The sequence below is a fragment of the Mastacembelus armatus genome, chromosome 22 (genome assembly GCF_900324485.2).
Source record: "Mastacembelus armatus chromosome 22, fMasArm1.2, whole genome shotgun sequence".
In the NCBI taxonomy this organism is placed as follows: domain Eukaryota; kingdom Metazoa; phylum Chordata; class Actinopteri; order Synbranchiformes; family Mastacembelidae; genus Mastacembelus; species Mastacembelus armatus.
In genome coordinates, this window is record NC_046654.1 from 12,994,492 (window position 1) to 13,571,207 (window position 576,716).

At 40.6% G+C, this 576,716-nt stretch overlaps 22 protein-coding genes and 1 long non-coding RNA gene across 39 annotated transcripts; 13 read left to right on the plus strand and 10 right to left on the minus strand.

Moving 5' to 3' along the window:
- The first annotated feature begins 4,872 nt into the window (after positions 1-4,872).
- LOC113129154 (cytosolic 5'-nucleotidase 1A-like) lies at positions 4,873-9,218 on the plus strand. The gene is made up of 6 exons (XM_026304983.1): positions 4,873-5,010; positions 6,053-6,220; positions 6,455-6,584; positions 7,992-8,114; positions 8,236-8,420; positions 8,742-9,218. Exons 1-6 carry the CDS (start codon positions 4,873-4,875, stop codon positions 9,111-9,113), a joined length of 1,116 nt encoding a protein of 371 aa, XP_026160768.1. The 3' UTR covers positions 9,114-9,218.
- Positions 9,219-16,578: 7,360 nt separating this feature from the next.
- LOC113132054 (cytosolic 5'-nucleotidase 1A-like) lies at positions 16,579-18,886 on the plus strand. Its single transcript, XM_026309864.1, has 6 exons — positions 16,579-16,609; positions 16,851-16,946; positions 17,086-17,206; positions 17,343-17,462; positions 17,608-17,792; positions 18,369-18,886. Exons 1-6 carry the CDS (start codon positions 16,595-16,597, stop codon positions 18,681-18,683), a joined length of 852 nt encoding a protein of 283 aa, XP_026165649.1. The 5' UTR covers positions 16,579-16,594; the 3' UTR covers positions 18,684-18,886.
- Positions 18,887-19,433: 547 nt separating this feature from the next.
- LOC113132064 (cytosolic 5'-nucleotidase 1A-like) lies at positions 19,434-28,453 on the plus strand. The gene is made up of 2 exons (XM_026309875.1): positions 19,434-19,651; positions 27,730-28,453. The coding sequence occupies exons 1-2, from the start codon at positions 19,580-19,582 to the stop codon at positions 28,039-28,041; spliced, it is 384 nt and encodes a 127-aa protein (XP_026165660.1). The 5' UTR covers positions 19,434-19,579; the 3' UTR covers positions 28,042-28,453.
- A 3,985-nt stretch (positions 28,454-32,438) lies between these two features.
- LOC113129766 (cytosolic 5'-nucleotidase 1A-like) lies at positions 32,439-34,734 on the plus strand. Its single transcript, XM_026305841.1, has 6 exons — positions 32,439-32,453; positions 32,699-32,794; positions 32,934-33,054; positions 33,191-33,310; positions 33,456-33,640; positions 34,217-34,734. The coding sequence occupies exons 1-6, from the start codon at positions 32,439-32,441 to the stop codon at positions 34,529-34,531; spliced, it is 852 nt and encodes a 283-aa protein (XP_026161626.1). The 3' UTR covers positions 34,532-34,734.
- A 547-nt stretch (positions 34,735-35,281) lies between these two features.
- LOC113129771 (cytosolic 5'-nucleotidase 1A-like) lies at positions 35,282-50,279 on the plus strand. The gene is made up of 7 exons (XM_026305856.1): positions 35,282-35,499; positions 43,305-43,505; positions 48,246-48,335; positions 48,480-48,600; positions 48,736-48,855; positions 49,001-49,185; positions 49,762-50,279. The coding sequence occupies exons 1-7, from the start codon at positions 35,428-35,430 to the stop codon at positions 50,074-50,076; spliced, it is 1,104 nt and encodes a 367-aa protein (XP_026161641.1). The 5' UTR covers positions 35,282-35,427; the 3' UTR covers positions 50,077-50,279.
- Positions 50,280-50,826: 547 nt separating this feature from the next.
- LOC113126225 (cytosolic 5'-nucleotidase 1A-like) lies at positions 50,827-59,554 on the plus strand. The gene is made up of 2 exons (XM_026300207.1): positions 50,827-51,044; positions 58,880-59,554. The coding sequence occupies exons 1-2, from the start codon at positions 50,973-50,975 to the stop codon at positions 59,189-59,191; spliced, it is 384 nt and encodes a 127-aa protein (XP_026155992.1). The 5' UTR covers positions 50,827-50,972; the 3' UTR covers positions 59,192-59,554.
- Positions 59,555-62,997: 3,443 nt separating this feature from the next.
- LOC113129772 (cytosolic 5'-nucleotidase 1A-like) lies at positions 62,998-67,168 on the plus strand. Its single transcript, XM_026305872.1, has 6 exons — positions 62,998-63,069; positions 65,286-65,381; positions 65,555-65,675; positions 65,804-65,923; positions 66,069-66,244; positions 66,828-67,168. The coding sequence occupies exons 1-6, from the start codon at positions 62,998-63,000 to the stop codon at positions 67,140-67,142; spliced, it is 900 nt and encodes a 299-aa protein (XP_026161657.1). The 3' UTR covers positions 67,143-67,168.
- Positions 67,169-68,177: 1,009 nt separating this feature from the next.
- LOC113131261 (cytosolic 5'-nucleotidase 1A-like) lies at positions 68,178-80,856 on the plus strand. The gene is made up of 7 exons (XM_026308340.1): positions 68,178-68,232; positions 78,595-78,764; positions 78,968-79,063; positions 79,237-79,357; positions 79,467-79,592; positions 79,743-79,927; positions 80,516-80,856. Exons 2-7 carry the CDS (start codon positions 78,705-78,707, stop codon positions 80,810-80,812), a joined length of 885 nt encoding a protein of 294 aa, XP_026164125.1. The 5' UTR covers positions 68,178-68,232; positions 78,595-78,704; the 3' UTR covers positions 80,813-80,856.
- LOC113131269 (interferon alpha-inducible protein 27-like protein 2A) lies at positions 69,603-73,380 on the minus strand. Of its 2 annotated transcripts, none has more exons than XM_026308357.1 (4): positions 73,254-73,380; positions 70,971-70,994; positions 70,670-70,840; positions 69,603-69,909 (listed from the first exon to the last, which is right to left on the minus strand). In XM_026308357.1, the coding sequence occupies exons 1-4, from the start codon at positions 73,261-73,263 to the stop codon at positions 69,824-69,826; spliced, it is 291 nt and encodes a 96-aa protein (XP_026164142.1). In that variant the 5' UTR covers positions 73,264-73,380; the 3' UTR covers positions 69,603-69,823. The 2 variants fall into 2 exon arrangements, with proteins under 2 accessions (XP_026164142.1, XP_026164135.1); XM_026308350.1 differs by lacking the exon at positions 73,254-73,380 and adding an exon at positions 71,608-71,638.
- Positions 80,857-82,447: 1,591 nt separating the features above from the next.
- Positions 82,448-85,042, minus strand: LOC113132474 (interferon alpha-inducible protein 27, mitochondrial-like). The gene is made up of 4 exons (XM_026310564.1): positions 84,577-85,042; positions 84,367-84,390; positions 84,066-84,236; positions 82,448-82,761 (listed from the first exon to the last, which is right to left on the minus strand). The coding sequence occupies exons 1-4, from the start codon at positions 84,584-84,586 to the stop codon at positions 82,649-82,651; spliced, it is 318 nt and encodes a 105-aa protein (XP_026166349.1). The 5' UTR covers positions 84,587-85,042; the 3' UTR covers positions 82,448-82,648.
- A 5,689-nt stretch (positions 85,043-90,731) lies between these two features.
- On the minus strand, positions 90,732-92,595 carry LOC113132480 (interferon alpha-inducible protein 27-like protein 2A). Its single transcript, XM_026310579.1, has 4 exons — positions 92,556-92,595; positions 92,362-92,385; positions 92,087-92,257; positions 90,732-90,878 (listed from the first exon to the last, which is right to left on the minus strand). The coding sequence occupies exons 1-4, from the start codon at positions 92,563-92,565 to the stop codon at positions 90,793-90,795; spliced, it is 291 nt and encodes a 96-aa protein (XP_026166364.1). The 5' UTR covers positions 92,566-92,595; the 3' UTR covers positions 90,732-90,792.
- Positions 92,596-92,703: 108 nt separating this feature from the next.
- Positions 92,704-98,389, plus strand: lgals8b (galectin 8b). Its single transcript, XM_026299165.1, has 9 exons — positions 92,704-92,803; positions 93,584-93,976; positions 94,214-94,302; positions 95,330-95,540; positions 95,641-95,760; positions 95,869-95,895; positions 96,739-96,827; positions 96,991-97,156; positions 97,291-98,389. Exons 2-9 carry the CDS (start codon positions 93,938-93,940, stop codon positions 97,438-97,440), a joined length of 891 nt encoding a protein of 296 aa, XP_026154950.1. The 5' UTR covers positions 92,704-92,803; positions 93,584-93,937; the 3' UTR covers positions 97,441-98,389.
- A 416-nt stretch (positions 98,390-98,805) lies between these two features.
- On the minus strand, positions 98,806-137,665 carry LOC113125362 (probable palmitoyltransferase ZDHHC14). 4 transcript variants are annotated; one of them, XM_026299045.2, is made up of 11 exons: positions 137,088-137,665; positions 136,273-136,567; positions 123,015-123,175; positions 112,198-112,350; positions 108,943-109,080; positions 107,841-107,889; positions 106,151-106,253; positions 105,346-105,455; positions 103,417-103,522; positions 100,486-100,508; positions 99,635-99,834 (listed from the first exon to the last, which is right to left on the minus strand). In XM_026299045.2, the coding sequence occupies exons 2-11, from the start codon at positions 136,512-136,514 to the stop codon at positions 99,783-99,785; spliced, it is 1,137 nt and encodes a 378-aa protein (XP_026154830.1). In that variant the 5' UTR covers positions 136,515-136,567; positions 137,088-137,665; the 3' UTR covers positions 99,635-99,782. The 4 variants fall into 4 exon arrangements, with proteins under 4 accessions (XP_026154663.1, XP_026154744.1, XP_026154574.1 ...); XM_026298878.2 differs by lacking the exon at positions 100,486-100,508 and having other exon boundaries at positions 98,806-99,879; positions 137,458-137,660; XM_026298959.2 differs by lacking the exon at positions 100,486-100,508 and having other exon boundaries at positions 98,806-99,834; positions 137,088-137,660.
- A 4,062-nt stretch (positions 137,666-141,727) lies between these two features.
- Positions 141,728-330,701, minus strand: LOC113125879 (AT-rich interactive domain-containing protein 1B-like). Of its 8 annotated transcripts, XM_026299528.1 has the most exons (23): positions 330,673-330,701; positions 326,703-326,798; positions 278,106-278,309; positions 260,933-261,082; positions 247,735-247,836; positions 187,613-187,940; positions 176,651-176,737; positions 174,030-174,209; positions 166,534-166,855; positions 165,289-165,450; positions 158,877-159,013; positions 157,369-157,472; positions 155,572-155,766; positions 154,495-154,710; positions 153,441-153,663; positions 149,675-149,816; positions 148,493-148,662; positions 147,415-147,547; positions 147,162-147,281; positions 146,958-147,033; positions 145,751-146,489; positions 145,328-145,458; positions 141,728-144,907 (listed from the first exon to the last, which is right to left on the minus strand). In XM_026299528.1, the coding sequence occupies exons 3-23, from the start codon at positions 278,298-278,300 to the stop codon at positions 143,087-143,089; spliced, it is 5,733 nt and encodes a 1,910-aa protein (XP_026155313.1). In that variant the 5' UTR covers positions 278,301-278,309; positions 326,703-326,798; positions 330,673-330,701; the 3' UTR covers positions 141,728-143,086. The 8 variants fall into 8 exon arrangements, with proteins under 8 accessions (XP_026155313.1, XP_026155284.1, XP_026155265.1 ...); XM_026299499.1 differs by lacking the exons at positions 326,703-326,798; positions 330,673-330,701 and adding an exon at positions 301,769-303,488 and having other exon boundaries at positions 187,640-187,940; XM_026299480.2 differs by lacking the exons at positions 326,703-326,798; positions 330,673-330,701 and adding an exon at positions 301,769-303,488 and having other exon boundaries at positions 157,369-157,469.
- Positions 330,702-332,174: 1,473 nt separating this feature from the next.
- Positions 332,175-337,201, minus strand: kbtbd11 (kelch repeat and BTB (POZ) domain containing 11). The gene is made up of 2 exons (XM_026309284.1): positions 336,439-337,201; positions 332,175-335,860 (listed from the first exon to the last, which is right to left on the minus strand). Exon 2 carries the CDS (start codon positions 335,770-335,772, stop codon positions 333,853-333,855), a length of 1,920 nt encoding a protein of 639 aa, XP_026165069.1. The 5' UTR covers positions 335,773-335,860; positions 336,439-337,201; the 3' UTR covers positions 332,175-333,852.
- Positions 337,202-338,653: 1,452 nt separating this feature from the next.
- arhgef10 (Rho guanine nucleotide exchange factor (GEF) 10) lies at positions 338,654-386,174 on the minus strand. Of its 2 annotated transcripts, XM_026300947.1 has the most exons (30): positions 386,016-386,174; positions 379,088-379,197; positions 375,786-376,139; positions 374,580-374,924; positions 373,469-373,505; positions 373,098-373,186; positions 372,729-372,785; positions 372,174-372,361; positions 371,620-371,736; positions 370,841-370,952; positions 370,493-370,605; positions 370,301-370,378; positions 370,046-370,225; positions 365,463-365,579; positions 364,938-365,030; positions 363,781-363,951; positions 362,814-362,959; positions 361,942-362,126; positions 358,010-358,125; positions 356,561-356,688; positions 355,293-355,393; positions 354,696-354,817; positions 353,662-353,748; positions 352,684-352,910; positions 352,061-352,218; positions 348,736-348,878; positions 346,671-346,845; positions 340,507-340,629; positions 339,487-340,008; positions 338,654-339,393 (listed from the first exon to the last, which is right to left on the minus strand). In XM_026300947.1, the coding sequence occupies exons 2-29, from the start codon at positions 379,122-379,124 to the stop codon at positions 339,503-339,505; spliced, it is 4,305 nt and encodes a 1,434-aa protein (XP_026156732.1). In that variant the 5' UTR covers positions 379,125-379,197; positions 386,016-386,174; the 3' UTR covers positions 338,654-339,393; positions 339,487-339,502. The 2 variants fall into 2 exon arrangements, with proteins under 2 accessions (XP_026156732.1, XP_026156740.1); XM_026300955.1 differs by lacking the exon at positions 371,620-371,736.
- Positions 339,892-342,751, plus strand: LOC113126810 (uncharacterized). Its single transcript, XR_003295340.1, has 3 exons — positions 339,892-340,028; positions 340,501-340,663; positions 342,560-342,751. It is a non-coding gene; the product is annotated as an uncharacterized LOC113126810 (long non-coding RNA).
- A 1,539-nt stretch (positions 386,175-387,713) lies between the features above and the next one.
- On the minus strand, positions 387,714-390,079 carry cln8 (CLN8 transmembrane ER and ERGIC protein). 2 transcript variants are annotated; one of them, XM_026309898.1, is made up of 3 exons: positions 390,016-390,079; positions 389,105-389,725; positions 387,714-388,583 (listed from the first exon to the last, which is right to left on the minus strand). In XM_026309898.1, the coding sequence occupies exons 2-3, from the start codon at positions 389,699-389,701 to the stop codon at positions 388,257-388,259; spliced, it is 924 nt and encodes a 307-aa protein (XP_026165683.1). In that variant the 5' UTR covers positions 389,702-389,725; positions 390,016-390,079; the 3' UTR covers positions 387,714-388,256. The 2 variants fall into 2 exon arrangements, with proteins under 2 accessions (XP_026165683.1, XP_026165673.1); XM_026309888.1 differs by lacking the exon at positions 390,016-390,079 and adding an exon at positions 389,896-389,919.
- Positions 390,080-396,479: 6,400 nt separating this feature from the next.
- Positions 396,480-437,863, minus strand: dlgap2a (discs, large (Drosophila) homolog-associated protein 2a). The gene is made up of 10 exons (XM_026303722.1): positions 436,772-437,863; positions 427,210-427,424; positions 420,495-420,645; positions 419,276-419,492; positions 406,957-407,342; positions 402,213-402,301; positions 401,651-402,090; positions 401,413-401,504; positions 397,333-397,485; positions 396,480-396,686 (listed from the first exon to the last, which is right to left on the minus strand). Exons 1-10 carry the CDS (start codon positions 437,846-437,848, stop codon positions 396,480-396,482), a joined length of 3,027 nt encoding a protein of 1,008 aa, XP_026159507.1. The 5' UTR covers positions 437,849-437,863.
- A 3,154-nt stretch (positions 437,864-441,017) lies between these two features.
- On the minus strand, positions 441,018-444,776 carry LOC113128414 (tripartite motif-containing protein 16-like). The gene has a single exon (XM_026303734.1). It carries the CDS (start codon positions 444,717-444,719, stop codon positions 443,016-443,018), a length of 1,704 nt encoding a protein of 567 aa, XP_026159519.1. The 5' UTR covers positions 444,720-444,776; the 3' UTR covers positions 441,018-443,015.
- An 86,353-nt stretch (positions 444,777-531,129) lies between these two features.
- Positions 531,130-538,116, plus strand: erich1 (glutamate rich 1). 4 transcript variants are annotated; one of them, XR_003296474.1, is made up of 7 exons: positions 531,130-531,842; positions 532,325-532,465; positions 532,655-532,801; positions 534,896-535,285; positions 535,960-536,151; positions 537,147-537,218; positions 537,859-538,116. XR_003296474.1 is itself a non-coding variant. In XM_026320283.1 (6 exons), the coding sequence occupies exons 1-6, from the start codon at positions 531,824-531,826 to the stop codon at positions 537,957-537,959; spliced, it is 990 nt and encodes a 329-aa protein (XP_026176068.1). In that variant the 5' UTR covers positions 531,130-531,823; the 3' UTR covers positions 537,960-538,116. The 4 variants fall into 4 exon arrangements, 2 of the variants coding, with proteins under 2 accessions (XP_026176068.1, XP_026177742.1); XR_003296496.1 differs by having other exon boundaries at positions 535,960-536,139; XM_026320283.1 differs by lacking the exon at positions 537,147-537,218.
- Positions 538,117-545,714: 7,598 nt separating this feature from the next.
- Positions 545,715-557,327, plus strand: LOC113128264 (cytospin-A). Its single transcript, XM_026303472.1, has 12 exons — positions 545,715-546,001; positions 546,583-546,716; positions 548,336-548,935; positions 549,184-549,236; positions 554,056-554,537; positions 554,890-554,974; positions 555,068-555,134; positions 555,383-555,443; positions 555,724-555,820; positions 556,731-556,847; positions 556,934-556,993; positions 557,113-557,327. The coding sequence occupies exons 2-12, from the start codon at positions 546,677-546,679 to the stop codon at positions 557,200-557,202; spliced, it is 1,752 nt and encodes a 583-aa protein (XP_026159257.1). The 5' UTR covers positions 545,715-546,001; positions 546,583-546,676; the 3' UTR covers positions 557,203-557,327.
- Positions 557,328-559,730: 2,403 nt separating this feature from the next.
- On the plus strand, positions 559,731-571,973 carry LOC113129776 (CD109 antigen-like). The gene is made up of 32 exons (XM_026305885.1): positions 559,731-559,810; positions 559,920-560,071; positions 560,162-560,190; positions 560,279-560,512; positions 560,624-560,746; positions 560,854-560,893; positions 561,402-561,483; positions 561,575-561,668; positions 561,755-561,875; positions 561,977-562,086; positions 562,178-562,369; positions 562,664-562,768; positions 562,901-562,963; positions 563,327-563,497; positions 563,603-563,755; positions 564,423-564,492; positions 564,674-564,752; positions 564,848-564,965; positions 565,363-565,476; positions 565,715-565,933; positions 566,122-566,263; positions 567,570-567,746; positions 567,903-567,984; positions 568,272-568,503; positions 568,678-568,849; positions 569,058-569,248; positions 569,486-569,641; positions 569,786-569,851; positions 570,470-570,603; positions 570,771-570,927; positions 571,449-571,551; positions 571,786-571,973. The coding sequence occupies exons 1-32, from the start codon at positions 559,731-559,733 to the stop codon at positions 571,971-571,973; spliced, it is 4,149 nt and encodes a 1,382-aa protein (XP_026161670.1).
- The last annotated feature ends 4,743 nt before the right edge of the window (positions 571,974-576,716 follow it).

Sequence of the window (576,716 nt, forward strand, 5' to 3'; positions counted from 1 at the left end):
CAGCTAATGGGTTAACAAAAAAAAGAAAATGTGTACATGAGTTGTTGATGATAAAGCAGGCAGTTAGGATGGGAGAGGAGACTATGAGCCACATGTATCTTAGAGTTAGGACATATGGAAACAAACATGAGCAATCTGCTTTTATTGGGTGTTTGGCCTCAGGAGATGTAAGAGAGAGCTTCAGCTGTGGTGATGTAACTGTGGTGCTGGTTAATGGATGAACAGGAGTAATGCCCTCAACCTGGCAACCCCCCACACCACCAGGTTGGATGGCAGGGAGGGTGAGGTGGCTGGTGAGGGAGTACATGCACACCAGTAGGTTGATATATTCATTCATTGATATACATACATATTTTATAATCCAGGTTCTGTTTATCTGGTTCTGTGCAGAACATTTTACTCCTTGAAATCCAGGAATTGTCATTTCTATACTAACTGGGGGGTGACTGTCTCCCATCTTTCTGCTGAGCTTGGCTTCATCATATTACTAGAAATTAAACACAACAAATATAAGAATTTGTGCTTTAAACTGCTCTAAGCTTTTTTATTTAAGTGGGCAATATAATGAAAATAGTGCTTGTAGTAATGAGCCCACAGAAAATGAACACCCGACTGACTTGGTAGCTCCCTTCAGCTTTTCACTCTTAATGTTAAAGTTAAATGCACAATGTAGTTTGGCATCTCTCCATTATTCTGAATAGAATCAGCTTCCCCTGCATTTCAACTTCCCCTTTTTATACTTTCAAAACAAGGGAAAGCAACATGTTAGAGGCACCAAAACAAGTGAGGTGATGCTGCATGTTTATGATGGCAGAAATATGTTGAAACCTGTTGCTCGTGTTTGGGGATTTATCCACAGAGAAGCAGTTCATACCAGAGTTGCTGTTGCTCTGACATGTGCCCTGCCAGCTTTGTCAGCCAGCAGATGTTCCATTGTTTGGCTCCGCGGTGTAAGGTTGCTTCAGTTGAAGTTGGGACACTTGCTGCATCTTTTGAATTTAGGACCATTGAGTGCCACCAACCCCCACCTCCTTCTGCCCCACCCCCACAAGCTACTCAGAGAGGGGCTTTACCCCTCCCCCTGTCCCCTTTAACCCCCTGCAGACCTCACAGTTGTTGCCCCACCACCACTAATATAACCCCCCTGTAGAGCTCTACTGCTCTTTGTCTCTCCCTTGGTCAGGACGTCTCTAATCAGCATCCCCCAACACACACACACACACACACACACACACATACACATACACAAACATACACCTACATACACACATCAAAAGCCAATTTACTGCAGTGTCAGAGTGTATATGGAGAGTATATTTGCATCATTGCACATCGAAATGCTAAAATGCAGCTTCACATACACACCAGTGACGTGTCAGTTATCAGATTGTGTCTTATCAGATGGTAAATGTGAAGCGTAAAGACGTTTCTGTTCTCTGTCCTGCATGGTTACAATTCCTCCTTTTCAGGCCTGAGTCTGAATGTGACTGCTGTTGTCATCGGGGCCTGACTGACCACCACTGTGGAGCTTATGTAATAATCAGTGCCCTGCTTTCCTCTTCCCCACTATGGGTGTGTGTGTGTGTGTGTGTGTGTGTGTGTGTGTGAAAAAGAGAGAGGTGCTTTTATAAGGAAACACACAGGCAGCGCAGACTTCCTGTTTTTGTGTTGAGCCCATTGGAGGCAGGAAGTCAGTGGAACCGCCACTCTGCTCTTTTTGCTCTCTGACGGGTGAATTTTGCCTGATGAAGAGGTGCTGGTGCTCTGTCAGCTGCCACCCACTTACTTATAGTGTAGGATTAGAGATGAGGTGGGGGGGAATCTAGGCTGTTGCATCTTCGAAAGCCAATAACAACAAATCCAGTTAAATCACTTGAGTGCAGGCTGGATGCTGTTAATGGTCTGTGATGCCACTTCAGCAAACGACCTTCAGGTGGGTCCTTCACCTTGGTGGTGGACGATCACAGCAACAAAGAAGGCAAGAGTCCTACTTATGTGTGATAACAGCATATAAGTGGCTGTGAATTTTATGTATGAAAATGAGGGAGGGTTCAAGCCTAGACCATGTAGAGCCCAGTAAGAACATTGAATCTGGTGGTGGCAGACATGCCTGGGTGGTTGCTTTGAAGGCCTGATTAAGGTTATAATAGTCATCCGCCTTGTCTCAAGCCTTCAGGCTGTGCAGTTGGGGGGGTGGGGGGTGAGTCCAGGCTGTTACCCTCTTTGTTCTGGCCTACTCCTCTCAGGCCTGCATTTGTCTCCACCCACAGTCTACCACTGAGTGAGCATTATCTCTCTATCCGTTGCGCGCCAAAAAAGGGGGGCGGGTTGATATTTCTTCCTGCTTTCTTTCTGTTTTTTCCCCTTATCTGACATGTATCTACAGCAACTGCAGGTAGAGTAGGTGTGCAAGAGTTCCCTGAGTCCACCCAGTGCAGTTCCCATCTCCCTCTTTTTCTCTATTTCTGGGTTTCTTTCTCTCTTCTTGTTGCTCCAGGGTGCACAGAGAGGGAAGGGGAGTGGTGTCACAGCCAGTATGAAGAAAGGCTGGCTCTTCTGAGCCTCGCGCCAAATGCCGGCGTTATTCAAATCAGCTCAGTGGGTGCAACCCAACTGTCTCCATGTCCTGTTAACCCCCTCATACTCGAACACAAAGGCAGAGACAAGTATGAGCTACAGCCTTTACCAGGGAAAATGTATATAATGTCCCACAGATACAACAGAATGTGTGTAAGTCTCTACTTCCCTCCATGAAACAGAATAAAGTAATGCTGTTACCATATTTCTAATTTTTTTCTGTTCCAAATACAACTGTTAGACAGGAAATGTAGTATTTCTATGTCATGTGAAGCTTGAAACGGAATCTATTCATTTTACAATAAACTTTTAAAAATCATTAAAAAAATATAAAGAGTAGGACTCCTCCAGACAGGGTAGCTCCAGATCAGAAATCATATCATAAGAGTTTAAAGAGACCAAATACTCAGGTTTTTATTTCAACTTCCTCTCAAAGTTTTCTCTTTCACATCCTCTTTGTCTACAGTGAAAAACTGAGAAGGAACTCTGGCGCACTCTAGTGGACATGAGCATGTAATGAAAGGAATGCCTCATCGAGCTGGATGATATTAAATATCAACCCTACTGACAGGCAGTAACATAATGAAGAACTCAACTGGGAAGTGTTTTGGAAAATAAAATTAAAAATGTAAAAAAACCCCCAAAAAACAAGCTCTATAGGTCCCAGATGAACCACACAGGTTTCATTTCTTATTGTCTAACATATCCATCTGCAGTGTAAATGCTTCAAAAAGGAGAAGATAGATTGAATGCATTTACACTTCATATGGTTTCAGACAATAAAAGACACAATCCTTCAGTTGCCCTCAGTCAATCGATAAAAGCACTCTGCGTCTGCTCTCTGGAGAGTGTGTGTGGACACATGATCCTGTCAGGTAGATGAGCACAGTCACTGACGGTACTTTGTGTCACTTTGTGCTGTCTCTAGAAATATTAGGCAGGTTTAACTGACCATTACTGTTTTGTAATTTTATACAAATCTGCACTAAAATGAGGGAAACTATGTCTTAACATTCCTGCTTGTCCCGAATGCAATTACAAAATGTCTTTCTACACACATAGCCTTGTAGTCGGTACCTTGTTATTGCTGACAGGTACATAAAGACGATGGCTGTAATGGATGCAGCAGCGTTTAGCCTGCATCTCCATTATCCTTATGTTTCTTGAGTCTCTGCATGGACGTCTGCTCAGGATCAGCTTCCCAGAATTCATTTGTTGTTGGTAAATTGCATCTGTGTTGTGATAAAAGCACAGCTAACATTTCTTATAATTCATTTATGCTCTTCAAAGCGAAACAGACACTTTCATCTTTATTCCCTGCATCACCTGTCTGCGTTTCTGATGCATGCCATGTTTGGGGGGGTATATATGCAGTCTGGTGTGTTCACAGCCAATCGGATCCTAGAGGTGGGAGTCCCAGCCTGTCTGACTCCGTCACCGTTGCCTGGCAACTGGGGCTACTGCTGCGTAATTCAATCCATGGAAAGATCCTGCAGCGTTTTATATAGAGAAGAAGTGAGAAGAAATTACTGTTAGATGCACAAGGGAAAGCAATATGCCTTACAATGGACTTCATTTCCCACACTCCTGTGCAGGAATATAACATGGATTGGGGAGCGCATGAGCTAAAATGTAAACTGCCTATATAGTAAACGTAAAACAGAAATAATGATAGCCATTTTACATTACATGCTCTGTATTTGCACCTTCTTCTACGTCCAGAGATATGAAACTCCACATCTCTATTAGCAGAATGGAAGCATAAATTTCTTTCAAGCACCATGACACAGGCCTGTTCTGTCCAATAGGCTCCAGCAACCAGTTGTCACATCTATTAAATCTACTGCTGCTTCAGGGAATTAGACACTGAAAGGGTTAAAAGGGGGCGGCTACTAGCTTGATGTCAGTGTGTGTCAGAGAGAGAGCAACACACTGACAGACAAGCACAGAGGAGCTGGGAGAGGAACATAATGCAGGTGATGCCAGAGATAAAAGAAACAGCTTGAATTTGGTCTTTTTCTGAACCTCTCTCCGTCTTTCTGCTATTCTGCAGCAGCTTGCTGCGGCTCTGCCTGCATTCAGCTAAGTGCCTCTGCAGCTGCAGTCTCTTGATCTCATCTCCTGAGTGCACCAGTATTTTATTCAAATTGTGAATGTGCAAGAGTGGCTAAGTATTTTGTTGGGAACTCCTGCCAAAGAGAGAGAGAGAGAGATCAAAAAAGATCAGAGATCTATAAGGTTGCACACTGGGGCTCAGCGTGGTCCTGGGAGAGACAGGTGAACAGAAAAGGTAAGATGAGTCTGGACAACAGTCAAACTCTGACTGTTAGTGAGCAGGACTTGACCAGAAATGGCAGTGGCAGCAACCGAGCCCCATGGGAAGATGCTAGGATGGGTTTGAAGCTCTCCACCACTTCCAGGAAACCTAAACCGGTAAGTATCCTTACAGTTTAACGCAGAACCTGCTGACAGGTGCAATTCTGTGAGTTATGTTTGTCGAGCATCTGAGGTTTGACACTCACTGCACATACTCTACAGTCAAATTCAATCTTCTTGTCATTGTTTCACAGCTGAATTATACTGCTGCTACTTAAAGGCTGCTAGTCCACACTTTTGTGTTTACTACAGTGTTTCCTATACAGCGGCCAAGACTGAGGTCACATGACAAATGACAGACGAGAGTAGACAGACACACTGACCACTCAACTTTATCAGAGTTCAGCCCTGCTTAAAACAGAAAGAGGTTCACATCCAGGTTCACTTGTGAAGCATTCAATTAATGTTCAACCTCAGTTAAAGAGGCTGAAAAAGGGTGAAATAGGATACAGAGGCTCAGCACAGCTTTATTGTGTCTGCTCTAAACTGTGCAACAGATAGAGAGGCGTCTTGTTTCAGATCAGATAGTCTAGATAGTTTCTTGTAAAGGCTACAGGTGGTTGGATTATAGACAAACAGATACAACATCTACAGCTTCAGGAATTTGCAGGATGCAGGGAGTGGCCTCAATTGTAAGTTTGAGAAAAATATGACACACGTTTGTTTAATAGTCTTTCATTAGAGTATTCGTGAGTGGCAGACTGCTAACAAACACACTAATATACTAATATTACGTTCTTTCATTAAAAAAAAAAAGACAAAACAAAAGAACATTGTCATGAATTTGTAGAGCTACGGTAAAAATATTGTGACATATGTGCTGTTATCTCAGAGTTAGGAGGTGTAAGCCACTCTGGTATGTGCCCAGCGCTATCAGTCTTTCAGAGAACAGCATTTCATATCACGCTGTCGCTTCTATTCTGACACATCAGCTCACTCAGTTTGCCCACTGTAAACTGGATTGGCTGGATTTTTATGTTCTTACCACTCTGAACATGATCTCAAAGCCACATCAACATATCTCAGTCAAATAAGGCAATCCTCTGTGTTTATGAAGGCCAAGATGAAAGTGAGATATTTTTAACCTGTCACCCTCCAGCCCAAGCCAGAAAATGCAATCACCATTGCCGTGTCGTCACGTGTCCTCTTCAACATGGAGAAGGAGCAGCAGATCTACGAGCAGCAAGGCATGGAGGAGTACATCAAATATCAGGTGGAACATGAAACAGAGCCCTTTAGCCCCGGACCTGCCTTCTCCTTCGTCAAGGTCAGAGAGTCTGAGGACGAGGAGAGATAAGTGGAGAAACGAACACAGACACAATATGTTGAACCTGACGCAGAATGATTCCTGTCAGTGTTATGTGTTGAATCGTGTATCTGGAGGCGGTGGATGAGCAATAAGCATCCAGCACCAACACACTGAAACCCTGACACACACTTCCATCCTCACTGCAGTATTGTCTTTTCAATAATTTAAGTCTGTGTCGGGTCCTGTTCCCAGGCTCTGGAGGCTGTGAACACTCGACTGAGGGAGCTTTACCCTGAGAGCGAGGAGCTCTTTGATGTTGTGCTCATGACCAACAATCATGCATACGTGGGCCTGAGACTCATCAATACCATCAATCATCACCGTGAGTTACTAACACATACATTTAAAGAGGATAACAACTACAGAATGAGGCAAATATCCTTTTCTCTGGTGTATGTTCTCTTCCAGCATCACCTGCTTTATCTTTTTTTGCTCTTTAAAGCCGTAGTGTGTATAACTTTTTTTTTATGTGGTTAAAACAAACTTAAAATATTTTGGTGGTTTAACTCTGGCATGAAATTTGGTTGTTTTTTCCTAATTGTGAGAGTATTTTTTGACAGCCTTTTATTAATCGATTTAAAAATATAGAAGTGCGTACATATTAATTGCAGTTAAAAAAAATCAAAGTGAGTAGACTAGAAAAATTATCAGAACATACATTGTCCTGTTATAAATATTCAGTAGTGCATCAAATGTAAATCTCACCAGCATCATCATTAAAGGACCTAAGCTACTATTTTCTGACCTGCTTAGTAGTTTGTTATAAACCATTTGTACAGACACTGATTCACTTCACATCTTTTCATGCTGGACGGTCAGTTGATTAGCTGAGCGGGTTATTTTAGGTCAGCAGGGTCTTCCTTTTCAGAACAATACAACGAGGCTGTGAACTGAACTAGATGTATGTCTACTGCACATACACACTTAGACAATTTGCGAGTAATATAGGCCATCATAATAACTTCTCACAAGATAGCATGGGTTTTATTCTGGGTGATCTCTGAAAATAGTACCAGACCTGGCATTGGTCCTTGTATTGATGTATGCCAACACAAGCTGAGGGTGGGCTGGACCCAGCAGTTTAGCTTTTCCTCTCTATTCCCACAGTGGGGAGGGATTTTATGACCTTGTGTTCCTCCTTAGGGCATACAGACATATATATGTGTGTACGAAGTCTACATAAGAGAGCTTATTATTCTTTTGTTAATCCATGCTTACTATTCACATAAAGCTGTTTTGTTTATGTCCTTTGTGGAGCCCAGCTAAGACATCAGTCATCTCCATCTGGGTGATTTTGCAGGTGGGCTTGGTGAGATCTTGTCCAATAGACATTGTGCTCAAGAGATATAAACTGGGACCCGGTAATCTTTGTCCCCGGTTCCTCTGGGTTTGGCCAAAAAAAAACCCAAAAAAAACTGCACTCACAAATGTTTGCCTTCTTTTTGCCTACACTGAAGCCACACACCACCTGCTATCAGTGTTTCTATTTAACCAAATTCTCCCTTTATTAATTCTTTGTCATCATTTGCTGAAATCATTATCTTTCTCAGGCAAATTTGAATGTCTTGCACACACAGCAAGTTACAAAGGCAGGCCTCAGTGCAAGTTCATCAAAACAGATTGCACTCTTCTCCAGTACACCACGCTTTATTCACCAAATGTTTTTTGCTATCTTGTGTTCATCAAAACTGTGACTGCAGGCCTCAACCTTAATGCCTCGCTTTTGCAGAGCTGTTCATCGAGCGCTTCTGTATGACTGGGGGAAACAGTCCCATAGGCTACTTGAAGGCGTACCACACCAACCTTTACCTGTCTGCTGATCCAGTCAAGGTTCGCGAGGCTCTAGAGGAAGGTGAGTACAAAGGAGCTACATATTACCAAGGAGCAGTATAGTAGTTATTCATATCTGTGCTAAATTGATTTGTTAACAATAAGCATAAATCCACAATACAATATGTTTATGTGTGAACCAGGTATAGCAGCAGCCACCATGTTCACCCAAGAAAAGATGAAGGAGGTGTCAGAGACACAGTTACGTGTCGCCTTTGATGGCGACGCTGTCCTCTTCTCTGATGAGTCTGAGCGCATTTACAAGGCCCATGGACTGGACAAGTTCTTTGAGCATGAAAAGGCCCATGAGAACAAGCCGCTGGATCATGTACAGTATAAAGATACTGACACAGTTCAAATATTAACTATCTGACTGTTTTTATGATGTTCCTGCATTTCCAGATCTCAGGAGCTCACATGCTACTAAAACCACTGGGATCTTAGCATGTACTATGAAAGTAAGACCCAAGACAGATAAAGCAGCTGCTAAACTCTGCATTTAAAGCACAGTTGGTTACAAACTTTGGATTTTGGCTTAATTCTAACAATTTCATGGGGGCAACACTTTAAGGAGCAATTTACCCCATATAAATGTAGAAACTACCAAATGCAGACTGTGGGCTTATTATATTCTCCCTCTTTTCTGCAGGGTCCATTAAAAGGATTCTTGGAGGTTTTAGGGAAACTGCAGAAGAAGTTTTATGACAAAGGCCAGCGCATGGACTGCCCCATCCGGACTTATCTGGTGACGGCTCGCAGTGCAGCCAGTTCTGGCACCAGAGCCCTAAAAACTCTGCGCTCATGGGGTTTAGAGATAGATGAGGCTCTCTTTCTGGCGGGGGCACCCAAGGGCCCCATGCTGGAGAAGATCAGGCCACACATTTTTTTTGATGACCAGATGTTTCATGTGGAGGGAGCAGCGGAAATGGGGACAGTGGCGTGTCATGTTCCCTATGGGATAGCTCAGAGAGTCCCCAAGAAAGGAATAAAGGACAAAGAGATTTCTTCAGCACCCAAGTAGCTGGGACATCACAGCAACACAGGAGACTGTTGCTACTGGGAAATGTAGTATGCATTTAAAACTATATAATAAAAGGTTTTAAAAATGGGTTGAAAACGTAATTAAAGCCAGGTGATCAAATATTACTAGTAATAGCCCATGCAGAGGTTGGCTCCAGCCCACTGTGACCCTGAATTGGATTAAAGGGTATAAATGGTTGGATGAAGGACATTCAGACTGTTAGTCAGTGACAATATCCTTTCACACAAGTTTCATTTATAGTCAAAACTAATGTCTTTATAAATAATAAGTAATTAATTAACTAAAGCTTTATAGATCGGTTCCTGGCCAGTCAGTAGAAAAATATTTGACCTCTATGAATTTATGAAAAAGGGCTGCAAAGGATCCAGGTCAAGATCCAGTTATTAACCACTTATTAATGGCCTTAGCAACATTTATACCTGCTGTAAAAGAGCATAAGCAGCAGTCAAGTGATTACTCTTTAATTAATTCTCACATATGAAGTCAATTTTAATTTTCAAGTCATTAGTTACAACCTAGAAATCCTTCCTAAAAATTGGATAATTAGAATGTGGTACTGCAAAGTGGTATTTGTGTGTAAAAATATTCATTTGAAGAAAATTACCTCATAAAACAGCAACTTCCTGCAGTACTTTAAATCTCTATGGTATATATTTTTACTCACATTCATCAAAGACCAAAATGAACAAATAATATATATTTAAAATTAAAAAACCAAATATTAGAAATATTTAATAAATCTGCCAATTCTAAGTAATATTAATTTATAACCGTAAGGTTAGTTAGGATGCATCAGGTGGCTTCTTGAGACGATTTCTGATAACAGAGTCTGAACGCAGCCTGGATGTGCTGACCTGTGCTGACCTGTGCTGACCTGTGCTGACCTGTGCTGACCTGTGCTGCACTGATGATGTGCAATCAGTCACTTTATGCAGAATCTCCATTTTGGATGTAATTTTATCACTTTACTGCTTATCTGTGTGTTTACATGTTATTAAAACTGGTGCCTTCGCATTGTTCTATGGATTTCTTTTCTGTCAATTTTGCATGTTATGGTGTGTATGTTGTGCATGTGATTATTTGGTCAATGTATATGAATGTATTTTAAGGTTGCACATTGAGAATAATGGTAAAATAATTTAATATTTATTTTTTGACATTAAAGAAAATGAGGATATGTTTTAACATATTTAGCTCTTACTGACATCCATCATGAGCAGTTTTAATTTCTGCTACATGATGCTAAGTGCCCAAAGTTCCTTGTCTCCCTGGTTGTTGTCTTCCTGTTGGTCTTATTATGTCATTTAGGTGTGTTGTTATTGGTGTTATGGACTCAAGCTTTTTTGTTTTAAGATTGAGGTAAAACTGACTGTAAACAAAAACTTGTTTCCTGTCTTCATTGTTTGTCTGGGCTACAGCCGGAAACACTTTGAGTTTCCATCAATAGTTTAAAAAAAAAAAAACAGCAATAGAGAAAGTAAATTAAGAAAAACATAGTTTGCAAAAATCTGGATGTTTTACTTTACAGAGAGGCCAGTGAGTGAATCTTTCCTGTGAAAAAATAAAACACATTATTCATTAGATTAAATCAAATATATCAGTCAAGCTGCTGATTAACTAACACATAATGAGCAGTGAATTATTTAATGTTGTGGCTGTTGATTATTTTTTTCAATAAATAAATACATTAACTGAATTGTACTATATTTAATTCACGTTTTTATGACCAAATTTGGACTCCTCACAGCAAGGTTTACATAAACAAAACTAAATTTCCTCTCTCCACTAGGGGGCGACAGAACATTTGTCAAGCAGCTGATTAATGGACTCAACATAACATGAAGACCAGTGATTTGATAATAATTCTGACTGCATGATTATTTCTGCCATAGTCAAATGTAATAACTAAATAGTTAATTGATATATTTAATGTGCAGTTTTCCTCAAACAGCATCAAAGTTTCTCTCAAAGTTTCAAATAAAAGCAAAAGCTAATAGATTTCACTTTACATAGAGACCAGTCAGTGAATCTTTCCCAGTAGAAAATAAAACGGGATTTAAATTGAAAGTGGTCAGAATTATTCTTCCTCCCCACATTAGGGGGCGACAGAGACCAACATGTGTTCAATTAAATTTGTTATGCAGCAACACAAAGACCAGTGATTAGTTACATTTGATGACTGTATTATTTTGTCATAGTCAAATGTAATAACTAAATAGTTCATTGATGCATTTAATGTGCAGTTTTCCTCAACCAGCATCAATGAACTACACTATGTCCTCAGTGGCTTCTCTGTTTTATCACACTTTTACAACTCATTACACTTTTCTACACATCTAGTGTTCATAGATGTACTAATGATATAATATTGATGGAACAGTGATATAAACGTCATCTGCTATTTTCAGTGTTGTCTTGTTCTCCCTCTGTGTGCCTGCAACATGAATGTAAAGATGAAGTTGGACCAAAATAATTTCCCTTCATGTCACATCATTGCTGCTCTCCTCCCTTCTTTCCTCAGGGGCCATTTAAAAATTTCCTGGAGGTTTTAGTGAAACTGCAGAGGAAACTGAATGACAACTGCCCCATTCGTACCTACCTGGTGACATCTCGTGGAGGTGGCAGTCCTGGATTCAGAGCCTTAAACACTCTGCATGACTGGGATTTTGAGGTTGATGAGGCTTTCTGTCTTGGGGGATCTAATAAAGGTCCCATGCTGGAGAAGATCAGGCCCCACGTCTTGTTTGATGACCAGTCAAATTGAAGATGGACTGAACATTGGCATTGTGGGATGCCATGTCCCAAACCAATAACTAAGCAGTGATTAACTGTGGGGAGTCAACAGCTGACTATGTTATAATTGGTAGAAAATTTGAAAAAAAAAAATCCACATATGTACGATGAAAATAAATAATATGTGCATGTGTGTTATCATATGTTATCATTATGATTCAAGGGGCATTTAAGATAAATTAGAATTAAGCCAAAATAAAATGCATGCAAAATATTTTTTGTTGTTACTGTGGTAGTAAATATTTAAATGTTGCATAGAGTCCATAACATACATCTACCTGAATCTGCTGTTAGGGAGGAGAATAAGCAGCATATAACAAAAGGAAAAAAGTGAAACTGCATTTGTATGTCTCAATCTGCATTGTAATGAGTAATTTAAAAATGTCCTGCATGATGTGGCTGCATGTAGCTGGTGGAAATGTCTGTTTAATATGATTACTTTTTCAATAATCAAATGTATTAACTAAATTGTACTTTGATATGTTTGACCAATGTAGTATCCTTTAAACAACTGTTTGAATACACAATAGGTGCAGTTAGTTACTGTCTCTATTTTATAACACTTTTACAACTCTGTATATGTTTCTAACATATAGAATTACAAGATATAATGGTGTTAAAATTCGTCCAGATGAATCGATGCTGTTTTGAAAGAGCACTAAAAATAAATGTCATTAACTTTCAGTTTCTGAGAAGTTATTATTCTGATGACACCTCATGTTGAGGTGCAGCAGATCACTGTGATATAATGACTCTATAACCCTGCCCATGTATGTTTGTACATTTAAACATCTCTTAAATACTGGGTGGAGACGTTGCTATGTATCAGCTCATACCTCAGCTGATTGTCATATACATTGTGGTGCAGGTGGTTTAACAGGTCCACACACACAATACATTAATTCCAGTTAGCGACCTGAGAGAAACACAAAGAAACAACATGCAACTTCCTGAATAGGTGACAAAGCATAAAATGAATGTGCAAAAGAGAAACAGCTGTTAAACACCTGAATCTGCATTTTGTCCTGCATGATGTAGATTGCAGCAACTGCACCTACAGTGAGTGAATATAGTTTATTGAGTTTCCAAGCTATTGAGTATTTCTGAAACTAAAAACTCCTACCCTGGTCCCAGGCCTGTTTAACAACAGTACAAATACTGGAAAAACGCCAGTTCTTACCTTTTCTGTCGTGTTACTTCCTACATGTACTGAAACATCAATTCTTGCATGTCGTTTTTTTCGTTAGAATCCAGGGAACATAGTGCATCCATGTTTTAGTCCAAAAGACGTATTATCCCTGAGTAAATCCATAAAACCATCGTCCTCCTCATGAAAAGTTTTAATCCGGAGAGTTTTACGGTTCATTTCGCCTTTTTGTCAAGTGTCGGTGTGTGTGTGGAGGTGCGGGAGAGAAGGTAGGACCCAAATGCAGGTTACCGAGGATTTATTTCCTCCTGGGAACTCCAGGGCACAAAAACACAAACTCAAAAACTGGGTGAGACGGTAACAAAGAAACGCTCAAAACTTCATGGACTCAATTCACAACAACTAACTACAACTAACGCTTCAGCTCAGAACAAAGGAAGAGGGGAGGTATAAATAGGGGAAAACACAACAGGTAATCAAACACAGGTGAAACTAATAAACACAGATAACTAACAAAGCTGCCAGGGACTAGAACACAGGGAAAAGGAAGTCTTAACACAATAAAGGTCCTCAGGCAGGAAGTCCCCAGAGGGACTCATGACACTTTTATTCAATAAAGATTGACATAGTAAGCTTCTGTGAATCACATCAGACCTCAATCAAACCGTGCTTGTTATGTTTTACAGCGTAACTAACCATAAAACCAATAGGAATCAACGCTGAGAGCAAATTCCAGTCAGGGGGATAGGACAACTTCTAATGACAGTAGAACCAGCCAGTCGCATTGTTTGTCAATGATGACTGACGTATCTTGTAGCCAATGAAACGCCCTTTCCAGCGATATGTCACACTGTAAGACAACAGCTAGTTTAATCTGGGTATGTGTTGTTCGGCCGTCTGCAGAAAAAGGGGCAGGGTGAATAACAGGTTACCTAAGATGTTCAACAGGCTGTCCATACCTGAGGCCTTGGAGACGAAGACTCAAAGCCCTGGCCACGTGCTTCGAGAGGTACACCAGAGAAATGGAAGCAAATACAATAAACCAGAAGTTTTCCATTGGGCCTTCCAAAGTGTTCTCTCACTGTAATAACTGGAGAGCAGACCCACCAAGGCTAGAGCCTGAACAATACTGGAAGAACATATGGGAGAAAGAAGCGTCAAATAACAACAATGCTCAGTGGCTGGTGGACCAAAGAACAGACACAGCAACCTCCATGAACAAGATCCAGTAACCATCACAGTGACAGACATCAAAGAAAGAGTATGAAGAAGTGAATAGCACCAGGCCCAGACATGATCCACACCTACTGGCTGATGAAGCTAGCTTCACTCCATGAACATCTGGCTGCACAAGTGAACCAGCTGCTGATAGATGTGATCCACGCTGAATGAATAAGTGAAGGTCAAATTGTCCTAATCCTGAAGGACCCCAAGAAGGGAGCAGTCTCATCCAACTACCACCCAATAACCTGCCTCTACACAACATGGAAGCTCCTGCAACATAGATAAAATGAGAAGCCTCATGGCCCAGAAAGCAATTGGTAGGAACACCAGAGGAGTTAAGCACCAATTTCTGGTAGACAAAGCTGTCACTCAAGACTGCGAGACCAGACAGTACACCAACCTGTGCACTTACTCAGAGTTTATAATCGTATATATATATATATTCTAAATGTTTATAACATTACAATTGAGTAATGTGGACTGTTATGGACTCAAGCTTCTCTGTTTTAAGATTGAAGTAAAACTGATTGTAAACAAAAACTTGTTTCCTGTCTTCATTGTTTGTCTGGGCTGCAGCCGGAAACAATGAGTTTCCATTAATTGTTTAAAAAACAGCAATAGAGAAAATAAATTAAGAAAAACATAGTTTGCAAAAATATGGATGTTTTACTTACAGAGAGGCCAGTGAGCGAATCTTTCCTGTGAAAAAATAAAACAGGTTTAAATCATTATTCATTAGGTTAAATCAAATATATCAGTCAAGCTTCTGATTAACTACCACATAATGAGCAGTGGATTATTTAATGTTGTGACTGATTATTATTTTCAATAATCAAATATATTAATTAATTGTACTACATGTTTGACCAAAGTAGTATTCCTGAAACAACAGTTCTCAAACAACACTTTCTCAACTGTGTATATGTTTTTAACATATAGTTATTGAAGATATAATAATGATAGCTTCAATTTAATATATGCTGATATGAAAGAGCATTGAAAATAAATTTTATTCTTCCTTTTCAATTTCTGAGAAGTTATTATTGTGTTTGGACTTAATGTTGACAGCACATCATTGTGATATAATGACTCTATAGCCCTGCCCATGTATGTTTGTACATTTAAACATCTCTCTTAAATACTGGGTGGAGACATTGTCATGTATCAGCTCATACCTCAGCTGATTGTCATATACATTGTAATGTAGGTGGTTTAACAGGTCCAACACACACACACACACACACACACACACACACACACACACACACACACACACACACACACACACACACACAATACATTAATTTCATTTAGTGATCTGAGAGAAAGACAGAAATGTCATGAAACTTCCTAAAATGGACGACAAAACATAAAATGAATGTACAAAAGAGAAATGGCAGATAAACATCTGAACTGACATCATTACAATGATAGTTAACTTCAGTTTAATATATGCTGATATGAAAGAGCATTGAAAATAAATTTTATTCTTCAGTTTCAATTTCTGAGAAGTTATTATTGTGTTTGGACTTAATGTTGACAGCACATCACTGTGATATAATGACTCTATAACCCTGCCCATGTATGTTTGTACATTTAAGCATCTCTCTTAAATATACATTGTAATGTAGGTGGTTTAACAGGTCCAACACACACACACACACACACACACACAACACATTAATTCCATTTAGTGACCTGAGAGAAAGACAGAGAAATGTCATGCAACTTTCTAAAATAGACGACAAAACATAAAATGAATGTACAAAAGAGAAATGGCAGATAAACACCTGAACCTGCATTTTGTCCTCCATGATGTAGCTTCCTGCAGCTGCACCTACAGTGAATCCATAGATTCTACTGAGTTTTCGAGAAACTTAAAACTACTCAGATGTAAACCAAGAAGTTAAACACTGTCACTACTGTAGTTACTGTACTGAATATACAGTATTATCAGTATTTTACCTAAACTGTGTATTTTGTTGTGTTTTATGTGTTTGATTTGGCCACATTTTGTAATGATCCAGGGATTCAATAAAAAACATAATAAAAGATGTATTTATGGTGCTACCTGACTTAACATTTCTGAGATAACAAGTCAACACTTAAATGACACCATCAAAGGAAAAACAAGACAGAAATACTAAAGAGTTGATGAATCAGTTTTGTTATGACAATTTTTTCAGGACACCTGAGCGAAAGAGAAACAGGATCAGCAAGATGAAAAGGAAGGAGAGGATATAAAAGAGACAAAGTCTGGTACTTGGTGTGAAGTTCAGAGAGGTGAAGAGTGAAGATGAATCGTCAGCCTGTAAGTTTTTTTTTTTACCATCTATAATTTTTATTATCTCTAATTATAACTTATATATATATATATATATATATATATATATATATATATATATATATATTTCTTTAGATCTGTTCAGGTATTTTTTGTGGGGGGGTTAATATATGCATAAGAAATAACATTATTTTTAAAAAAACTAATGCTGTGCAGAAAAAGTCACTACAAGTTATTGTTAAAACATTTGTTCCCTCTGATCCTCCAGCCTGAGACAGGGAGCCCCGTCATCATTGCAATATCAGCTAAACTCGTGTTCACTGAGCAGAACATGAGCCCTGGCCCTGCCTTCAGCTTTGTCAAGGTCAGTGAATGTGGAGGAAAAACACACACTTTTAAACCCAGTAGCATGTAGTGATTTAGCAGGAAGTGTTAATGAATGTATTCCAAGAGTGTGAGCGTTAACACAGAAACACTCATTTGCACTCATTTGCATTTCTCAGGCTCTGAAGGCAGTGAACGCTAAGCTTAGAGCGCATTACCCTGAGAGTCAGGAGCTCTTTAAGGTCATACTCATTGATGACAACAGGTCAGACGAACTCAACAATGCCATCAGAGAACACAGTATGTTACTGAAACACCCAAATTAATTTTTTCATCTGTATTTTAATGGTTTAATGGTTTAATCATTTAATGGTACCAGCTAAAACAACATTTTTGTACATCATGTCCTCAGTGACCTTGTCATTCATGTTTGCAGACCTGGAAAACTTAACTGAAATTATGAGTGGAGAGGATCTGATAAATAATTTGATGGAAAACAACACCCATCTGTATCTGTCTGAATCAGAGGAAATGGTTACAGAAGCGTTGAACAACAGTAAGTGTAAATAAGAGAAACTGTGTATTATGGTGTATGGTACATATTGCTGAGCTGATAGAGAACTACCCAATAACACAGATAACATTAACCACAACTGTACATCAGACAACAACTCTGTGTTGAATCTTTGTGTCTGTATCAGAAATAGCAGCTGCTGTGATGAAGACACCAGGAGAAATGGCAGAAGTGTCTGAGAGTGAGCTGCGTATTGCCTTTGATGGTGATGCTGTCCTCTTCTCCAATGAGTCTGAACGTGTTTACGCTTCTGAGGGACTGGAAGCGTTCTATAGAAACGAGAGGGAAAAAGTCAATGACCCAATGAAAGAGGTAATGACAGCTCACTTACACTTAATCTCAAAGTTTCAAATAAAAGCAAAAGCTAATAGATTTCACTTTACATAGAGACCAGTCAGTGAACTTTTCCCAGTAGAAAATAAAACAGGATTTAAATTGAAAGTGGTCAGACTTATTCTTCCTCCCCACATTAGGGGGCGACAGAGACCAACATGTGTTCAATTAAATTTGTTATGCAGCAACACAAAGACCAGTGATTAGTTACATTTGATTGTTTTATTTTGTCATAGTCAAATGTAATAACTAAATAGTTCATTGATACGTTTAATGTGCAGTTTTCCTCAACCACCATCAATGAACTACACTATGTCCTCAGTGGCTTCTCTATGTTATCACACTTTTACAACTCATTACACTTTTCTACACATCTAGTGTTCATAGATGTACTAATGATGTAATATTGATGGAACAGTGATATAAACGTCATCTGCTATTTTCAGTGTTGTCTTGTTCTCCTTGTGCCTGTACCATGAATGTAAAGATGAAGTTGGACCAAAATAATTTCCCTTCATGTCACATCATTGCTGCTCTCCTCCCTTCTTTCCTCAGGGGCCATTTAAAGGATTCCTGCAGGTTTTAGTGAAACTGCAGAGGAAACTGCATGACAAAAAGCTGCTTGACAAGAAGTGCCCCATTCGTACCTACCTGGTGACATCTCGTGGAGGTGGCAGTCCTGGATTCAGAGCCTTAAACACTCTGCGTTACTGGGGTCTTGAGATTGATGAGGCTTTCTGTCTGGGGGGATCTGAGAAAGGTCCCATACTGGAGATGATCAAGCCCCACGTCTTCTTTGATGACCAGCAACATCATATCGAAGCTGCACTGACGATTGGCATTGTGGGATGCCACGTCCCAAACCAATAACTAAGCAGTGATTAACTGTGGGGAGTCAACAGCTGACTATGTTATAATTGGTAGACAATTTTAAACTAGAATCATATGTATCATCATCTAACACAGCTGTACCAAACACATGATTCAAATCAATGTGTGATCATATGTTATCATGATGAATCTGATGGTAATGAATTTGAATTAAACCAGAATAAAATGCATGCAAAATATTATTTTTGTTGTTACTGTGGTAGTAAATATTTAAATGTTCTGCAGAGTCCACAACATACATCTACCTGAATCAGCTGTTAGGGAGGAGAATTAACAGAATCACACAGCATAGCATTACCATTATATCACAAACATCAGAAAAACAAAATTTTATTTCACTGTATAATCAGGTATAGATAGAAAACCCACACAATCACAGGGAGAACATGCAAACTCCACACAGAAAGGCCCCTGCTGGGTTTCAAACCAGGAACCTTCTTGCTGTGAGGCAACAGTGCTAACCACTCATCCATTGTATGTAGATTTGTTTTTCTGGGTTGTAAATACACAGCAATAAAAAGCTAGACTATCAAGATGTGGCTTTATACTGGGACAAAGGTTGGTGTGATGAAGTCTAAATAATTTAAGAAAGTTATTTTAATAAGAATTTCAATATTATTTATCATTTTTAAGATAGCATGAGTCTTATTCTCCAGGTAAACATTCATAGTAACGGAGGAAACTTCATCCACAAACGAAACCACAGGACTGAAGGGAAAGGGGCTTTATTTCACACAGACAGTTACCATACAATGACCAGTAGATGTCCACGAAGAGCTAGGTCAGACATGAGTGAACAAACATCCGGCAACATGCAGAAGTGAAACCACACAACTCCTGCGAACGGGATCTCCGTTGTTCACCTCGTCATTGCAATGCACTTCAGCCGGGACGAAAAGGCACTGAGCACCTCTGCTCAGTGGAAAACAAGCTACCAGTCGGTGTCGGTAAGCAGGAGAACACCAAGGCACAACAAAAGTACTTCCCTGGTCTCCTTTAGTGTCTGTGAGTAGATGGCGGCAAATGAAAATCCTAGTCGTGGTCAATCGACGACTAGGGAGACAATAGTTCATTCTGGATGTGCGCTGGGTAAGGAAGAACCGTAGGTACTGGGGAGGTTGGTCAACAAAGGCAAAGGCAAAGGCAAATTTATTTGTATAGCACCTTTCATACACTACGCAATTCAAAGTGCTTTACAAGGCATATAATTACATTAAAAGCATTGAAAAGAGCATTTAAAAATAAAGACATTTAACATAAAATAAATTTAAATCAAGTAAAGTAAATTAAAATAAAACATAAAAGCACATTAAGAAAGCAAGGGTGAACAATTATTCAAAGGCAGCAGTAAACAACAGAGTTTTCAGTCCTGATTTGAATGAGCTGACAGTTTGAGCAGACTTCAGGTGTTCAGGAAGTTTGTTCCACAAGTGAGGAGCATAGTGACTGAATGCTGCTTCACTTTGTTTGGTTCTGGTTCTGGGAACACAAGTAGACCTGTGACCTGTCCCAGATGACCTGAGGGGTCTGGAAACCTCATAGGGAACCAATATATCTTGGATATATTTTGGTCCACAACCATTTAGTACTTTATAAACTAGCAATAAGATTTTAAAATCTATCCTTTGACTAACAGGAAGCCAGTGTAGTGATCTGAGAACTGGTGTGATATGGTCCAGTTTCTTGGTGTTTGTAAGGACTCTGGCAGCAGCATTCTGGATTAGCTGCAGCTGCCTGATTGACTTTTTGCTAAGACCTGTGAACAGACCATTACAATAATCTAACCTACTGAAAATAAATGCGTGAACAAGTTTTTCTGCATCTTGTTTAGACAGAAAACCTTTTATTCTGGCAATGTTTTTCAGGGGGTAATAGGAAGATTTAGTGATGAATTTTATGTGGTTGTTAAAATTCAGGTCTGAGTCAATGATTACACCAAGGTTTCTGGCTTGATTTGTAGCTTTCAATGACATGGAGTCAAGGTGAGCAATGACCTTTGACCTTTCATTTTTGGGGCCAAAAACAATCACTTCTGTCTTGTCTGTATTGAGCTGGAGAAAATTCTGGCGTATCCATTCTTTGACTTGATTAATACACTCACATAATGAAATTAGAGGACTATAATCATGAGATGATACTGATATATAAAGTTGGGTGTCATTTGCATAGGTATGGTAGTCAATGTTGTAGTATTCCATAATCTGAGCAAGGGGCAGCATGTAGATATTGAATAAGAGAGGACCAAGAATAGACCCCTGAGGAACCCCACATTTCATTTTTGTTCGCTCAGACTCATAGTTACCAAGTGGGACAAAATAGTCTCTATCTTGTAAGTAAGATTTTAGCCAATTTAACACTGAGCCAGTAACTCCCACCCACGCTTCTAGTCTATCAAGCAGCACATCATGATCAACTGTGTCAAATGCAGCACTGAGATCCAGTAGTACTAAAACAGAGGTTTTGGATTCATCATTATTTAAATGTAAATCATTTAAAATTTTAATAAGTGCACGTGCGCGAAATCCAGACTGAAGTGCATTAAAAGATTGTTTTGCACCATAAATCTGTGAATTTGTTGAGAAGCAACTTTTTCAATTATTTTTCCCAGAAATGGAAGATTTGATATTGGCCTGTAGTTACTTACTGCTGAAGCATCTAGATTAGGCTTTTTAAGAAAAGGTTTTATAACAGCAGTTTTTAAGGCCTGGGGAAACTGCCCTGACTGAAGAGAACTATTGACAATCTGCAATACATCTGGAGCTAAGCTGTTAAAAACATTTTTAAAAAGATTTGTTGGTAAAATATCAAGGCAGCATGATGTAGATTTTAATTGTAGAAACGTTTCTGCCAGTGCTCTGTGATCAAGGAGATCAAAATGTTCTAGATTCACTGGAGAACAAGGAGGCACAGGTGATATTGTCATGTTCCTAGGACTGCAGCTAGAGATAGTTTGTCTTATCTTTGATATTTTGTCTGTGAAAAAGGCTGCAAAATCATTGCATGACTTTTTGGACAGCAGTTCAGAAGGAAGAGAGGGTGCTGGGTTTGTGAGTCTGTCTACAACAGAAAACAATGTGCGGGCATTATTGCTGTTTCTATTGATAACCTCTGAGAAAAATGATTGCCTTGCATTTTTTTAGTTTTTGGTTATAGTTGTGAAGACTCTCTTTGTACAAGTCGAAATATACCTGGAATTTGGTTTTTTGCCACTTGCGTTCTGCTTGTCTGCATATTCTTTTCAGAATTTTAACCACTGTGGCTTTTCTCCAAGGTGACTTCGACTTTTTTCTTGCTGACAATACCTTGGTCCTAATTGGGGCAATGGAATCAATAACAGTCATAACTTTGGAACTGAAACTTCCTACAAGATCATCAACAGGGGCTGATGGCATGGTTGGTGATGGTGCAAAAACCTGAATAAATAATGCACAGCTCTTCTCATTAATATTCAGCTTTTGGACTACCTCTATTTCACCTGTGTTCAAAACAGCAGGGGTGGTTGTTTTAAAAAAAACAGTAATGATCAGAAAGAGCAACATTGGTCACCACCACCTCAGAAATATTAAGACATTTAGAGATTATTAGATCCAGTGTGTGTCCCTTGATGTGTGTTGGATATGTTACATGCTGAGAAAGCCCAGTTGTCCAGGATATTCAAGAGCTCTTTTGCACTTGCATCATTGAGATTATCAACATGAATGTCAAAGTCACCCACTAAAACAATACAATCAAAATCAATGCATACAATAGATAGTAATTTAGCAAACTTGTCAAAAAAATGTGCATTGTACTTTGGGGGTCTATAAATAGTTACAAATATTGCTCGACAGGAGGATTTGGTATGAAGAGCAACATATTCAAAGGAGTCAAACTTTCCATATGATATGCTTTTGCATTTGAGGCTATCACTAAATAAAATAGCAACTCCACCTCCTTTCTTGTGTATTCTTGTTTCACTCATGAAACTGAAATTTGGAGGGGTTGATTCAATAAGAACTGCAGCATTATTATCTTGTCCTAACCATGTTTCGGTTAAAAACATAAAATCAAGCTTGTGCTTAATAATAAAATCATTGATTAAAAATGATTTGCCTACCAAAGACCTGACATTTAAAAGAGCTAAATTTAGTGTGTTAAAAACAAAGACAAAGAATGATTATGGTGACGGCGTGGAGGAGGGGTTGGTGGATGCTGCAATTGTGATTGCAGCAGAGCTTGCTGAGGAATTGGTGGGGCATGCCGCTTTGAGGGGCTTCTGGGGGTGAAAATGACACTGGGGGAGGAGGTCAGTTTGGGCCCAGTAGTGATGTGCTTCATCAGGTTGGCGAGGTTCTTGGTGATGGGGAATGGGATGCCCCGGGAAGATGGTGAACTAGGTAGCGTTTGCGGGGTTGTGGGAAGTGAATCCTCACAGGCAGTGTCTGCTAGTGGAGGGGGTGTGGCCTCCTCATCTTTGCTCTGAGTTCTCTCCATGTTAGAGCATTCGGGGGGGGAGTGTTGGCTTTGGATGTTTTGATGTTTCTTCATTTTGTTTAGATTCCCGTATCTTGTCCTTGGAAGATTCCCGTCGTATCTTGTCCTTGGCAGAGGGAAGGTTGTGGCGCAGGAAGAAAAATAGGTTGGAGGTGAAAGCTTTTACTCCTGATTTATTTAGAGACAATCCGTCTCCCTTAAAAAGATGCCTGCGATCCCAGAAATGGTTAAAATTATCAATAAAATGTACTGAGTGGACATCACATGCAGTTGAAAGCCATGTGTTCAGTGCTAGTAACCTGCTGAATCTCTCAGTTCCTCCTCTGACTGGTGGTAGAGGTCCACTGACAAAAACTTCTGCATTTAGCGACCTTACTGTGTTTAGCAGATTATTAAAGTCCTTTTTGAGGATTTCGGACTGCTGCTTCACAATATCATTTGCCCCTGTGTGTAGTACGAGGTTTTTCACAGTTGGGTTTTCTGCAACGATGCTCAGGATTTTGTCAGTAGTGTCAGAGACCATATCTTTTGGGAAATACAGCACTTTTGTGTTGTTACTGCACATCCGTCTCACATCTTTTATGGCCAAGTCGCCCACAATCAGAGTCTGAGGCCCTGTTAGCTTTCCTCATAGTTTTCTGTCTTCTGTTGAGTTTTCAGACCTTACCCCTCTCTGTGGATGTGGAGGATTGTCCAAGTGATCAGATGAAGATCCAGGGTCCTGCAGTAGTGGAGCGAATCTATTTTGTAGCTGTACAGTTAGTTTCTTAGGAGTTTTGTTGCTCCTTTTCCCTTTAGCTGTTATCCATGGCTGTGCTTTCCTCTGCACAGGAGTTGAGGAGGATGGTAACGCTGGCCAGCCTGTCGCATCACAGATTTCTGGGCGCTGAGTTCTGCCTGTTGCTTGTCCTGATTTAGTCTTTGGCTTTGCTCCGAGAGCGTTCCAGGGAGGACTGATACCAGTAGTTTTATTTACCCGGACACAACCCTCCTGTTGCTCGGTCTTGTTAGTGCTAGTTATCTGTATACTAGCATGCTCTTGTCTGCTACTATGGTAGAGTGGTAGAGTAGTGTCCTCTTTCCCAGATAGTCCATTTATCTCCACGTACATCTCTAACCTTTGCACTTTAGTTTCCAGCATAGTGATTTTCTGTAGGAGTTTGCTGTGATCGTCCTCAGGGAAGGGAGGCATGGTCATCGGAGGTTGATCAAAAATAAAAGTAAAAATACAATCCTCACTAAAATTCCAAATGCGGTAAAAAAGGGGTAAAATAATGTTAAAAAGTGTATTATAAAATCATTGGGTAAGAATGCATGAAGTAAAAAGGAATAAAAGCAAAGTAAAACTGGCAGAAGCAGGAGCAAGCAGAAGTGCGTCTACACTCTACAGAAGCAGGAAGCAACAGACAACCTGGCGACTGCCAGGGGCACAAACAGGAGTATAAGAAGCCCTGGGGAAAAACAAGGCGCAGGTGAAAACAATCACTAATCCTGGGAACAGAAAATAACCAAACCAGTTCCCGTCATGATCCACCAAAGTAAAAGCAAACAGGAAGTCCAGACTGCGGATCATGACAATAAGAAGATGTGGGCGGGGGATGGGAGGGTAGAGTCTAAATTTGGGGTAATCTTTTAGTTTGCAAGATGCTTGGAAATTATGTACAATTGAATTAAGTACAGTACAGAGCCCTAAAAACTCTGCACTCATGGGGTTTAGAGATAGATGAGGCTCTCTTTCTGGCGGGGGCACCCAAGGGCCCCATGCTGGAGAAGATCAGGCCACACATTTTTTTTGATGACCAGATGTTTCATGTGGAGGGAGCAGCGGAAATGGGGACAGTGGCGTGTCATGTTCCCTATGGGATAGCTCAGAGAGTCCCCAAGAAAGGAATAAAGGACAAAGAGATTTCTTCAGCACCCAAGTAGCTGGGACATCACGGCAACACAGGAGACTGTTGCTACTGGGAAATGTAGTATGCATTTAAAACTATATAACAAAAGGTTTTAAAAATGGGTTGAAAACGTAATTAAAGCCAGGTGATCAAATATTACTAGTAATAGCCCATGCAGAGGTTGGCTCCAGCCCACTGTGATCCTGAATTGGACTAAAGGGTATAAATGGTTGGATGAAGGACATTCAGACTGTTAGTCAGTGACAATATCCTTTCACACAAGTTTCATTTATAGTCAAAACTAATGTCTTTATAAATAATAAGTAATTAATTAACTAAAGCTTTATAGATCAGTTCCTGGCCAGTAAGTAGAAAAATATTTGACCTCTATGAATTTATGAAAAAGGGCTGCAAAGGATCCAGGTCAAGATCCAGTTATTAACCACTTATTAATGGCCTTAGCAACATTTATACCTGCTGTAAAAGAGCATAAGCAGCAGTCAAGTGATTACTCTTTAATTAATTCTAATATATGAAGTCAATTTTAATTTTCAAGTCATTAGTTACAACCTAGAAATCCTTCCTAAAAATTGGATAATTAGAATGTGGTACTGCAAAGTAGTATTTGTGTGTAAAAATATTCATTTGAAGAAAATTACCTCATAAAACAGCAACCTCCTGCAGTACTTTAAATCTCTATGGTATATATTTTTACTCACATTCATCAAAGACCAAAATGAATAAATAATATATATCTAAAATTAAAAAAACAAATATTAGAAATATTTAAAAAATCTGCCAATTCTAAGTAATATTAATTTATAACCGTAAGGTTAGTTAGGATGCATCAGGTGGCTTCTTGAGACGATTTCTGATAACAGAGTCTGAACGCAGCCTGGATGTGCTGACCTGTGCTGACCTGTGCTGACCTGTGCTGACCTGTGCTGCACTGATGATGTGCAATCAGTCACTTTATGCAGAATCTCCATTTTGGATGTAATTTTATCACTTTACTGCTTATCTGTGTGTTTACATGTTATTAAAACTGGTGCCTTCGCATTGTTCTATGGATTTCTTTTCTGTCAATTTTGCATGTTATGGTGTGTATGTTGTGCATGTGATTATTTGGTCAATGTATATGAATGTATTTTAAGGTTGCACATTGAGAATAATGGTAAAATAATTTAATATTTATTTTTTGACATTAAAGAAAATGAGGATATGTTTTAACATATTTAGCTCTTACTGACATCCATCATGAGCAGTTTTAATTTCTGCTACATGATGCTAAGTGCCCAAAGTTCCTTGTCTCCCTGGTTGTTGTCTTCCTGTTGGTCTTATTATGTCATTTAGGTGTGTTGTTATTGGTGTTATGGACTCAAGCTTTTTTGTTTTAAGATTGAGGTAAAACTGACTGTAAACAAAAACTTGTTTCCTGTCTTCATTGTTTGTCTGGGCTACAGCCGGAAACACTTTGAGTTTCCATCAATAGTTTAAAAAAAACAGCAATAGAGAAAGTAAATTAAGAAAAACATAGTTTGCAAAAATATGGATGTAACACATAATGAGCAGTGAATTATTTAATGTTGTGGCTGTTGATTCTTTTTTTCAATAAATAAATGCATTAACTGAATTGTACTATATTTAATTCACGTTTTTATGACCAAATTTGGGCTGGCACATTGGACTCCTCTTCTAAGTAAGAAATTAAGCAAACAAAGCATTTACCCATTAAGGATTGTAAGTTAGGGCAGCATGGTGGCTTAGCGGTTAGCACCTTTGCCTCACAGCAAGAAGGTTTATGGTTTGAAACCGGTCAGGGGTCTTTCTATGTGGAGTTTGCATGTTCTTCCTGTGGTTGTGTGGGTTTTCTCCAGGTACTCTGGTTTCCTCCCACAGTCCAAAAACATGTATGTCAGGTTGATTGGTGACTCTAAATTGCCCATAGGAGTGAGTGTGAGTGTGTGAGGTTGTTTGTCTCTATGTGGCCCTGTGATGGACTGGTGACCTGTCCAGGGTGTACCCCTGCCTTTCACCCAAAGAGAGCTGGGATAGGCTCCAGCAGATCCCTGTGACCCTAAAGAGGAATAGGTGGGTAGATGATGGATTGATGTACATCAGGCAACAACTCTGTGTTGAATCATTGTGTCATTGTGTCATCAGCTGCTGTGGTGAAGGAACCAGACAGAGTGAGCCGTGTGCTGCCTTTGATGGTGATGCTGTCCTCTTCTTCATTGAGTTTGAGCGTGGGGGGACTGCAAGGGTTGTTGGAAAATGAGAGAAAAAATGTCAATAGGCCAATGGCAGAGATATGGACAGCTCATTTACACTTACTCTAAATAGAATATTCAAATAAAAGCAAGAGTTATTTCACTTTACACAGAGACTAATGAGTGAACTTTTCCCAAACAAAAAACAAAAACAAAACTAAATTTCCTCTCTCCACTAGGGGGCGACAGAACATTTGTCAAGCAGCTGATTAACTGACTCAAAATAACATGAAGACCAGTGATTTGATGATAATTCTGACTGCATGATTATTTCTGCCATAGTCAAATGTAAGAACTAAATAGTTCATTGATATATTTAATGTTGAAGTTGGACCAAAATAATTTCCCTTCATGTCACATCATTGCTGCTCTCCTCCCTTCTTTCCTCAGGGGCCATTTAAAGGTTTCCTGGAGGTTTTAGTGAAACTGCAGAGGAAACTGCATGACAAAGAGCTGCTTGACAACTGCCCCATTCGTACCTACATGGTGACATCTCGTGGAGGTGGCAGTCCTGGATTCAGAGCCTTAAACACTCTGCATGACTGGGGTCTTGAGGTTGATGAGGCTTTCTGTCTGGGGGGATCTGAGAAAGGTCCCATGCTGGAGATGATCAAGCCCCACGTCTTCTTCGATGACCATCAACGTCATATCGAAGCTGCACTGATGATTGGCATTGTGGGATGCCACGTCCCAAACCAATAACTAAGCAGTGATTAACTGTGGGGAGTCAACAGCTGACTATGTTATAATTGGTAGAAAATTTGATAAAAAAAATCCACATATATTTATATTTTTTGTTGTTACTGTGGTAGTAAATATTTAAATGTTGCATAGAGTCCATAACATACATCTACCTGAATCTGCTGTTAGGGAGGAGAATAAGCAGCATATAACAAAAGGAAAAAAGTGAAACTGCATTTGTATGTCTCAATCTGCATTGTAATGAGTAATTTAAAAATGTCCTGCATGATGTGGCTGCATGTAGCTGGTGGAAATGTCTTTTACAACTCTGTATATGTTTCTAACATATAGAATTACAAGATATAATGGTGTTAAAATTCGTCCAGATGAATCGATGCTGTTTTGAAAGAGCACTAAAAATAAATGTCATTAACTTTCAGTTTCTGAGAAGTTATTATTCTGATGACACCTCATGTTGAGGTGCAGCAGATCACTGTGATATAATGACTCTATAACCCTGCCCATGTATGTTTGTACATTTAAACATCTCTTAAATACTGGGTGGAGACGTTGCTATGTATCAGCTCATACCTCAGCTGATTGTCATATACATTGTGGTGCAGGTGGTTTAACAGGTCCACACACACAATACATTAATTCCAGTTAGCGACCTGAGAGAAACACAAAGAAACAACATGCAACTTCCTGAATAGGTGACAAAGCATAAAATGAATGTGCAAAAGAGAAACAGCTGTTAAACACCTGAATCTGCATTTTGTCCTGCATGATGTAGATTGCAGCAACTGCACCTACAGTGAGTGAATATAGTTTATTGAGTTTCCAAGCTATTGAGTATTTCTGAAACTAAAAACTCCTACCCTGGTCCCAGGCCTGTTTAACAACAGTACAAATACTGGAAAAACGCCAGTTCTTACCTTTTCTGTCGTGTTACTTCCTACATGTACTGAAACATCAATTCTTGCATGTCGTTTTTTTCGTTAGAATCCAGGGAACATAGTGCATCCATGTTTTAGTCCAAAAGACGTATTATCCCTGAGTAAATCCATAAAACCATCGTCCTCCTCATGAAAAGTTTTAATCCGGAGAGTTTTACGGTTCATTTCGCCTTTTTGTCAAGTGTCGGTGTGTGTGTGGAGGTGCGGGAGAGAAGGTAGGACCCAAATGCAGGTTACCGAGGATTTATTTCCTCCTGGGAACTCCAGGGCACAAAAACACAAACTCAAAAACTGGGTGAGACGGTAACAAAGAAACGCTCAAAACTTCATGGACTCAATTCACAACAACTAACTACAACTAACGCTTCAGCTCAGAACAAAGGAAGAGGGGAGGTATAAATAGGGGAAAACACAACAGGTAATCAAACACAGGTGAAACTAATAAACACAGATAACTAACAAAGCTGCCAGGGACTAGAACACAGGGAAAAGGAAGTCTTAACACAATAAAGGTCCTCAGGCAGGAAGTCCCCAGAGGGACTCATGACACTTTTATTCAATAAAGATTGACATAGTAAGCTTCTGTGAATCACATCAGACCTCAATCAAACCGTGCTTGTTATGTTTTACAGCGTAACTAACCATAAAACCAATAGGAATCAACGCTGAGAGCAAATTCCAGTCAGGGGGATAGGACAACTTCTAATGACAGTAGAACCAGCCAGTCGCATTGTTTGTCAATGATGACTGACGTATCTTGTAGCCAATGAAACGCCCTTTCCAGCGATATGTCACACTGTAAGACAACAGCTAGTTTAATCTGGGTATGTGTTGTTCGGCCGTCTGCAGAAAAAGGGGCAGGGTGAATAACAGGTTACCTAAGATGTTCAACAGGCTGTCCATACCTGAGGCCTTGGAGACGAAGACTCAAAGCCCTGGCCACGTGCTTCGAGAGGTACACCAGAGAAATGGAAGCAAATACAATAAACCAGAAGTTTTCCATTGGGCCTTCCAAAGTGTTCTCTCACTGTAATAACTGGAGAGCAGACCCACCAAGGCTAGAGCCTGAACAATACTGGAAGAACATATGGGAGAAAGAAGCGTCAAATAACAACAATGCTCAGTGGCTGGTGGACCAAAGAACAGACACAGCAACCTCCATGAACAAGATCCAGTAACCATCACAGTGACAGACATCAAAGAAAGAGTATGAAGAAGTGAATAGCACCAGGCCCAGACATGATCCACACCTACTGGCTGATGAAGCTAGCTTCACTCCATGAACATCTGGCTGCACAAGTGAACCAGCTGCTGATAGATGTGATCCACGCTGAATGAATAAGTGAAGGTCAAATTGTCCTAATCCTGAAGGACCCCAAGAAGGGAGCAGTCTCATCCAACTACCACCCAATAACCTGCCTCTACACAACATGGAAGCTCCTGCAACATAGATAAAATGAGAAGCCTCATGGCCCAGAAAGCAATTGGTAGGAACACCAGAGGAGTTAAGCACCAATTTCTGGTAGACAAAGCTGTCACTCAAGACTGCGAGACCAGACAGTACACCAACCTGTGCACTTACTCAGAGTTTATAATCGTATATATATATATATTCTAAATGTTTATAACATTACAATTGAGTAATGTGGACTGTTATGGACTCAAGCTTCTCTGTTTTAAGATTGAAGTAAAACTGATTGTAAACAAAAACTTGTTTCCTGTCTTCATTGTTTGTCTGGGCTGCAGCCGGAAACAATGAGTTTCCATTAATTGTTTAAAAAACAGCAATAGAGAAAATAAATTAAGAAAAACATAGTTTGCAAAAATATGGATGTTTTACTTACAGAGAGGCCAGTGAGCGAATCTTTCCTGTGAAAAAATAAAACAGGTTTAAATCATTATTCATTAGGTTAAATCAAATATATCAGTCAAGCTTCTGATTAACTACCACATAATGAGCAGTGGATTATTTAATGTTGTGACTGATTATTATTTTCAATAATCAAATATATTAATTAATTGTACTACATGTTTGACCAAAGTAGTATTCCTGAAACAACAGTTCTCAAACAACACTTTCTCAACTGTGTATATGTTTTTAACATATAGTTATTGAAGATATAATAATGATAGCTTCAATTTAATATATGCTGATATGAAAGAGCATTGAAAATAAATTTTATTCTTCCTTTTCAATTTCTGAGAAGTTATTATTGTGTTTGGACTTAATGTTGACAGCACATCATTGTGATATAATGACTCTATAGCCCTGCCCATGTATGTTTGTACATTTAAACATCTCTCTTAAATACTGGGTGGAGACATTGTCATGTATCAGCTCATACCTCAGCTGATTGTCATATACATTGTAATGTAGGTGGTTTAACAGGTCCAACACACACACACACACACACACACACACACACACACACACACACACACACACACACACACACACACAATACATTAATTTCATTTAGTGATCTGAGAGAAAGACAGAAATGTCATGAAACTTCCTAAAATGGACGACAAAACATAAAATGAATGTACAAAAGAGAAATGGCAGATAAACATCTGAACTGACATCATTACAATGATAGTTAACTTCAGTTTAATATATGCTGATATGAAAGAGCATTGAAAATAAATTTTATTCTTCAGTTTCAATTTCTGAGAAGTTATTATTGTGTTTGGACTTAATGTTGACAGCACATCACTGTGATATAATGACTCTATAACCCTGCCCATGTATGTTTGTACATTTAAGCATCTCTCTTAAATATACATTGTAATGTAGGTGGTTTAACAGGTCCAACACACACACACACACACACACACACAACACATTAATTCCATTTAGTGACCTGAGAGAAAGACAGAGAAATGTCATGCAACTTTCTAAAATAGACGACAAAACATAAAATGAATGTACAAAAGAGAAATGGCAGATAAACACCTGAACCTGCATTTTGTCCTCCATGATGTAGCTTCCTGCAGCTGCACCTACAGTGAATCCATAGATTCTACTGAGTTTTCGAGAAACTTAAAACTACTCAGATGTAAACCAAGAAGTTAAACACTGTCACTACTGTAGTTACTGTACTGAATATACAGTATTATCAGTATTTTACCTAAACTGTGTATTTTGTTGTGTTTTATGTGTTTGATTTGGCCACATTTTGTAATGATCCAGGGATTCAATAAAAAACATAATAAAAGATGTATTTATGGTGCTACCTGACTTAACATTTCTGAGATAACAAGTCAACACTTAAATGACACCATCAAAGGAAAAACAAGACAGAAATACTAAAGAGTTGATGAATCAGTTTTGTTATGACAATTTTTTCAGGACACCTGAGCGAAAGAGAAACAGGATCAGCAAGATGAAAAGGAAGGAGAGGATATAAAAGAGACAAAGTCTGGTACTTGGTGTGAAGTTCAGAGAGGTGAAGAGTGAAGATGAATCGTCAGCCTGTAAGTTTTTTTTTTTACCATCTATAATTTTTATTATCTCTAATTATAACTTATATATATATATATATATATATATATATATATATATATATATATATATATATTTCTTTAGATCTGTTCAGGTATTTTTTGTGGGGGGGTTAATATATGCATAAGAAATAACATTATTTTTAAAAAAACTAATGCTGTGCAGAAAAAGTCACTACAAGTTATTGTTAAAACATTTGTTCCCTCTGATCCTCCAGCCTGAGCCAGGGAGCCCCGTCATCATTGCAATATCAGCTAAACTCGTGTTCACTGAGCAGAACATGAGCCCTGGCCCTGCCTTCAGCTTTGTCAAGGTCAGTGAATGTGGAGGAAAAACACACACTTTTAAACCCAGTAGCATGTAGTGATTTAGCAGGAAGTGTTAATGAATGTATTCCAAGAGTGTGAGCGTTAACACAGAAACACTCATTTGCACTCATTTGCATTTCTCAGGCTCTGAAGGCAGTGAACGCTAAGCTTAGAGCGCATTACCCTGAGAGTCAGGAGCTCTTTAAGGTCATACTCATTGATGACAACAGGTCAGACGAACTCAACAATGCCATCAGAGAACACAGTATGTTACTGAAACACCCAAATTAATTTTTTCATCTGTATTTTAATGGTTTAATGGTTTAATCATTTAATGGTACCAGCTAAAACAACATTTTTGTACATCATGTCCTCAGTGACCTTGTCATTCATGTTTGCAGACCTGGAAAACTTAACTGAAATTATGAGTGGAGAGGATCTGATAAATAATTTGAAGGAAAACAACACCCATCTGTATCTGTCTGAATCAGAGGAAATGGTTACAGAAGCGTTGAACAACAGTAAGTGTAAATAAGAGAAACTGTGTATTATGGTGTATGGTACATATTGCTGAGCTGATAGAGAACTACCCAATAACACAGATAACATTAACCACAACTGTACATCAGACAACAACTCTGTGTTGAATCTTTGTGTCTGTATCAGAAATAGCAGCTGCTGTGATGAAGACACCAGGAGAAATGGCAGAAGTGTCTGAGAGTGAGCTGCGTATTGCCTTTGATGGTGATGCTGTCCTCTTCTCCAATGAGTCTGAACGTGTTTACGCTTCTGAGGGACTGGAAGCGTTCTATAGAAACGAGAGGGAAAAAGTCAATGACCCAATGAAAGAGGTAATGACAGCTCACTTACACTTAATCTCAAAGTTTCAAATAAAAGCAAAAGCTAATAGATTTCACTTTACATAGAGACCAGTCAGTGAACTTTTCCCAGTAGAAAATAAAACAGGATTTAAATTGAAAGTGGTCAGACTTATTCTTCCTCCCCACATTAGGGGGCGACAGAGACCAACATGTGTTCAATTAAATTTGTTATGCAGCAACACAAAGACCAGTGATTAGTTACATTTGATTGTTTTATTTTGTCATAGTCAAATGTAATAACTAAATAGTTCATTGATACGTTTAATGTGCAGTTTTCCTCAACCACCATCAATGAACTACACTATGTCCTCAGTGGCTTCTCTATGTTATCACACTTTTACAACTCATTACACTTTTCTACACATCTAGTGTTCATAGATGTACTAATGATGTAATATTGATGGAACAGTGATATAAACGTCATCTGCTATTTTCAGTGTTGTCTTGTTCTCCTTGTGCCTGTACCATGAATGTAAAGATGAAGTTGGACCAAAATAATTTCCCTTCATGTCACATCATTGCTGCTCTCCTCCCTTCTTTCCTCAGGGGCCATTTAAAGGATTCCTGCAGGTTTTAGTGAAACTGCAGAGGAAACTGCATGACAAAAAGCTGCTTGACAAGAAGTGCCCCATTCGTACCTACCTGGTGACATCTCGTGGAGGTGGCAGTCCTGGATTCAGAGCCTTAAACACTCTGCGTTACTGGGGTCTTGAGATTGATGAGGCTTTCTGTCTGGGGGGATCTGAGAAAGGTCCCATACTGGAGATGATCAAGCCCCACGTCTTCTTTGATGACCAGCAACATCATATCGAAGCTGCACTGACGATTGGCATTGTGGGATGCCACGTCCCAAACCAATAACTAAGCAGTGATTAACTGTGGGGAGTCAACAGCTGACTATGTTATAATTGGTAGACAATTTTAAACTAGAATCATATGTATCATCATCTAACACAGCTGTACCAAACACATGATTCAAATCAATGTGTGATCATATGTTATCATGATGAATCTGATGGTAATGAATTTGAATTAAACCAGAATAAAATGCATGCAAAATATTATTTTTGTTGTTACTGTGGTAGTAAATATTTAAATGTTCTGCAGAGTCCACAACATACATCTACCTGAATCAGCTGTTAGGGAGGAGAATTAACAGAATCACACAGCATAGCATTACCATTATATCACAAACATCAGAAAAACAAAATTTTATTTCACTGTATAATCAGGTATAGATAGAAAACCCACACAATCACAGGGAGAACATGCAAACTCCACACAGAAAGGCCCCTGCTGGGTTTCAAACCAGGAACCTTCTTGCTGTGAGGCAACAGTGCTAACCACTCATCCATTGTATGTAGATTTGTTTTTCTGGGTTGTAAATACACAGCAATAAAAAGCTAGACTATCAAGATGTGGCTTTATACTGGGACAAAGGTTGGTGTGATGAAGTCTAAATAATTTAAGAAAGTTATTTTAATAAGAATTTCAATATTATTTATCATTTTTAAGATAGCATGAGTCTTATTCTCCAGGTAAACATTCATAGTAACGGAGGAAACTTCATCCACAAACGAAACCACAGGACTGAAGGGAAAGGGGCTTTATTTCACACAGACAGTTACCATACAATGACCAGTAGATGTCCACGAAGAGCTAGGTCAGACATGAGTGAACAAACATCCGGCAACATGCAGAAGTGAAACCACACAACTCCTGCGAACGGGATCTCCGTTGTTCACCTCGTCATTGCAATGCACTTCAGCCGGGACGAAAAGGCACTGAGCACCTCTGCTCAGTGGAAAACAAGCTACCAGTCGGTGTCGGTAAGCAGGAGAACACCAAGGCACAACAAAAGTACTTCCCTGGTCTCCTTTAGTGTCTGTGAGTAGATGGCGGCAAATGAAAATCCTAGTCGTGGTCAATCGACGACTAGGGAGACAATAGTTCATTCTGGATGTGCGCTGGGTAAGGAAGAACCGTAGGTACTGGGGAGGTTGGTCAACAAAGGCAAAGGCAAAGGCAAATTTATTTGTATAGCACCTTTCATACACTACGCAATTCAAAGTGCTTTACAAGGCATATAATTACATTAAAAGCATTGAAAAGAGCATTTAAAAATAAAGACATTTAACATAAAATAAATTTAAATCAAGTAAAGTAAATTAAAATAAAACATAAAAGCACATTAAGAAAGCAAGGGTGAACAATTATTCAAAGGCAGCAGTAAACAACAGAGTTTTCAGTCCTGATTTGAATGAGCTGACAGTTTGAGCAGACTTCAGGTGTTCAGGAAGTTTGTTCCACAAGTGAGGAGCATAGTGACTGAATGCTGCTTCACTTTGTTTGGTTCTGGTTCTGGGAACACAAGTAGACCTGTGACCTGTCCCAGATGACCTGAGGGGTCTGGAAACCTCATAGGGAACCAATATATCTTGGATATATTTTGGTCCACAACCATTTAGTACTTTATAAACTAGCAATAAGATTTTAAAATCTATCCTTTGACTAACAGGAAGCCAGTGTAGTGATCTGAGAACTGGTGTGATATGGTCCAGTTTCTTGGTGTTTGTAAGGACTCTGGCAGCAGCATTCTGGATTAGCTGCAGCTGCCTGATTGACTTTTTGCTAAGACCTGTGAACAGACCATTACAATAATCTAACCTACTGAAAATAAATGCGTGAACAAGTTTTTCTGCATCTTGTTTAGACAGAAAACCTTTTATTCTGGCAATGTTTTTCAGGGGGTAATAGGAAGATTTAGTGATGAATTTTATGTGGTTGTTAAAATTCAGGTCTGAGTCAATGATTACACCAAGGTTTCTGGCTTGATTTGTAGCTTTCAATGACATGGAGTCAAGGTGAGCAATGACCTTTGACCTTTCATTTTTGGGGCCAAAAACAATCACTTCTGTCTTGTCTGTATTGAGCTGGAGAAAATTCTGGCGTATCCATTCTTTGACTTGATTAATACACTCACATAATGAAATTAGAGGACTATAATCATGAGATGATACTGATATATAAAGTTGGGTGTCATTTGCATAGGTATGGTAGTCAATGTTGTAGTATTCCATAATCTGAGCAAGGGGCAGCATGTAGATATTGAATAAGAGAGGACCAAGAATAGACCCCTGAGGAACCCCACATTTCATTTTTGTTCGCTCAGACTCATAGTTACCAAGTGGGACAAAATAGTCTCTATCTTGTAAGTAAGATTTTAGCCAATTTAACACTGAGCCAGTAACTCCCACCCACGCTTCTAGTCTATCAAGCAGCACATCATGATCAACTGTGTCAAATGCAGCACTGAGATCCAGTAGTACTAAAACAGAGGTTTTGGATTCATCATTATTTAAATGTAAATCATTTAAAATTTTAATAAGTGCACGTGCGCGAAATCCAGACTGAAGTGCATTAAAAGATTGTTTTGCACCATAAATCTGTGAATTTGTTGAGAAGCAACTTTTTCAATTATTTTTCCCAGAAATGGAAGATTTGATATTGGCCTGTAGTTACTTACTGCTGAAGCATCTAGATTAGGCTTTTTAAGAAAAGGTTTTATAACAGCAGTTTTTAAGGCCTGGGGAAACTGCCCTGACTGAAGAGAACTATTGACAATCTGCAATACATCTGGAGCTAAGCTGTTAAAAACATTTTTAAAAAGATTTGTTGGTAAAATATCAAGGCAGCATGATGTAGATTTTAATTGTAGAAACGTTTCTGCCAGTGCTCTGTGATCAAGGAGATCAAAATGTTCTAGATTCACTGGAGAACAAGGAGGCACAGGTGATATTGTCATGTTCCTAGGACTGCAGCTAGAGATAGTTTGTCTTATCTTTGATATTTTGTCTGTGAAAAAGGCTGCAAAATCATTGCATGACTTTTTGGACAGCAGTTCAGAAGGAAGAGAGGGTGCTGGGTTTGTGAGTCTGTCTACAACAGAAAACAATGTGCGGGCATTATTGCTGTTTCTATTGATAACCTCTGAGAAAAATGATTGCCTTGCATTTTTTTAGTTTTTGGTTATAGTTGTGAAGACTCTCTTTGTACAAGTCGAAATATACCTGGAATTTGGTTTTTTGCCACTTGCGTTCTGCTTGTCTGCATATTCTTTTCAGAATTTTAACCACTGTGGCTTTTCTCCAAGGTGACTTCGACTTTTTTCTTGCTGACAATACCTTGGTCCTAATTGGGGCAATGGAATCAATAACAGTCATAACTTTGGAACTGAAACTTCCTACAAGATCATCAACAGGGGCTGATGGCATGGTTGGTGATGGTGCAAAAACCTGAATAAATAATGCACAGCTCTTCTCATTAATATTCAGCTTTTGGACTACCTCTATTTCACCTGTGTTCAAAACAGCAGGGGTGGTTGTTTTAAAAAAAACAGTAATGATCAGAAAGAGCAACATTGGTCACCACCACCTCAGAAATATTAAGACATTTAGAGATTATTAGATCCAGTGTGTGTCCCTTGATGTGTGTTGGATATGTTACATGCTGAGAAAGCCCAGTTGTCCAGGATATTCAAGAGCTCTTTTGCACTTGCATCATTGAGATTATCAACATGAATGTCAAAGTCACCCACTAAAACAATACAATCAAAATCAATGCATACAATAGATAGTAATTTAGCAAACTTGTCAAAAAAATGTGCATTGTACTTTGGGGGTCTATAAATAGTTACAAATATTGCTCGACAGGAGGATTTGGTATGAAGAGCAACATATTCAAAGGAGTCAAACTTTCCATATGATATGCTTTTGCATTTGAGGCTATCACTAAATAAAATAGCAACTCCACCTCCTTTCTTGTGTATTCTTGTTTCACTCATGAAACTGAAATTTGGAGGGGTTGATTCAATAAGAACTGCAGCATTATTATCTTGTCCTAACCATGTTTCGGTTAAAAACATAAAATCAAGCTTGTGCTTAATAATAAAATCATTGATTAAAAATGATTTGCCTACCAAAGACCTGACATTTAAAAGAGCTAAATTTAGTGTGTTAAAAACAAAGACAAAGAATGATTATGGTGACGGCGTGGAGGAGGGGTTGGTGGATGCTGCAATTGTGATTGCAGCAGAGCTTGCTGAGGAATTGGTGGGGCATGCCGCTTTGAGGGGCTTCTGGGGGTGAAAATGACACTGGGGGAGGAGGTCAGTTTGGGCCCAGTAGTGATGTGCTTCATCAGGTTGGCGAGGTTCTTGGTGATGGGGAATGGGATGCCCCGGGAAGATGGTGAACTAGGTAGCGTTTGCGGGGTTGTGGGAAGTGAATCCTCACAGGCAGTGTCTGCTAGTGGAGGGGGTGTGGCCTCCTCATCTTTGCTCTGAGTTCTCTCCATGTTAGAGCATTCGGGGGGGGAGTGTTGACTTTGGATGTTTTGATGTTTCTTCATTTTGTTTAGATTCCCGTATCTTGTCCTTGGAAGATTCCCGTCGTATCTTGTCCTTGGCAGAGGGAAGGTTGTGGCGCAGGAAGAAAAATAGGTTGGAGGTGAAAGCTTTTACTCCTGATTTATTTAGAGACAATCCGTCTCCCTTAAAAAGATGCCTGCGATCCCAGAAATGGTTAAAATTATCAATAAAATGTACTGAGTGGACATCACATGCAGTTGAAAGCCATGTGTTCAGTGCTAGTAACCTGCTGAATCTCTCAGTTCCTCCTCTGACTGGTGGTAGAGGTCCACTGACAAAAACTTCTGCATTTAGCGACCTTACTGTGTTTAGCAGATTATTAAAGTCCTTTTTGAGGATTTCGGACTGCTGCTTCACAATATCATTTGCCCCTGTGTGTAGTACGAGGTTTTTCACAGTTGGGTTTTCTGCAACGATGCTCAGGATTTTGTCAGTAGTGTCAGAGACCATATCTTTTGGGAAATACAGCACTTTTGTGTTGTTACTGCACATCCGTCTCACATCTTTTATGGCCAAGTCGCCCACAATCAGAGTCTGAGGCCCTGTTAGCTTTCCTCATAGTTTTCTGTCTTCTGTTGAGTTTTCAGACCTTACCCCTCTCTGTGGATGTGGAGGATTGTCCAAGTGATCAGATGAAGATCCAGGGTCCTGCAGTAGTGGAGCGAATCTATTTTGTAGCTGTACAGTTAGTTTCTTAGGAGTTTTGTTGCTCCTTTTCCCTTTAGCTGTTATCCATGGCTGTGCTTTCCTCTGCACAGGAGTTGAGGAGGATGGTAACGCTGGCCAGCCTGTCGCATCACAGATTTCTGGGCGCTGAGTTCTGCCTGTTGCTTGTCCTGATTTAGTCTTTGGCTTTGCTCCGAGAGCGTTCCAGGGAGGACTGATACCAGTAGTTTTATTTACCCGGACACAACCCTCCTGTTGCTCGGTCTTGTTAGTGCTAGTTATCTGTATACTAGCATGCTCTTGTCTGCTACTATGGTAGAGTGGTAGAGTAGTGTCCTCTTTCCCAGATAGTCCATTTATCTCCACGTACATCTCTAACCTTTGCACTTTAGTTTCCAGCATAGTGATTTTCTGTAGGAGTTTGCTGTGATCGTCCTCAGGGAAGGGAGGCATGGTCATCGGAGGTTGATCAAAAATAAAAGTAAAAATACAATCCTCACTAAAATTCCAAATGCGGTAAAAAAGGGGTAAAATAATGTTAAAAAGTGTATTATAAAATCATTGGGTAAGAATGCATGAAGTAAAAAGGAATAAAAGCAAAGTAAAACTGGCAGAAGCAGGAGCAAGCAGAAGTGCGTCTACACTCTACAGAAGCAGGAATTAAGTACAGTACAGAGCCCTAAAAACTCTGCACTCATGGGGTTTAGAGATAGATGAGGCTCTCTTTCTGGCGGGGGCACCCAAGGGCCCCATGCTGGAGAAGATCAGGCCACACATTTTTTTTGATGACCAGATGTTCATGTGGAGGGAGCAGCGGAAATGGGGACAGTGGCGTGTCATGTTCCCTATGGGATAGCTCAGAGAGTCCCCAAGAAAGGAATAAAGGACAAAGAGATTTCTTCAGCACCCAAGTAGCTGGGACATCACAGCAACACAGGAGACTGTTGCTACTGGGAAATGTAGTATGCATTTAAAACTATATAACAAAAGGTTTTAAAAATGGGTTGAAAACGTAATTAAAGCCAGGTGATCAAATATTACTAGTAATAGCCCATGCAGAGGTTGGCTCCAGCCCACTGTGATCCTGAATTGGACTAAAGGGTATAAATGGTTGATGAAGGACATTCAGACTGTTAGTCAGTGACAATATCCTTTCACACAAGTTTCATTTATAGTCAAAACTAATGTCTTTATAAATAATAAGTAATTAATTAACTAAAGCTTTATAGATCAGTTCCTGGCCAGTAAGTAGAAAAATATTTGACCTCTATGAATTTATGAAAAGGGCTGCAAAGGATCCAGGTCAAGATCCAGTTATTAACCACTTATTAATGGCCTTAGCAACATTTATACCTGCTGTAAAAGAGCATAAGCAGCAGTCAAGTGATTACTCTTTAATTAATTCTAATATATGAAGTCAATTTTAATTTTCAAGTCATTAGTTACAACCTAGAAATCCTTCCTAAAAATTGGATAATTAGAATGTGGTACTGCAAAGTAGTATTTGTGTGTAAAAATATTCATTTGAAGAAAATTACCTCATAAAACAGCAACCTCCTGCAGTACTTTAAATCTCTATGGTATATATTTTTACTCACATTCATCAAAGACCAAAATGAATAAATAATATATATCTAAAATTAAAAAAACAAATATTAGAAATATTTAAAAAATCTGCCAATTCTAAGTAATATTAATTATAACCGTAAGGTTAGTTAGGATGCATCAGGTGGCTTCTTGAGACGATTTCTGATAACAGAGTCTGAACGCAGCCTGGATGTGCTGACCTGTGCTGACCTGTGCTGACCTGTGCTGACCTGTGCTGACCTGTGCTGCACTGATGATGTGCAATCAGTCACTTTATGCAGAATCTCCATTTTGGATGTAATTTTATCACTTTACTGCTTATCTGTGTGTTTACATGTTATTAAACTGGTGCCTTCGCATTGTTCTATGGATTTCTTTTCTGTCAATTTGCATGTTATGGTGTGTATGTTGTGCATGTGATTATTTGGTCAATGTATATGAATGTATTTTAAGGTTGCACATTGAGAATAATGGTAAAATAATTTAATATTATTTTTTGACATTAAAGAAAATGAGGATATGTTTTAACATATTTAGCTCTTACTGACATCCATCATGAGCAGTTTTAATTTCTGCTACATGATGCTAAGTGCCCAAAGTTCCTTGTCTCCCTGGTTGTTGTCTTCCTGTTGGTCTTATTATGTCATTTAGGTGTGTTGTTATTGGTGTTATGGACTCAAGCTTTTTTGTTTTAAGATTGAGGTAAACTGACTGTAAACAAAAACTTGTTTCCTGTCTTCATTGTTTGTCTGGGCTACAGCCGGAAACACTTTGAGTTTCCATCAATAGTTTAAAAAAAACAGCAATAGAGAAAGTAAATTAAGAAAAACATAGTTTGCAAAAATATGGATGTAACACATAATGAGCAGTGAATTATTTATGTTGTGGCTGTTGATTCTTTTTTTCAATAAATAAATGCATTAACTGAATTGTACTATATTTAATTCACGTTTTTATGACCAAATTTGGGCTGGCACATTGGACTCCTCTTCTAAGTAGAAATTAAGCAAACAAAGCATTTACCCATTAAGGATTGTAAGTTAGGCAGCATGGTGGCTTAGCGGTTAGCACCTTTGCCTCACAGCAAGAAGGTTATGGTTTGAAACCGGTCAGGGGTCTTTCTATGTGGAGTTTGCATGTTCTTCCTGTGGTTGTGTGGGTTTTCTCCAGGTACTCTGGTTTCCTCCCACAGTCCAAAAACATGTATGTCAGGTTGATTGGTGACTCTAAATTGCCCATAGGAGTGAGTGTGAGTGTGTGAGGTTGTTTGTCTCTATGTGGCCCTGTGATGGACTGGTGACCTGTCCAGGGTGTACCCCTGCCTTTCACCCAAAGAGAGCTGGGATAGGCTCCAGCAGATCCCTGTGACCCTAAAGAGGAATAGGTGGGTAGATGATGGATTGATGTACATCAGGCAACAACTCTGTGTTGAATCATGTGTCATTGTGTCATCAGCTGCTGTGGTGAAGGAACCAGACAGAGTGAGCCGTGTTGCTGCCTTTGATGGTGATGCTGTCCTCTTCTTCATTGAGTTTGAGCGTGGGGGGACTGCAAGGGTTGTTGGAAAATGAGAGAAAAAATGTCAATAGGCCAATGGCAGAGATATGGACAGCTCATTTACACTTACTCTAAATAAAATATTCAAATAAAAGCAAGAGTTATTTCACTTTACACAGAGACTAATGAGTGAACTTTTCCCAAACAAAAAACAAAAACAAAACTAAATTTCCTCTCTCCACTAGGGGGCGACAGAACATTTGTCAAGCAGCTGATTAACTGACTCAAAATAACATGAAGACCAGTGATTTGATGATAATTCTGACTGCATGATTATTTCTGCCATAGTCAAATGTAAGAACTAAATAGTTCATTGATATATTTAATGTTGAAGTTGGACCAAATAATTTCCCTTCATGTCACATCATTGCTGCTCTCCCTCCCTTCTTTCCTCAGGGGCCATTTAAAGGTTTCCTGGAGGTTTTAGTGAAACTGCAGAGGAAACTGCATGACAAAGAGCTGCTTGACAACTGCCCCATTCGTACCTACATGGTGACATCTCGTGGAGGTGGCAGTCCTGGATTCAGAGCCTTAAACACTCTGCATGACTGGGGTCTTGAGGTTGATGAGGCTTTCTGTCTGGGGGATCTGAGAAAGGTCCCATGCTGGAGATGATCAAGCCCCACGTCTTCTTCGATGACCATCAACGTCATATCGAAGCTGCACTGATGATTGGCATTGTGGGATGCCACGTCCCAAACCAATAACTAAGCAGTGATTAACTGTGGGGAGTCAACAGCTGACTATGTTATAATTGGTAGAAAATTTGATAAAAAAAATCCACATATATTTATATTTTTTGTTGTTACTGTGGTAGTAAATATTTAAATGTTGCATAGAGTCCATAACATACATCTACCTGAATCTGCTGTTAGGGAGGAGAATAAGCAGCATATAACAAAAGGAAAAAAGTGAAACTGCATTTGTATGTCTCAATCTGCATTGTAATGAGTAATTTAAAAATGTCCTGCATGATGTGGCTGCATGTAGCTGGTGGAAATGTCTTTTACAACTCTGTATATGTTTCTAACATATAGAATTACAAGATATAATGGTGTTAAAATTCGTCCAGATGAATCGATGCTGTTTTGAAAGAGCACTAAAAATAAATGTCATTAACTTCAGTTTCTGAGAAGTTATTATTCTGATGACACCTCATGTTGAGGTGCAGCAGATCACTGTGATATAATGACTCTATAACCCTGCCCATGTATGTTTGTACATTTAAACATCTCTTAAATACTGGGTGGAGACGTTGCTATGTATCAGCTCATACCTCAGCTGATTGTCATATACATTGTGGTGCAGGTGGTTTAACAGGTCCACACACACAATACATTAATTCCAGTTAGCGACCTGAGAGAACACAAAGAAACAACATGCAACTTCCTGATAGGTGACAAAGCATAAAATGAATGTGCAAAAGAGAAACAGCTGTTAAACACCTGAATCTGCATTTTGTCCTGCATGATGTAGATTGCAGCAACTGCACCTACAGTGAGTGAATATAGTTTATTGAGTTTCCAGCTATTGAGTATTTCTGAAACTAAAAACTCCTACCCTGGTCCCAGGCCTGTTTAACAAACAGTACAAATACTGGAAAACGCCAGTCTTACCTTTTCTGTCGTGTTACTTCCTACATGTACTGAACATCAATTCTTGCATGTCGTTTTTTTCGTTAGAATCCAGGGAACATAGTGCATCCATGTTTTAGTCCAAAAGACGTATTATCCCTGAGTAAATCCATAAACCATCGTCCTCCTCATGAAAGTTTTAATCCGGAGAGTTTACGGTTCATTTCGCCTTTTTGTCAAGTGTCGGTGTGTGTGTGGAGGTGCGGGAGAGAGAAGGTAGGACCCAAATGCAGGTTACCGAGGATTTATTTCCTCCTGGGAACTCCAGGGCACAAAAACACAAACTCAAAAACTGGGTGAGACGGTAACAAAGAAACGCTCAAAACTTCATGGACTCAATTCACAACAACTAACTACAACTAACGCTTCAGCTCAGAACAAAGGAAGAGGGGAGGTATAAATAGGGGAAAACACAACAGGTAATCAAACACAGGTGAAACTAATAAACACAGATAACTAACAAGCTGCCAGGGACTAGAACACAGGGAAAAGGAAGTCTTAACACAATAAAGGTCCTCAGGCAGGAAGTCCCCAGAGGGACTCATGACACTTTTATTCAATAAAGATTGACATAGTAAGCTTCTGTGAATCACATCAAACCTCAATCAAACCGTGCTTGTTATGTTTTACAGCGTAACTAACCATAAAACCAATAGGAATCAACGCTGAGAGCAAATTCCAGTCAGGGGGATAGGAACAACTTCTAATGACAGTAGAACCAGCCAGTCGCATTGTTTTGTCAATGATGACTGACGTATCTTGTAGCCAATGAAACGCCCTTTCCAGCGATATGTCACACTGTAAGACAACAGCTAGTTTAATCTGGGTATGTGTTGTTCGGCCGTCTGCAGAAAAAGGGGCAGGGGAATAACAGGTTACCTAAGAGTTCAACAGGCTGTCCATACCTGAGGCCTTGGAGACGAAGACTCAAAGCCCTGGCCACGTTGCTTCGAGAGGTACACCAGAGAAATGGAAGCAAATACAATAAACCAGAAGTTTTCCATTGGGCCTTCCAAAGTGTCTCTCACTGTAATAACTGGAGAGCAGGACCCACCAATGGCTAGAGCCTGAACAATACTGGAAGAACATATGGGAGAAAGAAGCGTCAAATTAACAACAATGCTCAGTGGCTGGTGGACCAGAAGAACAGACACAGCAACCTCCATGAACAAGATCCCAGTAACCATCACAGTGACAGACATCAAAGAAAGAGTATGAAGAAGTGAATAGCACCAGGCCCAGACATGATCCACACCTACTGGCTGATGAAGCTAGCTTCACTCCATGAACCATCTGGCTGCACAAGTGAACCAGCTGCTGATAGATGTGATCCACGCTGATGAATAAGTGAAGGTCAAATTGTCCTAATCCTGAAGGACCCCAAGAAGGGAGCAGTCTCATCCAACTACCACCCAATAAACTCGCCTCTACACAACATGGAAGCTCCTGCAACATAGATAAAATGAGAAGCCTCATGGCCCAGAAAGCAATTGGTAGGAACACCAGAGGAGTTAAAGCACCAATTTCTGGTAGACAAAGCTGTCACTCAAGACTGCGAGACCAGACAGTACACCAACCTGTGCACTTACTCAGAGTTTATAATCGTATATATATATATATTCTAAATGTTATAACATTACAATTGAGTAATGTGGACTGTTATGGACTCAAGCTTCTCTGTTTTAAGATTGAAGTAAAACTGATTGTAAACAAAAACTTGTTTCCTGTCTTCATTGTTTGTCTGGGCTGCAGCCGGAAACAATGAGTTTCCATTAATTGTTTAAAAACAGCAATAGAGAAAATAAATTAAGAAAAACATAGTTTGCAAAAATATGGATGTTTTACTTACAGAGAGGCCAGTGAGCGAATCTTTCCTGTGAAAAAATAAAACAGGTTTAAATCATTATTCATTAGGTTAAATCAAATATATCAGTCAAGCTTCTGATTAACTACCACATAATGAGCAGTGGATTATTTAATGTTGTGACTGATTATTATTTTCAATAATCAAATATATTAATTAATTGTACTACATGTTTGACCAAAGTAGTATTCCTGAAACAACAGTTCTCAAACAACACTTTCTCAACTGTGTATATGTTTTAACATATAGTTATTGAAGATATAATAATGATAGCTTCAATTTAATATATGCTGATATGAAGAGCATTGAAAATAAATTTTATTCTTCCTTTTCAATTTCTGAGAAGTTATTATTGTGTTTGACTTAATGTTGACAGCACATCATTGTGATATAATGACTCTATAGCCTGCCCATGTATGTTTGTACATTTAAACATCTCTCTTAACTACTGGGTGGAGACATTGTCATGTATCAGCTCATACCTCAGCTGATTGTCATATACATTGTAATGTAGGTGGTTTAACAGGTCCAACACACACACACACACACCACACACACACACACCACACACACACACACCACACACACAATACATTAATTTCATTTAGTGATCTGAGAGAAAGACAGAAATGTCATGAAACTTCCTAAATGGACGACAAAACATAAAATGAATGTACAAAGAGAAATGGCAGATAAACATCTGAACTTACATCATTACAATGATAGTTAACTTCAGTTTAATATATGCTGATATGAAGAGCATTGAAAATAAATTTTATTCTTCAGTTTCAATTTCTGAGAAGTTATTATTGTGTTTGGACTTAATGTTTGACAGCACATCACTGTGATATAATGACTCTATAACCCTGCCCATGTATGTTTGTACATTTAAGCATCTCTCTTAAATATACATTGTAATGTAGGTGGTTTAACAGGTCCAACACACACACACACACACACACACCACGACCTTAATTCCATTTAGTGACCTGAGAGAAAGACAGAGGAAATGTCATGCAACTTTCTAAAATAGACGACAAAAACATAAAATGAATGTACAAAAGAGAAATGCAGATAACACCTGAACCTGCATTTTGTCCTCCATGATGTAGCTTCCTGCAGCTGCACCTACAGTGAAATCCATAGATTCTACTGAGTTTTCGAGAAACTTAAAACTACTCAGAGTTAAACCAAGAAGTTAAACACTGTCACTACTGTAGTTACTGTACTGAATATACAGTATTATCAGTATTTTACCTAAACTGTGTATTTTGTTGTGTTTTATGTGTTTGATTTGGCCACATTTTGTAATGATCCAGGGATTCAATAAAAACATAATAAAAGATGTATTTATGGTGCTACCTGACTTACATTTCTGAGATAACAAGTCAACACTTAAATGACACCATCAAAGGAAAAACAAGACAGAAATACTAAAGAGTTGATGAATCAGTTTTGTTATGACAATTTTTTCAGGACACCTGAGCGAAAGAGAAACAGGATCAGCAAGATGAAAAGGAAGGAGAGGATATAAAAGAGACAAAGTCGGTACTTGGTGTGAAGTTCAGAGAGGTGAAGAGTGAAGATGAATCGTCAGCCTGTAAGTTTTTTTTTTACCTATCTATAATTTTTATTATCTCTAATTATAACTTATATATATATATATATATATATATATATATATATATATATAATATTTCTTTAGATCTGTTCAGGTATTTTTTGTGGGGGGGTTAATATATGCATAAGAAATAACATTATTTTTAAAAAAACTAATGCTGTGCAGAAAAAGTCACTACAAGTTATTGTTCAACACATTTGTTCCCTCTGATCCTCCAGCCTGAGCCAGGGAGCCCCGTCATCATTGCCATATCCGCTAAACTCGTGTTCACTGAGCAGAACATGAGCCCTGGCCCTGCCTTCAGCTTTGTCAGGTCAGTGAATGTGGAGGAAAAACACACACTTTTAAACCCCGTAGCATGTAGTGATTTAGCAGGAAGTGTTAATGAATGTATTCCAAGAGTGTGAGCGTTAACACAGAAACACTCATTTGCACTCATTTGCATTTCTCAGGCTCTGAAGGCAGTGAACGCTAAGCTTAGAGCGCATTACCCTGAGAGTCAGGAGCTCTTTAAGGTCATACTCATTGATGACAACAGGTCAGACGAACTCAACAATGCCATCAGAGAACACAGTATGTTACTGAAACACCCAAATTAATTTTTTCATCTGTATTTTAATGGTTTAATGGTTTAATCATTTAATGGTACCAGCTAAAACAACATTTTGTACATCATGTCCTCAGTGACCTTGTCATTCATGTTTGCAGACCTGGAAAACTTAACTGAAATTATGAGTGGAGAGGATCTGATAAATAATTTGAAGGAAAACAACACCCATCTGTATCTGTCTGAATCAGAGGAAATGGTTACAGAAGCGTTGAACAACAGTAAGTGTAAATAAGAGAAACTGTGTATTATGGTGTATGGTACATATTGCTGAGCTGATAGAGAACTACCCAATAACACAGATAACATTAACCACAACTGTACATCAGACAACAACTCTGTGTTGAATCTTTGTGTCTGTATCAGAAATAGCAGCTGCTGTGATGAAGACACCAGGAGAAATGGCAGAAGTGTCTGAGAGTGAGCTGCGTATTGCCTTTGATGGTGATGCTGTCCTCTTCTCCAATGAGTCTGAACGTGTTTACGCTTCTGAGGGACTGGAAGCGTTCTATAGAAACGAGAGGGAAAAAGTCAATGACCCAATGAAAGAGGTAATGACAGCTCACTTACACTTAATCTCAAAGTTTCAAATAAAAGCAAAAGCTAATAGATTTCACTTTACATAGAGACCAGTCAGTGAACTTTTCCCAGTAGAAAATAAAACAGGATTTAAATTGAAAGTGGTCAGACTTATTCTTCCTCCCCACATTAGGGGGCGACAGAGACCAACATGTGTTCAATTAAATTTGTTATGCAGCAACACAAAGACCAGTGATTAGTTACATTTGATTGTTTTATTTTGTCATAGTCAAATGTAATAACTAAATAGTTCATTGATACGTTTAATGTGCAGTTTTCCTCAACCACCATCAATGAACTACACTATGTCCTCAGTGGCTTCTCTATGTTATCACACTTTTACAACTCATTACACTTTTCTACACATCTAGTGTTCATAGATGTACTAATGATGTAATATTGATGGAACAGTGATATAAACGTCATCTGCTATTTTCAGTGTTGTCTTGTTCTCCTTGTGCCTGTACCATGAATGTAAAGATGAAGTTGGACCAAAATAATTTCCCTTCATGTCACATCATTGCTGCTCTCCTCCCTTCTTTCCTCAGGGGCCATTTAAAGGATTCCTGCAGGTTTTAGTGAAACTGCAGAGGAAACTGCATGACAAAAAGCTGCTTGACAAGAAGTGCCCCATTCGTACCTACCTGGTGACATCTCGTGGAGGTGGCAGTCCTGGATTCAGAGCCTTAAACACTCTGCGTTACTGGGGTCTTGAGATTGATGAGGCTTTCTGTCTGGGGGGATCTGAGAAAGGTCCCATACTGGAGATGATCAAGCCCCACGTCTTCTTTGATGACCAGCAACATCATATCGAAGCTGCACTGACGATTGGCATTGTGGGATGCCACGTCCCAAACCAATAACTAAGCAGTGATTAACTGTGGGGAGTCAACAGCTGACTATGTTATAATTGGTAGACAATTTTAAACTAGAATCATATGTATCATCATCTAACACAGCTGTACCAAACACATGATTCAAATCAATGTGTGATCATATGTTATCATGATGAATCTGATGGTAATGAATTTGAATTAAACCAGAATAAAATGCATGCAAAATATTATTTTTGTTGTTACTGTGGTAGTAAATATTTAAATGTTCTGCAGAGTCCACAACATACATCTACCTGAATCAGCTGTTAGGGAGGAGAATTAACAGAATCACACAGCATAGCATTACCATTATATCACAAACATCAGAAAAACAAAATTTTATTTCACTGTATAATCAGGTATAGATAGAAAACCCACACAATCACAGGGAGAACATGCAAACTCCACACAGAAAGGCCCCTGCTGGGTTTCAAACCAGGAACCTTCTTGCTGTGAGGCAACAGTGCTAACCACTCATCCATTGTATGTAGATTTGTTTTTCTGGGTTGTAAATACACAGCAATAAAAAGCTAGACTATCAAGATGTGGCTTTATACTGGGACAAAGGTTGGTGTGATGAAGTCTAAATAATTTAAGAAAGTTATTTTAATAAGAATTTCAATATTATTTATCATTTTTAAGATAGCATGAGTCTTATTCTCCAGGTAAACATTCATAGTAACGGAGGAAACTTCATCCACAAACGAAACCACAGGACTGAAGGGAAAGGGGCTTTATTTCACACAGACAGTTACCATACAATGACCAGTAGATGTCCACGAAGAGCTAGGTCAGACATGAGTGAACAAACATCCGGCAACATGCAGAAGTGAAACCACACAACTCCTGCGAACGGGATCTCCGTTGTTCACCTCGTCATTGCAATGCACTTCAGCCGGGACGAAAAGGCACTGAGCACCTCTGCTCAGTGGAAAACAAGCTACCAGTCGGTGTCGGTAAGCAGGAGAACACCAAGGCACAACAAAAGTACTTCCCTGGTCTCCTTTAGTGTCTGTGAGTAGATGGCGGCAAATGAAAATCCTAGTCGTGGTCAATCGACGACTAGGGAGACAATAGTTCATTCTGGATGTGCGCTGGGTAAGGAAGAACCGTAGGTACTGGGGAGGTTGGTCAACAAAGGCAAAGGCAAAGGCAAATTTATTTGTATAGCACCTTTCATACACTACGCAATTCAAAGTGCTTTACAAGGCATATAATTACATTAAAAGCATTGAAAAGAGCATTTAAAAATAAAGACATTTAACATAAAATAAATTTAAATCAAGTAAAGTAAATTAAAATAAAACATAAAAGCACATTAAGAAAGCAAGGGTGAACAATTATTCAAAGGCAGCAGTAAACAACAGAGTTTTCAGTCCTGATTTGAATGAGCTGACAGTTTGAGCAGACTTCAGGTGTTCAGGAAGTTTGTTCCACAAGTGAGGAGCATAGTGACTGAATGCTGCTTCACTTTGTTTGGTTCTGGTTCTGGGAACACAAGTAGACCTGTGACCTGTCCCAGATGACCTGAGGGGTCTGGAAACCTCATAGGGAACCAATATATCTTGGATATATTTTGGTCCACAACCATTTAGTACTTTATAAACTAGCAATAAGATTTTAAAATCTATCCTTTGACTAACAGGAAGCCAGTGTAGTGATCTGAGAACTGGTGTGATATGGTCCAGTTTCTTGGTGTTTGTAAGGACTCTGGCAGCAGCATTCTGGATTAGCTGCAGCTGCCTGATTGACTTTTTGCTAAGACCTGTGAACAGACCATTACAATAATCTAACCTACTGAAAATAAATGCGTGAACAAGTTTTTCTGCATCTTGTTTAGACAGAAAACCTTTTATTCTGGCAATGTTTTTCAGGGGTAATAGGAAGATTTAGTGATGAATTTTATGTGGTTGTTAAAATTCAGGTCTGAGTCAATGATTACACCAAGGTTTCTGGCTTGATTTGTAGCTTTCAATGACATGGAGTCAAGGTGAGCAATGACCTTTGACCTTTCATTTTTGGGGCCAAAAACAATCACTTCTGTCTTGTCTGTATTGAGCTGGAGAAAATTCTGGCGTATCCATTCTTTGACTTGATTAATACACTCACATAATGAAATTAGAGGACTATAATCATGAGATGATACTGATATATAAAGTTGGGTGTCATTTGCATAGGTATGGTAGTCAATGTTGTAGTATTCCATAATCTGAGCAAGGGGCAGCATGTAGATATTGAATAAGAGAGGACCAAGAATAGACCCCTGAGGAACCCCACATTTCATTTTTGTTCGCTCAGACTCATAGTTACCAAGTGGGACAAAATAGTCTCTATCTTGTAAGTAAGATTTTAGCCAATTTAACACTGAGCCAGTAACTCCCACCCACGCTTCTAGTCTATCAAGCAGCACATCATGATCAACTGTGTCAAATGCAGCACTGAGATCCAGTAGTACTAAAACAGAGGTTTTGGATTCATCATTATTTAAATGTAAATCATTTAAAATTTTAATAAGTGCACGTGCGCGAAATCCAGACTGAAGTGCATTAAAAGATTGTTTTGCACCATAAATCTGTGAATTTGTTGAGAAGCAACTTTTTCAATTATTTTTCCCAGAAATGGAAGATTTGATATTGGCCTGTAGTTACTTACTGCTGAAGCATCTAGATTAGGCTTTTTAAGAAAAGGTTTTATAACAGCAGTTTTTAAGGCCTGGGGAAACTGCCCTGACTGAAGAGAACTATTGACAATCTGCAATACATCTGGAGCTAAGCTGTTAAAAACATTTTTAAAAAGATTTGTTGGTAAAATATCAAGGCAGCATGATGTAGATTTTAATTGTAGAAACGTTTCTGCCAGTGCTCTGTGATCAAGGAGATCAAAATGTTCTAGATTCACTGGAGAACAAGGAGGCACAGGTGATATTGTCATGTTCCTAGGACTGCAGCTAGAGATAGTTTGTCTTATCTTTGATATTTTGTCTGTGAAAAAGGCTGCAAAATCATTGCATGACTTTTTGGACAGCAGTTCAGAAGGAAGAGAGGGTGCTGGGTTTGTGAGTCTGTCTACAACAGAAAACAATGTGCGGGCATTATTGCTGTTTCTATTGATAACCTCTGAGAAAAATGATTGCCTTGCATTTTTTTAGTTTTTGGTTATAGTTGTGAAGACTCTCTTTGTACAAGTCGAAATATACCTGGAATTTGGTTTTTTGCCACTTGCGTTCTGCTTGTCTGCATATTCTTTTCAGAATTTTAACCACTGTGGCTTTTCTCCAAGGTGACTTCGACTTTTTTCTTGCTGACAATACCTTGGTCCTAATTGGGGCAATGGAATCAATAACAGTCATAACTTTGGAACTGAAACTTCCTACAAGATCATCAACAGGGGCTGATGGCATGGTTGGTGATGGTGCAAAAACCTGAATAAATAATGCACAGCTCTTCTCATTAATATTCAGCTTTTGGACTACCTCTATTTCACCTGTGTTCAAAACAGCAGGGGTGGTTGTTTTAAAAAAAACAGTAATGATCAGAAAGAGCAACATTGGTCACCACCACCTCAGAAATATTAAGACATTTAGAGATTATTAGATCCAGTGTGTGTCCCTTGATGTGTGTTGGATATGTTACATGCTGAGAAAGCCCAGTTGTCCAGGATATTCAAGAGCTCTTTTGCACTTGCATCATTGAGATTATCAACATGAATGTCAAAGTCACCCACTAAAACAATACAATCAAAATCAATGCATACAATAGATAGTAATTTAGCAAACTTGTCAAAAAAATGTGCATTGTACTTTGGGGGTCTATAAATAGTTACAAATATTGCTCGACAGGAGGATTTGGTATGAAGAGCAACATATTCAAAGGAGTCAAACTTTCCATATGATATGCTTTTGCATTTGAGGCTATCACTAAATAAAATAGCAACTCCACCTCCTTTCTTGTGTATTCTTGTTTCACTCATGAAACTGAAATTTGGAGGGGTTGATTCAATAAGAACTGCAGCATTATTATCTTGTCCTAACCATGTTTCGGTTAAAAACATAAAATCAAGCTTGTGCTTAATAATAAAATCATTGATTAAAAATGATTTGCCTACCAAAGACCTGACATTTAAAAGAGCTAAATTTAGTGTGTTAAAAACAAAGACAAAGAATGATTATGGTGACGGCGTGGAGGAGGGGTTGGTGGATGCTGCAATTGTGATTGCAGCAGAGCTTGCTGAGGAATTGGTGGGGCATGCCGCTTTGAGGGGCTTCTGGGGGTGAAAATGACACTGGGGGAGGAGGTCAGTTTGGGCCCAGTAGTGATGTGCTTCATCAGGTTGGCGAGGTTCTTGGTGATGGGGAATGGGATGCCCCGGGAAGATGGTGAACTAGGTAGCGTTTGCGGGGTTGTGGGAAGTGAATCCTCACAGGCAGTGTCTGCTAGTGGAGGGGGTGTGGCCTCCTCATCTTTGCTCTGAGTTCTCTCCATGTTAGAGCATTCGGGGGGGGAGTGTTGACTTTGGATGTTTTGATGTTTCTTCATTTTGTTTAGATTCCCGTATCTTGTCCTTGGAAGATTCCCGTCGTATCTTGTCCTTGGCAGAGGGAAGGTTGTGGCGCAGGAAGAAAAATAGGTTGGAGGTGAAAGCTTTTACTCCTGATTTATTTAGAGACAATCCGTCTCCCTTAAAAAGATGCCTGCGATCCCAGAAATGGTTAAAATTATCAATAAAATGTACTGAGTGGACATCACATGCAGTTGAAAGCCATGTGTTCAGTGCTAGTAACCTGCTGAATCTCTCAGTTCCTCCTCTGACTGGTGGTAGAGGTCCACTGACAAAAACTTCTGCATTTAGCGACCTTACTGTGTTTAGCAGATTATTAAAGTCCTTTTTGAGGATTTCGGACTGCTGCTTCACAATATCATTTGCCCCTGTGTGTAGTACGAGGTTTTTCACAGTTGGGTTTTCTGCAACGATGCTCAGGATTTTGTCAGTAGTGTCAGAGACCATATCTTTTGGGAAATACAGCACTTTTGTGTTGTTACTGCACATCCGTCTCACATCTTTTATGGCCAAGTCGCCCACAATCAGAGTCTGAGGCCCTGTTAGCTTTCCTCATAGTTTTCTGTCTTCTGTTGAGTTTTCAGACCTTACCCCTCTCTGTGGATGTGGAGGATTGTCCAAGTGATCAGATGAAGATCCAGGGTCCTGCAGTAGTGGAGCGAATCTATTTTGTAGCTGTACAGTTAGTTTCTTAGGAGTTTTGTTGCTCCTTTTCCCTTTAGCTGTTATCCATGGCTGTGCTTTCCTCTGCACAGGAGTTGAGGAGGATGGTAACGCTGGCCAGCCTGTCGCATCACAGATTTCTGGGCGCTGAGTTCTGCCTGTTGCTTGTCCTGATTTAGTCTTTGGCTTTGCTCCGAGAGCGTTCCAGGGAGGACTGATACCAGTAGTTTTATTTACCCGGACACAACCCTCCTGTTGCTCGGTCTTGTTAGTGCTAGTTATCTGTATACTAGCATGCTCTTGTCTGCTACTATGGTAGAGTGGTAGAGTAGTGTCCTCTTTCCCAGATAGTCCATTTATCTCCACGTACATCTCTAACCTTTGCACTTTAGTTTCCAGCATAGTGATTTTCTGTAGGAGTTTGCTGTGATCGTCCTCAGGGAAGGGAGGCATGGTCATCGGAGGTTGATCAAAAATAAAAGTAAAAATACAATCCTCACTAAAATTCCAAATGCGGTAAAAAAGGGGTAAAATAATGTTAAAAAGTGTATTATAAAATCATTGGGTAAGAATGCATGAAGTAAAAAGGAATAAAAGCAAAGTAAAACTGGCAGAAGCAGGAGCAAGCAGAAGTGCGTCTACACTCTACAGAAGCAGGAATTAAGTACAGTACAGAGCCCTAAAAACTCTGCACTCATGGGGTTTAGAGATAGATGAGGCTCTCTTTCTGGCGGGGGCACCCAAGGGCCCCATGCTGGAGAAGATCAGGCCACACATTTTTTTTGATGACCAGATGTTTCATGTGGAGGGAGCAGCGGAAATGGGGACAGTGGCGTGTCATGTTCCCTATGGGATAGCTCAGAGAGTCCCCAAGAAAGGAATAAAGGACAAAGAGATTTCTTCAGCACCCAAGTAGCTGGGACATCACAGCAACACAGGAGACTGTTGCTACTGGGAAATGTAGTATGCATTTAAAACTATATAACAAAAGGTTTTAAAAATGGGTTGAAAACGTAATTAAAGCCAGGTGATCAAATATTACTAGTAATAGCCCATGCAGAGGTTGGCTCCAGCCCACTGTGATCCTGAATTGGACTAAAGGGTATAAATGGTTGGATGAAGGACATTCAGACTGTTAGTCAGTGACAATATCCTTTCACACAAGTTTCATTTATAGTCAAAACTAATGTCTTTATAAATAATAAGTAATTAATTAACTAAAGCTTTATAGATCAGTTCCTGGCCAGTAAGTAGAAAAATATTTGACCTCTATGAATTTATGAAAAAGGGCTGCAAAGGATCCAGGTCAAGATCCAGTTATTAACCACTTATTAATGGCCTTAGCAACATTTATACCTGCTGTAAAAGAGCATAAGCAGCAGTCAAGTGATTACTCTTTAATTAATTCTAATATATGAAGTCAATTTTAATTTTCAAGTCATTAGTTACAACCTAGAAATCCTTCCTAAAAATTGGATAATTAGAATGTGGTACTGCAAAGTAGTATTTGTGTGTAAAAATATTCATTTGAAGAAAATTACCTCATAAAACAGCAACCTCCTGCAGTACTTTAAATCTCTATGGTATATATTTTTACTCACATTCATCAAAGACCAAAATGAATAAATAATATATATCTAAAATTAAAAAAACAAATATTAGAAATATTTAAAAAATCTGCCAATTCTAAGTAATATTAATTTATAACCGTAAGGTTAGTTAGGATGCATCAGGTGGCTTCTTGAGACGATTTCTGATAACAGAGTCTGAACGCAGCCTGGATGTGCTGACCTGTGCTGACCTGTGCTGACCTGTGCTGACCTGTGCTGACCTGTGCTGCACTGATGATGTGCAATCAGTCACTTTATGCAGAATCTCCATTTTGGATGTAATTTTATCACTTTACTGCTTATCTGTGTGTTTACATGTTATTAAAACTGGTGCCTTCGCATTGTTCTATGGATTTCTTTTCTGTCAATTTTGCATGTTATGGTGTGTATGTTGTGCATGTGATTATTTGGTCAATGTATATGAATGTATTTTAAGGTTGCACATTGAGAATAATGGTAAAATAATTTAATATTTATTTTTTGACATTAAAGAAAATGAGGATATGTTTTAACATATTTAGCTCTTACTGACATCCATCATGAGCAGTTTTAATTTCTGCTACATGATGCTAAGTGCCCAAAGTTCCTTGTCTCCCTGGTTGTTGTCTTCCTGTTGGTCTTATTATGTCATTTAGGTGTGTTGTTATTGGTGTTATGGACTCAAGCTTTTTTGTTTTAAGATTGAGGTAAAACTGACTGTAAACAAAAACTTGTTTCCTGTCTTCATTGTTTGTCTGGGCTACAGCCGGAAACACTTTGAGTTTCCATCAATAGTTTAAAAAAAACAGCAATAGAGAAAGTAAATTAAGAAAAACATAGTTTGCAAAAATATGGATGTAACACATAATGAGCAGTGAATTATTTAATGTTGTGGCTGTTGATTCTTTTTTTCAATAAATAAATGCATTAACTGAATTGTACTATATTTAATTCACGTTTTTATGACCAAATTTGGGCTGGCACATTGGACTCCTCTTCTAAGTAAGAAATTAAGCAAACAAAGCATTTACCCATTAAGGATTGTAAGTTAGGGCAGCATGGTGGCTTAGCGGTTAGCACCTTTGCCTCACAGCAAGAAGGTTTATGGTTTGAAACCGGTCAGGGGTCTTTCTATGTGGAGTTTGCATGTTCTTCCTGTGGTTGTGTGGGTTTTCTCCAGGTACTCTGGTTTCCTCCCACAGTCCAAAAACATGTATGTCAGGTTGATTGGTGACTCTAAATTGCCCATAGGAGTGAGTGTGAGTGTGTGAGGTTGTTTGTCTCTATGTGGCCCTGTGATGGACTGGTGACCTGTCCAGGGTGTACCCCTGCCTTTCACCCAAAGAGAGCTGGGATAGGCTCCAGCAGATCCCTGTGACCCTAAAGAGGAATAGGTGGGTAGATGATGGATTGATGTACATCAGGCAACAACTCTGTGTTGAATCATTGTGTCATTGTGTCATCAGCTGCTGTGGTGAAGGAACCAGACAAAATGGCAGAAGTGTCTCAGAGTGAGCCGTGTGCTGCCTTTGATGGTGATGCTGTCCTCTTCTTCATTGAGTTTGAGCGTGGGGGGACTGCAAGGGTTGTTGGAAAATGAGAGAAAAAATGTCAATAGGCCAATGGCAGAGATATGGACAGCTCATTTACACTTACTCTAAATAAAATATTCAAATAAAAGCAAGAGTTATTTCACTTTACACAGAGACTAATGAGTGAACTTTTCCCAAACAAAAAACAAAAACAAAACTAAATTTCCTCTCTCCACTAGGGGGCGACAGAACATTTGTCAAGCAGCTGATTAACTGACTCAAAATAACATGAAGACCAGTGATTTGATGATAATTCTGACTGCATGATTATTTCTGCCATAGTCAAATGTAAGAACTAAATAGTTCATTGATATATTTAATGTTGAAGTTGGACCAAAATAATTTCCCTTCATGTCACATCATTGCTGCTCTCCTCCCTTCTTTCCTCAGGGGCCATTTAAAGGTTTCCTGGAGGTTTTAGTGAAACTGCAGAGGAAACTGCATGACAAAGAGCTGCTTGACAACTGCCCCATTCGTACCTACATGGTGACATCTCGTGGAGGTGGCAGTCCTGGATTCAGAGCCTTAAACACTCTGCATGACTGGGGTCTTGAGGTTGATGAGGCTTTCTGTCTGGGGGGATCTGAGAAAGGTCCCATGCTGGAGATGATCAAGCCCCACGTCTTCTTCGATGACCATCAACGTCATATCGAAGCTGCACTGATGATTGGCATTGTGGGATGCCACGTCCCAAACCAATAACTAAGCAGTGATTAACTGTGGGGAGTCAACAGCTGACTATGTTATAATTGGTAGAAAATTTGATAAAAAAAATCCACATATATTTATATTTTTTGTTGTTACTGTGGTAGTAAATATTTAAATGTTGCATAGAGTCCATAACATACATCTACCTGAATCTGCTGTTAGGGAGGAGAATAAGCAGCATATAACAAAAGGAAAAAAGTGAAACTGCATTTGTATGTCTCAATCTGCATTGTAATGAGTAATTTAAAAATGTCCTGCATGATGTGGCTGCATGTAGCTGGTGGAAATGTCTTTTACAACTCTGTATATGTTTCTAACATATAGAATTACAAAATATAATGGTGTTAAAATTCTTCCAGATGAATCGATGCTGTTTTGAAAGAGCACTAAAAATAAATGTCATTAACTTTCAGTTTCTGAGAAGTTATTATTCTGATGACACCTCATGTTGAGGTGCAGCAGATCACTGTGATATAATGACTCTATAACCCTGCCCATGTATGTTTGTACATTTAAACATCTCTCTTAAATACTGGGTGGAGATGTGGCTATGTATCAGCTCATACCTCAGCTGATTGTCATGTACATTGTGGTGCAGGTGGTTTAACAGGTCCACACACACAATACATTAATTCCAGTTAGCGACCTGAGAGAAACACAAAGAAACAACATGCAACTTCCTGAATTAGATGTTTTGGAGAAGATGACAAAGCATACAATGAATGTATTGTGTTTGATGTATTTATGTTGAACTTTGTAATGATCTGTCTTAGGATTAAGTAAATATCATATTAAAATATGTAGTTATGGTGCCACCAGACTCATTTTACCTGGTCCTTTTCTAGCTGAGGCGAAACCTGTGGCCCCCACAGAGCACAAAGGGCCAGGGCCACTACATCCACTGCACAGGTCAAATCTGATCCAATAACATCTCTGACATATTAAGTCAACACAGACATAATAAGATGGAATTACGAAAGAGCTGCTAAATCAGGTTTTAGATGTTGACTATAGATGCTGCTAAATCTCTCTCTCTTGCTCATTATCCCCCCCCACACTCACAGACTGGGTACCAATCCGCAGTAATAACCTGCAGGCTCAACACAAGAGCAGCTGACCTGAGATTACAGGTCATGGCCACAGTGGATACCTGGAGCCTGCGGTGATGATTACCAAGACTAAGTGACAGACAGCAGAACTACAAATAATCCGTACGATTATCATCACTGAAACCAACAAGCTGATATACACTACAGCAGGGGTATTCAACTAAAATTTAAAGAGGTCCAGTTAGAGAAAATTTCTTGAAGCAAAGGTCCGGAAGATCATAATGTCTAACTAGTTAGTGTGATATATATTTAAGTAGCCTAGTAGTTTTATCAACATCTGCATGTAATCAATACCTGACTGTCAAATCAAATGAATTCAGTACAATTCAAAAACTTTCTGACAATATGTATTGTCATGTAACACACAACTGAACATATCTGTATGGCTGTAGATATGTATAATGTTCTCTCATTAACTAAGTTCTCTCACTTTCTCCGTCTCACTTTACAGTTTCTCTCGCTTTGTTTTCTACATGTATCGCTCTCTTTCTTTTTCTTTGTACTGTCTTTTCATGCAGTGTTGGCAACTCGTCAGTAAGGAAAGTAGCTATTGGCTGTCCTAAAAGTCGCTAGAAGTCGCTGGATGGCGTCATCGCGTAATTTGCATAATGTCCATGGCACATGCTGTAATCGTGATGGACGCTTTTGCCAACTTCAGAAATGGAAAGTAAGAGACATTTGTGATTCTTTATAAGAAATAAGGGACAGAATAAGGGACACTCAAAATATTTGTACTGTGCCATATAATGTAGCATGACGGCCTGCAGTTAATAAGTTCTCAGAACTAAATACATTTGCCTTGCTGTAAATGACTGAGGCTGTTTGAGTCAAATGCAGTGATTTATTTTAGACAAAGAACATTTTACCTTTTTTATTTTATTTTATTTTTTTATTATGCCATGCATCAGTACAGATCACACACATACATGATCGCACGCGCGATTCATTTGCAGTCGGGACGCGGAGGCGTGAACATTTCCTGCTGTGACTGCAGCTGGGAGGGAGGGACTGCTGCGAGAGGACTGGGCCGCCTGTGAAGGCTTTGGGACGGGGGAGGGGCCCGCGGCTGCAGCTGATTTGCCGTCTTACTGCGGTAAATTGAGAAGTGTAAGAATGGTGCAGTACAGACACATCAGAGTCTCCAAAAGTCTCAAGTAACACCAGAAAAAGTCGCCAGATTTGTCGCTAGTCGCTTAAAAAAAAGTGTCGCTAGAGGGGTCTGAATACTCGCTAAATATAGCGATAAAGTCGCTAAATTGGCAACACTGTTTTCATGTGTAACTTGCCTCTAGCTCTGTTTACACTGTAGAGCCGTAATATTTACCGCCTGGGATGCACAGACTTGATTGGCTGAGTGATATCACGTGGGATGGCTCAACTCGCATGCAATTGGTCTGTGCGTTTCCACTACTGTAAAGTCTAAAAAAGCTGCGCCGGTGGGAATAGAAGCGCCCCGTTAGGTTTTAAATCACAATCTTCTGTTTTGGCTGTACGTCCGGGTCCGTATGGGGCGGCTACTGGGTCCGCACCCGGACCGCGGTCCGCCTGTTAGTGACCTCTACACTACAGCAACAGTGGTCCTTTTGATGCTTGGATATGATTTGAACGAAATGAATTGCTGTAAGGAGCAGTATCCTCCATGGACGAAGAGGTTGGAAAACAAGATTAGGACAGCAGGGAGAGAAGACAGCCAGCTGTAAGAAATGCAGAAAGGTGTGATGAAGAAAGGCTAACCTAAGAAGGTGTCTGCATGGTACAATTCATACATCCGCACGTTAAAGCAGGCACCGTGAAGGCTGGAAAGGACGTGGCATTACACAAACTTTGAAGAATTTTACCTATACTGGAAAAACAGTCTAACATGTGATCTCATTGGGGTTGCACATTAAGTATATTAGTAAAATTGTAATACTTTTTATTGACATTAAAAACAATGAGGATACATTTTAACGTATTTAGCATTTACTGACATCATCACAATGATAGTTAACTTCAGTTTAATAGATGCTGATATGAAAGAGCATTAAAAATAAATTTTATTCTTCCTTTTCAATTTCTGAGAAGTTATTATTGTGTTTGGACTTAATGTTGACAGCACATCATTGTGATATAATGACTCTATAACCCTGCCCATGTATGTTTGTACATTTAAACATCTCTTAAATACTGGGTGGAGATGTTGCTATGTATCAGCTCATACCTCAGCTGGTTGTCATGTACATTGTGGTGCAGGTGGTTTAACAGGTCCACACACACAATGCATTAATTCCAGTTAGCGACCTGAGAGAAACACAAAGAAACAACATGCAACTTCCTGAATAGGTGACAAAGCATACAATGAATGTGCAAAAGAGAAACAGCTGTTAAACACCTGAATCTGCATTTTGTCCTGCATGATTTGGCTTCCTGCAGCTGCACCTACAGTGAGTGAATATAGTTTATTGAGTTTCCAAGTTATTGAGTTTTTTTTTTAACTAAAAACTCCTACCCTGGTCTCAGGCCTGTTTAACAACAGTACAAATACTGGAAAATTGCCAGTTCTTACCTTTTCTGTCGTGTTACTTCCTACATGTACTGAAACATCAATTTCTGCATGTCGTTTTTTCGTTAGAATCCAGCTAGTTTAATCTGGGTATGTGTTGTTCGGCCGTCTGTAGAAAAAGGGGCGGGGTGAATAACAGGTTAACTAAGATGTTCAACAGGCTGTCCATACCTGAGGCCTTGGAGACGAAGACTCAAAGCCCTGGCCACGCACTTCGAGAGGTACACCAGAGAAATGGAAGCAAATACAATAAACCAGAAGTTTTCCATTGGGCCTTCCAAAGTGTTCTCTCACTGTAATAACTGGAGAGCAGACCCACCAAGGCTGGAGCCTGAACAATACTGGAAGAACATATGGGAGAAAGAAGCATCAAATAACAACAATGCTCAGTGGCTGGTGGACCAAAGAACAGACACAGCAACCTCCATGAACAAGATCCAGTAACCATCACAGTGACAGACATCAAAGAAAGAGTATGAAGACGTGAATAGCACCAGGCCCAGACATGAGCCACACCTACTGGCTGATGAAGCTAGCTTCACTCCATGAACATCTGGCTGCACAAGTGAACCAGCTGCTGATAGATGTGATCCACGCTGAATGAATAAGTGAAGGTCAAATTGTCCTAATCCTGAAGGACCCCAAGAAGGGAGCGGTCTCATCCAACTACCACCCAATAACCTGCCTCTACACAACATGGAAGCTCCTGCAACATAGATAAAATGAGAAGTTTCTCTGTTTTAAGATTGAAGTAAAACTGACTGTAAACAAAAACTTGTTTCCTGTCTTCATTGTTTGTCTGGGCTACAGCTGGAAACACTTTGAGTTTCCATCAATAGTTTAAAAAAACAGCAATAGAGAAAGTAAATTAAGAAAAACATAGTTTGCAAAAATATGGATGTTTTACTTACAGAGAGGTCAGTGAGTGAATCTTTCCTGTGAAAAAATAAAACAGGTTTAAATCATTATTCATTAGATTAAATCAAATATATCAGTCAAGCTTCTGATTAACTACCACATAATGAGCAGTGGATTATTTAATGATGTGACTGATTATTATTTTCAATAATCAAATGTATTAATTAATTGTACTACATGTTTGACCAAAGTAGTATTCCTGAAACAACAGTTTCAATACACTACAGTACTGTGTCCTAAATTGTTAGTTATTGCCTTCATTTTATGACACTTTCTCAACTGTGTATATGTTTTTAACATATAGTAATTAAATATATAATAATGATAGTTAGCTTCAGTTTAATATATGCTGATATGAAAGAGCACTGAAAATAAATTTTATTCTTCCTTTTCAATTTCTGAGAAGTTATTATTGTGTTTGGACTTAATGTTGACAGCACATCATTGTGATATAATGACTCTATAACCCTGCCCATGTATGTTTGTACATTTAAGCCTCTCTCTTAAATATAAGTTGTAATGTAGGTGGTTTAACAGGTCCAACACACACACACACACGCACACACACACACACACACACACACACACACACACACACACACACACAATACATTAATTCCATTTAGTGATCTGAGAGAAAGACAGAAATGTCATGCAACTTTCTAAAATAGACGACAAAACATAAAATGAATGTACAAAAGAGAAATGGCAGATAAACACCTGAACCTGCATTTTGTCCTCCATGATGTAGCTTCCTGCAGCTGCACCTACAGTGAATCCATAGATTCTACTGAGTTTTCGAGAAACTTAGAACTACTCAGATGTAAACCAAGAAGTTAAACACTATCACTGCTGTAGTTACTGTACTGAATATACACTATTATCAGTATTTTACCTAAACTGTGTATTTTGTTGTGTTTTATGCATTTGATTTGGTCAAATTTTGTAATGATCCAGGGATTCAATAAAAAACATAATAAAAGATGTATTTATGGTGCTACCTGACTTAACATTTCTGAGATAACAAGTCAACACTTAAATGACACCATCAAAGGAAAAACAAGACAGAAATACTAAAGAGTTGACGAATCAGTTTTGTTATGACAATTTTTTCAGGACACCTGAGCGAAAGAGAAACAGAAACAGGATCAGCAAGATGAAAAGGAAGGAGAGGATATAAAAGAGACAAAGTCTGGTACTTGGTGTGGAGTTAAGAGAGGTGAAGAGTGAAGATGAGTCGTAAAGACAATCAGCCATCACCCTGCGCTGGACAAAAATGTGTACGTTTTTTTTTTACCATCTATAATTTTAACAAATATATAACAAATATATATATATATATATACACACACACACACAAAATAAACTTTTTTCTTATTTTAGATCTGTTCAGGTATTTTTTTTGTGGGGGGGTTAATATGTGCATAAGCAATAACGTTATTTTTTTAAAAAACTATTGCTGTGCAGAAAAAGTCACTACAAGTTATTGTTAAAACATTTGTTCCCTCTGATCCTTCAGCCTGAGACAGGGAGCCCCGTCATCATTGCAATATCAGCTAAACTCGTGTTCACTGAGCAGAACATGAGCCCTGGCCCTGCCTTCAGCTTTGTCAAGGTCAGTGACTGTGGAGGAAAAACACACACTTTTAAACCCAGTAGCATGTAGTGATTTAGCAGGAAGTGTTAATGAATGTATTCCAGTGAGCGTTAACACAGAAACACTCATTTGCACGTACATACTGTGAACTTGTATTATTTTTAATGTCACCAGTTTTGTTGTGTTCTCAGGCTCTGAAGGCAGTGAACGCTAAGCTTAGAGCGCATTACCCTGAGAGTCAGGAGCTCTTTAAGGTCATACTCATTCATGACGACAGGTCAGACGTACTCAACAAGTCCATCAAAAAACACAGTATGTTACTGAAACACCCAAATTAATTTTTTCATCTGTATTTTAATGGTTTAATCATTTAATGGTACCAGCTAAAACAACATTTTTGTACATCATGTCCTCAGTGACCTTGTCATTCATGTTTGCAGACCTGGAAAACTTAACTGAAATTATGAGTGGAGAGGATCTGATAAATAAATTGAAGGGAAACAACACCCATCTGTATCTGTCTGAATCAAAGGAAATGGTTAAAGAAGCGTTGAAGAACAGTAAGTGTAAATAAGAGAAACTGTGTATTATGGTGTATGGTACATATTGCTGAGCTGATAGAGAACTACCCAATAACACAGATAACATTAACCACAACTGTACATCAGACAACAACTCTGTGTTGAATCATTGTGTCTGTATCAGAAATAGCAGCTGCTGTGATGAAGACACCAGGAGAAATGGCAGAAGTGTCTGAGAGTGAGCTGCGTATTGCCTTTGATGGTGATGCTGTCCTCTTCTCCAATGAGTCTGTACGTGTTAAGGGACTTCCAGGGTTCTTGAGAAACGAGAGGGAAAAAGTCAATGACCCAATGAAAGAGGTAATGACAGCTCACTTACACTTAATCTCAAAGTTTCAAATAAAAGCAAAAGCTAATAGATTTCACTTTACATAGAGACCAGTCAGTGAACTTTTCCCAGTAGAAAATAAAACAGGATTTAAATTGAAAGTGGTCAGACTTATTCTTCCTCCCCACATTAGGGGGCGACAGAGACCAACATGTGTTCAATTAAATTTGTTATGCAGCAACACAAAGACCAGTGATTAGTTACATTTGATGACTGTATTATTTTGTCATAGTCAAATGTAATAACTAAATAGTTCATTGATGCATTTAATGTGCAGTTTTCCTCAACCAGCATCAATGAACTACACTATGTCCTCAGTGGCTTCTCTGTTTTATCACACTTTTACTACTCACTACAGTTTTCTACACATCTAGTGTTCATAGATGTACTAATGATATAATATTGATGGAACAGTGATATAAACGTCATCTGCTATTTTCAGTGTTGTCTTGTTCTCCCTCTGTGTGCCTGCAACATGAATGTAAAGATGAAGTTGGACCAAAATAATTTCCCTTCATGTCACATCATTGCTGCTCTCCTCCCTTCTTTCCTCAGGGGCCATTTAAAGGATTCCTGCAGGTTTTAGTGAAACTGCAGAGGAAACGGCATGACAAAGAGCTGTTTGACAAGAAGTGCCCCATTCGTACCTACCTGGTGACATCTCGTGGAGGTGGCTGTCCTGGATTCAGAGCCTTAAACACTCTGCGTGACTGGGGTCTTGAGATTGATGAGGCTTTCTGTCTGGGGGGATCTAATAAAGGTCCCATACTGGAGATGATCAAGCCCCACGTCTTCTTCGATGACCAGGACAGTCATATCAAAGATGCACTGACGATTGGCATTGTGGGATGCCATGTCCCTAACAAATAACTAAGCAGTGATTAACTGTGGGGAGTCAACAGCTGACTATGTTATAATTGGTAGAAAATTTTAAACTAGAATCATATGTATCATCATCTAACACAGTTGTACCAAACACATGATTCAAATCAATGTGTGATCATATGTTATCATGATGAATCTGATGGTAATGAATTTGAATTAAACCAAAATAAATGCAGGCAAAATATTATTTTTGTTGTTACTGTGGTAGTAAATATTGAAATGTTCTGCAGAGTCCATAACATATATCTACCTGAATCAGCTGTTAGGGAGGAGAATTAGCAGGATCACAGACTGAGAAAAAGCGTAGCCCAAATATTTAAATTTTCTAGAATAACTTATGATAGTGAGAGATAGGTCACCATTATATCAGGAACATCAGAGAAACTAATCAATTTTATTTCAGTGTGCACCTTCAAAACTGCGTTCATGACAAAGGACCATCTTTATCAAATTATGTTCTGGTCCTGCAGGTTCTGGTCGCTGTGATAAATAGTATCATGATCAATTTCAATTTAAAGTGCATAAAAAAGATGTCCCAACACACTGTACAATAAACCTAAATAACACAAACCCCCTGTAGATCCGGCCCTGCTGATGCTCATAGGGACTGTTCAGGGAGCGCCACTTCTTTCCAAAGCCCTGCAGACACGTTTTAAAGACCTGGGGTGATCATTATACCCAGGAGCTGGAGCATTGGTGCTTCTACGTTTTGTTACCAGAGGGGTATCAACAAAGGACGTCACTGTAGATAAGAGAGAGAGCACAAGGTTAGTGACAGAGGAAGGGAAGGGTTAGGGTAGGGGAGCTCAGTGCACCGATGGTCCTTGGGCAGTCTAGGCCTATAGCAGCATAACTAAGGAATCGTTTAGGGTTGCCTGAAGCCAGCCCTAACTGTACGCTTTGTCAAAAAGGAAGGTTTTAAGTCTAGCCTTAAAAGTATAGAGAGTGTCTGCCTTCTGAAACCAGACTGGGAGCTGGTTCCACAGGAGAGGAGCTTGATAGCTAAAGGCTCTGCCTCTCATTCTCCTTTTGGAAACTCTGGGAACCACAAGTAGATCTGCACTCTGAGAGCAAAGTAAGTGGTCTATTATAATATGGATAATATGGTATTATGAGGTCTTTAAGGAGCTTGATCATGAAGGGATTTGTATGTGAGAAGAAGGATTTTCAATTCTATTCTGTATTTTACAGGGAGCCATTGAAGAGAACCTAATATATATTTGTCCTGGTCAAAAATAACTCCAAGGTTTTTCACAGTAGTGCTGGAGGCCAGGGCTATGCCATGTAAAGTAGCTATAATTTTAGAAAAGTTCTTTTTGAGATTTTTAGACCCAAATACAATAACTTCTGTTTTCTCTGAATTTAAAAGTAGAAGGTTACTGGTCATCCAGGCCTTTATTTTAGTTAGACACACTTCTAACCAGTCTGGTTAACTGGTTTGTGTTAACAGGTTTCATAGATAGATACAGCTGACTGTTATCTGCATAGCAGTGGTAATTAATATAGTGCTTCCTAATGAAATAGCCTAAAGGAAGCATAGCACAGAGCCTTGTGGAACTCCATAACTAACTTTTGTATGTGTGGAAGGTTCATCATGGACATGAACAAACTGGAATCTGTCCGATAAATACGCTTGGAACTATTTTAATGCTGTTCCTCTGATACCAGTCACATGCTCCAGTGTCTGTAATAAGATGTTTTGGTCAATAGTGTTGAATGCAGCACTAAGGTCTAGGAGGACAAGTATAGAAACAAGTCCATTATCTGAGGCTAAGAGAAGATCATTGGTGACTTTTAACAGTGCTGTTTCTGTTGCTCTAAATCCTGATTGAAAACCTTCAAATAGTTCATTCCTGTGTAAGTGGTCTGATAGCTGCTTAGCAACAGCTTTTTCAAGGATTTTAGAAATAAATGGTAGGTTGGATATTGGTCTATAATTAGCCAAGACACCTGGATCAAGACTAGGTTTTTTGAAGAGGGTTTGATTACTGCAGTCTTAAAGGCCTGTGTTGTATTCAACTGTAAATCATGTCACCAAAATGAGGAGCACATGAAGGTTCAGACACCACGAAATGTTTATCAGAGTCCAGCACTAGATCTATATGTGAAACAAACACGTTTCAGAGGACTATGGACTGTTGGAGGAAGATGTTGATGTGCAGCACGACTGTGGTGATTTGTGGCAGCCAGAGGAGGAAGTAGCTCTTGCAGGTTATCGGTGATGGTGGAAACTGTTCCAGCAGTATGATGAGACAAAATAAGCTGAGCATGAGAGTGTGACATCCTACTGAAGAACTTAACTACAGTCTTTAACTATGTGCTGTTTAAAAGTCATTACACCTTGTGGTACACCTGAGTGTTAAATCTCTACATTATTACTTTTTTGCTGTATGATCAGATTGATGGGATTGACCTATTACACAAAAAAATGAAGCATTTCACACCTCCAGACAAGTTTCATTTATTTTTATTTACTATTATATCATTTAAATGCATTTTAGGGACACCAAAATATCACCTCACAATTTAATAAATTGCACACAAGCAGACTTTTCAGCTGTCAGAAAAGCAAATGCTCAACACATGCTTCATTACTAGCTTCTTTAGAGGAGGTTTTGCATTTTTTTCAATTTATCAACAGTAAATACATTCATCCTTCATGACATTTATCTGATGATGTTAGTCAGCCATCCAGCTGCTGCTCCAATGCCTCCAGCTGCTGCTGTGGCAGCTCCAGACACACCGGCTGCACCTGCAGTGAGATGACACCAGTTTATAAAGTCACAGAAAAACACAGAGCTCCTTATAAGTCATGATTCTACACAAGCCCTGTGCCATTAGGGACCATCTGTCAATAGCTGGCTCTGCTTAGCATTTGATTCTAAAATTAATAGTCTCAATATGTACAGAGAAACACAGAGCTCCTTGTTTATAAGTCACAATCTACACATGTCCTGTCCTAAGCTTTTATTTGTTCATCTTGTGTTTATCTTTGCATGCAAAGTAAATGATGAGGTCTTTATGATTTTGACTCTCCTATTTTCTCTTTGGCGTTTATTGTTTGGACTTGTACTTAGCATGATCTTTAGTTTTTCATATACATTCTTAAGTTTATTGTTTGGGCCTTTGTGTGTCCATCTTCTCAGTTTTAAATGTGAGGTTCACACCCGTTTTAATCCTTGTTATGGTGACAGTAAAATTAATTTGAATTAATCAACAGACATCTGGTTCACCTGTGTCCGGTGTTACCCGGATACAGCAGGACCTCACCTGCCTGGCACGTGATCACTTTGACTTAGGGACCATCTATCAATAGTTTCCCTCCAGATCTCACTTGGTCAGCTTTGCATTTGTATTCAAACCAACAAAAATAATAAGTTGAACTGGGACAAACAAATAAATCACTGCCACTTTCGTAGTCTCAATATAAACAGTAGTTTCACTGTATTTTGCAGTAATCGACCTTAGGATATATTCAAAACCATAATAAAATGTCTCAGTAGAGTCTTTACCCAATGACTGGAGAGTAGCCACCAGACCTCCTGCTGCTATTCCACCTCCATTTGAAATTGCAGCGACTGACATCATTTTAGCAGCAATGGAGCTCGCTGCTATTCCTGCTTTGGTGAAGCCTATGACCCCCACAGCATAAGGGGCTGCAACCACTGCACCCACTCCAATCGCTGCACATGGCAGAGAGAGATCACACATGATAAAATGAGACAGTGTCCATTGACTTTAACAGATGAAATTTTGTTTAAAATGAGTTGAAAAAGTAAACAGTGACTCATAGGGTCTCTTTAAATGTCTTACCTCCTCCAACTACAGCTGTTGTCACTGAAAGACAAGAGCAAATTTAATTTAACTTTATTGTCACTGCACAACAGTACAACAGAAATTGTGCTGTGAAGCACCTGAGTAATAGTAATAGATACGTTCATACATCCATCAATTCCCCTTATAAAATAAATTAAATTAAAATTTAAAACAGTACTAAGGCATAAAAATATTGCACAAATATTAAAAAACAATCTCATAATGTCCAATTGTACATGATTGTACATGAGGTACATGAGATCATGTGGCAGCAGGAAGAAAGTGTTTGTTCAGTTTAGTTATGGCTCTAGGATAAAAACTGAGTCTGGAGGTGCTTTTTCAAAGTTCGTAGGAAATAGAGCAGCTGTTGAGCCTTTTTGACCAGGGCAGAACAGTTGGTAGTTCATGTGATGTAGGTGCCAAGGAATCTGACACGGTAGACCCTTTCCACTTCCTCTCCCCTGATGGTTAGAGGACTGGAGTCTTCACGATGTCTCCTAAAATCATTTATGAGTTCCTTGGTCTTTTTTATGTTCAATCATGTCATCAGCAAATTTGATTATTGTACTTGTGGGGTAGATGGTGGTACAGTCAATTGTGTAAAGTGAATAGAGAAGAGGACTCTGCAAACAACCCTGTGGCGCTCCCATGTTGAGGGTCAGGTTGGTGGAGATGTGTGTGCCATGTGTCCCTGTTGGCCCCTGTAGTTGGTAATATGCTGGATGCCTTGCCACATGCGTGTCGGGTCTCTGTTGTTAAGTCGATCTTCGAACCTCTTCTTGTAGGCAGCTTTAGCTTTCTTGATGCCCTTTTTATTGTTATGTCTGGCCCTGCTGTACTGTTCTCTGTCACCTGATCTGAACGCTCCATTTTGTTTTTTCACCAGGTTCTGGATCTCTTTAATCCTCCATGGTTTCCTGTTTGGGAAAAATGTGGTTGTAGGTGGTTTGACTTTCAATGCAGATCCTAATGTAGCAGAGAACATTTGCGGTAAAAGTATCTACATCTGGGTCATAAAAGATGCTCCAGTTGGTTTTCTAAAAGCAGTCTTGCAGTTGTAGAGTCCACAGGCCAGGGAACCATAGTTTTTGTGGTGGGCTTTAGTTCTTTGACGGTGGGCCTGAATGCTGGGTGGTCAGACTGTCCAAGATGGAATAGGGGTTAGGCTCTGTATCCTTTGCTAATGTGGGAATCAACACAGTCCAGAGTATTGGCCCCTCTTCTGGCACATTTATCATGCTGGTCGAATTTAGGAAGCAAGTTCTTCAGTTTTGCATGGTTAAATCTCCCAGAAATATAAAGACGCCATCAGGGTACGCGCTCTGTTGTCTAGCAGAATGCTAGCTTAGCATTAGCATCTGGTGGTATATAGACAGCTAGCACAACAACAGAAAACCTTTGTGGCAGGTAGTATGGTCTGTATTTAACTGCTAGGAACTCCAAACCTGGTGAGCCGCGTTGAGTGACGACGGTAGCATCTGTGCACTAGCTGTCATCTACATATATAAACAGATAATGGGCCCGCATGTTATTCACTTTGACATTTGTGTGGGTTCAAAGATTTTTATTTAGAAAAAGTATCATTTCTACTGTGCTTGGCTTTCAATTGGCAATAATAACAACGTTGCTAACAATGTCCTCCCAAAAACCTCCAGGGTTTGAGCAGTGACTCAGACCCTTTAAAATCCTTGACATCTTCAAACACTCAGTCCCTTCAAAACTCCCGCGAAGCAGCTCGACACGTGACGTGACGTAACGAGACCTCGCTCGCAGCGGTCACGTGATCCGGGCTTGTTGAACACTGCTCAGCGACACTTCCGCCTCAAGAGATCGGTACTGTCTCGAGTGTAACATCACTAATTGACAAATCCAGTCTCGACTCATCCATACCCAGGGACCTGGCATTCGTTACAACAAGGCTGGGTAGCCGTGGTCCGCTTGGAGCCCTCTTTAGCCAAATGTCGACCCTCTTTTGTTATCGTTCTCTCCTCCGCCTGTGATGTCTGCTGCTCGGCAGGGTCATCCACGGAGAGTCCGGGGCTCCGGTGTTATCACACACTTCCACGCAAATCCACACGAACAACAAACCACACACAAACGTTCAGGTAGCACTGTGCCGCTGCGCGTCGACATCTATGTGCTTATGGCCCAGCTGGCTTTATAAACGATGCTTTGCTTTGTACCGTGACGATCATTCATTGGTTCAATTGAAATATTGACCATTGTGTGTTAATTTTAAAAGAACTATTACAGTATATTCAGAGAAACAGTGGTACTCACCAGGGCCCATGTTTAAAGTGTTAGGAGGAGCCTTGAACTGGGCTGAGTCAGAGCGTTAGGGGCTGGGCTGAGTGACGTTTTGTTTCCTAAGAAATGAAACTTATGGAGCAGAGCCCCTCCCTCCATGTGACTGACGTGTTGATAAACTCATGTACAGTATTAACATTGTTCATATAGTCATCAGTCTGGCTGGAACACTGAGCCAGAAAGATTCACTAAGTTTGCTGTAATTACTGTATTGTCATTAAATACATTGAATTCATAATTTTAATGAAATATAATGATTAAATCGTGGAGGTGGCAGTCCTGGATTCAGAGCCTTAAACACTCTGTGTGATGAGGATTTTGAGATTGATGAGGCTTTCTGTCTGGGGGGGATCTGAGAAAGGTCCCATGCTGGAGATGATCAAGCCCCACGTCTTCTTCGATGACCCTGAACGTCATATCGAAGCTGCACTGACGATTGGCATTGTGGGATGCCATGTCCCAAACCAATAACTAAGCAGTGATTAACTGTGGGGAGTCAACACCTGACTATGTTATAATTGGTAGAAAATTTTAAACTAGAATCATATGTATCATCATCTAACACAGCTGTACCAAACACATGATTCAAATCAATGTGTGATCATATGTTATCATGATGAATCTGATGGTAATAAATTTGAATTAAACCAAAATAAAATGCATGCAAAACATTATTTTTGTTGTTACTGTGGTAGTAAATATTTAAATGTTGCATAGAGTCCATAACATACATCTACCTGAATCAGCTGTTAGGGAGGAGAATAAGCAGCATATAACAACTGTATAGTAACTGTATCAGCTCATACCTCAGCTGATTGTCATGTACATTGTGGTGCAGGTGGTTTAACAGGTCCACACACACAATACATTAATTCCAGTTAGTGACCTGAGAGAAACACAAAGAAACAACATGCAACTTCCTGAATTAGATGTTTTGGAGAAGATGACAAAGCATACAATGAATGTATTGTGTTTGATGTATTTATGTTGAACTTTGTAATGATCTGTCTTAGGATTAAATAAATATCATATTAAAATATGTAGTTATGGTGCCACCAGACTCATTTTACCTGGTCCTTTTCTAGCTGAGGCGAAACCTGTGGCCCCCACAGAGCACAAAGGGCCAGGGCCACTACATCCACTGCACAGGTCAAATCTGATCCAATAACATCTCTGACATATTAAGTCAACACAGACATAATAAGATGGAATTACGAAAGAGCTGCTTTTAGATGTTCACTATGGATGTTGCTAAATCTCTCTCTCTTGCTCATTATCCCCCCCACACTCAGAGACTGGGTACCAATCCCCAGTAATAACCTGCAGGCTCAACACAAGAGCAGCTGACCTGAGATTACAGGTCATGGCCACAGTGGATACCTGGAGCCTGCGGTGATGATTACCAAGACTAAGTGACAGACAGCAGAACTACAAACAATCCCTACGATTATCATCACTGAAACCAACAAGCTGATATACACTACAGCAGAGGTCACTAACAGGCGGACCGCGATCCGGGTGCGGACCCAGAAGCCGCCCCATACGGACCCGGACGTACAGCCAAAACAGAAGATTGTGATTTAAAACCTAACGGGGCGCTTCTATTCCCACCGGCGCAGCTTTTTTAGACTTTACAGTAGTGGAAACGCACAGACCAATTGCATGCGAGTTGAGCCATCCCACGTGATACCACTCAGCCAATCAAGTCTGTGCATCCCAGGCGGTAAACATTACGACTCTACAGTGTAAACAGAGCTAGAGGCAAGTTACACATGAAAACAGTGTTGCCAACTTAGCGACTTTATCGCTATATTTAGCGAGTATTCAGACCCCTCTAGCGACACTTTTTTTTAAGCGACTAGCGACAAATCTGGCGACTTTTTCTGGTGTTACTTGAGACTTTTGGAGACTCTGATGTGTCTGTACTGCACCATTCTTACACTTCTCAATTTACCGCAGTAAGACGGCAAATCAGCTGCAGCCGCGGGCCCCTCCCCCGTCCCAAAGCCTTCACAGGCGGCCCAGTCCTCTCGCAGCAGTCCCTCCCTCCCAGCTGCAGTCACAGCAGGAAATGTTCACGCCTCCGCGTCCCGACTGCAAATGAATCGCGCGTGCGATCATGTATGTGTGTGATCTGTACTGATGCATGGCATAATAAAAAAATAAAATAAAATAAAAAAGGTAAAATGTTCTTTGTCTAAAATAAATCACTGCATTTGACTCAAACAGCCTCAGTCATTTACAGCAAGGCAAATGTATTTAGTTCTGAGAACTTATTAACTCCAGGCCGTCATGCTACACATATGGCACAGTACAAATATTTTGAGTGTCCCTTATTCTGTCCCTTATTTCTTATAAAGAATCACAAATGTCTCTTACTTTCCATTTCTGAAGTTGGCAAAAGCGTCCATCACGATTACAGCATGTGCCATGGACATTATGCAAATTACGCGATGACGTCATCCAGCGACTTCTAGCGACTTTTAGGACAGCCAATAGCTACTTTCCTAACTGACGAGTTGTCAACACTGCATGAAAAGACAGTACAAAGAAAAAGAGAGCGATACATGTAGAAAACAAAGGGAGAGAAACTGTAAAGTGAGACGGAGAAAGTGAGAGAACTTAGTTAATGAGAGAACATTATACATATCTACAGCCATACATATATGTTCAGTTGTGTGTTACATGACAATACATATTGTCAGAAAGTTTTTGAATTGTACTGAATTCATTTGATTTGACAGTCAGGTATTGATTACATGCAGATGTTGATAAAACTACTAGGCTACTTAAATATATATCACACTAACTAGTTAGACATTATGATCTTCCGGACCTTTGCTTCAAGAAATTTTCTCTAACTGGACCTCTTTAAATTTTAGTTGAAGACCCCTGCACTACAGCAACAGTGGTCCTTTTGATGCTTGGATATGATTTGAACAAAATGAATTGCTGTAAGGAGCAGTATCCTCCATGGACGAAGAGGTTGGAAAACAAGATTAGGACAGCAGGGAGAGAAGACAGCCAGCTGTAAGAAATGCAGAAAGGTGTGATGAAGAAAGGCTAACCTAAGAAGGTGTCTGCATGGTACAATTCATACATCCGCACCTTAAAGCAGGCACCGTGAAGGCTGGAAAGGACGTGGCATTACACAAACATTGAAGAATTTTACCTATACTGGAAAAACAGTCTAACATGTGATCTCATTGGGGTTGCACATTAAGTATATTAGTAAAATTGTAATACTTTTTATTGACATTAAAAACAATGAGGATACGTTTTAACATATTTAGCTCTTATTGACATCCATCATGAGCAGTTTTAATTTCTGCTACATGATGCTAAGTGCCCACCTTAACTAACACATAATGAGCAGTGAATTATTTAATGTTGTGACTGATTATTATTTTCAATAATCAAATGTATTAATTAATTGTACTACATGTTTGACCAAAGTAGTATTCCTGAAACAACAGTTTCAATACACCATAGTACTGTGTCCTAAATTGTTAGTTATTGCCTTCATTTTATGACACTTTCTCAACTGTGTATATATTTTTACCATATAGTTATTAAAGATATAATAATGATAGTTAACTTCAGTTTAATATATGCTGATATGAAAGAGCATTGAAAATAAATTTTATTCTTCCTTTTCAATTTCTGAGAAGTTATTATTGTGTTTGGACTTAATGTTGACAGCACATCATTGTGATATAATGACTCTATAACCCTGCCCATGTATGTTTGTACATTTAAGCATCTCTCTTAAATACTGGGTGGAGACATTGTCATGTGTTAGCTCATACCTCAGCTGATTGTCATATACATTGTAATGTAGGTTGTTTAACAGGTCCAACACACACACACACCAGGGCTCCAAACAAAAAAATCAATTAAGGACCCATTGGCTCCTATAGGGGAAAAAAACAGGGGCGAAATTTTTTCTTTTTTAGATTATGTGAACCAAATTTATTGAACGCAGCTCTTCCCGTGCGATTATATAGGCTGTGTTAAATTTCATTTTTAACTCCTTCCATTCCTTTTCGTCCCGCAGCTCGCATGCACGAGAAATTGCACGTGCTAACGGCGTAGTCTATGGAGCATTCTTCGCGATTATGTGATCACATGCATTTTTACGCTTGTGACTGTCGCCGTGTTTTCTCAGTCTCTTTTTTGAAATGGTTAATTCCTGTAATGAACCCCGTTTTCCCCGCTATTTTTTGCCTGCTCTTGAACAAAATTCACAAAACATTTTTTGTCTCATGATCATACCTCAGCCAAGAAAACTCCTGAATCCAGGACGTTGTGAAATGTCTTTCGGCACAGTGTTCATTGACTGACGCGGAAAGATGAATTCCTGTGTCTCTGGCTTTCTCTAGCGCGCTCGTGCTGGCACAGCTGCTGGAGCTTGCTTTTTTGTTAGCAGGTGTGTCATCCGTGCTGGTGCTTGACAGAGATGAGGATTGCTTAAAGAAGTCAGATATTTTTCACTTTGACATTTTTTCTGGCGCTGAAAGATGACATTTGCTTTACCCGTTCATATTTTGGCGCTTTCACTCAGTTAAACTTTTACACAAAACATCTCAATTCATGACGTTGACAAAACAAATGAAGCGACAGTCTTGTGCAACTGGTTATAAAACATACACGTAGGATGCAAATTTTACAATCAAAGCGAGTAAATTTGTATTGTCGCCAATGGAAGAGATTATTTGGGAGTGAAATACTCGCAAATAAATACATTTGGTCGCAAATGCGACCATTTTAGTCGCAGTTTGGAGCCCTGCACAAACAATACATTAATTCCATTTAGTGACCTGTGAGAAAGACAGAGAAACGTCATGCAACTTTCTAAAATAGACGACAAAACATAAAATGAATGTACAAAAGAGAAATGGCAGATAAACACCTGAACCTGCATTTTGTCCTCCATGATGTAGCTTCCTGCAGCTGCACCTACAGTGAATCCATAGATTCTACTGAGTTTTCGAGAAACTTACTTTCGAGAACTACTCAGATGTAAACCAAGAAGTTAAACACTGTCACTACTGTAGTTACTGTACTGAATATACACTATTATCAGTATTTTACCTAAACTGTGTATTTTGTTGTGTTTTATGTGTTTGATTTGGCCACATTTTGTAATGATCCAGGGATTCAATAAAAACATAATAAAAGATGTATTTATGGTGCTACCTGACTTAACATTTCTGAGATAACAAGTCAACACTTAAATGACACCATCAAAGGAAAAACAAGACAGAAATACTAAAGAGTTGATGAATCAGTTTTGTTATGACAATTTTTTCAGGACACCTGAGCGAAAGAGAAACAGGATCAGCAAGATGAAAAGGAAGGAGGGGATATAAAAGAGACAAAGTCTGGTACTTGGTGTGGAGTTCAGAGAGGTGAAGAGTGAAGATGAGTCGTAAAAACAAACAGCCATCACCCTGCAATGAACAGGACTTGAAAAGAAAATGTGTAAGTTTTTTTTTTTACCATCTATAATTTTTATTATCTGTAATTCTAACTAATAAATGCTAATAAAAACATATATATACATACATATATACATATGAGAGAGAGAGCTTTAAAAAAACTATTGCTGTGCAGAAAATGTCAAAACGTGCAGAACAAATCACTACAATTTATTGTTAAAACATTTGTTCCCTCTGATCCTCCAGCCTGAGACAGGGAGCCCCGTCATCATTGCAATATCAGCTAAACTCGTGTTCACTGAGCAGAACATGAGCCCTGGCCCTGCCTTCAGCTTTGTCAAGGTCAGTGACTGTGGAGGAAAAACACACACTTTAAAACCCAGTAGCATGTAGTGATTTAGCAGGAAGTGTTAATGAATGTATTCCAGTGAGCGTTAACACAGAAACACTCATTTGCACGTACATACTGTGAACTTGTATTATTTTTAATGTCATCAGTTTTGTTGTGTTCTCAGGCTCTGAAGGCAGTGAACGCTGAACTTAGAGAGCATTACCCTGAGAGTCAGGAGCTCTTTAAGGTCATACTCATTGATGACAACAGGTCAGACGAACTCAACAAGTCCATCAAAAAACACAGTATGTTACTGAAATACTACTTTTTCATCTGTATTGATAGCAGCTAAAATACTTTTATAGATAATGTCTTGTGAACAGAGACCTCATTCTGACCTGATTTTTTTTGCAGGGTTCAAAGGGCTAATTACTTGTGACATCATAAGTGGAGAGGATCTGATAAATAAACTGAAGGAAAACAACACCCATCTGTATCTGTCTGGATCAGAGGAAATGGTTAAAGAAGCGTTGAAGAATGGTAAGTGTAAATAAGAGAAACTGTGTATTATGGTGTATGGTACATATTGCTGAGCTGATAGAGAACTACCCAATAACACAGATAACATTAACCACAACTGTACATCAGACAACACTGTACATCTGTGTTGAATCTTTGTGTCTGTATCAGAAATAGCAGCTGCTGTGATGAAGACACCAGAAAAAATGGCAGAAGTGTCTGAGAGTGAGCTGCATATTGCCTTTGATGGTGATGCTGTCCTCTTCTCCAATGAGTCTGAAAGTGTTTACGCTTCTGAGGGACTGGAAGCGTTCTATAAAAACGAGAGGGAAAAAGTCAATGACCCAATGAAAGAGGTAATAACAGCTCACTTACACTTACTCTCAGAGTTTCAAATAAAAGCAAAAGCTAATAGATTTCACTTTACATAGAGACCAGTCAGTGAACTTTTCCCAGTAGAAAGTAAAACAGGATTGAAATTGAAAGTGGTCAGACTTATTCTTCCTCCCCACATTAGGGGGCGACAGAGACCAACATGTGTTCAATTAAATTTGTTATGCAGCAACACAAGGACCAGTGATTAGTTACATTTGATGACTGTATTATTTTGTCATAGTCAAATGTAATAACTAAAGAGTTCATCAATACGTTTGATGACCAGTGCAGTTTTCCTCAACCAGCATCAATGAACTACACTATGTCCTCAGTGGCTTCTCTGTTTTATCACACTTTTACAACTCATTACACTTTTCTACACATCTAGTGTTCATAGATGTACTAATGATATAATATTGATGGAACAGTGATATAAACGTCATCTGCTATTTTCAGTGTTGTCTTGTTCTCCCTCTGTGTGCCTGCAACATGAATGTAAAGATGAAGTTGGACCAAAATAATTTCCCTTCATGTCACATCATTGCTGCTCTCCTCCCTTCTTTCCTCAGGGACCATTTAAAGGATTCCTGGAGGTTTTACTGAAACTGCAGAGGAAACTGCATGACAACTGCCCCATTCGTACCTACCTGGTGACATCTCGTGGAGGTGGCTGTCCTGGATTCAGAGCCTTAAACACTCTGCGTGACTGGGGTCTTGAGATTGATGAGGCTTTCTGTCTGGGGGGATCTAATAAAGGTCCCAAGCTGGAGACGATCAGGCCCCACGTCTTCTTCGATGACCAGGACAGTCATATCAAAGATGCACTGAAGTTTGGCATTGTGGGATGCCACGTCCCAAACCAATAACTAAGCAGTGGTTAACTGTGGGGAGTCAACAGCTGACTGTTATAATTGGTAGACAATTTTAAATTAGAATCATATGTATCATCATCTAACACAGTTGTACCAAACACATGATTCAAATCAATGTGTGATCATATGTTATCATGATGAATCTGATGGCAATGAATTTGAATTAAACCAAAATAAAATGCAGGCAAAATATTCTTTTTGTTGTTACTGTGGTAGTAAATATTGAAATGTTCTGCAGAGTCCATAACATACATCTACCTGAATCAGCTGTTAGGGAGGAGAATTAGCAGGATCACAGACTGAGAAAAAGCGTAGCCCAAATATTTAAATTTTCTAGAATAACTTATGATAGTGAGAGATAGGTCACCATTATATCAGGAACATCAGAGAAACTAATCAATTTTATTTCAGTGTGCACCTTCAAAACTGCGTTCAGGACAAAGGACCATCTTTATCAAATTATATTCTGGCCCTGCAGGTTCTGGTCGCTGTAATAAATAGTAACATGATCAATTTCCATTTAAAGTGCATAAAAAAGATGTCCCAACACACTGTACAATAAACCTAAATAACACAAACCCCCTGTAGATCCGGCCCTACTGATGATCATAGGGACCCAGGAGCTGGAGCATTGGTGCTTCTACGTTTTGTTACCAGAGGGGTGTCAACAAAGGACGTCACTGTAGATAACAGATCGTTAGATATCTGTCCAGGAGAACTTTTTACGTGTCTAATAATCGCGTTTTTCTTTTTAATCACTTAACTTATTATAATTTGCGCCGTTTCTATTGTTATTGCTATTTTTAATGATTTATTCTTCAAAAGTATATTTCTCTTGAGTTTGATGGGTCAAATTTAGCAGGACGGATGTAGACTACACTACCCAGGAGGGTTGTTAACAGTTACCGTGGTGATGGCGCCAGCTATTGCAGCAAACCAAACGTCAAGGCCTCATTTACGACAAACGACTGCCCCGGTAAATTGGGTGGCTAATATTAGCTGCTACATGATTAGCTTAAACTTGTTTTCAAGTAATGTAGGCCGGCTAATATTTAGCACAGGCTAACAGTAGCTTATGCTAAGTGAGCTAACGTTAAAGCGTTACCAGGACATTTAGCTATCAGCATCTTAAGTGTATGTATAATACAATGAGCAGTCATTGGTCCGTATGGCTACACTAACACCTTTAATATAAAACAGACACTGCCTAGTGACATTGTTTCTCATCCCTTTGCAGTTCCTCTTCAGGTCTAGTCCTCTGTAATCCCCTCTCACCTTCATTAAAAGTCAGTCTGACTCTGCACTAATGTCATTTTTGTGCCATTTTCAGATGCTGATGAAGGAAACAGGCCTTTGCTGTCTGTCACGACTGGTCTCACATAAGACAAGTATGTCAAATTTGTGCTCACAGGTGAGATCATATACTAGTAAGGATTTAGAAGATAGTGCCCTGTAATGTTAATGAAACTGATGTTAAATAAAAACAAGCATGCCTATGCCTAGTAATTTGGAGATCATGTTTTTTATAGGAAAATGAGACACGCAATGTTCATCGAGAGTCCAACACTAGATCTATATGTGAAACAAACTCGTTTCAGAGGGCTATGGACTGTTGGAGGAAGATGTTGATTCAGATTTAATTTATTTTTATTTATTGTTATATCATGTAAATGCATTTTAGGGACACCAAAATATCACCTCACAATTGAATAAATTGTACACAAGCAGACTTTTCAGCTGTGTCAAAATAAATGCTCCTTCATTTTTTGATTCATTAGAGTAGGTTTTTTTCAATTTGTCAACAGTAAATATATTCATCCTTCATGACTTTCATGTCATAGTCATGTTAGCCAGCAATTCAGCAGCTGCTGCACCAATTCCTGCAGCTGCTGCTCCAATACCTCCAGCTGCTGCTGTGGCAGCTCCAGACACACCGGCTGCACCTGCAGTGAGATGACACCAGGTTATAAAGTCACAAAGAAACACAGAGCTCCTTATAAGTCATGATTCTACACAAGCCCTGTGCCATTAGGGACCATCTGTCAATAGCTGGCTCTGCTTAGCATTTGATTCTGAATTAATAGTCTCAATATGTACAGAGAAACACAGAGCTCCTTGTTTATAAGTCACAATCTACACATGTCCTGTCCTAAGCTTTTATTTGTTCATCTTGTGTTTATCTTTGCATGCAAAGTAAATGATGAGGTCTGTATGATTCTGACTCTCCTGTTTGCTCTTAGACGTTTATTGTTTGATCTTGTAATTAGATTTAGTTTTAGTTTTTCCACGTACATTCTTTACAATTTATTGCTTGGGCCTTTGTGTGTCCATCTTCTCAGTTTTAAATGTGAGGTTCACATCCGTTTTAATCCTTGTTATTTTGACAGTAAAATTAATCTGAATTAATCAATAGACATCTGGTTCACCTGTGTACGGTGTTACCCAGATACAGCAGGACCTCACCTGACTGATATGTGATCACTTGATGTGATTTGATTTAGGGATCATCTGTCAATAGTTTTCCTCCTAGGGCTGTACAATTAATCGAATTTTGATTTGGATTTCAGGTCTCAACGATCACAAAAACTATGTAATCGAGAAAAAACGATTATTCCGTTTTCTAAGTTATTTTGGCCTGCGCTCTTAATAGCGCACATGCGCACTTTCGCCCGTCCAGACGCGTCAACCCTCTCAGATTATACTGAAACAAGTCGCGTATGTGGTATCTGGTGGCTTTTAACAATCAGCGCGAGTGAAGATGGCAGGAAGAGAGCAGCCACAGAAGTCTTTGGTCAACAATAGGTAGAAGCAGTTCTGTTGTTTGGGAAGCAGTCATTGGAAGACGTTGTACAAGATTTTCTATGCGGTGGTGTCGGCATCGCTATTTATACATTCGAATATATTTTATATTATTTGTTTTAAGAATGAGTTGTTTTGTTCAATAAATGCAACATATTTCCACGGTCAGTGGGTAATCGTGTAAAATAATCGTGATTTCAGCAATGACCAAAATAATCGTGATTATGATTTTTTTCCATAATTGAACAGCCCTATTTCCTCCAGATCTCTCTTGGTCTGCTTCGCATTTGTTTTTAAACTAACACAAATAATAAGTTGACCCTGGACAAACAATAAATCACTGCCACTTTCGTAGTCTCAATATAAACAGTAGTTTCACTGTATTTTGCAGTAATCGACCTTAGGATATATTCAAAACCATAATAAAATGTCTCAGTAAGGTCTTTACCCAATGACTGGAGAGTAGCCACCACACCTCCTGCTGCTATTCCACCTCCATTTGAAATTGCAGCGACTGACATCATTTTAGCAGCAATGGAGCTCGCTGCTATTCCTGCTTGGGTGAAGCCTATGGCCCCCAAAGCATAAGGGGCTGCAACCACTGCACCCACTCCAATCGCTGCACATGGCAGAGAGAGATCACACATGATAAAATGAGACAGTGTTCACTGACTTTAACAGATGAAATTTTGTTTAAAATGAGTTGAAAAAGTAAACAGTGACTCATAGGGTCTCTTTAAATGTCTTACCTCCTCCAACTACAGCTGTTGTCACTGAAAGACAAGAGCAAATGTCAATTTCATGTTATTTAATGATGACCCAGCTGGAGTTATCAAAGTTTTTTTTTTAAATGATTATCATGAATTGGTTAAATTAAATAGAAATATAGGCAGTTGTATGTGTTAATTTTAAAAGAACTACTGGTAAATCAGTATATTCAGAGAAACAGTGATACTCACCAGGGTCCATGTTTTAAAATGGTATGAGGAGCCTGAATTGGGCTGAGTAATTTATACTGTGTGATGTTTTGTTAAGGAGAAATGAAACTTATGGAGCAGAGCCCCTCCCTCCATGTGACTCTAAAATGTCTTAAACTAAAACGCAAAGTCAAACTTGCCTGACTGGCTTAGAGGGTCAGTTGTGCACAACCAGAGTGAGCTCAGTTAAAAGAAAAATATGTCCGTTGATGTTGTCTTATGTTCCTGGAAAGATCTTATTTGCGGAATTTGTAGACAACTCGAGTTTAGAATCCTCAACTCAGCAGAGGTCCTCTTCATAAGAACAGCAACAATGGCCGTCACGCTGAGTATGGCCGCCCGCACTGCTCCTTCACTTCTCCTAATCCTGCTGTCAGGCACTATTTTACAGTTAACAGTTTTAGACACAATGTTCAGGAATCCCAGCTCCGGTTGGCACCATACGCAGAGGAGAGCACGCTAACCTCTCTCCACACAGCAAAAAAAAAAAAAAATTACACTTTCACAGTGATAGGGTCACATCAACTAGAGGGTTGCTGTCACCTAGTGGTTGCCAACCGACATTATCTGATATAGAATAAATAAAGTAAATAAAACATATCCTAACTGGGATGACTGTGTCTAATTCACTACAAGCAAATATAGTAAAGTCCTGAATTTTCATGAGATTTTATATTGTTGGATGACAGTAGCATTTCTATACCGCATAGTACATATTTGGCAATTTCCTATAATGACAAGGTGACCAACTGTAACTTAACCAATATTTTGGGTACGGTTACAAAAGCTCTTTAGTCACAGTAGTAATTCTAATACTAAAATTATAAACTGTGAGCACAGCATAAAATACTAAAATAATTATTGTTGTCTATGAATTGTGAAATTTACTGTTTTACAACAATGGCAGAAAAAAAATCATAAAGCAGATGCCCAGTTACTTACTTGTGTCAGTTAAATGCTTTAATAGATAATTTTTTTTACTTTTAAGAGAGAAAATTCCTCATTCCTTTTCAAAGTGGGAAAGCTAATAAATGATAATACAACAAGAATTGACAGGTTCCTGATACATATGCATATATATATATTTATATGTGTGTGTGTTTAAAAAGGTATAATGACCCAATAAAAGTCTTTAAAAAGCATTTTTCTATGCTATAGTTAAATGGATCTCAATCTAGTTAAATGGCTCAGTGTGATGGTTGTAAAATAAAAAGAAATAAACCATGTCAAAACAAAAGGCAAAGATCCATCATTCATACCCGCTTATTCCTAACCAGGGTCATAGGGATCTGCTGGAGCCTGTCCCAGCTCTCTTTCAGGTGGAAGGCAAGGGTACACCCTGGATAGGTCACCAGTCCATCACAGGGCCACACATAGACACACAACCATAGTCATTCCTGTGGGCAATTTAGAGTCACCGATCAACTTAACATGCATGTTGTGGATTAGGGGAGGAAACCAGAGTACCCTGAGTAAACCCACGCAAATATGAGAAGAACATACAAATGCCGGGTTGCGAACCCACGACCTTCTTGCTGTGAGGCAACAGTGTTAACCAGTCATCCAATATGTAAAATAATTAATATCCTAATTTTTTATTGGGCGTAATTATTATAATTAAATGATAGGCTTTTTCCAGAGTGTAATGTTTAGTTAAAAAGAATTAAAATAGTCATTTATATTTCTATAAAACTCAAAGAAACGGTTTAGTTTTGTAAAATGGTTCACGTTGCTGTGACTTCCGAGCTCAGAAAAGTAAAATGCCCGATGGGTCTTGAAGGCAGCACCCAGCAGCAGACAGTGAATGAGGACATCAGTCAGCAGCTCCATGAAGAGTCATGCTTTCTCTCAAAGTTTTCATCATTCGGGTCAGAGTCAGCCATGTGTCGGACCAGTCAATGTTTTTACATGACCCTGTTTCAGTCGTCCTACTGATCTGCATGTCCAGAATTCACAAGAGTCTTCAAAAGTGGATCAACGCCAAATAAAAACGTATAAAGTTTCCAGCCAGCACTTCCGACACGCGTTGACGTCACGGCTGAACGTGACTTTGTCTTTACGTGACCCCGTCTCGACTCGGCGACGTCCTCTAACTTAGTTGACGTCATCGATCTCGGTGACGTCATTGATCAAAGGCTTTGTGGCAGCTGTTTACTCTGTGGTTACTGTCTGAGTTAGAAGATCCGTGAAGTTTGCTGTGTGTGGAAAGGTTTGGAAGCATTTAGCAAAAATGTCTGTCTCATTTTACAGCCCAAGTTCAGATGATGAAAGTGAGACAACTCTGGTTATGAAGCGTGATCTACTCTTTAGCGATTCCACTCGCTACCTGGTAATGGACATTATGGGAGAGGGAACTTACGGTCAGGTTGTCAAGTGCCTCAACTTAACTACAGGCAAGACCACAGCTGTTAAGATCCACAAACACGGTGATAGTGAAAGCATCCTATGGGAAATGGAGATGCTAGAAGCAATCAGGTCTCTGGACACTGAGAAAAAGAACATCTTAAAATTCATAGAAGGTTTTAAGAGTCATGACTACTCTTGTCTGGCATTTGAAATGCTGGACAAAAGCCTTTGGGACCTGATAGAAAAGGAGGGAAAGTCGCTGAGTCTTAATGAGATTCGCCCTGTGACTCAGCAGCTCATGGTTGCTTTTGAGGCCCTAAAGGATCTTGGCATAATGCACCTGGACTTGAAGCCTGATAACGTGATGCTTGTCAATCACAAGGATCAGCCATTCAGGATCAAGCTGATTGACTTTGGTCTGGCCCACCCAGTTGGGGTGTTGGAAGCTGGAGTGGAAATGCAAGCCGTTCCATACAGGGCTCCTGAAGTAATGCTGGGCCTCCCCTTGTCTGAAGCTGTTGATATATGGGGAGTGGGCTGCATCATGGGATTTATGTATTTTGGATTTCATCTGTTCCCTTTCAATTGTAAATATCAGTGGATGGCAGCTGTGCTGCATCTTCTGGGCCAGCCAGAGGAACACCAGCTGAGTGATGCAATGTACACCTGGAAGTATTTCAGCAGGGACCATGGTTCCACAACTCAAAGGTGGAGACTGAAGACGCGAGGGGAGTATGAGGATGCAACTGGTATTGAGCCAGATAATCGGAATCATTTCTTGCGCTATGCCAGAAATTTGGAGGACGCAGTAGCGAGATGGTACGAAAAACGAGGTGATATTGAATATGAAGATAGGATGGCATTTTTAAGCCTCCTAAAAGGTTGTCTACATCTTGATCCTGCAAGGAGAATCTGTTCAGGGGAGGCCTTAAAACACAGATTCCTAACGATGGTTCACCTGGTCGATGAAATGGGAACCAGCTCCTATGTAGATGCTGCTCTTCAACTCATGACTGTTTCCTACCTGCATCAGTCAGTCCATACGGAAAGCAGCTCAGAAGATGAAGACAGCTATAGTGAGTCAGACTTTATGGGACATGTTTATAATTCTTCAAACGATGGTTCTAAAACCGAAGAGGATTATTCTGCTGGAGAAGAGGCAGTCGCTGACAGTTCCAGCGGTGCAGATGGAGACGTCGAGATTTCAAGTCGCGAATACTCAGACAGACGTTACGACACTGACGTACCCAGTCATGAAAATTTTTGTGATGGAGTCGGAGACACTGATATCTTAAGTAAAGAAGACTCAGTCACAGCTTTCAGAGACGACGATAGCAACACTGACTGTTTACTAGTTGCCAGTAACACTAATGACAGAGGTTCAGCTGACATTGGCCCAACCGATGGAGCTGCAGCCTCCATGTCTTCAAAAGACACAGCTGCAGCCGCCATCAGACCCACTAATGCTGATCATGACAAGACCAGACCTGATGGAGGTCAGCGTAGGACTATTTTTCAACGGACTTGCAAGTTCTTCCGTCGAGTGAAGAAGAGAGTAGTTTCTGTCTTTCGGTGTCATAAGAACTGACACCGAAAGACAGAAACCAACCAAGCCTTTGTTATGTGGACAGGAAGATTCTGGGTTCGAATATCTGGGGCTTTTTTGTTTGGGTTTTCTCCGGGTGCTCCGGTTTCGTCCCACTACAAAGTCTAGAATAATGTCATGACTTTATAGCATCTTTAAACACAGGCAGTGGTGCTGCTGCTGGACATCGACACACACTCTTCAGGCATTTCTTATAAACGGCGCACATTACACAGCAGATTTTGCTTTCATGAGGGTAAATAAAAAAAGACTGTTGCTATTTATAAATACTGTGGGAGACCATAATAATGTATTGACATCCAACTCTATTTGTCAGTGTGGCCGCCCAAACTGAGCCTGGTGCTGCTGGAGGTTTCTTCCGTTAAAGGGAGTTTTTCCTCTCCACTGTCACCAAGTGCTGCTTATAAGGGATTTGTTGGGTTTCTCTGTGAAGATGATTGAGATGATTTTAGTGTGTGTATTGCTATACAAATAAACTGAATTGAATTGAATCAATGCTTAATGGTTGTGAATTGTTGATAGATAAGCCAAACTAGTTCAAGATGTCACCTTGGACAGTGTCCAATGTGCCAGCCCACATTTGGTCATATAAATATTACATTTGAAATTTCAGATTCCTATTCAAAATGGTGAAGCTAATAAATGACAATAACATTTTTAGTTTTAAACAAGGCTTTGAAAAGTTCCTAATACATATACATATTTATTTATGTGTGACTGTGGGTGTGTAAAAAGACATAATGACCCAGTAAACATCTTTAAACTGCATTTTATTCTATGTTATCTTTTATCTGCTTGATTTGTCCTGGACTAATGAGGGAACAGGCCATAACTGGCCATGAAACATTTTTGTTTTATTTGAAATTCAGTGTGGTGGTGTACAGAAGCCAAATGCCAAAAAAAAAGAAGTAATTTTACCTAAATAATTTAATAAACCTTTAGAAATGTAACGCACATAATATGAATGAAAAGAAAGGAGAGAGTATAAAAGAAACAAAAACTAAAGATAAATTGTGAAAATGATCTGTACAGGACTTGGTAAGACCTTGAAGCAGTGGAGAAAATGCTAAAATGGTACAAAAACAAAAATGTGTAGTTTTCTTACAATTTTTTGTTCTGTTGCCATCTGATAGTATAAAAAGTAAATATGTTTTTTGAAAATAGAGAGAATTTTTGACAGTGGGAGGAAATAGGGAGAAAACAACACAAAAGTGGGGAAGTTTGTTAAGCGTGAAAAGGATCCATTGGTTTGCAGTCGCCTGAACTTAAACATTTTTTATGATCATCATGTCATCATAACATCATCATGTTTTTCTTCTGCAGTGGTCTGATAGGGCAGTAGAGGAGGTTGGGGATATGAAAATGAGGATTAAATCAGGGGAAGCAATAAAGTTTATCTAATGTAATCTTATTTTATCTAATGTAATCGAACTCAGAAACACTCATTTGCACGTACATACTGTGAACTTGTATTATTTTTAATGTCATCAGTTTTGTTGTGTTCTCAGGCTCTGAAGGCAGTGAATGCTGAACTTAGAGAGCATTACCCTGAGAGTCAGGAGCTCTTTGAGGTCATACTCATTGATGACAACACGTCTGAAAAACTCAACAAGTCCATCGGAAAACACTTGATGTTACTGAAACCTCATTGTGTTTTCTGTTGTTTTTTTGCAGGGCTCAAAGGGCTAATTACCTCTGACCTTATAAGTGGAGAAGATCTGATGGATAAATTGAAGGAAAACAAAACCCATCTGTCTCTGTTTGAATCAGAGAGAATGGTTAAAGATGTCTAAGTGTAAATGAGAGAAACTGTTTATTATGCTATATGGTACATATTGCTGAGCTGATGCACAACTACCCAATAACACAGATAACATTAACATCAAGCTGTCATCAGACCACAACTCTGTATTAGCCCACTAACACAGATATTAATTAGCCCACTGCTGAATACTTGGATCAGGTGTGTTCACTCACAAGCTGGAAGATCCCACTTAGCTTTGTCTTCCAGCTTCTGATTGGCTGAACACACCTGATCCAGGTAATCAGTAGTGGGTAGGGCTGGGAAAAACAAGCAGAGCAGTGGCCCTCAAGGAAGCTGGGTTGTCCAATCCTGCTTTAATAAATTGCACACAGGCAGACTCTTCAGCTGTCTCAGAAAAAGAAATGCCTCTTTAACATTTGCTTCATTAGAGTAACAGATTTTGCAGTTTATCTAAAGTAAATATATTCATCCTTCCTGACTTTCAGCCAAAGATCTTAATCAGCCATCCCACTGCTGCTCCAATGCCTCCAACAGCAACTGTGGTAGCTGCTGACACACCAGCTGCACCTGAAGTGAGATGACAAGTTTATCAAGTTACCAAGTCACAGAGAAAGACAGAACTCCTTGTTCACTTCACTATTGTACACACTTCCATTCCCAAGCTTTAATTTTTGCACACTTCCTCTTTCCCACCAGGCTCCAGTTTTACCTGCTCCAGCTGTGGTTTCTCTCACCTGTTCCTCATCTTCTCATCAGTCTGCACTGATCAGCCATCCGCAGTTGCTGCTGTCAGGTCATCTTCATTCATGTGTGAGCTGGTTAGTAGATATGTGTCTACTTCATGTTTTCCTTTTTCAGGTATGGATTTTAGCTTTCTACTACCCACCTGTTAGGAAGTGTGTTTATCATTGCATGCAAAGTATCTGATGTTCTCTTTGTTGTTTTGATACTTCCCTTTTCTATTTGTTTTTGTTTGGACGTTTCACATAGGTTGTCATAAGTTAATTGAGAGTTTGTGTGTCCGTCTTGTCTAAGTGGTAGGTTCACTCCTGTTTGTCATGTTGCAGCAGAAGAAGATTTAATTAGTCAACAGAGATCAGGTTCACTTGTGTTGAGAAGTTGCCTGGATACAACAGGACCTCACCTGTCCCACACATGAGCACATTGACTTAGGGACCATCTGTCAATTACTGACCATTGACATGTTACATTGGCTCAATACCTGTATGCATGAGGATTAATATAAAATATCCATTTTAATTATAATAATTTTAAAAAACCTGTTTGTCAGATGTACTGCAAAGTGCACACACCTTTTTTTTTTTTTTAAATCTTGGTATATTGCGTATTTATTAATTTGTTTTATTAGCTATTAAAAGTACTTTATACTAATATGTATTGCATGTGGAGGGGGAGGATTGATCCTCCAAAATGCCATAATTAGAGGTAGTATTTTCACCAAGTCACTTGTATTAATCTGAAAAAAGGGGTTATGTAACATGTCAATGGACAGTAATTTACAGATGGTCTCTAATTTAATGTGAACATGTGCAGGGCAGCTGAGGTCCTGTTGTATCCAGGTGAAACCATTTTGCCACAACACTGGTTGTTTCCCTCAGTATAGTCTTCATCTGTGTCAGTCATGTAACATAAACCTCGACTAAAATTAAATTACTGGCAGTATTATAGTGACAGTACATACAGTAATATCATTATTGTTATCTATTTTAAGATTTATTCAAAACCATAACAAAATGTCTCAGTAAGGTCTTTACCTAATGACTGGAAAAAAGCCACCAGACTTCCTGCTGCTACTCCACCTCCATTTGAAATTGCAGCCCATGACATGAGTTTAGCAGCAATGGAGCCTGCTAGTATTCCAGCTTTGGTGAAACCTATGACGGCGAGAGCATAAGGTGCTGCAACCACTGCACCAACTGCAGCCACTTCACATAGAAGAGGGAGATCATACATTAAATTTCCTTTGACTTTTTCAGATGAAATTTTGTTTACGTTGAACACACTGACTGTGTCTCTTTAAATGTCTTACCTCCTCCAACTAAAGCTGCTGACCCTAAAACACAAGAACAAAGATTAACTTCTAATTATGTTCCAGCTGGCCTTATTGAAGATGTTTTCTTTGTAACGTGACTATCATTAATTGGTTCAATAGAAATACTGGCTATTGCATGTTAATTTTAAAAGAACTATTACAGTATATTCAGAGAAAACAGTAGTACTCACCAGGGCCCATGTTTTAAAGTGTTAGGAGGAGACTGGGCTGGGCTGAGTTATTTACACTGATGTTTTTCCTGAGAAATGAAACTTATGAACAGAGCCCCTCCCTCCATGTGATGCTACAGTGTTTTAAACTGAAACTCATGTACAGTATTAATATTGCTGAGATGGTCAGTCATCAATCTGGCTGGAACATCAAGCCAGAAGGAGACACCAAGCAAGTTGTGTTTTGGTTCTAATATTCACGTGTATTAGTAGGTATTCATGCTTATAAATTGTACTTGTGTTATGTCTGATAGTAATTATAGCCATGTGTATGTATTTACAAACGATGATGACCTAGTTAACACTTTAAAATGAATTTTGTCTATTTAATTATTTCAATTGGCAGTAATGCAGCATAATCTCACTTAGCAGCTGCAGCAGACGACATCATGGCTGCAGATACGAAGACAGAGGAAAGTTTATTTCATGAAATGATCAGGCCACACCTGCTCCTTACCCCACTGTCACTGAAACACTAGATGGAGCCAGAAATAAACTCCAAACAGTAACTCAGCTGGAATTAATCAAAGATGTTTGCTGTAATTACCGTGTTGTTATTAAGTATATTTAAAACATTATATATAATTTTAATGAACTATTAGAGGGGCATAGCAGTATTGTCAAAGGACAGTTATAGTCACAGAGACTGGATGTAAAAAATTTACTATAGCATGTGGCAAAATTTAGGCCTTAGTATAGTTTGATACAAATACATTAAAGTTATGCCTTACATGGTGAGAATGTCTGGTGAAAGTAATGTTTTAGTATGTTTTGTAGTGGAAATTATACCTTAATGTAGTATGTTTTTGAAAAGTTTGCCATTTTATAGTATATGTTGAAATACTGTTCCTTTGTATATCATCAAATCTGCCTATGAAAATGTTTTATAGATTACATGTTGATTAGTCTTTATATATAAGTATCTATTTCTTATTCTGCTGGAGTATTTTGTAGTGCCTGTGTTTAGTGTTAATTCATCCTCCATACAGATGCAGTATCAAGAGTATGGCCAGCAGATGTCGCCATTTCTGACTGTATGCGGATTCATCGCTTCACAAAGCTGTTTATTCATCGCCAGTGATGATGTTGTTGATGATGATGATGATCATTGAAGCCTCTGGTTTCCTTTGCCCTTGGCGGTAAGAAAACAGAAAACCCTGAAATGGGTGAAAGCTGTGGTGCACACAGTCCAGACCTGATCACATGGTAGGATCTGCGCATGCGCTCGGTCTGCCCAGTGCCGTCATCGTCGTATCGCAGGAGAGCGACGAGCCTGGTCCTGTCCGGCCCACGGTGTCGTGTCTCAGCACAGCTGCATGCTGTAGTCTGACCCGAGAAGCCCGATGTCTGTGGCAAATGCGAAACACACTGTCCTGAATCCGGTAAGAGGGTCGTTGTTATTGTTGTTGGTGTGGGTGTGATCTCCATGCGTCCTCAATGGAGCTTCAGTAACGTTACAGCTAAAAACTCTGAGCAAGTCTGTGCTACGTTCACGGCCTGCACATAAACTAACCTCAGATAGCAGCAGTTCGAGATAACGAAGGAAGCGCATTCGTTTCATTCATTGACGCACTGTCTTCAGCTGTCGTCAGCGCTGTAACGTCAGCTGTCCTCCTCAGGTGATCCCATACACAGGGCCCATACCCGGAGGCCTGCACCCCGGGGAGCTCATCATCATTCAGGGCGCTGTACCTCCAGATGCTGACAGGTAAGGTGCAGTGAAATCAGCTGGAGACCTAAGAATTTGATCCACAAAAGCTTCAAAACTCTGTTGCTTCTAGTTCAGTTGTTCCCACCTCCAGATGTTTTAAAGACTCTGGCACTGCTTCATAGTTTTTTTTTTCTTCCCCCATTTAAATTAATAAATTTAGGACAATTATAAGAAGTTTGGGCTCATTTATGCTCATAGGTCAGGTTTACTCACTGAACAGCAGCAGGTCTATGGGATTAGTTTTGTGGTGAAAGACAGGGAAAAAATTGAAAGTTAAACAAATTCAAACCAAAAACAATGACAATCTAAGACTTGAAATAAAACTATACAGGAGTGTTAGAATTAATTGCATTATTCTCCTTTTCTTTCATTGATCATAATTTCTTTCTGCCACATTGTTACATGACAGTTAAACCTGAAAGATGTATTACCACCCCCCGCTGAAAACAATAACAAAACCCTACATTTCCTTTGCTGTCCTAATATATAATCCTAAGGATTATATTAAAGCACATTATTTTCCACAAGGCTCATCGTAAAAGCGATTTCTTTTCGTCTTCCTTCAGTGCTGCCAGTAAATCTACTTTTCATTATCACTGTTACTACTCCAATAATATATGTTGGCTGATTGTGCAGTGTGAATACTTTCGCCCTGATGCATCGTGACTGTTACCTCTTGTCCCATTCACACAGGTTTTGTGTGGCTGCTACAGGGCTGTGTCCTCATTGGATAGCAGGTTTCTAATCACAGCCAATGGGAAGGAAGTGTTGTCACTCCTGTTTGTTGTTTGTATCAACAAATGCAAATGCTTGAAGATGCTTGAAGATGAAGGACCAAGATAATTGTCCTTTTATTTACATTAGAACAATGTTATGTGACTGCAGATAAACAGATGGACAATTCTATGTGCGTGTGGCAAATATCGGACAACATCTGTGGCACCCATGTTAGCCAGTGTGTCCAAAAGTTATTTTACTTCAGTAGATTTGATTTCCAGTTAAGAAAACCTTAACCTTTCTGCAGGTTTCAGATCGACCTGTCGAGCGGCTGCAGCACCAAGCCGCGCTCTGATGTCGCTCTCCACTTCAGCCCTCGCTTCAAAGGCGCCCCTTGTGTGGTTTGTAACTCCCTGCTGCACGAGAGCTGGGGCAAAGAGGAGATGCTCCATCAGCTGCCGTACAAACGAGGAGCCCCCTTTGAGACCATTATACTGGTGCAAGGAGACATGTTTAAGGTCAGTGAACCTGTGATTTTAAGGACAAAGGCAATAATCAGCCTGTGTAGTATCTAAAAACAGCAAAAACAAATGCTAATTTAATGACCTTCACCTGCAGGTGGCAGTAAATGGTACTCACCTGCTGGAATATAGGCACAGAATCCCACTAAATAGGGTTGATACATTTTCTATTTCTGGGAAAGTCAGGGTGAATGCTGTTGGCTACATCCCAAACTCAGTAAGTACATCCTCATTCCACATTTCCCTTATTTTCTATTCACAAGCTGTTTACATGCAAGCTTGTGACTGTTGAAACTTTTCTAAATGTGGCTTTTCTCCCTTGCAGGCAATACATTCAGAATCAGGTGACTTGGTGAGTTTTCCATTTTGCGTCATCTACATGAAACCTCTCTGCATAAATGAGCCCAACATCTTGTGATGCCATTAAAACTGGATCACACTCTCTAAATGGTGCCTTTGTCTGTGCTGTCACTGCACACAGTTCATGTCAGTGTGCTCTAGTCAGACTTCTTAAAGAACAAATCTGGTTTATTCTCACTCATCTTTGTGATTAACCTTGTAACTGTTAGATCTGGGAACATCACTACAATATCAGTCCTGTGTGTCAGGAAATATGAACCTGCGGGCAGTAAGGCAGGTTGTAAATAAAGTTCGATTGTCTAGACAACTTTATTTGGAGGTAAAGCTCAACGTGACAATACCAACAATGTTGATGTTGCCTCGCTGGTAAGGATTGCCAGTAATATGAAAATAAGTCCAAAGCTGGATTAAAATGACGTTATTCCTTAACTAATAACACACAGATCTCTTACCCATAGTCTCTTCTGTGTTGTGATGCCATATGCATAGGTTACTATAATTTGGCAAGCTGAGTTTTTTCTTTTTTACCACTTCCTGTAATAAGCCGTGATCTTCTCTGAGGCAGAAATGATGCATTTTCCACTTGGAGAAGCATCAAATAAGTTTGGAATAACTGGATTATTATAGATGGCATATATACATTTACACCTAAAACTGAATACATACAAACTGTATAACAAATTAATAATCATCAAAAATCAAGTCTTGATTATGAGAATTTTTTTTTTTTGTTAAAGCAAAAGTGCCAAATATTTTCTGGTTCCAGTTTTCCTAAATATGGGGACTTCTTTTGCTTTGGAGATTAAATGTGTCAACAGGTATATTTTCATTTCAGAGCCTCCCTTACAAAGGCAGTATACTCAAAGGCCTGAGTCCAGGACAGCACATCACAATCAAAGGACAGGTCAGCATGTACCCTCACAGGTAAAGGGACAACTCACAGATTTACCTCTACATTACAAATAAAGCCTATACATATGTTGCTGATTTGCTTGAACTACGAGCATCACTGTGAATTATCTTTTCCTCTGACCAAGCAACAGTTCTTCGCTAAAAATGATTTACCTGTCATCCATGTGTCATCCAGTTTCACGGTGAACCTCCGCAACAGCAGGACGGAGAACATCGCTCTCCATCTGAACCCCCGCATGAAGTCTGGCGTGTTCATCAGGAACTCATACCTGAGTGAGTCCTGGGGACAGGAGGAGCAAGAGCTGCCCTTCTTTCCCTTCTCATCTGGAGAATACTTTGAGGTACATATGGAGCACCTACACTTGAACTGATATCGGAAAAGCTTGATTAAATTTCTCATGTTGGTTTGCTTAGTAATTATCAAGTGTTCCTCACAGTTTTTTTTTTTTTTTTTTTTGTCTTCTCTCTTGGTCAGATTCTCATCCTCTGCCAGCCCCATCAGTTCAAGCTGGCAGTGAACGGCTCACACTTGTTTGAGTTCAGACATCGGGTGCAGGACCTGAGCAGCATCGACCAGCTGGAGATTATGGGAGACCTGGAGCTGACTGATGTGAAACTGTGGTGACCGGGGACCCCGGCCTTGCAGAGAAACCCCGTGACACAGACATCGTTGTGTTCTGGTTATCTATGCTAAATTAGCTTAGTCACAGTGACCCAGACGATGGATGCTGAGCATGGCAAACCCTGTGCTGACTTCAGGTTTGAATGTCAGGTAAGGTTAAGTGTTGCAACACACACACAGGTCACTGATTTTTAAGCCAGTCTAGCATTTTTGGCGACTAAGGATCACGGATAGGTACTACCATGGACTAAATGAAACAAAATCTTTCCAGCCCCAGCTTGAGGACTGATGCATGAGTTAGCTGTGCTGGAGTGTGAGGCTTTAAGCCACCCTGACTGTTTGCAGCTACGTTAAGGTATGCTCCTTGGTTCATTTCTGAACTTTACTGTGGCTAGTGCACTTCTGATGTGATACTATCTTAGTGCACTAATTACAACAGGAAATACATGTAAACAGTAACAAGCACTTAGATATTGGCTTAATTTAAATGCCATCAGCAAATACAATGAATGAACATTCATTAGAAGCAAGACTCAAAAAGACTTATTTACTGTACAGCTAATTTAAAACAGTTTGTCATCATTACTAAACAATTTGTAGTGGTTATCACTATTATTACTGTTTTAGAAATAAACCACATCAGTGCATGGTCAATATCAGTCATCTACAGTTTTCTTACATATGTTATTACATGGCTGCAGTTTTAGTTTTTAAGTTTGTAATCCTCAGGATTTTAAACACATGGCAGCGTCTGATGTACTTGACATTTAAATTAATTTATCATGTAATGGTGCAACAGACCTCAAGCACAGTGCAGTACAGGGTTAGTGTAACTCACTTTTTAAATAACCTAACAAAGGACATTTTGCAATCTTTATGCAAGCTATAGAATATCCTGCATCCGTGATGTCTGTCTGCTTCAAAATGAGAAAAATCCAAGTGTCTTTTCCAATGTCAGTGTTTTTGTTTCCTTTCTGTTAAAACTATTGTAAAATTTAAAAAAAATAAAACTCCTCCTTCAGTGCACATGCAGTACTCCTGTTTAACCCCATGGTGGGAGCAGAGAATTACATGTTGACTGTCTTTAACTAGCCACTAGCCAGACACCCTCACCAACCACTGCCAGTCAGTGAATGCTCACTGGGATTGAGCCAAATCACTATGAATAAATCAGAGATGTAACTGTAAAAGGAAACTGACTCCTTGTTTTAGGGTTTGGATTAGACAGCCCTGCTTTTAATTTCTCATTTACGTCTAAAGGCCACAGGCGCCTGTCACAAGATGAACTTTAAAGGAAATGTTATCAGCATATGACTACCACATAAGCACGTGTTATTCCTCCTAAACCTCAATATGAATGAAATCATATGTGATAAAAAGTTGGTGTTTTATTAATACCCACAGGAAATATAATTTGTAAGAGTTATAACCATGGTACAGTACAAGTCTTATTTTTTTAACATAGAAAAAGCAAGATGATATGCAACATAACATCAACCATTGCACTGCTGAGAATGTCAGAGAAAAGTCAAAACACGCTCCAATCAGCAATAGGCCAATAAAGTTGTTTGTTTTACAAAAAAATGTCAGATTTGAGATCCACTGACAAAGTCACCCTTCCGACCAAAAATGTATTTTTTTTTTTTGATTCAAATGGCCCACAGAAATATGTCACTTGGAAAAACAAACTCCTGTCCAGTCTACAGGAGCTAATGAATGTATGCTTCCCTTGAAGTAAAAAAAAAAAAAAGTAGAACCTTAATTCCCAGTTTCAGCAGAGAGGTTTGGCAAAACTCTGGCTGAGGACAGCTGGTTTCATTTCAGTTTTGTTCCACACGGATTTTAGCAGCTGAAGTTAACCACAGCTTTTTTGTTCAGGGGGAGAAAGAGGTGGTTCAAAAATGGGACAGTTTCAGAGGGTGCTGGTTTTCAGCAGACAGGAGGTGAGAGGAGGGGGTATAAATCCTATTGTCAGACAGAGCTGAGCTTTACCAGTCCTCTGACAGAGTCCTCGTGTAGGGAGTCCTGGCTGGCCGGGTTATAGAAGCTGGCCTGCATGGTGTGGCTGTGACCCAGGGGGGAGCCGCAGGGAAGCATGCCTGGTGGCGAGGGCACTTCCTCTGGGGTAAGGAAATGGTGGTGGGCCACGGCCTCCTGGAGGGGGTGACTGTGGTTGTGTGCATGGCTGTGTCCATGGATTGGCAGCAAGTCGGTGGCCTCGTGACAGCTAAGGCTGGGGGTGGATGTTGGAGGGGTAGGCTGGCCGAGGGGCAGTGAGGTACAAGGGCCGGCCAGCGTAAGGGACGTGCGGCCGGGCAGCGAGCTTCCATTTTCAGGAGAGGTCGTCAAGATGACTGGGTCGCTGCTCTGCTGCTGGAGGAGAGGGGTGGTGGCTGCCTGCAAAACGAATTTGGTGCTCTGAATGCACTGGTCTTGGTCACACTGAGAGAAAGCAGCAGGAGAAAGGGAACGATATGGGAGGGGATGTGAACATCAGAGAGATGCAGAAGGTGCCATAGGTGGAGGGAAGTAGAAATCAAGAGAGGCAGTGTTGAAAATTAGATGAAACAGAATATGGGAAAAGACAACAGAAGAAGGGACGGGATTGGATAAGGGAGAGAGAAAGATACAAAAGATGTTAGTACCCATGTTAGAATGCAGAGCCACACAAAGAACCCGCTCATGCATCTGCTCCAGTCAAATCCGAGCTGAAGTCAATAGAGTTGAAATCACAAGAATATTAAGTCACCGCTCCATGGCCTTATGATCTCTGCTGCTGTGCTTTAGAGGGAAAATCACCACGTCTGAGCTGGGACATGCTGAGTCATATACCATACATTAGCTACAGGGAGATTAGCTTTAACCCTTATTGCCGCAGAGTAATCCCATATTAGACACCAGTTGCAGATGAAATATCGCAATATGGAGGAGGTAAAAGGAATTTAAAAGCCATACAAACAAACAGGAAAGACAGTTTGAAGCCCCCTTCATTCTCACACCACTTCCACTGAAATGTGAAAGCACCATGATTAGTCCAGGACATCTCACCTTTCTGTGCCAATCTCACTGTCCTAAAAAGAGCAGATAATAGATGTGACTTAAACTGAGGTTTAGCTACATTTGACAGTAGAGAGATGCAATATGAAGCGTTATCAGTCCTTGTATCAGCTGTATGAATATACACAGCTCTCGGCTTATCACCTTTACAGCCCTGGCTTCTCTCCAGGCTGTTAAAAAAGACTAATATGAGGAGGGTTATTGGATGGAAATGACACAGAAACCCTGCTTGCTGTCACGTTAGCACACAGCTCCAGTTGGACAGAAAATAAAAAACACATTGCTTTGTCCTTCTTTTTACTTTCTGGCCTACTCGTCCTATAAACAGTCATAGCTAGGCTGACTCAGCACTGTCCGCATCCAACTAACACACTACAAGGAACAACGTGCACTCAGACTGGTCACGGACTAACCTTGGAGAGCTGATAGCAAGTGAAGCACCACAGGCCTCGTCTAGGTTTGTGTTCATTTCTTTCTCACAAAAAAAATGTAATCCTACATTTACAGTTTACACTTGGCCCAGACATCAACTTTGACTTTACTGAGCACAGCAGTCAGCACGAAACAAGGTTTTATCAACTCTAGAGCCGTCATATGTATATACGAAATGGCAAATACAAACAAAATGTGAACAAAAAATATTTTTCCAATAGATCTTTCCTGAGAGCTGAAATGAGTAGTCCACAAATTCTTAAAGCCATTTTACAAAAGTAAATGTCCAAACATTTTCTTTTCAAGCAGTTTAAGATTAGACTTTTAAGATTTAAAGTTTTTTTGTATTATGCAAATGTCTTTCAGTTTGACACTGTCAGCTGGACAAAACAAATTATTTTAAGACGTACATTAACCCTAACCCTGAAAATTACAATTTTACCATTTTTAGACATTTCACAAGCCAAATAATTAGTAGATCATTACTTGCAGTCCAGCTATCCAGTTATTTTACACAAGATCATCTACCTTTTTTCCAGCCAAAAACACATCTACTGGTTTAATTCAATAATTGTAAGGTCACAAAGAAAATGAACATGACCTTGTATAAATCAAACGAACATTTATCAAAGGTAAGCACCATTTATGCTCTAGTTTTAAACAAGTCTCAAGACAGAACAGTTGAACCCAGCTAGAAGTTTGGAGATTACAGCTGTCTGTTGTATTCCTGACAAAGCTGACTGAAGTTGGATTCAGTGGTTTACTCTAAAAACAATGATGTGGGCTGTGATGTTACCATTCGATCAAACTGTCCTCACTGTCAACAAAAATCCCGAATGTAGGTCACTGAGGTGTACTGTGACATCGTATTGCACGCTGTTACCATGACAACTGCTTATAAGGCTTCAACATACCAGGTTGCTGTTTTAATGCTGCATCATAGACCCTCACTCAGAAAGAAAACAGGGCTACCATTGCCTGAATGCAAACTCAATCCTGATGCATTTGCAAACCTGAACTTAAAAAAAAAAAAAAAAAAAAAGACAGTCTAAAATATGAATATATGCTTTGTTTATTCTGCTCTACACTTCTCACCACATGATAAGGTCAGCAGCCGGCACAATAGGATAACTAGAGCTGGTAATCATGACCACTACAGAAAACAGATGGTAGTTATTTCTGAATGTGTCAAAGGTAGGGGAATCTTTCTGTGGCTCTCAGCCTTTTACAAGAAAGTTGACATTTATATTCAACATTTCAATGGACAAGGAACAAGATGAGGTCAACTTGGATGAGAACAACATGACTGTGGAAGAGAAGAAAGGACGCAGACAGAGGGCACCAGTGAAAGACGTTTAGTAGCTGTGCGTGAATAGGTCTTAAATCTAGCATGTAATGTGTGAGGTAAACAGCTGAAGAGAACAACTGAAGACTTGTTGCTCCTATTCACGCTCCACAGCAAAATTGGTCAGTGAGGACAGTAGACTGTCCCCTCCATGACACCAGCTTTCTGTCCCTGAGACGGATTATACAGTGCAGGAAATACCTGTTTACTGACTCTGGTGTACTTTTGGTTTGTGAGATTGGGAGAGTTTACACAAAATGATCTTATTCATTACATGCTAGCTCTCTGACATATGCTGACTGACTTCTGCTCTATTTTCTCAGTCCCACTGCAAGACTGAGATTATCTGGATATTGAGAAAAGACAAACATATCTTATACGTTGTATTGATGAGAATCGGGCAGCTCAATTGGACCCCCGCACACACACAAATGACCATTTCTTTCTATAGACCTAATTTACAAACAACATGGAGCGTCACATGCAAAACTGAAAAGATCAATGACCTGCTCTTTGCCAACCAGAGCAATTTCATCTTTTTCAATCTAGTGGAAATAGAAAGACTAATGGGTCTACACCAGATGTGTCAAAAACCGCAAAGAATAAAGTCAAATTGTTTGAAATGGTTTGACATCCTTGCCTTTATCATCCCTGCCTAGCACATGTTGTCAAAACTAAACCTTACAGCAGCACCTAATGTTTACAATTCCAATTAGAAATAATCCAAAACAAAATATTACGAGACAGGACATATTTATACTACATTGCTCAAAGTTCAGCGCTGGGTTTTTGTTTCTGGAAATGAACAGAAGACAACAGCAGGAGAGTCACTTTGTTAGACAGACTGCTGTGAAACATGCTTTGTCTGTGCATCATGCTGAGCAAGGCCTGAACCTGTAGGAGTCACGTTAGGGTCTGGGTCAGACTGGTGAGATAAAAGTTCTGCAACCAAGAAACTAAGGACCATTGAATTTCAATGACTAACCCCTCCCCCTTTCATCAAGTGACCTTCCTATTCCTGGAACCCACAGACTGACTGAACAACATGAACATCATCACTTACAACAACTCAATCTGCATCTTTTACTTCTATAAATGAATCAACGTGATTCTTCGATCTCTCAGAGGAGACAAATCAGTCTTACCATGTGGCTCTGCTGAGATTGAGTGGCCCCATACATTGTGATGCCATTGGTTGGTGGTGCCAGCTGCGGTGTGTCTGACTGGATAAAGCCCCGTCTGTCAATGAGACTAGAAACAGAAAGAAAGGAGGAAGACATTGTGAGTATTCTTTCACGGTAGGACATAGAAAATACCATGACCAACTAGACAAATCAGAGCAATGCAACCAAACAGACCCTTTGGAGCACTTCCATCACTTCGACTGACAGTGACACCAAACTAATACCCACAGCAGGCTTGAATCGGTGTAAAGGTAGTTAGGAAGGATTAGCATAATGCAAATAACCCTGTGTGTCAGAGTAAATGGTTTGGTACAGCATTATATGTTGTGTATAGGCCTCAGTATTAAGGTGACCCCATGCAGAAGAAACAGTGACAGCACATACATTCTTCCACTAATACAAACACAAAATAATAAATCCCTGCAGTGGAAAGGGGAGTGTATCATGTTTGTCTTAGAAATCTGACAAGACAGGTTGGACAACTATCTGCACGCATATTCACAGGTATGGTCATGAGACACATATGGTGTTAGCGTTATTTTTCAGTCAGATGTAGGTTGTGGCACAAAGAACTCTTTACATCTCTCTCTCACACACACACGCACACACACACAGCTGATAATAGTAAACAGTGGTAGCGGGGTAATAATTTAACAAGAAAACGTGCTGACACTGTATTACACTGGGGCTGAGCTGGATTCAGGTGGAAGTGGTTTGCTAGAGTCGCAGACAGAAACTCTGGGAACCTACAGCAGTGGCCTGTGTTGCTGGTAATGAATGTGGAAACGTCTGCAAACACGGTTAACAGGCTGTGAGTCAAGGTCTCGACGGGGAATGAAATGCAAGAGGCTTTTGTCTCTTAGTGTGTATGCTGTGTGAGAGGGAGCATTGTTCACATAGTCTGAGGGGAAACTTTCTTTTCTTACTGATAGATCCAGCTGTGTGGTGCTGGTGGACACAGACACACAGACACACACAGACACACACAGACACACACAGACACACACAGACACACACAGACACACACAGACGGTTGCCACCTATGCACTGAGAACTCTCCTTTACCACCCATGGCATCATTACTTGTGACGTACAGTACAGCTTATGAAGGCCACAGCAAACTACAGCTAAATATACTGACAGAAAAACTATACCCACACTGTCAGTGCATGTATTAATAGATTTATTAACTTAAATCCCTGTATGCATATACTAAATTACAAATTGTGTACTTTACAGTTAAAACAATGCAAAGCAAAAGGTAACTTTCAAAGGCTAAGTGACGTGCTGACATTGTCATTGAGACTGCTGTATCTCCAGTGTGGGTAGAGTGGACAATAAAGATCAGAGCAGATAGCAGGTATCCCTGTCCAGTGGAAGCATGCACACATTTCTAACGGTGGAAGAAAAGAAAGAAGAAGTACAGCTATACGGATGAGTCATGGGAATCGTTGGGCATGAACATTTACAGTCACATGTGCTTGAGAATGTGCCTGCGACAGTAGGCCTGTATTTTTGTTAAAACACATGAGCAGCAAAAGCATGAAATCTTATATATCTAGCAAACTTTGATCTGGGATTCGGTTCAATGGGCTTGAAATTCTTTCTGCTCCTGCAGTATTTTAGTAGCTATGTATAGAAAGAAGGCTGCAGGCAGGCTCATTTCAAAGCAGTTCCTCACATCAAAAGTAGTTTTGACTAACAGTTCTATTTTAGCCTGTGAACAAAACGGAAAATTAGTCAGGAGGAAAAAATAACAGGTGCTTTGACCTACTACACTAAATGTGACAAATTACTGAATGTGTTTAACTCTTGTGAGTGAGCAGCTAGATATCTGGGAACGTTTAAATCACCTCAAAAACATTCATGCATGCTGGACTCACGTCATACCTTGGTGGCAGGGGTCCACACAGTGCTGCACAGCAGTTGGTGAATATGTTGCCATAGCTGTAAGGATTGTAATTGTCCTTCCCTCTTTTAGAAGACCAAGAACCTTTTATCTGTAAGATACAACATATCATCAGTCACAGGTTCAGAGGGATAGATATTTCAGGGGGCAGTGAGAAATAAATATAAATTCAATGCAAATCTGCGGGAGAGAAATATTACAGGTTAGACAAGTTGATTTGTAGGATATGAGACAGCCTGTGTGTCATGTTGTACTACCAAGACAGAGACTGCACTTCTCATTGGCCTGTTATTGTTGCTACAGTAAACCTGACTGAGGTTTAAAAAAAAGGTGACTGAAAAACAGGAATGAGGAAGTGACTTCAGTGGACTAAAATAAATATTTATTATTTATGTATTTCTTTTTTTTTATGTTTAAAGGATTTTATTTGAAAAAACATTTTTGCACAAAAGATTGAAACTCCTAACAGCACACACAGAATAAAGCCTCACGTAATACACAATATACTCAATATGTGTTTAAAACTCATAGCTGCTTAATATGAAGTTGAAATTCCAATTCTTATAAAAACTGGCTATCAAAAAAGAATAATGCTACATCTAAAAATAACTTAAGACTGAACTATAAATAACAAATGTGGTTAACTGTGAACAAATCCAAAAATATATGTGGCAAATTTATCACACTTTCACAATACATAGCTACTTAAGATGCCCCATAATTTTGTAGTGTACCAAAATTGTAGTTATTTCTGGCATTTTGATTAAATTTCATGTTCATACTCACGTCTTCATTGGTAGTCTGGTTTGAGCTGATCAGGTAGGTATGGAAGCCTGAGAGACCCACGATGGACCAGACTGAGAAAAAACACACCACCACCTCCAGCACAGTGATGAAATTAAGTCAAGGAACAACTGACAATTTTTATTTCTAACAACTGATGACAACATGAAAGCCCAAACAGACAAATATGCATCACAGACCCATATGGAGCCAGCATGAACAGAGCTGTAACAGCTAGCATATCGACCTACTGCCTGGGGGTTGTCCTCTTGCCAACAGCTTCCAGTTACCAGTTCATTTGGCTGGGACTACAGAACACAGCTCGTTTTCTCTGCTCTAGATAAAGCATTAAAAAAAAAAAAAAAAAAAAAAAAAAAACATGACAATGTTCAAGATGAATTCTTGTGTCTCCATAAAAATGAACTATGGTGACCCAGAATTACATCTTGGGATAGGCTCTCTAAAAGAATATTGTATTCATAAAATAAAGAACCACAAATACAAAGACAGTGAAAACTCATTATGGACATATTGGAAAAACAAATTACTTCCTAGGTCAGTAATATTACATGCTCACCATGACTCAGTCTGTTAAACTGTACTGTTTAAAAAAAAAAAAAAAAAAAAGCAAATATCCCTATTCTCTCTTTTTCTCTCTCTTAATCTTGCTCTTCTTTTGTCTTCGTCCCAATCTCTCCCTCCTTAGCGAGGACAAAACATGTCATCATTCACCTAGTACAAAAGACTGCCACGATACAATCGACTGCAATTCCCCTTTATTAAGGTCCTATAGCACACAGGCCGTTATCAGCTCAGCTTGGCACACATTTCTCTGCCAGCGAAACAGTTATCTCCGTCAGCTACAGACAGAAAGGCAGAGAGAGTGTGTGTATGTGTGTGTATCACAGTCCTGTGCTCTCATCTCGATCTGGGGCTCAGAAGTAGTGTTTGGTATCATTTGTATTTTATCAGTTATGATTTTGAACCTACTTAACTATTCCTGCTTTTAGCAAATTCAGGGTTTCTCTACCAAAGCTATGAAATACTGTGCAGCGGAGGTGATATTAAATTTAAATTGTGATGTTAGGTGATTTCTTACTGCCTTTACTCCCTGGATTTACAGCTGAAAACTGGGGTCAACTGGCGTGAAACTAAACTAAACTGCATTGATTTGATCATAATTGATGATGGCTTGAGACAATAAGCTGACTTACAGTGAATCTGCAACAGCTGTAGCTTGGCATCCATCATGCAGACACACCCGCGCTCATATCAAATCTCTCTCACACAACATTTCCTAAGAGGGAGGGGGACAAATCAGAGCCAGATGCAATCAAAGAACGACAAAATCATCCAAAAGACAGTGGCGCTGCCTTGTGTGCTGCGTTAGGCCAGAGGAAAAGGACTAATGAGAAGCACACCAGTCACACAAGGTCTGTGACTAAAATGGCAGGAGCAATGGATAGTAGTGCTTGGAGAATGAATCGTGCAAATTATTCTGACCTACACAATAACCTGGGTGGGCATCCACTATGCAAGTCAATCTGTGTCATGATGAGAAAGTGACTGAAACAGTGACTGAAACCACTATAACCAATTTTTATATATACAGACCTAGAAAATCAGACAGAAAGTAGCCAACTAGACAATCAGACCTAAACATTTGCATTAAATACCAATAGTGAAAGGATATCTGGCAGGACTGTCTTTAAGTGCATTGAGGAACCCATTTCGATGGGAGCCTGTGTAAGGAGAAGCACAACTTTCATTAGATCACAGCTGTATCTTCTATTACATACACACTCTCATGCATGCACGCGCGCACACACACACACACACACACACACACACACACAGACACACACACACACAAATGCACATCAGCATCAAACAACACCCACTGAATGTGAGAACTTGTATCAGATTTTAGGTGCTACACACTCTGCAGCCATTACCTGGTGCAGACTCTATTGGCTCACGTTTAAATGTCACCAAGAGTAACTGGGCTGGGCAGAGCGCAGACACTTAAACTGGCATTCCAATTTAACCCAGGAGAAAGACCAATTTAGTTGTTGGGAAAGGTGTAGGACACATCACTATAGCTCCAGTCAGTTACTTTACCTTTTAATTGTATCTGTGCAAAACGTGACACATTTATTTGGATAGTGCAATGATACAGGATGTTCATTATAAATTACTGTTCACAGAACAGATTAAATATTGTAATAAAAAGATGAGATTTTAGCACTGAAGGGCTGTAACTATGCTAAGCACTGTAGCAGGTTTTAAAGCAGGTATTACAAGCTTACTGCACAAACAGATGATTAAGTCACTGTGATGTTCCCTAACTTGCTCTTAGACCAACTGAGGGGAAAAAAACAAAAACAAATCCAAGAGTTCAAACGTCTGTGACACCTTATTGCCAAACCTGACAGCACTTTAGACCCAACACAGCATGGTTACGATTAAAGAAAAAAGAAGCTCAAAAGAGTATTAATCAGCACTACAATTTTCTACCAGCTAATCTTGGCCCATATTTCTTTCAGTGCAACACCGATCCAGTAACACACACACACACACACACACACACACACACACACACACACGGGAAGCCCAACAGTCCATTGCCTTCTCCCAGCTGGAAAGATGGTGTTAAGCCAGAACTCTGCAGATTTCCACTACGCCCACTTACAACCTGCAGACTCGAAACACAGCAAGAGCACAGCCAGGGGGAGTGTATGTTCGTACTGTGCCTCAGAGCACACGTCCTTTTTCTCTGCCCCCGAGATACTTACGTAAAATGATGTGCGTGATGACGAAGGCGAAAATAAAGATGGTGAGGAAGGAGAGGGAGAGGATGAACATGTAGAAGAAACGGTAGTTCCTCCTTCCCACGCAGTTCCCTACCCAGGGACAGTGGTGGTCAAAACGCTCTGCATGGACACAGGGAAGAAGAAGAGAGACAAATTTGATTTTGGATAAATGCATGCACACAAGCTTCTTCCATTTATCAAGCCACCCACCACCACACCCCATAAATCTTTCTTATGCACATATGTTCATATAAAATTCCCATAAGAAGCCTGGTTAACTATATATGTTTTACAATCAATCAAGAAGACAGTAGATTTTCTTGATGCCCGATTAAGAAAACCAGGTTTCTCATTTACAAGACATCTTAACCTCACTTACTTGGGTGTATGTAAGCAGAGTATGAATTCGGAGGAAATTACAAGAAAAGGGAAGTGTCCCTCTGGATCTTGGCATAATAATATACAAATTTTTCACATGGTGCAAACTGGCTATTTATATATACTAGCTAATAAAAGTCAGAGGCTGGCCAACATGACTGTGTATGGCTGAAACAGTGGGACTGTGTGAGGCTGAAGGAAGCACTTTGCTGGGTCTGTAGATAAAGCACCTTAAGTAATACCTCAACTGAGAAGTTTTGAGGACGTCTGAGGAAATAAATAAAGACAAAAGAGAAGTAGTAAAGCAAAGATTGATAGAGATCATGCAGCTGAGAACAACTGGGGTTCTCCAGTTAGTTACCTTGGCACACTTTCTGCAACTGAATACTTTTATTATGCATCACAGAGGAATCTCTTTCATCTGAACCTCTGTTGTTTAAGGGGATAAAATGTCTGCAATTCACTGCAATATTCTCAAAATGCAAGATATGTAACAAAGAAATTTTATGTGCATAGGTTTCAGATGAAAATCAGTAATTAGAATTTTATTCAGTGAAACCATGAGCGGCTCCAGCACACTTATCATTTCACAGATTGCCTCGAGAGTAGAGAGCTTATTGTTAGTATGGGCATTTAATCAGCCCTGACTCTGTAGTCATGTCTCTGAGTATGGACTACTAGCTGTGCACAGTGGCAGCTCCTTAACTAATTAGTAAGAGCCATTATTTGTTTAGTGAGGTGAAATGACCTGCTTTTGTCTTCATTAATCAATGTCTGGTTGAAAATGTGTCTGGGTACATGCAGCCTCCAGCCACACAGGACACAAAGGGACAGCTACTTTACTACTAGTTAAACCTGATTATGACCACAACCTGGATAGACTTTATGTTTTGCTTTATGAGTTGACACTCTCCTGTTCGTGAGTGCCAATGGGAGGATGTCATCACAATAAGCCAAGACATGCACTGATACTGCAGAAACAGGATGAGGCAGAGGGAGCAGAACTATGGCTAATATATGCTATCACCACTGGTTTTAGGATAAAACCAAAAGCCTGAAACACCTCTTAGTTTCCATAATGATCTAATATATTCTTATTTATGTGCTAACATTCTTTTGATGTTTTATTGTTTGTTTTCATAACAATGTAATCTCCCCAAGAGGATCATTAAAGCTTCATCTAAAATGATCTAATTAAGCACCTCAGAAAAAATAAACAGAAAACAGGCCAAAAATCACTTATCAATCACCAAATCCCAACCCTCTGCCCACACATAAACAAACACTTAAAAATGGAATATAAAACAGAGTCAGACCATCTTAAACATCAGTACAGTATATACTATATATAAAAAAAAAGCAGAATGACTGCAAGGGAAAGGCTCGTGTATGTATCATAATTGTGTGCTGTTATAAGCTTCTTCTATCACTCCCGAGGGAAAACCCTCTTAAAACAGAAGTGACAGCTATGTTCCTATCCTCCACATCCACCAGGGAGGCCATATCCATTCTGGCTGCTAACTTATTTAAGAGCTCCGTAGCCTCCTGGCAATTACAACACCAGAGGTACAAAGACAAAGATAAAAAAAGAAAGAAAAAGGAGTAAAGACAAAGAAGACCTTGTACCACTTTTTCATTGCCAATATGATCCAAATTTCCAGATTAAGTGTGAGCATAAAATGTTACTAATACTGGTTTTCACAGACTTGACAAAAATAAGTAAGATTTCCACTGTATGGAAAAGGGAACAAAGACAAAGAGTTCATTATTATTATTTTCATTATGCACATTTGCATATTTCATATATGAGACTGACTGGCTTCAGATTTTACTTTGGGGATAAGGAGTCATTTTGGATGGAGATCTGGAGTTTTGGCAGCAGGCCGTAAAGTAATTCCTCTGTTAAGAAGTTACACCGGTTACAACTGACATTCATCATTAGAGTTCATTACTCCCACTCAACTGCACTATGTGTCTGAATCTCATTCTGCATGTCCCTCCCATCTGTTTTAGGAATATTAATTGGATTTATTAAATCACAGTCCGTGTCTGTATTTGGCCTGAAAAAGCCTTTAAAGACTCTTCTGTGATTGTATTGTCGCTGAAAATATTTTGTTTAGCTCATTTTCCTTATTGCCAGCCAGCATCTGTCTCCTTATCTTTCTTCCCCCCTTGTTTACTTAATCATCTTTTGTCTCCCGTTCACTTTCAGTAGTCACCACTTTTGACAAGAAAATAGATATCCAAAAAAGGAGCCGTCTCTGATGAGCGAGCAGCACAAAAAACAAGATGAGAAAGACACAGACACACAGGTCTCTGTATGTGCCTTTATTATTTAGTAATTGCCTTGCTCTGCTCTTCAGATTGTCTCCAGAGAGAGAATGTGGTTGTAAAGAGCAGAAAAACACCCACATCATGTTGCCATTTTCTTTCTGGTGTTCTCAGTCTGACAATTCCCTTTTTCTCCTCTGTGTAGATTCCTCTAAGCATATACGCTGCATATTTCCTATGAATCTGCATCACAAACTCAACATGTAGCTGGGCTTGTGTGTGCTACCATGTTTTTTTTATTGTACATATGAATATGTGTGCGTGGGAGAGAAGGAAAGGCAAATATGTCACTGTTGCCTAAATCAACACCAGTTTGGAAATATGAGAAATGTGCTTATCTCAAAAACGTCAACATGCTAAGGTTAGACTGATACTGCTGTCTGCCTATTTATCAGATTTATACCGACCTTTTATTAAATGCTGCATTTACTGTTCATTAAAGTGATGTTTCAGAATGAATGTGGTAGAAATAGAAAACATTGGCCAAAGATACAAACTCAAATACACAGGATTATCTTTTTCACTCACCTACACAGTTGTCACACAGGCTGCAGTGGGAGGCACGTGGTGGTCTGAAAATCTTGCAGGTGAAGCAGTATTTCAGTTTGACTGTCTGCCCATTGATGACTACCTCCTTGGTCCTGGGAGGAGGCCTGTAGCCTGTACTGCCATTAGCCACATCTTTAGAAAAATCAAGGAGAAAGAAAAATGTAAGAGACACCTCAGAGTCCATCCATCCATTATCCATACCTGCTTATTCCTATTTAGGGCCACAGGAATCTGCTAGAGCCTATCCCAGCTCTCTTTGGGCAAGAGGTTTTCAGTCCATCGCAGCACCTCAGAGTCAAAACCGCTAAAACCGTACTACCACGTTTTCTCTGTTTCACACTAATGGACTCGCACATGCAGAACTGTCATGTGTGAGTGGAATTGAGTGTGTTATGTTATAACTCCAGTGTCACAAAAGCCCTACCTCTTAATGAGATGTACAGACTGATTAAAATGCAAAAACACCTAAAAGGATTAGCTACAAAATAAATCAAACACTTCCACCACACAAGGAAACTACCACAATCCCACTAGTGATTAGCAAGACCAAAAATGAAAGTATGTTACGACAGATGAAATATTTCACAAAGTTTGACTTTCAGGTTATAGCCTCTTTACGGCCGACTATTTTCCTTTCTTTTTTTGGACCGCCATCATGCATTTCTCCAACAACCTCCTTTACATACCACATGGATAATGCAGTTCAAACAATGAACAAACAATCAAGGCTAAAGGTTATTAATGGATAGCAAATATACATCTGTAACACACTGTCACTGGAACAAATATTATGCTGTCTTCTAAACCGAAAAACAAATTCATCCTGGAATAATTATTTCTTTGGCACAAGGAATTAGCCACTTGAGACACTATAAAGGTGCAAACAACACATTTATTTATTTGTAAGATGAGCCAGTAATATTCACTTGATTTTGCTCTCCAGAGGAGTAGGTGCAGGTTGTCTGATTTAATTTGCTTTGTAAGTGACGAATCTCAACAAGGCAATGGTGAAATCCAGTCTTTGCTCATCTTTATGTCTCATAAAGATAATGTAATTGCCATCAGTAGCTTCAAATGATTGAACACACGGCTCATTATTATTAATTAGCATCACAATTTTAAGTCTTTGGCACAACCTATACAGATTCTGCTGCTGTATCAAACCTGTCAACCAGAACCAGCCTGTGTTTCCTGAATAGCATGAACTCAGCTGTTAAAATGCTTAAAAAACTAGTGGAATTCAGCATGCACTTAGTCCTCAGACTAAAATTGAAAAACGCAAACTGCTCTGAATAGCTTTTGGTGGAGTACGACAGGCAGTCATGATGACAAGCTAACCAGAACAATGATAGTGATTTTCAAGCCATAAAAGGTAGAGCATGTACCCTATTATTGTTCTGCTTGCTTTGAGCACCTTCATGCACCATGAAATGGTGTGTGTGTGTGTAGGAAGATCAGTTACACAGAAGCCTGTAGCACTGCTAACAGAGTGGTATGTGTGTGTTAGTGGGGGGCAATGCATGAGGAGCATGGGTGTCTGACATTTCTAAAGGAGAATAGAGGCAACGCAGCCAGCGAGTTCTGTTCTACTGAATTCGTCTGTATTGTGATCAGTGGCTACAGAGCGCTCCTCTCTTCTCCATACTCCGTCTGTTCCTCTGCCCTCTCAGCAGACTCCACTGAGGGAGACCACAGACAACAGTAGTGTGAGAACGAACTGAAGCACAATTCAGCGACAACAGTGTTTCCAAGAGAAGCTCCATTGTTTAGGTAATCATAGTGAAGAAGAATTTACAGTAAGACCTATGGCATCCAAAATCAGTGGTCTAGCAATCACACTGGCAGGTACATTTTATCACTTGGCGCACACACCCAGGGGCAAACTGGTCCCAATGCCACTGCATCTGCCAGAAACATCTTAATAAAACCTAACAATAACACTATATAAAAAGAGTAGCAGCTATTCCCATTTCTACCTGTTTTTAAGTCACAAACCTTTTTGTACTGGTTAATGTTTTTCAAAACACTTTTCACAGGGTGAGATCCTATTTTCCAGAGAGCTCTTCCATTACTCTAGAAATGATGGGAATTAGATGGCAGAAAAGTTGTTGATCTGTCAGCATCACGTTCAACATACAGACAACAGTCTACAGTCTGGTCTGAAAAACCCTACATAGCCGTATATCGGTACACTGCCCTGTAAATTGACTGTGGTCACACCTAAGTACACTTCAACAGCCCATTCACTATACTTGTGCACAGATGCCTGCAGTAAAGCAGTGGGTGAGCAGGGGTGTCAAAGTAGCTTTTCTGCTGAACAAAGCCATTTGTACACTTAGCCATCCTGGCAGCCAGAGCTTAGCCTTACATCAGTGTCTAGTAGGAGATTCCTGAGGGAGATAGGTCAGACTTAAGAGCCTGAAGGTAGAAAAGAAGGCCAGGTGGACTGGGAAGTGATGTAGCAGAACACATATACATGCACTGTACCCACTCACACCGTCACACGTAAAGTTAAATGAGGGTTCAATGTCAGCCAAACTGTGCTAGGCATTGCCTGGTGAGGTATAAAGGGAAACTAATTGCTATCCTGCTGTGTATGCGGAGGAGAGAAAACTGGAGCCATTATCTACACAGAAGAAAAAGTGTATTACACCAGAATGAATATGACGATGATGGCTAGCACACAAGCACTGACCCAACCTGCCTGCCAAGATGACAATAAGGCCAAATTCTGTTTGACACATACTATAAATAAACATAAATATAGCTACTTCCAGTAGAGTTGAGAAAAAGCTTCCATCCTCTTACTTTAAAAAGGTAAATGATGAAATAATTTTTAAAAATCAACATATTATTTAATGCACATTCAGCTTGTACAGAAATTAAATTTTACACACAATATTTTTTACTTCTGATGACTAGAACATTTTCATTTAATGTACATTCAGTGACTATAAATGTTCCAATATTATGTTTGTGAAACATAAGGAGGTGCAAACTTAACCCTAACTAACTGAACAAACGAGAGCCGTTTTACAAGCTATATAAAACTATATAAATGGAACAATGTGTGGGATATTTTGCAGGTACATTACCAATGAGTAAAACTCGCTAATAGTAAAATGCATGGATTTTTTTTCCCCAGTGAAAGTCAGCTGAAAGTCAAAGACAAAGTTTCAGTAAATCACAGACCATCCCATAATTTGTTTAAATGTACTAAAAGCAAGAAATAGCCAAGTCAATATTTATTCTCATCATATTCTCTTTTCATTAAACACCCTCATATTTAAATATGAAATATTTATGCTTCATTTTTTTTCATTCAAAGTAAATAATCACAGTAAAAGGAAAAAAAAAAATAAAGATTTTCCCTAATTAAAAAAAATGTAATTTACTTTTTTTGGGGTTTTTTTCCGTTCTTTTTTTTTAAACCACCCAGGACCACTGTTTTCTTCTCTGAATGAATTATTAAGAGCCAACAGGTATTTTACAGGCAGCTCTTGTGGTGTTGAATTTTTGATCTGCACTTCCAATCAAGTTTACATCCAGCTTCATATATTATGTATTCAGTGCTACCTCACCTGCACTCTCAATTTCTTTACATCTGCATTAATCTTTGACTGTTAATGTATTAACCAGGTAGAGACTCCAAAATAACAGTGACTTTTATACCACACTAACTTATAGTCATGTCACTAAATTTTTTCAAAACAATAAGTGAGGATTGGTTGATTACCTAAACAGAGGCAACGCACAGATTTACCGACTGAAGAAGCAGCTTCTGTGATGAGTACTGAGTTGAACTACAGCCTAGAAAAATCAATCAATAACAGGTTGTATCTTCTCATCGATATATTTATGGGTTTTTAATGTGAGTGCAGTAGTCATAATAAATATACTGACTTGCAAAGATGCTTATTAAAAAGGTCAGTCTTACTCCAGTGATGAGTAATGTTCAGTTTAAGTGAAGCTTAAATGAATTTGCCTTAGCAAATTCATTTGGCTCTGGAAATTCACTGCAGAGGAATTGCCTGTCTGACCTTGGTCAGGCTTTGGCCAAGACTATGGGGACTACAATAGTCAATACTCCGGATACAACATCTGTCTAAGTGGAAGAGAACAAGGACTGGATGATGCTAGAAAGGCACAGCTACTGTCACACCTTAGACTTGGGGCGGGCTAACAAAACAGGTTTAGAGGCAGAGAGAAACAGGGCAAAGACACTGTGTTCGACACAGTAACAGTAACCAGTAGAAAAATGATTACCAAAGACATATTAGTCATACATTAATGTCCTTACTGTTATCTGAACAGTTCCATATAGGAGAATATACATTGTCAGCTTTCCTGCCTATAGATTTGTTTTCCCCAACTGAAGTGCATTAAGATAAAAGACGTGTGTGTGTGTGTGTGTGTGTGTGTGTGTGAGAGAGAGAGAGAGATGGAAGAAGTATAATGGATGGAACAAGAGAGGAAGAGCGATCAGCACGTTGGATCAATGCAGGCTGGCCTAATTACTCCACAACAAGTTTGTTTTTCATTGTCTGGTATAGTCTTTTGTGTGCTCCAACAGCTCTGACAGCACTATTCCTGTATTCCCTATTCCAAACACTTTGGATTGTGCAACATGATGCTGCACAGCACAAACGATCAAAACGATATAAGGTGATGGACTGAGTGTGGAAAAACTAGTCACTATGTTACATAACACTGAATTGGATGTTGGGGGTTTTGCAAGTGGATGCTAAAGCTGAACTTGGACTTCTGCATCACTGCACGTGTACAAACATATGTGTCTGTCATTTGAAAACAGTTGCATAGCTGCTGCATTTATACTTGTGCACTATACATGCAGTGATGCAGAAGTCTAACTTTCTAACTTGGGGACTCCCAAACATATAAGAAGCCAGGAAATGGAAATTGGTGGGGAGGACAATGTTTTTGTGAAAACAAGCAAAATAAAGGAAGAGCAAGAAATGCTTATATTTCTTCAATGTGTTGCTCCATTTTGTTGTCTCAATGTGCCTTCTGCCTTCTCTGACCTCCCAACTGGAAGTCAGATCAACCCTTCAGCCTGCAGAACATGGAGCTCTGCAAAATGTGCAGCTGAGATTTGAGACATGTGGGCACTGGACTACCTGCAACTATCAGTGGTCTACGCTTATCATAAAGCCCTTTGCTGTTTAAGTATACATCAAAGACTATATGCAGTTGTGGACAAGTCTAAATTAGCTGAAGAAAGCTTCTTTCAGCGATAAAATCAAAGCTAAAGTTTCATATTGTGAACACAAGCAACACTTGACATATATCTTTTAAATGAATTAAATGCAGCTAACAGATTAGTTTATTTTGCACGTTCATAATGATAATCTCTGAGTTGTCTCACTGTCATTGGGTCATGCTGAACTATGCTAAACTCTTCCTCTTGCTGACATGTCCTCTTTGTGAGGACAGACTGAAGTTCATGTAAAAGCAATCTACAATTGCAGAAGTTGAGATTGTCAAGTAGCTTAGTAATAGACCCTCTTTCCAATTGCTGCACACCCATAACTTATTATGTAACTTATCACAATGAAGTCAAACATGAATGTGACCTCAGATGGTTGGCTACACTGAGGAGGGAGAGGAGGGAGGTGGCGATTCACAGTGGCAGTTTAAGTACCAGCATGAATTACGATTGGACTGTCATTCAGAACAATCTTTACTGCAACATCTCACCACAATGTCAAAAAGACATACAGTATACTGCTGTAATGGCAGAAAGATCTTTAACATGAGTTAAATAGACTGGACATACGATTTACCTGGTCACTGCAAAGGTATCCACATCACTGTATTCTGGCTGATTTATTTCACTTTTTAAAGTTCTAAAATTGGAGGCAAAAGTAGGTCAGAATCAATAGAGGCCTGTGAACTGAGCTATCCATGATAATTAATTTAAACTGGTGACAGTGTGGTTGATGTTTAGTGGCATTTAACAGTACTGCTGTCCGCATTTAAAGGACTGAATGCCAAAATGGAAATAATGAGCCAAAACATTGTATTGTTCAAAACATGGCTCTTAAAAGTGCCTTGGTTTATTCACAGTGCACTGTCAAATTTGCCTTGAGCCAAAGCAAATTCTGTGCTACAAGCAGACCTACAAGGTGTTAAAATCCAACAAGCATGTTTGCAGAGTTTTATTACTACGGGAAGAAGACACTGTATCTAATGGGATTAAGCTACCCCTCATCTCAGAGAATGGTTGCTGTTTGGCAAAAACAAACAAACTCAGACCCAACAAAACCTTTCAACAAAAAATCCTAAACAAAGTAGCTACAAAATAAATATTTTTAATTGCTTTGCTGCTAAAACACAAGGCAAAAAAAATGTTAATGACAAAAAGAAAGAAAAGGCTTATGTGACTAAATAACACCAGGTTAGAACCTAACATGCTCTGTTTTTCTGTGAGGTTATCATGGTTTGAATTAGCCTATATAAGTGGCTTGCACTGACTGAAATAGTTCCCTTAAATCTCACACAGTAAATATATTATGGAGGATTTTAAACGAGCAGCAGACTTTACACAGTTTCCAGTTTGTTATGACATTACACAATTTGGCAGTGGAAAAAGTCAAATGAACTACCCCCACTATCAGCACTAGTGGAGGCCAACCACAAAAACTAAACAAAAAAGGTGGGTGGAACTCTTACTTAGCCCCAGTGCAAAAATGACTTAATCACACATTTCAAGAATGAGGTCTTTGTCAGGGCATAACATTCAGTGAGGTGAATCATTTCTCCACAATAAAAGAAAGAAAGAAAAACAGTGTCCCCACCTTCAAAACACCATATTGATTGCTCTTGCAGTCATGAAATGCACAAATGTCACTGCATCTTCAAATCCCTGCTCTAGCACCCCCAACCATAAGCTTTGTAAAATCTATTTCCTCTGCTGGCCTTGAGTCTGGCTTTGGAAAAAAAATGTGACGTTGCCCTGACATTCACCAGCTAGCTTGGACCATATTAGGTGGAAGGAAGGAAACAGCCAGCTCTGACCATCTCTCACTCTCATTAATGCTTCACAGAGTCTTTTGGATTTGGCATGTGGCAGCTGAATGGGTGCCAGCTTGTCTAGTCCTGACATATTGGACAGGCAGGCAGGCAGACATGCATAGACATCAAACGTGGCACACTGAAGAGAAATCAACTCTTGTCTCCAGCTCAAGCAGGGATAAACAACAAGCTGTGCTACCTTCTCTGACCCCACACTCTTTTTCAAGTGTACGCAGTATTTCTGCTGCTTTAGGAGTACATTGTCAAGTACCACAGCACTGAGAATAAGGTGGACACAGTAGTTTCTCATATTTTTATGGGGAAAACCTGTCATTAAAAGGTTGTTTGAGATTGGCGATGCATTTCAGGTCACCCACTCCAACCGCATTTTCACAGACTAAAGACTAAAACATTTGGATCCTTGTGAGATATCTACTCACAAAGATGACAGTGAAGGCTGCCTAACAGCTTTCTCTCCTGAAATACAAGGATGATAGACCTTGATGTCTCATATTGCACCCACATTAGGCCCTGCTGTGTTTAGTCAACAGATCAATAGCAGCGGTTAGACTTGAGCCTTGTAGCACTTTAATGTGAAAACATCATCATCTATTTATGAGGCCACTGGTGTACTACAAAGATCCTCCAGCTACTGGTGACCAGAACATTCAGGGATATTTTTTTTTTTTTTTTTAAATTAAGGGATCTACATACATACAAAAGTTACATATGCACAAGATGGATGCAAAATACAATGAGAGTGAAATAAATAGGTAATTTAGTAATACCTTTGAAATGATAATGATTTCATATGAAAATTTTTATTTAAATGACAACCGTATGAGAATTCAGATAATAAGATGAGCATATGCTGTCCATCATTCTACAAATAACAACAAAGCCTGAAGAGCCATTACATTAGGGCAGCAATGACGTGCAAAAGTTATAAATGCTCCCGTAAGCCTGTCAAGTGCTTTCTTGTTATATGCGTTTGAGCAGTTACATAAGGATATGGTGGCTAAAAAAAGAAATTGTGAATAAAAATGGATGAGGTCTGTCTTGGTCATAAGAGAACAGAAAACGCCATGAATGAACCCTGTCATAAATAAGAGAGATGGAGGCTAGGAGCAAAAATGAGGAGCACTGACATGAGTATGCATGTTCAAACACAAACACACACACAATGAATACATGCAGAGATTTAAACGTGCAGTGAAAGCAAAAAGTGTCAACTTTCATGGCTTTTGAAAGCATTTTCTTCACTGCTTCAAGACAAACTGACAAAAGAGCAAGAACAGAGGCATAGTCAGAGACAGGAATAAGTGTTTTATCCTGGAAGCAGTGTGGAGCTGGTTTGTGTTGTGCCTGGGATGATCAAGCTAAGAGCTTACAGATGTCCTGCTAATGTCTTGCATGTGAAGCTGCCATGCCATGGCTAAGACAAAACAGCACTGCACAGGTCTGGACAAACGGAGCCAGAGAAAGGAAAAGATGGATGAAGCGTGTTTAAATACAAATACAGACCAATAGGCTGTGTTTGTAGAGACACACTATGCTTCAAGGACTGATAGATCGTAACAGGAAGAGAAGAAATTCACTTTAACAAAGCTTTTCTTACTTATTTTTATTTTTTTAACAGGTTTTGGGAAACAGCAAAAACCTAAACCTCTCAGTAACTTATATCTAACATTTCAGGCTGAAGGATGCAAAATCATCAGAAGGATGGGCAACAGCCTACACTCTTACCTTTAAGATTCAAAACATTTACAAATTGTTCAGAAATTGGCTGCTAGAGTAGTAGTTAGAACAGTAGGACAGGGGTATTCATCTTAAGATTTTATTGATTATGGCCTGGCCCCAGCCTACATTTCAGACCTTTTAACTGCTTATGAACTTCCTTGTAATTTAAGATCCTTATTCCAGCATCCCAATTAAAAACTAGGGGGTCTGAGGCTGTGAGCAACCTGCCCAATGAAATAAGGCTCTGTGTTATCGATTCAATTTCATTTTAAAAGAATATTTTTAGCATATTACTTGATCCAAAATCTGCTTTATGATTGAAACTTGAAAAATAAAAAAATAAAAAAAACATGTAAAAACATTTTTTTTTTCTTTGCACATTTTTGTACACAGGCAAAAATATAAAAATACAAGCATAACAATCATTTGCTTGTGAACAAGAAATTCCTGTTTAGAAACAGCCTATTGCTAACCTTGGAAAGTACATAACAGAAAAGCCAATTGAGATGAATGGATGCTAGAGGAGGGGGCAGGGTGGTATTTGGGTCAACACTGTTCATATTTTCAGCCTTTAATTTGTTTATCCTCTCAAAAAAAATGCTTGGTACTTTTGCACAGTGCTGTTTCAGCCCACTGCTCCAAGCTCACTGCACTTACCTTCCCTCCAAAAGCTTTTAAGTCTCCTAATGAGATTAATTAAGCCAGTCCAGAGTTTGTTTAATGAGGCCCCAGTGGCCTGAAGCATGGAAAGGACCATGGCTGGGAAACAGAAACTTCACATTCCAAACAGAAGGACCAAAACTTTAAAGAGGGATTTTAAAAAGAGGGGTTTAAAAAGTTAAACCTCTGACTAAAGTGGTGATAATCCATTTAGCTACAGGGCAGCGGGACATATTTGGAGACTGGTGAGACGGTTCTACAATCTACTGGAGAGTAACAAAAGTGACATAAATACAAGCATAAATGTTAACATGAAGTGCCCTTGAGCATGATTATTTCCTGCCACCCCTAAAAGGGGCCTCAAGAAGGTGACTGTACTTTAACAAAACTTTACACACGTTTATATTGTGACTGTTGCACCTTTGTGTAGATCCTATACAATTTCTCAAGTCCTAAATGATTTTATTGCTTTGGTATTGCCAGTTAGCATTTGTTTTGATGATATTGCAGATAAAAGGAAACAACTTGGCAACTTCTCATCCATGTTTTGCTTGCCAGGCATTACTGGGAAATCACATTGTATGTGGATGCAGTCCCTGTTCAGATGATGCTGAATGTTTTATTTCCAGTGTGCAGCAGTGCAGTGAATTTATTTAAAAAAAAAAAAAAAAAAAAAGATAGATGTCCTTAAATGTGATATAATGAAGTGTAAACAGTGAGACAGCTGTGAAGATCATGAACAGTGTGAATCCACATCACAAACTGCAGATCTGGTAGATGCTGACTCAGTACTGCTATGCTGGTAATTCAGTTACTCCATATTGTAAGTGGTTTGTATTGCGCCATCAGCTACACTTTTCACAGCATAAATTAGATTCTGGAGTTATCAAAATGCAATTTAGGATTCAGGTCATACATCAAATGAAGGTCTGTGGATACACTGAAGAAAAATAAACAGATCAAAGGCCATTTGGTCAAAGCAGCACCAGCGCTTCACCTCAGTCTAAACCCAGAGTGCATTTAATGTTAGTGGAAGAAGCATGATCCCCATTTCAGTGACTACACCGACCCACCTCTGGACACATCAGCCAGATAAGACTGGCACTATATAAGAGGTTGTAAACGTATGCACAAACTGCCTTGTAGGAGTATCATTCTTGCAGTCTTGCTCTGAGAGAAATAGAGTATCTAAAATGGAAGTAACCATAGACTTGGAGAAGGGGATTCAGAAAGGGAATACTATAGGAATTACTAATAAGGAATATAAAAAAAATCACTGACATACAAAACAAGAACAACTGAATATGGTTTAGTAATAGCAAAAGAAAATCTAAAATAATGTAATTAGTGTGCAGTCTTACCTATTTGCCTCTCAAGATCAGCTGCTTCATCTTGGGTGGCCCTGGGTAGCACCCCTGGGTCACTGAAGCTGGTTCTCAGCAGTGTCCCCATTACAAACAGAAACAGCACGCCACCTATCACTGGGATGGCCGGGGTCAACTGCAGCGCCAGGAACGGACAACTGGTAGGGCAGGAAGAGGTGGAGAGAAAAGGATAAACGAGCCACTAAGAAACAAGAAAGGTGGTTTTGTCTATCTGAGCAGTCAGTACAAAAAAAACTGCACATTCAAAGTGTTTACTGGACAAACATCAGCTGATAACCTGAGGGAAAGTGTCTGTATACTCAAGTACAAACTGCTCTTCTTATTAGAAACATTAGTACACAGCACAGTCTGTAAACAACACTGTGCACCAGCTGAGACAAGGCCTGGAGTTTAGGGTGTGGTAATACCTGTGACTTGTTGCTTAATGACCAGTAAGTGGATATAACTCTTTAACAGACAAACAGGCACATAAGGGTCAGCCCCCTGGTTTGTAATCTGCTCTAATGAGACAATTCAGCATAATCCTATTAAACATCCAACGGCGCAGGTGGTTATTACTGTAATCACATTTAGTCCCACAGACATGGGGCACAGGCTGCTGCATCTCATTTCATTTGTTCGTCTCTGGTCTATTGGACTAGATTTGCGGTCAGCAAAGAGGTGCCATTCCAGACAAGGCAAATTTAATGAACATGTGGTAACCATATGTTGAGGAATGCAAAGCAGTACTGTGAGCTGAGCCAAGGTTCTCAGTGAAATCTGTGTGTGCAAAGACTCTTGTTCATCTGTTTATCTATTATTTAAATAAAGCGCTACAGGAAATATCTATTGCTTTTTTATTTACAAAAATACACACGTGCCCTATACTTTTGCCCAATTACTGTCAGTATAAACAAAAAAAAACAAAAAAATAGAAGATTTTATATTGGATCATTTCCAAAAAGGCTTCTTTCAGTCCAGGTATAGGTATTTAGTTAATGACATCTGAGGGGAAAGTACCATTTGTTGCAAACAGGCTAAATTACACAGAATAATCAACAAAACATGCAGAGGTGGACATTTACTGACTGCACTCATTGACTGTCATTTAAAAATTAATAGATTTTTTTGTGAAATGCAAAAAAAAAAAAAAAAAAAAAAAAAAGAATGTAAAATCATAAAGGTTTTTTTTTTTAATAACATGCACAATAGGTACATACATTTTACAATCACATCATCTCGCCATCCTTCAGATGGTAACACCTTGGGAGAGCAGTTACATCCGCTGATCTATGCGAACACCCGTTAACAAAGCCAAACTATATTTAGGCGTAACATGCTGGTTTCCACCCATGATAGCAGAGGGCAAGGATGCAGATATGGACCAAAAACATTTTGACTTACTGATCTGTGCTAACTGGAGTTTTAGAATGATTAGCACAATTGATCTGCTGCCAACTGAACTGCTGGAAATGACTGCACTTTTTCCAGGTGTAAAGGTCAGACACATACAGCAGACAAACACAAAATGACCAAATCTGACAGTGTACAAACATCTAATTTTATAAAAACATCTAGCTGGCATATTCTCAGATTGAGACACCTTGCCTGTAAACTGTAAGAAGTCAGTTCATTGTGACTGAACAATTAAATGAGAGTCTGAATGAAAAGGAATCAAGATATGTTTTTTAAAAATGACCAGATCTGAACCCAATGCCTACAATACTCATTGGCATTTCTGAACAACAGCTATTAAGCTGCACTAACTTCGTGCTCTCTCCCCCTCTCTCCGTCCTCTCTCTCTCTCTGTACCTTCTGCAGGTGTCCCTGGTCCTGGAGCTGTATATTGCTCATGTGCAGTTAACTGGTCCCACCAACCTGCAGTGTCTATTTGTTGTTTATTTTTGCTGTTCTTTTCTCTCTCCTCTATCCACTCACCCCAACCGGTCAAGGTAGATGGCCGCCCAAACTGAGCCCAGTTCTGCTGGAGGTTTTTTCTTCCGTTAAAGGGAGTTTTTCCTCTCCACTGTCACCAAGTGCTTACTCATAAGGGATTTGTTGGGTTTTTTTGTTTTTTTTGTAAAATGTCTTGCGATGATTTGTATTGTGATTTGGCGCTATACAAATAAAATTGAACTGAATTGAACTGAATAAACAGACTGTCTACAACTCAAACCACAAACTTATTTAACTGGACACTGTGCAGTCCTGCTGCTCTCTACATCTGGACTGACACTGAATTAATCAAAAAGCAGTTGGTTGTCTGGGACATCAGCAGGGGCCTGCAGGCAGGACAACACTGCAACACAAACATTTCTCAAGTTGAAAACTTGCCTGCAGTTCACAAGGTCATCGTCCACCAACTGTGTCCACATACAATACACACAAATAGTTAGACACTGACTTAGGGGACATTCTTTTTACTTTGTGATTTTGCCTATATAGCCTTTAAATTCTTCAGTCTTCAGACATGATTCAATAACCCCCCCCCCCCCCCAAAAAAAGAGGTCATGTCTCATATTTATTACTTTTATTTATCACTTTTCCAACACTAATGTTTTGGTATTTCACTGGGACATCCCCCTCCCCCACATTATATTCCCATATATATTATTATGACCAGAGTATGCATAGGTAGAAAAGAATGTAACACCATCGCACAGCAAACTGGACTCGCCCAATTGTTAAGCAGAGTTCAAACACATTTGCATCCTAAAGCCTGAAGGTGGTCCTCTCTCTTAAAAAATGCATTGTGACTGTGATAATGTTTTATTAGAACAAGATTCCTGCTGGCAATTTTCCTTTCTGTATCCACCCCTGGAATGTGCAGGGATAAAAAGAAATTAACAATTCAACATCTACAGCATAAGTACATTTTTGACAAGTTATAAAATTTCATATTGTTGTATTGATTAAAGTGCATCTATAAAGAGCAGATGGTTGAGAAGCCTGCCTCACATCTTTCATTTGTTTTTTTTTTTTATCTATTAATTAAACATTTTTAATAATTAAAAAAAAGTGACTTTGGTGAACAGAACAGAACATGGGTAATATTTCATAGTATTTAGAATAAACTTCAAAACAACACAATAAAACAAATGTGCTGCCTATCTAAAACTACATACAACTGTGCAGATCAATTCTTGCACCAGAGGGCTATCGTCTACAGCTTTCCTCCTTGTGCCTCTTTAAAGCAGAAAATTTCAAAGTCTAGTCTCATTACCCTGTTCACTGTCTCTGCTATTCTGTCTGATTGGTCACGTCACATTAATGAATCCACCAATTAGAGGTGCTAATGAGAAATCAGTACCGTTGTAAAAAGCTCGGGTGAGGCTGCTGCTTCTGTAACAATTAACCTAAAGCCAAGACCTAAATGGTTTTCAGGCAGACAATGAGCAAGTCAAGCTCCCCACTGAAACATCAAATATTTAGAGTTGCAAAAAGGCAGAATCATGTTCTCTCTTTCTGAAGTAAACTAGAACATGTGGCTTTGTGCTTTCTTTAATGAAAACATTGTACTTCAAAACCTGTCATCTGCCATGTGGTGATGGAGAAGCATGAACTGCTGCCTCTGTCCTCAGAAGGTGTGTCTCAACATGTCAGACATCAGGAGCATAATGAAAAGGTAGTCACATGTGACAGGAAGTGACAGGTTGGTACAGACTAAACACTGAAGCCATTAGAGAGGGAGGACAGATACAACATCAGACCTGCCTCTCCTATGGATGTGGATCAATAAGATATGTGGATAAGCTGCAAGTTGGCAACAATGAACTGTACATTTCCATAGTTACATCTTCATTTCCGTTGTAGTTTGGTAACAACCTTATATCCATCTGGTACTTTAGGGGCTTTGTTGCCATGGAGACGGATGGTATCCAATGTCTGACATGGTAAATTGTGAAAGGGAATGTGGTTACCCTGGAAACAGCCACCACATGAGTGAGCTGAAACCTCCAACACAGAAAAAGAAACACAGATGTTCAAGGAGACAGAGACAGTATGATGACATTCATTACAATGTCTTTAAATGTCTCAACAAACCATTTTGGTTGATAAGGGCAACGATTGAATTATTATTGGATTCGAGCCTGAAAAAGTGAGTAGTTTGATGTTGGCCACAGAGGAAATGAGAGTGGAGGACTCAGGTGGGTAATGCCTTTTTATGTGCTCTGTTAGCTCCTGGTCCTTAAATACTCTACCTTCAGCACATACACAAGACTAAACACTTATCTGGCATCTACTTGGGGGTCAACCCTTTATTTTCATTTCATTCAACACTGAGTAGAGGGAAGCCCCAGTTGGCAAATCGCTGCAAGTCAAATTAGAGCTATGGATGAGTGTTGAGACCAAAGTTAATAATCACTAATGTAACAAAAAGGAAATTTGGCTCCTTATTACTCTCACTCTTTCTCTGAAGCACCCAATGTATATCTATCTTTGCCTACTGTGGGATCATTTGAAGTTATCCAAACACTGCCAGTGAAAACCATTAAAATAAACTGTCATAAATCTTTATCAATCTATGAAAATCCCTACAGCCCCTAAAGCAACAGGCTAGCCTAGCTGGTTGGGAACAACTGGAGCACTGGACAAAACTGCTGAGAAAAAGCTGAGGTCTGAGCTGACTGGTAGTTCTGATAACCGTTCCCCAAAAGGCACCCATTTATAATGGAGCACAGCTTTACTACGGACATGTTCAAGTAGCTGGTTCCATTTTGCATATAGTTCATGGCTGGTAAAATACTCAGCAAAGAAATCCTTTAGCAAACCATTTCTTTATATTCTTGGTATATGTGCTAATTAAACAACACACGAAAGAATGACTTAAATGTTCCAAAATTACCTTCAAAATGCAATATTTGCAGGAGGAATGACAAGTCATTTGTATAGATATTTATCTACTGTGTTAATGTAAGGCATGATAACTTAAGAACGAGTGCTCATCTTTCAGCTCACATCAGATTCTGTGACAGTAGCACTGAAACAAGTTCGCCTTCAGGATTTATGCAACTTATATTCATCTCTGATGAAGCAGAGCTGATGTTAATTCCACTGCGTTGTGTTTACTTTAGCTTCTTTAGTATCTACTGCTGCTGTTTTCCCTCTGCAGGCAGCACAGGGTTAATAAATGGGTAGTGACATGATATGTGGGGAAACCACAGCAGGATGTCCGTGGTTTAGATTAGAAAGTTAATTAACATTTTCTGTTCGTGTCAGTGTCACAATCACCTGGTAACTGGTTTTACCGTTAAAATGCCCAATTGTGTTATTAATGTGAATTGAAGAAGACAGTATTTTTAAACTAAAGATGTCTTTGTTTCCTATCAAACTACTTTAAAAGATTTGATAAGGGGTTTGTGAGGATTCAGATTCAATAAGCAGATTTGGAACTGGAGTTAGTCTGTGAATTCTTTACTGCTGTGGGCAGTGCAATAAAGCTGGGTTTGCCAACTCCAAAAGTCATAATGATATATGGTTGACACATCTGCAAGACATATTAGTGTATGTCACTGCAGACCAAAGAGTAGCATAATGCGCAATGAGTAATGACTTTAATCGGACGATGGTTATAAGCATTCAAATAAGCAATAAGCAGTACGGCACATTTTGACATAAGGAAATGCTTACTGCTTCATTTTTGCACACCACTGGAGGGAAGACCCAATGTTATTACATTTAGTCTTGTCTAGAACAGCTATCATGTTCTGTATTTCTGATATCACTGCTGGGTTGTCAGAATTTTTATACCATGTGGAATTTTTATTATTTATCGCTCTCTAGACATAATAGACGCAAAAGCTGTTTTTTCACATTTCACCATTATAACGTTTTTAACAGGTTTCCAGGTGTGCATAGATTCCAGTGCAAAATGTAAACTGGTGTTCATTAATAAGTAAATGACCCTGTTTTATGTGTATTTTATTAGGACAAATTATTCACATGTTCCTTGGCTTTTTAAGCATGTTGGATCCCTCAAGTTCCTTTTGATGAGAAAGGGTTAGGGTTTTGAGCTCTCTGAGAGGTCTGTCAGTAATGTACAGAGCTGATGTCTATCTCAACCGTGTGTGAATAATGTTCTAAAGAGTAGAGGGTCAGGTTCACTACATAAGTGACTCACATACAATGGTATATTAATAATTTATCCAATATGCTCCATATGAAACAGTGATGTTACCAGCTAAAGGATGAAGCCAAAATATCCACCGCTTGAAAATTAAGACATACCCACAAAACCAGAAAAACAAAACACTTCAGCTAAGTAAATGCACTACAAAGATCATTTGGAAATACTAATTTGAGGCTGATCCACACCTCTTAGCCAAACCAACTATAACCTTAAATTTTACTGTGAGCGGGAAGTATTGCCTTTCGCAAACAGGGAATAAAGAAAGCAAAGTGAAATAAGTATTAGATCGAGTGTGTATGAGCATCCACTGAGAGCTTAAGTTTAGGTTTTCTACTAATCTAGAGTTGTCATCATCCTATGCTTTAATAATATATTAAGGAAGAAAAGAAAGCACTTTTCATTCCTGTTTCCAATGTGTTCTTATATTCTTACAGCAAACCCAGATAGCATTTAGTAGAATTATTATTAAGATGTAATATTTGGCATAAATTATATATATATTTCAAATTATACAGATGCTACAAGTATGGCATTGAAGTGACATGAAATCTGCTACTGTCACCCTGATAAACTGTGGCATGAGTTGCAGTACCTTTTCTGCAAATGTCCTCTGTGCATCATTGGGACATTATTTCCACAGAATACTGAAGGAAATCCTGCTACCTCAATGGGGTCTCCTGAGATTTTCCTACTCATTTTCCTCCCAAGGGGTGTGCAAATCTCAACAATAATCCAATCCAGATTATCGTTATCACATTTCTCACTAAATCCTCTTATGATGCCAAACAGTTTTTCAAAACTCAGCTGGGAGCTGAGCCTGGGGGACTTTCATTTCTGTTTGATGTAACCATGTGACACTTGCTTCCCTCAGCACTGTGCACTGGCTGTCCTTTCACTGTCACCTGAGATAAACTGCACCCTCATTCACTTTCTTGTTCATACAGCTCAGAAAGCAATCAATATGCTGTGATCTACAAGAAACTCTGTCAAACACAGATCATTTATCCTCCATCACACACAGCAAATGGGCCTGCAGTCATAGCGTACACAAAGATATGACTACATTGATGCAGTCCCAAATACACAAATGTGTTTAAAATGTGCTTAATGTTGTGTTAAAAATGCATCTGAAGCACTTGGCTTTGTAGCCTTCTATTCTAAAGTCGCACTCATCTGGGCTACAAGGCTTTGTCAGCTTTGCCTTTTACTACATTTTGAATGCATTTTATGGGAAGGGCAGCACATGAACCTTCTCTTAGCTGTGGGTCAAGTGATTTATAAATAAAACAACTGATCATGACACTTCTGGAAAAGGTTACATTTTTGCTTATACTACTTGACACAATTATGATTACCTGCGCTCTTTCAGACGGAGGTCTGTAGTGAAGGGCACAGGCTCGAGGGACTGCAGCATTCATGTATGCATTTGAGAAACATCCAAATCTGTGCGCATCACCTTCCAACGTCCACCATGCATTCAATCACCCAGGGAGTGGATGTGCTCACACAGGAAAGCTAACAAACAGAATGTGCAGGAGTGATTGAAGGCTTCGAGCAAGTCACCAAGACGAACGACACTACTAAAAGCAAACAGCTGGACATGATTCCTGGTTTCAGCAAGCCTAGGTGACAGATCTGCCCCTTGCTTCCACAGCAAAACAGACAGTTGCAATAAAGTGTGACAGAAAGTCCTGTGAGAAATTAAAGTCAAATCCTCAACAAATTCCCTTCTAAAATGGACTAGATCTGGCTTGTTTACATTTATACATAACTAAACAGTCAAGTGTCCATTGTCCTACCTACAGAGTGTCCTCTAGAATTTTATGTGCTAATGGTTGACCTGAGAGGAGTGCTTTCCTTGCCTAGGGAAATTATGGGCGTGACTGTTCAAATTTTGTGGGCAAACTCTTTTGCAATAGTTTTACCATACGACACTTCAGAGACTGAATTATTATTTTGATCACGCATGGAGCAAACAAACTGTTAATCATTATGCCAAGTAAGCCATAACTCCCAAAAGATCGCATACTTCGGCTGTAGTGACTTCTTGCATTTTCTGAATGAAACCCAGGTACATTACCTGGGTTTTCTGTGATGGGGTTACATGTTGGCCTCAGCCTACCTGTTAATTTACAGTGTTCATATGCTACTGTAAACCTGTGCACAAACATGGTTACGTCAACTTTAATCAATGTTGTTCAACAGCAATATATGAGCATGTTTCTTCATCAATTTTCAAACCATCTGAGCAACCAAATATCTCAAGTGGTTCAAAGAAAGACTGAAGATCATTTACCACAAGACTATATTGTGCGATCATTTATATGACAACTGTTGAACCAGCACAAAAAACAGACAGATGTAAAAGTAAGAAGGGACATTTTATTGTGTCCACTGAAAAGATGTGTCAAAATTAAGACCCACAGTGAGTGTAAACAACTGTCACAGGCCAGACTGAGTTTGTGGTTTAGAAAATTTCTGAACCAAGTCATTGGACTATATGATTCATTCTTGTCATGGGTCTGTTATGTCACCCACACCAGTCTTGGTGTTCTGTAGCTTTGATAGTGTTTATGTATGCTGTAATTTTCTTTCTTCATGTTTCCTCAAAGTTGTAATTCTGAAATTAGTAGGACACTTTTTGCCTTGCTACAACGTTAAAAAATATTCTCTGCCAACACCCACTTGTATTTTTCTATAAAGACTTTCTGCTGTCTTTTCTATCTCTGAGTAAAAATCATTATTTCAAAAACTGCTGAGCTTGGAGTGTGATCTTATTCACATGCTTAGATGTTTATGAAAGGTGCTGGTCAAACAAGGACAACTCAGGCCATAGAATTTCATAATTATGTTGACCAATAATGGCTGACATTGCATCTGCATCTTTTTTGTATTATTGTTATATTTTAAAACTACCTGCAAGCAGAAAATAAGTGATTGATTAATAATCAGACACAAAGAATAAAAATTATATCCAATTGTTATAGATCAGGAAGTACTTTTGGTAGTTAAGTGCAGCTGGTTCCTGAGTCTACTTATTGTATATTGCTCAAACAGCAAAGATTTCTTCCCCTTAATTAAGCCCGTCAAGTAGCACACACTCCCAGGCAGTGTACTGCTCTCACCATTCACAATAAATCAAATGGTTACAGGCTTTACTGAAAGACATAGATTAGACGTGACTAAACATGGAGGAAACTTAAATCAAAGCCTAACTCATTCTTGTACTACTGAAACTGGCTGTAGCTCATATATAAACCTAGTAGATAAAAACCTTGAGTTTTTTTTTTTTTTTTTTTTTTTTTAAAATCAAAGAATATCAGCATTTCTACATGGAAGCATGTGAGCTGTATGTGTTATCTCATCATTGTAAAAACTAAAACAATACTGCAAGAAATGAATGTAAAAAGGCAACTGTAAATTAAGAGCAACCAGTGACAAGGTGAACTCGGAAATCCATCATACCGTTAGGGTGACAGCCACCTTTTACAGTTCAGTTCACGTTGTATGGAACGCACTCAACAGTTTACAGATGCTCACAGTAACAGGGTGCAGTTAACCCAAATCTATGCAAATTAGACCTATCCACAGCAGCATGGCAAGAACTAACCTTGCAGGGATACACAAATACTACTCTGCCAACTTTCTGTGTTGTAAAGGAATGTATTCTTGATCAGCTCAATTTATTACTATAACACTAGACCCCGTAGGGTTCAGAAGTTGGTTTGTTTTCTTCATTACACTTCCCTACACATGCTGTCGCACCCAGCAGAGCCTGAGCAGGTGTTCAGACCAAAATCAGCCTCATTTTAAACAAACCACAGGGGGCTGCGTTAGCCCAAGTATGCCGCTTCAGGTACTGCTGTGCCAATGAAGTCCAGTCTGGGCATCGCATCAATTCATCTGAAGGTTTTGTATGCAAGTGGTCAACGTAACACCTTGCTAAATAATGTTGCATGGGGGCAAAATTTGAGCCAGTTAAATTATGTGCTATGCTAAAACGTATTCTACTCTGAGCTCCAAACTGGTTTTGTGATGAAATTTCACATCAAACAAAACAGTATAACAACACTTCAAACATCTGCCTGAGTGAACTTTTATGAGGTAAAAGGGAGAGAAGGGAACATGTGCAACAACAGCACGCATGGGCGTCTGGAGGGAGCTAGCAACAGAATAATAAACAGACCAAAATCTGCTGGTCACTAGCAGGGTTTATTGTGCATGGCTGAGCACCCTTCAAACAGCGACAAAGCAAACAAGCAAAAAGCAACATGGAGATGTAGAAAGATCTCCACTAAAGGTTCTGTGCATGTCTCCGTCCCAAAACGCTCACCTTCTGTGGACCTTTTTTGGATGCCACAGACAGATATGGACCTGGTGTGATCATAGGACAACGTAATTTAAAATACACTACTGGGATGCAGGGGCTATTTAAAAGAAACAAGAAGCCTTTACATACAGAATAAGCAGCGGTTGTGCACTATGCTGACAACTCATAAACAGGATTAGAAAAACACATCTAATCAAAACAGATTGCAAGTAATTACAACAGAAACCAATGTGCAAGTCTGCTGACTACTGCCCTGTCCAATAAATGTCTCCTTTGAGCTGAGACGGGTGGAGGATAACGCGCGAGAGAGGAAAGTCAGGAGGACTTGGTTAGCTTGGGGGCATGGACAGCTGAGGACAATGCTAAGCTGAAAAGTGGCTTTGTGGTTGCATGGTGTTCCTGAAAAACAATCCCTGTAGCCACAGCAAACAGAGGACAGTGCACTAGGCTCGGTTCCACTGGTCACAGCGTAGGAAATGAAGCTATCTCTGGGGGGAGGGAAGAAGGTATCATCAGGAAGCATCTGGTATCCTCAGTGTGGGTGCTGGGGAACATCCAGGTTCAAATGGGACACTGCAGTGTTTCCTTTCCATTTCTGCATTTTTATCAATTGCTTCATAGTCAAAATGGTTGGAAGGTTGAGCCTGGGATGCCCTCTCTCCTGCAGTCTGCCCTTTGGTCATGGGTTATGTCTGTATCTCTGCTGAGGTGACAATGTATTGAAAGATGAAGTGGTCCAGAGGTCACTGCTGATAGATGTGTAGGACTATGTCTCTGGAGGACTTTACACACAAGGCATACAAAGACCAAACTGGCAGTGATTTGGAATAGGACATACACAAAACCCAGTGAGATGTAAACAACCATTACCAGTTTGTCCATGCCTTTTTGGAATGAAATTGACAAATATATCTTTAGGCTTCATTTTAGAGATGCAACACTGATATGCCAGTTATTTTTAATTTCCATTTCATTTCCAATGGTTAATTGTTTGGTTCATAAATTGTGAAAAAAATGTAGTATTTTCAGATGGTGAGACCTTTAAAGATCTGGTTTCGACAAACCCACAGTCCAAAGTCCGAATCTATTCAATTTGCATCAACGTAAAAGAAAAAACACAGTTAAAGCTGATACAAGAGAATGTTTGTTGTATTTCCTCATAAACTATCAGTGTTTCCCACATATCTTTCTATCTAAAAGTAGTCTGAACTAATTGTTTCAGGACTGTCTAACATATACCTATATACCTAAGAAAAAATTAAAAGTCTAGTAAATCATATGCAAATTATGAGGACCTTTTAACACTCAGTTTTATTTAGAAATTGTGATGCACTTTAAACTGTTTTATATTGTTTTTAACACACACACACACACACACACACATATATAGTGTGTGTATATGACAGTAAAGGTATTCTATTCTGTTCTGTGTGCCATACTATTTACACATACTCCTACATTCTGAATGATAAATACACATTTTGATATAATACAAAGCCACAACTACAAATTAAACGTAACATAGAATTATCATCTTTCTGACACTTTCAACCAAAACAAAATGCATGAACTTCTTGAAGACAGTGAATGGTAGACCTATTGTACTGGACTATATTAGATTTTACAGAAGTACTAAAAAAAAAGTGGCCTGTGAGTGTATATCATTAGACATGGACTATCTTTACAGTTCAGATAATAAACACCAGCCACCAACCTCTGTACATTTGTTGTCTATTTAGCTTTCTCTGGTTTTGAGGTCTGATAAAGACTGTCCAACTGAGCAACAAATCTCCTGATGTAGCAGGATTGTTATCTACTATAGACGGGCTTTCTGAGATCAAAGATGACAGAGTGATTACTTCGGACTCATGACAAGAGAGACAATGCACCATCTCTGGTGGTACACTCCAGTGTTGACAGTGTTCAGGTCAGTGTCTGTGCCTACCTGCTGTCTCATGCACTTCATTCTCAGTGGGCCAATTTAGGACATTTAGGATGATGTGAAGATGAAGGACTGGGCGAGACAGTGTGGAGAAGAACATACCGTCTGTTGATTACAGATTGTTCTACCAGTGGGAGTGAGACAGGAGCCTCTTTTGGGGATAGTAGGACTGTGACTAAGAGAGTGTAAATGCCAAACATGGGCGTGCAAACACTGTTTAAATTACTCCATAAGAAATTAACAACATGTCAAGACAAAGATACTAACGGGAGAAAAATTAAAATAAAAAAGTAAACTTATGAATAAACTGTAATGTAATCTACTAACCTCCCATATCTGTATGGAAGACGAAGCTGCCACACACCATACATGGGTCAGCTACAAATCCCATAACGCAGCCTGTCAGGACTCAGTATCTTGCTTAAGGCACTTCACATAAGTCAATATTTGCTAACACTGGTTTGAAGACAAGCCCTCTAACTGGAGGACACACTCTACCTGTAAAACCAACATGCCAACACAACAAAAACTGGCACACTGCCATAAGCAAAAATGTCAGGAAACACACATCTTTCTTGTTATCAACAAAAGACCCTATAAAACCACTCACTGTCTAAGATATATTTTCCATACTTCCTAAAAACAGAGGAAGCCGAAGCCAATCTACACCAGCATCTCTCTGCACCCAGAGGAGCTCATAGGAAATACACCCACCTGATACCTGTGGCATAACTGACCTATATCTAAACCTGTTCTCTGACTGAGCCCAAGAAATGAAACCCCTGATCCACAATGACCACAAGTACACAGGAGAGAGAGGAGGGGGGGGGATAAAATGTTCAAAAATACTTACTCAAAAATGAAGAAAAGTCCACAGGTGACCAGGATTAGGACGAGGGTGAGGTAGAAGACCCCAGTCTGCTTGGCCATCATAATCCTCCCATCACAGTAAAATTTATTACGACCTGGGAAAGACTCCCACTTCCTTTTCTTTGGGGTCCTTTTCTTGTAAGGGGTCTCCATGGGTGTGGAGCTGCGAGTGCTGATCTGGCTGTACTCGCACTCTCTCATGGACTCAGACACCCCGAGATGCATCAATTGCTGATTAAAATCCCCACAGCTGAATAAATCCCGTGGCAGATGTGCCTCTGTGAAAACAAACCAGTTCAGTCAAGCAGACAGGCCAAGTTCATAACCTTTATAAGCACAGGGTGGGTGTAAGTGAGGGAAAGTTTGCAAAAAGCGTAAAGACCTACTTCCTTATATTAACAATACACGTTAGTGTTACGTTACTTTGGTGTTTTCTCGTCTCGACTGATTTCTCGCCACAAATAAAGGTGAAAAAGCTGCTTTAGCTAACCATGGATGGCTAACCTGGCACATAACCTCAGCACATTTTAACCACAACATGTTTATTAGAAAGTGAGCCACCTAACTAGCTTTATACCTGAACTGAACCCAAAGTGCTAAATGCTAACGCGGCTAGCGGGGTTAAGTTAGTGTTAGCATGTGGGGCAACTTGTGCACTTAGGGGCTAACTTAGCTCATTTCCCCCGCTCTGACTTGGTTATTTTCCGGTAAACTCCCCCAGTCCAGAGGAGCCACGGTGAAGGTCTGTCAGCCCCGTAACAGCACAGACACCGAGGCTGTCTGCTGAAGCTGCCTCACCGAGGGAAAGTAACGCCGCTCGTAGTGTCTGGGAGTCGTCACGTAGCTGCTCCTTTCGTTATCCAGGTTTGTTCCGAGCCGACGACAAAGGGAAGAACACCATTTTTGGAAGTTTAAAGGGTAAAAAATGAGTTTGAAGCCGACCTGCTCGTCGCCAAAGAATATTTTGGTTTAAAAAAGGAAAGGATATCCGGAGAAAGACCTCACGGCGGGGTGCTCTCAGACCAGCTCCAGCATCCTGACTGGCTGACGCTCAGAAAGACACCGAGCGTTTGCGCACAACACGACCCGAGCAGGACCTTATCGCCATATGTCCAAGTGCTTCTCAGACACAGGCGGCGATCGGTGCTCACCAATCCTCACCCCTCACCTGCGTATTCGGAAAAAAAGTTGCAGCATTCCCCAGAAAGCGTGCGGGCAGGCCGGCCGACAGCCCTCCGCTCACATCGTGTCCCTGTCCGCACGCAGCGCTGCCACCCTCGCAAACAAACATCAACATGGGAGCAGAGCAGCGCCTCCCAGCCTGCTCCTCCCCCTCCAACCCAGGCTGAAGTCACTACGGAGGAGGTGCAGAGAGGGAGCCCGGGCTGTTAAAGGGCTTCCCAAGCCATGGTCCAAGGACCTCAGGGCGCACTTTGGGGAGGGGGTCCCTATAACGTCAGTCCAGATCTCTTCTCTGGACACGCCTGTGTGGATCTCAACTTATGGTTTTAACAAGGCAAACCTAAAGTCAGCTTGACGTGTTAGCTAACATACTAAAGTAGTAACAGAGATATGAGTTTTAATAATCCTTAGCTTGGTGCTAAGTTAAAAATAAGAATGAATGAATTGGTCCTAATGATTATTGACTGTGGAGCCAAAGCCTGATGGAGTTAGACTGCATTTTCACACACACGTCAATCATTCACAGTGTTGCGTCAGGCAAAATATCCTATTTTTGACAATGAACTTCGGCATCATTGGCTATTTTGAGTTGATGCCACGTAGAAACTGTTGCAGTCCCAGTTTCACACTTTTGAAGTTACAGTGAAATATTGCGTGGCTCTGTACATGTACATGTAGGCGATCCCCTGGCAAACCACAGAGTTTCATGCATGTTATTTCATGCCTGGAGGTACAGATGGAGATTTATATGTACAATGCCCCTCAATGGTCATGTTCTCTTCAGCCCTCAAAAATAATCTTCACTGCAACACAGGCTTATGTTGAATGTCATTATATGACATGTTTTCTTCAGAACAATTGTAAAAAACAAGACAGAGAAAATAATGGTGATGGAGATTGACTGAATAAACTGGAGCACTAAGAGTCCTATTACCTGTGCTACAGCTGAAAACAGACATGCCGAGCACAGTTCTCTGATGCCACAATTTCCTGTTCAACTCGATTAATACAGACGATTGCATCATCGGCCTCCCCTGTCACTTGTCCTCCTCTTACCACCTACACTCACACACACACCTCTTCATCTAGCTCTTAAGTCAACCAAGTGGTTTCGTTCAATTATCCACATTCTCTGAAAAGAAGTCTGGCTGCATTTCTGTGGTTTGACAAGACTTAACTGTTATGAATCGAACATCATGTAGTGAAGGAAAAACATTGTACATTGTCCTTGTCCTTTTATTCTCTGCCAGTTCATTAATTGTATGAAAGTAGGATGGAAGAACTGAGGTGTCATGGTCTTACTTATCAGATTGGAAACATGACCATCCATTTGACATGCATACAAACTTCTCCTCATACACAGAGTTGGCTGATGATATAATATTTCTAAGGAAGAGGTCACACATATACTGTAAGTTGACCCGGTTAAATGTATTGTCATGCATCTGCAAACAGACAGACTGAGAGTATGACTGGCTGCCACCACTGGGCATGTGAAGCCAACAAGTGGCACATGTTTCACGTAATCAGGTTTCAGGTTTTTAGTGATCTATCACCCTTACAGACTAATTCCCTAACTGTGGGGCTGGTTAAGCAGTGTGATGACATGTGGTTGCAGCTGTGTTTTTGTAGGGAAAATAGTAGACATGATAGGGCTCTTGAGTCCAAATCGAAGAACAACATGGGCCTGAATCACATCCGGCCAAGGAGCCATCCAGACAGGATTGTTTTGTTTGGAAAGCTGACAGGATGAAAGGACATAGTGCAATTAAAGCCTCATCAAGAGGCCGGTGCACTCTTCATAGCAAGAGTTACCGGTTGTAGCCTGATTTAGTGGACACACAGTTCACACCACTACTACCTCACATACATTATAACACATCACAGAAAAGGTCAGCGCAGTCTCTTTTGCTTTCACCCAGTACTCATTCATCTACCTACGTTAGCAGTGAGCGGCAGCAGGGTAGGGTACCCAGTCCAGCAGTAGCTAATAACGGACCCGGCCTCCTCTCAACTACCACATCCATCCTGTCAGAGCTCGATGACTCAGCTTCTCAGAGGCACAGGAGTGTGGGAGGTTTTCTTCTGTGGTTGGTTGCCTACGTGAAACGCATCCTCCAGTACCAAAAATAAATAAATAAATAAAAATGTATTTCAAATCTGTATATCTGACAGGTTGAAATTGAAAACACTCAGAAATATGTGGCCTAACTCTGGTTATAATGTGCAGGCACAGAAATGTAACAACAGCACAGCAACAGTTAAGATGCTAAGATGAAAAGCATATATATTATTTTATTATTTCTCCACAGAAACACAGAGAAAGTTAGAAATCCATCAAGCTGTTAACCACCTCTCAGACATCCTGTAATTAATTTTTAAGGTGTCAGAAAGATTTTAATAAGATGACTGATGACTGTGCCTCTCTGCAGCCAAGCAACCCTGCTCATTCTCTGAAACCAAAGCTGTGATGAGATTGCTTATTGCCTGTGTTGTCAACCTCAGGAATGTGTTTGTTCAAGCCAGCTCAAAATAGGACTCAATATTATGCCCACATTTCCCCTGAAAGGGAGGAAGAAGACGTCAAACTAAACAGGAACAATTGTGGGGGAAACAAACTGAAGACAAGTCAGATTTATCATCATCTATGTAAATATAACCTCAGATAATAAAACGTGTTGTTTCCAGCTGTTTCTTTATTTAATTCTTACAAATTGACAATAAAAATAGTTCTAAGGCTTGAAGGTGTGTAGCAGAGAGCATTATAGAGACTATAGAGATTATATCACATGGTGTCTTGTGTTTATGTCTGGTTTTGAAGTTAATTTATATCTGGAGTCTGTGTTTACACTTGCAACAACTAGCATGCCTTCAGCAAAAGGAAAATCTACGAGTCTGGGCAAAGGATCAGCTGCAATTAATTTAAATAGGATACATAAGAATAATAAACACTAGACTGGAAATTAAATTGTAAGAATAGTTCGTAACGTGAAAATGAAAGCATGCTATCCACTATCATAACAATAACAGCTTGGATTTGATATTGAGAAAGCTAACTGGGAATTGGTAACAATGCCATAAAGCTTCAATTGTTGAAGGCTAAATAAAATCTAGTTGTGAGATTTCATTATATACATCTGAATTGAAAGTCAGAGGCATAGATGCAAGAGGAACTTGCCTTCAAAAATGCCACTGAAGTGCATAAATAGCAGGTGAAAACTACCATTAAACGTGTAGATACATAACAAGGTGGCTGCTCCTCCGATAGCACTTAAGATGCATAGAGGAACACTGCAGAAAAATAAGAGGAATGAGTTCAACTGGGTCAGAAGAACAAAAAAATCACTTACACACTTAAAGTCAATGGATAGGACAACACCTGGTAGTATGCAGAGAGAGCATGTAGTAAAATATATGAATTTCACATTTTATAATTCGAAGTTAAAAGGAGACAGAGCAGAACACTAATTATAGTGTATCATCAAGTCTAATGAATGTACTCTGTGGATCCAGTCTGGTATGATGTGTGGTTGTGATCCAGAGTTATAAAGTGCCTGTTGAGTTTTAGGGTGGTCTGAGGATGTGAAGAGGAAGGATGGCGACTGCAACTCTACATCCAGAGAATGGTGGTGGAAAGCTCCCTGGCCTCTTTCCTAATGAGGCAGTCATGAAAAATGATGCTCTAAAAGCAGCTGTGTACAATGTTTTCATTTTTAGTAATGAAACAATTGCTGTTCAGGACTAGATCAACATGAACAGATCAATAAGTATAACAGTATCATGTGTAAATGGGTTTGGAAATTGATATTTGGGTTCCTTTGGATATCTGCCTCTGAACTTTTCATATAAACAGTTCTTGTATGTAACATTGGAATATATTAATATAGATGTACTGAAAACTTACTAGGATAGAACTACTGCTATCAGCAGGGATGTCATTCAAGAATTCAGAAATCCGTCAACAAAACAAAAATGGCTGCATGAGGGAGCTGAAACAATCACAGACTGGAAGATTTTGACAAAAAGTGACCTTCGTTTGAAATTCATCTAAATTTATTCTCACGGTGTAACTGACAAGGGGTTGCTCAGCCACTTTTATCTTTAAGATGAAATATTTGCCCTCAAGAGAATACTACGATGAGCCAAAAAAAATCGAGTGTCCTCAGGACTCTTGCATGTTAATGCTACTGTGAGCTGGAGGAGAGACTTGTGACTGTGATTCAATTATTTTGAATGAAATGAAAAGGCAGTCCATGTAAGCAGCTGATGTTTGTTTTATTGGCCTAAGATTGTCTGGACATAATCAACGTCTCCGGTGCTTAACGATGTTCATCGTACATTTATTTGTGACATGTGCAGCACAGAGTATAAATGTGTATACTGAATAAAAGAGAGACATGGAGTCATATGAAAAAAGGCAAATTTTACAATGAGCTTTCAGGACATTTTGAAGGATCTTTTCAGACTTTTTTTTTTTTTTTAGATCATTATCTAGATTGAAAAATATGCCCATTGACATGAATGGAGGACAGTAATGAACAGAAATGTGTTCAGTTTTCTCTTGGAACCTCGCATAGATACCGTCTCACCCCAGCACGTCCATGTTTCATTACCAAAGCGATTGTTTTCTCAGCTATAATACAATGCATACAGGAATTTTTACATTGAAACATCAGTTACATCTTCCATGTTCAAATATTTGACCCCATTAACAAAATCTGTATAATAACAATAACAAATTTAACCAACAATAAAAGCATTTGTTATAATAGTCAGAAAGTCTCATTTCTTGCTATGCTTGATTGAGAATGAAAGAGTCATGTGCGCCCATTGTACAACGGTTTATATACACAGTGATGAAAAAATACAGACATAACACAAGTGCTTAGGAAACACAAAGTTCATCTGTGAAAGTCATTGAGGCTATAATTGATAAATTAGACACTTGATTTGACAGATCCTGTTCTTTCATGTCGAATGGCTGGTGCAATGCTGCCTCCTCATGGCCTAAAGCACACACTGCGGCTGTCTTCAAAGATTTACATCTTGTTCTCAAAAGAGACAACTTTCTCTAGTCCTATTGCACAGTTTATCTTCCAGCGATGGAGACTTATACATTTAAATTTAAAAAGTCAGTGTTTTTTTCTTTCCTCACAACTGTTGGCAAAAAAGTTCAAACTACTGTACAGTGTAACATTTTAAATAAATACTCTCCATTAACAAAATGTTGATGAGTATATTAGCATTTATAAAACTGAAAAACATCTCAACAACTCATCAACTAAAAGGGAACCACATAATTCAGCACCAAAATCTGGTGGCAGCTTTGGCTGAAAAAAAGTAAACAAACAAAAACGAATGCCAAATAAAATATCAAACATAGCAATCCAACACCAGCAGGTATTAAATATTTGTATTAAAATGAGCTTTCAAATCCCAAACCCACTTTTTTTTTAACAGGACCCAGAAGCTATACATATATATTGATATTCTGTTTATGTGGATATTTCTTTTTTAAAAAAACAAACCTTTTCTTCCATTTTGATAAATAAAAATAGAAAACCACAGAAGTATCCACCTTAGTGTCTGCCATGTGAGTCCTGTCTCTCCTCCTGTCATAATTTCCCTAAGTAAAAGAGAACTTGGCAAATTATGGCCACCACTCCCACGTTGAGCACCGAGGAAATGGAGATGTCTAATAATCTGCTTTCATACAGCACAAACTCTGTTTTGTTCTCCTCCACTTTTGCCATGGCCAACAAACCTTTAGCTGCTCTGCACATCATGTTTATGCTAGGTGGGTCCATAGGGGGGTGCCCCATGTGCAGCAAGCTATGAGGGTTCTGCTGGTACTGCGCCATGCTAACACCATCCTCCAAAAAGCCTACCAAATTACCCACGCTGCCCTTCTGCACTGCTATGGCCCGTGCTGCTGTGGGGTCTCCCTGTGCCAGGTGGGAAAGGACAGCTACTGCCATCTCCCTGTACACCTGGGCTTTCCTCTGACCTATGTAGCGCACCAAGACAGTGAAGAGTTTCTCCTGCCGGCTGAAAGGTGGAGTAGCTAGCAGGAGGTCAACGTTTCCATCTTGGATGCTCAGCTTGCAGAGGCACTCCAGCACCAGCCTCTGGGGTGTCAGCTGGGAGTGGGGAGCTGCTGATGGGAAGGGGTCCTGGGCTTCAGCTGAAGGGCACACCATCCAGTGGAGAAGGCCATCCAGGATAGGGAGGCAGATAGTGTCTGGATATGTGGAGAGATCCAGCTGGCCAGAGATGTTGGCCAAAGTGACCATGGCATTCTCCCTGAGCAGACCCAGACACTCCCACCACCACTCCTCTTTGCTACTTGACAGTCCCTGCTCCTGCTGTTCATCTCTCTGGTAGCTAGGGGGCGATCTGTTCCTCTCAGGATGCTGGTGGTGCAGCAGGAGTAGCCTGCCCAGAAGAAGAACCAGAGCAGGGTGACGTGACATTTCTGAGTCGTTCCCCGGGATAAAGGAAAGGCTCCGGACGATGTTGGAGATGCAGAGGCACCGCTTTGACAGGGAGTCCTGCCATGCACAGATTGTGGAGAGTGGAGCCTCATCAAGGCAGCGGGGCTCATCCTCCAGCAAGGTGATGTGATCCTCCTCCCCATCTGAATGCACCCTGAAGGGATAGGATGGTAAGGAACGTGCAGGGTGTGCATAAGACAGGGCATCAACTCGAGCGCACAGAACATCATCAATAGTGGCGGTGATATGTTTCAGTGGTTGTTTCTTTCTTTCATCCATCTTGTTTTCCTCTTTGTTCTCTTTTCTTATCTTCTCATTCACCCCGACAGGTGGTTCAGTCCGGGGTTCAAAGTGTGTCTGAATGTGTGCGGTGGAGTCACCTCCACCAGCCTGCCAGTGTAGCAGCCCACTTGTAAACTCTGTGACATAACCTAATTTCTCTGTGATGTCGTCAATCAGGTCCTCTTTGTGGATAATCTTGACGGGGAACTTATCATATTTGCTGGCTTGTTTAGGTTTAGGTTCTAGGTGTGTGACAAGCTGATCCACAGAATCCTTTTTACTCTCCTCTCCTTTTTCACTCTCTTCTTGTTCTTTCCCATCTTTTTCTCTGTCTTCTTTGTTCTTCTGTTCCTTCTTCATGCTCACCTCAGATTCCTCCTTCTCGCCATTCACCTTAGCTGGCACTGGCTCTGCGGTGACGGGTGGTGCTTCATCTCCTGCTAGGTTGGCGTGGGTCTGTGCTGATGTGGAGGACCCTGATTCAGGTTGGACAGAGGAGTCTGTCTCCTCGTCAGGGATGGGTTCTTTTTTCTGGTTAGAAGCAGCATCCAAAAGGCCTTTGTGAGCAACAGTCCCCACCTCAAACTCTTCCAGGATACCAAACATCTCTATCAGGCAACGGCGGAAGTGCTCCACGATGAGCTCGAGGAAGCCAGGCAACTGGTTAGACAAAAGTAAAATGTCATTAGTATTAATGATTTAAGCAGAAAGCAATCAGACACACATTGCTAAGAAGTTCCACAGTTTTTGGGCTTTTTAGCCTTTATTTGAAATTTCATAGTGAAAAGTTAGACTGGAAAGCAGGTTTAAGGAGAGGGGGAGAGACCTTTAACACGTATCTCTGGCCAGACTTGAGACATGGACATTGCACACACAAAGTGCATCCATATGTGGTACCTGCTGAGAACACTCACCTATCAGGGTGCCATTTCTGATATTTTGAATCCTTGAGTATATTTGAATATTTACAATTGCACTGAATTATCTGGAATCTAACTACAACAGAAAAGGTTTACTTAGTGGGCTGAATAGACCTCTGTGTTAGTCAGCAGCTAGGTGAATTCCTCAAATTGGTTTTACCTGCGAGAGGTTAAAGGAGGCCACAGTGCTGTCATCGTACAGCAGGATGTTGATGGTGTCTAGAGCCCATGTGCTCTCTGCCAGCAGGCCAGATTTCAGAGACATCATCACACGCCAGGCCTCAGGCATTCCTGGGATTAAAACAGTGGGATATTTGGAACCAGGAAGAAAGAAAATGGTGATCAGACTATGTCCCAATGATGAAAAGCACATTGAACAGAGGATATCATTGTAATTCCTTTTATAAATTTCATACATCATATTGTGTTTGTTCTGCTTATAAATTGAACTGATCTTTAAATCACTGTAGCTAAATTAGAATTAAACAGAAATGCATCTTCGAAAGAGCCTTACTTAACCACCCAGCTTACTCACAGCCCTGTTCTCAGTGTTCACTCATGAAATACTTTGACTTCATCTCACCAGTGTCCTTGGAGTTAAGCCTGCGTCTAGGCTTGAGAATTGGCATGGTTGCCTCCACTGATCCTGGTGGGTAGTTGAGGTCCCGTCTCAGGTTGGGAGGAAACTGACCAAGAGGTACGCTTCCCTGCGAGCCCATCATGGCCATCCCAGGTTTAGGCATCTTCATGGGTGACATGAATGGTGCTTTACTGGGTGACATCCGAGAGTCCATGGATCGCTGGTAGGCCCCTGGGCTGGGTGCTCTAGGTAGGTGGTTTGCCATGGACGGAGAGTTGGAATAAGATGATGGCTGGCGTGAAGACAGAGTAGGCATGGCACCTGATGATGACATGTAGGGAGACTGACGGTGCCACTGCTCCTGCCCAGGCCGGCAGTCCATGTCATCTCTACCAACTGAGCCATAAGGTGGCATTTGAGAAGGTGGCCCTTGTCGATTGGGGTAGGGATAGCCGAGGTCTGTCCTGGATGGCCACATGTTGGGTCCATCAGCAGCATGGTTTGGAGTGGGCCCCCCACTCATCAAGCTGTGCTGGCTCTGACCCGAGGGGGCCATTCGGTCACGGGGATAAGGGTAGGGGAACTGTCCTTGGATGGGTCTGTGTTCAGGACCGGAGTACCCACCACCATAGTGGTTGTACATGTCTGGCTGCTGGTTGGCATACTGCATGGCATACAGTTCGCTCTCATGTCTCTTGGGCGGGGGCCCGTACATACCATCCATGGGCCGTTTGTAGCTCTGCTAAAGCAAAAGGTATGGATTCATTTTCATCATTTATTGCTTAAAAAATATAACAAGATGAATATTACAACAAAGCTTAATTAACAAATATGCAAAATAACAGTATGATCATGAAATTTATTTTGATGATTTTACATTTTAGAATTATTTTCTCAATTTTAATGCAGGTTCAAAAGCAAGAGCAGTGATGAGCTGCACAAGTACAACAACTAGTTTAATTTGGGTATGTAAAATGAGGGTAGGTAACAGTTTTTAAGTCCTGTTTTTGACCAAGAAAGTGAGGAAAAAGTAAACTGATCTAAAAGAGATTACTCAGTACTTTACATAATACTTTATATGGCTTTCTTAGGACATTTCCTATTCAGAACTGGTCTAATCTCAGAATGCAGTGTATGCAGAGTTGCAGAGAACACTGTAAAATGTATAGTCTTAACAGATAAACAGTACTGACTATCTGTAGTCTCTCACCTGTTGCTGTGGGTACATCCCAGATGGATGCATCCCATATGGCATACTGGGATACTGCTGACCATAGCCATCGTGTCTGATGTAAATCAGAAGAGGAAAAACAAATATATCACTCACTGTTTTAAGAAAAACTGCAGACAAACATTTCTGACTGTATACACAAGTGTATTCTGCAAACACACACACACACACACAGGTGCTGACCTTTGCTGTGAAGGGTATCTGCTGGGAGAGTACATGCTGCCCTCACTGTTGGAGGGTCCCAGGTTGTTCTGACTTCCAGGAGGACCCATACTTCCCTCCATCCCCACGACATGGTCCGGTCTGAGGGTCAAACAACAGGAATGTTGTCCATAAAAGGTAGGGGAGGACATTTACAAAACTACAGTGAGCCTTAGGGCTCAACTTGAAGGAAATGTCAAAGTTTGCCATCCTTTGCTGGAATATATGTGCTTACCTTCTGTCATAGCCCGGCCCATATGGGTACTGTGACCTTTGGTTCATGGTAAGGGCTGATGGTGGACGACCATACATGTCTTGCATGCCACCCCCGGGCATCTGGCTTGGCATGTACGGATCAGCTCCAGCCACTGTAGACGAAGAAAGCAAGTGAGCTACATGCATCTCAAAATATCATGAACAACAGGCACCACAACAAACAAATAGATGAAACATGTATTTTAACATGCACTAACAAGCAAAAACATTCATCTATGACAGTCCTGGAAACACATAACAGTGGCTTACATTTTCATGGTCATTTTAATGCACGAGCCACATCTTCCCCTAACCAGCAGGTGGCAGCATTACTCTATAAATATTCACCACCTCCCCTGATAAGACCTATTGTTCTGAGGCTGTAACTGTTGTTATGCAGCTAACATCCACCATATTATCCATTCAGACTCCATTCTCTTCAGCCTTCAGAGGAGCCGCCATCCTTTCTAAAACCACTGTTTGTTCTGAAAACTAAACCACTTGAGTTGGTCAAAACAGGTGCTTCTCAGCAGGGTAGAGAGGATGAAAGGTTGAAAACGAGGAGGATGAAAAGGATGAACAAAGTTAGGATGAGACGAAGACTAAGCTACAAGAACATCAGACGAGCTGGTGTGTTTTCAATAAAGGGATGTGTGGTGTAACAAACAGTTCTCATCTCTTTCATAGTCATAGTAAAACACGCATCTGTCGTGATCTGAGACTACATGGTGACTAGACAATGAATTAGACCAACGAGACAGACAAAAGAACAATGGCTCTGGGATACATTAACCGTTTTAATGAGCCATGTAAGTTCATATGAAGTTTATGGAGGAAGTTTAAAATTACAACATCTTCGTATGAAGTGCAAGTTTTTTATGGCAATAAAAAAAAAAAAAAGAAAAAACAGCTGATTCAAAATGAAATTCTTGTCTTTCTGCAACAGACCAAAACAAGTCTCTATTAAAACAAAGCACACGATACTGTGTGAAATTGAGGTCACAGGACCAGGCCTTAGGGTTTGGGTGAAAGGGTTTCACAGTGTGTGCCTCACTCACTCTTCCTCATCCCGGCGAAGGGGTCCTTCGCGTCGTATTGCATCCTCATCATCACGTCAGGCATGCTGAGGCCCTGTTGGTAAGGGGCTGAGGGGGGCAGAGAGGTAGCACGCTTCTGGAAGGCGGGGTCGCTTACCTCTGAGAAGGGGTCCTGTATGCTCACACTGCTCCTGGATAAGGTGAGGAGGGGTGGGAGGGGAGAAACAGGGAGGAGAGAGAGGCAAGAGGGAGAGAAGTGAATAAAAAGAGTACAGACTGTGGGTTGGATCCACTGAAGCTTTTAACAATATGCTGTGGCAAAGACTTTTATGCTTTTATTTTATAAAATGTTTTTTTAATTAAAAAATATGTCCATTATGAAATTTTTGACAATTTAACTGCTGTTTAATTTTCATATGAAATACATCCTAATAAAAATAAACCTCAAAATGACCCCATCTTAAACATAAATCCAGTATAACGTACAATTTGTTTTTTTGGAAATGTTAGTGAAGAAGTATAAAGTAGCAGAAAATAGAAGAAAATCAAGTCAAACACAAGTATCTCAAAAATATTACTTGCCACAACAGTTTGTTGTTTGTTTGTTATGCACATACAAATAACTGCTCGCTCATAACAAAGCAAACAGAGAATTTCGCCAGTTCCCCCAAGGCTTTACAAATAAAATCTGCTCCGTTCCTACAGTACAACTGTAGTGCTTTATAACCAACAAGCCATCAGCAGAGAAGAGAGACATTTTACTAAAGCATTTAAGACTTGAATCATCATATAAAAAGCAAAAGAAAACACATTACAGACTTTTTCAAGCTCGCTTAAATCACTTCACAAAGTGTTACTGCAGATAATGATAGTATATCTGAACATATCTGTGCACACTGAGGTATTAGCCCTCACTACACTATAGTTGTTTTTTAAAATGAGACAATCTTCACAATTTAGGTTCTTACCATACATCAACACACGATTCATGTTTATGCATATGGACCACTTTGTGGTCACTAACATAAATATCACTGTAAGAAAAAATAAATAAAAACCATGTTAAAAATTCCTAAAAATCAAAGAACTAGTATTCATACTGTAGTTCAGAAGTGGTAGATGCAGTAACAGTATTAATATTTGTAGTAAGCAGCATGATTTCTAGGTGCATTATAGTAGTAGTGTAGTACATCAGTGTGGTACCTGTTAGTTGGCAGGGGTGTGACCTGTCCCAGGGGGGTGGTGGCAGGTGTGGGGGGTTTCAGCTCCCCTGCTGCCTCTGCTGTGGAGCTGCTGCCAGACGACTGTGGAGTCTGTGGGCCTTGGAGGGAGCCGCCTGAATTTGCTGGCAGACAGAAGCAGCCTTATTATTCTTAAAGTTAGATGATACATAAAATTCAGTGTAAAAACTGTAACACATTCAGACCGCTGGGCTCCCCCGTGTTCTCAGATATGATCTCGAAGCTGGTTTGTGTTAGAACAGCCATAGTGGGCTTTTGCTCCAGCAAGGTGCTGCATTAGGGAGATAACTCTAGACTTAAGGCCAAAGCTCTAACAGTGATGCCCTACACGAGAAGTGAGCCTGAGCAAACAGAGGGCAGAGAAGGTGGGGATGGTTACAGGAAGAGGAGAAAGGGAAAAGAGGCAGGAAGAGAGGACAGAGAGAACAGAAGGGAAGGATCTCCCAGCAGGACAGAACAGCTCTTAAGTGAGAAACATCTGAAGATGGTTTAGTTGGCTTTAGTATTTAAAGACAATATAGGGTAAAATCAAATCTTGCGCAAACTTCAGCAATCACACCACAGGTATGAGTGAGGAGCTTGAAAAAGCTCGTACTGCTGACCTCCGCGTAAAAATACATCTCACAGACTCCAAACTTAGGTTCAAACTGGGTTAGTGTGCTCTTGTTATTTCTGTGAACTTTTTTAGTTCACATGACTAGAAAACCGCAGGAGTGCTGAGCCCACCACACAAAGAACCCCCCAGTCAGATAAAACCAAGAGATGCAAATTCCCATATGCAGGTTTAATGGAAAACTGTGAACCATTTTGGTTAAAAGATGACAGAGACAGAGAAATATGAAAGTATCCTAATGAGCATTTAGCGTAAGAAGGCTTCCTCTGTAACACCCTCAGTGGCCTTTCCCTGCATTGCACGTTTCCACAGTAAAAAAAAAAAAAGGAAAGACTTAAGCTTTAAAAATTCATGCTAATTCTGAATTATTCAGTGATACCCCCTGCGTTTACATCATAGGAGATAGAGAGACAGAGGCAGGGAGAGATGATCCCATGATGATGACCAGAGATGGGAGAGAGGGCAATGAAGGGGCAGAGAATTTGGGATTCTTCACTGCCTGGGGTATCCTTGCTTCAGACAAACATGAACACGCATACACATGCACATGTGGAGAAGTCCAAACAATGGCAGGGTTAACCAAGGTTAAAAGGTCTGCCATTCCTCAAGAGCAGGTGGGCAGACACAAAATACGGAGTAGTTGGGGGTATAAAAATGGAGAGGAGGTGGTGGAGAGCATGAACTCAAATGCCCTCTGCTTCACATTTAAATGGCAAAGAGAATGAAAAAGGAGGGACCAGAGGGGGAAAAAAATTGTGTGTGGGGCTGACGTTTGATGTGTGTGCACTTGCAAGCCTGTGTGTGCGTGTCAGCGGGTGACATAATCCAGAGGGGTGGTAGTGGTTAAGGGAAAAAAAAAAAAAAAAAAAGTCAGTCAGCCAAGCCAGTGTTGTGAATGAAAGGTGACGGTGAGGTCGAGTTTGTTTACGTTCTACATTCCAGTCTTCATTAATCACTCTCCCCACCACGCCAACCCCACCAGCCTCCTGGACAAACTCCCTCAGTGACATCACTGGGCTGTCAGTCTATATATAGGCTGGCAGGGTGTCAGTAGGGCAGTTTTCACTTTGGAACAGGCAGGCATAGATAGTAAATCAAGACCGCGGTATAACAAAGGAAATTGATGGGGCCATGTCGAGTTTTAACAGAATTTATGCTAAAGAGCCAAAGTTTCAGAACTGGGATGTGTGAGCACAATAACAAGGCAAACCAGTCCATAAGCTGTGGTAATGTCAATTAAAGATATGGATAGAAATGAACAATGAGCCTCCATCGTTAAAGCAATTCTTCATATGGAGTTTTGAAATCCAACTTCAACATGTTATTTGAAAGGTAATCACTCAGGCTCTTTTAACATGATGGAGATTTTAACAGCCTTTTTTTTTTTAACTTTTATAATTTCAAGACTAATAATCAGATGTTGCCCAGATGTGGGCAACATGAGACTGTGTGAAACTGAGGTCTTTAGAGCCCCTTACAGAGTTTAGAAGGGGCTGAATTATGTATTATAAAGTGTTATGAGTAAGAGCGAATATACATTACTTCATCTCTGTTTTTACATTTGTGTGTGTGACTTATGTGTGCATGCATGTGTGTGTATGCAAATGAAGAGAGATGCTCTTTTCCACCCACCAGGAAAAGCAATCTGCAGCGTCTGAGGCAGGTGAAGTACTCTGATGTTCTATTTAAAAGCCAGGGTCACTTTTCCCGTCTCCGCTGCAAATTAGAGACGTGACCTTACCGCACTGTATCGCTCCAACACTTTCTCTCTCCTCTCCTGATCCTCACGTCATAATTGTGCACACAGACACGCGGTGCGAACAGGTGATGCAAAAACAAAAAGCACCAAAACAATATTACTTAACCCCTATAGCACAATAATCAAGTAAAGGTGAATCCCACTTTGAGATACAAGTGGTGATCGTCTCTCTCACCTTCACTGAAGTAAGAATCATCTCATCAGAACAGTGTCCTTGCATTTCTCTTGTATTAAGTTATGCTCATGTATTCAGGTTCTGATCCTGTATGTTCTTTCTTTAATATTAATGTATAAACAGATACTTGCTGGCTGGCCATGGTACTGTAGGTTGTTAAAGGTTCAGTTCAGCCAAATTATGAAACACTGGGGTTATCATGGTGTTCTTTAAAACTATTCACCTCCATTGTACTGGGAAGGAAGCTGTAATCTCACAGCTCAAGACTGTGTTTAAATTCTGGGCAGCTATCTACATGGGTAGAAACCACTAAAGGTACAGTAAGGAAATGTGTTAGAATGATGTGGACAGGCTGAAGAGGGTTTTACAGGATACAGTGCACTTTTAAACATCGTGTGCACATTGCATTGTTAGATATGCACTTTATAGAGCATATAATCTTAATATCACTGCACTGTGAAATAAGGACAAAATAAGGACCATTTTTAACCCCACCTCCAATTTCCACATTTCATAAAACATCAAGAAACCAACCTGGAGGAAATAGTTACTAGTGTTATACTAATATACTCTGGTGGCCACACTGAACAGTTGGGGGGGGGGGGGGGGGGGGGGGGCATAGATAAATTATGATATGATTAGCTGTACAGTAATACCAGTAAGAATTGTGTTTAGTTCATAAAAGTCCAGCTTTGGCAAGTGTGGCACATAACATAAGAAAGCTCAGACCAGTAACATTATATTGTGTTTCTTTGCTAAAGCAAACTTAAAGCCAATTAGCTACAAAATCAACAGTAACTGTTTGTTCAGGCCAAATGAGTTGACTCTTTTTTAATCTGTAACTCAGGACAAAAAACAAATTGACGCACATTTATGATAATTAATTTTTTAAATGAATCTGCATTTGCTACATATATAACATATCTGACTAATAGTCTGCCAGTTCCCTGTTCTCTAAGATGCTACATAGCAGCCACATTCACTGGAAGGTTTCTGGCACAGCTGCAAAGCCTTTATTGTGGTGATGTTGCACGCCACAGTGCCATGAATACAGATTACTGCTTTTCTGATGAATGCATGACGCCTCTAGTTTGATCAGCAACACCTGTTGTTTGGCTTCTGACAGATGGAAGAGTGGAGTTGTGGAAAATCCAGCGAGCTGGTCTTTTATCAGGCCTTACCAGGTGAGGGCGGCTGGATCTTGACCTGCTTCCTGTTGTCCCCTCCAGCCACACTGCTGCTGCTACTGCTGCTGTCTGCGGGCGGCTCTTCTCCCCTCTCCATCTTACACTCATAGGCAAACAGATACTGGATGTACTGCTTCTTGAGTGAGCTGGCGGAGCTGCTCGATGTACCAACATTCAGCGTGGAGGACAGCTCACGCCACTTCTTGTTCTTGTTCACCTGAGTGGTTGAGGTCGGGAGAATGACATATAGAAGTTAAATGACTGGAACTGACCACGATGAGATTATATGAAAATGGTAATTTGTTTTTGCTCATGTTCTCTCTGCGTACAGTAATGAATCCCAGCACACATGCCACATGCTTGTCATTTTGTCTGGAGTAAGGTAGACCACATTCTGCCAAATTTAATAAAAATAATCAATTCCATTGCTGGGCACTTAATATTTCTGTACGTAGTATGACAACACTGTCAGGTTGCTGTTTTTAATCTAACAGCAAAAAAGAAAAAACAATATAGTATATAGCCAAATGTATGTGGACACTAGTGGCCACACATTTAACCTGGGCCTTATTTATATGACTGGAGCAATGTTTTGCTGTAATCCTAATACTACAATATCCAATAATACACATCTAATATCCTTCCTAGAATAGTGGAGGCTGTTAGAGCAGCATAGTAAGATTATATTATTTGAATATGATGTGTGAGGTTCAGACACCCCCAAACTTTAGGCCATGACTTGTCTAGTCTTGTAAATCTTGCTACTTTTAGTATGTAAATCTTTAACATTTGTATAACATGGTGTTTTGACACACATGGAGTTTTCGCAGAACATGAGTATTGTGACATTTTCAGGAATGTGAGTTTGCCAAGATTTATTTTATGTACCTCATTCTCTTGAGTGCATCTCTCAACATTTACAAGCACACCATATGCTGTGCTGTATGAGCGCACATTGCTGGAGAATATTAAATAGCCAATACACCCGAGCAGAGTAAATGAGTTTACTGTCTCTAATGTTATCCCAACAAAATGTCATGAGCATTACCATGGCAAGACCTCCTATCTCCCGAACAGCCATGTAGAGCTTCCACAGGTCCAGTGGCTTCTTGCCTACGGCGGGCAGCTGTGTGACAGGTGTGCCCCTTTCCTCCATGAAGGTCAGATATCGCTCCACCCAGCCCCGTCTCTCAGGCTCCACACCCAGTTCATAAAGTCGTGTGATTCCCTCCCCGCTGAGGGATGAGGAGTTAGGGTTGGTTTTCTGTTGAGGGATCAGAAAATAAGAGAAAAACTTTAATGAGGCTTTAGCTTAATAATGTGACTATTTATCTTCTACACACGATGCAAAATTAGCATCTTTATTATAATAATTAATACTATATATTTTTTATTACAAAGACTTATGGATATATTATTTACATACATTTATGATATCTAAGTAAATTTCTTTTTTTTGTATACAGTATTCTACAATGTATTTTTCTTTGGTGTATCCTACTACTGTGTTCTGCTACGACAGCCCCCTCTCCTCACAGGGATCATTAAAATTTCATCTCTTATTTACACTTTCTGAAGTAGGCCTTTGGTTGAATGACCAAGCAAAAATAAACACTTCTTTAGTATTTTGTTCAGTGTTCAACCTGCGTTCATTCTTAGCACAGTCATATCCCTCAAGTTCAAATCAGTGTATGAAGTTTAATCCCACACATCCTCATGTGACTTCTGTCCGGGTTTATAAAAATGTATGTGGTCAAAGAAGCAGCTTTAACTTGAGTAATTACACAATAATCCTTCAGTCATAAATAAATAAATCAAACTAACAGCTTGTACTGACATTATTGTCCATAAATTCACTTAAGTTGTTTGGTTTGGTCTTTGTGTCTATATTAATGTAATCCATCCATCCATCCATCCATTATCTACCACTTATCCTTCCAGGGTCATGGTGAGGGTGGAGGGGGTGAGGGGTGGAGCCAATCACAGCTGACACTGGGAGAGAGGTGGGGTACACCCTGCACAGATCAGTCTATCACAGGACCAGTATTAATGTAATTCCTATACTTAGTCTTGGTGTAATGCACCTATCCAGCCACCCATCCATTAGTATTTGAACTTTACTTACAGGGCTGGAAGGGGTCTTGAGTGGCCAAGGGGGGCTGCTAATGCTGTCGCTGTCATCTCCGTGGTAGGAGGACAGGCTGGCCGGGCTGGGAGAGAGAGGGGAGGGCACAGGCAGGGCACCGCCTGGTGTGGCTGGCTGGGACAAACACTGCTGGGAGCCACTGCTGCTGTTATTGTTGCTGTAGCCATCCTGCAGCTGGAGAGGAGAGGGCAGAGTAGGGCAAAAGACTTTAATTTTCTTTGGGAAAAAGTATTCATCACTGTCAGGTTATTTTACCCAGATCCTAATTTATTAGTAAAGCAGTATAACACAATGATGTTGACACAATGAAGACACATTAGTGTTACTACTAGCAGTACTGCGTATTACATACAAAGAACTTGGTGGTGTGTAAGCTGTATGAAATTCTTGAGATGAATAATAATATTCAGCTTACACACACCTGCCAGCTTATGATTATATAGTCTAGTTTGTCTAGAAACATTGTGCACGTTTGTGCACGAACCTGGATGCAATCTCCACCTCAGTCTGTGATTGTGTTTCTCTATGTGAGTCCTTCACTGGATGTGTACACATAAGTATGCATTTATGTATGCATATGATTATACCCTGTGAGGCCCAGTGTGAGTTTTAAAACAGGTGCGCTGACATTTTTGGACAGTGAGGACATTTTCTGACAAGGGTGAGGGTTAGAGTAGAGATTTAGTTGTGACATGAAGGACAAAGTAAGCAGCTAAGAACCCACTGTATCAGTGAATGTCCTCACAAAAGTAGCTGTACAAACGTGTGCATGTGTGTGTGTGTGAAAGAGACAGAGAAAGCAGGAACAACAGCTTGACAAGTGCTTCTGGTCTGTGTACAGAATGCTCATGTCAGCAAAACCTTATCTTTCTCCCTCTGTCTTTCTCTATCGCTCACTCATTCGCACTCCTCTCTCTCTCTCTCTCTCTCTCTCTCTCTCTCTCCGCAGACAGATCATCTCTTTTGGGAGCACTGGGGGTCTTTCTGGCTGCTCTGACTGCTTTAAATAATTCAAAAGGCCCTACTACCGTAATCAGCAAAAGAAAAGACAGGGATTTGGAGGGAAAAGACGTGTAGTGGATATGATGGAGGCTTGTATGTATGTGTGTGTGTGTGAGTGGTTGTTAAGCAAAAACAAGTGGAGGGGGTAGAAAAGAGCAAAGAGCAGAGTTCTGTTGTTGCTGAGCTGAGCTGAGCCAAGCTGCAATTGCAGGGCAAAATGAGAAGTCAGCATTGTGTATTGGGACGTGTGTGTGTGTGTGTATTAAGAGAAGGCATTGAGAAAGTAGTGTTTAAGTGAAGGGTATTGTGTGTATGTTTGTGACTGAAAAGGGCAGCATGTGTGGCTTATCTTTATGGACAGCATATGTATATATGAATATGCACTGTATTTGTGGAGTTGTGTTTCAATGTGTGTGTACATGTGTGTACTGCAGATGCAGAGCCCTCTCTTTCTCTTTGTGCTTTTCTGTCTTTTTTTAAAAATTTTTTTTATTTCTTTGCAGCCCGGGTTGCCAAAACATCAGCAAGAAGAGAATGCTGGGAGCAAAAACAAAGCGAGGAAAACATTAGGAATGGTAAATGTTAAACAAATCATTAAATATGGCGAGAAAACAACAGAGAAACAGCCCACTGTGCTGAGGCAGCATATGCTGATCAGATTTGGTTTGCTTCATTAGAGGAGTGAGATCAAAAAAACAAAACAAAACAACAAACTATGGAGGGAGAGAATGGAATACGTGAGAGACGGAAACAGGCAAAAAGTGAAGGAAGTACCTTTGGTTTGTGAGGCTCATTGGTTGGGCCACTGTCATCTTTGACGTCTGTTTTCGGTTTCCCATCCGGGCTCATCATGCCATCTCCTGACATTCCCATTGCTGCTTAACACAAAGTGAGACAAAGTTTATTAAAAGATATTTGTACCAACTTTTCATAACCATAAGAGAATACTGCAAGAAAAGTATGAGATGCTGTATCTGTGAATAGGTGAGCCTTGGTCTTTGGCCTTAATAATTAACATTGTCTCTAATGAATCAGTTTTGAATTCAACACAAGTTTATAATGTGTATGGATGCCAGGTATGCTGTCACTGCAGTGGAATGAAGAGGTATACTTGGCATTTTTTTTATTGTGAGTTTTTCAATATGTTTTCATGGTATCTCCTTGCTGTACACCGAAAGCTTCTGATTAGTAGCTTCTGTGATATCACAAAGTCCGATAATGTAAAACAGTTATTGCTAAACATTATGTTGCTGCCTTCTGTGTTCTCAAGGCCAATGTAAACCCAGTCCAGCCATTCATCTCAAATGGAAGATTGTGAAAGAAATGTGTGAAAGAACAGTATAAAAAACTGCTATTTAGGGAAGACTCCATTAAATGTGAGCAAGTTGTGCACTTTCAACCTTGCTGGCTAAGCATCCTCAGTTGGCGAGAAAACATCAGTCTCAAAGTGGTGACGCAATGGGAAGATTAGTATTCAAGACTTTTGTGTACTTTCATGAGGTTTCTAATTGAAGAAGAGTTAAGATTTTTAAGACTACTTGTCATGGTGCCAGATGCATATTTCTTACCCCTACAGAAAGCAGGGGTCCTTGGATGCAAGGATCTCCTCTTTATTTTTCCCTTTTATGCTGCAGAGTGGTAGGAAGCGAATGGCTTTTTACCATGCCCAGGGGCAGACCAGATGAGTTTTCAGGAACCTTGGCGTTCTAATTCGTTTGAAGTTTTCTTAATATCATGCATTTTGATATTTTGGTTTTGAATAGAAGGTCCCTTTCATTTTGGGAGCCAAAGTCCTCTTCGAAGTGCATTTAGCAACAATGCAATGGGGTGAAGGGCTGAAAGAAAAAAGGATGCACCAATTTAATCTCTGCAGCAACTGTAAGACCACTGAGAACTCTCCTGATTTGTTAGCCTTTCACTGCCTTCCCACTCTTTTCTCCAAACTGGTCCTGCTATTGCTTCAATATAAACACATGGGTTCACTGTGAGCGGCTCAGTGTGCTAACTTTAACCTGGAGGGCTGAGACTGGTTATTCAGATTCTTCCATCCATATGAACATGTTTCTGTACATTGCAAACAAAGATCAGTCTGGTGATGGCCCTATTACTTCTTTTTATATAACTCACATAACTATTAAATATGGGCCGCATTTTTTTCCCCCAGTGGTGTAAGTGCTGACATTTGTATTGCTCTATGCCATTACCTAGTCCCCCCTGTGTGTCTTTCCAAAGAAATATATAGCCCATTAGATAACCTTTGCTTGTTGGCATTAGCTGAATACCTGAAGGCGGCATATTGTAGGTTGGACCTTGTGCGTTGCCCATGGCAGAGTTGTTGTTGCCTGATGGCTGGCTGCAGGGGACAGTGGTGGCCATGGTGCTTGCCTGACTAATGCCAGGGCCTTGATAGATGCCCTGCCTACCACAGAACAAGAAGAAAGAAATAAGTGGATTTAAGTTTAGATTCCCAATGTAATGACAGGCTGTGGAGAGATAAGTCAGCATCAATGAAAGCTGCAGAAGAACACAAGTCACAAAATCATACAGAAATGATATTTGGCAGTCTGTCACTGCCATACTCCTTTATTCTTGTAGTAAAAACCGAGCAGAGTGTGTATCTGAAAGCCACAATAAAAAGCAAAGAACACAACATATCCCTGATCAAACAACAAGCTTTTCCAAAAGACTGAAACTGAGCATGCAGCATCAGAAAAGAAAAACTCTAACTCTATCCTCACGTCCCTGCCTGCTCTTCTCTTCTACAAACCCGCCAACCTTTCTCCCCCTCTCCCTCTCCCACAAGTCATAATTTAACTAATTAAGGTGTGCTTTTGGAGAGGATCATGTTATTTGTTTCCATGGTGACAGCAGAAATCAATCCCGCTCAATCTCTCTCCCTCAGCCTCCCATCTCTCTCAGGTGGCTCATCACATGGTGTTACAAGTGACATCAGAGGGGCTTATCTGCAACCTGCTGAATGCTAGCCATCCGTGTGTGTGCCTGTGTGTGTGTGTGTGTGTGTGTGTGTGCGTGTGTGCGCGTGTGCCCCTCTGTGATTGAAGGCTGCGTCTATCACTGCATGCCAGGTAGACAGAAGCCATGTGACAGAGGGACTGAAAGGGAACACCATGTTTGGAACAATTTGGTCTATCTCCTGCTGACTCAAGATTATCTCCTGGTCAACCACATAAGAAAGCCTGAGAGAAAAGTGCAGGCAGAGAGATGGAGAGAGAGAGAGAGAGAGAGAGAGAGAGAGAGAGAGAGAGAGAGAGAGAGAGAGAGAGAAAGATAGAAAGAAAGCGAGAAAGAAAGAAAGCGAGAGAGAGTGAGACCTAAAAGTCTGAAAGAATAACAGAAAGCTGAAAGGCTGAGAGTTACAGTAAGGTCAAATGAAAGAAAGAAAAAAGCAAAAGCAGGAGGGAAGAAGGACCATTTGGCCCAAAATGTTTTATGTGGATGAAAAGAAAAAAAAAATTCTATACAAACTTGTGTCAGTCAATTCTCTTCTAACTGGCATCTTTCTCTCTTTTACACACTCACACACTCAGTGTAATACCTCATGTTGGAACCAATACACATAGCCTAAGAGGAGGGATCGGCTTGGTAAACCTCCCCATAATCTCATCTCACAGATGTAATTAGTCATAGAGCACGGCTGATGATACATATGTAATCCTTCTATGGGGGCTGAGGTGCACAGGGGAGCTCCATGGCAAAGAAACAAGCGCACACCAAATCCATGCTTATCTGGCCCCATTTCCCTATAATGGGGGAAATATAGACTCCTTCACTTGCAGCCTACGTGTTCCCTAAAAAGCTCTGTGTGAGTCAAGACACAGAAATAAATTTACCTTTTGATCTTTGCACCTTCTCTCACAAGTACAAATGCATTCTGCATGCAAACTCCCACAAAAGATTGCTGATAAGCCAGGGACAAAAAATAAGTTTAGAGATACCAAATGCCTATGAAGCTCATTTATCCATACTGTAAAAAACGCCCCTCACCCACCTGAAGCAATATAAGCACAAGCTCTCATGTGAATTGTGAAATATCCAAATCAACAACAACAACAACGGTGGTTGGAGGTTTTCGACTGTGGCGCTCTCCCATTATGACTAATTCATGTCATAAAAAAGCCCATTAGAAAGCACTTGATGGAGGCACTGCACAGCGTTTAATCACACTTAATATATGCATGTGCTGCTATCGGGAAAAAAAAACGGCACAGCGCATTCATCTTGCTCTCGGGCACCTTTGTGCCGGGGAAAAAAAAAAAAAGCATCCTGTTGCCACAGAGAAAGGGTGAGTGAAAGAAGAGAGAAAAAGCAGGGGAAGGAGGACGAATGGAAAGACAGATAGGGAGAAGGAAAAGAGGAAAGGAGGAGCAGGGGAGGAGGGAGGGAAATTAAGGCAAGAAGAAGCCTGAGTAGTGTCTGTATGGGTCCCTAGTGGACTGATGGGCTGCGTATTTTCAGCTCAGGGCCCCAGAGCTGGAGGTAATCGCTGTTCCATGTGATTGAGCCGAGGGAATGCACGTTCAACCCCCCACCCCCCACCACCACCACACACACACACACACACACACACACACACACACACACACACACACACACACACACACGCACGTATGCAGTAAGAAACACAGAAACATCTATCCTGACACCATCAGGCCGGTGTACTTGCACTACATTGTCTAGGACTGGCCTGAGGAGGAAAAAAAAGAGTTTTTTGGGGATTTTAAGAGAAGTTACTGTTTGACATCATATTATAGTGAAAATGTTCCTGTCTGACAATTCTACTTTGGGAGGAAATCTTTTGTTCGGCCTGTCCAGACGCCATTAGTGCCAAAAAGCATCATCTCACGAAGTTAATATATAGACCTTTGAAGTATATCAAGACATTTTTTTACCTGTGTCAAATAAAAGTGATAAATTCACTAGTTTTTATATTAACCCTCCCACTGTTTGTCCCTAAGTCTACACACACACACACACACACACACGCAAAGAGAGGAAGAGAGAGTGAGACAGAGAGAGAGAGTGAGACAGAGAGAGAGAGAGAGAGAGATAGAGATAGATAGAGAGGACTATCTCTCTTTTGCTATTCAGTCCACATGTGTGAAGGGCATCAGAGAAGGCCACTTTCACACCATGTGCAGTGTGTGTCAGTGTGTGTCTGAGCGTGTCCTTGTGTTCATGTATGGGGTGGGCGACGTTGCCAAGGGGATGCCATGGTTACGATGTGCCAGCCAACCAGCTGACGGTGTCTCTCTAGAAGTGGCAGTGCCTTTGTCCTTCATTTGTGGTGACAGGCTGCGCTGATGCCTCCCAGAGCTGCTAACTGGACGAGACAGCAGAAGCGCTGGGACTGCAGGAGTGTGTGATGGCTGAGTGGCCATCCCTATCGATCCCTCTGCTCTGTGTAAGAAGAAAGTGAGAGAAAAAGAGCCAGAGAGAGGCTGCTGGATGGAAGGATGGAGTGGATCGGCTGGAGGCCATGAATTATATATGGACCCAATCTGTTCTCAGGGCAGCTTGGGCTCATAGCTCCTCCTAACTCCTGACTCACCACACACACATGCATGCACTCACGCACGAATGCACACGCACGTACACACACACACACACACACACACACACACACACACACACACACACACACACACACACACACAGAGGACAGACCAGAATAAACCCTTGACAAAAAAAATAAAAGGACAGCTTTTAACATATTAAATCCAGAGAAAAGCTACTCTTCCCTTCTCCCTCCCCTCCTTCCCAAACATCAAACAGCTCAGGATGGATGGAGGAGAAGCCATTTATTTTGCCCATCTAATGAAAGCAGAGCGCTCCGCAGCACTGCCAAGACTGCGAGCGACAAAGCGCCACAGGCAGCATCCCCCATTCTTGACATTCAAGCTCTGCTCTTATTTATTTAGCAAATTTACTTACTAAGGAGGTCAGAAATGAATTATTTGGCGAGGATTTGCCCAGGAGCACTCTCCTCTCCTCTCTTCTTCCCTCTCCCAACATTTTTCTCCCTTCAATTTCACTTTGATTTATGGTTCTTTTTTTTTCTGAGCTTTGCTCTTCTTGTACTAAGTGCTTATTTTTTCGACAGAGCCCATTCCTATAGCTCCAGGAACTTTTTGTAGAGTGTCGCCGGCAGCACTGGAAAGTCATTTGAAAAGCCAATTCTGTCCTCAGAAGCTGCTGCCAAGAAAAGCTTATACCTTTTAATACTTTCTGTTCTCTTTTCCAAAAATTCCCCAACATCAGTCCTCAGCTCTTTTCAAATTTTCTACCACACCTTGCTTCTAAACAAACTTGTACATCTTCCACACTAACAGGCTTCACATCATCCGTTTGACCAAAACATGTCAGACTTTTTATGCTGCAGTTCATTATTCATTTTCTGATTGACCAGCATCGATTTTTGATGTGAGGCAATAGTGCATGAAGAAGTGGCAGGCCCTGTTTTCATTTTAACAGCGAGTTGCCATAACTACAACAGGAGAAGCTTAAATTTTTAGATTATAAAAATAACAGAGCTTGACATTAAGTGACTTAAAATAAAAGCCATATTTCACTGCTCTAACTTTTAGTACAGCAACAGGATTCTCTGGGCCAACACTGTTTCCAGTCAACCACCAATCAAACTGATTAACCGATAAAAGTCTGACATTTGGTTCTTATTCCAGACAGCCAGTGGACGAGAAACTCTGAGAGGGCTTGAGGGAAAAAAACCTCTCACATCACACTTTATGAAGATTTAATCTCAACCCTTGTCTGCAGCCATGGGATACCAGAAGTGGCCCTCCTCTGTTCATTTGGCATTCTTTTCTCTCAGTGTAATGAAGCTGGAGTGTGTGAGGGTGTGTGTGTGTGTGTGTGTGTGTGTGTGTGTGTGAGAGTCAGGGGAGAATGGTGATCAGGTATGAGAGGTGGAAATGTACAGGGAGTATCGGTGGGGATGTAGCGAAAGGATGAGTTTAAAAAAAGAGAGAGGACAAGAAGACGAGACAAAGCAGTGACACTGCTGCTGACTAGCCCCTGATTTAGGATGTCAGGAGAGGGTGTCTGTGGCAGTTCACCGAGGGTTGATGTATCAAAGAGGGAAACTAGACATGTGCTGCGACTAACAACCTGTTTCTCAGACAGAGACGAACTAGGTCTGAATGTTTCACGATGTTGCGCTGAGATCTGGAGAGCAAACGCGGTGCTGGAGCCTTTAACTGCAGGTTTTCGGAGGCCAATTTTCTCCTGATCTCCCTCAGATGTTCTAAAGTGGGTTCTGAGGAAGAAAAACATAACAAGACTGTGCTGAAGACAACGGAGAACAAAAAGCAAATTGGGAGGAAAAAAGACTGAGGGAGATAAAACAGTGTGGGAAGGGTAACAGTTGTGCACAGACAGAAAGGGTGATACAGTTGGGAGAGTTGGTAAAAAGAGTGAAACAGGTGGGAGGAGAGAAACAGAAGCAGACAGGGAGGGATGAAAGAGGTAGAATGAGTGACAGCAGGCAAGAACAACGCTAAGGGTGACACAGGCAGCACAAAAACTGGAGTATTGTAACAAAATATTTCGTTTTTTTTAAAAAATCAGTCAAAAAAAATTATTGTTATCAATATAAAACAATATTGTGAATAAAAAAGAAGAAAAAATGTGTCAAATAATTTAAATTTGTGAACACTGGCTTGCTTTGGAAACAAACAGTCTCACCCAGCTGGCAGATTTTCTTACACCTACTAGTTTAGAAAAGTGCTTTGTTGTCCTCAATATCTAGCATCAGCTTGTTTTTTTTTTTCTCCAGTGAAAGCTTTGTTCTCAATAAACACAGTGGCAATTTGGAAGTTAGCATGCACACAAACAGCCACTGTAGCTGAGCGGTGGAAAAAATATGACAGGGAATCAAAAGGAGAAACCATCATCTAATTTGTTTGAAATGTGATCTTTGCAGTGCAGTTAAAAACAACACATTAATGATTGCTTAATGCAAAAAAAACAAAACAAAAAACACCAACGATAAGGAACCCACGCGTATCTTCACAGTCAATAGCAAGTCAGAATGGATCACTGTAAAGATGGAGAAATAGATGAAGACACAAATACACATTTAGACAGATTTGTAAACAGACTTCTCCTCCATAGCGGCACCACTTTGACTGACACCTCTCTGGTGTCTTGGTGAATGTGAGGAGAGACTGACAGGTAGTCTGATTGGTCCCAGCAGTGGGGATCATGTCATGCCACTTCTTATTGACAGCTCAGCCTTCGCTTAATGGCTCGGCCACCATTTGCATTGCTGTGTGTATGTGTGTGCGTGTCTAAGAGTGTGTGAACAAAACTGGGCCCCCGATGCACAAAACTGACAGTAATTAATCATGCACCACCCCCCAAAACACAATGCACAAAACAATCTGAACCTCAGTGAGTGTGTCTGTGTGTCCCTGCATCGTACTGTACTTGTTCACAATGAGGATAATGATGACTAAAGTGATGATGAGGAAGGTGATGATGGCAATTACAGTGATGATAACAATGATGTTTTGCTCTCAGAGGGAGCTTGTGAGAAATATCATCATGATCACTTTGAGTTTTATTTATAGTTTGACACATTTTCATTCGGTTGAGTCATGTGACACAAATAGTATTTTACAGAAGACACACCAGTTATGAGGGTGGTGGACCTACCTATGGTGGTGGGAATGTGAGGGTGACAGGATGGGTGGGTGGTGATGTCTGGGTGGAGGTGAAGGTGGCGTGCAGATAGAGGCAGGGTCGAGTGCAGACCGGTGGGTGGAGGTGTGTTGGGGTGGCTGCATCTGGGTTGGGGACCTTACATGTGGAAGCCGCCTGCAGAGGGCCATCAACAGACCCCAAACAAACAGAGAAAATTCATCTGAAACATCATCGCCGGCTCACAGTCTGACTCATGCATCATGAGAAATGGGTAGGAACACTGACAAATGTTAATCTGCCACTTCAGCCTGTAGAATTGATCCCGAGATGCACTCTTAGGCAAAACCTGCAATGACTGGAGGAAATCCAGAAATCCACCCTTCCTCTCTGAAGACGCCATGTTTTCACAAGTTCCCTCAGCAGAGTTCAGCTAAAGTTTACTGCCCACACAGTCCCACAACAGCCCCGGTCTATAACGCCACAAACACTCAAATATTCAAAGCTCCAACCCTAATGGAAAAATAATATCCCTTAATTCACATATAGTTAGACCATCAAAGTGCTTTGCATTTGTGTTAAGGTGCTTGGTGTCACTTCTGTGTCTGTTGTTTTCACAGTTAAAGCTGTGGTTTGGTTTCTCTCCTTTTTTTATTATGACACTGCAGTATTCAACCCATACTCTCCACACATGTCTCCTCACAAGCCAATATCTCTCTTTCTGCAACAAACGGCACTTGGTGTATAGTGCCAGCTATCAAAATGTCAGGCACTTTATGAGATGTGTGAAAATAGGGATAGTTCCGCAAATGGCTCATAGACGCGTGGAACCCCTGAGAACAAACTCTTGGCTGCACATCTGGAAAGGCTCAGAAAAAAAAGTCAAAATCTGTGGCAAAGCCACTTTGTTGTTGTTCAGCACACCTCCCCACAGACGACCTGCAGAGAGAAGTCACTCACCAAATAGCAAGTGATATAAGGGGAAGATGCTTCTGGCCCCTAATTTCAGCCTTCCATTATTTCCAAGTGAAGTAAAATACTGTCAGTTCCACAAAAGTGTTTGAGCAATTTCTTTTGGAGTGGCCCAGTACTACATATTTACACCATTTCTGTTTTCTTTCACTTGTAGACCATTATAGCATATTTAGGTGGAGCTGCAATTTACATAGGAACCCCATAAAGCAAATTCAAAAACTGTGTTAATGAGATTTCCCACAGTTAACTAGAGTCAGACCTCCTCAGTGCTTCCTGTGTTGTTACCTGTTGTGTGTTGAGTTGGCAGATCCAGACATGGCAGCTGCTGCTGCCTCCTGGGCCTTGCGGTTAGAGCTACCCAATGAAGGAGGACCCATCCCCGGTCCAGCTGGCTGAGGCATGCTGGGGGAGCTGGGAGCCATTGGTGGGTACACCCTGTTTTGGCTGCCTGGGCCATGGCTGCGTCCTGCAGGTATGGGCTGGCCGGGCCCCTGGCCGTGCATGGGGCTGCTGGCATTCATCCCTAGGCTGTTGGTCATGCCCGGGCCAGGTCCGCTGTAGCTCGTACTGGCAGTCCCACTGTAGTTGGATGGCCGAGGGTAGTTACCTGGAAGAAGATAACATGAATGAGCTGACATATGCCTAAAATGATTTCGTATGACACATACAGTATCACTAAAAAGGTAAAACATGGCTTGCTGTCACTTCAGACATTTAACTTTCCATTGAATTTGATACATAACTTACAAGAATGACTCAAAATGGTGGCTGTGAAATAGTGTAGCTGCAAATGGGTGCAATGAATCACTTCATTTGAAGAGAAATGGATTGTTGTCAGCTGATACCTTTATACCCACAACAGTGACATATACAACTATTCCATCCATGAAGACACTAATCCTGTGACAGATGAGGAATGAGGAATGTAAAGTGCAAAACATAATTCTGATTCATGACCTCTACAACTGGATGTGGGGTGTGTCCTGGTGATATTTGTCACTGCTGCAGGTTGGTGGATGGCCCTGGCAACAATTGCCAAGCTTAAGGCTGACTTTGTGAAACACTTGAGAGGAGCTCTAATCTGCTGTAAATGCTTTCTTGCTGCCTTGGAGTGCCACACGGCTGCAATGCCAGAAGCTTTCCTAAGGCACACTTAAACCCCTCCATTTTGGCTCTAAAAGCCCGGCTCAGAAACAACACCAGCTGCAATACGAGCTGACAGAGAATCACCATGCAGTCAAAGACAACGTGTGCATACTGTACATTCAGGCACACGAAAACACACCTACTGTACACACCTACCCACACACACACACACACACACACACACACACACACAGCACATCACATTATACTTCCTCTGCAGGCACAGGGCCTTTTCCCTGTGATATTCCCTCCCTGGGACAAATCCCCTCAAAAATAGAAATGGAAAAGGTGGCATCCTCCATTGTGAAGGGGGCTATTTATTTTGATTTGATTAAGGGTGCTTTAGTTGGGCCTCGCTGCTTAATCCTCTGAGAATATGTCTGGAAAAGGGGATAAAGTCCCTTTAAAACCTGAAGGCTTTTCTGCACGCTAAAACGAGGGAAAGTTGAATGACAATATTCCACACGGGGAGGAAGAAAAAAATGAAGAAAATGGAAATGGCTTCTCGGTGTCCTCGAGCTGCTTCAGTGAAGACACTTTCCACATGACATAAGCCTGTGAATCCAACAGAGGGAGAGAGCAGGAGGAAACAGCGAAGGAAAGAAAGGAAGGCAGACAGACAGGAAGAAAAGGGAGGGGGAGCAAACTCTTGCCCCCAAGCCCCGTGATAGGATTTATATTGAATCAAAATAAAAGTCATTCCTATAAAAGTCAGCAGCTTCAGTTGAATTTGTCCAGAAATTGTGATGAAATCTACTGTGGGAGATGGGAAAAGAAGAAGCGGATTATTTCTGGGGAGGCTTTGGTGAGTTGGTGAGCTGAGTACGGCTGACACCTGTCAAGGGTTTTGGGGCTATAATAGGGAAGCGTTCAGCAAGAAAGGATGTCTGCTAACGAACACAGGAGGATACGTATGGTGCACAGTACATGTGTGTATGTGTCCATCTCCTTGTCTGTGTGAATGCATACATAATACTTCTGAGGCCGATGAAAGACATTTCCATGTTTCTTTCTCTCATAAGCGACTGCCTACACCACTGCGGAAAATCCTGGAAACATTGCTCCGCAGCCTCCTTTCTCTCGGCTTGGGTTGACGAGTTGCTGCAGATGAACAAACTCCAGTCAGTGACCTCTCTCAGCCCTCTCTGGACAGCTGCTGAGCCCCCATGTCATGGCTGCCTGCCATACATTCTCAATACCCTGGGTGGACACTGTGGTTTTTGGCCCTTATAACACACTCAGGCTCTAGCACACCTCCTAGGGAGTTGTTTATTTCACACAGGCTCATTTGGACAATCTGCATTTTTTTCTGTTTTGGTGGCTGAGCCAAAAGACCCCAGAGTGGGAGTGAGTGTCTGGGAGTTTCCATGCTAAGCCAAAGAGGTCTGTGTTGAGAAAATGTGTCATTAATTCGACATGCAACACAGACAGAGCTTATCAGTCTTGATGAACTACCAGTGAAAATGTTCTAGTTGTGGGCTATGTTTGCCTCAGCTGACAAAGGAGAGACAGAGTAGCTGCAGGACTGGGTTAATGCTAAGCTTTCCTATGAGAGTCTTGCTCCGTCCTGACAAGAATTATTCACTTCCTGAAGGATCGGTGCTGTGCCACAGAACATCTTCAAGGACAAATGCCGCACTAACCCACTTTTTAAAATTAATGAGAGCTCAACCCTAAAAGTCTAGGTGTTTTTATTAGAGCCATTCATGCTTTCCAAGGCTTTCAAAGCCCCATTCTGATTACATTAAATGAGGATGATGGATTATTGTGGAGGTCAAAGACAAAACAAAAATATATAGTGTATCTGTATATAAATACACATATAGACAGATATAACACAAATTATAAAAAATATAAAAAAAAATATCCTAATTGTGCCTCTTTTTCACAGCTGTATATTTATTTTCATTAAAAAACATGAATGCACAAACAGTGACTTTAAATAAAGCAATGCACTGAAAAACACACCAGTAGAAAGTGGCCAGTGCATTCATACACACAGTCTATGTACAGAACTGTGTCATCTCCAGCACCTATTTTGCATGTTGTTCATACAACACTGGAAACCAGTCAAGGAGGGACAAGAGTGAAAAAGGACAAGACAGATGTAACTTCTTATTTGTCCCTTCTTGCATCCTTGGTTCCCTGCCTGCTACTCAGGCATATGGTGCCTTTGGAGAGTCTTGGTGGTATTTATAGTGCGACAGAGGGGAGGAGAAGGAGAAGGAAAGCTCATGGTGCTTCGTTGACAATTACATGGAAATTCCAGACATTGTCACGCATACAGTGAACACTATACCCTGCACTGGTTTTAATCCCTGCAGTACTGCAGGAGAGCTGGAGTGTGACTGAGCAGATTATTGTCTACTGCTTCCTCAGCAGATTGAACCATCCAATGCTAACAGCCGAGGCGGTCATTCTCCCGGCACTGGTAGGGTAAGGTATGATGGTGCACTAGTGCACTGTCTGGATCTATGAACTCCATCAATAAAGAGTGCAACACAGATTACATGACTGCAGGCTGGAGCTGTCAAGGACAGAAGCCTGGAAAAGATATCCATATGTGACTGAACACAAGAGAAATGAATAACAGCATTTTTCTTTTTAACTGGTTTTAATGGAGTTGTGTTTTTACCAGCCGAACTATTCTGAAATTAGGCATGACTGACAATTGTCACAATTGACAATACAGATTTACAGAAATAAAGAAATGTGTTGCTTTATGTGGTTTTGAGAGTCAGTATTACTGTGGTATACATGTACAACTTGCGGGATGGACAGTTTTTAGTCTTCTCTTGCCTGAGGGTCTCTACATCTTCTCCCAGCCACCTCAGCACCTTCCCTGGCAGGGTGTCTGAGCCTATGCACGGATGGGGTGTGCCTTGGGGCTGCCAAGCTCCACACACTGTCAATTTCCTCCAAAAAACTCGACTCCCTCCCCCAGGTGCTGGCTTGAGTCATGGCTTTTTTTAATTTTATTTTTTGGCTGAATTATACCGCTGCTCCGGCAAGGCACCAGGGCTTAAAAGTGCTGTCTAAAGCATGGTCATTACCAGCGCAGTGTTGAACCCCTCGGGGGTGTGTGGGGTGGAGGGGTAGGGGTATGTGATGGGAGAGAGAGAGAGAGAGAGCAGAGCTAAGAAAGCCTCCAAATCTCTTCCCTGTAACGGTATGATATCCTCCTCCCTTGTCGGCCGATGTGTCCACTGCTCTCAACATGTTGGCCCCGTACCATGTGCATGTCTTGAAAACAGCTGTTGGAGTCATTTGATTCGTGAGTAGAGCCTGATATCACCACAGAGTACACAGTGCACAGTTTAACTTTAGATAAAGTGGGTTTTCAAAGGACAGCCATAAACATTTAGCAGTTGAAATATTTTTGGGAACTGCTTCACAGTCCACTCACTGTAAGAGCTGTCAAAATGAGAGTGGGAAAACAGCACGGGGAAAAGATTTGGCAGGGAAACTTACTTACCTAATCAAAGATCTTTGGAAATAACTACTTTATATTTTAGTACTTTTCTTAGAAAGGCCACATCCTCCTGCAGCCTCATGCATCACCATAACTGTATGTTGACTGGAGCTTATGCAGTTGATTACACAAGCTGCATTATAGTTGTTTGTTCTTGGGAAAAGTTACAAACTCTTTGTGTTGGTGTGTGTGGCTGAAGATTTTGTCTCACACACCAAGAAACACAGCTTAAAGCTCCAAAAATGTTCTTGGTTCTCTCAGCAACAAGCCAAGAAAAACAAAGAGGAGAGTTCAGGAACTATGTTGGCTAATGGCTAACTAATTTGTTAGTGCACTAGGGAGAGGGAAGGGAAGCAGATGGAGCTGTCATCAAGAACAATGACCAGCAGCTGTCTGCCCTGTTCACCCAAAACAGGTCTCTGATGGGTCCTCTAAGAACTGGGACTCTGGTTATGTCTTAGAGGCCATATAAATGGCTTCTGGGGATGTGCAGTGCTATACAGTGCTGGGAGGAATATTTTAATGCCAGCAAATGAATAATTTCTTTAAAGAGCGTGTGTGTGTGTGTGGATGTGTTGGTATGTACAGTAGGCATAAGAAAGACAGAGCGTCTATATTTTTGTGCCATGTTCTTGAAAATACTGTGTTAATATACAAACACAGCCACTCAGGTGCCAGATCAGCTTATGGGACTATTGCAGGTTAGATGCAGATCAATTGTTAGAATATTACATTTGAATGAGAGCATACGTATATACGACTGTATATATGTGTGTCATGAGAAGACAGCAGGTCTGAGTCGTTCTTTCAGTTTCTGATGGGAACATCTCTCCTGTCAAACCAGTGAGATTTCACGCTCATCTGCCTCCAGCACTTCTTCCAGGCTAGTCCGCCTCGCTGTCGCTCTCTGCTTACTTTATTTCTCTTTTTCTCTCTGCTTACTGGGCTGTCAGCCCAGCCAAAGTCACATTAAGAGATAAGAGTGGGTGGAGAACTGAGACCAAATACCAAATGCATTAGGGCTATTAATCAACATTAACAAATGCGAGGGAGAGGCCGCAATTTTGGGAAAACACACGCACGGATGGGCACATTTATCAAGGTGACATATTAAAACACACATTTACCAAAAAATACCATAATGTTTCGTCTGGTGTGTTGCCAAAGGCAGAAAACGAAGTACAACAGCAGATGTCAACATTTGTTAGATGGCCGGGAGTTGTACATTGGAGAAAACAAGCGTGTGGAGGCTGCTTAATTATAGAGAGCAATCCAAACTTTTTTTCCCCAAATTTCCTAAAATCTGTGACTTGGTTTTTTTCCAAGTTTTTTTTTCTTGGGTATCAAAAAAAGCTTGGATTGATGGTTGATGTGATTTAACAAATGGCTCATCAAACAGGCCCACTATACTTGGTATACGGAACCAAAGACTCTCGCTCAGGGGGCATTTTTGTGATGATTATACAGAACAAGTAGATACACATATATCATTCCCATATTGATCAGACTGAGGTCTGTAATTAGTTTAATAATATATGGGACAACTGCAGTGACAACATGAACTAGCTTGGTTAGCTGGGCTTCAAAGTAGGTTGACAGCTAGTTTGCAGCGTTTTTACACTATTGACTTCCTCTGCTCCAAACACTACAGTGTCTTTGATGAAGTATCTAACATGGAAACTTACCAACTGTGCCATTTGCTAACATTATATCTCATTAGATTAAACGAAGATGAATTATTTTTACTTTATTTTCTTCTACAGAATTCACAGACACTGGCCGTCTTTCTGTGTGGCTAACACTAGGACACTGAGCCTGACTAGACAAATGGACATCACTATTCAGCGGATAAACTTCACGACGTGTCAGTCTTGTCTTGTCAGTCTGGTGCTACCTCATAATTTTATCATGAGAAGGGTTAAGAGGTCTGTCCAAGGTTCAAGTGTCTCATGAATATTCTGAGAAACACACCTTCAAAAAGTCCAGTTTTTAAATCCTGCAATATAACCCACCACAGGGGAAGAGAGGAGACAGTGAGTGTTGGCTGGATTTGTAGAAAAATACAGTCACAGACAGAAAAAAGAGGATGGATATGGCTTTCAGAATGCGTCGTTTTGTATTCGTCGTTAGCAAACTCTTTTTGAAACCAATGACATTAATGTCAAGGCCCAGTGTGACTGTGGAATGGGGCCCAACAGTCACGATAAAAGATAATGGTGGCTTTCCTGTCAGAGTCTCTATAACCCCTCTGAATGAATGACATGCAAGTTATTCATCACGCCATTAAGACTAGTCAGAAAGCAAAAGCTGCTCCACAAATCTGATGTCAGGTAAAAGTCAACACTGGAAGTCAACACAGGGCCTGTTAGTGATGTTCATGATTAATAATTCATCTGAAAGCTTGAAAGGACTCCTACACTAGCTGGTGGGAAATCAAATTCTCTCACCAGTTACCTCCTCTGTGTCTCACTAGAGTGACAGGAGCTGTTTTTATTTTACGCTCCATGTTTTAAGCTTCAAGGACTCAATTTCTTGTTAGAGCCCGGAGATGATGCAGTAAAAACAAGGCTATAGGTCATCTGTGCTAGCTGCTTATTACCAACAAGTTCCGTGTTATTGTTAGGTGACCTCTAGTGGCCACAGAAATTATGGTAACACAGTATACAGAGCCACAGAGTTTGGGATAAATGTATGGTGAAAGAGAACGGCACGCTGACAGACTGTTAACAAGCAGTAAGCAAGCTTGTTACCTCAGAGAGCTTTTTTCCCTTTCCTATAAAACTTCGTTTAATCAAATCATGCTCCTGGTTTACAAACATGCAAGCAGTTTAACTTTCCAGCTACAGTAGATTGCTGACTTGTCCTGCAAGTACTCTCTATATCATCAAGTCTCTATACCCACATATTATAAGACATGGGAAATCATGAAATCATGTTCCACTTTCTTTGGTGCCTGCGTCTTTAATATAAAGTGGTGGAATCACTAGGCTACCGAAGAAGTGTTGTGTGTGCTTTTTCAATTTCTGGTTATTAAACAGGCCAATCTTTGAAAATCTTCAAGTCTTCTATTTCTCTAAGTGTATTTGCACTAATGAAAATAGGTTTTAGTGTGTGTTAACATGATAAGGTGTTAGAAATCCCATTTAGGCAGATTGTCTCCAACCTTGGTGTCCATATTGTGATCCTTGGGGTCCATAATGGCCTGTGGGGCCACTCTGGGAATAGGGTCCCATCCCAGGATACAATGGGCCCCCAGGTGAGGGGTGCGGGGACATAGAAGGCCCGGACTGTGGAGAGGCGAACTGGGAGCCAGCCTGGTTCCTCTGCATGTTGGAAATAAACCCTGAAACACACATACATAAAAAGCAATTTCAACTATTTGCTTATAAAATGCCTAAAATCCAGATCTTCAGTGGTGAATGTGCCTGCTCAGTGAAATCAAATAGTGAGTGAAGCAGAGCATGTTCCTTTTCTGGCTCAACAAATCAGGATATCTGTTCTGATAAAAGACTTGATCTTCTACCTTGGCACTGGCTCCTGTTACTCGTAGATACACATCTGTGAGTAACACAACATGGACCGGGTATTAAACAAAACCTACACAAAAAGGATGGACTGACATGTAAAAGGAACCCTGAGCACAAACTTTATCCATGGCTAAACCACAGGCCAAGTGTATACATGGCCTGAATCATGCATGTACCTGCAAAAGCTGTACCTGTGTGTGTATATGTGAAACCATGTTATTCCACAGAATAAGCTAGAGATTTGACCAAGGGTACTATGTTATTCTATGCCATTTTGTCAATAGATGTGTCAAAGCCTCTCAGGCCCAAATTCACCTGCACCATTGAAATTGACATTTGGAGCAATCCTCAGCTGAGCTTCGCTCTTTCAAGCTGTCTCGTTCGCTTTTAAAACCCACAGAAAGGTCTCCCAATTCACCACAAACTGGGAAAGGTCGCTGGACAACCATTGAAAGAAAGGAAGAGGGTGTGTGTGTGTGTGTGTGTGTGTGTGTGTGTGTGTGTTGGAGGCGATTCAGTATTGCAGATTAGGTGTAAATGGATTGGGTCTGCTCGACTGTAAACTTTGATGGCTATCCACTGTGCTGTATTAGCGTGCACAGACCGACTCTATAGTGAATTTGGGGTTTGGGGAAATGACGAAGTTGGAAAGTGCAAGTTGACACTTCGGTGTTTCGGTGTTTCTGCTAAGAGAGCAAGAGCAAATGTGAGGACAGAGGCAAGAGATAAAAGTTTAAAAATGCTGTGTGTATTCCCTCATACGCTGGTGTGCACATACATACATGTACATACTTGTGTTTCTGAGTGTGTGAGGGGAGATAACAGAGAAAAAGAGCAATAAACACTCTATTTGAGTGTTTGTTTGTGTGTACGGGAAAGAGACGGAGGCCAAAACAGAAAGAGAGGCATAGAGAGAGAGAAAGTGTGTGTGGGAGGGAAAGACAGCGCAATGGAGGGAAAGAGCGATTGGGGCCTGAAAGTGCTTAGGCTGCGAGTGCTGGGTTTAAGGAGCGAGGACATTATTGTAATGTTTTGCTTCCATTAGGGTAAGGGGATTCTGGGAGAGGAGGAGAAAAAAATACAGTGTGTAATACCGCACTTTAAATTGCTTGGAAAATGGATGGGGAGAGGAACATTGTGCAGACAGTGCTAAAAGCAAATAACACATTCAAGGATTTCTCTCTCTCTGCTTCATTCCCTCTCCCTCTCCACACACACATAAACCTTTTTCTCTTTCTGGCAAAGCGAATGAAGCTCTCAGCCGGACAACAACAACAACAGGCAGCCGGCAAAGCACGCAAAAAGAAAGGGGGTGGGGGTTTGTGGGGTTGGGGCGGTAGACATTCAGCGGATTTATGGAAATGAAGAGTGGAGAGAGGCTCTTAGGGAGGAAGGCACTTGAGCAAAGTGGGGTGTGTGTGTGTGTGTGTGTGTGTGTTTGTGGGGGGGGAGTAATCTTAGCTAGGAAAACAGCAAAAACAACAGCAAGTCCTGTTAACCGTCACTATGTTTCCCTGGACTAGGCTGGGGAGGGCTCGAGGTTTACAGGCATTAGAGAACAGCATTAAATCTCCAGCTTGATTTCATCATGTTGGGAAACAACATTTTACAGTGCCTCTCCCTCTCCTCGCTCTGTCTTCATCCATCCACTCCCTCTGTCTCTCCCTGACTTAACTGCTCTTTGGTGGGTGATAGAGAGGGAGCATTGCAGTCATTCCATTAAGGTTACATCCCAGTCTTTCAGGATTTGTTGCAATGCTGTGCGGATGCAGATTTTATTTCAATGAACACTTCTGCTGTTTTTAGTTCTAGCTGAGAAGTGGACATCATTGCTGAAAATATTTTCTCCTTTGGCTGACACGAGTTGGCCTGTGGGTTAACGTTCACGTTACAAGCCCTTGGCAACATATTACAGAGAGAAGCCTAAAGTGGCTGCATCAAAAGAACGTGAACATCAGTGGTGAAAGACTTTTAATCTGAAACATAAGAGCTGATTTCTTAGGGAAACTATTTATGTTGCACACATACAGAAACTACAGTGTATTCATTGGGTCGTTTGAGGACATGTGTGCTAGACATTACATTTTGCTGAAATAAAAACCATGTCATAAAGACACACATGCACGTAAACACACAGTATTCAACTGTACAAACATCAGCCTCTGTCCTTGAAGACTTAAAGACAACTATTCTCTAACCAGACAAGGCCAAAAATCCAATGCTGGTCAGAGCCTAGCACACATGTAGACATACACACCTCTCTCCTGAGCCATAGGTGAGCGGGTGATTGGCGGGTGGACTCCATCCGGTCCATTCCCAGAGTTCTGTGGGGCCATGGTTGAACCTGCACAGCAACGTGAAGTTGGAACATGAAGATTTCACACAGCCACATGGCACCAAGTCATTTTAGGGCTACAATTGTGCAATAACAAAAGCTGTCACAATAAAAGAAATTCTTTCACATGAATTGAATTTCCTTCTTTGCATGAAAGAGAGGTCAATAAAAAATGGATTTGCATTTGTTTCCTATCTGCCTTGGTTGAAAATTGAAGGAAGCTGCAGGGACTGATGTAACAATAAAGCTCTGAAGGACCACTATTGTCTTTCTCTCAGAATTTCTTTCAATGACACAAAAGTTACCTGGTTCAAAAAGTGTTCTGCCTTTTGACTGATAAAAGAAAAACAATACGGAATCAGTATTAAGCAGAAGGCTGTATTTTCACTGAGGCTGCCCGGACTTTGTTCCAAATGAGTAAGTGGGTTTGACGCCAAATTCACAGGATTTTACAGACACACTGAGAGCTCAGAGCAATCACTATACATGAAGTTCTTTGTGATTCACTATTAGGTAAATGACAAATGCACTTCCAGAGGACATATCAAGTCATTGGACCCTGTGCCACTTCCTTGTGTAAGCATTAAACCCGAGCGATCCCCTATAGAAAACCAGAGCCGTTTGAGAATCATTGATTAGGTGCTTGTGCGGGTCTTTGGTCTGCGCCTGTTCCATTGAAATCCAATAGTGAGTTGAGGTTCTGATTAGGACAACGGGAGACAAGGCTATGGTGGATTGATTTGGCCCAGAGGAAGGAGAGAGATGGCAAATTAACCTTTTATCTCTGGATTCAGACCTGAGACAATGAAGAGAGGAAGAGACAAGGGAAAACTGGTTTGTTTTTTCAAACTGCACCAGTTGTACATTTCTGTGGATGAGCTGGATAATTCAGTGGTTCAATGCAGTGTGACGAAACGTGGTAAATGTATGCGTTCAACGATGACTGTCAGTACATATTATTATGAAAGAACAGCTGGAGTGCTGTATGAACACAAATTAGTTGCTCTAAAAACTCACACTGAATACACTGTTAATCCTCCATTATGGAAGAAACACTTCACATTATTCAATCATGCGGTCTAAAGTGTGCTGTTCAGACAAGTCTGCCCATATGTGTGTGTGTGTGTGTGTGTCCACAGTACCAGCCATACATGACTGGAGGTACCACACTTGCCACATAAACAAACCCAATTAAGTCAACATAATTGCTTTGCATAAAACTACATAAACAACATTTCCGTTCCACCGGCTGCCTACACACACACACACACACACACACATATACACATACAAAAAAATAGTTGTACAAACAAATGTAAATAAATGTAGTCAAGCGCATAAGAAAACACACATAAGAGCACAAAGACACACATAAGAGCACAAAGACACGTGTGATATGTGCTGAAAATATTCACACATGCACGCAGATGCCACACGAACAGATCCAGTGGCACTGCATCAAAGGGAGAATATTCGATTAGTCTGTCACCGTGAGGCAAAGAGAAGTGAACAAACTCTGAAGAAACTCCAAGACACTGTAACAGCTTAAATACTGGCTACATACTTCTATGTGCATATGCACCAATAGTGAAAGAAAATTTCAGAGCTTAGCAATACCAAAGTACAAAGTAGAAATGCCAAATTTAAAAAAAAATCCACCACAAGTCAAAGTCTTCAGTTCAGTATTTTTCTTATGTAGAAATAACTGAAAAACTGGAGAACTATTTAATGTTACAGTTGACTGGGCGGCAGCGAATTCAATTACATTAGACTATGTGGACAGTTTAATCTAAAACAAGCTGATTTTATATGCATCATATGATTTTATCTAAAGAAGTAAACAGAGACTATAGCTGTCTGATAAAGTGGGAAAAAAAGTGGCATAAAATGGATAAATTCAAGCAAATTTCAAGTTCCACCAACATAAAACATATTTAGTTTGTGAGTGCAGTTCTTCATAGGAAGATGTCTACTGTTAACACACCTCTGTGTACATTTGCCTGTGTGTCTTTCTGCTTCAGTGTGTATATTAACTCTTCATTGTTCTGCTTATGTAGGATGTGTCTACTTGGAGCAGCCAAAGGACAGGGTCATGGCCACTTGTTGCCAGAGGGACGGATTCATCCGCGGCGTGGATTTACTCTAGTAGGGTAGTGAGGATGAAGCACGAGTTTACTGAACCTCTAAAATATGAAAGTCGACCCTACTTTGTTTTCGTGTGGGTGTGCATGGATGCAAAGCAGGCACCAGCTATGCTGTCAGACTCTGTTTGTTTGGATGGCAGAGTGGTGGTGGCAGCAGCTTGTACTGTGTGTGTGTGTGTGTGTGTGTGTGTGTGTGTGTGTGTGTGTGTGTGTGTGTGTGTGTGTGTGTGTGTGTGTGTGTGTGTGTGTGTGTGTGTGTGTGTGCTGGTGGCTGCTGCTATGAAGGAATAAACAGGGAACAGTGGCCTCCATGCTCCACTACTTTCACCACATATCCATGTAAATTGTCACCAGAGATGAGATTAATGCAGAGATATATGATTGTGGGCGTGTGTGTGCGCATGTGTGTGTGTGTGTGTGTGTAGTATAGTTGAGTATGACGAGACCCCACCCATCCTCCTCTCATTCTTTCCACTGAATGAGTGAAGCTATGAGTACTTTGTAATTATTTCACTACCAATTACTGTCCAAACAAAGCCTCTTCTCACATTTTCTCCTCTTCCCTTCCACCCTTGCCTTCCTCTCTCCTCACTATCATTTTTAACAAGGTGCCATTAAATAATTACGTCCAAATAAAACAAACAGGCTCCACGGTGAGTCCTGGCACATTTTATCCGTACCATTAATAATTCATATGCTGAATCTTTGACGTGCAGTTCTTCTCCATGTGCTGCTCAGAGTAAGAGAGCGGGAGAGGAGAGAGCTAAATGTCAGCGGGAACTGACTGTATATCTTTCCCTGTCCATAGAAAACTGTCTTTGCAAGCTTTGAATGAAAATGTAAAACAAATAAATGGTACAAAAATGCTTTCACCACTTGACTGGTGTGCATGTGCGAATTAATATTTGTGTTGATGTAACTGTGGGTTTGTGTGGGTGTAGCTATTCGCCATATGTAACTGTTTGTGTGCAGGTGATTACATGTGATTTCATGCATTCAGATTCATGTTTCTTGTGCCTTTTTGTGTTTGGATTTCTTTGCATGTGTTCCTCTGTAACACTGTTGGCACATATGACAATCAGGGGCATGACAATATCTTGCTGTCCCTCAGCCTGCGTCTTTAACCGCTATCTGTAATTTACACCTTGGCAAGTGCCCAGCTGAGCACACAGAAATAGAAAAAAAAAAAAAAAAAGCCATTAAAAGCCATTTAAAATATTGGAAGTAGCAATTTCAGAACATCTTATTTTTTTATTCAATGTAATTAAATTATATTTTTAAACTAAATGTTTTTCTTTTTTTCTTTCTTTCTTTCTCAGTATTAATCTGTAATTTCTGGTCTCCAAACCTGACATTTGTGCACCTGTCTTTAACATTGGTCTATCAGAGCCCAATAGGGTTCAAAGAGGAACAGAAATGATCAGCTTTACAAGGAGGAGACTTGCTATGTGAAGACGAAGAAGGAGGATTTTCTTTGGAATGCCTCTGAACAGTCAAATAACTGTAATTTCCTCTCAGTAAAAAGGCACTTAGCAAGCACATCCATTTTCTACTTTCTCCTCATGATACAAGGCAGCAGGGCCAAAAGTAATGGGAGTTCATTGCGTTTTTGGAGATAATGCTCCTCACTAAAAACCCAATACACATTTTAAATTTCTCTTCCGCAAGGACTACAGAGGCAACCCTGAGTCTGCTTTGAAGAGAGAGAGTGTGGTCTTTGATGCTTTTTTCATCAGGGTTTCAAACGCAAATGTCGGGTAAGTTCAAAGCCAAGGGAGAGTACTTGTGGCTATATTTCTGTTTTGTTTCATGGCCCTGGTAATATTAAGCTTCAGAGGTACTGTGTGTGTGTGTGTGTGTGTGTGTGTGTGTTTAAACCATAGAGTCTAGAGTTAATGAAAAGACTTTTATTAATTGCCAGTGAAGGAAAGGTGCAGGTATACATTAGTAGATGTGTGTGCATGCTTGCAAGGGCATGCAGATGTTTGTATACCTGCATACACATACACACACACACATAGATTCTCGCAAATAGAGGGCCCCTGCAGCAGGAGGGGACATTTGTGAGGTAACGGCGGTGAGTACAAATACTTCGGTGTAGAATATAGAGAAAGGGCTGCTTCAGCACCATCTTATAATACAACCCTTAGGCTGTAAATGCACACACACCTACTCCAGCCAAAACAGACACACACACATAAACACACACCAAGGTAATATCCCCTACTTGCTGTGTCTTTAGGGGAAAGAGGCAGATAAACAGCGGGCTCCAATAATGGTGGTTTAGATCTCAATGGGTGCGAGTCAATGCCTCTCCAAGCCGGGGGCTAATGCCAGTTAACTCTCCCTATAGGGGACGAGCGCAGGCCTGCAGTGGCTCGCAAAACAAGCGCTCTCCCAAGATCCTCATTACTTCCAATGCTGAGTAGCAACTGTAAGTAAAGCAAAACTGCAGCTTAAGCTAAAAAACAGCAAGCAGGATGCGGGGGAGAGAGAGCAATGGAGTGAGAGAAACCAAGAAAATAGGTTTGGGGAGGGAAAATAATTGCGCGCTCTGCTCCGGCTAGGGTTTTCCAGTCGGACAGTGTTAGAATGGGATTTCTCTAAACGGCTAACGCAGCAAGCAGGCGCGTTTCCCCCCCTCCCCTTCTCATTTTGGCCGACGGTGTGCTTTGTGAATATAATGCCTGCGGAGAGGGCATATTGCTGTTTGATTCTGAACACGAGCAGCCATCAGGAGTAGGAAAGAGACGCATGTGGGAGGTGGGAGGAAGATTTCGGGTGGATGGTTGTGGTAGTGGGGGCAGTGGTGGTGGTGGGGAGTTGTGTGGATGGGGATAAGGAATAAAAAAGGAGGACAGAAGAGGAGAAAGTGCTGGAGGAGAGATGTGGGGAAATAAAAGGGAAGAACAGAAGCATAAATGTGGATGGAAAATTCAGCCTTGTTCCTCGGTGGGAGGCCCGTACCACAGCAACGCTCTGAGCGAAGAAAGCAGCAGACACAAACAGAGATGGGGAGGAAAGGGTGGGGACGAGGGAACGTGAGACACAAGAGGGAACATAAGAGAAAGCGAACACGATAAAAATAATGAGAGAAAGAGAGAGGGACAGGGACAGCCAGAGGCAGTGTTCCCACCACGCAGCCTCTTAGGGAGTGGTGTGACTACAAAACTCGCCTGGCTCCACACACTCCAAACTGCAAAACACACTTGCATAAAAACTCAAGCACTCCCCCCCGCCCACCCCAAACTGTCTTCCACTGCTTTCTTGTAATAACTTCACCACTCGCAGATGAGAAATATAAGTTTTGGTTGAGCATCCCTGCGGCATCTTTTCTAGTATGATATTTTGCTGCATGTAAATTTGTTTTTCTTTCTCGCTGGCAAAGTCGTTCACTAAAATTGTTTTTAAAAATGGCTACCTTTTCACATGCAAGCCTAATCTGAGGTCATCCCTCCACCTCCTTCCAGGCATCTGTGCTTGACCTTTGACCCCAGCATTGTAAAATGGCAACAGCCTTTTTTCTGTGGTTCTCATTACCATAATTAGAGGCAGAAATGTGTTTTTCTGTAAATATAAAATTAACACAAACCTCAGGCTAGGCTGGGAGACAATGTAAAGGACAAGCGTGGATGTAAAGCGGGTTGGAGGAGAGTCATAGGGAAGGAGCCTTGAGCGAACAGACCGGACAGGCCTGGCCTTCTCTCCCTCTCTGTCTCCCATCCTTTATCTATCTCCTTCCCCTGTTCCTTCTCCACTCGCCCTGACCTCTCTGTCCTTTTCTAGGCCCTGGAAGCACTTGAAGCGAAGCGCAGATAAACAGCTTAAACTCTGCCGAGCGCTCGCCCGCAAGCTCCAATCATCTCTTTAGAAGAAAATAAAAACTTGGAGAGGTGAGGAGAGACGGAAGAGGGAGGAGAGGAGAGGAGAGGGGAGGAGGAGGGGAAGAGGGGAGGACAGGCAGGCACTGTTAACTGGACCTCTGAGGACCTTAGTAGACAGAGAAGAGAGAGAAAGATAGAAGAGGGAGAGGTGGGTATTTTTTTGATTTTCTGAAGAAAGCAGAGTGAGTGGAAAAGTGGCAAAATGTAGTTGTGCTCTGTGTCAATTAGTAGATGCACAAAGTGTAAAGTATTGCAGTTTGACCTTCAAAAGGCAGGCACACACAAATGTGTAAACACAGACATGCACAGAGAGATGAAAATACCTTTAAACACATACCAGACCAGAAAACTATCATAAATACAGATAGTTCCAATCTAATTTACTTTGTGTCTGATAGCAGCCAAAACAGAGACAGTCATGCTGACAGGGACTTAAGGTTGTAACTTGTATTCTAAGCAGTTAAAATCTGCTGGGTCTTACGGTACACCTAGTGAGAACAGCGTGAGAACATTCTTTGCCAGCTTTGAATGACAAACCCTTTTCCCAGGGTTCCTCTTTAGAATGACCCAATGTTTTAGCAAAGAACACGCAACTGCTTCTATATTGGGCACACAGGCTTCCATAGTTACAATATTACAACCTAAACAAACATCTACAGGTGATTTCCACTATGTTTAGATCTGTAAAAAGAGTCACCATGTTGTCTATGTTGTTAACAATATCATTTGTCAACACACAGCAGCAGGCATCACTGCACCTTATTGGCTCCATCTTATCAGAAACAAGGATCCAAGCTGATGCTGACTGAGTTTTTCTGTGCACCGTGTTTGTGTGACGTTTGATTTAATATGAATCAGGTACAGCCTAGCAATGCTAATGTTTTGACTAATTTTTGGAAAGAAGTACTGACAGGTTGTCAACCCCGAGACAACTTGTCAATCCAGTTCATGTATATACTCTCACCAAGCACTTTATCTATATCCAGAAATATCCAGGAAATGCAGCGCTTTGGAAAGCCAAGCACATCAAATGAGCCATTTGAAGCAAATCTGTGGCTGCTGCAGTTGGGACGACACTAACTGAGGGATTCTGAATGCTGAACTTTTTCAGGGCCTTGTGTTCTGCACTTTGACTGGATGACTTTGCCGCTCTCCCCTACAGCTGAGAGTCAGTGATGGAAGCTCGAATGCCGGCGCTCCCATTCCGCCCCACATCCATCCAGATGAGAGACGAATGTCTGTTTGCCTCGTCCCCGATGTCTCATGGAAAGAGAAAAATATTCTGAGGATGCTCTGAATTGCTTCAGAGACACTGGGAGGAAGGAGGGGTGTGTGTGTGAGAGTCTGTTTTTTGTGTATGTATGTGTGTGTATACGAGGTGGAGGACGAGAAGAGGGAGGTTGGCGGTTGAGCAATGTGATTTCTGCTCGACTGTCACAAATCTAGCGCAACAGGAAAATCAATTTGGCCCTGTGTGTGCCTTTTTGGCTCCGGGAGAGAATCCAAATAGCAAGGCGAGGCCCGGATAATGTTACAGTGTATTGGATTTGCTTCATGGAGAGATGGAAAGAGAGAGAGAAAGGGAGAGAGAGAGGAGAAGTGAGGAGACGAGGGAATCACAGGCATGCCACGGAGCTCCGACAAGATAGATTTGTGCAAGTGTATGGGTGTGTGATAGGCTGGCAATCTGTCAATCCCCCCCCCCCAATTCATAAACACACATGCTCAGACAACAGTCACTCAACCAAGCAAGCATATATAGGTGATTTAAATGTGTGACTGTATATGTGTAGTGTGATTGTATGAAATAAGCTGTTGTGTGAGTATGTGTGCTCATGTGTTCCTATGCATTCCCTCACTCCTTTGCTACTGTGTGTGTGTGTGTGTATGTGTGTGTGGCAGTCATTTGAAAATATAACATGATGGACGTGCTGTCCTCTGGCCAAGGGTAATGTGTGCACTGGGACTGCTCAGTGATATACAGGTAAATACAATATCTATATCTATATCTGTATCTATCTTACACACAGTGACACAAGTATGTCAGTCGCCTGCCTCACACACAACGATCCAGCTCTGACCCTCCACCAAACCTCTGAAGCTGTTCCCTGACACCAAGACGTCAGCAGCACATCCTTTAGGTTCTGTAAGCTGTGATACTGAAAACACCCCACAATCCTGCTATTTTGACGACACTCTGACCCAGTAGTTTAGCCATCACAATTTATGCCACATCCCTACACTTATTTCTAACACATGACCTTCAAGAATCAGTGTTATTACCTCCAGCTGCCTGTGGTTTTAATGTTGTGGCTGATGAGTGCCTGTGTATACTGTATGTGGGTTTTTGGTTTGTCTAAAAAAAAAAAAAAAGAAAATCCACACTAATACACTTTGTGACACTTTGATAGATTGTTTCTGTGTTTTCTTTGTATTTATGTGGACAAAGGCCCAGACAGTTAATATGAATCATACATACAGCAGTAGTTTTTCAAACTTCCTTGACAATCAGTGTAAACAACTGATTTTGACAGTCAAGGCACAGAATCAATTATAGTAGAAACGAATTTCACCAGCCTTAATGGAGCAGAATGCACCACAAGATATGTTGTGTTTTGACTTCGTCTTGACTGGAGCTCAAACTGCTGCAGATAAAAACAGTCTTAGTGTTTCACACTAATTAATTAGCTTATTAATGTTTGGCTTTATATTGTTTATTTGGGGGAAGCTGTTGTTCACACAACTGGTTTAAATAATGAAGAATGTGTTTTTATGGCTGTAGAAGTAACAGAAGTGGGAGTATTAAAGTGACAAATACCAGAAAACAACAAACACACACACACACACACATACACATAAACACAGTGTTGCTTGCAAACTCCTTTGCTTGTACTGAACTACAACAACATTAACCAAAGTGTCCTAACTTGTGATGAAGTGTTAGAAAGTGGAGCGTTAGTAATCAGATGTCTGCTAACCACATTAGTTCTCCTGTGTCTCTCTCAGGCTGGCTGCTCCTCCATCTAATTCAAACTGATTGTAGTACAGCAGCTAAAACATGCCAGATGTTAGTCACTGCTCCACGCTTTATCACCATTTATTTGGCATGGGGAATATTTTTAAATATTTTGTTATTAATCATGTCCCAGCAATCGGTTTCGGTTCCCGTCTTTGCCGCCTCATTCCGGATTCTCGTCATAATTCTTGGCACGAGCGCCTGGAAAACCACTGTCCCAGTTTTTCATTAGCGTCAATCACTCTAGTAAGCGGGTGCGAAGAGAAGAGGAGATAGAGGAGGAGCTGGTGTCAGGATCTCACTCAAGACAGTTTGCCCCGCCTTGTCAGAGTGACTGACAGGTCTGAGACATGCCGATGCGCCGGTCAGCCACTCAGTCAGGCAGAAAGGTGGCGGGATGATGGGGAGGCCAGGCGGGAACGGTATGCATGCACATTCAACCAGCTGTCTGAGGAAAATCAAATTCACACTTGTTTATAATGCTCAGTGTTTATCTAACTGGTTATGCACTCCGCTATGGCCTCAGGAGACACATAGTCACATCGCGCATGGTCTGATAAACCTGGTGGTGTCTTGTTTGGCCTGCCATTTCTTAAATAAGCCTATAAATCAGATGGGAGCTCCTCTACTACCAGTCAGTCTCAATTCATTAACAGTCAGAATGAAGAGGAAATATTGTCTGGATGGAAATGAGGGAAACACTGTGAAATGCATGGGTAGTAGAGAGATGGACTTTATTAAAACTGGACTGTAATGTAAGGATGTATTTCTACAACAACATGATCAAAGACTTAAGAAATCCCTACTATGCCAGGACAAAAGACAGTGTGAAGAAAATGAATGAGACATACTCCATTAAATACTGTGCACTATGCTATAATATTGTTCAGGGTTCCAAATTAGGGTTTCAAATGGACCAGAGATATCAAAGTCTAGACAGGTGGGATTGATATTATTTGGTCTTCTGGTGCAGTGTGCACTCAGTTTCATTTCCTATCCACATCAGAAGAATGAAAATGTATGTGGTGTGAAGTCAACTGGACATGAGAAAAAAAGATGCTGTTAGACCAGTTTGTTGTCACCTTTATGCTACAGGTCGTCTGGACAGCTCCAAAATAGAGTTAAATCCTGCTCATCTGCCACTCCAGCAAAATCTCAGTGGGTAAGTTTACATGGACAGCATCATTATAGGTAATCTTATCAAATTAACTTAACTTTTTGGGCCTTTTTCTGGGCCTCATTTCTTTTCCTGTTTAAATAAAGATGCCTATATGCCTATTGGCATCAGGGTCACTTTCTGACATGACCTTTTTAAAATCCTCCTTAAATGCACATATTTAAAAACTAATGAAATCAAGCTTTGGCAAAATAAATGGAAAGGTCAAGCAGAAACAGGTTTACAGCAGCAACCAGTTTACTGGTGTACTATCTTAAAAACTAGAATTTTGAACAAAAAATAAAGACAACATACAAACTGGTACTTACCACACTCCAAACACTGATGTCACAGCAGCTATTTTTCATCAGCTGTCAAAGGCAATATACCTGATGTGACATCACAGACTAGAGTATGTTTGTGATTGTTTTCTAATTTCCCTTCCTCTTGTTTGGTGGCACAAAGCAATTTCCCTTTAAGCTGTAAAACAATTTAGTAAATTTCCCTGGGAATCTAATGCAGCGGTACATGATGTAAGATGCAGTGTAGTGTCTGGTTCTGACAGCAAATCTTGTCAGTGGTAGTCTTGTTTGTTTGTGGTGATTAAACTAATAACGTTATCATGTTACAAGTTACACCATTCATCAATGTAAAATTAGATTATAAAGATCTATGTGCACATACTTTGAGAGGCTCTGATGGCTGCCCTACCTGCTGCGGCAGAGTTGGCAGAGGGTCCGCTGGCAGGAGAGATTGGTCCAGAGCCAGAGCGGGAATGCTGGGACTGAGTGGAACCTGCAGGTGACCCCACAGGGGAGGGAGAGGGCCCACTTCTCTGGCTAGGGAGGTGGGGGGATGCGTGTGGGGAGAAGGGGGACTGTCCCTGGTTACTGGTGCCTCCATGCTCCCCTTGGCTACTACTACTGCTGCTGGAGGAGGCACCAGCGCTCACGGCTGAAACAAGACCAGCCTCCGTCCCAGTGGGGAGGTCATCAATTGAGCCAGACAGATCCTGGAACATAAGAAAGGACTTACAGTGAGTATTTATGAAGTTCACTCAAGCAGTTGATTAGACATGACATGCAGCAGGTGTTAAATTTAAATGTAAGCTCAAGCAAGCACAGCATTTTTCTGGTACATATTATGTCATAATAAAATAACACTACTGCCACTTTTTCAGCATGGTTGAAATACTGCTTGGCCGAAAAAACAGAATGTATAATCTATAAAAACAGAAGTGAAATATCTGAAGCAAAGACGCAACATATTTACAATGCTTGCTTTACGCACTGCATGTAAAAAAAGTTCAACATTTACACTGTCCGTGAACAGCGTTTGACTTTTCTGTGACCTGCTGTGATCACTGAGATAAAGTCTCAGAAGTCATAGTGACATTACCCCACAGTAGACGCCATTATGATACTGTTGAATTGAAAATTAGTTGTAATGGTCTTTCATTAAGACCGACGTCACAGACTTCATTCCCTGTGGTGAGCAGAGGATTGTGTCTTTGTGTGCGTGCAGTGGATGCAAGCTTAGTAGGTATTCCCTGTTTGGGGGGGGGGGATTCCTGAAAGACCACTCATTGCAGGAAAGTGTAACATGTAAGGAAAGATGGAAATGAAGCCGCAGTAGCAGAAAAGAAGAGGAAAGAAGTGATGCGATGTGATTTTAAACATCTAAATGCCTGAAACTCAACCAATCAGGAGTCGTAAAAAAAAGTGACAACTGACCAAAATGTCCTTGCTCTGATAGAATGATACTCAACATGGTCCTCACAAAGACAGAAGTACACGCAACACATGCACATACTAGTGGCTGTGCCGCAGCTGTAGCTGAATATGGGGGAAGTCACCTGTAAGTGACCCTGGTTTCCTGACTGGTGCCTGACTGGGGAGGAAGGGGAAGAGTTGCGGATGTATGGCAGCTGATCCTACCTGCTACACCAGGCCTGTTGACCTCCACTCCTGCTCCACCTGAGTCCTGTGCAACCGTTACTGTCATCCCAGAGTCTATCAGTCTGTCTATATCATTTATATCACTATAAGTTGATCAAAACAAACACAACTTTACATTAATGAAGACATAAAGGATTTTTTCGAACATATCCACGCTAGAAAGAGATAACTTTTTAATGCTCGCTGCTCTCTGATTGTTCCTCAAGCAGGCCACTGAATGTTAGGGAGATCCATTTTAACATCAACAAGAAGTACGCTACAGTCTTTTCTTCAGATGTCAGACTCAGAGAGAGGAGGTAAGTGTAATAGGTTAATATCTTGCTAGACAACTGCACAAGTAAAAACTACAGTGAAAACAATCAAACCCGACCATAAAAAATAAGACCAGCGATTTTCTATGTTTTTGCTATTTTCCACAAATCCCACACAGAGAGACTAAAACCAACAATAAGTTCTGCGTGCTCACCGTAATGTCTGTGAATCCAGAACCTGGTTTAGCTCCAGAACCTGGAGGTGCTGTACATTTCCATTTTTATCCAGAAACTGTGGGTGACATGTTTCTGTCTCACAAAATAGGTGACTTTTTCAAAAAAGTGCTTCAAAGGCTAAGGCTAACTGGGACTATTACTTATTATAGTCTCTGAAGTAAAAAAGGAGCCACCTGCACATGCATGTGGCCTTTGCTCTGTTTACACTCTGCGTTTTGAGTTTTAGTCTCTATTGGATTTGTGGAAAATAACCACAAATAGGAAATTACAGGCCTTATTCTTTAAAAAGGTTATTTTCTCAGGCTTTAGTGCAGATTGTAGATTGAAAATCTGATCTGAATCTGAATCATATGGTGAAATTTTTAATTTTGAATATAGACAGAAAGTTTCAATTTAGCTTCCATAATCGACACTGCAAATATCTACCAAGCCTTGTATGCCTGGACTGCACTTGCTGTCAGAAAAGCCATTTGTTTTGTTCAATTCTATGTCAACAGCAAGCAAACTTTTTCTCATTACCCTAGCACGATGTTATTTCATATAAATAGTGAGACAGGCATCCCCCATCTCTTTCTCTCCATGCATGGCTTATCCTGTGGAACAGACAACCAAGTCAGTGTGGCAGTCTGTCTATGGCTGCTTGTTTTGGTTAATGCAATATCGGCAGTGACACACAAAGCCTTTGTTTTCCATCATGCCGCTGTGAGTGCCCACCCGCTCTGCCAGCCTGTCGCCTGGCATTATCTTCCCTTGCACCACTGAACACATGGGGCACATGCTTTCCTATCTCTCTTCCTCTCTCTCCTTCTCACCCATGGTACCACTGCCGGTCTCAGCCAATCAAGTCAGCCAATATTCTGAGCTGAGTGATGTAACTCGCTGCCTCCTCCAATAGGGCTGAATGTTATTTTCGACTGAATGACTTCCATGGGTGCATGCCATTTGACACACTGAGGTTACCATGAGAACCGGTGTAACCATGGCGATGGCTTTTCCAAAACACTGAGAGCTAGCCGGATGTACAGCTAGGTTGTTAACCCACAGGCTAATTGTGTGAATGGATGGGAATAATTGCATTTCACCTAATTGGGTGCTGTTGCCAGCTTTTCCAGTGGCAGTTTAGGGGTGGGAAAATGTGTACCAGTAATTCGTTTAGAGGCTGTTAGGCTCATTTGGATTATACACACACTTGAGCACAGCTGTGTGGCCCAAGACCAGAACAGTAGCAGCACTATATAACATGAAAGGATGGGAAAGCTTAACGCACGTAGTCTATAACAATGTCAATTGTAAATACTGATAGTTATAACTTATGGGTGCTGAAACACATCATTTCACAATGGACGCTCAGTATAATGCATTTATCAATATATACACTCTTCCCCCATATGTACACTTCATCTTTGCTCAGAACTGTGTTACATGGCTAACTGTTTTTTACATAGTCATGTTTAAAGAACTGAAGTCAGCCAGCCAGCTAACCAACCAGGCAGGCATGAGGATGGAAGATCCAAACGCCCAACAATCTGGGGCCCCAATCCAAAGTGGCCCAAATCCAATTTGTTTGGCTCGGGGCTGCAAATTGCTCTGTGCATTGAGTCTCCAAATAGCTGTCAACCACTCCCGCTTGGCGTCCTGTATCGCTTAATTCGCTTCTGGAGCATGTAATTGTCATAATAAGAAAAATATTGAGGTGATAATAACCAGTTACTTTGAGATGCCCCCCGTTCGCCTCAAGACATACACACACATGCAGCCGCATATAAGCACATAATGGGCTGAGACTGCCATCTACACATTTCACACAACATTGGAGAGGCAGTCGCTTGTGACCCTTCACCTCACTGGTGTTGGTGTCTGCTTGCACTCTCTCATTTAGTGTGCCTGGGTTTGTGTGTGTGTGTGTGTGTGTGGGTGAGACAGGCACACACGCTGCTGGGCTGTCACAGTGAGACATGCTTGAGCACTGATGCGGCCGAAGGGACAGATGAGGCTACACACACACACACACTCCCTATCCCATGCCTCACTCACACTACTGACCTGCTCTCACTCTCACACACCCACACACTGACATACACACACACACCAGCAGGGTATAAGCCATCAGTGTGAAGCAGAGAGCTGTCACATCCAGCAGACTCTGGGCTTTTTCCCCTGCCCATGGTGCTGATGTTGTCTTCTCTCACCGCACACTGGGAATTAATCAAAGTTGCTATGGTAGAAGGCACCAAGTGTGTGTGTGTGAGTTTGAGAGACTGTGTGCAGAAGTGGTTCTTCTCTGTCTAGACAGGGAGGAGCCAGTGGCTGCAGCTTCCTCTGGGCTACAGGAGAATGACTGGAGAAACTAGCCCTTCTCCCTCTCTCTCTCCCCCTCTCTCTCTCTCTCTTGCTCTCTCTCTCTCACACACACACACACACACACACACACACACACACACACACACACACACACACACACACACACACACACACACACACACACACACACAAATATCTATTTTTCTGTCTCACTCTGTCTGTCCCTGTCAGAGGGATGGTATGGCTGAGGGCCCTGCATCAGATGGCTAGCCAGCTAACTAGAGCTCGAAACACAAACTCAAACACTGAGCAATATAAGCAGTAACATTCAAAAACAGCCTCGCTTGCAGCTTCAAATTGCTCAGAACGACAGCATATACTTTGCATTACAAATCTCTTTTTTTACTATAAAAAAAACTAAATGTACTTAAGTTCACTGACATTATTAAAGAACCTATGTTCTTACCGAACTCTATAGGTGTTTAGTAGTATGGAGGTAGCATTGCCATTGTTTTGGCCAGGTTAAGGGATATCCAGGTCTGAGACTTCGCCTGCCTACAAATACTTTGACTTAATAATTGTAGAGGGCACAGTATTAAAAAAAACTTAAATTTGCTCCAATTACTGTGGATGATCACATGACATCTGTCAGTGCTCTTATTCTGAAATAATTATTGATTGATTTTTTTAGTTATATTTTTCTGGCATTTTTCAGTGGTCGGACTTAAACTGCTGACGCTGCTAACACTGGGCAACTGGGACGCCCCTCCATTGACTTTAATGTCTTTCTCAGTGTTGTGGACCCTGTTTATAAAATGCCATCCACCTCCACTGTACTGTGGAGGACAGCAGAAAATGCAGTGACAGATATCTCAAAACTAAATAGAAAGCTACCATTCTCTGCATGGCTAGATACTGACACTTTAAAGACAAGAATGACTTCTGTGGTTACTTATTTAAAAATATGTTTCTATGTGCAACTATAGAGATATTATTACTGTGTTTAGTACATTTGCTACACTACTTTGAGTTAACCCCAATGATCTGAAACCTGAAGATCCTGCAGGCTCATTGCAAAATGCAAGTTGACTGTCTATCAACATAACTTATCTGTTGCTATCCAAGGCCACAGATCTGCTCTGTCTATATAAGAGATGTCTCTCACCCACCACATGTCCTGCTAGTCACCAGACTGGCCTTAAGGACACAGTAGAGAAGATCCCATCCAAATGTGATTTCAGTGTGAAATCAGCCTGTATTATCTGTGTCAAGACTTTTGACTATGATTTTTCCAGTTACTTTCTGTTACTTTCCCTCCACTATAGCTTCTTATCAGAACAACATAATTTTGTAATTTTGAGAAAAAAAAAATAAATCTCAAACTTAAGACATTCACTTGATTGACTAAGACTGACTCCTGAAGACTCATTTCATCTTTGACTGCACTTTGGAAATAATTGTAGTCACAGAATAAGGACTGTGGATTTTCCCTTCCACCCATTACACTGTAATTGTGATAAGAAGGGATGTCATGGGCAGCAGAAGAGGCAGAACAATTACAATGACAAAACAAATCTTTTGGTCTAAATACAGGCAGTCCAGTATTGTTCTAAGACAGACTTGAAACAATATGAATCTTTCCTTTAAAGCTATTTTTCTGTTTACATTTCTGTACAGTATTTATGTTTTTAACGATGTATATACGTATCCATGCAGGACCTGTGTTTTCATGGGTCAAGAGTAAAATCCGCTATAATATTACACATAGCGACGATTCTACTGTACAGTATATACAGAAATAACACCTCAGTGGGCTCAGAGGCCAGTTTTATTCTCTGTTTCTCTTCTCTGGGTAAATATGATGATGTAAACTGTAATTAACTCCAATAGCTATCGTTTGTAGGCCTGAGGGACACGTCTGCTCATGGCAGCACTGCACTCGTTTATCGGCTCCGGCCGCTGTGCTTTCTATCTTTATGGTGCACTGGAGACTGAGAGGAAATGCTATTACACAAAGATGTTTTTTTTTTATCCTTCCCCCAAACCGTCGATTGAGGCAAAATCCAAATGAAATGCCATGCAAATGAATCCAAATGGACTGCTGGATGAGTGTATGTGTGCATGTGTAAAGGAGGGTTTTAATGCGATGCCCCATGTAGAGCACCAACTGTAATACCCTTCACTAAGTGCTATTAAATACAGAAAGAGGGGAAATAGCAAGGAGAGAGAGACTTAGTGGAGGGAGATTTAACACAACACCCACACCATCATTTGTTCCTTTGATGTCAATCAGCTGGAACATCTACCAAGGCTGAAATGATGATGATAATTTGCAATGATGATGAGAATTGATAAAAATTGTGACAATTTAAGCACTACACTATGAAATGCTGATCAAATTGGAAAATGCTACAGCATGGCATGATAGTGTGTGTGTGTGTTTGTGTGCAATCTGGTTTATGTGTATGTACTGTATGAGAGCTTGTGTGCAGAGATAAGAGTTCCCAGGCAGAGGCTCTGCCACCTCCTGAGGGTCTGTGAGTGAAATGTTCAGTGTGGAGAGAAGGCACAAGGCAGAGAGACTCCAGATACAAGCAAAGACCCTGTTTACGCACCAAAGGGAGGTGTTTGGCATGACTTATAAACACCAAACCCATTCGGGCATTAGGCTAGCTCCCAGCAGGCACTCCAAAGTTTGTATGTCAGCCCGTGGACCTTTGTGTTTCCAGTAATCTCTGAGTCTGCTCAAGACTGACACAGATGTCACACTATCTTCCTGTCCCAGCAACAACTCAAAGATGTAACATAGTGATCCTGCAATGGCAGCAGATAGGATATATCAACAGTAATCCACCACAACACAATGTTAGACAGACTGTATGTTAAGATGATTACTTTACATAACATTGTCCTCTGTCACACTATCATCTGTAAATGTATGTCCTGATATGACAGCACTTCAGCAGGATAATGATCATAGTCCTGCAGCACCTGTGCACCAAAAGCATCTTACAAGTTTTATATGTTTGAAACAAACTAGGCTGTACAATGTGTCCTCCGATGTCTAAGGGCAGAAGTGTTTATACTTTATAAATGTTGAGAATGGTAGGCACACAAAAAGCTGCGTCACACAGCCTCTCTGAGCCATCTCCAAGAACTCTGTGTCTGTTTTGTGTCTGTGAGTCCACGACAGGAAACAAGCGAATAGGGACAATGGTTCCCACAAAGCGTCTTCGTGAAGGTATGCGTAGTGTGTTTGCGCCACGAAACACACTAAAAGACATGGAAGTAGTCATGTGGAAGATGAAATGTTTGAAATACAATACAAGCATTGTCTGATTCTGCACATCTGTACACTTGGCCAATCCTAGGAGAACTTGCAAGTTTTCAAGTGAGGACTTGGCAGGACTTTAGGGTTACATGTTGTAACAGTAGATGGTCAAAGCATGAACCAAACCCCTAGTACATGATATATACGTAGCTATAAAAGATCACATTAAATCTAAAATGAGCAGTTACTGTAGATAATACATACAGATGTACTGTATCAGTCCACACAGTTTTAATAGGAAACAACACTATGAGCATAATGCAGATTTAAACAGCAGCCATACATGATTAAGGAGGAACTATTTTGTGATATAAAAACACTCCATACTATTTGTTAGGCTGCATTGTTGAAGACTCGCTCTGTTTTTGTTATCAGGAACAAAAGCAGCCTAAGAACAAACTGTTCAGGGCCTTCCAAAGTTGCACAGAGGAAAGCCATAGCAGCACTGAAAAGCAATTGTGCTTTTCTTTTCAATTCTGCTTCTGTACACTTCATAAAGCCCAGACAATCTCTTGTTAATACCACGGCATCTCGATAAGAGGACAAAAAAAGCTCTCTCTGTTTTTCACCATCACAAGCTTGGAGCACTCCTGGAGTCAGGTGTGAGGGTCAAACAGTCATGTGGACACCTGATGTAGAACGATTTGCTAAATCTGGTGATAATACTAACAGTAACTCCACTGTATGTGCAATTATTGCTTGTTGTAAGATAGGGGGCTCAATGGGTGATAAGTGGCCCAGCTTTTAAGCCTCTCATAATGTGTAGATATGGGGCAGACCACTTTGAAAGGGACATTTGAGGCCCTATTACCCCTAAGCTGTTAAAGATGCCAAAATCTGGCGCTGCTTGTCTCCAAACCAGAGGGATTAGTGTTGAGTTTCACTCTGATTCCCCTTGATAATATGCCAAGCTGTAGCAGCTACGAGTACTTAGCTACTGGTCCCAATTCACTTTGTGCCTGCCCCAGTGTTTTCTGTACTAACAATAAGATAAAAGTGTCTCACACAACTAGCATCACACCTTAAGTTGCTAAATAAACATGACGGTTGGGCCTATTTGTGTGTCCAGGTATTGAAGTCGAATATGGCACAAACTCCATCTCTACGAATCCAACTTTTCATATAGTGAAGTGTGTACTTAAAACAGTAGCTTTACTGAGGCAGAGGAGACAGGCCAAGCCAGTTTATTGTCTGAGCTGTTGAAACTTTTTTTCATTAGTCTGCAAAGGTGCTTCACACTTGTTTTTAATGCACAAGCCAACCACTCACCACCTCCCCTTACACCAACACACACACACACACATTCACCCTATTTGTTCTGCACGTATTGGTTCTGCTAATGTTTTTATTTCTGGCATTCCAGCATGACATCGTGCCATCCACCCTCCTCCTCACCTCTCTACTCACCCAAGAGAACTGAAAAAAAAAAACAAAAAAACAACAAAAAAACATATGACATAGAGTGTGTAAGTGTGTATATGTGTGTGTGTGTGTGTGTGTCGGAGAGAGATGGAAGGAGAGGAGCAAACTAAAGAAATAAATAAAGGGTCCAAATTCCTCATTTCTAATTCAGCTGCTCGTTCAGCTTAACCTCTCTCTCCTCAGCAATTAAAGCGCACGCCACATCCTTCACGCTGCGTACAGCCGAGGCTAAATAATGCAGGGGGCATCCAGCACCCGCATCCTTTATCATCCCAAATGACAGCCATTTGCATATCTCCCCAGTCAATTAGAGCGCGGCGGAATAATCAGCCCATAATTGGGGGAGAGCGTTGGTAATCACCCGCCCTGGCACACCGACAGGGCCATTGGAGGAGCGAGGGGGAAGAGGTTGTGGTCGATGTGTGTGTGTATATTGTGTGTGTGTGTATGTCATGGAGACAGTCCACCCGACTGCAGCCTCTTTACTTCAAACTAACATGTCCAAACAACCAATCTAACTTCTCTCTGGTTCCTTCTAAAGCGCTCCGTCCTCCCCTCCTTACTGATTTGCACGTACTGGCTTCTTCAGTCTACTCTCCTCCAACACATTATTCCTGTGTGATATTTTTCCATCGAAATGGGTCAGTAAGGGACTTTTAATAGCATAAAATGTGAGACACGAATGACAGGTTTCATTTCAGGATGCCATTCATTCGCAAATGCTATCAAATGTTAATTGCTTGCAATTTAAAAACATGAATAATGACATCCTCCTTGTGCTGCTGCTTTGTAAGCAAGATTCGAGGGTTCAAGATCATTAAATGTCAGTACTGATTTTTATTTACATGCCAGCAGTTCTGTCTGTGGTTTTGCCAAAGTCATCCGATTTTTTGGTAAATGCATGAATGCGCCAATTACCCTCCAAAAATAATAGCTTTTCTATGAGCAACCATGATTGTGAAGCTATTCTGTGAGAGCCAATAAATTCATACCTTGTCCCTTTTATACAGCAACAAAGCCCAATGTTAAAAATAGCCAAGAACAATGTGAGAACCACAGTGCTGAGCCACCAGGGAGAAAATTTCCTGCTTGTCCCCTTTAGATGCAGACAATCAAAGTCGTTTCATGGGAAGTTTTCTGGGGAGCTTTGAAGTGCAGTAACTGTATAGCCTGTGTATTTCCTGCTGAAGGGGGAATGACCATTTTTGTGAAACAACATTTCCTTTAATACACTGCAACCTCCCATTCCTCAAATGCTTTGGTGCTGCCCTCTGAACATGACAAATAAAAGGATGACTTGAGAGAGAGAGAGAGAGACAGAGAAAGAGGGGTTGACAGTAATGGGTGCGGTGAAGGTGTGTGTGTGTGTGTGTGTGTGTGTGTGTGTGTGTGTGTGTGTAAAGGAACTTCAGAGAAACCCAGGCAAGGTTAGTTCCCATCTGCAGATCCATCCTTTTGTGTTTCCCCAGCTGCTTTCTTTTCCCTTTTGCCTTTGTATTTACTCTACCCAATCCAGTTCATTGTTAGCCAGCGCTCCCTCTGCGGTGTTTCAGGCCCACCATTGCTTTGCAGAGATGAAATGCATGCCATTCACTTCTCCTTGATAGAAGTGGCAAGAAATAAAGAACGAAAGTTGGAAGGATGGGTTGGGAAGGGAGACAAGGACAGCATGGTGGATGATAGTGATGATTTGTTTCGATTTAACCTCCACATAGAACTTTCTAAAACAGGTGATGGGCAGACTAGACTTATCTTGAGACAAAACAGAGTTTAGATGTAAAAAAAAAAAGCCTCTTTTGAAGAGAAAAGGACTACAAAAAACACACGAGTGGCAGCGTCCTTAAACAGCTCTCACACACCCAGGGAGGAAACATTGATTTCCTTTTTACTCCTTTTTTTAAGGGGGTGTCTTTTTCTGTTTAATCCCCAATTCCTCTACTCTTGGGGGATCTGTGGCATTTCCTGCCAGCCAGCCAGCCAGGCCTGTGCTGCAGAGTCTTATGCATCACTGTCAAAATGACTCTGATCAAAAGAGGGGAGAGGAGAAGGGAGGGTAGGAGAGTGGGGGCAGTCTCGTTTGATCGGTGCAATGCAAAACTCCCCCCCTCCCCCGGATGTACTGCCTGTCAGTGCATCTGCCACGGTAATCCATCAGCCCCTGCTGCTGATCAATAATGTGATTGGTGGATTTCTGGTTGTGTATGCTGAGAATTACAGTGCTGTAAAATTAATGCCCGCCTCTAAATATGTCCTTCAGCTGAGGATACAGAGAATCAGAAAAGTCATCGCTAATTTTCTGTACACAAATAAGTTTGTTGTTTAAGCTTGAAATACTGTAATATTAAATTTAAGAATTCACCCTTTACGTCCATGTTTGGTTTGGTTATAAGTATAATATCCAGCAATAACAAAGTCTGTTTCACTCAGTTCCTCCTGATGTATGGAAATCTAAATGGTCTAAATGAAAAGTCAATAGGTGTTTGCTAAAAATAAGCACCACAAATGACAGAGATACTAGCCTGCATGGGACTAACAGATTTAATATTACACATATTACTCCCTGTGTAAAGTCAAATATAAGAAACTGCAAAATTAAATTCACTTCATAGATTACACACATGACAAACAAATACATGACCATGACATTAAGAGACAAGTGACAACTTTTAATTTCTGGTGAATCAGGCTGATGTTCGGTTTACAAGTAAGCAATAACTATTCATTTGGTTTTAACTTACTTTTAATTTCTAAATTCCTCTAATACCTCTTGCTGTCTAAGTTTATTGTACTAAATGTGTGAAATGCACATATTGTACATAGAGGCTGCAGCCTTCATATATGTATATTGTAACCGCGAGCTTAGCTTTGACAAAGCTACACTAACTACTGCATGAGAGATTCTATAATAAATATCGCTTTATTATAATAAGTAGTTTGACTTATTTCAAAATAAAAGCACAAAGATGCCCTTGAATATGTATTTGCATTTCTACTTTGTATTGTCAAATTGTCTATCAAATGAATTGACAGATACAAACATATTCATGACAACCGATAGCTTTGAGTGAACATTTGAGTATGCATTAGATGTTTTTCAATTTAGGTGAGGATAACACACCAACTCAAACACTCATACAAAAGAGTCACACAGGAAGGCAGCAGGCCGCTCAGGACAGGCCCAGGCATCGAAGTCAGCCCACAATTCAGAGCGTTCAAACGAACTTTTTATCGTTGAAAACAAATTGGGCTCATCATCAAAGAGACTTTTCAAAAAGCCATTCCTCTATGCCAGTTCAAAGAACCCTGGTTGGTAAACAGGCATGGAGAATTCACAGTGCAAGATATTGTAGGAGGTACAAACGGCTGGAGCTTCACCACAACAAAGGCAGAGGAGAAGGAGTGGAGGGGTGTAATTCATCACATACTCAACAAAAGCAAGTGTGACTGACTGTCCATGACCAAAAAAACAAAACAAAACAAAAAAAACTTCTCCTTAATTGGAGAAGCTGTTGTGTTTTTTCCATTTCAAACCCACTCAGTCTATTGTTTTTTTTTCTCTCTTTCCAATTTCTTGCTGCTCAGTCTGCCCTTGCCCTCTCCTCCTCCTTCTCCCGATCTCCCTCACTGCTCCTTTCTTTTTTCCTCTTCTCCTACCCTCCCCCGTTTCTTCATTAAAACAATTCCCCGTGAGTTATCCTGGCCTCCGACTTAAATTAGTGACAGACGGAGCTGCAGCAAGAGAAAGACAGACCGAAGGTGGAAGAGGCTAAAGAAAGGCAGGAGAGAGAAATGGGGAGGTTAGGAGGAGAAAAACCTCCAGGTTCTTTTATGGCTGGCAAAATTTCTTAACAGACAGACAGGCAGACAGAGGTCTTGCTCCGTATACCATCCTTCCATCCACCTCAGGCAAAATCTCATTTGTTGGGGATTCAGCAGAAGACCAGAGGATAGAGACAGAGAGATCGAACAGCAGCAGCAGCAGCAGACTCTAGCCCGCCCCTCTGTCGAGCCATCATTAGCTATGCGCAAGACAAACTGCTGACACAAAGTCACACGGTGTGCTGAGCAGGGGCTTGTGGGTAGGCAGGAGGAATCATCCCTCTGTCCCTCCACCTGTCTATCGACATCCCTGGCTCTCCCTGGTCTGCCTCCGGTTTTTGCAATTACAATCAAACGGCAGCATCCAGGCCCCAAAGCACTGACTGACGGCTTGGATTAACCGAGATGTGGAGAGGCCTTGGGATTCTGCGTTTGTGTGCATGTGTGTGTGTGTGTGTGTGTGTGTGTGTGTGTGTGCGCGCATGTGTGTGCGTGCGTGTGCGGGTCTCCCTGCCTGTCAGCCAATCTTTCTGTTCATCTATGTGTGTATACTACATTGCTTTGTATGTGCGGCATGTTTCAGTCTCAGCATTGATGAGTGAGTTTGTGTGTCTGAGTCTATTCCTGTCTATCAGTTGATTTTGTCTGTATATTTGTGTGCGCACAGTGTACCATAGGTTTGTGTGTGTGCGTGTGTGTGTGTAAATGACAAGGAAGGCGTATGTATGGAGCGGTGCATTAGCATGAAAATGAGCGTGAATAACAATGCAATTAGACTTTTCAATTAAATCCCACTGTGTGGATCATTTGTTTCTGCTGGCTGAATTTGGGAAATGTATCATCAACTGATTATTTTTGGGGAAGTCACGTGACTTCAAAGGCTAATAGATATTCATGTGTGATTTCAACAGCATCTTAACAATTATAGAGTATATGACTTGCAAAATAAAACACTTCTAAAAATGCCTTTCCAGTGCCATTTCATTGCAAACACGCAGTAAATACAGTAAAACACCACTCAGATGCAACACTTTAAAGAAATAACAACCTGAGATAAGAAGAAATGTCATAAAATGTGACAGCACAGGCAAATCTAAATTTTGAGGATGTGACAAGAAATCACAAAGCTGTCAGGAAAAAAGAACACACACCCTGAATTAACTTCACGGCTGCACTGTTGCAATCGAGCACGCCACGTCAAACTTGCAACTGTACAGATGACTGTCCCTCAGAAGGCAGCGAATAAAGTGTAAGGAACAAAAACATGTCAATCTGCTTTGTCCAAAAGAATCTGAGCTGCTCTGTCGTGTCTTCTGTGGGATCGTTTCTTTAACTCCTTGCTGCTACACATCGACGTCATCCATCAGAGATGACAAATGTGACAAGACAGCTCTGCCTGTGAAGCTGTGGTGACTACTGACATAAAACTACTTACAGCACAGTGTGCAACAAGGGGAAGTTTGTCAAGACAAAACCACACATTTAAATCTTGCTGATGTTTGTGTGTCCTGTATACCCTGAAAAAAGCGAGAATTGCACTATACTGATAATTACGGTAATTGGTTTGGCTTTGTTTGTTTTTAGCACTTCATTTAAGGACATTTTAATCTTAATCTTAATCTGGAGTAGTAAATTTCATTCAGTATTTTAATAATAACTCATTAAACAATTCACAAAACAGAAGTCCCTCGTTGCATCTGAGCATAATTGGGATTTTAGAAATATGAAACTTTTTTTTACAAAGATGCCATCCTACTTTTGCTGCAGAGTTCTGCTAAATGACATGTTTGTCTCTTAGAAAGCCAAAAACTTAAGTATTTTAATTGGCCACTAACACTGTCTGCTGCATGTTCTGCCCAAATTTAACTTGATATGATCTGTGACTCGTTTTTGTGTAAAACATTTGGCATCCCCTAGTGAACCAAACCCAGTGATAAGCAGGAATCCCAATCAATTGTGGCACATGATGGCCACCACATTAAAGAGGCATCTTAACACCGTCCATAAATAGCCAACGCACAATGCATGCTCATTCAGATTCGCCATTCATATCAGTCAACCATCTAGTTTGCATTTTCACACTCTGATTTGAGATGGAAAGTTGTCCTGGATGCCCTCTCCCTACCCAGCCCGATGGAACAGAGGCCAGCTAACCAACCAGAACATCCTCGTGGAGCTGGTGAGCCAATGGTCGCCTGGCTGTGTGTGTGCGCGTGAGGGCGCATGTGCACGTGTGATGTAAGCACAGGGAAAGGAGAGGTGACAGCGGCGCGAGGCTGATCTAATAAAAGGAGAAGATGAAACGCTGTCAGATGCCGTGGCGAGCAGCTCAAACGCCAGCAACGTTTGGTAAAACACACACGCGTCTCCTCCCAGACAGTCTCCTTCGCTCACACACCATCCCTGCCTTGCGCGCGCACGCATGCACGCGCACGCACGCACGCACACACACACACACACACATTTCTGTGTGATAGACAGTTTCATAGTGTTGTAGCTGAGGTGTTGGCCTATAAAAAGCAGTGCTGATATGATTTAATGGGCGAGTCTTATTATAAGACTGTCGCTGGGCCAGTGTAATCTGGCTAGCGCTCCAGGGCACAGCGCTGAGACACATGCACTACAATACTCCATAGCAGATAATATTGCTATGTGCTACATTGCTATTATAAGATAGAGCCATTTGCCACACTGATACCCTGTGTATAAGGCTGTCATTTGGGAAGGGGTGATTTATGACTGTGAGGCATGAGAATAACGACAGATTATTTTTATTCATGTGTCTTTAGAGGCCAACTTCATTTCTTTTTTGTTTGTACTGCATTTATTTTTATACAGAATCAAAGGGAAATCATCTTCTGTGCAAAACACACATAACACCATATGGGCTTTGTGGTATTTACATAAGCCCTGCAGAGTCTGGACCACCCACACCAAAAAACTGCACAATGTCATTTTGACATTGATTCTGAATCTGAACTTAATAGAGCAGGATCCCTCTGTTAGCTGTCTTCCAATTTTTGCAGGGACTAAATTGCTATTAATTATAAATAGTGGAGCAGCTGTCTTAAAATATATGACATATCTACTAGGGTATTAGACACTGTGGTGATATTGCCTCTCCTGCCACTTTTAATATCGGCACCCTGGCTCCAATCACAGCCTAATAATGGCTTCTCATTATGTGGTGTATGTGTGTGTGTGCGGGGGGAGGAGGTGGTTGTGGGGGGGGGGCTTCAATTTCACCACTTAAAAGCCACAGATGACACCTTGTAAAAAGTTAATTTCATTTTAGACATTTATGGAATAGGGCTGTAAATTTAAGCTCTCGAGGTGCGCCATGAGGCTATCAACTCTGATAATTGAGATATTGAATAATTAGATGTAAGCAATTCATTATGCGCATAAATGCAAAGCTAGTGTTAAAGAAGTTTTAAAAAAATGTATTTGAGAACAGTAAGGAAAATGCACTGCTGTGGTCAGTTGCAGAGTTGTCAGTGATCAGAGAGGGCCATCATTTCATGAATGTAATAGCAGAGTTGAACAGGAGATGGCGCTGTGCTTGCTTTGAGCACTGAAGAGCATGTGATCGAACTCTAAATAAGAGAAGAGGGGTGCGTTCAGGATCAGGCAGCATTACTGACTGTTTCATAATGTGCTTCAAACTGCTGACACGGTTATTACCATACATCACATTTAGAAACACTAAATGTGCAGCAAAATCAGTATAATATCCCTTTAATATCCTTATATGGACACGTGTGATCTCAATAGAGAGTTTATGGATATTTTATGTTCTATAGCACCATTGTAATATTCCTGAAGTATTCTCACAGAGACTTTTTGTTGTCAAATTCACATAGCATGCATTCAAATTTTATTAATAGGATTTTTCTGATATGGGATTATATGACACTAAATCATTTAACATGATCATTGTTTCTATTCGACCATTTGTATAAACACAACCGTTCAAAAAAAAAAACAAAAAAAAAAAACAAAACAAGACATCTTCACGCAGCATGAGTCCACGGTCATTAAAAGACAAGGGAAAATCTTTTTTTCCCAGTCATTTTTCTTAATCTGTCTCTCTTTCTTGTTCCCCATGCCTTTCATTTCTTGGAACCCTCCATTTTATTATTAAGCATTTTAAAAAGCAACAAAACACTTGCTGTCAGATCTATTTTCAACTCTTTTATTTTTTTCTTTCAGCTGCGAATAAGTTTGATTAGCAGAAAGGGCACAGGAGGGCTTCCACCTAACTGTGAATCCCTCTCTTTCACACACACACACACGCACGCACGCACGCACGCACACACACACACACACACACACACACACACACACTCTTGTTACTCCTCACCCCAACCCTGCATCCAAAGCCACCCCGCCTCCCGCCCCACGTGGCCTCTGTCTTAATTTCACAGGGGAATCATTTGACAGATATTGCCCTTGAAGAGGCAGCCTGTGCCTCGCCACTGAGAGCAATGGGGTGGGGTGGGGTGGGGAGAGGGGGATCGAGGGGAGCTGATCGAGGAGAGGAAGCGACAGAAAGTGAGAGTGATGGGGAGAATGAAGGGGGAGAGGAGGAGGAGCGGGGGAGTAGAGGGTAAAAAGTTATTAAGTGGATGTGAAAATGCAGCGCAGCCAAAAAGGTTAAGTCTGGAATAGGAAATTAAAACTTGCATCGCTTTTGGCTTTAAATAGATTTGGTTTCATTATGGGCGCCAAGGCCAGTTAGAGTCAAATCCCTCTGGAGAGAGAGAGAAAGAGTGGAGGAAAGAGAGAGGAGGAAGAGAGATGGTGACATGGGAAGGGAGGCAGGAGAAAGAATAGGGGACAATGGGAGAGAGGAAGGAGGCAGACTATCATGCAGTTCACATTCATTTTCAATCTCAGCCTGTTTTTCCCCAAACCCCCTTCCACAGTCAAGCGAATACCAATTCTACATACCATTACTGATTTAATACTTGGACTTTAAGTGGAATCCAAGGCTGGTGCAAAGCATGAATACAAAGAACGCAGGCGGCATCGGCTAACAGGTGTGTGAAAACCTTATGACTATTTTTCTCAATCATTTTGTTTTTATTTGCAATGACATTTTATGAGTTGTTGGCAGCTTGAGTTAATTTTTTGACCCTGAAATGCAGGAAACCTGTCCTGGCCTGCCTTTGGCTATTTCTGCAGTTTGCTTTTGTTAGCTGGCCTTGTGCACCATGCATCTTCCAAACATCTCATATACATGAAATCTACAGGAAGGACAAGACCATTTTCTCATTCTTACATTTAAAGCTTGCACTTAGCCTTGGGTTCAATAGTTTGGTGGGAGGACACATTTTATAGCAGCAGTTCATACACACATACACCTGCACAGGTTATACAGACTGACCCTCTAACAGCTTTGGTTATTGCCTTCGTGGTCTCCCTGGGAAGGACATAATAGAGAGGAGCTAGACAGATTGAAAGAGAATGGATGAAACAGGAGAGGGAGGCATGGAGGAGAGAAACTAAAAAAAGCAGGAGACAAAAACAGCAGAGAAAACGTGATAAAGATGGTGAAACAGACAGAAAGAAGGGGACTATGTGGGGGAATGAAAGCATTAGAGATGGATAGATAGTCCAAGAGATAAAGAGTGTGCCTGAGTGTGTGTAACTGTGTGGAGAGGATGCAATCTCTTTGGAGATCTTTATCGTTTGCCACCTCTGGCCATGCAAGGAAACAATGATGGCAATGAAACACAAGTTGGTGCATACATGAATAAATACAATGGTTGAGCTATTTCAAGACAATTCAAGTTGGTAATTGTTATGGTCAAAAAGGGTCACATGACTAACTAGCCTACTTGTGACTCACTAGGCAAAACAGATCACAACATGCTACCTGCAGGAAGGAAATCAATTCTGCTGAATAACAACACATAATATTTCAAGTGGGCTGCATCAAAATATTGGCTTGCAGGCTTGGGAAATCAAAATATAGTAAATGACAGATATAATTCACTCAGTGTGACTGCATATGCACTTTGACTCTGCTGCAACATTCTGATTGGGAGTCATACAATGTCCAATTTACTCTTAGTATTAACATCCAATCTGTATCTGAATATCTCATCTTAGATTAAGAAGAACACATTAATGAAAGGCTTATTGCAATCAGAATGGTGTTGGCTTTGTCACATCTGGAGGTGATCTGATTTTTGCCTGGTGCCAACACAATCCATGTCTTTTTTTTTTTAGTCCATTTATCAGGAGGTGGACTGTAGAAAAATGACAGGAATGTAAGGGACAGAAATGGGGTTTGGTACACAACAACAGGAGGCTTTGTGTTTTAACCCTAAGCCCTCACAGCACATAGTTTGGTCACAATCATAACAATACAAATTCACTTAAGGCAAAATAAATACAGCCCTCATAGTTTACCACATGTTTCCTCCCAGGTCTGCAAGCTCTGCTTGCCTAATCTCCTTTTTGAGATCTGATACCGATGCAGGAAGAATTGGGGTAACAAGAACATTCATTAATACCAGCTGTAAATAGAAAGGCCTGTGATCACAGATCTACAGATTGCATGTTAACACCAGGTGTAAATGGTAGCAATTAGGGCCTACATGTTGTTATTAATGTTGATATTATTACATGTCCATTGTAGTGGAGAAGATGCCATGACAGATTTATCATCAGAATTACTCAACATAATGGATATCAAGCATTGGAAATCTAATTCTCTAACAGCTGTGGTATTAGTCAACCAAGCTTCACTTGAAATATGTAAAACATGAACAGGAAGAAAGTGAGTAAGAGAAACAGACAAATGACTTCAGCTCCAGTGTGAGGGGAAGCCATTTTCTTTTCTCCAAACCTCTTTCTCCCTGGCAGAGACAGCAAGCGACTGCATCTCTACTGAGAGAAAAAGCAAACATAGAGAGGAGAGACTCTCCTTCTCTCTGGCCTTCTCTCTGCGTCCCTCTCTCTCCCTGTCTCCTTCTGTACACCAGATTATGAAAATGAGTAGCAGCCAGTGACCCCACAGCTTTCATCGCATATTTGGCGGGCATGGCTAGACGACACACTCTGGATACTAATAAATAAAAAACTAGATAGAGTGTGTTTGTGTGTGTGTGTGTGTGTGTGTGTGTGTGTGTGTGTATCTAAAGCATAAAACACCACTAGCCCCATAACTCCAACCCCCGACAGTTGTCTGATGAGGGGAATTAAAAAAATGGAGACAGGGGACATAGAGAATAGTCCTCCAAAGCTAAAACAGAGGCACTGTCGCCTTAACATGAAAAGCAATTTACTATTCATCCTCTCCAAAGAATAGGCAGTAAATACTTGATGAGAGCGAGGCGTGCAAATCTAGCACTGCATAGCTCAACTACGGTATAACCCACAGACGCCTTATTGTTTCCGTGTTTGAACTAAATGGCTTGCTAACACAGTACATCCGTTATTGTAGCAACAGCTGTGATGCAATTAAAGATGTGTTAAGTATATGTGTCACATTTTCACAGGAGTCCACGTCTGACCGTACATTAGTGCGTGAGAGAGGATGTGTGTGTGTTTGTTCTCTCTCTCTCTCTCTCTTTCTGTCTGTCTCTTCCAGTGTGTTGTTACTGAGGTGTCTCTGTGCCTTACTGCTGGGTGTCCAGCCTCGACGGCTCATTGGCAAACCTGAGCCATGCTTCCGTAAAAAAAAAAAACACAAACAAAAAAAAAGGAAACGCACTCTCCAGACAGGAAGGAGGAGGGAGGATATTACCTTGTTGTACAAGGGTGAAGCGGACAGTTTCTGTGTGAGCGATTGTCAGAGAGAGAGGGAGACAAAGATGCTGAGACCGACAGAGAAAATGAAAAAGAAGAGCTGACAGCAGCAGCCGTAACAGTGAACACTGTGAACGACAAAAACACATATCTGAATATATTTCTTTTCTTTGCCTGACCGAATGACCAACTGACTGACTTACATGTTACCCTGTTACTATGAAACCCAACTTTTCTTAAATGCTCTGCTATGCATGAAGCCAAATATAAGCCTGGGGCAGCATATGAAGGAATCAAGGGAAAGCCAACATGCCATTTGTGTGGCAGAGAGTCTATACAGTGTCAACTAAAGCATGTAAAGTTAGAGTTAGCAAATTTAAATTTACTTTTCAAGTTGCTTTGGACCAAGCACATGATCCCATTAACAAGGGCTCTGATTTTTCATACTGTTTTGTCAAAATATCTTCAGCGAAATAGGTCTAAAGTCTTACCAGGCAGAATAAGCGAATGTACCTGTGCAGGTGTGCAGAGCCCTACAACACTCATTAAACTGTACATGCAGAAAGCTGGCCATGTTTAAAAGATATGCATTTAGAAGTGTCTGGGCTCAACCCCAAATTACATTTAACTTCAACCATGTGGATAATTCACCTGACTGTTTGTTTTCTAATAACTGTCTGTGTAGCTGGATAACAGTACAGGTAAGCATTTAAGAATAATATTGATTGCTTGGTAGTTTAGAGCCATTTCTTCCTTCTTGAAAAGATTCTTAGACCTTTAAATTCATTCTTGTTTGCAGTGCCATCTTCAATTACTTTGCTGTTAGTAACAAACTGGATATTTGGCTTGCTTTTTGAGCATGTTATAATGTGAATCAAATGGCTGCTATAAAGACTGTGAAGGGTACCTCAGCAGTATTTCTTTCCCTGCATATACAAGGAATCAGTTTTGTGATCTTGGATACCTTTGTGTAACTTTGGGTAAAAATTGTGGCTAAAAACTGAGCGATTTTAATTCAGTAAAAGGCGTCATCTTACTATTCGCAAAGGTAATCTTTTCATGTAACAACGTTTGGCAAACTGTTATTTACTGTGAACCTAAAAATGCCCCCTTTCAGCATTCGAGCAACATTTATACCCCTCAGCATTATCTGGATACACACACACAAACAGAGTCAACTCTCTTCAGAAAGTGAGTGCTGCTCTCGTCTCTTGGCATCAAGATGAAGGCCAGAGCCAAACTCTAAGTGCACAGGTTTCCATTTAGTTCTAAAATACGACTCTTCTTCCCCTGCGACAGAAGACAGCACGGTGTAAATGTGCACGAAGAAAAAAACTCTGGTGAGGTCGTATGGGTGTGTATGTGTGTGCATGTGAGTGTGTGTGTGTGTGTGTGTGTGTGTGTGTGCGTGCGTGCGCATCAGACAAAAAGAGTGATTGATAGCACAGGACAAAGACAGTAAGATGTGATGTGCTGGCTACATTTCAAAGCCTATCTTGTAGCCATTGAGCTGAGGCTGGGACCTGTGTTAATATGAATGCGTGTATCTGTATATACCATACGTTTATGTGTTTGTCTGTGTTTGTGTATGTGCGTACTTGTGTATACACCCCTCACAGAAAAATGGAGAGAGTGAGCACGTCAGCAATGACAAGTAGGTAAACAAAATCATCCATGCAGAAAAAACAGAGACAGAGATGGACTAAAGAGTGAAGATGGATGGAGGTTTGGAGGACGGATGAAGGAAAGCAGTGTATGATGGACAGGCAAGGAAAGAAAAAGGAAAAAAAACAAAGGTGTGAAGAAGACAGGAATGAAAAAAGAGGTAGAGTGAATGAATACTAGAAACACAGGACCAGAAGAAAATACAGCTCTATGGTCTTAGCTTTAAAATGTCTTAATATCTTACTGCTACTAAATAAAAGGGTTAAGGAGCAGAGCAGTTTTTTCCTTCCTTTTATTGGAGGATGAAAAGCCAAAACAAAAACCCAGGTGAGGAAACAAATACTAAAGTAATGTCTGCAAGACAAAAGAAAGGACTAGAGCAGTTTTACATAGTCAACTTAAAGGATAGTAACTATTCAGTATCACAGTCTACACATTATACAACAGGGTGCCCCCTAATGTACTAGCAACCAAATGCAACAAAGCCACAATCATTTTCCTCAGTACCTAAAATTCATCACTTTGCATGACAGGTAGGCTATATATACATCAATGGCATTGTGGGAAATCACTTTATGCCTCTAGGTGGGGCCTGTATACATAAAAAACATGGCTTTCCGCTAATGCTGTCATCAACAGTAATACGAGCGCAGTTACTAATCCAACCACTCCAACTAAATTACGCTTGAGTAAGTAGTTCGTCATTCAGCTGGTGTTCATGAATCCTGACAGAGAAGTGTGCATGTGCTGTTGTATCTGAGCATGTTTATTTTATGTGTGTAGCATGTGTTTTGTTGTGGGTCTTTAAATATCTCAACGTGCCTCTACCTCCCTCCCTGTGTTTCCTCCTCCATACAGCTCTGCCATGATGAAGTCCGTCGCAGGGTCCCCGACCCAATATCCAACGCCTAATAAACTAATACATCATTAATGAGAGGGAGGGAGGGAGAGAGGGATGCAGAAAAAGAGAGATGCACCGAGTCCACTGCCAGGCTATAGCAAGCAATTGCTCCACAGCTCAATAGGCTTTCTAACAAGGCTCTGTCCTTGAGAGAGGCTGCATACTAAAAACTTCTCCATCGGCAGTGCTGCCAAGCAAGGGGAATTCATAAACAGAGGACAGAAAGGGAAGGAGTGAGTGAGGACAGGGAGGTAAAGGAGGGCTAGTGAGAGAGAGAGAGAGGTTGTTAGAAATAAAAGCGAGGAGAGAGGGAGCAAGAGGGAGGACAGAAAGAAGGAAGACAAATCATCTTCTACTTCAATTGTCCTTCTCTTATCTGGCTGTTTAGTTTGGGTCAGACTGTCTGTCTGACCGACAATAATGGCACATGATCAATAACCAGTTTATTAGTTTGTTTGTCTCACGATTCCAGACTGTGGTTGGGTTTTTTTTTAACCTACCAGGGTCTGTGTGTGTCAGAGAGAGAAATGAATATAAGTGGGTAGGAGGGAGCCAGTTAGTCTCACAGCCTCTCCAGGAAAAGTGAGAAAGGCAAGCCCTGGATACATCCTTCTCCAGGTAGACACAGTGTTTACATGTATGCAAAAATGCTCATATTAAGATGTACAGATGCATCACTGGATACACACACACACACACACACACACATATATATATATATATATATATATATACACACACACACACGCACACATGTCGACACAGTACAAATAAGCAATTTAGAAAAAGAGAGAGTTGAGAACCACTTCTGTCAGTTGGATGTATGCTTCCACTCAAATACACATACACATACATATACACATACACACATACACACACACCCACAGAGACACAAATTGGATGTCTCTAAGCAAATATAGCCGCAGGACTCATTTGAATAGAGATAATTGAAAATCAGACTTGTTTATCAGGCTAAATAGAATGACAGACACTCACAAAAGGAGGCAGAGAGAGTGAGCTTAGTGAGTATTAGCATAATGTTCATGGCTGAATGATTTCTAGGTCCATTAGGCCAGGGAAGGACATTGGAGAAGTTCACTTTTCATAGCTGGGGCTAAATGCTGAAATATGACTTCATTTTGAGGTGTTACTTTAAAATGATGTATTGGCATTTCACTGCTGATCCAGTGGTGGTGCAAGGGGGGTACTATATACTAGGGTAAATTAAAAGAAGAAAAAGAAAAGAAAGGAGTGGAGAGAGCAAGAACGGGAGGTGGAGGGCGGTTACAAATGCTCGGGAGAGATTTGGGAAACTCTCCAAGACTTTCATTATCTTTGATGCAAATTATCAGACTCCATAATTGGGCCTCTCATATCACTCTCTCTCATTTCTTTTTCTTTTTTCCTCTATCGTCTAGTGATCAATGAAGCACAATAAGGGGTGGAGAGGGGTGTTGTACTCCTCTTATGTTGTTTGTTTCTCCTGGGGCCCCTGGCACGGCTCAATGCCTGCTTGCCCCCTTCAGACTAAATCCATCTCTGATTAGAAAACATTCAATCAGTCTCCAAGAAACATGAAACACACAATCTTCATATGCAACCACAGCAGCTAGAAATGAAAAGTGGTGTGTGGTACAAATCACACATTCACATGGTTCTGAAGCATGGAAGTCACCCACAACTGAACGGAGCAAATGTAATAAAAGTCAAAATGTTGGGAAGTACAGGCAGGAAAGGACACAAAATGAAGATTTAGCTGAAAGTGAGAACCAACACATTGACATCTGTAAGGGTATTATCAAAATACACAGAAAAATCCCTGGTAATGCGTGCAGAGTGGGATTAGACCAATGTTCCCCTCTAATTCATATCCAAATAAAAAGCCTCCAAATTCCATTATCACCTGAAATCCAGCGGCCACCCCCGTCGATCCTATCACTGCAGAGCTTTAAAGCAGTATGATGAAAATATGCCAAGAGGAGAAATCCTCAGGCCAAAGCCCAAATTGCCTCAGGACAGCCCTCAGAAGATACAACACTGCCTTTGGCCTAACAAATTAGAGCTACACAAAAAAGAAAACCACCACGAAACGCTGCTTTCGATGCATCCTGCAGTTTAACTGCAGATGATAGTGGTTAGATAACATGACAGCGTAACAGCGGAAAGCCTCATCAAGACAAACTATAGAAAAACAGACACACTGACAGGCCTGGCATCCCGACACTGGAAGGAATACATCTAATGATCTCATGAGATGAGAGCTGCATGTTCTCCTGCACATTTACACTGTGGCTGGCAGGAGCAGCACCAAAAATTAACATGTTTGAACATGACTTACTGACAGTTATTGACTGGTATGGCTTCAGTTTAACATTAAGACATTTGCCCATTTTGCTTAGAGGACCTGAGGTGTATGTGTGTGTGTGTGTGTGTGTGTGTGAATGTGCAGAGCTGTAGATTAGAGAGGGTACATAGGTGTTCATGAGTCATATACTGTATGTGTGAGGTTGGGGGGATCCCCTGCTCATCCCTGCCACAGGTTAATGATGGGATTAGTAGTCTTTGTGCTGGAAGAAGAGTCCTGGGAGTCAAGTAGAGGACTTGGTGTACCTCCAGTCTCTCTTCTTCATTCGCGTTGATATTTATAGTTTACTGAGCTAAAATATGGCTTTAATCAAAACAAATTTTCAAAAGAAATGCTCTGAATTTGACAGATTCACAACACAAAAGCGAACCTGATAAAATATAAGCTTAGACAATAGATCAAAGAAAACACCACATTTATCCTAGTTAATCTCTTGGCTCACTGCCCTTGTGTCAGGTACAGCCATCCAAAGGTAAAAGTCAAAGTCAAGCTTCCCATTTCCCTGGTGAGATGGGATGATTAGCAGAAGGAAGAAAAATAGCACAAGGGAGGGATGGAGGTCCCCATAAAGACTAGACTAAAAATCTCTGCAATACAATAAACTGACACAGACATAAGACAATTTTTTATTAACCTGAAGCTAAAATTAAAGCCAGCTACAAAATAAAATACAAAGGCATAGCTGACAAAATCAGCAAATTTCTGATTGGAGCTAGCTAATTAACATTCTGATAAATTAGCAGTTCCAGGTAAAGCCAACCAGGAAATTAATTGTTACTGAAACGCACATGAAAAAGTGTTTTAAGATAAGATTACTGAAATAAAAAAAAATCCAATTTTGCTCTTACAGTATTTAAACATTTTAGAAAATTTTAGAACATAATGTTGACTTGTCTGACCTGAAGTAACAGCAAGCTTTCCTTTTTTAACTGTGTCCGTACCTGGAACGCCAACACATGGTGATAAGGTAAAGGACTCAGGCACTTAGAGAAATAGAGACAAAAGAAAAAAAAAAAAGAAAAGCCGAGGACAATAACACCCTACCTCCTTTGGGAATAGGAGGACGTGGGGGAAGCAGAGAAGAGAAAGATGAGGAGAGTATGTTTAGAGAGGAGAGGAGGAAGAGAAAGAGAGGGCAATTTGGTTTCCACTCTTCTCTAATCTAATATGTGTAACTGTGACTGATTCTCTGTCCTAAACCAGGACCCCAGACACACGGAAAGGGCACCAAACTTCTCTGTTAGCCTGAGGGAGATGAACCAAGGAGGGAGAGGAGGCTGAGAGTGGGAGAAGGAGAGAGAGAGAGAGAGAGAGAGAGAGAGAGAGAGAGAGAGAGCACAAGAAGGGCAAAATAATGTGTCAGCTCGGGTGAAAAAGAGCGATAGAACCAATTCCAGAAATGGGAGAGAGATATTCCCAAAGCTTTTGTATTATTGCTAGGATGTTGGACAAAGCAAATATCTAATACAGCGCAGTAAATCCTCAGAAGGTGTGTGCGTGCGTCTGTGTGTGTGTGTGTGTGTGTTGGCATGAAAGGATGAGGACTTCACAGAGAAGCACCAAATCACAAATTTTTCACACCACCACAGGAACGTGCTGACTGTAAAGCAAAAAAGGATGTGTGCTTCAACGTGTGTGTATGCCTCAGCTGAACGAGCAGTGGCTGTGGTCTTGTTTGGAGACTCCCACTATAGCACAGCTAAGGTTAGCTATTTGCTGTTTTCACACCTCATAGGGTAAAAACAAAGATTTGGAAGCAATGGGGAAATTTAGCTATTAAGACTCCCAAAATCCCCTTTTTCACCAAGGGGGCAATATCCAGTATGTCTAGCTCTGACTAGTCATACTGACACACACACAATCACACACAGACACACACACACACACACACACACACACACACACACACAATCACAAACACACAGCTGCAGCCATGGCCCTGCATTCTCCATTAGCTTATTGATTTTGGAAAGGAGAAAAGGTTTAGGGCATGAGCTTTCAACAAGGGAAGGCTCAAAAGGCAAGTTCAGCAATGCACTGAGCACAAACCAAACACATTTGCACATTTTCATGTCTTTGCACTCAAAGAAGTCAGGTAGAGACTGCTCATATCTACAAGTATGTGTTTTTCTGTAAATTAAACTCAGGCACAAACAGGATGAAAAAGAAGCTCTGGCCCTTTTCTTTCTGTAAAAATTGTTCCAAATTTAACCATTTTTCTTCTTCATTTATTAGGAACTGCTCTTTGCTTTTCTCGCAGAACAGAAGCAGTTTAACTAAAAACAAAACAACACAAAAGAAAGTGGTTGCACCAAATTGTCAAATTTCCGCACATTCAAACAAACAAACAAACAAACAGCTTCTTATTACTGATTTCAAACACAAACAGAGCGTCCTGCATCAGAGGTGGCCATCAAATGAAGAATTAGTAAACAACAGCACAATAAAATATTACCTGTGCAGTTATTTTCTCTTCTACCAATACTTTTACTTCACAATTGTTTTGCTCACAGGTCTAACAGCCACTGTTTTTTAATGGTCGGACACAGCGAAACCGACCAGTTAAGAGGCCTGTGGGGCCACTAATTGTTTAGAATCACAAGATAAACTAAACTCTTTAACGTCGCAACCCCAGATTCTGGTACATGGCACTTTTATGGGTCAACAATAATATATAGGAGGTGTTCAATTACTGTCTTGGTACTGAACAAATGTACAAATAATGAAATTGCTTAACGTCAATGAATACATCTGAATCTGTCACTTTTGGAGGCCCCCGGGGGTCTGGGACCATTTACTACATCAGTACGCAGGAAGACAATAGCTGTAGTTACCTTTGAGGAACTGCCCTCAATGTTTTTTAGGCCGTTAATATGACTATCAACAAAATACAGTCAAATAAAGGAATTTTGTATGAATTACGAAGAGGGTTTTTAAACAACTTTTATATCATTAAGATGAAATGAGATGAACTTCATTAATCCCTGATGGGAAATTCAGGTAGTCGTGTAGTGAACGTAATAAGCAGTCAGTAGTAAGAGTTGTCAGTAACAGTCCAGTTCATGTTGATGTATAGTCTGACGATAGTCGGGATTAGGATCTCCTGTATTTTTCCATCCTGTATAATTTATGCTTTTAAACTTTTAGATTTATTTTATACAGCATTTATGCTGAAAAAAATAATAGTTCATTGAATAATGTGAAGAAAAAAGTGAAGAAAATGACACAGGTGTTTGGTGGCCAGTCTAAAGACGTAAAAAGAAAACTGACTTAACTAACAGTGTTCATTTAGTTTCCGCCTGGATGCCATCAAACCTGATCAAACCAGGATGTAAGAATTGTTACTCTGACAAAGGAGAACAGTCACCTCACTGCCTTTCCACAAGTGGCCAAAATCCAACACATCTGTCATCTACAATGGCATGTGACAGACCCATCTCTGATCCAGCTCCCACAAATTTCCCTCACAGCCACTCTTGCAGTCTCACAGTGTATTCTCAATGTCAGAACGCAGCGCCAGTCAACTGCACGCCTCCGAAGAGCACAGAGACGGAAGCATTTAGGCATTTAGTGTGAATAATGTGGAGACACACACTCTTCAGTAACCACGCGCAAGTGTGTGTGTGTGTGTGTGTGTGTGTGTGTCCCAGCACGTGGTGCACATTCAGTGTGTCAGAGTTGAGTAGCCATGCACGGCTCTCAGATAAGGCCCGTTATGGGGCCCTAAGAGGGACAAGCAGAGCGAGGAAAAGAACATCTGAAAAGGCACATTCTTCTGTGGCGATCAGAGAAACCCTTATTCACACAGAAAGCTCTCGTCTGGATCACTTTCTCTTGATCCCCTTCTTACTTCCTTTTTTTTTTTTTTTTGTTCTTCTTACCTACTTTTCCCCCATCCATTCCTCCTCACACACACTCATTTCTACTGTGTATTTAATTTTCTTTAAATTTTTAGCTTTTCTTTGGTAGGAAACCACTTTTGATTTTCTTTCTGTGTATATTAAGAAATATCATATGCTCAGTATTACATGTGTGTGATTTATGTTCCTGACAGTGCACTGAATGTCCATTAAAAAAGAAAATGTTCATTAACATGTGGCTTCTTAAGCAAAAGTGTCTTGATTTAATTAGAATCTATGGATGGAGTATTTTTCCTGTGTTTTTGAGCAGAGTGGAAAATGACTGCTAGTCATAAACATGTCTACAGTATATGAGAGGTTTTAAAATGATACAAGGTCTCATACTGACTGTCTTGGTTGTTTTAATTCATTTAATAAGATATAGGATGCCAAAAGCAGTGATAAATTAAAAAAAAAAAAAAAAATCACTTACCTACACGATGAACGCACAGCACAACCAACAGCAACACAGACATAGAGGAAGAGAGAAAGGCTATAATTACAATGTGATCAGCACTATGATATGACTGTAATTACTCATAGATTCCATAGTATTTGCATATAATTATTTCCATGCAAAAACATGAAATTCATTGATTTTACATGGGTTCATTCTAACAGGCATTTGGCAAATAATTACATATATTCCCAGGAATGTTTCCTAACACTGGCGACACTTCACTGTGTGTGTGTGTGTGTGTGTGTGTACACGCGCGTGTGATGTGCTCTATTTAAGTGGTTGTTGGATCATTAGTGCTTTTGGGATTCACAGTAGATTTCACAGTCTTATAATGACTGTGTTTGCACATGACAGAGTGAGAAAGAGAGGGAGAGAATTAGTGTTATTACCATAGAAATGGAGGGATGAGCAGTGTGATAGAGTATAAAATGCAGAGATATACAAACATTCCAAGAACTTCAACTGTATAATGAGTACTTAAAGATGAGAGAGGGAGAGGAAAGGAAAGATAAGTAAAGGAAAAGTGTCCAGTGTACTGATTGGCAGTAATGATGACAGTCACTGATTTTGACCAATAGAGTGACAGACGCCCTCCACCATTTCCTCAGCACACAAACACACACACACACACGCACACACACAAACACACAAACCCACACACAAACACACACACACGCACACATACACAAATGCCTTTTCTCTCCCATCCCTGTCACACTGCCTCTCAAAGCTTCTCTGCCTCTCCTCATGTCACTCCTTCCTCCCTTTCTCCTCCTCTTATTTTCAATCTCCCTGCTCTCATTTTAATTACCCAGAATGACTGCGAGGATCCTGCGCGAGAAATTAGAAGAGAAAATGGAGAGCAGAGAGGGAAGGGAAGGAGGGAGGGATGTAGTGAAAGGTAAAGAATAGAAGGAGGGGGGAAGTCTTGTATCTTCAGATTGGATGATAAACAATCTATCCCTTTAAGTGAATTAGAATTGGAGTAGGGAGGATTTAAAATTGATGAGGAGGGAGGGGTGATTTTTATCATGATGCCAGCAAAAGAAAAAAAAAACACCATGAGGTCAATAAGGTTGAAAGTGAGTGAAGTGGGATGCAACAGTCAATGCAATTGTCAATTCTGCCTTTATCTCCTCCACACACACAAACAGACACACACACACACACACACACACACACACACACACACAATCTAAGTGGAGATATCCCTTATGCATCTTGAGGAGCCACAGGGATACGTTTTGACATTTCTTCCATATTCTATTTCTGTAGAGAGCATCTGTTAGTGTGTGTGTGTATTGTATGTCCCTTTGCAGTGAGCTGGGATGCAGTAATGTGTCCTTTTTTCAGACTCCCAGGGTGAAAGTGTCCCTGCTGTCACACTGTGTGTGTGTGTCCCTCAGAGCTTTGCTGCTAGCCTCTGGATTTCTATCAGCACGACTGTGTTGCTGCCACTGTTTACCAGACATGTAACACACGCACACATATGTTTGTACAGCTATCTTTGTGAGGACACACATTGCCATAATCTCTTCTCTAGCCTCGTACTGTATCTCGTTTTCACCTGAATCCTAAAACCAAGTCTTACTTATCTGAAACTGTGGACCAGCCAAAAGGTCCTCAGCCTCATGGCACAAAAGTCAAATTGGTCCTCACACTGTATGCAACATTCTACACACAGGCACACTAGTCCCAACAATATGAGTGGGCTCCTAGTTTTACAGTGGGTCCCCGCAACAAAAAAAAAAAGAAACAAGAACACACACACACACACACAAACACACAGCAACAGGACGGAAGGAGAGCAAAGCAAAGCAGAGAGGGAACGGGGACATGATTTCAAAAGCGCTGAAGCGAAATCCTCCAGAGTTGAGATCACAGAAACACTAAAAAAAAGAGAGATAAAAGCACAGTTGCTCATTTTTTGAGCATTTTAAACACACAAAACAGCACCTGTACGTTTCTGGAAGGTAAAAACAGTTCTGTTCCTATCCATCTGAAAATTGTGTTCAGCTAATACTTTTTCTTCAGCTGGTCCCCTTCCCTTTTGTTTTGGAAAATGATTCGCTGCTCTCATCCCCCTAAAGATGTTTTAATAATTCTCTCACTTGCCATTCTCCCTCTTTCTCTTCAGCCTTGTCTTTCAGTCTTCTTATTTTACCCTCCCAATGCTTCATTTCTTCCACCCTGCTGGCTGCTTCCTTCCTTCATTGGTTTGTAATTTAAATATTTTGCCTTTCTTAAGCGCAAGGACAAAGTTATTATGGATTGATTCTCTTTCCTCGCTTCCCCTCATTTTCTTCCATCCTGCCTTGTTCTGCTCTTCTGAAGAGTGAGAGAGACAATGAGTGTGACAGAGAAAGAGAGAAAGAGATAATGAGTGACAGATTGAGAGAACAAGGGTGGAGTGGGAACGAAGAAAAGTTGCTGGACAGCAACATAAATTAGATCCAGAGTGAAAGCAACCCAGAGAGAGAGAGAGAGGAGAGATGATGAGACTGATGTATACAATACAGAAAAAATGAGGTAATGAAAAACAATCAATCCAATCCAAACTTTGTAAGCAGGATTAGGAGCAGGGCCACATTCGGACAGAGATTTTCCCGGTGTTGAATCAATACAAGGGCTGCCACAATGAACAACTCAGCACAGTGGTTTGTAATATTCACTGACAGCATTGCATTACAGTGAACTGTTATCATGGCAGCAACTCTTTCGTCTTTGGTCATGACGATATCGAGGTAAACAGTCAGTCAAGTCAGCACCTTGCCGGGTGACGTCACATTGCAGAAAAAGTTGAACCAGATCCAAGTGTTTTTTTTTTTTTTTTTTAAACATAATGCTGCGTCATTTTGGCAGTGCCCCCTGTGGTGCCAGTCACCACTGCTTAACACATTTATCCCTTTCAAATAATGAAAAGGGCTGCGTTTTTTTCCACATAGAGTGAAAGTGTGTCGGAATCCAGCCTAAGGACATCTTCCTCTGCCAATGCCAGAAACATTTCAACAAAATGGTCAGAAAAATAGCAACAAGCATGAATTAGATTGATGCAGCACTCTGATGTATGAAGAACATAAAGTAACACGTTAATTTTCACAGAGCAAATTAAAAATTGCCAGTTTCTATCTTACTTGAAAATTACGTCAGCCGGACAGATGCATCGATCATTACTGACTGGTTAGTGCAAAACAGTCACTCCTCTAAACCAGCAAATAGTTAACATGAACACTGTTTCAATCTGATTATCAGGCTAGAGAGCAAAGGAAAGAAGTTACAGAATTTAGAACAACAGAAGGTGATAAAAAAGAGAGTAAATCAAAAATGGATGGATGGATAAAGAGAGAGAGAGAGACTAACAGGAAGAAAAAGAGGAAAAATGAGGCAGAGAGAAGGAGTATGATGGAGTGGGGTTGTGTATGTATGTGGAGACTGCAGTGTGTTTGGTTGCGCTGTCTGAACGCAGCAGGAAACTCAATGGACTGGGGTCCTTCATTATGCAGCCACAGCACGGCTGACTGAGGAGCTGCCTGTTTAAACAGCTAAACCAAAATGCATAGTTGACTTGTGTCATATGGCATCACACACACACACACACACACACACACACACACACACACATTGAAGACACCAGGCAGTCACACATTTTTGAGGAACACACATTCCTGTTAGAGGTAAACATACACTGAAGAATTGCACTTCGCTTATACAGGCACGTGAAAATGCATGCACACTCAGAAAACAAATACACATGCACACTATACAAACACAGAGCCATGTAGAACATCTTACAGGAAAGACAGCTGCGACATCACTGATACATTTTCTCTCATTCTTCGTGTCTTTAATTGGAGAGAGGGACGACTGAACAAGCAAAAATGGAATGAGAGAATAAGAGAAAGGCACCATGTTGGGCACCAGATGTGAGACTTGTATTGTCTGGGAGGGGTCAGTCTTCTTTTAGAAGGACGTAGCAACGTAGTGAAAACACTGCCACTGTAGATCACTTCTCATGAAGCTGATTACAGAAAATATGTGTTTGTTTGAGTCTGTGCTGCATCAGTGACAGATCTTTTTGTCTGCAAATTTACAGATCATTTCAGAAGGGGCTTATTGTGAGATGCAGAACAAATGGATGCTTACAAACACACACACACATACACACACAGTCACGATGCTAAACACATGACATGACAGGTGAATTGTATAAGTCAGTGAATGGTAAAGGAGGTTCGCTATAAAGAGACCGTACACACACCTATACATAAATGAAAAAGGTAAAATGCAAGATCAAACACACAGGTGCACAAACAGAAATGAATGGGAGAATATAAGCACAGTAAGGGTATATGCAGACTGTCTACAGTCAGCTCACCTACAGTACTGTAACACCACACACCTTTCAGACGACTCAAAGACGACTTTCAAAACAAAGACCTCAGTATTTACTTGCCGCAGGCATGGCGGTAACACTATTTCTGCTTGACTTTATACAAACATCGAAGGAGGCCTTTCTTACTAAGTGGAGTGTTGCTATAGCACTTAACGCGAACACTGTGCTTGCCCCACCAGCCGTACAGAGATTTAGATTTAGCTTCCAAGTTGACCTCAAGCAGAAATCAAAAATTAAAAAATGAAATACAAAAATAAAAAGCTCCTATTCAGTTCTGGAATAAACTATTGCCCCTGCCCTGCAGACTTTGTTGTTAGTAACAGCCCCTGATGGCCTAAGTATAGTGCAGAGTGCACATCTCAAGTCCTTCTTTTCACCTGTCAGCTAAGAATATAACCTGGAACAACTTCCTGGAGGTTTACACCATCACCTCACCCCCACCATAACACTGTAAAACACTGTGTTCAGTGGAACATGTGACAAGTTGAGATCACTGCAGTTAATGGGCTAAAACGCAAGTGGAGACTGAAATTAATACATGCATAGATATATACATATATATTAAAAATACTGTAACATAGACTTTTATTTTCTAAACATAAAGTGACACAACTGTCAAGCATATGCCCAAAATTTAATGACTGCGTAAGTATAATCGTATTAGAATACATATTAGTGGAGATATAAATCTACCACCAAGTAAAAAAATGCTGCATGTACTGCACAGTAACAAGAAAAAGAAAGTGAAGACATTGAGATGACCTGTATTATCATTTCTGTATAAAGGTGTCTCAAAATATAAGTTACAGCTGTGAACAAATACAATCTACTGTTAATTTATTAATAAAAACCACAAAACCTTGTATTGTTCTTGTCCATACTGAATATATCATTCCAACATTCCCCATGTCGAGGAGTTGAGTGTGATCCAATCTGAACCAGAAATTTCTTAAGACTTGCATGATGGGAATGAAGCTGCTGGAGGTTTCAGTGCACACTTAGTCATCTTATCTATAAATGGAGATTATTTATTTTGGTGGCTAGTTTCCCTAGAAGTGGGCGCCCAGTTAATATGACCCCAAAGACACAATGCAGAATGCTCCGTGAGTTAAAAAAGAAGCACAGAATAGCAGCTAAATGCTTACAGGAAACATCTGTTCAATCAGACACATATAGTGGTACAAGGCTGTATGGAGTACTGTGTCCTGTGGCAGGACACCACAGGCCTCGCGGTCTAGACAGCTTGTCATCATTGTGATGAAATAAATTCCCAAGTAGAGGAAGGCTCTCTGAGAGCCAGTCACACCGCACATCCTAATATGGATGAAGCAGTTCTGTGAGGGAGAACGGGCCAAAATTCCTCCTGAATGTTGTCTAAGTTCGACCCACAGCTGCAGAATGATTGTTTGAGTCAATCAGTTAATAAATCAGCATCGTCACTGTGAAACAATGTATGTTCATTGGATGTATTCAATAAAAACATGAGAGCTTGTAATTATTTGTGTGATAAGTGTGTGACTTAAATGAAGATCAGACTATATCTTATGATCAATAATGCAGAAGGTAATTTCTAAAGCTTTATATACATTTATCTTGCAACTGTATATGAATATATGCAAATATTTGTATATGTATGAATAATGTTTCTATAGAACCAAAGCAAACTTTCACAATTAATTCCCAAACACATAAAAGATATCAGCCTAAAACAAATTTATTCCAATAGATTCTTTTTTAAAATAACTTTCTGTGTTGTTTACATAGCTTAATCCTTTAGATATAGCAGGCGGTGTGGTTGTGGTTTGGTGTGTCTCCACGCTGGCAGATGCGTAAAATGAGCGATCCTTCCCTTCCAGCGCTCCCAGTATCAAACGTCTCCTTCCACTCCAGTCGTTTACCCGGGGACTGATTCTCTATGAAGTTGATGCTACTGCTTGCTCCAGTGCTTCGGCTTCAAACGCTGACGTGCCTTTTGGGGCTCTGCACATATTTGCTCTCTTCCCCTTCCTCTCCTCCTCTTCCTCTCTTTCTCTTATTTTTGTTCTACTTTTCAAGTCTTCCCAGGCGTCTGAGAGTCTTTGTCTTTTCTTTCTTTCTTCTTTCAAGTCAAGACAGGTGGGAGCAAACAGCTTGGCAGTTTTCCTCTCATTTTTATCCACTTTCTTGTTTTCTTTCCGTGGTTGCTCTCCCTCTCTATCCCTCGCTTTCTGTCTCTCTGTTTCTCGAAATTGAGCTGAGAGAAATCCTTGAGCTATCATTTTGAAGGAGGAAAGTCAGCTTTGGTGTATTTTTACACACACACACACACATACACCCGTGCACACAAACACCACCTCATGGATTTGGACTACTGTTTGTACATACAAAGAGATATCCCAGTGTCCAAACAAATAATGTAATTAAAATATAAATGCTTAATCACATAACAAACACTCACAGAGATTAAAACAAAATCACACAGATGAAACACACACACAAAATTAAACTGAAACTGATGAGAGACGAGTGGCATATCTGGGCCACAGCAGCAACTGAAGATCAAGGTCATGACTTTGGTATTTTTCTAGGAATTTTTAGAAGAGTTCAAATCTATAATACAGAAAGTTTTTTACTGAGTGATAACAAAATCAACAGTCTATGTTTTACCACAAAAATAACGCAGGTTTGCCTTGTGCACAAGGGTAGTGCAGGATATATCCAAGAATATCCATGCACACCTGCTATTTTCATTGTGACGGACTAATTGAAGACATTCAGAGGCATAAAAGATTGTGTGGTCATTTTGCACCAACGTCTTTGCACACAATGTAACCAATGTAATGGGTAAAGACAGTGCACCTTTGCATGGCATCTTTTAATTAGACTATTTGTTTTTATTATAGTTCCATCTGTCCTGCTTCATTTCAGATATTTACTAACTGACACATACAAGTAAGAACTGCCTTTTAAAACTAAATGTGGTTTGCTTTATTGGCATCCCCAATATAATTACATTAATGGACCATTCTTATTAGCCTTCATTGCATTTAGTTATATGTAATGATTTAACTGCTGCCACATCTCTGAATATGACAAATTCAATGGTTAGTACAGTGTTATTATTAATGACAGAATAACCAAACATAAAAACATTGCCTTTAAATCAGCAGTGGTGGTGCAAATCTAAAAGTGTCACCTAATTATATACCTTAGAAATAACAAAATTAATTAGACACATTCATTTTTCCGAGACACTTTTTTTGTTTTTACTGAGATTTATCATTAGAATGTTTTTGTAAATGTTTTCACATGCATGCTAACTAACGAACTGACAGCAGACCTATGGGCAAAGACAAAGTGCAATGTCAAACGCTGAGTTTTCACCAAACTACTGACACAACAACTGAATGGACTCATTTTCATGAAGCTCCAATCTGCACCTCCCCTCTGTTTGCACCATACACACTGCACTTGCTATGAATAGCAAACCAAAAAGCAAAGCACATTTCAAGGTCAAAATATAGCAACATGTTATAGCACAGCCCGTGCTAGTCTTTATACTCCTACAAAGCCACAGAAAGTGGATGTTTTCAAATGTGACTTTTCAAAACCAAGAATAAAATTGTGGAACTACAGAGAAGAATTAATAAATTATTAGCACTAGTATTGCCTCGCCAGAAAATATATACTGCATTTAAATATAAACTAAAAAAAAATAATAATTGAACAGTAAGTGGTCAAAGAGTAGAATTGGCCCGACAGAAGGAAAGAGCCAAGTTCATTTATGAGCAAAAATCCTATTAGCATGTGTCTAGTGGCATGAAGCCATCAGAAATAAACAGAGAAGAAAGCTCAATTTAAAATGAAATACAATGTGTGAGGGGGGAAAAGGCGTCCTCTCTCTCATTGCTTCCTCTAAATCTCTCCACCAAAAACCACCCCAATTACAGAGCTAATTTTAGCCTCCAGTTGGTGTGCACTTGTGTGTTTTTACCTTTCCAATAGATCGAAAAAGAGTCTTAATAAAGCAGGCAGAGGTCCAACTAACGAACCTTTGTTGGCTTCACACGGCTCATAACTCTCTGTAACACACAACATTGAGCTGGTTACTGCGCATGTGTGTGTGTGTGTGTGTGTGAAAGTAAGTTAGAGGAAAAGAACAGGAGATCTAGGAGCATGCTCTCCCAAAAGTATGCGTGAGAGAAAAGGCGACAGCTTGCATGAAAATCCCCACATTTGTGATTGTGTGTGTGTATGTGTGTTTGAGCTTAGTGCATTATGTTGCGGTGTGTTTTTGAGTTTACACAACTGCCAAAATGTCATCCCAGTAACACAACGATCATCAAAGCCTGTACCATCTATCCTAAAGACCATCTAGTGATATTCATAAAGAGCATAGCAGATAACAGCCTTGTCATGTTAGCTCCTCCATAATCCAGACGTCTAGCTTTTCATCTAAACGAGTGTGTGTGTGTGTGTGTGTGTGTGTGTGTGTGTTTGTGTGAGAGAGAGGATGATCATATATGCTCCTGTTGTTAAGGCTTATCACTGAGATCAGAGTGATGTCAAAACAACAGCGTGCTGGCAGGTGATGACACATACACACAGGTACACATACTGTACAGACACACACGCCTATACAAGCATATCATGAAGGATTCACACACGCACACATCATAGGGACACACACACCTAGTAACAAACACAACCGTCACACACATATTCACACACACATATTCACAGATAATACGTTTATCTTTAAGAGATAACACACATACACTTGCTGGTCTTTCTATAGGTGCGAGGACACTCACTGACATAATGGACTCTCAGCTATAACCTCTAACCTTTATAATTCTACCATTAACCCTAAAACCAACTCTCACCCATCAAATAGCCATTTGAATGTTTGCCACAAAGTAAGAACTAGCCAAAGTGTGGACACAGTGACTAAATATAACTAAATATCGCCCACGCAAACATGTAAAGGCGTGTATACACATACATAGACACACACACACACAAATTTTCCCTCCAGACAGGTGTAGTAGAGTCAGTCCAGGTATTTGAGCTGTTGTAGCTCAGCCAGCAACAGCCTCAGTCTAATTACCTTTGGGACGCCAACATCACGCCAGTAGCAAAAGCAGGTGTGTGAATGTGTTGAGACACACACACACATACACACACACAGAGTGAAACTGAGAGCCATGACTGTGTATTTGTCTCTGCAGGCACTTCAAATTGAAATGTATTTTGAGAGAAAAATGTTAATAAAAACCTTGATCAATATTTCACAAACCACAGCTGATTTTCTTGTTAACAGGTTGTCCATGTTGTACCCACGGGTAAAAAAGGCAGTCCATTTTTGACAGTAGCTTCCCAGTGTGTCATTTTATTAGAAATAAATGTCCACTATCGTGCTCATTTATAACCAATCAAAGGTTTTACATTTACTGTTACTGTTAAAAACCCACGAATGTCCTTCCGGTGGAAAGTGATGTTTTATAGCTGAATGGTTGAACAAAAAGAGAGCAAGAACAAATAACAGAGAAAACACAACTTTATCAATAGGAAATTCCAGGAAAAGAAGCATTACAACATACGCTTATATTTCCCAAGAGATATCTGAGAAGTGCAGAGCAGAAACACCACTACAAGGAGAAACACAAAACAAACAGAAAAAAAAGCTTGCAGTTTTGGTGTGATGTTTTATCTTGATAATATTGTATTTTGTATTCACTGTTTTATGTCTGTGTGTGTGTCTGTGTGTGTGTGTGTCTTGTTCCCTGTTTGAGCATTTCCATGAGATCAGCAGCAGCCTCCCACCCAGTCCAATCAATAGCTTGTTACTGCGGCCTAATGTCTTCCACCAAGAGAGCTGACACACACACACACACACACACACACACACACACACACACACACACACACACACACACACACACACACACACACACACACACACACACACACACACACACACACACCAGTGCACCAGTGCTCTCAGATGTTAGCGTGTATGCAGGACAAGCAAATATCACATGAACGGAGACACACATGCATAGTAACACAGATGGACACATAAAGTGAAATCTTTGACAACAATGTGTTTCCTAAGTGAACCTTCCCTTATGAAACATGCTAATTTCCAAGGTCTTCAGTAAACAAATCGCTCTCTAGAGGCAGCATTTCAGCTTTACGGCCTAAACTCTGGCAGCCCAGAGGAAAACAAGACCAGGTTTGAAAAAAGAAAAACCCAAGATGAAAGAGGAGGAGAGGGGCCATTAATATATAGAGAGAAACCAAGCAGGAAATGAAAGTTTAGATTCCTTCCTTCATCTGCCGAGATGGGCTTTATGGCTAAAACCTGTTTTAGCAATTGGACCTGTCATTTTATTTTTATGGTGCTGGAAAGATAGTGCTAAACTGTTTCAGCGATTTCTTTTTATATTTTACCTTTAGATGTTCCTTATCTGCAGGCAGTGCAGGAGCAGAAATATCTTCAAATTCTTGATGTAATGCCTAGTACTAAAGGGGTCAAAGGGCAGGCTGTTATTCTTTTACAATGGTGTGATCAATTAACAATCATGTAAAACAGCCGTGCTGAAAGAAGATGTATAAACTTCAGGCACTCAAACAGAACTGTTATGGTTCTGAGGGAAGTTGAAATGAATTTCCAGACCATAGCAGCAGCTGCTGAGTGACCCTGGTGCTCTGACTGGACTTTTAACTTTATTTCTTCACAGTAAACAAGGTAAAGTGAGCCTGTGTTTGCAGCAGCTGCCCACCACCCGCCGCAAGATGAAGACTTACGATGCATTCACACATACAGATATAAGGTGACAGGCTGTATCCCTCAGAACTACATGGAATCTATAGTCCTGGGGGTGTGCTCTGTTGAACACTCAATGACTGGACATGTTTTCTGATGTATCTGTCATGTAATTTTCTCCTGCATGTGTGTGGGTGTGTTATAGTCCTGTTGCACACTTTCTTTACAACTACACTGTTTGAAGCCAGAGACCGTGACGTGTTCCTCCGTTTTGTAATCAACTCTTTGCTTCTTTTTCCGTCAGAAACAAGATCGGATCTGATCTTGTCTAACCGTTGGTCACAAATCGTCAGATCATCATTTGCATGAAGCTGAGCGTTCCCTCAGCTTTTCCCTTTAGTGTGGTTGGGTGCCCTTTGAATCTGTGGAGCTTCACAGAGGGTGCAGGACTGACAATCCAGGTCTGAAATAGAGGAAGGATCATTTCTGACACTTTTTTTTTAACCAAGACAGATACATCAGTTGAATCCAGTGACCTTTGACCTCATCATGCAGCCAGTTATGGTGGTCAGCAGTGTAGTAGTGGGTGTCAACAAATACAGAAAAAACTGAAACATGAACAAACCCACTTCGAACATACACCCACTTCTGTTTCTACTTGCACTTCTGCAGACACACAGACACACACCGGCAACGGCACAGCATCCTTTTGTTCGAGCCTTTGTTTTGCTGTTTCTACTTTTTCGCTGGCTGAGAGTTTGAAAGTGATTACCGATGCGGTCCACTTAATTAGCATGAGAACAAAAACAGCGTGGAAAACACATTATCACTTCAGAGGGAAAGACTGAGAGCTGTCTGCCTGTTTGTTTATGCCGTTGCATTTGGACATTTTCTACCAGCGCCGCCACTGCTGTCTCACGAGGACGGTGTTTTCTGCAGGAGGAAGCAGCAAAGCCAGGAGGAAGAAAACACATATAAAGAGGCAGACAGAGACATAGATATAATAGTCTAATGTGTGTTATGCAAAACCAAGTCCCTGCATCGGTCTGGGTGTACATCAGTAGTGAATATTCAGATGTGCGGAACCAAAAGATGTTCTTATCTGATGTCCATTTCACTTTCTGTGCAGCTAAAAATTTCTTCTCCATGTCAACAAGCATACAGCACACTCAGGCTTGATTACACACAGATATATGTCTCCAGAATTATTTATCATTTAACATGTCACACATATTCACACGCACATATTCACAGATAATTTGTTTGTCTTTAAGAGACAACACACACACACATAGTGGCTACATCTGGATATATAGATAAAAAGAACTGTGGAAACCTATGTCAAACTATAAATCCAGCTTGAATTTCAAGTGAAGTGTAAGGGTCAAGGCCCAAGTGCTTAAGCAGTACAGTAAATCCACACTAAGCTGAAGCATTGTTCTGCAGCTGACACTGAATATTAAATGGAGAAGTGAGGAAAAAATCCAATAAATATCAAAGAAACTGGGAAATAAGGTCAGGTGAGTCAGGTCAAAGTGCAGCCTTTTCATTGATGACACTGTATGGGAAGCATGTATGTGTCACATAAGGTGATTCACATTGATACTTCTGTACATGTGTACTGTGCTTCATAGTATAATATCAGAATAATAAACTAGAGCAGAGTTTCCATACAGAATAAATACGGATCACAGGTACAGCAATGGGAGGTTTCTCAGCCTGATCCTACTTCCTTCCAGTAACCTATAGGGAGATTGTTGACATTTATCTTTAAAGAGTTTTGATATTTGTAGTTAATGTAGAAATGTAGTAGCAGAGTAGTAGTCATGGATTTTTTTATTTTGAGTAAAATTAAATAATTCTTTGTTTTGCCATAGGCCCTCTGGAGCCACATCAAGCTCTAGTGGGAGTCCCGGCATGAGAACCGTTGGCCTTGTAAACTTCCATTTTAAGCCTTAATCCTTCTCTGTCATCCTTCCTTCTCTCCTCTTTCCTCAGCCTGCAGGGAGATATGCAGGCAGAAAGGAGAGAAATGTAGAGCAAACAAGACTGTAGCACACCAGAAAAAGCTATTTGGAGCTGGTTGACCCAGAGGTCAGCTTGCTGGCTGGCTTCCTGGTTAAAGGGGATTGGTGGGAAATGGAAGCAGCTCGGGTTAGCCAATCACAACGCACCGAGCAGAAATCAATGAGGTTCCACAGAAAATGTCAGTCGGGACTGACCTTTTGGAGACTACAGCCTCCTGAGCCAGAGAGAAGAGGAGGAGGACAGGAAATAAGAGGGGAGGAGGTCAAAAGAAAAGAAGAGTCTGGGATGAAAAAGACGGTAAGAAATGGAAGAGGAAAGGTAAGGATAAATTAAAAAGGTACAGAGATGAGCGGGAAAGAAAATGGAGAGTGGGAATTGAGAAAACTAAAGAAAAATGAAGTCACAGAAGTAACACACATACTATATTTGTCTAAATTCTTAGGCTGGATCATCTTTTTGACAGAAAAAATTTAATTCCACTGGGAGACGACACAAACCTTAAATGAGCAAACTGTGAAAACAGATGTTGTGAATTTCTTTTTTTATAATTTGCCTTAAAAATATGCTTTATCTTGTCTGAGGGCACCTTGTAAAGAGAGAGTGGAAAGTAGAAGGTCTGAGAACATTTCTTTAAACTCAAATCTCCCTTTACAATTAGGACCCAAACTCTGATAAAGGGAACAACTAGTTAATATCCTAACTACTGTCCTTTTAAGAGGTAATCCAAAGGTGAATGATGTTGTGGAATCACCTTGAGCAAAGATTCAGGCCTCGTCTTTTCTCTCTGGCAAGCTTTCTTTATTCTGTCACCAAGCTATAACATCTCTCCCTATAATGGAAGGAAAATTAAGTTGGCTGAGGAGTTTGAGTGGAAATCATTTGATGGAAAGAACAAGGAAAGAAAGAAGAGAACGAAGAAGTGACCTTTATTGTCTTCTGACTCGCTGCTTGCTCCTTTTAAGCCAGTCTCAGTGGGACCGGGGATGAGTGAGTGAAAAAGAGAAAAGAGGACTGGCAGAGAGAGAGAGAGAGACAGAGAGATGGGGGAACACATCTCCATCTGGCCTGGTGAGAATGTGGATATCTCCTCTTGCAGTCCAAATATGTCTTGTTCCTCATATGCCTCATTTTTTTTTATTCCCAAGATCTTTTCTTCCCCCTGTCATTCCAACCTTAAAGCTTTCCATGATTTCTTCCATTTATGATTCCCACCCTAAATCCCTAAAAACATCTCCATTTTATTTTCCTGCCTTCTTGACTCCTTGTTTTCATCCATCAATTCCTTCCCTCTTGCCTTCATTTCATCTTTCCCTCTGTCCTTTTGCTGTCTCATGTCTGAATGTCACATATCGAGCACTGACCTGAAGCTGTTGATTGCTACCAATGGCTGATGCTGAGGTCAAATGTGTGTGTGCACAACTGTTCCATTTACAAGCTCAGATTTGGATGCATGAGCATATAGACTGTCAGACAGTCTATATATGAGAAAAAAAGATGGCACATAGAAAAACCTATGCACCTAAAACAAACACACACACACCCATGTGCACACAAACACACACACTTGTCAATAATAAGGTAGACCTAACTATAAAACACAGAGGCTTGTAAAATAGTCACAAATCTTTTGCTTCATGGGAGGTAATGAGTGTATGTTGATTAAGATTCCCCTGTGGAAAATGGAGCGCTGGTCAAAGGTTCCCATCTTGGTTGTTTACCTGCCCTGCTGTTCATTCTGTCCTCAACAAGGGGGTGAAAGGTCACTGAGGACCAATAAAAACTCTTTTTCTCTCTAACACCTTGACACTTTCACCATCCAGATTTGATGCACTCCATCCTTCCTGTCACCTCCTCCTCCTCCTCAGTTGACCTACCCCTCCCTGCTCCTTCTCCTCTGTCCTGGGCTGTTCTTAATTGAGGAGGGGGAGGTGATGGGAGAAGGATGAGTGCTCCTCTAAGCCTGGCTGCTCTTTGATGAGGAAGGATGGAGGGGGGTTTGCGAAGTTAGAGAAGTGCAGCGATGGGTCTTTCTCCCTTTCTCCCACCTTCCATCTCAAACCCTGCTGTCATTCCTAACAAACATACAGTACGGCACACACACACACACACACACACAGACACTCACACACACACACAAGGCATTTCTCTTTGAACTGAGGGCTGCAGTGCGTTCAAAGCAAAGACAAAGGCAAAAATACGGGGGCGGTGAGGGGAGAGAGAAGGACACTTCAAGGTGAATTTGATTTCCACATCATTTTAACCCCCTCCCACACACACACTCAGATCTGCTCAACACACATATAAACAGACGTGCCCAAGCCAAGCCAGCAAGCAAGCACATGCTTGCTGAATTACCACCAAGCAGCCACAGATATAGATACATACAGTGACTGACACATACACAAACACTAGACAGTTTATTTGTGTGTGTGTGCATTATAATCTTTGTCCTATACATATTTATGAATTTTGCTCATAACAGAGAATCACCTTTAAACTTTTCTCTACTCCAAACTGTCCGTTTGTATATGTATGCATGAGTGTGTGCTTGCATGCCTGTGTGTTTACAGAATATGCATATGAGTGTGTAGGAGCAGAAATGACTCAGGCAAAGTTGAACTAAGAACTGAACACTGCAGAGTCCCACATTCGTTGGACAAAATACCACAATAACAATACATTTGGACAAACCATTGCACAGCATAAATTGCTGTAACCCTGTCAATGTGAGTGCGTTTGTGTGTACGTGCGCTGCAACAGCGTCTAACCAATTAAAGCAATCAAGTCAAGTGCAAACCACCCACTGCACTGCATATTGATGAGGTTGGGAATATAACATGGCGACCTGGGCCACCTTACCAAACTTCTTTGACTGCTGCATTCCACTTCTGCCACCAACGCCAACCAAAACCATGGTGTAAACACTTTACACCACTTAGCTCTACCGCGAACACAGTCCACAAACACAGACACTCGCACACTAGATGCAAACACTGACTTGACACTATGACAAATATTGCCTTCCATCTAGAACGAATGAGGTAACGAAAAAAAGTCAGCGGCTCATTAGAAAGATAAAAACCTCCCAAAAGCCCTGAGGGTGAAAGAGAGCATTGGGGGGTGGGGGCATGAAATGAAAAAGAAGAGAGAGAAAAAGAGTTGAGAGACGACAAATCATAACAGCTGTAACTCAATTCGGGAACCCTGCCTGAGACAGCTTTCTTCATCTTTTCATCTCTCTGTCTTCCTCCTCTCACTCTCTCGCCCCTCGTCCTCTCGCCCCTCTCGCCCCTCGTCCTCGCTCCTTGGTAATTTTTTTCCCACTAACCAATAAGCCATTATGTGGCAGTAATATGGCTGCTAATGGATGCACCGACCTGGGAGAAAGCACACAGCATGCCATTTGCCCAAATGCTATGCAAAGATATCACAAGACTTTTCAAAATTACCCAGGCTGAGTATGTGTGCGTAGGTGTGTGTTTTTTTTTGGTTTGTGTGTGAAAAACCTGTCTAAGGTAAAGATAAATCTTTTCGTGATTCTTCTGATGAGTTTGGCTGCATAAATGGAAATTTTGTATTTGGGCAAAAGGTAGAAGAAGCACTAAGATCCTTTACCAGTCCTTGGGGTAGGATATGTCATTTGTTCCATCAAAAGAAATGTAATATAATATATAAAAATACTGCATTTAAAGTAAAAATCCTACTTTTAAATTTAAAATATGTAAAAGTACGAGTAGCATAGCAGTAGAGTAGCAGCAGCAAGTAAAATATTTCTTAAGCTGAATGGTCCTTTTTACAGTGTATATATGCAGTGTTATTTTACTAGTAACTTCTTATGCTGTTTGGCATATCAGAGGATTTTTGTGTAGAATATACATAAAGCTGAGACGAGTTTTCAGATAAATATAGAGGACTAAATATAAAAACAGCTAAAGTCAATACTTGATTAACAACAGGTCACATGACTACTTGTATGTGAAAACAGTTGCATATTGCAATGAACCCAACATTTTCACCAAATCATATGGTTCCCTTTACTTCTGGAGAACTCCACAACATTTTGTAGCTCATTGCTTTGATTCTTCCAGCTTGCACCATATACTGTTTTGGTTCTGTCTCTCTGCTTTAATAGGATTGCTTGAGGTCAGATCAAAAAGCTCTTTGCAGCCCATCCCTCTGCTGCCCACCATATCACTTTTTTTCCTCCACTGTTTGCTGCTATTAAAAGTTTAAATCAGATGGAATATAAATACTTGTAGTACATGAAGTAAAAGTACCTCAAAGTGTATGTACAGTACTTGACTAAGTGTTCTTAGATACCTTCCACCACTGCATTTGCTGTATTAGAAGGTGGATGCAGGTGACATGGGAGATGTGTCTGTTGTTGCAGTGGAATTTGACAAAAAGCTTTTCATTAGTTTTTCTCATACTAACTCTATTTTCTCTCCCAGGCACTAATGCTGAATTATGAAACACGACCTCTTGCCTTTTTTCTGTCATCCAGTCATATCTTTCAAAAATCCACACATAAGCCAAAACTTTTGCTGACAGAAAAAGCACACACACAGATGTACACATCTGTTTTAAGAAACATTACAATAAATGTATTGCCTCTAAAAGGTTATGAGATATTTGTTTAAGATGAGCACCAGGGGTGTATAGATGGCATGGGCCCAGGGGAGCTCAATAAAATAATTTAAACTATTAAAACATACTCAGTCCATAGAAAAACAACAGTTAAAACTTTAGAATCAATTATAGCAGCCAAACCTGACTCAGAACACAGAGGAACATTTCCCAGAATTAAAGCTTATAAAGGACCCATTAAAAACAGAAGAGATGCAGTTTCTTAATTTCCAGTTTGCTATAGCTGCCCAGATGTGGGAGTTTTTATTTCTGCATAACAATTGTATAGACAGACACACACCACTGCTGCCTCTTGGAGGTCATAGGTTGTGGATATGTGTGGAGAACCCAATCACACTGTTGGAGAATGAACACAAACATACACAGAACACCAGAGACAGAGAGAAAAAGAGAGAGGGAGGATTTGTTTAATCATTTGGCCAACACTGACAGATGGTCCTACACTTCCAAAAGAGCAGTGCGACTGGGAAAATGGGCCATCAGTGACCCTCGCGGTGTGTGTGCTTATGCATGTATGGCACTGCTGCAAAAGCAAATGTTACACAAATATTGTTTCAGTCCCATTATAACCCCTTGCCAAGCCTGGATCGTAATCAGGCTGGCAAGACAGTAAACAATAGAAGTGGACTGAACAACAGGCATCAGTGAGGGCTGAATGCCATGAAGAGAAAACCTCTCCACACCTCAGTGCCTCCTTCCTTTCTCCATTTCCTTCCCAGCCAAACCCCTTCTCCCCGCCTCACTCTCTCTTCATCATTTCTTTTCTTCTCTTTCCAGATACCAAAGCTATTTCCTCTCTTCCCACGCTGTTTTTCTTTTCCCTAACTTTCTTTTACCCTTTTTTCAATCCATTAACATTGAAGCAACTCAGTCAAAGCAAAGCTAAGATGAACCCACTCACACACACACATATATATTATTACTCACATATGTACACACATAATGTAATATAGTAAACGCTGTATATATCAAGCACACACTGATGGTACTAACACTTTGTAACATAAGCAATTACCGAACTGTTGAACTGATCTTTACATGAGAGGAGAGTTCAATTACAAACGCATACAGTAGAGAGCAAAGGTTCATGCACACACAAGGGCACAAATTTGGCGTGCACGCACGCACGCACGCACGCACGCACGCACACACGCACACACACACACACACACACACATTTTGGCAGAGGTCCAGACTGAATCTTGTAGCTTGTGTCTATAAAACCTTGTGCACCATATTGACAACTGTAATAACTGTGGTTGGCAAGAGAGAGCAGATTACAGCAGCAATCATAGGCACAGCATGTACATGCACGCACACACACACACACACACACACACACACACACAAATATACATAGTTTCTATCTTTGTCAAATACCTATTTCTTTTCATCACTGATACAGATACACACACACACACACACATTTCAGAGTCCACCCTACAGCCTGTAAAGCAGTAATACTGTAGCAGCAGACAGCCAAACAGTGACAGTAACATACATATGGACAGACGTCCCTGCCAAGTCAGGCACGTTAGCTGGACATAAAACACACTCTGAAAACCACAACAAATATCATAGATATCTCAAAATATTTGGTATTAAATGGTAAAAAATCTCTTACAGAACAAATCATTTACAGAACAACAGGTGCAGATTTTTTTTTTTTTTTTTTGGAATATTATTGATCCTGCTGAAAAGACTACTAAACAAACTATGAGATCACTAAATATAAGAAATATCTTGAAATTAAAGGAGCATGCTGTCCATTTTACACATACATGTAAAGTTTAGAAGTTGCAAGAAGTAAAACTTATCCTGTATACAGTTGCATGTGTTTTGCCAGGTCTACAAAAACCCTGATGTCATTCGCTCATATCACCTCAGACACAACAAATACATGTTTATCAGAAAGCAAACACTACAAATAGAGGGCATGAAAAGATGTGCAAGCTTGAAAGACAAGGAGTGTCTAATGACACATGCGTTTGTTGTATTACAGGGAATGTAGTATTGAATATCCATGAACATTTTAAGATGTTCTACAAACAAACGTCTTACCATGACAATACCAAGATTAAGGTATTGATTAACGTACTAAGAGTACTGAATGACTAAGTGGGTAAATAAAAATGCTGCAGATTCTGACATCCCACATTTCCAAACTAAGTGTGGTATTTAGTCTGGTGAACATTCAAACACTGTTCTAGATACAGTACAAACATTTGAAATTTTGCTGTATAGTCATACTGGACACAATCCCAGAATGACAATACCAACACATTAAGAGCAGGGGCAATTTTAGGCCCTTTTGGGGGTGCTCAAACACACCTAAATTTCATTTCAGCACCCCTAAAAATGATAATAATTCATCATTAGTCCTCATCAGATTTCACGAACATGTTGTTCCATCACACTAAAGCAATGTGGAAGAAGAAAGAGGTAGTGATGGATTTTATCGTGTCGAATAAATCCACAAGTTGAAAAGCAAATCCAGTTGTTGCCTGTTCTCACTGTGAACACCGGGTTGTTATTACTGTGACTTAAAGAGTGTGTTACAGCTGCATGGTGTGAACACTGTCAAACAACGTTAGCTGACTTAACTGCACACTTGCCAGGTAATGAGCTACTGCAACTGATGCACTTTATTATTTTTGTGTAAGTGGAGATACAATATCAAAGCAGTGTAGTGTTATAAAACACTGCAGTGACTATCCTTCATTGACAAATAAAATGAAAATTCTGTTTTATGTTTATAAAGTGACGTCAAAATGACACTACCTGACTGCATTACCCATAACAACCCAGTATTCAAGAAGTAATATAAATCTGTATGGTTCAATGTATGGCCATATAAGATTATAGATTTTGTGATTAGATGTAATGTTTGCTATTTGGTTGACAGCACAGTGAAGGGGAGAGAAAGGAGACAGATAGACTGCTGGACATAAGGTCCTGTGTAAATGCACATTCTCCTCAGGGACTGAGCCCCCCTAAAAGTCTGATCCTAGAATCTGCCCTGATGAACAGTGAATATGACTTTGTCACATTCAGTACATTGGCCATATTCACTGTTGATGTTGTATGCAGCCACCACATCTTTGAAACACTAAACCATTGTTCTCTCCCCACATCCCTTCAATCATCTTGTTCTCCTTCTCTATTTCACCTCTCCTCATTTCTGCACTGTTCCCTCCCTCTTCAACTCTCACCCTTCTCTCATTCCCTTTCTCTTTCTCTTTTTTTTCACCCTCCACGGGCCCCCGACCAAGGAGAAGCGATTTGCAGTAGCAATCCGTCGCTAATTCCCGCTCAGCGTTCATGAAAAATGTATAGTAGGGAGACTGTAGGGAGATGCAGATTGGCACTGGGCCCTTAGCAAGAGACTGGCTCTGCATTAATGGAACATTACTTTCATCCTCTCCATCCCTCCATCCGTCCTCTCCATATACTCTATGCATTCTCCATCCCTCCATTCATCTTTTCATCTTTTTTATTATACTGTGAAAATCACCTTTTTCTTTCTTTTGTTCCCTCTATTTTTTCAATCCATCCACATTAGCTTTAAAAATTCTCTTCTTCTCGCTCTCAGAATTTGATGAAACAAAAGCCATAAATATTCGAGGACTCAGTGGAATATTAACAGCTCAAACAACCCAAATACAGCTATCTACAATCTTAGCAACTCTGTGTGTGTGTGTGTGTGTGTGTGTGTGTGTGTGTGTGTTTTGCGTGTGCATTTGCCTGTGAGCACAGTGTGCAGCCAGCTAAACCTTCTCCAAGATAATAAGAGGAAAAACTTTATCTTAATCTTTAAAAGGCACAATGTGAAGTTTGAATCCAGCTGTGAAATGGTTCTTGTGTGTATGTGTGTGTTTGTGTGTGTGTACGTGAATGCATCCTACAGATATGTTTGTGTGTGTGCACATGTGTGTGGATGTGTTTAAAGCACAGGTATCTAATGAAAGTAGATTAATAACAGCACTGTAATGCCATCAGGACTAGTCACAGTGTGGATCATGCATAATAAACCTCCCAAGGAGTTTACACACACACACACGCACACTTCCTGTCACTATAGCAACGCTGGCAGTTTTGCTGCCTCTAACTTCAAAGTCAGATGTAATTTCAGCCTCCCAGCAGCCAGAGGGAGCCATGGTGATTACAGAATATTATTCCTCTTATGACTCCTTCCTCCATCCCTCTTTTATTCCTTCCCTTTTCTTCTCCTCCATTCCCCAGCTGGCTCCCTTCTTCCTACCTCCCATGCACAGACATCCTGCTGGGGGACAGGCATCCAGGACCAGACATTAAAAATAAGCCCAGAAAGGTTGGATGTTGGTGACTGAAGCTAAGGAAAGAGGGAGTGAACGCCGAGGAAGGGAGAAAGACATGAATGAGAGATGATGTAGTCTTATATACTTATGCTATTTGTCCATTTTCTCTCTATAGCACTCTCTCTTTCTCCGTGAAAGGCAAAACTAAAAAAAAAAAAAAAACTGCAGTAACTGTCACAAAATGTCCAATATTTGTTACTTAAATTTACAGAAGTATCCAGTGAGGTGGAGAAACTCTTCCTGACTCATATACTGAAAAATCAACTTGACAAGAGAAGGTTCTATGTCCAAACAATTAAGGAAGCTCAGATTGGCTCAATAACATTTAAAGTGATTTTAACAGTTAATCTACTTACTAACATTTATATATTATTGCGGTAACAAATAATCACTTTTTATAATTGCCAAAAGGTACAGTGGGTACGGAAAGTATTCAGACCCCTTTAAATTTTTCACTCTTTGTGTCATTGCAGCCATTTGCCAAAATCAAAAAAGTTCATTTTATTTCTCATTAATGTACACTCAGCACCCCATCTTGACAGAAAAAACCAGAAATGTAGAAATTTTTGCAAATTTATTAAAAAAGAAAAACTGAAATATCACATGGTCGTAAGTATTCAGACCCTTTGCAGTGAAACTCATATTTAACTCACATGCTGTCCATTTCTTCTGATCCTCCTTGAGATGGTTCTGCTCCTTCATTGGAGTCCAGCTGTGTTTAATTAAACTGATTGGACTTGATTAGGAAAGGCACACACCTGTCTATATAAGACCTTACAGCTCACAGTGCATGTCAGAGCAAATGAGAATCATGAGGTCGAAGGAAAATTGCCCAAGGAGCTCAGAGACAAAGTTGTGGCAAGGCACAGATCTGGCCAAGGTTACAAAAGAATGTCTGCAGCACTCAAGGTTCCTAAGAGCACAGTGGCCTCCATAATCCTCAAATGGAAAAAGTTTGGGACGACCAGAACTCTTCCTAGACCTGGCCGTCCAGCCAAACTGAGCAATCGTGGGAGAAGAGCCTTGGTGAGAGAGGTAAAGAAGAACCCAAAGATCACTGTGGCTGAGCTCCAGAGATGTAGTAGGGAGATGGGAGAAAGTTCCACAAAGTCAACTATCACTGCAGCCCTCCACCAGTCGGGGCATTATGGCAGAGTGGCCCGACGGAAGCATTTCCTCAGTGCAAGACACATGAAAGCCTGCATAGAGTTTGCCAAAAACCACATGAAGGACTCCCAGACTATGAGAAATAAGATTCTCTGGTCTGATGAGACCAAGATTGAACTTTTTGGCGTTAATTCTAAGCGGTATGTGTGGAGAAAACCAGGCACTGCTCATCACCTGCCCAATACAATCCCTACAGTGAAACATGGTGGTGGGAGCATCATGTTGTGGGGGTGTTTTTCAGCTGCAGGGACAGGACGACTGGTTGCAATTGAAGGAAAGATGAATGTGGCCAAGTACAGAGATATCCTGGAAGAAAACCTTTTCCAGAGTGCTCAGGACCTCAGACTGGGCCGAAGGTTCACCTTTCAACAGGACAATGACCCTAAGCACACAGCTAAAATAACAAAGGAGTGGCTTCGGAACAACTCTGTGACCGTTCTTGACTGGCCCAGCCAGAGCCCTGACCTAAACCCAAGTGAGCTTCTCTGGAGAGACCTGAAAATGGCTGTCCACCAACGTTCACCATCCAACCTGACAGAACTGGAGAGGATCTGCAAGGAAGAATGGCAGAGGATCCCCAAATCCAGGTGTGAAAAACTTGTTGCATCGTTCCCAAGAAGACTCATGGCTGTACTAGCTCAAAAGGGTGCTTCTACTCAATACTGAGGACAGGGTCTGAATACTTATGACCATGTGATATTTCAGTTTTTCTTTTTTAATAAATTTGCAAAAATTTCTACATTTCTGTTTTTTTCTGTCAAGATGGGGTGCTGAGTGTACATTAATGAGAAATAAAATGAACTTTTTTGATTTTGGCAAATGGCTGCAATGACACAAAGAGTGAAAAATTTAAAGGGGTCTGAATACTTTCCGTACCCACTGTATACCCTAGCATTAAGGGTTGCTAGGTATAAAATCTATATATCAAGTGTGCACATCAGGAGCTCTTTATAGTGACCTGAAACCAATATGAAAGAGTGTTTTATCAAAAGTAAATCAAACACTGAGTGGACTAAGGTGACATCCAGCCAAGGTCCTCATTACATTTTAAGAACACTGGATGTACGGTAACACCTTGAAACGACAAGCAAAACTAGTAAAACACGCAGTGTGTCATGTTCATTTACTGTGTGTATCCATCGTCCTGATATAACAGCCTTAGCTTTCACACACTGTCACACTGCAGACTGTCCCATGGTGGAACAGGGAGGACAGTCAGGAAGGTGTTGATGTGTGTTTTGTGTCCTGACAGCAAAAAAAAAAAAGCACACATACACATTCACTGCTGCTGATCCAAATATTAACAGACATAAACACAGATGCATACAAATGTGCATATCACCACACATCCCTACCCACAGATACACTTTGTATTTACATCACCTACTTTCATTTATGCAGAATCTTTGCTTGTCACTGAAATACAGATCAGTGTGTATTTGTTTGTGTGTGTGTGTGTGTGTGTGTGTGTGTGCTACTGCTTTAATAGAAACTAGCAGCAATGAGCTGCTCTTCATCTCTGTCCTGTTTTGTCCTGAATTTGAACTAGTTTCCCTAATCTGCTGGAAGAAATAGGCTTTGACAGAAGACACCAGCCAGAGAAGGAGAACTGATGGGCAAAGGATGAAAAAAAAAAAAGACCAAGGAAACATTTCTCTCCTTCTAGGGTCAGTCCTCACTCTCTCTCCTCCTCCTCCCTTATCTCCCCCTCTGTCTCTCCTCTTTTGTAGAAGAAGCTGGTGGACAGGCGCCAGTGGAACTGGACTGGTGTTTTCTTAACCAAGTTCATCCCTCTCTATTTCCCCCTCACTCTCAAATCATAAAGCCTGTCGCACACTTGGGATGCAAGGATGTGTAAGCATAGCGGTAGGAAAGTGAACAAGAGTAGTGCTTGGAGAGAGTACGTGCACACACAGACATGTATTTACAATCCCCCTTCACTCTGTTGTGCAAGGCTACAGTCGGGTAGCCTGGCAGGGGTGGTTGGGTATAAACATGGCCTCCTCTGCAGCTGAGGGACTTTTCCCTTGTCTCTGTACCACTGCTGCTCAGCCTTGTGTTACCAGTTTGCTTTAACAACCTGCACTGGCCAGCACAGTCTCCAGTAGGAAGAACAGTGTGTAGCCATCAAATTTTGCCATAAGATACAACTAAAAGCCTTCAGGCAAAAAATGCTTTATTGATCTCGATAGGGAGATTCTCTTTTGTTCTGTCTCTCCACTACAGGGGATGAGAGTGGAGAGTCAGCTGCAGAGGACTGCTGGTAGGGATTCAGTGTCTTGCTAAAGGACCCTTCAGCAGTGCAGATACTTGACAACATGGCAGCCCAAACTTTGATCTTCCAGCTAAAAGCAGCCTCTCAGATGACTTTCAAAGTTATCATTTCAAATCTGAGCTGAAGGTTTTCTTAAAGGCAAAAATGTGTAATGCATGTTGCCAGTCATTTCAATATTTTCCTTATATCTAAGCTAAGCAGCTACAAATAACTGGAATTTCAACTGCTGTACTAAATGTTATAATCAGACGTGAATTCTCTCGGTTAAAATGACGTTGATTATGTATAAAGATAAAAAAAAAACCTGAGAAATTTCAATTCCACCTCCTCTGCGTCTGAATTTTTAAGCACTGGGGGAACAAATGGTACAATCCAAACAAAAACACATGTTCTCAGCCCTTGAGGATAAAAAAAAAACTACTTGTGTACATGAAACTGTGTGTGCGCGCTAAATGATTCATGAGAGGCGAGCAAAAACAGGCCGGCATACAAGCGGAAAAATAGCCTGTCTGCATTTTAGATGAAGCCACGCTCTCCACTTGCTGTGTCATGATAATCTGAGCTGAAACACTGCCAAGGTGAAAACACAAATAATGTGTGAGAAATGAGTGAATTTGATTCAAGAATGGATTTGTAGCTCAGTATATGCTGAGCTACTACTGCTGACACATAAAGCCATTGAACCAAGAACTCATATTTGGAAATTTAAGGGGAACAGGTGTACAGGTTTAAGACTGGCGTGACCAGGAGCATTCCCCTATACCTCAGAGTGTGAAACTGGCTTCAGATTAGCTGTCCTATTCTCAGAGACACCATGTGTTCACAGCAGTGGCAGGGAGCTGCTGCGGCCTTCAGTGCTGCTGTCGATTCTAAGAATAGGCAGCAGGGTCCAGGGAACATCTCGTCTCTGAGGCTCCCTGCCTTCCTCTCTCCCCCACCTACCCTCCTTTTCTTGCTCCACATGCCAATACAGTATATTTGAAGTAGCTACCACAAAAATACACACCAAAATATAAGAAGAAATGATTGTTCTACGTGGAAAATGGATGAGGTATAACTGGTAAAGCATGTCCTCCCCACCTCCTTTTCCTTTGCCTCCTTCCTTTTCTCCATCACTCTGTTCCACTCCTCCCTACATTTCTTTGCTTTCTTGACTACCCCTGCTTCTCCCCCCCTCACCCATATGCACTAATGTGAAGGCTGAATCTAACCCTGCTGGATGACATTACTCTGTGCTGCCTGCTGGCCTGTCTGCCTGCCTGGGGACTCTAAAATAAAACACAGCAGTGGGGAGAGCCAGAGTGAGAGCACATACTGTATAGACAGCCTGACTGACATGCTCTGGTAGAGCACACACACTCGGTGTGCGAAAGAGGCTCGCAGAGGACAGAATGTGTATCAAAGTGTGTGATGAAGTGTGTGTGTTTGTGAGCAAAGAGATCTGTGTGTGGTTGCAGTGGGAGAGGGGGGAGCAGGCCTCTCCAGCTGTGCTCTGTCAATCATTCATGACCTAACACTTGGAAAAACAGTGAAGGGCAAGGTGGACAGAAGTGAAAGGAAAGAGACAGAGATGAAGAGAAAATGATTCTGAATTTTCTTTTTGGCCTGATGGAAAATAAGTCAAGGAAAGGCAAATAAGCACTGAAGACATACATGAATATTTTTGTCTGTGTGAATCTGTGTGTGTGTGTGTGTGTGTGATGTGTGTGATGTGTGTGCACTAGTGTGAATAACATGCTGCTGCTGGAACCTCATAGCCTGAATTCAACATCCCTCACCCTGAACAAGTGACAAAAAGATAACCACGTTTCACTTCACCGCTTCACGCCCTCTCTCTCTCTCTTACTCATTCTTTCTCATCCTGCTCTTCACCCCCCCCCCCCCCATGACACCCTCCCACCCCCAGCTCTCTCTCTCCCTGTATTTCCACATGGCTGGCCATCCTCTCCCATGTCCCCGAGGATGGGAGGCTGTGAGGCAGCTTGGCAGGCTGTCAGGGGAGCACTGGAGAGCAGGGAACATGTAGTGACTGCAGTGGGGGTGGCAGTGAGGGTAGCGGGTCTGAAAACCCTGGCTCCTCACCTCACTGTTGCACTGAAAATGGCTTGGCTTAGTGCTGTTAGGCAAAAGATGCAAAGGGTTGAGGGCACTCCAGAGATAAGGAAAACACAGAGCTCTCACTCTTATTCTATTTCTATGTACCATCACTGTCACACACAGAAGGAAATAACAAGGCTGCAGTCAACATGTGCCAATCTTCCTGTCCAGCTTTAACACCTTGTCAGTAAGCAACATGACATACTGTATGACCTGTTATTTTATGTAATTGCCACACCTGTCTGGTAGACAAAAAAGATCATTTTGAAAATGGCAAAACTCAACAATGAGAAGAATCATTCCTTCAGGTTTCAGTGCAAACCAGGGACGTAACAGCGGACAAATAAACAGAAAATCTATAAAGCTCAAAGAGTGAAATTCATTGTCTTTGGATGCAGATACAAAATAGTAATTATTTTCACAAACTGCTGGTGACGCCAATAAAACATCACTGTGTAATGTGCAGCAGCAAGGGAGAGAAAATAAATGGTGGGTATCGGTAACTTATTGAAGTGAACTGTGGTTTATCTTTTCAATAGATGATCTTTGCTCTAGCTGCAGGCTCCACTATTATGTAGAACTGGAGGAACAGGCTCAGCTCGACCACAGCACATCTACAGAGGCGAGTAATAATGCAAGAGGAACACTGCAGTGTTAATATTAACCCTGTACTCAAAATCATGCAATGAAAGTTTAAAATGGTAAAACCTGTTGGGGGGCGGGGGGACTACTGTTATCAGATCACCAGGGTATAAGCTGCTTTTTGTAGATAAGAAGCCAAAAAAAAAAATAACGTTTAGAATTAATGAAGCAATAAAAAAACACCATCTTCACATGTACAATAACATCAGTGTTAATGAAAACATAGGTGGTCGATTCATAGAACACTATACACTGTGTACTTGGTTTTTATGCAACTGGAGAATTAAAGTGATGGTCATTTAATATTAACAGCAGTGTTAACGACACAGATACTGTACAGTGATATGGAAGACAAAGCATGCTGTATCTCCAATACATTACATTTTAAAAGACCCAAGGGGGACCGTGACTTGCATTTGTGATAAGTTACTAAAGCACTTTCCTCCTTTGGTCTCCCTTCAAAAATCCCGCCACATCACACAGCAGACTCGTCCCAAAACAACAACATGACACTTTACCGACCTGCGCTCCCTCCCCACTGACAGAGAGAAAGGGAAAAAAAAAGATGACAGCAGCGTTAGATCTGACATCAAACGCCGGCAAGAGAGTGAGAAAGGGGGGGGGGGGGGGCGGTTACATCTCTGCAGTGACAGCTTGCTGGAAGAGCCTGGCAAATGCAGAGCAATTTCTCTCTCCTTTTCTCTCCTCTTCTATCTGTCCATCTCTCCCTCTCTGTGTCTCTCTCTCTTTCTCTCTCATCAAAACTTGCTGCCGATTAGGATCTCAGCGAGCCATGCGCTTTGGATGGGATGTGAAAACACACGGCAAACCCAAAGGGGTAAAATACCAGGATTAAAGTGGTGAGGGAATATGGGGTGATAGTGGTGGTGGTTCAAATGGATCGGCCCCCGCGACCGCAGTGGCTCCTCGCCTCGCTTTCCTCTCTCGCTCTGGATTCGCACACTGATACATCAAGGCCATTTCTCATTATACCATGAGGAAGAGGGGGGGGCTTTCATGACGCTACTTTAGAGGGAAAGACAGAAAGAAAAAGGGGAGGAGGGGTAAAGAGTGTGGGAGAATGAAAATGAAAGAAAAAAATGCCAAGATAAAGCAGATGACATGCTATTAGTATGTTATCGAGGAGAAAACAGAAGGAAAAAGAACGTGTGTGACTGTGTGTGTGCCCGAGAGACTAAATAGGAATCACAGTAACAGGAAAACAGACTAAAACAAAGTCAGCCATCAGCATGTGTTGAAAGACAGAGGATGACCACTGCACTCAGGTTTTAAAAGTACATGGAAAAAAGTTATGTCTTCATTTGTGTTCATACATTTAATTTAGCTTTTCTAGCAGTTTGTTCCTCCACTCCTGAGGCTGTTCCAAAGTATCTGGTAAATTAAACAGCACACACCTCAAGCAGTGCCAATATTTGCGGTCATTTGCAAATGTCTATTTATTCTATTCCTGAAAGTGCTGAGGAGCTGTAAAGAGAGAAATGATAGAGAGTAAAAAGCGATTAGTTTAGCCAAAAAAAAAAAAAAAAACTGGAGCAGCCCACATCTCTCTACCCTCATAGATCAGCCTGGCCTCACTATTTCTTCTCAATTACTCCTCCAGTCAACCTGCTTAACGATTTTTAGCTCACCCAAATGCCAAGAGGCAGTGCGTGTGTCTTTGAATGTGTGACTGTGTGCGTCGAGCAGGGATGTCTGTGTCTGTGCATATGCTTTTCTGTGCATGTGGGTGTATGTGTGATGGAGTGCATGACGCTGAGACCACGGGCTGACGCGTGTGGCCTTTTTGCCTTCAGCGCGGACTCCAGTCAAAACACAAATATAAGCTCCGAATCAAGGAGTCAAATCCATGTCTCCCACGGGAAGTGAGAGACAACGAGGCAGGTCACAGGCTGAACAGAGGCAGTTGATTGGACAGAAAAGCGTATCACTAGAAGTTAGGCAATAAGCTGGAAACACTGCTACAACAAAAGATGTCTCTCAATAAAAGTAAAACAGTTCTGAGATATTTAAAAAGTTTGCAAGCACGATACAAACTCAGTGCTTGTGATTTCTGGTAGACACAAGTGTCTGTCACTCACCGGCAGACTGGAAGGGCGGTCCTGAGTCCCATCCTCATTGTTTGCTTTCCCAGAATTCCCTGGGGCAGGACCCCTGGTGTTGTAGCTCTCCTGCTGGGCCTCCTAAAAAAAAGAGAAAGAGGAAAAACAGATTGTTTATGATTAATAAATTAAAATGATACAGACTCCTCCAATTTATATAAGTAAAAAAAATAAAATAAAAGATATATATACATTCAATATTTATCCATGCTGTGCATTGAGAAAGGGAAGTTGCCAACACACAGTATTTTGTATCATGCAATTTTCAAATTATAGTGGAAGCTATTGTTTTTTTGGGTATAACACCAATATTCTACAGCACTAAAGAGTCTAAACAGGGATATTATAAATGCAACATATCAGCTGGTCTCCAGGACATGTTTGTCACAACTCTTTGATAAACAAATTGAACTTCTTAACAGAAATGTGATTTTATGTGTATGGGCATAATACAGTGAAGTCAACATATCTTTTTCATTTTAATAACAGCAGTGACACTGGCTCAATTGCTGAGTAGCCTTAAGCTAAACACTAAACAGTAGATTAACACACTCCAAGAGAAAACTGTCTAAAAGCGTGTGAGAGGGACACGATGGAATAAGTTGGAGTGGTGACTGTGACTCAGGTTTACAGGGCTGTAATGAAGACTCTGATTCCCTGTTAGATCAAGTCGCAACACAAAGGCGCGGTGCACAAGAAAACCGAGAGAGATACAGTACATGCAGACTGAAAAACATCCAAACACGCACCCATCAGCACACAATAGCCGCCAATTCATTTCAACTAAATCCCAGCCTAACCACCCACTAATCCTCGAAATATATATACACACACACACACACCAATAGTCACACTCAGTCCTATTGTTCAATCTAAGTCATTTTCTTTCCCTCTGTAATCACAAGCCTATCTAGTGTAAACCAATTTTCTCCCCATTGTTGGAGGTGTTGCCCTCTCTCTCTCCCTCCCTCTGTATCTTTCCCTCCTTCCCTCTCCCTCTTCTTTTCATTCACCATGGAGGTCGTTCCTCCATCATGTTAAGCGTCGGCGGCACAATAGCAACTTGTTAAAGAGCTCTGAGTGGAAGGATTAGTGATAACTGATCGGCGAGACGTGGCGAGTGATCACATGTGCTTGCACACATAACTAGACACAACATATATTCACACTGCTACATACACATGCACACGTCTTTTACATTGAAAATCCATTTTCTCCACAGTTTGATTTCTTATCTGTTGTGTGATTTTACTGTAGTAGGTGGGCAATATTCCTGTCAGCTAGGTGATATAATTTTATAGCTGAAGATTATCCTTCACAGCAAGAGATGTGTCATGTGAAATGGATCTATTATTAGAACATTAAGTGTGTCATAACTTTCGCATCCAGGGCGAATGATACCCATTCAGTACTTATGTAGATTCTTAAGGAACTCTGATATCATGCTAAAATTATATACATTATTACCCCTGAAACTTCTGCACACAGTTTGTGTGCTGTTTTAGCAGCTATTCACGCACAGAGAGAAAAAGTTTATGTATTCATTCATTCATTATTAAGAAAAGGTAATATAATGACCTTAAACACCCTAGAGTAGTCCCTTCAAATCCACATTTCAATTATTAGCCAATTAAATCATTGAAGTATTAAATCTAAAATTATAGAAAACTTTAAATATCCTAATGTTTCTTGAATTGCCAGTAGATTTTACCTGTGTAGGTAGTTGGTGAACATGTGCTCTAAAGTGCCATTTTTAGTATAAAATGCTGAAGTTATGGTTCCTATGGTTCCTTAAGTTCCTAAATCTAGTCCTGCAGTGTCTTCACATGTAATTTCCTTGAAGATGCCCAGTGGTTTCATATGATCCTTACATGGATTATTATAATTTATCACCGAATACTATTTCCAAAACATTTAGTATAATAATGTATTGATTCATTTCAGCTTAGGATGGAGGATAAAGGCATCACAGCACATTTAAAATTACAGGGAAAAGGAGTTCCAGGTTTATATATTTACATTTCACATACGGTTTTTTTTTTAATTTGTGATGACGTTTATGAAATTTGCATTTTGGATTTCATGAAATGAAATGAAAAACAGCCTTATAAATGGACCATCAAGCCATAATCTTAACACAATACCATTTTTATTCTAATCATAACCCAAAACTCCAAAACCAGCAACATCCCCCTAATCACATCTATCAGCCAGGGGGAAAACCCTGTTCACCCAGATGTGGTTCAATCACTGATCACATTTCATCCCATTAGTGGGTGGGTGACGAGAGATGCTTCCCAACAGGATTGCAGCAATGAACTGAGGTGCTATTTTAAAAACAAAGCCATGCTAGTTTTGTTGTCAGGGCCCTGGGCAAGCCCTGTGTTTGTGTGCACAGCCCCATGTGTTTATCAATGGGAGACTGGATGCACGCCAAACATCAGGCTTTTATTACATGGTCGGAAGTATTTGGTGTAAAGTAGAGACCCAGCTTAGACACAAATACACCTCCACAGGTAAATAAAGACTCAAGGAAGGACTGAGCAGGAAGGGGTGGGGAGGGGAAAAAACAGAAATGTCTGGTGCCTTTCTGATAGGCGGACAGACGTGCATAGTTTGGTTCACAGACAAAAATGTGCACATGGATAGACAGTTACTCACTCAGTGAATTGAGAACAGAAGAGTGGCTGCTGACCCAAGTCCAATATTTACTCAGGCATATGTGTCTGTGTGTGTATGTGTGTGTGTATGTGTGAGTGTATGTGTGAGTGTATGTACTCGAGGGGATTTCTGTTTTAAGTGGGTCAAAGTGAGGTTAGCCTCATACTACTGTTTACACTCAAATCCTTACATCATCACTGTCAACTGTAATATGGACAGAAAGAACGCAGGTGATAGAAACAGACTGGGAGAGGGAGGGAAGAAGGAGACAGGATGAGAGAGACATATAGAAGGTGAAAGTCCAAAGAAATCAAGAGAAGAAATGGAGGAGGTAGAAAAGCACAGGGAGCAAGAGAAGATGAAAATAGTGGAACAACGGTGAAAAAAGACTAGAAAAAAAAGAGTGAGAGAACATCAGAGGCAAATGAAGGAGTGCTGCGAATGCATCCTTTCATTTGAGTTTTTTCCAGTCCATTGTCTCAAAATCCCATTTCCCAGCTAATTTAGAAGCTTCTAAAATACACTCCACTCCATACCTTAAGCCTTGGGCCACAGCTAATCCTGTCTTTACACACACACACACACACACACACGCACACACACACACACACGCACACACACGCACACACACGCGCACACACACACAGACGCACACACGCAGAAACATGCTCATTCATCCTCTGCACTTTTCAAAAGACTTCATCTTGGCATAGTAGAAACGAATGAAGGATATTGAAGGCAACCGTTTGAAGTACATGAGGGAATGTAGGAATCAAACTGTGAGTTAAATGCTATTAGACAGCTGTGTGGAGAGGCAGTGTAATATTAGATTTGATTGAATAGATGACTGCTGAATGTAGTGTAATATATAGAGCTAGAGAGGTTTTATGCCGATGTAAATCAATATTGCAGAAAAACGTTAATCCCGCCCACTCAGGAAAAGGAGTGAGCTGGTAAGTGTGAAGCGCTTGGGAAGCGAGCAGATGATTGTTTGGAATATGAGACTTTCATGTACCATCATTTTAAAGTAGTCAGTACAGCTTGTAATTGAATCTATTGTATTGTGTCACTATAATGTAGATTCCCATGAAAAAAATTTTACTTCAAAAAAAAAAAAAAAAAAAAAAAAACAGGTCAAAGGTCAGACATCCCAACCTTCAGAGGTTGCTGGCAATTCAGTTCTGAAAGTAAAAGATTTTTATGCACAGCTTCAAAGAGTAATTCCAAACATCGCACACACCAAATTTGACACCTTGTTTCTTTTTTTTTTTTTGTCTCACACTTCATTTAGGAAGGTTGCACTGGGCCTTTCTGGTTGGCTGCACTCCACATGTTCTCACTCTATATTCAAGCAGGGACCAAGGTGAAACGTTGCTTCGCTTTGCTTGTATGAGTCTGATTGCCAGTCTCGAAAAATAACCAATGAAATGTGAATGACAGCAAGCAAGTGCATTTGATGCCACCACTTGACACAACAGAAAGCAGCCAGAACTAAATCACAGCCATTACATTAAGCTGATTCTGGCTGACATTTGTCTCGACCTCTCTCTTTTTTTATATAATGTGGCGTACTTCAAATGTTTTTATTTTAACCTGATTGCTTTTTATCAATTTTCCTACAACCATTGTCTGCTCTCGGAAATCTCATAAACTTATATATTCAATACGGTAGGTGTGCTGCTTGAATCTGATTGGCTCCTAATTTATGAAGTCCAACGGACCATCATCTAGTCAAGTCCTCTGTTCTTTTCCATGTGTACTGATTATATTTCGTTTTATTTATTCTCTCTGTGTTCATCTCTCCCTTCAGTCTTAACTGCTCCCTCTGCCTCCATTATTTCACCTCCTTCATTGTTTTCTTCTTCCTCATGTCCATCCGCTCTCCCCATTAATCTCTTGCTCTACACCTCTCACATCCCTCCCACTCCCCATCTCTTTCACTTTATCCATCACTTTCCCTATCACCCTCTCCATCCCACATACAGTCTCCATCTCCATTCCTTTCTCCACCCTGTTCCTCTTCGTCAGTACCACCTCCACCCCTTTCTCCCCCATCCTTTCCTGTCTCCAGCCGCTCTCCTCATGACTACCAAATGAATTAGCCCCCCCCCCTTACACCTTGGCAGATGCACATCTCCACAAAATCTGACGCTAATGCCATTAATATTCATTAAAAATTAAGCTTAATTGCGTGTCTTTAGAAGAGAGGCTCATAACCCCCCTCTCCACCCCACACACACACACACACACACACACACACAGTCTCCCTAACTACACACTGACACACCATCACTAGTGTATTTTCCCACCACCACCAGCCACATTACCCCCAGGACAGGAGGTCTCTGATGTCCATTCATCATTGCCCTGAAAGCACATACACACACTTAGACCCATGCGCACACACGCACACACACACACACACACACTCACATACACACTTAGATACTGTATATTGGGTCAGTCGCTGGGGAAAGACGCTGCGATGAAAGAATCAGATGGATGTAAAAAAACTGAGCTAGAGTGCTGTTTCTGCAGTGTTTCAGTGTCTTTATTTCCACGTGAACGTGTGTATGTCCCTCCTCTCTGCCAGTAATTACTGTTGAAAGCAGCATTTTTAACTTTCATTTGGCCGAGCTGTTAAAAAACGACCGGCTTTTAAAGAAAAAGCACAACAGACGTGTTTATAAAGCTTCTACGGATCAGATACAGGCAGTGATGATGATGGCGGTGGGGGAGCAGAACATCCATATTCAACACCCCACATTCACACACACACACACACACACACACACACACACACACACACACACACACACACGTTGGTTCAGACTTGCAGATATGCGCACATGCTCACACCAATCAGACGGACTGAACCACAACAACAATCAGCAGTGAGCGCAAGCTACACCGTGTTCTGAAAAATGTGACAAATCACCATTTGGTTATGAAATGCCTGTCTTTCATGTTTTGACACATCTTTTGATCCATTTCAGAATATTTGGAAAACACTGCAGTTACATTCTGATTATTTCAGATATGGTGTAACTATATTATAGGGCAGACTTATTTTCAGCTCCTGTAACTGCTTTTAAAACAGCCTGTTGGTTAGACTCCATGTAAATGACGGGCATTTATTCCCGGGTACAGCCTATTATTACCATCATGGGAAACGTGACCATTAGAATGGAAAGAGCTGCTGCATGTGTATATGCGAGGATGCCTGTGTGTGTGTATGCCTATATATTTGTGTGGTGTGTGTGCATTTGTCCGTCCAGCCTATCTTAATAGGTCCATTTGTAGCAGAGCCTGTTCTAGTACTGTGTCCTTCAGATTGGATTCTATCTCAGCAATCCCCCTGACCTTTAGCACAAAAGGACTACAAGAGAGCACTGGAGACACAAGACACACACACACACAAACACAGCCATTAGCAAGTGTTCATTCTTGCCGATATAAACAGAAACACACACATAGAAACAGAAAGAAATGTATGTGTGCACACACACACACACACACACACACACACACACAGTCTGTGTGCAGGCTGTCCCTTAGGGATGATGTCAGATGTAGCTAACAGTGTTAGCTGCAGATGCAGTTGCCAGGGCTTTCATTCTCATTCCTCTACACGGGCTAATCAAATAAGAGCCAGTCTTTGTACCATCTTCACTTCACACACTCTTTGCAAGTCTCAGTCACAACCACCCCCATCCGCCCATTCACTTCAATGGCTTTGGCTCACAGTTAAAGAGGACATCCACCCAAACTGGTGTACACCCACATGACTTTTGCAAAAGCATGGAGGGACAATAGCGGTGTGTTGGCGAGCCCGACTTTCACAGTGACATTTTTTTTTTTTTTTGGTGTTTTCTCTTTTTCTTGCTGTCTGTGAAGTCTGTATCCAGGAACAAATGTAGCGGCATTTCCTAACAAATGGCAGCTAAATGAGGCCCCCAGGGTGCTGTGCCGCTAACTACCGGCCCCCTTTTTTTCTGAGCCATTATGATTGTCCTAACCGTTCCAAAAACACCTCTCCCGTTCTCGTTCATTTGCATTTGAATTGCAGCTCGGCTGTACAAAAACAAACATAAATCAAAAAAGAGAAAAAAGAAGAAAAAAAAAAAAACAGTGGCGGATTCTGGTCGAGCAATTAACGAGTGTCACTCAATGTGGAGGTAAAAAACACACTAAATTAAAAACATTGTTTCAAACACATGCAGACACACCATCTTATGCACACACATACACACAAACCTAGCTGACATATACAGAATATATGTGATTTTTTTCCTTTTTTCCAATTTTATCATTTAGTTTTTGCCTGAAAACTCATCAAGCTTAAGTGCTCGTCAGCAGCAGCCAATCGGAGAGCAGCAGGCCCAGGGTTGCCGTGGCGATACGCAGGGACATTTAGAGGACTCCGATAAACTCTGCCATTTAAAAGGTTATGACAATTAACGCGGCTCTCCGCAAATTACCACTGCCAGACCTTTACCCACGGACGTCTCTCTCTCCCTCTTATCACCTTGCACCCAGCCTCGCTCTTTCTCTCTCTCTCGCCATATGCCCTCCATTTCCTCAGCCTGTCCTCCCCCCATCTCTTGCTCCCTCCCACTTTCTGTCCACCCCTTCCAGCCGCCAGCACTTTTATTATCCTGTTAATTAACAGAGTTCTTCACTTAATATTCAAATGGTGACCAATTAATGACATTGAACTTTAGGCCCCCACCCCCAACCCACACACACACACACACACACACACACACACACCTTCCCCTCTGCTCTCACCTCATCCTTTTCATTCTCTCCCATCACACACACTCCTGCCTGGCTTTCATTTCCTCTGTGTCGTACCCTCAACCCCTCCGCCATCGCCAAGGTGAGCTCCCATTTCCACGTGAGTGAAAGTGTGTGTGTATGGGGAGCGGGGGGCCAGGCACAGTGATTGAGGCAGCAGAGCAAGTATATGGCGAGGGGGTAATAAAGCCAGGGGGGCAGGCATCAGAAAGGCTCCACGGCCTTTTAATTAACCTGGTGTGATTAAAAGCAAGGGTGGGGGAAACGGCCTGCTGCAGCAGCCGGGTAGGGGCAGAGGGGTGACAGACAGGAAATAGAAAATGACACAGTGGTAGTGAACGTCCAGGACCCAGCCGATATACCAGTCTGTGAGCACCCTAGAGAACAGTTTTTATTAGCGACATGAAAAAAATTATTTCACACTTGAAGTAATGAGCAGAATAAGACAAATTAACAAAATTACTTTTTCATATCAAGTTAATTCTTGACTTTGGAAATTTACAAAACAATCTGACTACAAAGCCCATTACACTGCATGTATTTTAGTATAAACTTGTGAGCCTTGATGAAAAGTCATCTCACAGTGACAGAATTATGGAAATTAGAACATCTGGGCCAACTCTATCCACTTGTGAAGATATGATCAAAAGGTCGACAACAGCCAGTACACAGAGCTTGCGGTGAGGTCACTTTTTGTGTTAGCCATGTATAATATTTGTATAGTGCCAATGACCAGTGAAAACTGTGTATCTCCAAACTTGGTGAATTTTTCATTTTAACTGAGGGGTTAAATATCTTTCTATGGATGTCTTTTTAACATTTAAAAAGCCTACTGGACTATCTAAACAAATCACATGGATTGCTGTTCAAGCTTATTTTCACAGCACAGCAACAGTATGTTCAAATTTCACAGCAAAATGTAATTGTCACAGCACTGTGCAGAATGAGTCAGTGCGGGGCTCACATGCAGCAGTTACTATCGTTTTAAAATGAAATGGCATTAAAACCTTGCCCGTTGAACATTCAGCGTATTCTTCATATCAGACGATATGTGAAGTGAGCTTGCCTCCTCCAATCAGCTAGGAGTTCCTCTAGACCACAGCTCCGCTCCCCTGAGACTATTCTCAGACAGGAAGAGGAAATAGTTAAGGCCGATAGAGGAAACGACCAGTGGGATCGGTTTCACAGAGAGTGGATAGGTGGGTTTTACAACGGGGAGTAAATGTCACAGGGAATGATTTCCTTCTTCAAAGACCAGCAGTCAAATCTGGCAACTCTACTACTCACCCAAATACCATCATGCAGTTTACATAAAGCATAGCTACACTATGTTATGGTGCATAGTTATAAACTTAAATTTAACACACTGTTACCCACAGCATATCCTGTCACACTCCGGTGTATAATATCCAATACAGCAAACATGTCATAAAAAGTAATATCCAAATTCCTGAAATTACACTTTTTTTCATCTCTTTTTTTATGAGCTAGAAAGTATCAGACAGTAACAAAATATCATGCATTTCATCTGTTAAGCGTCAAATTTAATATGGGTGGGAAGAAAAAGAAAGGGCACCAATTTTCTCTTTTTAAGCGATTTGTCTCACACTATAATTCAAGCCAACAATCAGACCAAAACATTAGTTATGATATTTATAGGGTCTGTTGAAATATTCCAGAAAAGGAAACTCTATGGCTTTACATTTTTTTATACATAGCAAAAATTAATTTTATTGCAATTCTAACAGTAGTGATCCGTCATTCAATACCATCGGATGGAAAGCGACATGTCAAAACACAAATAATTAACCAGTAGTGTATGAGGTCAAAAGACACACATATTAATTAAGTTAAAGTATATGTCAGAGTGTTTCTGAGAGCTACAACTCATAATCATCATTTTAAAAATATCTGGTGTTATCAAACACCTACAGCACTCAAAAACTACCAGCAAACCACCCACATTCAAAACCTACTTCTTCCCTGCAATATTGTAGTTTTTTTTTTTTTTTCTATCAGCCTTGATGTCTTAGAAATGTCTTTTTAGCTTGCTCTGCTCTTCGCAATCAGTTGAGGTCACAACAGTGCAACAGACTCAAAGAAAGACGGCATTTTCGCTTCGATTTGTTACAAAACCAGCTAATAGCAGCCAGTCGCAGAGCAAATTCTGTGTCAAAGGCAACTGGAATGGTTCCATCAGCTGAAGGATGTCCTCTGGCTAGGGTTAATGGGAGTGGAGTGGGGGGAAAGAAACTGCAGAGAACGCTAGAAGAACAAAATAAAGAACTTTTAAGCTTGGATTTCTCTGTGTAATGCAAGGTCAAAAAACAGGGGTCAAAACTGCAATGACATCCTAATCTGGTGTGCGCTTGCATTTGTGTGTGTGTGTGTGCGTGTAATCCGTTCTGTGCGGCTCACATCATGTCTCATTTCAGCCCAGAATCACAGACAAAGGTCACCGCTTGACCTTTTCACAGCTCAGAATTGCTGGAGCACACTCGGCTGATTAGTGTACACACAGACACGCGCAGACACACATTTACAAAATCTGATAGAAAGAAACGATCGCTCAGAACTTAAAAAAAAAAAAAAAAGAAATAATACAGCACTGAACTGAAAGCACATCAAATTTTCCATTTGTAATCTTGGCCAACTGCACTGTGTAAGTTCACTTTCCAAACATGTTTACTCTTGGATCCAAAATCAAAGACAAGGACCTACTTTCTTTGTTATTTAAATTTATTCTGGTATTTTCTGGCATTCTTTCCCTCTCTAATTCCTCTCTCATTCAATCGATGTACAATTAACTTTGTCTTAATGCCACCACATAGTCTTGTTTTTGTTATGTGTAAAATGTCATGTTTTTTAATGATCAATATAGTGTATTTTCAGTAATTACTTGAACATAAACTGAGAAATAAAGTGAGTGCTTGGACCTGAGTTTTGCATTTGTTATACAAGATGAAAATAGTGCCGCTGAACACAACTGTGTCCAAATCCACATGTGCCTCAAGAAATCGAGCCTATTACCAACTATACATTTCCATTTACATATGGTGTATATATCAATCCTGATAAGTTTCAGATGAATTTGACTACTGGTTGCAATGTCAGCCCTGTAACTGTGCTTGTTCATTAAAAACCACGTTTCCTGTTAAAGCTCATATCCGACCCCCAGCCAAAATGTAAGAATGTAATATAAATGTAAAAGTATGGGAGCCAGGAGCTTATTAGCCGATGGAAAAGAACGGATTTACTTAGGTCTATAGTTTGATGGCAAGCAGACAGGAACCAGGAGGTTGGCATATTGCCTGCTGTGTTGTGGGGACATAAAATGCTACACAGCTCTAACACATAGGAAGGATTTCTTGATTATAGGTAAAGACAGCGGGATGCTACACTGATGCAGTGGCTGCTGAAGGTATTGTGGCTTTTATGCGGCGTTAACAAGCATGTGTGCTGATTGAAACATTTTCCCTTAAAGTAGCGCACATGCATAACAATGACAAAGAAAAGGAAACCATTTCCCCGGTCACCACAGTAGTTGGCATAGCAACAAATATAGGACCTATCAGCACAGGTAAAACGGGGATTTGGCCAATCACAGTACTTGGGCTGAACTACCTGGTCTATAAATGTCAGTGAGGGTCAATTACCGCAACATCAGCAGCAATGATGAAAACACACCATTACTGTCAAAAAATGTCAGTGTGGCCATGGATCTCAGTCTCTCCCAGTTAGAGTGAATAATGTTAGCTGCACAGTCTGTGTGTTTGTGAGCATGTTAAGTGAGGAAACAAGAGTAAGTGCTTTTTTTTTTTCAGTGTGAGACAAAAGCCATGCTGGCTGAAATGTTCACTCAGTATGAAAATTACTATGCTAAGACTAACGATTTCCTTTTTTGACAACCTGCTTTTGTATTCACAATGGCTTTTTGCTTGGCTATTTGTCTTGGTGTGCTCAATATTCTAGGCTGTCTAAAAGAAGGTTTAACTACATCTCAGTAAATCACAGTGTAACTACCTCGACAGACACAACTACACCACTGCCAAATGGCAACAACTTGTGCAAATGCTAAATAAGTCTACTCACATTTGTGAACCACTAATGGCCAATTTGGTGTCTGGGCTAAAAAAATGTTCTTGTCAGTGTTGCTAGCGTTGCTCAGAATCACCTGCTTGCATGAATATGCCTTTAAACACTAAAGAGAGTGAAAAAAGGTACAGAGGGTTACCTTTTTGCACCTAAAATACCTGGATCTGTGCTGTGTTTTATGTACTATTATGCCCTGTTCGCTGTTGTACATATGAGCTCTCCCCGTGGTTATCAACGACAGATATTTTAAGTGCTGGCTGCCGTTTGTTTGATCATAGTGTTCTGCAGTGAAAGAGCTGCAGCTTTTACTTGCATAAAAGCAGCAGTAACACTTAAGTCCCATTTTTTTAAGAACTGCAAAATGTCAAACACGGTAAATGTAGTAGAATAAACTGTCCCTCTGAAACGTAAAAAGGGAATAGAAATAAGCAGTCGCACAAAATGAAAATGCTCACGTAATGTGCCAATGTGGTAATTTAACACCATATTTAAAATGGAAGAATTTTCCTTCTTTGTGTCACACTGCAGCTCTCTCGCTTGCATCGCTGTGCATTAGGCTTGGATATGGATTAATACAGCCAATAACAAATTAAGACATGCCTTTTCCCGCCCTGATACTGATCTTGCAGAATGGCTCAGGGCAGCCCTTCTTCGCTCATCAGGCTCGTCCTGCTATTTCGCCCGTCTGCTCCTTTCCCTCCATGTTCAATCTGATCTGTCCTTTCCTGTCCAGTTCTGCTGAAACCTCTCCTGTCTCATCCTTTTCTTTTTCCTGCTCCATTTTGTTCTGCTCTGTTCTGATCCAGGGCAGGGCTGTTAGCCAGAGTCATTCAACACAGGCTGATAAATCCCTGTGGCTACAGAGTGGATGGGAAACACATGGGCAGCCTTCACTCAACTCAAAAACAACTGCTTGAACTCAGCTTCCCAATGGAAAACTTCTACCAAACATCGCTCTGTAGAACTTGGCAGGATATGTCTTGATCCATATCTGTGGAACAGGCCCTTTGTTGTACTGAGGATTGGGTTTGCACTGACGGGCTTGCGAGCATTGGAAGTGTACAATATGTGTTTAGACACTATGACTCTCCAGTCTGTTAACTTGTACTGAATTCAACTGTCTGAATTCAACTGTCTGTGTGTGTGTGCTCGGAGAAAACACAAAAATATACAGAAATACAGAGAGTGAGCTTTATTGAAAATAATGTGAGGGAATAATGACCCATAAACCAGGGATGTTGAACCATTTCTATACCCCGCTATCTCTGACACACAAGCACATACATACACACATACACATATATACTGTATATATATATATATATACACATACACACACACGTACATACACATTCATGTATGTAGTTCATATTAAAATATAACCCATGGAAAAAGATTTGGATGAAATTCCTTTTCTGCTGATATTTCTGATTTTATTTTATATCTGAATATCGGACTAATGACATCTATATAAGCCATCAATCTATTCATATTTACTTATTGGGTTGTGGTAATCTTTTCCTGTAAAGGGGGACTTTAGGCTTGTTTATAGCTGTGTGTCTTAGACTATTTTTCCACACGAGAAATAGCACAGTGTCTTGATTTGAGTGTGTGCTGGTACCTGTTGCGGTGGTGGTCTGGGCTGCAGGTAGGGGCTCTGGGTTGGGCCTGGAGTGGTCTGCTGAGGGGAGCTGAAATAAGGAGGGGTTCCCTGCTGTCCAGCCTGCTGCTGGCTGTAGCCTCCCATCCCCTGCTGGCCATACGGCGCCACCTGCAGAAACAACCAATCACACATTGGTTAGAGGGGAGATACTTAAAGTCAGGGCTAAGGTTGCAGCAAAACTTTAGGCTTAAAGCACTGCAGAGATGCTGTGAGATGCAATTAGTAGGGAATCACAGCAGGTGTCACATGAAACACTGCAGAAGTCAGTCACATCAAATCGTCTTCAAATCTACAATCTTCTTGGAAATATCAGAAAATAAATAAAAACCCAAACATTCTGAGTCTATTCACAGTGGCTTCTTTCCATTTTCCAAATCATCTGTTTGTCCCTCAGCTAAAAGCTCTTAATTTAGCTCAGACCAGGCTGACAAGCGTTTCCCAGTCCTCTGCCTAATGAACTCACACTACTGAAACCTCTAACTTTATGTCCTCTAGCTTGCCAAATGCATCCTCCTCTCTACATTATCTCCATCTCGGTCAGCTCACAGATGGGATGAGGTGTGGTGTATATTACTGCAGGCCCGTCCCGGGCCGTAACCCTAATGAGGGACACATGGACGAGCCAGGGCATTCCAGAGCAGCGCAGTTAAAAAACGAACTCACGAGGGTGAGGCCATGCCAAGAGCCAATGCTGCATTACACAGTGGTTATGAGAATGTGAACAGGGAGTGCATGTAACAAGCTGGCACCAATACAAATGTTGTCTTAATCCCTTCTTGTCGTTTGTTATGACTACAGACAGCGCCAGGTGCTTCTCACTCCTCTAAGGATTTCCTATGGAGACTGGGGATTTCTCATTCATGCCGACACGCATGCGTGCACACACACACACTCACACACGCGCAAAAGCCAAGTACAGACTATTAAACAACATTTACAACCACTGGTGAGCCAATATGACAGCACTTTTCTTGTAATATTTTTTCCCCATCATATCGTGTTGCTTTTTTAGTCAGTAACAGCCAACAGTGCTGCCACAAACTCATTAAACACACACACAGGCCATAATTTGGTGCGTGTGCCAAGCTCATAGTTCACCTTCAACTTTTACCCTAAGTCCAAAAATTTGAAATGTCACTTTAAATCTTCCTTGGCAGGTTGGGCAATGTAAAAATCTCTTAAGCTCAGAGTGATTTATACCTCAAATGATGGTGTTTTTCGGGGGCCCTGACGTGACATATTGTGACCATCAAAAGCAAAAAGCAAACATCCAGAGTTGTAACTTTAATGTGACTGCTATGAGTGAGAAAACCCATTCATAAAAGCCTTGTTGAGACTGATGGCTGGTGTTAAATATAGTGAAATCTGATCTGGCTGCAGAGGGCCAGCGGAGATTAATACGTTTGAAATAGTTTTGAAGAGTAACATCCTTTGAGTGGGTAGTAAAAAAGAAATCTTCTCTTGATGCTGGCAGAAGCTTTTTGACTCTATTAATAGAGATGATTGGACAATGTAGAATACTTTTTACTTCAATGGAAATGTGATTAGAAAAGACAGATCTGTGTGTGTGTGTGTGTGTGTGTGTGTGTGTGTGTGTGTGTGTGTGTGTGTGTGTGTGTGTGTGTGTGTGTGTGCATGTGTGTTGCACTCAGAGTGTGAGAGTGTGTCATTAGGCCGATGAGACAGACAGACAGGGTAAGATCTGTCTAGCTGGCAGAGAGGTTAATAGCATGGCCCTGCTCATGCCAACAGCACCACTGGATTCATTACTGCCAGCCAGTGCACTACACACTACACACTACACTCACACACACACACACACACACACACACACACACACACACACACACACACACACACACACACGTGTACACTTACAAACATAGTTCTTGCATACCGACATACTCAAATGAATGCAGATAATTCAAGCTGTCTGTTTGTAGGGATTTGTTAAAGTAAGAAAGACAAACAAATGCTCCCTCTCTCTATATCTCTCTCTCACACACACACACACACACTATTAGATGTGGATCAAAGTCATCCCGATAAAACAGAAGCAACTATATCCAATGATCAGTGATGACAGGCTGGTGTAGCACAGTGGGTCTCAATTGGAGCACTACTGTTCTGGGATTGGTGAGGATTAGGTCGCCATGGAGATCGAGACCAGACAACTGCGGGTAGGTTCCTTTCTCAGACAAATACAATGACAGGCAAACAGACAGATATGGGCAGGCAGTGATAGACAGACAGAGGAACAGATACATGTAGGCAGAGAGAAAGACAAAACACACAAAGGGGGTTAACAGAGAATTATTCTTTAGGTTTGTTCCCTATAAAATCCTCATGGTGCTATAAATAACCTTGTTACAAAGCATAAAGTGCTAATGAATAAATAAACTACACTAGTTTCTGTTATCTTCAAAATTGCCAATTTGAGTTGCAAAGATTTTTTATGTAAAAATACATCTGGGACACAGCTGGCAAGCATGCTGAAGCAAGAACGCTTGAACACACCAATATTACAGTACATCTGTTGTCTCTCTTTGCTTTCTATCATGATAAAGTCTGTGACTGAATGGGTAAGATACTGACTGAATGGGTAAGATACTGTATGCTTGAATCTTATTGTTTAATCTCATGTTATGTTTCTCACTGATGCCACTGAGGTACAAATTTACCAGGTGTGTATCTTTTTTCATACTGATTATAACAGACCTTTTCCACAGCAGACATTTTGGCACGTCATAGTATGAAAAACACAGACGACATTAATAACAGTATTGAAGGCTGCATACCATTCAGTTTGGGATTTTTAATTTTGGGGATCTTACACTGTGCGTGCTGACTCACACAGGGCTTACCAGAACCTTTAAATGAAAATTAGATATTGTCAGTGTAAGTAGTACAGTAACCTCTGTTCCTCCTGCTATGACAAGTCAGAAAGCCTGTTGGAAAAAAGAAAAAAAAAAAAGAAACTTGCATTGTGGTGCATGTTAGAGATTTGTGTGACTGGCAACACGTCTGGTGACTTCCCAGGAATGAGGGACACTGTTAATTTGTTCAGTCTGTGTGCAGTAATAAATCAGTGAGGTTGATAATGCTTTTTAAATGAACTTTCTTGCCTGATGATTATTGTTCATCTCATAAATGATACACAGTTAGTTTCTCTTCCTTCACTGCTTCAAATATTGTTTAGTCAAAGGTGACCAGACAAATAAAACCCTGAAACAAGAAATGAATTGTGCTTGTTTATGCACCATTATATGTAAACAAGTGCATGGAAAAGCAATTCCATTTAGAAACTCCTACATTAATAGTTAATAATTGCCACGCATAGATTAATCTGACTGAGTTTATCCATTCATTGCAGTCATTAAATACCAAGAAGGTGGGACCAGATACAACAACAACATTGCCCTCACTGCAGGAACTGTCCAGTAAAGCTTTTAGGGGCAGTCGAAGTAACTATTGATCACCAATTAATCAGGAGTAACATGTTGTGAATGCTACAGTTCCATTGTTTAAACACTTCGATAATGCAGCATAGACGATATTATGGCCAAATGTGGTTACTGTAAATGCAGACCTGAACTATAGTTTATACTTTTCCAGCTGCCTCTAACTACTTTCTGTAGAAAAACCTGTTAGAGGGCATCAGTTTTCAGTGTATTGAAGGAGAGAGACTGACAGATATGCAAACAGGTAAGACAGTCAATCAGGTGCGCAAGCAGAAAGAGACATGGAGACAAACAGAAAAAGAGGCAGAAATACAGCCAGTCACTCAGTCAAATAAGCACAGAGAGAGCAGGCAGACTGGAGGTCTAACAAGTAGCAACCTGTCACAGTGGCTTTGGAAGGAAAGACATATTCATTCAAATGCAGCTTCTGTTTGATCACTGAGGCTAACTGTATGAATGTACTGTACCTACCGAGTACACAACAGCTCAATGAAACCTGATTCTCTTTGACTGAGAATATGCTTAGTGATAAACAGTCTTGCTGTGCTGTTGCTTATACCAATAAGAGTAACTGCTGGAAGTAGAAAATAAGTCTATTTTCTGCCTTTTCCTTCCACTCAGGTGTGTGCAAGCAGACAAAATAACAGTGTGATTTATCCAGAGTGTCTTGGCAGGCACACAGTGTCAAATAAATGTCTGTAATGAAACGACAACAGATGTGAAGTGCTGTAGGGAGAAATGACGCAGAATAGACGTCCTGCGAAGCAAATAATTCACTATAAACTGCAGAAACAGTGTGATGAAAACAAAAGCCTTGGCAGCATATTAAGATACAAAGACACAAACATGCACACAAACACTGAGAAGAACTCAATCAAAAATCTATCAAAACAAGAGTCGTATGAAAAGGCAGACAATATCTTCCTGCTCAGCTAATGGAGGGAATAAACAGCAGTGCTAACCCTCATCCAAGGCAGTTTTGTGTGTATCTGTGTGTGTGTGTGTGTGTGTGTGCGTGCGCGCACATGTGTGTGCCTTAAATCAGCCGTTTAAAAACCCTGCATGGAACAAGGCACTGCTTGTAATTCAATTGGGCCAATGAGCAAGAGACAGGAATTTTCATAATTCTGTCGAAGTGGCGATACGGGTGGTTGGCAAATGGGACCATGGGTCGTCTGCTTTGAGTGACAGATGGGTTCAGCCAGCCAGAGAACTAAGCAGAGCCCCCATCCTGACCTTAAAACACACACATTCATACTTTCATACATTCACACACAACTGACAGGCATGACAGGCACACACATGTACTGCGTCAACATTTGCAAGCTATTGTGCTATTTAGCCACGCACAGATTATAAAAGTAGTAGACCATTGACACAGTGATTATAAAACTACAAAGAAAAACAACAAAAAAGATTGGGCCAAAGAAATATGAAGTCAAGTGAGCTGAGAAAAAGTGAAATAGAAACAGAGAGACATCAAAAATACCTGATACAGACATGAAGAGATACAGGAGCAGTGTCTCAAAAAGATGTTTAGACAGAGATGAAGAGATGGCTAGATAGAGGGAGAGGTGTATAGACTGAGATACTTAAAGGGATGGAAAAAGTGATGTTTTACATGATAAAGACGGTAACAGATAAAGATGGCGATGCAGACAGAGAGATATGTGGAGTGAAAGGGGCGACGCAGACAAGAGAAGCCAAGGGAGGAAGGAGAACATTAGTGGAGGGATAATGTGAAATAGTGATGAAGACGAATGGAGAGAGGAAAAAAAAAAACAACATGAAAGCGCTCCAGTAGATCAAAATGTTTTTTAATATTGATATAATTTGAGAAACATATAAGAGGCAGAGTCATATAGACACATAGTCAGCCACCAGGAACAGCACTATTACTATTAAGTTGGGATTAATTATACTAAGAAATGTCCCACAATGCAACACAAAAAACAGAGGTCGTACCCATTGCTGCAAAAACTATGCACAAATTATGGAAGATATTTTAAGAAAAAAAAAAAGAAAAGAAGAACAAAATATAAAATACCTGAAGAACAACTGGCTTTTATGAAATTGCAGGTGATTTTACTGACTGACATGTCTTTCTTCACCACCACCACCACCAATAACACACAAAGCCCCAGCAGCTCCTCACTTTCCTTGGTGTGACACAGAACTACATATCAACTACAGGCTCAAAAATAAAGTTAAAATGAATCACATCTCATTTCCACTGGAAATTCACAACATTATGTTGCTTGGGACAGAGCTGCGGTGTCCAAGGTGTCACTGTGTGGACTGAAAACATCCACTACTGTCGTACCACCACATCACAGTGTTTGACACGTCTGATCTATACTGATGGAAATTACTGATAATAAAAATATTAACAAATAATCCAACGTCCCTATAATGACTGATGAGAAGAAATGATAGAATACACTATGTGATATTTATGTCCTGTGGAGTGACTGATGGAAGTGTAATACCATAAACCTGCTTTGCTAACATTAGCATACATTACACTAAAAGCCCAACGTCACTGATTCAACCTGACATGTTTATATTTAATCCTGACCCTCCAGCAGTTCAGGAAATCTAAAAACTAACTTACAGGTAGATAATCAAAGGAAATTTCAGCAAGGGAGCACAGCAGGGAAACAGTAATGAAGAAATCTCAGTGTTGACGGATCTGTCAGTCAAAAGAATGAAGAAGTATAGCCGTTTCAGAACCACTTTGACAACGGTGGCAGTAGGCTCATCTGTTTTTCTAAAGCTTATTTGTCATAAGTGGATGAAATGTTTGAATTATCCAGGTGGAACATTTCTCAGTTGACCTGCATTTTCCCGTTTCACTTGCTATAATATCTTAACATCTATAAAAAGAGGAATAATGTGGATTTTAAATAGTTTAGAAATTGACAAAGTAAGATAAAACCATTAAGAAAAGAATATGGAGTCTGATTTTATAAAAAAATTGGGCTTTTATGTTACAAATTAACTCAGATAATAGAAGTATCACGTCTTCTACAGTATAAGGTCTTCTATAATGACTTCTAAATTCTAACATCCCACGCTGATTAAACATTTCATAACTCACAGGATCAACTCAATGATGTATTGTGTGTGATGTTTTTCTTTGCTCCTAAAAAGGGATGAAGATGGATTTTTCACTCATGAGCTGCATTTACTGTATCTTCAAATTCATGTTTTCCATTTTTGTGCATCTGATAGAACATCTCAAGATTGTGAGGGGAAATTACTATTAACTTTATGAAAAGTTGACCCTGGAATGAAACAAGATAATGTTGCATGCTGATCTGGAGCTAAAAATTTTGAGCCAGGAGCCAATTATTGTTTTATTAGCAATAAACATAAAAGTGAAGGCTTGATTAGAAAGATCTATACTGCAAATTTCTAGGCCAGGGAGAGGAATTAACTGTACCCTTTCTGATAGTACTGATACTATAAATGATATAACTGATTTAACAAGTTGATTCACCTGAAAATAACAGAGACTGTGAATGCAACATTTTAATATTACTATTTGTTTTCTTTTTGTAAAGTCCTTTTGTGACTGAATTTCTGCTGAAAAAAAGGCTTTGCTTTTGTATAAAATACGACATTTGCATTATTATTTAAAACAAGTAAAAATAAACTGCCTCATATTAAATCACAATGAATCCGAAACAACAAAATGTTCAACCAATTCAAAGGACTACCTCACAGTCCAAAACACTACACATTATATATATTAAAAGCACAAAAATTGAGTAAAGTCACTGAATTCATTGACCCCGGTGATGTTTGTTGGAGCCTGGCATGGCTCTCATTTAAAAACGCTGTTTCTTAATGTGAAGCTGAATGTGAAGTCCTTAACCGAAACACTGCATGTGTGTAAAAAACTTGCACATCTTGCAGCAAAATAATGCATTAAACAAAAAGAAATATACTCCATTGATCCAGTCTAATAGCACAGTGTGAGTGGGCTGCTGTTACTGCTAAAAGAAATATCTCTATTTCTGTAACATATAAAGTTGACACATCCGTTCTTTCACATTCAAGCTGAGCTGCCACAGCCGACAAGAGGTTATCATTACACTCAGGACCAAAACAAATCAACCAGCTCTTCAGCTTTGTGTGGTGATAGGATCAGCTGCTCATAGCTCTCTTGTATGGAGAACGAGATCTGAACGTCAGTGCTGGTTTGTGAGTTGCAGGCGAAGGTGAGTCCCTTAATGAAATGCGGAGGATCAGAGAGAAGGATCAGCATCAACAGGCTCATGATTAAACATAAGGTAAAGAAGAGGGGATGCATCACCATACGCGTCACCGTCCTCTATTGCTCCCCCCAAGGTGACATTGCTCCTTTGATCTGTCTTTCTCTTGCCCCCCCCCCCCTTTCATATATTGGAAGACCCTTGACACTTCAGAAATGAGCCACCCTTGGAGGAGTGAGAGAAAGAGTGCGGGACAGGACTGACATGCAGGACTGACATACATAGTAACCTAGATGCTGCACATTGAGTCATGACTAAATATAAAAACAAAGCAACACAGTCACATTCAGGCAACAATGAAAAATGAAACGGAGTACACTTCATACACTGCAGGTTTTTTCATTCCCAAATGAAAACACAAGCTTGTCTATTCAAAGATTGTGACTTATCGACCTAGTGATAACATCAACACTGCACTGACAGCGATTGAAAGCGAGAAGATAGTGTAGCCATCGACTGGCAGACACACAAATGTGTTTTTCTATATTTTCATCTTGGATTCCTTTCTGAAGACTGCCAAATGCTGCTCTCTGCCCCCTGTCTGCCTGTCTTTATTTTTCCCAGTCTCTAATTCACATCAATTGATGGAGGAAAGAATAGAAAAGAAAAAAAAAAAAAAAAAAACCCAAAAAACAAAGAGGCCGCTCCTCGCAGGCATTTTACCGCTGGCTGGCTGTGACTGGCGGTGGCTGTGTTGTTCCAGGCAGAGCCGTAATGGAGACATTTGGAGAGGCAGAGCAGGGCAGGTTAATGCTCTCTGTAATGTGTGTGTGAACAGCGATTTATTTTTTTTATTTATTTTTTTTTTTTCACAAGGCTCTGGGCCCTGTGCCACCAGCTCCAAATGTTTTTCCCCTACTAAACTCCTGACCCCAATCTGAGGCCAAGAAAGACAAAAAAAAAGAGAGGGGGAAATTGAGAAAGAGGCAGAGAGAAAAAAGCAATGGGATTCATGGAAGGGGTCACAAATGGATCTGAATGAGAGGAGGAGGGAGGGAGGCAGGAATGAAAAGGGTTCAGCTGCTGATACTGAATGAGTTATAGCAGACTCTCCCAAAGAGAGTGTGTAAGAGAGACCAGTAAATAGATCACTGATCACCTGAAATATTTCTTAACAGAGAATTTCTCAATGTTTAGACTGGGAATGAAGTGGGAGGGTCCCAAATACGAGCTCTATCTCTAAATAAATTTGATCCTGACAGACAGAACATAGTCATCGTTAAATCTCAAAGGGGAAAAGAAAGAGAGAAGGCTCATGACAAATGTAAACATCACAATTCAGAGCAAAATAGCCCTAAATAGATTGTTCAGAACAATCATTTCAATGCGCCGCGGCTTGGCTCATTTTTCACTGCTCGCTGTGATGACAGGCTCGAACTTGTGTAGGAGTCATGTCAATTACATCTGAAACAGGGTGAAAAGAGGGAGGGAGGAGGGAGGGAGGGAGGGGAGAGGGCTTCTAGTTGAAACATGCCTGTTCACCATTAGCGGTCGACATCAGCACAGGAGATTATACTCGTATTTTACATCCCCTGCTGTGCTGGCTGTCTTTCCTGGATGCTGGTGAACTGAGGCGCCGCTGTGTTAAGTGACAGTGACACAACGGTTTGTCAAGTTCCCACAGGTCAGTGCGGATACTGTACGGTGCGTTAGAGATGAGTCAGGGGTTGATGTGAGGCTGACAGGGTAAAAGGGTTACAGGCCGGTATCTGCCGTCCATGGTGCTTTTCAAGGAAATCAGCACCTGAGACACTGACACCATGTCTTATTTGAGTCAACACCTTTCTGAAGTGAAGAGGGATGTGCTCATGAGTCTGCTGCTGCCTGTGACCTCTGACCTTAAACACATTAGGAAAACTAAAAAAAACAACATCCCTACATCACACATCTTTAGTTAGGTCTTATTTAAACATTTACACTAACATTTATTTACTGCAGTGCCAACAATCCTGAGAAGAGCAAACATATATAACTGTACAATCACTAAACTAAGAAAACTCACATGGCACCAAGTTGCCACATTAACTCAACCCTGCCTGAGTGTATGAAGACATTTTAATTAATTAATACATGAGTTAATGATTATTCTCTTAAGATGGCACCACAGAATGTAAAATATTTAAACAGTACCTGTTATGTATAAAGTATTTTCTTTCATTTTAACAAGAGATAGCATTTTGAATGTTTTATCCTCCTGTATTTAGGAGTTATCCTCAGGAGCAGGTGTTGCAAAAGGGTGGGGGTCATCTTAAAATTCAGGTTGCCTTTTATTTAAGTCAATGCAGTATGGTAGGTGTACTTTGAAGTTTGACTCTATATAACTAGGCTTCATCTTCTTTTTTTTTCATCCCATCACACCAACTGGATGGACGTGAGTGATACAGAGAGGGTGAATCTAGGTAACATCTTGATCATGTCAATCTATGCCCTGTCTGATCTGTTTCCAAATGATGATGGTGTGTCATGTCTCTGCACTTCTCCATTCTACAAATGAAAAAACTCAGATGTTGGAGCAGACTTGACCTCTGTAAAAAAAAAACAAAAAAAAAAACAAAACAAATCTTTAATCTGGATGAAAACTGAGATGAATTCTCGGTGAGCCAATTAGAGCAGCAACTAATCCCCTTGTAACTCGGCAAAGACGTAAAGCATCCCTTTCTTTCTTCTCTCTTCCTCGCTCCCTTCGTTTCGCTCCACTTTCATCTTTCTGCTCTTTTATCTTATCAATAGGCATATATAGAGCGCTGCAGACCCAGAGCACCGAGCCTAGATCTTTCAAAAACATGCCGTTTGTGACGTTTTACACAGCTTGCCTGCATTCAACATTAAATTATATTAAATTTCAACATCACTTCTCCTGTTTGAACGGGAATGATGGAGTTGCAGCTCATGCTGCCCAAATAATGCAACAGCGAGAAATAACAGAGAGCTGGTTTGTAATTTTACTAATGGCTCACAAGAAAAACTATAATCCACAGGTTCATTTCTTATTTATCCCAACTTAGTTTTTCATAAATGTACATCCTCCTTTTACTGAGTGAAGAAAAAAAATCGTTGCTGTGTTTTGTTAGATTTAACACGTACACACTTTACACTGATACAACTGAACATTTCTACCTGTGAAGGGGAGGGGGTTTCTTCCCTCTTTCCAGTCAATGGTCACGCAGCATCATCTACACATGGCGTCTGATTGGCTGAGAGTCTCTCCACAGCAGCAGGGTAATAAAAGTTACAAATGAGAGCTGGCTATTAGAGCCATTGACATGCGTAGGCTAGCTTGCTAATTAATTGATTCTGAAACTTCATCTATTCTATAGCTACAGAGAAACCCTTAATTAATCAGGCTTTCTATATTTTCATCCAACCCTTTTCACTTTTCTCTTTTAACCCTCCCTCGCCCTGTCTCCTAATGTATTTTTTAATTGTTGAAAATGCTCAGGGTCCCATGGGCCACGAAGGAGTGCAGGTCTAAGGTTGTGGAGACCAGAGAAGAAGTGTGTGTTGTGTGGGTGTGTACCTGCCTGGATGAGAAGTGTATTTTGAAAAGTGAGCTTCCGATGCTTCAAGAGCCTTTCAAAAAGGGAGGGGGGGCAAGGCTGGAGTGGTCCCCTCTGCACCCCCCTCCTCCTCTCTACATCTTTCCTGGCAGAGGGTTTGATTTATTGGGGCTTCCCAGCCATCCGTCAGAGCCAGCAGCGCTGGCTGCATTAACCCCAGAGACAACCCTAGAACCTGGAGCCCCTAAGTGCTTCCAAGTGGCCCTCGTTCAGGAGGAAGCCCCCTGCCCAGGCTCAATCGATCTCATAAATTACCCATCTAACTCTCTAAAGTCAATAGCCCACAAGATGATGTTTGGCTTGACAAGGATCCTTACAGCTTTTTGTTTTAATGGAAACTTAAAAGCCCAATCAGTACTGTATGTGCATGTAAAGTAAATCCACAAATTTAAAACTTTCTCTTCCTTTTTCTTTTTTTTTGGCTATCACTTCTTTTTGTTATCAGTATAACAAAATAATCTGTACCCTATTGAAAAGGAAAATGAATCGGTAATTATTACAAAACAATAGTTAATGTCTTCAGTTTTCGATTGGCCTAGATCGTGATCACGCTAATAAGGCACCTGTGGAAAAAATACTGTATATTCGCCTCATTACCAATGCCAGTGCTGTGCTTTGTGTTTTCAGATTAAACTGCTGGACTTTCAGCACACCTGCTTTTAATAAAGCACCAATTAAGAGTCCCATTAGAACATTTACATTTTTAAAGTAGCTTACACGTATTTCGTAGTTATTCAGTAATTTTGAGATGTTTACAAATCACAGTGTAAATATGAATATAGTAGCCAAAAACCATAATGCCTCAGGTGCATGTGAATCACTTACAGTATTATGTACGACAGGCATTTTCACAGCAGATATTTAATTCAATCATGATTAATTTAATACATAGATTATTGTAATACATTTAATACGTATATTATTATGAGCTCTACTCAGTTATTATTTTTATATCCATTTAACTTAAATTAAAGCTTTATTGAATCTATTTTCTAAATCCAATATCATGCATAGTTGACAATTGTCTCACAATGGTTTTAGTTCAGTGATTTCAGCTGTTTTGAAAACCACAGTGAAAGATGTTGTACTGAATAAATATAACACATGATGTAAATAAAACAAAAAAGAGGAGTCATGTTGAAATGGTAAAAGCTTATTATTTAGGAATGTACGCAGCTGGTTTTCTGTTCAATAGAATATGGAGATGTGCTTTAAAGAATACAGATGTACCAGTTTTCTGTTCATTTTTTCTTTGCCCATCGATGAGTATTAAATAAAGAGAACAGGACGTGATAAAAGGTATACAGAGCTGCGAAGGAAAGAGTACTTGTAAAAGGGTGTTGTGGCTTGTATGGACTGAACAGACAGCAGGTCAGCCACATTTCCACTTGACTTTAAATGCTTTGCTTCTATTAAGTTGGCCCAGTGTGTAAGGAACAAACAGCCAACACTGGTAATGGTTTTTGCCTGACTTGTTGACACTTTCACCCTCCCCACACACATACACACACACATACACACACCTTTTACTCTTTCTTTCATTTGCCAGGATATCTTTTTTTCTCCTGCGCCTTCTCTCACTCCATCACCCCTCCCCTTTTTCACATCAAACACTAATGTTTCCTTCAAATTCCTTTTCCTCTGTCTGCCAACTTTGACATCACAGGAAATTACGCTCAGAATTGGCGGCGCTGTTTTTCTTCTCCTTTTTTTTTTTCTTTCAACTAAATTCCACTTCCCAAACAGACGCTTCTCTCGTGTGGTCTGTCATCCCCAAGACACCCATCTCTTTCTTCTGCTTCCTTGTTTCCTCTTCTTCCTCTTCTTTTTCTACTTTTTTTTTTTTTTCTTCTGCAGATATGTTTGTTCTGGCTCCTCTCACTCCACGCACACGCACACAAACACGCAGAGTTTCATGTCTTTTACCCTCTTCTGTCTCACACATGCATGCAGATGCAGAGTGACTCTAACTACACCTAATGCAAGTTGTAGGCTTATTTGCTGAAGGCTATTAGGAGAGGCTGATTTTTTCCTTGCTGAGACATCAACAGTGACATCAGTGTCTGTGCTTGCCTCCTATGCTCGGATTAATGAAAGGAGGCCGTGAGCAGAGTACTTAATTGGTAGCGAACTGCAGTGTTAAGAATGTGTCAGAGCCTCTGCAAGAGTGCATGTAAGACCATGTCATTATGTGCATAGGTATACTACGCTCTGCTATACTATTCTGTAATGTGTGTGTGTCTGTCAGAAGAGACAGAGAGAGTTGCAGACATAAAGATTGAGGGTGTGAACCAGAAAATACTGGCGTCCAAAAACAGTGACTCAAACTGGACTTAAGACCCAGCTATAGCCCCTGGGTTACACACAAAGTGAGTATGTTTACATGTACACCAAACAACACTGCCAACAATCAGATAGAGTTGAGTCAAGATATCTACATGAACAACAGAAGTTTTTGTATAAGCTCTTTGGCTCCTACTGTTTATTTCATGCACATGCTTTTTTTTTTAAATGCATATGAATAGTGTATCTGTCTTAAGTGTTTTTGTATATTAGTATGTAAATGTCATTGTGTATACATTACATCCTTTGCATACATACACACTTTTAAAGTGAAAACAAATATACAAACATAACAATAAATCAGCTTAGTTGACATGATGTGCAGGTATACACACACCACAGACATTTAATATATTGTCTTATTATGGCAAATCTAGCTCTGTTAATCAGGTTACACAGGTTAAAAGCTTTAATTTTTACTTAAATTCGCAAATACAATAAAGAGAAAGACATTTTCTCTCTTACTGCTTTGGGTTTCTGGTCATACAGGTACTGTTTTGAGATACCAGCTTCATCTACCCCAGTGCAGTGGAGGTAAACAGATCTTTGTTTTTGTTGCTCAAAACATCACATGATGGATATTGTCCAGGTTATTCTGGGTAGTCCACAGACCTTGCTGTCAACAGTTTTCACAGGGATTACCTATTCTAATACAATATAGTCAGTAGAAAGTACTTCAATTATTTTTATTACTTTTTGGGGCATATTTGCTTTTATTAGGCAGCAGTGGGGGAGACGACAAAATGAGGGTGCAATGCAGCAAAGGTCCCTGGTCAGATTCACACTGATGATGTTTATGGTTTATGGTTAGCATCTTAACCTGAAGCTATGAGGATGCCCTCTAATTCTTAAACACTGTGACCACCACAGACAAAATTTCATTCACCTCCATTGAACTGCTGTGGTCACAGAAATGTCAGAGACATATCTCAAAACCTGAGCAAAGATAACTAAACTAGATGGAGGCTGTACACATCTCTAACACTGGATGAAATGTATGTTTTGCTGCAGAGTTCTTATTTAATTTGAAAGGAGCTTAATTTTAGCAGGATTTAATCATAATAATGAAAGGCAGTCATATAGGCCCTTTTGTTCCCCTGCTAAACGCCCCAAAACACACACACACACACACACATACAGTCCTTTGGTCCTGGGGAAATCACAGAGATAGACGTACACACGTATCTTTGTTGACGTCACGTTGCCTGGCAACATCCCAGCATGCTTGGCTGTGACAAGCTGAGGTCTCAGCCCTGAAGCGCAATGCATCGTGGGGGCTGGTGTGTGCCGCGGCTTACATCACCCACAAACCCTCTTGCTGATGCAGCCGCAGCCAATATGGTGAAGTTGTTCTTTGCAGCTGATCCGGGGCCAGTTTTGCAACATTTGAGGTTAAGAAAGAGGGTGGGGGGGCTGATTTCTCCTCCTCCAGACCCAGCAGAAATCATGTCCATCTTAACTGCTTCTGGTGCCTCTTTTGATATGTAATTAACAGTCCCTTTAAGGCTTGATGTACAGTATATTTTGCAGTACACATCTGGAGTATTCATTTTTTTAGCCCTCCCCTCTCCTCCCTGATCAGACCCCTGACCGCTTTTCTGTAGGTGAGGCTCATTACGCTCATCTGAGAGTGTGGAATTAAACCTCCTCCTCCGAACTCATTACTGTGAGCTAGATTTCACTGGCTGCAGATAGGCAATGCGGTGGTGCTGCTTTTAAAGCCAGAGCCAGATAATTAGAAACTTTAGAAGCACAGTTCCCATGGCTATAGCCAGAGTGAACAACTAATTCTATTTGAACTAATTACGTTCCATAGCGCTACGCTGTGATTGCTACCCCAACGCTCAACCTCCCCTATGTAATACGCTCGAGGATTTCATCACAAAACAGCACCAGGGATGTATTTTTGTGCATGTGACTGACTGTATGGCATTATACGCTGGCATTACTCACTATGCACAGCATGCCTTCACATATACACACCCGTTCACTGTGCGTGCCAGTTGTGTGTAATTCATAGTGCAACACCCCTGAGCAGACACAATAATGTTCATTTAGGGAGTGTGTTGATGTCATCAAAATGCGTCAGGAGAGGTTTAGACCTTCATCTTTGGTAATGAAGTTGGAAATGAAGCCTAAATGTTAGGACACAGACCATTGAGACAAAAATTAAAAATAGCTGATACTGTATAGTAGATTAGTGGTTTATTATGATTATGATTATTATTATTATTACACTATAAATACACAGAGAATAAAAAATAAAATATCCTCACACTCACTCGTAACTCAATGGTGAGTAAACTGGTCTCCATATGTAAAAATCCGTGTAGTAACACTAAGTCTCAATATACCAATTTGTTTTGTCAACTTTATCTCCACACTATATTTTCTGAATCCATCCAGTGTTTGTAAATCTGCATATAAATACATAAGCACTGCTCACCAATTTCTTCTGCTACTGCATATAGTCCAATTTCTGCAATATTTTTGAAATCTGTCTGTCAGTCCATCTGTTTCCCCTCCTTCTCTTTCTTTCTCTGGTCTTGCTATGTGCTGAAACTTGCTTGTCCCAGTGAGAGATCCAAGTCCAGACCAACAGGCCGGACTGACTAAATATAGAAAGCAGTCACAACAGGGGACACTGTGCTCCCCTCCCTCTCTTTCTGTGGCACCTACTACTGCTGTTGCACTACAAAAAACAGTGATAAAAAGAAAATAAAATGATCTGACCTGCAAACATTTATACTAGAGAAGTGGCACACACATCGTATGCTTAAACACATATCTACAGTAGACACAGATTAATACCCATACATTCTTTCCTGGTATCTCTCTCTCACACACACGAACACACACGCGCGCACGCACACGCACACGCCCTTCCAGTCCAAATGGGATTTACTTTAGACTCAATAAAGCTGATAGAAGCACCATTGTCTGCAACACAGGCCTATTGTGTTGCTCACAGAGACTGTGACGTGACGTGGCTCGGCTGTCCTGCATCCATGTTTACTACATGGAAAGCATTCCACCACACAAACATATATAATCAAAGAGGCCTGCCTCCACAGACACACAAACATAGAGCTCCATCAGACAAGCATAGAAAAATGAACATGCTTACACACACACACACACACACACACACACACACACACACACACACACACACACACACACACAAAATGCATAACACACATACCTACAGCATCAAACCCATCTCGCTCCAGTAGGAGTTTAAGGAGAAGTGAGTGATGAAAGGACTGACACCACCACATGCCAGAGTGTGAGATGTGCTGTCTGGTATTTTAGGCTGAATCTCAAATTGAACATGCCAAGCCTTCAGGGAGAAGCGCTGGAGAATGTTCGCAACATGAAGCAAATGTCCCACCAAAATATTTCTTATACATAATGCCAGTTACAGGAACAGCACCACAGGAAAATACAAACATATACATATGCACAGATGCAGGGTTTGCTGACATACCTGCTGTTGAGGGTACTGCATCCCACCCATGCCCATTTGGCCCCGCCCCTGCATGCTCATTGGATATCGGTGTGGCGGAGGCGATGTGTATGGCTGGCTGGGAGGGTAAGGTCCTCCCCCTGGCTGCTGTGGGGTGGAGTAGGGATTATTGGCCATGCCGTAAAGCTGCGAGCGCTTCATAGCCATGAAGTCCATGGAGGACACCTGTAGAGAAAGACACTGGTCAATGTTGAGCATTTCCTTCTTTCTTAAGATTTCCTATTTGTTCATGATGGTGTGCTGTGATTGGCTGACAAGTACTGAAATGAAATTTTTCCATCATCTGCCAAGATAGAACCCCTGACAAAAGTCCAGGCAGTACACACACTTGTAACCACAGCCACCCTTCATTTTTTTTTAATGGCACAAGGAGAGGAAGCCTTAAATTAAAGTCTACGGGTCATAAATGAGCTACAAATGGAATCAAGTAGGAAAATATGTTTTGCTGCATAGTGATAGGAAGCAAACTCTCCTGGAAAAGGGCCAAAGCAAAATGATTTAATTAAAACCTAAAGCTTGTATCTTTGTTTTAATGTCTGAAATGCTTTTAAAACTGTTGTAAATGTTGTTTAAAGCAATGAGAAGCAATAGCAATAAAAATTCTATGGCCTTGTTCCCACAACCACAGCCCAACGGTGCCAATAATCACCGTACAGCGCTCCCTTCTCACTTGCTATGTTGTTACTTACAGCAAACTGGCAGAAATAGAGATTATTACTTTGAGTTTACGCTCTTATGAATTAAAATCAGAGAATGGGAAAGGGTTGAGAGTCTGTCAGGGAGCCAAAGTTTGCATAAAAGCTATGACGAGGTCTGCAAGTTTGAATCCCAGGAGGGAATTCAGGGCAGTCAAACAGTCAAAGTACCTGCTCTCTGAAGCCATACCTTGTCAGCTGGCTTCTTATATGAACACAAAAAAATCAAAGAGAAGAAAAAGAAGGTGTGAAGGGCAATTTATTCTTTTGTAAGTATTTCAGAAATACTGAACAGGGTTGTTTGGGGTCTCAGAGAGCCATTGGAAAAATCCGGTACAGCATGATGGGCTAATGCTAATCCGTCACCCATAGCGGTGTGTTTATCTGTCTGCTGGGCAGATAATGTGGAGTTCTTCTATCTTCCCACTCTCCTCTTATGCTTTCTCCCTTTTGTCTCCACTGTGTAGAACCATGTGTGATTTATGACATTTTGTTCCTAGTGTTTCTTACACACACACTTTCACTTCTACTCTCTCATCTCCAACTAACCCCCCTCCCACCCCCCATCACCACCACAGGCTCCCTCCTCAGTTCCCTCTCCTCCCCAACTCAATATCATCTCGTCTAGTGTAGAGGAGAAATTGCCGCTGCCTCATATTGCCAGGCTAATATCAAGAAGACATGTCAGGGGGATGGGAGCACTTTATTCAGCAGGTTACATGTGGACGGTTATAGCGCTCCAGTTTTAAAGTGGTTTTGTCTACTGAGGCATGTGTAGTTTGAACTATTTCATAGAGTGTGGAGGAAAGAGGAAAAAAGTGTGCTTATGTAGTGAGAGAGATGGAGAAAGAAAGCCAGAGAGAGAGAGAGAGAGAGAGAGAGAGAGAGAGAGAGAGGGATGAGTGCTCTTGGGTATCTAAAAGTTATTCACAGCTTGGAGATGTACTATATGTGTGCGGAGACGGGGTTATCCTGCACAGGACAGCATCACCAGGAGTCTAATCCTTAGAACGAGAAAAACACCTTTTTGACTTTTAAAATATGTGCTGTAGTCCTGCTCATCTACTGACAGCTACATATGAAAGTAATAAATCTTTCCCTACATGGCAGAGGCTAAAGTAACTGAGTGAAGCAGCTGTACCGATTTAAAATAAAATATATTACCCCCTGAAACTGACACCTAATCTGACAAAATGATTGCCAGCATTAGACTAAAGCACATTAGGGAATAATTAAAGTTATGAGCCAATGTGGAGTAAAACACATTTAAAAATCTTTTTGATTGAAAATCATTTGTATTTTTGAAATACTGATGGATTGAACTAAATTTATTCTAGATTGGTGAGAAAAACCTTGAACCATCACACCTCTGCTCCTTATTGTTCAGTAAGACGAGCTTGTCTGAACAGCAATGGGAATGATCTAATGACTTCATTCAGAATGCAACAAAAATAGACTTGCTCCTTAAGTGCAGCACATCTGAGTTAAACCAACTGAATAGACATTAGTTTTTGAGTATTTCTGATGTGCTAAAATTGATGCTGGTCCAATGTTTTTAATTTAGCACTAATGTGTTTTTGCTAGAGTGCAGGGCAACACATGACCTGCTTAAACATTCACACACCTACAACACACAGGCAGTCACACACATGCAGGTCCATTAAGCAATATCTGCAGCGAAAGGGAGATGTTCTCCAGTTTCTGAAAATCCAGGGCACTGTGCCACCTGTGATATGGGACACCCCCCACCCCCCACCCCCCCCACCTCCATCCAGTTCAGCAGTCCATCTCAAGAGGTCCTCTCTTTGCCAAAAATCTCAAATGCAACACAAGTAAATCCCCTCGCATGTCAGTTAAATGTTAACTGCTGCACTTAGAAAAGCACTGAACACACACACACAAAACTTGAGAGATTTGGTAGCGGAGAAGTGGATGCTCAATTAAACACACACATGCATACACACACACACACACACGCACACACACACACACACGCACACACACACACACACACACACACACACAGAAGTGTATATTAGCAGAATCTTGCACCGGCTGTTGATCTCACTCGTCTTGCTCCCGTGCTCTCTCGCTCTCTCACACACTTGTGGGGAATTCTTAAATAAAACCACACTAAAATTATATAGAGCTATCTGATACATTGGTCTGTCTTCCACACATGGCATTATCCACACCTGTCCATGGAGACAAAAAAAATGAGTATTCTCCGCCTCCCCAAACGGAGCCTCATATCTGCTCTCATGACAAGTTCCACTAAATGAGATTTCAGCCCACTGCAGCCTTTTCCTAGAGATATGCCCACCATTTCCCTCACACCACAAGGCACAAAAAAAGACAATTCTTGACAAATTGAAACATTATTTTTTTTCCCCCCTCAGAGAAATGGCTGTACTTAGGAAAGAAATTATGAATATGACACGAAGTGAATCGCATTTGTGCCAGGAGGGACAGCAGATAAAAAACTAGAGGGAATACACAGAAATTGTTTTTTATTTTCTTCAAATGTGTTTTTCACTTTTGTTCATCTGGGCATGCCATTCAGTGGAGGAGGGGAGGAGGCATGGGAGACAATAGTAATTCAACTGCTAAATTTAAAATTCAATTTATGAACTCTTCTCCAGCGTTCTGACTCTCGTGAGCTTTTTTCCTCTTCTTCTTTTTTTTTGCAAAACAAAGCCATTAAACAGAACATGGGTGAAATTACTGTGGGGTGAAACCTGCTAAATTGCTTTTCTGAGCTCAATCGACAACATTTTTATGTTGCGAAAATGATTTTACTCCTCTCTTTAATGTGCTAAGTTGTTAATCAGAAAGAGACAAAATGCTCGACACAAAAAGCTCAGATATGTGGATTATGGGACGCACACTGGGATCAAACAAACATAAAATAATATTGGTAAATGGATATTATTCCAATTTCATTTGGAATGTGGAAATTATTTTGAAAAAAAATCTGATTTATCAGCCGTGGTGAATGAAGGTTGTGGAGCAGGACTGATATACACACACACATCAACTTACCACACTGTGCCCACATGACTATTGTCCTTCACACTAGATGACCAAATCATCACCTGTCTCCATCAGCCCTTCATTTCAGTTATTTACAATCCATACACACACACACACACACACACACACACACACACACACACACACACACACACACACACACACACACACACACATACACACATGCAGGAAAAAACAGCTACAGAGACAAGCTCACCCACTTAGCAGATGTAGTAACAATACAGTGAGATCTGCATTGCTACTCTACATGTACCACCTTCGAATGCTGTTGTGTTTTCACTAAACTCCTCTTTTTTTTTTTTTCAGACTTACTAACTTATACGTGATCCTTATCCAACTTACTCTGCCATAAAACAATGTTCCTTGACATGTTCTTTATAGGCTACAAGCTGGTTTATTGAGCGACGGCTACTTTAGAAATTGTTTGAACCTCAAAAGAGCAATTTAGTGAACCATTATGATCCCTTATATCACCTGGTGCTTTAATGCTGTCTAGAACAACAGATTTTTCCTGTTGGATATAGGTAATAGTGAGTAATGGTGCTCTACACCACAGTGTACTTAGCAGCTTGGATACTCCTGAGGCTTCAGTGAGATGTGCAACAGGGTTCATATTTTTCAGTTATTAGGAGTAAAGACCTATTGGCACTCACATGGCGCAAATTAATGCCATGTGAAAATGGTTCTGAATATCACCTTAAGAAGATGCAATTAAGCCTGATTGTGTATGAAGATTAGCCCCAGGATGCCTTTTTGGTATTGATTATCTTCTCTTTTTCTTGCAGGACTACTGCAACGCCCGCTTTTATTCCTGTGCACTCAAACCATTTTAGCTTGTGTATATTTGGGAGGAGAAACATCCATACATAAATTAACTACGACTTATCCTCCCAGGGTCACACAGAGAGCAGGAGGGGGGGGGGGGGGGGGCTAATCCCAGCTGACATTGGCTGAGAGGCGGGGGGGGGGTACACTGGACTGCCAGTCCATCACAGGGCTGACACATACAGACAAACACTCACACCTACAGGTAATTTGGAAACACCAATCGTCCTAACCCCATCTGCATGTCTTTGGACTGTGGGAGGATGCTAGAGTACCAGGACAAAACCCACACACACCCTGGTGTTAAATGGTATTCAAACTCAAAACCTTCTTGCTGTGAGGCGATAGTGCTAACCACAGCTCCGCCAGACCACTGTGAGGAGAAACAAATACAGATAATTATTGTCAATGGATCCTCTTTATCCTTTGTGCCGTCTGTCTCTGGAGAATCAACATGCTGCAGCCAGGGCCGGTTTGGTCTGCTGGGACAATCAGCCTTGTCTTTTATGTTATTTATTTACACCATGCAACACAGCACTCGCTCCTTTTACACTGCGGTGCCCATCAATGCCTCGGCCTCCAGAACAAAGCTCTGCATTTCTGGCTTGAAACTCTGTGCATTTGGGCCTTGGATATCGAGCAATCAAGCAAAAAAAAAAAAAAAAAAAAAAAAAAAAAAAAAAAAAAGAAAGAGTGGAAGCAGAAAAGATGGAAGAGGAGGAGAGGGGGAGGGAGAAAGAGAAGAAGAGAGACTGCAGCAGTGGGCGAGTGCAGATCGAGTTCCATATTAATGTGTGCAAATTCCCCCGCTCCTGCTGACTAAGATTAGAAAAATTAATTTCATGGATGCAGAGACAATACTGATGTCATCAAGCATAGAGGAGAGAGGAGCAGCCCGCTGTTAACTCCTCCCTGCCCGACCTCCATGAGGAATAGATCACTCTTTAGTATCGGTTCATCACTTCATTTCACTGCCAGGATTCAAACAAGTAAACTAAATACTGACAACAAAACACAGCAGTTAGCCTTGACAGGTCTGTTTTTCTCAATTTGTCCCACCCTAAAAAGAGAACTTACATAAGTGTGTGATGAAGTAGCTGAGCTATGTGCATGGTGGCTATGTGACTGCTGAATCGCTAAAAGGACCAAATTCAGTAAATTATGTCTCGAAACACAATCTCATCCTGCTTCTCGGCACACTTGCCTTGTTAGTAAAAAGTCTCGTAATGAGTGACAGTGTGAAGAGTAGCACTGGTCTGTGGGGAGCTGGGTAGAGCCAAATTGCCTTTCTTCAGTCCAGTATGCCTGGATGGCACAGGCAGCTAGCACGAAGGCTGGCTAGCAATGAGGAGCATGAAATTATCTGAGGAGAGAGAGGTGCAGGCAGTGACAGCCATGGTGGAGACAGGGGAAATGTATATTCACACAGTGTAGCCTTGGCAATGACGCCGAGTTGAGAAAGAAAAGCAGATAACAGGCTTGTTGTTATAACAGACACGTTGTTATGTGGCCGACCAGTGTGCTTTTGTGTTTGGCACACTGCACATAATTGGTGTCTCTTCTGCGTTGTCCTCTGAGCTGGTGATCAGTGTGACACCAATATTTATGCCACACACGTATACACACACTGATACACCCTCACCCACACAGACACACATATTCCTATTTGTTTTACTAAATTTGGATTTAATTTCAGAAAGCTGAGTGTATTTCAGGTTTAATGTATATATTTTCTTCTTAAATACTGTTTAGGAGAAACAATTTTTCTTTCCATAAGTAATACATGACAGGTAAAACATGACTTAGTGCAGGTTTATTTCTTGCAGCTGAATAGATGCTGTGGCGTTTCATCTGCATAGGACAATGTTTAGCTGTTACATAACAACTCCATAAACTCATATCTCTCACTGGACGTCTACCTACAGACATCAGCTGCTGGACACCTCTGAAAATTTTAATTTAATCACCTCTGTGCTTATTTTAAAATTAATTTCCCATGTTTAAAATCCATTAAAAAAAAAATCACTTTGCTGGTTAAACTACACTAGTCTTGTGTAAATACTGGTGTTCTGCAATAAAATCTCCATATGTTAATTTGTAATAAGGATCCTGTCTCGATTTGCCTCATTTCCTCCACATGGAGCGATCCTTCAGTCAGACAGCTTTTCTAAAGTTGGGGCAAAAGCTATTTTTAAAGTGCTGTCAAACTCTGCTCCACCTAATCTAATATTTTCTGGTTGTGCCCCAAGTGAAGTCTACACACTTTGGTTATTATTTTGTTAGTTAGAGGGAGATTATTTGGTATGAAGTGGAGTTCATATAGGATGAAGGTTTTCACAATGTCATGTTTTGTAATTACTAGTCTCTCTTACACGTCTTCAAACCAAGAAGTTCAGCTTCTTATTTACCTTGATATAAATATTTTATCTGATGTTTGAAGCATCCATCTCTAATCGATTTTTTTCCTACAACAGAGACGTTATTTGTATAAACAATGGAATTTAATCTACACCTAATATGAAATGCTTTGGTTTCTTCAGGTTTGTGTATTTCTCTTAAAACATAAATATTTTATACCACATCACCTACAAGTTAATCTTATGGTTAGTCCTTATCTTCAATTTCATAATAAATTGTTTATTATTATATTGGCAAATATTATGTAGCCTGTTTTCAGATGTGGTAGATGTTTGTAGTTACCTATGTCATGTATCATCACCTTTTCTATACAACAAACATGACTCCTTGATAAAGGAGTCACCCAAACAGCCACTGTACAAACCTTCATTATACAGAAAAGTGAAGAGGTGTAAGACATCATCGATATATGCCCCCCCAGCCCCCTCCCATGTGCATCAGGAAAAGTTGCAGAGCGTTTGGTTTGTCACGGCCGGCACAAAGACGTCATTAAGAGAGGAGACGAGGGGGATGGAAGAGAAGAGTGGAGAAGGGAGCAAGGAGGGAGAAGGAGAGGGAGAGAGGCTGCTTCATCTGTCTCAAGTGAGATTGGGGTCACAGGGTCGCCAGAGCCCTTTTCCTTCGCACATACTGAGAGCTGAAGAAGCAGCAGGGACCAAAAAAAAAAAAAAAAAAAAAAAGAAAACCCACAGTGACAAAAAAAACAAGATGTGGCTGACATGCTGGCTACACAGCATTACAGAATGAAAACAAATAAAATGAAATCGTCTGCAAACAGCAGCACAACCACATACTCAAGAACACAGACCACAAATTTATGGTCAACTCTCCTGGCAGGTTGCAGCTTTCTAAAACTGAATCCCATTCAAATCACTTTATACTGAGAAGTAGATATAATAGATAAAAAAAGGTAAACTTGTAGATTCTGGTTAGAAAATGATTTTTCTTGGAAGCAACTTTTCTACAGATCAGCAGTGTTTCATCTTAAAAAAATGTTCTGGTTAGAGGATCCATTCAGAAGTCTTTAGGTAAGACTGTGGTGGTACAATTAATGTGTTGAAACCAATACAAAAGAAATGTTGGATGTAGTGGAGGGACTTCTAGCAGCACTGCTTGCCTATTTTCACAGAATCTATTGCTGATGTGGATGAGGTTGAACCTAGTGTTTTCTTGTCCTTGAGTCCTGTGTGGTTCCTGCCTACCATGGACATGGGACAGAGAAGCTCCAGTGAAAGAGCCCATTTCATTTAAGGGCCACTGTGGAATGACAGGAATGCACTTTTTAACTTCCCCAGCCCACAGAACCCCATGGACAGATGTTGTTACACAACCAAACAGAAGAGAAAAAAGGGACAGGAGGAAAATAACAATAACTCCATCTGCCCCAAAGAGAGAGAAAAGGCTATTTGAGGAAACATGCTGCTCTTTTGCTTCCCACGTCTACCAGAGCTGATCTGAAATGCTGGTATTATATATGCAGGCTAGATTCCCCCCTTATTCAAGGAAATCACCACCTTTGCTAATGGAATGGTACTGAAGAGGAACTGTGTTTCTACAGCTTGGATAATTATGAATGAGGTCCCGTATCACCAAGTGTGTTTATGAATTAGCAATGGTTATTCATGATATTGTGCTCAGAGTAGGGTGAAAATACATAAGTGAATACTAAGCGGGCAGACCAACAGAAACGATGCTAAAGGGTCCTGAGGGGGCTTTCTCTCCCATCCATTAGTCTTCCCTGTAAGGCAAAGCTTAACAAGCTACTCAGGCTGGGAGGCTGGCCATTGAAGGAGAGGGAGCAGAGTAAGTTATGAATGTGAAAGCGCCATCTAAAGCCAGACCACAATAGGTCCCCCTTCATGTTATTGAGGTCTTTTCCAGTTTTCCTCTTTAATTTTATTTGGCACTCCTGAAAACAGGTGCAGTACTCCAATAAAAAATGTCATACATCAAGAAATTAATAAATAGCCAATATACCGTATTTATTCAACCAGGTTCTCAAACTAGGTCACGCCCGTGGTGAAGCTCTCCACTAAACACAAGGATTTACATTCAGGCTGTTTGTTTTGGAGCACTGCCCAGTCCTCCAGGGTGGATCTATCCATATTTCTCCTGTGGGTGATCCATCACATAAAAAAAAGCACAGAAATATAAACAACAAACAAATATCCTGACCTTCCTTCCTCAGGCGGATATTAGATACTCATTTAAAGTCACCTGAAACAATTTGAACCAAATTGATTTCATTATCGGACTCGACACGACTCACAAGGCCCCATGTCTGATAGCTCAGCGGGAAATTTACAAAGTTAATTAGAAAAAAATTGATTTTCATATAATTTTTTCCTCCTCTGCTCGACCGTCATAAAGTGACGAGTAGAGTAGCCTGTTGACGCGCAACAGCCGTGATGTTCAGTGTGGATGGGAACACAGCGGGTGAGAGGCTTGAACATTGTAAGTGGTGTCAGAAAATGTATTCCTGTTGCCAGCGTGTGTATGGGCTATGACAGATTGTGTAATAGCATGTTAAGGTAGTCGTCTTTCCCTCTAACCCCCCGTGCGCTAGTATCTCTTAACCTTTTCACCTCCTGCATGCATACACTCAAACACACACTCCACCACCACCCCTCCTACTTTTCCCCCTCACCTCCTATATAGCGGTCACGGCATCAGCAGCAGCAGCAGCAGCAGACATGGCCTCAATTTTCTCCTGTAATTTTCTCCTCTTCCATCCTGCTGTGAAGGTTTCCCCTGAAATGGGCTACTGACCTGGGTTAGGGTTCTTGGAATTAGCAAACCCCCCCTTACAGCTCCTCCAGGTCACCATTTGGGAGAGCCTAGGTTGTGTGAGCCTGTCCTAGGCCTCCCATCAACCAGGCCTTGACTGGGAATCAATCACAGAAGCATGCTGGGTACATGAGGTGGGGGAACTGGGTCGATCAGCGAGATGCTCCAGGCCTGTGAGAGCCCTGATGCATAGCCTGACTGCACATATACCCCTTAGACTTGCACTGAACTCCACCATTCACTCCCATTATTCTTAAGCCCCAAGGCAGCTGTGTTCACAGTAGACATTCTGTGGCAGACCATATGAATAGCATATGACTGAGAAAATTGAGTGATATTTGCAAGTAAAAGGTCTTAATTACACATGGACATGGTCACACTGAACATTCCCAATGTTTATGCACATCTCCTGTATAGGCTCCAATCCTTTTTAATTCATTCTCCATGTTCACCAACATCATATGTTTCTTGCTATATGAAAAACGCAAATTAAACAATCATAAATTCTTAGTGTGAATGAATTCGCCATTAAGTAACAGTGCAGAGCAAGCCACTATGTGCGGGTAAACACCCTGATCATCAGTTGCTTCACACACTGAACCTTGGTTGACCTTTGACGTTGAGGTTTTTATTAAAGGGCAGACGTAGTAGAGGGATGCACATATTTCCCAGGAGAGGCAGCAGATCTATTGGCTGCAACACACGTGTCACTGTTTGTATGTATCGATATTAAAAACAACATGTGAGTTACCTATGTTTGCAGATTTTGAATGTGTGTGTGTGTGTGTGTGTATGGATCCACACACATACACAAACATCAGTATATTAACCAACTGTAAGTGCACAGCATGCCTGAGAAAGCCTGCAAGTACCGTGTTAGTTAAACATGTGTATATGCTTTGTGTGCGCATGTGTGTATGTGTGTGTGAGATCAGTGTGTACCATCTGTGTCCAGATGTTGCGTAGAGAGCAGGCTGCATGGACAGCCAGACAGTTGGCAGGCCTTCTGACAGGCCTGTGTTCCTTATTGATAGAGGGATCACAGAGACAGAAGAGGCAGCCGTGCTCAGCTAGACCACAATATTGTCCTCTCTGTTGTTATTCATCCCAGTCAGCCAGGAGAAAATGGGATGTTCTGAGCCAAGTTTATAGCTGTTAGATCTGGGCCAAATAGGAGTTGAATAGGTTTCAAACATTTGGAAAACAGCATGAGGAACGTTTGATTTGTCATACAGATGCAGCCAGATTCTTCTGCCAAAGCTAAAGAATTTCATTGTATTTCACTTCTGACAAGGATTTTAATGACGATAAAGCTGAAGCTAAAGTGCACAGCTCTGAATGGCAGCATGGGCCAACATGTTGCTGGGGTGGTTAGACTCGTTCCTGAGCGTTTGTGGAGGTGAGGTTAAGATACAATGCAGCATAATCGAAAAGTAAAACAGTTTGACTGACTCTACACATCTTTAATCCAGTAATGTCTGTGATCTCAATGTACAGAATGGCTGTGAACAAGAGTATATATATATCTCGGAGTAAGGGCCTAAACTCTACAACACATTACCCCAGTTTCTCAACTTTTAGCTTCTATAAAAGGCATCTGTTGACTACGTAGTTTCCATTATTGCTTTGCAGATCTGTATCCCTGACCCTGCACTTCATGCCATCTTTCTTCCCTGGCTCTTGCCAGAGTTATTGAGCAGGGCTGACGTTTATGGAGGGCAGACCTTTTCCCAGAGCTTTGATCCAGAAAGTTCTTACAGCCTCTACTTTTGCAGGGGTCATCCAGGAGGAGCCATGTGGGCAGCAGTGTGTGTAAGTGAAAGCACATTGAGCCACTCGTTTTAAACAGAGCCTCGGTGCAAGGCTTGCGCAAAAGGGCCTTGGAGGATTTAAGGGGTTATAAGGTGCATGTGTCTGCGAAGCCTGTGCTCTACCTACTTGTGCAGGTGTAGGAATGGAAGAGATACTCAGCACTAATCCACGAGAAACACACACACACACACACACAAATGAAAACAAGTGCCAGGAAACAGTGAAGTGGAGGCTAACCCAAAATTTCATCAAGCAATATCACAGCTCTGATATCTGTCATCTCTCTTTCATCAAACCCCTCTGTCCCCTATACAAATTATTCATGCCAGCAGCTAAATGTATTCATACAATTCTGTTTACTTTATTACTCCACTTTTATTCTGCTCTTTTCCCCACATTTGTTTACAAGAATAAAAGCCTACTCTGACAGAATTATCCCTCTGCACAACAAAAATAAATCACAGCGCTTGCACACACATCATTCACATTCAAAGAGCACAGCTAAATTATAGATGGCCCCTTTCTCCCCAAATATGCATTTCATTAGCATTTCCTTTGCCTGTTGTCTTTTTTTTTTTTCTTTCTGCTCGCCTGCGCACAGGACCCACTGATGTGTGTGTGTATGACTGGAGAATGAGAACACACTTGCAGCAAAGCAGGACGCGTCCCCTTTCCCAAGCCTAATTTAGGATTCAATTACAATACTCTTTAAAAAGCGTCGACTTCGCAATTAATTATTTTAAGATTAGCCTGACAGTAATGGTCCTCCCACTGATGCCAGCAAGTGCAAGAATGGCCGCCTGCACCCCAGGACCATTCCATCTCTCCACATATACACACACCTTTCTCTGTCTCTCTCTCTATTCCCCTCACTCTCTCCCCTAAAACACCTCGCCTGCCTTCTCTCTATCTTCCCCTCCTGAGGAAACAAGAGATAAATCTTCCTCCTCACCTTCATCTCCCTCCCTCTGTCCTTCCTTTTATCTGCCTCCCCTCATTGCTGCATTACACTTTGTTTCTTTTCTTGTTGTTGTTTTTTTTGTTGTTTTTTTTTTTTTTGCCTTCGTTACTTTGCGTGGCACTCTGATCTCCTTGGCGGTTGCCGTGCAATTGATATTGCTTCAGTACAGCAGACTGCTTTTTACGAGCCACCAGAGCCTTCTCCCACGTCCTCCCGCATCCCCAGGAAACGCTGACGGATGAGCCCCGTGACAACGTGCACACGCACATAAACACTCGCAACCCCACACACACGCGCATACACAGCCGTCTGTCACCGATGCTGCCAGGCGTAAGCGAAAAAACACGCCGCCCTCCTCTGCCCGCTTTGATTGGAGCCAAGCGAAGCATTTTTTTTCTCCCCCCTTCCTCTCCGCCACTGCTGCTTTTCCTCTCACCCTACATGTTTAGCACCCCCCCCCCAACACACACATATACACACACACACACACACACACACAACACAACCCTGTTTTTTTTTTTTTCCCATTCCCCGTTTTAGAAATGAATGTCTATCCCCTACCTCCCTCCAGAACTCCCCCCGTCACCTCCTGGCAAACCTCAGCCACAGCCTCCAATTCTGTTTATTTAAATATTTGATATGTAAGCAGTCATAAAATAAATGTCAGAAGAGGGAAAGGAAATGGATATGCGGGGTGTGGGGAAAGAAAGCCATTATGGGTAATGGTTTCTGATGTACACCACAGCCCTCACAGTGTAAACCCCCTCCCCTCAACCCTGCCATACAGACAAACCTGTACATGAGGGAGTCGAGACACACTCCAGCATCAGAGAAATGTGTGTGTGTGTGTGTGTGTGTGTGTGTGTGTGTGTGTACTGGTATGGCTATACAGTATAAGGAGTTTTCGACCATTATAGTGAATGTATTTTGGGAAAGTGAGGGCATTCTGGGCTGGTCCTTACTTTCTGATACACAGGATTAAGATTAGAATCAGGTTTAGCTTAGGTTGAGTTTGAGGGTTGCAGTTACACATTAAGTCCCAAAAAGTATAGAAGAACCAACATATGTGTGTGAGTGTATGAGTGTGTGTGCCAAAGGCAGGGTTGCAACAGCTACACACACACACACACACACACACGCACGCACGCACACACACACACACACACACACACACAGTGACACACTTGTTCAACTAGCGATATGGAAAATAGGCCCTCCCATGCACAATTGACTTCTAATACATTGTATACTCCTGAAACCATCCATTTACCAGGCATTGCAATTTCAGGGGCCCTGAAAGCAGCACTTTGTAAGCACTCTGAAAAAAATACCTTAAAAAAATCCCCAGCCTTTACAAATACTCTCTCACTACCTGCCAATTCTAAGATGTCTCTTAAAGTGACAATAGCCACGTTCCCTGGTTTACTGACCATCACTTTATTGACTTGCCAAGATTTCAATGTTGGACACAAGACCCCGCTGCTCAGATACCCTGCTGCCAGTCCTAGTACAAAGACACACCCAGTACTTTGAGTGCATGCACACGTGTAAGTGTCCTAGCTAGTAGCACCCAAAGGATTACATGTCTGTGACAATTTCACCCAAGAACTGATAAAAAAAAAAAAAGGGGGAGGTAGGCGGGGTGAATAAATCAAGCACAGTCGCTGAGAAACAGAGACAGAGTAAGAGAGTCTCTCAGTGAACAACCTTGAATTTCTCCTTGATGCCGAGATGCTAAAATACTGCAGATCAGCACAAAAAAAAAATCCCCAATTAAGAACAAAAATCATCACAAAATGTTCATTAGCGCTGATGGTTTATTGGCTTGACATATCAGGGCCTTTTGTTCTCAGACCTTTACCTAACAAGCTCCCTGGCCACACCAAAGGGCTCCAGGAGGGAAAGTGACATCATATCAGGGGTCAAAAGTCAAAGAGAGGTGTTGCCAGCAGTTGACCTCAGTCACCTCTAAAGCCCGAACATGCCAGATCCCCCTGTGACTTTCCCATCTGTCAGCATACAACAGTGTCTGAAACAATACACGCTTCAAGATTTGCTATATAATGTACAAACACAAACATAATAAACACCCCAAACTCCCATAACTCACACAGGTTCATATACAAGTGCATACCTTTACTAATACACACTTCTCTGCACACATATACCTCAATCTCCTCCACACACACACACACACACACACACACACACCCTGCTCCTCTCTGCCCCCTCCAGAGTCCGGGTCATCGTGCCCTCCAGAGTGCCTCGTGCTCTCTGTGTTAATTACCGCTAATTGGCCACGCTCATTTTTCCCCCCCCTGCTATAATGGAAACATTCATCTTTACTACTTAATGAGTAGGCAATGTAGTCACCAGCCAAGGTCATCTTCAATGAGCATCCAAAAGACTGAACGACAAAGACTTGGAAACAAATGGGGGGAAAAGAGGAGAAACAGGACACTAGAACAAGATTAAGAGGTTTGTTTATGCTTTAAAATACAGAGGAGGAAATATGAATCTGCAGAAGTTTCCACACATGACTCTGCTTTTTTGGAATATGGCCAATGTGTAAAAAAGTTTAGAAATGTCTGGGAGCTGTGGGAGTCTGCCGTGTCCAACGCAAACCACAACACACACTGGGAATTTCCAAACACAGACTAATTAAAATACCCGTTATGCAAGTGAAAACAATGGATCCCTCAAAACAGTGCTGAAAGCACAAGCCTCGCAGAGTCAAAGTGTGTTGTACATATAAAATGCATTTTTCAAAATGTAGAAAAACCCTCCTCTCTGGCTTCTGCACATATAATTATCAGAACAATCACTTCAACTGGCAGCACAGACTCCAGCCCCAGTGGGTGAGGGGGCAACATGGTCACTGCCTCAACCACTATAAAACATCTAATTAACACTGAATGCTTTAAATATTAGCCCACTTGTGATTCTGGAAAAAAGGCAAGTAACTGGCAGAAAAACTAATTTCTTAAGAAAATAACAAGCACAACTGCATTTACTCACTGAATGTGGATATTTTTTAGAATCAAATACCCAGTAAAGCTATTGTCAAATTAAACTCTACAGGAAGCTCTACACTGTATTACTATGTTTTTTTTTTTAAAAAAGAACAATAATACTGACTAGATTATTAGAAGTATTTATAACATACAACAAGTGTTCCCTGAGTCTACATTTGAATAACAGGTCAGACAAGGCAGTGTCTTCATACTGAATCATACCTAAAATATGAAAACTGTCCATTTTCCTTGGAAAGCAGCTTTTATCAGAGAAGTGCCATTACATTATAGTGCCTCCATCTAGTCTCATGTGACCAAGTAGAAGCATGAGCAGTCATGTGCTCCTGTAGCGCTGTGGTGATCAGCCCCACCATGGCAATGTTTGTAAATGGGACAGTTGTCTATGGATTATGTTAATGTGATATTCCACACTCCCCTCTGGCATGTGTCTGACATTACAGTAACCTTTGCATGTTTAGCCAACAGTAACTATGGATGTTCATTGAGCAGGGAGGTGCACACCCATACACACACTTAGAAACACAGAAACTGTTGCACAGGGCGATTAAATGTGCACTGCAAACATCTGCTTTTGCGAACACTATTGATATCCTTTGGAGGAATTAACATCTTAAAGAAATAAGACATTTAAACTGAAAAAATAAAGTTCACTTGTGTTGTCGATATCTAATCCAGTTCATCCGGTTTGTGTCAGAGGAGTGGCTGGAATGTAAAACACAAGTCTGGCCATATCAGAGAGGTGTGTAATGCAAGAAAATGAGAGAAATACCAACACTAAATATCCTCCACACTCACAGCAGCATATTACAAACTAAATTTCTAGCATTTGATTCTTCTTCAACATATAATATCTCTAGCGAAGAGTGTCAAATATGCATGTGCATGTGTCCGCTGTGCTCATGTCTTCGGAAGTGGATGTGGTGTGAAGTCGCTTCTTAAATTGGTGTGATAAAATTGATCTAAATGAGGCAGTGTTCAGCCAGGAGTGACCACTAGTGTCCTGTTGTGACCCGTGTCTATAAATCAGCAATACATTCACACCAGCCCTCTTCTCACTCTCTCTCACACACACACACACAAACACACACACACACCATCACACGCACACACACACACACACACACACACACACACACACACACACACACACACATTTCGCTGTAATAGCCAATCTTAGGTTGGGTAGGAAGTGAAAAAGATGAAGGGAAAATATTGTGGCTGGGAAAATACATGTTTGACCCATCAACACAAAGAACTGAGAGAGATGTGCACACCGAAGTGTTCATTTAAAAGTGTGTGTGTGTGTGTGTGTGTGTGAGTGAGAGAGAGAGAGAGAGACAAAGAAAAAAAAAATATATAGTGGGACTTTAGAAACGACCTGAAGAAACAGACAAAACTCATTAACAGAAACTCAGTGAGTCTTCCATGTCCCATTGTTTTTCTATTTTTGTCTCTCTGTGCTTCACAAAGGACAGACAGCACCTTGCTGCTGCTGTTTGGTTGTATTTTCTTTTTTTTTTTGTTTTGTTTTTTTGTAGCTGAGGCAAATGGTCCCACCGTGCCAACACTGATTAGGATCAACTTAAACCAAACAGTAAGACGTGTGACTGGAGTGCACAGTCTACAGTCTGAAAACAGGGAGCAATGCAGAGGCTTTGATGCGTAAAGTGACAGATGATGGTGATGATGATGATGATGATGATGATGATGATGGTGATGGTGATGATGATTTTCTCACAGGCTGGTAAGAGGATGAGAGGATGATTGCAGCATACAGTTCATAACATACATAACATACTGCAATGTGGCATTTATTTATTTAGTATTAGAATTTTTTTATAACTTATCCAAAATTATGCAGCAGCTATCTAAGTGTTAGATGTGTTGCAGCACATTGCAACAACCAATCAGTGACAACAGTATTTAAGTGTTAACTCCATCCTCTTGATAGGTACATGGAATTAGTTTCTGTAATAATAAACACACAGCTAATAGAAAATAAAAACTATCCGTTTCCATTTTCTCAACAAAACTTTGACGCTTGTTTTCTGAATAAACAAACATGAGCCTGGATTTACAAATCAAAGAAAATCTGTGTTTGGATTTGTTTCTTAAAAATGCTTTTCCTTTAACCTCCAAATTTTAGTTTTTTTTTTTTTTAACCACTTATTTAATTGTAATAATATAAAATGAACAAAGCCTAAATGGAAAATGATTTGCTACAAAAATATTCTAAGTTCCTATAAATAAATAAATACAACTCCCAGAATAATGTCTATTATCATCTTCTATATGATCTTTGCTCAGTTGAACTATTATATTAGTTCTGTTATACAAAGATAAGCAGAGTTTGGCTAGATCTTAAAAATGTCATGGTAACTCTTTGAACTGGCATTAATTGCTGCAACTACAAAACTGCTAATTTCTGAAGGAACTTACCCGTATGTTTCCCATTTCCCCTTCTGCTGGACAGAGGGCGGCAGCAGTTATCATAAGCAAGACAGTTTTTCAGAGGCCCACAGATCTGTCCAGCATGGTGTATAAATATTCAATAGGATATGCAGGCTGTCTAAATACTGAACTGACTGCTGGTCCCTTGGGATGCCCAGTTACTGAGAGCCAGGGACAAAGAGGCAGATAAAAGAGGAAGGACCGTATTTAGAGAGAAAACACAGAAAGAACAAGATGAGATAGCTTCAGAAGTAGAAAGCTATATATATAGAGAGGACCATCTGTTTAGTGAATATATAATCAACTGCATTTAAATTGATATAAAGAAATTCCAAAAACCCAAAAAGAAGGAAAGCGATCGCCCCTCCTGTGGGATGGAGGAGGAGGAGTGGGGTCCTTCCATTCAGCAGCTCCACGTGGCTAATTAGCATATGTGAAGGTCAGGGTGGTGGAGGTGGTGGGAAGTTTGGGGCGCCACCACAGCACCCTCTGCCACGAGACCTGGCACACTGCCAGCCACACACACACACTATTGGAGGGAAGATACCCAACATATTTCTGTGTATGTGACGCCAACAACTTGTAAATATTTCTATTTCCATGCATCGCTCACAAGGCCGAAGTGGGCTGAGGTCCAGAGAGGGAGGATTTAACTATGCTGACATTTGCCAGACACTGATTCTCTCTCTCTCTCTGAACTCGGCCAGGCCCATTCCTTAGAAGTCAGCAGCCCTCCATGTGACTCACTTCAAATATCGCCTACATTTCTACATCTCCAACCTTCCTATACTCTCTCTGCCTCTGCACACACAGAGAAAATAGCAGCTAAGTCTCCATAAAAGTATGTTTATGCAAATCATGACCTACTGAGGTAGAAAAGACACGTCAAGATTCAATCAAATTATCACCAAAAGACATGGAACTAATAAAATAACACTTACTAATGGTTTATTTTTTTCCTTGGGTAGATTTTTAGTCATAAATAAATAATGGCAAAAGCAAATTGTTGCTGCCATATAAAGCAAATGTGTCCATTATATGACTGTTATAATATCGACACATGCTTTTCTTTGAATTATTGTTCAGGCAACATGAAATACAGTGAGTATAAGCTGTATAAACAGTATAGAAAAATAAAGATGCTTGTTTATTCCATTTAGCGTAGCTGATACAGAAAAGACAGTACTGCAGTATTGTTATATATAGCTGTTTCTAACTCCATACCAGACCTGTCATAAATCCTACAAATCCCAGAATGCCACAGGTTTTGATACAGAGCTAGTCTGGGCAGCATCAATCTCTGATGAGATAAACTAAATAAGATTGAGAAATGAAATTAAAATGACTCTCAATCAAATTATAAGCTTTGATTGTGATTTTTTTTTCTTCTCCCTATAAATCTGGCAGTTTGGACAAGACAGAGCTGAGAAACAGGTGACACCAAGTCGACAACCGCACCCAGTGATGAAATCCTTTCTTCAGGACATTTACACATTAACTTTTGACTCCAGTGGATGTTGTGAGTGCACAGTGAGGCCATGCAAAAAAAAAAAAAAAATGTAATTTGCCAACTAATAATACACACACTTATGTCCTGGGATGCAGTTGGACATTTTTTTTAAATCTTATAACATTTCAGAATCTGAATTAATTAGGAATTTATGTAAACCGCATGCAGCAGACCAGGGATAACTCTGGCATGCCAATTACCTAAGCACGCTCTGTGTTTCATCCAAGGAAGATGAAAAATGTTGTGCGGGGCCCTTATCGGACTCAACACAGCAAATTAAAATTTCACTCTAGTGTTGCTAATCAGCACTGCACGGACTGACCCAGACAGAGATGTAAACAAAACAACATAAACAAATGGCTGACGGGAAAGGGTAGAGAGCAGGAGACGGAGAGAGAGAGGCACACTGTGATAGGGGTGGGGTTGAAGTTGGACTGCTTAGTGCTGACAAAGGGGCTTTAGCTGGCTCCTGATTGTACACACACGCAAACAGAGAGACAGAGAGAAGAGACACACACTCAAGGACACATATTTTAAATACACACCCAGAATAACAAGAAGCACCCATACACACACACCTGTGCCCCCATTTACTGACCAGACCCCATAGGCTGTCCATCCGATGCAGAACATGTATTATAAATTAAATTCCAGCAGCCACAGTCAGGCCCATCACTATGCACAAGGCTCCCTGAGATAGCCGCATAATACAATGTGACATTGATGCATTGCTCCCATTATAAAGTCTTTGTTCATATCACACTAATAATTCATAAGAGAGAAATGTAAACAGTATGCACTGGAGAGCACTGCAAGCAGGGATCATTTCAAGGTAAGCACATTACCAAGGATGGGTTTAGGACTAGTCTTTGATATGCAGAATTACTGAGCTTTAATTCCAATTCAAAAATATTTAAAAAAAATTGAAAAAACAAAGCCAAACTACTAAGCATAATAGTGATAAATGAATGGAAATCTGTAGATATCTATTCATTTTTGTTTTATGAGGTCAGATTTTAAATGAGTTGCTGCTGTAATTATCTAAGCAACAACACTATTTCCAACTTACCAAGCCCTTATTATTATCTCCTAATTACTTTTATTGTTCTCTTTGTGTGTTTTGATTAACAGATTACAGACGGATCCTTGTTACACATACAGGACGAGCCAGAAGATGCTGTTTCATTTGCGGTTCAAATGCTATAAGTCATTAGGAGTGCTGTATAGGTACATGCATGGTACACCCCGGACCTGAAGCAGCTGATGTGCAGACAAACGTTCAGGCAGAAGGTCACAACCTGGAAACTGAAGATTGTTATGTTTTCTATCAATTAAATAGGCCACGGTAATTTGAGAAACTAGGGCAATGTCATTTTGATGAGAAAGCAGGTTTGACACACTCCTCTAAATACCATGTCTTTTGTAGCAATGATGTGTGCATACATATGTCACACACACAAACACACACAGAGACACACAGACACACACACACACACACACACACACACACACACACGGGTTCTGTCTTCATTTCAATGAGTTTCAGGGAGAAGACAGTGGTGGAAATGAGGTGCAGTTGCTTCACTCACAGCTTGCTGTTGAAGAGAGGCGGTGGGGAGGGAAATTGAATTAGAAAGAGGGGAAACTGTGCCAACAGGTGACAGAGGCATGCTTCGACCAAACGCACTCTGAAGTGAAGCACAGTCATATCACGGGGCCAATTTGGAGGCAGCATTATGCACTACACCGCTCGCCTTTCTCACACAGCCTGTCAGTGCACAGGAGAGCAGTGCTACCGCTCCAGATATGAATTAAACATAGTGCTTTTGTAGCATGAATATACTACTACTGAAATGTTGATAGAGTCAGAAAAAAGTAAGTAAAAAAAGGAAGAAAAAAAAAAAACACATACACTTACTCCTAAAGTGAAACACTGGGGGAAACTGCTCTCTCTATATATTTACAGTATAAAATGTTAAATGCAAGATTTGTTTAGGAGGCTTAATACAACTGACATGCTATAGAATACACACACACACACACACACACACATATATGTGTATATATACATATATATATATATATATATATATACATACATACATATACACACACACACACACACATACAAACATAATCACTACTAATTATTGCAATGCAAAGTGAGATTACTGTAGGTTTCTGGTGACCATCCTATCAGTGCATAACTTGCTACAATCAATACCACAGCATATCCTCCCACGCTAAAACATTCACTTCATTTGCCCAACACCCAACGCAAATTGCCTTTGATTGAAACCATGTAGACTAATGAACTGCTTTTTGCTTTGAGAGGAGAGGCAGACAGTGTAAGCTATGCTCAACCATCTTGCCCTCCAGTCGTCCAGATGTGCCATCCAGCAGTGTGCATAATTTAGTGCATCAAAAACAACGGCACAGTAATGGCTCTTCTGGAGAAACACTGTGATGTTTTGGTTCAGAGTTTTGAACGAGCAGCTACTCTCCCCTGGCTGCAGGTCCGCATGACGCTGACAACAGCAGTGTTTCTCCACATCGTTCATGGACGCTAAGGAATCCTTGCAGTGGCCCCAAACAGCAGGAGAAATAGTTGAATAATTAATAACACTTAGCATACTTCCTTTCCTCAACTGTTACCACTAAGGTGCCCTGGAGCAAGGCATTCAACCCCCAACTGCATCAATGCTCAACAGTAAAAGTCAAGTTTCTGAGGTTTCAGTGCAAAAGCTGTGGTTGTGAATTCAGGTGTTTCCAGCAAAAAGTAAATCTGTTCATGAATTTCAAACAAAGTGTTTTGTAATGCATCAACAACCTCATGGAAAAGGCTAAATGCATTGGACAGTTTATATTTACATTAACCTGGATAAGTTTAATAGAACAGTTCTCGACGTACACCAAGTCATTTAAGAACTCACTCTGCATGAAATACAAAATCTAATCTTTCACTGTCATTTTGGACTGACACTGCAGTCTTTTCTGTTCAGTTTGAAAAACTGAGAAAAATAATTATCAGGAGTGGCCTAAACCTTAATAAAACTTCAATTATTGTATTGGACGGCCTCCAAATTTGGAGTATTCCCGCAAGACGTGAATGCAGCATCACTACAGCGCCACGGTCAAAGATCTGTGTAAGAATCCTCATGTTTTTTTCTGAGTGCAGTCTGCCCAGCGGGGCCACAAGGAGCCAATCAGATGGCAGACTGGGTGTCAACTGTGAGCCATGAGTGCTGAGAGCTTTTATCCAGTTTACCTCCACTTTTCAAATTCTGCACGGGAATAGACGAGACGCACAGACGCTCTCCAGCTCGGTACGGAGCGCGCAGAGAGGCACAGCCGGGCTGTCCTTTGCCGCGGTGTGCGTTTGATTTTTCACACATCAGTTGAATATATGGAGGTGGGAAATATTAGCGAACATTAGCGTTTACTGTGACTATTATTGTGGATTTTCTACAGGGATATTCCACTTTATTCGACTAGCGCCTCAAACACAGCACGTCCTCTAAAGGGCGTTTCGCAACGTGTCTGACACCACGTCGGCAGAGAGGTGAACCTTCTCAATATAAACTGTATTTTTACTCTACGGGACAGAACTAACCTTGGAATAATACAGAGAATACACAACCGAAATGTGAACTACTGTGTCTGGTGCAGCGTATTAATTGTTGTAGGCTAATTAAAACAGTATAATCAATGAAGCGTTTATTTGCTTGTTTTTTTTTTTGTTTGTTTGTTTTTGGATAATGTTGTGTGTGTGTGTGTGTGTGTGTCATATTAAGGCTCAGGTTGATCGAATATTTAACACGTTTAGACAAGTCAGTATTACGCACACTTTCATATGTTCCGAATAAAACACAATATTGTATAAGTCTGTTAAAAACCTCAACGTGTCAACACATAATGCACCTTCTATGTGGTACATACTGTATTTGTGTTTAGCACACGCACACACACACACACACACACACACACACACCTGCTAATTATGTATGACACACCAGCGCTGAGAAACTGTGCACCGACGCACAGCGGAGTCGGTGACTGAAGTTTGCAAAACTTACCTGCGTCCTGCCGAGGCCTTGCCCTCCGTTGCCTGGGCTCATTGAATGCGGGTGGTTTCTCTGCTGTCCTCCCCAGCCATGAGCCGAGGTGGATCCATACTGGGGCCCAACGTCTTTCCCCAGGCCCATTCCGGCTTGCTGCTGCGCCGTGGGGCCGCTGTAGTCTTGATAGACACCGCCATAACCCCGCATCATAGGGCTGGGGGATGTAAGCAGCTGGTTGAGGGTCGGAGTGGCCCCTGAAGGGTGTTGCTGCTGCTGCTGTTGCTGCTGCTGCTGCTGCTGAGTTTGTCCGGGGAACCTCTGAAAACCACCCGAACCAGCTCCCAGAGGAGACTTGCCGTGGCTTGCAGAAGAGTTGCTGCCCATCATCATGTTCCCAGGTTGCCGGCATCCAGCGGGGCCCATCATTCCATAGGCCCCGCCGCCGTAGCCCGACCGGTACGTCGGGTACTGGTTGTACTGGCTGTTGTGGTACCCTGCTTCGTGAGAGTTCTCCATGTTGTTATGTGCCGAGGAGTGCGTTATCCCCATCCCACTGCTTTGTTGCTGCTGTCCGCCATGTTGCTCATAACAGGGCCTTGGAGTGTAATAGTTGTTATTGAACTCAGAGTTGTTACTAGTTGACCCCAGGTTAGTGTGTTCATACCTGTTACCCATCATCCTCTCCGCGGGTTTACAGGTGAGGTCCCCCTCACCTTTCCCCGCCATGTGCTGCTGCTGGGGCTCCTCCTGTCCCCCCAACAAGTTCTCTTTGCCACCATGGTGTTGGTGATCCATACCTCTGTCCCCACGGGGCCCCTGGCCGTTGTTATTGACGGTGCTGTTACTTTGGATCTGCCGCTGCTGATGTGGCGCAAACTGGCCGAATTGCGGCTGCTGCTGCTGCTGCGGCGGCGGTTGAGACTGAGGGGGATCTCCGCTCCCCACACATTTCAGCTTATGGTTCGCGATCAAACCAGTTTCCATCGAGGAAGCCGTTGAATTAGTCGACGCCGAGGCGGACGTGAGGTTATTCCCATCCTTGTCGTGGCCGTCCGGAGCGTTATGAGTCGTGGAAGTTGAATGGACCATGTTGAGCTCGTTTAGGCGGTGATGGTCTACATTATTCAGAGTCCCATCTCCGGCACCCAGCATCGGTCCAGTTCGCTGTACCGTCCCTCCTCCTCCGGATTTCCCCGAATTTAGCTCAGGACCCAAACCGCTGGACAATTTCTTATTTTTGTTATTAGTTCTGGTCGGCGCCGATGCCACTTGCGCAGCCATGGTCACTCCAACATCTCAGCGCGCAGTGACAGCAAGCACCGACCAGTCTTGCACACAGAAAATAATACAAGAGGGGAAGAAAAAACAAGCTGGGAGGTGAAAAATGTACTCAGTAGAAAAGCAAGCCTTGTTCTAGCGCTGGTGTTGCTGCTGTAGTGGTGAAATGGTGCGTCAGTGAGGCTTCATGTTGAAAGTTTCTCTGCCAGGTTTAAACGAAACTTTTTTTTTCTTCCCCCCTCCGCCTCTCCTCCATCCCGGTTCTTGGTAATATGTAGCAGCGTCTCCCGGAGCCCTTGTGGCCCAGCATGGCATGAGAGAGAGCGGGCTCCACCAGCTTATCCACCTTCAGGGCTCCAGCGCGCCTCACATGGAAAATCCGGACTGGAGTAGCGAGCCATTACGCGCGTTGCATTTTGATATTTCTGCGTTTTACGATGCTTTGGATCTAGATTTTACAGTAAAAAGAGACACAGCGTTGTGGCAGTATCTTGAGGTGACACACATTTCCTTACCGCCATTATAATAACAAGATTTCTTTTAGTAATTGCATCACAGACGACCAAGGAATGAATCCTATCCCTCAGTTTAGCATGCGTTTTATTTTTAAACAATAAATGAGCGGAGAAAAGGTGAATCTCAGATTACGCACTGACGTTGCTCCTCTGCTCCGCACATATCCTTCAAATAAATACATCAAAAGACGGTAACTTTGCCCGTGTGAGGTTTTTTTTTGCATTAATCCAGATCTGATTTTCCTTCTTCCCACCCTCTCTGTCCCTCGGCTCAAGCCAGTTCTCTGCAGCTCTGACAGGAGTCGGACACGCAACCACAAGCTGTGCGCAATCGGAATAAGAATGTAATCACACTTTATAGCAGCTATAATGTAATATTTCTACCAAAGACTTCATCCCCTATGCCCTCCAATCACTTCTTTTCAACCTGAAAAGGAGGATTTTTCACTGTCAACAAAAAAAAAAAAGCAAAGCAATCATGTCATCCATGGAAGCCATGGAAATATCTGTAACTGTAAACTATATAAGATTTCTCTAAACTTGGTGTGATAGCAGCTAAAACATGCAGACAGGTCACTATAAATTCACTGAAAGTCTCCATAGGAATATAACGTGAATATTAAAGCAATTCCTCATTTCTTATTTGAATAAAATGCTACATTCTTTAATTTCATCCCTTCGATTTACCTAGTCGGAGAAAAATGGGTCTTAACGACAACGAAACAAAAAATAAAGAAAGAAATATTAATCCCAGGCTGTGGTGTAAGACCACACAAAACCAAAGTCTACAAGATTTGCTCTCCCATCAGTGGTATTCAAATATAAATGTAAAATAGTGCTTAGTAAAGAAGCCGGGGTGTCTGCTGGGACTTGAATGAGCAGAGGGTTCGCTTTGATGAGATCAGATGCATTTGATCAACAGAGGGAGCTGCGATGAAAGAGGGGTTGAGGGGAGAAAGGGGAGGTGGGAAGAGGAGAATATAGTGGCTGAGAGTTGTGCTGAGGATGGCCATGATAATGATGATGTTGGTGGGAACACATGTGAGGAAGATGATTTGTAATGGAGGCGGTGAGGGCCATACTGATGCTGATGACTCCAGATAGTGACGACCACGTGTTTCTAACAACTAATTGTTGCTTTACATGTTCAAAACAAGGAGGTGCAAAACGCTCAGCTTTATACTCTGTGTATAGTGCAAGATCATTCACAATGAAGCCATGTCTGTGACAATGGGAAGACCCCTGCTGGTGATACGGTGTTAGTACAAGTCTGAGCTTAAACTATAGACAGTATATAAACACAGGAAGAAACGCACCTTGTGTTTCAGCTGGCTAGTATCAAATGAGAAAAAGTCTTGAGAATATAAATTTGTGATTTTTTCCTCATGTCACATGAAAAAAGTCATGACAGCAAGAGTCTTAATTCCACTTTTTTTTTTTTTTTTTTTTTAAATGGAAGTTCGCTCACTGGAGATAAATAAAAGTGAGTGACATCCCTGGAAACCTTTCCCAGTCGTTTGCCTTTATGAGCCCATATGGCAGAAAATAAAAGCTTTAATGCTGTTATGGTCCAACTCCTGAGTCTCCTTTGCGTCTTTCATACACTGTGCTCAGGCCCAGCCTAGAGCTTCCACACAACCAGATAGCAATTTATCTATAGGATACTCTGAGAAGAGATAACATTCACATCTTCTGTGAGTGTGACAGAGAGAAAATGACCACTCTTGATGTGTGTGTGTTGTGTGTGTGTGAGAGAGAATATATACAAAACTATATTGTCTTAAAGGATTTCAGTGTTGACTGTCATTAATACAAGTGATATGCACCTTCTCTGATTAGAATAAGCCTCAGCCACACTGTTCCTGCTCTCTGTACTTTGTGCACATGACGATTCTGGCTCCCATCAGTGTCCCAGATCAAAGCTTCTGCTCTGATCTCATCTAGAGCAACAGTAAGGCTGACAGTGAGGGACCTGGAGAATTAGCATATTCTATGATGGCGCCCGGCTTTTCAAGCCGTTGCCTCGGCTGCAGCTCTGGGTGTGCCGCTCTGTAGCTTTGCAACTCTAATTTTCCTTTCTCGCTCATTAAAAAAAGCCCACTGTTCTCCTATTAATTCGCAGACACACTGATCTGTTTGAATGGCGAGGATGGGTGTGTGTGTGTGCGCGGGAGGAGAGAGGTGGAGGAGGGCAATGGCTCAGCGCATTTGCATTTATGTTTAATTTATAACCTTCAGGGGCTCCCTGATGCAGCAAGATTGAAACAATAACTCCAGACAAACACAGGGAAGAGAGGAGGAGGAGCCGGAGGAGGGTGGATGGAATTAAAAATATACAGATCTGGGATGGTATGTGCTTTGAATATGTGTGCAAGAGTGTTTGTGCTGATAAAAATGCTGCAACTGCCTGTGCACCCCTGTGCATGAATTTTTGTGAGCATTCATTTGTGCATCTGCATCAAGGTGTATCTGAAACACACATACACACACTGACAGAGAGGCAGAGGTCTCGAATCTGCAGGGGGATAACATGCCATGGTGAGTGTCTGTCAGGAGGAGAGCTGGAGTCTGTTCTGGGGGAGTCTGCAGGGATCTCTCCCTGGCAGCACAGCACAGCACAGCAGACAGCAGCAGCAGCAGCAGTACAAGCCTGGCCAAGCACAAAAAGTGGGTCAGCCCAAAACATACAAAAACACACACATGCACACACAGATACACACAGCTCAGACAGATGTAGCCCTGGTGTCACACTGTGGGTGTGTTTCAAAGAAAAAGAGAAAGAGTATGCAGAGTGAAAGAGAATGCATACATGACGGTGTGTTTACGTGATAGAGTATAGTAGTATATTTTGCATTAGTGAGGGAGGTGGGGGGCTCAGGGGGTCTTGTTTAAAATGAAGAGTGGATGGCTAAGAAAGTAAGGGGGGGGTACAGCTGAGACAAAAAGCCAGACAGCTTTTGTGAGCACACCCTATGGAAGTGCATCAAATTGATCCACAGTCTTTTCATTTCAGGCTTGGGTAAATAAAAGCATTTGCATTGATCAGTCTGCAAAACCAGGCAACGATGGGCTTTGGAGCGTATGGTATATAAAGTATATGCTTGTGTGTGTGTGCGCGTTTCTGTAGCTGCTAACAAAACACATCTCTTATTCCTTCCTGCTCCTTGTGGAGTCGAGGGCCTCAGCAGAGCCCTACAAATGGCTATGATGGATAAAATGTTTTCAACAACACTTGAGAAGAGTGGATGCTATTGTGTCCGCCTGAAAACTGAAGCACAGAATCACAGAATTCCCAGGATGCCGCACGCTCTATTTATGTGTTATGAAAAACATGACTCAAAAGAAAACGGAAAACAGCTCTGCTCTACTTTCACTGTCAGCTATCATGTGAAGTGTGAAGAGGAGGAAGAGGATGAGAGCAAGATCCAGACAGAGAAAGGAGAGTGGAGGAGAGTGATTTTCTTCATCCACAGATCCTATCCTGTCAGTGACAGGGGACTGGGCTCTCACAACACCCCCCCACCACCACACACACACACACACATACACACACACACACACACACACACACACACACCTCCATCCTATCCTCCCCTTCTGATGCCTGTCACTGCTCCTCTCCTTCCCAACCCTCCCTTCTCCTGACTGGAGTGTGTGAAGTGTCCCCCGAGAGGCACAGACTCAAAGACGGTATTTACAAGATCCACACTGAGCCCACTTTTAACTGCCTGTGAAGAACTTCTCCCGCCGCCTTTGATGTGCCAACCTAATGGGGAAGAGCTCGCCGGCAGTCATTGCATATGTTAGCGAGGCATCGTGAGCTAATCCGCTAGCATTGCAAGGTAGACTTCATGCTGCTTGCAGTAAGTGAACACTTCAAATGCTGTATAGCTTTGGTGCATTGCTGCCCTTGGAAAGAAAACCTCCATTAGCAAACAGATGCTGATACGCTGCAGCCACCAGCAGCAAAGGATGTGCTATTTGCTTATTGCATGGTGGACTTCACATACTCATGAATTAATAGTAAAGCCGCTGATGAGCATCAAGACCATAATAAAAAACCCAGCGGTTAGATGTGTAAAATCAATTCTATAAATATTCATATGACTATAAACTGGATGTTTATATCCAGTTTATAATAAGTACATTAGACAATCCAACAACCAGAGTTTACTGGGGTTGACAAAAATGTGGTGCAATAAATCAGAAAGCTTTTTTATTCCCACAGGAACCCAGATGGACTGAGTAGCATCAACAAAGGCATCAGCTTAGTGAGCTCCCCCACATAGAAAAACCCACTAGAGCTTGTAAGTCTGGTAAAAGCCCCCTTCTGGCATATGTGAGACAAAAGCACTGATGCACCAGAGGAATTGGCACCCCTTGCCTTCTGTCAACTGAAAGGTCAAAGGTCACACAACACACTTAGGGACCCATTTGCTTAGTTAACCCGCACCCACACGGACACACAGGCAAACACCAGAAGTAAAACACTGACACTAGTTCAAGTGAGTTTTATCTTTAACTGCGGCACTGAGAAGGAAGGCTTTCATAACAAACAGAGGCATTTGGAACGATTTTGAATTAGGCTAATTAGGTTTGTGTTTTGTTTGTTGTTCAGGAGGCATGATCAAAGTGATATTTCACCAATTTGTGTCAGCTCCGGAGGAGAGGAGGAAGAGTTTGGAGAATGTTGCCTATTAATCTCCTCAGGTTTCGGCGCGCTGTGCATTAGAGGACAGTAAACAAAACAAGTGAATTATGAATAATGAACAGTGTTGATCAGAAATGAAACAAAAAAGTAGATTTGTGCTTTATTAGTGACTTATTAGTAACAGGATTGGACTCTGCATGTTTTTTTCGTATTTTCCTGTTTTTGAGCTTTATACAGAGGGTGCTTCCATTTCAGTGCATGCTCAATCCTCCCTGCTCAGCCTGTGTGGAAAAAGAAAAATCAAAGGGATGTGGATGGCTTGACCCAGGAGCTCAGAGACTGAGAGCAACCGGCTGTTTTGATCTTATCTAATATTTATGAATAACTTCCTTGATATTTCCTTCGCTCCATGAAGCCGTCCGCTTTTACACTGTTACACAATGATGTCTTAGAGGGGCGATGACGGAGATCAAACAGGGCCTGGGCTCAGAATACAGAGAGCGCTCTCTCTCTATTTCTCTGTAGCCTGGGAGGAAACTCAGCAGCGAGCTATCTAACGCTGTGTGATTGAAATACAAGCTCCACTAGGTTGCAGTGTGATGATATTTATATTTGTGTTTCTGTCAAAGGAATATGGGCACAGAACGGGGAAACACCGTCACTGTTTGAGCGTGAAGACGCGTATCGTTGTGTTGCAGTTGCTGTGATTGCATTGTACGCATCTTTGCCCGTGTACATGTGTGTTCTCTGCAAAGATTCCTCAGTCTGCCTATCCAAGGCTTTTACAGAGCCAGCCGCCAAAGAACCATTCAAGGCTGTTTGGATCAGTAATGGCCTCAGATGCTTTTCACTGTCTCTTCACAAAAGTCAAGTGTTCTCAACATGTTATTTGCCCAAAGTGGCCTTGTTCCAAGGCTCTATTGTTAGCCTAATGGGGGCTAGACAACACTAAGACTCTAATTATGGACACCAACGATCAGCCCTGATAATATTGCGAGCAAAGTGGGTAATTTGTGGCTGTTGTGTTGAAGGGTTGAGGGGAGGTGAAGAAAATGGAAGGGGAGGCGAGGAAAAGAAGGGAGGTGGCGAAGTTGTTTTCTTGTGTCATCGCCCCATCGTCTGTCACCCTAATCATTTCCCCAAAGCACAGAGCCAAGACGTGGGCACAGCAGGAGAATATTAATGGACTGTGTGACATTATGGATCCTGCCCATTCAAAAAGACTGTTCTATTACATTATGAGACATCAACAGGTGATATCTCTCTGCTCACTAGGCTTCATTGAAGTACACTCCTATTACATAAAGTGCCTACATGGCACAGCTCAAGTGCCCATTCATCTTATTTAATACAGATATTACACATACCGTAGAGCCACGCTCACAGATCAATGACTTGTTTGTCGCTAAGCTTTCTGCACAGCTTTCTTTATACATTCCTCAGGGATTATCCAATAAAAATTGATTGACAGTCAAGATTTGATTGAATGGATTTTGGCGTACACATCCAACATGGCGGAGCAATAACAAGTCATCTCTGCATCATAGCAATTTCTAGTAACCTAATTCCCTCAACGACAGCAACTGTGAAAGTTTGGACAATGCTTGGGCTTTAGCTTAAGTGCAGCACAAGGTAAACAGCCTATCACAATCAATACGGTGCACGGCAGATTTGGCAAGACAGACACCAAAGCAGCTCAGCAAGCCTGTGCCTATTCTGTCAACACCCAAAATCAAAGCTGTGCTCTCTTGAGTGATCTGTCCAAACAATTAAAATGGAACCTCTTTGTACCATCACACTTAACATGTCAGACAGAAAAATAAAAAAGGAGCCCTGTGTATTGGAGCCGCATGCCGTGACGCCTCCCGTGACAAGCGCCGTGGAGAGAACAGCACGCCACACAAATGACGGCACTGTTCAAATTTTAAATATGTTTTGACACAAAATCAAAAGTTGCTCACCATTATGGGGAGAGATTCCCCATTTTCTGTGATCACTTATTAGACCCTTAGGTGAACGAGGCAGAAATACTGACACCTGAATATTCTCTTTGCACTTTCTTTGACTGTTTTTTTTAGCAGATCTGGGAATCATTTCACATTGTGAGATATCATTTCATAGTAAGATTGAAACTCTGATCTCTCCACTTCTGAGGCTCATGAAAAGCCACCTATGATCATCGAGGATTCCTGTGTGAGTTGCTGGTTTTTATCTGCCTCACATTCTCCCTTCTGGTGTCCAGAGCTGCGTTTATTGTTTTTCATATTGGTATGGACGATGTGACAGCTTTGCTGTTTCTGCTCCAAAAGCAAATGTCGGGCTACTTCTAACAATCCTCAAAAACACTGAACTAGAATGACCAGGATTGTTTTTTTCGATTTCAAAGCTGCTTGGCTTGATGAATTTGATCTCCAAAGCATAGTGATTACACAAGAACTAATCAGCCAACCAATCCCATCAATCAAAATAGCTTCCATCTGACATGTTTCTGTCAAATGACAATTGTGTTCTCCGGCGAATAATGCATTTTTCTTTCACATTAATAAGCTTGAGTGGCTTTAAACATAATGGACAGCAAGAATATTTCATGGGCTTTCAGTGTACTCTATGCATAATCCTGAAGATGAAATTTCTAATCTTCTACCAAACAGGGGAGAGGTTTTTAAAGCAAGACCCCAATTATGCCCAACTACAAATTAGCATGTTTAATGCAGCAAAATGTTTTAATAAAGAATAAAAGCGAGACAACAGAAAACAAAAGCCAACTGGGTAATAAGATTATCTCTACCAGGCACCCAGTGCACATCATTGTAGTTCACACAAATGGAAGAGATTATAAGTCACATTCAAAACAGCCTAATCCATGAAAGACTCCCAATATGATTACTTTCCATTACATTTGGTGCAATGCAACGGATTTATCTAGAATCCTGAGGAGTCTTTAAAGTACAGTTGGCCATAAAGGCAAAAAGCCAGTTGAAGATTAGTTGAATCCATCTGTGATAAGCTTCAGCAGTTCGGTCACAAACAGATCTGAAGACCAGATGATGCAATACACATTTGAAGGCTATAAATTATCCATGCAGATCAGAAATTTACACACTGTATCAAAGCCTGTCCAAAATACACAAATAAATTATTAGATTACTCATTTCTGTCCAGAAACTGTAAAAATATTTAGTAACCACTGGTCTGACTCAGTGCCACCTTAACTACTGTTTTGCATGTTACAGTGTTCTTAGTCATTGTTGTAGGTGTCCCCACTGTCTTGGGCCGATTACAGCCTCCTTCATTTCTGACCTCCCCCTGGTTCCTGACAAGGTCAAACATCTCCCATTAGGGAAAACCAGGCCTCGCCTTTTGCCAGAAAAGTATCCAAGTCATACATCGTGAAGGTCAGGGGCTGCATAATGAACTGGAAAATGTCAGTTATATTACTCCCTATTTAAATAGCGGATTTTCCGGCACCAGGAACAAGGATGATATTTACCCTTTTTCCTGCGCAGGCCCGGAGCGAAGAGACTCCTAATCCAGCATGGGCTGTGAAATTGAGTCATATATGTGAGGGAATGCGATTTCCTGGTTCCAGAGATGAGTTAAGTTTTCACTGTTATACCACAGCACAACTAAGTCTTTTTCACTAGGGGAAAAACATGAGGAGAAAAACTGTAACACCTTCATCCTGTGCATTAGTGGTGCCTATGCTTTTCAACAGGCAGTCCTAAACACATCACATCACGGACGCCAAAATACAGAAATGATGATAGTGAACATAAGAGAGAAAACAACATTTAAATAAGATAATAAAGTCCTGATTAATATTCTTTTAATGCCAAAATATATGCCCACTGAAGTGACGGAGCAATTACTAATTATTAGTCTGATTATTCACATTTCTCAGCACATTCACACACCGACAGGAATGTCAACTGCTGCATAAATTAACGGGAGAATAAAACCGAAGAGGCGACAGGGCTGAGATGACAAAAGGGCATCCAAAGGAGAATGTTAATAAAGATTCCTCTAAAACAATTTCCATTAATTTTCAGCCATCTCGCCAGGGAGTAATATCTACATGCCCGAGGCAGGTTTAAATTGCATAGTCTGCCTGAGAAAGGAGACGAAGACTCCCCAGTGTCCAGCTGCTCTCATCAGAACAGGAAGACATGAGCAACACCCAGGAGACAGCATCATGACAGTGGAAGCTAAGCTATTAGCACAGCATCAAACCATGACACACGCTGGATACACATTGTTTTGAATGAAGCTGGGTTACAACAATTTTGGGGGATTTTCTTCACTTCAGACACACTACCTCAGGCGGACAGCACTGCCAGATTGCAGCTACGCTGCTTGCTGCACAACTAAGAGACAATGTCAAAGGTAGGACGTGAAAATACAGCCATTTCATATTCTGACTCCCTGCCAGGGAATATGGCGTTTGGACATCGGGGCACATACCCAGTCAGCATGTGAAGGCAGAACAGGGGCCACGAGCAAGGGATGCGAGTGCCGAGAGGAGAGGGATGGCAGCCAGCTAATGTCACCCAGTCCAGCACCAGGGACCCTCTCTGTCCCTCACTAGAGTTACTCTGTGGCCGAGCTGGCATCTCGCCTCTCTTCATAGCCAGTGTGGGCCTGCTATGCTTGGTGACACCAGGTGTACCTCCTGGGAATGGGCACACCTGGCAGACTGTCAGTGGGCACAGGTTGTAAGAGAGGGCAAAGAGGTTAAGACAGGCATGAGACAAGAGCATATAATAAACACATTACAGTGCTTTACAGGACAATTCAGCTATCCTTGTATTTTGACTAAGATTAATATAAATATTGTCAGAAGCAGCAATTTATATTTTTGTGCCAGAACAAATATAAGACAAAACATGGCATAATGTCAGTATTTCCAGCATCAGCCTCTAAAATATTATAGTCTTGTCCTTAGTATTTTATGCTAGACTGGCATCCTTTTTTAACATTTGGATTATGGATTATCCAAACAAAAGCCATCATTGGTCAAATATATTGTTCTGTCCTCTTCCTCTGCATAATGTACATTAGTTGCGAGATTTAAGGAGTTTTATTTTTAGAATTAATTTCAAAACATACAGGGGAAACAAAAAACCACCCAGCGGCACCAAGCATATTTAACATCTCCTCCCACAGTCACTCACACAAGACAATATAATGAAAACAAAGTTTCCTCCCAATAAAACTTTTCTAATATCCTGTCCCCCGCCTGCCTTCCTAAGAGGCTGGATGTCTCATTTGCAAGTGAGGGCCAGGAGAAGAGACGGCTGCCCACTAGCCTGCCCGTCAGAGGAGCTCACTGGGGAGAGTGTGTGCGCGAGGCTGAAGGAGTGCGTGCTGATTAATATCAGGAGGGCAGGGCAGTGCTCAGGCTGCGGCTGTCGGTGAGAGTGAGAGAGGACAGTTCTTTTGACTGCCGCCCAGGGAGAAGTCTGCTGGTGGAGTAATGGGTAATGAGCCAGAAACAGGCTGAGCGGAGAAGGGAGAAGGCTGAGAGGAGAGGAGTGGTGGAGGAACAAGGACAGGCCACCCCCACCACCACCCACACACCCTTCATTCAATCTCTCTCCTTCCCTTCTCCTGCCATCCCTCACTCACCCACAGTAAGCTACATCAAGGTTCCCCTGGATTTCACCATTTGACACTCACACACTACGTCCTTCCATCTCTTTGATCTCTTCTGCTCTACATTTAGCCTTTATTTAACCAAATAAAATCCCTCTGAGGTTTGCAACCTCTTCTCCAATGGAGACTTAGGCAGGAAAGCAGGTTCACAAGGTCCTAAAACACACGTGACTCTAACTTGAACTATACATTTGTATGCACTTGCATGGCCACAGTCACAGGTTAGGCACACACATGTACCCATGCTCAGTAAAACACACCTTCCAACCAGACTGTCTTATTTACATGTTCTATCATGTTAGCAAGCGATCTGCCATGGTAATAGGTTTTCAACAGGACAGCAAAATGCAAGGTCCCAAAACAGTGTGTGTGCTTTGTAGTACTATATGGTTACCACATCCAATTTCTTAGAGTTAAAACTCAAAACTGCTCTGATCAATACTGTTGTATTACCAATGAATAGAATTTATTATACGTGGGTCTCTTCCACCAGCTCTGATATAATGTCTTTCTGCTCATTGTTTTATGGCCTGAAACTTTTGTGCTTTGGTACAGTTTCATCTTTCTTATAAACCTAATTTACAGTAGCAGCAAGCAGCGACTTCCTACACAGTACAAAACAGCAGTTGGCATCTAATTTGTGAATATAGTGGAGCAGGAAATGAGCCGAATATTTCCCTCAAAAGTTCATGGACACTAACACAGGGCTGAAACATTAGTCAATACTGGACTGGTTTTCACTAGGTTGCTTGAACCCTGACTCCAAATGAATGCCACTGTGGGTTGTGTTCAGTGGTGTTTGGCTAAAAAGGCAACCGTTTGGCATATGACAATATATTACAGTTGTGTTCACGGCTCATTCTGCAGCTGCCAAGTGGCAAAAAAAAAAAAAAAAAAACCCAACTCATGTGGTTTAACTTGTAGCTAAATTTAACCCAAATCCTGATCCTAATCCTAATCCAGCCTCTTCATACTAGAACAATTCAACAATTCCCCCTCTCCTCTGGTGAAAAACTTAGCCAGGTATGAATAAAGTGTCTTCTTAAATGCATAATTTAATACTACTGTTATCACTCTCTTCCAAAGCCCTGAAACAGGTGTCACGCTTCACCACTATGTGAAAACAAAATGTTTCGAGGCACTGTAAATCTCCCCGACTACACCAGCACTTGGACAATGCTCATAACAGCAATGGCCTCAGAGCAGTAAGCCATAAAAAGACAGCTACAGGAAAAATGGGCCAGCACGAGCATTTTTACAGTGGCCAGAGGGCGACGAGGTAAACAGAAGGCCATGGGTGGGAATTAAGAATAGATATTCAGTGTTATGGCAGGGTCATGATGTCAGGGGCCAGTCGTGCTGTCAGAGAGTATAACCCCCTGGATGAATTTTTGTTTTTTTTAAGGAATTCATCACTGAGCTGTGTGGTTTCTGGTTGGAGGATTGGGCCATGTAGGGACTATCTGCAGAGAGAGGATGCATTCACCAAGACTTATGAGGGTACAGGGTATTTGTGTGTGTTTGGTGTGGGTGGTTGTGGGGTTGGGCAGGAAATAACATGAGCAATTTCATAAATGGAAGGGAGAGGCTGTGACTTCCTAAATCGTCTGTGAAAGACAGAGGGAGGGAGTGGCAAGACGGGGGTGATGGTGAGTGAAGGGGACGACGGGGAGTGAGATGGAGGCAGGCAAGAGGGAGCGTGACGCAAAGTGTGAAAGAAAAAAAAGAGACAGGAGAGGAGAGCCGCGTTTGGTGGTAAATGGATATAACTGGGTGAGGGAGTCAGGGGCAAAGTGAGAAAGGGAGAGGCTGAGAGATGAAAAGATGAAGAGGGCAGATTTCTCACCAGCTGAGCGAGCACCTCGATTACCCTTTCCCTCTCCCTCCATGCCATCCTCTGCCTTTCCTCCCCTCCTCTATCTCTGTGTCCTGTCAGCCTCAGTGTGGCATCCTCTCACATTAGATTAGCTCCAGCCTAGAGACTGGCTCAAACCCCTCTGTCAAAGTTATTTAAAACACATCTGATGCGGAGGCCACGCTCCATTCTGCTCCCTCCCGCCATCTTTCTCCCTACTTGTCCTTGTCGTGGCCCAAACTTAGGTTGAGACTGGAGCGTCAACCTTGGCAGCTCAGCTAGGATGCATATCTCCACATGGCATCGAAAGTCACCATCAATCAAACAATAGGGTGCGGGGGGACCTAGGTGTGGCAGGAGGCAGAAAGGAAGGGAGACTGCAGGAGACTCAAATAAATCAACAACCAGGGGTAAAGATGTCAGACATAAACATGACCTGGATAGTCAGATTCACACTTCCTCTTTGAGGACAATTTTTAAAGTGTCCCTACAGAGGAAATGCCATTAAAAATTAGTTTTCTTGTCAGCAAGAAAAGTTACTAACAGATTGTTTGGTGTCCTCTTTCTATGATTTTTTTAATCCTGCAAATCAATAAAAGCATGTTAGGTAAGAGTGGAACACTACAATCCAGTAGAGCAGTTAAGGGTGCTTGTGAATAGCTTCTGTAAGTGAGAGGAACAAATCACACCATGAGCCACTGTGTCAAGGCTTCATCCCTCCTGATGAGAGAGGCCAGTTCAGTGTGGCACAGTACAGCCCATTTGCTGACAGAGATGGTTGTTTGAGCTCTCCAGTCATGGCCTCAGTGATGAACGGCCTCTACTGTCGGGGAAAGAAAGGAAAAGGGGGCCTGGAAGCCCTCCCAGGATCAATACGTACGCACACGAGGACCTGCTTCGCATGTTAAAAACCCTGATCCAGCCCCAGCCCCCTATGCGCTTGCTCCGTTGTCTCCTGCATCACTGACAGACAAACCTCTGGGAGTGAGCGAACAGGGATGTTAGGCTGAGGAGGGAGGACTTCACTGCGTGTATGTGTGAGTGCATGCGTATCTACATGAAGTGTGTCAGCAGGTTTCTTAGAAAGCCTGGCATGTCAGCAAACTCAAGGTCAACATGGCAGACACAAGCGCAAGACGAACACAGGCACACACGCTCACATAACTCCGCAAATCCACCCACTGTCGATGCTCTGAAAGGGGCCACACTGTGACATGGTAATTCAGAGGTGTCTAAGGCGATGGATATCCTATTAATGAGCCCCAAACAATGACTAGACTAATGAGCTTATAATGGGAATATTGAATGCATGGGAATGGGATTGAGCCTTGTGTGAGCCAAGAAGGGGGACCATTGAATGGGAGCCAATGTACAAGGGCTAGAGGGCTAAAAGCTTGAGACGAATACAAACTGCATGGGGCGTAGCAGGGGCTGTAGGGATAAAGCTGTGTGGAGGGGTGCACAGTCAACCCAAATCAATACAACCCTACCCGCCTTGCCTCGTTGGGTTTGTGATATACGAGAGCAGGCAACTTCTCTGAGCATAAATAAAACATGAAAATGCAACAAATTATCAGGCTGAATGGACAGAGATCTATTTACTCAGTAATACTGTATTTTTTATTTGTCAGATCAGTCTGAGGTGGGAGGGACTGATTGTTACCCTGCATCCAATTTGAGTCAACCGAGTACTGAGATGTGATTCAGCTTCTGTTTGTGAATTAATGAATTAATCAAACACTGGTTGATCAGGGAGAGGGATGAGAAGCAAACCGAGCAAACAAGAGAACAGCAAACTGTGACGGGCTAATAGCTGGAAAAGGAATTACAAGGCAATTGCTTGGTCTTATTTTGGCCCTAATGCTACTGAGGCCCTGTGCTGTGAGTTGGGCAGCCCCTCCGTGTGATTTGATTCCATTTGGAGAGCCTTATTTTCCTCTTGATCTCACACATTAAGGACCTTGCTATTCACAAGAGCAGGAAAAAGGAGGAGGACAGTCAGAGCAGTGGAATGGATTAGCACACAGCTGTTGAGACCGGGCAGGTCAATGTTTTAAATCTCTGGCCCTGTCCGGTTAAATCTACTGACCTGCACTTCACAGACACTCACAGATCTAAAAGGAATGAATGGCTCTGAGGAGGATGGTTGAGAATTTTTTTAAAAAAATGATCTGGGAAAGGTGAGGTGGTGCCCTTATAAACTGGGCCTTTAGTTGCCAAATAAGGGTGTACTCACACTAGGCACGGTTGCTTCATACAGTGCACGACTGTACCCCCCCACTCCCCCCGCAGGCCTGCACTTATACTGCACTTGAAACTATCCGGGCCGCAGCACGTTGACGTCACCGTGATACAACTGAAGAGAAGCACTTTGGCACAGCACACAGTTGGAGTTCAGTGCCTGGCACGGTTAGTGATCACACTGTGAGTATGTTCCCATCTCCAAATGAACAGTGTCACGGTTCAGGGTACCATGGTCGGGCACACTAGTCAAATGAACTTGACTCTGGGGGTCAAACATGCCTGGGCATGGTACGCACCGTCTAGTGTGAGTACATCTTAAGATAACGCTTAGACGTGGTCTAAAAACAACAGAGGCCACACATGTGTAACAGCTCACTGATCCTCCTGTCGGAACATAAAACCTCTCAAACAATAATCTTTACTTACTATTTACTAGTTAATTATTTACTTAAATTGCTTTAAAATAAAAATAAAAAAATACAACATATCTCCAAAACAGAAATACCTCATCCACCTGGATGACTGAAAGACCAAAGTGCTACCACCTATCAGCTATTACATCAGAAAAATGTTGACCTTCAGTGGACAGATGTCTCCGCTGTGTGTGCACAGTGCTGAGGTAAGGGATGGAACTTTACCAACAGTGCTTGTCCTCCCAGAGCGCAGCCAGCCAATTATCCCTCTTAATTATCTATTGACGAGATGGAATTGATGTTTTTGGAGCACTGATTGGATAATCAGGAATGTTGGCCACAGTTATTCTCCTTGGCTGGTCTCACTCATCTGTCCAATCTGGTCTCCTTGTTCCAGTAATCTCTTCAGTTGCACAACATATTCCTGCAGAACAATAATTTCTGATCATAATGAAAGGCATGGGGGATTTTATTTTGCTTCTGAGTTGAGCATTATGCATGTCTCACTGTGCATGATTTCAGTCAAACACATCGCAAGGTTTTCCTCACAATGGATCATGGTTTTCAGGAGTGCAAATGACAGCCTATAAACCACCACCCTAAACTGCTGAAAGGGCTGCATTTACAAAACATTCCTATTCTGAACAAAGGAACTTCGCTGTATTAATTTCTACGCCCCCTCTCTTTTCACATCAGCAGGCCCTTTAAACTCTCTTGGAGAGCGAGCTGGCACAGGACCAGGCAGGCTCCAGGAACAGGAGAGCACAAGAGTGGAGTGACACTGATTGTGCCTCTTCTAATTAAACCCTACCTGACCCTGGTGTTGGGACATCATTAGTTCTCCCTTGTAATCATCACACTGCAGCAATTACATTCTGTTTGGCCCCATTTGCATTTCACAAGATTTCCCTGAACAATCAAAGATGGATTGGGAAAAGAGAATTTGCCAAAAAAAGCAGAGGGGCCTTAAGAAAAGCAGCTAGATTTAATTTCACAACACAAAGCTGCAATGGATTGTTGCAGAAAATTTGCAAAATATCTTGGAATTATCAAAGTCAAAGGTTAAAATTTTTTAAAATGTGGAAAGGATTGTAGTCTGAGACCACTTTCCCATAAAGCATTAATGTGATCCTGATGTTCTCTGTAGGGACAGGAAGAAAAAAAAAACCCCATCAGAATAATTCCTAACTGCACAAAACCATATCCCTGACCCCTTTAGTCTTTTTAGTCTTGTGAGTCTTACAATCTGCCAGGAACTAGAAATGGGTTTATCGCAGAGATGCCTGCCTCAATTTGGTAACAGAGAGAGATGGAGACTGAGAGAAACTCAGACTAAAAATAATCACACTCTAAGATACTCCACTACAGCAACCGTATGTCTCCCTACTTGCAAAAAGTACACTACACAGAAACACACACATCAGTGCAGAATAGAGCTATCTATGTAAGTATGCACTTCAGGGAAAGTGCACAAGGGCAGTTCCTCCATCCGTATTGCAGGAAACAGCAACGTTGTGCTGGGATAGCGTTTCTCCCTCTGAGATAGCGTCTACACAGAAACCATCATACGTCACAGACATCAAACAAAGCCCTTTGAAAGCTTGTGTACACAGTTGGCATTCGAACAAGCCAAAGGAGACTCTTTTTTTTTTTCCCCTACCAGCTCCTCTCATGCATCTGCTATTACTAAATCTGACAACACCAGCAGACTAAGGTCATTGTGTTAAGAAGAGAATTATGCTGGCAAATACCCCAGGGGCCTCCCCCTTTCTGGGCAGTAGCCGACTGGACGTGCATTGTCATCTCCATACTGTAGTAAGCAGAAATGTTGTCATTAGAGTTGAGCCAACAACAAAGACGTTAAATAACATAAAACAACACACACAACATATCTGTAGCAAGTGAACTCTACACACTCAGCAGATTTTTTTATTCTTCCACAGACCTTTACCAGCTACAACATTAAATTAATAATATGAAATACATTAATGTCATATGCACCATTGAGTACTTTTACTTGTGATACTTCAAGTGTATTTGGCTGCTCATATTTCTGCACTTTTACTTAAGTGAAATTTTGTATAGAGACTTTTACTTGTAATGGAGTATTATTACACTGTGGTATTTATACTCTCAGTACTTCCTCCACCACTGGTGCCAGCGGCTTGTGCTTACATTTGTGCAGCACAGATAATTGTCAGTTCATTGATACTACTTTTTATCCCTCCCCATGTGACACCCTGAACTGGATTTTCTCTCCCAAACCAATCTCCACTCAATTGTTTCTAATCTCTGCAAAGTCTGTTGAGAGGCACTGTTGTGAGATGCTCTCTTAACTGTGACTTGAAGAAAGATTATCTGGCTGAGATACCGTGAGGTACATTCATTTGCTTAGAGATAGGAATTTGAGCTTTTTGATTTATGACAAGGACAAGGTTACACTGTACTATCATTTCACACTATGCAACTCAGTTACAATGCAGCTCAACAGGAGAAGGAATTACCAAGCATCTGCTGTCGGGCACATACAGTACATACGGGTTGTGTAATACGCTCTTGAAAACATTTCTATTCACCGGTTGCTACAAAAGAATCTCTGCCTCTTGAAAATAAATAAGGAAACAGTGTTAACATTACCAGGTTCTGTTCATTTACAGTACTGATAGGAAACCTCGGTCTCTTTGAGGGATGTAAGTAAAGGTTGTTTTCATCAGCAATTCATCTCTCAACAATTTTCCTGATTTTCTTTTAAATGCCAAAATAAAAGATGCTTCATTTTGTTACTGAGGTTAGGAAAATGAACTGTTTTCTGATTAACAATGCAAAACTCCCTGAACAGAAAATTAAAAATCGCTGTAATATTCGGGATAATCCCAATAAGACTGTCATATTAAATGCAAACTGAAGGTGTTAATCAATCAACCTAGTAGGACAGCTGAACGAGACTTGGCTTGGTGCTCAAATGGAAATTGTTATGTGCCAGAGCTAATTAATTCTTCAAAGAGTGAGCAGTGGTCAGTTTTGATTGCCTACAGAACACATTGAGGCAGAAACATTAAACTAAATAATAAACTTGAGATCTAAACCCCCAATCAAAAAAAGATCACTAGTCAAAAGTGTAACCTTTTTATGCTCAAATTTAGTTTGATGAGCTTTGCCATGAATTCTGTCTCTATATTTTCACTTCAGTGGCCCACAATAAGCTATACAATAAAATCTGTCTCTTTTTGAAATTGCAATTACTTTTTGAGGAAATTAATCATATAAAAGAACATCGTGATAAGAACTGCTAACAGGTTATTACAGCATGCCGTGTTCCTCATGACTGAAAACTTACCTCATACCATCAGGAGAGAACAAAGTGCATTCTGGAGCCAGATTTCACATTAAGGCAATTTAAAATATTTCAGACCGCCTAATTTAGGGGTCCGACTTCTGTGTAACTTAATTCGACAAGATTAATTATACAATTAAATCCAAACTTCTCTCAATTATGTGGAGAAATGCTGCCTGTCTGCTTGGGCCGACCCCTCACCTTTGCTGAGGCGAGGTACCTGATAAGCATAATTTCAACAGGAGCAGAAGAAATTGCTGCCTGTTTTGTTGCTGTGCTCGACTCAGCACATTATACTTCTTAATTGCTGGCAGACTTCGTAACTGTGACCTTGACATGGAAAGGCAAAATGTTATGCCATTCACTCGCACATTACTGAACGTGCTCTGTCCTGACTGACAGGACAATCCAGTGAAACAAAAGACTTAATTGTGAGTCAATTGATTCTGTAATTACAATTGGCAGGCTTGCCACTTCAGTTTTACAGATTTATCATCTGTGACGAGCAAGTACCTAATGACATAATATGGTTTTAGCATAGTAGTAGTAGTCTAAGTGGGGTAGGCATGCTTTAGGAGGTGGATTTTAATAGGCCTTTAACATGCAGTTAAAGGTAATGCTCATGTTTTCTCTCAATAAAATGTATTGAGTGCCTTTTCGCAAATATAATGGCGGGCCACTAGGAACCCCTATTTGTGTTCCACTCATATTTACACTGAACTGAACCGGCAGGACTTAGTTAGATAGAGCAGTTGGGCTCATCCTCTTTGACAAGCAGTCATTATCAACACAGTTCACAGTGAGAGAGGGAAACCGCCAGGGATGGGTGTAAAACTGCTTTCAAAGACCTTCAAAATCCCAGTTTCTACCCTTGCTCTCTCTCTCTCAATCCCTCCATGTCATCATTTTATTTGCCCTGTCTCTGCTCCCTTCAGAGGAGACGGGGAAAAAGGAGGAGGAGAATGGTCTACTTGACCTTAATCTGCCCAGTAGTGAGTTTCAGAGAGATGACATGCAACCTTAGAGGTAAAGGGCAATTGTTTCTTTTTCCCTCTTCTGAGAGCCAATTTACGGCCCCCGGGGACTTGTTTCTAAAGCTGCGAACTATTTCAGGTTCTGCCACATTGTTTTTGATTCACTCAGCTGGAAGGGGATAAAAGAGCGAGCACCTTCACTTTCCTCATTCTCAATCATCCCCAAAACCATTTAATGCTGTCCATACCTCCTGTAACAGAGGGGTATATAGAGTGGTTTTTGCATTTCATGGACTACTTTATGTATGTATGTGTAACCTATAATGGAAAATGTTTGCTGCTTGCTGTGATGCCCATTACAACAAGGCAGCAGTAACATTAATCTCATGGAAGCCCAACAACTTGAACTGTGCATAAAGCACCAATACGGAAATGAACCCAATTGGTATCAGCCTGTGTGCATACCCTGAGGAAATGAATGAGAAGTGCCATCAGCAGGAATTGACTTAAGAGGTGGACATAGGCTATGTGCGCTGCAAATTTGCATCAAAACCAAGAAATCCACAACCGTTTGGACTGGCCATATCGATTTTCTGTTCAAGCAAGCAATCAGACAAAAAATAGCTATTCCAACATAACAGTTACATCAAAAAGCAGCCAGAGTGGTCCAAAGGTACTCTTGCAAGGCTTACCACTTTTGTTTTATGACAATCATTTCCTATTTCAAGTTCAAGTGGCATGACTGATTAGTCCGTTGATAATTTCACCTTCAAACAGTTAGCGCCCAGCAGGGGACTGAGACAGAAAAAACATCAAAACATGATCCATGATTGCTGGATTATTAGGCGCCGCAATCAGAGTCACCTCATTAGCTCAGCTGTGAGTCAAACAAGGCTAACCTGAGAACATTTAGTTTAAATGACAGGCATTCCTCAAAGTAAAGCCTACAGCATCGAGCTGTGCCAGCTAGTCCACATCAGTATAATGCACAGAAGAAAGTGCATCCGTTTCTTAAGCTACAAACATTAGTTAAGACCAGAGTGTTCAACTACGCATGTAAACAGAAAAAAACAAACAAACTGCAGCTCAGATTTTCTAATGAAGTCACAAAAGCTCTGACAGATTTTCCAAGTGCTCATATAGAACAGTCAAGAAGTGATGCATATTTAACAATGTATAAAGGCAGAAAAATTAACCACGAGACAAGTCTTGCCGAGCCAATGTGAGCCATGAATTAATAATTCGGAGTGGAGTTATTAAGTTATTTGTTAACAGTAAATATTCTGTATGTGTCCCTGAGAGCATGACTTTTTAATAATTTGGAATTTTTAAACTTTAATGTTTAGCTCCATTCTGGAAACAATGGTGCTTAGCTGTAATTGATTCTTCCGGCGTGGAATAATTATGATGGCTGTGGCAAAATGAAGCCTGATCCACTTGGCTCTGGGTGATAGGAGAAAGAACAAGGGGAGAAAGGGGAGATTTACACACACGTTAGGATATATTTCAGCAGCCACTCTGACTGAACTGAAGGCAAATACAACACACTGGTGGGAACAGCCTCCAACCCTGAACTATCTATCCTGTTTTTTTTTTTGTTGTTGTTGTTTTTTTTTGTTTCTTTTTGGCCTATTTACTGTCACACTTGTCGTCCACTGGTCTTGTTGATTTAGATTTAGTCTTGGGCTCCACATTTTCTTTTTACACCCTTCTTGATCATATCACTCTTACTATCATTGCCCCTGAAAGTGTCTTGATGCCAGCAGGTCAATGGCAGCAGACAGAGTCGATCTCAGCAGGGTAGGATTTAATCCATCAGGGCTCAGTGCTAATTACTCACACATCCACAGAGCCCTGAAGTGAGGCTGGGTGACATACCCTGGCACTGCTCTATAAAGGGAAGGATCCCACAAACACACGCACAGTCTTTGTCTGAGATCTACTACCTTGGCAGAAATTAATATGTAAAAAGTCAAACAGCCAGCTGCAACCAAACACACAGAGACCAAACAGAGTGCAGCAGGGTAAAACAAATACCCCCTGCCCCCCCAGGTAAAGGTGCACAGTCACCTGCGACTGATGGGGTTTCCTCATAGGTCAGTGGCACACGCTGCTTCATGGGAACTGCCAGGAGAGAAATGCCAATTGTCTTCTGGATTAAGTCTGTACAGCTAATACACAGAGGATAACACAGACACACACACACACACACACACACACACACACACACACACACACACACACTCACACACTCACACACGCGCGCGCACACACACGCACACACGCACATGCACACACACACACACACACACACGGGTCCTGTCTAGAGTGGCATAGCAGGCCCTGGTCACAGCTGCTGTCCCCCTGCCTCGGGAGGAATTGCTTCCATTTGGCTTGTCACTTTGGCCAGGGCCACTGTGGCTTTTCTCATTTGTCAGAGAGCGGGGGCGATCCTCTGACTCTCATGGCTAATCTGCAGCCGCAGGCTACGGGAGAAACATACCCACTCTCCTCTCTCATCTGACTGATATAGGCTTAAGTTCACAAGGGTCTCTTTACTCTTTCTATTCAGTAGGGGGAAAATGAGAAACAAGGAAGAGAAGGAAACAGAGCAATGTCAACAGTACCAAGGTCAAGGATACAAGCTCGATGGATTGGTGATGTATACGTTTGATTTACCATTGCTGTATGACAACGAGGGCATATTTTCACAACTACAGAAAAATCATTTCAGCTACTGAGTTGAAGAACTACAAACAACCCACAAAGGTGATGGGACATGGTTTTAGTAATTACCCTGTAACTCTAACACCGACGAGTCTCAGTTCCTCCTTCTCCTACATGCATGAGTGCTCAGTTAGCACTTGATTAGGGGAAGAAATGACTCAGTGAGTCTCAGAAAGGGATATCAAGGTCCAAATGAACATGTAATTGCCTGTATTCATAACTGGATGTACAAAATTCCTTGAGATCAACTTTGTCTTGCTTGATTTTATTACAGTATATTGTGGAATAATTATACCATAACAGCCAAGCAAGACTTGCTAGTAACATTTTACAGCACCGAGGGAAAGGAGCAGTCCAATTAAAGAGCTGTCACACAAGGCTTTGAGGGAAATATGGCCAACGTGCTGTGCCAGAACCAATCCTATCATTAGAGACTGCCACTGCTTTGAGGTACAAATGCTTTCAAGTCTTTCTTTCAGTCAGCTTCCACTGCACTCAACAGGTGATGGCTCCACTTGATTATTTGTCTTCTTTAAATCTACTAGTATCAAAATGCAGCTGCCCATGAGAGCTATACTGGAATGAAAATGTATTCCTATGATCAAAGGCAGCTCCAATTGGTTTATCTCAATATATAAAACAATTAAGGCTCTCTTGATGCTAATATTAAGACACAAACAGACCAAGTCCATAGACCCTGTATGAGACACGGTGTCAGTACATGATGAGTTAGTGCTTTTTGGAAGTAGGTTATTGGAAGATGTTTATGACAGACAGTATCATTGGATTGGAGCATGTTTTCCTGATAACAAAACAGAGTGATAAAATAGGGGCTGTCAAACTGATGAACAGATAATTCATGGATTATTTAACAAGATCAATTAACATACATGCACACAGGCATATGGGCACATACTGTGAAACTCTATGTAACTGCAGCTGACTGCTGTTGATACTACCCTGTCATTGAAAACACAGTATTGTTCAATATATATTCTTGAACTGAGTATCGTTTAAATATTGTGTTCAGTCCAGTTCACACAACTGAAACAGCAGCAGCTGTAACAAGTGTGTGTTTTTAAAAGGTTAATGTGGCACTGGATTACCCATGGTCAGCTGCAGATCACATGACATGAACATTTACATTTCTTAAACCATGACATATATATCATATTAATATTCACACACATAAAGACACATCTCTTGTGGAATTACAACAGTATGTCCTCATTCATCTGCTACAGCTCAGACGGATGAGGACAACATACATGCATCTGTTAAAATTGAAAAAAGATGACACGTGTACCTGTGTGGATTAGTGGACCTGTGGATGGTGTCGCCATCTCTTGAACTCTGACATTTAGTGAGTACAGTCCACACAGGCTTCTGGGCAGGAACAGCTCTAAAAGAGACAGTTGTTAAAGCACAGGAGTAATAAGACTCTACATGGACGCTGCAGTGAATCGTAAAAAGGATCTAAAAAAAAAAAAAAACACTCACTATCCAGTCGAGTTTGCCACACACACACACACACATTTACCAATAACTGCAAAACATATTAGAGAAAACATCATTTGAATGATGGTCATGACTTTCTAAGTATTTCTGACAACCTTAATGTATTCCCAAGTTTAATTATTTCTTAATATTGACATTTCTAATTAAGCAGCATAATTGGAAAGCCTGTGTGCAGTAGCAATCATTTCAGCGGCCACTGAAAAATTAATATAAAAATTATTAATGAATACTACCGCTTTTAATTGCTGTGTACCCATATTCATAATTGCTGCAGCATCCTCCTTGAAATGACATGATGACAAATACACGTGTCATGTCAGCGCTTTCTTTCTTCATCTCACACCTCAATCAAGGCTAATCCATTTCACCTCAGCTATGAACACTGAAGCAAATTAAAGCCCTATTTCATTTTCCACCTTCATTAATGTATCTTGTTTCCAAGGTTACAATCATTTAGTGACTGTGGAACAAACAAACTCAAAGAAGCATGCTCTTTGATATTTAGAGAGGAAGACGTGGATGGAGCTTACTGGGAAAACAAATCACCACAGAGTTTTAATCCTCCAGCTCCAAAGTGTTCTGCACATGTTTATCACAAAACAAAGCCTTTTTCATCTGAACAAACATTTTAATATTAGACTTTAGAAGCTTATGCCCAGAGAATAATGTTCATAATTTAAACTTTGCCTCACCAATGTTGTACTATAGTGAGTATGTCATGTATGTAATAGTTTCTATCCAAATGCCAACACATGATAGCATGAGAAGTAACTACACAATGTCATTATGTTTGTAGTGTTTCCTCCTGTGGTGCAATGTGCCAATGCCAGACACAATGACCCAATTTGCCTGAGTGACTATAGGGGGGTGCCAATAGCAGGTTGCACCATAAATATCATACAAAGACCTTCTAAGAGGCAATAATGTAATTTCATGTATGTAATGAAACGCAGCCATACAAAATGTCACCTTTGGAGTGTGTTTACACACTACATTTTCTTCTCTGCTCACATTTAAAGAAAAAAGCAAAAAAAAAAAAAAAAAAAAAGCCTAAAGAAATGCAAGGCTGGAGGTGGTGAAGTTGGGAGGGGGGAGGGCAATGATGAGTTCTCAGACGAGCCTCTTTCGCATGCAAATCATATCTGAATTTCTCATTAGCATAAATGCATGAGCAACTTTAAATGCTTTTAATTTTCAATCTCGCCAAGCAGAGGAGTAATTTGTCACTGTCAGGATGGGAGACTAAAAGGGGGGGGGACCAGAGGGAGCCAAGGACTCCACGCTAAACTGGAATCACAGAAAATTTCTGATTTACTAATTGACTGATGTGCAGTTCAGTCAAGTTGCCTTGAAGGTGTAAATAATTCTGTGTATATTCAAATGGAAAAAAAAAAGAGAGTGCGGGGTGGATACGGAAAAGCGCATTTCATGATGCTTCTCCCCAGGCCATACTTTTCTCTGATGATTCTAATTTCCAGCCTTTTACGTTTTCACTCAGTCTCTGTAAAGGGGTGCAAGTTTGCTGTTGTAGTATATAATCACAGATAATCAACTGGAAATTAAAACAAAATGTCACATTTTTTTTTGCATTTCTTTGCGATTATGTGAAAAGAGGCTGCTCAAAGCTATTCTGCACTGGAGCACAAAAACATTTCAACATCTTATCACATAAGCAGCTGTAAGTCATTTTAAATTTTATCTTCATTCTTTCAAATGTAAGAACAATTGACACGGCACTCTAAAGTCTCAACCACTAATGTCTCATTTTTTTTAAACAAAGCAGATTCAGACGTATCCTGTTTGCTTTGGCTGTAGGTGAAAACAGGTGAAAAATATTTAACAAGCTTCCATTTAAATGACTTTAGCCAATTAGAAAAACATAATTAGTATTCTGTCATAAAACTTAAGAAGACTGCAGTGTGGGGCTAGCTGCTTACTTCCAAAGCAGGCTGCGTCAGACAACATCCTGGTGGATGAATCTGGATTTATCAATATTTGGGCCTCAGCTGATGAAACGTAGCGTCACCTCCCTGGACATAACGTCTGATCGTCATCATATCTCCTGTGGCATTTTAAAGCCAGACAAAAATAAGTCAGTGTGAAACCCGATACTTCAATGGTAATTTCTAATGGGCATTTACGGAGTATTTGGCCTAAATTGAAATTTAGCATAAAACTTACAGAGCGCCTAAGGATATTGACAAGATTTATTTACTCTCACCATATTCAAAAACAGTTTTGACCTCTTCTTGTTGCAGGTTCAGGCGTTTGGCAGGTAAGGGTTTAAGAAACACAAATCTATTTACTAATTATCACCTGAGAAAAACAGAAACCTAGTGCAGGCAGACACGTGATGTAGGCCACTACACATGTGTGGATCCAGGGGCTGTCAATCATCCCAGCTCCATGGCAACAGGTTGGCAGGCTGTCATGAGTTTTGGTTTTATTTTGAAATCATAAGAGCAATTAGTAAACTGGATTTTTTTCCTTCTTAATCTAAACCTGCACTGCCGACAGCTAAACTGAAATGGTTTTTGTTTCTTTTTAATTAGCTTTAAGAGACAGAAAAAAAAACAGCAGGTTAAATGTAGAGGGCAGACCAGCTGATAATGATTTAGAAGGTCTTAAATACAATTATACTCAGTTAAGTAAAATAATTCAGCAAACAGACAGCTGTAGTATAATTTATAGTATTATAATTTAATAATAAACAGATATTCTGAGGTCACTTCAGAACTAATTAACTTGATGTGAATAGCTGATACCTCACAGTAAATTTCATTTTTGTTGTGCTGTGCTTGGTAAAGTAGTTTTGGTAAATGAGCTCTGGAGAACTGAAGCTCAGAGTTTAGTCATTTTGAATGTGAACCTACTGGGCCAGCATGTGACCCATGACAAGCACAGCCCAAACTGGGCCACAGCTGGGCCACAGCTGCACCAGTGAGTGGACCAGCTATGGATCGTATGTGTTTGGTGTGAAGTGTATTATCGTACAGTCCAGTACAAGCACTGGTGGGTGCAGCTGTGATATGACCAGTGTTAACAACATGCTCATACTGCCCTCCAGTGTCCAATAGGGAAACAGAGTTAGAGAATCCAGAAAGTGGACAACTGTGCAGTGTAAACCAATTTAATTCAGCAATCCTAGAACAAACAGTCCCTTTGTGAAGCAAATACTCACTCGTGGTATTTTTACTCTTGAATGTGCAGTGGTGTTGTAGTGGATTAGCAAATAAATGCATTTAATTAATTCCTTCGGCACACCATAGCACACCAAACTAACTATACACTCAAAAACCATGTTATGTTCCAGTAAAAACTGCTCACAGTAAGGTCTGTAGACTGCTCAATGTAACTATGATGTTTCTGCGAAAGAAATGAATGAGTGTTTTAATGTAAAAGCCAAATGAAGTAAAATATCCTCCTGCTATTTGTGGCTCAGTTACCGTTTGAATACACTATACTCGCTTTTCCACAACGACAAATGAGTGTTTTTTTGGGATCATGTACCATAATGGCAACAATCCAGAGGCACAACAAGCACATATTTAAAATGGTTTAACCAGCTCAGACAGAAAATTACAACCGGTCTAAGAATTGTATGGTTTTATGTAAATGTCAGGCCTTACTTTCATATTGAGTTTAAAGAACGTAACTTAACTCAAAGGTGTGAAAATTGTGTTTGGATGTACAGTGTTAAAATGTTAAAAAGACAATGGTGACACTTTATCACAAATTAAAACACTAAGTAAACTCACTATAGATCCATGTTTGTTGTTTCCTATTGTTTCCTGTAGTCCCATCCAACTTGCTGTCACTCAGGTCACCTAATGATGATGTCTTGAAAGTTCCTGGCCCAAGAGGATCTTGGGAAATGAAGGGGGATTTAAAGTTGCCATCAATCTGTAATTGCCTCCTGTGGCCAGAGTGGCCAGTGTTTAGCAAAAGTTACAGTGTCCAGGTTAACAACTTTGTTCAACACATAACACACGTTAAATTTTATACAGATATTTACACCGATGGTCTATTATTTTTAGTGTTTCAGTGTCACCTGTGACTTCTGCTTCTTTATACCGATGTTCATCTGGCATCCAGACAACGTCTTACTCTAACAGCTTGAACTGAAAGGTTTCAGCTGTTAAACATCTTTGACTTTCTATAAAATGAAACAGTAAAACACCACACTCCAGTGATTAAAAACACACAGCAGTATTACATCAAGGTGTTTTCTCAACATTTATGGCAGTTCAACTCTTAAATGAAAGGATGGAAGAATTATTTGCACATTGCTTTAATTAGTAGGAGCTACACCAAAATAAACAAACACATCATTTTGATCTGGCTTACAAAGCATTGCTGTATTTCCTACAAATGGGTTGTTTTGCAGTCAGATCGCTGTGGAGTATCTATCATAGATATTATGACATTTTTTTCTCTTTTCTTTTTTAATAAGCTCATAAAAATTTGTCATAATAATCATATTGTATATAATAATAGTTTTGAGAAAGTTTAAAAGTACAATTGAGAGTGTAATTATGACATATTAGGATTTAAACATTTTTATTATAGGAAAAATACATTAGAACAAAAAAAAGTGGTTTAATGATGCATGTGATACTTGTATTTAAAGACTCTGTTGTGTAAAAACTGATGCTGCTGAAATAACATCATGATCAAAGCTGGTTTTACACTTTTGGTTTTTACACAAGCCTTAACTTGTATACTCTGCTGAAAATATTACAGACATACAGAATATTACAAATAGTACTGAGCATTTATTGGCAAGGAAAATACTGTACAGTAAAACTAACTTCTTAAATGTTTTGTTGAGCATGAGCACATTTGCACAGTAGTATTATCTCTATCCATCCATCCATCCATCCATCCATTCGTCATCTATACCCACTTATTCCTATTTAGGGTCACAGGGACCTGCTGGAGCCTATCCCAGCTCTCTTTGGGTGGAAGGCAGGGGTACACCCTGGACAGGTCACCAGTCCATCACAGGGCCACATAGAGACAAACAACCTCACACACTCACACTCACTCCTATGGGCAATTTAGAGTCACCAATCAACCTGACATACATGTTTTTGGACTGTGGGAGGAAACCAGAGTACCTGGAGAAAACCTAAAGTATTACTGGGTGCTATTACAGTTACTTTCCACCAGATGACAGCTCTGCTCCAGGTGCAGCATATTAATCAAAGGATTGCTGCATGTGCTCGTCTCTTTAAAAAGAAACTTTCAGAAAACCAGATCATTTTCAGACATAAAATATTTTATTTGAAGCACTTAGTTTTGACCCATATACATTATCCAACAGCTTATTAGTTAGCCCACTCCTTGAACAAGCCTTTGTCTAGCGTTGCATTAGTTTACTCACAGCAGCAGATCCAAAACTATCAAATCCATACAAAAAGTCACAAAAATACAGATGCCAGCAAGTAAAATGTCAAAACCACATCCATTTTGTCTAAGTCACACTGACTGCTTGGAGACACTTCCACAAATATTATCAAAAGCTATTTGTTCCAATAATATATCAGCATTAACTTCCATACAAAACTCTCACTGATTTATTGCAGCAGCAAACAAGTACTGTGAAATGTCCAAAAGAAATGAAAACAAAAGGTAGAATTAATGTGCACTGATGCAAGAAGAACACAGTCAATTTGTGTCAGTCAACTCTTGCGGGAGGCAGCGACGGCCATGACCTGACCATGCTGAAGTAAAACACAGTAAAATCCTATCTGATCTAAATTGTAAGTGACCATCTATGGTTCTATGGCTGTTTCTCTAAGACACATACAAGGAAGATGAAATTAAAGAGGCATCTCTGTGTTTTCTGAGCAACTGGGTTTCCTAAACCTGCTAGAAAGTGCCTGTTAGCAGCAAACCTGATACCCTCCCTCCTCCAAACAGCTATTGCTTTAGTTTTTGTTTTTGACTTGACCTTTAATGAAAGCTCTTTATAAAGAACCTAATCCAAAAAAAAAAGTGAAAAATACAGTATTTGTCCATTTTATAGATTTATTAGAGCCTGGATGCCTTATCACATATCATCTTTGGCAAACGTGTTAACTATAATTGCTGTTACACCCGTGTGCATGCTCTATAAGTAAGACAACTTAGAATTACTATATCTCTTACATAACTCAGGATGATCATGAGTTTAGTTTCCGATTCATGATACGAAAATCTAAAGCTTTAGCTTGTCGAAGACGCTGCATCAAAGAAGTACGACACGCTCCTTAAATTCTACACCAGGGGGAATATCTAGAAACTGTATATACAGTTGTGTTTTACTGATCCTAAGCTGTGCTTGTTTCACAGGGTTGGAAAAAGACAGTGCACAATAGGGGTTCAGAAATATTACACTTCTTCCAGCCTGACAACACTCAGTATTATTGAATAGCACATCATTACAGAAGCCCACCTGTATATTCGGTTTCATTTGCATAGAACCTGTGTTGCATCGTCCACAGAGCGCACTGCTTCCATCCCTTTACAGACAGTTTTCACACTTTTTTTACACTTGTCACCAGTCAGCTAGATCTAAATGTTCAAGTTCTATACTAGTTCAATATGTTCTACATGTAAATAACAACTAGTCTAACTAGAAAAGTGCACCAAACAAAAGTGAACACAGAAAATAAAATAGGCTACAGTCACTTTCGTCATGTCATTACTTAGAGTCAGGTACAAATATTGTTGCATTCATTCAACATTAACAACAACAACAGCAAAAGATTTACTCTTTAAGGCTCAGCCCTGTGGACGCAATTAATTGCCATGCAAATACACACATTCCATTGCAAGCAGGCAATGAGACGCTGAGATAGAAAGCTGACATTGAATGAAGAGTATATAAGGGCTTCTGCTTATTCCAGTTTTGCTGTGACACATCTCTTGTGTTACTCTGGATCGTACACACACTATGTAACTTTTTCAGGCTTTTCAGGCAAAGGGAGAACAAAAGGAAAAAGAACGCCTTTTGCATCCAGAGGAGCCCTGAGCGTCTCTTCCACAAAGTAGGCGTTCTCCTCCTCCACTACAAACTCAAGAGTCTGGGTTTTGTTCACGCAGTAGATGCAGTTCCCGATGACGGCACACCTGAAGGGTAAATGACTTCCGAGCCTCTGTGATGCACAATCGTGCCACATTTTCACTATGGTGTTGTATTTGAACACGGTGATGCCTTGCTCACGGTTGACATCGAAGCGGTAGATGAAGCTTTTGAAAGCCACCATGTCAGTGGACTTCTTCCTGCTGTTGTTGTAGGGACACTCCTGCCACTCGTCCCTCTTAGGGTCGTACTTAAGAAGACGGTAGAAGAGAGATCCCCCAGAAACATACAGTTCTCCGCTGCAGGTGGTGGCTTCATGGGCCACTGCGAAGGCTCCCTTGGGTAATGGGGCCACCGTGGTCCAGCGGTCCATACGAGGGTCATATTTTTCCACTGTAAACAAACATTCCCCTCCGATGGCGTACAAGTAGCCATCCATAGACACAAGCTTTAGCTGGGCACGGGCCTGGTTCAGAGGTCTGACCTCAGCCCAGCGGTTGGTTATGGGGTTATAATAGAAGACTTTGTCTGAAGCCTTGCCCTTGTCCCCACAGCCCTTGATTCCTCCTGCCACAAACAGATAGTTATACATGGTGCAGATTCCGCAGCCTTTGGTGTTTATGTCTTCAGGCATGGCAGTCAGAGGTCTCCACTCATTTGCTGATTCCTTAAAGCAGTAAATCATATGACCCTCCTCCAGAGACCCGACTGACAAGGGGCTCTGTGGGCGACTGCCGCATCGACTGGGTGGTCGGCTACCAACACGATCAAACGCATCATTTATCTCTGCAACCATCAGTGTCATCTTCCCCTCCATTCTCTTCTTCAGGATCAGATCCCGCTCAGATCCAGTCAGACGCCCGTACACTGTGGGGTCTTTGAGGATCTGGAGGAAGTTGTCACTCATGAATCCGTAGGCTGTTTCCTTCAATTCACTCAGGCGCTGCTTTTTTGCGATGGTCAGAATCTCATAGCAGTTTTCTGCTGTGATTTGCTCAGACATGGAGTCCATGGCTGCCTGGACGGCACAGGGGACCTGAAGGATTTTAGCCCCGGTGATGACGTCTACAACATTGTCTTTGCTAACATTCATCTGAGAAGTGTAAATATAGTCTATCAGTGTAGACAGAGTCTTATAACTCATGCCCTTCACTTTCAGGATGTCTCGAGACAGCCGTGCTTTGAAGTAGTCACTCTTCTCTGCCAGGACAGACTTGTGAGCGGTGATCGTCTGCCCGCCAACTTCAATGACTAAATCTGGTTCTTTTTTTGGCTGTGTATTTTCGGCGTCATGGAGGATGGCCCTGCGCTCCAGATTCGACTCGAGGACTGACCGATCAGTTTCCTGTTTGACTTGGCTAGACAAACATACGGAGGAATCTGCACTGTAAGACACTTTTGCTCTAGCGCCATTGTGGATTTCACTCCTTGCACAATTTTGTTGCATTCCAGCAATGTGATTAGACACAGTGGACTGTGGAGCGTGAGGAGGGAGATCCAGAGCTCTCTTATCATTTGACAGGTGAAACTTATCAGTTGTTGAGATGAGTGACCCTTTACCTTTTTGATGATCGATATGATTATTTTCCATCAGTCTTCCATCCAGCAGGTATTCCTTCTCAAACACCGGAGGAGGGCTGAAATCCTGGTCTTCCTGCAGTAATCCCTGGATGTAATTTGGGCATAAATTCCCATCGGCAGATGTGACGAGGTCAGGGTTCACAGTGTGGAGGATAACATCAGCCTCCACAGTGAATGCCCCTGATCCCTGCCTGTGGCCCTCATTCATCTTGATGTGCTCTCACTGGTGATGGGAGAAAGCTTCTTCACCGATCATGCTGAGTGGATGGTGAGACTCTCTGCTCCTCAGTGTTTACCTGAATGGAAAGGAAACAAAGAGGGAACTTAACCAGGCATCAGAGGAGGCAAAATGCGTCTTTGGGCTGCAACCACTTCTTTATTCTCTAAGGGGCGCAGTTTCTCTAATAAACACCTCAAAAACCATGAAGTAGAAGGGAAACACTTCGTGCCAGCATGGTATAATACACTCATGGTTACATTCATGTCAGGATTTCAGGGAAACCAACTGTAGCCACTAAGAAACTGAAGAAATCCCGACATGCAGCTTCCTGTGGCTATAAACTACATGACCTCCTGCAACAAACGCCCTGCCTGACGATTATTTGTGGTAATCTGGAAAGATTTAGAGCGCATGCGCACACATGGGTTTGCGCTCATAGAGAGAATAATCTCTTAATATCACTGGGAAATGTGTTTGTAATTACATCATAAAAAACTCTTGTCCAACCCATTCCCCCGAAAGACTCGGACAAAAACGATGAAACAGTTAATTCAGTCGAGTTGTAAAGGAACAGGAGGCGTTTTAGTGTAATGATAACCAAATACCAGTCATCAAACAAGGATTTATTTGCCTTAACAGTGAAATGCGACCTACCTGCGTCTCCTCGCTTGATCCAACAGCTCCACACCAGCAGTTCTCCCTGCCAGTCCCTCCGCAAAGCTCGGTTACGTAAGGCAGTCGCACAACCTTGATGAAGCAGAGTTACAGGCTACGGTCCCCTGGATGAATTGACTTCACCCGCGGTTCCAGATGCTTTATCTCATCGCTTCACCATTGAGCCTTTCAACAGCTGTTTCATCTGCTCTCTCACCGAAATCTCGCCGGATTCCGTGTTGGAGGCGCGGCACAGAGACGATCAAAGAGTCATTTCAGGTCGCACCTCCCTCAGTGATTTCCTCCGGTGGAAGCCGGGGAGAAGCGCTGCGCACGGTCAGCGTCTTTCTTTCCGCAGGACACCGGAGCTGTCCAGCGTGGACAGATCGTAGCTCCAGGAGCTGTTTGGACACCGATTTTTGTTGTCTTTTTTCCAGTTCACTACAGTGAGGCGGTAATTATTGATTTAAACCACGCCCCCTGCTGTCGGTATTAACCCCACACTCAACAGCAGCAGGCTCCTACTGCGGTGCGCGCGCTGGACGCATCCGAAAGGTGCGACCTTTACGCATCATCTTTGATCCTGGGTACGACTACTCAACACTGATAAAATGAAATTACAGATACTCCTCAAGCTCCCGTTGGGACTTTTTATTGCAGTAACACTATTTAAATCAATAAATGTTCCATTAAGTGTTCCACCTGTTCCTCCCTGAGATAGTTAATCAAAACATCAATAAAACTGCCATTAGCGCTCCACGACACAAATACCGAGTACAGAACAGCCGTACAATGCAATATGAGTCACACTTTCCTTTTGGTAATGATGCAACACTATTCCTGCATGATTTCAATATGAGCTGCAGTCTGGACCAAACAAAATCTAGTTTGGGGCTTATTTATGTAGCAAAAATTAATGTGCTTCGGATGGAATCGTAACCTCGGAAGTGGCCGTGTCTGTGCACTTGTCACTCCGATGAACCAAAAACAATGTGAGGCATAAACATGGGAGCCTTGCAGGCAGGCAGCAGTATCAGACGTTTTCATGCAGGGTCCATAACGTCTCCTCTGTGGCGACTGCGCGTCTCAGCCACTGGCCTTCAGATCCAAAAATAGAGGGGAGCCACCACCAGGACATCACAGAAATATCAGCCCTGTGAGATTAGAGGGAGTTCAGCTGGGAGGTTTTAATGCCAAATATTCTGAGAACAAAGAGTAACTGAGGGCTGATAACACGCACACAAAATGAGTGTTTCTGTGGAAACCTCAGGGTCAGAGCGAAAACAAAAGACTTCCAGTTGTAGAGCTTTCTCCATATGCAAGTACTGGCAACACCCAGCCAGACAAACTGATAACTGGGTTACTTGGTTGATACTGTGAAACCGAGGCGTTGCTACGTTCCACTTCTAGTTAATAAGTACAAGTCACTATTTGGTTACAGGAGTTAAATATTATCTTAGGTTCAAGTCAGGATATTAGATACCACCAACAAAGCAGATCAGATCATATTTAGGCACATCCTAGGGTGCCATGGATTGTTGCATGGGAACAACTCCAACCTGAAACCATCTATTTCTGTTAGTACTGACAATATAGTGAACCGTGGTTGTGCAACAGTGGACGTGGGAGTCTAAAGAGAAAAAATGTCTTGACCCTCTCTGCTTAGCACTATGAGAAATGAGCAGTGAAAGCCCGGAAGAGCTGTATCAGGCTCAGTTCCTGCGGCCCCTCAGGCACATTGCTAGTCCCTGCATGTAGTGATGGCTGCACACAGTTGGAGCGAAATAGAAGTATAAGGTTAGTTTGAGTGAAGAAAAATAGGCACACTGACACTATTCTTTCTCATCTCCTACTCGCACTACATGTCAAATATTGTATGCCATTAAAAAAAATAACAGCTCCTTTCCATTATTTGTTTAACAAGAAGTTAAATTTTCCTCAAAGCTGATGAGTATTAAGAAAATCATCAGATGTAGGAAATCATTTTAAATAAGTGTGTATTCAGCTTTAAAAGCTCACAGAGCTACATGCATCATTTAAATATAAGCTCACAGAAAACACACTGTTGCTCAATAAACAATGTTTATGTATTTGTTAATATACATAACATAAAAAAAGTGACAGAAGTATGAAGGTTTTTTTAAAATCTTTTAAAAATATCTGTATATGAGAAACAAAAATGCATTTGGGAAAAAAATGATTTTGGTGACAACAAGTCTTTTATTCCTTTATTAATAGAAACCTGGCCAGCCAGGGATTCTATTCGGGCCTTCTAGAAGTAATGCAATCATTGCTATCACCTTTTTTTCCTTTTCTCTGTTAACAGACGAGGTGGCACATCGGACAAGTTGATCCATTAGTAAAAGAATCTGATTCCCATAAACACTTTCTGCAAAATCGAAACTCCTACATGTGTCATCCTGACTTGTCATGCTTTATATTTGCAACTCTAGCCTTGACAGAAGATTGAAGTCTAGCCAAAGCCCACAGGAATCCTGATCTCACAAAAACTTTTAGGTAGCAGTTTCAAAGTCTCATGGTTACCTCACATGCTTTTCAAACAGGACAAAGTCATTTGTGAATTCTCATTTCTTTTTAACACTGATTTAAATACTGAAGGTGTATACAGTCAAGTGCAATGGCACAAACAGGAAAGTAATGGAATGTATTAGCCATGTTACAGAAAAATGAACCACTCATCGACGATCAGAGTGAAATGAAAGACCTTTCAGTGTCTTCAAACAAGCACATCTGTAACAAGTACAGTTAATACTCTGGCTGTCCTGTACGGTGCTGTTTGCACCAACAAACATCATGATCTTTGTTTTTGTGATAGGGAACATGACTAGGAACATAATGGAAATAGTGTGGTGTTCTTGATGCAGTTTTTGTATTTGTTTTGATTTATCCCAAACACTGTATGAAGTGTAAAAACAGCTCCCCTTCTGTTTTAACCTGGAAAGAGACAGAGAATATAGGTAAGATCCTTGTATAAACATGCAATCACACTTTTTATTTGCTACTGGTAAAATATTATTTCCAACGTACCGATGTGATGTTGCTGTCACATGTTGAGTAAAGGGATCTGCCAGATCATGATAGTAGAGGTGGTGTCCTCATGTCGTGACTGTTTGGTCTTTTTGTTCACCCTGCGGTGACCCAAACCTCCAGACACTACCAGCAGAGAGCTGACGTCCACCTTGCTTGAGCAGCGGTCCTTCTGGTTTCGGGCAGGGTTGTGGAGCATGTCATAAAGGGCCCCATCCTCGGGCCCATGCTCCAAGGAGCCCTGGGATGGAGCTAGGGAGCTGCAGGATGAAGAGGACAAGGAGTCTTGAAGAGCCATGGCGGTACAGCCCGCCTCTCCCAGCCATATACCGCGCCCCTGAGGAGGAGTCAAAGCTGAATCTGAGGGAGGCTGTGTGTTCTCCACATCCCCTGCCTCTGTTGGATGGACTGAGGTGGGAGGGGTGGAGGATGGCAGGCCAGAGGGTCGGTTGCACACTGCAGCAGCTGCAGTGAGGAACTTGACTGGACCGCTGTGAGCGTGCAAAGACACCATACCCCGACCTGACAACAGGTACAGCCATGTAAGTAGTCATACGGGTTGTTTCACACACTTTCACATTAGTATACACATCAGAATAGAAATCAATAACCTGCAATTTTATAAATATCTGTCTTGCCACATTTTTTTGCAAACAATCACACATTTTCACCTTCCCTAAGGACAATGTTAGTACATCTCCAAGGCAAAGTAAACACTGCTGAACTTCTAAGTGATAAGAAAACCAAAAAAGTCACAGCAATCTTAACAGCAAGTGACTTTTGACTACAAACTGCAGTACAGCTCTCCTCTAAAACTCATTACATGACCTTGTTGATTGATCAGGTTATTGCTGAGATTCTGAAAAAATGTAATGGCTTGTATTTTCTCAGTAAAAATTCTAAATATTTGGTTCCTGCTTCTAAAACGTGAGGCTTTTCTGTTTAAACACCTTTGAGTTGTCTGAAAAAAGACAAGTTGATGGGCGGAATCTGAATCTTTGCATGATATCTTAGTGTTACCTGTGACCTTGGGGATCCCTTGCAGTCTGGGGACAGACAGGGCCACAGTCACCCCCAGGTTGGTCCCTACCAGAAGGAGACCATGACAGACCAGCAGACTGCTCACTGATACTCTCTGATTCCCTATGAAGCAAGAAAGAAAAACACAAAGCATACAGTAGGTTTAAATAAATCAAATCTCTGTTTAAAGTAAACCCATTGATATTTTGTTAAAATGTAGAGAAACAGACAGTGAATATTTCTTGGCACAGATGATGTCCTTGAATAATTTACAGTGACAGGCGTGAACAGATGGACCTCACACAGATGCATAGTGCTCATGCACACTTGTGTCTCCTGGAAAATGAGAAACGTGCATAGTTAACGGGCCACTTCACCAGACTTGAATACAGTGTGGTGCGTGGGAGGGAGGTGTATCTTTTTACTAAGTACTGGCATTTTTGCAGCAATGATGCTCAATGGTTATTTGTCTCCAGGGCAACGTAAAGAGGAGCCTGGAAAAAAAGCAGTTCTTTAAAACTGTCTGAACACGGAAAAACACAGCATTATGAGTCAAACAAACAAACACAAAAGGGTTATGTAACAGAATGAGCGAAGCGTAATGCTGTAATTAAGCAAGGAGCTGTGCCTCTATTCAGCAAACTTGTGGTAGTTACAACAGGACAATCTGACCTGACCTTTTTCTTTCCCTGCTGGTTAGAAAAAAATCACTATGATGCCACATTGGACTATAAAAGCCACAATAGTGAACTTTAGAGCCCCTTTCAGTGAGGACAGCAATAATGTCAGTCTTAAAGACAGTATGTGTTAGCCGATTTATTATGGGAACATCCACCACCCAGAGCTTTGTCAGGTATAGACTTTGCAACTAATGACATCTAGTCCAACATTTTTATCATCACTTTTTATGATTGTAATAGGAATCTGGGCTTTGCAAAACAGTCTTTTCAGTCCTGCTATGTGGGAGGCGAGACTGTCATGAGTCATTACTGCTGTAACAGCTTGACTTGAATTTCCTCCCTCAAAGTAATCCTCTTGGGCTTTAGGAAAAATTACTGCCAGTCTCCCTCCCTGACCCCCTCACTAGAGATGACCCCTCATCTGTGCACGCACACCACACACACACACACACGCACACGCACGCACGCACGCACACGCACACACACACACTATCCCGCCCACTTCCAGGAATCCTGCCAGACAGGGAGGCAGGTACTGTGGAAGACAGGGCCCTGTGCCTTGCCCACATGTGCTTCTAATGATGGCCCAGAGTTAGCAGAAACACAGAGACTGCTGGTTGGGGGGCCTTGCTCAACTTCCTCCTTTCATAATATTTGGAGATCCCCACCCAGAGGGTGAACTAAAATAAACCTAGAGTGAACATCAACACAGCCTGGACCTGATCCTACAGCAGAGGACCACTTTGATCTGCACTTAGTCCTGACAACCAGCAGCAGGAGGGAGGAGCAAATCTCAAACATTACAATCATATACTATGCCCACAATTCAACCCTTCTAGAAATATCTCAGGTCAGCACAATGCAAATAATGATGGTTTCAGTCTCTATGGCTGGAGGTTATATGCTCAATTTAAATTAGTGCTGCTAATGAACATATAGTGAGTCATAAATTCACATTCACATTTTAAATTTAAAATTCTACCAATTACTGACACATGGTTTAGAGAGTTGTATTTCAGTGAACTAGTACAGTAGGCCTATAGACGGTAACCATTTCAGATGGATGATTGATTCTGAGGGCAAAATTAATGTACGAAACAGTTGACTGAAGAACACTGCTATACACAGAGTGCTGCTGCTAATATGGTTAAAATAACTAATCATCTTTTCATTTCCTTCCCAGTGTCTCAATTCCAGGGAGAAGCTCGGATTCTAACAAATTTTAACTGGATGTTGTTCACAGCACCCACTCCTGTCCTGTCTATGCCATAACTGTATCTCCATGTTGGGCGGTGTGCAACAGTGGTGCTGTACAAACAAAGAAAAGCTGGAGGTGTTATTTACTGACCCCCCTGATTTTTGTCTCCCCTTAGATCACGCATGGCTGCTTATTCAGGTCACAGAGCAGCAGACAAAAGCAGACAAGACCCTCAACACAGCAGTCAGCCGGCCACCATCCTATAGGAGACTGTAATGCAACAGTCTGCTTTGATGAAGTGTCACTGACTTTTTACCTACTATGGTCACATAGAGTTTCAATAAAATTAATCCAGGGAGTAAGAAGACCTGTTATGCGACTGTGTGTGTGTGTTTTTTTTTTTTGAGATTATAAAGACAAAGTGGTTTGTTTTAGCTACACAATGTGGGAATTATCATCCAGTTAACCCACTAAATTACTGTAAAACATGATCTGCACAGGATTCTTTAATAAACATTAACTGAGTTACAGTGATAATTATGGTTATTACAACATATTAACCCACTGTCTGCTTAGTGCCGGGATAAGGAACTCCAGGCTGCAAAGAAGGGAGTTAACTAAACTGCTCCAACATGCTTGAACATGAGAACAACTCCACCTAAAGTACTTCTTGCATTTAACACTGTGCCACCCATGAAAGAATTCCCACTGAAAGCAACACCACATGTTCGTTTTTCTTGTGGTGATGTTGTTCACAGGATCAACCCTGAGCTGCATGCATGTTCTGCAGGCAAGCCAAATTTGCATTAAGGCCTCAAATGCAATATTCCTATATAATTATGTGGACTTCCTTGAGAATCATATGTCAAAATAATGTAATTTCATGTTGTCTTCTGATATGACTTTTATCTGCCTCTAACACATCGATTGCAGACAGTCTCTCTTGTCCAAACTGTTTGGCTGGCAGTTCCTATCACATCAGAGTTTGTGCAGAAACAGCACATTTTTTGGTCTCATTTGGTTCCACAGCAGCAGCCAGTGGTAATAAATGCCACTCTGGAAAATTACAGTTCAAAAGAGATTGCAAAAACTGTAGCAGACAGGTGGATTCATTGCTGCAACTTCATTAATATATTCATCCACACAACCACACAAACTTGGTATCTTAAACTAGATTCAAACGAAAAGATTTAGATTTCTATGCTGACTACAGTCTATGGACTCTAAGCTGCTATCAGAGGAAGTCTACTCTTAATGGCAAGGCCCAGAAGATAAAAGCATCCATGTATGGTGGTCTGTCCCATAACTAGTTTCCTCTGCGGCTGCATGGATCCTATTAACCAAAATAGGCAATGAGGTCCTATAGCAGGTTGTTTTTATCATTTGCATCTGTCTGACACAGAGGCCTTCCACTTCTAATTCTCATCAGCAATTTCAGGAGAATGTGGACAGTCCAAGCATTTGGTCATCGCTTACATTTTTGCTTGCAATTAGGGATTTCCTCAAGGAAACTTAGGTTTGTAAATTCAGTGCTGCCAGGACTGTCCATAAATCTGTTATCTCTACAGCCAGAAACAGAAAAGCATTTCATTGATTGTGTCACAGTAAATAACTTGTAGCCATGGATACAAAAAGCTGTGTGTGGATAGTTCTTTGTTGTAGTACACAATCACAGCACTGAATTCTGTCTTCATAAGTGCTCCAACAGCTAAGTTAAAACTTTCACATCAAATTTAACTTCAGAAGAGATTATTACAGCAAATGCTCCTTTAAGAGTGAGAAGGGGCTGATTTTACACAACTTCCACACACCTCCTTTGGTAATTCTATAGCTAAAATGATGTGCCACAAAAGAAATCCATCTAAAGCCCGCAATACAGGCTGAGCTGGAGCTAAAAACAGTTCCGCTGATGATACTAAGAATGATATAGCACAGAACACTACAGGCTAGTCATTAACTGCAGACCACTACATATAGATTATACCACAGCTGTCGACACAAAACATAGATCAAAACCTTTCAAAACCATATAAGTAAGTATAAAAACACAATTTGACCCAGCTTCAAGAGCTTCAGAGGCAGAGCATCCATTGTCAAAAAACATTGCTAAGAATGCTTCAGAAAATGCATGCCAAACCAAAATTGTTTGCATTACTCAGCATGGAAGAAAAAGAGAAGCAGAAGTAACTGGGCTCTGCAAACCACAACTTCAGACCGACAGAAGCAATCCCCGCTCAATAAATTAATAAATAAAATAACTACAATTCTCCTTTTAGGCTGTGTTTTGGGCTCAAGTTGATGTAACCACAGTAGATTACAATCCAATACTACAGGGTGTTATGATGACTTCACCCTGGGAAGGTTGTCACACTAACACTAATCAGATGATTTTATCTGAAAGTCACAGACAATATTTGTTTTAAAACTCTAGTGTGATGACAACAACTGCCACAGTAACAAAACCAGTGTCACAGCTAAAGGGCACAAGCAGGAACTGAAAGCAGTATTATGATGTGATGCAATACACTCCTTGGTTTTGGACATTTACTGTGTGTCACATACTGTACATTTATATTATGGCTTTAAGTGCTGAATTCTTCCGAGCCTTTAAAAGAAATACTTGCTCTCCACAATAAAATCCATCTGGATTCAAATTGTCTGTAAGCTGTGACTCATTTGGCCATCTGCCATTCCTTGCACAATCAGAGATCAAAAGTGAGCCCTTATGGTGGAATGAAGTAAGTAAAGTAAATTGCCATTCAAAGCAGAGACAATCCTCTGTTCTCATAAGAATTACAGGTCTTGCATGTAATGCAATAATACTGTAGGTTTGTTAAAGGGAAATACTCACATAGTCATACAGTGTTTAGTCAATTTTGGCAACCAAAATGATAAAGAACAAGATTTGTTTTCATCTCTCTTACTTACCCTAGTGGTATCTTGCAATGTTGATGAAGCTGGTTTTATTAGACTAGGTCACGTCATTACACTTAATATTTTGTGCCAGTGTAACAGTCTGATCAACTGAGATTACTCATCTGTGGAGAAGCTGCTATGTGTACTTTTTAAGTGATGAATTCCTTTGTACAATAATCTCAAAACAAGCTATTAATCTTTGGTACCACTGATGTTGCTTTATGCTGAATAGTAACTCAACTACTGTAGTAGCTCAGCTCCAATATATACTATAAAATGTGTATAATAGATTTAGTATACATTAATCAAATTTTATTTGGAGGGGACCTTTCGTACAGGTTCACTACTGCATGTGTTCACTGTTAAGACTAAAGGAGCCTTTGAAAGAAGACAAGAGCATTGCAGACCTGCCATAACAAGAGCTATCTGGATGAGCACCTACAATGATGTCAGCTAATTACTGACAGGCATAAAAAAAACAAAAAAAACCAAAACAGCACTTTCACAACGTGAGGCTGTAGGACGTGCATCACAGTTCACAAATGTAGGGCTCATTTGACATGTATATTTGACAAGATTATCACAAGATCAGATATCACAAGAGACAACAATTATGCTTTGCTGCTCCTTGATAGACATTTTGACAGTCACTAAAAGGTTTCAGCTTCAATCAGACATACAGATCACGTTACTGAGTGACACAAGGGCCGGCAAAGAGAACTGCAAGAGTGGTTAAAGTGGTAGAACCGCAGTATCACCATAGCTGAATCTTAAACCACAGGACTGTACACAGACCAAGGGCTTCTACAACAAAAACCTCAGTATACTACAGTACAGTGTTTTTTTTTTATTTATTGGACAGAATACCCCATTAAACATTCAAAAGGAATCTACGGGAAAGAAAAGCAACAACATCTGCAGTTTAAATAGGCAGATGCAGGCATGTAAATGTCGTCTCCTGCAGGCAAGCCAAAGTAGCAGCTGCTGGAGTTTTGACATCAGCGCCACATGCAGGCAGTGAGGACTATATGAACATTTTTTATTTTGATTTTTTGTTTCTATTTAATATTTTAAACCTTCCCAACTGTCCTTCTAGTTTCTTTAGAGATGGAATTTGATGAAAATGCATGAATGAAATTTTGGGGATCGGGCTTAGAGACTTGGCTGTTACTGACATTCACATTTCTGTTCACTTGTAGAAGGGATTTTTTCCAAATGATTAATACTTAGGCTCAGTAGCCTAATGTGTGATTAGTTCCAAGATAACTTTCACTCACAATTTACAAGCCTTCTGTTTTGGTGTTAGATATCCTTTGGATTTACAAACTGACCACTATTTTGGCAACCAAAGAGCAAAACTTATGTCTTACCAGCAAGTATGTTGTGGACAGGTGTAGCAATGTTAATGTCCTGCAAATGCTCAAGGGTCTCTGTGTGGAAAAGGCGGAGGGTGGAACCAGAGCTGAAGGCGATCCAAATGCCCACCCCAGCCACCACCATGTGGGACACCACCATGCCCTCTTCCTGGTGGGCCTCCAGCTGCCTCTGGTGAAGACAGAGCAGAGTGACAGGGCTTTGGCATATCTGGCGCATATTCACAATAAGTTCACCCTGAGGGAGGATGTCGGATGTCACAAAAACTCTTAGTTGTAGTTAGACTAAAATAGAAGACCAAATTTCCAGGATAAGTAAACATCAAACCATTGAAAACAGAAAAAAACATCACTAAAAACAAATAATGCTTTAAATCTTGAATTTTTAAGATTTTATGAAGACAGTAAGTATAACAATATGTAGGACCAACAGAATCTCTATTTTAAGATAAGTAAATCTTATTTAAGCAGCTATATTACCATAAATACCTTTTAAATTATTTTAATGTAATATTGTACATTATTTTATTAGAAAATAGCACTGCAAGGGAATACAACAGTGTTTGAAAACAGCATACAATCCTACCACATTAGCTACATTTCGAACCCAGGCTAAATTATGGGCTAGCTCATGTAGGCTGTGTATGAGTTCAAACTGGAAAAACACAATTTGAAATGCTTGAAAACACCAGTCAACCCAGTGTAAGTCTGTCTGAGGCTGTTTAGACTGCTGCAGCCCATGCATTGTCAGTAGTTGTTATATCTGGGACCCTCTGATTATTTCCTTTTGAAGAATCACATTTCCACAACAAGAAACACTGAACAGGATACATGGTTACATTTTTTGAGTCAAATGCACAAAAAAAGTTTATTCCATTACATGGACTTTATAAATCCTTGGTCTTAACTATTAGCATCATTCATTAATTTGAACAAATGCAGCTGCAAATTGCGATTTTAAATTCTCTGTGCAGGGAGATGAATAATTAGGGTACAAGATCAACGCATATTACTTCCTGTGTGGGTGGACTTATATTTGGCCAAGTCCATTCAGAAGTGCCTCAATACAAGGTTCAGATAAAATGTGAATGCAATAAGCTTTTCTTTTTGAAAGTGTAAACCCTTGTGATTAATATTTATCTACTTTTAAACTTTCCCATTTTTTTGTATCTATAACACTATTTCTCGATGTCTGTCTCAGATGACTGACTTACAGTCACAACACTGCAAATTTACTCTAAGTCCTGAGTGAGGGAAAGAGACCAAGACAGGCAGGTGGTCCAACATAATGAGCTTAATGAAGCTAAACAGATTATGAGTGAGGGCATGTCAGAGAAACGTTACTATTCCTGGACCCATGGCAGGTGCTTTCATTCCCTAAACCAGGCCAGAGCAGACACAGAGGGAATATACTATCCATATTCCAGGTTATGGAATGAGAAAGTACTGCAAAATAGTAATTGGGCACTCTCATCTTCTAGATGACCTACATTTGCTCCTTCTTCAGAAATGTAAGTAAAGACTGACATATATCACAGATGGACTGGTGACCTGTCCAGGGTGTACCCCTGCCTTTCACCCAAAGAGAGCTGGGATAGGCTCCAGCAGATCTCTGTGACCCTGGTTAAGAATAAGCGGGTATAGATAATGGATGGATGTAAGGATATATCACAGATTAGTTCTGTTTCAAATGCTCCTTCTTTGATTCCCACCTTTTAAAGTAAATCATAATCCCATGTCTCTTACCTTTGTGTAAACACAACTATCAGCCTCTCCCAACTACATTTTTGTTTCTTCTTTTCCTGGTCTGACTCATTCTTTATAAAACCACACATTTTCCCAGACACCTGACATACAGGTATGAGGATGATAAACATCATATTTTTCACTAGAGCTTGTTTCCTGTATAATTTTACACAGACAAATTGGAAGAGATACACAGCAAAGAAGGCATCTATTAAGGATTATTTACACCACAGACACACAATGATCTGCTAAACTCCTCTGTTTACGATTAGGGCATGTAACAGTAGCCAAACAGTACTGGAGCTAAGTTACATACCTCCACAGAATGTGTGTGGGTGCTGATGATGAAGACATGTCCACCGGATGATGCCCAGAGGTGCTCTTCCACAGCCAACATTGCCTTGACTGGGAGGACTCCCAGCTTTAGCACTTTTGGCTTATCATTGCTCCATAAACCATCTGTCAGAACAAATATTATTGGTGGATAATTTTTTCATATGGCATTTTGTAAAATAAAACTGCATTGTTTTTTATGTAACAACATTCAGTTAGGACCAAAAATCCAGCAAAATAAACGTATGAATAAATGTAAAATGTATGTGATGAAACAGAAGAAGGAATAAGCAGAAGCAGAAGAAGGAATAATGGATGGAAGGATGAAACAGAAGATACGTCAAACCTAATAATCCAGTACTGTACAATTCCTTTATTAGTATTAGGCTATTCCATTCTTCTCCGCAATATCAACCTCTATCAATTTTTCATGCAATAGTTTAAGAAGAATGACTTTATACTGTACATCAACAATACGGTAATAGTCACTCTGACTTCATAAATGTCATCTGTAAAGGTCATAGGCATTTATAATTTTATAGTAGAGTGGCCATTGATGGCTTTCACAGCCTTCGCTATGAATATAGATGGGCTGTGAGGCATTAGTCAGAGCTGAGCTCAATCCCACACACACCTCCTACACACTCTGTTACATGTGCCTGGGCACCTACAGTGCCAGCTCTAATGCAATGAAACACCCCATGCAGCGATGTTATAAATATCAACACATAACATTACAACAACCCTTGTGAAGAACAGAATGGCCAAAAAGATAATACAAGATAAAGTACATTTTTTTTTTTTTTTTTGGTCAGAACAATGTTCTATATTTGAAAAAGATTGGATGCATCAGTAAAAATATCCTCTTTTACTTATTTGCCTTTTTAGCTAAAAGGACCTGTGTTAAATATGAAGCTCATTTCCTCCAGATACCACATTCCCCTACCTAATTTAGGCCAGGAAGTGAATGAGGCCTCACCAATCATGTGTGTTCAAGAGAGGCACAAAAGCAGCTATTGAAGAGAGAGGTGCCGTGCAGGGAGAGCTGTTCTTTCAGAGGTACAGTAATGACTGGGGAAGTGAGGGTAATCTCCCACTAAAGGAACTAGGTAGGATTAGCTTTCCAGCAATGCCCTGTGTATATTATCATAATAATCATACTGAGTAGGTGATAGTGGCTGACCAAAAAAAAAAAAAAAAAAATAGAAAGGAAAACAGCAGTGGAGGAAAAGAAAAACTGACAGGAGTGCCAAGTTGCAGCCTTATGTAATTCCTCTCTAGTGAAGCAAGTCTGCCCACATCTCTCGTTTCTTCTTTAACTGTAGCATTCCTTCATGTCAGTGTCAACTGCAACAAACTTTTCATTGTGGTGGCTGCATGTACATGTGTAAACTGAAGTGCATATACCAGACAGTGAAGCTGATTAAACAAACAAATCATTTTTCTTACTTTGACAACTCCACAACAAACAATTACAACAACAAAATAGATGCATGAAACAGAATGACAGGACAGAGTTTATGTTCTGACTGTCTGTCTATGACGTGTGACCTTTGCCGAATCATTGCCTCCCTCTTTCTCCATCTCTCACACAGTCACAAAGGAAATAGCAAGTATGGCAGAATGAGGCCGACTGGCCAGCATCAGACACACTGCATCAACATTTCCATGCAGGATAACTCAGCACTGAAGGCTTTAAAGACAAAGCCACATTGCAGTCTGTTCAGTTGTTTTTCATAGCTCCTCAGTATTCACTGTGAGGGTCCCCTTTGATCAGCTGACAGTTCAACATCAAAGGATATAAGCTGAACACTTCTGCTAGGTCAGCTTGCATTCTGTCCAATGTAAACCCTGGGTCTGCTTTAAATGCTAATGGAGTACAGGCAGAGCCAGTCACTGTGACATTGTACTTGAGCAGCATTACAACTGCGATGCAGGGTACAGTTTCCCTACCAAAATGTGCAGGATGATTCATCATTTCAGCATCAAGCATCATGTTCCAGTCACAGAGCTTTTGAGTTCTTTCTCTGAATTCATTTTACACACCAGTGGTGATGAATGATGAAAAGCTGCCACTGAAACTCCTGGAACATTCAGTTACAGCAAAATCCAACACTTGCAAACACTGTCTAATAATTTGCATGTGGAGGCAAAGACGTGTGCATCAAAACAAGGAGTAATGCAGCATGGAGTGTATGCATCCTTACTAGCAAACTAGCTTAACTGTGGTCGGAGCAAGAGTAGATTTCCTCCTGATTTTTTGCCCTCAGTTTGTCATCCATATTCTTTCTCTCTCTGTTTCTGTCTCTGTCTCCCTCTCTTGAACACTCAAGCCAAACAGCTTAACAGAACAACAAAACTAGAAATTATTTAAAGACACGAGTGATTTCTCAGAGATTTTGGAAATCTTATTTGGCATGGGGAACAATTCATATGTGAGTCTAAGATTATTTAAAACATACCTCTAGTAATACCCATATGCCAAAATATGTACTTATCTTTACTAACACTATTTGACAGTGAAAAAGCGGCTGAAGACAGAAAAACAGAAATAAATGGAGAGTGTCTGACACCCTGTGTTTGCACTGCTATGAAAGCCAATGAGAGATGGAACAAAACAGAATGTGAAAGACTGTGGGAAGAGTTCAGCTCTCTACTGTGTCTGTGCACGAGAGGTAAGACATTAAATAGGTCACTGCTAACAGATTGGCTTCTCCCAGACAACCAAGCAAATGAAAACAGAACCTCAACACAGAGCAGAAGAGACCTCTGACCCTTAACTACACAGTGAAAATCTGATTTATATCTGCCAATGGCAACCCAGTGACTCAAGAGAAGAAGAAAAACAGCAGTTGGAGCCATGAAACAACATCTCTGAGCATCTTCTACACAGAATAACCCCTTTGCATTCAGAGCTGACAACTCAATTTAGCACCACATTCGTCAGCATGAAATTTTCTGTCTATAGTCTATAGAAAATCACCAGACACATTGTTAGTTGCTAATGGTAAATAGTACCAGAAGAATTGTTAAAAATCACTAAATCCAATGGTGCTCCTATTCATGTACACAGCCAATTGTGTTTAAAAGTTTCAGAATTCAGAGCTAAGTAAACAATTCAAGCCTACACACTTAATGGAATCTAATCAACTCAAAAAATGCATCTCTGTTTTACACAATAACAATGATTTAAACTCCTAATTTCCTTGATTATGGCTTTTCAAGAGTATCAACAAACATTACAAAGGCAAAATTCTGAGAATAAAACATGAGACATACACAAGTGCATCCCCTCCACACACACACACCTTGTGATCTAGAGTAGATCGCCACAGAGCCGCTGACCAGGCCGGTGTACAGGCAATGTTTCTTATAGACGAGGCTGGTGACAGTGGATTTGTCTGGGGTGAAGAAATGCTGCAGACGTACTTTCTTGGACCGCTGGCTGCTCTTATACACAATGATGCTAAACAGAGCAAGAAATAAAAATTAGAAGTGAACTTATAAAAGATGGCTATTTGATCATTGATGATTTTGGTTGGTGGTGTATTGATTCATTGATTTGCTGTTTAGTAAGACATCTGCAAGTGTGTGATGACTTTACAAAGACAAAGGAACCTAAAACATTTTCAAGATGCATGCATGGATTTTTATGTGAGTAATTTATAAATTGAATGGATTACTGGTCTACTCACTGTTTTGCAAAATTTTACTTTATTTGCAGACCATTACTAGAATTCTTTTGGACAACTTGACAAACTCTGGAGAAAAACTCAAAAAAATGTATAAAAAGGAGTTCTTATTCTTTAATCCTAAGACACTGTCAAAAAGTGTATTTTACACGAGAGTTTTTAATTAGTTGCAGCTCTTTTGGAGACATTAGAAATGGCAAACACAGTTCTGTGAGATCTCTGTGAGTAACCATCTGTACCTGCCCTCCTCCATGCCCAGACAGACACTGGGAGTATCACTGGCCTTTGCTTCAGGAGCGGTGCTGTTTTCGGAGACCTTTTCTCCATCCTCCTGTGGTTGCTCAGCTGGGACATAGCTCATGCAGAGGATACGGGATTCTACATTGAAACACTCAGTCACCTTAGGGCTGGAGCTCTGCATGGCCACTATGGCTATCTGGGCCATCTGGTTGGTGCAACTTGCAACCTAAACAGTTATAAAGACAGGAATCCACAATGTTTAAAGAATGATTATTCTTGTTGATCTGTTGTTATTAATATATAAATTAATTATAAATTAGTCCAGTTTGAAGCAGAACATGTGAGAAGGAAGAAAGTATTTCCAAAGCAAGTCTTTCTAAAGAGCAAAGCTTAATTAGATTAGCAACTGCAAATCAAAATAAAGTCATAGTGCTGTAGGTCAATTTAATCTGTAAACTGAATTTTCTTTTTAATTTTAACCTTAAATTATGAGACTATATTTTAGCTCCTAAGACATACTGCCAATACCTAAAAAAACCTTCTCCAGTTTAATATTTTTCAGCAACAGTTTATATATTGCCTCACTATTACAATAATCAGATAGAGTGGTGTTTATATCTTTAATACATCCAAGGGTTTCCTCATTGGTCAAAAACACTGCAGTAATTATCATCATATTTTAACAGTTTTTATTTTGAGCATACCTTTATTGCTGAAGCAATAACTTATTATTAAAGTGTTTAAGCTTAAATTGTGGTAGCAGCTGAAGAACACAGAAGACCATTCGCCAGCAAAGACACACTCAAAACACTACTAAATCTTCTAGTTCAGCACTGTGGCCCATTGATATGTTCCTCCCAAACTCCCAATTTATTTCTTGCTGTTGGTGGAAATGGCCCACATTATTGTAGGTAGCCAGTATAAACCTTGTGTAAATGTTAAAACAATCTATCATATTGGTACAAAAAATGGCTCACCCAGACACATCCATGGCCCATGGCAGGAGAGTCTGCTGTGCTCTCTGTGTTGATGTGGGGCTCTGGGTTATGAACAGCACATTCCACCTGCCACAGAACAGGATGACACAAAATAAGGTGATAAAGAAATAGTTGAGATGAGTACTTATTACTAGTACTAGTTATCTTGTGTGAATGCACAAAGTAAATAAAACAGGTGTTAGAGGTGTCCAGTTAGTGTTAAGGTAAAAACTTAAAAGATTTGGGGTTCAAGTACATTGAAGTATTCTTAAATTACCAAACTGGCCGTGTGCTTTTTTGACAGCATATTTCTACTTTATCAGATGGAATGACTTTGACCTTTTGAGGTCTAACAAAATGTAATAATCTTAAAAGCTGTGACATTTCTATTATTGGCACCACACACTAACCAACTCAGATAACTGGCCCCACACACACCAACATCAGCAATTATTTGCCCCAGTTGGTCAGTCACTGCTGGATACACATTTACATAGCACCATAGGACTTACTTCCACAAATGATATGGCATATAATGGGCCTAGCCACAACAAATAAGCTAAGTTGGTTCTATGTCAGTGTTATTATGTGGACAAAAAATGCTCTTCAAAACCCTCTGGCCTATATGGCAATCAAACTCACACCCTTGGCATTATTAGCACCAGGCTCTAACCAACTGAGCTGCTGCCATGTGAAGAAATGCCCTAGTTTTTTGGCCCACTTAGTCAGTCAGTGTTAGTATTTGACTAATCCTATAGAAGTGTTGTAATCACAACAGGGAGGAGTAGAAAATGCACACACACAATGGCACACTTAGATGATTTAAGACAACATTTATGATAACCTTTGTTTCTGCTGCTAGTATATCATTATTTCCAAACTCGAATGCACCTACAAGCACAAAGGACCATATGGACACAGGACTGAACCCACTTTTGAATGCTAAAAAATCTAAGTGTGTACATAAACCTCTGCACCAAACTCAACCAACTGAGGGTAAAAGACTTTGCCTAGAGGAAAGGAAATGATTTCACCTTGAACTCCTGCAGTTTTGACATGACCACAGGCATTTGTCGAAGCAAGAGAGGATGTTTCTGCTTTTTGATCTGATTCCCATCGTCCTCTGCAAAGAACCAGCCCTGCAGGTTGTCCTCCTCTGGTATAAACACACAAAAGCACTTGAATCAATTACATACATCATTACGTGCTTTTAAACCAGAATTTATCCGTTTTCATATTGCAAAACAAGAACAATGATCTCACTTGTATTAGGTTTCAAACATATTTTGGTAGAGCTTTAATTTTTTTCATGAGATTTGGCCATATATATATATATATATCCATCCATCCATCATCTATACCCACTTATTCCTATTTTAAGTCACGGGAATCTGTTGGAGCCTATCCCAGTTCTCTTTGGGTTAAAGGTAGGGGTACACCCTGGACATATATATATGTGGCCCTGTGATGGACTGGTGACCTGTCCAGGGTGTACCCCTGTGTAATAAATAAATATATATATACATATATATATCTCAAAAGTCAATGGAGTAAATAGTTTCACTATATAAAAACATGCACATATAATAAAAATGGAAAGAATGAAAGTGTATAGCCTGGCAGTATTTTACCTAGAGCTAGCTTAGCCATCTGCAAGTTACTGATCCATGACTGCTTAATGGCTGGACTGAGAGTATTAAACACTGCACTGAAGTAAGTGGGTTTACCCGACCTGCCAATACAAAAGGACAAAATACAGACATAAATGAACAAAAAGATGAAAAAAAAAAAAAAAAAAAAAAAAAAATCAGTTTTAATGTCATTATATATAGAAAATACCACAAATATATATAGTACATTTCAGTGCAATCTTTTTTGAACCAACATTTTTTGGTGCTTCTACTTTACCTCAACATTCTTTCAAAATTACTAGCATTTTTTTATTTTCTTTGAAAGCTCTATGTCATATCTCACTGGGCAAAGGTCAGATTTCACAACTGTACCTTTTACATTAGACAAGAAAGTACAATGTGGGGCCTGTAGAGCCTGAACTTAGCTTTAAAATTTCTTTCATGTCAATGTTTGAACATTCTTGCAGACACGCCAGTTTACTGATTAGGAACCTTTATAGTAACATATTGAATTCGATCAAATAAAAAAAAGATCTATGTGTCCCAGTCAAGGGGACACATGAGTTTGTCTATTCAATGATGATTAACTAGACAGACTGTAACAGAAATGAAGGAAGTCAATGTCAATTATCGCTTCTATCAGCAGCCCAGCAGACATTGTGTGTGTGTGGTTGGTGCAGCCTGTCTAAAATGAATCATTCCTGTCACTGGCTGATCATAAGAAGTGTTGTGTTTTGTGATTGAAGGATCAGAGAAGGAATGAGAATCACAGCTGTGTTTCCAAACATAACCATGGATAATCTCACCAGCTAAATGCCACAGGGATTAGGAATGGAGTAAGAAAGTGACAGAGAGTGAAGTAAAGACAGCTCTGGTCTCAGAGAAATGTGAAAAAGCTAAAATGAAGTGCACCCTGGGGGACCATGTGCAAACTGTAAGAGTGTCTGTAAATGACATGAAAAGTGACATGAGCATTTCGGGTCAGCAACAGCTGCAGTGCTGGAGACTAGAAACAATGATAATCATTTCCTCCCCTGAGATTCATGCCTCAGATAAGAGATGGTGGAGAATTTTGTTTATCCAAATATGTTCTAATACACTCTGGGAGGACAAAAGGAGAAAGCAGGGTAAAAGCAGATAAAGACAAACCCAGGATAAACATGATTTTGAGAGGGGGAGGGGGGTCACACCAAAGACTATTAAAATGTTGCATCCACTGTCTGTATGAAAAAAGCTAAAGAGGAGTGCTTATGCAGTATATAACAGACTTGTCTTGTTTGCCAGGCAGCTGGAGTTGGATCCTACACCGGTCAGCTGCCCTGATCTCCTCCTCCTTCTTCAGTATCAGTCTTTGAAGACCTGATACCCAGTCCTGGGCCACTGTGGGGTTTACATTCTATACACACAAGGGCAGCAGGAAAAGGGACAATGAGTAATTAAATATAATTAATATAGAAGTGTGTTTAAGAAAAAGAGGTTACTAAGGCATAAAAATAGGAAAAGGAAGAAATGTAATGTACTAATTAACAGCATGACAGTAACAGATCATTTCCACATTAATTACAAGATTATTGATTTAAGTAAAAAACATTAGGATGCAAGAGACCAGAACTTATCTATGAAGAGTAACAAGGAAAATATAAATAAATCCCACACAGCCCAGGAACAAATGCTACTATTGTAAAATGTATAGCTCGTAACCAATGATGGTAGTGCCAGAAAGTGTACCAAGTACTCTCTGTAAGAGAAAGTAATAACAGTTAGTGGAAATTTGATAATAATAATGATAGCAAGAAGCCGAGGCAAAACATTCTCAATTTGTCTCATTTGCATATATTTAACTTTATTAAGGTGTCATTACCAATTGGGCACTATATCTAGACAGGTAAATGTTTAAAATCCTTCTAAAAAGAACCTCTATATTTAGAATAGTGTCCAGATATGAAATTTAGTCTTGCAATAATGCTTGGCTCACTCATCTCAGTCCTGCCTTTTCCCTTTCTTTCCATTGCTGGGACACAAGTCTCTCTGACATTCTGTTACACTGCCTCTGACTCTGTTTGACAGACCTACCAGCAAAGCAAGAACACAGCCTTACACACTCATGCTGTGCTCTGCAAACTAAACCTCCATTCCAACAGTACAGACAGGCTTGTGTGTGTGTGTGTGTGTGTGTGTGTGTGTGTGGCCACATGATATGGCAAGCTTGAATGGTGCAAATCAAGACTTAAGTCTCCCAGTCTCCCAGAGACAAATTGCCCTTGCTGGCACATTCCACAGCTTAAACATTATACACACAGTCACACACAGCTCTGCTCTTATGGACCTTTGAGTCAAAACACAATGAATGTTCTTTTAAAAGTCCTGAGGTACAGTGAAAGTACTTTATCTATGCCAATTTTTGCCAAGCTTACCAGAATATAAATAAATACTACAACTATTCGTTGCTATTATGCCATGTGATGGGAGTGGTTATTATACTGTTGTTCTCTTATCAAAAGCAATGAATTCCAAAACAAGAACTCAGTTATCCACTACAAGTTAGATATGTGACTTTTGTATTTGTTAATTTGTTATGCCCTGAAGGGTTTTGGCTTGATATTATGTTCATATTTCATTTTATATAGTGATTTTAATTAAGCCTTGTTTAAAGAGTAGAGTAGAAATGTTCAACTGACTTCATATCAGTGCCTGATTTTAGTGCAGTCATACAGTACCTGGTAGTTTCCTTTGAGGCTGCTGATCATGCTGGAGATCTGGTTCACCAGGCTGAGGTCATGAATTAGATTCTGGAGATCTTGGTACAACTGACCAGGACCCATGTACAGCTTGTCTATACAGAAAAACATATGATATATTTTAAAAACAGCATTTTTTTAAATTTTAATAGATTCATAACTGTTATAATTTACATAATTAGTTAAAAGCTTTGAAGTGAAAATATTATATTTCCACTTTTCATTTATGAAGAGCCAGCATGACTTCACATTCATCATGCTTTAACTAAAAGGGTTAATTGAAGACTTTTCGATGCATAGACTGCAGTGACTACAGTCCCATACAAAAAGAAATCTCTTGTGTGAGCCAGGAAAAAAAAAGAATATAAAACTGAGAGGTAGCAAGGACACTGACATAAAACCTTATGCCTCTAACAGCCACCTTGTATAAAGTTGCACAAGCAGCAATGAATGAGGGCAGGTTGATGACAGGAGCAGTTAAATTTGAACTAACAAAGAAAAAGATCAGTATAGGGCAATCAATCAGTTTCCCACAGGGAGTGGTGACAGCTCTGCAAACTTGGCAGTGATTTTCATTAGTGTACTCAATCAGTCACTAGCAAGATCCCTACAATGTTAGTTTTAAGTGACCACACAACAAATACTGTGTTTGTTTCGCATCTCAGCATACGTGATCTTTTCTGTTCTTCACTTATGACATTATATGTCTATTATATGTAAGGTGCAATAGCAGGTACTAAAAATGTTAAACCTAATGATATTATGCCATGTGATGGGAGTGGTTATTATACTGTTGTTCTCTTATCAAAAGCATCTTGTTTTGTCTGCTGTGCAGAACATGGAGCCCAACCCAAAGGTCTAAGGCTATGAGTCTCTCTTTTGCTCACACAAATCATTAAGGCAATCATGACGAATGATACATAGAGAGCGGAGGGGAAACGTCTCGAATTACTAACAAAGGTACTGATTTCATTTTTATAAAATTACCAGTTCAAAATTCAATTCAATTCAACTTATTTATATAGTGCCAAATCACAATAAAATCATCTCAAGGCACTTTACAGAGGATAGTAGAGGTTTTTGAACAGTAAAAACAGTGAATGCACACATCCTCTTTAATACGTGAAATATTGAGAGGGGGCATTGGTGAACAAAGAGTTAAACTGCATCAGCGTCTTGGGCACCAAAATGTCTTCACTTCTATTTGCATCTGCTATTCTACTTTCTTTTCCCCCTTTCCTTCCATCTCGCCCTCCTCATTTTCTTGCAGTAACTCCATGGCAACCCGGTCCAGTCCTCTCGTGAAGGTCTTGTTGACTGGGCATTCTGGGGGAAACTTTACCCCTGTTTCTGCATTGCCAAATGCCACATTAGCAGGTGGTCTCCAAGAGAATAAAAATGTTGCCTTCTGAATTTGTACACAGGAAGCCGCTCACATACTGTGAAATTTATTGTCTTTCTTACACATGTGAGCAACCCTGCATAGAAAAGAATACACATAGAACACATCAGGCCTACTGTAGTGCATGGATGTGGGGTTCACTAACATCATGGTCAGTGCATTTCAGTAAAAATCAATAATGTTAATAATAATCTGTGTGATGACTATGACTTTGTAAATAAATTAACATACAAAAAAGATAAAATACCATCATATAAATGTATGAATCCAGATTTTTATACAATATTTGCTGCACATGATCTGTATTTGTACAATTAATACAATGCAAGAAGGAATACAAGCCTAACATTAACAACTTGACGATTCCCACAGACTAAACTGACACTGTGTAACCCATTTCAACCCAGATCCAACTTCCTGAATACTTCTTTGTGAGAATGCCAAATGCCAAAGAGTTTCCTAACAAAACAGGCCTGGGAGCATCTTCAGAAGCAAGCCAGTCAGCCCAGCAATTACACACCTAAAAACAAACAATAGATCTACAAATTTTATGTGGGCTGTGATAGCAACAGGAAATGTAACTCTTAATGACCAGTCTAAATGGCCTGATTGCTATACAGTGTAGTGAACAGATGAACTAAGCAGAGACGTGCAAAGAGGTGACATCATACATTGGAAAGTCTTTTCATAGCTTTCTTACAGGCTGGTCACTGAACTGCTTTTGGCTGAACACAGCGGATTAAGGAACAATTGTTACCCCTTGTTAAAAGTTCCAGGACAATGCACGTTTGTATGAATACACATATATTAGCTTGTTTGGATATAACTAAATCAAAATAAGAAAACTGAGTAAAGGTCGGCACATTATTGTTGGCAAATGGTGATGGACTCATCATCATCATCATCATCTGAAAATCAACTTTCATAATATCTAATTCAACTGATAGCTATTTGTGGTTAATGTAAAGCACTCTGGTGAGCTCTCTGGTTGTTGTTAAGTGACATAAAAATAAAGGTTGCTGTAAGAACAAAAACAATACAATGAGACCCATATGACCTTCCTTGGGCTTTTAGGGATAGTGTAAATTATCATATAAGGGTAAGATAAGGCTGTGAACCTGTCTGTCAGTTACAAATCTAGCAAAAGTCCTACAGCCATAGCAGATGTTAGGCAGGTCTGTCTGTGCCATTTGTTACATATACACACGCAGTTGCTTGACTGTTCGTTTAGCACAGTAAGTACTGTATCAGAGGCGGACAGGTGGCCTAGCAGGAGATGAGTGCAAAGAGAAGGCACTAAATGTGGCTTAAGTGGAGGTAAAGGAAAAAGGGTATAAAAAGCAGACAAATGAAAGGGTGAAGGCCCACACTCATATTTACAGCAGAAGAGGAAGAGATGACATGACTGGAGGATATGCATGTACAAGGGTTTATATGTACTATCTACTTAAACCTCACACAGCAGGAGGACAACTATAATAACATGAGCATCACCCAACATGATTTAGATTTATAGATATTCTTATACAATGCAAACCTGGGCAGAAATGCATCACTGCTATTAATGCACAGTCATTATTTACCAATTAATCATGGTTGATCGACTGTCTGCTACAACACAATATATTAAGAGATAAATTTTGACACTGTAACATCTGGCAGCTAAAAAATGACCCTTATGTAACTGAATTACAGATGTTAGATAGGACATTGACAGAGAACACAAGAGATGAGCGCAATAGTAGTGATTCCAGTCTACCGCCAGTACTAACGGAAAAAGCCTTCGACCTCAGCTTGAATACATATAACCTTTCACAAACCGGAGATAGTACAGTATTTAAGTATTCACCAGCAATGTGCTCAACCATCACATCTGCACACATACACAGATAACACGGGATCCTAGAATAAAAACTGCAGTGTTGTGACCACAAAATCATACACCATAGTTATTCCTCTTTTTTTTTTTAAATAGCTGGGCACCTCTTTGTGACAGCGGAGAACCTAGTGGAAAGACTGAAATCATTGGACTCTGCAGCCAGCAAACCAGAGGACTGCAGAAGCAAAAAATAATACACACACTGTCCAGAATGTACAGGAGTGACACCATTTTAGGAATGTCTGCAAATGCCCAAGAAAAAACAATTATGTATTTATTTGATTCATTTATAATGTATGAACGTGTGTGTTTATTAAAATGGTGAAAGATACAGTTTGTTCACCAATTAACTGTTTCTGCAATGCTGCATAGTAATATTGATAATTATCGTCCTGGAGAGAGCTTTACTTTAAAAGACCTTTAAATCCTATAAGGTTATACAGAATCTACCACAGGACACACATTCATCTTTAGTCAGATGCTTCATTAACTAGTCATCAAGCACAAGCAGATAACTGACCAGCAGTTTATGGCTCCTGTCCCAGGGATCTGTCCCCAGTTTACAGAGCAAGAAATGTGATGCAAAATAATATAATGCAAAACAGTAGAATATGACACTATGGTTCATACTTGGCTTAGCGTTGATGACCACCTTCTCTCCTGAATGTGGTGCTGCATAGCGGCTGTTGTTGGCCATGTCCTCACTGGATCCAAACTCCAGAAACTCCACAAAGCTCAAAGGGACACTCCACTTAAGAAGGAACTTCTGGTCGAGTGGGGCATTGCCACTGCCACTTCCACTGCCATCCTGACATCTGAACAAAATAGGACAAGATATGTGACAAAGTAGTTGTGGTATACCTTGTTAACATCGTATTTGTGAAGAATATGTATTTTCTGCTCTGTCTGGCAAGAAGATACAAGTGTCATTCAATGTGAAGTTAGGGGAAAAAAATTAATGTGTTAATGAAGGATGCCACTGACATTATTACATCACATTGAATGATAAAAGACGGTAAATATCACTCATCTAAAAAAGAAACAAATGTACAAGTCAGCGCTTGTTTCCCACTGGCAGTAGGTGGTGACCAGAACATTACAATTATAGGACAGAATCAAAAAGCTCAAGAAAGGGAGTCTCCATCATTCTTGGTTAAATAGTAAGCCACTACATCCTCTTGGGTCCGCACCCTGAGACTGAGGGTGGGCAAAAGTCACCCTAGGGTCACCAGATTCATCCAACACTTATCATCTTTCTATACACCTGAGAGTGTTATGTTACACTTAAAGATAGATTTTAAATGGTGGGAAATCCTAGTTGCATTCAACACTTCCTTACAGTAGGCAAAGTGATGTTTAAAAACAAGACCACCACAAAAACATATACACAACAAAAAGTTCCTAAACTGGTGAAGAGATTATAGAATATGGAACTCAAGGACAGGGGAAGGTACATATTAAGACAGAGATTAAGAACAGGTCTGGTTTGTGGTCACTCTTACCGGATGTTGGGTGTGGCACACATGAGCACATCATTGAGCAGGAAGAGGCGTCGCTCCTTGGTTTTGATGATTTCACCACGCTCATTGTAGACCGTCTCGACCATGTCATCTGAACGGATCAGGTAGCGGCTGCCATTGCTCAGAAGCTAAGGGAATGGAATGAAAAGTCAATGCTATACTATGTAAAGTGCTGTAGGAGCATGGACCTGAGAAGTCTGGGAAGTTCAAATACTTTGTTAACAATGCAACGCTTAATCAATGGAATGTTGACTGTCTATATACCTATACTCATTTTATTCTAACGAAAGAAAATAATCCTAATGCAATTCAGCTTGTATAGAAAATTTAAAAAGCCAATACTACTACATGCGTTTTACACTGTGGGTAGTTCAGTAAGTCTGCAATGGAACCTTATCTCCTTTTTCTTTGGCCCATGTTTCTTTACTGTGAAACTAGCCATTTTGTATAACAGCATGTATTATATGACTATCATCAGTGACTCTGAACAATTAAAGGCTATGAGGAAGAAAACCCTACCCCATGTGGGGTATCCTGTAAATACATGTTTCTTCACAGATGCCAGAGTGGGTGGCTGCAGACAGACAAATAATTATACCTTCAGGAAAGCTGGTGTTGTGTGCACATGTTGTGCTAAGCCATGCGTTAAAAAGCACTTGGTATTTAGTCAGAAAAATACATGGGAAAATGTGAATCGCCTAATGACTGCCCACACTGGTTTAGAGTGAAATGCCATAGCATATGCTTAGAGTCAAAAAACGGCCAAACAAAATGAACACTGACTGAGCAATTAATACATCATCAACTTTTTACTACTTTCTTAATCAGCTTGTAAAAATACACAAAAAAAAAAAAAAAAAAAAAAAAAAAAAACAAAAGAAAAAAAAGCAGGGGCTACAGAATATAATTCAAACTACAAATGTATGCCAGGGCACAAAAGTGGACAGACCTTGTTGAGGTAGCGTTCATTCATGGCCTTTGCAATATGACGGATCTCACTGCGCTGGTCAGCTTCCCTCTTCTTTTCGTTGAGCTTTTCTGCCAGTGTCTCTAGTTCAGTGAGAGCCATCTGCAGTGGCAGACGGTCTGGATGACCTACTGGTGTGTTCTTCAGCATGTCCTGATGAGTATGCACAAAAAAGTCATACATTAGTCAGTCATTCACACTTATGAACAAACTGACAGCACTTTTTAACAGTTTCATTAATGGCACTTAAAAAACTGCACCTGTACAACAACTATACTTACATCTATACAACTCTACTACATCTGCCCAGTCATGTCCGAAGTAAACTCATGTAAACATATGCTGTCCTTTTTCTTCTATATTTTTAGAACACAGCTCCATGACCAAAAAGACTTTAATAATGTAGATAATATACTGATACATAATAAAAGTGAGATTAGAAGAGATCTGAGGAGACCATTTCTTCTTAGAGCATTTCTCTTGCCTCCTAACACAGGGTAACACATTGAAAAAGAAAATGTATGAAACTTATGTCTATGGCACGCCCTCTGCTGGTGGATGTATAAACCACACTGTCTTCTGTATATTTCATCCATCCATCCATTTTCTATACCCGCTTATTCCTTAACCAGGGTCACAGGGATCTGCTGGAGCCTATTCCAGCTCTCTTTCAGGTGGAAGGCAGGGGTACACCCTGGACAGGTCACCAGTCCATCACAGGGCCACATAGAGACACACAAAGACAAACAACCACACACACTCACACTCACACTCACTCCTATGGGCAATTTAGAGTCACCAATCAACCTGACATACATGTTTTTGGACTGTGGGAGGAAACCGGAGTACCTGGAGTAAACCCACACAAGCACGGGGAGAACATGCACACTCCACACAGAAAGGCCGGGTTGCGAACCCACGACCTTCGTGCTGTGAGGCAACAGTGCTAACCACTCAGCCCTGTATATTTCAATTAATTACTTTAGGGAGCTAGAAGGCATGAAGGAACATCATCTCACAAGAAGTAGGTCTGAACCTGCTGACCAGCTGAGCCATTTATGTGTGAGGTTTGCATGTTAACTGGCAAATCTAGGCACAATGAAGAATGTATTTAAAAGAACTTAAAATAAGAGTTATACCTGAAGGAGTAAAATGAATTGTGGAAATCGCTGGATGGGTTTCATCATCAGCCCATACAGAGTAATTCTGTCAGTGCTGGTCTCCTGGCGATGCTGCAGATGACAGGATATGTGGTGAGAAATCAGACTGAAAACTTTAAAAGGATGCAAATGATAGAGCAGTAGGAGTACAAAAGTATTTCAGAGGTGTACAGAGTTGTACTTTACAAATTTATGTACATTCGGGTTACATATAATTCAGCTCTAAGGAATATATTTTACCTTGTATTTGATTAAATTAACTTACTGATAATAGGCAGCTAAACAAACAGCAACAATTTCACTTAATAAATAATTAAAAGAATTAGCTGGAGGTCCTTTCTATTGAAATGAGCAAAAATTTAAAAAAATGATGCTAATGTGAATAATGATGTGCATCTTTTTACATAATAATGGTTCCTAGACAAGAGCTGTATTCATCACACTATTTTTTACACTGGAGTATAGTTGGGCTGTTAACACTGGATTTTTGTGTATCTCTCAAACCTTTAAGAATTCCAGGAAGCCAGGTTTGGAGGCGCACGTCTTCCTTACCACTGCCATTGCAGTGCTGAAGTTGTTCACATATTCACTGTACGCGTCCAGCACCATGGATTTTGAGAACTGTTGACAAATACAGACCATTAACGCATGAACCACTTGCATGTAAATACTGCAGCACATGATTTTTAAGATTTGGAAAGCAGAGAAAAATAATACCATTTTGCAGATAGATAGATACTTTATTCATCCCCCATAGGGGAAATTCAGATTGTCCTGCAGCTCTGACATTAACTTTAACATAGAAATTTCGCTATAAAATATGAAATAGAAATAACAGATAAAGGCACTTAGTTCATTACATATAACATATCAACAATTACTATTAAAAAGTCTAATGGCTGTGGGGACAAAGGATCTCCTCAGCCTCTCAGTTCTGCAGTGCAGTGAGATGAGCCTCCCACTGCAGCTGCTACTCTGTTTAGTCAGTATATCGTAGAGGGGGTGTTTATTATTGTTCAATATAGAAAGCAACTTCCTCCACATCTGCTGCTCCACCACAGTTCAGAGAGGGTCCAGCCCCTGCCTAGCACAGAATTGGCATTTTTCACCAGTCTGTCCAGGCGCCTACAGTCTCTGTCTGTAATGCCACTCCCCCAACAGACATCAGCATAGAACAGTGTACTTGCCATGACAGTGTGGTAGAACATGCACAGCATGTCACTGCAAACCGAGTCATCTCTGGAAGAAGAGGCAGCTCTGCCCCTCTCTGTACACTGCATCCATATTGGCAGACCACTCCAATTTTTCATCCAGTAACACCCCCAGGCACTTAAAGGTCTGTACAGTCTCTGGCATGGTGCTTTTGATCTCCTAAAATCCACCACCAGCTCCTTAGTCTTGGTGGTGTTTAGGAGAAGATAGTTCTTTTTGCTCCAGTCAGTGAAGGCCTCCACTAGGTCCCTTTACTTCCCCTCCCATCCACCACTCACACATGCCACAATAGCCGTATCATCAGAGTACTTCTGAAGGTTGCAAGACTCTGAGTTATACCTAAAGTCTGATGTATAGACCGTGAACAGAAAAGGAGCTAGAACAGTCCCCTGTGGAGCCCCACTGCTGCATACTGCGATCTGGATGTCAAATAGTCCAGAATCCATGACGTCAGGGAGGGGGCCACCCCCATACATAGAAGCTTGTCTCTCAGTATGGGAGGTAATGTAGTATTGAAAGCACTGGAGAAGTCAAAGAACATAATCCTCACATATGAGGATCCTCACATATTCTGTTTTGGGCGCCGGTAATAGACAAGAAGTCTTCCACAGAACCGGGACTTTTTACAGCCGAAGACGCATATTAAAGAGCCTCTGAAGAGGAACAGCTAGTTGTCCAGCACAGTGCGTCAGAAGCCTTGGACATACCCCATCAGGTCCAGCTGCCTTCCCTTGCCGAAGTCTCCTGAGCTCAGATCCAACCTCTTCTGTTGTTAAAGACATAAGCAGCTGTTCAGATTGTAACAGAGGGATGGTGGAGTTAGAGGGAGTGGCCATACAGGTGGAGATGGAGGTAATAGTCATAGAGGATAAGGTATAGTAAGGAGCTGCAGAGGTGGGGATGGAGGGAGCATCTGCCACGTTGGAGAGGGAGGGAGCAGCCGCAGAGGTGGAGGAGACAGCTGAATATGTGGAGAGGGCGGCCTCAGAGGTAATGGTGGAGGGAACAGCCGTAGAGGTAATAATGATGGAGGGAGCAGCCTTAGACATGGAAGTACAGGAATCAGCAGCAGAGGTGAAGGTGGAGGTGGAGGGAGCAGACATAGAGAATGAGGTCTAGTGAGGAGCTTCAGAGGTGGAGGAAGCAACCGCTGGGTTGGTGGTAGAGGGAGTAGCTGTAGAGATGTAGGTGGAAGTAGCCACATTGTCAAACCTGATACTGGTTGAAGGTATTGGCTCTATCCACATCACCATCCAAAGACTGAGAGTTGTTCAGTTTGTAGCCAGTGATGGTCCTTACCCCCCTCTACACCCCCCTGGTATTACTGTTCTCCAACTGTTTTTCCAGTTTGTACACCATCTTAGTTCGCCTCAGTGTCTTTTTGAGCTCCCGTTGTATATTCCTCAGCTTCTCCTTATCCCTGTCTTGAAAAGCCCTCTTTTTCTGGTTAAGGAGGTCTTTAACGTCACTGGTGATCCATGGGTTAGTGTTAGAGCACCATACTGTACAGTGTCTCTGAAGAAATTGATGTAGTCAGTGTTGACTCTCCTGTCCAAGTCATTGTCCAATTCCTGCTCCTCCATCAGTACATCCCAGTTTGTGCACTCAAAACTGCAGTATGCATTCGAGGGATATATCATAATATGCAACCGATTAAAAAATAATTTCATCAAAATTGAAGCTAAAACCTATAGGTCGCAAACCTATAGGCATTTCATAAAACACTGAATGTGTTTTTTCTCTTAACAGAAAATGCTAAATCACTGAGCACACAACGCTCATCTGACCTCTCACATCACGCCATGTCATATGCTATGAATTTCTAAAAGAAAAAAAAAAAAATCAAACTGAATTGAGATTAAAGTACAACAAATCATTTTTTATTTTACAGCATTCCTTAAAATACTTATAGGCACAAGAAATACTATTATTTTACTATTTTAGCCTATTTATTTACTATTTTAGACAGCTCGCTTCAACTGCCTGGGTTCTCACTAGTGCGAGCGGACAGAGGGAAACAGAGCGGCAAGAAAAGAGGAGGTGGTCTTGCTGTTTTTGTTAATTCTAACTGGTGCAACCGTGGACATGTAACAGTTAAAGACTGTATCTGTACTCCAGACATTGAGCTGTTGGTGGTTGGACTGAGGCCATACTACCTGCCCCGTGAGTTTTCACACGCCATTGTTGTGACTGTTTACATTCCTCCATCAGCTGCAGCACAGAGTGCATGTGACATCATCCACGCAGTTGTCGCTGGTCTCCAGACAAAACACCCCAGTGCCCTTATACTAATTAATGGGGATTTTAACCATGTCAGTATTTCGGGAACTCTGACCAACTTCAAACAGTATGTGGACTGTGCAACATGAGAAAATAAGATTCTTGATCTCCTATATGCCAACGTGAAGGAGACATACAGCTCTTCAGCGCTCCCCCCACTTGGTGGATCAGACCACAACTTAATATATTTAGTACCAACATACAAGCCCGTGGTAAGACAACAGTCTGCTACCAAGAGGTATGTGAGAGGTTGGTCAAAGGATGCTGAGGAGGACCTGCAGGAGTGCTTCAGGGTTACAAACTGGGACCTTTTCATGGATGTTCATAATGAGGGCATCGAAGGCATCTCTCACTGGATTACATCCGCCTCTGTGAGGACAATGTTGTTCCATCAAAAAAAGTTTGTTGTTTCCCCAGTAATAAGCCATGAATAAATAAGGACATTAAAGGCGTCCTCAACAAGAAGAAGAGGGCGTTCATGGCAAGAGACAAGGAGGAACTCCGAGCCGCGCAGAAGGAACTCAAGAGGAAGCTGAGGGAGGCAAAGCAGCTCTATAGAGACAGAGTAGAGCACAAGTTGAGACAGAATAATATCAAAGAGGTGTGGAATGGGATGAAAATAATGACTGGCTATAAGAAGTCACACACTGCTGTGGAAGGAGACTCAAAGTTTGCTAATGAACTTAACCTGTTCTTTAATAGATATGACACCACCTCTGATGGCTGCATATCTGATGTAGCCATCAGAACAAAATTTAAACAAATTTTAAGAGCTTGTCATTTATATTTCAATATTTTAGTCAATTATCTTCTCTCTAAAACAAAAATGACACAATATGCATTGCAGGGCATTATTCCCCAATAAAAAAGAATCTGCATTAACTGGTAATCTGTGTCTTACAATTACATATTGTATCCTCTTTTTGTTATTTTTAAGAAAAAAGAAAAAAACAAAATATTAAGAACAGAATTTACACTCCTTTTCTCATATAGGCTTAATGTGAGAAGAAAAGTGCAATAACATCCATCTATCCATCCATTTTCTATACCTGCATATTCCTCGTTAGGGTCACGGGGATCTGCTGGAGCCTATTCCAGCTCTCTTTGGGTGAAAGGCAGAGGTACACCCTGGACAGGTCACCAGTCCATCACAGGGCCACATAGAGACAAACAACCTCACACACTCACACTCACTCCTATGGGCAATTTAGAGTCACCAATCAACCCAACGTGTTTTTGGACTGTGGGAGGAGACCCCAGTACCCAGAGAACATGCAAACTCCACACAGAAAGGTTGCTGCTGGGTTTCCAACCAGGAACCTTTTTGCTGTATTTTTGAAAATATAAATAGATTATAGACTAGACAATAGACTAGTGAAATGTAATATCAGACGCAGGACTGGGATGAGCCCAGCCCAGAGGGGAACATCGGCAGATGTTAAAGAGAAAACCAATTTTCATTCAAATAATACGATGTAAACTACACATTCGAGTTAATCTATAAAATCGGTTTATCGCCCAGCCCTGATATATATATGTATATATACTGTATATACACACATATTTTTCAAATTAAAATTCCAGCCACAACTTACCGATGCCACAAAGACATCCCCGATCATCTCTAGGTTGTCCCACTCTGCTACGCGGCTCGCCAGGGCGATCTGGAAGAGGAAGTGGCACTGGAGAATTTCACGCACACGATAGAAGGTCATCTTCAGTTTCCTGTCACTCAGCAGCCTCGGCTCAATCTGGGACAGGGGCTTCTCATATTGCTGATAAAGCAGACAATGTGAAGAGTTATTACAAACACTTTAATGTGGACAATCACTGCAGCTATATTTTCCTACCTCTAATATCCTCTTCAGTGCATCAAGATAGTTCTTCTCACTGTCCAATATAGATCCCAATATACATCTTCTCACTAGCTGTAGAGGAAAAATACAAAAAGACTGGTCTTCAGGCATTTGCTATATTTTCTTTACCAGCACATTCACACAATAGGAGAAACTAGGATAAAAGTTAAGAGACTTGTTCACTACCTGTTGTTGTGAAAGACCGTCTGGTGCTGGACACAGCACTGGCTCAACATTAAAACAGTCCACTTCAATAAAGAGTTCAGACTCCTCATCCTCAAAACAGGCTGACTTCCTCTCTATAAAATTGACAAAGAACATAAATCATTGTAATAATGACTGCAATTGAACAAACATGCTGATGGGAGAAAAATTTGTTGTCCTGACTAAACTTACTTGCTCTTTACTAAAACATTAAAGCTTTCATATTAATGTTGACTTAACAAGAAGATATTTAGGAGGATGCATATAGCTAAAGGATTTAGCAATTTATTGCCGTGTTTGAAAACAAACTCTCCTTTGAACATTACATACCATGACAGAATGACTTGGTTTTGATGAAAGTGCGTCCTTTCTTCACAGCAGCCTTGGTTTTCTCAAGTCCATCTTTGGTCCCTTCTTTAGCTGCCTTCACCAGCTTTTGCATCTTGGATGAAACCAAAACAAAAAACACTATTTTCTATTGTGCAAAATAACAAAAAGCAATTTTTCACAGTTGACCATTTTAATTTGAGGTAAAGTTTAGATTCCTTTCTCTAGATCTATGGCTAAAAAGCTACTGAACTGAGCTAAGCAGGACAGAAGCAGTGTTAATATTCAGTATGAATGAAGATAAATGATAAATCACACACTACATGGTTATACAGGAAAACAGGAAAGCAGAATTGACCAGAAAATAATCAAAACTGTGACAAGAAGCAGTACTTAAGTAAATTATGTGCAGTAGAGATGCAGTAAACGTCATTAATATTTTCTGTTGCAATAGCCTTACAGGTACTTTTACTTTTAAAATATAGATCAGTGGCTTTTATCAGAATAAAACCCATGTGTTGGTAGAATTTAATCACAATATATCCTTATCTTTACAGCCTCTAGTGAGTAAATACATAAGACTGGTTAATGCAGCACACAGGGAGAAAAAAAAATGTATGCAAACCCATCACCAGTACCACCACCTCAAATCAGTAACATCAGAGCAGGATGAAGGTACTGTGTCAGTGACAGATGCCCAGAAGGGTTAGCTAGACTGAGAGTAAAGGTTTGGGACTACTTTGTATGGCACAGACAGGTGAGGTGAGCCTCTTGTAATTTACCTTCTGCTCGTGTTTCTGTTTAAGCTGCTGTAGCTCTACCGTTCCCACTGTATTTGCCATTAGATCTTTCATCTTTTTCTCATAGTGTTCTTTCAAGCGAGTGAGATCTTGAGAGAGCTAAACAAAAGCAAAGTACGTATTACTGACTATGGTTTTGGAATAGGGTTGTACCTTAGAGCTACAGCAAATTCACTTTAATCTGGATATATCTGTTGCTGCACTGCCGATCTTAACCTATTGAAAAAAAGTTCCTCTTGCTTAACCTATTTAAAATGTGCATCAGAGTAAGACATTAACTTTTCCAGAGGGCATGCCATATGTTCATGGGCACTTTTTTTTTCTCGACTTGGCTGGGAAAAAGAACATTTAATTTGTATTACTAAAATCTGATTATAATATATTAATACTATATCCATCTACAATACAAACTGTGCTGTTCTTATTGTTGCAGTTCTTTTGCTTGAATTCTTCTTTATGTTGACAAATTTGACAATAGTTGCAATAGTGGTTGACATGTAAATGAATTTTGTTAGAAGAGTGACTGTTAGACTCACAGGGGTTTTCCTCTGAGGTGGCTTTCCTCTCATGAAGGCGTGGGGCAGGCCATTCTCAAGGTGATCTTCCCCATCACTGGCTTCGTCATAGCTTTCAAACTCACTAGAGCTCCAGCCGTTGTCAAGGGAGCTGTTGCACCCACCCTCCTCACCAAGCTCCACATCGTCATAGATCATCTCATCTGGATCTACATGAAAAAACACAAGGAAAGTAGATTTAGAATATTCAATCTTGGCTTATGTACTGTATGTGCAAATAAATGCAATGTCTATATCTTGCATTGAAATTGAACTGCTTTGAAATAATACTGTTATAATGCTTAACATCTGTTCTTCAGGTAAAAGAAATGTGCAGATTTTACATGATAGATTTTAATGCATTGTGGCATTGTACAAAGTTTCATTAAAACATATACATATATATTTCACTTTTTGAAAAAAAAAAAGTGTTAATGCAAAATGAAAGTAAGCAGCTCTGACAGGATGAATGTTACAGACAGGAACTAGAATACTGAATTCGTGAAAGGAAAAGAGTGAAAAAAAAATTCCACAAACCTGTGTTGGAGTCAGAGTTCTCTCTGGGCACATCATCATAAATCACATCATCCGGATCTGAACCACAAAACAGTGCATTTGTTATATGACATAGGTATGCTGTTCACACAACAAACAGGATACAATGTAAAAGGGCTCAAATGAAAGGCACACGCAAAGGTCTGCTTCCTCAAAAGAATAGGGAAGGAAGTATCTGGGAATGCAGTTGTGTCAGTAGAAAAAAAAGACACAATAGCACCCTAAAGAGATCCATGTTGTTTGAAGAAGAAAATACAAAAAATTGAAACAACACTGATATTCCCTCTATAGAAATTATACACAGATCTCTAGAATATGTACTTATTTTTTTGCTTGAATATCATTCCTTACTTTCCATCCATGCAGTGTTGGCAGGATCTGATGCCCATTTAGTTAAAGCATCCTCTTCTCTAATTGGTGGATACTCGACACTGAAAACACTTGAAAAAAAACATTAACTTTACAAACAAATCTGTAGCTCTATTTTATCACTACCATATATCAGAAAACCAAGAAATAATTCTACGCTTTTCTGAATTATTTACAATGAATTTATGTATTATCACTGACATAATAGTACCAGTCATTTATAATATAAGGGCAAATACCTATGCAACTGTAACTTGAAATGGGGAGTAAGGGAGCTTACTTTTCATGCCTCTATTAAGACAGCATTAAATGTACTTAATGGTTGTTATAGACATGCTGTGAGGGTGTCACACCTGTCAACAGAGGTGTTTCCAGTTCCGACCACAGTTACTGAAAAAGGAAAGACAGAAAACTTTACACAAAGATAACCTACAGCACCAGATGATCATTTTCTTGCCTGGAACTCTTTTAAAAAAATATATATACACACACACACACACACACACACACATATATATGTATAACATTATCAATATTTTTTTTCAAAAATTAACACACTGCACTGTGCAAGTAGTTTTTTCTTTTCATATGTCACCACCAGATGTCACTGATGATTTCATGTCTCCTTGATTGCTTATGCTTAGTTAAGATATTTTCTTTCAAATGTGCTGCCATAAATTTCACTTCATACTTTCAAATTCCATGTTAATATAAACCTTCTGCTTTACTACGAGCATATAATGGAAAAACAGATTACCAGTAGTGTTGCAAAAGAGCTTTTGCTAATGATGTCATTGCCAACAGGTATCGTGATAAAAACAAAACAATACAAAATTGTAAATAATTTTGTACATTATGCCACAAATCCAAGTTTCAAAACTTTTTCACTGAAATATAATTCAATCTGGTGTGACCTTCATAAGATAATTACAGTCTATTTAAATTCACCGAAGTTCCAGGCCACAGGCTTGGACACAGCTACTGCAAGATTTTAGTGAAACCGGAAAGTCCTCACAGCCAGCACAGATCTTTGGGATGGCTAAATTTAGTCCCTACTTCCTTGTGGCAGGCCATTAGAAAAAAAAAATATACAGGATAGAAGTAGCTGAGACAGCATTTACAGGTCTCAGTATGACAAATAAATGCTGACAATATATAATAACAAAGAATATATTCCCACAAATCCTTTATAATTATTATTTTGTATTAGAAAATAATTCTACATATTACAATTTGAAATTGGTATTAGAAAGTGGAAAATGGTTTGATGATATCAACTAAAGTCTCAGGCTGGACTCAAACCGAGAACATTGTAGTTTAGCTATCTACCAAATTTTATGGTGTCGTGGGTGTTTAAAAAAAATTGAACTGACCTAAATATAAACACGTCATACTAATTAATGGGTCATAATTTAGATATAAAAGTACTTTCAGGATTTGGTCCTGCTACATGCTCTATTTTACCATCTTCATCCATGGAAAGGTGTCGAATGATGACGGGTGTGGTGTAGGTTGGTGTGATGAGTGGTACACCCGAGGGGGTTGCATAGCCACAAGGCACTGGGACAGAGTATCCTGAAGTGATGCCAATAGGGCCGGAGTGGATATCCGAGCCTCCTCCCTCTCGCTCTTTGAACTCCAAAGAGGAAATGGAAGAGGAGGTCCCATGTTGCTGATGCTCAAGCTGCTGCAACTGCAGGGGAGTGATGTCAATCACAGAGTAGGGATTGACTTTGCCCTGGGCATTTGTCCTAGGGACAGCCTGTGCAGAGTGACAGTCATCAATGGATGGATCCTCACCTTCCCTACCTGGTGACAGAAATTATATTTTATAACATATTTTTAACTGATACTCATTTCTTCAGTTGCAGTTGACTGAAGAAATGCAAGCAAAATGTATCACAAGAATATGAAAAGTCAATGTCAGGCACATTACAAAATACATTCACCAAAGAAACAGGTCTATTGACAAAAGAGTAAAACAAAAAAAGAACTAATTACTAATGTATGTACCATTGGTTTTGATTATTTATTGAGCCTTAGTTTTTCAGGAGCTTCACTTAGAACTGGCATTAAATGCATTAAATATGTAGTTGAAATTTATTGAATTTTGAGAATTAAATGTGGGTTGTGTGAATTAAAAGTGTGAATATGGTCAGTAGAGGTTCCTCATGATAGCACAGATACTGTACAACCACTTGTGCGGTGTCAAATCACATATTTTAAATGGGCAAATGCTGAAAAATTAGTGCAGCATGGACATACCTTCACTAGAGTACTAGTGAATGACTAAGCATGAATAATGAGAGGATAGCCCAGCCTGCTGCTACTATCACAACTATCAGTGAAAAAAGCCAGACAACCTCCAGCAACAGGCAGAGATACAAGATATCTGACAGAAACAGATTGCTCCACCTCATGGCCTCATTGTATCCTGAGCTGAATGGGCTGGACTAGAGCCAAATAACACAACATACCATAGGAAAATGTAGAGAACCTTGGACCACTGCCACAAAATATCCTACATATTCAAGCCATAATCAGCAGGTGACTAATTTCTAAATGCAACTGTAGTGCAGAGGAGTTTCTGTTGCATTGGCTAAGATGGGCTCAAATATTCTTACTCCCGTAGAGCCAATGATAAAATGTCAATGCTTTTAGGCTGCAAACCTGTTTTTTCAGGATCTGTTTGTGTGTCGTCATTAAGAGGAGGGGGTGGAGGCGGCGGTGGTAGTAAATCTGTCTCTATGTCATCAGTCCCTTGAGCAACAGATGTCCACTCTACTTCTGCTGTAGAGGATATGCTTGTTGCTGTGTTTGCTGGGGGGTCTAGGCTGGCAAGATGACCTTCAGAGTGACTGACGGCCACAGTGTTGTCACAGCTCTGATCCTTGCTACTAGGACCTAGATGAGCTGGAGATGCAGGAGGTGGTTGGGCAGCCTCAGGGACATCATTATCACTGTCATCAAAGTCGAAGGCTTCCCCCTCATCTTCAGCTGCAAAGGCGTCATTGTCTGCCAACACTAGAAACAGAGGCCAAGGTTCAGAAATATTGAGGATTAGATTGTAATATTGCAATAAACAAGAAAATATTATGTAAAATAGAGTAAAATATTCAAGCACATGATAGAGCACTGATATGTGAACTTTTATATGTGAAGTTTGTCTATGGCGAAAACAACACAATATTTAGCATGGATACTTAACTGTGATGAGGGGCAAGACAATCACACCACACTGTATAGTTTTGGGGATTTAGGAAAACAAAACTTAAATTTAGATAGGGTTTAAGTCAGTAATCATATCACTTATAGACCACTTTAGAGAATGTTTACAGATACACTACAGATACACTGTGGGTGGTAGAAAAAGGCCTTGGCTGTTAAAAGCCACATACACACTAACAATTAAAGGTGGATCTACTACAGCAGTATGTGTTCCCACTTCATTTTTAACATCAAGAATTCACAGCGGAACAGCAAATCAGCTGCTCTATTTTATAGCAAAAACTGGAGCACAGCTACAAAAACACCAGTTTTCACTGCGAACAGACAGGAAGGGAACAACAAATGTCTTTCCAGCTTCTACACTGCAATTAGGCCAGCAGGAAAGATAGCTGTTACTCCCTCCAGTGAGTAGTACACCCGGAGCTTATGCATTCTTTCTGATCTGATGAATAGTGTGGGTCTGAGTCACTGAAAAGCAATAAAGAACAAGAGAAAAGAAGCAGGAATGCATAGGTTCAACTTTCATCAGCTGATTTCATGTTTTCATGATAAGAATCATGATGTGTAATGTGTAATGGTAGCATTTTAGGTTTCATTGAGTAATGTAATGGGAGAAAATTATTTAAGTTGGGCAAATATTTGGAAAATGTAATTCTGAATGCAGTGGAAAATATGAAGTCATCATTTAAATAGTGGTAAATGAATGAAAAAAAGTGAAAAACCACAGAGGCTGGATTGAAAGAACTCCTACTCTTACATTCACATTCCTTCAGCTTTTCTAAAGTGTTGCTGATTTTCTTTTAGGAAGTCAATCTTTAGGAGGTTTCCTTAACTCCTGAGAGTGATATTCTATCTCTGTCACAGTTTTGCTCAAGAACATATCATGAATTCTTTCTGGGCACTTTCATCAGTCGTCACAGCTTGATTATATTAGCTTACAATCTGAAGTGTTCTTCTCATATCCTGTGTTTCCAATGAAAACAGAAAATTCCAAGTGTGCAGGAGTCTATTTCCAGCACAGGCTAATGAGATATTCCCACCAACAACAGGAGCCAAAATAGCTCTAGAGATTTAGACTGATGATCTAAAGGTCCCTGATTCAATCTTGGTTTTTGGCATTTTCCCCCCTACTCACTTCAAATCCTACATATTTTTTTCCAGTAGCAGGCTAGGCTACATCTTTTACTTTTGATACGTTATCCATAACTTTTATGTTTAATTTCCAATGTACTGTCAGCCCAATGCAACGAACCTGAACATTAATGTTGTTATTTAAAGTTTATATATGGTTACTGATATGGTTATTCTTCACACACAATTACCATCAAATGAACCATGTTCATTGTTGCAATGTGCTGTGTTATGCCTTCAGGCCTGAGTAGCCCACTGATAGTCACCAAGTAAACCTTAACTCCAAGAAACTCCCTGTAGCAAAGCCCAATTACTTTGAAGTCACTCACAGCAGGTTTTGACAGGCAGTTGTTCCACCCTGCAGCCAAGTGTGTGAGGGTCTGTGACTAATGTTCCAGGTCAACATTGTGACCATATGGTCATCTGCACCCATTACTAAAGGTGCAAGAAGAGAGGTGCAATGAGCAAACCTGGAAAGAGAGATACTATCTGTCTTTTTCCATCTGTACCATAATGAATAGTGTGGGATGCAGAGATAAGGCACTGCTTGCTAGTTAATAGCCTGCAGTACTCCAGGACTGTCGTATGTATATTCATAAGCTAATACTGTTCCACGTAAGCACCCAGATCACCTCTATGTGGTGTCAATATGAAACACTTGACTGTGCCAGAACAGAGCAGTATTTAATTTGATTAGATTTGGCCAGATGATCAGCAATTATTGGTAAGTGAGGCCACTGAAATTAGCTGTGGTTATTCATGTCAGCAGCTTAATTACAGAGACTCTGCTGGATGTTGACCTTATAGTGTAAGCATTCCACAGCATGACCGCTCATATGAGGACATTCACATTAGTTCGAACTACATTCATACACAAGGTCCTGAACTGGGATTTAAAGTGTCTTCACTTTGGGGATGTCTCTTATCTTTCTATCCTTGTGAATTATAAGAATATGAGAAATATGCACAGACGCACAATTGTGGCCCAGCTGAGGTGCCACTGTCAATTCATAATCACAATATGGATTCTGTTATGTGGATCTATGTCTACTCTGCCATATAATGGTCTCCTCAAATGAGTCAGTGGGTTATGATCTGCTCCAGCATCGCCCTGGCAACAAAGCAAGTCACTTGCCAGCTGGAGACGAAGCATTTCTCTAGCCTGTGTCTTTCCCTGGCGGCTGTGTGTGTGTGTGTGTGTGTGTGTGTGTGTGTGTGTGTGTGTGTGTGCGCGTGCAGGTTTGTGTGTGTATATGTGTGCGTTGTTGCAGCAGTATTCAGCCTAATACTGAGGGACATTGTCTGGTATTCACAGAAGCGCAGCACATTTTACCCTCCTTTAGTCCCTCATTCTTCTGCCCACACTCCACAGCAGCAGAGGAGCGGAATCTGTGTTGTTTACTCATGCTGTCCAGCTTCAGCAGCATTCCAGGAGTGATGACACTATGAGAAGCCCTACTGAAGCTATCACCTTTAGTCACCCATTACCTTGGCATTATTGAGACCACACCCCAAGCAACTAATCTAAGAAGCCTATACAAATCATGAAGATGCTGCATGAAGTTAGTACACTGCATGTATGAGTGACAAAGCTAAAGTTTTGTTGACTTTACTTTCTGGAGGTGGGGGAGGAAAGTCTTCTACGTCCATGCTTGCTGTTCCTCTCCTGCATAAACTCTCCAGACAGCAGCATGCAGAGGATCAACTACGCCAACACACATTCCTAAAAGAAAAAGACAAACATCATAAAATGGGAAAATATGTTGGATAATACACATAGTACCAATTAACTTAAAACTTGAAAATGTTACCATACATCACAAGTTAGGCATTTCGATGTCATCATATGTAAGCTGCTCAGTACTTCAAAACCACAACCACACTAGTTATTCCATGTTACTTAATCACAACAGCCATTCATCAGCATTGTGTTGTGGTCACGGTCTGGTACCTTTTGTGTCAACATCAGAATGTGAACCAGAGCTAATTCAGACAAATGAATGCGTGAATGAAAACAAAAGGAACTCTTATTGTGCTCTTGGTGACGGCTGACACAACCACGTGTTAAAGTGTGCACAACATTCTCATATGCTAATTTGTAGGCGTGAGTCATGTTAGTAACCAGGTTCACATTCAGAATTAAACTCTACGTTATTGTGCTAATTTAGTGACAAATCGTAATTGTAATAATTTGGGAACAAATAGTATTAAGAAACATTCAAAATCTACTAAGATGTCAAAAATTGCATTTTAGAGCTGCAACAACAGGTCAGTTAGTTGATTAGTGATCTTACAAAAAAGTCATCTTCAGCAACAGTTTTAATAATTTGAAGAAGGCAAAATATTTGCTAGTTCAAACCTCTGAACTTTGGTTTTGTGATGCTTTTTTCTGTGTATATCCTTTTACAGTTTTTTATTATTGGGTGCAGTCATTTAAAAACCTCAAAACTGTGTCAAGGGAAACTATGCTGCCGTCTGACATATTATAAACAAAACAGTTAGAGAAAAATAATTAACAAATTATCAAAAAAGTTACATCATGCTGTACTGTGAAATATTTTAAGTATTTACCAAACTGCAAAAACATATCTCAGGTGGCAGTTTTCTACTAGTAGACTCAACTCTTGACATGACTGTAGTTTGAGGATAAGTATGAGTAGGTAAGGTGCAGAGGTCAATGTGGCATTTTAACTGCAACCATACATTCTTGCCCAGTGAGATGTCATCACCATGCTGAGGCAGGAGAGACCTTTGGACCTGTATGGGCATGAGAGGCATTGCATTCCTCACAGCCTTCATTTGCTAAAGTACAATTCTATTCAGACCTGACAGTTTCTGTCAAAGGCAACTTCTAGAAGAAAGCACAAATTCCATACTTCATCGGCCTGCTATTATCCACGAAACAGATGACATTGTTATGACATCATGCTGTACATTGCACATAAAGCAGTCCTTGTTGTATTATGTTTGCTCTATATTCTATCCATGCAATCTCTCAATACAAGTGACAATATACATGTAGGCTTATAACAGTCTACTTCAAAAACCAACGTACACCACAGTAATGCACCCATCAAGATCCAAAGGATGGATCATTCTGTGTCTCAAAGCTTGTTTTGTCTACAAATAATGTGAAATTGTCTGCTTCTCTGTCCTCCACCCAATTCACAGGGCACAAAGCCAGAACAGTGGATGTGAACACACAAGAGCCGTGTCTGCAGAATCCAGTGCGGCTGACAGACAATGCTAGGGCTAACAGAGGCAGGTAGAATATGCATAGCCTGAGGAGAAATAACCTGCACAGTAGACAGGAGATGAACAGGAGCTGCTACATATAGTATGACTAGTAATAAGACCTTCTGTAGGACATATAATGCAAAGCCTGTGACAAACGAGTATGAAACAGGTATTTAACAAACATCGCTGTAAAGAGACTGACATTATTTTGGAGTGAGAACTAACAACCAAGTCCTGACAGGAGCTTTGTAGATGACTCATGTCTCCCTTCAACTGCATTGTTCAGGGTCTAGGACAGGGAAAAGGAAGGAAGGAAGGGAAAAGAAGAAAAATAGAGATATTTTAATTAAAATATCTTCCTTATGTTATTTTGGTTTTGAATAAGCATTAAGCCTGCATATGGTCTGTCACATAAAAAGCCAAAACGCAAAAACAGCCTTCCTCACTTCTGATTTGAAGCCAATCTGCAAATTCCTCCCGTCCTCCTCTCTCCTATATATGCTGTTTTTTGTTTTTTTACTCCCTTCATTACGAAAACTAAATGTACCTTTCCACAAAATACATCCCATAAGGCCTGTGGTGAGGTGCGAATTCAAATGTGATGTGCACACTCACTACATTTATAGCGTCTGTCTCCATTCCATCCATACTTAATGCGTCTTAATTTTGACACATTTACACTGTATAGCAATAGAAGGGAGTTGAGTATATTCAGTTTATGGGCCCACACAGATTTGGCAGGAAAACAATTATCATAATGCATTTGATTGATTGAAAGCCACTGTGCTGGAGTTAAATTCCTTATATGTGAAAACATACTTGGCCATAAAGACTATTCTGATTTACACTCACTCTACTACTGCTCAGTGGCCAGCAAAAAGGTACTGTAACTCAATGACTGAGGACAGAGCAGAAGACAAAGAAGAAGTAAAATCAGCCGTGTGGTTGATGACAGGCTCAGCTGAGCATGCCATTACATGCTGGAAAGGCTGAGCTGTGTTCAGCAGACAGGAAAACTGTCATGTAGCCTGCTGGTTTAATGCAGACAATTTGCTCACCTGTGTAATTCTAATATCCTATGTTAAAGAACAGAAATGACAAGGATTAAAAAACATGTTGACAATCTGTATGTACTATAAATATTGTCAACATAATCCAGAGTGTGACTGCAGGATTAGTTGCTACCAATGTTCAGTTGGGAAGGACAATTGTGAAGAACAAGGTTCTTGCAGATTTCACTATTTTAAAATAAGACCAACGTATATTAATCCCAAATGCACTAGATTTGACACATGATTTTCTCCAAAGCTCAAAACAATAAATACTATCACAGCTTTCTTGTAATTTCCCTACAGTTTCCAAGAAATTAACCTTTTTTGTAAATACATTTCTGCTCTGTGAAAAAGCCCAGAACTAATTACTTGTGTATGGCAACCAATGATCTGTCAAAATTTAATTGTACGTCTTGCTGAGAGCTATTCTACATAAAACTCGGGTAAGGGGTTTTGATTATTCTCTAGCGTTTTCTGGAGCACACTTAATGACAAGTGGCATTCCACACATAAACAAAAGCCTAAAGGAGAGGGGTGGTGCGAGAGAGAGAGACTTGTAGTCTGCTGTGCCTGTGTTTGGCTTCACAGTTCTTTGGCTGACTGTTTTATCAAGCAGTGGTCCCAATATTCTCTGTCTGCCAGGATTACAGTAAGTCTTGACCAAAAACAGCACATCCCAGGCCATTCAAAGGGTGGATGGTCAGGCACAAAAAAAGTACTGTAATGTATCTGCAGAGAGGTTCATGGGAGGAAATGCCAGTGCACTGCAGCATAATAAAATGGGAAAAAAGCATCTCATTCTAGTCTCTTTAAGATTATAATAAAGAGGTGAAAAATAATAGATCTGCTACAAAGAACCTTTGTGTCAAATAAACAATATATATATTATATTTAGTACTTGTGCTGTTGTTCTCGTAGGCGCTGAAGATCATTGGATAAAAATATCTATGGCCCCCCCCCATCACTGACATTACTAACACACTAAACAACTGAGGTAACCAGCTTCTCTAGGTTCTTTGTATTGTGAACCTAGCCCTACAGTACATTGGCTAAGCAGTAAAGACTGTTCCCTAAATCTCTACTCAAAACCTCTGTAGCTCACACAGATTCAACCACACAACCTTGACAGGATAACGGTATCTGGACCAGCCAGTCATGACAACACACCACATTTCACCACCCAGCCTGACCTCAAAAGGGGTGGGGAAGCTTAGAAACAGGCACAAGATAGCTGACTTTTAAATTGGAAAATCATGACTCCTGCCAAGTTGAAACTGCTCATTAGATCAACAACAGACAAAATGGAAGCATATCCATAGACACAAATATAACTAATCACAGCTAAGCAAGCAATCCTCCTCATAATTATATCATTTTTTCCTGTAGCAGAAAAATTCTTCTTTTGTATAGCATAATGTTTATGCCTCTATCCAATTCCCCCCTTGGTAAAACAGAATCTCTCCTCAACACAGTAAACAATCAACCCAACCAGAAGACCACGTGTTCTGTGTGGTATTCTCCGTCAGCTACCAATTATAATTACAGTCCTAATGGTTTTGTAGGATTGTAGGAAATACACTTCAATAATCAGGCCCACACAGCTGCAGTGTTTTTTTTTTATGTTGGAGGTGTAATTTTTTGAACATGTCAGGAGATGCTGAGCTATAAGCACAAGTACTGTGTTTCTAATCAGAAAGCGGTCAATGCTAAAGCCAAGATGCCATCCATTACGTTACAGGATGCAGTTTAACCATTACAATGCATCATACAACATCATATTCTCCATTGTACCCCTGATAAAACAATAAGAGGGACATGATACTTCTAAATTATGTTTCTTATTTTACATTAACATTAGCCTGGAGGCAGATTCTGTTCTCAGTAAAAATGAAAAAATACTGACAAAGCCCTACAATTCCTAGTTTGGGAATCCCACGGCTAAATGAAAGACTAGGGCTGCATAATATTTCAAACGTGGTGTTCATTTGAAAACATTGGCTGCCACAGTTTTGGCTGTCACTCCTAACTGGTCTCCACCCGCCCAGTGAGCCACACCAAAGCTTTGAGAGCCCAACATGTCACCAGAAGAGCACTATGTAGTGTGCAGTGGGCAGTGGATAAGAAGCTGCTGTAAAGAGCTTTTGTTGACTGGCTGGATTTAAGATCTGAAAACATTTTAATATGAATAGATAAGCTCTGTCAAATGACAATCAGGGACAACAGGACAACTCAATAGTCTTGACTGAGTACCAGTCATTGCACTGAATTCAGAGGGTGGAGACAAGCCAAGACGCCTGAAGCCAAGATGGAGCTCTGACTTTATTCATCCCTTTGCTGCTAAGAAAGTGCTCTACAGGGTCCTCATAAATAGCTCAATTCGCAGAGCATGGTGCCATCATGTAGGTTTGAATAGAAGGATCAGGCATCACAGTGCCTGGGTGATCTATGGTCCCTACAATGTGCCACATAACTGTTTTTCTCAGATCACTTATGGCTCTAAATTGATCTGATACATGCACCAGCTGCTAAACAAGTTAGCATTATGTGAGCAATTAGACACATCCACCTGCAGAAGAGCTGTAACCTTTCTTTTCCTACTGTTGCTGAACTGTGCAGCTAATCTATGTCTTTTTTTAGTGGATCACTGGTGGGGTGAAGGGTGGGTAGTGAAGACATAACTGCCTGTTTGAAAATGAATGGTATGCTCCTCTGCTCAACCACTGTGTACTCTGGCAGTCCAGGCTTCAACTCATAGTGAACAGAAGGCATTTCCACAGGCCACCATTTGCAAAATTACTGCCTTCTCACAATTACTTTAACAATTAGTGATTCCCAGCATTTCTCTATAGAACTAGATCTGTGCTAAGCATAACAGTGACAGCAGTTGCAAGCTGTAACACGTTTACATGGACAATAAGGGTTAATATGCTAAAATACTGACTTTCGAAGCATCTAGAAAACAGACATGGTAACTAGCATTAACACTGATTGCTAATGTTCCTTTTTCTTAAAACAATAAAAAAAAATTCCACAGATGTGTCTAAAAACATACACAGTGAAAACGGCAATGGTTTGAGGAGGTGAAAGCACCACACACGAAGAACCCAGTGTTTATATGTGTCAGTGTCTCCTGTGAAACCTCACATTAGGAACCTGCAGTGAATCTGAGCAAGGAATAATGATCTGTGCTCCTCTGACAGCCTTTACTACACTGGTGGGAAACACTGAGCATCTGTATTTGCAGTCAGGCCATCCGGATTATTTGTTAAACAAATTACTGCTGGAGACTTCTGTGTACATGCAAGTGTATGTGACACCCCCCCCCTTAAATGTTCTAACAAGCGAATGTGATGAGCAGGTGAATAGGACATGCACAATACTAAACACAAAGATCTTGAGCACTCTTGGTATTTAAACACCTTGTGAAGGGTACGATCTTGAAACACTAGGCTTTTTTCCCTGCAGAGACAACTAATATTAAACGGTTCAACTACAGTTCTATAACGTGTTTAGACTGAAGATTGAAGCTCTGCAGCCTTTTCACAGGAATGACATGATTTTTTTTTGGGCTGACTTAAAGACTTATTAAACTGTTAAAGTACGTAGGAATTGACATTATTATAATGATGTTGTTAACTATACGGTCTATTATATCTTTTTATGTAGAAAGTTCAGTTTATTTTCAAGATTTGACTTGACATCCCTCAAAATTAGTACTGTAAAAGCAAAAGCTATCTTTGCACCTGCAGCTGAATCCTTGAAGAGGGACAGGGCGTTCAATAAATAACCTTAAGACATTGTGCACAACACAGACATCCATCAAAACGTTGGATTACAAAAGTCAAAGCCTGGGGGAATAGATTAATATCCTGTCCAGTTAGTGTTAAAGAAAAAGCTCAGAAAAAGCTAAAGAGGAGACATTTCAAGTACTTATATCAGATCATTTTGAGATTAGGGCACTTTAATTAAAACAAATAGGCAGAGAAACTCACGCCCTTTGTCTTAGCAGGTAGTTTTAGTTACAGTGTTGGCAACTTGGCAGTGTTAGCGCCACGTTAGAGTCATCTCCCAATAGACTGATTTATGAAACAAAAATACACTTAAGGTACTGTGATGGACAAAATAAATATTTGAAATGGTTTTATCAAACAACTAGCCTCACGGTTGTGCTCACCTGAACCGTTGGCAAAACAGTTAATGTTCAGGATATTTAAAACTTTGCCATAAACTTTAAAACAAGTCCTCAACTCACCATTTTATGACTCCTTCACTGAAGATTTAGCTTAGCCACTGTTTCGCTGTAACAACATGAAAACGTTAAACGTAAAACGGTTTCTTAACTTCGACACGATACACCAAAACAAATCAAGTTTTCGCCCTGTGTACTTCTAACTTCACTCATCGATGGAAACTGATTCCATCCCTGAAAAAATCCTTCACCTCCTTTCATTAGCTGATTGGCCGAATGGTTGACGTGGAGGAGCTGTGATTGGCTGGATTGAACGTCAATCAAGCTCCCACAGTTTTCTCCCGTAGGATCGGATTGAGGACTTCCAAGCGGTCCACGTGACGTGTGAGGTGGCTCCCCCTCAAACAGCTGTGCAGAGACGACGCTAGGTTCAACTTTGGGCTAAGCCAACAAAAGGGCATTTCGCTTTACTGTAAATCTGTGTGTTCTCTCTTATTGCTGGAAAATGTTACTCTCACGTTACGCTAATAAACAGATTTAAAAACCCATGTTATATTAGCCTACAAGGAGCTACAAAAATGATCCCGCTGGAAAAATAAATAAAATATATTTGAGGTCACACTTCTACACATACTTTATTCACAATTGCATTTTTTGTCAAATGGATAAAGCTGGAAAACATGCTGAAATGTTGATATTCTCCTACTGCCACCTATAGGTAGATGCACAGAACTGTACAGCATTAATAAGATCAAGTATACACAGCCAACAGAAACAGCACTGAATGAGAGTGAACAATATATAACGCTCAAATTAATTTCCAGAGACAAACACCATGTTGAATGCCATAGAAGTATTGAAAATAGATTAAGAAAAGATTAAAAACAATAAAATCTACAACTTATTAACATAATTAAATACGAGCTATGGTGGTAATACTGTGAACACTGAAATGTGAGCCATGGCAAGGGATGGGAAAGTTTTTAAAAGAGTAACAATAAATTAGAACATCTCTGTGCCAGATAAATGACAATGGTCAAACACTCGAGTCCACGTTGTCCAGTACAATCAGGCCATTGTGTGGAAAACAAAAACCTTATTCAAAATTTCATGTGGTTTAAGTAAAAATATAAACCTACTTTATAAACACATCTCTATTTTTTTAATTACTTTCTCTCATAATACCAACAATTGTCATTATGAAAATATTACTTGGTTATTCTGTATCAACACTGCTTCACTTCTGCGACATTGGATTTCCATTTTGGACAACAGTGCCTTTGTGGAGTAGATCAGTCCTGGGCTTTCTTCCACCGTAAAGATGATTCGGTTTAAGGCCTGTTCTTTCATGACCATGATAAATATTTCCCTCCACTGAAAAAGGATTCACAGTCCAACAACACCAATGTAACCTGTGAACGGACTGATCTAATTCTCTAAATCTGAGTGTATAACAGCAATGAGTAGCTCATAGAACCTCAATTGTCTTGTCCAATCAATGCTGAATGCCTGTTGTAAAAGGAAACAGTGTAGCTGTGTAGGGAAAAAGGTCACATTCATCAATAGCAACAGTCCAGAAGCAGCTGTGGTCAGACAAAGAGGCATACAGTGCAACACCACTTCAAGCATGGCAGGCTGCAAATCTTTACTGCTGATGTATACTGACTTCAGATAGTACTAAGACTCCTAATTTTTTTTATAATTTGTGATGTTCCTTGACAGTTTATGAATGAAGAATATAATGGCATAGTTTCCCCCCCCCCCCACAAATAAATATTTGTGGATGTGTGCTTTTAAAAGACCTTTGGAAAATATTTTTCTATAATGAATAAATAACCGTTTTGACTGGTAGAGTGGGCATTTCACAACACACAGTTCTGAAAGTGAAGCAAACAAGCAGCACCTCATTCAACTGCCCTGCACAACCACATCTACCTATTTAAAGCTGGCCTAACCAGATGAGGAACTCAAAGTCTTTCCTGTAAAAAAAAATGTAAAAATCAACTGAAGTGTCTACTGTTTGAAAGTGACGCCTGATGGAAAGCAATGTAGCATCCTTTATGTCGGTGGTACCAGACACTCATGCCTAACCTTTCAGAGCTTTCTTAAAATACTGTGATCCACCTTTAGTGCAGGGAACTTAGGGTTCTAACTAGAAAATCTAATAGAATAAAATTTAAAAATATTCAACTTATTGTCATTACTGTAAATGTCACTTCACAAACCCATTATAAAAGAAAAGCAAAAAAAAAACAAAAAAACATATAGCATCATTCAGCTAAGACATGACCTCATTAGCAATCCTCAGCTAACATGGGGCTTGTCAGAAATGTCAGGCTGGCTGTTTACAAGACCGTTTAAGGGTGCTGCCTTGTTGCCGAAGTTCCAGTCCACAGGGTTGAGCAGCTGCATAGTCTTCTTGTGCGTCCAGATGGGGTTGATGATAAGCGTGAGCAGAGCAAGGCCTATAAAGAAGACCAGGCGTGGGGGCAGGGCCACATGGGTGTTGATCTCTTCCCAGTGGGTCAGGGTTACCCACCATATGTAGTAGGTTAACACCATGCGACAGTGGAACATGTGGATCATCACCCACTGGTTGGCTTTCCAGAACAGAGTGTGTGCCCAGCCAGCCTGTCAGGGTGAAAGAGACACACAGACATGGACTGGTAAGGACTGGGGCAGGAATTGTTTTGTTGACAGCTGAAGAAATTAAACTTTGTTCACTTGCATTATACAAAGCTAATTTTCATATCATCAGATAATCATGCAGTCTACATTTATGTAACCTATGTGTGTTCAAGTCCCATCTTTGAGGAGGAGGAACAGTGAAAGTTTAGGGTACGGCCTCAGTCGTTTTATAAAACTTCCTCTTTCTAAGAATGCAAAACCTCATCAGTTGACAGTCATAAGAAGCACAAGACATAAGAGGAACTGCAACCTGCTGCTATTTAGTACCTTAAAAGTATTTGGCAGGAAATCTCTAAGATTATCAACCAGCAGCAGTGAAGCCAACCAGAACCTTGACACTGCTGAGTAAGTGCACATAACGCTGTACCTGCATTGTCTCTGTATCATGACGAGGAAAAGAAACGCTGTGTGAGATGTGAACGCATCAAACAGTTGCCCTCAACAGGCAGTATAAGACCCCCTACCTTCAGTAACATCCATGATATGCAGGTAAATGGAGTGCTCATCTCAAGCAGGAGTACAACCATAGGCAGGAAGTGGCCAAGCGAATCCCACACCACTGCCCCTGCATATCCTGACAGGGCGAAGAAATGGTGCGCTGCCAGCGGGAGGTCGAGTGTCCAAAAGAGCACATTGGAGGCATGAAGTGCTACATTCTCAAACACAAAGAAACCTGTGGCTGTGAGGACATTAAACCATGACCAGTTTTCTTGTCCCCTCACTCTGTCTGTGAATAACAGAGAGTCCTCAGTCAGGGCCCGAAGTCCAGCTACTGTACTCTGGATGCCAAATACTGCCCGAGTAGCTGCAAGGTTCCAAAAAACCTTCTCCTTAGCTGGCAGAGAGTTGTAGGTGTGGAACAGAGCTACTGACAGGAGGTGTGAGAGGAGGAAAACTGCTGCGTAGAAACCAAATCCGAGTCCAATAAGCTGGAGGCGAAGATCCCATGAGAAGTATTCTGCACTGGACTGAGGAAGAGGGCTGATCTTCTGGTCAGGCTCCATGGTGTTTGAGAGGGGACGCTCACCTGCAGCTGGGCCTGCGAGCAGAGGCTGGTGCATGCATGGTGTGTGTGTGTGGGCCCCCTGTAACAAACGACAAGTTTATCCAGGCGTCATTTAGTTGCACATTTAACCCAGAAAAAAAGGCTTTTACAAAGTGTCTAATTCACCCAAGCTTTTCGTGTGGAACTCGATAATAAAAAGATAATCAGCTCGACACCAGAATTAAAAACATCCTTTCATCAAACTATTACCAAAAACATGGTTAGTAAGAGAACAAGCACAAAGATGAGGCCGACACGAGCAGATGAAACACTAAGACGTCTATAACAGTAACACGACCTAGATAACTTCCTAATGATAACAACACATACCGTGCAGAAGTGATTCCACTGTACAGAGAGCCTTGGGTAATACAACAGGAAATTTCACGTCACACGACTGCGGTCATATGACCTCCAAACAGGAAGTCACGCCTCTCTTTGAACAGAACACATCCCATTGGTCAAAGCAGCGCAGAGCCATAAGCCTGCAGAGATCGTCTGTTAAAATGATCGGCTGCATGCATGAAGTCTGCTTTGGTGCAACTCTGGTGTCAGTCGGGAAAAAAATATTCCGTGGATACAGTTTAATAACGCGTGGAAATCACATATATGTGGACTGTGGACTAGCCATAACTGCATAACGTGCACACAGACACAGGGAGAACATGCAAACTCCACACAGAGATTAGAACCACCTTCTTGCTGTATCCATGAAATGCATTATTAAAAAGCATTGCCAGTGACATCATGTGGATACAGTGTTTTATTATATGTGAAGGTCTTATATATAATTACCTGTTTATATGACATTAATATGATTATATGGAGAAAATATTGTGAGAGTGACATTTTATTGCTGCAGGTTTTCAACAACAACAACAAAAAAAAAATCTAACTATTAAGTGCAGATTTGCAGGTGATGGTGCAGCCTACTCCAAATGCACTGGTCCAGAAGCAAAGAGCACCCTGGGCAGGTTGCGTTGGTGATAGCACGCATTCATACAGACTGATAACCACAGGTAAGTTTTGGAAGAAACCAAAGACTCCAAACACAAAGGGGCCATATCAGGCGGGACCCAGGTGCTTTATGTTGTAATGTGGCAGTGCTTGTTTTTTATTTGCTGTACTATTATAGCTGGTCAACCACAATAAACACCATCTAACAAAAGCAAATTTTCTTTGCTTTGCAAGAATTCCTTCATGGGTAATCGTGAAGAGCATGCCACTCAGTTGGTTATCAGAGTTGGTTATTTAATTCAAGTTAAACCTTGTTTTTCGCTAATAAATGAAAAAAATGTAGTGAGAAATCCAATTTCAGCAACCCATGAAATTCATCTTTTGTCCATTAGGGGGAAATCTTGTATTTTAGAATGAAAGGTCTTACAAGAGTTTCTCTATAAGGGGCCTGTGGTAGCGTACCGGTTGAGCTGGTGGCTAATGCTGTGGTCAGGGATTCAAATCCAGGACAAGTGGTAGGTAGAGAGAACGGAGGCACGTAGGGCTGGTGGTAACAAGGCTTCCATTGTTTGGTTCTGTTTTTTTTTTTTTTGTTGTGTGTGTTTGTATGTAGATCAGGGTTCACTATTTTATCTTATAAAATATTTATATCTCATCATTGACACAGTAGAAGAAAGTTTAAAAGTATATATTTTTAGGCAAACAGACACCACGCAAAATTTTTAAAACATTTTCTCCAAAAATTTAATTGCAGAATTATTTACAGTGGATGACCTCAGCAATGATCAAACTACCCAAAAAGGCAAAAAAAAAAAAAAAAAAAAATTAGCTAAGAAAGAATGGAGGGAATGCATATGTTATTGCAAGCTACCCAAATAAATTTAAAATTGCCCAGTGACATGGTAACTTGCACTGTAATAACACACAATAAGAAATACATATGTGATCAACTTAAAGAAATACATAACAAATGTACATTAATGGGACAGTGTCATAATTTACAACAAAAACGAATAAATAGGTGTACATTCAGAATTTGTATCTCGCATGCCGTCATATCAGCTTATAAAATAACAATAACAAAGTAAAAATGACAACAAAACATGAGCAAAAGCAGAAAATATTTATGTTCTGATGAAGCCTATATTATATATTTATATATCTATATATATTTCTTTACAAATAATGAATATTTGGCATTATATTCATCCTCACTATAGATATGATATACAAGAGATGAAAATAATTTTAGCTAAACTACCTTTTTTCATTTTATCTAGTAATTATAGATTTGTTTCACATTCCAAGTTCAAGGAAGTGTTGTATCAGTTTACATCTCAGTGAGTCTGACGCTCTTTCCACAGCATGGTTATGAAAAAGTTCCCTTGAAATATTTCACATCATGGGTTCTAAAAGCGGACAGGCAGTTGTACCAGACGTGAGGCCACAGAATGTCGGGATATAGGCTGAAATGATAGAAATACATGGAAACTGGAAAAGGAAATGGCAAAAATGGCTTGCTTACATAAAGTTGATGAAAGACATGACAGTACTGAATAAAGATTTTACAATATGCTAGGTAAGTCAAAAAAGATGGCACTTTATTTGCTGCCCTCATGACAATAAATATGATACTGAGGCAACTTTCTGTCCTTGGGGCTCTATGGAGGTTTTGATACCATAAACCTGGAACTAAAAAAAAACAAAAAAAAAAACAAATGGGGAATCCACACCACACAAGCATACATCAACCAAAGGGATCCAAGATAAAATAGTCGCTAAAATAAGCTTCAACAGTGAAATACAAGATCACTTTGCAATATGAGGCCTTTACAGCTGTCCATATGTGTGTTCATATCTATGAAAAAATGAGTGAAAGGGTAAAGAAAAAAAAAACACTTGGACCTGCTGTTACAACTGAGTGACTTTGTTCATAGTTTAGAAAATGGCTCTTTGCTCATCTTAGGGGAGCCAAGATGATAATAGGTCTCAAAGTAAATTTTAGCCCAGTTCTTACCTGTAATTGTAGCTGTAAATTGCAGAAAGTCGGTGTCTCTACATAACAAATTCTTTTCAACCTTTTCCACACCATTGTTACTTCTGGCACTAATTTCACTTTCCTGCGGTCTAACTAGAAAAATGCCATAATGCATTGCAATTATGTAAATGCCTCTTTTAGGAACAAGACACATACTTAAAACTGAACCAAGGTGGTGGATAAGGTTGATTTTTTCACAGCCCTGATCTATTTGCATAACAGAACGATCTCTGCTGTTTCAGTGAAAGCCTTGAGTGAAACTGGCCCAACAGAGATTGATAAAAGCAAATATGCGTAGTGCTGATGCTTAAGTTCTTGAGCATCGGCCACTATTCAGCAATACATTTATCAATGCAAGCTTTGAAGGGCCTTAGGTGTTGTTTGCTTGATCTCACCAAGGACTCAAAATCTTACATAAGCTGCTTTGCTTAGTCAAAAGCAGGCTGAAAAATACCCAGAGCAGCATCTAGCGATCCTCACAGAACAGGCTTCCACACACTCCACAGCATACAACACCAGCAGTTTTGGGCTCTGCGCGCACTCTCGTCTCCTCTAAGCCAGCATATGTCAGGCCAAGTCTGTTGCTCCCTGTCTGCCTGCCACTGTGGCAACAGCAGGGGAATGACTCTGCAGTGCCAACTGCCTGGCATCACACACCCAGGCACTTTCCTGAAACCTGCTGTCATACTGTTAAAGAACCCTGCCTCTGCAATGAAAAAAAAAAAAAACAGCAGAATTTTAAAACTATAGGTGTTTTTAAAAATGTGTAATCTTACTCTCAGCTGTGAGCTACTATAAGACCAATCTGCAACTGCATGGCACTGCATATTAAAACACTGTCCCTCTGCAGCTGACTTTGGTTGTCCTGATTTTTCTTTTTTTTTGGATTAAATATAATCCACTAGAAGAACTTGTGATAATGGAAACAAATCAGAGTAAAACACATCTATATTTGGAGTCATGACAGGCTAAGAGTCTATATCTTCAGAGAGTCTCAACATGTGAATCCACCAAAGATACATGTAGTTTATAGATTGCATTTTATTTGTACGCTATATGGTAAGGAATCTAAAATATGTTTCTAAAATATGAGTGCTGATTACACAGGGACAAGGTGTGTCTGCATGTGTGTATGTGTTCGAGTGTGTGTGAGAGATGCAGGTCAGGCCACAGTTATGTAGTAATAGGGAAATCAAGCCAACTCAGACACATGCTCACCCCAGATTCACCCTCTCGGGTTCTGAATGTGTCAGCAGTGCACTACAAAAAAACAAGATACACAGGCCTATCAACAAAACAGACATACACACAAAATATTCAAATCCACAGAAACTTACTTTGTTATATGTTGTGGTCTCCCTGAAACCTACCCTAAATGGAAATTTCCATGTCACAAAAATAGATTTTTAAGTGATGTATCAATCAGCTGACAGCGCATTGTGTTGCATTGATTGTTTGTCTACTACTGTATTGAATAAATAAAAAGCAGCACCATTTTGTTGATTGATTATCCAAAATTTTAACCAGACTTCAGTCTTTAGGTATGTGATTTGATTGTAACATTGACAAAATAATAAAGACTGTCCAAGTTACTGGCACCTAAATTTCAAAATAAAGAGCAGTGGAATTTTAGATTTTGCTCTTTTGATAAATTTACTTATAACCCTATGACCACTAGAGATTCTTGTCCAAGTCTCTATGACTTTAATGTTGGTAGTCAAATACCAGGAAATAGGTTGCACTAGCTATTTGTAAATCTATTACTAAGCTACGGCCCTCCCAGGCTCTTTGCATCTACTTGCTATCTTCAAATGACTGATTTAATAAAATGGGTTGAGTTTACATAATTTAAAGTTCAACAGCATTTCATCAATCGTCAGACCTGATATATTTCTCTCATGTCAACTCTTCAACTCTTGATCTAAATGTGATAGCAAGCTAACACTGGTTTGTTTCTCTCTCTATATCTATCTACTTATATATGTATAGATATATCTATATCTATATATATCTAGATAGATAGATATTGTAAAAAAACAAATTTTTATATCAAGATTTGTTTTTGTGGTGCAACACATTTTAATTTTTTAATTAAATTAATATATTTTTTTCTCAACCACATATATTACAACTGAGTTTGAAGTTACAAAGAGCTGGTGTGACTGACCTCTTGAGTGTATCTCGACACTGTAATGGTAATCACAGGCTAATATAATGTCTAAATCGTACTATAGAGGTTGTGGCAAAATATTATACGTACCACAGGCCTGCATATGCACAGGCAATTCACATCATGTTTCTCATATATTTCCTTTTATCAAGAACCTTGGAAAGTTTGTCATTTGGGACTTGTGGCCTTCATCCCTCTGGAATGCTGTTGCCCCAGTTTGGTTTCATTTTTCAGTCATTCCTTGAGGGAGTCAGTGCAGTTATTAAACTGCTTGGGGACAACTATACTGAACTTCTCATGAAATATAAAAAATACAAAGTATTTTCTGGATTAAAGAAAGTAATATGCAGATATATTTTGTTTATTTTCTGGAGGGTTTTTCTCTCACTCCTCACTATCTGTGGCTGAGGGCACTACTTGAAAGGGCCTGAGAGAAGGGTATAGATAGAAACACAGCAGCATGATTTTTGTGTGTGTTATCAAGCCACTGTATGTAGGCAACAAATCCAGATTTGTCAAAAGCAATAAAGAGGGCAAGCAAGCAGTGGACATGAGGGAAAAATATGCAACGAATTTTCTTCCCACTCACAATTCAAAAATACAACAGTACTATTGTGAACTTGGGTATGTACATTTCCCTTGGAAATAGAGAATTGTAATAAGTGCATAAGTGCATTTGTCTACACATTTTGATCTAAGGAGATACATAAACCTTCATAGCTTGTTTCTACTGCATTGACATAATGAAAATGTTGGCACAAGACTTGCATGTTTTTAGCTTCAAGTAAATGTCAATATCTGAAAGTTGGCAACAGGAACGTGGGATATAGAGGAAAGTAGTTTAAAATGTGCATGTGATGAGCTGACAAGTCGTTATTCCACCAATCCAGACAGTGAAAAATGTTTGACTACAACCAGACTGGGTAGAAAGCTGCATTTTTCAACACTGACCAGTCCAGAGCCTAAAAGGGCTGCCTGAATAACCTTGAATGGGCGCTAAGTGCCACATGCACATAGTTGAGGTATTTCAAGCATTGGCACTTTCCAAAGTTTTGAAATTACAACAATTGTGTGATATTTAGCTTGTAATTAACATTTACCCAAACAGAAGAAAGAGAAACAAAAACAGTCATAATGTAACTTTAAATTATTTAAAAATGCTGGAGGTGTACTAACTTTGACCATTTTTAAACAACCTGAAATAAATATAATTTCTGTCATTTATGTTTTGTTTTTTTTTTTTTTTTAGCTCAAAGGCCTGGTTGCTGGTAGGTTCTCAAAGCTGCACTTTTTAAATGGCACTTTGCAAATGCTGAAAAACTACAGACACACCCATCCAGGTCATTGGACGAGAGAACTTGTAGGCTGGGTATCACCAGCAGGCCAAGGAGAAACTCAAGCAGCCCATGTCAGTCATACATTTCTGCTAAACTTTTTCTGGCAATGGGAGAGGAGGCTTGGCACATCCTACAGACCAATGGTGTTGGCGATGGGCACTGAGGATGGCAATCGAGATCAGACAACAGATGGATAAGGGAAGAGTAGAGAGAGTAGCAGTCTAGAAAAAAGGCTAGTTTTAAAGTTAGAACGTGGGAGCAGGGAGACGTGTTGGCCCCTGAACCTGTCTTCTCAAAGTCTAGTCTGAGCCTCAGGAATATAGATCTCGATGCTGTCTGCTCGCTCCGAGGCTGAGTTCTGCCGGAAAGAGGCTGCCCTCTTGGCAGCCATGAGCCGTCGACGGGCCTCCTGCCGGTGTCTGTCTGGGAGGTCCAGGGATTTCTCCCTTGTCACTGCGCTCTTCTGTCGAATTGTCTTCTTTGGTACAGGAGCTGGTGGCTTTAGGAATAACAGACAATAAGAGGTGGTTGTACACAGGTGGATTACAGTTTAACAGATGGGTAGGTATATATTTATTGCTTTAAAAATATTTGCATTACAAATCTGCCAAGCTGGGCTTAAACAGATAATTTGATAAATCCCTTGGACAGGGAGTGTGGCTGTAACTCAAAGCACAGCATTGTTAATATCTTCTCTGGAACCTTCTCTGTACTGTATTCCCAGTATTTATATATAACAATACTAACTTGGTACAACTCGTTCTGCCCATGAAAAGTACATAGAGAGTTTAAGATGATGTACTCCTATTTAAAGTTTAGAGTGGGACAACAGTTTTCATATATGCATCAAATCACATATTAGATATTTCATTTTTTACAGGACTATGTTCCAAAATAAATGCAGACAATCCTGAAAAAAATATATAGACCATCCTCATCTCTGTGCACTAAATAGTTTTTGTATAGGCCCTGATCTAAAATGTTAAATCAAGTGAATTTAAATGAATAGAGTCTCAAAGGTGTGAATATATACTGCAACCATCTGATTTGTTAATGCTTTCTGCAGGATTAGGATACAATATACATGCAGTCACATCTTGAGGCTGTCTGGGCCAGGGGCTGACAGTGCCAGGGGGATGTCTCACCTTCTTCTCTGGGCTGTCAACAGGCCTCCAGTTGTTGTTCTTGATCTGCTGCAGCTGGTCAAACTTCATGGTGACGTCGTCGATGGAGAGCTGCAGTAGGTCCCAGAACCCAGCCAGGTCCTGAGAGGTGGGCCGTGGCATCGCACTGGGGTCCTGTGTGAAATGGAGGTGAGAGGAGTGGACAACAAAGTTGAAATGAATGAATGAATGAATAATAGATAACAGTACTGTATGCATATAAGTGTGTATTAAGAGTCATGACCACAACTGTTTATTGCACTTCACACTAGAGCCACTAGATGTCATTATTGGACTAATCAAAACAGGCATCAGTCCAGTTTTCTGGGCTTCCGGTAGAAATGAGAAATAACAGCTTATGATGGAAACCAATCCTGTCATATTTCCACGAATGAGTTCAGAAATAATAAACTGCCTTTTGTCAGTTCAGTCCTATTCAACACTTGATTCTTGAAATGAAAAGAACATCAGATTGAGGAGCACCTCATTGTGTCTGGATTTAATGAGTTTTAATAAGAATCTGCACTAATACTTTGCTTTTTGAAGTAGTAAGTCTAAGCCCACATGCCTGCCTAATCTTTGAAAATTTCTTCCATTTGTTCACTCTCTTTTGTTACATTGTTCATAAAACAAAACAATATTAGGAACAAATAGTCTTTCTGACTGGAGACATAGAAAAGAAAGAAACTCAAAAGCTTCAGGAGGAAATACCTGAGCTGTTTTGGAACTATAAATACAGCAGCTACACCAACAATTCTTGTTCACTACTTCGGAGTAGCTCAACAAAAAGGCATAACAATGGTCTGACCATGCAGTGGGGGTTCCTTCACGTCATGCTGTACAATTTATTCACAACCTTTCATAAACCATGGTGCTAATAACACCAAGTTCAGCAGGTTGCTTTCTGTATGAACTACTGATCCTTAGGAGACAGTGCAAATGATTTTTTTTTTTTCGTATTGTGATTAAGAAACCAAGTAAGTCCTGATGAAACAGTGTATTATGAAGCTGTTGAAGTGTTCCAGGTAAATGTTACTAAAACCTGTTTTACATAGCCCATAATGCAGCCCGTTGTACTTGTTACTATAGCTCAAAATTATGCACAGCTTATGGTTTGCAATAATCTGGGAGCAGGGGGTTTATGTGATGTGGTACTGGTAGTATGGTTCCCGTGCTTGCTGGTAAGTATAGCTGTAAATATTTATTCTTTGCAGAGTCAGTTCAGTTTGAAAACATGCAACTACTTCAACAAAACATCACTGATGGGATGTGTCAACGTGATAACAGATATTCCCAGAGACACACTCACACTTACAGTATGCTACAGTACAATCAGTCATGGGCAATTTGTCACATTTGTTTTTTTCCATTTTTTTCTCCATTACAATGTAGCATGATGCCCCAGCTTTAAGAAAACATCAGAGAGATGCAAGATGTTCACAAATCTGACTTTCACTTTAAACATTCATATCCTATGAAAGCTAAAATGGTATCACAGAACCAGCACAAAAAGACCCTTTATTCATCACTTTATTTAATTTCCTTAAGAATGATAATATTTTAAGACTTTAGCTCAATTGTGCATCGATTTAACAAACTGCATCCAAGATACTGATGGTGACGTTTTACAATAAGCTTTGATATTTGTAAAGCATTATGGGATTAGCAAAAATCTCTTGTACAGCAAAAGAACGGACCAGATTTTAATATCATGTGGTCCATCATATGGGATAAGCTGTAACAAAACAGATTTCTGTTATCTCTAATTACAGAGGAACTATGTTTTCAGTTCATCAGCTTAATTCTGACCCCTAAACTATCGAGGTTTGCAAAGTGTCTCTGAGGTTTTATGGATTCAAATATCCATAACTAGCAGATTTAGAGGGAGTCAGTGAGTTTTAAACTCAGTGTGTACTCTCAATCCTGGAGATCTGCCCATAGTGGTCCATCACACATACTGTAATGCTTGTCTCATGAAGAGCATTTTTAAGACAAAACACAATTAGACATACTGTTAAGCTTCCAATTTGTCGGCATGTATCAATCCATCATCTATACCCACTTATTCCTTAACCAGGGTCACAGGGATCTGCTGGAGCCTATCCCAGCTGTCTTTGGGTGAAAGGCAGGGGTACACCCTGGACAGGTCACCAGTCCATCACAGGGACACATAGAGACAAACAACCTCACACACTCACACTCACTCCTATGGGCAATTTAGAGTCACCAATCAACCTGACATACATGTTTTTGGACTGTGGGAGGAAACAACAGTACCCGGAGAAAACCCACACAAGCTCAGGGAGAACATGCAAACTCCACACAGAAAGGCCTCTGCTGGGTTTTGAACCTGCAAACTTCTTGTGATGAGGCAGCAGTGCCAAACACTAATCCACTGTGCTGCCCCTGTCGGAATTTAGTGCGCAAATAAAACCATACTATGAAGTGAATACTGGTATTATTCATGCTGAGAACTGTTGCAATTCTTTCTAATGAAAATATTGAGTACATTGCGTAATGTTCAGAGGAAAGAAAAGTACTAGACTGGTTTAAAAAGACTGTTCACTGTATGTAATACCCATTCAATTCCGATTCCCGCTGAATGAACAGTTTTTCCTACACATTACAAAAAAAAAAAAAAAAAAAGCAACACTATCTGTCGCAACACTGCACCAGCTTCATTTGAAATATTGGGTACTTGACTCAGATCAATAAAACGAGTTGTGAACAATGCAAAAAAAAAAAAAAAGCAGAAATCTCTGACCCTGAGTGTGTCTGTGCACTGGGTGAGCAATAAAATGACTGGTGTCTGATTATTTAGGTCTATTTAAATCTATGTTTGGCTTCTGGTCTTATATTCATGGGATAAAGTTACATAACCACTAATACATCCATCCGCAGTCCTGTATTGTTCATTTCACAATGTTCAGGTCACATATATAAAAGTGCTAGAGAGCTATTGATTCTCTATGTTGCAGCTTTTTACAATCAGTGACACATTCACTGATTGTTTTGATTCTGTGTGTGGACTGAAGGCTGGAGAAAAAAGCTTAGAAGGACATATAATGGTACATGGAAGTGTTTTCTTGGCCTGTATGGTCTCTCCACACTGCAGCTGTGTCATGCTATGTTCTCCTCCCTCACTCAGACGTGATGGTTTCTTATTTATGTATGTGTCTAATGTCTTTATTCTGCAGTTGAATTAGATGTATTTGAGAGCAAAACTTTGATGCAATCAGGACAAATTTATTTGTAACCAAAAAAATCTTTGGATGTCAAATATAAACTGATTGCAACCTCAACTATATTCATTTCAATTAAAAAAACACATATCATCCCTTACCACTTTTTGCAGTTTGCTTGTTTTGCTCTTGATGCAGAGTTTTTTATTGTGCAGAGCCTAAGCCTTCAGCCTTTACACGCACAATATTTAGTTGCTATTTAGTTAAGAAATCTCTGTATTTATGCATATCTACAAATTTTGGCATCTAATATTTTTAGTACCAGTTTAGGCTTGTCAGTTGCGTAGCAGCAGCTGTGTTAAACAGCTGAAATCTTAGTAAGATATGAGTCTGTGGTGGGCAATTTGAGATCTTTTGGGAAAACTGTCCCAGAGGTTTGACTTATAACTGGAGGCGACACACCTTTCGTAGTTAGAGCCCCTGAGCTCTGGAATAAATTCGCTGAGAAAATTAGGACATCAGAGTCAGTGACTTTTTATAAAACATATTTTTACAGTTTTATTTCTGATTTTTGTATTTGTAGCACTTTGTAACACACGTTTTGAAAAGTGCTCTGTAAATAAAATGTTATATTTTTATATGTATTTTTTTGAGATCATGTAAGAAAGTTGCCTTGCTAATTTATAAACAATTTGACTAAAAATAATGATGTTAATAATGCTGACAAGTTAAAAAATTAAAGGCCGCTTGGGGTGTGAAATCAATTCAGACAACACTGATAATACTGAACACAAAACAAGCACACACACACACGCACACACACGCACACGCACACACACACACATACACACACAGTCTGTGTCTTTGATTGTTTTCTTACCAGGTTTTGCTGACACAGCCAGTAGAATTGCTGGAATTTCTGAGACATGAGCAGCTGAGCGCTTCCCACTGCACTTCGAATTTTGCCTAGGACTGAAACACACACAGTATATCAAGTACAACACATATATTGCCATACATTCAGCACAGAACAAAATCATATCTCTTAATTTTGCCTGCACAGAAGCAGCCTTCATGCATACAGCATACTGTACATGAAACTTTCAACATAAACTCACTCTCCTCTGAGAGGTCGTTCTCTTCAGCTTCTGACTCCATCTCTTTACACCACCCCTCCATCCTCTTGGTCTCTGTGTGAAGCAGTTGCATGAACCAGCTCCCATCCCTCCGTAAGGAGGGGGACACCCTGCCCGACTCGCCTGATGAAGCCGCACTCTCCCGTGGGGAGGGGGGTTCCAGCTGCCAGGTAGCCTCACTGGTCGTCTCTCTGGGGCTGGGGGGTTCAGCAGGGGTACGATAATCCTCACGGTAGCTGAAGAGCCCCTGGGTGCGTACAGTTCGCACCGCCCCATACTGGGTGGGCGTACTGGGCTCTGAGTGACGCTGGAAACCCCCACCAAACTGCAAGCCCTTGTCCTCCATGGTAGGGAAGCCCTCCAACTCCATGTCAGCTTGCACAGCTGCAGTCACACTGTTGGAGCGTTTAAACCTACCATGTCTGACATGGGGACGAAAGGCGTAGATGAATGTACTCAGGCCAAGAAAACAGTGAGAGTTTATAACAGTGAGCTCAAAACTACAAACTGATCTTTACTAGTGATGGTAGAACTGTTATCTCACCCTTTCTTGTCATCCTCCACCTGGACGCCAACAGAATGGTACTCCGGCAAACCTTTGCTTTCAGATTCAGAGTCTGTGGCTGCTTCCACCTAATGCAAAGAAATGATAAAACAAAACAGTGATTCTTCATTATGTGAGCTAAGATTCAGCAGTGCTTCTGGGTTTACTGCTTGGTGACTGGACATGGCCTGTCAAGAAGTAAAAACTGGATCATTCATGGACATTGCAATAGCAACAAGACTGAAAAGGCTTCCTGCAGAGGATTTTAGGTTTCTATAGAAATCAGTATAAAAAAATGACAGAGGATTTGTTGTATGTTATATTGCATACTGTATAACGACATAGTTTTTTGTTAGAAACATTTATTTATACTTCCTTAGAAATGTCCATAATTTTCATATGTGTAATTATTTTGCTACTGGATTATACCTGCAGTAATCAATGTATGTACATGAACAATAGGTCAAATAATAATGTTTAATGTCAAAGAGGTCATTTGTAATAATGAGCCCATAGAGATTTATTACCAATGCTGCAAACTGGTAGACAAAGTTAGCACCTAGCTGGGGAACGGAGAGTAGCACTCTTATGCTCAGTCAGATATTTTTCATCGGGTGTTAAAAAACATGATAATGCTAATGTTGTCCATGTCTACTAGAGGTAGAAACTATAATACATTACAAACAGTAATAAAATGAAATAGGTAACTGTTTGCTAACAAGTTAATCAAATCAACTTTAGAAGGCAGTAATACTTCACTGTTGTGTGTTAAATTACATAGTGACAGATTGGTGGATATAATAGAATGGGAAGGGTGAGTCATGGCAACGTTTCTGATCCAGGAGCCTACACTCAGAAACTCTGTAACGCTGCCTGCACTGCTCCCAGGGGCCCCATGTTTTACTGGCCCTATGGAAACCCTGTCAGTGAGCACCATTTTTGCCATAATTTTCTGTCTGTCACTTCCTCCTTGTGTTTCCATTTTCTCATCTCTTGCTTTATTAATTTTTTTTTTTCACTTGTTTCCTTGTCTTGCATTCACAGTTTCCTGCTGGCTTGCTCTTGCAGTCTTCTTTTCTTTTGCACTTTGTGTATTTCTTTTTTAGTGCCCACTGAACCATTTTTCACTGTGACTGTATGCGATCGTACTGGCCTGCAAATCAAAAGTTTGATGGTTCACAGTGGCCAGATATTGAGAGAGACATATAGTTGCTGGTAGGAGCCATTTCTTTATTTTTCAACATAGCTTTCCTAAATTCACTTTTTCTTTATGCTTTTTAGACAGTTTTTTATAACATGGGCTGGAATGAAAACACATGTATAAAAGTGCATATCTCTGTTTTAAAGGAACATCATTCCTCGCTTTGCCTCAGAATGATCGCAGGTCACTAGTGTTGACGTAAATCTTTTGTTCAATGTAGTATTATGACTATGAGTGTGAAGCAAAAGCATTGGTTCAAAATAGGGCATGCCTCTGCTGTGGGGAAATGTCAGCCCTACGTTTTGGTGTGGAGTGGTCAGTATTAAAACTGAGGAGTGACATTTTTGGAGAGCCATTTTGTATTCTGACAGGCTGTTTGGGAGAAGCTGTTAGCAGCGAGGAAATGAGTGCGGAGCCGCTTGCTGAGGTGACCTCCATTACTTTGTGTTAGAAGCAGAGCAAAGTTCACCTCGTTAAAAGAGAATGAGTTTCATATCTGTGATGGATGAGGACTGAAGGAAAGACAAAACATCCAAGAGGCTGGGAGATTTACTGTACGTCAAATAGGCTTACTTACCCTGAAGATGTTTTGGTGTGCGTACACACATACCATCATACACACACACACACACACACACACATACACATACAGTATATAAATACCCACACTGCATCAAGAATCACAGTCAAAACATCAGCACAGGTGTGGAAACTGTGAGCATCAGCAAAAAGTTGAGCAGAGCCCCTTTGCCTTTTGCCCGAAACACCCAAACACCACCTGGTGACTTATCCCAGCCAATAATTGTGTTTAAGGTTAAAAGCTTTGACTTCCTCTTTAAACATGCTCATTATTGCTGCAATTAAAACGTGGCAATTTAGCAAAATTGCACCTAAGGCAGCTTTAGGGTGGTCTCTAAGGACTATGGAAAGTCAAGACTTCACCAAATCCACAAGGTCAAAGACCAAAGATTAATAACATATTGACCTCCTGAGGTACAGTAGATGGCGGAAAAACAAAACACCAAATCAATACAGTGCCAGGCTAATTCAGGTTAATTATACCTCCAGTAGTACGTGAAACAGACTAATTAGCCATGTGATATAATGAGGTCAAATGAAGCATTCTGCACCATAGATAAATCAATATTTGCAACATCCCAAGAGTTGCTTACTGCAACACATTATCGTCATCCCATTTAGTTACTGAAATGGCTACAGAGCTAATATGGCAACAACATGGGCAAGAAGTTAGAGCAGCATATGGATAGAAACGGCAACATTTTGTAAAGGTTTAATATGAAATATTTAGAGCAATTAGCAGAAACGGAGTACAGTATTTATTATCATGTTGCCATTTGCGTGCAAATGCAAGAACCTTGCACACATTGCACCTTTAAGTGAACCAAACCTCTAAATTCCCAGAAGAAATGTTGAGGTCACGAGCTCCTTGTCCTCACCTCCAATTACCTCATACAACTGTATGTTCTGTTAATCTCTAAAAGTGGCGGTGGCAGTTTCTGGGAGATGATGTTGCCAGGCAAAAGCTACCTTTTCTGCATCTATGTCTGTTTGGACTGTTTCTGCAAATGTTTGCTAATTGAAAGTACTTACAGACTCTACATACACAAACGGAGCCAGTGAAGCCAAAATAATTCTCTGTCACTTTCAGATACAGACAGACTTCTCTTATCCACAGCAAGCTACCCTGAGCTAAAAAAAAGAGCTATATGCATGCTGATTTAGAAAAGCAATGCCCTAATTGCATTTTGCATTTTGTTTGGTGAGCCATGATGATGGGATTTTGTCATTGCAGTTCTGCTATTTAACATTAGTGTGGGTAGGTGGCCTGATAATGCTTTGATAAGTGACCTGACCTTGACTAACAGGCAGCAGAAACTGTAAATATTGTTTGTTGGTTGGGTACTAAGATTCCGAGAAATGATTATTTGCTCATTAATGATGTGGAAGGTGAAGCGAGTAAAACAGGAAATCATACCAGCGGATATATAAATGAGTCAGATAGTAAACACTGGAAATCTTACAGACTAAATGAATGAATACATGATGAGTTGGTGTTTAGCATGTCAGTGTGAATCACTATGTTTACATGAAGCACGTTACAATTAATGTAACTTGGCTGCTGTAAAACCTGCATTTACATTAAACTAATGTCTCCCCTTAAAGCTACTACATTGTTTGAACGAGGTTACATTTGGATGTTTTCATATGGATGGTGGCGAAAACATTGTTTTTGTTTGGTTTTTTTTTGTCCAATCTTCTATTTACCAGGTAACAGGCTTTTTTTTAAACATATGCATTTTTGCTGTAGTTTCACTTTTAGCTGCACTGTGAATTTGTGTCTTGCACTTTAGTATTTGCTGGTCCATCATTCCAATCTTGATTCTGGATATACTGTATGAGTTTGTATGTGATGCAGTGCAGTGAATGTAGCAGGATCAATTAACTTTGAAAGGATCATTTATTTGCTGGCTGACTCCCCAGTGGCAACAACTTACAGTCAGTGGCTTCAGTGTAATTTGGGTATTAGACTGATCTTGAGCCTGAGGACTTTCTTCCATAAAAAAACACAGCAATTACCCTTTTAGTTGCACCTCATTTATTTTGCAAGAAACTTCAAAAGTGCCCAGTGTCATTCAAACACCTTGAGGATGAGATTAATGATGTGACATGGCTTTTTTTTTCAAATATTAGAAAAGTTTAAACTTTGCACTGGTCTAAGTAAACTGGACAGTCAGCAGAGCACAGGCAGAACCCTGAAATCATAGTGTGGGTGCAAATTAAATTAAGCGTAGTGCAATAACTACAGGTCTCTGTACTGTCACATACCAAACCACTGTAGCTTAGCTCTGGTGATATTTGGAGAAAAGGTAAAACAAATGTTTTTTTTAAAATTTTTTCTGGTCTCAGGTTGATATACATATATTAGATGAGCACGTTTGACCCCATGTGTAATAAAACAAGTGATTGGGTGGACCTGTGCTCAATCTAGGTGGGCCCAGGACCACTCAAGCCACGTGAAGTGAGTAAATATGTGAATGTAGAGATCCATGTGTCGGAAATAGAATAAAAGCTGAGTATGGGATGGGCTGTATAGATGTACAGGAGTATAGATAAACAGGAAAGTAAATGTGGAGAAGAGGGAGTAAAAAAAGCAAAATTACTACTCCCTTACAAATGTGTAAGATCACACAGTGGAAAGTGAAGAGAGACAAAGACATACAGGAAGAAGAAGGTGAGGAAAAAGGGAGGGGAGAGGGGAGAGGGAGTGTGAACGTGACCGGACAGAAAGAGAAAAAAGTACAGTGGCGAGAAAGTGAATGAACGGAGTGAACTGTCGTTTCTCCAGCACGAGTTGAATCTCAATTGATGGATTGCGGTAAGATGACTCACTCCTGCTATTTTTAGCTGCTGAAAAAGGGAGCACTGTTTAAGAGTTGAATGTATGTGTGTGTGAGTACTCTGTATTAATTAAGAATAGTATTCCTAGCCTAGTATATGAGACCTTTTCATCATTAGACTAACCTGTATCCCTATAGATGATCGAGGTGTCTTCAAGTACTCCTCAGCCTTGGATACAAGGATAGCCTTGTCACAAGTCAGCACTGAGCTGTGGCTGTCTGTGGATGGGTGTCTTTTTCCAGCCATGACTCCAGCTGCCTCCATGGCTATAGTCACAGCCTTGGCGCTGTCCAGGCTGTCAGTGGAGTTATAGAGGACCCTGCCTGGGCTCAGCCCCAGGCTGAGACCATCAGGTGCCCACATCCCACCATGAGGGTGCCTTCCCTCATGGTAGGCATCCTGGGTGGACTCAGTGCTGCTCTGGGCTGTGATAGAGATAAGGGGTTTGGAGGTGGTGCGTGGTGGGACTGGAGGAGGGGTCTTCTTGTAGTTAGGTGTGTAGGTGATGGCTGAAAAAGATGGAAAAGCATTTATTAAAATTAAAAGTCTATTCAGCTACTTAAACTATACGCTATCCACTATAAATCCATGTATAATAGTCATTAGACTAACCTGTATCCCTATAGATGATCGACTTACAACCAAGTTTGTACAAAGTCATAAATCAGTACTCCCTCCAGTCTTTCACATCATCCTTTAGAAATTATGTTATGAAAGTTAAAATAATATTGACAGAACCTCTTATTGTCAGTTACTATCTCATTACACACATGCCATAAAAGACAAGATTTGAGATGTTCTGTGTCGTTAGTACTGTCAACAACCCCCAGTTACAAGACCAAAACACCAATGCCTTAGTCCACCTTGCAAAATGTTGCAGCTTCCTTACCTTACCTGCAGCACTCAGCCTCAGGCTCATCTTTTCCAAGTTAAATATTTAAAAATGGGTCATAAACATATACATTCAAATAGGCTGAGTAATTTCCTAAAACAGCTGGGCACCGTCAGTTTTAGCAAACATAACTCAAACAGGAAGAACAGCACATTTGTTGGGGACTATTTTCAGCCACAGCATAATACACTTTCAGAGCTCTAGTTATTATTTATGAAAGTAGGACGGTGTTTGCAGGATCAGCTCACGATACACTTTCATAGCTGTATTAATTTTAATGTACGAATGTTGCTGCTTAATTAATTGACTTTAATTACTTAATCACTTCATTAGCATATGTGGTGAGCTAATATACTGTATGAGATGAGGGGACATTGAGCAATAACACCATTTGTTTTACAACCTGCTAAAATATAGCTGGCTGCTGTGTAGAAATGTCTCAGCAAAAACTATGCAAATTTTACAAGGTGAGTTTTACATTTGTCTTTTTCGTGTTTTTGCTGATCCTCTTACTGATCTAAGTTCCTGGCTGAGTGGGTAGCCTACTTTCTGTTTAAGTGGTGTATTTGCCTCTCTCTGAGTGCAGGAACATGTTCGTCTTTTTTTTTTTTTTTGTTCACTTTCAGTGCTCAGATAAGGGAAGGAACGGTTGAAAATGCGGGGACCATTTAAAGGTTATGATCATATTCTTTTGGATAATGATTAAGTCAACATAGCGAGAAAGAACATCAAAGAACATCTGTGACCGAGATGCTCATCTTACATGGGTGATGAAAAACTAGAGACATAATCAACAGTACTCAAGTGTGGAGGATCCTGGTTAGGAGGTACTGCTGAAGAAAGGCTGACAACTCTCATCTACTTATTCTGTCCATTTCATGACAGAAAAATGGGGGATTATTTTCTTTCAAGTGCAAATGAGAATATGGACTTAATCCACAGAGAGACAGGCTGAGGAATGGGTCATGAGTGCCTTCTAGGCTTTGATGGGTCTTCATTTTCAAACACGTTTTTGAGAAAAAAAGCTTGCTAGGCGCAGTTACAGGCTGAAATATTTGAAGCACAAGCTGTGTTTTGTGTTCTGATCAAAGCTGAGAGGGTGCCAGGGTACCTCGGAGCCAAGAACGCAAGACAGAAAGAAGGCGAAGAGGAAGATAAGTAAGTCACACCGCAGGTTAAGTTAGGGGTTACCATTTTCCTTGACAAAGGGGCAAACCATGTCAAACTCTGTTTCTTGTTCTGTCTTACAAATGCTTACATCACACTAAGCAATTAAGGAAGTCCTTATAAGACCAAGAATCAGATCTATTTTGAGTTCTAATGAGCACAAGTTTTGGCACAGAACTAATGGCATTTTAACCCAATTACACAGTCAGTGAACAAACACACAGTCTGAAACATGGGAAAGGTTTGTTTTTGAAAGATTTCAAACCTGCAGCACCTTTTGGCCTGTTTCTCACCTATATTTTGCTCGTGTTTATAGATAGCTACAGATGTCTGGTCTATGAAAAGCATTCTGCTCCAGGGACTTGATGTTGCTCATGTTTCTGTCCAGCTACAAAATGATCTCCTGGTAGATGAAGTAGCATTAATAAAGAACGAGACAGACAGGGAAAGACAACAGAGATGAAGAGGTAAGACGTGAAACAGAAGGTAGAGCGGATGTGTGTGACAGGAGAAGAGGGTGAGTGAAAGGGTTTTGTGTGTGTTTAGGAGACGAAGAGCAAGGATAAATCAGGGAGAGGGAAGAGATCAAGGGAGGAAAGAGCTGACCTATTCAGGGGGCATGATTCAGCAGGAGGACCAAAATAGAGCCATTATTAGCCAGCCAGCCGCACAAAGGGGAGTCATAATTCTTGCACCCATCTTGGCAGTGACAGTATTATTCAGCATTTAGATTTTATCTGTAGTGAACAGGTGGTTTGGTGGAGGAGTGGTTAGCAATTTTGCCTCTTAGCAAGAAGGTTTTGGGTTAGAATCCTGTTCCTGTGTGGAGTTTGCATCTTCTCTCTATCTCTGTGTGGGTTTTTTCCAGTTACTCCCGATTCCTCCCACAGTCCAAAGACATGCAGGTTAGGGTGATTGGTGACTCTAAATTGCCTGTAGTGAGTGTTTGTCTGTCTCTATGTGTCAGCCCTGTGACAGACTGGTGATCTGTCCAGAGTGTACCCTGCCTCTCGCCCACTGTCAGCTGGAATTGGCTCCAGCCCCCCGCACTGTGTCCCGGGATGTGCCAGGGTAAGTGTTAGATAATGGATGTCTGGATAAAAACAGGCTACTGCCAGTACTCACTTGCTCACTCATTCATTCACTCACCTACTAAAAATTTGTAAACTAGCAAAATAGTCACCTCAGGGTTGATTACGAACTAGACAAACAGGGCAACTGCCCCAAAATCCCCGAGACCAATGTGTGTTCACTGTAGTTCTACATAATTTTATTCATTGCAAATCTGGCCATGAATTCATATCACCACAGTACAATAACAACTTGCCCTGTGTTATTATCGATAATTATCTTTCTGAGAGGTCCTTTGTTTAGACTCCATTTTAGTTGGTTCCTAAACCAGGTGACCTGCCACTGCAAAGGGAGCACACATGACTGGGGAGAAATAAGTAGGCGCTAACCAAAGCAGACTTATCACTTTTATTAATAAAGGAATAATGACCAAACCATATATCAAGACTCACCAAGATTTATTCAGACAGTGAAACATCACGTAAAGTAATTTATGGTCATATCGTAGGCATTCAACTAATTTGGCATTCAAGGTAAAATTTAATTTGATCAAATTGCGATGAAATGAAAAAAGTTTGAGAGATTATGTTTGTGATGTAAACAAGCAAAATAACATATGCTATAATTTAGCACGAAGAAAAAAATTAAATACCAGGCTGGGTTTTGAAGAAACAATTGAGGAAGTACAGTAAAAGACGTATGTCAATGAGAGTTATCTTTAGAGGTGGCTAAGTGTATTCAGCGTGAATACTGTATTTAGTCTTTCTCTCTTTCTTTCACACAAACGCACACACACACAACTACCACTGTGCCAGTGACGCTGATTAACGTGAGTCACAAAGGCAGTGATTCAAACACTCTATCTTTGTTAGGGCCTCTCAGTCTATCTATCTGTCTAGGCCTAGGCGTGTATGCTAACATGGAGGTGGAGTTGGGGGGGGGCTGATTGATACATCGTTAAGAGTCTTTCTTCCCGATTGGATTTATCACCATAAAGGAAAATCAAAAGGCTTTTAAGGATATGTAAATGATCTGGATAGAGGGAGGGAGTTTGAGGAAGATGAATGGTGCATGACATTATTGGCACTGTCACGAGTGTCGCAGACAGGAACAATAAAAAATTTAATATAAAAATATCCAACAATAGCCCAGACCGGATGAGTCATTACTCAGACTTACTTAACCAACCTTGGCTATAGTTAAAAGTGTCCCGAACAGTGTCCCAACAAGCAAAACACCCCTGTTGAGTAAATACAGTCATTTCATCACCAACTGTGCTTCAGTTGGTGATGGAGACTCTGTTTCAACTCCTGGTGGCAGACAGGGCTTAGCATCTGCATGTCACTGTGGCCTTAACCTCACTCATCAAGAATACAAATCGTCTTCTTGACGACTGGATAGATCACTAAAATACCCGATGGGAGCTAATAATAGAAACATGAGGGGGTGGTGTGCCTGTGTGTCTGTGTTTATGTGACATTTCAGATTTTGTGATGGAAGGATGTTGGAAAGCAGGTTTGAGCAAGTGACACAATTGTAAATATGTCAAGTGACAGCAGAAAAAGCAGTCTCAACACCTACTGTCTCTTGGAACAAAAAAAGAAAACAGGATGATTTAGAGAGCAGCTGCATCTTCCAGTCAATCGAGCTGCTATAAGGTGAAGCACAAATAACAAATAACTGTGCTTACAGAACTCAGGGGGAAGATACTGACAACTGGTCAAGTTCCATAAGTAACAGAGAGATAAGTCTTTTCTGAGAAAATAATGTGTTATTTATCATATAAACTCACATTGCATCACACTGTCTACACTGCATTGTGAATCATGGTTCATTTTTCATTTAGTGGCTTTGATGCTTTCTGTGAATGTGTGAGTAAATATTATTAGATATTATTATTATTATTATTATTATTAATAATAATAATATTGTTGTTATTATTATATTATTACAATTTTAGGAGGAACACCTCTTCCTTAACTTTACTCACTTCTGCCTAATTTACCACAAAACAGCTAATGTTTCATTAATACATTAACTTGCACATTGAAATGGAGCAATGGAGGATTCCCCAGGTAGCAGATTTACCTGGGGGTTGCTGGGGAGTCCGATCAGTGCTGCAGGTGTAGGGGAGGCAGAACTGGATCCCTGAAAACAAGGGAGTGGGTGGATATTCAGAAGAGTGGGCATATCTGCCCAAACATGCAGCACAGTCTCTTAACATTACAGAAGGCAGAGTGGGGACAGAGAGTGACCAAAGGGGGACACAGAGCAAAAATCAATCATGTTGGCAAAATCACAACAAAGAAGAAACCAAGACATTGTTCTTAAAATAGTCTCAAAGCATACAGCAGAGCACCTAAATCAGTCAGACTAAGGGCATTTTGGATAACGTAATCTCCTGTTTATTTCCTCATGAAGTTGTTTCACATTATACACAGCAGATGTTTATAGTATAGCATTTTTAGGCTGATACTGTACAACCACAGTCTGTGGTTGGGGTTGGTTTGGTTTAACTTGCATTACCTCAAAGTGCTGCTCCCAACTTTAATCAAACGAATGCTCACTCACCTCAACATCCAGTCTAATTATAGAGGATTAGTAATGATGTGCATGGAGCTACAGCTGCAGTGACCTGCACTGACCAGGCAACTAAACGTATTAGCAGTGTGGTGTGAATGGCCACTGAATGCACATGTTATTGGGTCATAAATTCAGTATGTGTTTTGAAAATAGCAATTGCTTAAGTTCAAGTACCTCCTTGCTTATTAAATAAAGGCAATCAATAAAGGCAATACTTGAAAAAATACTTGAAAAAAAAATGGGTTAAGAATACATTCTTTAAAGAATCAAAGATATTCAAATTTTTGCCTTCATTTAGAGGTACTGTGTAAGTTTTTTTTTACTTTGCTAGACTTAGACTTGTCTTAAAAAGTACTAGCAACGGAAACAGTTGAGCATATAAACACCCCAGATCATAATATGTGTTGTGTTTCTGCCCACTACTAGATGCTCCTTGAAATTTATGAAGTTCTGAAATAGTTATGAAATGTGTATAGAAAGTAATCCAAGCAGTAATTTAAAATTATGCATTTTTTTTTAATGTACAGTTGGGCAGTTCATTTGTCTAGCATGTTGTTTGAGGTCTAATAGCATATAGCGAACAGCAAATACTGTGTTATGAAAAACACAGGTCATCCCAGCATATAACGTAGTTTGCCCTTCAAAATCTTTGTTCAATTAGGCAGAAATTTCACCCCCTTGTTGTAAAGTTCACAATGAAAACAGGCCTGTTGTTATATACCAATATCTTTGATTGCGTCCTCCAATCCCGACGAAGTTTTCTTTCAGATTATATTTGTGAATAAATATAATGTCACTGTGGTTCAGTTTAAATTGTGTTTTACTTTTAGATAACAGCAGAATGAACACACCAATACAACCTAATTAACTTCCCACCTCTTTCAAAACCTTTCAGATTCAGTCAATTTAGCAAACTTTTATAAAGTACTCTGCACAAATTAAATTCAAAACAACACCTGAAAATTGTTTTCTGGGAGCTCACTGATGTGCAGCTGAAACATCCTTTTTGTTTCAGTGCACTTTGTTACAGCACAGACTTCAGTGGGCGATTCCATATAGGGCCCATTAATTGGACAGATAGGACAGATATATCTTGTGATTTTCCTGGCTTTTCTGCTGTTCAGTGCTGGTAACAGAATTCTGTGTCGTCTGTGGTATGTAGGTTCCTCTCTATGCACTAAATATCAAAATGAAACTACGTATAGAACCAAATACTGTTCATGTTCAATGAGGCACTGCATATGAAATGCACAAAATATTGAGGCTATCTGTCATGCACCATAACAATACCATGTTCATCATTCAGCGTCACACATATTAAAAAAAAAACCCCACATCATGATGTACATATCTTTTCAGGAAGAAACAGAATGCGAGCGACATGTCATTACACTTACATTCTCAGTCTTTGATTCCTGAGGATTAAGGTAATATTTTACAGTAAAAAATACATTATCACCTCTTATGAAGGCCTGTTATTACTACAGTCAGTTTATTATTCAAATTTAATCATGATTCATTGTCTATTTTTTTAAGGAAGGTTATCTTTATACTTCTTATCCAACACATATGTATACGTAGGTGCTGTATGTTTGGTAGCAAAGTGTATGTGCAAAGAGGTTGTGTCTACATAGAGGCTACATGACGTGACTGTACTTTTTTGTAATTATATTTGAGTCTAAATGATGTTTGCTATTTTCCCAGTGAATTAACAGTACAGTATTACAGTGCCATCTAAGATTGTGCAAACATTTTTCAAAAGCATCATTTCCCTTTCTTTATCACTGCAGAGTCCATCCAACAGCTCACATTGTAAACAGTATTGTCTTTATAGTTATATGATAACTGCCATGATTTACTTCACTCCACTTCAGAATGAATAAGCAGAGAGCTCAAAACAAGACAAGTCAAGGAAAGGAAAGGTTCCATCGTCACTGTGAGGACTGTCTAGACCTTGTAAGTGCTGGACCATCCTGTCCATAGTCTCTAACAGAGCTCCAGAAGAGTCTCTTAAAATAGATGTACTCCATTGACCAAGAACTTTTATTCGCAGTGTATCCAGGAACTAAAAATGCCATACCCACATAAACAGCACCTTCCAGGAGGATGATTCACACCATTGGTGACAGCAGTTTCAGAGAAGTTCATACTGCTTTCAGCAAATGTTTTTGAAGCATTATTTTTCAGTAATTTTGTCACCACTGAGGGTTCACCACATTCTTGCAGTCCATGCACTTGGCTCTCTCATTAGCAATCATTTTTTCCTGGAATATTACTGCAGGTTTGTGTAGGACTGTCCTTGCTTGAATACCAATGATCATTGCAATGACATTTAGATCTGCGTGATGTTCTACAGTGTACTGGCAGCTACAAACCATGAGCTATAAATATACTTTGAGCTACATTTTGTCTGCTGAGAATGAGGTATGAGCTCATAGTGTGAGAGACACATATGTGATTTCTGCACTGTTGTACTCATATCTACTGCTCCATAATTCCACACTAGCACTCCTACGCATTGATTCTCTTCTATGGCCCCTCTTCTGCCACCGGTACCACAGAAAGGCCTGCTCATTTGAGGACCTCTCCAGACTGCTTGTGGTCTCTTCTTCTGTAAGTGCTCCATACCCCTGGGATAGAGCCATACACTCCAGTGTCTCAGCAATCACAACATTTGGCTCCATGTGTCCCAGGTCCATTGAGGGTATGTCTGCAACAGCTGGCGGTGATGATTCTATATCTGGTGGAAGAGGATCTGGGACTGGACTTATGGGTCCAAAATCTATTTCCAGTGATGTATCTGGGGATACTGAACTTGGAGGGGATATTGTGACAGTGACCTGCGGTAGTGGGATTTCATGTAATTCCAAGGCTACATCCTGAGGCAAATGAGCTAGGCAATGCTCCACACCTGGGTCAAAACAGATGGATTCTGTTGAGTGTGATGGATCTAGTATGGCAGAATCAACAGTAGGTCCAGGTGAACTTGGGAGATCTGATTGGTATAAAGGTGGGTCTAAATCCTCTGCATTAGATGCAGAGTCAACACTCAGATCAAATGGCTCTGGTTCAGGGTCCATGAACACTGAGTCAAGATCATCTTGATCTAAGGAAGTCAGCATGACTAAGTCAAAGTGGACCAGATCGGCATGATATATAGGAGTAGTATCCAGTGGTTCAGGAAGAGGTGGCCATTCTGAGTCTTGGGACTCAGATTCAAAGTTTGATTGAGTTTCTACAGAACTAGAAGCAAAGGTTGAAACAGACGACACTTGCTCCGGGAAAGGATCAGAAGGATAATCTTGGAGGGTAATAATTGGATCTGGATTTGTTTCACAGTCTATTGAATTTGCAGGAGAGTCGGTGTCCAGGTACTCTGATACAACAATGGATGGACATGTAATGTCAGTCTCTAAATTACATGGTACAACAGTATCAAGATCAAGTGTGGGTGCATTACAAACTGAGACTGGATCTTGATTAATTTCGTCAGATGAAGATGCCATGGGTAAATCCACTGGTTTTGGTTCCAGTTCTTTGGGGTCAGGAGGATCTGAATCTTGTAATCCTGAATGTGATGCAAGTGCTGAGTCCTGAAACACTGGATCTGACTTCTCCACAGTGACGGGCTCTACACACTCTGAATCTGACATACTGTCATAATCATGTTCCTCTGGTGGAGACACAGTAACTACAGGGACTGGATATGGTAGTATCTGCATCTCAGCTGTTTCACTTTGTTCTTTCTCTGGTGACTTCATATCATCTGGGTGGGATGGCTCAGGGTGTAAATGGGTCTCATTCGCTGGGTCTACATTCATTAACTCTGAAGTGATTAGCATTTCTTCTTCCACTGTCACTGAACCCTGAGGGCACTCAGGAGCTCTTTCTGATGAAAGTGCCACTGTACCCTCAGTGATGACTGGCTCATTTGTGACCATACCAGATGAACTCACAATTGTGTGGTCTGGTATTTCTAGTTCAGATTCTGGCTTAGCTCCAAAGACCACAGCAGTCAAGTCAAAAGGCTCTGGATGAACTGCTCTAAAAGAATCTGGAAGTATCGGATCTAAAGAAAGGGGAATAGCACTCTCCACATACATTGATTGCGGACAGGCGAGAATGCTTGGGTCCATTGAGAGCTGTTTTGGCAGATTTCGACGAGCCCCTTTATTGTCCTCCTTCTCTTCTGGACAATTGACAGCTGCATCTGCGGTACTTTGCCGGACCAAGACCTTGCTTCTGGCCTGAGTCCCCACAGACACTTTAGACACCTGGGGTTTCTTTTCTCTTGCTCCCTCTGTGCCTCTATCAGCTGCAGAGGTTCCAAGTCCTACTGCCCCTACTCCTACTCCTACCCTTACCCCTCCCCCTACACCAACCCCTATCCCCGCCCCTGCCCCTATACCAACCCCTACTCCTGACGCTACACCAACTCCTATCCCTGCCTCTGCCCCTAAACCAACCCCTGCTCCTGCCCCTGCCCCTATTCCTGCCCCTAAACCAGCCCCTATCCCTGCCCCTATCCTTGCCGCTGGCTCATTTCCTGTCCCAGTCCCAACCCTCCCACCTAAACCTACTCCCGTTGCAGCTGTCATGTTGCCACCCTGGGGAGACCATGTGTTGTAATGTTGCGTGAAAGTGTTGAAATTACTGTTGAAAGCACGGAGCTCTTTACAGAGGTCCCTCCTGAGTTCTGCAAGCTCTCGACGCATTGCAGAGACCTCTTCCTTCCATTGCATGCTGATAGCCGCAGCCAAAGTAGCTGATTCTTTGATACTGGCCTGGATGGCTTTCGGTGATGGCCGTTCAGGGGCACTAGATCTGGGTGATCTGAAGAGACTTGGAGAAACTGGTGGTCCGGACAATGGTTTGGCTGTAGCTCCCATGTTATCTTGCTGGTAAAGCCTGTCTCTTCTGATGGGGCAGCCTAGATCATCATGAGCCAAAGGGGCTGTTTCTGCCAAATCCTCATGTATTCTGGTGTGGTCGGGTAAACAAGAGTCTTCCTGCACATAATTTCTGTCTGGAAGACAAATGTAAATATGCATCTGTATTATGGCCACAGGTGTGAGCAGCTGGAGAAAATGTGCTTTTTATTGCCATAAAGCGGTAACATCAAGTCATGCACTAAATGCCATGAGTCAAAATAAGATAACAGCATAAATCTCCAATAATAAAGTGCTACCCTTATTATTACTGACCCAGATGTATACTAGTATAATTTTAATAATCCATGATGTCATTATTCATTACAGTGTTAAAGTGCTCCCATTTTGACTCATATCTGTTCATAGCTTACACTGCCTTCTCAAACTTAATTTTGTAGCATGCAGTCTTCACACCTTTTCAATGCACAAAGCTGAAACTCTTAGTGCTGGGAACACATCACAGTAAATGGACAATATTTCTAATCAATGACGTGTAAGAACAATCTTTGCATGCTCTTCTGCTTTCAGTCAAGGTCAAGAAATGTGTACTTTGTGCAATGAAAAGAGGCAAAGATGAGCAAAGCTTCCAAACATTTTCTCATCAATCAGGAAGTATAGTATGAACCCTATTGAAAATGTGAGGTCCAGTTTGACCAATTGATTCGAAGCACCGATTGCCCCATGTCCAACATAGCGGCTAAAGCCATCACATACCAAACCTTGCATCATAAAAGTGCAAACATATTTGATTTTACTGAGAAAGCAGTGTAAGCAAACATTTATACGTATGAAGAATTGAGCATAAGCACATCTCCAGATGTCCACACCTCTAATCCTCCCTATTATAGTCCATCTGATGTTGTTAGTTCATGAATCTACTGTAGAAAAGAGGTGGAATCCGCTCAGACTTCTTGTCCGGACACTTTTTCTTCTTTTCTTCCCAAATTCTTCATCTGTACAGGGACGTATCATTTTCTCTGTGAATCCAGCAATCATGGGAATTGTTGAAACCAACAGCAGCTTACAGTTTATAATCAAAGTATGATATTAAATGCATGTGTCAGCTGAGTAGGTTCAGCATTACTGTAACAAGTTTCCATACGTGATATATGTGACTAGCACTTCAGGTATATTTATTGTCAGCTTGACATTATCTGTTATCCGCGGTCTCATTCTGTGTAAACATGAGCTTTGCAATGACAGAAATTTGATGTTAACAGTCTGGGTGTAGAAGTTTTATAGTATTCGCTGTTTGCAGCACAGTGTAAACTAGACTTACAAATAAAGAATGCATACTTTGTGTATTGTAATTACATAATTTCTTTGCCCAGTTTGCCATAAAGTGAACACGTTCACAAGTGTCACCATGTGGCATGATAAAGAAATTCTGGTAGCTGATGTCCTTGTTCTGACCTGATTTTTGTTTCAGCTAATTTCCATTCATGGTTTTCAATAGGGTTCATAGCTTTACTCTGATGCATCCAATGGATGAGCAGATGAAGCACTGTATCCAAAATACAGTATGATGAACTGGCACAGCTCACGAGTGGAGGCTACAGTACTCATACGTCCATCAAAAACAATGGAAAAATACAGGAGTGATTCATGCAAAGATATGAAGCTGTTTGACAGCACAACCAGTTTGCACTAACTCTTCTATATTCATCCATTTACACAACTTAATGCCAAATGTAAGCTTTCGGTGTCAGTTTGTCACTTGTACTCAAGCAAACATAAATACCAACATCCAGTATGTCACATATTATGCAAATGATATTAAATATCTAACTGCTCTTACCTGTGGTGGACCTGATTGTGGAGGTGACGGTGGAGGCCATAGGGGGGATACACTCATCATCCTGGGAGTAACCGGCTTGGATGGCTCTCAGGTAGCTGTGACTACGGGTTCGGAAGCAGCCGGGCAGATCCAAAGCCTCCATGGCCTGAGATTCCACCTCACTGAACACTGACTCGCACACAGACTCAAACTGGCCATTTATTTCTGTTTCACTCACCTGTGAGAAACAAAAACCATAAGCATGCTTTCTCCATTGTTAAGCAAGTGAAAATATTTCTTTATTTTTCTGGAGAAATTAATTGGTTGGTTGTAAAACTTGACATTACATTCTCTATTACTTTTCTTAGAACAAAATCAAGGATTGCTTTTGAAATCAAACGGATGTGCTCGTTGCACACAAATACATTAAAAATGCATTTTTATAATGTCATAAACTGTAATTTTTGAGTGGTGCTTGGAAATTAGTCTGTTATATTTTCACACCAGTAGATAACCCATGAGCCGATTTTCTCTTTTGCTGCAGTGGCTTTTGTTCTGTGTGAAAACATTGTGATGTAGATTTTTCTAATGTCAAGGTCAGACTGTGTCAAAAAGTTTGGTGTTTTTGTTCTTGATAAGAACTATCTCAGTTTCCTCTGTCAGATGTATGTGAGGTATCTTTTAACGTCTTTGAGATTCACATGTTCCAAATAGTTCTTTACCGAGGATAGACTGTTTGATGTTTATCACTTCACTCTCATTTGGCAATATAAAAAAAAAAAAAAATCAAAGATAAACATCTTGTTCTATTGGGATTTGGAATTAGTAGGGGTTTAGTTGAGCGTTTAGGACTTTACACAAATCAATATGCCTCTCTTTAAGAGAGAGATGCATATCTCAACAATCCCTATTGGAGTCCTGTATTTATCTAGATAAACAATGTGTGCGGGACTGTCATGTAAAATAAGCATCAGAAAATACCGTCAGGAAGTCAGATGATGATTATTTTAAAAATAATACATAAAAAAGAGTTGTAGTGAGAGAAAATTATGAATGGGACAGTTTTGCTCTTTAAATGGACTTTTAAATGGAGAACATGTGGTGAGGTTATTCTATTAAGTTTTGCTGGAGACTCCCAATGACCTCCTCCAGGTCCTTCAGCACAACCTAAGAACCAGTGCTCTCCATTTTGAATGCAAACTCTTTTCTACCTGTAAAGGTGCGGACTCACCTGGCTCACTTGGCTAACACAGCTAGCCTGACTGAGTGTGCTGACGGCCCGCATGTAGCTCTGATTCCTGGAGCGAAACTTGGGAGAGTTGTAGTTGGCAGAGGGATCCAGGGCGATGCTTGGGTGCATGTCCCTGGTGGCTTGCAAGTGGTAGCTCTGACTGAACAGAGAGAGAAGAAGAGAAGCAGACAGGAATTGGGACTAGAGCAATGGAAATGGATCCTTAAGCAAATCTATCACATATAATTGAACTAATAAACACAATTTTACTAGGTGTAACATAATGTCACAAACAGTGAAGTAGTGTTACACACAGAGGGCCTCATGGGAAAACTGAGCCTGAGAGGGAAACTAGTTATGGCACTGTGTCTTCTGAGAGACAAGCCTCTCTCTTTCTTTGTCTCTTCCTCTCCCCCATTAATTGATGTGTTCACCAGTGTCCTTAAAAAGGCGGTTCGATTTCTATTGTGCTGAAACATCCAATCAATGTTTGGAAATGAGAGAAATGCAAATCAGGAGCTAGTTAGTGAGCAAGCACTTCTGAAAGTGCCCCAGTGTCAGCCAGGCCAATTAAATGTGCTACCCCAGCAGGGCAGGAGAGATATTCAGAAACCCATGCCTGGTTAGAAATCTGCTGGAGAAAAGACCAACAGAGAACAAAAATGTGCTTTAAGTCAACTACAGAATACTATATGAGTCATATTAGGAATACCAGAGTGAGGTTCCCTATGCCAGATCTATTTCTAATGGTAGGCAGGGATGAGTAAGCAGTTTCTGGGCTTTTTATAGAGATAAACACTGGTGTTTGGCAGCGAGGAAAATGCCAGTGTGATTAAAAGTTCCCCAATCCATCTTGTCAAGCTGTAGCAAGGCTGTGAATGTTTGCAAAGTAATATCAACCTTCTAAACATCCAAAAACATCCCAGAGCAGAAACATCCACAGATTAACTCTGAAGAAAGTCATAAAGGTGTAGAAATTTAAACAGGAAGAAATCATCTCTCTTAATTAATGTGGTTAAGCTCTCCAAACATATGTTTTTTTGATATTGAATATGAAATATAGTTAGCATTTATCTTGATCAGATATCATATATCATATATCACAGTCTTATTCTTTATGTCTTATTATGAGCAGATTGCCCCAGGTGACCTCTCATTGACTGGTCTTGAATGTTTGCTCTGCGAGACACCAATACTGAGTATGTCAGCAAGGCAGCAAGCCAGCTGGCTCTGCTGTCTGACCACTGCAACATGGCAGCAACAGAGAGACAAGGAGCGGGGAGGCACTGAGTCTGTATTCACCTTAAGTCTGCAGCAAAATTGGTGATGTAGTTACGCATGTCACTGTTGATTTTATCCAGGCGGTAAGAGCTGTGGGTAGAGAAGAAAACAGAGTTACTAGGTCCCACAAGTGGGAGTTGGATGGATGTGACGTCACTGGGCACAAGTCCAATGGAACTGGATCTGAGGAGCGTGGCATCTGCAGTGCATTGACTGTTTGCTCAGGAGCTTTCACCAAAGTGCTGCAGACATTAGGGTGATACAACACGGTCTTTGTGTGATGATGAAAGTTGACGAATGTCAGTTACACTCAGGAGGGCGATAGCACTGGCTGTTCAAGGCAATGTCCTCTAAATGAAACATGTACACACACACACACACACACACACACACACACACACACACAAATGATGTGATGTGGAATCTATTGTGAGTTCTGTTTATACAGTGGATGTATACACACACACTCTGCCCCAGTACTAACCAAAAATGATAACAAAGCACTGGATGATGAAATGCTGCCTACAAAAAAACAATGGCAATACATCATAAACCACCACATCTTTTCCCTCTGTGGGTAATTACATTTAATTGAGCCAAATGAGAATAAAAAAAAACAAAAAAAACAACTAACATCCTTCCTCAAGCAGTGAAACTTAGTTGAGCTTTTAGCTGACAGGATGAGATATATAAGTGTGCCCAATAAGGCATAACTAAGGCATACTTCCCTCATCCGTGTCTGTACAGATGTCTGTTAGTTGAGTCTGTCTGTTGAGTGAAGGGAGGCTTTTTTAAGAATGCATTGGCCCTTTATCAAATCACGCCACAGCAAATTTCATCTAATGTCTCTGATTGGTGCTAATGCACTTCCATTACCGGCCAATATGATGGCAAAGGGCAATGGAAATCTCACACTTTCTGCCTTTCATGCTGCCAGTGAAAGCACTCTTTTAGTGGTTAAACAAAACCCAGCCTCAAAAATAGTTCCTACATGCTAATTTCTAAGAAGTAAGGAATTTGATTGAACAGTTCAGGGAAAGAGCAAGGACAAAGGATAATTCTGAGGCATGAAAATGAGGGGATAAGGACAAAAATGCTAATGTTTGCTAGTCCAGAATGTGGAAATTTGCAAATACCTTTTCTTTTTGTCACAGAATATGGTTCATTGGTTAACAGCGAAGCAGAGGAAATCCAAAGATATAGTTCTTCGGTCTGTTTGTACCAAAAAAAAAAATCCAGAGCCATACACAATCAGCTGGAACATTTTAGAATAAAAAAAATGAAACAACAGGAGACAGAAATTAAAAGCTTTAAGAAAAAAACCACAGAAGCAGCCTGACTATGCTTAACACATCCCTCTGAGCCACAGATCGAAGGCGGGAATTCCGCGTTGACCTTGAGAACTAAGGGAGAAATGCTCATACCACTGCTATCTGAATTACATTAAGTCGAATCAAGAATTATCGAATGCTTTGCCAATATAAGCTTTGATTAATTATAGCGACTCAAGAAGCTAATCATGCATGGGAGGCAAACAAATGTGAGTTATTTTAATGGATGATAGATAATGGATGAGATTGATTGGATTGGGGTTTTTAGAGCCCAGCCCACAGTCATTTAAAAAGAACTTAAGTTGCTGGAGATTGATGCTGATGTTCTTCTGTGCATGAGTGTCAATGCAACCCATTATCCTACATGACATAGTGTATCATGACTGACTGGCCTAGTCACTCATTATGCTAATGGATAATAGTAAAATATGCCACATGTCATTCAGTTACAATCATCATCAATACATTCTTTAAACATCTTTGACAGGTCATACTATGGCACAAAAAAGCCGATTTCAATTTATCACAGTTGTCGGCTCTACAGGGTACACAGCACCCGAGGGTGAAGCTGTAATGGATGGAGTGTGGGGGCGTGGAGGGTGTAAATGATTATTAATTAAAGACAATCATTGACATCTAACTTTATTTCCAGTGCACGGGCTGTTCCAGCTCAGTGGACCTGTGACTGTGATGTATTCTTTATTGGTGACAGGGACAAAGAGGCTCCGCTGTCAACCAGAAGCACGACAGAGAGTTTGAAAGAAGGGAAGATGGAGGGCGGTGACACAACCTGACAGCCTGTTCTCACTTTAACATGATTTGCTTCAGGGTCCCGCTGCTGTCAAATTTGTGTTTGGCCCATCTGAATGCCCCAGCAGGACATCACATTGCTACAAGAGCAGAGGAAATCCAACAAACGCCACGTCTGTCTCCAATCCAATTTAATTCTAGCTCAAAAAAGCCCAATGAACCATAATAGTGTGAGACCTCTCATGTCAGGTGACACTTGCATTTGTTGTGCCTCTTATGTGTGGAACAACAAATATGGGCCAGAGCACTCTAGTGCCAAAAATATAAACACAGAAAATAGCCACACTACTGAACAAATGATGAAATATTCAAGTGCTCTCCTGACAACCCAATAGTAATACACATTTGAAATGTCAATAGAAATAAAACTTTGTATGTAAATGTGAAATGGAAGATTTCCCATGAATACTATTAAATCATTCACTGTGGTCTTTGTTGTGATAAAAATATATATTTGAGTAAGTGCACAAAACCAAGAAAAAAAATTATAATAAACAAATAAAAAATAAAAAACAGATGCATCTCCATTTGATCCAAGATGAAAGGTGTCACGTTAAACCAGTCTTTGAGCAGATGCAGGCAAGTATGAGGACTCTTTAGTAATGACATCTTTGGGGACACTCCTGGTGCTTAAAATGAATGCAACAGCAAATCTTCTCTCAGACTCAATAATGCTGCTGCTGCCATCAGTGGACTCAGAGGTAGGCCACACAGCCTGATCCATGCTGGTCAATATCTTCCTTTCAGCAGAGCTCAACAGACTCTCAGTCTAACCACTGAGAAAGCCATTATTCTGTGGGCCTTGGAGCACAATAACTGCAACTGATAGCTGTTCCTGCTGTTGCATCCTCATAAATCATTCACTGTTTACAGCTGTTCAAAACGGATAGTCAGGGGAAGTTTTGGAAGGTGTGAGAAAAGCAGATACTTTACGGTTGCTGCCTCATATGTTACACCCTAATCTGAAATAGCTCTTAAAAAGGCCAAATGATTGCATCTTCAGTGACAGATGTCATTATGATCCTGCCTGATCACAATTCATAGCATTCGAGTTGTTGTCTTTTATCTACTGGGATGAGTATCTGGCTTATTATGTAGGCATAAACAACAGTAGCTGGATCAGGATCAGTGCTGCCCTGCTTCCTTCTCCCATTATCACAAAGACTGCCACCAATGCTCATCACTAATTCTGTTTGTGTGTATGCAAGTACATCAGAGTTAGGTTAACACTGGCAGATTCTGTGCTAGCAGGTGAGAAGCCCTTCTGTACCATAAAGTAGGCTAGCAATTTAAAAACCTCTGCTGAATGGGAATCAACACAGGGTTGGCTACATAAGGATTATGAGACGAGCTATGACAATGTGAGTGAGGAAATCAGTGTTTGCATGTGTATCACAGCCTTGGTGTGACTGTGTAACAGTCACTATATTGCAGCTAGGTGAATGTCACTACCCACATTCTACAGTGAGGTGAGATATAAGGTTGTCTTTGCATAATGTCTACAATTTATAGCAGATTATTTGTCTTTGGGCTTGTGCAGACCAGAAGCAGAACAGACACACAGGGCAATTTATGCAGCATGGACAGCAGACCCAGACTTGTTTTTCTACACAGTAGAGTAAGCCTTCCTCAGTAAAACACACTGCATAGAAGAAAATATCTGAAGCACAAAGGTTTACTCAGCACTTAATCTTCAATTGGGAAATAATCAGTTATCTGGTAATATCAGAATAAGAGACTTTTAATTAGTGTTATCAAATAAAGTCAGTTGTCATAGCATGTCTCGATTTATCGTAGTGTCAAAGTGTCTGTAAATGAATAAACCATATTTTCTACATATCCCAGCTAAAAGGCCTTTAATGGTGATCTTTACATTACACCCAAACCTTGGCTCATGAATACAATCTCTATAAATGACTAGTGCAGCGGTGCAATTGCAGAAAGAAAAAGATTCTGTTTTAGGAGAGTAGGTCTGGGACAGTTTTTGAACTGTTATATTATTAAAACAGAGTGTGAATAGCAGCTGTAATTACAGTTTTTACTTTCTGCTGTGAACAAAGAGAAATGGGTCCTTTTGAAAGGATAACAAAAGTGAATTTCCTTTTTGGTACTGCCACACTTTTGACTTTTGAAAAGCTGAACCTGCCATGCACAATGCAGTAATTTGGGGTGAGGTACTGTAACAACACAATTTAAAACTACAACTGGCAGTAAAATATGATAAGTTGAATAGCTTCACCTGAATGTGAAAATAGTATTCATAAGTGAAAACAAAAAAATGTTAAAAAAAAAAATCTGCTTTTTACATAACAACTCCTGATTGACAAGAACAACAGGTTTTGGCATACCTCTTTTGTATCTATAGTTATTGTTTACCTTACACATGTTTAAATGAACTGGGCTGAAAATGAATGAGAAGCAATGGAGACAGGATGTGCAGTGCTCCAAAACAAAAATTACCAGGCCATGCAAAGCAAAGTAAAAACAGCAGGAAAGACCATTGAATCTTCTTCTGACCTAAAACAGTTTATCATCACTGTGTCTCATTCTACTACAATTTGTCTTGCATACGTATTAATAACTTTAGCTTTAATATTAACACAGCCCACTCAAACACTTAAGGGGAAAAAAGCTGTTACTGAAGGGCCTCTTGATTATAGCATTACTGAAAGCAAGGCTACATCACTTTTTTAATATACATTTGTTAATATTGTAATCATTGTAACTTCCTTTGGATCTGTTCATAGCATAGTTGCTTTATTTTCCTGTGACATTGTCTTGTCTTGTCATATAATCCTCTTATGAGGCTTCCTTCTGCTGCACAGTTACCAAAACAAAAGTCCTCCATTTCCTCATCATTTAATAGGACACATCCCAGAAGAACACACTTAACACTTTTTCATAATCAAAGACTGATATGAATACCCAAAAAGGGATCCCAGAGAGTACAGACTTCTGCTAGCGAGTGTTTGGCACTGATGTAGTGGTGGGGCCATACGACAAGACAACTACCAACACTGCCAGAGGGAAATTAACAAGTTGTAAACAAGTATGATGTTGCTCAAAACATAAAATGATCCTAAGCTGACTAAAGGCACACTCAAGGCAAACAGAATTATTTCACGTCACTGGGAGATTCATTTACTTAGAACCACCACTGGTACATACAGACCTTATTTCAATTTGTACCATCTACACTTGAGGCAAAGTGAACAAATGAACAAGGACATGCAAGATAAAAGAAAAAAGTAAAGAGCTAAACCCAGTGAACTACTGAAACATTAAAGTTGAATGTGTTGCACCTCTGGGAGTCCAGCAGGTCCCTGGGTCTGATGATGGCCTTGACCAGGGCATCTGGCCGCACTAACTTCTGAGGCGATGTCTTGGGGCTGGAGTCCGACTCTCCGCTCTCTTCATCCCCCATGGCTTTAACATAGCTGCTGCTCCGCATTCGACGACAAGGGATCTCGTCATCCTTCCCATCTCCAAGGTAACCACCCCACTCATCCTGGGGCACCTGGGTATTACAAGAAGGGACAAAGACACACACACACTGGTTAGTTTACAGGAGCATGGACTCCATATCTGATATAGCGGCAGTTTGTTTTTTGCTGACTTACTAATTTAATATAAAACTAATAATTACCAATTACCCAATTGATAATTTTCAGCGCTGGGGTCAATGCACCAAGCTGGTGTAATGTCATAGGGTCAACTTTTTTTTAACTGTTATGGAGAACATGATAGCTGCTGCCTACACATACAGCAATGCATGAATCAATATTAGAATTTGTTCGCAGCTCTGTTTTGGCCCACCTGGTGAATGCAAGGCAAATATTCACTCTCTATTTAGTTCTGTTTTGCTCTCTGCCAACTCCACAGGGACAAGTCTGGTGCTTTAGCCAGAAAAATTTCAACCTTCTTCTCCAGATAGTTGCTGTAGTATAACTCTGACCTGAAAAATGCTAACATGCCCTGTAAAGCTGAGGTAGAGTCAGGTTATAGTCTGTATTTTTCTGCCAACTGTACTGCAGGTAAAGGTTCATGATCGTGCATCTTAAATACATTATACTCCCACCCCTGCCTTGCTAGAGCACAGTGACCATGCATTTTTTGCTTAGAGGGCCATGTAAGACTAGATGAAGCAATGCATGAGAGAATTAACCACATAAAAAACTGTGTAATAACATCTTACAGGTTTTAGAGGAACATGTCATTTAATAGACAACTGAACCAAGCCCCCTACCTCTGCCACAGTTAGTTCCATCTATTGAGTTACACAACCATTTTTATAAGTCAACAAACATTAAAGCCTTCACACAGTTTCACACAGTGCTCTGTATTTTCCCTTTTTTTTTTTTTTTTTGTGGTGGTTTGGCCAGGTAACAAACTGCTGAAAACCTGTTATGAATTTGACTGGGCTGCTAATTGTAATTGCTGATAGAAGACAACTTGAAACTTGTCTTAGTTACCTTGCGTGGAAACCTGCCATCAAAACAAGCCGGGCAATTTACATGTTCGAATTTTTTTCCACCAGTTAAATCAGATAATTGAAGGTCCAGACATCAGCTTCACCATTATCTCTTTCAGAGTGAGAGCAATGTGTCTCATTTGTGTCTGGTCTTTAAAAACAGTGTCTTGCTCTATAGATGCTCTGGCAGCACAGAACTAAGGGCGGGCTAATGCACTGATATTAATCTTGCATGCTTTGGTCAGATTGGCAGTTTTGCTATTGAAATCAATGTCACTCACTTTAGGTATATAAACAGATACGTAGACATTACACGATGCTGACAGGTTTCTGTATTCAGAATAGTTCTGCTTATTAAAATCTGCTGATGATGATTGTTTGCAAGCTCATTACACACAATATCACTCCTCCTAACTCTCTCTATACGCACTTTCATTTTGCTTTGAACAGTACAACAGAATTCAATTACTGTGACTACAACAGTAGCAGCTGAGTCAGGGTCTTAGACTCTGATAACAGTTAATACAACACAACACACCGATGCAGGGACCCTCTAGAGTCACACAAACGCTTCTCTTCCTCTCTTCTTAATTTCCCCTTCTAGATACACCTTGTACTCTGCTGACTGTGTGCGATGGTCAGAAGCTTTAGCTGGACACACATTTACATGATCAATAATATGCACTCATAAAATATGACATTGTCAGTAACTATTAAATTCAGTGTAGAAGTTGAAGGCTTCTCCAATGCTGTATCCATCTGTCATTTTAACGTCCTGGCAGCTGGATCAGTCTCGGCACAGTGCCATATCCACCCAGTGCTAGATTTCATTAAGTTAAATCTGACTTGGGTCCATATTTCTTTGACTTTACCGTACCTCTGCAGTTATGAGGAGTTTTAACACCCCCCCCCCCCACACACACACACACACAACCAATATTAATGATTAAAACACTGGATAAATGTATGATCATACTGATATATTTTTTGTGATTAAAACTTTCTTCTGCGAGGCAATGATTCAATCCTCACAGGTTCACAATGAACTGCTTGGTTGTGGCATGTCAGGACAAGATGGGCTGCATCCAAATGTCACAAATGCGTCAGACGCTCTAATCATTTCTGACGCAAATGTCATCTTTTGGAAAACAACAATTGAAATGTAATTATTATTCACAGGAAACAAAAACAAAAAATGATCATTTCAATGAAAAGCGGCTGAAATTCCCAACAGAAAATGGTTGTTACTGGAAACTATTCTGACATGTCACCTTCATGAGAGATAAAATTCATTAACAGCATGAAAGGGTATTGTGTTTTGAGAAAAAAAAAAAAAAAGATTTCCTCATGACACAAACTCTACTACCCTGGCATCAATGCAAGCATTACATCAAAATTGTTTGAATAACTGATCAGTTATGGCTTTATTACAATCTGCTCTGTTAATCACAGAGAATACTGAATGAAAGCAGCCTTTGACTCTTATTTTTCCATTATGTTGTGAAGTTAGCATGGCAAAAGGCATGATTCTATCCCTCATGTCTTCAGAGCTTGGTAGCAGATTTCACTCCAAGGCTGTGGTGTTACATCATGGCAAAAAATATTAGTAAATTGGTATGAAGAACAATAAGACAGACTTCCACAACAAATGCCACACATGAATGCACACAACCGAGCAGAAAAGAGCATATACACGTATACAAGAATACATAAGCTGACTGTGAGGTCTTCCATCCAGAACTCGCACAGATGTGTGTGCGCACACCACACACTGATAAAAGTCATTCATCTGCCCTCCAAAGACAGACATGCACCAGCTACCAAATGGAGTCGATGGGTTAATTAAGTCTTGAAGGGGTTTGATATTTTTAGATGTCTAATTAATGAACGGAATGCCAGAGGACAGGCACGGGCTGTGGTGAGATTTGTTTAATTTGGATTTGCTGAGAAACTGGATAGATTGTAGGGTGTATCCCTATGAAGATAAGAAACGGGCTGAGTAGCAGTGCACTCATACTGACTGCTGTGAAAACACACATGGTGTCCCAGCACAATGAAAGACACGATGTCTTTCAGGGAAGTTTTGATGAGTCTGTTTACTAAAGAAATGTGATCCTGTTCTGTTCAATGGCACATTTTGTGGTGATGATGCAAGGTCCTTTGTGAATAAGAGCTGAAGTTTCTGGAAGCTTTGTGTGAGAAATCACAGCCTGTGTGTGTGAATATTTGATATTTATTATTACATTTTCATGATAACAGAACTTTTATTTCCTGGATTTTGCTCATTAAAGAACCTACTGTACTTGATTTGGGGGGAATTAAAAGTTTCATGTTCTACAGTATGATGAAGGTTTTCTTGACGGGCCATAACTATTTATACGTACTCATCATCTGCTACACCAACCAACCTTGCTGACAAATAACACTGGTGAAATGACTCACAAGCATCTTGTTGCAGCACTGTACATGCATTTGCATTTGCCACAGCTTGTGTGGTGCCAAAGCTCCTGCAGTGCACCGATGCATTTCACTGATTACCTCTGTGGTTCTATCTATACACAGCAACTTTCCCACTAGGAGACATAAGTCACTGCCATTAAATAAAGACATACAGTAAGACAGCCAGAATGACAGAACGAGGGAGGCAGGATGGAAGGGATGCAGTGAAACACAGAGAAGGTGGCTGGGACAGGGAAAGGCAGGGAGAGAGTAAGAGAGCTCTTAAAGGTTCAGTCATTGGTAATCCCACCCACCAGCCTCCAGCCTCTCATTTCCTCCCACAAGATTGCATGGATATGTTGAATAAATAAGATCTGACTAACTCTATCTGTCCCTATTTCTGACACTAAATCTAAATTGAAGTCTGACACTTAACAGCAAATAACAGGACATAAGTGAGTACAGCCATAAAACCAAGGAAAGAATATTATTTACTGTGGTCATCACCATAGTTTTAGTATATTAAAATGTAACATTTTGCTAATTAGCACTAAATATTTTTTAATGTTATTAATATGCAGGTCAATTTGGTCACAAATCGTTAGAACTTAAACTAGACCTGACTGCTAGATAAAAAAACAAAAAAAAAACCCCAAAAAAATGTAGTCAACACTGTTGCCTCACAACCTGGCCTTTCTGTGAGGAGTCTGCATGTTCTCCCTGAGCTTGTGTGGGTTTTCTCCAGGTACTCTGGTTTCCTCCCACAGTCCAAAAACATGTATGTCAGGTTGATTGGTGACTCTAAATTGCCCATAGGAGTGAGTGTGAGTGTGTGAGGTTGTTTGTCTCTATGTGGCCCTGTGATGGACTGGTGACCTGTCCAGGGTGTACCCCTGCCTTTCACCCAAAGAGAGCTGGGATAGGCTCCAGCAGGTCCCTGTGACCCTGAAGAGGAATAAGTGGGTATAGATAATGGATGGATGGATGGATGGAGGGATGGATGGATGGATGGAGGGATGGATGGGTGGATACTATATAACACACTTCATGGCAATCCATCCAATACCTGTTGAAACCTGTCACTAAAAGCCAAAAGTAAAAATTAAGTTAAGACAGTTTAGCCTGGACAAATGTGCACAAACCATCAAAAATATATTGCTATCCCTAGATCCCAGCTGCTATGTCTAAAATTCCCCAGGATATCTTGGCAAATGTAGATGTGATGAGGCTGAGGAATAGCTACAATAATGTTTACTGACCTGGAACGCTCATTCAGGATGTACTTCCACCAATCTATGCATTGGAAACAAGCTTCTTCATGCCTGGTAACAAATCTGCAACTTAAGTACCCCAATAGTTGAGTGGCATATACTATATGCACATTTCATAGTGTCCCCATGACTCCTGTTTATAACCAACTTATTTAATAAAGGTCATGTACTTCATTTCTCCTCTGACCACTGTTGCTGTGGCTGCTCTTCTCAATGTTTATTCTACAACCGCACAAGAGAACCCAGTGTGTGTTAAAGAATCATGTCTGAGTCACTTGGAGGGGAAAGAAAATTAGAATTCACTACTTCAGCATGACCATAATGATATTTCTCCTCATGTTTGCGACACAGAGAGCAGCTCAGGTGTTTGGGAGGATCCTGTCATTCTGTTTCTTCACACTGAGTCAATCGAGATGCACTAGACACCAAGTCGAGTAAAGACCCTTTTCGGGCTTTTCACATGTTCCGGCCACAACTGACGGGAAGTAGACCCTGAAAAGACCCGCATGAGGTAACAGGTCTCGGTTTTTTTTTTTTTTCTAAAAACCTGGGAACCTTTTACCTGGTATTTTGTGCAAGTGACAGCTGTCACAGGTGAAACTTCACTGGTCAAAGTTGAACACTGTCAGCATACTAGTCGTAATACATCCCCTCCTACTGTCAAGAGGGTTATCCCTGTCAAGCTCAGCAGACAATTGGCTGATAGTGGAGGTTCGTCAACTCAGCATCATAAAAGCTTACACAAGTGCTTAGTGCTGCTATCTTCTTTCAGCTGACATCAACCCTGCATCGTCTTCTTCAACACCTCTACAGCACATGCCTCACACACTGCTGCAGTTCTTACACTGCTGACGTTTATCTGCATACACCATTTATCTGTAAACTTTAGCTTTAATAAATGCTGTTTATTCCCAATAATTCTCTAGTGTGAATTTACTCATTGTCACAATCTCTGAGCCAGTTTGTGACGATCCACATCAGCTTCAAACCAAGATGTGTGGTGCTAAGAGGAGGCTCACTGGCTGATTGTGCAGTTGGGCCTTTTTAGGGCTGCATTAATACATTTTTGGCAATTGAGGGAAGGAAAATATGAAAACAATATGACAGACACAGAATCACCAACATATCACTTGGGTGTTATGGTTCATGTGCTGCATATAATAGCTTATATTCACATCCAGCAGACAATGGAACATTTGTATTAATAATGTGTTTTTGCCATCAGTAACATTTGGCCACTAATGTTATTGCAATATTTACTCTGTATAACTGTGTTGTGGTCCAGACCATCTCCTGAGGAAACAATATGTGACTCCTTAATATGCTACATGCTGGACTTTCTTCATCAGCTGCTGTAGGTTGGCTTTGTCTGGCTGCCTTCTGGTGTTTGAAAAACACTGTACAGTGGGTTTATTAGACATTTTTGGCCGCCTATAGGAGACTGATTTAAGGTGTTCAAACCTAACCATATGAAAAGATTTAATAGATCGATGTTAACAAATCAAAAAATAAATAATATCAAGGACAATGCAGTTAAAACCAAACCAAACTCACAAAATCTAACTTGTTCTGTATTGTATACTCACCAAATGGCATGAATTGGCTTGTTAAGACGAATACGAATACAGAAATTAATTCTTGGTGAGAAAATGCTACTGGAGCAGCAAATATGGACGTTAAACCCTCCCAGAATTAGGATGCTATCATAGTTGGCCATTATTATTGATCTGGCTTGAGAGAGCTGTAGAACACACAAAACTGGTGCTTAACAATTGACTATTAAATGGTTATGGCCTAACAAGCTACTTCTATAATCAAGGGAATCGTGACGTTTGTGATACTAACACACAAATACAAGCAGATGCTTGTCGACAGTGTAACCACGATCTCCCCTGTCGCCTTGGGCAGCAAAGATGAGTAGCATTCAGATATAAACTACTGTTGGGTCCTGTGGTCCCAGGGACGAGATCTTACTAAGCGGTGGTTCACAGCCTGACAATTATCTGGGAACCCATTAATAAAAAAGTTAGGGAACCCTTGTGTATGTTACAGTCGCTTTCTGTCACAGTAAGAGTTTTGTTTCTGCTGCTTTGCACTTCCCTTTTGTGTTTTAATCATCAACCTTTCAAGCTTGATCTTTGGCAAGCAACATGGCAATTAATTGGCTTATTAAATCCCACCGCAATGCCCTATCAGCAAAACTATCAAAGACTAATCCTCCCTTTGTACTACAGTACTCTATGCGGGGAGAGAACGGGGTAGATTCTGCTGGAGTAGCTGTCTTAATCAGGGCTGAGAGCTGTCAGTAAGAAAAAGTTATTGTGCTGTGAAGGCCGGGTGCAAAGAAGGTGGTGGAGGCATAGATTTCAGCTGTTACTGCAGTCCAGGTGTATTTACATATCTAATTTGGTGAATGTGTGCAAGAGAGAGCACAGGAGACACAGCAGCCCACACACCTATATGCACACTGTGCCGTTTGAAATTCATCCAGGGGAGTCTGTTGCCAACACTAGATGAATGTTTTGCCACAATCACCTCTTTTCATTAAGCTCAAGTTCATAGTTAAACTCAGGAAGGAATAATACGAAGTGCCTGTGTGCCTTGGGGAGGGCTAATTGGGGCTAATTTGTGAAATGACTTAGCCAGGGACAAATAGAGATGGCTAATGTCAGGTCTGATTCCCCAAGATTTGTCTTAGAAAAGAAAGCACAGCCAATATAAATCTACCTCTGTCTTCCCTGATGTCCAGTTGATTGATCGTTCCTTAATACACATGTGCTAAGAGTCACACACACCTGCTGCATTCACACACATTAACCCTCCTCAGCAAGACACATCATCCTGTTTGTGGTCTCATAAACTTGAGGTTCTCGTTCCCTCTGTCATCAACCAAGGACGCAAACAAGGTGACTAGCACATCATCAAACCATCTGGTGTGCAATAAAGTGAAAAAAAAAAAACCCTCCCACACACTCTCACTCACACATGGACAGACATTGCGTACAATTGAGCGCACACACACTCTCCCTGGATCCACGTCATGTTGTTACAATGCAGACAGTTGTCGGTAATCCCAACTCAGTAGCAGCAGGAAGTGAGAACTTCTCAATGTGACCCTTCGGTGTTCGCTGACTATTAGCTCCGTCGCCCTGCCTGACTGCTCCTGATGATGAGCGCCAACAGTAGCCACAGGGAGCATAAACATCTCTTTTGCTGTTTCCTGGAGTACCTCAGTGCATTCACAGAGGCACAGACCTCAGCGGTATGCATCTTAAACTTTCTCTCCCTCTCTCCTTCTATACATCTTCCAGCTCCATGAGAGGGCACTGATTCTCCTCTGGGGAGGGAAGATGTGTCACCCTGCAAGGATTGGATTGATAAGGCTGGGCTAAATATAACCCTGCGGCAGAAAGCTGGAGTGGAAGATATTTTTAGAAGTGTTTATAGTGCAGTGACTCGGACACCACCTCAGCTGAATGACCAAATGAAAGTAAGGAAGGTGTGTGTGTGTGTGTGGAGGGGGGCATTGAACACTGCATTTACTGCATTTAGTTTTGTAGAAAATTTGAGTGAATGAGGGCACTGTATGTCTGATTCAACGTGATCATCAACTGTGCTTTAAATTACTGCAGGCAAAATTAGTCCTCTAAATCATTTTCTATTGACATAAGCTTAAACTGAGTGCTTTCATTGGCTACATTGGCTGATTTGAGTAATGTATTGGCTTTCTATTTACAACCATCTCTAATCCATACACTCTGCTTAGAATATCAAGTCTCTCTGCCATTGTGCTGAAGTGCTCACTTTATTTTGGCTTCAGGCGGCACTTACATGATGCTATCTGGTACCACATTGTTTATATTGAGCAGCGTTGTTACAGAATCTATTTTACCCTGCTTGGATTTGCAATTTGGGATTTCTAAGCATGCTTTCACTTCTCATATACCCTTCAGCATGCATATAAAACCCGTGAGACACTTCTGTGAGAAGTGCTGACTCACGCTGGATTGATCCCTGTAGTGCTATGGGTTGTCACGCACAGCTAATCACGGGGCCTGAGCTAAATGCTAACCTTTGTTTAGGAGCTCAAACCTATGCAGAATCTAATCAAACTACATGATAAAAATCAACATTGATCTCTGGTCTTTTATTCTTATACTACTGACTCTTCCCCCTCTGGCGCAGATCATTTATGGAGTTAATTGATTTGTTGTGCTGTAGAAATCCCTTATGCTGAACCACAGGACAGGTTCATATTGGAATATGCAGGGCAGCGACAAATATTAAATATGTAGATCAGTCAGAAATGCAGGTGAGATGAGTCCTATTTTTTCTAATTTTGCCTAAAGAAAAAAAAAAACTTTTAGCATGCTTACGTTTTGGGATTAATACTTGTTTTGTGTTGCAGTCATATGAATGTTACATTATGGTGAGTGGACATTCATTTATTGCAGTGACTGTGAGATAAATAATCCTTTTAACACACCCTGTCATTTCTCATCATCTAGAAGATCTAGCCATCCATAGATCTATGCATTAAAAAAACACTAAACATATTGATCATTTGCCATAAAAAGAAAACAAAAAAAAAAACATGCATGCAGGTTTTTGTATGCATGATGTAAATCACATGGGTAGTACTGCTGAAGCTGAATGACACAAAGCAAAATATGCTAAACTCACCTGTAGATAGTGACAGGGCCTGAGGTTGGGCTTTAGGTCAGTGGGTGTCATGGGTTTCTCCAGATTGAGTGAGGACTTCCTGTAGGCCTCCTTGGCTTGGCTAACCGTTAGAGTTGACCAGGAGCTCCTCTTCATGAACTTACCCTCCGGGGCCATGCTTATCTCGCAGGCTGAACACTTGACGTCGTTGTTACTCTTGGACGTTTTTAGTGACAGGTCTCCTGCCAGGTGGCCATGCATGGAGTCAGGGTAGCAGTGGCTGATGTGGTCCACAGGATGCCGTGACATGATGCTCGGTGTTCTATACGTGCTGTCACTATCCAGATTGTCATCCGAGCTCCACCAGCCTCCTGAGCGTTGCTTGCCGCTACCATCAGATTTACGTTCTTTGCTCTTGCTGCGTTTGCTGTGTTTGTGGTGGCCTTGATGGTGGTGATGGTGGTGGTGTGAACTATCCCGGTGCGAATCATTTTTGGTACCATTCATCTTTGAAGATCCTTCTAGAGAGTGTGACTTTGTGAAGAGCTTTTGTACTGAATGAACTAAGTGGCGTATTCGCCCAGGGCTTTCGTTGCGCTGCTCTGTAGTTGTGGTTGTGGTGGAGGTGCGTTGGTACTGCAATGTGTGGAAGCCATCTCGGTGTAGGGGCATCTGCTTTTCAAATTGGTCCAGGAGGTTTGCTGGGATTCGGTTCATTTTACTGCTGCCACCATGCGAGGATGAGCCACCGTCGTCTCTGGAGTCCTTACTCCCAGAAGTGTTCCCACCACTGTCCCGCAAAGCACTGCCGTAGTGCATGCGGGGGAAAGTGCTACTAGAGATAGAGTGGTCAGTGGCTGACATAGACGCTGGCGTCACCATGCACTCAGAGTGGATGGAGCTCCGTGGGGAGCAGTGGTGGTGACCCTCGAGAGGGCAGCTCTCAGTAGGGCTAAGGAGGTAGGAGGGGGGCCGTGAGTCACCATGGTGGAGGTGGTGGTCCAGGGAATGGTCGCATTCACTCAGGCCGCAGGTGTGAGCAGAGGTGGGAGAGGTGAGCTGGAGCTGGACAGGGCGGCCGCCGGAGAGACCCTTCATGTTCCTGCGTGGAGGGGAGTAGGTGTCCTCATCGAAGTACTGCGAGGGTGACCATGAATACTGCTGGTCTGAAAATCAGAGACAGAAAACTAGATCACACCCAGGGTATAAAAAGAGCATTTTCCCAAAAAAAGAACTGGATTTCACACGTAATGATGGTGGAGGAAAAGCCTAGTACCAAATCACATGTCCTCAAACAGGCTGGTCATTATCCACCATGCTTTCACACTTCACATCCATTTCAGCTACAAAGGACACACACATACACGCGCACATCCACAAAACCCCTCAAAATGCATGAAATATGGAAGTGAAATCAACAGATTGCCCATAAAAAATCTCCTGCACGCTATTTTCCCTCTCTGTTACGGTCCATGATGACATATGGCTGAAGCAACAGGGAAAAAATAGAGTGAAAGAAAGAGAAGGGCAGACAACAGGTAGGAGACCACAATGCCATTTATCCAATGCAAAGCGAAATAATAGCCTATCACTCTGTGGAGCTGGTGTCATCCGTCAAAGCCCTGAGGAGAGTGTTGTGAGGTGTACGGCCTGATAGGCGCCCTTGGGAAGCGATCACCACATGCACCCTCCCTCATTTTCTTTCCATTGGCTATGTAGTCTTAAGTTAAAATCCAATTCTCTGTGACCGGCCACCAAAGGCAGATATCCCAGCACTCCAACGTATTTAACTTAATGAGACATAAAGTTTACTAATATACATGCCACACCAGTGTATACTCTCATTTTAATTACAATGCCTTTTCTTTAAACTGCATCAGGACGGTGGGATTAAAAGACAGATTCACATCTGAAAGTCTTCAAATACAACAAATATGGCTATTTGTGCAATCACAGTTATGCTGTATAATTAATGTGTTAAGTCTTATTAATAACAAACATAAAATAATGATCCTTTTGACTGAAAGCTAAATATTGTGGTAGAGAGAAATTCTCCAGGTCATATTTCAAACTTAACTGCACCCTGTCTTATGAAATAGGAAGCAAACATCAATCCATCCATCCATCCATCCATTTTCTATACCCGCTTATCCCTTAACCAGGGTCACGGGGATCTGCTGGAGCCTATCCCAGCTCTCTTTCGGGTGGAAGGCAGGGGTCCACCCTGGACTGGTAGGAAGCAAACAAACAGAGAAAAACAATTTCTAAGCTGCCTGATATGCATCATAAACTCTTGCACTTTCACTCCCACTGTAAGCCCATAAAATGAAGGAGAATGTTTATTAGTTGTCACAATAAGATAGAAAGAGGACACTTTTAAAATATACCAATGTATTAACAAGTCAATACATTCTTAGAAGAGTTTGGTAAACTTTAATACCTTCATGTGGCTTATTCAGGTGCACAAATGAATCAAATTAGTATTGATGTGTCACAACCCTGTGCACCGCCCAAGTGATTTGTACTGCTAGGCTGAGATTCTGACTAAATGTTTTTATGTTCCTCTCATTGTGGGGGTAGTTTTAAATTAAGGTCACACCATCCCTCAGCTTCCTGTCCTTTCCTCATTAATTAATGAGGACAAACCATTTTGTCTTTCCCCAAAACTTTCTTTGCAACGAACAACTCCGTCTTTCTGTTTTGTGTGTAAGCATTTTCTTCCACCCGTGCTTCAAAGGAATACCAATTAGCACTGCACTCATCTAACATTGTCAGACTTGGTATAATCAAAGGGATCAAAATAGATGCAGCAGAATCAGAGATCTCATCTCTTTTTTTTTTTTTTTTTTTTATTCCACATGTTAGTCTTCCTACAGTACATTACCCACAATAACAGATTAGTTGAAGATCTGGGAGCATTATTCTTCACAGATTTTTTATTTTTTTTTAAATGTGGAACATCAAACTTTTCAACCTTCATCCCCAAACCAGACTGACTGAAGTTCCACAAGTGACAAGTGACATTCAGTTCCCTCTGAAGGCACACAAAGCTTTTTCACACATGCAATAGAACTCCCCACACCCCGTAAACACACTTTGATATGTAAAATCTGTGGAGTTGTCTTTAAACAGTTGGACCATTAAAACACAAAATGACATGAACAGTCACTCCCAGGGCTGTTGATTTCAAATATTTTTTTGGTGATGGAGAGTGTGAATTATTAAAGATTTCTGCCCTCAGGTAAAGTTTAAGGTGATAGGAGGATAGGATAAGGGTCTATCATGTCCCTCAGCTGACTAAAGCTCAGCCAGGAGCTGGAGATAAAATGCTTGACAGTACTAATACACAGTCACCAAGCATGTTGTTAGGAACATCTGGACAACTGCAACCCACTACATCAGCCATGTCATAACATGCAGTCCAACACTCCACCTTTATAGTTATAGTAGTCAACAGTAGTAGTCTTGTAGTAGTAGCAGTTTTGAGAGAGTCTAATAAATAATAATAATAAAAAAAACTTCAAATTTGTGAGAATGACTAACTGTACCACTAGTGATGAAGGGTGCATGCTTCCTTTTCATCTTTCAAATTGGATGAAATTTATTCCTTTCAAAATTAATTTTAACAAGGTCTTAGGTCCCCAACCCCTAAGGTGCAGCCGTCCCCTTCTGTTGCTGTCATCCTCCATCTGTCGAGATGAAAACAAATTTTTGTTGTTTACTGGTTTTACATGAGGACATCTACTTGGCAGGCTGATGGAAAATTAATCCAGACTACTCTAAGCATACATGAGGGAAAAGATAAGGCATTTTCCCTCAGGAGGGACTTTGTAAGGGTACGTTCTGTATAACTAAGCTGAAAATTCATAAATATTACTGAGGAGTACAATTCAAGAGTCTAAATCAGGTGAACGTGCTTTGGCTGCCTAGTTCACTGCCTGCTAGTTATTGCAGCAAGAGGGTAATGGTGCATTATTGATTGATGTGATGCTACATCTCTGTCTGAAGTTATGTCACTGTCTTACTCCAAGGCCTTTCTCTGACAGCAGACTATTCCTTGAGGTATCACAGGGAGCTGCACTGAATAAATTATCTACTGGCAGAGTTTCGGCATTTCCTGAGATTATTCGACAGATGACAGATCCACCATCCTGTATCTCTCTCTCTCTCTCTCCTTTTTCACCTCTTCCTCTGTTGATGCAGAATTTAACTTTAGCTAAAGGAAAGAAAAAAGTAGACACACGAAGTCCCACAAAACATTTCAAAGGTTATTTAATATTTACAGACGGCGGAGCGAGGGGATAGAGGCTCTCTCAGTGAGCGAACATCCTTCTGGCAAGTGTTCGGCACACAGGGAGACAAGTATCTGTGACATCTGTGGACAGACAGAGTCCTTGTTGTTTTTGCACTGATACCAGCACCTGCCATCACATTATTGGCCTTCCTGGAAAGGGTGCCAACTGCTCTGATGGGCTGCTAGGATGGAGGGTGTTTTTAGAATATACCGCAGAAAGTAAACATTTACTTTAAATGTCAAGCTATTGTGCTCTTACAGTAAATGTCAATGGGGGAACGATAATATTACAATTACACAGATGAAGGTAATGAAGAAAATCTGGTATTTTTTAGGAATTAAAACCAAAAAAAAAAAAACACAGACTTTCTTACTGCAATAATAAGAAACCCTGGGTTCGGAAGCAGACATTTCCCCATGATAAATACTCTAACCTCTTTTGACTTTACGTTCCTCAATCATCCAATCATATCTGACCTGACACTTGAATTAATACCCACATCTATAGTGTTGTTAAAACCCTCTGGTCTCAACGGTGATAAACACACCTTAGATCTGACACCAGGTGCATAGGGAAGGGAAACAGAGTCGGAGGAAGAGACTCATTTTTTTAAGGGCTGTTGTTTTGTGCTGCTCTGCCCATGTGCCGTGTGAGTAAAGGTCGTTTTGCTCCTCTTAACACATTAGCATTTAAATAGCATTATATCTGCACTGAGTATCACTGACAGCTCCCACTAGTCCACTGGCTCAAACCTTAACTGGAGTTGAAAACAAAGTTAAAAGATAATAAAACGCTGGACTAAACTGAGAGATCAAAGGGTTACGACCTTCAGACTTGGTAGTGGTCAGCGCAGTGGCTTATCATTGAGGCTACAGCAACCAGTGACTAGTACTGCAGGTCTACATCACAAAATGTAAAAGGATCTATTGAAACATAATAGGTATGTATGAAAACAACAGTACATTTAGTTGAAAAGGTCTATTAGATATATATGCATTCAGTGATATTTCTATTTTTAACATGAACAGGCTGTACAGGAGCTCTTGTCATGGTGACAAGACATGCTGATACACTAACATCTATTGAAATTACTGTACACTGTCCATCTATTTTATATTGCTCTTGGCTAATAAAACATGCCTGTAATTCAACCCCCAGTTTCATTGTTGAATAAAACAATAACTTCCTGTGGAAATACAGACAGTAAATTAAACATTTTACATGATCAGTTTGGTCGAAAAACAAGGCAGAGATAAAACAGGAAGCCAAGATCATAGTTCCACCCACACCCAGTTTGAATCATGCTGCATCTTTTCCAAATTTCATTTCTACTGGGTGACCGACTGGCAAAGTAAAAAATATCTGACTGAATTCTAATACAAATGAATTTACTAAATATAAACTTTGGCTTCACTAAACCCTTTCGAAAGTCAGAGGTGAGGCCTCAGTGCATCTTATGTGGGGAGGTCCTCAGTAATGAAAGCTTTAAAATAAACAAACTGGACAAACATCTCAAAACGAACTCTCCTCAGCATCAAGGAAAGTCAGTTTTTCCTGTGCAAAGAAGAGACGTTCAAGAAACAGTGTCCTGACATTTACTAACATCATGTGTTTATGTTCCATTTGATGGTTTAGTTTAGCATGTCAACTTTTTTTTTGTTTGTCACTGGTGTGAGAAAAGAATTTCAATTTCAAACAGAATTTCATAAGGAATTATGAAATGTTAATGCCAGGGATGTCATTTTTGCAACTTTCATATATTAGAACTGTTTTAGTTTTACATTCCAAACACTGCTTGTGTTACTCAGGGTAATCTTACTCTGCTATGTTAATGTCACCAATGTTTTGAGCTGAAAAAGTTTGAGCGCCCATGTATTAATACAAAACACACAACAATGAGCAACTATTATTGAAACTTATTATTGAAATAAGCTCATTTTGCTGTTTTAAGCCTTTAGCATCTATTTGACTTAACATAACTCAGCATTGCCTCCAATATTCAACTGACCAGGCAACAAGCGTCCAGGATTCAACCGATATCCAATCCAGAGTCCAGCATAGAGAGGCTGAGTGAATGTGGTCTGGACTCTGTGGAGGAGAGTCATGGTTTCAGAGACGCTGTAGAAGGACAGAATCCCTGCTCTATGATCCAGGTACACTCCTACTCTGGAGGATGGGGGACCTGACACTGGAGTCCTGATACTGTTGTACCAAAAGTCATAACTGTTTTCTTGACAATATAGTATCCAAGATTGGTCATTAAGTCCAAATCTACATTGATTCGACCTCCCTGCTCTGGTGATATCCTTGTATGTGACTGCAACATAAACTCCTCTCCCACTCCACTCCACCTCCCAGTAACACCGTCCCACCAGGCTCTCTTTACTCAGGACTTGTTCCCATTCAGTGAATCTGTCTGGGTGACTAGAATATGAATGATGCTGGCGCATTACTGTTGCTTTTTTGTTCCCCTCAGATAATAACAGAAGTGTGTGTGCCGTATTAGGATCCAGTGTGATTTCCTTTGAATATTGTAAGAATTCAGCTCTAGTCTCGGGCTCTGGTTTTGGCAGTAAAACATCCACTTCAGCCAGAGCCAGTAAGATGTTTGTCCATTTCTCCCTCAGAATGTCCAGTAGTTTATCTTTGACCTCTGACACAGCTGCTGTCACGTCCTCAAAGTATCTCAGAGGACGGATATTGATGCTGGATGAGTCTGTAGGTTCACTGAGAGCTGACACTGAGGGGTAGTTGTGTAGAAACTCGTTGTGATCCTGTGTGTGTGAGAGCTGCTTCAGATCATCGTCTTTCCTCTTCAGCTCAGTGATCTCCTGCTCCAGCTTCTCCTGAAGCTCCTTCACTCGACTCACTTCGGTTTTCTGCTGGGATCTGATCTGCTGCTTCACATCGAAGCATCTTTTCTTCAGGAGACGGATCATCTCAGTGAAGATCTTCTCACTGTCATCCAGTGCTTTATCAGCAGAGCCACTGATAGCCCCCAGCTCCTGCTGAAGCACCTTCACATCTTTCTCTCTGTCCTGGATTCTCTGCTGGATTTTCTGTCGACTCTCCTCGAGCTCTCTCTGCCTCTCAGTCCTTTCTGCTGCAGCTGAGACTGTGTTGTGCTCTTTATGTTCCTCCACAGAGCAGAGATAACAGATACACTGCTGATCAGTGCGGCAGAACATCTTCATCACCTCATCATGACGAGAGCAGATGTTGTCCTGGAGCTTCTTGCAGGGCTCCACCAGCTTGTGTCTGTTTAACCGAGTTGCATCATAATGAGGCTGGAGGTGTTTCTCACAGTAAGACACCAGACACACCAGACAGGACTTAAGGGCTTTCAGTTTTCTCCCAGTGCAGACATCACAGGCCACATCTTCAGGTCCAGCATAGCAGTGACCAGCAGGAGCAGCTTGGAGTCCAGTCTTCTTCAGCTCCTCCACTAGAGTTGCTAACATGGTGTTTTTCACCAAGACAGGCCTCGGAGTGAAGGTCTGCCTGCACTGTGGGCACCTATAGATGTTCTTCTCATCCTCTTTATCCCAGTGAGTTTTAATACAGGTCATGCAGTAGCTGTGTCCACAGGGAATTGCCACTGGATCCTTCAGTAGATCCAGGCAGATCGAGCAAGAAAAGGTTTCCCAGTCCAGCTGAACTCCTTTCTGCGCCATTTCACCTCTTAGTGGTAATGACTGCGTGACTTTCACTTTGTTAGAAGTGATACTAGTTTCAGCTCTGATCTCAACAACATGTGTTCCTCGAGTGAATGGGGCCGGTCGGCTTCTACACTTCCTGACATTTTGGTTACACCCATCTTCAAACTGTAGATCTGAAGGGGAGGGAACATGTGGGAAATGTGGGAGGGAAATATGTGGACAGACTGGACCGCCAGTGTGTGAGCAGAGGGAGGGTTTTCAGGCTGTGCCTTATCAGGCTGTGCCTTATTCCAGGAAGAGGAGCGATCTGAGACAGAAACTGTGTTCTACCCTTTTTACAATATAACATGCAGAATATGACAAATACAAATTAAACACATTCAATTAGAACTACTTTTCTCACCATTCACAGTGAAAAACACACATCAATACATACAAATTGATATGTACTGTAGATAACTTTAGATAGATAAGTTTTACTTTGGTCTAGTTTTCAGAACACACTTTATTATTCTACAAATGTATACTCTTCAGTTCATTTCGTTTTTATTTAGTGTATATCAGGTCAGGGGCCAGGACCCCCAGGGGGCTGTGAGGGATTCTGAAATGGTCAACAGGACTGAAAGAAAAACAATTTTCTGCTCCATTTCTGTTTTCTTTCTTTGCAATCATTGAACTTCCTTTGGAAAGGAAAAGTTCTACTGACTAATTTACCTTATTTTCATGTTAGATGTGGGAGATTCATTTAACACTAACCACGTTGTCAGTTTGACTCTTGGAACTGCTTTTGTTGAGCTCTGTTGAGGTCAGATGTCAGGACTCATTCTGACTCACTGCATCATTTCTGAAAGGACATTAATGTTTGGTAAAGATCAGTGTTGTCTGAGAAGTGCGTTGACATTTTGCAAAAAAAAAAAAAAAAAATGTTAAAAATGTTACCCTTACCCTTATTTCTACTATGAACTTGTGGTAGATCAACTTGTCAGTCACTGTGGCAAACATGAAAGGAACTTTGTTTAATTGTTTCTGGTATTTCAGGTGTCACACTGGGCCAGAGACAAAATAGCCCTTAAGGAAAAATATCAGTGACAAGTGAAACAGCTTAGTTGAATATTGCATTAACAACTATAATGCTGCATGTTCAATTTCACCTCACAGTCAACACATTAAATGTATGCATGAATTATCCTGCGCTGTCACTCGGATGGACAAATGAGCAGGATATCTGCCAAAGTTGTAAGCCAGGGGTTTATTTTGATCAGAGCTGCAATGGTGGAAATCACAAGGCTTACAAAGCTGACAGATTTGCTGCTTTACCTCTGTGTCCAGTGGGTCTTTCTCAAATCTAATAGCTCAGACTATGGCTGATTTGCCCCAAGGGTTGAGGACACAATTCCCCTTCCTTTAGTTTTCTAAGAAAGGCCAGAATTCTGGGGAGACTGCATTTAACCTTTAGGAGATGGATAAGAAAGCTGCTCTATCGATTTGTTTTGCTCATGAAATAAAAGGTGTGACTTTATTCTCGCCTATTGGAAGAGATATTCCTGGAGTACCTAGACAAAGATGTCTGTACTGGAAAACACATTATAGCCTCTTTTGTTAATGCTTCTAAAATAGTATGCAAACGTCCTTTTTTTTCTTTGACAATCGTTCTCTGTCCACTCTGTCGAATTTAAAAAATACTTTTGAAAGCATGTAGGATTTTAAACAGATTAGTGTGTGTAGAGACAATACACTGGCAGCACATACACTGTTACTACACACAGCTCTGATGCTGTCTTTACCAAATCGTTTCTTCATGTAGTGTCCTGAGCCAGACACTACACGCTGTGTGTGACACGTGTTTGTGTCTATATGGGAGTGTTCATTCGCACACGTGAATCGCTTTGTTTCCTAAGAGCAGACAAAGGAAACTAGAGTTTAGGCCACCAACAGTAGAACAATACTGCAGCCCATGGGTGGGAGTAGTTTTTCTAATGACTGAAAACACAACAGTTTTCTGTCTTATGCCAAATTAAATCCATGGTAAGACTAATAAACAATCAAACTATTAAAAAATACACCCTTTAAAAGAATTCTAAGTTCAGTTGGATTGATATAACAAATGATAGACTGTTTTAACTGTGTTTACTTGAGGTATTTCTCTATTTTAGTGGAATACTGCATTCAGAGATAAATGATGCTAAAAACCTGTGTACGTCTAGTGTTTTTTAAAACACAAAGGACTGATCAGGGAATCAATAAAGATGCAAACTGATAACCAGAATTGACAATTGTATCGGTATTAATAAAATCTGATCAATTCCCATCCTTAGTTTTATTGTATAATACTTTTCCATTTTGTGCTACTTCACCCTTCACTACATTTCAGAGTCAAGTACTTTTTACTTCACTGCATTTTTCTGATAACTGCGTTCTCTTTTTCCCTTTTTTCCCCAGGATTATATAGCTGAGGAAAGGAGTGGACTCCAAAGGTTTTTACAGGTATCTATCTATCTTCAGGCACCTAACGGCACTAAAACAATGTTGGCAGTTATTTACAGGCATCTAAAACACTAAAACCCCCATACTATTGTTTAAAGAGGCCTGCAGCCATATATGTTAACTGTACCTTTATCAGTGAGTAAACATGCAGTCTTTAGCCCGACACATTTAAGTGACAATTGTCCCTTTGACAACCTGTTAGATTCTACTATATATCCACAAAGAAGTAAGACCTAAACTCTACTTTATAACTTATTATGTATAAAACAACCACAATACAGTATAATCATCAAATGTTATTGGTCCTCAGTGAGAAATTCACAAGCTACTCAGCAGTACAGTATTTAAAGTATTTCAACTTATAAGTGTATAAGGTAGTTAACATTAGTTCCACCTTTACCAGACGCAACATTAAAGTGATTAACACAATAATGCATCATTATAACTGCAATCCAGTTATATCATATGCATTGTGAAATCTGCTATTCTGCTGAATGATTCCTCTTACTTTTGCTACTTCAAGAAGATTTTGATGAGATACTTTTGTATTTTTATTGCAGTAACATTTTGAATGTAGGATGTTTGGTGGCTTCCATGCAGTGGCCTAAAAGTCGAGAAATCCTCTGAACATGTTTGTGCATTGACAAAATGTACATTTATGCAAATACACTCAAGAATATCAATAAACTATTTCATTTATTTGGCCTCAGTGTGTTTGTGTATTACTCATGTTGCGGGGACATAAATCAGTTTACACAGTTGCTTTCTGGGGCTGAAGTCCCCAACAGTGAAACATATTTAATATTCAGGTTAAAACAACCAGTCAGCATGAGTTAGAGGTTTGTCTCTGAGGGAATCCATGTAAACACAATGTCTCCTGAAGTGAAACAAGTGTTTGTAAAAGTGTTTTGTCTCCAAAAACACAAACTTCCAGTTCAGTAAAAACTACATTAACTGGCAATCGTAAGACATCACTAAGATCTGTTTACTCAAGGACAGTTTTTCTTCTACTTTATTTGAGTACAACCATTTTTTGTAGCTTCATTTATTTAGATGGAAATATTTGACTTTTTACTGCATTACAAATATTTGACAGCTACAGCTCCTCACACATTAACACAATCAGGAAGGCTTTCTCTTACTACTGGCCGTACATGAACCTGCCATTACTTACACTATTAAAAGGTCAAGACTGGCAGTCTACACAGCCACTTCTGTAAAATACCACAGGACACACAGATGTTGAGTCTGTCCTAGACTTCATAATTACTGTTCAAATTATTACATATTACCCTGTAAAAACATCTCTGTTTATCTGTTGATCACAATCGAAAACTAAACCTGTCACAGTGGCCGTAGCTTTAGTTGGAAACATGTGACTAAATGTTCATTGTACAAAAAGAGAAGTTTCAGCCATGGGTGGATATTGGTGGCTAAGCATGTCCAGATATGGCTGCATATCGCACATTAATGCCCCCATATGTACTGGGGTATATTCTTACTACAATCTATTCCTCTTTCCTAAAAACAATACCTGCAGGAACTCAATATTTTTAGCACATGTGTTTATCTGTCTGTGTACATCTGCATGTTTCCATAGTAAAGATTATAGTCTGCACTTGGACAAACATGATTTCTCCAGTCTTATTTTAATTAATGCTACAGTGCCACAGCCTTATCTGAATATGCTGTTGGACCTTAAAATGACATCAAAACAAGCTAGATCAGCTGCACTGCTTTCTTTTCATAACTTTAATGATGAAATTAAGCAAAAATTGAAGCTTCACATTTAATTTTTTTCTGTCCATCCATCCATTGTGTATCGCTTTTCCTGGTACCGTACGTCCAGGGACACAGGTGGCTCAATGTCAGCCACTCACAGCTAACATGGGGCAAGAATCGGGCTACACCCTGGACAGATCACCACACTGTCGATCCCAGTTGAAAGTTACATTTTAAAGTTAATTTCGTATATGTTGAGAGATTCAGATTTTTTTTAAAGAAAGCGAGGTACAATCCCATGAAGTGATACTGGAACATCCTCAGTCCTAATCTGCACTGATGCACATGCTTGTAAATTACTGCACAGAGGTGCACATTTGCCTTGTTGCACTGTAGCTTCTAGGGGTTCCTGTTGCACAGAGCTGCTTGAGGTTACACCTGCACACCTGAGAGTGGTGACTGGATATGAGAGATTGGCAAAGAGAGAGAGAGAGAGAGAGAGAGAGAGAGAGGCACTCAATGCCCCCCTCTGCCTCCTTCAGGCAATCAAAGCCTACACCCCACTATCTTTCTCCCAGCAGGGGCGACGTTAGAACAAGGAGAAGCTAGCTGAGGTAAGTGGGTTTGTTTACCGAGCTCCTGTAAACAGTAATGATTAAGGGAACAGAAGTTTTTGTGCAGCTGTTTTGAGAGCAAATGGGGGAGATAACAGGTACATGAGTCTGTAAAACTATACTGGTACTGAGTGAACGGAGCTATTACAGCAGATATGCATATTCCTGAAACCACCAAAGAGCTCTGCACCCACGTCGATCAGCCTCAGTACTAATCTCTTCAAAAGTGATTAGGCTATTGGCAGGCTGTCGCAACAAAAGTAAAACGGCAATTTCTCTTCTCTAACACCCAATTTTACCTACAGAGTGGCGAGTTGAAGGCAGTCATAGCATTTAGCTGCAGAGAGATTATAGTGGCCAGATAAGGAGAAGGCGCTGACTGTCTGAATACTTATCTTGAGCCCACTAATGATGAAATGTGTTATCTGTGCCACGCTTGACGCTCCTCCATGGCTCGCTCCTTTCTCTGCCCATCACAGTGGGGATGAAATGATAGGTGGCAGAAAGACATTTAACAAAGTGTCCGGATCAGCATTTCTTCTTCCTCCTTCAATAATAATACTTTTGTCTTTTGTCGTTCCCAACTTTCTGGTTTGTCTTTTGTGTTTTGGCACTCAACACAAAAGGCTGAAGTGTTAATGCTGACACTGAAAATGTACAGCATATCTGATATTATGTTGTGGTAATTTCATCCCACACAGCACCAGCAAAGCTGCCAGATTTTCTTGCTATCTTTGTATCGTTTCTTGTTCAAGCAATGATCTCCTCAATCTAAATCTTTTCAAAGCCCTTTTTCATTTTCAAGAGCATCAGAAATTGACTTGGAGTCCAACAATGTCTCTGTGCAATCTCTTGCCAAGTGTGTGGTAGATTGCATGGGCTTGCATTCACATGGTGGAATCATAAATCCAGCGCAGCTATCCAGCTATGAATAAATCATGCTGAATGTGAAAATCTGCCACAGGAAAAGCCCTGTCAGAGTGTGTGTGTGTGTGTGTGTGTGTGTGTGTGTGTGTGAGAGAGAGAGAGAGAGAGAGAGAGATAGAAACAGAGCAAGTCACATCTTATGTAACAGCCAAGGCTGCATTCCCAGGCAACTTGTTAGAGGAAGCCTCAGAACTGTTCCTGGTTGCCGTAGCAACGCGCTCTGAAGTCCCCATCCTCTGGTGCCTTCGCAGCCGCTGAGGGCTTCAGGAGAAAATCAGAGATAATTTGATACTGTCACGGTAATTATTCGCACGAATGGTGCAAAAACACACACGTCGGATACAAGATATTACAAAGCAGAAAGTACATCAAATGTTCTTAGCAGCAGGATCATCACCATATCACCTATTTAGGGCCCAGATCATGTTTCCCTGGCAGACAAGAAGGTCCAGAACAGCCTTCAGTCCCCAGAGACAATCTCATCATGGAACTGATTTGAAAAACACTACAGCTTCCCTGAGCCCTGCAGGCATCCATACTACTCAGCCTGAAGAGGACGATTGAAATCCTTCCTCCACTAATGTTATTTTCCTCTCTGCAGACCACTGCAGCCCAGGAACTAGAGGGCGGGGGGCCGGACATAATGACTTTTTGAGATGGAAGAGATACTGACAGTCCAGTTCAGATCTTTGTCTCTCATTTGCCTTTTTTTCCCCCAAAGTCAGTCAGAACATTAGAGTGAGAAAGAAAATCAGTGTGTTGAATGATTTGGCGTGATGTTAATCAGGACAAAATCAATTCAGAAAAATTAAGTGTACTGACAATATCTGGGGGTGGAAATTAATAGAGTGCTATGCAAAGTCAAAGTTGATTACCATAAGAAGCACATGAACTCTCTGTGACTGGAAGAATTCATATACTGAGCCATACTGCAACACTAACTTGTCACCATCAAAATAAATGATTAAAATAAAATAAAATAAAAAAAAAAATCTGCACAAACACCTTTGAACACGAGAGCACCCACATGTTGTTTTGGATGTAGAAAGGTTGCATGTCACTCTAGGGAGAGGAGGTGAACCTGAACACATCTGACAGTAAGATGTAATTAGTGTAAGTGCCTGTCCCAGTGTTTTACTGCCCTAATTTCACAGCAGTGAAATGAAAGAAGTGCTATTGACAATGCCCTCGGTGCACTCTAAACATATCATACAAGAACCATTTACCAGCCAATGCTGGCACAGCTAAACAGCAGATATGGCCACTCCATGGGGCCGTGCTGATAACCTTGTTGAGTGATGTGCTGCAAACAGCTTCCACTGTTACCATTATCAACTGTATGGAGTCTTATTTCTCCAGTATTGCATTTGCTTCAGTCCTACTGATAATTCTCTCACCTTAATTAATAATTTAATAGCATATAATTTGGTTGAGTTACTTGTTTGGTCAACAAAACAAAATCAAGAGTCTACAGCTATGATAAGTGTATTGTACTATGATAGCAGCTCCACAAGTCTATAGTTAGGCAGAGATAATGTGAGCTAAATTAACATATAATCACAATACTAACATGTTGATAACCGATGGTGTGTTTGTTAACTGTCTTAGTTTAGTGTTACCATGTTAACAATTAACACAAAACACAACATAGAGATCACTTCTCGTTTTTAGGTATTTGGTGATAAAACACTATTTTTATACCCTATAATGGTGGAAGATCATATTACTGGGAGGAACACCAATCAACAACTGAACAAATGTCCTTCTGATGAAAAAGAGTTCAGTGCAAAAAGGGCAAGGAACACTGATCTGTCTTATACATTGCATTTTGGCAGTTTAAATGGGAGTGTCAGTGACATATATAATGAGAGATGATGGTAAAGTGCTCTCACAGCTGGAGACAGCACTGTAGCTGTCTTACACATTTGAATAATGTGGTGTAGATCACATACAGGCTACACTTATGCCCTCTCAGGCAGGTATTCATGGTAACTCAATGGAATGAGTGGTCTGATTTAGTTAGAGCCAATACAAGTAGTTATAATGAGAAAAAAGTAGCTATGGAGAAACATGGATTCAGCCAGACTGTACTGGGACACAAGCAGCTGTCACCTGTTGCTTGATCACCTGCACTGAGAACACATATCGACAGCAAGCTTTGAGATGGATCGGTGACAGGTCAAACTTGTTGACCATACTCATTTGATAGTCATACTTCACACAGTTTTTATTCTCATCCCTAGGGGTCTCACTGCTACCTCTTCCAATGAATCTAGTTGACAAGCCATTTTTTGAATCTCTGTGAACTAAGCAGAAGTAATTAATATCATTCTTAGCACATGTACGGTATATTTGTGTGTGGGAATCTTCGCGCTGGCAGCTTTAAAAGAGTATGTGAATAAGAGTGACAGTACAAAAGGGAAAGAAAGAGGGTGAAAGACGGGTCAGTATGCAGTTTTGTCGGGTCAGGGACATGATGATTACAGTATGAAAACAGCAGAGATCAAAATAATCATTCAGTGAGAAAGCTTTTTTCTAGCTTTCCTATAAAAAATTATCTTATAAAATTCAATCTCATTGCTTGGCAAAAACAGTCTTCAAAATTAAAATTTATGAGCTGCTGATTAGATGCTTGCCAATACTTAGACTTACATCATGGTGGGAAGCCAGAGAACACAAGTTTCTGCTGAAGTTCAATACTGCTCTGAAAGCAATCGCTGACATAACTGTTTCTGGAACCACTACCACAACAGGCATCCATCCCTCCATCCACCCACCCCACCAAGAATACAGCCACTCTGCTTGTTCATTTACTCCTCGCTTTGAGCCGGGGGTTGCTTAGAAACAAAGCTCGAGCGAATCACAGCCAGCACCAGTCTGCTAGTCTTTGCCTGCGGCCACATACAGCACATGGGGAGATGTGACAGTCATAGCAGCCACTAGTTGTGTTCCAATTTAAGGGCATGATCCTCCGAAGTATGAATTTCCAGACTGAATTCATCGTAACTACAGCTGTTACACATCCAGCAGAGAAATGTTGTGCTTCTTTGTATCAAATATGGGAAACACATGATGTGTATATTCAGTACCCCATAATCCATAATCTGCACCAGTTGATTATTTCTAATTGTGTTCAGGAGATAACTGTCAACTCGTAAAGTTTGATTATATCACTTCATGTGATCACATCCATTGGTCGTATATATATAATAAACCAACATGGTCAATAAGCTGCTGCATGTACTGTATTGGCTTAAATGCCAATATGTATTCTTTTGAGCGCTCTGCAGCTACAGTATACAATAAAACACCGCTGGTTAATATCACTGAAATAAAAAAAATTACCAATTCTGTTCATTTAATATAATTTTGGTTTTAACCAAAGCCCAAGAAGAATGAAGCCACTTAATATATAGATATAATTTTTAAAAAAAACTATTTGAGGTATTAAACTGCAGGTGGTTCATCTTCAAGAACCACCTGCAGAAAAAGTCTTTCTTTTTTTTATTTTCATAATATTTTGTATATCCAGCTTGATTTTACATGACAGATTTGATACTCCTGGGCATGAATGATGCCAGTCTTGCACATTTGTGAAGAGATGTTCTGTTATTCTTCACAGCTGATTCTTTCCAGATGCTCTGAAGGTGATTTGCTGCTCTATCCTCTGCTTTAAAACACAATGCTTTAAAACACACTGTTCGACTGGAATTAAGTCAGGAGACATTTTTGGCTCAGTTCATATTTTTCACTTTGTGATGACAGGTGTGATGACAACATTAAACATCAACAACAAACAATGTGTAATATGGAAGAAGCAGAAAAAACACTTTTTGCGCATATTCAGTGTCATGAGCAAACAAGGGCTTAAATAGTGTCCTTACTGGCCTTTACATCACTATGGGTTATTAATGAGAGTTCACGTTTTTGTTACTGTAGTTTTGTAATTATGCAGGAAAACATTCGCACAACAATATGTGGTGTACACGTGCTGCAAAACAGCTATTCCTCACCTGAAAGTGAAAGTGAAAAGACCTGGGATATCATTCTCACGCTCATCTCCATATCTAAAAAGGTGAGCCCCTGAGGGTAATGACCACATCACTGCATCACATTGCTTCCTGACTGGCCTCTAATGTGATATGAAGTGTGTGCAGGCTGTAAACAAATTAACCGAAAACATTACTTCACCATGAGCACTGAGGATCATAATCGAAAAGAACAAAACGGTTTGACTACAGTAGCTGGTTTATCCTCATAGGCTTTTTTTTTTTTTTTTTGCATTTTGCTCCTCTTCAGCGAGATTACACAAGTCTGGGAAAACATGAATTACAAAGTATTCAATATTTGCAGGTGTGGTACAAAATCAACAAACTGTTGCGTTCTGCGAAGTCTGTGCGAGAAATTGTGATCCTACTGTAAATGAGAGCAAGTGCTATGCTGTCTCGGATCATTTTGTGTTTGGAAAAAGTAGATGTGGAGAACAGGCAAAGGGGAAAAAGCACTAAAGAAGAGACTGATTAACTGAGGACAAGGTGAGACAGCGTGAAACATGCAGCGAGGCATGCTTATAATGGATTAATGCTGTTTTGCATGGATTAACAGGGACTACATGAAACATGCTGAGAATCTGATTCACTCAATGGTCAATTTAATACATTACTGCTAATTATCTTTCACTTGTCATACGTTAACAGCCTGAACATGAACAACGAGATGCTGAGCCCCTCGTTCAGCACTCTGCTAATACCATGGGTTTAGTCAATCTGATAAAGGGAATAGATAGTAATTCATTACCTTGACTTAATGATGTGTACTCTCACAGAACGCGGAGCATCACTCACTGAGTCCTACAGGGCTGTTTAGTGCAAAACTTGACCATAAACAAATTAGGAGGGATGAATTTGTATACACTGGCTGTAGCTCTATTACAAAAAGGCAGGAGATATATATATATATATATATATAACATTAAATGGTACTAGGACTAATTAAAATATTTGAAGATTGAAAATTGAAGAGATGCTTCAGGCTCAAGGTCACCAGATAAGTGTGAAATGACTGCCTAGCACAGATCAGCATGTCTTGACCTCAACAATGACCTTATGGTGATGCTAAATTAAAAGGATCATCATTTACCCTGAGGTAGTCATGAATGACAACAACATATCCAATAGTCAAGGACACATTTTACTTACTAGGTCACCCCCTTAGAAAAGATATGGTCACAGTCATTTGGCTTCACTGTAAACATAAAAGATCTGCACCAATCTGTCCAGTCCACAACATCATCTATGATATATGATATGATATTTCACTGCATAAGTGACTCAGACCTGCTGGTGACACTAAGTAGGATCACCAGGGTCTATAGGATTCATCCCCTAGGTACCATGGATGTCTATACAAAGTATAGCTCTCAATAGTTTTCACAAAAAGCCAAAAATCTCAACTTGCTGATTCCCCTGTGGATTATAACATGGGTCTGCAGCCTTTCCCCGTATCATCCCACACCTAACACAAAACACAAATCGACCTCTCTGAATCAGACAGCAACTCAAAATAGAGACATGAAAGCTGGAGAGTAACAGAGCTGTCCTCCATCCAGACAGAACGTCTTGTTGGACCATCAAAACGTCTATTAAAAAGTGCTTAGCTGTTGCACCCAAGATGCTGGGCAGACAAGCGACTGTGTGAGGGACATTTTCACAGTTTAGAGAGGTCCTCTGGGGTGCCAGCAGGAAATACCACAGGTTGCCCTGCCTGTACAGAAGTGCCTGTGCGGTCAACAGTGATGGATTGTTTGGTTTTTAAAATGAACGTTAAGTGGAGCTGGCTGTCAGTGCGCATTGTTTTAGAGTGAACCTAAATTAAGTATCTTTGGAAACACTTCAGCTCAGCTCAAGGTTAGTGACTGCACAGCTACAGAATAGATGTCACTGTGATTTGAATATATTTAAGGTCCCGAAAATGCAAAACAAGCTTAACTCCACCTCCACATGACTTTTGATGCTTAATTCATGACCTTTTGGCCATGAGGTCATGAGAGTAATGTGTAAATACGCAACAGGGTGTGTTGCATTTAGTAAAACACATCTGATGGAATGTGATGAGCCATGGTATGCATCCATCATCCACAGCTACACAGCCCCACGTCCTGCCACGAAGATTAACCCAAAGTGACCTACCCTGAGGCTGTGTGAGAAATAATGTTTCCTCAGGTCCACATCAGACCCAGGCTTTGAGATGGTATGAGGACCTCTCAGGGAATTGGGGGCCTTTGGGGGTTAGGACACAGTACACACCATTAACCCTTCTGATCTTGAATTATCGCCACGTCAGACTGATGCTGGTTATCGCACACTGACCTGACCAAAAGGATCAGCTATTGTGTCCCAAGGTTAGCTTACCACAGGAGGTACTGTGATTGAGCACAGTCCGCGCTAACAAAAGGCTACACACAGAGTGAATTTCCTGGACAAAGAAACCAAATTTGAAGCAATCACTGCAGCTACAACACTTCTGACATGATTCACACGTTATCAAATGCTCACATTCAGCCCTAAAAGCAGCAGCCCGCCTGGTAGGTACTGGCAGTATTTCTAAACCACATCACCAGTAAATCATCTCTAAATGAAGACTTCCAAATGACACTTCTTCCAAACTTGTGGGGGAGGCGAAGTCATTTGTGAGTGAATCAGCCTCACTCATGGATGATTCAAATGTTCCCTGATGGGGAGGGAATGGAGAGGAGAGGAGGGGGCAGCCTAAATTAACAGAAGTGCAGTTTTGTCATAATTGTTGCTGAAAATAATGACAGGCCCCTCCAGCAGTTCAAGCTGTGAGCATTGTTCGTCTCTCGCTTATTTATGCTTTTTAGTTGTGTGTTTCCTCTTAAAATCAGGATGGCAGAGCATGAGATTTATTTTTAGCAAAGAAAAGTGTGTCTCCAGCTCTAGGACTGCACCTTAGAGGCAGGCAGACATTTCTGTCATAATTAGGAGCATTATAATTTTGTGTTTAAAGTATTCCATGTTATTAATAAGGGACCGTTTTTAATGATAACAGAAGAAAAATACTGTGGGTTAAAAGTTGCTTGAAAGCAGACATGACAGTTCAGTGATAATGGCAATGCTTGTTTTCTCTGCATCGTTCAATTTTCCTTGCTAAACTTTCAATCCTCTGAGCATATGTGTGTTATGTCGCTACACAGTCTTAGTCCGACTGGAGGCAATGAATTCTAGGCCGGTGGGAAATCTGTCAGACTTGCTCAACTCATTTTGTGTTCACCTAAGTTGCACTGAGGTTAATAGCTAATAGAGCTGCAGATAGAGTGGTCACAGAAGTAAGTCCCTTGTCCCTACATAGTGGATGTGCAGGTACCCTAACACATCATTATTAAAAACACTGCATTTGGTACATTACAGCTGACATTATAGGTTTTCACATGGGTTGTGAGGTATGCTTACTGTCAACAGGGCAGAATGCCATATTTCCCACTAGCTGATGCACATTTGGGAATCAAGTGTCTTTCCCCAGTGCTGGTGAGCCAAATATCTAGCTTAATGAAGCAGCTGCAGAGCATGATAATGTGATTTTGGTGCAAATGCATGAAGTAGAGAGGAACAACACAAAGAGAGAGGTAGTGTTTGGCAATGAAAGCAACACATCCGTGAATAGCCGCAATGTTTGTACTGTAGGATTTGTGTTGTATTCATTATCTCCCACTTCATGGTGATTCAGTGTCACTGAAAGACTTACTGTCTATCATAAGGTACAGAGGACTGAGTCTCCCTGTTGCGTAAAGGGATTGTGCTTCTCTATGACCTCAAGCTGTTTGAGTTTATCAAGTTGTAAACAATGCACCACAGAAAACCAATGAGCACTATGTCATCGGGCTACAGTCCTCCTTGTTTTATGAGCTGCTCTGGCAGCACAATGTCAAATGTCAAGGACGTCAGTTTGGCTGAAATTTAAGAACTGACAAATTCCTTCCCAATCCTGCAAAAAATAAAATGCCGGTGAGTTGGTAAGAGCACTGTTCCAGCAGGAAATGTTCAAGAGGGGTGACATTATGTTTAAATTCAGACGCATGCAAATAGGAGTGTTCAAGATTCATTCCGACAGTAGCCATCAGTCTTAGATTCTCACAGTCCATACATAGCAACAGTGTGCTCGCAATTCAGTAGCAAGATCCCGTGCATCATATCGCCGGCCCTGTCTAACGCTCGGCTGGCCAAGCGATGCATCCACAGACACTTCAGGAATAAAAGTCTGAGGAAAAACTTTGATTCTAATCAAACACTGATGCAGGGCTTAAATACAGATTTTGCAGTGCTCTGTATTCTCTAGCATCTCTAAGGTGCTAGTGCAGAGTGATGATTAAGTCCATGGCTCTCCATTCTTTGGGCCCTTGATCATATAGGCCAGGGCTGGCTAAAGAGAAAGGGTCAGCAGAGATGTGAAATGATAATACTGGTGGTTCAGCAGTGGGGATTTTCTGAGTCCTATTAGAGTAATTGGTTCTTTTTGGTAAAAAATATGAAGAGCTCATGCCTGACTGGGCGGAACAATCTGGTAAAGAAGTTCCTACCTTTGCCCCTCTGTGTGTGTTTAAAGAGGAAGGGGAATAGGGAGAAAGAGAAAGAAGTGGTGAAGGAGAAAGATAGTGAGAGGCTCCCAGAGGGTAGGTTTGGGGTTTTAATAAGCAGTGCTGAAGAAAGAAGTAGCGCCCGGGGGGAGAAGACCTCAGCACTGATGTCCACAGCAGTGTGAGGCAGAGGACACACTCACATTAAAAAGAGAACAAAAGGAGGACAAATGGGAGTGAACCAGTGAGAATGAGACTGGGACAATCAACAGGATTCTGTCTTTTTGAAGATCACTTGCTTTTGCTTTTACTAAAAACCCAAGTGGATTTCATCAAGTGCAGTAAGCACTTTATTGGCAAATAATATAACACTGATGAAAATAAACAAGAAAAACACAACCAAATTACTGCTGATTGGAAAATTTCAAGTTGATGATGTGCTAATTTATTTTAAAACACATGTAAGAAAGACAAAGCACAGCAGGGAACAGGAGAAAGAAAAAGCCAAGAGAAAGTAAAGGAACAGGAAGGAGAGAGTGGTAGAGAGTGAGACAGTGTGCAAGGTATCAGAATCATGAAGAGCTGGTGCCACTTAAAAGATCATTTTCCTACCTGAATCTAAATGTTAATGGTCAATTAGAGTTGATGCTTAATTCTGATCCTTTTCTCCACCTTTACAATATTTGGAATAAATGTTTTTATATGGGTCGTAATATTTGAATTAGTGTCATTTTCCTTTCTCTCTGTAAATTATTCATCCTTTTAATTAGCCTGTCATTGATATAATACTCTAGACATACTCTGTAGGATCAAAGTAGGTTATATGTGGTTTTTGGCATTATATCAGTGCTTACCCACTTACTGTATGAGAAAAGCAAAGTAGGATTAAAAAAAAATCACAAAATTGTTAAAATTAGCAACTTTTCAACTTTTCCACAATCAAACTTCAACCACAGTTCACTAATAAAATGCTTTTTAAAGTGAGACAACTCAAAATCACCAAGGACACTTCATCTTTCCCATATTCACAACAAGCGTGAGAGTAAGATTTGTCATATTTTGAAATATTACTGACATGTTTTTTTCAGTGAATGTCACCTGTTTTTCTGCTCCTGTTTTCTGTGTAATTGCTCCCACTCAAATCCTTTCAGCCTTACATACTCGCTCGCAAGTGCTGGAAGAAATCTTTACATCGTTAAATGAAAGCACCTGCACAAGTAACCATGTTAAAATACAGATAACAGCTAAAAATCCAACATGCAAGTAACAACTTAAAGGTGCAATGTGTAAAATGTGAAAGATTTAGCAGCATCTAGTGGTGAGATTGCAGAATGCAACCTACTGAGCACCCCACACCCCGACTCCCCATTTCCAGGTGCAACAGAAGGTAAGATGGCTGTAACCTTTAAAACAGAACGTGATTCTCTGTCTATAGCCAGTATTTGGTTTGTCCATTCTGGGATACTGTAGAAACATGGTGGTGCAACATGGCTGCCTCTGTGAAAGGAGACCCGCTCCCTATGTAGATTTAAAGGCTCATTCTAGTGATGACACACTAATGACAACATATTTATGAATACTATGTTAGATTTCTGCTAATAGAGCACTCTAAATAACTCTGTAAGTCAAAGTAAACAAATATTATCAGTAGAAATACATAAAGGATCAAAATAAAATCTATTCTGAAAAAAAAAACTGGGTTAATGGATTGATACCAATGCAAAATGTTTGATGTTTTTATCCAGCTTTCTATACATTTAATGTTCACTCACCAATAGTGACACTATATTTGCCCCCAGCACTGTTCCAATGGACTAAATAAAGTGTTTGGTATTTAACCACCATCATCAAATAGGAGCTGAATGATGTCTGCACCAGGAGCAGAGTGATGACACCTCCCCCAGTCAATTTATACCACAGCCCCAGAGAGCTTTCCAAGTAATGAGACTATTTGCATGCTGACGGTCAGTTGCTCTTATTATCACCCCTAGAGCCCAATATAACCACATGAGCTACAGTGAGGGACTTCAGCATTATCACTCTCATTTTATTGACTGCATTCTGCCTCTGAACATGATACTTATGGATAATATTTGACAAATATTTGCAGATATGTTCATCTGTGAGTCATCTCACTGAATAATAAGCATAATAAGCATTGTGTTTTTCCCAGCAAGCTCTTGCTGTGTTTTTTTAAATGAGTCATACTGCCGAACGAGAGCGTTCACAAAAATCTCAACCAAGACATTCCCATCTGAGTTTGTTCAAACTTCCCCCTGATATCTCTGCTGCTTATCAGTGTTTTGCCTGGAGTGTTGTCAAGTTCCTATCCCAGAGATTTCTGAGCAGAGCCGCTCCGCGTGCATCCTCCTGCAGCCATTACAGCAAAACCTGGGCAGCTGACTTGAGAGGTTCACACATACACCACATACAGTCAAGGCACAGTCAAGGTGCCTATTGTCACCTGTGGCCTGACTGGGAGTGCATGTCACATTGCAGAAACAAATTACTGGTAGTAGTGGAGTGAGAAAGTCTTGATTTAAACTTCTACTAAAGCTGGTAAAGATCTCTCACTAGTTCTCCCTGGGTAAAGTGTCTGTCTCTGCTTCTCATTACTCCAGCCACCGATTTTGGCATTCATGGAGACCTAGAGGGAGACAGATCGATGGCTGCAGAGTGTGAGAAAGAGAGGTTCTCCACTGCAATCTCCTGAACAGACATATGCCCACACATTTGCCATGCCTGCACTCAAATTGAAGATAGATTAAATGGCATGTAATATGTGAGTCAGTGCCAGCAATCTGCCACAACTTTCTCCTCACAGCCTCCTTCATTATGCTGGCCTGATAAGATGTTATATGTCATGTTCCCAACTGGAAGGCTCTCCCTGAGACATTAAAAATGTATTTCTAATGTAGTGAAAGGTAATATTGAGTGTAAAATTATCAAAGTAGGCTGGAGGGAAGTGTCAGAAAAGCGTACTGAGTGACAATAAGTGACGGTTTTGCAGTTCTCTGTGTGTGCCTGTGACTTAAAAGAGAATAAGGGCTTGAGAAAGCTGAGAGTGCAACTTTGGTTACTTGATGATAAGCTCAAAAGACTGACTGCCTGGTGCACTTTTCTTTGCTGCCTGGTGAAGGAAATAAAATTGCTTGCAGTTTAAATAACATGTTTTCCTAATCCCACTTCACTGGGCAGCTACAGGCAATCTTCAGATGTTATATGTTTTTCTCAGTCGCCCTGCCTGCCCCTCTCCTCTCTCTCTCAGATGGCTGTTAATGACATAAAGATGCTGCTTGGCCATCCTCTCAAGCACTAAGCCCCTTAAGCATTGGGTCAGCCTTTCAGGGCTGGAAAAGGTACTACAATCCATTGATGCACTGTTGGCCGTCAGACTGCTACACTCCTTCAGTGTGTGCAGTATCGTGTATGGAGACAGATCTGCTGGAATAGGCTTGTAAAGCTGCAGCCTAAGATTTGAGCTAAGATGCAAGACTTGTCAAACTGAAGGCCAAAGATCTCTGAATATGCCAACTCACAATCACAAGCTGCAGTATGAAGTGTTAAGTGCAAACATTGCTGGCTCTCTGTAATTTATTTAAATATAGGAAGAATTACTGTTTCTGAGGTCATAATTAATCAGGATCCCCATAAATAATAAGCAGTAAACACTCTGCTGTGTTTAGAAAGAGAGGGAGTCGAGGTAGTGTTAGCTGTCATTTTATTAGATGTCACACTGGTACAGCATATGACCAGTCACAACAGTAGGGAGTCTTGTAACCATAGACCTTCTACTCATGTTATGGAGTCACTACAGTATTGTGCACAGACCCAACTAAAAAAAGCTCAAATTACCGATGGGACTGAACAACATCTGCCTGTGTGGCTGCTGGAATGTATGTTACAAACTATTTTAGTGTCTTCACATTCAGGTATTTCACCAATAAAATGCAACCATACCATTTGGCTGTGTTTGACAGTATAAAGAGAATATTGAGCTGTTGCATAATATTAAAGATGTTTTGACACTATTTAGGCTACAGTGAATTCTTAGTAAAAATCAATTTTAAATTCAATTTGACTTTAAAAACGTTTTTTTATTAAAGTGTGTTAAAAAAGAGAAGCACAAAGTGCATTCTTAAAACTGCTGTTTGCTAAGCATCAGTACTCCCCTCACAAAATCCATGGTGCCTAATTCAATATGGGACAATGTTTCTGGGGACAGGGGGCATATGCATTAGCTATACTTCCAAGACTCTCCCCACTCTCCTAATGAAATGACTACAGGCTCTCTGAATACATACAGTACTTGAGCAGGGAGTGGCCAAAACATTACTGAGAGACAGGGTTGATAAAGTAAAGCGGCACAGGCTGAAAGTATAGAATAACACATGAGATGTTGGTATATTATGGACCACAGCTCAAATCATCCATCCAGCCATTATTTATACCCACTTAATCCTCTTTAGGGTCTGCTGGAGCCTATCCCAGCTCTCTTTGGGTGAAAGGCAGGGGTCCACCCTGGACAGATCACCAGTCCATCACAGGGCCACATAGAGACAAACAACCTCACACACTCACACTCACTCCTATGGGCAATTTAGAGTCACCAGTCAACCTGACATGCAAACTCCACACAGAAAGGTCCCTGTCGCATTATGAACCTGGGACCTTCTTGCTGTGCTAACCACTCAGCAACCGTGCTGCCCCGATTCAGATCAGTGACCTATATAACATGTAGTTTCATGGGTGAAAGACTGGTAAAATATATGAAGTCTGATATATGAGTTTGATATATGAGTCTCAATATGAGTCTTGGTAAAATATGACAAAGTGAATAGTGAGACTTCAGACACCCTGGTTTCTAGTATAAAAGTTATATTCTTGGTACATCAGCCTACAATCTAATTTTTACAATTGCTGCAATGAATATGCATGTAAAGGAACAGGAAAAAGGTAGAGAATGAATGTGAGATGAAATGAAATAGAAATGTATGAAATGTCTTCATTCCAATAAACACTGCTAGTCGACATAATGCAAGCAGCATTTCCCACCAAAAACAGCTAGCTAAACAAGTTAAGTTTAAACTAAATTTCTCTGTCTTTCCTGGTGTATCCCACCCTTCACCTCCCACTGACCTCTAACAAATGTCTTTCTTTATCTTCTTCATTAGCAGAGTCGAGGGTCTCAGTGAAGGTTCAGTTAATGATAAAATGCTGTCTGTCACCTTCGGGCCTGCAAACTGTCCGTGCTTCAGCTGAAGGACGGGACTCTTATTCTGACTGAAAAGCAGCTGTGACTTCCTTGTCCCCACATGACTGATGCAAAATGAGGCACCATATGGCAGACCTTGACTAGTCTTATTTGAGTTTTCATCAAAGGTATTATGTATTCTGTGGGTATTACGCTTCCTAATAATTTCACTTTTGGGGTTTGAAGTCATAGTGTGCCTGTCAAGGTGAGTCCAATGAATTAGACTTTTCAATAATGTTTGTGTTTAACGCTGCCTTGTGTCCTCCCTGCCCTTGTTCTATAATAGCTATTATTCAGACCTTTGATTTCTCTCTCTGCAACAAAAAATAGTTTACAGACACAGCTGAGTAATGTCCTCTCATTTTTTTTTCTCTGCGTTGCATAAAAGTGTGTTATTTTATGTCACAGCGCTTTCTCATTTGGGTGGCTTTATCTCTTCACTGTTTAAAGCCGTATCTTCTCACAATTTATTGCAAATTTGGGGAATGATCCAAAGCAGTAATCTGTGCTTCTTAAAAACACATGCACACACACACACACACACACACACACACACAACAATACCCCTGGCTTTCCTGCATGAAGAGTTACTATAGGTAGTACAGAACTCTTCATGCAGGAGTTATTAATTATGTTCACTGAGCAGGTGTGCCTTCAGCATTTCAAGCTTGTATGGAGATTTTGTACTGTACAACAACAAGAAATATGTGTGGTAAAAAGCAATGGAGAATATGGCTCCATGACAAGCTGGTTGTAAGGGTTATAAATTACTCAGTGAAAGCTTTACAAGAAAGAAATTTGGATTTACATATTCCTAAAATGACACTATGGCTTTGTAACCATAAATTACTAAAAAAACACTTTACTAAAAATGCATTTAAATGCACCCCCCTCAAATTATAAATATGTATTTTCATAGCATGCTGCCACTGGAGATTGTGTCCAATAATCATTTTTATATGTGTTATGTATGTTGTGTGATGTGGGGTGAGAGCCCCAGCAGAGCATGCTGCCACTGATTCAGCATTACACACACAGAAAAGGAGACAAAATGTGCAGATGTGCAAGTTTGTTTTACAATCTCTTTCTTTCTCTTTCTCCCTCACACTATCCCACGATGACACTATCCCACTATCACAAGCTTTGTCTCTTCATCTCTTTCCCAGGACAGCAATTACCTGCAGGCAATAAGGCCTCAGTTGGCTTTATAAATGCATTCAGTTGTTCAACACACAAACCACTGGTGACAATATGATACCTCGGTTATAATATGACAAACTCAAAAGGAATTACCTTGCAACTCTGCAGTTGCCTTGAGATTTACAGTGTTTTTGCATCTCTTAGTCAGTTGTCTTGGTTTTACAGCCTCCAGTGTTACTGTTCACTCATGACTCTCATCACCCTCATTTTCAAATACATCACGGAGCAGTTGTCCAAGACTAAAAGGTGGCCCCTGTTAATGTAACCAACTTACTAGGCAGTGAACAAAGTGCAGCATTAAGCAGCTAAACTGTATAAGTGAGTGAGACCAAAACAGAGCTAAAAGCAGATGAATAGAGCATGAGCTAAAAACATGACTCTAAATGAAAGCCACATTTTCTATTGCATTAGTGTTAGTTGTGCTCTTGGTTTACATGAGAAAATAGTTAAACAACAAACAAACCAGATTTAGAATCTAGCCAACCATTAAAAATCGTCATTATGTTAAATTTATTTGATGCTATAAATACATGACGACAGTTGTTCTCTACCTTTTAATTTGCCTTTTCTACCACAAACATTCTACACCAACCGTACACAACATACCCTCGCTCCACGACTGTTTTCCCTGTGGAGGTTCACAGGATATCATGCTTCTCTCTGTGGCCATATTGCCCTGATGCCTTGTGCAACATGAGGCAACAGCATGGAGGTGCCGCCTTGGGAGTTCCCCTCTGTGCAGCTACACACACACACATATATGCTCAACTAAAATACAGTACCCACACACATCGCCTGTCCATCCCTCTTCTCCCTCGTCTCGGGAAGGTCACAGGCACATAGTTATCATGCTAAATTTGATTACAGCTTAATCCAATCAAGCAAAGCAGAGAGAGCACCATCGATTTCTTAGACACAGAATAATGCTTATTGGTCTTATATGTCTGATTCCTGGACAAGGGTAGGTCTAAGGGGAATATATAACATCTGTCATTGAGGTTGTTACCAAACACGTTGGTTTATTTGTTGATTCACGTTTTCGCTGCAAAATGCAAATAAAGCTGTCATCGGTTATTATATTCACAGTTTGTAAAACTGACTAAAATGGACCAAAAAGGGATGACTACCCTAGTCTGAAATTATACTCCATGCAAAGCGAGAGACTGTGGTTTTTGGAATAACATGGACAGAGACATATGCGAATGGTTTGCATTTGGTAATGGAAAGTGAGGGGGTGTCGGAAGCATGAGACGAGCATTTGAAATGGGAAGCTCTAGAGTTAATCAGCTTTCAGCTATTCAAATTCATCTGGAGCATGCTGTGCACTACACACATGAACACACATAAATGTGTGTGAGGGCTTGCACACATAAAAATCCCATGTGTACACAAATCATAATAATTTGATGGGATGTGAAGCTGAAGCAGGAATGGTTAGTAAGCACTCTGAAGATGTGTCCTTCAGCCTTCATGCTGTCACTGAGTCACCACAGGTCTATAAAGATGGCCACCTCCTGGTAAGCACTTTGTTGACCTCCTCCAATCTACATCTCTCAAAGTTTGAAATGTGCAGGGCTGCTGTCTGATTGCACAACACTGAATGAAATCAAAACCAGGAGGACACTATCTTTATATGGTGTATTTTTACATGGAATCTACAAAGTGGCACGGTTGCTTCACTGAGTTGAAGACTGAAGAACAGTGCGTCTGCAGCAAAGCGTCGCCCCCGCTCCACTTCCCACCCTCCCCAAACAGCAAACAACAGGCCGGGAGATGACGATGACAAGAGCTTTTGGGGAATGGCGAGGCCCACTCACCTTCTGGTTCACCACACAGTGTGCACTGTGATTCTAAACAAGGACCAAAGAGAGACAACAGGAGATTAATAGAGGCAACACATATGGCTATGTCTGTGTTAGTGTTACTGCCCTGTTTGGAAAAATGTTACTGCGATTCAGTGCCTCTCTCTCTGTCAAAGACAAATAAAAACAATAGAACTGAACAAACAACATGGAGAATAACTGCATTTTTTTTCCTTCATGTTCTTGCAGAACAGTACCCATGTGCAACATAATAGAAACGCAACCACCATGCATAATATGACCATCAGCCACATGCGGCTGCATAAAAAGACAAAATGATGCAGAGACAGACGTCAAAAGGGGGGGGGGGGGGGGGTTGGAGAACAACAAAATGAGATGTAATATTGCTTCAATTCATCACTGCCATGTGCGACAGAAGCTGTGCCAAAAATATGAAGACATCAACCTGAGTGCGATTCAAAATTAAAATGAAAGCCAAAAAAAAGGCACTTGTTTATGATTGCACCCTATGCATAATTTTTATTATTAATATTAGCAATTGTTTTTCTTAAGAGAGGGATGTACCAGCTTTCACATGCATCATCTGTTTTATCATAAACTCGATAACAAGATAATTGGCTATTTTTCTTTTGTTATTCAGCCCTCATTATTTCCATGCAAGCATAAAATCACATTGTACTATAAACCTCGAAATCTAAATCAATATGTGAGCATTGCTGTTAATGAAGTATCAGTCTTTTCCCCAAGCAAACTCAGTGTAGGCAGCCTCCAAGAAGTGCTCCAAGTTTATTTTAAACAAACAAGATTATTAAATGGGTTTGTTTTGCAGAGACAGACACTGAGCATAATGAATAGAATGAACGATGACAATGAAAATGAACGTTATGTCCTTAGGCCTTGGTTTCCACAGACGGCCCCAGAAGCAGCTGTGGTGTGTCAGTACTTGTCTCCCTTCCCTGATGTAGCAGTGGCCAAAAGAGACATGCTGTTTTTTTAATGCTGAGGCCCTCCTTCATCTAATCACTGCTAATTAGAGGCTTAATTAGATCAGCAGCAACCTTGGACTCATGATTGTCTTATTTTAGGGAAATTATTCTGGTGTAAAAGGTTCTTTTGATGGCTCAAATCACTGTATTCATGGGGATACAAACATCATAAATCATGTCCGTTATTGCTTAAAACACTAAAGCATTTTTCCCTGGGTGTCTCTCCAGTTGACCTCCTCTTGGGCAGAGCACTGTCGTCACAGCCTCGCTGCCCCCTCATCACAAAACTGCCTGTTGGATCTCACCTTTGCACCACGGCTGCATTTGGGACTTCCAGATAAACTTTCATTGTCTCTTCAGAACACATCTGCTCTTTCCTTCATCAAGTCCTGTGTTTCACTTTACATCGCTATCAGACTATGATGCACTCTCACACCACAGACAAACACTGCAAACACCATACAGTGCTAGAGGACCGTGAAGACTATTCCTCTGAGACAGTCCAGCTGTTGCTGTCACTTTGCAGAAGCAATTGCATTGTGTTATAACTTCATTTAGGTCTCTGTTCTCAAGTGCTTTTTTGGGGAGGTGGTGGCCAGGGTCTGCAGGGGTTGAACCACACACAAAACGTTTCGATGGGGAGTGCAGTGCAGACAGCTGAAGCCTGGAGAGAATTTACTGGTTTAATTAGTCTTTTTTACTTCTCTCTCCCTACAGTATAATGCCACAGAGTTAAAGCAATTGGCTCTATTAGTTTGACCTGCCTGTTTAAATTTAAAGGGCTTATGAATTTCACTGCATGGAGCTCATATTGAGCTTGGTCAGGCTGTTTTTACAGTACAGGAACTGCTCTGTGGTTATTTTCATTTGTTTTTCAACTGGAGGTGTATAGCAGCTGTCAGTTTTTAGCTGTCAGCTAAACTTCTGCTTTTGAGAATAATGTTTAAGACATTGTGGATTACTGAGTCAGACATACACACGCTTTAACATTTTCTTATGAGCACTAAACATCAAGTTAATTCAGTAGATGTTTGATTAGAAACAAAAGTTTGTGATGAATTAAAACTTTCACTTGTGCCAGATGGGACAGATGGAGGCATCAGGAAGGTTGCTATTCATCTTAAGTGTTCTGCACTAAATTTCATAATTCATCCAAAAGTTGTTGCAATATTTCAGTTTTGGAGAAACAGCAGATCCACTGACCAACCAGTAGTGCCATTCTTAAAGCCACTTCACTAGCATGGATAAAAAGACCTTAAAGGTCCTGAAATTGTGTTTTCTCAACCAGTCAAACACACCAACAACTATCACATTAAAACAATACTGAGATTTATGTTTAGATTCACAGGGATCTGCTGGAGCCTATCCCAGCTCTCTTTGGGTGGAAGGCAGGGGTACACCCTGGACAGGTCACCAGTCCATCACAGGGCCACATAGAGACAAACAACCTCACACACTCACACTCACTCCTATGGGCAATTTAGAGTCACCAATCAACCTGACATACATGTTTTTGGACTGTGGGAGGAAACAGTCCACTGAGTTGAAGACTGTACCGTTGTTGTGATGGGTGAAACTTCTTGCAAAAAAGCCAGTGTCACGTATTTTCACACACCTATTCTGAGTTTCCTGAAAGGTGTTGCAAAGCTTGCATAGAGTACGATGGCAAAAGGAAACACATGACATTCATATCTATTGGAACCACTCCACACTGTCTTGGAAAAACAAAGGCTGGCTTTAGGTTTGAGTGTTAATTTCCTAATAATATATAATTATGGGTGAAAAGATAAACAATGGGAGGTGAACAAAATTTTCAGCTGGTGTGAAGTGTTTAACATTTGTTGTTTTTGTCACAATTACTTTAATAATAAAGAGAAATAGGTGACAAGAAACAATCCATGTATCATGCTGGGAATGAAAAGTACAATAACTGTTGATCTTAAAAGCGATCAGTAACAGGCTATTCTGAGTATGGCTCTGTTGGGAGGTGAAACCGTGACAAATTTGGGGTGATTCATGTCATTACAGGGTCTGTGGAGTCCCCTGATATTAGCCAATCTCAAAATACATTCATGCAGACTGAATCTTTGGCCTTGATCTGATAATGTATTAGTCTATAATTAAAGCCTTCATTTCCATATGTGCACATGTGCTCACGCCTTCCCCATTGGCTGATTTCTCTTTACCCCCAGTCTTTCTGTCACTCTCTCTCTTTCTTTCCCTTTATCCCAATCATATGATGCGTGAGAGATACAGGTGTTAATTAGCTAGTGCTAAGTCTGTTCTTGCTTTTTTCACAAGAATCCTGTGTCACTGAGAGGTTATATAAAGCAAGGTGAGATAGGGCATGAAAACGTCTGCAGCAGGCGTGAGGCTATAAAAACTTTGTTTAAGGAGTTGGTCCATTTTATCAATGACCTGGGATTTACTTTGAAGAACGACCTACAAGCTCTATTTGTTTGTTCTGGCTTTGGCAGCACATTGGAAGACACACGTCAAATACAGGTTTGTCTATTGGGACAGGGTCAAAAGGAAGCCAATGAAGGGAAGTACAGATGAAGCAACATGAATTGTTGCAGGCGTGAACAAGCATGCACATAGATGCACTGACTCAAGTGATTATACTGGGGCAAATCCCAAAAACAGACCCCCGACCCAGCTTCTTCTATCGTCATGTGTTCTATGTGGATGTTCACCAATTTCAGTTTACCCTCCCTTTGACTGGCACTATACGTCTTCAGTGGGGCTCCCTCCAGATAGGCAGCCTCCCCCTGGAGCTGATCTAGCACTTCTCAGTGGAGGTGTTGTGCTGAAGGAGAACTTATCAGCCTGGCCGTATAAGCTCGGCCTGCCTCATGAGAGGCTAATTACACCACACTAATCAGATGAGTTCATTGGGTGTGCTCTATCTCCACACATTATATATTGTATGCAAACAAGCTGAGCTGTAAACGTGAATGTACACAACCCATAACTGGAGCATGCATGATTTGTAAATATTGACCCCACAAAATATTATGTGCTCAATGTTTATGAATTATTAGGGTTTAGCTATTGTTTTGCTTTAGCACAGATGAGTATAGAAAGGTATGCCTATTAGAGATGTTTATTTGGTAGGTGAATTATATATATTATTATATATAAACTTTTTTTTAAAGTAAACAAATAATAGACAGCATAACATGTTAATTGGCTAGTTTTAGAGGTGGTGATTAATGGATTTTTTTTTTTTTTAACCTAAAAGTACTAGATACATGTATGTAAAGCAAATTATAAATCCAAGAACTACAAATAGCACTTCATAAGAGGAAACAGGGAGTCAGAACCTCAGTGTGGTGCAATAATGAGTTGCTTATTGTCAAAAATATTCATAATATTCCCTCCTTGGAAGGGAAACCGCAGGCGCCTGACATCAAACAGCAAGTGCTTGAAATCAAGCCAGCCATCATTGTTTTGTGGATGAAGACAACACTACAATCAGCTTCCTCAGTTTGTCAACTCCAAAATAAGGTGCACCAGAACTAATTGCTAAAAAATACTTTCCGTCTGTTCCTGTGCCTGCACATGCAAGAAGCAGTGGGAGGTTCAGTGTGACATGATTGCAGGGATCTAAGGATGACCTTCAGTTACAGACAAACACTGTCATTCTGCAGCGAATAAAAAGCCATCACATGTCAAGATGCATCCCCTGACTATTCAGGAAATCTGTGTGTGTCTGTGTGTGTGTGTGTGTGGCTGCAAGTCCATTGATGCTTTAGGCGAAACATTTTAGTGGAATGAGAGATTCAGAACACTGCTCTTTGGATCATTACAGCTGCTGAGAATTTCTTAGCGCTCCTATTGCATTTGTGAGCGACTGAAGTTAATTTCTTTACAATGAAGCTATCTGGTACAGAAGATGGATAGACTAATTACTCAATTTTCAATACCCACATTGAATCCTATCACAAAGGGATGAAAACAAGCTAGTACTCCGCAGTCAGACAAATTAAATCCCATTTTTTATATGATCTAAGGATTTTATAGGCCTAATTTAATGATCTGTTTACAGTAAACAATCTATAACAACAATAAAGTTAACTTAATATCGGCAGGTATTTCATGGCTGCAAGTTTCCATCAAAGTCTGTCCTCGTCGAACCACACATCAGTGATGTCACAGTGTACTGACACAGCTGGAGTGCACTTCTACATCGCTGCAGTAAAGAACAGAAAAAACATTTAAAGTTTGTTCTCATTTTAATTTTTAAGTGCATATCTTAAAATGCTTAAGTGGGCATGGAAACATTCAAAATTGCAACAGCTGTGCGTTGAGTTAAATCATGTGTGCTTTCTGTTCCGCTTTATCTGTAGTGCTACGTGTTTGGGTGGACACACTGTGTTCACACTGTAGGAGTTTGTACATGTGAAGCAGCAGTTTGTTCCACATGTTAGTCCCTGAGCCTCGCACATAGCAGCCTGACTGTGACGATAAGAGGCAAATTCCAGACAGGGGGAAGGATGGGAGGGGTGGATTTGGATGGAAGAGGTAAAACATCCCATCTTCTTTCAATCAACCCCAAGGGCACTGGGTCAGATTTATAGGAGGTTTCTCTCACCTCCTGTGAGACGAGAGGAGTTGAAAGGAATGAGGAGATAAATATTTTAGGGAGGAAGAAAGGATTGAAGTCTAATATCCTATGACACTATATTTGAGTGGTTTTCTTTGTGGATGTGTGGATAATAGAAAGAGAAGAGAGGTGAACGAGTGTAAAAGTGAAGGACAAGTGAGGCTGAACAGATGCAAACAGATGGAGAGTTAAAAAGAAAGGGAAAGGTGTATAGACACAGGTAGACAGAGAAGATATTGATGGTCTCCTTCATGCCCCAGCGGTCCTCTGCCTTACTGGAGCATCTATCAGGAGCACTCAGCCCTGTAGATGACTGGCCATATTGACACCTAGTGACGGAGGGAGGGTGTCACCATCAATGACATGCCCCTCACTATTTCTTCCCCTACACCTGCTTATCTTTATAACTGTCCACAGTCTACCCAAGGTCGACTGATGAGAGTGATGAGGATGTGACAAGAGGTGACTATAAGTGAAGTCACTTGTAGGTTCAAACAGTTTTAAAGCCTTTCAGTTATAACTAAAGTGCAACTCATATCACACTATAAGCATGATATACTGCACACCTATGTATTACTGTATGTTACAAGAAAGCCTTCACACCTGGGAGTCATTTGTTTTTATGCCACTGTCAATTCCCATTCATTTTAACCCACTAAAACCCAGGGCACGTGTAGCAGTTTTACATCAGTCTCCGAGAACGTGTCAGGCAGAGTACAGAGTACTGCAGTAGGTAAAACTTTTACAAGTATTGTGTCAGTTTATGGCACAAAATGTGAAGAAGCATTCTGAGTTTCAAAATAACAGATTACAGGAGGGGGTAAAAATATTACTATTGCCTCTCTGACAGCTACAGAAGAAGAATTTTAAACCAGGTATAAAGCTGCTCTATGAAATTATTACAGCATAAAGCATTTGAAATAATTTCACATTATATACATATTGCAATGCAGTGAATTAGCATGTACTGTGTTCTCGATATAAATGATAAATAATGGAATACAGTCTATTTTCTCTATTTTTCTACTGTGTACACTACAGGAATATCCAATAAAGTCAACTTCAACTTTAAGTGTATATTTAGTTATTACGTTTATTGCCTCAAACATATGTACTGTATGACACTTGCTCAATAACAGTGCACCAAGAAGCAGAAAAGAGACTCTGTCGAACATGAAAGTAATCAGCAAGGTCAGTGACAGTGGTACTGGGGCTACTGTCTGTTATTCTTATTCATTCAGACATTTTAGTTTTGTAGATATAAAGCGAACAAGACACGTATAAAGGACAAAGTGGGAGAAGGGGGAAAAACACAGAGAGAGGGAAGTGTGTGCACATGGGGTTTACTGCAGGCATGCATTTATTTCTCGTCTAAAACTAGTAAAAATAGGAGCATTTCTGATGGGGCTCTCCTTGTTTCAGTAATTTTCAATTATGGAGCTTGAACTTGCAGTGCAAATTGCTCTATTTGGATCAAGAAAATTTGACTTAATTGATACAAGTAATTTCCAAGACTAGACAAAATCGACTCACTGAGATTGTTGCAGAACATATTAATGATGTGTAATATGATTTTACAGACCAAAATTACATATCAATAAGACTAAGAGGCTACGGCCATGCTAGTGGCTCTGTCAGCATGCCAATATACTGATATAAAGCAAATATAAGTGTCTTAACATGCTCATTTATTTGCTAATTAGAACTGATCACAAAGTACAGCTGAAGCTGAAGGAAATGTCATGAGTTTTGTAGCTATTTACTCATAAATGAGCAGTTCTGGACAAACTAAACTTTAAACCTAATGCTAATACATGACATTAAACATCGAGAGACTGTCGATCTCAAAGCTGTTAATGCCAGACATGCTGCCAGTGGTTGAAACTATCAAATACTGAAAGCAGGCGTACAGTTTTCTCACTCAGATATTCGTATTCATTTATACTTTGATCAGGATAAGGTTCTCAGTTCAATCCAAAATTTTATTTTCAAAGCTTTGAACTTTTTTTACATTTACACAAGACAGCTGTTTGTGTTGACCGAACATTTTTTTTTTTCATTTTTAAATGAAAGATGCAGTTTTGTAGAAAAATGATGTCCATATTATCTCCATGTAATATATTTTAAAAAGCGTTGTATTGTACGCAGGTATCAACATTATAAATGCTACCTGCCCCTTATCACAATGTATCTGAGTAAATGTTAACCTACTGAAATACTGTTTATCAATATGAACTTCTGTAAGTTTTATTGAACTATGGAGCTTTTAAAGTCACTGTAATAATCAATAAATGATAAATATTATAAAATAATCTAACACCCAAAACCAAAACTGAATGTTCTTCAACACAGCCAACCTCCAGATGCACACACTTTCTCAGGTCTGTGTGCGTGTGTGTGTGACCGTGTGGCTGACTCAGAAGCAAAGGCACAGTGTCACCGCACTCATCAGTCTACCCGCTCTCCCTAAGGATGATGGCGCTGATCCTGGCTGGTGGCCCCAATGGACTGAAGGGACTCTCATTATCTCTCTTACAGATTTATATGGCTGCCATGCTCATATTTTACAATGAGAGACACGGAGAGGACAGACGATAGGAGAGAGGGAAAGGAAGAAAGATGGAGAGATGGAGGGAGTGGGTGCAACTGAGCGAATTTACAGATAAATCACTTCAGCTGACGCTTCACTCCTTAAAAAAACCCTTCTGGCTATCAGCACTCTCAGCAGCATCAGATATCAAAGTGTGTGTGTGTGTGTGTGTGTGTGTGTGGTTGTGTGGTATTCCTCTTTGGATGCTATATGTTGTCACTATAGACAGAAACACATCTGGCTTTGTAAAACTTCACAGAGCGGAGACATCTGAGGCAAAGACCTTCTATTTCTGTTTACTCTGTTTCTCTCTCACATACAACTTACAGAGGTTGACACCTGCGCAGATCAGCTATGAGTCATTCTCGTTAGTAAACAAAAACACACACTCATCTGTTCACTCGCTCACACATCCACTATCTGGCCAATCTCATCAAATCAAAAGAAACTTCACACGACCAAACTCTCCACGTCTCGGATGCAGATAGAACTGATAACTTAGGCACAGCAGATGAAATGCCCCCCTCACCTTCTAAACTGCCCCTGTCTCTGTGTCCGTGTCACCATAATGTCACAACATTGTTCCATGTGATTGGGTGTCTATGTAACGATGAGAGATTGGCACAAGGCACCAACACACAGCAGGTTTCAGCAGCTACACACCTGCTGAATTTGGCACAAGCTGCTCCACCCGGGACTGGTACACGGTACAGATGTAGTAGTAGTGCATGTGTTTGTGTGTGCGCGTGCGTGCGTGTGTGTGTGCGTGTGTGTGTGTGTGTGTGTGTGTGTACTTTATGAGTACTGTCCAGGGTATTGCATTATGCTCCATCTCCCGGAATGGGCCTAATGGGCCATGAGGAGAAAGAAGACGAATCAGGCCCAGAGGTAGAATACGGTGTGTGTAACACCTGGTCAGCCATGTCACTGGGTGGCCATATTGGACCTGTGCTGGGTCCTTCTGTCGCTTTGGTAACTAGTAAATGCAGCTTGGGGAATAGCCAGGGTGGCTTTGCTTACAGCAAATTCCTAATCCAAACCTGTAGACCAGCAAATGGTATGTAAGACGACAACTTTATCATGACGAATCAAATCAAATCAAAGCAAATCAAATCAAATTACATCAGGTACACAAGTGTACCGATGGTGAAATTCTTAAGTACAAGACTATGACAAAGTAATGTCAAAGTACAAAAGCATTAAATTGCCATTTCCCTAAATGGGGCACAGAGAACAGACAATATACACAGGACCTCACACAGGTTGGAAAGAGGAACTAAGGGATGGCTTCTGACATCCATACATTTACAGTAAATCATGCTTGATGGTCCAGGTGAAGGACTGTAAACCATATCACACTGTTCACTGGTCTGTCCCCACAGAGCAATGTTAGCTCCACTGACCTGGTATCGTCACACACTGCTTCTAACCACCTCTCTCCCTGTGTCCCCTGCTGTCAGTTGAGTTTCAATCTGTGTCACAGCAGTTTTGATGAAAAGACAATACAATCGTTCTTCACAGGATATACCCATCAGATGCTGCAGTGGTGGCTCGTAGGGGCAAATGCTAAAGGCTTACAATAAAGCTGACATGGGTTCGGCCATGTTCACCTGCGTCAGCTTCCAAATCAGATGCATACTGCAGCGCAGCATGTAGCAGAAGAGGGTTTTTTCCTAAATAGGTATGACAATGTGGTGACTTCAAACGCTCCTTAATGCTAAAGGCCATACAAAACGACAATTCAGAACGGAGGAATTCTTCAGAGATTCTCTGTGTCCCTCTGTAGCCTAGCAACCACAACACAGCTCTTTTTTCCCCCTGCAAGGTTGTACGTTACAGAGGAGGCAACACTATAACAGGCTTGGAATGAGAAGACAGGAGAAAACGGTAGCATGCCTGGGAGATGAGAAAGGGCATGTGAGAAGAGAAAAAAAAAGAACAAAAGGGGAGTCCATAATACAAAAGAAGTGACAGACAGAGAGAGAAAAACAGGGACGCAGGCAACTCACAATAGCCAAAAACAGCAGACGATCCGCAGCCTGAAAACGTAAATCTTCAGACCGGCAAATTCTTTCATACCAGCTTTTCTTATTCAAATACGCAACAAGCCAATGCTGTTATGTGAATACAGACTCATACACCATAGTTCTTTCATGTTTAAAGACATTGCGTTGCCATAGTGATGGGCAAGGAGCAGGGGAAGGCAAACAAGGTGTTTGAGGAGTCTCCTTCCTGTGTGCAAAGTGTTTTAGAGAAGATGCATACACATGGAGCTAATCTGCTGTCCCCACCAAGACTGATTTAATGTGGCCCACTTCCATTTCAGATAGGACAATGCTCATGGAAGCAGGACGCTAATGCTCCATCCAACCCATTGCCCTCTCTAGGATATGTAGATTATGCTTGAAGTCACAGTTTGACACGTGAGTAAGGGTTTGTCCATGACAGAAAGATGAATATTACATGATGTGAGGTCATCCTTAATAGATATGCTTATGAGTCATGGAGTTGTAGCAGAAGTGTAGTGCATGTGCAAATGTGATAAATATTACATAGATGGCCTGTTTTATGTCTTTTTTATGACTTCATTCCTGGCTATCTATCATGCCATGTTATTTCATTCACAGCCTGACAACGCGAGCAAAGCTGCTGATATAAAATCATTCACTTATTCATGCAGCCATTTATTTGGTGTAATCTCCTTGATTCGAACCAAGTGTGAGCTGGGAGGAGTGGTAGGCAGGTGAGTGATTAATGTGAGAATAGAAAGCTGACACAGACTTTGCTGTCTAAAAATTCCCACTGTCCCTCTGATGTTGTCTAAGCATTGCTCAATCGGCCCTGTGTATAGATGGATAGTGGCGTGTAACCAGATGACCCCCACCCACACATTAACATCAGCACTAAGACACCCAGATACACACACATACTAACTAACACATATGCTGTAAGTATACCAAAACACTAAAGCAGACTTGTGTGTAAGTATGTAAACAAGACCACAGACATGCCCTCCACATACAAAATTACTGAAAGTAGACATAGTGTGTGACTAGTGTCAGTCAATTGTTTTAGCTCTGCTTTTTATTAGACTGAGAGCACTCTGAAATGACTTGTGGGGTATATTAGCCCTGACCTTGTATTCAGAGGGCCTGGGTTAACAAGCACAGCAAAGGAGTCCATCAGCGCTGTCTTTAAGTAGCCATGACTAAGTGGTAGCTGGCTCCAGATGGGGGCAACTCAGGTTCTAGGGGACTCTGCATTCCCACTCAATAGAGGTTGAGAACTGCTGACAACCCGTAGTAGGTAAAGCACTTAAATACAACAGAGCCATGTCATAAATAATCTTTGCCAAAGTATATCTATTAATTGGAGTTAAAAAGACTCGGTGACTGTATTTTTTTAAATAGAAAATGATGATTTGCAGTATAATTAAAGGACTATAGGATGAAATTCAAGCTGTTTCAACTGTGCTGTATCATTTAAAACTGTAAAAGAAGAAGGTGTCCCTACCATTACTGCATGCTGCATTTGTATTCACTAATACAAATGAGCTGTGTGGCGTCACCAACTGGCCTGCTCTGGCTTTTAGGTGGGGAGGCTGCCAGCTGCGACCACCTGAGGGTGTGTTAACATTATTCAGCTTTATTGTAAAATGCCACAGCTTTTCAAGTCAACAGGGACTGGCTGCTGACTTTTTGGAGAGAAACTGGTTTTAAACACAGAATGATGCTGTATAAAGCACAGGGGAAAATTTCCTAAATTTTAGCATAATCCATTCATCTGGTGGCACATAAAAGCATCAGCAAACCGCACCACACCTCAGCTACCACAGAGCTGATGGTTTAGTGACAGACCAACCTGCTGATCGACCCGGCGTATTAGAGTAGAAATGAAGATGATGAGAGGATTAAACATAAACACATGAGAGGACAAAAATGAATGAAAGTGTCAAAGAATTTCCTAATCATACTTGAAACGACAAAATCGAGGAGAATCATGGCAGAACCAGTAGACGGTTGGCTTCTCTAACATGATTTAGGACCTTTAATAATAGGTGCAGAATCTGGTGAAAAAAAAAAAAAAAAAAGTATTTGCATCAGCGTTTTTACAGATGGTTTTGCTTTTGGGTTCACATTTAGTGGCTCAGACATCAGTTTCACTGGGAGAAGGAGATAAAAAATGTTGAGTCTCATCTCCATTAGTCTGTTGTCCCTTTGGAGACAGGAAGAAAAAAATGGATGGTCTGGCCAAAACAAACAGCTGGAACTTATGGGAGCAGTCTGTCTGTGTCAGGATGAGCCTTGAATTCCCAAGGATAAAAGTCAAGTCACGACTGAACTGTTTAAGGCCAAAAACATCCAGTGATACATGAGTCTATCGTTGAATTTACAACCTGACCCTGGAAGAGATTAACTCCAGGATAACTAAGCAGGGCAATGGCAAAAAAAAAAAAATCTTTATGTGCAATAGATTTTAGTTATTTTAGTTAATTTACAGCAGTCATATGTGAAGCTACATAGGAGTAAACCAAAAAGCTGGTCATTAAATGTGACAATTGACGTGAATATCATTCCATCACTGCAGCAAAGACACATAACGTCTATATCACAGTGACAGTGCTGTACAGAATAACTCCATCCAATCAAAGAACACTGAGGGGACAAGCACTCTTTGCTTAGTTGTCATTTGCATTTCTTCCCACAATGCTGTTGATTTACGCTTGTTAAAAAAATGTCATCATCTACTGGCGGTCTCTAGCTCCAAGTGATTTCATTAATGGCAAGCACATCAACTCCCATATGTGAAAAATGCCTGGGAGTTTGCTTGTTGATCAGCATCTGCCGCCCGTGCAAGAAAATATGATTCCAGTCAATGCTGTAATGGCTCAGAGGCTCTGGACCTAATCAGCCTGGCAGGAGCCACAACAGAAGGGGCAAGACTGATGAACACTGCACACTGCATGTGGGTGTGTGCGTGTATACATACATACATATATAGCCTGTCCAAAGCTTTTAGGAAGTTTATCACACAACACTTGGGTGTCTGACTGATCCCAGATTCATAGTGCATCTCTCTGTGCGGGGCAACAAGCCCATAAAGTACCCATTACAGTTCACAAAGAACTATTTTCAGAGACAAGAAGAACCAGGAGTCCTACAGCAGATGGTCTGACCCCCACCGGCCCTGATCTGAGCAGTGTGTAGTCAGTCTGGGATCCTATGAAGAGACAGAAACACTGGGACAGCCTGAGTCTACAGAAGAACTGCAGCAGCTTTTCCAAGGTGTTGCAAAGTATCAGGAGAAACTGTTTGCAGGTCAAACCAGAGAGAACAGCTGCTGGTTTAAGGACAAAGGGGAGAGCTGCAAATACTGATTAGATTTAGGTTTGGTTCCCTTTACTGCACTTTGTATGAAGTTAGTTGATACTTGAAAAACTATTAATGTCATTTATTTTAAAACCATCACCTGTGTGTCTTTTAGTGCCTAAAACCTTTGCACATGTATATATGTATATATATGTATGTGTGTGAATTTACAGATAAATCACTTCAGCTGACTCTTCACTCCTTAAAAAATCTCTTCTGGCTATCAGCAGCATCAGATATCAAAGTGTGTGTGTGTGTGTGTGTGTGTGTGTGTGTGTGTGTGTGTGTGTGTGTGTGTGTGTGTGTGTGTGTGTGTGTGTATGGTCACATATAGTCATAGGGATTTATTTTTGTTTTTATAGGTCTGAACCAATCCAGTAATCTGATCTGGGATGTTCCTATTATAAAAATTGAATAGTGTTTACCAAAGCATTGAACAACACAGCTCAGCCATGAATAATAAAAACGCCTTTGTTGTAAGTCTAAATAATGGAAGCATTGGAGATCATGGAGCAAAAGGAGGCAAGGATGTGTGTGCTTTTACTTTGGGCTGCTTTTTAAAGAGTACTGCACCAATTTACACTGCACTGCTATAACACTGTAGGACTCATGATGGACAGTTTAACTCATGTTCATCGTTTATTTTACATGTTCTTCTTCCTTGTCAAAACTTGGCTGCAAATCTACAATATCATCCACAATGCAGCTCAGCCACTGACAGGATGAGTCACGTGTGTTATGCCAGTAGCTGCTATGAGCCACTATCATCAAATAGAGTTGAGAACCAGGCAACAGAGGTCTGTTCAGATGACTCCATACCCAATATTCAACAATATTCACCCCTGGAAAATTTAAATTTCTCATTTAAAGGCTGATGCTGCAACTGATCAGATTTCATACAGCTAGAACCAAAAAACTTAAAGCAACACTAAGTAGTTTTTTGACGTTAAAATAATGTCTCTAAAGGGATTTCAGTGGTAGAACAACTCTTAAACAGAAAAATTCTACCGCCGCTGAAGCCTGAGCGGGCTTGCATCGGCTGCAACAGCACCATGTGACTTTCGTGTTCGGGTAGGATCACTCAGCCCCGCCCATCTGCTGCCAGCGGAAGAGTACAACCTGCTTTATGGCATACATCAAATGTTTTACTCATAGCCTGGGTGGAGTTAGCCAACAGCTAACTATAGGATCACACATGGGATTCTGAAAACCAACACCATGGCAAAGTCGGTGTAGAAACCAAACAGGGTTTTGTCGGAGGAAGAAAAGAAAGAGAGAAAGTGATCGGACACAAGCCCGAACACCAATCAATATCAGATGGGCTTACACTCTGGATTCATAGGTTCTGTCAGCTTAGTCAGCAAATTCACATGCATTGCCCTGCCCACAGGGAAGTTTATACAGCAATGGTATTTACAACACTGGTAACAGACAATGGTAGATGAGGGAAAATCATGAGCAAAAGTTACATAGAGTTGCTTTAATACAACTTTTTTCCAAACATTGAATGAGTGCTCATTTATCCAACACACCATATATCTTTAAACAAACCAATACAAAAGACATTTTGGAGATTTAGTAAGCATTTCGAAAAAAAGCTGCATAACACCATCGTGCTAACAATGCAAGGAGCTAGTGGAGGAGTGTAAACGGGGTAGAGATCACACATATGTGCCACTGACCTTTCAGTGGTGTGATCCTGCACAACAGTTGAGGTCTACACCAAATTCTAAAATCAGAGTGGCACAGCGTTACTGCACTGTCGTCTCACAACAAGAAGGTTCTGGGTTCTGAGTAGGCATGTGGGTTTTCTCTGGGTACTCTAGCTTCCTCCCACAATCCAAAAACATACTGACTGGGCTTAGGTTAATTAGACTCTAAAGCTCGGATTAATAGAAATGTCCTGAAATATCTGATGGAGCTCCAGACGCATCCACAGCCCATCTCTATCACTTTGGATGTTCCAGTCTGATGTTCAGAAAAACACAAAACACTGTTTGACATTAAATGTTGACTGATCCTCTTGCTGTGTCCAGACATTTAAATAATTAATGATGTTGCTTCTGCTGTGTCATTCATGTGTAAAATTACATTTCTCTATTCAGACACTGGAGATGAAACACTTGTTTCATTTCTTCAGATGTCTGAGTGACTCTGAAGCTGTTTAATCTACACAAAAAAGACCCAGCATTCTGCAGTTTGCTCGTTACACAGACCAACAATATTCACTTTTGCAGAACTAAATAGATTATAATTGTGAATGATACTGTTTTTAATTTTTGTGAGTCCCATGGTGTATTTTAATGCATATGTTAATTTGCAGTAGAGAATAAAAATGTAGCAAACAGAATGACATGATATGACTAAAGGTGTTTTTTTGACTATGTGTGTGTGGTCTGTGTCAAGTAAAGTCCCACAAACCTTCCTGAGTCCGTATTTGAGAGGTGGTTTGAGTAGGTTTTTAAAAAATGAGAAAATCATAATAATATATAATAATATTATTAATAATGATAAAAGCTGTTATTGAACTACAAGGAAAATAAAGCCTGCTGTTCATGCTGTGGACTGGATTCTGCACCTTGCCTGCTACTTGCATTGTGCTACCTCCTAACTATCACCTGCCTGTAAACCTGGACATCATCATTTGTTCTATTAAAGTTCCTTCACTACACCTGCCTACCGGCCTGCATGTCTGCATTTGGGTCTTGCCTTTTTGCACTCCATACCCTAGCAGTGACAGGCTTAAGAAATAGATAAACAATGTAAAAGGACATCCTGGTGATGGGATCACAACCTCATGGGTGCCCAAATTATTCAGACTAGCACAGTGTAATGAAATTCAGTCTTGTTCCTGTCCTATTCATTAAGAAAATCAGGAACGATGCCCAGTGATATAGGTACTTGATCTCTCCAGGATGTAGCTGTGCACATTATTATTTTAAACTGTTCAATATAGGCACCAAGACAATGCCTGAGTATCATAGACAAGATGTGGCAGGCCTTAAAAGATCTAGTTGCCAGCCTGAATGATATCATAAATGCAAGCTTCCTAAAAGCCCAGTAGACACATTGGGAGCTTGCTTCATATGCCTACTAATGAAAAAAGACCAATGCCCATCTGTACAGTGCATCTGTTCCCTAAAATCACTCACAGACCATCCAGAAAGCTGACACAGCAATCTCCTTTGTCATTGACAGAGCTGGTTTACTCTTGTATTTGGCAGGCAAATTGAAAACTGTCTTTGTCTCACCGCTCTCATAATACTTGTCTCACTTGCCCGCAGCAGATGCAGATCCAATAGGTTTATCATTTCTCATAACACACAACAGAAACACTGGCACTCAGGAGGAGCTGGACACAAACATCTGGAGGTATATCTGGGTCAGTTCTGAATGGTACCACAGTACACCTGCAAACATTTATGCATGAAATTTCTTTTATTGAATTAATTAACTCTCATTAGGCCTTGGCCATTTGTGCCTTCTCCAGTTTTACTACTGGTGGGCCAAATTTGGAAACAGCTTAAAAGTCTTTTTTTATCATCAAATGTACAAAATATTTTTCACTAACTTGGTTAGAAGAGACTTTGAGTATTCTGGAGAAAGAGTGGCTGGTGTTGTAAAATGACCCAATGGGTTTGGCAGTGATTTCTGGGTATTTATTCTTTCAGAAAAAAACAGATGTTTGGCCATGTGAATGCAATATATATTTAATTGTAATACCTGAGGGGCACAGGTTGTTGTTCCATATTTCACTGTATGGGATATTCTCAACACTATGCATGATATCAGGGCAGGTCCTGGTTGCATTTTAGTGGAACAATGATTAATGATCTGAGTGTGCTAATCTATAGTCCAGGCTGTACTTGTTAATGCTAGACATGTGCTGCACTGTGGGTATCACAGCAGCAGCACCTGCCCTAATGACCCTGCCTCTTACTAGTCAGCAGGTCTTTGGCTCAACTTGCTGCAGATCAGCTGTGAGGAGGAGGAGGGGCTGAGTGGTACGGTGGAGCAGGGAGTAGGTGTGGATGTGTGTTGCCCCAACTTACATGAACTTGGAGGTAAAGGTGTTAGTTTGTCACCCCATCGTCGCAAATGTGTCACATCTCTACTGAGCCCACATGGAGAGGGTGTAAAATGTGAAATGTGTGTTTGTGTTTAAAGACTCAACTTTACCCTCTGGCCATGTTTTTGAAACACATTTTTTTTTACAAGTAGCAAAGTTGTGTTTAATATTTTTCATGTTTGTGTCATTTTCACTGTTCCCCATCTGAACTGTTATGTATTATGTTTGGAACAACACTCATGCGAAAGTCATCTGATTCAAATTTGGCAGCATGTCATGAGCATGTCACATTGATGATTTATCTGTGGCTATTAATAGGAACTGTGGGGGAGTAGGTGTAATTGCATTCTCATGATGACTGATTGTTTAATGTAGTGGGCAATGTAAGTAGAATGGCAGCCAAGTGACTCATATTTTCTATGCTACTGTAACACATGGCAGGGAATTTGGTCACTTCATAGATACAGCCATCAATGTTCACACTCTTGTATATTTCATTTCCAAAAACTCTCTATGAATTTCTGATGTCTAACATTGTGGACCAGGGATCAGTCTTAGATGTCAAAAGTTAAAAGTTGAGCCTTCTCGTCACATTGATGACAAAAAGGACACACTTGATATGCCCAGAGTTTATTGTAAGGCCACTTGTCTGTTCCCATTGCTTTTTGAAACACAACCACTCATAGCTGCTGTACTTTCCCTTGCACCTGCAATCTATTGTAAAGAGCCAGCCCCTCAGCCCACATCTCTCTTCTGTTCCAGTTACCAACATTTTCAACCAGGTAATTTGTGGGTCCAGAATGAAAAGCTCCATAAAACATCCCCATTAATTCTGCCTTGAGTGTGACAAAAACAGCAGCTATGATTTACCAGCTGAAGCCAAATAGCAATTTGGTGCATGTGTGGCAAGCTACAGAGTGCAAACAGGAGGCTATCCAGCTTGCACAGTGACTGTGCATTCAAAAAAACTCCACACTGACAAGTCCCATTTTCTGTATTCAAATAATGTATAATAAAGGCATTATAATTTAATAAGCAGCAAGGTAACAGTTTGGAGATATCTAGTGACAAGCTACACATACAGTATCTTTGTTCTGGTGACTTGGTCCCAGACTTATAGCAAAGCATGGGGACGATACACCCCTGAGCTCTGATCTCTGGTGAACATAAATTTACAGTTAGCTGTTAGTTAACTAACTTTCAAGTTACTTTCATACTCTTCCCCCACAAAAACCCAACCTCTCCTGGACCAGTGTCTCCAGTGAACGCCGAAGTCAAACTGATATTAGTCGTCCATCAGATTCCCTGCAAGAAAAGAAACAAGCTGATCTGCCAGTACTAGCTGCTAAAGATTATTGAGCTTAGTAATTATTAAATTTCAAATGGTAAACTACTCAATACTGAAAAAGTAATCACGTTACAGTAATATGTTACTAACCCATCCCCGCCCTGCCCATTACTTGCATACTGGGTAAAGGAAAAGCCTTAGGGATCATGACATCAGGGTGAGACCTGAAGAATGACCTTAATGTAAATAACATCTTTAAGGTCACAGAGAGATATATTAGTGATGCAGCATATCTAAGGATTCTTAGATATGGAGACTTCTTTTTCTATGTATATGCAACCCTCTGCAACAATTAAAACTTATAACAATTCAGAATTCCTTGCAGTGGTATTCTGGCATACTTTAAATGCGTAAGACTGTAGCTGCATATGCTGTGAAGAGAAGGCAAAAGAAATAAACTTACTCTCAGAGCAATAAAAATACTTGTGTGGGTAAATATAAATATAAATAAGGATAATCCATCCGTCCACCTATTACCTATACTGCTGCTGCTGTAGAGGTGCACAGCTAATATAGTCTTTCGATCTTTGAGTCTAGCAGAATTTGGTCAGTGCATACTGGCCTTGAATGTCATCACAGCAGGGCAGAACACGTCTCGCCAGACGTAACGCACCCACTATTTTTGGAATGGGTCAGTGCATCACATCATGGCTTAGCTAAGTGATACGACCGCAGCACCCGTTGTTCTCATTAGCGAGCATTAGTCTAGTCCAAAACCTGCTGCTTCAGTCCTCAGACAAATCTGAAGCACAGGCTGTTTTTAATGTAGTGTTCTTGAAGGCATGGAGAGAGACAGACACTAGCACCAAGGCTTGTGAGGGAATATATTAATACCATCTGGATCTGGATGGTTTGCTTGTGTGATTCAGTTTGTGGTACTGTTAAAAGTGCACACTTTCGGTGCATGATCTCTGATTTTACAGCAGTACAGCCACACTGGATTCTTTCTCTCTGTCCAGAGCAGTATTACATTTTCCTTGTGCTTATACTGCAGAAAAACACAAAGTAAACATGGGAACCAGGGACTGAGGACTCGGATGAGAGAATGCGTGCGTACCTCTCTGGGTGTGGGTGGATAGACAGAGAGTGAGCACAGAGTAAATTGGGATGAAAAAAGAAAATTCTAGGGAGAGAAGAAATAGAAAAGCTTCTTCTGCCAGACTTGTGGTCATGGTCCTGTCCAGATACAGAGAAGACAAAGAGCTTAAATTAAGTTGTGTATTGCCAATTAATGAAAGCAACAAATCAGACCTTTACATCTACAGCCACCTTTTTCACCAGGTCCCTGATGTCACTTGACAGATGCAAACACTGACTCATCAGGTCTCACTTCTTTTCCTATTCTGTCCATTTAATCCTTAAAATCTAGTAATGATGACTCCATTGTCCCCATTACAAAGCCATCTCAGCTTTTGACCCCCCTCTTCCTGACTGCTTGCTTTGAGGGAGCATCATGTCTATAGCACATCAGAGGTCAATATATCTGCCGCAAATCACATTATATCTATTCATGCTACACCATAATCCTTGTGACAGCGATGCATGCATTGTAAAAACATACTGGAGGTTGATACATATTTGCAAGCTAAGGTCACACTGATGGATTTCAATTTCTATGCAAAGCCACAGCAGGCTTTTTAAAACCAAAACAGAAATGCTCTTAAGGCAATTACAGCTCATTTTGTTTTATTTTAAGGTTGTGTATGGACAGCTGTATAATTCTGAAGCACTAGCCTGAGGGAGGATTGCAACATCTGGAAAGCAGACCACTGAGCAGTAAAATTATTTTTTTGCACCACTGTAAATCAACTAACAGTAGACCTGACAAGAACAACTACACAAAGGTATGACACAAATTAAAAGGTTTGAATATCTGTATATGTAATATGTGTAGTTTAAATAGGATATGTGACTGTCCTGAGTGGAGACAAACGCAAACTACAGAAACAAGTGCCCAATTGGTAATGATGGTAAAACAATCAGTAAAATCATTCTACTCTCATTTCATGTGTATTATTGTCTCATTTGTCTGGGACATGCATGAATGACCTAAGCTCTCCACCTCTGCATTAAAATGATGATTCAGCCAGTCCAGTAGCTGAGCTTGTGAAACTTATATAGTGAAACACAAGGCTATCGACTGCCCAAAGGAGTAAATTGCACTTCTTACTCAACTTGTCCACTTCAGAAATGAAGGCCAACTTTTGGTGCAAATCCTTAAAAAACGTAAATATCAAATACACAATTAATTATATTTACAGTAGTAAACATAAACAGTGTCCAACTGTGACATCTGCTGACCAAAATCAACAATGCAACCACAAAGCATCACAGAGTATTTCACCATATCTGCAAATATTTGCAACTTCAGGTAATGGTATATCTGTAATAGCATTATACCCTTTTCCAGCTCCACGCAAATGTGGTGAATTGAGTTTATTTACCCTACAATTTGCAAAAATAAAAGAAATCACTGAGTGAGCATTATACAGTATTACGTATTCAGGTTTCTCAGTCATTACCACTTTTAGCCAATTGCTGCAGAAAATCAGAGTATTGGAAAATTGATTTTTTACAAATGAAAAGGAGCAAATAGCCAGAGTGGATTAACAAAAATTAGGTCACTTACAGGAATAGCAATACATGCCTTGTAAAGATGTACTGGAGGCTGAGCCAGTACATCTTTACATGTATTGCTATTAGTAAGGGATTAGTTCAGTTAAGTATTATAACCAGGTGAAAGTGAAATGAGAAATTAGCTCCATTTGTATTTATTAAAATATACCCAGTCCTTTCAACAAACAAGTCAATACAATTTATAGGGAACTAAAAAAGACTGTAATTATTATCAAACTCTCAAGCGTAATAATAATGACAGTTCATTTAGATCATGTTGTATGAATTGGCCTCAGCAGAAGCTTAAAGTAACGCAGTGAAAAGCCCCTGGAAGAGGGTTGTAGAGATCAAACTGAAGGCAAAATAAGCTGCACTGTTGCGGCATCCCTCCACCCACACACTCATCCTGCTCACTCACACGTACATACTCTAGTCATCTCTGCTGGAGGATGCGTGTACAACATACGTGTGTGTGTGTGTGTGTGTGTGTGTGTGTGTGCATGTGTGTGTGTGTTTATACCACATATCTCCATCATTCATTGCTCTCCTTGTCATTCTTTTCCCTCTTCTTTCATTCATTCTGTCAGTGGCTCCCACCTTGTTTTGATCTCTTTTTTTCTTTTCTCTCCCACTCGCTCTCAGTCACAAAAACATGCACCCATCTATCCACCCACAAAGACACTGTTGGCACGGGCGAGTCCCCGACCAGCAGCTCGGTTTGGTGTGGGGTTATGCAAAGAAATACAAAAATCGGTGCGGCACCGCTGCCTAATGGTGTCTCCATGGCAACCGTGGGAGCACGGCCCCGCGATGAGGTGTCAAACAAAAACTGGATTTTACGGCCTGTCACATTAAACCTTTAACATACACTTCCCCTCGAGGTTGAAAAATATAAGAGTAGTTTAAGAGTATCATTTACATAGACCATCTATTGTATCATCTTGTTCCAGTTCTTCAATGAAACTGCAGATATTGTTTTTAAAGTGAGTGAATTAATCAAACCAGACTTTTATGGCTGCAAAGCTCCATCTTATGGAAATGTACTTGTCATATTCAGAATTTTATACACATTTCCACAAAACGCCAGATATCTCTGGTATTTTTAAAAACTCTGGGATCCCACAACAAATGACAATAAAGTTCTGTGAGTTTGAAAAAGTTGGACATCAGCAAGATAGTGTGAATAATGGAGCCTAAATGTATTATTAGATTATTGTTATTATTATCCAGCTTATAGATGATTTATTACAATATGACTTTCCTGCTCCTTTAAATATGTTGTGTGTAGCATTATTCAGAAATTGTCCCCTGTCTAAAAGAATGGCAGATTAACGGCACTGTGACGTCCTATAATTAAAACATGAAGCTGGAGGCAGCAACTGGTTAGCCAAATGTAAAACCTAGGACCTGGGTGAAACAGCTAATGTGGCTCTGTCCAAAGGTGACAAAGTCCTTCTGTCAGCAAGTCTAAAGCTCACAAATTAAAATATTATATCCTGTTAAGTCATAAAACTCTCAGTAAAATGTTAAATTGTTATTTTTTTTACACTGTGCTAAACTAAGGTATCCATCTGCTGGCTCCGGCTTAATATTACCTGTAAAGACTTTATTGATCTTTTCATGTAACTCTGGGCAAGAAAGCAAACAATCATATTTCCAAAAATAATGAATTATTCCCTGAATACAGTACAGAATAGTTTGTAATAGCGACTGACTTGTCAGAACCATCTTGAAAGCAAAATGTTGCGCCTGAAGGAGCGTATCTTGTCAACAATAGAAAAAATATTACTACTAATAATAGTTGCAACCTTTTTTTTAAGACATATTCCTACATGGACAAAAGTATATCACAGAAAGGAGATCAGTTCAATATACAGACATATGCCTATTACACTATAACTCAAATTAGGGAGTGCACACAGATGTTCATCGTCTTGCGACTTAGTGTTTATCAGAGGTGTTAAGGTGTGGCAGCAAACTGCTGATGGAAGTAATGGGAAAAAGCGTTGCAGCTGGAACGGCTTATTCAGGTGTAACTTTTGAGAAGTGGGCCCAAGCTGTGCTTTCAAGTACCAAAGATGTTATTCTGTTTCATTGTATGAGTCATTTGGCTTTAATGCTTTACCTGTGGCTTAGAGGCTGAGCTCTGGCACTGGCTCAGGCTGCAGTGCAACCTATTGACTGCCCAGCAAAAGAGAAAGAAAGAGAGAGAGAGAGAGAGAAGGCAGAAAGCAGGAGAGTGCTACAGAGTGTGTGCTTGTGAGCAACAGACAGCGAGATGGATGCTGAGGCAAAAGAAGAGAGGGCTTTCTTCTCTTGTTTTTCTTTTAGGCTCACTTCAAGATTACCCTCTGGGAGAGAAGCCTGCGCTGAAGAGGCGACTGGCATCCCGCATGTTTGCTTGTGTGTTTCTCAAAAAGTGAAGGTTTCACGGAGTCAGTTAGACACAGAATGGGGTCAAAACCGTGACCCCAGCAAATAGATTGCACACTGACAGTTATTCACACCTCACGCCAACACAGACAAATGCAACAAAGACACATTGCCACAACCTGGCACATATGACTACAGTGACTAATCATGTGAAGCGAGCTGGCTGCCTCATACACCCCACACTGGAACACCATACTGACCAGTGAGTTACTGTAAAAAGCCAGGCCACCATCTGTGTGTCCTCCCTAAAGTTCATGCATCCACCCACACCCATGGAGCATTATCCTCATCGACAATCCAAACTAATGCCCTGCTTTAGTTTTCGTCCATGTCAGCTGCTGAAACGATGATCCGTGACAAATGGAATTCTTTCAAATTAATCTGTCACCCATTTCTGTTCCACTTAATTTCAGTCAAACATGTTCCTTTATGGTAAGGTTCCTGCAGCTGCATTGTAATGCAGTTGATCAGAAATAGATATTGATTTTCTTTATATATACATCCCATTTTCACTGTCGTCCCAGTAGCTGGTCTCCACTGGACTGTGACAATACATACTCAAGCTGTTCAAATCAATATGAGTGTTCTCTAAACTATGAAATTTGAGCTCTTCATATGTGATTTGTTACTTTACCAATGCAAACAGACCTGAATTACCATCATCTATGTACTCCAAAAGCACTGCATGTATTATCTGCAAATCTTCACAACCTATCATAACCTTTATCCTGTTCCTCGCCTTCCTTTACCTAATTGGTCTAACTCCAAGGCTTTTGTAAAATCTGAATTAACTTGACACACTTAGTGTGGATTTTTCTTCTACATGTACGAATAATGAAATGATGTAGATTAGCATTGCAATGTGGCAGTGACAATACATGGTGTCCTCTACAGCTTAATATGTACCTAAAGCAGAATGATAATGGTCTGTACGATTCCTTCAGTGCTGTTTCTTGTTCCCTCCGGCTTGTGTGTGACTGCAGGCTGTTTTTGTTGTTTTTGAGCTTCAGTATTTGAGCGTCCATGACTGTTGCTGTCGAAAGCTGCTGTGAGCCCATTGTCCCAGATATCCAACATGAGCCGCCAAGAACGTTCAGAATGGTCCATCCATCTGTGTATTCTTTAAAGTGCTGATGCTTGTGTGTGTATTGAAATACCAAAAACAAGGCCAAATGCAAACCAAACATGGTATATACACACACACACACACACACACACACACACACACACACAAGGGTGATGTTAATCAACTTAAAGGAAACACATTATGTAAGCAGGCTGTGTGTGCAATCAAATTTAGCCACCACTCAAGAGTCATTCATCTTGCTTGAAAGTAAATGTGACAACATGATTTTCAGCAGTCCAACAGCTGTATCTGTCTCACTCCTGCTCCATCCTGATTCCCTGTCAGGCTGCTGAAAGGGACAAGCCCAACAGAGCAGGTGTCTGACAAGACAATCTATAGCCTGTCACTGTCAGACAGGTTATACAGTGTATACTGTATATCTAGATCGAGTTTGGTGCTTTATTAAAACTTACCACAACTAAGAGAATCAAGTGTACTGCAAGGTACTGGGGATATGTGTTCATTGGTCATTGTATCATTTGTGTGCATACCAGTATGGGCAGGGCTTGAAATGAACATAGGCCGCCCTGAAAATATATTATTAGTACCACAGTTAGTTTTGTCATTACTTTTCAAAACAAGCTGGTAGATCCTCAGCCTACTTATGATGCTACTGCAAAAGCACATTTTTCATTACACAAGCAAAACAGTATAAATCAAAGGGTGTGGCGATAAATCTCACTAGCAATGTTTCTTTAAAAAAATTTTAAAGAGATGTGACAATCAGGTAAATCCATTTACATGATACACTGGTGGCATGGAATAATATAAAAATATTTGATAAACTAATTAATAGTTTTCTTTCCTTGTCTCCCTCAATGTTTTACTATACATGCCATTGTAATTACCAGTGTTGCTTTTGGATATCAATTATATTATCTATTATTATATCATGTTATAGTGATTAATATGGAGAAATTGATGGCAAAAGTAATTTTTGATTTCAATGTAGTCGCCCAAAAAGTTGTCTTTCATACAATATGCCTGTTGATGAAATAACTCTATAAATCTGTGTACACTTTTCTAAACACGTTCACCTCCAGACTTACATTTACATTAATTATAGGCCTTAATTCATGAGTGTGGAAAAGCGCTCAAACTCCAGCACTTACTCAGAGATATGACACTTGGTCCTACGCTTGTACTCCCTTAATTTTTTTCACTAATGCATTGCCCATGGTTTTCTCATGCATGTGCCCATGAAGGCAGCAAAACAAGCACTTTCATTAAGTGGGAATGCATATGTGATATTATATTGTACAGTTGAAGATGGTGGGTATTCAGCATCTTAGCTCAATGACACTTCAGCAGGGCAGATGACTGTTGTCACTCTGAACCAGGCCTTTACTTTTGTTGCCATACACATCGAGACTAAAGTGTTAAACACAGTATGATACATTATGTATCATGTGTTTGTGGGGAGCCCCACTGAATATAGGGCCTGTGAATCAAATTAATGAGACAAACTACAGAACTGCTGTGGTTGACTACTGAGCCATAAAAAAAAATAACAAAAAAAAACTTTCTATTGCCAAGAACATCGTTCAGTTAAAACCTAGATAGCCCTGATTTTCCAACACATTAGCACTAGTGACACAGTTGTTGAAGCTATAACAATGCCAGACACAGACTTTATTTCCCATCAGATAGGTCCACTTGCACCTACAAAAACAGGACACAGATTGCTGGGAGTTACTTTGGATTACAAGCATCTGTTCAAATACCACAGGCTGATAGATGAAGAGCCTCTTTAACCAAGCCTACGCTGTCTGTGGCTGAGTAACACATTATCTGTTAGCAGCTTTGGTGTGAGAGAGTCTGTCTGCAGTGCAGCAGTGGACATGAACATCCAAAGCATCTCCTCTAACTGGCTGCAGTGGCACTATGCTTCACCAAGTAGCCTGATTTACACCCAGACGAGAACCAGGCAACACAGGTTGTAAATCATCACCAAGTCACCACCCACAGTCAAACGCCAGAACCTGATGAAGAGACGACACTGTACTGTAGATGAAGGTTTCCCAAAACTGAGTGTGTGCTGCTGATGTCGGAGCTCACATCCACATTCAAATAATGAGAGACAGTTGATAGTGTTGAAAGAAAAACACACAAATGACAGTGGAAACATGCCTGTACACACACACACACACACACACACACACACACACACACACACACACACACACACACACACACACACACAAACACACACCCACCTTCTCCTTGAACACAGACTAAAAGCACTTCATTCACAAAACACATAATGACACACAAGCTGCCCACGCACAGCTCACCCCTCCATGAGGGAGTTTGCACTAGAAACATGCAGCCTCCCACACGCCTACTGTACAGGTACGTGCTCACACACACACACACGCACACACACACCCTCACACACGCGCGCGCACACACACACGCACACTTATACACACGCAAATGCACAGTATAGTGTGCTCCCTCAGCAATGCTGTCATAGAATCCCCTTGTTATCATCTGTGCTGCACTGTACTCCACATACAGTACATCTACAGGGTTTCCCTCAAAAAAGAAGAAAATAATAATGCTTATACCCCCGCCCCCTCAAGAAACACATTAAAACAGCTACCACCACTCCCCAATACCTAATTTAGATTGCATCGTGGATAAGAACGTATGAAACGTACAAATCAAGACCAGTACAAGAGAGTAAACACAGTAATCCTGCCTCAGTATTTAAAGAAAGGTAATCATTTGCTGCAGTAGAACAAAATTTATTGCAGAGCTCTGGGAAATGTGATGGAAGCTCAGAAAACCCAAGTGGTCTATTGCAAAGCACAGAAGCATGCAGATTTACACACACACACAGACACACACACACACAAACATTACTACATGCCATATGTTAAGCATACCTGTTTGCACACAACTTCTGCAGAAATACCATCCACTAATTAGAATATGTCAACCCTCCTCAGTGAGAAACGAGCAAAAATCACTCCACTGTCACCGACTACATCAAATGCACAAAACAAGATCAGGGCAAGAGAGAGAACTTACCTGGGAAAGAGTCTAAAAGCAGGAGGCATCTAAGAGCACAAGTTCTCTGACACCCGGAGACAGCAGAACATCACAAAGTCATATGTGCAAGAGGTGTTGGATTAAAGACTTCCTGAGCTCTTCCCTTCTCTCTCGACTATCCTATGACTTTCCCTCACATTTATCCAGAGCCTCTGGTAGTAGGTAGGGGAAGGCAAAAGAATGAGGAAACGGGGAAACAAGGGTGGGAAAATGACAGTGAGATGCTCAGATCTCCTCCACTGAGACGAGTTGAGAGTGCACCGTGAGGACCATCCACTGCAGCAGAGCAGAGTAGCGCGCAGCAAGACGGAGAGGGAGAGGAGAGGGGAGAGAGGCGAGCGAATCAGGCATTTGCTGCTGCTAGTTCCAACAGCATGGCTGCAGCAAAAACATGGAACTAGAGTCCAGATCCTGGACTTAGTCACTGAGTGAACAGATGGAGAATCCTAGAGAAAATGGGTGAGAGACAGAGAAGAGGAAGAGACCAAGAGATAGAGGAAGGCTTACTTTTATTTTTGCATTGTACGAAGCAGACTTTTCTCACTTTCTCAACGTCAGTTCTCCCATGCATGGCATTGAATATTGTTTTCCCTTTCTTGTTCTACTACTATGTTTTCAGCATCATTCTCCAGCTTCTCCACTGTTCTTATCCACAGTGTCGCTGTGGATAACCTGTTAAACTGACATCATATCAAGAGCTCTTTCCAAAAATGGAGAAGTCTTATTTCTTCTAGAATGATGCCATCATCACAGCTGACAATGGCTGTCTTGTTACTGTGTTTTCTTTCAGTATCTGTCTTCCTCTTTCTTCTGCTGTCTCTGTGAACAATGTGTGACAATGAAAACTACTGGCTCAAAAAGAGATGTAACAAAAAAAGGCAATGAACAGTGAATTATGAAGTTAGATAACTGGTCAGAGTATAAATACAATTGTCCATATTGAAGTATGTTGGATTTTTAGGGAATACTCTCCAACAATGTGGGTCATTCAATTTTCTATCAGTCTCCATTATTGAGCAATTAGGCTGCCTGGCTGAAGTACCTCCTGCTGGTTGTAGCAGGGGACCATGTTTTTAGGTGGAGTCCTTCGACCCCAGCAGTCCTCAAGGTCGCTCGGCAGAGCTGCTCGCCAGCAACCCAAATCCTTCAGTGATTAACTGTGGCAGACAGGATGGAGCAACTGTCAATCCAGATCTATAGTCACGGCCAAGAGAGCCTGCCAGCGCATTCTAACAGTGTTCAACCAGGTAGAGCGGGGATTTATGAGTCCATTGAAAAAATTCATTCCCCCTTCCCCGGAAAAGAGAGTACATGCATAATACTGATATTGTTCCCTGCCTTGATCGGGTAAAAAAATTAAAGAGAAGGGAGGGAAGAGATGAAGGAGGGGAAGGGCTGTCTGGGTTTATAATGAGGCTGTGGCTTAGATCAGATGAGTTGATAGAATGATACTTGTTGGATTTGTATTTTTCAAAACACTATTTAAATGTTTAAATAACTTTTAATAATATATTTGAACTTAAAAAATTATTTTGTTTGATGTTCAGCTTTATTCCTGTCACAACCTATTATTATATAACTAATTAATTTAATTTAATTAATTTAGATACCATTTATATTGTTCTTAAGTATTATTATTCCTTTTATTTTACTTTACTATTATTTTCCATAAATCATCAGTGAGGGCACTGAATGTTGCTGTTGGTTCAACAGACTTCAAAAAGAAAAGTCAAAAGGTCTTAACCTTTGCATTAGCTTTTGCTAGAAACAGTCAGTTCACAAGGATTTTGGTTAGAAATGAGAATGTATGAGCTTAAATACACTGTTGCAGTAAATGCAAATGAAAGTCACCAGAAGACAACTCCACTGAACGCTGTTGCGTATTCTCAATGGGCCCAAACTGCAGAAATCAGTGGAACCCTGAAAAGAGACGTCACTGTGCTTTCAGTCCCCGATGAGCAGCTTTAAGACAAATGCAATGACCGTTTTAAACTTTGATCTAGTAGTTAAGGAGCTCCAAAACGAATGACACACAGCAGCTGCTCAGCGCTATCTAACAAGCTCAGTAAGATCAAAAGACAAAAAAAAAAAAAACAGTTTCAATTTCTCTCAGTAATCTCATGTAAACCCAGCCTCTCACTTATCCTGTTCCTTGCTATGACAATCCTCTTTCTTCATCCTTACAATTCTCAACTGTTTACTTTTGTCTCGTCATCTTCTTCCTTATTCTTTCCTTCTTCTTGATCTCTCTTCCTTTTTGTCTATCATTCTCTGAGCTCTCCGTGGCTTGAAAGTACAATACCTCTACTCTCCTGTGGCGGTTGTTTCTCGGTCAGCTGGAAAAGCAGGCCTTCCTCTTTGTGCATAACAAATCTCATCTCACAAAAACATTCATTTCACGGGTCGCTGTCCCATACAAGCCAATATCCACACAGGGAAAGGCATTGAGCATTATTTCCTTCTCTATTCAAATTGGAAACAGCAAAGTGGGGCTGTGCCAGAGATATCAGCCTCCTGCTGTACGCAGTTTGTCCTTGTAATGAGGCTGCAGTCACTGCTAACTATTCATTCCAGTCATTCACCAGCCATCCTTATCATTGCTCTCGAATGACTTTGGCTGAATGACGTGTGAAGAGACACATCATACCTGTCTTGTTGTGATGGACTAAAGCATCATGAGCAGTCTGTCATCGTTTAATGATGCACGTACAGTACCAGACCTCATGAAGCCCACTCACTGTTAAGTGTGCGCATGAAAGGGTCAATTTCTTTTTAAAAAGTGGGTCTCATTATTTCCTCATTAAAGGATGTCAGCATTAGAGGAAATACATTACCTACACTGTGGAGGAAAACATCCTCCTGGTTTTGAAAAATCGACATCTCAATGGTGTGAAAGCTAAGTCTTTCTCTCACTCAGTTTTATTGCTGACTAGAATTTTAGATGCCTGTTAATTATGAAATTATTCTTTTATCGCATATAATAAAGCAAACTAATTTGTGTAGGTGGAGATGTTTACAATAAGCTATTATCAAAAGGTGACCTATGTTAATATATAATGCTGATAAACAAAAAGTATATATTTGTGTTTGAAGCGAAATATCATTAACCTCCATGTCTGACATATCACACATTATGCACAAACTATGAAGTCTGAATCAGACTGAAGAATTAGGAACAGAAATTTACATAGTGCCATTAAAGGTGACAACACCTTGAGTTTAAAAGTTCAGAGGCTGTGACTGCTTTCAGCTCTGATTGTGGTCTCCCTGCTGAAAATTTGCTGCGCCCCTGCTTTTGCTGTAATAACGTCAAAAGATGAAAATGAAGCTTTAACAAAAAGCACTGAAAGTGAACTCTAACAATTTAGGATTGCACTTCCATTAGACTGGGGAACATGTGGAAGATACTTTTAAAAAGGCTTGGAGTATACAATCACATTCATGGCTCAGTGAGGCTATTTTAAAGCACAGCAGTGCATTTAGGAAGGTGACACATCAACATGCTCACTAATGACATCACCATCCTAACATGCTGGTGTTTAGCAGGTGTAGTGGTAAATATATATTATATTAAAATGTTGATTACTTGGTGCTAGTTAATCATTTCAATTCATCTTGGAGATGAATGTCTTTATCAATCCTTGAGTCATTTGACTCTGAGTCCCGCCATTTGGATTCAACCTCTGGTAACCAAGAACATCTGTACAAAATTTGCAATGACTGAACAACTGACACTGCCATCACCATAGCAACACTGCAAGCATGGCTAAAAGCAATTGTCAAAATTGATGTGGCAGACACAGAAATAGTCTGACACTTGCCATTATGAAACTTGAGAGCATCCTTCCTTAGACTGTCCCTGCCTGGTAAAGACATGTGTCTTTTACCAATGTGCCACTAGTTGATAACACACAAGTTTTCTCTTATAACTGTGTACCCTAAGCTGCAGCACATCATTAGAGTGAGCTATTAGCAGAAGTGGAATCCCATATTCATAAATACATTGTCATTAATGTGCAATTACCAGAAAATACTAACCACTGCATTTTCTTAATGTCAAAGCGAGCTTTTTAAACCTAAGTAGGAAGCGGGTCTCCTTTCATGGAGGCAGGCATGTTTCACTGCCATGTTTCTACAGTAGCCCAAAACAAACAAACCAAACACTGGCTTTAGACGGGGAATCGTGTTTTGTTTTAAAGGTGACAGCCACCGTATCCATTCTCACACTTTCTGCAAACCACTAGATGCCAATAGTAAGCTGGGGTTTCACAATAGCACTCTCCAATATTTTGCCCATAAGTGTGTCTTGCATTTAATTATGATCTATTTACCTGCCAGACACCACAAAAAATATCAGTTCATCAGTAATATAATTTTAAAAGTAGATATGGTTTTGCCAATTTGTAATATAAAACAAAGCAAGCCCACACACATATTATTTTGACACATTGTACTTTGGCAGTGGTACAGTAGCCCTGTGTGTTACACTACCTGCACATTGTCAGAACTGCTAAGCCACTGTGACATTAAATGGATCCAAGAGGAAACATCTAAGTCTATCAGACAAATCAAATCCAGAGATAATTTAATACTCTGCCTGTATTCCTGGCATATCTGGCTCTGCTTGCAGTTGGGATAATGGCTCTCCTAGTTTATCTGATGTCTCTGATCTCATTTGCTGTTACGTTTTGTTTGTGATTTCAGTAAATGGTGTGCGTACGTGCGTTATGTAACCTGCGTACCGACTGCCAAACACTGCTGTGGTTGTTCAAGGTGATATCGCCCACAGTACTCACTAGGATTACTCACACAGACAAACCTCACACCCTGTTAATACTGTACATCGGCATTAAAGTGTGGTTCATTGATCCACGTCACAGCCCGTCGTACAACACTGGAGAATACAGCAGCTACCAAGTATCTGAATAATTTACAGCAATTTTGAAAGATACAGGAGGGTATTGGTGGAGTGTTGGCGTCTGGAGGGGTCTGTCGTATTCACAGCATCCTCAAGCCAGAAGAAGAGTGAACTGAAAGGTGTAGCGTATAATCCCCGTGTATTTTTCATGTTGCTCCCACAGTTGCCTGTGAATTGACTGGGTCAACACAGGGTTTGATGAATGACGCCTGGTCAGGCCCAGTGCGCTGAATGTGCCAAGTCGTTCTGTTTGCAGTTTGCTGTTTAGGAAAGCACAAAAAATGATTCGGAGCAGGGATTTATTTGACTGCATTAAGCATGCTGATGGATTTTCCTGAAGGTAATAACACAACCAAGACAAATGTGTAAGCAAAAGCACTTCTACAGTAAGGTTTGTAGACAAAAGAAACACACTCACATGCGAACACACAGACGCACGTTAAATGTTACAAGTAAAACCTGTGAAAATTAACATTAATTTCATAGAACTGTTTTTATGTTTATTTAATGTTGCTTTGCCCTTTAAGTTTCTCTACTTTCAAAAAGTTTACTTAGTCTAATTGGTACAATTGCAGAGATCGCCTTCGTATTTTGCATTTACACTATAGTCATCCTCTCTCTCAGTTCTTTAAAGCTACCATTTGATTAGTGACAAACCACACTGGGACATACTGTCCACCTAACTCTAGACTACTTGATCAAAGCTGGACATCTGTTTGACTCTATGGAGTCCTGACTCAGCAAGCCGCTTTGTGGCCCAGCAGAAGGAGACCTTCAGCAGTTTGTCTCTGATTCATCTAAATCATTAGTTCTTTAAAACCCTATGGTGGAGGGTGAATGTTTATGGCCACGAGGCATCAAAGGTGTAAATCAAGCGTGATTCTGGCTCCTACCCTGTGGCATCATCAAAAATATGACAAAAGGTCAGCACAGTCAGAAAAGGTTTCTCATTTGACAACCATTTCACTGCTGAGGCCACACCAGTTAATCTTCTACATACAAAAGATAACAGAAAATGAGTGCACTTTACAATTTAACACTATGCAGAGACCGAAGCATGACTCTGGTTTGCCCTCTCGCCCTCTAGGCTGAAGGCTTAGAGAGCTATGTGTCATTGTTTTGATATTCATATTTGGCATTCTGGGTTCTCGAGCAATACAACATGGTCTGTCCAAATGCATTGACTTGATTTCACTGACTTTTCATTACCATAACACAATGCAATTTTATGAATTCCACACACTCCTGCAGTAAATAATGTTCCTGACACATGTTGGTGCCCAAAAGCACAAAAGAAGAAGCCAAAATCCATCCATTATCTATACCACTTATTCCAAGGTCAAGGGAGCCAGTCCATCAAGAGGTGGGGTACCGTATGGACAGACTACCAATATATCACTGGACTGACACACAGAGACAGACAACCACTCACATTCACACCTATAGGCAATTTAGAGTCACCAATTAACCTGCGTATCTTTGAACTGTGGGAGGAAGCTGGAGAAAACCCACACAGACACAAGAAGAACATGCAAACTCCAAACAGAAAGGCCCCAGGTTGACCGAGGTTCATATCAAATATGAGGTGCCATATTCCCTTTCAAATCTACAAAGCATTAACCAGGGAAAGTAACTACTCAAAGCTTTTTCACTACAGTCTCCTTTTTCTAATCATATCTTTGTACATCTGAGTTTGCATACAGTTGTCACAATGAATGTGAACTAAAATAAAGTATATTTATTACCGTGCATACACAGTAATGCCAAGTAAAACTCCGAAGGACAGTTGTTCTATGAGTCTAGAGGCACAAAATGTGTATGGCAATGACAGAAATTACTTCAACCTAATCTGACACAAACTTTAGTAAAGGAGACCCATAATGGTTGTAAAAAAAATTCTTTCAGGAAGGTGTTATTTCATTCCTGGAAAGGGTGGTGGAGACAAATAATTTTACATTGCTCAAATTGGAAAGAGAAAAGGGAAATGAGATGCATTACAAAGGAAGCAATGGGGATTATTACACTGCCCAAGATGTGGTAGTATTTGTCCAAAGCTGGACTTAATAAAAAGAAGGCACTGGATGAAGAACAGTGCTTACGTTGAAATTCAATATTGCTTTATGTTCACAAGCCAGGCTTCTTCATAGATAGTTCACACTCATTACAATCTCATTCAGATGGGAAGAAGACTGGTGAGCTCAATAAAGGGCAAATCACAAAGATTATGCACAGAAGGTCTTACAGGTTTGAATAATTCCCACACTGGTCTCAAATCTATAATACCAAGCAGCGCAAAATGAAATGAACTGAGAGAATTACTGTAGGACAGTGATTATTAATGTCTGGGTTATCATGGACACCAATGTTAATCAAATAAGTCACAGAACACTGGAATTTATGGCCTGACAGTCTGAATAGCGACTGTCAGGCCTGTCAAACTTAATATGTTGAAGTGGTGAACTGCACATGAGACATTTGTATTGGGTTGGGCTACTACTGTTGGTAGTAGCTAATTAGGACAAAATGCTAACTTTTGCAGCATGCATTATAGCAATCATGTAATCATGTCATGGTTAAACAGAACACAGGCAGAAATAACCCAAATGCAGATACACAGTCAGGAGACAAAAAGCCTGGAAAGCAAAAGGTCATGACAGGAAAGGTCTATATTAATGCAGGGAGTTAGAATGTGTCTAATGGGGCAGGGAAGCAGACTGGACAATAAGAATAGGACCAGGGTAGGAATCTGTTTCTTATACCTTTGCTCCTGAATTTTTGCTTTTGGAAATGGCAAAAAGACAAAGCAACATCCAAGCTCTTACTACAAATTTCCAATACTAGTGACATTTCACACTAACTGGTTTATGGTGCGACTATGTCAGACCTTTAGGTAACTAGCATCTCTGTCATGTCAGCACAACGCAACTATGTAAATTATAAGCATAAAGCAACAAGAAAAGCATCATACAATAACAATGAATTTATGTTGTGCAAATTTGTTCTCACCTACCTGCAGTTAATACGGTAAAGGTTTCCTATCAGAGCAGCAATTAGCCTTTAGTAATTAGCAAGTGACTCACACTCATTTCACAGGCTCTCTTGCAGAAAATGCCGCCTCCACCTGTTTCAACCTGCACCTGGCGCTGTGACACAGAGACAGATTAGGGGTCATCTGTTGATCTTTACTGAAGTAAATTAAGACAACATGCAATCAGTTTAAATTAGTTAAAGCTACTATTGTGACACTGTGTACATATGTGGCTTCTATGTGGTTGGCTTCCCTCATTGTGATTAAAAAGACAAAAACACAGAAGGGCCAGCTGGCCCTTTGGCACCAGAGGAAAACACACAGAAACACACATGTTCTCTCAGGAGCTGGATTCACATCATAGTGTGATATGTATCTCTGTGTTTGTGCTATTCCCAGAATTAAGTTTCCTCTCAGCTTATGACAAGGGAAATCAATTCTACTAGGAAAACTATATAATAACAGGTCATGGTCATGAGATCTAGTTACTGTATCTTTATAGGTACAAAATATCAGCTTTCTCCTTGCTGATCACAGCATATTTAATGAGGAACAAAGAACTCCATCACAGACTGAAGTCATCACTGGAAGCCACTGTATGCCTACACATAGTACTGATAAAAAAATCCCACCCAGCCATTGTATTTAGATGCTGAACACAATAATCTTATATTGTTCCATGTGAGCATCGCTCCTCATATCATCGTAGTAAATCTTGTGTATATTTGCCTACTTGTTAGGTATTACCAGCAGCACAGCACATACTGACACAATGATCTTGCTGGTTGACATGAAGCAGTGGGTTATCTCATCTCATACGCTACAAGAGCTCAGGCTCTACAAATACACATACTGTAGACATGCTGTTCAGTTTCCTGTAGTGAGTGCAGCTGAGCCAAACTGTGGTAGCGCAGAACACAAGTTTTGTCTTGTTGTTTTAGTTAAGGGGAAAAAATGAAGGTAAAATCAAAACGGAAAAATAATAAATAGTCAAACACAAATAGTTCCATAATGCAGCATGGTGGATTAGTGATTGGCACTGTTCCCTCACAGCAAGAAGGTTCCTGGTTCCTGACTCTAAATTGCCCATAGGAGTGAGTGTGAGTGTGTGAGGTTGTGTGTCTCTGTGTGGCCCTGTGATGGACTAGTGACCTGTCCAGGGTGTACCCCTGCCTTCCACCCAAAGACAGCTGGGATAGGCTCCAGCAGATCCCTGTGCCTCTAAAGAGAAATAAGCTGGTACAGATGATGGATGGATGGATATTTTCTTAATATGCCAAGCTCAGAGGTGAATTACTTTTTTTCAGTGGAAACATGACAGCATGTCAGAGGAGAATGTAAATCAGCATCAGGATGTAACTCATAGTACATGCAGTTCTCTTGTCATTTCCAAAGTCTATTTCAGAGGAGTATATTCCATTCTAGCAGCTCTGTAACCAACCTCAGCAGAGTTTCTAAACGTTTTGATTGTAATTCTAGTTGAGTCAAGACAAAAATAAAGTAATCAAGCTAAGCCCAGAAGTAATAAACCCTATTGGAATATCACAGCACAAATATGTGGCAGGGGCATATTTACTGTGATTTTGGATATGACAGTGATGGAGTAGTAGACCACTGCTGTATAATCCAATTACTAGTGCATGTGCCCAGACCCAAAAGTTCAATAAAGAAAATACAGATTTTAAATGTACAGTGATGGTATGAATGTGTGGTAGTGTCACTCACTGCTGGATTAAAAAAAAAAAGAGTAGGCTAAAGTCAAATTGGCATCACAGGTTGACAGAAACACCAAAAAGAAAAACAAAATGCCCAAAGGCACAAGACCTCTTCAAATAAATGATATGCAGATTGCAGAACACAGTTCAAAAATACATAGAAGTGTATAATCTAGGTCCATGCATACACCCGTTATTTCATATTCACTGTATAGATAACAATTGCATGGTAATATTTGTTTGTCTCTAGCCAGCCTTGTTTCACCAGGGACCAGAAAATAAGACCAGAAATTCAATATCACCATGCCACTTTTCATCCATTACTCAACAGCAGTCTGGAATAGTTTGTGACTGGTCATCATTGAACTTATTTCTCAACATGTACATTACCTTTGATATTCCCTTTCTATAGAACAAGAAAATAAAGTCAAAAAATGCTGACAAAGCCAAATCATCACAATGTTGCAAATTGATATGGAGGATAGATTAAGAAACACAATGCTTGATCCTACTAAAGAACAAATAATACTTTCTGGCCAGTGGATGATTCAGATGTTGGATAGCAGGAAAACCTCATCTATGCTCAGACCAGATATCAGCACATTATCTCTATGCTCTTTCATTTCCAAAATTCAGCTGGAGGAGAAGTAAGCCATGGGAATGAAGGAAACTCTGTAAATCTGCCTTCAGTTTTATCAGTAATAGAGTTTCATGGGGATAAATGAGGACCGAGAGGAAGAGTGAAGAAGAGTGCTACTGTAATTCCTTCTACCAGTATCTGCACTTTGAGGGAGTCAAAAATGAGTTATTTCAAGGCACAGTTTGGGCTGAGGCAAATCTCATGCTCTGTGTCCTAAATATTTTGGGTCTTGTTTATTGTGTTTATTGTTCTATTTCAAGAATATGTTTGAAAATGTAGTTTTTTAGGATTTAGTTTTTTGTGATTATCTTGCCCGCTATACGTATTTCTGGTCATGCTGTTCGGTAAATATTAGCAAAAATGCTGGTGGTTATGTTTTGAAAAGGTGGTTTGGACTGGTTAAATAATGGATAATAAAGAGCTGTAAAAAGCTGTAGTCTGCATCATAAAGACAAAAACAAAATAGTAGGAGTAAAATTACTATTAGCATATAGATCAAATTAAAATTGCCTTCATAGGCTGCATTTTTGTGATCGCTATTTTTCTTCACTCTACTCTACTCTTCTGCAACATTGTTAATGTTATCCATAGTGCCTGTGCTTTTCCTACAATTACCAGTCAAAATGTCTGATGATGAAAATACATCTATTTTTCAGACGATGGCTGAAACTGCAAAAGCATTTCAGCTTATGTCTTAAATATCAGCGGATCCTCTTTTTTTAGTTAGCTGTGATATGCCCACTGTGAGCACTCATGGTGGTTGGAAATCTGTGTTCGTTACAGTCCGTGTTCCTATGCAGAATAACAAATCTGTCACTTCAGTGCTGCTCAGTCTCTGCGTAAGCCTGTATTCATAGCTACCATCAAACACACTGGGCTCTGCCTGTTAGACCAGCCTTCCTCCACACAGTCTGCCTTTCCTGGTTCTCCTCTCCTTCCTGCAAGCTCTCTCTCAGCCTCTCTCTATCTGTCTCTCCCCCCTCCTGCGCTCTCATGCCGATCCGCCTGTTCATCTCAGAGCCCAAATGGCAACAGGCAAACCAGTCAGCATGACTCCGACAATATTACGACACAACGGACCATTTTTGTCAGAGTTCTGGCTGAGAGTATGGTTTTAAAGCGGGGGATTAATCTTTTAGGAAGTCTTAGGGAACTGAGGGCAAAGGGTCCAGCTGAGATTTTTAGTGAGGAATATGCTGTAAGGCTGAGCATGAGGTGACTTAAAAATATATGTATACATGTATTGCTCATCTCTAAAATTCCTCTAAAACCAGTCTTTACGTCTTCAGTGGATGAACACTACCCTTGCCTAGCCAAAGTCAGAGGAATAGCCATAAAAAAAGTAGTGGAGGGGACAATGCCTCTGTCAGGACTTACTATAATCCTTCAATTTCATATTTTGTATGATAATGGAGCCACATTACCTACCTCGCACTGCTGGCACTGTCAAAAAAAAAAAAAGACAGAGGGTCAAAAGATTACCCTCTAGCTGACTTTACTTCAGGGGTCAAATAGAATATTTATGTGTGAGTGCATGCTGTGAGTCTGGCTGTAAGATACAAATATACCACCCGTAAGGTAGTATTTTATTCTAATGTGGGTTGGAATAAGACACACACAGCTCTCACAGAAGAAAAGCAGTTGACATAAAATCACATATATCATGTGTGAAAGAAAGTTTACATAAAACAAAGGAGCCTGGAAACCTCATCAGGCAGTATGGACCAATTTTACAAATGCTATCAAAATGTGGCTAAATTTGGGATCTATTTCTTTACACCAAGGCCTTTTTAAAGTGCACCGTATATACTGAAAAACAGAAGAAAAGGCATATGGGACACTTGAGTGGTAGTATATGTGAAAAAAATAGAAGGGACTGGGGGAAAGGAAGTGGTAGATAAGATGAAAAACAGAAGTTGCCCTGGAAAAAAGCAATGATTTGGAAATTGGTTTTGGCTCTGGCACATTACCGAGGTGTATCAAGCTGTGAAAGGTGTTTTTTTTTTTAACATTTCTCCCAGAAGAAATAGACCTACAATACCCAAGCAGACCGTCCTTCTTCTTTTCCCTCTCGAAAAAAACAAAACAAAACAAACAAAAAAAAAAATGCAGCCAAGCCAACACTTTTCATCCCTTGTCCCCTCTTCTCTCTGGGCCCCTGGCCAGCGTGCATGAAAGGCTGCTACACTCGTCACCAGCATCCTCATGTTGTCCCTGCATGGAGGCTTGTTCCATTACAAAAACTGGCTGGAGATGATGTGTGAGCATGTGTCTGCGAAGTATTCTTCCTAGAAAAACTCGCCACACCTCAGCAATTTCTAAAATTCCTGCACCTGGGGCAAACACAACACAACTCCTGATTGGTATAGCAAGATGAGCCTACGGGATTAAATCAGAAAACATCCGTGAAAACAAAATGCTTTTTTTTTTTTTTTTCGCCTCAGGTAAATTTGAGGAAAAGAAATTTGTGCAGGCTGCAGACACAGAGGATTCTACAAAGTGTTATTCAGCCTTTGTCCTCTAATTATCTGGACCTCCTACACTGTTACATTCTGGCCTCTGTTCTTCTGAGTGAGGAAATCCCCAGCTATAGAGCTTAGGTGCAAAACGACTTATTAATAATTAAACTTTTTAAATGGACTTTCATCCACACACGCTGACTCAGTCACTGCTTGATGGTATTAAAGGGTGTCCCTTCTGTGATTAATTGCCACAATTTCCAAGTACCAATATTGAAAATTGTATTGTGCAGATAAAACACTATGAATAATAAATAGTGGACAGTGAATAGTATGTACAGTACAGCTGAAACACTGATCCACAAGTCTTCACAACATCTGAGAAGTGACCCTAAAAACTGTGAAAACAGGCATATACAAAACCATAGATAAGCCTGACCTGAAGTAAATCTCTGCCCACCTGTCACCCTTTCTACCTGGTTTCAATCATTCCTCCAAGCTTTCACTCTAACCTGGCAGCCTGTTTAAATTCAGCCTCCTACTCCACTACCGTTGACCTTGCAGCGTTTAGGCAGGCTTTTAAAACCTCTTCAAATAGTCGTCTGTGTGCGCACAGACTGGTAGCAGGTCTGATGCTTTGTGATGGCACACAGATTGAATGCTTCACGGGTCCCTGGTCTGCTCCACTAGCCCATATCCCATTGCCGTTTCCTCCCCTGTGCTGCATGCCGTGAGAAAATGATGTAAATCTATTGCAGTCGGAGATTCAACCCCTCGGTCGTGCAGACTAAGATAAGCTGACTCACAGCGCACAATAGGCGAATGCTAAGCAGTATGGGTGAATCTTATTACAGGGCCTCTCTCAGGAAAGAAATGGGTAAGAGTTTTTTTTTTAAAGGTGCAATTCTCTGTGTCCTTGCTGAGTCCTTCCTGCAGAAGTATTTTCAAAAGTATTTCCAGCTCTATCAGATGGATAAAAAGCATAAAAATCTCAGAGCTCAGAGTATTAGTCTGTATGACTGAACATGAGTTAGAGATTGGTGTTTTTATGAACACCAATGATGAACCACCATGATGTGGTTTTTCTATAGCATAGATCCCAGTTCAGGGACATAGCACCATCTCATGGTCTCACTCAGAAATTCAACTCTGATCAGTGAGAATACAGAGGACCTGTATGCAGGAGATGTCTCCCTAAAGTGACAAATAATATGTTCTTCGACTGCCAAACATATATCGTAATGTATTAAATCTGGACTCCAGGTACTCCAAACTGACCTAACATAAATCACTTCACAAGAAGAGAAAAAAAAAAAAAAATCCAATAAAGGCAGACTCTTTTCAGAAATGTCTCTAACCTCTATATGTGTGTCCTTTGCCGAGTCAGCACAAACAAGTAGGGTTCACACAGTAGCTCATAGATCTAGAAAGTTGTGTGAGTCTCCTGAGGCATCCTATGTTATTTGTTAATTCAGTAGCACTGGGAGTGCCATCACTTGCACTACAACTGTTCTTTTTTTCATCTGAATTGTAGTATAGCTAAGTAGGATCTCACATATCGATTCCTAACACTGGAGCTACGCAAGATCTTTAGACAAGCTTATCAATATTTAATGCACTGTTTTATATTCGAATACCATCCTAAATACTTTGAAGCACTATCAAAGGTGACTATGCCAGCGCTGGCATGAGACAGCTCCAGCCCCAGATGCATACAGTAAAGGCAGAAGCTACACCACTTGAATTATTAACTGTTTTCACTACCGTTTGAAGCGAGGCTGCAAAGTGACTTAGCAGAAGAAGGTACAGAAGAAGAACCACCTTAGAGCTGAGTATGTGGCAGGCTGCGGAATTACAAAAGAGGTGGAGATAAGATGTCGGCTTCTGATGGTAGAAGGCTTGAGCTGCGCTTGTCATTTGCGTAATAATGTAATGGGTAATGGGTTGATGGTTCAGAAAATTAAATAGATGTTGATGCAGCTTCATGGCTACAGGGTAACGCATGGAGTGCAGTAATTGAATATTTACATCAACATAAAAAAAAAGCCCAAAAGCTAATTATGCAAGCAGTTCTACATTAGCTATTGGTGATAGTTTTGTGAGAGTGAGCTGATGTGTGAACATGAATGTTAAGTGATTGCTAAGTGTGTAATCTCTATCTACATTTATTGCTCAATTCTCACCTCAAGCTCTCACACCTTAGCTTTTGATTATGATGACAACCATATGCCAGACTGTCTGTTGTCTGTGCAGTCCAAACAGAGAGCCATCAGTCCCCCAGGTTGGATGTAATACCTGTCAGTGTTAAACACAGCTGACTTTCCATACAGTATGATGCATGAGCCATTTAACCGGAAGGGAAATGCTATTCTTCATGCAGACGCTTCATCCCGATGTCATCTCAGGAGTTGGGTATAAAGTGGCACACTGAAATATAACCTTCATCTGTCAATAATCTTAAACATATGATAGTGTATAATGCTACTGAGTGTAATACACTGATTAGCTATGATGCAGCGCAGCAGGAAAACAAAAGCTGTGTATCAATGCTAATGGACTGTGTGTGTCTCTCTCACTCGCTTTCAAATCCACACCACATTTTGCTGAGGCAGGTGCGGGATTGTGAAACACCATTACTGCGGTCTTAATGAGAGCCCTGTGTATGTTTGCCCCTGTGGTGGTCCCAGCAGGGCTTTAACTGGGCCTGTGCCGTCAGACACGCTAGATGGGCGAGATAAACTCCATCTGTCTTCATGACTGTCTGGTCTTTATTGCTTTAGAAGAACTGCTGCTTTCACAAGCTCTTCCTCTGCTCAGCCAGGAAAACCAATATTTGCTTTTGTGTTCAGTCCTGTGTGATTTGTAACAGGATGGCTTTACATGTGTGGTCCTGGCCAGGTAAACAGAATATGTTTTTCTTTATAAAAACGCTGCTTGCTTTAAATTTTGCATGTCTGCACGCTGACATTTGCTAATTAGAGCTAAATACAAAGTACACATCGTTAGATTTGCAGGTATTTGGTCAGAGAGTAGACAAACTTATATTTGGAACTGATATGGCACCAAATGAAAAGGGAAAGGTTATTACAGTACATCCCCTGATGAGCATGAATCTACAGGTATTTCAATAAATTCATAATGTCAAAGTATGGGGATAAAGGTAAATCACTGTGTAGTGTTGTTTGTAAACCATGAATGTATGGACCAAATTTAGTTGAGATGTATAGATATACCACAAAAAAAAAAAAAGAATAATAGCCTTCCTGGGGGTGCTAGACAAAAAGCCAGGGGATCATCAAAGTCATAAAAACTGTTCCTGTAGTAAAAAAAAAATCATCTAGAAAATTTCATGAAAAACAAAAACTGAAGTCGGGGATAATGAGCATCCGTGGGTTTCTTCTTCTGAAGTGGCATATTTGCAATATTCAGATATTCATTCATCCAACTGTTTTTAATCAGGCAAACCTCAGTGTTTATTGCTGGTTCCAACCCGAAATGAGTAACAACATCCTTCAACTCACACTTTCGAAGTGATCTGGCTCTCCTTCCTCCTTTACTACCATGTATTATTCTTATACAGAACATCCACTTCAAATATAACAAACAAACAGACGTCTCCTGCTTATTTGTGTACTGCTTTTTTGTCTCATCTTCCTCAGCCAGCATGGTATCAAAAATTTTCTGGTGCATGTGTTACTTGTTCATCCACTCCTCCCAGCAGGGTTCCCTTGCAGTGAGTCTTGCAGAAGTTTGTATGGAGAGAATGAACTGTGCCTATTGTCAAATGTCTGTTAAATCACAGCAGTAAAGGAAATAAATCTGCTGCTATATAACATTACCCTAATAATCCTTCTAGTGCATGAATAAGCCATCCAGACATTACTCTAGTAGATTTACTGCCTAATGCCATTTGATTATGTTTAATGTGGCCTCTGAACTACTGAAAGTCTAGGACAGAGCAACTGGGGTCGGCTGATCTTCGTCCTCTAGAGCACCATCAAAAGATAATAAATCTTAATCCTGACATTTAGATTGTCCAGTTTTAATGTCCACTTTGGTCTTCCAATTCTAAAATTATAAAACCATAACACTTTATATTAATGGTAATTTAATTTACACTTACACTCCTAATTTCCTTACATTGGATTATAATAAAATTCTGTTCCTTAATAGTGAGGTTCACAGTCTGTCAAGTTGTTACTGTGATGGACTACTATTGTACAACTTTTGGATATACCATGATTTTTGACCTTTCGAACAACTTTTTCTCTTCCCATCATAATTTATTCTACACTTCAAGTGAAATTAAGTTCTTTAATCTCCTGTGTTCAGACGACATTACAGAACATCAGTTGTAATGCAGAATGTCGACACTAGCTTCAAAGGATAATGATGCTGCTTGTCATAAAACCAAAGATCTTATAAACATGTCCAAGCTTTTAAGATAGTGCCTGAAAAAGATCAAAACCACAGAACAAAAGACTTCTGCTTTTTTACATAATAAAGAATTGATAGCTGGGTTTAATGATTCAGTGAGGCTTTCCTCTAACATTTTATTCATGGTGTTTCAGCTAGCCCACAACTCTTTCTGTCTTGTTCTTCTTCTTGTAATTTTCTCTTTCCCAGACAGTAAATTTGAACTCTGAGCATTGAATCATCCTGATGAGATCTGGAATGAGGCTAACACTGGCTGTTCTTTAACATCTGCCCAGCTGGTGGTCTGACTGTGACTGTAGCAGCCACAATTGGGCAGACACAACGTCACAACGAGTGATGCTGGGCCATTTATTCCCTACTTTGCTCTGTTACCAAGCCAAAATGAATTGTCATTAAATGAATAGCTGATTGCACAAAAAAGAAACCAAAATACTAATAAAAGGAAGAATGTGACTCACGGACACACAATGGCAACACACTCCTGTGCCACCTTGACAAAAGCATTTGGCAAAGGGTAATGGTTACCACATAAAAAAATGTGAGCAATTCTTTGAAATGCACTTATTGTAATAAGAAACCAAACCAGTCCTAACTTCAGTGAGCTACAGTTCATGACACTCTATGCCCTTGAACAGAAGAAGATGGCTGCCTATGCATGCTTCCGATTACCATCAGCTAAAGGAATGCCAATAAACAGTGTGAGGGATGATTTACATGCTGCTTTTCTGATTATTATTTTTTTGAAGAACGAGCACTGGAGGAATGGCCTTGATGTCACAGTCCCTCTAGGCATAAACATATTCAATTATAATCAACAAATGTTTGACTGGTTGGGAGTACTGGTAAGAGGAGCATGTGGTTTGGTGGCTGGTGGAGTTGGGTGCCCAGAAACACAAAAGAACACAAAGAAAACCCTTCAATCAGAAGCAACAGAGAGTAGCAAGTACAGATGGCAGCATTTCATGTTGAATACGGCTTAGACAATTATGAAAGGTCAAAAGCTGCTTTTAGCTCTTAGATAGAGCCATAAAGTCGTCCCTTCTTTATCATGGCTTTACCTATTTACACTGAGCTACAAAAATTTACATGATGCTCCATCATCCGAGCATTACAGCCCTCATGTTTAACATGACATCCAGTGTGTCAGGAAATTTATAGCAGACTGATAATGTTGAAGCTTTAATCTTACACGGAGGCTGAGGAGAATGGTAGTAAAGGAGTCAACACTGACCCATCCCATGTTGGCTCAGTATCTTTTATATAAAACAGCATGAGCCCAAATTGGCACAAAAACACACCTTGAATGGGCAGTGCAAAGGGAAAGTGTAAAATAAGACAACCCAAGGTAGAGCAATGCTTTTTGACAAGCCTTATCCACCAGTGATAAACACTGCTCAGCATTTACTCTCTGCATACAGCAATACACAATATCTGCTAATATGAAATTAAACAAGTCCTCCCTGCTGGATTGTCGCCGATTACAATACTAAACTGAAAGAGAGTGATAACAAACACAAATCCAAAATGAAACAATCCACAAACAGTCACCTAGACTCCCCAAAGACAGTGTGGTGGACACACTGGTGAATTAAGTCAACAAATCCAATCTTAAATATCAAACATTAAAGCCTGAAAGGAGAGACACTTGCGTTCCCCTGGTAAGCTGAGGTGGAGTGAGTGCAAGAACACTTCAGATTTTGCCCAAATATTTGAAATACAAGTATTTCAGTGTTTATATCAAGTTTATATTCACTTCTTGTAAAACAATATTTAAGCATTTTGTGGCCTTCTTGATACATGTGCAAATAAAACACGGCTAACTTCATATGATCCACTTAAGTCGGTAAGATAATGAAAAGAATCTTTTCACATCTTTGTTTTTCATTACACACCAGAGAATCAAAACCATAACAAAAAGGTTGCTGGTATTTGACTTCCTGCCTTGTATTTTGTTGTGGCTGTGATCTTGGCTAATCAAATCATGGCTAGCCTCTCCAGACAGCCAGTCGCTGGCCCGCCAGCTATGGCCCCTCCACAGATAATGTCACTTCCTCTGAAAACAAACTGATTTTGTTACCAGACACGGTCACCGCTGTCTGTCATAGCGGTGGCACAAAAAAAAAAAAAAAAAATTTTTAATTTTTGGTAAATACTACAAAGACAACAATGCTGGCTGACAGGTGGAGAAAATGTTTCTTTCAGTAAGAAGTGATAGTGTGAGTTATCACCTCCCTCTGAGTACCTGGGGGGCTGACAGTGCAAACAGTAAGACATATGTTTGCATTGAGATTGCTCTCTGTGACTTTTTTATTTTAATTAGTGGTGGTCTGTGTGTGTGTGTGTGTGTGTGTGTGTGTGTGTGTGTGTGTGTGCGTGTGTGTGTGTGTGTGTCCATTTCAGTAAAGAGAATCACACAATAATAAATGAGAAGAGATAAGGCAATTAAAAACTGCTCTTCATAAAAGAGGAAAAAAACAAACTTACAAATGTCTGCCTGCAGCATGTTCAGACCAACAGATGGAGCTCAGTTAGACTTTATTTGTCAGGAGTCAGAGAGGCAGGCTGCCAAAAGGGCGCCATCTATTCAGCATAGCTGCTGCACTAATAATGAGGGCCGAAATGAACGGTGTCGCTTTAGTGTAATTGCTGCAGTGGGAGAAACATGTTCAGAACATTGAGTACAACAGCTAGATGGGCTTCAAGAGAGCAAGAAGGAAGAGTGGGAGGGGTGGGAAGGAGGAACAGTGACGTTTGTTTTGTGATGTAAACACTTCATTAGACTAAATATGGCAGCTTTAGTAAGTGACGGAACATTTACGATTCCATTTGGCTGATCTGATAGGATTACATGTCGATGCCCTGACCTTTCAGGATGCAGATCACTTTGTGTCTTTATGAGCTTTTAAGTTACTTTCAATTAACTTTCTAGTCCTAAATTGTGATTACAAATGATCAGATAGAGATTTTTTACATAAATCTTTCTAAATGCATCTTAATTGTGTACTGTGGCATTAAAAAAAAATCAACCAACCAAGGGCTTAGGTTGGGGTTTAGAAGAGGACAGAACATGCTTAAATCAGATGTTCCTTCTTTCTGATCAATATCTGAAACAACAAGTCTGAAGACCACTGTTCCTTCTGCATTATCTTTAGTTGATAAGCAGCTCTGCTGCATTTTTAGGAAGGTTACCTGTAAACAACAAAAAAAAGAAAGAAAAAAAATTGTTGTATTCAAAATGTAGAGACAGACAGTACTCTGAGCACAGAGGACTGCCTCTAGCCCCAACAACCTGAGTCAGTATGAGTAGGTGACAGAGCTCCTACACAACCGGTGAAGCAAAACCTGGAGCAAAAAAGATCACTGCAAATCACTTATTACTGCTTGTAAAACCTATGATTAAATGCACCAAAGGTCAGCCCAGAGCGTCTCCCATTTGGATTTTTGCAGTTGAACACTAAGAGGACACAGTTAATGGTCTTTTAGTAAATTAATCACACTGAAACCGTAAATGGAATGAGGACAAAAATAGGATTTTGAAAAGTGAGAGGGGCATGTCCTCCCCATTCCCAGGGGAAATTATGCCCTTGCAACTGACAGATAGGGAGAGTGAGCATTCTAGATATTCCAAAATGCCAACCTTTGAAAAATCACTACACCGTCATAACTGTACTCCACTGGTCACAGTGGAAAGAACTGCAATGAGGGTCAAGCAGAGAGGCACAAGATAATGTGCCTGCATAATACTCTCATTACCTGCTGTTAATGACTTACTGTATGTTATCTGTCCCACACACATGCATTTATACAGTCCAAGAAAATATATCCAGCAACTCCAAGTCATAGTGTGTGGAGAAGTTTGCATGTTGTGTTAAATGAGGTAAACCACTTACAAACCCAGGACTAAATGACAGGTTCTTTGTTTTTTGTTTTTTTTTTTTTTTTTTACTGAAAAGCAAAGTCTCCAACTGCTAAACGTTGACAGAAACCATTTCTGACATGTACAACAGTCTTAGATGACACTATACCCAGTGAGACTGTGAAACAAAGTGTGCTCTGAGTTTCAACAAAAAGTCTGACACTTTAGACCATTAGAGCATAGCTGACAGCTCACTATTTGTCACTATCACCTTCATGCACACACTCGCAGATCCACACACATACACACACACACACACACACACACAAAGCACAAAAATCGGCCAACTTTGTTGGGACTACCTAGCTGGTCAACCACTCTGCAGATTTCAGATGAGGTTTTACAATCACTCCTCTCTATAACCTTACAACCCCAATTTGATTTAGCAATTCCATGGAGGAAACTAGTATTAACATGCAGGGAATGGGCTGCAGCTTCCCCCTGAATTTCCTCAAGGAAAAAGAACGTCTATGCTTATTTCACTTTCCTCTTCTTGCATCTATAGTTCATACATAGGAGCCTAAAGACATTAAATTTAACAATACATGTGTAGTATGTGCTAGGCCTGAACCAGCATTTCAGGTTGAGTGACAATCAGCTTTTACACAAGACCTGCTGCCATGCTGCAAGGCAGAACTGTCAGTGATTATTTTGTCTTTCAATTGACTTTAAACCGATTAATCATTCCAGCACGTCTACCATGCCATGTGACAGTTATGTCTGTAAATGCATCATAGCACCTTTAACAAACTAAGGTTGTCTTCCCTGTCTACAGTATCCATATTGTCAGCTGTACTGTCGCTCCAATATTTTTTTATTTCTCTTTCAATTTCCCTCAATCCTTCTGTGCCAGCACATATAGGTGAAAGATGTCTATCCCTGCTGCCTCCCACAGAGTGATTGTTCATAATGCACTTAGAGCCAGAACGGACTGTATGTTTCTTCAGCATGTGTGCAAAATGGACCACCTACATTTGCCTTTAAAGTATAAACTGTGAATTGATTGTCTATATACCATCATAAAAAGTGTGTGTGTGCGTGTGTGTGTGTGTGTGTGTGTGTGTGTGCGTGTGTGTGCGCGCGCGCTTGTGTAACTGCTGATGTAGTAAGACGTCGAGGAGTGAAGAGGCAAGCACAAAAAATTAAAGGGAATTAACAGCAACAAAAACAGGACCACGTTCCACTTCTTTCACTTCCTGCCACTGTCAGTCATCCGTTAATGAGCAGCTTGGAATAGAGTGACTCAGCGTTAAATCAAAGCTTACTCCCAGCTCGCTCATTATGTCAGGGACAAGCTGAGACAGGCAGTCCACAGAGAACAGCTGTCCTCCAGTTACCGCGTAGCTCAATGACAGGAGTCCCCACAGTGAGATGAAGCACACACTCACAAATACATTCGTGGACAGGTAAGTGTGCAGCACAGCCTGACCTATAATACAGTGATGTACTGTCCTTCAATCATACACTCACCAGACTTAAATCAGATCTTGCATGTGACATTACCTGGATAAGCAAACCTACAGTACAAAGACTGACCCATCTGTCTTGATTTGTCTGAATGGCACTGAAAGCTCAGCAGTCCAACAGGTGTACACACAAACTCAACACAGCTCACTGAAAACACGACTTAGACATAGACTTCTCTCTTCTGCCAATAGACTCATCCAACACTCTAGCTAACAACCAACCAACAACCTTAACACTAACACCAATTACTGCATTCAAGTTAATTTGCCAAGACATGCATAAATAAACAGTAGTCATAGCAATGACTGGCAGACATCATACAATGTCCCATAGCTTATTTCACCTTGACTTCTCTAAATGTCTACATGCACTGTATCATGAAGATTCAGCCAAGCTGCACCTTAACCAGTGTGTTCTATTTTAGAGACATCTTTCTGCTGTGTGAAATTTTCATAAAGTATGCTATTGCTGAATTTCCCTCCAATCCATTATGCTTCTGAGTCATATTTGTTTATAATCAATTTGGTTACTGCGGCAGTGTGGCTTGCACACAGACAGAGGCCTGGAGGAAGAGGCCGTGTTTCAGAGCTACTGACTCTCGTAACAGTTCAGTGGTTACGTCTTGGCGATGCTTGAGGGAGTGCAGAGGAGGAGAGAGCAGGAGAGAGAGGGGAGGTGAGTGTCGAGGGGACAGACTAACAGTAGAAAGTAGAGAAGGCTGAGGAGAAAAGATAGTGCAGGATTCATTATCAACTACAGCAGTCAAGAGTTTAGCAGACATGAGTAGAGCTCCTGAGGGCTGCCAGCACACACAAAAACACACACACACCCACTCTTTCCCCTCACTTTACGCTGTCAGCTCTCACTCACTCTCTCATCTTTCTGCCGTGCTTTTCGACATCATCATTCTCTTTTGCAAATACAGGCCATACATCTCATTTCTGCCTTGTGTCTTTCTAATACAGTCTGTCTTTTGGTAAGCGCATATGAGGAGCATACAGACTTGACATCAAGGTTTCTGAGAGCTATCAGAAAGTGACATGCACTCCCTGGTTGTCTCACGTTGCTACAGATTGATATCAAGTGTGCTTGAGGACACAGTGTGCATGTGTGCACTGACAGACGGAGTGTGTGTGTGTGTGTGTGTGTGTGTGAGAGTGTGAGTGTGTGTGCGCGGGTGTTCATGAAGAATGGGTGTCTACATACGATGCACGTGTGTGTGTGCATTCAGAAAAACAGACTGGTCACACTCAGAGGGAAAGCGACAGCTCGTCCGTTAATTACACGAGCTAATAGAGCAGCTGCTTATTCACTCCCATGTCAGTGAGATTCCCAGTAGTATGTGGAGGCTCAGGCAGGACATCTGAGGCATTAAGATGGACATACTGTGACTCGAGATAGAGGCTATGAAAGGTAAATAGAAGAGCCATTAGACTGAAGTAGTTTAAGAAGTAGTACTGAAGTACACAACAGAAACATTTCAGACTGTGGATGGAGGGAGGATTCTTAAGAAGTTCCCAAACTTTAAATGTTATGATGTTCCTAAGAATAATATTAATCCCTGAACATTTTGTTAGGATTTTCATCTCGTACAAACTTTCTAACGTCTCCGCTGTATCCCCTGCTCCTCCTGACCAACTTGTTTCCATGGAAACATGTTCTCAGACAAACCCTTTCACTTTCACTAAATTGACACAAAATACACAGCAACAGTGGTAAGTTAGCTAATTAAAGTTCATCTTTGTGAGTCGAACCTAGTAATTACTGTACTAGCAAACTACAATGAAATGACAGAAAACCTGTCTGTTTAGATTGAACAATAAGGAAAGCCTGCTTGGTTAATTGCAAATGTCGCTATGACATGATGCTTACACACATATTCTCTTAACTCTCGTATTTTCCTGTTGACAAAATCCTGAATCAGTAACTTAAATATTAATAGTTATAATTTTTGTCATGAGTGAATTCAGCATGATGCTTAAACACTGTACAACGCTTAAGAGTAAATAGATTACCTGAAAAATTGCCCTGTATTTTGACACAGCAAAGAGACATGCATCAAAAGCCATGATGAAACTTTTTTTCCACATGCAAAATAGAAGCAAACCTCATGCACAACAAATGGAGGCTTGCATGATCCACCATTTATGAAATGATCAGTGACATCCTGCTAATAGTACAAAATGCAAGAAAATAACACCAGGTTCACTTCCTGTCTATACACAGTGCAACACATGGGAACTCTTAAAAGATGAAAAGGTAAAGAGAATTTGTGTGTGTGTGTTGTATGTGAGATCTTTTAGGCATAGTGTGGGAGACTCAATGCAGAGAAAATCAATGGTGAATAAGGCCATGAATTCAAAATAAAACTTTCCCAAATACTGCAGAACAGTCCGTGTGTCTCATTACAGTACCTTTACGCTAATGGTATAACAGCATATCCAGTGTAAGACACTGTAAATCTAAATCTACTTGCTCTCTGGAGGAAAACCACCCTGCTGCTCATCCAGAGTTTGAACATATCCTCTGTATCATTATGTACCAATTTCCCTAAAGTCATACATGAGATTCTAGTAAATTTCATAGTTAGAAATGACTATTGTTTTCCAAATTGTTAGAGCAGCATAGTGGCTCTCGGTGGGGATGGGAAGAGATGATAATGCCACACATTTAGCATGGACATAAAAAATGGAAACAGAATGGTGAAATATTCACACGCTAATTAATGTCTATAAATAGGAATAGAATTGTGAATTTGTGGCATAGAAAACTGAATGCTCATCAGAAAAAAGAGCTCCACATTTGGAGTACATATGGAGCAAAGGGACACACTGATAAGAGGGAGACAGGGTGTCTCATTCCTCTAGTTTCTATACACAAGCTGTCATATCAGAGAAACCGAAGCAACAAGCAGCTAAATGAGGTTTTTTGGAGGAGGAGAGGGAGTAGTGTGAGTGCTGGTCGACTGCCCAGGAGAGGGCGCTCCACACTAGATAGAGTACAGTAGACCAGCGCTCATCTGGTCACAGATACATCCACAATGCAGCGTCCTAATCGTGTTCGCCAGCAGTAAATCTTTTCACAGCCATGGCTTTCAAAGTCTCCTCTGATTTTACTTGCTCTTCATCATTTTGCAGATTTTCCACCTCTCCCACTCCCTTAAGCCCTGAACTACATTTTTCCCCTCTTCTTAGGCAGACCCAATCTTGACTCATCACTACTTTACTCACTAATGAGAATCCGCATTCAATGCCAGTGTTAACTTATGCCATTTGTTTAGCATATGTAAATACAGCAGCCGTACATCTTTCAATCAGTGGAGAAAAGTAATGGTTGTTAAGAATGGACACAACGCATCTATGCTTTGTTTCCATGGAAACAGGATGCCCAGGTAGACAGAAATGCAGAAACTACTGGTGGCACTGAGGTTGTTAGCAGCAGTGCCTTGCTGAAGTTATTTATCAAAAGCTTGTGCTTGTGTTTGACATGTAACTTGTGTGACAGAATAAAGATATTTTCAGAGAAGAGCAAGTTTTTCAAGATGAAATGGAATTTTCAAATGACTGCAGTCAAACTGATGTTGCTGTCAAGTTAACATTTACATGCATACAATGCATACGCACCAACACACTAATACACACACACACACACACACACACACACACACACACACAGACGCAACTAAAATGGCTCTATCTGGATCCCAGAGCCATCTCGGCTAAAAGTTTCAGAGTTTTAGACATCCATATTCATAAGGGTATTATAAGGTTATTTTAATGTGTCCACTCTGTCAGAACACCTTGTTTTAAGTCCAGTTGAAAGGTGCACCCCTGGGTCTTCCATATTCATGCCGCAATTGCTAGTCACCTCAACTAAACACACAGCAACTCATCCTGCTGGAAAGTTTAAGTATTATAAAGTATTTCAAAAAAACTTGAGAATGCATTTGCAATGCTCTTCATGCACATTTCTGTAATTGACTGAACTTGTCTGCCATAAAAAGCGGACAGGTCCAAAACAGCAAGCCCCACCCACCTCTTACCTCTTTAAACAGAGAGGATTAAATTAAGATTAGGCCCAGATCTGGCTTACAGAATTTTTATACTCTAAAATTTAATAACACCAAAACTGCAGATTTACAGGTTTGTCAAGTTCCTTATCTGCTTAAGTACAGATAATCTCACCTATATGCCCCATCAAACATTAATTTCACGCTGCTAGACGCCTCACATTTATCAGTCGTAACTCGGAGTTCCAAGCTTAAACACCTAAAACTCATAACAACCTTCCAAGTCTCTCGTTTCCTTTAAGGTTGCTGTGCCCTTGCTGTACTATTCAGCACGTGGCTCCCCACTGAGAAGGGCTACTAGTAAGTTTTCTAGCCATGTGCCTGAGAAACACAACCATCTAAATTATATATCAAACCTCAGTAGGCTACTAACATGATAAAATGGTCAATGACAAATTTGCATCAGAGCAGTATTAGTGAGGTTTTGTTAGTGGGATGGATGGTGTGGGAGCATGCAGTCTTATTGCAGCTGAGAGGTTAGAGAGGTTGACTTGCCAAAATTAAACGCACAGAGGAGTAGAAGAAGTCATTATTGTGAGGGCTGCAGCCAGGTACCTGAGTATATCTCCCTGTTCTTCAATTTCATCAGCAACCTCTTCCAACCTGCAATGACGTGAAGAAGCCTGTCATCATCACAAGTTCGCAAAAACCGCCCCCAATTTGTTTCCCTCCGTCTGACATGTAAGTTGAGATAGTTTAGACTGCACAAAGAACCCCATGTGATTTTAGACCTGTTGGGAACACATCAGTTTAGTTATAATTTGAGATAACACTGTCTACCAACAACTATCAATAACTTTATTGTAAGAGATGCATAAATAAAAGTCATTATACATATAAAAATGTGCAGAAACAATCAATAGGAATGCATATAGCCAGCAGATGAGGCATGAGCTCACAGATGTAGCACACACAAAAACAGGTAGACAAACAAATGTGAACCACCCAGTGAGCATCCATTCCCCAGAATCACCATGCACTTATTACTCCCACTGACTGGCTCTCTTCTTCTGTCTCAGCACTGTGTGTGACAGCTGTGTTTAGTGAAGAAGTGGGCATCTGTTTGCTCCTTACCTGTGTTCCTGCCTGGTAAGATACAGCAATGTTTCTGCAGTATGCCTGGCAACACCTTCCAAAAAACAACACAGGGGTGGGGGAAAGAGAGGGGAGTGGGGAGAGGGAAAGACGTTAATATCACTGCAGCTCAAAGAAGATAAACAAGGTGGGGCTCGGAGGAAAAGTACTGAGCCATGCTGTGACCCTTAATTAAAGAGTAGCAAGAGACGCCCATTTCTCTCTCCGTTTGCAACAAAAGAAGCGGCTCCCACAATTATCTGCATCTTTTTATTCTGTGCTGTGATGTGAGCATCCGTGGGCAAGGTTCCCTTTAAACTGATTCAGAATTCAAACAGTCAAAGCTGGGTTAAATGGCGTGTAAAGGAAATTATGATATGCCACCAATCCACTGGGACAAAACAGCATAGAGATAAAATATTGCTCAAATGAGGTGAGGTGAGGGAATGGGTGGAGATGTAATCAGTCACTCTGGTCTGGTCACACCAACACGCCAATTTTGGCAGCTTTCTCTGCTCCATCAGCAGCTTTGCTATGCCAGAAAGATGCAGCAACAAATACTAACGCCACTATTATTTCACTGCTTACAAGGTCGAGCTGGTCAAAATCAACAAGGCATGCTTACAGTACATTCTGTGAATAGTTCTGTAAAAATCTAAAGTTTTCTAAAGTTCTGCATTTACTTGTATCTCTCCTCTTCTGTAAGTAAACTAGATTTTGTTTTTGGGGAACAGTGAATAATTTCTCTGTTTAAATTTCTGCGGGTGATGACATTTTTGCTAAGCGTTCCTGTGAGGCTCATTTTTTGGTGTTCACAAGGCACAATTAGGCAGGAAAAAGAAGGAAATGCAGGAGCTACTAATGTCTCCTTGTCCCTGCATCTGACTGACAGTTTAATTGTCAACCAAATGACTTTTATAATATAGACAAGCCTCCTCTTCTTTCTCTTTCTTTAGTGTCAACATTCCTTAACATTTTCACTTGCTTAATATCTCAGGCTCCTCTGCCTCATAGAGTATTTTACTACTCCAATCAGATAAGTGTCTCTTTTAATGAAAGAAATGAGCATATATATAAGGGTACCTCTTGAAAAGAGAGTAAAGACCAGACCTAAAAAATTATAAATGAACCCTAATGGTTTGTCTATGGGGGATATTCAGTAAGCTATCAACCCAGTAAATCATTCATACAGGAGGGCCTCGAGCACATACTCCACACTACCACACTAGTTTGTATAAATACTTTTAATTTGACTTTAGAATTCAGTCGACTCAACTAATGCCTGACTGTAAAACTTGCCATAACATGTTGGTTTCAGATAACAAAACTGAGGGGTGTACACGAATTAATGGTGGTGCAGAGATACAGTGATTGTAATGACTCACACAGCTGCATGATGTACAGTTGTAATTGATGCTGGATAGCTCGCTGGCTGGCAGAGACTTGTACTGGAGGAGTGTGGAAAAGGAACTGTCAGGGACACTCTTCAGTGTACAGAACTGTCACTTGCCTCTCATTTACGCTTTAAAAGGATTGGGCGTCTGTGATCAAGGCGTCTAATTTCAGATATGAAAATGCGTTATGCATCTGTTGGTTTGTCTTTTTTGGTTTATCTTAGGATGAGCACAAAGAGGAGGATTTATACCACCATATTTATCATGACAGATATCATGAACATACAGTATATACAGTAACTGAGATAAGTGGAAATACAAAACAATGAAGAATCTGGCTTGATATGTTGATTTGGATTTGCACAGATTTGTTTTCTCACATTATACCCAGATTTAAATAGCTGGTTTCATTCAAATCACATTTTATGGTTATTCCGAGATCTACAATACATGAAATAAATAACCTTCATAACATCAAAACCTGATTAATTACAATAATCTAATATAAATTGGCAGCTTAATTTGACAGTTTAGCAGTTTTGATGAGAAAGATTGAAAGATTCTCACTGACAATCCAAAGCAATGCTCTTGTGAATGAGTCTTCAAACCCCATTGAGTCACTGTGAGTTAATAAAAGGCACCATTTGGCAATGTTGTAACCATTTACCATCATGCTCCTCCAATAGGCCTCGTTGCCATTCACTTGTTGCCTGAGGCAGTAAGCAAAAGGATTCTGTGGCGGTATCATTAAACACCCTGGGAATAGATGTTTCTAGTAATTCTCAACTGTCCATATTATCGGCCTGTTACATTTTCATTTCTCATGGCATATGGGCTGGCACTGGTCATACAGAAGTCTATAAAGATAGGCAAGTTCTGACTGAGAAATTATATAATTATGATTTTCAAAATTTTAAGCATCTTTGTTCGGGAATGTTATGAGACCAACTGACGACATGATATAACTTATTCATATATTCACTATAGCATCAGCATCAGCCACTTTTAGGAGGGCTTATCAAAAAAAAATGAGATGGCTGAGCATTTAGACCAGAGTGGAAGGTACTGTAGCACATGAAAATTCACTACTGCTTTCGTGTTTTTTATTCAGGAGGTTTTGGTCTATTTTTTCTGAGAATGTGTATGATTTTTTTTTTTTTTTTTTTTTGGTTTAAATATAGATACATTTCTGGACAAAGTAGATATTGGGCTACGTGCCTCTTTTCACAGAGACATACTTTACAATATAAGAGCACTCAAAAGAGACAAACACAAGAGAGAGAAACAACCAAATGCATGTTCATTAAGTGAGATGGACAATCAAATGGTCCATCTCAGGTGAGTCACACACCATTTGAGTCTATGAAGAAACTTTTCTCTCTTATATCAGCTCTCTGAAAACAACCTCACATAAAGGTATGGATAACTTCCTCCTGAGTCCATTTGTCTGACAGATTCTTTTGTCTAATGTTTGATGGACTCTGGACACTGGAGATAGGGGATCAGAAATAAGCTTCATAATTTAAGGTGTGCACAAGTTGATGCTCTAAAAGTAAAGTTACAACATCATAAAGTTCAAGTAAACGAAACTAGGTTGTTGCTGAATTTTTAATATTTTTCCCAGTAGTGACCACTATGATGTGCACAAACCCTTTCAACCTCGCCACACCTGACTTTGGTGTAAATGCCTTTAAACAAGTCAGGCTCCAGTGCACCAGGTTCATTAAATGGCTCTGCCTCATGATCCGAGGTTTAATGGTAGCACAGCAGGGAATGGTCAGTAGGAACCACCACTCTCCCAGAGGTGTTTCAGGGTGCTCACAAACCAAATACCTGTCTACACAATGAGAACATAAGTATACACAGACACATGCACCTACACACAAACATAGGGACCTGCTACCTAACTCCACACAGTATTACTTGCTGGGTACAGGCAATTATCACATGTGGCAATGTATAATAAGATATCTTGGCGCCTGCTCCTAGAGCGCAACTTTTGGTGAGCTAATGGGGCTCTGAGAGAACAGACAGGAAGTGGAGTCACTCCAGTGCATATTAAAGCTCTTTCTATCTGCCTGAAGCACAATCTGCTTCTTCCTTGTCCAGGCACACTATGTGACACAGTGGCATACAGATTGAGCAGAAGGTAAGACATGCAGTCATGGAAGTACTCGTTCCAGCATTAGCTAGGAGATATGAGACACACAGATAAGTATCAGATACACCTTAATATGATGGCATCCTCAAATGCAACTACGGACTCAAAAATGACCAGAGAGTTTAACTGACACCTCTGTACCATGACAATAAGAAATCACAACTGTAAACTCAAAACTTTGTGTGCAAATATCTCTCTAAAATGTGTAGCCTTTTACATTTTAGGAGACATTTGTATTAAAACATGTACCACTGGGCTCCTAACTAATTTTCAAATTAATGCTCATGTAGGACACAGTGACAAGGTGAGCCATTCAACTTAATGACCTCTACTTTACAGCAGCAACAGAAACATGGGTCGGCATGTAGATGAATGGGAAATGTAGAGCTGAGTCACTGTCTAGATACTCATGCGTGAGGCCAAGGGGTGATTCTGGGAAGTGCAGGGATCTGTTTGTAGACGTGGATGGAGGTCAAAAACCAATGTTTTATGCTGATTTTTACATCATATGGATGGAGCATAAAGCGATCAGCCAACACAGCAAAAGGAAAAAAAAAACTGGAAAATTAGTTAGTTAATTAGTTAAAAAAAAAAAAACACAACAGTGAATCAGTCAGACACTTTGTCAGAAAGACCAAAAGAAATAATTACACCGAGCAAAACAGAGCAAACAACATACGTTATCACTCCCTTGTAAAAACATTCACTGGACTCCTAATTATATTAATATACCTCAGATGTCTTAGCTGACTCTCATACACTTTGCCTCGAATCCCACCCAACTGCACCATAATCACAGCATCAGTGGAATACTGCAACTAACACTACTGACTTCTGCCTTTTTACTGCTACTGACTTCTGCCTTTTTTACTGCATTTTGTAATTTCACTAAAAACTACATTAAACTAAAAGTAACGGAACAGCCGAGGCAATAGTAGTGGAAAGAAAACTGCTAAACAGCTTGGTCACATTAGAACCATTAAATTCTCTGAAGCTTAATCAAATCTCTTACACCTGCCCCAATCAAAAATTCTGCTGCCTTGATAGTCCTTCATTAGAGTGTGCTATTTTATTAAGCCAATATATTCAAGTTCATGCTCAATTTAAAGGGCCTGGTAAAGACTTGGTTGTAAAACAGCTGGGCTTTTTGCCAGCAGTAATGGTATTAGGACCTGGCTCTACAAGGGAGACCTCAAGTACACTTGAAATTGTACAAGGTCCTGCACTTGCATTTGTGTCAAAATTCAAAGTTTGACAGTGTTAGCATGCTGGGTGTTAGGGGACAACTTTATAATTCTCTTTAAACCCTGACATGATGTACCTTTGTCTCCACTTGAAGCCTTTCAAAGACATACAGCTGACAAACATCGGACAGTCATCACTCTGCTCCTCAAACTTTCAAAGGACAGCTGCTGTTACCATGAATTTGAACCAGTCTGGCTGTCAAGGGCAACCTGGTAAAAACACTATAATGATGACATTACAAACTGGAATCAAACCATCCTTATGTTTGATTGTGTATAATGACACCCATCTGCCTGGCGGACCTGTGCTCACCACAGTACAGAGGTGATTAACTGAGTAGTGCTGGTGCATAAACATTGGCGATATAAAAATACACACAGAGACTCACATACTGGACATGCACACACCTGGACCTCATTCAGTATTAGACTCATAAAACTCTGTCCCATCCATCCCTGTACCGAAGCCAAAATATTACAGATGTAGGGGTGCATTCATCAGGGAATGAAGAGAGGCATAAAAAGACAGGAACACACTGACAGTGGGGGCGAGGGAGAAAAAGAGAGACCGAAAGAAAGAAAAAACTGCATGAGTAAGTAAGGTAAAAAAAAAAAAGGATTAAATTAAGAGGAGAAGACAACTGTCTATGGGACACAGAGGGAGAAAGTAGAAACACATCTGTCACAGGAGCAAGAGAATAAGAAAAGAGCCTGCTGAATGTTTCAGCATTTATTTTCAGTCAGGCTAGTCTACATTCACCACTGCTCCTCTCCCCCGTAGACATCGCCACATACACAAATACACTAACTCAAGTGTGCAGTGCATTTTCTAACAGAGTATGAGAGCCTTATCATGTCACTGCCAAACAGGCAAAATCCAAACAAGCTTCCCCGTGATGACAGTTTGCATGTATGGGCATGCATGTGTGTGTTCGTGTGTATGCACAAGCAAACTGACATCAGTTTTGGAAATATCCTGAAACAAGCTACCGTCAAAGCAGTTCTGAGGGTAAATTGTGCCACTTTCCAATTAAATTTTGGTCTTTGATCGCAAACGGAAGCTTTTGATTAGGCTCTCTTTTTTTTAAGTAAAGAAACTGCCTTGTATGATGAGTAAAGATTATATCATTTCATATGAATCATCAGGATTTCATTGAAAACCTGGTTAGTCGGCTGATGTAAAGCAGCGGTGATGTGGATGAGGTGAAAGGTGGGGTCCTCTAGAGCAGGCATCTGACAGGTAATTTAATTTCAGCCACATAAAGACTTATTGAGGTACATCTGTACACTCACAGGCTTCCTCTCTTTTGGGTACAGACAAGCACCATATGCCTACATCGTGCACAGGTACATGCAAAGTAAAGTACACACAAAGATACTGCCAATTACCTTCTCACTGATTTAAAGCAATTACATTTTCTCCTTGCTGCTTGCCACCACCTCTGCTCTACAGTCGCCTGCATCATGAATGAACCTGGGCCACTTTATTGGACACCCAAAATAAAACACATTAGTATGGCAAAAAGATTTTCCCTGTATGGACTCACTCTCTTTGAAGTGTATAATTCTCATCCATTGAGTAACAGCTGGCTGATCAATCCTGTGTAGAAATAAGGATTTTTAATTTTATTGAGCAGGGAAAGATTACAGCATGAGGGCAAAACTAGCCATGAGGGTGAACAGTAATAACTCAATTGAGCTTTTAAAGTATTGAAATGAATATGGTCCCCTATTTTTAGCACCTCTGTGATTATGATGTCTGACTATGTGAATGCTGGCAGCCAGCACTTTGTCGCTCACAGTGTGTGCTGAGTACTGTGCATTCACTGTGTATTTGGCAGCAGCGCTGAAGCAGACATTCTATACAACTTCCCGTCTTTTTGTGTCGCTCAATCATGGGAATCTATTGGAGCTGAGACATCAATACTTGTGATTGCACTGAATCTTAAGCAAGACAATGTGCCAGAGTACAACTGGCAGTGGAGATTTTTTCTTAGCATGGTTAACTATTTCTAGTCTTGCAACATCGCTAATAACCAAGGAGGCTTGATTGCTACCCCAGTAATAATCACCCACTCAATGCCTTATTCACTGCAAAGGTATTATGTAATATGTTTAAACAAGAATGTGTAGTTTTCTTTATTCTTAAAAAAAAAAAAACTACAACTCATCCAATGCCATCTTTTGTTATGCTGTATAGAGCTCCACTCTCATTCAGGATTGCCAGCTAAAGGCTTGGGCTCTATCAGACACAGTCAGTGAGGCTCATCCACCCACAAAGACGGCAGTGGGCTTGGTACATACAGTATTACATGACTGTGCACAACAGGAGGAATATGGGGAAGGTCACACCTAATCTAACATCCATTTGAGACCTTGTACTAAGAGGGTATTTTTCCTGCCTGAAATGCCCCTCATTCAAACCTCCTGCTCCCTACCTAAAGGTACTGTAGATGCAGGAACAAACACCAAAAGGCAAAGCAAAGGAGTGCTGAACAAAAATCATATGCATAACAAAGTGATGAAAAAAATCATATAATATTTTGCTTAATATTGATCACAGAACAATTGAATAAATTATCTGGGTACTTAATGCAGTTTAGTACTAGAAGGATTTTATATTTATTTTTAAAAGAGGCACTAGTCCAAGTCTGATTACCTTACACACACAAAAATCCTGCAACCAAACTGCTTTGACACACGTTCATTTTCACTACTGCACTTTAATATAGCATATAATATAGTAATATAGTAAAATGCAATGTTTAGATCCCGAACGTCATATTCCAGGAGTTAAACATGTACCCAAAGATTGATGAAAGAGACAGAGGGATTTACCTTCTTCAGAGCTGACATTCTAGGTGGATCCTCCTCCTGCAAAGCCCGTTCACATGCTGAGGTCCCAAGCCAAGTTTAGAGGGTGTGCAGATTCCCACTCAGCCCGGTGCTGATGCTGAGCCATGAGGTGCCTGCTTAGTATTCTCATCTCGCTGCCTCCCCGTCCTACAGCTGGCTCGGAGTGCGCACGCCCAAACAGCTGTCGTTACAGCAGCCAAACACACGGGGAGCTCTGCTGCCCTGATGCATGAGGACCATGATGCATCGCCCTCACCACACTTCGTGAAAGAAATCTGGCCATTACAATCGTTAGAAGTGAATTGACCTGGGTTATTTTGGCAGAACGTCTGCATAAGTGAATAAGATAATTTTTGAAGAAGAGTCACAGTTTAGCGCTAATTCGTCCAGCAGTTACTACAACTGAAGTAAATGACTGGGCAAACGAAACCAGGCAGTGTTAAAACATCATGTTATATGATAGAAAGTATCTAAAATACAGCTGCTTTAGACGCCGAGCTGGAAAATAGATTCGTCCGATCCACGCAGGATAATGATTCACTACAAACAACTGAAATATCTTCTCTGACAACCAAGTCTTCTTAAATTGTTATTATTTTTAGTGCAGATTGGCGTAGCGGGGACGAGACGTGCGGTGCCTTCGCTGCCACATAGGTCGTGGTAGCTGGTGGAGCAAAGTCCGACCATTACTGCACCTATCGAGGTGAAATTGCTTTGGGTAGCTACAGCTATGTCTAAACACGCAGTTAGAGTTGCCCAGGTGTTTATGTGTAATGTAGTTAGACGTCTCTCGGGCTTAATTTAACAGCTAGCATGTTGGTTAGCTAACCCAGCTAGCTTGGTAGCATACTAAATGTAGCTGTTTAGCCATCTGCACCATCATGTTTCCTTCTTCTTCGGTCTCAGACAGCTAGATACGTCGATATGGCACACAGGAAAGAAGGTGAGCATTATCACTGTCACCTCAAACATTACGAATTTCACACGGAACGTCATGTTTTGTTTGTTACGAGTTAGCTAAACTTAGCTATTCGGCTAAGTCTCGCGTTAACTTGTTAGCAGCTATATGTGCTGTAAACAAATGCACGTGTCTCACTAGTCTTTCTCTATGCTAACTTTGTCGAACACAAACCCAGTGTAAAATTATTGTGTCAAAGGCAGGTGACCCTAACTTAAACGGGTTGTCTGTGTCCTATTGACGTAAAATTTATGATTCATCAAATTGTCTACTAGAAAACACTTAATTTTAAATGAGGGTATCTCCCAGTCGTTGGGTACAGAGTGCAGTGCTGTAATTAGTAAAGTAGTATAATGCCCATGCTAAGAAGAACTCTTGTACTTTATTGTGCCAGTGGATCTGGTTAAAAGGTTGTGTTATTTTTGTTGTTTTTGTTTGTTTTTTGTCTTACATCTTCCTTTATTTAGTTTTTCAGTCAAAAGTGCTCCAGAAGCTTTATCCTGCAGCTCCCAAACTGCAGAGGGAAACCAGCCCACCACACACTGTGGAGGCTCTAGTAAAAAAAAAAGATGCCAGAATAAAAGTCTGCCATGAGGAAACAGCTAGTGGTAAGATCTGATTCAGTTGACCTAAAATTAATGATGATAAAATTTTAGAAATTACTTTCTTCTTTTATCTTCTTACTTTTTTCAAAATACACACATTAACATAGCAGCACACCAAACACAAAAACTGCTGCCAGTCTCCTCTTAACATCAGGGTTTATTACCCTCCTTTATTTGCCTTATCTGTCTCAGGAGATGCAGGACAGGCAGAGAGTGCAGCTAATCCCCGCAAGCGGATGTACACAGTCCTACCTCCTCCTGCAGACTACAATACACATCCAGAGAAATCCTTTACACTCCCCCGACTAGAGAGCATAAATAATGCCGAAGACCCAGCTGGTAAGTTGACCATAATCTTACATTTATGGTTTTGCGCTACACACCATAAAGCCAAGGGAGGTTTACAGCTTAAAGTGTGTCCTGGTTGGCTCTCTGATTATCGCTGCCATTCTAGTAAACACACAGTAATAAACAGTTGTATTCCTGAACCGAGGAGAACTTGGATGCAGTGCAGATGGTGTTTGAGCCATGAGTAATTGTGTTTTCACTTTGATCTGTCTATTAAATGTGTTGTTTGTTAGAATGAACTTTTATATCTTACCTAGGAGACACTTAACCCTTATTGATTGCATCTTTGATGCAGAAATGTGAGTTGTTGTTAATGCCAAATTGAGATGTTTGATTCAAGTATAAGTCACACGTTTGGCAGACGATATACATAATTTAAACACTGTTTAGTTTGTCTGCGCTTCTCAAACTTTTGCTTTACCTCAGTAAAATGAAAAAGATATGTTGGCTCAATTGTCTAGCATTCACAGATAGATAGATACTTTATTCATCCCCCATCGGGGAAATTCATAGGTACCCGCTAGACAAAATGATGAGGTTAAGTTTGATTAATTACACTCAGCAGCCCATAAGTCCTCAATTGAACACATTTTTGATTTATAGGGCAGTGAGCCTTGATGGAAATTTAATCTATTTAAGGTCAAATTGAAATGGGCTTTAAAAAGGTTTCTTGATAATAAAGCCATCAGTGTAATATTATAGAAATAGTATGACAGTAACTACTTGGTGTGGTGTAGTAATGATTAATGCATCAGGAGTGAATAAGACAGCCTCTAAGATAATCTTGATTAACCAGAACTAACACTGTGTATACGTGGTTCCAGTGCAGTCACACTCATAGTACTGGATAGTAAGACATGTAATGATAACTAACCTAAACTGTATAATATTAATGTGCTGTTGTATGGTTAATATATAATATTTCTGCAAATAAACATCTGATCCACTGTTGAGCTACATCTGTGTTACTGTAGCTGCTGTATGTTTCAGTGGTTACCAGGGAAGACACATTTTCTGGATCACTAGAGTATAATCATGAAATCAGTAATCATGCCAAGAAATGATATTTATTCCCCCATTTTCTTAGTTCCTTAATATCTGCTGTGTGACAAATGGGGCTATTCAAGAAGCACATTTAGGCTTGATGGAAGTCTGTTTACCTCTAAGATGAGCAGCTATTGATGGAAGATACTTTTTTATTTTAGTTTAACACAAAATGACAGCAGTTGCAAAGCGATCACCATAAATATTTCATATTTGTACATGCTCATGCTCTGTAAAGAATATGACGCTGAGCTATTCAGGTGGTAGCAAGACTGAGTACCACTTGAAGAGCAACGTGAGTGCATTTAGCTTTACTTTCACCTTTTGTCAAATTGATACTAAAATAAGTTGTGACTCTTTGAATATTTTTATTTTCACAATTCTGGTCAATGCACAGCCACCTTGTCAGGTGCCTTATGTTCTGGCTGCTAGCCAGTGTGCTGCCTACTATGTACAGTGGGTCACAAAAATTTTTTTTTGACCTTTCAAAGGCCCCTTGAGTTTTTAAGGAGAAGCAGGTGTTCCAAGGTGGAGAGGCAGCAGGGAGATCTGTTTCTGAGATCTGATGAGTGGGGAGATTTTATTGTACTTGGCCATAGCAGACTATATCTACAAGATGGAATGGAGCATTTTGTCTACTATTCTGTGAGGGCACCACACTATATGTACTTTGTTCAGTTCGGCTGGTTTCTTTTCAGTGAGACACCACACTAGCTGATTTTACTGATTAGAATGCAATCAGTGAAAAAAATACAACTAATTGGTGGAATCAGATGGTGCATTGATTGGCTAGAGGGAAACCTGCAGTCTAAGCTCTTGATGCCCCATTAGTGGGCACAACTTGAATGCAGACTCGCTACTAGTTTTAGCTGTCTTTCATTCAGATTGCAGGTGCCCACCCAGATTTGTTCCTGAAATTTTGTGAATACCTTCTGATCGTGGCCTGTTACACTCAAGAGTAGAGGTGTATATCAAGACTTTAATGGATTCAGTTTATTATTTTAAAACTGATCAAAAATCTTACAATCTTGTCACCCACAGAGGAGAGCGTCCATGACGGCGATAAATTAGACCAAGATAAAGAGGAAGAAGAACAGAAACAAAAAAGGAAAAGATGGAAAAGGAAAACAAATCTTCATCAAGACCCTGGGCAAGGTGAAGCAGCTACACTGTGTGAGTCCAGCACATGTCAGAGCCACACACCTGAGGATGAGGAAGGAGTACATATGAGTAGGAACAAGAAGAGAAAGCTGAAGAAGAAACGGCACAAGGAGAAGCTGCACTCCATGGGGCTGATGCCCCGAGCCGCTCCCCTGGAGTTCACATACCAGAAAGATGGAAAGGCAGAGGAAGGGGAGGAGGATAATGAGAGGAGAGCTGCAGAGCTCTTAGATTTCCTCAGGACAACGATGGAAATATATATGTCAGATTGTAAGTATTGGGCAGAGGCTACTTTGCCTTTTTGGACTAAGGTTGTTCTGCTCTCTCTGCTAAAACGTATTGTCATTGCTACCAGTATGTACTAAATCAAGAAACTTAAGCACCTTTTTTAATTACCAGCAATGTCTGTACTGTTCATCATTTCCATCAGCTTTGATTGATTTATTTATTTTCAAGAAAACCAAAACAATATAATCTATTATTACAACAGTAAAAATATTAAAAGAAAAGTTACACAATGAATCATGTTTAATGTAAGGATTATTTGCTGCAGACTGATGATACAAAATCCATTTTATGGAAAGCAGTTTGCAGCCTTTGATCACTGAGTTTTTAATCAAGGCTTTGAGCCCACCGGGAGAAACAGGTTCATTAAGCTGCAGGGTAGTGCTGAAGATTAGGCCATGACAAGTGTGCAAAACAAGTGAAATCTCTTTTATATATGGTTGTAAATAAGTGAGACTAATATGAATAGTGAGACTGTATAGATATAGTACTCATGTCGTTTGGTTTTGTAAATAAGCAATATACTAGTAATGTTTCCTTTGCTGTGATGCAACAAAGTCTAGATATTGTGGATGCTTTAGGCAGTGATAAAATGCTAAGTTACAATATTGGTGCCTTTAAATAGCAGGCTTCCTTTCACTTCTTCTATTGCCTTTTAGTCTCTGTGAATACAAACAAGGTTCTTTTCCTGGATGGGACAGTTGATGACCTTCTGAGCCGTATATCCAGAGGTAAGGACACCTCTGTCCTGAAGCAGCTCTGCAGTCTCAAGGACTTTGTTCAACAGAAGGAGACAGATCGACTTGAAAAGGCGTTGAAGGAGCTCTACAACAACTCCTGTATGTCTACAGGTCAGTAATGCACCAGTCAGTCAAAATCTCAAAAATGTACAGATAAAAAAATATTCCATTCATTAAGCCTATTATTTACTAATGTCAGATTTCACAAACATGTCAATTTTGCAAATTTGTTTTGCAATCTGCCACGCACATAAAAGCGGTGTATAGGAAGAATTAGGTAGCAGTGAATTTCATGGTGGAGATTAAATCCACAAGTAAATTGAAAAGCAAATACAGTTGCTGCCTGTTCTGACTGTGAACATTGGGTTGTTATTACTGTGACTTATAAAGTGTGTGTTACAGCCCCATGGTGTGAATCCAGGCATTGGATTCACTGAGCACCCCTAAAACTCTAATACTACACTCACCCCTGGTATTTAATGCTCCACTCATATTTGTTACATGCCCATCCCTGAAATGGCCTCTTCTTGCAAAGATCTGCCCCAGGCACTAAGTTGACCTGTCTCTACAGGTTAATACTTGCCTCTGTCTGTCGGTGCTTGCCTCTTATTCTGTGTGTGCTTACATTAATCTTTATTGTTCATTGGTGCATTCTTGCCCTCACTTGCCTTTATCAGCCCTTACCTGCACACACCTGCCCTTGGTTTGCAATACTAGAGCTGGTCTTGTCTGTGTTTCATCTCGCGCACGTTTCAGCGTGCCCTAACACCGTCAACAGCCAACACATCTCCTGAGTCCCCAGACATGTTTTGACGTGTGTGCGTGTGCGTGTGCGCACGTACACGCACGCAGTTTGCAGTTGTGTGGTTGGCTAGCTTGCGGTCTAATGGGATCAGCAGGGACTTTGTTGCCGTAACATGCACAAATGTATGTGTGTATAAGAAAAAGAGAACAAGAGCGAAAGAAACGAGGCAGGAGATCCAAGCCACTGCCATATCAGTGGCCACAGTGACACCTGTCTCCACTTGTCCACGTCGGCAAGACCACCCTAAGTTTGCTCTCTTGCAAATTTGTTTGTGTCTAACCTCAATTCACCTGTTCTGCAGTTGCCTAAAGGCTTTTCTAAACAGCCCCCAACTCACCTCACTGAGTCATGCTTCAGTGCACTGTGTTTAAATGTAAGTCTACCACTTTTCCTTTCAGACAGAAAAATACTTGACATATCTTTGTAAATTCATCATTAGAGTTAAGATTCATTCTACTAAACATGCCTTTGCTATATTAGAGCTTTTGGTACAATTGATACATTTATTAATTGCTGCAATATGACTTTTTAAAATGATTTGATATTTTTGATTAACACCCACCTTGTTAAGTCATTTTGTATTTTAATGTTATCTACACCCACTGCTATGCAGGAGCTAATCCTTGTGCTTTCAGAGTCCTTGAAGTGACTCTACTAAAGCTTTGCTCACTCTATCTAAAGCAGATTTTCCTTGAACATATTTTACTACATCCATGAGGTCCTCTCACAGATGACATTTGACTTGACTGCCTCCCTTTGTACTGTGCCTTTTATGTACTGCACAGACTAAATTTAATTCTAAATTCTCAAAAGGAAAAGAAATATTCTGCCTTGGGTGGGAGTGATGTGCTTGTTTGACTGTGTACAAGCAGTACGTTAGCACTGGCTGTGCAATTTGATTTAGTATTCTGAATATACAACAGCAAATAAGAAAAACACTGACTGTTTCTCTTATATTGTGTTGTCAGCAGTCCCAGCTGTAACTGAAATCTTTCTGTCTCTTTTTGTTTTAGAAGAAACCCATGCAGTCAATTCACTGTTCCAATACTGGATGACAGCCATTCTTCCCATGCAGGGAGTCAAGAACACAAGTCTTTTTACAACACGCCCGTGAGACTGTCAGTCAAAGAGAAACCAAGATGATACTTAAGGACTGTTTATACCAGGAACTCTTGAAATGTTCTTCTTCCTGCATATACACACTGCATTTCCAACTTTACATGGTGTTATATGAAATATTTTTTATTATTAAATATGTTGTCTTTTATTCTCTGCCTTTGTCTAATCCATTTTTATACCTGATGTTTTACAAGAAGAAAACAAAACCAGTTAATCTTGAGCTGTGCAAATCCAACCACCCACTCCAAAGAAGCTTGTAGTTGTCATTATCAGCAAAGATTTACTTTCCTGACCCCCTGTTAGAGCTGTTTTCGTGTATGTCAAAGTAACCAAATGTTGAATTGGTAATAGCATGGCACTCGTTCTCCTCATCTAACCCCATAATTGCCAGCAGAGCAAATGTCAGCGCTGCTGGAGCTCCTGTTTTGTTTGCAGATGTTATGACATTTATACCCAGTCGGTTAACCTAATAGCTCCTGAGTTATCTACAGTACACTCCCCACAAATCGATTTCTGACCACGTTTCTATTCCATGTGCCCTTTCAAATGTGCTGTTTCAACTAAGTGCACTAGATGAATTGATCTTCAGGGAGGTGATACTGGTGACACTAATGGTGTCTTGGCAGATAGTCATGTTGAGACTGAATGATAAAGAACAATGAATTGTCCCATTAAATGTTTTCTTACATCTCCTTGCTGTTATCTAACTGTATTCTCAGTATAGCCACAGTATTTTGTTGATAGACATTGGAAACCAGTACCACCCAGGGAGTCAGTAGCTTAACCTTCCACATCACCATATCTGTCTAGAGCCTAGGTAATCTATTCTAATACATTTACCCATAGCTCAATGCCAGGGGATGAGTTCAGGAAAAGGGCAGAGAATTAGTATGGCTGGACAGTGCCTTTGTGATGACCTGAGTGAGAGCTGTCCGCTGCATATCGGCTTCACAGGAACTGTTGTTTCAGAACTGGGATGCACCAGTGGAGACCAGCAGGTTATGCTGTACACTGTACCACACAGAACTGTGAGTGTGGAGTATTATAGTGGTGAACAATTAACATGAGGGCTGCCATCTGTGGCCTCTGTTCATGGATGGACGCACCAGGTGCTGTGTGTAATGGAAGTTCATGGACTCATTTTGGAGACAATGAGACCAAAGACCACGTTGCCTGTCATGCTTAAGTGACATAGTATGTAGGTGATCATTAGAGGTTTTTGTTGGTGGTGTTTGTGGCCATGCTAATGACACTCTGGGGATAGCAATGTTGTTATATCCATTGACCCACCAGTTCAAATGACGTGTGGTCGCTTGATGTTTCCTCTAGCACCACCAACATGACAAAATTTAGTACATAGACAGTTCCCTGACGATATTGTTATAATAAATTATGAAAACATTGTGAAATCAGAGAATTGTTATCTAACTTTGCAGTTTATCTCTTTGCAGTTTTAAAGTTCCAATACTTTGGTTTAATTAGTCTTATCTGTACTTTTTGTCAATTGGATAATTAAGCAAATCTTAAAATACTAAACCAGTATATACTGAATATGGTAAATGTTATACTAAATGTTATCACTGTTATTAGTATACTAATATTCTTAGTCTTGTTGAAAGTGGCAAAAGTTTCTTTCTTGTGTACTTTAAATGCTGTGTGGGCTCTTATTGTGCATGAAAGCCAACAGGGACCACTGTAACATCCAGACATTGCAGCATTATTGCCAGAGTTTAGGATATTCATTTTTGCAGGATATGAGTGGCAGAAATTGGTCCTAATACCAGAGATGAGAAGAAGGTCATTGTTGGTTGCTCCCAGGAGAGAATTCCTCCTCTCCACAGAGAGAGATGCTATCAGTACAGCTACCTCATTATAAGACCTCACTCTGAGCCGAGGACCCTGAGGCCAAGAAGGATATTAAAGCTTTAAAAAAGTGTTGCTGACACGGCATGAGAAGATGTTTTCAGCATCAAAAAAAAAAAAAAATCCATATCAACCAACTTGGCAGATTCAAATTAATTCTGTATCAAGCTATAAAGGAACTGCAGTAGTCAGAAATCACTTATATTTGATGGTATGGTTTTGATGGATTTTATTTGAATAAATGATGAACAAGTCCTCATTCATCATTTTCATCATAATCAAAATCCTGAAAAAACATTTTGTACTGCACATATGGAAAATGTGCACATATTCATTTATCCATATTTATATATAATTTTTGTGTTCTGATATTCACTGTGATGTATACTTCATAATTAATACAATGAACTGTGTAGCACTGCTATGCAATATAGCAGAGAAAACTCTGCTAACACTTAATAACAATAACCCAGCACATAGCATGGTTATGTAATTTCAATACGATTCCACTTTCACTTTAATAACAAAGTATTGCCCAGTCCTACACTCCATTCTTCCCTCTGTTTAGACTGGCTTTCTCATCCCTGTGTGCCAGCGCCTGTAATCCCCTTAGACTCAACACCTGCAGATAGCCTGTTATGTAAAGTCAGGAAGGACACTTTATAAGGGCTGTCCAGACTGTCGTGCATTAGGTGTCTGAGCACAGGTTGAAGAGTCCACGCACAGACCCGCTGTCAGTGGGTTTCCCATCCTGGGAGTCCAGGGAGAGGAGCTTGTGAGAGAGACAGCCAAGTGTTATCTGGCCCTTAACACATCCCTGATCTAACAGGAAGACCATCGCAGAACGCTCCAAGCATGTTTTTCAGACTCCCGAGACTGACTCCGGGTTATATCCGGTTGCTGCAGGTGAGAGGGAATATTCTGGCAGGCCAAGACATCAGTTATGTTGTCAGTTTGACACTTTTTGGATATTTACATTCTAATTTGTTGTAAAGTAAATACCTTAACCAACCTCCTGAAGAAACATTTCCTGTGATGTGATTTTTTACTCTTAGATGCATAGTGATTCTAAGCTGTCCATACTAATGGATACCAGTGGTGTATCAAGTGCTGAGTCATGAGAAGCCACCTGTAGTTTGCACTTTGCTGTTTATCTGCACTAGGAAGCTTTTGATTTAAGCCCCTTAGAACACAAAGGCAGAAACCCCTCTTAATGTTTTGGATTTCATGGTGCTTGTGTGGGATCCTCTGTCTTTACTGGTCCTTAAGGAATAGAAAATAGCAGTTGAAATAATGTTGACAGTTCTGGGAGAAGCCATCGATATAATGAATTGTTTGCAGGGTACTGGTTTTATGGGTGTGTAAGAGTTTTATAGGCAGAAACAGAGCGGAGAGCATGTTGGTTTCACTAAGCCTTATGATTATGCCATTATGCAGCCATTTTTTTCTGTCAGGCATCGCAACAGATTCAGCTGTGACAAGATGATGAAATAGAGTACCATCATATTATTCTCACGTCACTGTGGGATACTGTTTCAGTAATTGTAGGATGCTTTTTGTTTTAGCTCAGGAAACACAATCACGTTTTTTGTGGTGTTTATCACAAACAATAGAGTAATCCAAGCCTACGACAGTCCATTGCATCGTAAATGGAAACGGGAACTGGGTGAGTGAGCCGCAGGATTGGCTTCTTAACTGCCTGCGACACAGCTCCATTAGAAACTATGAAGTTTCTATCATTTGCTCCTCTGTGCGCTTTATAATTGTCAAGGACGCATGAAGGAAATTGCCCATGTCGCAAAATAGAGGAGCTTTTTGTTTGTCAAAAGAGACAGACTGCAATTTGGTAAATGAGAGAAGATGGGTTTTTAATCTCCTGGGGAATGGTGGGAGAGTTAGATGCGGAGGGGGAGGAGGTGAGCATATTGTAGCTCACTCATTTAATGCACATAGTTTGGGAAGAGCGCTGCAAGGCATGGTGTCGTCTTGTGCTGTGGTCTTTATGACTAAAATTGATCTCCATCCATGCACACATTTTGAAAATGAGCAAATCAGAAGTCTTAGTCATCGTTTGATAGGAAGTTTTATTATTTCTAGGCTGCTATCACAGACTGAGGCAATTTATTTGACTTTATTTGACGATTTTATTTGAAAATTTATTTGACTTTATTTTAACCTTCCATCCTTCATCGTCTAATCACATTTCACTTGCCACTATTCTGCCCTTTCAGACCCAGGCCTACCACAATGTGTGTGTGGCGCCTCCACCTGAGAAGACCATGCCCGGCATGGCTATGCTGCTGGGGGCTGTGGGGATTGGGATGTGTGGCTACAGCTCCAGGCAGTTGGCTCTCTACCACCGGCCTTCCACCCGTGTGCTGCAGTGGGCTGGCACAAACACCGATCCAAGCATGGTGGGCATGGCAGCCCATAGGACCCCCCTCCTGGATGTGACTCGCCGGGCTGGTGCCTACCAGGAGATCCCACCTCCCTCCTTCGTGGGCCAGAAAGTTCCGTTAAAATAACCTGTGATATTTGGCTGGTTTTAGGTTCACCAACATCATCGATTTAATTCTAGGTGCCACACATGCATGTCTAGGATTGTAGCTATGCTGGCCCATTGTAGCAATGTGGCCCATGTGCTCTCTGAAGATATGCAAGTGTGGATATCTAACTAAACCTGCATGTTGGCACCTCGTAGGAAGTGATTATGTTATAGTAATATAGAGCATTGTGACTAGTGCAATATATAACATAGGTTAAATTATACTGTATTGTCTGAGTTAGTCATTAATAATGAGAGTTGCTGCACTGAGAGGGCACTCAGCAACATGAAGGATTGGATGAGTGCATATCGATGCTGGAACTTCCCAAAGACTGTTGCTGAATGTGGCTTGAATGAGCTAACATGTTTAATTTGGAGACATTGTATGTCTTTTTGAGGCCTGGCATAAAAAGGGACTGACACTTGGCAGTGCCCCCTCTGTACACAGATGGTTGGCAATCCTTCCGCTGTGCACCCCAACACCCCCCCCCCCTCCCCCACCCGTTCCACCCTTCCCCAGGCAGCCAGCCATGTGTAAGTGCTTCAGCGGCCCATCCCTGCTCATGACTTCAATTGATTTCCTCTGAGGAGGAGCAGGTGCCATCCATCAAGAAGTCTTGGCGATTGTTAGTGCGGTCCAGCATCAGCTGTCAATCAGGAGACACTAGTGGAAGAGACAGGTTGTAGCTGAATCAGTGACTTGTGCTTCCTGTTTTCAGAAAAGTTACATTCTCCAAAAGTTCGGTCAAGGTGGTGAAAAGGAGTGGTGACAGTTACGGAGACAGAAAATATATCTTCAATTTAATGTTACTTGGCACTAAAATCTGAGGCATATAAACATCACTTGCACTAAAACACCTTGCTGGATTAGGAGTCCTGGCTGAGATGTGGGTGACAGGTGAGCAAGCTAGAATGGTGATTTGCTCCTGGATAAGCCTGAGTCCTCAGTGGGGATTAACCCAGGTGGAAAATCTTTCCTTGCACACGCACTCATTAACCTAATCTGGTATTAGAGAGACAAGGACCCGTGAGAGGCAGACAGTTCCTGTGCATTCCTTCTTGTACCATTCCCCCTGCAGTGTCCACCATTTGACCCACTGACATACATGGATTTATAGATTATGAGTTCGGTGTTTCCATTTGCGTTGACACCAGAAATGTAGCAGTGGGAAAGGTCTTGAGATGTGGCGAGTCGCTGAGTGTGGTTGAGAATGTGTGCTGTGCCTTATGGGTAGTACAGGGTCATGCTGTCTTCATAATTACCGCCTCTTATGCCAAGTGCAGGTATGTAGAAATCTACTGAATCTGATGGTGGTACTGGGGAGTTTTATTTCTCTTTAGTACTTTGGAAAGCTGTAAAAAAAAATAAGTACAGTGGGAGAGTTAAATATTTCATCACGATGTGGTCAGGCAGACCTTGTAATCCATTTTTCATTGTTGAATAGCCATCCTTCTACATCTGCCAAATTGCACCAGCAGCTAGTTGTAGCAGGTTGAAAGTTTTAGAGCCCTATAGTAACAGCCCTCCAGAGCACCACCACAGTAGGTCACCAGCAAAATCATCGTAATCGACTCAGCAGTGAGGCCTAATGGCCCCAACTGGCATCAGACACCAAACAATTGATCAGAGACTTGTACCCATAAACAATTTCATAATAGTGTTGTATGCTCTCAAAGTAACAGGATACTCTGTGTGTTTATACATCTGAGGGAAACAAAGGTGTTTAAAAGTTTTATTTTGAAAAACTATTCAGATATATGTATAATTAACATGGTTTTCTCCTGCTCTAAAAGCGTATCCAGCGTATTTTAAAAGCGTATTTGACATGCTGGCACTGAACTGCATTTTATAGACATTGCACTCCAATCAGTGTGAATTCAGTGTGAGTAGGGGTTGGAGGTTGTGTAATGCACCTGGCTGGTTTTTGATTTATTCTCTCTATACTGCAGTGGTGCACAGTGAGCACAGAGCACTGTGAAAACCTATTGATCTCAATCACAGAGTGAGGCAGAGCTTTTTCTCCTCTGTTTTACTCGATATTATGCAGTTTACGCACTGCCAAGACAGTGCACAGGCAAAAGGAATTTCTAAAAACATGTTGCAATAAATCCAGAGAAGAGTCCTCCTCTGTTCACTGTGAGGTCCACACATCTGTGCTCATCCATTCCAGCGTGTGAAGGTCCACAAAGTCAGCTGTACTCATTCATGTAGATATTTGTTAGCGATAGATTTAATATTTCATGAAAAGGTGTTGGAAGAGATTTATGAAATAAAAGCAATTTGCAAACATACTGCTCTACTGTTGCACTTCAGTCACATCTGTTTCTGTACAGTGTTTTGTATCACAGAAACAAACATGTTTTTAGTCAAATTGAAATTCAGGCTCTTTTGCTGTATTTAACCTTAAAGAGACACTTATCAAAGACACTTTTCAAAATGAAAATATATATATATTATCTCAGACAGTGTTGTCCACCTGCAACTCAGGAAATGCAGTAATCACTGATTTTATTTTTGATTTATTTCATTTAAAAGTCTAATACACCATCACGTTAAGATGTTGTATGTGTTTAAACATGCTAGAGACCGGCATAAAAAGACACTGTCAGATAAAACTCACCAATACAGTTCTGTTTGATCTCAATCTTTTCAATATTTGCCCAAAATCAGAAATCAGAGCTCAGAATCTGTTAGAAGTGTAAAAACCTAGAAAAGTAGTGTACTATTTCTCTGATGAGTTAATGCCTCCACAGCTGTCACATCAATCTGTAATGTAGCAGAGGCAAAGCAGACCAAGACCATTAGGGAAATAAAATATATGAACTTGCCTGTGCCACAGTTCAGTTTTATGCAGTGTATCTTACGCTGGACACAGAGTGTGGTCGTTTTGTTAAATATTGAGCAAGTGGGTTATATGTCGGAATGACACAATTAAATCACAGCAAATAGTTGCATTAATGCTAATGAATCATCAGACAAGTCAATTCATTTACAAGCACAAACATACCACACTAGTCTAGTACCTTCAACTCATAATGAAACTATGCTGTGATTTTAAAATTGAGGTGGGGACCAAACACTCAAAAGGAAAGTTAAAATGAAATCTATCCTGTACGGGTTGGTATAAAAACTGTAGGAAATAGATTTTTTGCAGCTTGGAGCTGTCTGCTACACTGGGTCAGTGGGTCAGAATCCTGAGAGGCACGGTTACATAAAACGTCTAGGATAAATGAAGAGGGGCCACTGCGTCCTGGAGGCAACAGGTCTTTCCTAACACGGACTAACTGTGCCCTCCAGTGGACACGACCAGCGGTTATCAGTGGGATCGGTCAGCGCCGTGCACTGCTTTTTTTTTTTTTGGCCTTACTGTGCGGATTAAAAAACAAAGATGTTTGCAAATGATGAACGTCGAGGGAATTAAACTTTGCAGAAAGAAAATGCAGTTGGATTTCTGACGCAGCCAATCCCGCTCCTCAGTGAAGGCTCACTGGGGCAGTGCGCTTGGCTGAGCAGCGCTGGGAGGAAGCAAAGCGCGGAGAAGAAGAGTTCACCAAACTCAGAACAAAAGGATTTGGGATTTGTTTGTCAGCTTTAAAGGATTTATACCCACTTTTTATTTATCTCCAAGGTAAAAGGCTGAGTTTTAACCAAGTGGACGAAAAGTTTGGTTACTTTTCTAAATAGGCTTTCTGACTTATGGATCAACTTCCTAAGGGCTTCTGTGTATACATGTTGCGCGTTAGTTTGTGGCGTCAGAGCAAAACGGTGTTAAGTAATACAAATCGAACCGAAATTTCTTGAGCCACTTTGGACTCGTTTCGTTGATTGGCACAGAATGAGCTGCGTCTGTGTTGTTTTTTGCGCATATCTCCTGTGCGCAGTTTATTCCAATCGGATACATTCAAACCTCACATGTCAGCAGCTTTGTTTGTCACATGTGGTTACGCTGGAGAGTCCTGTTTCTGTGGCTGGTCTCACCCATGTTGGACTGAGACACTGATTTTCTTACAATTCAAATCAGCAGCACGAGTCCCCTGTAGGCTACTCTCCTTCAGTCTACCATGAACTTTGAGGGACTCGAGCCAAAGGAAGGCAGTCACTGAATTATTTCTCAGATGGATAACAGTGCGTAAGTGGGTGACTTCATCCATCATTTTACTGGACGCCTTGTGTGATTGTGTGTGTTGGGTTGGGTTGGGTTGTGTGTAGGTCACCTCCACTGTGCCTGTTTGGTCTGGGCTGAGAGAAAGAGCAACAAGCGCCTGCAGGGCCGCATCAGTGGCCCAAACCCCATTACTGCAGTATGGGCAACTTTTCCAGCAAGGACAGTCACGGACCCACAGGTAGGTCAACATACACTTACACACACACACACACACACTTATGAGTCTGCAATAAGTTACAAGCTCACTAGCACTGGTGAGACACTTCTTTTGAATTCTTTGTCCTGTATCTTCACAGTGAAAGCAATTTCAAATATTTGGCCACTACATGCAGATATACCTGGCAATGTGTGTGTGTTTGTGTGGCCTGATGTTCTGAGGATCTTTGAGATTAAAGCCAGCAACCCTCAAGGCTCAGATTCATATAGTGGGAGGAGGACAGTGAAGACTAAAAGAGGAGGAATACAGGCAGATTGAGCACACTACAGTAGAATCCTTTAGAAAGGGCTGGATGAGGGGTAATCCGGAACTTGAAAGCAACAAAAGCAGAAACAAGTGAAAAGGACATGGGTGGGGGTGTGTGTGTGTGTGTTTGTGTGTATGTGTGTGCATGCCTTCCTGTGTGTTTCTCAGTGAGTGGTCATTCTCCTCGCGTCCCTGTGTGATTCGTTCTGGCCCCTGCCGGGCCAGCTGTGATGAATCGGCAGAATTCCCCGGCTGAGCACAAGGGCAGCGGATTAATCATAGGAAGCCTAATGCTATCTGACACACACACATGCACACACACATACATACATACAGACCTGAATGGATGCACACAGACACACACACACACACACACACACACACACACACACATACACATGCACGCACATTCTTTCTCATTCAGTCAATCTGCCACCCATGGTTGGACAAGCACATTAAGGTTTGGAATGAAGAAATAAAAAGCAGGGCTGGCATGAGAAAGTTGTTAGACAGTCCTGTCATTCTTTTCTGGTGATTTGGCCTTAGTGCAGGTGGTGCATAACTTTGCAAATGTTCTACTGCTGTTCTTACATCACTTAAGAAAAAAGCCCATTTATTTTGCTGGCAGTCGGTCTTTTGTCCAAACAAGGCAAAAGAGGAAAGTAAAGGAGACGTGTTGGTCAGTGGTTCACATATCTTGGAAAGTTTTCCTGCTAGTGCTGGTGGCACCCGGTGATGGGCAAGGAAAATACTTTTATGTATGATAACATTTGTTCTTCTGAGTATCATAACATTTGTTCTCTGTATGTGTTCCTGAATTTGGAGAGTGAGTGTCACAGCAACACAGCGGATGATCAGTCCAAGAGGAATGTCTCTATTAAAGCATTTATCTTCAGGGACATGACCTGGATGTTTTCTGGCCAGTGAGGGCCTTGTTGTTCTTGTCACGGCCAGACTGGTGACCTCTGAACTGTCCACGATTCAGTCACTTAATCAGTGCTTTCAGTCTCTTATGCTTTCACAATAAGTCAGAAAGTCCCTTTACTTTCAAAAAAAAAAAAAAAAGTTTTTACTTGATTTTTGGATGCTTGAACTTCATGTGCACAGTTTGACAGTAGCTGTTTCATTTTTCACTTTCATTTGCTGGAAGGGAAAAGTTGCTCTATGCTTGTTAGATATTACTCCAACTCTGCACACATTCAACATAGACTTTATCATACCTAATAATTATATGCAATAGTTAAACCTTTGAAACAAAATATAAAATATGCCTGGATGGGATGTTTAAACATGTATTTTCTTGTTTGATCTGAAATCAGTTATTATTTGTTCAGGAGCTCATGGGGAGAGTTTCCACACTCCTCCTACATCTCCACAGACTGAGGGGCCTGTTTTCATGCCCGCTGTCCCCCAGCTCCATCACCCTACCTCGTCTCGTCCTTCACACGCTGCCCCAGTTTCACCCCCACCTCCAGTCCCCGTGGTCACCTCCAGTGGGAAAAAATCGCTTCCTGGCACTTCCAGTCCAGCTCCTGACTGGAAGCCTTGGCCACCAGTCAGCTCAAGCAGCTCTGCTGTTGGCTCAGGAGTTAGCCAGGGGCACAGTAAGACAGGAACTACTGTGGTTAAAGAACACGTTTCCTTGGGGAAGAATGGTGGTCCTCCAACCTCCACCCCAAGGACTCCAGTCTCCCAGTGGAATACTGCAGCTGGCAGCCCCACAAAGTGCCCCTCTTCTCTGTGCGGCGCTTCACCTGTGGAGGGTGGCTCCTCAGGGAAGAACTGGGGAGAGAGGGACAGTGGTCTGAGCCAGTCGTTACTGCCTGGTCATGAAGCTGGAGACGGCCGTGGTGAGGAACTGGAGAAGCTGTTGGAGGAGTGTAGGACAACACTGGGTATCACTGCCAGTCAAGATGGGGCCATGGACACAACAGGCAAGACTGACACATGTTGTCATAGTACTAATATTTCAATTTTGTCTTTTGGTTCCTAAATATATGTTATATTCAGATGATTAGTGATATTCAGACCTGCAGATGTTTTGCTTGTGAACTGCAGCATTTCATTTCATAGTGACCTTAACATTTCCCTGTTTTGAGAAGGGCAAATCCATTTACTTGACATTTTTTCTATGTTTGATATGCATGTGATGTCTTCTGACATTTCTTTATCCTTCCCTCAGACATACTGAAGCATTTACTGACAGAAGTGAAGAATTTGAAGAGTACTTTGCAGGTGAGACTTCGTTTTTTTCCTGAAATATGTGAGTATAGGCTGACTCTTAACACAGTATCGCATGCGTAGGCATCAAATACACGTTTAAGACCAGCTCGACCCCCGTGGGGGCTCCGGCTGTGCTAATGAAGGTCTTCCTGCCTCGAAATCGTCTTCTGTCCATTTTTCTTGTAGCTCAGACTTGATCAGAGTAGTTGGCCTCCTTTGATTCTTGAATGACACCTGATGGATTTGCATTTGTGGATTTACAAGTGATTTCACTGTACTAAGAATTTTGGGTTGATTTATTATTAGGTCTCGAGCCCCAAGTTAAATAAACCATACACATGAAGAATAAAAACACAATGCAAGCATTCCATAGCCCAATTGCAGGGCGTTCCATGCTCTTATGAGGATTTTGATATTCTGTGGTAATTTCCTGTCAGTTGCTTGTTCCAATTCCTGGCCCTCCCTTATGAGGATTGTAGCCAGAGCCTCTCAGCTTCCTCTAGATGAGCCACAGATTAGAAAAGCTGGAGTATGTCCTACAGTATGCCTCCCTCAACCCCATCATTTCTCTTTTTTTCTTCCCTCTCTGACTGTTCTCATTTCCATTACTGGTATTTTGCCATGTATTAGAACCCTAATGTTTAATTGCGTTATATTACAAGAAAATACAAATTTCTCATCTATATATTCCACTTTCCCATGGCGTCACCTCTTTGTTATATTCAGTAACTGCTCTGCTCAATGTTTCGTTCCTTTCTCTTCCATTTTCCCACATCCCTGTGAGACGCCTTGAAATTTACGTCCTGCACAGGCCAGCTAAACCTCAGAGAGACTGTGGTATAGTGCTGAGAGGACGGTGTGTATTAGAAATCGAGGCAATCAAACACTATGTTTATATGGGCCCTCAATGGGGCAATATAAGCTGGCAAAATCTCCACTTTATGAACCCTCACTGAGTGCTCTACCGTTGTGGGAGCCTTTTTGTGGAGAGCCGGAAAAGCGGAGTGCAGTGCGGATGATGGGGTTAACTGTCGGTTCTTCAAGAGACAGAACTTGTTTTGTTTTGTGTTCTGTGACAAGGTGGGCGGGGGGGCGCAGCTTGCAATGATTGGCCATGTGTTATTGTATGTGTGTGCTGCACGTGAGACAACACAGGACTCACACACAGATGCACTGAAAATCTTGGCCAGTACAGTTGGTTTTAGCATTGTATGGGTGCCTCCCTCCTCTCCCTCAACCCCCTACACTCTTTCTGAGCACAAGAACTCAAAACAATTACCCTTGAACTTTTGCTGCAGTGCTTCTCCTTATCTCATTCACTCTTTCTTTTCCTCACCTCTCCTCTGTCGTACTCCATCCCCTCCTGGTATGTTCTTCCACCATCCATCTTCTAAGTGACCCCAGATTTGCTTAAGCCTTTATTCTTTATCTCTGACCTTCAGTGTTTTGACCTTCGTTTGAGAGGCAATAATTCTGTCAGCAGAGCCTCTTCTCGTGCCTCTTCATCTGTCTTCATCCTCATTTTGCCAAATGCTTCTGTCTCTCTGTGTTTGTCTATCGAACATAATCTATTTCCGATGTGCTCAAGTCAGACTGAATTCAGAATTGCCCACTGTTGCAGTGAACTCTTAAGCATTTTAGCCCATGTACCGGCTCTGCTCACGCAGACCAACAGTATTCAATTGTCTTAACCAACAAAAATGAAAAACACTCCACTCATGTCTGGGTAGTGGGTGTGTCGGTGGGTGGCTGGTCAGATTTGTGTTCCCTCCTGGGGAGTTAGTCGATCTGAAAACCCGGCTTTGGAATCAGTTCCAGGTGATCGCTGCTGGGGATTTTCAAACATGTTTTCCAGGATCTCTTGGTTCTTTTTCTCCTCACTGGGCTGCTCAGGCAAACCAGACAGAAAAAGGCCCTGTATCTGAGGCAGGCTGCTCACGTGTAGTGTGTTTAGGAGGACGGACTTGCTATGTTGACTTTGCTCTGCAGCGTAAATGGCAGAAACTCAGCGCCCCTTTCTTTGATGTCTGTACACATTTAGGTTTGCAGCTAGTAAACTCTCCCAAGTTATTTTCGTGTGTCATTTGGGGGGAGCTTTGTCTATTTTGTACTGTACACATAAGAGACTGGGGGGCTGAAATGCCCCTTAACAGGCATCAGAGTAAATTCAGGCATATTTTTAATGCACACCAATCTTTGGAAAGCCTCAGGAGAGGCATCATTACAGAGTTGGGATTTTTAGAGTATGTGTTAGAAAGGCTGGGTGTGGAGGTGAGCAAGGGACAGGCAGTAAGGACAGAATCTGTAAATGTGCTGGGCACTTTCCAGGAATTAAAAAAAAAAAATCAGATGTGTGTCAAGAGGATAGACAATAAGTATCTGTTTTGCCTGTGAATAGTGGATACTACATCTGGTCCTGCAGTGGGGCACTAGGTCAGCTCCTGAGGGACTGAGTGTGTGTCTCTGTGTGTGTCTTAACACTGACAATCCACACCCTTATCTCACTGTGAACTGAGGAGCGCCCCTTCCTGTTTCCTTAAACAGACATGCTCCAGTTGGAGTGTCCACATGCAGATAACAAAGACTGAAGACAAGATCCTTCAAATTTGAGTGTGTGTTTGAGTGTTACTTATCCTGCCACTCTTATGTTGTGTGTGTGTGTGAGAAAACTGTGGTTTTGTGGTGAAGCAAAAGAATAAGGGAGGTTGGGTGAGTGTGTGGGGGGGGGGCGGTGGAATATGATATGTGTGTGTGCATCCACCGTAATTGGGTCCAGCTGCGGTCTTGAGTCACTGGTCAGATGAGGGAGCGACTTGGCTCAGATAACGCCTCCTCCTCCACATCTCCATCCATTCTTCATCTAATTACCAAGCGTCCCAACCCCTCAGCACTCCACTCTGGGTTACATTGCTTTGCAGCCTGTATGCTGCCGCCATAACATCAGTGTGTGATTTCAACCACCTTTATTGTCCTTCCATCTCTCCTTCTCCCCTTTTCACATTCCCTCTCTCTTTTTATGTTGGTGGCTTGCTTTTAATGCTCCAGTATCACTTACCTCTTGGCTTTACTGGTTCTAAGTGCACCTTTTGATGTCTGGGGCAGTGTTTTATACATGTCTGTGGCGATGAGACTCTTACAGAATCAAAACTACAAACCTTTTCTACCTTAATCACTCATCCACATAAATATGAAACAGACTCAGCTTCTTATCCGACCACAGTAGCTAACAAGGAAAACACTGATTGAACCAGAATAGTGATAGTGACACAGAAAATAGTTTCATAGATAGTTCTTAGTACAGCTCCCAAAATGTTGCTTTGTCTTTCTTTGTATTGGCTTTGGCCATACTTGTTGGGTATCTTTTTTTTTTTTTCCATTGTAAAAATTGAGTGTATATTTTCATTTAGTTGATTTTAGATGACACAAGTAAAGCAATAAAGCACCCTGAGCAAAACCTTTTGGCTCACAGTACTGTAATGCCTCATTAGAGATGACTTGGCAGCTTCATTCCTCTCTGCTTGCAGAGGCTTGCTGCTCCATTCAGTTCAACTTGTAGTCCCTTAATGATGGGCCAAATGGATATTTGATTGTTCATTTGGTTATAGACATTATCTGCTGAGGGTTCGCTTATGTTCATTTTTGGTACTGAGAACAAGTTTGGGTTTACAAATGCCAGTTTTTGTCCTCTCTATCTTTACATATGGTGTTGAAGCAAAAAAATGATTTTACAGAATAGTGACTTATCGATTTATACTGTGATAAAATCACAAACAGCTGAATTGAAGAAAACTTTAATAGAACTGTTTTTAAAGTGAATTTTGTTGGCCATGTTAGTTTTTGGAATGAACTGTAGTAATGTTAGTGACCTCTGACCTTTTCACCACCAAGCACTATCAACATTGTGAAATGTGGTCATTGTTCAAAATTTGTCCCAGTGGCCATGAGATACTGCCTCCTCCACACACATTAACTATTTGATTCCCATGCCTTTTAAATGCGTGGCCTGTAGGGAATATCTTGTTTATCGTCAGTGTTCATTTTGGCACCTCATTCAGACTTTCAGATATGGGTTTAGTTAAAATTTTGCCGCCATTTTGTCATTAGATTTTTTTTTTTTTTAATTAGTTTTCATGTTTGTTTTTTTTTTTGTTTTTTTTTTAAGTCTAGTTTTTATTAGCGGCATTAGTGACAATATATAAGCATTTCAAGGCAACATCGTCTTGTATATATTTCTATCAGAGAGGCACCAGCATGGGCTCTAAAGTCTTACTGGTATCTCTGAACCTTGAAATAAATGTAAGTACAGAGGCCTTTGTTACTATTCTTAACTATCCAGTTGCAATTTAGGTTTCAAGAAATCTCTTGTAAAGTCCCCAACAAAGAGTTAACAAAATTTTATGACCTAAAATTATGTTTCCAAGTAGTATTTGCATTGTCTGATTACAGGCACACTTTTAAATGAAATACAAATTTCTATCCATCCATCATCTATACCCACTTATTCCTAACCAGGGTCACAGGGATCTGCTGGAGCCTGTCCCAGCTCTCTTTGGGTGACCCTGGACACTGGTCACCAGTCCATCACAGGGCCACATAGAGACACACAAAGACAAACAACCTCACACACTCACACTCACACTCACACTCACTCCTATGGGCAATTTAGAGTCACCAATCAACCTGACATACATGTTTTTGGACTGTGGGAGGAAACCGGAGTACTCCAGAGTAAACAAATACAAATTTCTTGATGGCTAAATAAAATGTGTGATACCATTTGTTTACATAAAGCATCATCAGGTTGAAAACAGCCCTGTTGTTTCCCTTCCAGACGGAGCGTGGCGAATGGCTGCAGTTCCAGGCTGATCTTCAGGTGGCGGTGTCAGTGGCAGACCGCCTGAGAGCTGAGGCTGAAGAGGAGCTGACAGCACTCCGGACGGCTCATAATGACATTGAGAGGGAGCTGGCTGTTGCCCAACAGAGACAGAAGGAAGCTGATCAACAGCTGATCACACTGAGAGAGGAGTTGAAGGAAAGCAAGCAGAAACTGGCCTCTCTCACTCAGGAACAAGGCAAAACTGACACCCAAGTTCCATGTCTGGAACCAGAGAGGCCCAATGGACACCCAAACAACAAATCTGACAGTAATGAAGTGACCCAGAGGGGCAGGGAGCGGGGTGCGTACAGCTTGGGACAAGGAGTCAACTCTAAGGGTGTGACGAAACGTTACCTGAAAAACGTCACCAACGAGGATAGGAGTGGAGAGGAGTCGCGATCCAGTGAGATGCGAAAGGTGGTAACTGAGCGGTCAAGGTGAGATGACCATTCGACCTTGGGCTTTTTTTGCAACAATAAATAGTATTTCTGCAGCACATTACTTAAGCAAACACACAGAGCCTCTTTTTTGTCTTCTGCATTTTTTGTCTCTGATATAAAAAATAGGTATCTAATTTTGGTCAGGACAATCATTGTGTTTTTTTGAAAATTTTTAATGAAAGTTCTGCACTCAACCCACAGGCCTTAACTGGACCACTTGAGGACACTTTGAATTGTTTTACAGCTGAAGCTGAATGGAACAGCTGTCCACAGAAAAAAATAACAATGAAAAACAGTTGGTTTTGGTTAATTGTGTCTGTCCTGCTCATGATGTGATATAATGTTACAGAAGCCTGTCCAGATTACCTGCTTTCTCAGACTCCACCACTGTGCAGAATGGACCCACCCAGTCCGATACTGGACCTGCCAACAAGGTAAGATACCTCAGATGCATACAAGCCAGGAAGCGGTTTAATGTGTGTATAACAATTTCAGCTTAATTCAGCTAAATCTGGATTGTTTTCAAGAACGTGGGGCAACCAAGAGGTCGAAGAAGTTTGGACTGGCAAGACAGCAAGACAAGCACTGATACAGGTGTGTGTGTGTGTGTATGTGTGTGTATGGAAGCTAAGCAGTTAGCACCTAAAGAGCAGGGCAAAGGACATTCATGTGGTCACCTGAAACATGACAAATTAATGCTAATGTTGCTTTTTGTCTGCGGGGCATGTTAGATTGGCAGTTCTTTGGCAACATGTTTGCCATTACACTCTTAATCAATATGTTGTTTTGCTTATGAATGGGTTTTGTGTTGTATAACATGACATGCTGTCTTGTCTTTGCAGTGAAACGTGAAGAGTCTTTAAACAAGTACAACACTGCCCTCACTGAGTTGCCTCACACCAAGTGAGTCAGCACACACAGACAGCCCATTGTGTCTGAGACCAACATATTTGCTACCACCTCTGTAAATCTAATTACTTGTTTTGACCCAAGTACATTTTGTCTGGTGAGCTCATAAAGCACAATATTAGGACTAGAACACATCTTTTACTCAAATTACTTTTTCAGTAATAAAGTCAGCTACTGTATGTGACCAGACATTTTTCATAACTCTGCAAAAGCCCAGCTTTATAACGACAACACCTGCCGAGGAACTCAGCAGTTTGTGTCCTGTTGCTGACAGGTCCCAGGATGGCTTCAACATGCTACTGCGTCGCCATGGAGGCTCCAAGAGAAACTCGCTGCTCCGCTGGTGTCAGAGTCAAACCCAAGGCTACAAGGTGATCCTGCTTACATGTCTTTTTTTAAACTCTAAGTTTTACAGGGGTTCTGCTTTGTATAGAAACTTTAGTGCATTAGGTGGGTTATATACATATTTGTAAAAATATGCATCCTCTCATGGTGAACCACATTTCCCAAATGTGAGTGAGAGTGAGAGTGAGAGTGAGAGTGAGAGTGAGAGTGAGAGTGAGAGTGAGAGTGAGAGTGAGAGTGTGAGGTGTGAGGTGTGAGGTGTGAGGTGTGAGGTGTGAGGTGTGAGGTGTGAGGTGTGAGGTGTGAGTGTGAGTGTGAGTGAGAGTGTGAGTGAGAGTGTGAGTGAGAGTGTGAGTGAGAGTGTGAGTGTGAGAGTGTGAGAGTGTGAGAGTGTGAGAGTGTGAGAGAGAGTGAGAGTATGTATATATATATATATATATTTTCCCTTCTCAGCCCTATGGGTGGTGTGTGTATGTGTTTTCCTCAATCTTGGGTCCTCTGGGTCCTCAAACTGGGAGTTGGAGGGTTCTTCGCAGTATCTTAGCTGTTCCTAGCACTGCACTCTCATGTTGTTCCTGGGATCTGTTGGAGCCACTCTCCCAGTTTGGGGGTCACAACCCGGTGGGTGCCAGGGACCACTGTTGCCTTCACCTTCCACATCCTTTCTAGTTCTTCTTTCAGCCTTTGGTATTTCTCAAGCTTCTCATGTTCCTCATGCTCTGACGCCCACCAGTCCTTGGCCTCCTTCCTTCCTCTTATCCTTCCTCTTAGTGTACAACCTCAGGATGCTGGATTTGGGGTGAAACCCTCCATGCATTGTGAGGAGCTTAATGTGTGTGTATGTATATATGTTACAGTGTAATTTCAGATACTTACGTCTTGGCATTGTCTGTTACAAGTTAAAATATCAGAAATCTTGGGTTCTCTGTTTTTCAGAACATTGACATCACCAACTTCAGCAGCAGCTGGGCCGATGGTCTTGCGTTCTGTGCGGTCTACCATACCTACCTCCCTTCACACATCCCTTACAGCACCCTGACTCCAGAGAACAAGGTAGCAGTTGTGCTTGGTGACTATATAATGTTTAGGATAATGTGATTTATGATGTTCAACTGATCAATTTGTTCTTCTCTTTGCAGAGGGAGAATCTCAGTCTGGCATTCAAAACAGGAGAGGCTGTTGGAATTGCTCAAACCCTGGTAAGGTCACTGTGTATTACAAATCACAGAAGTCATTTCACAGTTGACCCTCATGTAACAAACACAAAGTAGCTTGATATGTTAAGCTCATACATTTGGTTAAAATCTTTGTCCAACAGACTGTAGAGGAAATACTGAGAGCAGGCGGTCCTGACTGGCAAAGGGTCCTGAGCTACGTGGAGAGCATGTACCGTCACTTTGAGATGTGACTGCTGGAGGTACTGTCAGACGGTCCCTAAGTGGGTCCTTAAAGACTCATGAATGAAAACACTTCAAGGTGTTTATCGTGACAGCTGTCTGAATCATATTATGCGTCTGAAAAATATGTTCTGTTGTTTAAAAAAAAAAAAAAAAGGCATCTAAATTAAACTCTTCAGCATTAAAGTGTATTTTGCCTGACATTAAAGGTACTTTACCACATTTTTTTCTGCAGCTGAAGAGTCTCGTAAAAATCATCACTCCTTACCACTTTTCCCCCTCCCATCCCAACCTGTTTCCCCAAAGTTACAACATGAACATTCCTGAAAACAGAGTTAGCTGAGTATTGAGTAAATCTGGCAATTTAGTAGAACACTGGTTACACCACGTCCTGTCCAGTTTTCACCTGATCTACCAGACACTGTGTAAAATCTTAATTTATGCACCTTTTAAAGGAATAAAGGTGGGGATTTCTTTGACTTGTATATATTGTTTACATCCATTCAAATTTTCTCAGCTACGTGGATGTGTTTGTAACATGGGATGAAAATATTACATTTACCTCCTTTTGTTTGTTTGTTTTTTTTTTTTGCAAGTCGTAAAATCCTAAAATTCATAAATTGACATTTTCCTACATCATACATGTTTGAACAAGTACGTACACAGTGTTACATTTTGATGAGGTGCCATTGCCAACATGTTGGTGTTTTATATACAGGTTTAATTATCAATACACAGGTTCAGAATCTCACCAACTGAGAAAGAAGGGAAAAAAAAACATTAACCTTATAATACAATGAAAAGACTGTCTATGACCATATATAGCAATATATGTTTTTTTTGTTTGTTTTGTTTTGTTTTTTTTTTGTTTTGTTTTTTAAACCTCACTCTGAGAAAGGTGTGTGTACAGGTTGAGTTGCTGTAAATGTCTCCACACTGGTACTTCACTGGCAGAAAGTACTATACTACATTGTGTCCTAATATATGTTTTATTTGCTGATATGTTGTGCCTTTTAACCTTTTTTTTGTATTGCTTTGCAAAGATTCCTGTTTTCCCTTTAGCGCTCTATAAATATGCACTTTTGTCAGCACTTTGTTGGTGTGGGAATGTAATAACGTACAGATCTGCCGTGGTCTTGGAAGGATGCAAGGGCTCAGCTGTTGCAAGGCTGCAGATGAGTCAGGAGATTTGTGCTTTTGAATGGCTGTGCGTTCTCACAGAAACTGTAGCAGTGATCAAAATCTAAGAAGTGCCTCAGTGTTATCACAGCTGTGCTCAGGGATGTGCATTACAGGAGTGACATAGAGCAAAAGTACAAGTCTCCACAGGCTTCGACATTCGGTTTCTACATCATGTAACGTCACTTCTGCGTCCTCACAGATGCACAAACGCACCCTCATGCTACACCGGAACTGAGAAAATAAATAACTGGTGTTACGACACGTCTAAAGCTGAGTTTTTGCCAAAGTCATACTTACCAAAGAAAAGGCAAATATTCATGTGTATACTGTATGCAACTAGTGTGGAAAAAATAAAATAAAATGTTAATATAAAACAAGCAGTAATGTTTTGAGTATTTTGTAAGCAGGTGACTTTCCAAGAAAAAAATGTGAGTACATTTAATAGTTTCTGCAGTGAAAAGATTGGACATTCACTTAGGGGCTTTTAGCCAAGTGAGCAGTCCCATCTCTTCCATATTTTTCAGGGTTGTCTTTGGGTTGGAAGAAGCTCAGCTTTAAACTGATGACTTAGTCTTGATTCTACTGCCTCCTGCTGAAAAGGAAGTGTAATTACAGACTTTCTTAATACCCGTGTCATCAGTTTCTTCAGTGGGAATTGTTAATTGCTACTTTAAATAAAACACGGCCTCGTGATGTCAGCTGTACTGCATGCTGCTATTTTTGCTGCAAACCATCTCTAACCTGTACGTAGATGCGATGGTAGTAGGTGTTTTTAGATAGGGAGTGTTTGGATGCATTTTGTGACTGATCCCCATTTTCTCCCAAGACCAAACCTCATTAACATGTCACTGTTCTATTCACCTGTCACCCTGTGTTGTTACAAGGTAATTAAAATGTCAAACCTGCTTACTGCTTAGTTACATTGCTTTGATATGTTTTTTTTTTTTCCTAAGGAAGTAAATTATGTACAAGAACAGCACAGAATAATTTTAGCAGCCTCTGTTTTCATGCCAGGAACTAAATTCCCAGGTGGTTTTGTGTCACATATCACATTTCATGATGCAATGGATACACTAACACCAGAGCGTCTCTCTCCGCTTTGGATAGCACTGGGAATTATCAGGCGCTGAATAGACATATACCCCTGGGCAAAGATGTTAAGCAGTGAGTTTGATATGTGATAATATGTGTATGCATGCTAGTGTGTGTAGCAGTGGGAATGGGGATATTGGTGTGGGGGCAGGAGGTGGAGTTTTGTAACATGTAGTGCAGGTCAGTTGAGCTTGAGGAAGTGGTGGCTGTCAGTTTTTGTATCTGAACCAAAAGTTAGATGTGTGACGAAGCAGGGAACTGAAGCATGCATGGGATCTGGACCTTGGTTCTCTGTTTGGGAGTTGTGTCTCTGCCTGTGTTTGGTTTGACACAGGAGCCATCTGGGTAAGTTTGTTGTAGATGCAATCACGATTATTGAATTCATATTTCATATGTTGATTTTCATCGTACAACTGACTCGTCAGTAAACCCCTTCTTCTCTTTATACTCTTAGAACATTGTTTCTGATGTCAGGTCCAGAGGTGTTGCATGCTGGGACACCCACTACTCTGGCTGTCACCGTCTTTTCTGACTTCCCCAGCAAAGTGACGGCTGAACTGGCACATGGCGACACCAGAGTAACCCAAACGGAGAGCTTCCAAGGAGGTGATGCTGCAGTTCCACAGATCTAGGGTTGATTTGCACAGTGGCTTTTTAATGTTTGAGATGGCTAAAGCTTCATTTTGTTTTTTTAAGGTTTGACCAGAGTCCTCACACTCCCACCTGTGAGTATGTTTTCCATTCCTTTTTTTTTCTTTCTTCATTCACAAAATCATCAGAATAATACTAATCATGCATATTCAATCGCTCCAGATTCCTGGCTCGATAACCCAGAATTCCCTTTTAAACTTGACGGTGAGAGGCTACAGGAATGACGCGCTCATTTTCACCAACACCACCAACCTCATCTTCAATCTCAAGAACGTCTCCACCTTCATCCAAACTGACAGATCACGCTACCAACCTGGCGATACTGTCAAACTCAGAATTGTGTCTCTGCAGCTGGACAGCAGTCCATACAAAGGCAGAGTGGATATCTCCATGTGGGTAGGTTTCTGTTTTCTGTGTGAAATGACAGAGCCGCTGGAGCTTAATACATTTTTTTTTTGTCAGGCATTGTGTGGCAGAGGGAAAATGACATTACTTTGTCACACTCAGGATCCCAGTGGGAACATTGTCAACAGTTGGGAGTCCGCAGGGAATCTGGGGATTGTGTTGCAGGAATTTAATTTATCCCAGTCAGTCCCTCTTGGAGTGTGGGCCATTACAACAACAGTAAATGTAGGTTGGATTTTTTTTCTTTTTTTAAATTACCTTTTTATGTCTTTATTTGAATTAAATATTAAAATAGTCCATGTTTATTTTAACTCATATTTTCTTTATTACAGACCATGACTGATAAGAAAACATTCACTGTGGAGCTTTATGGTAACAGACCTATATGTTTATTGTCATATTTTTCTGGGAAATTTAGAAGTTGAACTGATAGTTCCACATTTCCTACTTTAGAACAACACAGACCTGCCATATCTGAAATGAAAAGGTTATTGGTTGTTGTTGTCATTCCACCTGTCCATGATGGCCCTGAGGAGAACCCTTTCTAAGCAATTCCAGTGGAAACCACAGGAGAAACCACAGCCCTCATTTTATCTCTAAGTGTATTCTAAAGTTTATCTGAAGTTAAAATGAGGCTTCAGTCTTCTGACAATCATTTTTAGTTCCGGATGCCTTCAGGTTGTTATTTTTCCTCTGCAGCTCAGCACAGAGACAGTCTGTCAAAACAAAAATAGCGAATGCTAAACTAAAAATATTTTTTCTATTAATCTAACTCTGCTTCATGTTGGCATCAATTATTTATTAAAATGTATGTATGTATGTATGTGCATCTGACTGGTCTTTAAAGCGAAAAACGCATCTTACTTGACTCCTGTTGCAGAGCGTCCTCCTTTTGAAGTGCTGGTAAAGACACCATCACAGGTCTTAGTTGGAGATCACCTCTCAGGATCAGTGAGAGCATTGTGAGTTCAATTAGCGCAATAAAATCACATTTCCATATAAGCAACTACACTGAATGCCTTGTGTGTGTTTTTATTATTTTGTTTCCTATAGCTACCCCAGCGGGCGGCCTGTACAGGGAACATTAGCTGTCTCAGTCACTCTGGCAGCTGCAGCCTCTCCAGTTGCACTAACACAAAACAAAGAGGTGAAGTGTTATCATCCTGTTAGTTCCTTTATGAAATAATAATGCGTTTAGGCAGCGTTAGTCAATATATCTTCATACCTTTTCAGATCTACGGGTCAACACAGTTTTTCTTCAGCAAAGATCAACTTCAAGCCCTGTATAATTCATCAGGAATAGGCAGCAATAGAAGCTTATACATTGCAGCCTCTGTTACCAACAACTCTACAGGTGAAATATTCTTTGAAAATGTAATGAGTAATGCGTGAAATGTGTTTCAGTTGCTTCTGTAGCCACAAAAGGTATGGGCCTTTGTTCTCTTGTCACCCAAGGAGTTAAAGTGAACAAAACAGTAAAAGTCCAGCTTATGCAGAAAATGTTCCGGCTTACTTTCCATGATTTTCCACCAACACTGAGGCCGTCTTTACAATTCTATACAAAAGTAAGTGAGTTATTGTCACTGTGCTTACATTGCTGCTATTTTAGCTTGTTATTACTGTGAGCTAACTACTCTTCATGCATCTATTCCACAGCTCAGGATCTCCAGATATGACAGGAAGCCTCTGAGTTCACAAGATCTAACACACTCTGCTGTAATTGAGGTCACTCAGTCAACATCCACAATCAACGGGGAACCTACAACTCTGACGCTTCCGGTGCCCAAGGACGGGAACATCCACGTTAAGTTCAAATTGTGGGATCAAGTAGACATGCTTTTTATTTCAGTGAGTGTTTTGGTCCTCCAGGAAAAGCAATGTTCAGCAGTTTTATTTTATATACAGTAAGATGAGAAGTTTCGGTTAAATAAGATTACACTTGCTTACCAGTAAGAGGACCTGACCCCAGGACCTGAAACCAGAAGTCTGAGCAAGCATCCAATGATTCTGAAACAGATATGATCATGTGAGGGCTTTCTGTTAAAAACATGAGCACCAAGCCCAAACTAAAATCAGTGGCATCTGTGGTGGAGCTCAGCTGATTATTATAGCCGACATGTTCCCTTTTTATTAAAAATTCAGGCCAGATTCGAGTCCAGTGAGAAAACTCTGAGTGTCTACAAAAGCTACTCATCTCCTAGTGGCTCCTATATTCAGATCTCTCCTAACGATACCTTATCTGCACAGGTAACCCTTTAACATATACAGTATTTTTGTAGCCTTGTGCTAAATTAGCATGTATGCATTCAGTCCCTTGCATAAATTATTTTTGTTCATTATGTACATATAAGTATTTCACATAATACTTTGAATTTTCAGATTGGATTGCCACTACAAATCAACGTGGAGAGCACCTTTCAACCAGCTGCACTTCACTTTATGGTATATTTCAACAAACGCTATGAGAATAACGTAACCTGACATTTTTATTTCTGCAAAGACAGAATCTTCCAGAAAGAGGGTTGTAGAAATTATACAAGTCACATTAATAAGTAGAAAACATTCTCACTTGTGGTCTAACATTTTTAATTTAAAATATATATTTCCTGAAAATAGAAATGGTTTCTCTATGACCAGAAGGCACGTAAATGATAAACATTCTGGCAAAGAAGCGTTTTACAATGGATTTATTTACAATAGACATTACTATGCTAGAACCGATTGTTGTGGGACATTATGGATTACTTTTTAAATATTTTTGAGAAGGCTTATGATCAGTATGCTTCTTTACTGTTGTGCTTCCAGGTGAGCTCTAGAGGTCAAGTGGTGGCTGCTGGAACAAAAAATTCCTCCTTTTTTTCTCTGACTCCAAGGGTATCCTGGTCCCCCAAGGCCTGTGTCACTGTTTACTCCGTCCTTCCTGACGGAGAGGTTACCAGTGACACAGCACACATCACCATCAACCAACACAACTATGTACTTTAACATATTGTTCTTTGATTATCTTCTGTCATGTTATTCAATCAGACGCATTGTTTTCCTTGATATGCCTGTGACTGTTCATGTATTTGCTTTTCTCAGGTATCTCTAAACTGGAGCAGTGATAAGGCCCAACCAGGTGAGCAGGTATCACTCACTGTGACTGGCCCTCAACCCGACTCCCAGATAGGAATTGTGGTAATGGGGGCATATGATGAGGGTCCAGATGATGTCCTGGACTTAAAAGTGGAAGAGGTATGACAACCGGTTTGATTTGCCACCGCCTAAAGGACAGCTCTCTTTGCTGTTCAGAACACTCATTAGGTTTCCTGTCCTCTCTGGAATATAGCTTACACTGAGAGGAACCTTATCCTCAGCCAAAAGAGCAAAATATAATCTGCTCAGACTTTAAACTTCTTTGAACCTCCTAAAGAAAGTTGCCTGTCATTTCTCCTTAGTCACAGTTTAATTACAAAGCACCAGCCCTCCCATCCACTTTAATCTGATGGACAATCTTCCTAAACGCAGTTTTCACCTTTAGATACTAACACTAGATGTGTGGCCATTCAGTGTGTGACCACTAACCGGTTGTTCTGGGTGTAAGTGATCTGTCTGCTTTGTTAGGAAGTGAATCTGCTGTTTCTAAAGCTGATAGCTCTAATGTGCTGTGTGCATGACCTGAGGGTCACTGATGGACACACTATCCCATCATCTCCAAAGCTCTTTCTCCATATATTGGTAGAATAGATCATTTTAAAACACCAAGACTTCCTCAGGTATCTATACAGACTCTTACCTTACATAACCTGCTAAGACCAGACCTATATTTCATTATTTAATACTAGACTGTTTATATTTGTTCCAGCTACAATAACATATTTACCATTGTTATCTTTTTTTTTTTGTGTCTTTCATACCTCAGAAATGTAATATTAGGATTTTGACCAATGCCAGACTGTATAAGAAAAAGCAGCCTGATGGACCTAAGGATGGTATGATGACACAGTAATGCAGCATTAATCCAGTCTTATTTTATGTTTGGGGGGCCCTCGTGTGGTCACTTAGCTAATTGCAATTCCCCCCACAATTTCAGTAAGTGGATTCCTTTTATTCTTCAGGCATAAATAAAGCCCAGACTTTGACTTTCCTTTTTTTTTTATTTTGGGGTTTCAGAGCTCCCAGAGATGGAGAAATACTGGAGCACCTGGATGGATGGCACTGAATCCTTGGCATGGTTAAACCCTACTGTTAGGTGAGTTCTCCAAATCTCCTAGAGCTAAGAGATGAAAACAAATGTTTACATACAACAAATATTTAGTTCACTGCATTTTTTTTCATTTCTATCAGTAATCAAACATGGACAAGTGGGAGGATAACAGTGCCGGATGGTGTTACTTCTTTGAGAGCTGTTGCATTTATAATGTCAGACAATGTTGGTTTGGGCTTCACTCCTGTGCCACAAAAGGTAACACAATACTTCACAGTCCATTATGTGCTGCCATATACCAGTGATACTGAGGTATTTCCCAGAAGTGCAGTTGTTTCCATTGGCTGAGAGGATGTTGTGCTTGTTGTGTGACAAGGAAATTGATTTTTGCATTTAATTTTCATCTCCCCCCCTTTGTACAGCTTGAGGTGTGTTTGCTCAGTTCCTGTAGTGTAAATGGAAAAGTACTTAAAGCCTTCACGCCTTTATTCCCTTAATGAAATTTAATAAAAACCAATGTAGATATTTTGTAATTTGAATGTTGATTTCTTGCTGTATGTTTTATTTATTTTTATTTTCTCTCACTATCCTCTCACTAACTAATGGTACCCAGTGGAAGACAAGATTGCTTTGATTTCTTTTTTTTAATTCACAGTTGACTGTGTCCAAAGATTTCTCATTGTCTCTGAATGTCCCACCTTACCTAATCAGAGGAGAGGAGATTGTGCTCGACGTGAACGTTATCAACCATCTAGACCAGGACACAGAGGTATGAAGGACTACATTTGTGCTGTGTTCTGGTTAGACTGGGATTGGAAAACTATCTGACTTGTCACAGAGGTTTTTTTTTTTTTTCAGCACTTTTAGGTTCAATTCCAAGAAAATCCCTCAAGGGTGCTTTAAAATGTCTTTCAATAATAAGCATCAGTCACTGTCATTCAAAGTATTACATTCTTTGTTTTTAAAGGATTGTGTTTTGTTCCCATACAGTATGTTTCTCTCCACAGGTCATTGTGCTGCTCACACAGACCAAGGCCTTTAGGTTTGTTTTGGAAAACAGAACTGGTGGATCAGTGATTAATGCCCACAAGCTTGACATAGGGAGTCATGCATCTGCTTCAGCCATGTTCCCTATAAGGCCTGTGACTCTGGGCGAGATGGAAATATCAGTGGATGCCATATCTGCAGGGGCCTCTGACAGCCTGCTTTGGAGAGTGCTGGTGAAGGTATGGTGTGATGGAAATTTGGGGTGATACCAATGAATTTGGTTTAACTGTGATGTTCAAAATGATTCTTTCTGCAATTTAAGTGTGTTAAGACATAATGATGCAGTTTAAAATGCAACATGCTAATAATAATTACAGTCCAAACAGCCAATCCTATAATAACAGTGAATGTGTCTGTGTTGCCGAAGGCTGAAGGAGTCGAACAGATCTTCTCAGAGACTCTGTTTCTGGAGCTGGAACCGGAGAACCGCAATAATTCCACATCCATCTCCTTCTCTTTTCCAGCAGATGTGGTACCGGGCAGCAAGAGGGCCCATGTGGCACTGGTTGGTATGTCTATCATTTTCCTTTTCTCCTGTGCCACTGGCATTTCCATCTGAGTGCAGTTTATGTTTACTTAGTTACAGCAGGCCTATGCTCACATTTTCCCTTGAGCTTAGATGATGAGCTTGGGTATATGAGCAGACAATTCCTGAAAAACATTGGGTACTGGATGTTGGAAAATGGGAACAATGGACATAAAACAGCAATGTTTATGGTGAGCAGATTCTGAGCAGTTGTCAGGCTGTTTGGCTTTTGTCATGCTAGAGAGCCAAGCAAAAGGATTTTCCTTGGTCCCAGACAAATTTGTGGTTTCTGTGCTTTTGTGATAGTCGTCTTTATTAAACATAAAGAAAATGTGTAGGTTGTAGTTTTGGTTTGTACTTTAGCACAGCTCGGACTTTCCAAGTCAGTATTCAAGTATGGTTTTCATTTACATAGTGTTCAATACAGAAACATAACGCCTTTACACTCACTCTAACCCCAGAAATGTTTTCAGTGACAGCATTTCGATCCGTTCTGGATGTTCGTCACAATTTTACAAAATATCCTAAAATCCAATGAAACATCCTAAAATGTTATCCACAGCCAACAGGGCTGTGGTGTTTCAACTGGGAAACAGGTTAAAAATAACAGTAAAGAAATACAGATACTCCATCTCACAAACATATATCCAAACTTCCCACACAGATTTGTTACCAAAATAATTATGTGAAACTAAGATATCATGTAAAGTGTCCAAATATACACAATTACAAACCAAATGTGCAATTAGAAATTACAAATCCAAAAGTCAATATATGGACACACAAATGATGCATATAGGAATGTGTATAACGATTTATTTATCATTTACATCAAGGCCAATAGTTTCCACATGGTGACTGCTATAGTGAAGTATGGATTTAAGGGATTTCCTGAAAACATTCATTTTTTTTAATAAAACTGACACTTATAAATATCAGAACACATTTCAGGTTATTTACAGATATTTATAAGTAATTTAACAGTAATGAAAAGAGAAAAATAGAGCACCAGTATTAGAAGAGCTTGTCCACAAAATGCCTGAAGTGATGGTGAGGTATGTATCATACAGCAGTTCTTCCTCAACTGTCAGTTTTGCTTCTTTTGTTCACTTATATATTTACATTATGCCAGTTCCCACATAGACAACACGGCTCAAAGATTGTGTGTAAGGATTCAAAACAGACATTATCAGGTCTGAAGCACAGATAATCTCCTTTAGGTTTTGTTTTGTATGAAATGTAAAAGTTAACATGTTAAATCCTCTTCTCCCCCGTATTACTTTACTCAGGTGATATTCTGGCGTTGTCCATCGGAAACTTGGATTCTCTGGTTCAAGTTCCTCTTGGCTGTGGGGAGCAGAATATGATCCACTTTGCTCCCAGTGTTTATGTTCTCCAGTACCTGGAAAAGTCAACCCTGGACAGTAAAGAGATCAGGAGCAGGGCTCTGGCCTCTATGATGGAGGGTAAGCACACCTTAGTGGTGTCACTTATAATAAATGTTACTGTATAGTTACCGTATATAAATTATAGGTGAAATTGCTTCAAATCTTATTTTTTATTAAAGCTAGGAATATTTGGGCCTTTATGTTATATCAACATGTAATATTATCTGCTGTAAGGTTATCAGAGACAGCTGTCCTACCAGAGAGACGATGGTTCCTTTAGTGCTTTTGGAGACAGTGACACGTCTGGGAGTACATGGTAGGTCACTAGTGTAACGGTACAGGGAAAATAGTCAGGTGACTGATCCTGCATGTCGAGGTGAAATCATTTAATATTTCTAATGCAGTGCTCACTTGTCTTTGAATTTTCTTTAAATAGTCAGTGTTTATCTTAAAACAAGTTTGATTGCAAAACGTTTTATATCATTCTCATATTGAAATGAAAAGTGTCTTTTTGGCAACTTGTGTTGTATTGACATACATTAAATCTATAGAAAGCTATTTTATCTTACTCAGATCCTCCTTCTCCTCTGTCTGTGGTCCCAGGCTGACAGCCTTTGTGCTGCGGTGCTTCCTCCAGGCTCAGCCCCACATGCAGATAGACCAAAGTGTCCTGACCAGGGCCATGACATGGCTCTTGAAACATCAGGGGCCTCAGGGAGAGTTCACCGAGGTGGGCAGGTTGATCCACACGGAGATGCAGGGAGGACTGGATAAAGGTCCGGTAGCACTTACTGCCTATGTACTGATTGCACTGCTGGAAGACGAGAGCTATCTGGTAGGTTAAGGGAATGTGTGTATGTCAGTAGAGCAGGTAAAATATAGGATAATTACCTAAAAATCATTTTGTTGTTACATCAACAGAAAGTTGAGAATGAGGTGTCTGTACATTAGGATAGGATGTTAGTGTTGGGTCTAGCAATGATCTGTTGTCTGTTTTCTCTGTGTGAAGGAAGTGTACACAGGGAATGTGTCCCTGGCCCAGAATTACTTGGAGAAAAAGGTGTTCATTGGGGTGGTCAGTAACTACACCCTGTCTCTGGTGACTTATGCTTTAACTCTGGCCAACAGTCCTGTGGCTGCCATTGCCCTGGCTGAGCTCAACAGGAGAGCTGACTACAGAGGTAATTCAGTGAAGGTCTATTATAATCCCTCAGTATTGATGATTTCTTTCAACAAGTAGCTGCATCGTCACCTGCAACCTGTAGGTAGCTACTTTAATAGAACTGTGCAGGATGATAAATATAAAGGGAGGACTACTCTATGTGGATATACTTAAATTAAACTTGATTTAAAACATGCTCAAACATAGTCTGTCATTTCATTCCAAAGACGGAGTTATGGTGTGGCGATCCACTGCAGACCTGGATTCACCTGACGGGCCCCTGCGCTCGGCACAGATCGAGGTGGCCTCTTATGTGCTGCTGACTCTCTTCAGATATGGCAGCTTTGTTGAGGGGATTACGCTCTTCAAGTGGTTGAGCAAGCAGAGAAATTATCTAGGAGGCTACGGCACGACACAGGTAGGGCTAAGGCTTTATTCCCTTACATGAATAGCTGATGCTTGAATGAAATGTAGTAACAGCTTGTTGGATCAGTCCAAAGAAAAGTATAAATGTATGTGTAAATTAGACATAACTATAATTAAACAGGCCATTTACTGTATTGCACCAAAATACATTATTTAGATGAATTTACTTTTTCACAGTACAGTAATTCAAGTAGAGCTGTTTTTATCTTTTCCCCTCTCTTTTCTTCAGGACACAGTGGTCGCCCTCCAGGCCTTGGCTTACTACTCTGCCTTCAGTGGTGCCAACGCCATTGACCTCAGGGTTAACATATCTGCCCCCGCATCTTCGTTTGTGTCTCTGTTTAGCATCGACTCCAACACCTATCGAATGCATCGGAGCCAAGAGGTAATAAATCTGTCGGGAATCCCTTGGCACACACAACGCATGTCATCATGTAATATTTCTTAGATTTTATATGATCTAGTATTTACTGTGTCAATATCAGCCTGGAGTTTCTTCAATTTCCTGCGGATACTTTATGTTTTCAAGATTGATGTTGACAAAGGTCTGGACCTGAATATACACATGCAAGGAAGAGGATTCGCCATATTTCAGGTACAGTATAAAAATATTATTGTTGTCTCTGCTCTTTTTTGTTTTGCCATATTTAGGCCCCACGACTCCAAACCGCCCCTGAGCACGCAGGAATGTTTCCATACCACCAACATAAAGTATAATTGACCCACCAGAGCATGACCAGAATAAATTGATTGCAGCAGCTGTGCACGATAGTTTTACGAAGCATAATGCACTGCATTGTAAATGCTAAACCAAAAGAGCTCAATGTAAATGTAGCATGATAACAGACTGTGCAGTTAACATCTGGAACACATACACTTGTTTTTAGTGTGTCCAGATATTATCACTCACAGGAGGATGTTGGTGAAAGGTTAATCTTTTCACTGTGTTGAGTATTACAACCTGCTGTCTTTTGTTCCATATCTCCTCTCCACATGTACATTTCATGTACATCCTGACTCCAACCATAACGCTACAACACTAAGGAGAGACAAACAAATACAGCGAGTCGGACTTTTTGAAATATTTGCTTAATGAAATACAATATTTGTTGTGGTATGAAGCAGTGTAGTAAATTGTAGGCTTCTGCTCTTAACTATTAAATTGAGTCTCTAAAGCTAGAACATTTTTCTTCTTAAACATGGATCCACTCAGATGAATATCTTTTACAACCTGGGGAACGCAGCGTTCTCACAATCCCACACCCCAGACCAGGAGGCTTTTTCATTGGGTGTTGATGCCACTGTTGAGAGGGACAGCAATCACATGCTGCTGTCTATATGCACGAGGTAAGAACTACAACACAGATATGTCACATGAATTACACTCATTAACATATATTTTAATATATATTTATATGTATGATGCTGGACTGTATGTTTCATTATCGTGCATCTGAAATATTATAACACCAGGGCCCTGAATTCCTATGACCTCTTACTTTTGTCCTTTCTAGATTAAAGGACAGTCAGATGATACCTCGTACAGGAATGGCCATAGTGGATGTGGGCATGCTCAGTGGTTTCAGTCTCTCTCCTGAAGCAGCTGCCACAACTGATCTTATTAGGAAGGTGGAGATACTGCCTGAGAAAGTCATCCTGTACCTGGATTCAGTGAGTGTTTCATCATTTCCTGGATAGATAGTAGTTTATATTGTTTTCCATAAATTTCACTTCCCAATATGATGATTAAAATAATATTTTTTAAAAGCATTTAATACATTTCCAAGATTAAAATTCTAGTTTATAGTGTTATTTATTTATTGCATGAAGAGAGTTAGCAGTGGAGCCAAACAATCGGCCATCGAAACCCATGTGGAATTTGTGTGAAATTTCATAATACAAATTCTTCAGTTTGTTTAAACACCCACATTCCCAGAAAAACATACTGACAACATAACCAGTGTCCGCAGCAGTAGCTACCACGAGGCCCTGCAAAGAATCACACTGTTCTTGTAAAAATGAATTTTGTGATATTAGTCAGTCTAGCTGACAAACATAATGTTTATCTGTTTCTGTAAAGAGGTTATCATAGGCCACATGGTCACATCAACCAGATGCTGAGGGTAAACATGATTATTAAAAAAGTCTAATGTAAATTATTTATTATGATTCACTTTATATGGTGTTTACAGCTTACCAAGTCAGAGGTTTGCATCAAACTTCCAGTCATCAGACATTACAAAGTGGCCTGCGTACAGGATGCTATGGTGGAGGTTTACGACTACTATGAACCAAGTGAGTACACTTTGAAACAATTTTTTAATGTGGCTGCACATTCACAGTATGTGCATGTGTATCTAAACAGATAAACAGCTCTTATTACCACAAATTTAAAACTGATACAGTGCAATGTTGCTGATAATATCTTCTTTGAAGTGGTGCACTATGACAAAAACATGCAGTACAACAGTACAGGGCCTGACATACCAAAGAGCTTTAAATCATTGCATTACTTTGTGTGTCTCACAGCGAGGAGAGCAACAAAGACATACAATTCAGATGTTCTGCACAACATGGACTCCTGCTTCTTCTGTGGTGCAAGCTGTGATCTCTGCCGCGCAGGAATCAGCATCATAGCATCTCACTCAGTTAGCACCACCACCTACAGCTTCATTTTCCTATTTCTTGGAGTCACTGCATTTTTTATTGTCGTCTAATTAGATTGGAATTTAAAAATCTAAATTCTAATTAAAAGTAATGAATGCACACCCATTGACATAGTTCTAGTATGTACACACAGTGATATGCACTGGATGCAGTTTTACCTTGTGCACCAGTGCCTTTATTGTTTATCATGTGTTTGGATTTAAATTGATTTTGAACAGGAATGAATCAAAAATCTTGGAAACCTACTGTTTCTGTTATATTTGATCTATGTACTCTACATATTTTTGGCTCACTGGAATAGAAAACAAATGTATGTCTCTTAGTTTATGAAACCTTTCCATTCTCCATCTGATTTCATGTTTTGACTGGAATAAAATGTTGAATAAAGAACTAATGTTTTGTTGGCAGCGCTGCAAATGAAAAGAATTTGTTTCGTTCCACGCGAGTCCTGTTGTCGCCATTTTGGCTCAAAGTGCAGGCATGTTAAACTGCTGGAAGCCATATAACGACTAAAATGAGATTTATCCTAGCTCTGCTGTACTTTCCAGCAAACAACTGAACTGTGTTTCATATGTTGTTACTGGTTTAACTGGTATAAAACACTCCTGCTTGAGTGAATCACACAATAAGGTGCAAATGTGGCACCCAGAAAGAAAATGGATCATACAGCGTGAGGTAAAACATAGCTCATGCCTCTGCCATGAGCCAGAGGAATGCAGCCTGACCTATGGAGGCATGCAGAGCGAACACACACATGTAAGTCATCACCAGAGAGTAATCAAGTTTGACATCGCTGATGTGTCATGAAATATGAATGTTATTTCTAAGAGTTCAGCCTACTGTGCTCAGTCCATGAGCTATTTAATTTTGTTCAACACAAACATTTCACAGCACTTTCACATCAACGTGATTTCCTTTTTGCCGTTCTACTACTCAGTAATCTCACAGTGGCAGTGACAGTTTTACTTTGAAGGCAACAGCAATATTGTTATATTACAACACTAATAAATTTTGTGCTGGTTTTTAGTGGTTTCTCCTGTGAGCATTACTGTAAATAAAGCATGTTAGTGAGACAGTATTAGTGGCTTTCTTAATGAATATGCCAAAGTCAAAGGAAGTTTAAGATGTACACTCTAATCTGTCCTGTTGAAATGTCTAAGTCAGTGAATCTACCAGCGGTGGGTGGTTTGTTCTGTAGTTGAACCTGACCTTTGACCTCTTTGAAGGGAAGCCACACTCTACTGTTATTCCTTTTTAAGAAGAAGTATCTTGAATCTTCAGCGATTTAATGGCCTTTTATGCGTTAGATGTATCTCTAAGGCTCATTGGGCAAAACAGTTTCCCTCCTGGAGCAATAAAACTTTTTTGTTCATAAGCAAAAACAGACATGGAACAAAGTTAAAATGTCACAGACACCAAATACAGACTCCAGGGACTTTTATACATATCTAGACCTTTAACTTTTGGCTTCAGTAAAATGTTATAAATGGTTCCAACTTGTGAGAAGATTTCCCTAAATTGCCTTGTTCCCTACTTTAATTGCCTTATCTCCCACTTTACAGTGAAGTGAATCCGTCAATAAAGTTGATTTACAGCAGTACACTTCCATGAAAAAGATGGAGAATTACAGCCAAGACCTTTAGTATGTCCACCACTAGTAGATACAGTCATATTACAGAAAATATGTTGGGGTTTCCTAAATTTTGACCATATGTGAACATACGTTTATGCTTAGTGTCCCTTTTAGACGTCATATACATGTTGTTGATATAGCACATTTTTAATAAAAGCATGCTGCTGTTACTGCAAACCAGTAGATCACACTAAGACTTTAAAGACAAAGAGCATTATGGATAAGACATACTGTAGTTTGGTTATTGCACTCCCACTGTTGCCCCCCTACCACTTTAATACAGTACAGTTCCCATAAAAAATATGCTTTTCTATCTTCATTGTTCTTTTCATTCTCTATTACTTCGTCTCCCAGAAAGAGAAATACTGCAATACCAAATTCACAAACACTAGATGGCAGGCTTGGTATCAAAATAGTGATGGTTTTAAAGTCTAGGTGAGCTCTAAAGCTCATACAAACTGGTCATATCACAGACAAGAAATTCTTCTGGCTCGTGGTCTCAACATGTTTTTGATTAAAGTGCAACTTTGCTATCACTGATGAACAGAGAGTGCTTATCTTTTCCAGAGGATGTGATGAAGGGATGAATAATACTGCTCACATCAGAGCCCTTTAGCTTAGTTACAGAAGGTTACTTTGTGTGATCCAAGGAATCCATCCATCTTCTATACCCGCTTTTTCCTGAAAGCCAAGGTCACAGGGATCTGCTGGAGCCTATCCCAGCTCTCTCTCGGGTGGAAGGCAGGGGTACACCCTGGACAGGTCACCAGTCCATCACAGGGCCACATAGAGACACACAAAGACAGACAACCTCACACACGGGCAATTTTTAGAGTCACAGGACTGTGGGAGGAAACCGGAGTACATGGAGAAAACCCACACAAGCACAGGGAGAACATGCACACTCCACACAGAAAGGCCGGGATGCGAACCCACGACCTTCTTGCTGTGAGGCAACAGTGCTAACCACTCAGCCACCATGCTGCCCTATTTTTTAAAAATAGTCCATTTTATCTCATGTGCTGTCATATTTATTCTTTTGTCTTTTTGTGTGTGTCTAACTGTGGTTTCACTGAAGATGTATTCATGTAGGATAAAACCACACACACGAAGGTCATGACAAATGACCCCTACTAAACAGGGCCTTGTGGGTCAGGCTACAAAAACAGACAATCAATCAAGAGTTTGCACTGATCATGATGTCATGCATTTACTATGCTCGAGGGCTGACACTGTCTAACGTCCTATGACCTGACAAAAGATGTTGACCTGAGCTTAAGTTAAGTGCAGTGAAAGTTTAAAGCGGATCAGATGAGACAAAAGAAAAAGGTGTATGGGAGAGAAAGAAGGAGATTTATGGTTTTACTGAGCATCTGGTTTTGACTGCTTTGTCTTCTAGTTTAGAAACCAGTGATAAAAAAAAAAAAATGAATTTCTCCCAAAGTGAAGCTTCTGCAAAAATGGTTCTTCTGTATTTCTCTACGTTTATGGATCCTGTGGTTGGGTCATATCATACCGAGAACAACTCTGAAGTCTAAACTCATAAATCAGGCCCACTCAGTCTGATGACATTTATTAATATTCATTCCCATCAATGTGGCTGAGCAATAATGATGGCAACAAGCCTGTCACCAAGGAGATGTTAGATGGGGTAAACAAATTGAAGGAGATCATTATTTATGAGCTTCATCTCCTGATGGGAGCTATTAGAGAAACATGTAATGTTGTTGTTGGACTCACTGTGATGGAAGGCAAGATGGAGTGTGTGTTTGCTTCAAATAAGCAAATCATAATGACAGCAGGTTTTGCCGATTAATCTTCATAGACAAAAGATGCATTGCACAACCCAGAGAAAGATTTCTTTTATTAAATACATTTTATTAAATACACTTCAAAAAGGAAAAATCAGATGAAAAAGTTGTATGTTTAAGTGCAGTACTCACTGATCTGAATGTTCAGTAGTGACAATGGCACAATAACAGTATGACAGTGATAGTAATGACAGTACACACACACACATATATATATATATATATATATATATATATATATACAGGGTATGCATAAAAAGTGGATATGTATACTTTACATTTTGTAACAACAATTATTCAGTGTAAGATGCACTAGCAGGTTTGCTGGAGACCAGCAAACCATTCACTCCAAAAAACACAGATATTCCCTATGTCTGTGCTCCAGATGACATCAGCAGATAAGAATCATCAGCACAATAAATAGCAACAACATCATATGGAGACCCACAGCTTGGAAATCAGCAGAGGCAGAAACAACAAAGATGAATCGAAAAGAAAACTTCCAAGTCTAAGCTATGCTACCTAAATGGTTACAAATGGAAGGAGGACAATGTGTTTGTTTGGCAAGGCATGCTCCATTCATCGGGGCGAGTCATGGAAAATCCCTTTGAGCCTCCATCCCACCCAGTGTGAGTGTGTATTTGCACAACCCCCAGGTGACCTTGCACAGGCTGGCCCAGACATATGAATCCATCCCAGACAGAGGGAACTCCAGAGCAACAAAGCTCAGTCATCCTGTTTAAGGGAAGCCATCTGTGATCTTATCACTATGGTATGATCCTCTCTGGAGATGATGCTAAACTTTAGGAGTCTGGTTTATTCTTCATCATCACCAAAGACAATGTTTGGGTGATCATTAACAGTGCATGCACAGATTAACACTGTTTGGTTATGTGAGTCACTGTCTCTTTGGTGTGTCAGCAGCTTATTCAGCGACATCTGTTTGTGTCTTCATTGTTGCTTGTATGAGCTGCTACAGGCCCAATGAGACATGAAGCCACACAATGAAGACTGAGAATCATATTCTACAGTACGCATCACAAAATGGCAGGTAAGTCACGTGAAATCAAAGACGGCACAGGACAGCCCTGTGACTGCAGACCTGCTCTGCAACAGATAGCTACACTTTTGGCCAGAAGTTATTCAGTATGAATGAGAGTAAATGGCAAATTAAATGGAAAGTTGTAATTTTCTACTTGTTTATGACCAAATACCTACAAAAATAATATGCTGTCACAAATAGATGACTGTTGAACTTTTAAACCAATGTGCAGTGATTGTATAGACCTGTTTTTATACTGAATCTTATGTTTACTTACTCAAGTATGCATATTTGTGTCTTTTTCCTC

Excerpts from the sequence above, each read along its gene's own strand:
- LOC113129154 (XM_026304983.1), top strand. The coding sequence starts at position 4,873 with ATGAGTCTGGACAACAGTCAAACTCTGACTGTTAGTGAGCAGGACTTG. Across the intron at positions 6,221-6,454 it reads CTGCCTTCTCCTTCGTCAAG|GCTCTGGAGGCTGTGAACAC; the intron begins GTCAGAGAGTCT and ends TCCTGTTCCCAG. Across the intron at positions 8,421-8,741 it reads AGAACAAGCCGCTGGATCAT|GGTCCATTAAAAGGATTCTT; the intron begins GTACAGTATAAA and ends TCTTTTCTGCAG.
- LOC113132054 (XM_026309864.1), top strand. Across the intron at positions 16,947-17,085 it reads CTGCCTTCAGCTTTGTCAAG|GCTCTGAAGGCAGTGAACGC; the intron begins GTCAGTGAATGT and ends TGCATTTCTCAG. Across the intron at positions 17,463-17,607 it reads TACAGAAGCGTTGAACAACA|AAATAGCAGCTGCTGTGATG; the intron begins GTAAGTGTAAAT and ends TGTCTGTATCAG.
- LOC113132064 (XM_026309875.1), top strand. The coding sequence starts at position 19,580 with ATGCACTTCAGCCGGGACGAAAAGGCACTGAGCACCTCTGCTCAGTGG. Across the intron at positions 19,652-27,729 it reads CAAGCTACCAGTCGGTGTCG|GGGCCATTTAAAGGTTTCCT; the intron begins GTAAGCAGGAGA and ends TTCTTTCCTCAG.
- LOC113129766 (XM_026305841.1), top strand. Across the intron at positions 32,795-32,933 it reads CTGCCTTCAGCTTTGTCAAG|GCTCTGAAGGCAGTGAACGC; the intron begins GTCAGTGAATGT and ends TGCATTTCTCAG. Across the intron at positions 33,055-33,190 it reads CAATGCCATCAGAGAACACA|ACCTGGAAAACTTAACTGAA; the intron begins GTATGTTACTGA and ends TCATGTTTGCAG.
- LOC113129771 (XM_026305856.1), top strand. The coding sequence starts at position 35,428 with ATGCACTTCAGCCGGGACGAAAAGGCACTGAGCACCTCTGCTCAGTGG. Across the intron at positions 43,506-48,245 it reads GTCTGGGGGATCTGAGAAAG|CCTGAGCCAGGGAGCCCCGT; the intron begins GTCCCATGCTGG and ends CTGATCCTCCAG. Across the intron at positions 48,601-48,735 it reads CAATGCCATCAGAGAACACA|ACCTGGAAAACTTAACTGAA; the intron begins GTATGTTACTGA and ends TCATGTTTGCAG.
- LOC113126225 (XM_026300207.1), top strand. The coding sequence starts at position 50,973 with ATGCACTTCAGCCGGGACGAAAAGGCACTGAGCACCTCTGCTCAGTGG. Across the intron at positions 51,045-58,879 it reads CAAGCTACCAGTCGGTGTCG|GGGCCATTTAAAGGTTTCCT; the intron begins GTAAGCAGGAGA and ends TTCTTTCCTCAG.
- LOC113129772 (XM_026305872.1), top strand. The coding sequence starts at position 62,998 with ATGTTCAACAGGCTGTCCATACCTGAGGCCTTGGAGACGAAGACTCAA. Across the intron at positions 63,070-65,285 it reads CTGGCCACGCACTTCGAGAG|CCTGAGACAGGGAGCCCCGT; the intron begins GTACACCAGAGA and ends CTGATCCTTCAG. Across the intron at positions 65,924-66,068 it reads TAAAGAAGCGTTGAAGAACA|AAATAGCAGCTGCTGTGATG; the intron begins GTAAGTGTAAAT and ends TGTCTGTATCAG.
- LOC113131269 (XM_026308350.1), bottom strand. Across the intron at positions 70,841-70,970 it reads AACAGCTGTAGTTGGAGGAG|CGATTGGAGTGGGTGCAGTG; the intron begins GTAAGACATTTA and ends TGCCATGTGCAG. Across the intron at positions 69,910-70,669 it reads GGCTACTCTCCAGTCATTGG|GTGCAGCCGGTGTGTCTGGA; the intron begins GTAAAGACTCTA and ends ATCTCACTGCAG.
- LOC113131261 (XM_026308340.1), top strand. The coding sequence starts at position 78,705 with ATGAGTCGTAAAAACAAACAGCCATCACCCTGCAATGAACAGGACTTG. Across the intron at positions 79,358-79,466 it reads CAAGTCCATCAAAAAACACA|GGTTCAAAGGGCTAATTACT; the intron begins GTATGTTACTGA and ends TTTTTTTTGCAG. Across the intron at positions 79,593-79,742 it reads TAAAGAAGCGTTGAAGAATG|AAATAGCAGCTGCTGTGATG; the intron begins GTAAGTGTAAAT and ends TGTCTGTATCAG.
- LOC113132474 (XM_026310564.1), bottom strand. Across the intron at positions 84,237-84,366 it reads AACAGCTGTAGTTGGAGGAG|CGATTGGAGTGGGTGCAGTG; the intron begins GTAAGACATTTA and ends TGCCATGTGCAG. Across the intron at positions 82,762-84,065 it reads GGCTACTCTCCAGTCATTGG|GTGCAGCCGGTGTGTCTGGA; the intron begins GTAAAGACCTTA and ends ATCTCACTGCAG.
- LOC113132480 (XM_026310579.1), bottom strand. Across the intron at positions 92,258-92,361 it reads AGCAGCTTTAGTTGGAGGAG|TGGCTGCAGTTGGTGCAGTG; the intron begins GTAAGACATTTA and ends TTCTATGTGAAG. Across the intron at positions 90,879-92,086 it reads GGCTTTTTTCCAGTCATTAG|GTGCAGCTGGTGTGTCAGCA; the intron begins GTAAAGACCTTA and ends ATCTCACTTCAG.
- lgals8b (XM_026299165.1), top strand. The coding sequence starts at position 93,938 with ATGTCTGTGGCAAATGCGAAACACACTGTCCTGAATCCG. Across the intron at positions 95,761-95,868 it reads TTGGCTACATCCCAAACTCA|GCAATACATTCAGAATCAGG; the intron begins GTAAGTACATCC and ends TCTCCCTTGCAG. Across the intron at positions 97,157-97,290 it reads CATCTGGAGAATACTTTGAG|ATTCTCATCCTCTGCCAGCC; the intron begins GTACATATGGAG and ends TCTCTTGGTCAG.
- LOC113125362 (XM_026298878.2), bottom strand. The coding sequence starts at position 136,514 with ATGCATCTCGGGGTGTCTGAGTCCATGAGAGAGTGCGAGTACAGCCAG. Across the intron at positions 109,081-112,197 it reads CCTGTGTGACAACTGTGTAG|AGCGTTTTGACCACCACTGT; the intron begins GTGAGTGAAAAA and ends GTGTCCATGCAG. Across the intron at positions 103,523-105,345 it reads TGTGGACCCCTGCCACCAAG|TCTCATTGACAGACGGGGCT; the intron begins GTATGACGTGAG and ends TTCTGTTTCTAG.
- LOC113125879 (XM_026299473.1), bottom strand. The coding sequence starts at position 303,034 with ATGGCTGCGCAAGTGGCATCGGCGCCGACCAGAACTAATAACAAAAAT. Across the intron at positions 159,014-165,288 it reads TCACATTCCCACCACCATAG|GCAGGGCATCTATCAAGGCC; the intron begins GTAGGTCCACCA and ends GTTCTGTGGTAG. Across the intron at positions 155,767-157,368 it reads ATGAGCCTCACAAACCAAAG|CTGCAGGATGGCTACAGCAA; the intron begins GTACTTCCTTCA and ends TCTCCTCTCCAG.
- kbtbd11 (XM_026309284.1), bottom strand. The coding sequence starts at position 335,772 with ATGAATGAGGGCCACAGGCAGGGATCAGGGGCATTCACTGTGGAGGCT.
- arhgef10 (XM_026300947.1), bottom strand. The coding sequence starts at position 379,124 with ATGGACGTAGAAGACTTTCCTCCCCCACCTCCAGAAA. Across the intron at positions 373,506-374,579 it reads CCTTTCCATGGATGAAGATG|TAACTGTGGTCGGAACTGGA; the intron begins GTAAAATAGAGC and ends TTCCTTTTTCAG. Across the intron at positions 346,846-348,735 it reads CCCACACACATTCTGTGGAG|AGGCAGCTGGAGGCCCACCA; the intron begins GTATGTAACTTA and ends TGTCTTCACCAG.
- cln8 (XM_026309888.1), bottom strand. Across the intron at positions 388,584-389,104 it reads TATCATGGATGTTACTGAAG|GCTGGCTGGGCACACACTCT; the intron begins GTAGGGGGTCTT and ends TCACCCTGACAG.
- dlgap2a (XM_026303722.1), bottom strand. The coding sequence starts at position 437,848 with ATGAAGGGTCTCTCCGGCGGCCGCCCTGTCCAGCTCCAGCTCACCTCT. Across the intron at positions 420,646-427,209 it reads GACCTGCTGGACTCCCAGAG|TCAGAGCTACCACTTGCAAG; the intron begins GTGCAACACATT and ends CTCTCTGTTCAG. Across the intron at positions 401,505-401,650 it reads GAACGACCTCTCAGAGGAGA|TCCTAGGCAAAATTCGAAGT; the intron begins GTGAGTTTATGT and ends TGTGTGTTTCAG.
- LOC113128414 (XM_026303734.1), bottom strand. The coding sequence starts at position 444,719 with ATGGCGCAGAAAGGAGTTCAGCTGGACTGGGAAACCTTTTCTTGCTCG.
- erich1 (XM_026320283.1), top strand. Across the intron at positions 532,466-532,654 it reads CCATGAGGAAACAGCTAGTG|GAGATGCAGGACAGGCAGAG; the intron begins GTAAGATCTGAT and ends TATCTGTCTCAG. Across the intron at positions 535,286-535,959 it reads GGAAATATATATGTCAGATT|TCTCTGTGAATACAAACAAG; the intron begins GTAAGTATTGGG and ends ATTGCCTTTTAG.
- LOC113128264 (XM_026303472.1), top strand. The coding sequence starts at position 546,677 with ATGGGCAACTTTTCCAGCAAGGACAGTCACGGACCCACAG. Across the intron at positions 549,237-554,055 it reads ATTTGAAGAGTACTTTGCAG|ACGGAGCGTGGCGAATGGCT; the intron begins GTGAGACTTCGT and ends TTTCCCTTCCAG. Across the intron at positions 554,538-554,889 it reads GTGGTAACTGAGCGGTCAAG|AAGCCTGTCCAGATTACCTG; the intron begins GTGAGATGACCA and ends ATAATGTTACAG.
- LOC113129776 (XM_026305885.1), top strand. The coding sequence starts at position 559,731 with ATGCATGGGATCTGGACCTTGGTTCTCTGTTTGGGAGTTGTGTCTCTG. Across the intron at positions 562,370-562,663 it reads TAGACATGCTTTTTATTTCA|GCCAGATTCGAGTCCAGTGA; the intron begins GTGAGTGTTTTG and ends TTAAAAATTCAG. Across the intron at positions 564,753-564,847 it reads TGGTTAAACCCTACTGTTAG|TAATCAAACATGGACAAGTG; the intron begins GTGAGTTCTCCA and ends CATTTCTATCAG.